The sequence below is a fragment of the Equus quagga genome, chromosome 7, assembly GCF_021613505.1.
Source record: "Equus quagga isolate Etosha38 chromosome 7, UCLA_HA_Equagga_1.0, whole genome shotgun sequence".
NCBI lineage: Eukaryota > Metazoa > Chordata > Mammalia > Perissodactyla > Equidae > Equus > Equus quagga.
Window position 1 is genome coordinate 132017594 of NC_060273.1, and position 576716 is coordinate 132594309.

At 43.8% G+C, this 576716-nt stretch overlaps 6 protein-coding genes across 30 annotated transcripts; 3 read left to right on the top strand and 3 right to left on the bottom strand.

Moving 5' to 3' along the window:
• Positions 1–197654: 197654 nt before the first annotated feature.
• ARHGEF28 (Rho guanine nucleotide exchange factor 28) lies at positions 197655–470403 on the bottom strand. 17 transcript variants are annotated; one of them, XM_046665596.1, is made up of 39 exons: positions 470315–470403; positions 458325–458481; positions 417190–417233; positions 361413–361560; positions 358969–359262; positions 342496–342679; positions 339905–340085; positions 337016–337088; positions 330900–330952; positions 330250–330310; positions 296708–296829; positions 292928–293211; positions 288392–288599; positions 285866–285977; positions 282767–282844; positions 282122–282164; positions 277710–277833; positions 277230–277362; positions 270427–270482; positions 269329–269377; positions 267359–267503; positions 267157–267284; positions 265781–265921; positions 262584–262831; positions 257402–257524; positions 256068–256185; positions 252821–253075; positions 251227–251303; positions 246576–246754; positions 245462–245553; positions 244133–244315; positions 237429–237560; positions 234193–234305; positions 231229–231267; positions 231088–231135; positions 226357–226842; positions 224958–225258; positions 221428–221481; positions 197655–198861 (listed from the first exon to the last, which is right to left on the bottom strand). In XM_046665596.1, exons 2-39 carry the CDS (start codon positions 458335–458337, stop codon positions 198701–198703), a joined length of 5283 nt encoding a protein of 1760 aa, XP_046521552.1. In that variant the 5' UTR covers positions 458338–458481; positions 470315–470403; the 3' UTR covers positions 197655–198700. The 17 variants fall into 17 exon arrangements, with proteins under 17 accessions (XP_046521552.1, XP_046521555.1, XP_046521553.1 ...); XM_046665603.1 differs by lacking the exons at positions 458325–458481; positions 470315–470403 and adding exons at positions 220268–220396; positions 445111–445165 and having other exon boundaries at positions 198741–198861; XM_046665599.1 differs by lacking the exon at positions 458325–458481 and having other exon boundaries at positions 470315–470337.
• Positions 467461–469216, top strand: LOC124242656 (translation initiation factor IF-2-like). The gene is made up of 2 exons (XM_046667819.1): positions 467461–467518; positions 468051–469216. The coding sequence occupies exons 1-2, from the start codon at positions 467461–467463 to the stop codon at positions 469214–469216; spliced, it is 1224 nt and encodes a 407-aa protein (XP_046523775.1).
• Positions 470404–490825: 20422 nt separating the features above from the next.
• Positions 490826–507924, bottom strand: UTP15 (UTP15 small subunit processome component). Its single transcript, XM_046668214.1, has 13 exons — positions 507768–507924; positions 504816–504988; positions 503250–503342; positions 502966–503150; positions 501640–501818; positions 500934–501059; positions 499203–499338; positions 497517–497601; positions 496472–496621; positions 495647–495748; positions 494150–494283; positions 493912–493970; positions 490826–493426 (listed from the first exon to the last, which is right to left on the bottom strand). The coding sequence occupies exons 2-13, from the start codon at positions 504903–504905 to the stop codon at positions 493209–493211; spliced, it is 1557 nt and encodes a 518-aa protein (XP_046524170.1). The 5' UTR covers positions 504906–504988; positions 507768–507924; the 3' UTR covers positions 490826–493208.
• A 109-nt stretch (positions 507925–508033) lies between these two features.
• ANKRA2 (ankyrin repeat family A member 2) lies at positions 508034–518442 on the top strand. 8 transcript variants are annotated; one of them, XM_046668372.1, is made up of 11 exons: positions 508034–508355; positions 508532–508653; positions 508741–508951; positions 510874–511266; positions 511893–512051; positions 513613–513678; positions 515693–515790; positions 516282–516407; positions 516709–516775; positions 517251–517331; positions 517916–518442. In XM_046668372.1, exons 3-11 carry the CDS (start codon positions 508894–508896, stop codon positions 517969–517971), a joined length of 1104 nt encoding a protein of 367 aa, XP_046524328.1. In that variant the 5' UTR covers positions 508034–508355; positions 508532–508653; positions 508741–508893; the 3' UTR covers positions 517972–518442. The 8 variants fall into 8 exon arrangements, with proteins under 8 accessions (XP_046524328.1, XP_046524335.1, XP_046524334.1 ...); XM_046668379.1 differs by having other exon boundaries at positions 508741–508855; XM_046668378.1 differs by having other exon boundaries at positions 508532–508855.
• Positions 518443–557812: 39370 nt separating this feature from the next.
• BTF3 (basic transcription factor 3) lies at positions 557813–565253 on the bottom strand. Of its 2 annotated transcripts, none has more exons than XM_046668220.1 (6): positions 565123–565253; positions 564480–564548; positions 561073–561186; positions 560563–560764; positions 558994–559050; positions 557813–558115 (listed from the first exon to the last, which is right to left on the bottom strand). In XM_046668220.1, exons 2-6 carry the CDS (start codon positions 564546–564548, stop codon positions 558069–558071), a joined length of 489 nt encoding a protein of 162 aa, XP_046524176.1. In that variant the 5' UTR covers positions 565123–565253; the 3' UTR covers positions 557813–558068. The 2 variants fall into 2 exon arrangements, with proteins under 2 accessions (XP_046524176.1, XP_046524175.1); XM_046668219.1 differs by lacking the exon at positions 565123–565253 and adding an exon at positions 564882–565092.
• LOC124242843 (collagen alpha-1(I) chain-like) lies at positions 565138–566077 on the top strand. Its single transcript, XM_046668221.1, has 2 exons — positions 565138–565593; positions 565762–566077. The coding sequence occupies exons 1-2, from the start codon at positions 565138–565140 to the stop codon at positions 565774–565776; spliced, it is 471 nt and encodes a 156-aa protein (XP_046524177.1). The 3' UTR covers positions 565777–566077.
• The last annotated feature ends 10639 nt before the right edge of the window (positions 566078–576716 follow it).

Genomic DNA, 576716 nt, shown 5'->3' on the forward strand with positions numbered 1-576716 from the left:
CACATAGACACACACACATTCTCCTTGGTCTTAGCACTGCATGGAGACCCTCCTTATGGGCAGGAAGGCTGCCCAAGTGGTCCACATTCTTCCTTATCAGGCCAGCCCTCGGGGATGCATTGCTCCCTTTTTAGTTCAAAGTTTAAGCAGAAAGAGCCTTATTCTAACCAATAGTGTTTAAAGGGCTCCTCCCAGGGGACAGAGCTTCAAAATGGTGCAAAATAACCACGAGCCCTCAAGTTAGAGAAAGAGCCACCATATCCTTGAGTGACAGGCAATATTTTCCAGAACATCTTAGAGGGGAGCGGAATCTTCTGTAGAAATCAATTCATAAAGACACAGCCTTCAAAACCTGCATTTGGACAAATTACAAGCCCAAAGTAAAATTTAATCTTGAAGACCCTGAAGCAAGAAGCAGACACCTCATACAGATGAGACTGCTTGGGGAAGCTTACCAGGGAACATACAAGAGGCTCCAGACGAGAGTAAGACAGAGCTGAGTCCTGTAGCTCCGCGGGGTAAAGGACGTCTCCGGCCTCAATGAGGAGGGATGCAGACTGGTACAGAGCTCAGGGTGTGCCTTTCTATCAAGTGAGTGCCATTAGTATGGAAACCACATTGGCTCTTCCTTCAGAGTATCAGTGCCATCACTCCCGCCAAGTCCTTTTATTGCTTTCCTAAAGTCCTGAGTTAAAAAATAAATGAAACAGGAGTGAGGGACTGTTTTACACGTGAATTGTTACGATGAGTGTCTACCTTCACAATTCTAATAACTGAAATAAAATGTCTTCATTGTAAACAAGAAAAAAAAAGGGAAAACCCTATAGGAATAAACATAAAGATCCACCAAAGGTTGAGAGGCCACATGACTACTCCAGTGAAGTTACGTGTGGCGAGTGGAGAAAACCGGCTGAGCAGCCCGTGACAGATGCCTGCCTGGGGGCCACAGACTTCGTCGCTACCCAAATTTGTTTTCTTGCTTCTCAGCTCATATGTCCGTAGAGAGGCTGCCACTTGATCTCCTGCTTTATAGGAACTGCCTCCCAGCCCCTGTCTCCTTCATGGCAAGGCTGAGCTCCCTCTTCCCCAGATGTTTGAGTACCAATCTCTCCCGGTCACCTCCGTCCCACCCTCCCATTGCCACGACTCAAGTCAGGGGCCAACCTCTGCCTGCCTCAGGAGAATAACTGGGTGTCAGTGAATGAACCCTCCCCTTCCGGTGAGATTCTGCCCCTTCCTCTTACGCAACTCAAGTAAAACGATGCCTTAGACATGAAATGAACGCCCATCCGCTCCCCAAGCACGGCTCATATGTTCTAACAGGAGTTTGGTCACCAAGGCAGTAGGGCTCAGCCCTGGTTGGTGAACACAAGCTGTCCAGCAGAGAAAGGTGTGACATGAAAGGGAAAGGGCACTCCTGCCCCTGCACACAGCCTCGGGGAAGGTGCAGAACTTCATTCATTCAACAAATATTTACTAAATTTATACTCTGTTCAGGCATCCTGCTAGTCAATGGGGATGCATAGTGGAAAATACAGGTAAAGCAAAATAGTGGTCTCTTCAACAGCTGGAACAACTAGACATCCACAGGCAAAAAAGTGAATCTAGACCTTACACCCTTCACAGAAATAAACTCAACTGGATTATAGACCTAAATGTAAAATGAAAAACTATAGAACTCCAGCAGATAACACAGGAGAAAATCTAGATGACCTTGGGTATGGAGTTGACTTTTTATTTATTTATTTATTTATTGAGGAAGAGTAGCCCTGAGCTAGCATCTGCCGCCAATCCTTCTCTTTCTGCTGAGCAGGACTGGCCCTGAGCTAACATCCATGCCCATCTTCCTCTATTTTATGTGGGATGCTGCCACAGCATGGCTTGACAAGCAGTGCATAGGTCCTCAGCCAGGATCTGAACCAGCGAACCCTGGGCCACTGAAGCAGGACCTGTAAACTTAACTGCTGCACCACCGGGCTGGCCCCAGGAGTTGACTTTTTAAATATAGCACCAAAGCGTAATCCATGAAAGAAGTAATTGATAAGCTGGACTTCATTAAAATTAAAAACTTCTGCTCTGTGAGAGACAATGTCAAGAGAATGAAAAGACAAGCCACAGACTGGAAGAAAATATTTGCAAGACACATCTGATAAAGGACTGTTATCCAAAACATACAAAAAAACCTCTTAAAATTCAATAATAAGAAAACAAACAACTCAATTAAAAAATGGGCCAAAGACCCTAACAGACACCTCAGCAGAGAAGATGCACAGAGGGCAAACAAGCATATGAAAAGATGCTCCACATCACATGTCATCAGGGAAACGTAAATTAAAACAACAATGAGATACCACTACAGACCTATTAGAATGGCCAAAATCCAGAACACTGACAACACCAAATGCTGGTGAGGATGTGGAGCTACAGAAGCTCTCATTCATTGCTGGTGGGGATGCAGAATGGTCCAGCCACTTTGGAAGACAGTTTAGTGGATTCTTACAAAACTAAACATACTCTTACCATACGATCCTGCAATTGAGCTCTTTGGTATTTACGCAAAGGAGGTGAAAACTACGTCCACACATAAACCTGCACGTGGATACTTATAGTGGCATTGTTCGTAATTGCTAAAAGTTGGAAATAAAATCAAGATGTCCTTTATGGGGTAAATGGATAAATAAACTGTGGTATGTCCAGTCAATGGAATATTATTTAGCACTAAAAGGAAATGAGCTATCAATCCATGAAAATATATGCATATCAAATGCATGTTACTGAGTGAAAGAAGCCAACCTGAAAAGGTTACATACTGTATGATTCTAACTTTATGGCATTCTGGAAAAGACAGAACTATGGAGACAATAAAAAGATTAGTGGTTGCCAGAGATCATTATAGCCCAAACAGAGGCAACACTTCCTCAATCCATTAAGGACTGATTAGACAAGAGAGCTGAACAGAGAGGTTGGGAGACAGTCCAAGTGAGAATTCCCTGTGGCCTAGACAAGTGGTTCTTAATCATTTTTTCTGATGCAATACACATAACAGATGGCATTCATAATGGAGACCCATGGATATGACCAATTACATAAGATAGAAGTAATTATAACAGGAAATCCAAAATAACAATGCCTTAAACAAGAAGAATCTCTCTATCTCCCTCTCAGTCTAGATCACTATATCCACTTCTAGAGTCCAAGGCTAGAATAAAGCTCCATGGTCATCACTAACCCACAGTCCATCCGGGTTTACACTCTACCATCCTGGAATGTGACTTCTACTCTAAGGTCATGTCATGATCCTAAAAGGCTGCTGGAGATCCAGCCATTACCTTCACAGTTCAGGCAATAGGAAGAAGGAATCCAAAGACAGACCCAAGGGTCCCTTCTCAGTTAAGTCAGCTCCCTATAAGCAGCCTTTCTGGGAGACCCAGTCACTATTTCCTCTTCTATTTCATTAGCCAGACCTTAATCATGTAGCCACACTTAGTTAGAAGAGAGGCTAGGCTTATTCCCATCCCAAATAAAACAAAAGTTTTGCCTAAAGGAGAGGGGATATTGGGAGGAGCAGCCAGGTCTGTCTCTGCCACACCAGGGTTATACATAATTCCCAAAGCACTAACACCAACTCCTCCTCTTTCTCTCCCCCTCGGGTAAGTCCATGAATGTGAGCAGGACATTATTACAGAGGCGATCTTGAATCTGCATTAGTTGAGTTTTTAAAAATACTACACCATTTGCAAACTTTGGGGCTGTATGTACTGTTATCTGGACGTGCCTCAGAACCCACTGTAATTTACCGAGGGGTTGTGATGTTAGGACCGAGGACATTGCCTGTGTCCGTGGGAACGAAGAACAGGCTGAGAAGACGTGAAGGAAAAAGTGGCAGTCTGGGTTTTGTAGCCAGATAGCCGCACCTTTTAGCCATGAAGAGAACTGATAAGTAAATTATTGACAGGCTTCTTCTGGGGAGGTCAGCAATGCGGCCGTGGTGGCTGTGATGGGGAACCTTTAGCTAAATCCTCTTGGTTTGGGAGGTCTCATGCTGCAGCACAGCACCAACCGTGCTCACCTCTCACTTTGCTCGCCCACGGCCGACTCTGCCTCCTGGAAGACCTGCCTCCACATAGCCCCCTCCCTGGAATCTGGGCCACCCTGTTACTACTTTAACCGGCAGAGAAGCTGTGCTGGTGGCCAGACTGGCTTTAAGAAGGCCTGGAAGTTTCTATTTTTGCTTCTTGAATATCCTGAGCTCCCATGCAAGAAGTCCGGCCGCACTGCTGGGGGGACCACGTGGAGAGGACACATACAGGAGAAGCCCTGAGATCACATGATGAGACAGTGTCCACGGGTCCCAGCACCCGGCAACGTCCAGACCCCAGCCTGCCTGCCAGCTGACACAGCCACAGGACGGCCACTGGCAGCCCACACTGAACACTGAACTGAGCAAAATAAAATGGCTGCTGTTGTAGGCTGCTCTGTTTGGGGGTGGTGTGTACTAGAAATCAATTACCAAAGCACCAGCACTCCGCCACACATATCTGCAGGGTTGAACTGGGCCCCCAGCCAGCGTGGCTGCCACGGCCGGCGCTGCTACTGCTGTGACTGCCACCACAGCCAAGGGAGTCCGTGCCCTCCAGACCCCTCTGGCCTCCCATCAGGACCACCCTTGACCCCATGACCCTGAAATCTGCCTTCCAGATCCATCTTCCTGATGCGGTCAGGCCCAGTGGAAGCGTTTCTGATGGGAGCGCCACTTGCCCTTTCTCCTCTTCCACTCCCCCAAGAGGAGTTTGTGCTGCCCCTTCCCCGTCTTTGGAACTCCCCCGCAAGAGAGCATGTCCAGTGTGTGTGTGTGTGTGTGTGTGTGTGTGCGCGTGCACAAGGGAGAGTCCTAACTACAAATGGGTCAAGTCTTGTCCTGGAACTGCAGCCAAAACAATGAGTTCCTGGCATCTTCAGATGGAATCTGGGACACATTTTCCCATAAAAGCAGTCTTAAAGAGGATTTTAGGTTCTGTGGTACTATTAGAACCATGGCTCAGCTACACTGCTGGTTAAACAGACATTTGGGGGCTGACCCAGGAGCATAGCCACCTTTTATAACATCCTCCTGATGAGAAACAAGATCCAAATAACTGACTGAAGAACCGGCTTTTGGAAACAACTGGATTATAAGTCAGAAGCTCTCATCCTATATTCAGCACTGATTATATGGTGGACACTATGGGGTACATAGGAGAATGAATAAGCCTGTGATGAATAGGCAAGGCCGACTACCAGCAAGCCAGACTGTGAGGCCGACCAGAAAGGGCCTCAGCGTGGTAAAAGTGAGCCCAGAAGTTGTCTTTCCTGTTGTTCATTCACATCGGCTTCCACACACCCTTTTTGAGAGGGCTCGTGGACACGTGCTGCTTCCTGTTAACAGGGAAGTGGGGCTGGTACAGGAGACATCGGTTTCCACCTGGCAGTTCAGTAAGGAGAATTCGAGGGGTTCCAGGCCTTAGGAGCTAACTCTGTGAGGCTGACGGCCAGGTGGCTGGATAGAAACCTGGAGTCCTCACCGCTGGCCTCATGAGGGGCCGCCAAGGAGGCCCCACCACTATTTCTCAGTGTGGGATCTGGGAACGCGTGTATCAGAACCACGCAGGGCTGACTCAAAGTGCCGCTTCTTGGGCCTCACCCCACATCCCGGAGTGAGGCTTGGAAATCTGCATTATTGATAACCTCCCAGCTGATTCTTATGTGATGAAAGTTGGAAAGTTGCTGTTCCCAATAAAGCCAACTGAGAGGTGGGAGTGTCCTGCTGAGAGGTCAGGAGTGCTGGCCCTGGAGAGCCATGGGGATGGGACGCAGGGCTTCCTCCGCCCTGCACTGGCCACCTTGCTGCTGTCTCAAGAGCCAGGCGTGGAGGGGGCGCTTTCTGCACCTCTCCCAGCGCTTTTTGGCTCCCTATCCTTCCTGGCTGGAGCACTGCACATATACTGCAAACATGACCGAGGATTCTGGACTGAACCCAGCATCTGTTGTGAAGAAAGAATGAGGTTTTCAAGCAGAGCCTCTCTGGAGTGGGATGGCGCCAAGAGGGACAGGGCCCCCCAGGTAGACTCCATCATGTGGAAATGCATGAGCCAATTTCCCCAGACTAGAAAATGTGCTCTGAGCAAGACCCCAGAACTCACATGGGAACTCACATGAGAGCGTGCTGCACTCCTTGCTTGGTCTCTTGCCTCCAAATCCCGCCATCAGGAGCATCTGCTGGCCTCCAGGGCGTTTGGGGTCTTTCCAACTGACATGCAGTCACTCACGTGCAAGGGCCAAGGCTGGCGTACGGGGCACTGTACTGGTTTTATTGCTCAGGGTGAAGCAATCTCAGAAATACTTTTTAGAGGGTGGTGGACGTGCCTGTGTGGCAGGATAGTGTTGAGGCTCCGTTTGTTGCTCTGGGCTCCCACATTCGCCCAGCTCTGCAAGAGTTTGAGCACCCTGGCATTTTGTCTCTCTTGCCCCTGGGAGGGATGCTGCTGCCTGAGCAAGGATCACAAAGCGCTTCTCCCTTCCGAAGCCTGGCCCAGCACGTAAACAAGAGATTTGGATAAATACATAATTAGTGAGAGCTGTTTTCCATTCTCTCCAGCACTGCCCCTCACCCCTCGACTAGGGAAAGTTGCCCAGACAGAGAGACAGGCAGACGCTCGTCCAGTGGGTCACTGCGGGGGTCCCTTCTCCACCCCTGGTCAAGTCCCAGCTGAGTCTGAGGAATCTCGGTGGCGCCAGGACCTGGTTCCTGGTCCCTGGTGAAGCCAGGGGTAAACAAAGGAAGTGATAAAGGGCCCTGAGCAGCCCCACCATCTCCTTAGGCCCCCAAATATTGTGGGGGACAGCCAAACACTTCTAGGAGCGGGACCTGGCTAAGAGGTGAACTGTTTGGATGGATGTCAGATGTTTGGAGGGGAAAACACACATGTCGGAGACTGTCAGCCTGAAAAGATGACTCAGATTCACTTTTCTCCTCCCCCATTGCCTTGGAACTATGTGGTCCCCCAGGACTTGGACACAGTCCTGGGAAAGGGGCTGGGCCCGCTGATTTGACTGGGTTCGGGTCTTGCCACTTACTGGAATGGGGGCTCATAATGGAAATGAAGCTCAGATGGGTATGGAAAGGTTGAAGAAACTCACCTTTACCTCTCTGGTGTATTATCACCAGCTTAGGGCACGTACGTCATGCTAAAAAGCATTGGCGGCCAAGGGCTAAGGTTGCAGAACCCTTCCGGCCTAGGTCCCCTCGGGCCCCTTCAGCTCAGCAGCCCGAGCTGCCCGCTTGGTTCTCAGAGGAGTGCGAGCAGGAGCCACGTGGTCCCCCGGAGAGCAGAGCCCTGACAAGCGAGGTCTGGCGGCAGGGCTGACCTGCTGGAGAACTACGGATGAGTCCAATGACTGTTCCATACCTTTTCCCCAGCTGAAACGGACTCGCAGACCCTTGCTGATGTGAATATGGAAGGGCCTCATCCTACACAAAGGGGATTTGGTCATTGCCTGAAAATTGGCATAAAAGGCCTTTGAAAATAGCAAACGTCACAAATATTCTGTCAAGTGATTTACTGGAGCCTGATTTGGTAATCTGAGGATTCCAAAGCTATTCACCAACCAAAGCGTAGGATTTCCTATTGAGATTTGTGGTCTTGATCACGACATTCACGCTGATTCTGAGACCTGAATACGTAGATTGTCAAACACATTCCCACCAGATGTGATCGCTCTAAGATCCATCAGGTATTGGTTGAAAGTACGGGTGGGTTGTTCCCTCGATGAGATGATTTTAGTTGTGTGTTATATTTGCATTTCCTCCTTTTCCTCCTCTCTTTTCTTAATTGTATGTTTCTCATTTTCACTGTCTACATAATTCTTCTAGTTTTCTCTCCTCCTATTTTGCTTTTCCTCTTCACACATTAATTCTCTTCTTTCTGCCTTTCTTTTCCTTCCCTCAGCTTCCCCTTATATTTTTTACTTTCTTCTTCCCTTCCTTTTTTGTCCATCCTTAATCATATTGCTCCATAGTAATAGTAATTAGCATTTATTGAGTATTCAGTACATGCCATGCTCTCTGCTGGGAGTTTTACTTGAATCACGGTATCATATTTTAGAGATGGAAAATGAGACTCAGAGAATTGAACATCTCTCCTAAAGTCACACAGTGAGGAATGGGGAAGCCAGGGCTCAGAGGAAGGCATGCTGCTTCCAGGGCCAAGGCCTCTGGATGGGCTCTCCTCTAGTCAGTGTCTTTCCCTGGCTCTGTCTTCTGCTTCCTGACCTCCTTGGCCCGGAGTACCCCTGCCTGCACCTCCACCACCCTCTTTACACTCACTCTTGTGCCTCAAACCATCTCCCCTCTGCCCAAGTGTACCACATCCCTCCCCTGTCAAGGTGTGGCTGGCAGGGACGACATACATCCCAGCTTCCTCATTCTCCTATCCCGGGTCTACCCAGGGAACATGCTCAAATGCCCCCTTTCTGGCCATTCTTTGGGCCAATGACCTTCCTTTCTTCCCCTGCTGTGGCAATTCAGAGCTTCCAATGGTCAGGATTTTTCCACAGTGGCATTCTGATGTTTCTTCCCTCTTCTGAATATGATGGGGGGTGTGTGTGTGATTGTGTGTGTGTAGTAGAGTGTACCAGTTTCAATTTTTTCTGGCAAACGTCTTTGAAAAAAACATCACCACTTTGATCCCGGCAAAATCTATCAAAGCTGAGTGACCTCAGTGGGCTCTCGTGCTCCCTGGCAGTGGTACCATCTCCCCCGGTCCTTTTGTTCTCCCATTCTCCGAGATGAGTACACTCCTCCACCATCCTCACACTCAGCTGACGACCTTGCTTTCTAAAGAACCGAACAAAGGGGAGCAGGTAGAATAGAACTTCCAAGACCCACCAGCACAGCCTCCTGCCCGACCGCCTGACCCGTGGAACTTCCCGCTTACTGCTGTGGAGGAAGCACGCAGCCTGGCTGGGCTGACCCCTTCAATGGGTGTTTCGTCCCATTGCTCCCACCTACACAGGGATGTCGCTCCTCCAGATCTCCCTTTCTCTCCTGAATTCTCACTTTCCACCTCTCTACTGGATCAGTTCCAACATCATGAAAATATTCTATTATAGCTCCCTACTAAGAAAAAAGGTTCTTTCTTAACTCCACTTTTCCTTTCCAGATACTGCCCATTTCTTTCCTTACCATTGAGGAAAACTCCTCCAAAGACCCATTTACACGTTCTCTAATCCCTCCAGCCCGCCTTTAACTCCAGAGAGTCAGGCGGTCAGGCTTGTGTCCACACACAGCTCCACCAGGGCCTCACGCGCAGACAGCACCAAGGACCTCACAGTGTTTAACCCACTGGACAGTGTTCAGGAGCATGTGATGTGCAGGGTCGCTCTCTTTTGAATGTGACGTCTTACTGGCATGGTTTCCGACACACTGCAGCCTCTGGTTTTCCTTCTCCCTTCTGGCTGCTCCTTATCAGATTCCTTCTATCTCCCTAATTTCTAAACCAGTGGTTCTCAACATTTAGGAAAATCTCCTGGAGGGCCTGTGAAGGGCCCCACCCCGGGAGTTTCTGATTCAACAGGCGTAGGTCAGCCCAAGAATGTGCATATCTAACAAGTTCCCAGGAGATGCTGATGTGGACCAGTGGATCGTCCTTTGATACACCTAAGCTTCTCCATCATTCACATCAGTGATGACATTGTGCACTTCAGCTTCAAATATTTCTGTATCCTGAAAACTACCGAGTTTACATCTCCAGGCAGGGGTTCTCCTTACCTCCAGAGTCATATATTTAACTGCCTAATTTACCTCCTTGTTTGGATGGCTAACGGGCAACTCAACGTTCATACTTTCAACCCTGAGCCCCTAAGAGTCCCTCCCGAAGCCTGCCCCTTCCATGGTTTTTCCTTCTCAATCGGTGGCAACTTCAACCTTGTAATTGCTCGGGTCAAAAACCTGGGAGTCGTTTAAGATTTCTCTTTTACTTTTATGCCCCTCTTCAATCCTTCAAATAATCTTACTGGCTCCCAAGTAATCTAATAAAAATGTATCTGGAATTCAACACTCTCACCACCTCCAGCGCTGCCATCTTGGTCGGAGCCAGCATTATTACAGTCACTTCCTAACTGGCCTCTCACCTTCCACCTTCTCTAGAGTCTGTTAATAAGGCAATGGGAGTGACGTGGGTGGCCCCAGCCCTTTGCTGCAGGACAGCGTCATCCAGCTGTGCTCCTGAGGAGACGGGAGGTGCTTCTGGTGCCACCACAGCTGGAAATATTTGAATGGCCTGGCTTAAGCTTTTGCTGCAACTTCATTTGTATACAGCGTTTTGTTTTTGAGCATAATTCCCATGTCATAATTCTGATGTTGGGCTCAGAAATACTTCCTTCAGCTTAGTCTTTCAACGAAGCCTCTTCACTGTCATAGAGTTTGATCTCAGGCCTAGCAGCTAAGAACGTGTGCTCTAAAGACAGACAGAGGGGTCGAGTCTTTGCTCTGCCATTACCTCGGCAAGTCACTCCCAGCCACTGTCCTCATCTGGTTGTGAGGTTGTGGGTTAGTTCATACGAAGGGCTTAGAGCAGACCTGGCACAGAGCTGGCGTTGTCAGTTGTCGCTGTGATGGTTAGCCATTGTTCAGTTCAGAATCCTACGGCTTTTTACACTCACTGTTTTGCAGACCAGAATTTTTTGGCCTGCCTTGGTTGCGAGGAAGATTTGTAATTGAACTTAACCTTGAAAACGTGAACTTTCTCAAAAGAGGGAGTTTACAGGGACAGCAGATTATTCTTAATGAATTATTGGGTAGGGGAACAGCAAACCTCTTCCCACTGGATCCCCTTTCCCATGCATTTCCAAAGGGGGATTCTCGATGTCACACAGGTTTTCTTCTCTGGCCGTTCCTTTTATGCTGCCTGATCTCTGGATGGGGAAGACCGTCCTTCTGTCTGAGCGACAGCAGTCTCTCTTTATCCTGGGCCAAACACTCAGAAAGCCTGTGCAAACACCCCCCACACAGTTGTGACAGTGTGTGTGCCTCTGTGTGCACAAAAAGGAGGGATCAAGCTTTCAAAATGAGCACAGCTGCTTAGGCATCTAAGAACATCTAGAAGACGTGCTCAGAAAGTGTGCGAACTCACTTTCCCAGGCCGGTGGAGAGCCTGACTCCTTTGAGGCAGGCCCTCAAAGTCCAGGGGCTTTGACGGTGCCTGGCCGCGCCTCGCCTGGGCTCACTTTGCTTCCTGCCAGAGTTCGGCTGACACTTACTGCCAAGATGGCTCTTACCAAAGCATGTCTTTGTTTTCTAGATGAGCTGTTCAAAGTCACTTCACCCAGCAACGCCAAAGGAAGCTGCAGATACGAACAAGAGGACACGGAAGAGGCTTCGCTCAATCCCATGATTACTGGCCCTTCATCCTGTCACTGTTTTTCAACGGGGAGCTGAGGTTGAACTGAATTAAGCTGCCCACTTTGGAAAACTCACTTTTCTCTACCTGAAATATATGTAGCTTCTTTGGCCTTTCAAATCATACTAAGACAATTGCAGCCCCTCTGACTGCTGTTTGTTGGTCAGTCTGAGGCCTGCCTCCAGCGCTAGGACTGCTCAACAGCTCTCTGGAAGCTTCCTGTAGGACTGAGCATTCTTTTTATCACTGCTTTCCCAGACACCCACGTATCCACATCCATAACCACGCCTGAAATATGTAATGTGTGTTCTATTCCTAGCTGATAATAATATCAATAGCTTATGTGCATTGGCTCCCGACTCTGCCTCAGGCATTACATCTGGGGCTGACTTCACGCACACCACCAGGGCAGGTGTTCAGGGGCCGGTGCTCAGAAGAGCCCTGAACTTGGGGTCTAACGATCTGTGTTCCTTTGGAATTCTTAATAATTTTCTTTGTGAATGTGCGTTTTGTAAGTGAAACCCACTGGGACAAAGGAGCATGGCCAGGATCTCAGAGACTCAGCTCGAACGTCTTTCCCATGTCTCTTCCCCTCCCCATCGGCAGGTTCTCGGCTGCTCGCTCTCCTGCCCTCTGGTGCTCCGGACAGTGCCCAGCCTCTTGGACCCCGCAAAGCAGCCGCTGAGGCTCTCCACCCCCTGGTCTGGGGAGAGGGGTCAAGTGCGTGTGCCCCAATGTGCCTTGGGGTGGCACCCTGGGCTGGCAGCCCTGTGAGCCTCCATCCGGTGACTGCTGGGGAGAGTTTCTTGCCTGCCGCTGATCCTGGTCCTAAGGGAGTCCTTTTGAAGCGGTTGCAGTTCTGTTGGGGGTCACACGTCTGCTGCGGTTTGGAGAGCAGGCCCATGAGAAGGGGAGACGCCTGGTCTGATCTCCCTGCCTCCAGCTGACAGCTTGCAGGAGAGGCCGCCTAGCAGCCAGTGGGCCGTGTGCAGGTGCCAAGTCACAGGGAGGGGCCTTCCGACATCTGTGAGAGCCTATAGTCACCCAGCAAGAATCCTGTGCTCAGAATCACAGGAGAAAGGAAAAATGTTAAAATTTTAGTACTTTTAACGGCAATGTTTTCCTGCATTTTGAACAAGGAGTCCTGCATTTTCATTTTGCATTGAACCTTGCAAATTGTGTAGCCAGCCCTGTTCCTTTTAATTTAACGTGACTCGTGGCCACAAAGCCACCAGTGACGGAGGTGGTATTCAAACCCACACAGACCCGCGAGGAACCTGCTGTTAACAACACTGCTGCACTGCTCTCTAGTCGCAGCCCTCGGGGCGCACAGCAGTCCCCTCAGCTGTCTTTGCACAGCTTGAAGTGTCTTCTCATTTGTACACATCATCAAACCTATTCATGTATCCCTCGTACATGGAGACTGATGGAAGCGAGCGTTTGGCAAGGTGGGAAAAGAAATAGACTGCTTTTAAGCCAAAGGAGGCGATGGGAGAATAATCAAAAAGGCACCATGATGGGCAGAAAGCAAGAGAGAAAGCTGCTTGGAGGTTGTGGGCCTTTCAAATTGTACCCAAGTGCATTGCCAACTGTCAGCAGCAGCGCCTGAGCAGATGGGCAGGTGCAACGTGGTGATGGGGAGGGATGTAATGACAGTGCTGTGCCAGCCACATTTTCCTCACAAGGTGTCCTGTTCGTCTGCTAAATAGCAAAGCCCTTCTATTAAGCACTTTAGAGATTTTCTAATCTATTTAAAGCATTAGGACTTACATTTCTGAACAGATGGCACGAGTGGAGTGGCTGTGTGTGCCGTTGAGTGTGTGGGGAGGCAGTATGTGAGTGCGGAAGCAGAGCGGATTTTCTGAGAGCCAGCGCGAGAATGAGAAGGGCGACGGTGGTGACGGGCTTTTCATACCACCTCTGGCTTCATTTACTCTTTATCCGTGCTTCGTTTTTCAGCTTAGTGAAATCCATATGCAACATATAAAAATTTGAGCTCTCAAGGTGGATTCGTGACATTTAAATCCTCCTTCTGGAGAAGAACTGCTGATGGAAGCAGGAGTCCTTTTACCTGTGGGTGCTTGGCCTTCTGCATCCTTTCTTGGAAATGCGTGGGGCAGAAGGAAAGATGCGAGACCGGAAGAAGGACTTGCATCATCTGTGCTGTCTCTGGGCAAGAAGGAGAGGTTGCTTTTGTGAGATTGGACAAAACTAAGTGAATGGGTAGCATTGGGTTCTCTCTGAAAGGCTAAATTCAGCATGCTTTGGGCTTCTGTTCAATAAGCATTTAAAACATTCAACATCTATTTATAATCAATCCTCTTAGCAAGCTAAGAATAGAAGGAAACTTCCTCAATCTACAAAAAATTCTCGAGTTAACATCATCCTTAAAAATGACATAATGAATGCTTCTCTCTAAGATCCACACCAAGGCAGGAATATTCATCTTCATGACTTCTATTCCAATTGTCCCAGAGGTCCTGGGGATGCATGAGAAACAGGAGGCACACAGATCAGAAAGGAAGAAGGAAAAGCCCCTTTCTTTGCATATGACGTCACAGAAAAGCCTCAGGTGTCTACACAATACCTGCTGGAACTGATTAGTGATTTTGGCAGATTGCAGAATAGAAGATCAAAATGCAAGAGCCAATTGTGTTTCTACATAATAGCAACAAACAAATGGAAAGTGAGATTTGGAATTTAGCATCAAAAAATTAAATGCTTATGTAAACATTTAACAGAAGACTTATAATACCTTTATATCAAAAACTAGAAAATGTTGCTACAAAAATTAAAGAAGACTTAAATAAAGGGAGAGATTCAATGTTTTCATGGATTGGAGGACTCTATAATTTAAGAACAATTTTTCTCCTGTTTTTCTATAAATTCAATGCAATCCAAATCAAAACCCCACAAGACTTTTTGTTAAAATGGAAATGCGCTTTCTAAAATCTATATGGAAGAGCAAAAGACCTAGATTAGCCAAGACAATCTTGAAGAAGAAACACAAAATTGAAGGACTTGTACTACCGATTTCCAGACTTACTATAAATCTATAATAAGGGAGATATTTTGGTACTGGCATAAGGAGAGTCCAATAGATTAATAGAACAGAATAAAGAATTTAGAATTAGGCCTGCATATATATGGACAATTAATTTTTACAAAGTTGCCAAAGCAAGCTATGGGGAAAGTCAAGTTTTTTTAACAAAAGGTGCTGGGAGGAGACAGCCCCCTGGCCGAAAGGTTAAGTTCGCACACCCTGCTTTGGCAGCCCAGGGTTTCACCGGTTGAGATCCTGGGTGAGGACATGGCACCGCTCGTCAAGCCATGCTGAGGTGGCATCCCGCATGGCAAACTAGAAGGACCTACAACTGAAATATACAACTATGTAATGGAAGACTTTGGGGAAAAAGAGAAAAAGAAAAATATTGGCAACAGATGTTAGCTCAGAGCCAATCTTTAAAAAAAATAAAAAAAGAAAGGAATGGTCATTAAAAAAAAAGTGCTGGGGAAACTGGATAAATATATGGAAAAAAATTAATCTTTACCCCTACCTCATCCCACTCCCAAAATTAAATCAAGCTGAATCACAGGCTTAACTATAAATTCGAAGCTATAAATCTTCTGTAAGAAAATGTTGGAGAATATCCTCATAATTTTAAGGGGTGAGGAAAGACTTATTAGAGGGACTGAAAAAGTACTGAATACAGAAGGAAAAATAACTGATAAATTAGACTTCATCAAAATTAACCCCCTTGCTCACTGAAAACACAGCCATGTCATGAAAAGATGAGCCATAGACTGGAAGACAATATTTGCAATATGGCTATCTGACAAAGTCCTTGTACCTAGATTTATAAAGAACTTCAAATCAATAACAAAAAGATAAATAACCCGATACAAAATGGGCAAATGACTTTAACAGACACTTCACTAAGCAGGATATTCAAATGACCAGTGAGCGCTTGAAAAACTTGTCAATATCACTGAACAGAGAGGTACACGTTAAAACCACAATGTGATGCCGCTGTGGACTCACGAGAATGGCTAACATTAAAAAGACTAAGACCAAACGTTAGCTAGGGTTGGGAACAATGAGGACTCTTCTACATTGCTGGTGGAGGTGTAAAATGGTGCAACCACTCCGAAAAACTGTGACCCAGCAATTCCACTTATAAGTATTTATCCAGGAGAGATGAAAACACATGCCCGTAAGGAGTCTTGTATAAGAACGTTCATAGCTGTTTTATTCATGGGAGCCACAGACTGGAAAACATCCCACTGCTTATCAGCAGAAGAGTGAATAAACAAACTACGCATGTTCATACAAGGGAATACTACTCAACGACAAAAAAAGGAGCAAAATACTGACCCATACAAGAACACGGATGCATTTCTGAGACACGCTGCTGAGAGAAAGATGCCAGATACAAAAGAGCACATGCTGTGCGATCTCACCTCGATGAAGTTCTAGAACAGGCGAAATTAATGCATATGATAGAAATCAGAACAGCGGTTGCTCCTGTGGGTGGAGGGGAAGGATTGACTGGGAAGAGGCCTGAGGAAATTTAACTCTTTTTTTTTTTTATTGTAGTGAAATATGTATAACAAAATTTACCATTTTAATCATTTTAAGTGTACGACCCTTTGGCATTGATTACCTCCACGTTGTTCTGCAGCCATGACTCCCATCCATCCAGAACTTCTTCGTCTTCCCATTAAACACTAACCCCTTCCTCCTCCCTGCAGCCCCTGGCAGCCACCATCCTACTTTCTGTGTGTGACTCTGACTACTCGAGGTATGAGGAAAGTTTCTGGAGTGATGCTAACTCTCTATATCTTGGTAGGGGTGTATGTGTTACGTGGGAGTGTGTATTTGTCGAAACAGATCCCATTGTACGTGTAAGACCTGCACGTTTCACTGTATGTAGATTAGAAGTCCCACAAGCCTGGAGAGGCAATGGCTTGTCTTCCGGTTCCTCACAGCCTGGAGAGCAAATAAGCGGATGAGCCCCACTTCCTGTAGCCATTAACGAGGGTGGAGGTCGTGCTTCATGCTTCGTCTGTGGAATGTGACTTACCCCTCTGCCTGGCTACACTGGCAGCCCGCTTCCTCTGCTCCCTCCTCCCACTGCGTTGAGGAGACAGTGAGCAGAGCCAGCTGCGTTTGGAGTGTCACCCAGGTCTCATCCCGGTGAGCTTCATGTACTGTGTTTGGAGAGCAGTGATTCCATTTGACTTCCACAGCCGGCCTCAGCAGTGGGCACGGCTATTCCTGTTTTCAGATGTGGTTTGGAGAGGTGCAGGCATGCAGACTCACACAACCAACAAGTGGCTCCATTAGGATTTGAACCCAGGTCTCTGGGACTCCAAAGTCCATGTTTTTTCTGCCGTTTCCATGCTGTCCTCTCATTCGTTCCTTCACTCAGCGTGTGTTTGTTGTATGCTGGAGTCTTTGCGGAACTGGAGGCTGAGCTTGCAGGGAGGGAAAGCCCTCAGCAAACATGTGCTGAGAACGTGGACTTCAACCCTGTAGCACCAAGTGGGTTGTGTGCAATCATGGTCTGCAACCTGGACTTTCTCCCACATCTCCTTGCCGGTTGTCCCTGGGGACGCTGGGTCTGCATGTCAGATGCCCGCCAGATTCCGCTGCATCCTCACCTTGCTGTTTCTGTGACTGCCCCTCACCCCCAGGAAGCCAGAGCCAGGTCTGGCCCCTCCCTCTCCAGCCACAGCACAGTTAGTCCCCGAGCCACCTCCATTCTGCTTCGCAATCGCCTCTCCCAGACATCTGTCCAGGGAAGTGAGAGAGGGAAAATGAGAGAGGCTCTGCCAGCTGGGTTGTCTTTCCATTGGAGTGCTATCACCCCCCAGCATTTCCTCTCTTCAGTGGGCGTTCCTGCGGCCTTCAGCAGTATTTCTGTCTCACCTGGACTCAAAGGGTGCACCGAGGGAGCTAGGAGGTGGAGAATGGGAAAATGCTCACACAGAAAGTTTCAGCTTGAAGCTTCGAATTTCTTGAGAATCCCAGGGTCCAGATACGGGAGCAAAGCTTCTGCCATCTCCCCTGGTCCGGGCGCCGCTGTGAGACAGGCGGGACTCCATCCACCTCGCTGGCCCTGCTTTGAGCGAGAAGAGCTGAAGGTGAGAGAGCAGCATCCTCCTCCTGCTCGAAGGCCGCTGGGCCTCACCCGGAGTTTGCTGCCACTGGATGTAGGGTGGGCGCAGCTGAAAAAGACCTACTGTCCTGGTTCAGAACGGCTGTCTGTCTTTGACAATTTAATTGTCCTTACAGAGAACTTGGACCTTTTCTCTTCCTGAGCCCTCATAGAAAAGTCTCAGTAGAAGTCTGAATTCAAAAGCTGGCCGGGGTTTGCAACCCTCCTGACGGATGCAGTGCGGGCTTCTCAGGGGCTTCCGTGCTGAGGGAAGAAAAGAGGGTCCACGATCCGCCCCTTTCCTTGCCATAGTCAGAACTGCACATCTCAGATTGTGGGATTAAACAGCGCACTTTCGGGGGAGGGAAACTGACTGTTTTTACTTACTTACAGGGAAATGGTTTAGAGAAATAGAATGTCATGACTGGTTTCAAAAATATTTTCAAGAGGCTTTTATTTTTGCCTTTGTAACGGAGAGTATGTGAACTCCTTTACTCGGGTCTCGCTTTTTAGAAGTTCTGCCCCCTTCTGAGTCCTGGGACTGTATTTCAGCTTGTATACGAAGTCAACAATGTCTCCTTAAAAAATAAGTCGAGTTTCTTCCTGGGTATGGAGTTGGCAACGCGGCCAGAAAAGCAGAGAGTAGTTCTCTAAAAAATGAGGCCCAACCAGAGTTTCCTGGTTGGAGTCCTTCTGTGGAAATTCTGGCTCCACTCTCTCGACACGTGTTACAGGACAATTTATGGCCGTCAGTAAAGGAGCCAGAAAAAAGACTCAGGTTTTCTCTCTCCCATGCATACAGCATGATCACTTGGATTAACTAAAGACTATTTTTTTCCTTTAGGCCAAAGTCGAACACATGAGAAAAGAAAACAAATGAAAAAAAAAATTAGCGACCGAGTCAGCAAAGAAAAACAGCCTTCAGGTGGTAGGTTGGCAGATTGCCCCATTCCAGGCACCGAATCTGGAGGGACAGACCAGGTGGCAGTTGCTAGGCTGTTCCGAAAAGTGGGTCAGTCGAAAGAGCAAGGTTTTGGTCTCAGGGTCTGACTCTCTTCTCTAAGCTGCAGTGCAGGCCTGGTCGGAGTGGGCTAAAAGGTGGCTCTGGTTCTTGAATGCATGCACATTATGATTCCACTCTGGAATCAGTGCTCAATACTGAACCAACCCAGAAGGCACCAGCAGAGCCGGCCCCAAGGTGCACTTCTTCTTATCATACATTCAACCAATTCTTTTGAATATTAAGCAAAAGTTCATAAGACTCATTACATAATGTGTCAATGTCCTTCTCCACTGGGCAAGAGAGGGAAATGGTTCTCTCAGAAAGGATTTTCATTTGAATCAAACAAAATGGCATTTATCCAGAGGCCATTGTCTCATAAGTTGAACCATCTGACACACTGCCGAGAAACTAGAATTTTCACTACCTAAAAATTCATCTTACATAGTACATGCGCTGAACTTCATGAGATGAGTCAAGGACTGGAGCCTTGCGCCCTGGTTCAGAGCTCATTTACCCATGTCCCAGATATAGCTCTACTTAGTCTTAAGTGTCATTGGTTTGGAAGATGAGAAGAGGACATGGAGAAGAGAGAAGGCTGAAGAAAACAGGTATTGGTATTGTCTGTTGATATTGGTATCATTGGTTTGGTGTTATCCACTAGAACATAAGCTCGCTAAGGGCAAAGTCTTGGTCTCTCTTGTTCACACCAAAACACCAGTACCTAGAATAGTACTGGGCATAGTGTAGGTGTTAAGTCGATATTCACTGAGTTAATTCAAGGGAGTACTGGCTTTTAGGGACAGTCTGCTTGGGAGTAGCAGAAAAAAGAAGAAGAGAGAGGGAGCAGAAGGAGCGGGCCTCTCAAATCACACAATCTAAGAATAGTTTAAGTAGCATCCAAAAATTCTAAGATTTTAAAAGTTTTTGAGAACGTCATTGTCTTATAGCTTAGCTGATGATCGCTATTTATCATGATAACCCTACATCACCAAGACATCAAAATAAATAGAAATTGAAATGCATTCATTATCCCCATTTCAAGGCACAGAAAAATGTAAAATATCTGAAAAATATTTTCTGTGATTGTAAATATTCTAAATTTTAAAAATTTTATATTTCTGAAATTCACAAATATAGAGTACAACTTTACCGCAATGACCGCAGATTAACAAAGTTGATAGAAAAGTTATTATATTAGCAAAGGCACGCAGAGCACCTGTCACTTTGTTCTCACCTACCTGCATACACCTAGAAGGGCCACATCCTCTGACGTCCACACACCCCTGGTGTTTTGTGGATGCAGCTGGACACAATTAGATTGGCCTCTAGGACAGGTGAACAGCGCTGCACCCCATACAGGACTGCAGGTTTCTCTGAACTTTGCATGTATAGTTCTTGAAAGTTTTTTAACCAGTGTGGGGAAGCCTGTGATTCCAAAGGCCAGACCCCTAGATATGCGGGAATCCACCCAAAGTTCAGCCACAGGTTTGGCTGGTTTTATGACTGCTTTGGGCTTGCTTTATCTGAGAAATGCTGAGACATTTGAAAGAAATTTCAAGAGAAAAATTTTGATGTTAAAAGAAAAAGCTATGAATGAATTACCTGGGAAGGTAGATCTATGAATTACCCTGGGAAGAGTAAGCAGAAATCAGAAGGTGAGAAAAGCCTGAGATCCTTCATAGGACACAGAGGAGCAAATACCACCCATGAGTGTGTCCTCAGTTTACCAGCAAGGCTCTCTGTTGGCTCGTTATTGGAGAGTCGACCAAAAGCATGGGGTCTCATAGAGAAGGTCATGGGGCAAAGTGAGGGAGAAAACAGTATGAAAAAATACATTTCCTAAATAGCAATTTTATATGAATTTTCTCTCTATATATTTACTTATAACCTAAAATATCCTTTGGGAAATCTTACAAATCAGATGTCTATTTAATTGTCTGGAACTGAAAGAAAAGAATAGGTGAGCTGGAGGACACCTGTGGGTGAGGAGTCCAGCCTCTCTCAGCCTCGGTGTTTCCGTGATAGAGAGGGGGATGGCGGAGATTAACTCCCTGGAAGTCATCTATGAAGGCCCCTGGGATGCTACACCAGGACAAAGCGATGGCCATGAGTGAGACCCCATCGCCGCACGGTGAAGCTGAGAGGGAAGGAGCAGGTCCGTGGTGCCAGGAGCACCATCAGAATGGCTGGAGGTATGGCAGGTCTCTGTGGCTTTGGTCAGCCAGCACCTTCCTTCCGTGGAGAAAGAAGTGTGTCTCTCACACACTCCATGTGGCGCTGGGGGTGCCAATAGCCAGTTCTTCCTGTCTGAGCTTGAGATCCCAGAAGCAGATCCCGAGACAAGGATTGAAGTGCAAGTAGTTTATTTGTGAGGCAGTCCCAGCAGACAAAGGTGAGAGCCAGGACCTGAGACAGGAGAGGGAAGGAGTCCAGTCAAGGCCGTGTCTTTAAGCTGACGACCGCCGGGGACATGGAACCAACACCTGCTGGGGGCTCTGGGGAGCAGTTAGAGCAGGAGACTCAGAGTTAGCCCCCATGGGGGATAAGAGACCTGCGGTCTTTCTAACCAACTCCCTGTTGAGGGGGCATCCCAGGCACTTCTGGTCTACCTTGCATACAGCCCAGACAAAGCCCTCAGGCAAAGAGAGATGGGGGCCAGCACTCGGGTGTGAGGCAGGTGCGCACTGAAAGGGAAAAGGTCAAGGAGATAAGGGTGGGGCCTGACAACATCCACTATGCCTTCCCTCTTCCCCACTAGAAGCCGGTCCTTTAGGGCACACGTGGTTGGTCTGGCCTGCGTGCAGGACCCATGCAGGACCACGACAATTCCTTCTCTAATTTCTGTGCATGGAAAGATAGATACTCCCTTTCCACTGTGGTTGCTGAGAGTTTAGGTATCTTTTAGGTATTAGGCCATTTAGGTACCTTTCTTGGCCTCATAGGAAAGCTTATTTGCAGGAAGAAAGAATGAGGGCAAAGGACAGGAGGAAGCGATGGAAAACGAGAGAGAGCGGGAGAGTGAGAGAGAAATTACTAACATCATTTTCATTTGAACCCTTGGATCCAGCTTGACCTGAAGCCAACTTCACTTCTGGACATCTTAAAAATGAACCAATACATTCCTTTCGTTTTCTTGCTTTAGCTAGTTATTATTTATAACCAAGAGTTAGGCCTGATATAGGAATGGCTTTCTTCTGCCATTTTCTTCTCCTGTAACACATATACACACAGGAGTTTGGGTATGTCACTGACTTACATACCTGCTAGAAAGCTGAGCTAGTTGTCTCTAATGTCATCTTGGAGTGGTTAAGCAGTATATCCCAAATTGAAAACGAGGTGGGGTGGGGTGGGGGGGCTCTGTGACAATGAGCGTCCCAAACAAGGTAAAGGATGCCCTGGAAAGGAACCCAGAGGTTGCAAGATTCTGTTCTATCCCTTCTTATAAAGAATAACACTTGAGAACCAAAGAAGAAGAAATAATGATTTCCAATTCCCTACTTGTTGAGAGAACAGCAGACAGGGCCAGTAGGAGGGAACCCAGGAAAAGTAGATCAGGCAGGAGGGGGCGGGGCAGGGCAGGGCTGGGAGGCCTGGTGTGCTGGCTGTGTGGAGGCACGCTTGCAGGCTCTGCAGACCCAGGGCAGAGCCAGGCACCTCAGGCTGGAACAGCTGAGAGCTACGCGGGGCCACAGCCCCAGAGGCTGGCTGGGCATCTGAGGTGCACGGCACAGAGCAGGTGCTCGGTCACTGGTGGTTGGCGCTGTGCTTGGTGGAGGACACTTGAGGACAAGCAGTGGCCGAGAAGACCAAGGGTATGAGCGGTTTGGCAGGGCCCCAGACACAGGCTGCGGGGAGAGGTGAGTGCAGGAGGCGTCAGCGAGCACTGGTGTGCTGGGGCCAGTTCTCACCGGCTCCCACAAGCCAACTGCAAAATTTTCAGGAATTTTGTAAGACGATCATCAAAGATAGCAATCAATAAAATTAAATCATTAATTAGTTAGTGACTTATATTAAAAGAAATACTCAAAACTCATCATTTCCTGATTATTTTACTGTTATCTACATTCTTGAGGTTATTTAATTCTTTTACACCTGCTTGGTGGAAATACTGTATAATGGCGTGCTACTGCTCATCTCTTCTTAATTCTTCTTAATTCCAGAGTTTAAAATCCACCAGGATAAGAGTGGAAATTACAAATGTTACAAATCAGGGCTTAACTTATTGTTTTACTCATTGTTTAGACTCAAGAATGTGATGGAAAATGTTAATAAGGCAAATTAAACTTAAAAGTGTGTCATGTCTGTAGTCATCATGTTGTGAACAGCACGAAACATTGAGAGCGCACCCTTCCAGTATTGGAAAGCCACGATCTGCGTCAGCAAAGAGCTCACTCACTCCTGGAGCAGAATGACATTCCCCCGTGTCTTTTGTGTTTGGCTTTCCTCGTACTCCACACAAATGAAGATATCAGACAACACGCTTGGAGGAACCATTCTTGTCTGTTAATTGCAAGCAATGAACAAATTGGTTCTAACTGTAGGTAGAATCCTGATTCAAAAGTTCAGCAAAAACCAAAACCCAGAAAGCATTCTGTGAGAATAAATTGGCTCCATCTATGAGTTTAAAAATCTAGAGTACTGTGTATCTTATTCTTCTTAAACTGTGTGCCACATATCCTTCCCATCAGGAATATTTAGGGTAGATGTACGTGCACTTGCACACACGCACATTTCTTTCTAGAGAGCCAGTTGTTAACCATTTACCAGCACACAACCAAGGCAGGGACACCATACCCTTCTCTATCTGGACAGGAAGCCAGCAAAAGGAAAGGAGTTTGCTCCAAAAGGGAGCTCCATTTCTGCCCAACGTGGAGCGAGCATGTTCATGGAATAAGAACATTCAGAGTATTTACGATGTGAGCGTGAAGACCACAATGGGTGGGAGACCCCCGCAGAGGCAGGACTAACTGCAGTAGAGGTTCCCCCCCCACCCCACACCTCACGTTTGCACATCCCCCATCCCTTGGATTTTTCCTGTCTGCTTTTAATTCAAGTCACATGTGTAACTTGAGAACCTATAAATTACAAAAGGTCTTTCAAACAAAGTTAGTATGTAAATATAAAATATAACATTAAAGTCCCATCATTAATATTAAAGAGCAAGTCAATATTTGATAAAAATCGCCTCCGGGGAATGTGCCTTTCTGCCTGGTTTTATGCCTCGCAGGCTTATTCAATTATTATTTAATTACCCGGTTAAATGTCATGGCTTACAAAGCAGGGATTATATTAATAATAACATGAGGTTTGTTTTAAACCAGCCCATACATTAGATAGAGCTGATTGCGTTTTACACAGTCACAGAGCACAGAATTTACCTTATTCTTCTGCACCTGGTTTTGAATGAACTGGTTCTATTTAAGCTTTTTCCCCCTTCCCTCCTCCTTTTAAAAAATCGTCCTCCTAGATTTGTCATATTTTTCCATTCTTTCAGCTGTTCGCTACCCTACCTTTCCTTCCCTCTCTGGGAGTCTTAATTCCACAGTAAATCAAACACCTGAACAAACGGTTGTCCCTGAAACACAGTAACGTAAATAGATGCCGGGTCACAGAGAACAATCTAGTCTCAAAAGAAGGTGGTGCGCCATGCGGAGCCGTTTCCGAGCCAGCCGACACCTTCTGACTGAGTGCCTTGCCGTTTAATTCGTCGCTAGGAAGTTGCTATGGCAACCGTTCTATCAGAAGGATTTGTGGGCACCTAGATGGACTTTATTTCTCTGACATTGAAAGAGGAGGGCGAGGACCAAGTCTAATGAGAGGGCTGAGTGACATTCAATCGCCCGCCTTCCAGCTTCACCATATTGGACCAACATTTGGGGTGTTTTGAGCGTGGCCCTTTGTCAGTCGCAGAGCGGTGGAGCGGCTCTCTGCAGAGGAGGCGGAGGGCTGGGGAGAGGGCTGGAGGAACAGCTGAAACGTGGTGGGCCACGCGGGCCCTTTGTTCTCCGCCATCTGTGTGCTGGGAGTTGGGAGTGGAGCCAGGGGAACATTACCTGTATTGTGCCTCTCGGAGCCCGGGCGCGGCCGCCAGTCCCGCCTCAGACACAAGGGCCTCACACGCAGTGACAGGGCCATAATAGCCTGGCAAATAAACTATATGAGCATTTGGCTTTATGAATATTGAGCAAAATTCTCCAGATAAATTATGAAAATGACTCCAAGGGAGCAGACAGCTGAATCCGTCTGCGAGCCAAGGGCCACTGATTTGTAATGCTAAGTGTGATACAGTTGCATACATGAGGAATACTTTCCAAAATAACTGGTGAGCTTGAAAAGCCTGTGGACTAAAAGGAGCAGTAGTTATGATTGCTCTTAAAGAACACCAGTGCCCGGGACGTCCAGCCACAGAGCTGACTGGAACACGGGCAAAACATGCGTATAGGCTGTGCATCTTCAGAGACGGGAAAGGAAAGTCCAGTTACGCAGCCTCGAAAAGTTGCGATTTGCAAAGTCTCGTATAACCTTTCAGGGAGCTGATGTGGCAATAGATAGCCAAACATTTCGAGTTTTGAATGACCTTGACTCAGCAGTTCCACCTTCAGGAGTTTGCCCTGATGTGCTAACCGCAGATACATGCAGAGTCGTAGCAACAAGAAAGTTAGACGTAGTGGGCATATCATCACTTGTCCTTCTAAACGTACAACCCTAGGGAAGCGGTTAAAATAAATTATGGTATACCCATGTAGACGCTGAAAATGATGCTGAAGCATATTTGATAAAATGGAAACAATATTAATAATATACTGCTGAGGGAAAAAGCAGATTACAACGAAATATATTTGGCTGATTCCATTTTTAAGAGCATATATACATTAAAAAAAATTGTTGAGATACAATAAAATATTGATGGCTGTTGTCTCCATGGAGCAGAATTATAGGTGATTTTATTTTGTGTACTACGCTTGTTTATATTTTCTGGCTTTTCAACAATTAATATGTTTTCCTGCTGTACTAAAACAAAGACAATGTACTCTTTTTACATTTCTGTCCATTAATCACTTATATAATTCTTATCCAAGTTATTTTAGAAAAAGAAGGAGAATTCTGGCCAGACGCCCCAGCCTCCTGTGTCCTGGTAAGCTCGCATCCACCCTGGGAATTAATGGGACACAGATGTCCAGGTTCTTGTGAACGCGGGGAGCTGTGGTCGCAGACAGACCTCTACCCTCTACCCTGATAAGTCTTGGTTCCGAGAACCCTCGTTCAGGGATGGCCCTGTTTTCCGGGAGATCCAAATTGCTAGAAGCAGTGACCCAGGAAGTCAGGGGCAGGGAGAACGGAGGTATTTCTACAGACAGGCAAAAAGTGTTAGAAATGTAGTGCGATTTAAAAATAAGATTGGTATTATAGCTGGCTTGTAGAAAACAGCCTTTCTGTTCTATAGTCCCGCCTAACAGAGTACAGAAATAGCCCACTGAAACCCTGCAGGGCCTCCCCTTCAGGGCAGGGAGACTACTTGAGGACCAGCTCCCCACCCCTCTTTCTGGGCACCCCCAGGAGGCAGGAATATTACAGAGGATGGCTGACTTCTCTCTCTCCCACCCCAGCACAGGTGGTTGTGGGCAATTCATCAATCAAGCCATTGGAGTTTGCACTTGAGCTGGGACCCTTCTGCTGTTCCTGACCACAGTGAATCTTTCCAAGTATCATGACAAAGGACTATACTTTTAATTTACCAGGCTTACCCTCCACTATGACAAATATAATACATAGAATCTGGAACATCTTTACAGATCAAATATTTTAGCACTCAAAAAAGGCAGAGCATTCATTGTACTTATTGTTCTAGGAATAAAAAGTCATATAATGAAAAGTTAATGTTTATCCTAACTTCCTACAACCCCCAAATAAGGAATATCATATGTATCAAGTATTTTTAGTGGTTGCTATAGCTTGTTACGTGTGCTTATATTGACCTTGGCATCACTTGCATAAACTTATTACATTAATAGAGTTACATGGATTTGATTTTAGAAAAAATAATCTATCCTTGGTAGGACAGCGTCATCACCTCCATGTAAACAATGCTGCTCTGCAAACAATGCCCTTTCTTTTGGCAACATGTCTTTTCTGCCATCTGCCTCGCAAAGCACTTGCCAGAGTTGCAATAATGATTGAGTTTCAGAGGGAGTGAGGTGTAATGGAGGGGAAGGAAATTGATTGCTTAATTTTTATTAACAGAAAAGGATAAAATGGTGGCGCCCTGCTGTGATCTGAGATGAAACAAAGAGGAAAGAGACAGGGAGGTGACTCCAGGTGGCGGGCATCTTCCTGAACAAAGGTTAGCAGTCCTGTGGGGAGGCTGAGAAGAGGCCAACGCGTTGGATCAGGAAGACTGGGAGGGAGACGAGAGGGCAGGAGTAGCCTGGGGCCGGAGTGACATGTGCGGCTCCGCATTCCATGGACGCCTGGGACAGCAGAGCTGCTGCTGGAAAGAGTTGTCTAAGTCGTACTGCCTTCTGCCCGTCTGCACATCAGACACGCATCTGGGCCAGGTTGAAGTTAGAGCCTAGGGTGTGAATAGGCATGTGTGTAGAATGAGTGACTTCCGATTCTTGTCCTCCCCAAGGCAGCTGTGCCTCTGAGGGGACTGAAAGGCTATGAAACCCTGGACGGATTCATGGGGAAGGTTCAGACCTCACCAGGACTAGCCTGCGTCCTCTGAGCAAATGTGTCACGTGCGGTGAGTTAGCACGAGGCTGCCCAAACTGTGTTGTGTCCCTTTCTTATCCTAGACAGAGCCCCATTCCACCTTCCGGAGGAGACGGTTTCCTTCCTCTCTTGGGGCAGCCGCCAGGTCACTAACCTGCGTGGAATCCCTGGAACGAACGCAAATCTGGGTGTCAGTTTCAGACGGTCTGTGGGCTGTGGGCAGAAAGTGGAGCTGCAGAGCGCTGATGAGAGAGGCTCAGGTGATGCATTCGTCCATTTCATGCCCTTCCACTCTGTCGCTCTCACAGCAGACATGGCCACCTTCCGTTTCTCCTGTGAAAGATGCTCAGGCCTAAGAGTGGGGAGGAGAACCGAGGCATTGCATCTGGCCCCTCAGGATCCCAACCCCTGCACCCCGTCCTGGCTGACGTCTTGACTCTGAGTAGCAAGTTTGTGGGCTTTGTACTGAGAGCTCTAAGAAATGGATTCTCACCACAATTGTGAGCAGACATATTTGCCAGAGAAAAAGCCACAAATTGCAATTTTGCCTTCCTCAGAGAAAAGGAGAAAGAGGGCACATGGCCATATTCTACACTAACTGATGGGAGGAATTGTCACATGTTTAAATTATAATTTGGGGAGACTCTGAGAAGTGGAACCCAGAATGCAGCAAGGCAGATAATATTATCACCTACAAGACAGGGTGGGAAGAAGTTAAATGTTTGACACATCCATATGATAGACAAAAATGTGGCTTTCAGGTCTATTTAAATGATATGTGAAGATAGTCACAATATAAAAGCAAGTTATAAAGAGGATTAAACCAATATTGCACAGTACGAACCCAATTATAGACCAGGTGAGGGAGGTGAGTCCAAGTTGACTGTGAGGAAGGATGCTGAGGTGCTAACGGGCTGACTGTGCCGACGGCCTCCTGTGTGGGTTTTATCTTCCTCTTTATACAGTTCTTATGATCCAGTTTTGCTAAAAAGATCACGAGTCAGAAAACAACATTTTTAATACTATTAGGTCAGAGAAATTTCATGTCTATTGCCACTTTTGTGAAAAGGTGTGGAGGGGACAGCCTGCTGGTGCAGTGGTTAAGTTCGTGTGATCTGTTTTGCCAGCCTGGGGTGCACAGGTTAGGCTCCTGGGCACAGACCTACACACCACTCATCATGCCATGCTGAGGTGGTGTCCCACGTACAAAACAGAGGAAGCCTGGCACAGATGTTAGCTCAGGGCCAATTTTCCTCACCAAAAACAAACAAACAAACAAAACAAAAACAAAAACCACAAAGGTGTGGAGACCAGGGAAGAAAGGGAAAGTTAATTATGAAACTGTAATAATGTACAACATGTGTTTCTGCTTCAAATGGTCGTGCACGTGATTCAGAGAGCTATCAGGATGCTAGGGCCTCGGTTTATGACTCTCTTCCCGTACTCTGTCTGCTATTATCAGAGCCTCCAGCTCCGTCGGTTTCATTTTGCTTTTCCGAACATCGTCGGGTATGTAATCGGATATTTTCCAAAGACTAATGACCTTTAGAACATCCCTTGTTCATGTAGTTCTTACTTATAAGCTATGCCATAACTTAAAAATGTGGTTTAAAATGACGGCCCTTCCAGGTTGCCTGCAGCCAAGCCTTCCCTGAAATGCCTTCTGCAGAGAGCAACGCTGGATTTGTGGTCACAGAGTTTTACCTCAAAATGTAATCTACAGACCCCAAGACCCCTGTCTTCCAACTGTGTCGTGAAACTTGAGCGATCTGGGCCATTAATTATAGCGTTCCTAATTGTCTCAAAGACTTTTGGTTGTAACACGGTCTTCCCTGTGGGACGGAGACCGGCAGGATTCTTGGCCACCAGGAGACATTGGGTTCCCACGATATTTTTGGTAGCATCTCAGGGCATGAGCTGACCCCCGCTCCTTCCCACCTCGGCCCCTTAATGCAGTGGCCGTCTGAGATGAACTCGGCCGTGCTTCCAGGACACAAGACTGCACCTGCTCATCCGGAGCACCCAGGAGCTGAAGGGAGGACAGGGGCCGTCACTCCAGAATCCTAATTTCTCAGCACCCGGTCGGGCGGGGGGCGGGCTTTACCAAATACTTTTGAAAAAGGAAGGCATATGACTCCTCATAGCAGCCCCCAAATGGAAACCCCGAGGCGCATCAGCTGAAGGAAGGATAAACACACAGCTGTATTCACACGGTGGAGCCCTCGACAGCAATGAGAACGAGTATCCAAACCTCACGCGGTGCTGTGGGCGAGTCTCACAGACACGACGCTGAGGAGGAGAAATCAGATGTCAAGGGGCACACGTGGACGAGTCTACCTCCACATGCTTATCGTGCCCCTGCGAAGTGCAAAACAGCCACAGCTGATCCACGGCGACAGGAGGCAGGATGGTCGTCGTCTTTGTGCGTGGGGAGAAAACAGGGGTTTCCGGGCTCTTTCTAATGTTCTGTTTCTCAGGCTGGGTGCTGATTAGGACGAGATTGTTTAGCTTGTTAACAACGAAAAAGTCCTGAAGCTGTGTACTTAGGATGTGTGTGCTTTGCATTTATCTATTATACTTTAATAAAAAGTTACTTGAAAACAGTATGAAGACCTATGACAAAATCTAAGCTTGAGAAAGCAGAGGCTGGACCGATAGGTACAAGAAAGGCTGGTTGATTCTTCCACAGGGCACTTGGCCCCCACTCTGCAGGGTTTTCTGCAGCTCGTTGTGGGAGCATTTTGGATATGGGGGAGGCCTTTCCGCAGAAGAGCAGTGGCTGCATCTGCGGGTCCTTTTCTTCCCCAGCGCTGGGCAGGTGTCTCCCCCTTCAGATCTCCTCCAGCAGGTGCTGGGTGAGCACCTGCACAGGTGAGAGCCCAGTGAAGTCACAGACACCGCAGGGCACGCACCCCATGGCACTTCTCTGTGCTGCAGGGGTTGTCTGCTGGGCAGGCACCAGCCCCGCCATCGGCACCTTCCCTTTTAGCTTTTGAGCTAGGCTCACGCTGATTTAAATCCTAGTCTTGCCACTTATGAACTCTGTGGTCTTGAGAAAGTCATTTCTCCAGGTCTCTGGTTTTCTCATTTCTAAGATGGTGATAACAACAGGCGCGCTTGATACATAGGATGCTCAACCCACAAGATGCTCAAACGGTAGCGTTCTTGCTGCTCTTACCTCCTCCTTCCCTTGTCCCATCAGAAACTGATGTTTCCAGTGTGAGCGGCTGAGTATTGGGCTTCACAGGAGAGCTGGCTGGCTGTCGGGAGGCCGGGGAAATCGGAGTTCACCTTGCTTTGCAGGGAGCCATGAGTGATACAGACCCAGCTCTAAAACCCCTGCAGAATTCCCCGGAGACAGCCACCCCCCAGAACTCAGTGCACAGGGGAAGCGGCGTTGGGGACAATGGGTACAGACCAACAAATCACTTTCCTGGGCTTCTCCCTTGTGTGTGTGCATTCACGAGAAACAGCGGCGCCTTACCACAAGTGGCTCCCAGAGACAACCACGGGTGTCGTCAGGGTGCACACATTTGTGCTGAGGAGGGTAGGACTGAGCACCCGACATTTTCGGAGAACACTTGGGCAGTTATACTACAGTCAGGTGCGGCCTAAGCCTTTGCCTGTGCCTTTGCCTGAGAGGAGAATAGAGAGAGGCCCTTACTGAAAACAGCTCTTGGAGTTGCTGCTGGGCCAGGCAGCCATGCCAGGAGCTCACTGTCTTTGGCAACCGCCAGACACAGGGCTCCAGGAACAGTAGCTGCCAGGAAGCTCTGCAGGAAGCAGCCCCACCCACAGCATCTGGGTAGAGCCGGAGGGTCAGGGTGGGCCCAGGATGGATGCTCAGCCTTGGTGTGGTCCACATACCTCTGATTGCTTGTCTTGGGCTTCCTTTGAGCCTAAAGATGCCAGAGCAGTACTCTACTGTCACTTACTGATGGGACAAAACTTGCATAATATTAGTTACAGAAAAGAAAATTATAAAATTAAAATCTCTTCTAATTCAATAAGATTTTAGGGTCATCAGGAGGCTATCTCCTCTCTCCAAAAGCTCAAACTATGGGATGTTGGCATCAGAAGGGAGCGTCACCAGTGCCCCAGTAGGAGCCTGCAAGTATAGACGTGGGAACGAGGGCTGGAAAGTTACGTGGTTCTCCATTCCCAGTCACAGAGCAGTGGGTGCGGGCTGGGGCAACAAGCCAAAGCTGATTCCTGGTCCAGTTTACACTCTGTTATCTGCCGCTGCTTCTTTCTCACTTAGCAAATAAACAGCCTACAATTAAAACGTCAACTGTAGGGAGTAAAGTCTTCCGTGCAAATGAAACCTCCCAGTGTGGTGGCCGCAGGAGAAGCGGAGCTGACCCAGCCACTCCCTTTCGGTCCCGGTGGGGGCGTGTTATTCCACCTCTTGGTGCCTCCCCTGGAAAGCCGGTATGCCCCTGAAGCGTAGAGGAATAACTGGAGGATTAATAGGCTAATGCGGAGGGCGGTGAAGGCTCTGCGTGGTGTGTGGCTCTGTGGGTGAGCTCAGCCGCAGCAGCCCTGTGACCGCGGAACATGAGCCCTGATGAGATAATTTCCTTCTTCACCGAGAAGGCCCTGCAACCTAATGAAAAGCTATATATCCCTCCTGGAGACAGCACAGTCCACAAAAGTGCTACAGCACTTGTAAAATGTGTAGGGACTCCGTGCACATGGACTACGAACATTCCTTCTCCACCCGTAACCCGCCCCTTCTTCAGAAGAGCATGTCGTATTTATTAAGCGCTATTGTGTGTCAGGCACTGCTCGAAGGGAATCTCAGGCATTATCTCCTCTAACCCTCCCAGCAGCTCTGTTAGGGAGGAAGTGTTTTTATTCCCCCTATAAAAATCGTAAAGGGGAGGGTCAGGAAGAAAAAGCAACTTCCCAAGGTCACTGAGCCGCCAAGCCGCGGGCCCCTGAATGTGAGCCCGGGTTGGGCCTGAGCTCCCAACAGTGACTTCCCCTGTTTGCTGTCCTCTTCCCTTCCAGTCCCCATCGTGTGATGCACTAGAAGCCCCATCGTGCTATATTCCTCAGCCAGGTGATGACCACCAGGCAGAAAGGCTGGGGCCCCAAATCCGACAGCAGGGTTTGCAAATGGCCTTCAGGGTTTTATATTTTTAAAAAACCGAATGGGAGACCCAGTGGGAAGGTGATCTGAATAAAATAATCACAGACCACTAGGACACGAGAGGACAGTGCAAAGGGACAGCTCAGGAGTTTTGAAATTCACATCCTGTTTGGAATCAATGTCCTTCAGCACATTTCACGGTATTAAAGCTATAGGACATAAAATTCAATCACTCTCGTGGGCAATTGAATGAAATGAAAACAAACACAGCGTATTCCCTGAACAAAGATTCCCCACATGTTGCGGCTCCTGCGGAAACAATAAAAGTAATCTGATCGAGCTGCGCAGGGTTCCCCTTCCCCTGCCTGTCACGAGTGCTGCCACAGCGGGAGACGCAGAGAAAGAACACTGCAAGAACTGCCGACATGGGGTGACATCTCATCCCCGATGAGGACCAGTTCTGTGTCTTATCTATAATTTCCAAATCCCATCTATGACTGCAGATATTTACCCTTCCTGCTAAGGTCCCTCACAACTAACCCTGTGATTCTTGTTCCATTTTCATTCCATAGTCTAGTGCATGAATCAGGTGCTCAAAATATATTCATTGGTTGATCTGACCGGTTCTTGTTTATTTGTTTGTTTGTTATCATAAGAGGACTCTGTCCAGGAATATTGGCTGAGGCTGGAAGCTGACCACGAGACATTCTGAGCACCCCTACATTCGAGGGAGAGCTCCTCATACAGGTAGGCACGCCCCTGCAGCTTTTACTAATAGCTGGCAGAGCGAATCCTACTATCACCACTCAAGAATCCCTCCACAGCCCATATAAAAGGCTGGGAGGAGAGAGAGTTGCTGCAAACCTAAATTTTGGGGGGCATGGGTGTTTGACAGGGGCATTATTTGCCTTCCTTAATCCAAATGGGGAGTGGGGAAGCCCCCAGAGAATTATTTGTTAAGACTTTGGAGGACCTACGAAGGAGTAACTGGCCTTTCATGTCCCAGATTGGACACTGGCTTAGTCAATGGGGTGAACCTGTCCCTGTGCCCTCATGAGAGGGACAGCAAAGTGGGAGGAAGGGGAGTTGGTGCAGCTCTCAGCACTCCCACGTATGAAGCTCCTCCATGGGCACAGAGAAAGGGACCTGGACTTGACCTGCATTGTCAATTTCTCACCTCGGAGGACTGTCTACTGTCTGGGGCATTCTAGCAGCAAAAGGCTGAGGGGCAGGTGGCTGGTGTCGAGAGCTGGAGGAGGTGGAATTGGTCAAGCTGGGGCTAGATCTTCCATGTCATAGAAAGGCCTCATGGGCTTCTGTTGAACTCAATGTGCAACTCCATGACAGAGCCAGCCTCTGGACACCGGCCATGGAGAGAATTGGTAACAAACCAGTTGTTGTGTTTGCACCCCAAGTGGGGTACGTTGCACTTCAATTCTGGTGCTAACCACCTGGAACTAGCACTGGATTCCACAGGTTTAAGAGCTTTTTCCCCAACAAGATTGCCCTTACTTCAGATATCAGCTGCGTGTGCAGTCTCCAGGCCTCCTACGCTTTTGACTGACTGGCTACAGATTCAGAGGTTCCCCTGACCGCCTCAGGTTCCACAGTTCAGTGGAATGACTCTCAGAACTCAAGAAAGCACTATCCATGTGATTACAGTTTTATTATAAAGGATATGCATAGGGTAGGTCTGGGAGGGAATGCAGAGCCTCCATGCCCTTTCTGCATGCAGTCAGGACACATCACCCTATCAGCACATCACTGTGCTCATTGACCAGAAAGCTCCCCTGAGTATTGGTGTTGAGAGTTTTTACTGGAGTCTCATCATATAGCTATGATTGATTAAATCATTGGCTGAGGTCAGGCTGGCCAAAAGTTCCAATTCTCTAATCACATGGTTGGTCTTTCTGGTGACCAGACTCCTTCCTGAAACTCTCTAGGAACCCACCAGATTCACCTCATTAGCATAACAAAGATATTCCTATCACTCAGGAAATTCCAAGGGTTTTTGAAGCTCTGTGCCAGGCACCAGGGACAAAGATCAGATATAACCCATTATACCTCACCAGTAATACCCTGAGTAGCAGCCACACCAATAGGAGATGATTGTGACCTGGAATAACTACTTAGCAAGACATGTTTAAAATGCTATCCCTTTTCCCTGCCCCCAAACCAGAGCCAGAGCATAGACAAGGGAAGAGAGGGTGGTCTGTAAAGAGAAGACCACACACCTCTCCACTCCAAGCCTCTTAAGCCACAAGACTAGTCTGGAGTGGAGGAGAGAAAGAACTCTGAATCAGATAGAGACTGAAATTTTAAATAGAACCAAACTAAGTTTTAAAAACTGAAAAAGACCCAAAAGTTATGGGATTCTCCCAAGATATCATTAAGTGATGGGAAAGTAGGCTTTGACAGCATGGTTGAAATCTGGGGCTAGAAAAATAAAATGGCTTCATGTTTGAACCACACTGAGTTTAACCCTCATTTATAGCCATGAGGATGGCTAACATGAAAAAGATGGAAAATATCAAGTGTTGGCAGAGATGCAGAGACATCAGAACGCTTATAAACTTCTGAGGAGCGTAAACTGATGCAACCACTTTGGAGAAACATTTGGCAGCATCTATTAATGCTAAATATAAGCATACCACGCGACCTAGCCATTCCACTGATAGGGACACACCAAACAGAAATTCATTCATCTGTTTATCAGAAGACATGTACTCCAATGTTCGTGACAACACTATCCATGATAACCTGAAACTGAAGATTACCTGGACAACCATCAATAGTAGAATGGAAAAAAATAAGTTATGGAATGCTTATAAATGGAATTCTGTACAGCATTGAGAATAAATAATCCAAAACCACCTGCAACAATCTGGATGAATCTCACAGACACAACCTTGGTGTCGAGCTCAGCCTTGGAAGATGGAGATAATGCCTTCCTTTGGAGTGAAGGGTGGGTTTGTTTGCAGCTCACTGTAGTGAACCAGAATCTAATCTCAAGATTCCTGTCCTACAACACAACCGACTTCATGTGTGGGTGCAACCTGGCCTCCTCATGTCACCTCCGTGGGACTTGGGGGCTAACTGAATAGCTTGTAAAAAGGGTAAAATCTCAGACTCTTCACAGTTCTTGGCATCATCATGCTTCCATGTGCACGCACTTGAAAAATAACGCTTCTGAGAGTGCATCTATTGACTCAGTCTATGGATAATCCAGGGTCAGGACCTATGGAGTTGCAAAATCCCCACTTGTCAGCCTTCTATGCTCTGGCCTAGGTAACTCATGTATTTTCAATGTTCTCTGAGCATCAATACCTTCAGTCTTTCATAGCGTCATTTGCTTTCATCAGATCCCCCCCAAGTGAAACCAGCACAGCCACCCTGCGGCCCAACCCGCTGTCCCTTTCACACCGCATCTGCCAGGACACGAACGTCGTCCCCGTGTTCAGTTTATCATTCACACTCTCAGTTCCTTCCTCAGAGCCCCATCGACTGCTGCTCTGCTGTGAATTTGACTATGCTGTTCGTCATTAACATTTTACAATTTCTCTCTGTCACCTCAATTTACCAGTTCCAGTCTCCTTCCCAAATTTATCAAACTTGAGCAGCATTTACTTTTTCTTTTCCCGTCTCAGCCATCTGCAGAAAGGCTCACGGGGTTCTTTTCCAGCTAGATTTCACGTTGTTTGGAGTGACGTTTACTGAACTTTTGTAGGCTGCCACTTAATTCTCCTCTTCAGCTGACACCATGTCACTACCATCTTCCTGATGAGCTTTAACCTTCAGTCCTGCATTCTTGTTTCCTTGTGAGGTTGTCACAAGAACAAAGAGCCATCAACACATTGCACATGATAGCTAGTGTGAAATCGTACCAGTGCACGGCAGTTGATGTTTTCCCCAAATCCCTGCCCCCTGTTTTCTTGATGGCCCTTTTTTCTCAACAATAGCCCCTAACAGCAATGTTTCAGGTTACTGTTCAGGTGTCTTTCTGGTTACTGAGGTTCTTTTCCACATAGTTTTTTTCTGTTCCAACTGTCATTCTATTCTTGAATTTCCTACTATGCAAAAAGATAGCAATATCAGGATGTGGTCTTAGTTTCCCCTCAATAAAATGAGTAATTAATCTAATTTTACTTCACGTGAACTGGCCTAATGCTTCTGGAATTGTTCTGGGTTGAACATTTTCTTAGGTTGAGTCAGATAAACATAAGTCTTTCCTTTAACAGAGTTTTCCAATATCAGGTAAAGATTTAATGTAATTTCTGTGTTTTAGACATGAGTTACACCCTGTATGTGTTAAAGAAATATGTGTTTGTAAGATTATAAATTATATGAGACTTCTAGAGAAGAAATGGGCCTTCCTCTTGCTGACCATCTCAGTAGCATTTCAATTCTGTTACACGGCCCCATAGGTTTGAAATTCTCCCTTCAGGAAGTCAGCTTAATTAGCTGGTGGGCTTAAGTGACCTGCTGCAGCGCCTGGTGGGGTTCAGGCAAGCTGAGCTGAGCTGAGCTCTGGAGTCCCGCCGTCAGTGTGCTGGGCTAATTTATACTCAAGGGTAAAAATTCAGTCGAGTTCTTGGTAGCTGGCCAGACTGTTGCACAGAGTTAAAGCTGGGGATGCAGATTGCGAAGCTGAGCTATGCTAATGGACTCTTCATCTTCATACGATGTGGTGTGGAAACTGCTTCCGGGCCTCTTACCTGTACATTTGTCTCAATGGCACTTATCATGTGACTTTTTAGTAAAAGGTCTGTTCATAAAAACAAGAATAAGCCACGATTGAGTTTGAGGTCCATGTTAACAGATACTTATTTCCCCCCTTGATTACATGTCAATATCCTGTGTATTTCATTTCTCTGTAAGGTTCATCTTTAACCTAAATCACTAGCAATTAGCTCTCACTAGAACCTCACTGTGCATCGGGTCCCATGACAACATACTGAGTCTCAAAGTAACCAAGCATCCATCCTGAGACAAGGGTGGAAGAATTTTCTTCTCTCATGTTTCTCTTAGCCTTTCCTGTGTCCAAGTTTCTGGTGTCCAATGTCTCCTACAGTTTTCTTTTTGTATTTATGTGTTCTTGAGTTATAGGAGGCCCCTGCAAGGTGTCTTTGTTGAAAAGTCCTATGGATGCCCAAAGAGCCTCTTTAAAGTCAAACTCTGCAGATCTGAATTACAAGGAGGCGGAGTTTCTCACACCAGCATGATGCTCTGATGTCCACGTCGTGCGAGGACACCACTACAACAGCATTGTGCTTCCTTATCTGACTCTTCAGCTGGTGGTTTAACTGGTTGGAACTTCTTGTCTTATGTAGATCCTTCTGCAACTCTGGCCCACTATGGTGACTACTGAGGTAGACTGGGAGAGCTCACAATGAAAACACCATCCCTGAGATACCGCAGGCCACACGTCACAAATTGGTAATAACGAAGGAACAAATTTGCATAGCCAGGTGGAACAAATTGTTAAAAATAACAAAGGAATTACTGTATTTCTCCATTAGGGGACAAGATACCTGCCAAAGAAATATTCTTACTAAATGGATTTAACTCATTTTAAAGAAGAATAAAAGGGCATCCAAGTGGTGATTTGATTGCCATCTGTGCTATGTTGTTGTTCTTGTGTTTCAGGAGCAGAAAAAAATTAGCTAGTGTTCAGTCAATAGATAGGCTGTGAATAAGAATGAAAATTTTTGACTAGTCATGAGAAAATATATCATTATGTGGAAGACCATAGACTAGCATGGGTTGCAGAGTGAGGGTTTCATTGTCCATGACTGGAGATCATTGCGAAAAAGCTGATTAACGAAATGCTATGGCTGAGCTAAGGCTGAGGAATGATATGTGGCCTGGAGTATATAGTCAATAATTATTTGTTGAATAAACTGGGATGGAGGAGCAAACAGATGTCATCAATTATGACAGCAAATCACAACTACTGATCTCAGGGACACACTTGCACATCAAACTTTTTGCCCTGGCCTGAGGATTCTCACGGAGAAGGGACACCAAGAGCTGCCCCTCAGCTGAGCTTTGCACAATGCAGAGAAGCGGCAACTCCAAGGAATTGTTTTGAGGAAGAATGGTGGTAAGACTTGAACATATGAAGGATTACGATGAAGCACAAGCAGGGCAGATAATTATAGCCCCGCATCGCGGTGCTGACGGGGAGTCCGGTCTCCATCAGCTTTATTTGGAGAGAAAGGCATTCGTGTGCAAACACCAGCTCTCGTCATGCCAGGAAGGTAAATCTTGGCAAACTCTGGGCATCGCCTTTTGATTCTAGCTCTGCCTTCCACTGAGATTATATGTCAGCTTGACCTAAGCACCATAATCGTAACCCTGTGGTCATGGAGTTCTTCTATTATGTGGGCTGATTCTAGATGAAATTAGTGGCTGTCTTATGAGTTACAACTGGACATATTTGCGCAGTCTTAGCCGTTTTACTCAAACGAAGGTTACGAAGCAAGTATAAGTAAGCCAACCCTATCATAAGATGACACCCTTCTGCTTACAACTGTGTGTTTAGTTATTTATTCACGATGATGGCGGGTTTTCATAGTGAGGCAAGTATACTTTCTAACCTCTTCTTTCCTTATAATAAGCAGTTTACTTATTCAAGGTGGTTGGCTTGTTTTAAGGGTATTTTTTGTGGTTATAGTATGTAACTGGTCCATGCCATACTTGATCTCATTATCTTGTCCTCCTTAGGACAATGTCTAAACCAGCCAAAAACTTGGGCCAACAGAACCAGTTGCTACCTTGTGTCTACCAGAGATTCCAGGTAACTATTAAATAGCCCAGTGAAATATGTAGCTCCCAATTCCCAATGGCTGAGGATAGAACTTGGAGAAATAATTGTCCTAGTTAATTCCATAATTCAATTTTAGTTTCAAGGGTCTCTTTTCATCAGCTAAATCAAGAGCTAAAATATTGACCAGAGATATGGCCTGTCTCTTTGATGGAGGGTCTCTGAACAACAAGCTTGGAGATCTGGGACTGAGAGTCAGTAAGGCAAAGAACTTACATTTGAGAATCATTCAAACTTTGAATAATCCAAAGTTGATTTTTCATTTGAAGAACTGAGAGCAGAAATGCTGCATATCTTTCTTAAGAAGGATGCGGCTTTCAGGGGACGTGGCATTGTACTTCTATTCTCAGCATGGACCACACATTCACAGCCTAGAGGGCCAGGGGATGTGACTGCTTGAAGCAGTTCAGGAGGGGGCTGCGGCCGACTGGAGAACTCACTTTCTGAAGAGGCAGCCTGGCTTCAGCCCCGGCTCATGGCGGCCGTGCAGCAATCCGGGTCATTTTAGCCAGATTTTCTACTTGTCAGGAGAAATTAGAAATCTTAACTTTTTGATCACACCAACTGATTTTTAAATGCTGGCAAATAATTCAAAAACATTTTGAATCCTCTCTGGGCCAAATCAAACCTGAGCGCAGCATCGATTCAGCCATGGGCCACAAACTTGCAACCTCTGCCTCAACATGTCCTTGTAATTTCTACTGACACTGTGTTTCACGTTCTTTACTTTTCCGAGTTACTATAATGTTGCTATTTAGAATGAAGAAAATGAAATCTATTGCTACCGTGTTAGCCTCAGCATTTTCAAATAATGAGTGGAGACAAACTGTGTTTAAACAGTTAGCTAATATGGAATTCTATGAATTAAAAATATCTCAAATTACTATTTTTCAGGAAAAGCAAGCTATTCTGTTTTAATCCTATCCAGCATAGAATCAGTCTTAGAAACATTTTTGATTCAATAAACTCAGAAACCCTATCTGTAAGCATTTCCTCTTTAACTTTGAAGCCTGTGTACTTCTAAAGGAAATGCAATATTTTCATTTCTGGTTCATTTACATTAAATCATTAAAATGTTGTTTTATATAACTCTTTTGATGTCTAAGATGCTTTTGGAAGTCATTCAAAAAATGTTCTCATCCTTTTTCCCCTGTAGTCACATTTTTTACCAAAATAAACAAGTTCAAACACCAGAGGATTCTACTTCTAGGCTAGAAACCAAAACCTGCAGATTCTGTAAATTCTACACAGAGAAAAATGAATGATTCTTTCCCTAATTATCACTATCTCCATTTATTCCATCCCCTAGAAATGATGAAATAAACTCATCAGGCAAAGAATTCCCATTTTACAATTGCAAGACATAGGATCTATTCATTTTAAGTATGACTCTGAGCTGAGGTCAAACCCTTAGATTCTTAAAATAAAATGAGCTTGGTCATGCAGCTCAAAGCTACTGCTTACTGTTCCTCTGAATGCACTCGTAACGAGGGCTGGAAGGTTGTGCCGTATGGGAAAGGGGTATATATTTATGAGATGATTCTTTATGCAGAGAGGACATACATTGCTTTTCATTCACATTCAAGCAGACAGAATAGATCTTCTGTGAGAGATGGAGCTATCCCCACATTACCAAGAGCTGTCACTTAAAATACAGTTTTGATTAATATCATTTGCAAACTGAGTACTGACTTGGTTCCTTTCCTTCCAACAGGAAATGCAGATCTGTAGGGCTAGAGGCAGAGAACATATGTAAACCCTTGGGAATGGACATTGATGAAATGACCCAAAACATGATTATTCCTTGCTACTTCCTGAAATCTGTTCCGCAAATCCCCAAACTAACAGTTCTCTGAATTTATGGTTCATGAAAGTGTTCAAGAGTTTTCAGACCACTCGCCCAGCTCCACAGAACGTACGGAAGAGAGGGATTTCAAAGATGTGCGCAAGTGGGTCAGCCAAGGTTCATTCCTTGAGATCTTCCAGATATTTATTAGCAGTTCATGGGAGGGGATGCTTGTTTCTGTAGACATAGGACGGATTTTCCAAAAGGTAAAGTGCAAGGACTTTTACATCTGTGGCTAGACTGAGATGAGCTTGGCTGCTGCTGATGGGATTGTTCTGGTTTGTAGCATGTCTGGTTTACCCAGAGGCCAGCGAGCAGAGCACGAGGGGAGGTTGGAGGCCTGCCAGAGTTTTACATCGAAGGGACTTTCCCGGGCTAGAGAGGTAACAATCAGGGCACCCCATGGTCTCCAAAGGGGGAGCTCTCCCAGACCACGCGAAGCTGAGCGCTAACCTAAGAGCGAGCCGCTAAGGTGAGCCCAGCAGCCCACTCTGCAGCGAGGGGAGAAGCCCACTCCGGGGATCTTGTGAGAGGAGCATGTGCAGCTTCACCCACTCCTACTTGTTTCCTTTGGCTTTAATGGGGCCCAGTCTGCTTGTAAAGACTCAGTCAGAAGCTTAACAAATGCTTATTTGCTACTGTGTGTGTGAAGGACGGTGCTGGCACCACGACTCTGAGTGGGGCAGACTGACCAGTGTGGGGTACTCTCCTTTCTCCCTTCCACTGCCCATCCTGTGCATATTTCTGGTGTCTTTTAAACAACATAAGTTCTTACTTTTAATAAAGTCCACTTTTAGCTTTTTCTTTTCTTTTTTTTTGGAGGAAGATTAGCCCTGAGCTAACTACTGCCAATCCTCCTCTTTTTGCTGAGGAAGACTGGCCCTGAGCTAACATCCATGCCCGTCTTCCTCTTCTTTATATGTGGGACGCCTACCACAGCATGGCTTTTTGCCAAGTGGTGCCATGTCTGCACCCGGCATCCGAACTGGCGAACCCCAGGCCACCGAGAAGCGGAATGTGTGAACTTAACTGCTGCACCACCTGGCCTGCCCCCAATTTTAGCTTTTTCTTTTGTGGTTAGTCCTTTTAGTGTCCTGATTTGAAAGAACTGTTGCCTGTGCCAAGGTCGTGAAGATACCTGTCTGTGTTTTCTTTTAGGATGTTAATTAGTTTATTTCACATGTAAGGCTATTGTCCATCCTAAATTCATATTTCAGCGTGAGGTAGGGGTCAAGGGTAATTTTTTTCCTATAGACATCCAATTGTTCCAAGATGATTTATGAAAAAGATCATCTTTTCTTCATTGCCTTTCTTATAAATCAAGTGACTATATAAGTGTGGGTCTGTTTCTGGAAATATTTTTAGAGAGAAATATTCCATGTGCAGTTTTTGACTTCCAAAGTGAGCTCTTGCAGCCCATACTAGAAACAATGGTTTTGAAGGCCGACATTTTTTATTTGTTAGAGCCAGGTTTGGTCAAGAGACGAAAAACTCTTGAGAACTGAAGGAAAATTGGGCATCGTGTTAGCTAAGAATTGGAAAGAAGCTAGAGAGAGACCCTGGTTAATGGTGCCTAGCCTTAGAGGCTTACGTTGGACTTGGGGTTGGGGGGAGGGGAAGAGAGGGAGGGGCACATGGGCCTGGAGACTTGGGGACTGGACCAAAGCACCTCATAGGGAGGAAAGAATTGGCATGATGAGAATCAGCATAAATTGCCTGGAAATCAGTGGTTGTTTCTAGATCACCTTTCCAGGGATTATGACTCACCCCCGGGGCTGAGAAGCCACATGGGGAATGCACAGTGTGGGGGCTTTCCCCCGACTGCTAATTGCAAATCACCCATATATTTATCATCTAACACAAGTGACAGTGTGCCAACCCCAGGGTCTTCTGAGACACAGATGGGCATCCTCCTTTATATGGGTCCAACGGTCTAAAAGCCATACGCTCAAACAGCATCTGTGGAAGTTTTAATTCCATTAAGATGGTGACAAAGGGAAAATGTTCAGCTCTTTTACTTGGGTGGGACTAGACAATGGTGATACCTATCTCCTTTGAGCAATATTTAGCCTCCTGGATCTGAGGAAGAGAACCATCATTAGGGACTTTACAAATCAATGAGAGGGGTACTATATAGTATTTCTTGATACTCAGCAATATCCTTGCCCTTCTAAGCTTATTCCCCATATCGCAGAGCTGGAAGCCTAGAAAACTACATTTCCCAGACTCCTCTGCCAGCAGAGTTCTGGTTCAGATGCAGCCAATGAGAGGCACCGATAGGTTATTTAAATGGCAGAAGAGAATCAGCCATCATTACTCTCCCTCTGGAAGCCCTAGGCAGACTTGTGCAAAGATGTGAGTCAGGTTTGCAGTGGCCTCCAGGTGAATTCCTGTGACGTGCCTGCTTGAGAACAGCTGGAGGCAGTTTGAGATTCCCCAAAAGCAGCAGGGGGTGTCTATGACTTTCACTCCCTCAGCCCTTCTAATAGTTTTATAGGCACATAGTTCCTTGCATTAAATCCCTTCCTGCTAAAATATCTAGAATGATTTTCTGACCAAATCCTGGCTGATTTAAGAGGTCACCTTCTTAAAACTGTTTCTTTAAATAGCAAGTTGAGTCAATCCATTATTCAACTTATAACAACCAAATTTTATACATATGAGAAGTACAACCCTCGGGTGAATGGCTGTAAGTCCGTTTGTCCACTTGAGTCTCTTTGTTGGTGGCCATTTCTTCATCACACCCAATTTCAGGTCACCTGTTCCAGTAGCAAGTCAGCACTCAGCAAATACTGATTGAACAGATCCATAAAACTTGAGGCAGCTTGATATAGTGGAAAGAGAATGGAATCTGGAGACAAAAGGGCTTACGTTTTAGTTTTGATCCTGTACTTATAAAAACTCTGTGATCTTAGACAAGTTATTAAAACTCTCTGAGCTCCCTCTATTAAGTATAACAAAAACCTCTGCCTTGTCTATTTCACAGGATTTAGTGAAATAATTAAGGTACCACCTTCAAATTGTAGTCTTAACAAGTGTTAGCTATTGTTAATAAACTTCTGTCTCAGAAATGACAGAATTACAATTGTGGTCTAGGTTGCTGCTGTGGAGTGAATGCCTTCTTAGTAATAGACATTGTAATAGTGAGCAGTTATTACAGGTCAAGTGCTATTCTAAATTCTTTACAAATATTAACTCATTTAATTATGATAATAATCCTATGAGATATGTACTATTAATTCCCTTTTAATAGGCAAGGAAATTGGTGCACAGAGAGGGTAAGTAATTTGCTCATTTTCACACAGTTGGTAAAATGGTGGCGAAAGGGTTTGAATCCAGTTAGCCTGGTTACAGAGTCTGTGTTCTCAGCCTCTAACAGAAATGTGAAAGTTGGAAGAATAATATAAAAACAAAAGTTGAGACACTTCAGCTGCCCCCTAACATGTCCTATTCAACAAGAAGACAAAGAACCAGTCAGTGTCAGCTGTCAGTCCACATTCCTGCTCTTGACATTGGCGTGGAAAGAGACCATGGAAACAGGCTGTGGGCAGCAGCAGCTGCAGTCTCTCCCTTGGGGGTACATGGGTGGGAGAAGCAAAGCCAGGCCTGGAGGAGCCCAGGAAGCAGAGAGTGTGCTCAGGCCCAGCCCACTGCAGTACCAGGCCCAAGCTGGGCAGTGAGCAAAACTCCAAGATGGACATCGCAGCAGCTGTGCTCAGTGACCTCCTCTGCATTCTTGGTGCCCATCTGCCTGTGGCCATGCTGGCTGGAAATCCTGTCTCATGTCCAGGAAAAGAGCCACACCCACGTCCCGCTCCTCAGGATGCTGGGAATGTGAGAGCAATGGCTTTAGACTGCAGACCCCGTTCAGACGTGGCAGCTGGTGCTGGGGTCCTTGCCCACTCCTCGTCTCAGCCGACGGAGGTGGCAGCTTCCTGCCTTCACGCTTCCTCCTGCGGCCACCATGTTCAACTGCTTGTCATTCAGCTTTGTTCTTTTCCTCAGAAGAGCAAGAAGAGAAATGGGAGCACTTCCACCTCAGTGCTGGGGCAAAGAACAACTTTTTACAAAAGGTTTCAGTCTTTTGAAAAATATTTAAAGCCTCCAGTGCTTTGAAAAGTTCTTATTCAGTAACTGAAATTACAAAATAGAAGGAAATGGACAAGTTCGGAAAGAGACCTAGTTTGGGAAAAGAGAAATGAGTGAGTTTGGTTTTAGACCTTGTGCTTTCGATGATGCGGAAGGACGGCTGGGCCTGGCTCTGGGGAGCCGCACAGCTGGGGTCCAACAGACGTCAGGCCGGAGACGCAAGTCAAAGCATCGTTTTGTGTGGGCGAGAGTTGAAACCACAGCAGCAGACAACATCTGAGGGGCGAGATGCTAGCTAGCAAAACCAGAGAATCAAAGTAAAGTCTGGGTAACTCTTTTCTTAGCTCCGAAGCCTTCTAGAAAAGCTTTCTTCGGGGAAAAAAGAGAGGGTGCAGGTGGTACTCAAAACTTCCACCTAAAATGCTCCAGTCTCCCACTGATTATTTCTCCACAGCTGTCTCGGAATGCTCTCTCAATAAAGAGTTGGGAAACTGGAGTAAACTTCGAATTAAGAGTCTTTAGAAAAACACGTAGAGACACATTGTGCTATTGCATTATTTTCCGTATTTTATTATTCACTCTCCAGGCTTTGGAATTATTGGCACTGAAGGGTAATCTCACCCGTATGGGCTTGTCGTTTCTCATCGTTTTCAGTTTCAAAAAATTATCATTATCTCAATGGAAAATATATACCTTAAATTTTCAAAGTATCATCCCAACACACTTGGGTTTTTTTTTTCTATTAGTGTTCCCAGGTTAGAAGTTTACAAGTAGATGAACTTCTGAATGTGGGATGTGCTGGATGTCACCCCCTTTTTTCCCCATCCCACCCCCTCCATCCCCTCAATCTATTCGTAGCAACAGATTAACACGGGAGTGAGTTGCTTCCTGAATGATGTCTTCCATGGGATTCAAATGTGTGCGGACACATTCGGAGGGGTGAGGCAGTGGGGGACGTGTGGAGAGTGGGGAGAGAAGGTGAGTTCCTCAACGGAGAATTCGCTACATTGAATAAAAGGATCCATGTGGCCCGGCCAGCCAGACCCAACAACTGGGTCTGCTGGCAGTTCAGTGTGGAGTTCCTGGAACCTGCAGCATGGCGGCCAAATATACAACCCTCCCATCCCTGCTGCCCTGGTGGCATTTGTCCATTCCTTGAAGAGGAGTGGGCTGTGTAAACTGGCAGGTGTTGCAATAAACCTTATAACAATCTGAGGCCCAAGGAACCGTGCTGTGAAACCGTCCCTCTGAAGGTGACGTAGAGAGAGTGAATGTTTCCCTTTCTGGTTTACAGGAGACCGTGAGGTGTCGTGGTCTGGTGGTGATGGATAGCACTGGCGGTGGCCAGGCTGAATCAGCTGAACCGTGGCCGGGCAGAGTCTTTTGGAAAGAGTCCCCGTCAGGGGCAGGAGGTGGCTGTGGGAAGCAGGATCTGCAGGCGACTGCAGCTGCCAGCAGCAGAGGCCAAGGCAGGTGGCTGAGGCCAGGGCCCTGGGCTGTGGGGGCCCTTGGAGGCTGAGTGCGGATGGCAGAGGCAGTGGGAGGCACGTCCCTAAGGTGATTCACAGGTGGATGTAAGTCACTCTTTGGGAAGTTCCACATATATGTGGGGGGACCATGCAAGGCACTGTATGAACAACTGGGGCTTGGGGTTCCCAAGACATGAGAAGCAGCAGTCGTGTCATTTCATTCAAATCCATAGGCCAGTATGTGAGGACGCTTGAGATACAAATGAAACGTGTGGATCCCAGAACGGTTGAAAAGCAGCTGCTTCCTTCTTCCAGCTACGTATATAGGTCAGCAAAGCGTGGCCTGGTAGAATAGGTATTTGTAATTAATTTTAAATTGCTTAAGTACTAACTGATGCTTTTGAGATGCTTGAACACAGTTTGTCCTCAGGCATTTTAACATTTAAACCCACTCCTTGCCTCCCTCTAATCTTATTTACACTGCTAATTTGCTTAGCAAATATTCTCTAGCTAATGTCATGTTTGTAAGTGCCCCTGCCTCACGTAACTGTGGGGACTCAATCTCGGCTCCAGGGTAAACATCAGACACCTGGAGACCAGAGAAACAAGGCCATGTGGCTCATGGAGGTCGCAGTTTCTTAGAAGAGCCAGGACATTCGTCTGACAGATACTGGTAAGGAGTTTGCTTAAATGAGGCCACAGCCCATGTTGGGAAGGAATGGGACCACCCTGAGCAGCCAAGAGACTTCAGTGTGTAATTCTCAACCCTGACCACACGTCAGAACCACTGCGGAGCGTTAATATGTCTGGTTCTGTGTCAGGAACCCTGTGACAATCCTGCTGGGTCAGCTGCGAGGTTACAATTGTTCTTCCTCTGTGAATGTGCAGCTGTGGTAACCGGCCACCAGGAGCACATGGTGCTGTGAGCGTGGGCCATGCCCGCAAGATCACTTAAATATGGTAGAAGAAGGTGAGGGAATGAAATCATCACGTGCTCTTAACTCTTTACATCTTACTCACTTCGTGATAATTCCGGCCTGCGGGCTACTTTGTAATATTTCCGTTTCTAAAAAGAGGAAGCCAGCCTCTCAGTGCCGAATGGGAAGGGAAGAGTTGTAGCTTAGTGTCATCATTGTCGGTCATCTTCATCATCGATCATGGAGGTTGGTCACCTTGCAGAGAGAGAAACCGCGCTGAGATTGTGTCCACAGAGCATAGCCCTAAGTGACCTATTTCTCTGACAACCTCCTTAGAAAGGAGGAGTCTCCAGATCGGCTCTGACCTTTGAAATTATTCGAGACAAGCTGTCTCACCAGCAGAGGCCTGAGCAATTTTACCTAATGGTGTCATGAGTAGAAATGCGATCTAAGAGAGTTTGTTGAAAATTCCTTTAGCCTGATACCTGTTTCTTGAAATCCTGAATCTTTTTCATTTGCTGCCTAATAAAAGGAATCCGTTAGTTAATTTGGAGTCTGGCAAGGAAGAGAGAGTATCCCCTGATCTCTGGCCAAGGGTTCCTTTAAAACAGGGCCCTACCCTGGTTCTGGTAAGTCTGGAATGATTCCCTGACCTCAGACCTGAAAGTGCCTTGAAGAATCAATAAGGGGCATGCTGTGTTTAGATGTGGAACCATTTAGCGGAGGTCAAACCTGGAAGGCTGGGCACCTCCTGAGAACATGCCTATAACACTCCTATCGCCTTCCTCAGCCAGAGTCGCTCCTCAGCTCCCTCGCCTCCCATTGCACCTATTATGTGTGTATTGAGCGACTGCTGTGTTTCAAACACCGTGCTGGGCATTCCCCAAATGCTTGCCCTTTCTGTTCTTAGAGAAATCCTCTGTGGGCTTAAGGGTCCCATTTTAAGGGTGAGAAAAGTGAAGCAAAGCTGGCCCTCAAATCCACGTCTTTGGGACTCCAGGATCTGTGGTTGACAGCTTTGCTCGAGGTCAGAGCCCTGCAGGCACGGATCCCACTTTGCAGTCCCACGTCCTTTCCATTTATGTCACACCACTGTGCCTTGGCTCAAAAGGGACCTAACTGTGGTGGAAAACTTCAGGAGAATTTAGGTCAGCAGAAGTAACTCCATCTAGAGACGCTCATGGGAGCCCCAGAACACTCTCATAAGTGTGCACTGATAGCACAGGACAAAAACTATGAATGTCATCAAGACGGATAGATCCATATCTATATGTCTATACCTGGTGGCTGATTTTGTGTGTCAGCTTGACTGGGCCACAGAGTGTCTGGATATTTGGTCAAACGTCATTCTGGGTGCGTCTGTGAGGGTGTTTCTGGATGAGACCAACATGAATCAGTAGACTGAGTGAGGCAGATTGCCCTCCCTAGTGTGGGTGGGCCGCAGCCAAGCAGTCAAAGCTCTGAAAAGAACAAAAAGACCGAGGAAGAGGGAGCTCCTCCTGCCTAACTGCTAGGACATTGGTCTTTTCCTACCTTTGGACCCAAACTGAAAAATCGGCTCTTCTTGGGTCTCGAGCCTGCTGGCTGTGGGTTGGAACTAACACCATCAGTTCTCCTGGGTCTCGGGCCTTTGGACTGGACTGGAACTTACGCCATCGGCTCTCCTGGGTCTCCAGCTTGTGGACTGCAGAGATCTTGGACTTCTCAGCCTCCATAATCACGTGAACTGATTCCTTATAATAATATATATATATATGTATCCTATCAGTTCTGTTTCTCTGGAGAATATTGACTAATGTAATCCCTACATGTACATCTATATCGATATCATCTGTATCTATGTCTGTATCCTCTCCCCTGTCTTCTAAAGAGAATTCTGACTTTATTCATAGAGATTCTCGTCTCTGTGCCCTTCAAGAGAAATTATTCTCAGCAAGGCTGGTTCTTTGGGCCTTCATGACGCAGAATTGATGTAACTGGGAGAAACACAAAGGCCTGGGAGTTAAGGCTGGTGGAGGAGTTGAGGGGCATTTACATCAAAAGAAGGGGGAGACAGGTATGGATATAAGAAAGTAAAGAAAATGAAAGCTCTGCTTGTTTTCTTTGTCTTTAAATATGTTGTGTTCTATCATCTCTTGCACGGTGTTTGAGAAATGCACATGTGGAACTTGAGTGTTGGCTGGTGGCTGGACCGTGTTTATTGGCTGCAACTCTGTGTTAAGCCTGGTCCATGAGGGCCCTGACTTTGTAAAAAAGCTCCTCTGAATATCATCCAACTAAATAGCCCATGCATTCTATAGAGTCCATGTTGTTCTAATAAGTTACTTATTCAGCCCTCAAGGAGGGCTAAAGGGCGAGCAATGATTTCCGATCCCTCTTTCCATGGAAGGATGGAGGGAGGGAGGGCGGGAGGGAAGCAGGAAGAGAGAGGGCAATGGAGCTGTGAGATTTGGCTTCCTTAATCCCTGAAACAAGACGGTAGCACAACCAGTTCTCAATCTGGGTTCTGGGAAAGAATTAGGCTGGTATTCCCTAAAGCATCCGTTGTTTTAATGACTCAGCTTCTCTCCCATGCATCAAATTCAGTACTGGTTATGTACCATCCTTGGGAACGTTGAGAAAATAGTCACACAAATCATTTTGTGTGTGTTCTGTGGGTCAGACAAGAAAGGCTAGATCAGAGCTTCTGGACCGTGGTACTACTGACAGTTCGAGCCAGATAATTCTTTGTTGTGAGCTGTTCTGTGCATTGCAGGATGTGTTGCACCATCCCTGTCCTCTGTTCACTATATGCCAGTAGAACCCCCCACATACACTCCGTAGTCATAACAACCCAAAATGTCTCTAGATATTGCCAAATGTCACATGGGTGGCAAAATCATCCCCCTTGAGAACTACTGGTTGAGATCCTTGCTACTCAAGGTATAGCAGCATGGGCATCACCTGGAAGCTTATTAAAATGGCAGAATCTCAGAGCCTACCTAGACCTTCTGAATCACACTCTGTCCTACCAAGATCCCCATGTGATTTGAATGCACACCAAGGGCTGAGAGGCTTAATCCCAGCGCTACTGAGCATCTACCATGAGCAAGACATCACATCTTGCCCTGGGGATAAACCAATAAACAAAGTAGACATAATTCCAGGTCTCATTGCCCACCCAGTCTATACCTGTTCAGCTAAGCTAAGTGTAATATACAGTTGTACACGTCTGTACAATCAAATAATATGCAGCCAAAAATTATGATGCAAATCTGTATTTATTTACATGTGTTTACGTTCATAATGTATCTTGTTAAATAAACAAATTGCAAAATAGTATATGCTGTGCAGTATGATCTTTTTTGTTTTATTTTGCAGATACAAATTAACTTAAATTACATTCACATAAGAAATCCATCAGAGTATATAAACAAGAAAAATTTTAGCATCTCTTGGGAAAAGAGATTATGGATGGTCTTTATCTCCTCCTTTAAAATATTTTCAGCATTTTTCTGAATTTTTACAACGAGCACACACTATTTTTATAATTAGAAAAGACAAGAATCCTTTTCCAGTTGTACAAAAGATGACCTCAACCGCTGCATCTGCTCAGCCTCACAGTCTGTCCTCGCAATAAGGAAGGCCAAGATTCGTAAAATATGTCCACACTATGTCTCTTCTGGCTAAAATTCATCCCTTCATTTGCCCAGAGACCAGGATTAGAGGGAAGGGTGACACGATTCTGTTACAGTCTGTGTGTTGGAGGCCCTTATCATCCGGGGTGGAGGGGGGTCCTGAGAATGAAGTGTTAGGGCTAGAGCTGAGGTGGGCAGACTAGCTCACGATCCACCAATCCCACTTCCTCTCCCTCCTTCGTGGTTCTTCATGGTTTGGTTTGATCTTGTGACTAAAGAAATGTGAGCAGAAGTGATATGTGATGCTCTGGGCCTGGCCCTCCAGCACCGCCCAGATGTGAGCTGCCATGCTCTTTTCTCCTCGTGTTGGGTTGACACAGATGGGCCACGTGAGACAAATGCCAGAGCCACCCTGAGCCCCTGGATCACAGATTGAAGCAGAGCAGGCTGCCAGTTGGGAACATATTTTGGACTTTATATAGGCGAGAAATAAGAAACCTTGATGACATTTGAGCCACTATGCATTTTTGGGTTTGTTTGTTACAGAATCTTTACATTAAGTTTTGAACAAAGTACTGTGGTGTGCAGAGGAAAGAGAAGCAGGAAGGAATTAACATGGGAGCAGTCACCCTCTGAAGCCAGCCCTGGGGTCTAGTGGTTAAGACCCTGCGTTCTCACCATCGCGACCCAAGTTCGTTTGCCAATCTGGGAACCACACCATCCTTCTGTTGGCTGTCATACTGTGGTGGCTGTGTGTTGCTGTGGTGCTGAAAGCTATGCCACTGGGTTCAAATACCAGCAGGGTCACACATGGTGGACAGGTTTCAGTGGAGCTGACAGACTAAGCCAGACCAGGAAGAAGGACCTGGCCACCCACTTCTGAAAAAATTGGCCATGAACACCCTGTGAATAGGAGCACGGAATTGTCTGATACAGCTCCTCAAGGGGAGAGGATGGTGAAGAAAGACAAGGCAGGGGTCTGCTCTGCTGGACACAGGGTCTCCAGGAGTCACAATCCACTCAAGTAGGCCCTCTGAAGGAGGACTAGTTTGAATAACCTGGAGCTCTGTTGACTTGAGTCTCACACCCAGGCTTGTGGGAGCCCTTATTGGCACAGATGATATAAGGGGAAGAGCCGGGATACTTGGGCCCTATGTGATAACTAAGTGATGAAGAGGGAATTAAAAAGCAATCTGTCTTCTCTAGAAAGATGGTCTGCAGCAGGGATCTGAGTTCACTGGTCACTAAGCAGAGCAACATTGTGATTCCAGCAGCAAGTTGTGGGCAAAGGGCTATCAGCAATTCTATTAGAGGCCTGAGTCTTTGTGCTTGAACATAACAGCTCATCCATCTGAAACTGCATTAGTTTAAAACTTGGCACCAAGCTTGTCAGTCCAGATGTGAAATTTTATTGCCAAAGAAACAGACCAAAAAAGTTAAAAAGTTTCCAGGGAATCTCAGGTTGTTGTGGTTTAAGAGTTCTTTTACTGGAAAATTGAGCCAATAGATAGAAACTTCCATTTGAAATGCAAAGTTTTGCAAAGAGTTACTGATTTAAAAATACATAACTCTATGTATACTTGCAAAAGCCTTTGAAAGAACAGCCAATAACAAAAGAAAACAAAGGCACTTAATAAACTCAGTGGGTGGGCATGTGAATGGGCTTTTCCTGTCTCCACGAAAACGAAACCTTGATGTTGAATAACAAACCTTGACCTACAAATAATTTCTCTATTTTTCATGGTTTCCTTTCGCGGCCTTTTACTAGGCAAGAAAGCAGCATGGTCTGGATGATGTCTTGACAACCAACACCTGCTCTTGGAGGAGGAAAACAGCAGCTATGGAAACAGGAGAAAACTTCTGAACCATCCTGTGCCTGGGTACAGGGCCGAGGCGCAGCACCGCAGGATGGCGTGTTAAGTAAAAGCCGAGATAAACCGGAAAAGCTAACACTTTGGACTAGCAGGCTACTTTTTCAGACCAGAGAACACTCAGGCCACCTAACACTTCCAAAAACTTAGCGGTGTAAAGACGAGGCACAAGGCAGGCATGGCCGTGTCTCAAGGGGAAACAAGAAGAATGGCATCAAAATTCGGCAAATTATCAGAAGATGGAGCATAAGCAGAGACATTGCTCTTGACGAAGCATGACTACTCCAGGAGCCCAACCCACAGACCCCTGGAAGTTCACTGCAGACCACCAGGGAGGCCTGGACCACCCCTGGAGGACCACTGAGCCGGGTAAGTCTGGGAGCACAAAGGCAGCACTCTGTGGCCACAGCTCCTTTTATTGCCTGAAAGACACAATGATACTCACAACCCATTCTGGGAGTCTGTAGGGCTTAGTAAGTTCATGTGCATAGGCACTGAGAAGCTTGGAGAAACGACTGAAATTATATTATTCCTGGCTGAGAATGTTCCCTTTAAAACTCCTTGTAATTACAGTGCCTCCCTTGTAGACACGGACCCCTGTGAGGTCCTGAGCTATATCGTAAACTTATTCCCACCTAATAAACCTCCTCTCTTGGCATTTCCACCCCTAAAGCGTTTGCTTCTACCCAAAGCCTTCTCCGCCCTGGCCTACCAGCTTCGATGGGAATATCAGAAGGCTAAAACTGGATGAGGACCAAGACAGCTGCCAGCACAACCCCTCCCTGTTACAGAGGAGGAGCTGAGGTTCAGAGGAATGACACTGCATGGAGTGTGAGCTGCAAATAACACTCACCAGGCCACCTGAAGGGCCCTCAGGCTCAGCCATTTTCTGATGCTTTCAGACTTGGCTCCTCCAAAACCCTGGTGTTCCGAGGGCCGTGCCCACCACACGTGGACACATCCACAACAGAGACGTTTTCCCAACCTCAATCTCTCTCTCTCTGTCTTTCTCTCTCTCTCGCCTCTCTGTCATTCTCATGAGCGCATGAGTGCGCATGCAAGCACACACAGACACACACACACAGTGTTAACGAGTGGCCTTTCCTCCATGGTGAGGAGTTTGTGTGTGTACTTGTGGGTGTGTGCTGCAATGCCGGTGTCTGCTAATACTTGTTGGGATGAGAATCCAGATGGTATATCGTTTAGCAAAGTCACAGAACTTAGTTGTTCTGAGTTGAATAGATCAGTGGCTCACAGGTTTCCACAAAGAATGCTGTGTCTTCCTGGTACTCTGCCACCTGAACACGTGTGCGAGCCTCTGTGCTCCAGGCTTCCTCTGCTGGACGTGGTCACACAGGGCGCGAGTGCTTGGCTGGACATGAAGGAGAGACGTTGTAAGACTCAGGACACTCAAGGCCTGCTTCAGGGTCATGTTACATGACAACATTGGCTATGGGGTTGTTCTCCCCATCTCTTCACAGAAACCAGCTCAATCTGGGGCCCTCAGGACTGGAAGCTTCGAGAGAACTGAGAATCATCATCCTCATTTTCCCAAAAGGCACCATTAACAGCAGCAACAGTGTGATGGCGGCCAACAGCTTCTGCAGAGTAGAGGTTGACAACGAACAGCTGTAGCAGGAGACAAAAGCTGTGGATGTCCCACGATGGCTGTTGACCGACTCACAGATGGGTTTGAGATCTACATGAGCTGATCTTTGACAATTTCAAGAAGTATTTGTGCATGCATGGTGGAGGGGAGTAAATGGAGAGGTGGTTGGCTTTATTTAAGGAAAGAGATGCTGAAGAAGCTACAGACTGGGGCAAAAGCAGGGGCTTTGGGCCATTAATGTTGACCATAGCTCATTGATAGTCCCTGGCTGGGCTAGTGAAGCCTGGGACACGCAAGGAACACAAAGTGGATGCTTTCATCAGGGGTCGAGTTCTCCTGCTGGCACAGAACAATATCCCAGGGCCTGAGAGTACTCAGTTCATCCCTACAGGCCCAGCTTACAGTGAAGGCGACCTGAGCTCCAAGAAACTTTAGTCCAACTGAAGCAGACAAAAGTAATATTTTGATGTAGTGGAAAACCATCGGGTTTGAATTCTGGCTTTTCTGCTGTGTGATTTGTGCCAGATTACTTAACCTATATGATCCTCAATTTGTATCTGTGAAATGGGCACAATAATACCAAACTCACAGGATTTATGGGGGGATTCATTCATTTACTTAATCAACAAATATATACTGAGACCAACTATGGGTCAGGCACTGGAGATATAATGATGAACAAAAGGACACAGTCCCTTCACTTACGGAGCTTATCGTCTGCTAGAACATGTGAAATAATGTATAAAAACCACGTGAACACAATACTTTGGAAAAAAAGGTACTGAATAGACACTTCTATCACTGGTTTGCTCTGCTAGTATTTCCATTAGGGCTTTCACACCCACAGACAGAAGTTCTAGAATGGCAAGGAGTTTTATTTATTTTGTGCATTGCTAAATAGCACATAGCAGGCACCCAAGAAATATCTGTTGAGGGCACAAGTCCGAATGTTCTTCATGGCTTATAACCAGGTTTCTGAGCTCCTGCATGAGGAAACGTGTTTGGGACTGCAAATGTACATACCCCCCCACATGCCGCCCAGGGCTGGTTTGTTAAAATGATATTTGCCTCTGAAATATTTTCCCTAAAATGCTTATATATGCATACACTTATTTAAATAGTCACACTTAAAGCTCCAGTTTAGTAATTGTTAATATATATTTTCTGTGAGCTCTGAGGACCAGAGTGAGCACCACAACTAGGCAGGGCCCCCAGCGCAGACTTCCACATGTTCTAGCAGTGCTCTCCTTTGCACTCCTTAGTCGAGAGGGTTCTGTAAGGCATGTTGCTTCTCCACTGTGCTCTCCCCTTCAGCCATTCATCTTGGGTTCTGTGGGAATAGCTTTGATCGCAGGTGGCTGACAGGAGATCTCAAGTGCTGGAGCCAAGCTGCCAAGTGGAAGCAGAGAGTATTCCACTGGATGGTCAAGGGCAAGTTTGATGGAAGCCCAAGATGCCTTCAAGGCAAGAGAAGTGGAAAGAAAGAGCAGAAGACTGTTGGAGTCTGGTAGAAATCCTTAGACATTTGCGAGGGAAACATCACAGCAGTTGGGAGGTCTGACAAGCAACTGTAGGCCTGGTAGCTTCAGACAAAGTGACCAGAGGCATGCCATGCCTTCAAGAGATTTGAAGCATGGAGGAGCCATCACCGATGATGAGAAAATCTCTTTCCATTGGATGATGTTCTAATGGGCAACAGTGTGGATTCCCTGGTGCTCCCACCTCCTGGAATGTCACCACTGTGGGTGTGCAGGGAATTGAGAAGTGACTCAAGCTACCTTAAACCAGCAAAGAATTTATTCAATAACATTTCCAAAGACCCAAGGGTAAGCATGTAGCAGATCTCAAAATAAACTAGACTCTGAGGTACAAAAGCCATGAGGAATCTGACTCTTCCATCTCCTCTTCATGATGAATCCACTTTCTTCTCTCTGTTTATACGCTGGCTTTCTTTGCTTCAGTGGAAGTCACCATTGAAAACAGCCTATGATGGTGTCTATCCACCCAGATGAGACTAAACCTCTCTCTTCTTCATTCCATAGTCCTACAAAGAGAGAATTCCTATCGGCCCAACTTGGGGCTGGTGCCCACCCCTGAACCTGTGGCCAGGAGTTGATTCGTATCCTAGGAACATGGCCATCGACAGCCACGGTGGGGGATGGGTGGGAAGAAGAGAAGGGAGAGCGGTTCCCACAAAGGCTGGGGGTGGAATAGGGGTGAGTTGCTGGACACACAACCCGACAGGTTTCCGCCACAGCTCCTGATTTAGAGCATGGCCCCATAAGTGTACCAAGTAGTAGTTTGAAATTGGGCTGCAGGGTCTTAGCTGGATGCAGGATGAAGAAGATTGACGCTGGCCTGGTGGTTGGAGACGTGGGTTCTTGTTTCTGCTTTGTAGCCTAAGGCAAGTTCCCTTCTCTGGACATCAGTTTCTTCTTCTGAAAATAGAGAAACTGCATCAGGTCAGCTCTACATAAATAGTTATATCAAAAATATTTTTTAAATTCTAATGTTTACCACCCACTGACAATAAGGCTGCCTGAGTAAAACTCTTAGAATGGTCTTGACCTTTTACAGGAGTTGCAGCAACTGATTTCTAGGTGAGAAGTTCTGGCGGGGTGCTCTTAATGTGTCTGAAAGCTAAAAGATAGGGAGAGCGAATTCATCACTAACTCATAAAGGCAGTTTCATTGGCAAACTCCTTCAAAATAGAATCCATTCGGGGTGAAGAATAGTAGGACCGGTAACAGCTATTCTCTTCCTAGCTAACAATAGCACTTTCTGTTTGCCAGACTCTGTGCTAAGGCTTCATTTGGTTGTTGCAATAATACTATCAGGCAGATACCATTTTTCATCCTCATTCTACAGATAAAGAAACCGCACTCTGACTTAAAGGGGTCATCCAGGAAGAATGTGGCACAACCAAGCTTCAAACCCACTTCTTTTGTAAAAGATTGAAAACTACTGCATGAGCTGATCTCTGCTGCTTAAATTAAAATTAAATAAATTGTGGTGGAATCAATAAATTCTAAAACTATACAATACGATGTGTGTATATTATATGTATCGTGTGTGGTCCCTTTCACCTCTGATATTCCACACTTCGATGCATGTGTTGGAAAGGTATAGGTGCATATTAATGTTTAAATGTTTAAGTAGAACCTATTTCCTTGTCTGAAAGGCATGACAGTGTTTCGATCACAGAGCCAGGCATGTGGGGATAATTTGCAAGCACAAGCTCAGCTATATGAGGGCGCAAAGTGAGGTTTTACTGGCCCGAGTGGGCGATTCAAGCCTTGATGTTTTACTGCTTGGGCCATGTGGTCTGGGAGGTGCTGTTTGGGGTGTGTGGGTTTGTGATTGCTCACGTGCGCACACGTGTGTGTGCATGGCTGGGTGTTTTCCAGAGTGGAACAAGAAGGATTAACTTTCAGCGTTTGGCTCACCCTAACCTACAGCAGATGGGCACCAGCTTCGAGTTCTCATAAAGTTAAGCCCTGGAGACTTGTTAAATAATTGATCCTCAACTGCGGAAGAGCAAAGGACTATGGTGACTGAGAAGAATGGAAAGCACCTGACGATGTGCCATTGCTGGAGCAGGGTTTCCTTTCCCTGTGGTGCGTGGCGGGGTGGCAGTGGCTGGATCTGGAGGGCTGGGGCAGGCAAGCATTAGGTCTAAGTCAGGGAGCCCTTGCAGCTGACAGCTCCTGGCCTTGTCCGCAGCAGCTGCGGCCGAGAAAGTGCGAAAAGCCTCCTTCTCTACTCAAGATAGGCCCCGATTTTAAAACGTACTGAACCATGCTAATGTTAAGGCCTCCCAATGTGATCATTATACTTCACTCAGCTGTGGGGCCTGACTTTGAAAAGGAGAGCCAGAGAGAGAGGGAGGGCAGCGCTGAAGAAAGCGATCCACAGGATGCCTATCAGTACCTGTTTTTAAGTCGGGGGTGGGGGAGCTGAAGCAAAGTCACATGGGTGACTTCACATAAACTGCCACCTCCTGCTGACTTTAGAAGTTTGTTTTTTGAGGAAGATTGGCCCTGAGCTAATGTGTGCTGCCAATCCCCCTCTTTTTGCTGAGAAAGACTGGCCCTGAGCTAACATCCATGCCCATCTTCCTCTACTTTTTATGTGGGACGCCTACCACAGCATGGCTTGATGAGCAGTGCCATGTCCACACCCAGGATCCGAACCGGTGAACCCCGGGCCACCGAAGCGGAACATGCAAACTTAACCGCTGTGTCACTGGGCCTGACTTTAAATGACCTCCTCTCCTGTCCCCATTGCCAGCCGCTGAGAAGTAAAAGTTCTTCAAGCCTCATGCTCTCACTCCCTTTGAATAACATGCCGTGAGCGCAGCTCACTCCTCAGTACTCTCCTGTCCTGTCCGGTGAAACAACTTCAAGGAGCCTAGGCTAGTCGGGATCCATGGTTGCAAACAACAGAGACTCTTTCTAGCTAACTTAAGCAAAAAAAGAATTTACTGGAAGGAGGTTGGATAACTTGCAGAACTGATGAGAAGGCTGTAGGGAGAGCTAAGCGTGGGCCACGCACAGGTGCCAAGGGAGGCCAGGCGCTAGAAACACAGCCAAGGGCATGCCGCAGAAGGGTCTGGATGTTAGCGCAGCTAGCCCAGAACACCCACCATTAAGCAGCTCTTGATGCTGCTGGCACTGCCAGAACGCATCTTTGAGTACCCCATTTTCCTCTGCGCCACTCGCTTCAGATTCAAAGGCCAGGGCACTCGCATTCCACTCCACAGGCCAGCGGCCAGGCTGATGAGAGAGGGACTGCCTGACGAGCTTCTGCTTTGAGGTGAGAGGCAAGCCTTGCCTCCAGCATCTCCTGGGGGATTCAGGGGCTGGGAAGGCAAGATCGCCAAATATTTATAAGAGGGCTTGCTCTAAAATTGAGAATTCCCTCTTTCCAGAGAGGGATAAAGAATGAGGAATTCCCAGTATCATAGGGGGCCCGAAGACTGGTGTCGATGGTTTGCATTTGGTGCTTTCCAGGAGGTTTAGGTTTCTCCGACCTGGGTTCAAAGGAGAATCAGTTTCGAGGTGGTTCGTCCGGGAAAGTCAACATGAAGGCCTTTTACACCTGAAGGTATGGGCCCCATTGCTGTGACGTCCTTTAGCAGAGAAAGCAACAACAACAGTTGGAGAAGTGACGCGCCTATTAAATGATGGTCTTCTCTTTACAAGTAGCCTGAGTGATTCGATCCTCTGGAGAAAACCAACAGCAAGTGTTTGTTTCTTCAAGCTCCTCACCGGACACGGCGTGTGTTAGGCTGAAGTTGGAAAGCCGGAGCCCCAGGTGGGGACTGTTTGGTGTCTCCACTCAGCACACATTTATGCTGAATTCACGGCAGGCGAGGCAGGCCCTGCAACCACTCCTTCCCCGACTTGGCAGGGGGGTGGGGGGGGGGGATGTTTCCGGGCTGTTTGCTTCCTTTGTACCATCGTAGGGAAGCCCTGAGGATACGGGGGAACAAAATTGCTCTGAGAATTGGAGACTCTGACTCAGGTGAGGCGTGTGATCCTGGGCAGATCACCAGGCCTTTGTGGGCCTTCATTTGACAAGTGGGAGGAGAGAAAAACCACTCCAGTCTTAAAACGAACCAAAGGACCGTGGATTTAAAATACAAAGTAGATTCTGTAGTGCCTAAAAATCTTTCACAGCCCTAAAGGGAATGAGGAAAAAATGTAAACATTAAGAGCATTGCCCTTTTGAGGCCCAAAGTTTCCTGTCTCCAGGATCAACACAGATTTATTCTCAATTGTTGAAGTGTGTCTGACATGGCAAGTGTCCCCAGTGCCACTCACCTGGGGCTAATTAATTTTGTGGGAGCATTTCTTCTCCAGACGAAGAATCCGCATGAGGTAAGATGGTTCTTATACAATAAGCTTGCCAAGTGTGGCCCTGATTTAACAACAAAGATGAAAATCCAAAGGGGAGAGTAACGAGAAGCGTTCACGGAGACAAGTGAGCTTCCGGGGTGACTACGTGCAAGATGCAGGTGAGGGCAGCAGGGCTCAGCTGTCCGTCCAAAAGGCACCGAACAATGAACAAGGCAGCTGTCCATCCTCATCGTCCACACCCCCATCCAACCACTCCCACCGCCACCACCAGGCCTCCCAAAGATGGTCCCACTGCTTGTTTAGGAATACACTTGGGATTGACTCACTGGGTGTGATCCCACCAAGAAGGTTCGCTGCCACCTTGTGTTTGACAATGAGACCAAATAGCTGGGTGTCTGACTCAAGTGTTCAATTTTTGTGTCCTAAGGCAAGAGCCAATTTCTCTGAGTTCTTTCCTGACCTGTTATAAGAAAAGGGAGTGGCAGAAAAACTTAGCATTTGAACACATAATGCGTTTTGCAGAGCCTGTCCTTGGAGGCACTCGAGGCCATGGCGGACACCTTCCCAGCACAAGGACACCAGCATCTTGTCTGCCCCTGCCCTGCCTTCTTTGGAGCCTGCCTGACCGGGGGCGACTCAGGGAGGCAGGGGCCATAGTTTCACTCTCATGCTGGTCTCTGGAGACGCCTTTTCATCTCAGGGGTCATGAGGAGCCCTGCTGGCAGTGGTGCTGTCTGCCCATATTCAGGGATCTCTTGGACCTGTTTTTATTTACTTATTTTTGAGGAAGATTAGCCCTGAGCTAACTGCTGCCAATCCGCCTCTTTTTGCTGAGGAAGACTGGCCCTGAGGTAACATCCATGCCCATCCTCCTCCACTTTATATGTGGGATGCTTACCACAGCACAGCTTTTGCCAAGCGGTGCCATGTCCGCACCCGGGATCCGAACTGGCGAACTCTGGGCCACCAAGAAGCTGAACGTGTGAACTTAACCGCTGCGCCACTGGGCTGTCCCCTGTTCTTACTTTTAATACTCCATTCCTTGAACTCATAAGAAAGTTAAACATCCAGACTTCCGATTTGAAGAAGAGGGCCACTGACCCATCCAGGTGGCAGGCTCTTGTTTCTTTTCCTCTTCTCATGTTAGTGCTAACCCAGTTTTATTGGTGGGGGTTCTGTTTCTTCCAGTGTAGCAGACTACATATTCTGGAAACCCCTCCTAGTACAAAATACCTAGAAATGCTGGGAAAATATAAGATACAAGAAAGTTAAGGAAACCCCAAGGGGCCAAAAGGGAAGAGGGCAGCTGGAGCCTGGAGTGGGAAGCAGGTGTCAGGCAGGCCATGCCGAAGGTGTTGGAGGGTTTTCATGCCCTTAGGTTCTAGCAGCTGTGCAGGAGACAGAGTCTGTGCCAGGTCGGGAAGTGGAAGTGAGACTCTTGTCAAAATCTGGGACTTCGAAAGTCCAGTGTAGATTAAGGGGGAAAATGGTGCATTGGCAAAGGGAGATGCATGACTTGAACTTGAAGTGGGCTTTGAGTGGAGAAAAAAAGATTTCCTGAAAATGTGCAGCCTTGTCCTTGTCATGCTGTGGGTTTGGGGTTTGAACTGACACCATCTCTGTTGTTGAGAACACCCTAAGTAGAGAAGTTCTCTTAAGGGTTTTCCAAATGAGAAGCTCTCTGGGACATTTGGATGGAACCAACAGAAATCCTCTTTACAGAATGAAATCTCCCCCAGGCCTTAGAAGATTCTCACAAAAGAAAAAAGACGGAATTAACGTTAGTGAAAGAAAGGGACACAGGATGTTGTTTGGCCTAACCTATGAGCCACCCTACCCTCCCATCCTCCCTGGAGTGCCCTGGATGTTTGGGAAATGGTCATTCCTTGTTAGTTTTTTAGAAAGCCAACTGTAGTGCAATGTTACAGGTACAAGCTCTCAAACCCAGGACCCCTGTGTTTAGTTAAGACCTCCTTTCTCGGGAAGTTCAAACCAGTTCTAGCGGCTGACAGTTTAATGGTTTAGAGCTGGGCTCCAATGTCAGACAGATCTCATTTGAATTCTGGCCCACCTTAGGTCACATGACCCTCTGAGCCTCAGAGAAATGAGGGTACTAACAGCATCTACCTTATACGATTGCAAAGAGTTTTAAGTGAGATAATGCATGCCACATGTTTAGCATAATCTCCTATACATAGTAAATACAATATGCACAAAACATGAAAGTATTATTATAATTATTTCATAATTGTTTATTTTGGTAATTTTATACATCTTTACGCTTTTACCCCGAGGCTAGAGAGCTAGTATTAAGAAAGTCTGCACTACAGGTACACACACTTGCTTTGCATAGAACAGGCAGGATCGCACTTTTCTTTGTTTGAGCTTCATCTAGATAATAATGCCTTATATGCAACTCGCACTATATGGTCTATAAAGCCCCTTTATATCCATTATCTCATTTCGCTCCATTATTTCATCACTGGAAGGGGATAAATCGAATCCATCCTGCTATTGAAAAAAACAGGTTTAGAGACAGTGAGTGTCCAGCCCGGTTAACAAATAGTAGAGCAGGAATTCCCCACGTCTTCTAAGTCTCAGTCCAGTGACCTGTCCAATATGGCAGGCCACTTCATTCATAGACAAGCAACCTTACTGAGCTCCTCCTGGGAGCCAGGGCTGGGGGCGGGACACTGTGCCGCTCAGGGTCATACAAGAAGCAGGCAGTGGGACAAGTGCCAGGGTTAGGAAAGAGGCCCTCTGGGGGCGTGCAGGAGGGACTGCTGACCCAGAACGGAGAGTCAGAAGAGGCTTCCCAATGCCCAGAGCTCTCCCGCTGACCTCTGCTGACCTCAGGCCACAGCCGCTCCCCCAGATCTCTCCCAAATCACCAGAGCCCACAAGTAACCCCTTCCTCCCCCAACACAACCCCACCCCACTGACTTGAACCCGGCAGAGGAATTCCGCATTCCCGTCTCAGTAAACCACAAAGACCAGGACCCTCCCGCAGGGTGTTCCCCTGAGCGGGGAAGAGGTGCTGCCTGAATCTCCAGAAGTTGAAACGGAGGGTAGACTGGAGCGGGGGAGGAGAGAATTTTGAAGGGAAGGATTGGGTGGAGGTGGGGAGCCTCAGCTACGCCCCCCGCCCCTCCTCCTCTTTCCCACATCAGACGCTCCAGGCGGCACATGGAGCTGTAGGGGCAGCCTGTGATCTACTCTCTCAAGGGAGAAGAGGATGTTGAAAAACTTTCAAAATAAATGGCATCTGTATTGAATGCCTCTTTTCTCCCTTCTGTGAATCCTGTCCTACCTCCCAGCACGCTATCTACCCCTGCACACACATACAAGTGGAGACATTTTGTGGCAGATAGAGATAGATTAGGGCCATCCTAGAGACCTGGAGAGGCTGAGGGGTGCAGGTGGGGGAATTAACAGAGAGGGTGGGGGCCCATCCCTTTTTCCCACCCCATCTAGCTGCCCCTGGGAACCCCAGAACCACTCTCCATAAATCGCAAATTTATTCAGCCTCTGCAGACCCCCGTTCCCCCCAGAGCTTATCTCCGGGAGACTAGGTAAGTATCCACAAATTTTAATTGTTTACTTTGCGATTTGGAGATGTAAAATGATATATACTGCAGTTTCACTAAGGTGTAATTTTTGAGTAAATATTTTTAATAAAACCCTTTAAATCTATTTCAGTGTTTGGGTTTAAATCATCTCTTAAAACTGAATATACGTGATAAATTATAGTCACAAGTCCCTCATTTTTCCATCAGCCTAATGCTTCTAGCTACAGAGTTTTAGGTTACAGGACGTTTTCAGCCCTGCCTGGAGTTGGAGCGCAATTTCATTTTACAGCTTGAGAAACACTTCATATAGTAAATACTCTTCAAATAAATCTATGGAATGAATGAATGTTAGAGAAGCAAAGAGAGAGTTTTAAAAGGCAGGTGCAGTGGGGCGGGGGAAGAGGACGGCGAAGTTTAAATGGGATGCAGACGTTTCTGGGAATATCTGGAAAAAACACTAGTGGGACAGAGAGTCTTACTCCATTCAGGCTGCTCTAACAGAATACCGTGGACGGAGTGGCGTAAACAACAGAAATTTATTTCTCGCAGTTCTGGAGGATGGGAAGTCCAAGATCAAGGTGCTGACAGATGCAGTGTCTGGTGAGTGCCCTGTTTCTGGTTTGCGGGTGGCCACCTTCTCACTGCGTCTCACATAGTGGAGAGCAGAGAGCGCCATCAAGCTCCTGAGTGCTCTTCTTGAGAAGGGCACCAATAAGGGCTCTCATCCCATTCATGGGGCTCCACCCTCTTGACCTAATCACCTCCCAAAGGCCCCGCCTCCTAACACCATCACACTGAGGGTTGGGGTTTTAATGTATGAATTTGGGGGGCACGAGCATTCAGTCCACAGAACAGACCATGGGACACTGAGTCTCCTGAGCGAGAGAAGCCTTGAGGAAAGAAGCCAGGTATCGCCAGGGGGACCCAGAGCAAAGCCTTAGCCATGAGGAGGGCAGGGGAATTCTGTTCACGTTGAGACTGTCACCTAGTTTTGCTCCTGGTGCAGCAGTACTGGGCTCAGTGTGAGACTCAGGGGAGAACAGCATGGGCAGGAAATAAGAATGAAGAAGTCTTTCTCTAAAACTGGAAAATATAAGGGCTCGGGCAGTGCAGCTGCAAGAACGCTCCTACTGAGTGAGACGGGGAATAGAACGTAAAAGAAATCACAGCACGCCACTGTGCTGTGCATGTGGTCCCAGGGCACGAGCCGGGAAGGAGGAAGGTGGTGCCCAGTGGGAGAGGCAGAGTAGCAGCAACACCCATGACACAACCGAACCATTGGAGGGACACGCAACAGGGACCCAGTACTTCACGGACAGGCGGGAGCAAGACGGGGTGGAACTGGGGTGATTTTGCTCATGTGACCTTAGGCTTGGAAGACTGAGTTACACAGGTACTGCTAAACCAAACTCTCAGCCCCTGTGTCTACTGCCCTGTTCCCAGTTTACTCTCTCCCGTGTCCAAGAGCTGTCACTCAAGCCGATTTCATTGATCAGAATCACACACATGCAAAGCTGATGAAGAAACAGGTCATAAATGCACTCAAACTGCGAGCTCTCTGAGGTTAAGGACTGTGTGGCAACAATGCCCTGGATACTGGGGACAGATCGCATCTGCAGAGAGCTTTACAGTTGTCTTAAACCCACTGGTACGCGCGTCTCATTTGGCCCACATAGCAAGCCAGTGAGGTAAGCACTGAGCGAGAGAGTTGGATGTAAAACCAAACGTAAGTACAGCCGGTTGGTTGAAAAACCCTCCGTTCAGGGTCTTAGGCTCCCACCAACAATGACCCACTTCTGAGCAAAGCGAGTTGAGCCCCTCCTGTGAGCCAGGCTGACGTGGTTAAGACCTTATGGATTCTGGTGGGGAAGAAATGAAATTCACGTGGCCTTCTGGAAAGGCTCAAGCATTCTGTCTTCTACCTGGAGATTCGATTCTTCTTGACAAGGGGATGGACCCGATGAGCTCATGTAAGGAACCGGTTCTCACAGACTCTCTTTGTTTTGAACCGTATTTGTGAGGTTTGTTTTAAGATGTGTCTGCCTGTCACCGTGACATATGCCAGGGCACGTGTGCTGAAGCAGCCCTTTTAGGGAAAATCTCCCTAAAAAAGGGCCTGGAACTTTGTAGTTAACCTCTGCGCTTACAGGTGAAGACACTCTCCACTGTGTTCCTCCAGCCCCGCCATCCCCCACCGCAGCCCTGGCTTCTTAAGAAGGATGGCAGGAAGCCCCAGAAGGATAGTGTCCTTTAACCCTCAGAAGGCTCCTGAGCCCTCTGGGGCTGAATCTCCCACTTGTGAAGTGAAGGGGGGTGGATTCCATGATTTCTAAGGTCCCTTCATCACACATTAGTTCTGTCATCCAGTGGGACTGGGTTTTTACCAGGGGGTTTCTGAAGAAAGGTCCCTTTGGGCAAAGAAGGAGATGCTGAAAATCGCAGGAGGCCCAGAGCTTCATTCGCCATCCTGGTAAGCCCAGCCTGCCTCTGTCTATTGCAGTGGCATGGAGTAACCGTCTTTCTGCATCAATTGGCTATTGTTGGGGACGTGTTTTGCGGTTTGGGAGCTCTATTTGTGACTTTAGCTCTCGGGCTTGGCTGCACCTCTTATTCATTCACTCATTCATTCATTTGTTCATTTACTCAGGACACACATCGTTGAGTAACTATGTTCCACATACCAACACCTACTAACTAGATACTAAATATTTAACGCGGGTTGTTAAGTGGCAGCTACTATGCTAAGCATTTTACATATGTCATCCCATACCCTCCCAACAACCTAGGGAGCAGTCACTATTAATAACCCCTTTTTATAGGTGAGAAAATGGAGGCTGAGGGAAGTTAGAAGAAACACCAGAACAGGTTTCCCACATTAGACAGTCTGACTCCAGAGACCACAATCTTGACCATGACGCTATCTTGCCTCCAGGAAATTCAAAGGTGAGTCAAACGTGGTCCATACCCCCTGGAGCTCATAGTTTAGAAGAGGAGGCAGGGGCCGGCCTGGTGGCACAGTGGTTAAGTGTGCATGTCCCACTTTGGCGGCCCAGGTTTCGCTGGTTCGGATCCCAGGTGCGGACATGGCCCCACATGACAAGCCATGCTGTGGTAGGCATCCCACATATAAAAAGTAGAGGAAGATGGGCATGGATGTTAGCTCAGGGCTAATCTTCCTCAAAAAAAAAAAAAAAAAAAAGAGAAGAGGAGGCAGAATTGCAAACTAAGCACAATGAAAAATAAATGTTATCCTGAAGGAATGTGCTCTTAAAATAGCATGGGTGGAGGGAGAAGTGCAGCCTGCCTGCTCCAGAGGAGGGGAACCTGGGAGATCCCCGGTGTGTTGAAGGAAAATGAGCATCTAAGCTGAGATACAAACTCCAATTACTGTCAAACTTTCTCCAATAGAAAGATGGAATAAAGCTGCGATCATTGTTAACAGGGTCCTATCTGTTGTGGAACAGGTCAGCCCTCAGCCCTCATTGGCAAGAGCCCTGAGCTGCTCCCAAGAACTTGTAAATGAGGGAAACCTTGTGCCCAGAGAGCTAAAATGTCAGACACAAGAACCTGAGTAGCGTCTCAGTCCATCGGGCTACTCTAACAAAGTGCCATAGGTGGAGTGGCTTATAAACAACAGAAACTTATTTCTCACAGTCCTGGAGGCTGAGAAGTCAAGATCAAGGCACAGGCAGATTGGGAGTCTGGTGAAGGCCCCCTTCCTGGGTCATAGACGGCCGTCTTTGCTATAACCTCGTGTGTCAGAAGGGACAAGGGAACTCTAGGGGGTCTCTTTATAAGGGCACTAATCCCATTCATGGGGACTCTGCTGTCACGACCTAATCACCCCCCAGAGGCCCCACCTTCTAATACCATCACATTGGGGGTTAGGATTTCAACATATGAATTTTGGGGGCCACTAACAGTCAGTCTATAACAAATAAAAATATGCAATGTCTATGTGGCTCTAGCTCCCTTGCAGGGCAAACCCATCTGAAGGTGTTAACACAGGTAAATGAGGGACACTCCAACCCGGAAGATGGATTAGCCATGTTTGATGGTCTTAGACAATGAGAGATTCAGACCTGAAGACTGGTGCTGCCCCTCTCAGCACTGTTTAGGAAAGAGCTTACCCTTTTAGGCAAAAGCCAGCATCCCAATGTGTCTGCCCACCTCTGGCTGTCCATTCCTGATGACCACGCTAAACATTCACACGGTAGAACAAACTCCCCTATTTCTGATCCCATAACTCTGCGTCCCCAAGATCTTGTCTGTGAGGAGAGAGTGCTTTGGCCAGCCAATTTGTATGACTGCTTGGGCTTGACAATAATATTTCTCAGTTTAAAATAATAAATAAGCCTTCTCCCTCAGTGTAAAATAATAAATTAGCTTTCTACCTCAGCTAGGTGAGAAAATGGAGGCACAGAGAGGTATTACAAATTCTCAAGAATTCTCTTTGTAATCCTTCTTAAATTATCATCATCAAAGTAAGACATCACCACAAGCAGGGCTGCCCCCCCTCCCCGCCCCCAAGGATTGCATGGGGCCCTTATCTATGTAAACAACTGATCACAAAATTCCTGGGCTCCTGTGAGGCACAGTGATTTATTAGTGGTGATTTGGAATGAGAGGTAGAAAAGAGGTCCTTGTGCACTTGCTTATTGTTCAATAAGTGCTCATCAAATCTTCGCAGTGTCTCAGCACCAGCGCTTCCTGTTCAAGCTCAGGAACCAAAATATCTCTTTGTGTTCTTCATTGTCAATGCGCTGTGTCTGGCTAATTTCATATCTGTCACCACAAGAAAGCCGTAGTAATGCCAGTAATGCCGTTATTACTGCTGATGCCGCGGCTCTTCCAATCTGTTCATACTGAAAGAATTTAGATCTGCTCGCCTCTGCTGTTCCTAGTACCGCTGATTTAATGCTGGTGACATCTTCATTCATGACATCACTCGTCCTGCTATTTGTGCATATTACCCTCCAGTGACACTCTCAAATATTGTTACCAGGCTTCGTTGATGATGACCACAAATGCAGGTCTTGCCCAGAGTATGTAGGAACATATGAACAGTAATTCATTTTCTGGTCGTGCTAAATTTGCTGCTTGGCATTTAAGAGCCTCAGTGTAGAACAGCGCATCTTCCAAGCATGTCTTCTCTTCAACTCTTTAGTGCCACTGTAGACTGAGCTCTTTCAGTGTTGACTGCCCTCCTGTCCTTCACACACCTCCATCAGTAGGGAGGATGTGTGGGGGTCCGGGCAGCCAAAGACTGGTCTCATTCACACAAAGAATATTCACCATTTTTCTGGCACCTGGGAGAGCATGAGGTCATTAACTGGAAAGCTCTGTTGGCATCATGGAGCCAAGGCCTTGAAAGCCCTTATGGGCACACGTGTGACCTGCCTGGAGAGCTCCCTGACATTCGGCACAGAGCTTTTGGAGGGGTGGGGTGACTGCCCTGTGTGCCAGTAGGAAACCTTCTGCCACTCTGCCATCTTTGGGTGCTGTGGCTCAGAGGCAGCACCATGGTCAGAACATGGACCGGTGAGGGCAGGAGCATGAGCCCACCATGTGGCTGCAGGCCAATGGTCGATGGTGGACCTTTGGTGCCCAGAGGCCTGATTTCAATCTACGTCAAATGTGAACAAGAGCCACTCACAGTCAGTATGTCAGCACCATCCTGGAGGCCCAATCCCATGAAAGGAATAATGTGCTGACCAAAGCGAAGAGTCTGCTGGCCTGGTCACCCTGCTAGGGGTTAGTGTTATGGACTAAAAGTGAATTTGTGTCCCCAAATTCATATGTTGAAATCCTAGCCCCCTGTGTGATGGTATTGGGAGGTGGGCCCTTAAGAGTTAGCGAGGTCGTGAGGGTGGAGCCCTCATGAATGGGATTAGTGCCCTTATAAGAAGAGACACAGAGCTTGTTCTTGCTTTCTGCTCTCCACTATGTGAGGACACAAGAGGACAGCTATCTGCAAACCAGGAAGTGTGCCCTCACCAGACACCTCGTCTGCTGAAGCCTTCATCTTAGGACTTCTCAGCTTCCAGAACTGTGAGAAATAAAGCCACCCCCTCTACGGTAGTTTGTTCTAGCAGCCCGACTAGCTATGGCAATTGTGTTACATAAATGCAAACCTGGAGGATCTGAAAAGATTTCAGTTCTTAAAAGTGTTGAAGTAGCCTCTGGCTTAGGAGTCAGGAGCCCTGATTTTTTTGGTATTACTCTTTATTTTGAAATCATTTAAAATTTAGAGAAAAGTTACAACATGGTACATAGAACTCTACACGCCCTTTCCACAGATTCATCAATTGTTTGCATTTTGTCTCATTTGCTTTATCATTCTCTCTATCATCTATAATCTGTAATATATAAATACATGTATGCATATATATCTATACATACATGCAATTTTTCCCTAAACTCTTCTCCCCTAAACCATACTTTAGTGTGCATTTCCTAAGAAGAAAGACATTTTCTTATACACAGTGCAATTATCAACATTTTTTTAAAAAATAAGTATTGATAGAATACGGTCATCGAAACAGCGGTGCATTTAAAGTTTTGTCAATTGTCTCAACAATGTCCTTCTTCACCTTGATATTTTTTAAGAGTTCGGGCTCGTTACTTTCTAGAGTGTCCTCAGTTTGGGTTTGCCGGATGTTTCCTCGTGATTAGATTCTAGTTATGCGTTTTTGGCAGGAATACCACAGAAGAGACGCTGTGTTCTTCTCAGGGCCTCACATCAGGAGGGATGTGACGTCAGTCTACCCCAATATTGTGATGTGAACTTTGGTCACTTGGTTATTGCTGCTCACCAGGTTTCTTGATTCTAAAGACACTTTTTCCCCCTTTGTGATTAATAAGTAATTCATGGTGAAATCCTTTTAGACTATGTAGATAACCTGTTTCTCATCAAGACTTTCATTTTCTAATTTTAGCATCCATTGAAAATTTTATAAATCAATCATTTTTCTATATTTATAGTTGCCATTCTAGCTAAAGAACTTTCCTTTCTCCTCATTTGTTTGTTGGTTTATTTATTTATATCAGTATGGAATCAAGATTTTTATTTTACTCAATGGGTTGTAAGGTACTACAATCACTTATTTTGATGTTCAAATTATCCTCGATTTAAGAACCGTGGCTTTCAATAACACTTCTGACTCTAAGAAGCTGTGAGAAATGGGGCGAGTCACCTTGCTTTTGGAGCTCCAACTTCTCATTTTGCATAACAAAGGAGTTACATCAGAAAATCTTCCATTTCTTTTTGTGGGTCAGTCTAAAGAACCAAGATACAGAATTTTCTTTTGCTTCCTTTTTAAAGGTCTTTTTTTTCATTTTAGTGTTTTTGTTCTGAGAGTATCTCTACTCAACTTGCATTTAGAAAATCTTTTAAATAGCCATCATGGTGGTTAATCAGTCAAAAGCAGCACATGATTAGTTAGTTCGTTTATTTCTCGGCGCCGGGAGAAGGAGGAGCACAGCCTTTTGTATCAAAAGGTTGGAATAAATTGACGACCTCTGACCCTCAGCGGGAAATATTTGCCGCTTCCTGACAATGGCAGCTCTTCTCAGACGGGGCACTGATCTTGGACCTATGGCCAGAGAAGAAGCAATGCCACCTTTTCCTCTTCCCTCCCTTCCCCCACCGTTCCCCCCACACTGAGATGCCTACACATGGAGCCCACAGTTCCCTCTTTCCTGAGGTGCTTTCATGACCCGGATGGATTTGGTTTTATTGATGAGAACTGGCAGGTGGTTGGAGAGGAAGAAGTTACACTGAGGTCCATTTTTGTTCTCCAACAACACCGCCAGGCAAGCAGGCCTGAGGCTTCTGTTCACAACGGCGTGGTTAGGGTGTCACGTGTGTTGTATGTGTGCCCCAACATGCCCATACACACACTCTGCAAGAAACACCAGTTAGTAACTACACATTTTTATCTCTGCTTCTTCAAAAAATTTTAGATACTGTGGAATGTACGTTGCTATTTAATTGAGTTATAATTTTATTATCTCTTTGCAATGCTGATGAAACTACTAGGAACATTCTTTAATTAGAATTAAGGCCAAAGGAACAAACGTAAAAAAAAAAAAGAGGAACATATATATGATCCTTTTAAAAACGTTTCCTTTGGTCGGGTACCATGAAGGATTTCTGGCAGTTTTGCATTCTCCCTCTTCGAGCTTGCATGGAGGGCACCATCGGGGCAGACCAAACGGAAAGGGTCTGTTCTCGTTTGTTTGCTTTAAATATGCCTATCAGCTTCCTAGCACAATAGCGACCTCGTTCCCAAAACAGCTCTTACCTCATCTTTCCAAAGACTATGATTTGGGGAGGCGAGGAGGGAGAGATTATTTATAGATCTTTAACCATATTTCCAGGCAAAAATAAGAGCAGTACAAATTTTCCTTCAAGCAGATTCCCCATTGTTTGAAAATACAGACTTTTCTGTTTGCCAGCATCCCTAGACATCCCCTTCTTTGAGGGATCCCATGGAGGAACCTACCTTAACCTAAATGTCCACTCCACCCAAGAGTTTAGACTAACCCCCCACACATCAGAAACCACGCAATATCTGAAAAGGTTAAGAACAGGGCAAACATGTAGTTTTTATCTCATTCGCTCGGCATATTAGTGTCACAGGTCTTTTGACGATGCCAACGAGGCCCTTCTGAAAGGCGAAGCTTCTAGCGTCTAATGACTCTGAGGAAATGAGTTCTTCTTGTTATCAACTGGGGACAGTTGCCGTTCATACTGGAGAAGAAAGCAGATCTATTTCAGGGCATGAAATTAAATTTTCCAGGTAGCAGCAAGTAATTGATACCGTGGGGTGACCTTTGCCCGCAGCAGCCAATTTCAATCCGAGGAGAGCAGCAACAGGGCCAGCTCCCCTGTTTGACCCCCCCCCCCACACGCTGAGCCTGAAAAACAAGCCACCTGAGTAACTTCCATTTCTTTCTCATAAATGCTCCCCATTTTTGTTACCTTTCTTCTCTCAGCCTCTGTTCTAACTCAGATTCCCCTGAGGGTCTTACACATTTTTAATGAAATTTTTGATCCATCTGCCTGAGACAGTAAGTGAGAATCAGATTTACCAACTTCCCCTGTGGTTCAGGTTTTTGTTTTTCATTTCGTTGGTTTTGGTTTTTGTTTTTTTGGTGAAACAACATTAATTTTTCTGGGTTTTCAGATCCTACCTTTAAAACTTTATCATCAGAAAGCCTTTTGGAAAGTAGAAAAAGGTAAGCCCATATAAAGGGCATCAGCTTCTTTCTTACTGAATGCTCGTTTATAATTCAAAATTAATTGGTTTCTTCTGGATTGTGGCAGAGCGTCTGTCACTGAGAATGAGTTTTAGGATGAGCATTGAACTTATTTGAATGACAGGTTAGGACAGGAAAGACAACCAGCAGAAAAGAAATTGCGTGCCTGTCTTTGGAACTGCTCAAACATTAAATTGGAAATTCAATCTGGACCCTCCTGCGAGTCTTGAAATTCTTGACGTCGAGTACACAAATGCTCCCAAATTAGGACGCTCGGTTCAAAGCTCTGGACCTTTTTAAACCCCTTAGGTAAGGAAAATGGACTGAAAGTCCTAATGTAGCAATTTAGGGCATAAATTATGTAAGTGCAAAGAGCAGACTAGAAGAGCACAGCTCCTTGAGCCAATTTAGATTTTAATCAGATTTTTCATTCCAATTTTAATTAAAGTGTTTGACTTAGAAAAATGGCTATTAGAAAAACTGCCTGCCAGTAAAGCAAAAAGAAAAATTAATTGGAAAAAAATGTACCCCGACTGCTATGAAGATTCATAGCCTATGTTAGGAAAGGGAGCAGAAGAATGCTTTAATGGACTATTATAACATACAGTAATATTTCTCTCTCTAGACATATAGAAAAATGTGTGTGTTGTGTTTTTCTCCTATGCTGACACAAGTAAAAATAACAGAAAATTTCTTTTCTTAATTTAAAATCTAATGATACTCTCTAACTAACAGGAGGTAGCTTATCATTAACTTCTTCTGCCTGGTTTGGTCAGGCTAATTTTTGTAGCAATGAATCAATCAGTTAATATTTATTGGGTCTTTACTGGCCCAGCACTAGGGGGATTATGGAAGTATTGAACACGGTTCCTGCTCTTGGAAAGCTTGTAGTCTCATTGAGGAAAGAGATAGGAAAAACCCAAGACAGTCAGATCTCAAGCCTGAGAAACTGGATGGCACATCTCTGAGGCTTATAAAAATTGAGATAAGGGGGAATCTGTCTGGTTACAGCATCTCTACCAGCATTTATGAAGGTGGGAGATTGAAAGATGGACAGGATTTGGATACGTGCCGGGGTAACCAAAGCAGGGGACAGCTGAGCAGGCTGAGGCAGGTGAGGGGAGACAAGCCTGAGCAGAATGGAGAGTTTGTGTGGAGGAGTGGGAGTCCAGGAGTTAGGCTGACCTGGACCTTGAACACCAGACAAAGGCATTTCCATCAGATACGATGTACCTAACATTTATTAAATGCTATTATGATCTGTCTGGGCTTTGTGCATTTATATTACTTCTCTGCTATCCCATACCTCTGTATAGGTGCAGGAGATCAAGGGGTGAGAAGATGCGATTTTTAAAAAGAGCAGCCTGGTGGGTTATGCAGGATGTAATGCCAGAAGGAGACTGGCAGCAGGGAGGCTAAGAGCCCCCTGTCCTGTCCGGGAGTGAGGTGGGCCTATCTGGGCTGAGATGGATGCAGCAATGATGGATGCGGAAGGGAGAACGCAAACCACCTTCATTCAGCAAACACTGTCGAACATCTTCTGCAGTCCAGTCCCGGAAATAAAAGAATCAGTAAGGCTTGGCAGGGGAAGGGGAAACTCATGGTCAGGTGGTACCCAAGTACCAAGAACACAATGTCAGCGCTCCAGGAAGCACAAGGCAGGCTGTGTTACATCTGGCTGAGACAGCACAAACTGGCCTGGCAGGCGTGGGCAGAGGTGTGAGAAAGCCTTCCCCGGGAGGTACCGTTTCACTGGGCTGGGAAGCAGAAGTCGGATTTTGCCAGGCAGAGAAGAAAGAACACACAAAAGCAGACGATCAAAACTAACTGAGGAGTTAGGTCAGCAAATTAAAGACAGAAATTTAACAATTGAATTAAAGAGCTGCCACCATCGTCTTTAGTCTTAGACATCCCATCTCTGGGATTTTCTGAAGGAAAAAAAAAAAGAAGGAATCACATACTTTGGCAAATACCAAAACATTTAAAGAGATGAAGAGGCAGGACGCTTGGAAGGGTGTGGTGAAGCGTGAGTGCTCAGGCTTTATTGGGAAGCACAACCATGGGGAAGGGAGCGAGAGGAGGATGGGAGGGCCAGGTCGCTGCCTTGGTTGCTGTGTCACAATAAGCCAAGAAGTGGCCCATCAGAGGCTGGACAGGTGCCGGATGCCTCCAGACAAGCTGTATGAAAAACCATCCCTCAGAACAATACATCAGAGGGAGGAACAGAGAGACAGTCCTGCTGCTGGCTCCCTCCTGCCTCTTCTTTCCCATTTATCACAATGAGCCCCCTGGGAGTTCACCCCCTGTATTTCCTGGTTGGGTCACCCGGCCTCTTTCGGCACTAGACCTCTTTGGGGGAAGCAGATCTTGGAACCTATGGGATCAGAAATGGGAGAAGAGCTGGAGACAACACAGGAGGAACCACGAGGTCCTACATGGAGTGGTTCCCCTCTGCTGCCTGTCCAGGAGCTGAGGGCCCAGGGGACAGGGGAGCCAGGAGAATCTGATAAGGCCCGTCAGTGCATCCTCTAATAGAAGTTTTTTTTTTGAGGAAGATTAGCCCTCAGCTAACTATTGCCAGTCCTCCTCTTTTTGTTGAGGAAGCCTGGCCCTGAGCTAACATCCGTGCCCATCTTCCTCTAGTTTATACATGGGATGCCTACCACAGCATGGCTGCCAAGCAGTGCCATGTCCGCACCCAGGATCCGAACCAGCGAACCCCGGGCCGCCGAGAAGCGGAACGTGCGAACTTAACCGCTGCGCCACCGGGCCGGCCCTAATAGAAGTATTATTACCACACGTGTGACGAGAGATTTTCACATATTGAGTTCTACGGGGTAACTATTCAGGTTCAAAACTGATTCGGCTTGAACTAAAGAAGCCTGACTTATGGCCTGTCAAGCACACTCTGTACACCTGCTTTAACCACGAAAGTGAAGAATGTGCTGTCTTAAGACGAGAGTGCACACTTCCCCTCCTGTGGCCTATTGGTCCTTTCCTGACATCAGGGTCATGTTGACCTCTTAATTTGCAACTAAATACCTCTTTGAAACTTTGATGAAAATGTATCCTGGGTGTGTTTAATGTATGTTCTTTGTTCTAAAAACATGTAAGACTTTACTGAAACCTATGCTTCTCAGGAACGCCTTCTAGGGCCTTCCCAGGTTGTAACCCTCACTCTGGCTCAAGTAAACTCACCTTATTTCTCTTATCTATAGGATGGTTATTGGTTATTTTGTGTCGACACATAGATGTCATGTAATTATGGTCTGTCCTTTCCTTATGCCAAGAAATTTCCAGAACCATTGCTTCTTTGATTTCTCCATTCTGTATCCTTACTGTGCCCAATTATTGAGATTTTCTGCAAGGGCAACATGAGACAAAGCAAAAGCAAAACCCATGTCAGTTCATGCCATCACTTAGAAGCTCACTGACAAAACTGGTTAAGCAAGGGAGAGATAAGGGCAGATGGCATTCAGTTGAGGGATGGGGAGAAGTAGGTTCCAGATCATGTTTGCTTAAGCTTGAGCTTCAGTAAAATTTTTTCTTGCTTTTAAATGGGGAGGATGGGGGACTGAGTGACTGAGGGTGTCCATTTCCTTGAAATTTGATCCTCCTCTCAGGATTGGAGCAGAAGAGGAGGTGAGACCGACCAGGAGGAAGAGGCACAGAGGCACCAGGAGACACAAATGCAGAGTCAGCAACATTGGGAAACCCTGCGCGAGGGACGTGCAGAGCTGGAATACTGACAAGTTTCCCCTGCAGCCTGACCTGACATATTCACAAACTTGAAAACTCTGTTAGGACGAACACTTTAAAACAGAGGAGACGACAACAAAAAAAAACTGCTTTGAGTTCATATGCATAAATGATCTAAGTGGCAACCGCCCATGGAAAGCAACACGAGCCTTCTCTGGAAGGTTGCTCTTCAACTTGAAAATGATGATATTATCAGCAATCGACCGGAAGCTTCGGGTCCATCTGAACTGTGGTTCTGCTGGTTGCCCCCTAATTAACCTCTGTCCTCTGACTGTATAACCCAGCAGGGCCTGCAGATGCTCCTGTTGTTAACTCCAGCTGTCTGCTCCTTCAAGCTAATCCTCAGAGTGCTTTGCAAACAATGAGAAGGAAAGGATCAGCACACCTGAAGCCACTCGGGGGAAGACTGTGGGTGGGAGAGGAGGAACCCCGATTTTCCCCATTGTCTGTTGAGGCCCCCATTTTTTAAGCTGCCCACTGTAACTAATTAGAAGAGAATTCTGAATGCACCTTCTTGCCATGCTTATGGTCAACCAACCAATTTATTTTTTGTCTAAACAGATTTGGTATCGTGTAGAATTTTTACCCGATTTTTACACCTTTTTTCAAAATTCATTTTCATACCACCTTTACAATTTTTGCTCTATCTATGAATCACTTTTAAACTGACTTACTTTGAAGAAAGTAAACAGCAACTTTAGCCTTATCTAAGCAACAATATTGTAAAATTACAATTTTGATGTGCTCTGTACGTGTGTGCACGTGTTGGTGCATATATCGTTTTTTAAATGTATAATCGCATCTCATCCAAATTTTCTGGGGCCTCGGAGGATAACAAAGTCGGATGTGGCACTCTTTAATTAGAACACTGAAGCAAGACAGTGGAAAGAAAAACAGGATCAGGGACTTTCTACTTTCCTGGAAATGGGTGGGAGTCTAAACTGATTTGTTTGTTTTCAGAAGGGAAACATTTCAATATTTGCCACCTGGCCTGAATCTTTAATCTACCTGTGTGCTAAGAAGCACTCTCTCTATAGATCTGTATCTATATTCACATTTATTCATCTTTTTATACAAGTTTTTTTTTCTGGTAAACCTATAAATAACCAACCAAAAAAATGTTATGTACTATATAAAATCATCCTGAGTTCTACAATTTGTAGAAAATGGCTTATGAATTTAGTTGGTTAATTTGGGGGGTGGGGAGAGAGCTCTGCAACACGTGACCTCGGCCAGGAAGGCAGCCGTCACTGAATCCCCAGCCTCACTGCCCCTCATTTCCTGGAGTCAGGGACACGGCACACAGTGCTATCATGCAGATAAATCAGAGCCATCTGGGTAGACATAGCAGAACCTGGACCCACCCTCCCTCCACCTTTTTCCGTAGGGAATTTGGCCCCAGTTCACTCTCTCTAGAGACTGTCATACAGAAAATCTGGATTCATATCGGAAGGGTAGATGGACCCTTAAACACCAGAGAGTTCATGAAAATGAAGTGTAGTTCAGCTCTGGACAAGGGAACAGGAGAGACCCACCTTCAGAGTGGGGGTGTGAGGAGCTCCACAGAGTCACTGCCCAGCAAGATGGCCATCACCAGTGAAAACTACTTTAAAAAGCAATCCTGCAAAGACTCTGGACACCATCCTAAGGGCAAACAGCAAATGAAGAAACATTTATTCAAGAAACTCTCCTAAGCCTTGGTAAGAACAGGAGGAGTGGGTGGCACTTGAGTCACAGGTCCTTCTCTCCCTCCTCGGACCCCCTGCAGCTCTGAGAGGCGGAAGCTCCACTCTGGGCAGCTGTGGCCAAGAAGAAGGGGTCCCCTCTCCCCTTAGCTCAGTCAAGGGATACAGCACCTCCCTGGGCGGAACGGCCAGCAGCATTTCTTACCCATTTCAGCTCTGAGCTGCAGAGAATAAGTTCCTGGCACATACAGCCAGAGGTTTCTCCCTTCCTCGGCCCAACGCTCCCCTGGCAAGGGAGAGGTGCTATCTCAGGCACGCAGTCCGGGAATGCTGGAACCCAGGTGCCCTTGTCTCAGCCGCTCTTAGGGCAGAGGTTCCATGCTGGGAGAAAACACTGAGAAGACCAAGGCTACTGCCTCCGCCCACCGCCCTGCTCATGAGGCAGGGGTGTCACCCTCTTCCCAGCTCTGGGGCAGTGGCCCAGAGATTTTGCCAGGAAGTAAGGCAGACCACAAGAACAGAGGGCTCTGAAGCTCTTCCCAAAGGAACTGGCTTTATTGGAAACCGAGTGTGGGGAAGTTCAAGGCTAAGGATGCTCTCAAAAACACTGGAGATCTTGGTGGCAAGCAATTCAAGGCAGCTGGTAGCTCTATGAGAACAACAAACTAAACTGTAGGTCAGCTGGCTCACCAGAGAGAAGAAGGGAAAGAGGGAGCTGAGAGGAACCCTCCTGGGGTCAGAGCAAACCTTGAAAACTACCCCTGCAGAAGGTGCTGGATTTAAGAGGATCAGACTGAGGAGAAATTCATGCCCCAGGCACTGTCAAAACAGTAGTGCCATCAGCCAGCAATTAGATGAGACTTTCAACTGGCTGGTATAACAAGTGACAAAGATACCTTAACAGATAAACCAAGGAAAAAACAAAGAGAGTCCTGCTGGTACCACTGTCATCCCAGGGTGGCGGTGCACGAGACCAAGCCCCACCCTCTGAGAAGCACCATGAGGCTCGTACCATGGGGAAAACAGACTTCACTAAAATGGGCCAGCCAATAAACAAGGAAACAACATCAGGAACAGAGAGCGGGACAGCAGAATCCAGAGTTGCTAGGATATAGTTCCTAAAAATGTCCAGCTTTCAACAAAAAGGATGAGGCATGGAAGGAAATAGGAAAGTATGACCCATATGCAGAGATCAAAGTGAGAAAGAGAAGCTGCCCATGAGAGGACACGGATGTTGGATTTGACAAAGACTTCACAAGACAGGAAACTATGCTTTAAAAGCAAAGGAAGGTATGACGACAATGTCTCCTCGATAGACATTAGTAAAGTATCTGGAATTCTTTTGCAACCAAATTCTGTCTTTTCTCCCCCTTTGTTTATTTAATCATTTATTTATATCAGTATGAACTCATGAGTATTCACTTTATTTTATACTTTGGGTATAATACTCCAATACTCCATTTTCTTGCTCAAATTCTTCCAGCTTTGTCCTTTGGGACCCCTGCGACAAGCCCCCACGAATGTGGGGTTTGGTGGGGTTTGGTTTTCTGTTTCGTTTGTTTCAGCACTTCTTTACCTTCCGGCACTACTAGATGCTCCAGGTTCATCCTGGATATTTCCTGCTGAGTCCCAGAATCAGCCATTTTTCCAAGGAATTCTGCTCCCTTTTATTGGAGAATGGTGTTGGAAACCATGATCTGGGTTCTAGCTTCCTTTTCAGAGTAATGAAGATGTTCTAAAATTGATTATGGTGATGGTTGTACAACTTTGTGAGTATACAAAAAAGCATTGAATGGTACACTTTAAAAATGGATGAATCGTATGCCATGCGAATTTCAGTAAAGCTCTCATTAAAAAGTAAGGACAGAACATTAGTCTGGGGGAGTACTCTATTTCACAGAGCAAAGGAGAGCTATACAGACAAATACTGTACATAGTAAATCCTTTGCCAACTAGAATCAAGCATGTGGCCCCAGGGTGACCATCGGGAAGGAATACATTTGGAATATCATCCACACATCAGAAATTACTGCTTGCAAATAAGAAAGTCTCAAAAACTTATGAGCGCTTTTTAAAGAAAATTAGACCAACCCAAATCACTCAAACTACCTCTTTCTTAGGGTCTTGGGAGCATTACATGTGGCATTGTTCCATTAGAGCTTTGAACAATAGGATGGAAAGAACAACAGCATCAAAAACTCCCACATTCCTGGAAATACCTGGGAGTCTAAACCAGCTTGTCCTTAATGAGAAGCATCGCAGTGCTTGCTTGGCAGCTGCCGCGAACTTTGAACGCATCCTGGCTGGTGAGAAGCCCCTCCACCCACAGACTCAAAACAAAGACTCCGGGCCACACTGGCCTCTGAAGCTGTCAGGAAACCTGAGCCCAAACAGGTGTGGGCGTTGCTTGTTTCCTGAACACACTCCAAAGCCCAAGGCTCTCTCACTCCACGTGTGGCAGACTATTTCTATGGGAAAGAGCAGGAGAAAGAAAAGGAGGTGAGAATTCAGACCCGCGCAGTTGTATGGCCATCTCTGGTGTTTATCATCACAGCTCCCAGAGAGATGAATTGTTGACCTCCTTTCTTGTCCTCACTTTATAATTTGTTCAAGAACCAGTGCATACTCTTGACTGTACGAACACATGCGTAGACAGACGCACAAATATGCACAGGGAGCTGGATAAGGACACGCACACATACATCTACAAATGTACGTGGTGCGAGACTGCCATGGGACGTTAGAGTGCCTCTCTAGAGTGAGACTAGTGGGTCCAAACTCTGACTCTGACATTGAACAGTGTAGGACCATGAGTGTGTGCCATCTTTGCCTTAGTTTCCTTATCTGTAAATGGGGAATAATACCTTCCTGTGATCACTTAACGATTAAGTGAGATAGAGTGTTTGGCATACAGCAAACACATGATGTCAGCTACTAATATTATAAATAGCATTACGTATGTCTACTTATCATTCATTGGTGACAGAATCAGCAGCGTCCAATTTCAAACAGGCACACTGTGCCCAGAGGGAAACACTTCCAACCGAGATGCTTTCTAATTTCTTCTGAATATGTTCTCTACTTTGTGATCTTACTTTCATTTGCAAATTATTTTTAAAATATTTATTCTGATTACAAAAGTCACTCATGCTCAACAAGGACACTTGAAAATAAAAGGGTTAAGGAGAAACTAAAATCACCATTATTCCATCGTTTGGATGTAAGCAACACAAATTCACATTTTGATAGTTTCTTTCCTATATTTTTTTCTATGCATTTTTACCTGCTTGAGATCACACTGTTCACACAGCTAGTTTGTCCTTTTTGTATTAAACACTATAAAATCATCTATGTCCTTAAAATTATGTATAGACTTCTCATTAAATATGGTGGATAGACCACATGTGTTTATCTCCTTTCTCTTCTAAAACTCATTTAAAACGAGAGTAAAAGGATTTTTAAAATATGCAGTTACAGGGACAAGGAGAATGAGAGGCAGACAAGAGTGGATGAGAGCCTGAAGCCAGTTTTTGGAGGATAGCAGGTAGAGAGGCACCGTAAGGGATTTGCAGGGCAGAGGAGGTGACAATCCCAAGGGCTGCAGTGGCAAATACCCCAAGAAGGACTATTCCCCCTACAGACTCTGGCAGGCCCCGCACTTGGTGGCAACAGGCATTACTGAAGGGTGGAGTAGCCACAGGGCTGGGAACAGGAGGATTGCTTGCAGACTGTACATGGAGCTGTTGGGTTCTCAGCCCCCCGCTCTCCACTCCCACAGGAACTCTGGGGCTTAGTCTCTGGAGAAATGCAACCAGAGAGGCTCTGATGCAGGGATATGAAGCGCAGCAGGGAAGGGAGCAAAGCCCGGACATCGATCCTGGAGAATCAGTGAAGTTCCAGGTATGAGCTGTGAGACCCCCGGACTCTCTTCTCCTCCTCCTTCAAAAATACTAACGACCAGGCATGCACATCCAGCCAGAATGTGCCCATAGTCAGAATGTGCCTGCAGTCAGAATATGCCCATAGTCAGAAGAGTGCAGGATTCTTTCCTGCAAAAAAGCATATGCCTCAGGAGTAAAGAATTTCAGGCACAGATATTTGAGGGTCCCCCCCAAAAAAGCTGGCTTGCTACCGCACACCTTCCATCAAGGAAGCACATGTCCTGCCCACACACAGAGCTTCCAACATGCTTTTTGTGCCTCACCCTTAAAAATGAGCAGAAAACCAAAAGTCATCAAACAACAAAGAAATCCTCTGTGAAAGAGGCTGCCACTGTTCTCTCCTCCCGGACACCCTGCCTGATTGCTATCCAGCCCCTTGCACCTCGTGGGGCCATGTGACTAGTTCTTCTCAGGTGAGCAGAGCGGTTGACATCACTTCCAGGCTCAGGAGTTTAAAAGCAGAGGTGCTTCCTCCATATCGAGAAGCTACAGCATCTGCAGACACAAACGGGCCATAAGGGACAGGAGCAATCAAAGAACATGGAGACTTGGAAATTAGAAAAATGAGAGCTGACATGGAAAATTCAATAGAAGGGCTATAAGTGAAGTCAAGAGAATTCTTATGGACTGAATGAGTCCCCCCCAAATTCTTATGTGAAGCCCTAACCCCCCAGTGTGATGCTATTAGGAGGTGGGGCGTTCAGGAGGCGATTAGGTTTACATGCAGTCATGAGGGTTCCAGTGTTTTGTTATGGCTGCCCCAGCTAAGACAAGAATCTCCCAGAAAGTCAAATTAAAAGGCAAATAGATAGAAGAGAAAGAAACGAAAAGAAAATTAGAGCATCAACCATGAGGTCCAATCTTAATTAACTGCACTTCCAGAAAGAATAGGAAAGCAGAGGGCAGAAAACGTCCAAAGAAGTAATAAAAGAATGAGTCTCCAGATTTAAGGGGATCATCAAAATCCCAGCACAATGAAAGCAGAGACGCCCACACAAAGAACATCATGATGAAATCTGAGAATGCCAGAGAGAAAACGATCTTCAATGTTTCCATGGAGGGAGGAAAAAAATCAGGAATCATATCTCCATAATTACTATCACAACATCAGTGTCACAGCATCAATATCTGAAGGTAGAATCTACTGAGGAAGGATTTCAAAATTCTGAGAGGAACTTATTTCATACACAGAATTAATTCTATAATTAAGCGTGAAATAAAATTGACATTTTCAGACATGCAAGTCCTCAAAATATTTACCTCCCATGCACGCTTTCTTAGGAAACTCCCAGTGGCTGCTCTTTACCAAAATGAGAGAGTACATGGAGAACAAGGAAACGTGGTACCCTGGGAACTTCAAGACCCAACAAAGAGCCTGGCAGAGGAAGTCCCCAGGGGCCAGCTGCCCGTCAGGCCAAGGGCATTGGGTGCAGATCAGAGCAGGTGGATGGAGCACAAGGGAGTAAGGGAGGGGGCCTCCCGAGGGGAAAATGAACTAATATCAAATGCTTTGGATATTTGGGAAATAAAATATTTGACAGATCTTTTAGAATTTTATTTTTTAAAATATAAATAGTCACATAGAAAATTAAGCAAAAAAAGGCAATGTAATACTTCAGAAAAAAATTTTCACAAATAAGAAAATGTAATCATAGTTCATCAATCGGCTCACCAATAAACAATTTTAAATAGTAATAATAATGTAAACCTTGTCTTCTGATTAAATGAATAATTGTGACTTAATTACTAAGAGAATTAAGGAAGGGCAAGTAATGGGCAAAGAGATTTCTGAGAGGGAAATCTTGCCTCCCATCCCAGGAAAACAAGAATTATGCCTAAAATTAGTCAACCAAGAGACAGCACTCAAGGATAGTATTGAAATATGGATGTTTACCATGAGAAGGACTCAAGAGAGCTGAAAATGTCCACCTCTGGGGATGGGAGAGTGAAACAGTGAAGGAGGAGAGAGCAAGAAACGGCTGGGTTAGCTATGAGACTGTCAGTACAAGTGGATTTTAAAATATGTGCATGTATTCACCAAATAGCTTTAAATTTTAAGAAGTACTCATAAATAAAAGCTTAACGGCTACATAAAGTATTTTATCATGTGGATGAACCTAATTCTCCCCATTTCTTCACTGGCGGACAGGGAGGCTGTAAATTGCCACCGTCCGTGCTGGCCACCGAGCCTTCGCTGCCGTCCGGATTCTCTCCTCGGCGTGGCCACAAGTTGAGTGATGGGGAAAGGAAGGGAACGTACATTAAGGTGTGTTTTATTTTTATCATTTTATTTTACCTGTTACTTTTTAATTTACATTAATTTTATTTTACTTACATGCTACATTACTTTGTAAATCAGACTGCTGACTTTCAGTCAACATGGCTGGGGCACGGACATGCCCCTGTCACCGCACTATTTTAAAAGTCGTATTTCTAAGATGTGAATTTAATACGTAAAAAATGGTAACACTTTATTGTTTTCAGTTCCGTTTATTTTATTACTCCTGACGTTGCCAATAATTTTTCCTCTTTCGTGAATTTTCCGCTTCTCTCTCTTGCCCCTTAATTTTTGGAATCAGGGTGATTTGGTTATCAGATTGTGCGAGTCCTCTAAATAATTTGAAGCTCCAAATATGCCTTCCAGTTTATTGCATTCATGTTGGTTTATTTCATGCTGTTTGGAATGTGAAGCTATTTTAACCTCTTTCATATTTTCTACGGCTTTTAGAGTATTAACATACTTCTTTGTTTGTGCTATGAGGGGAGTCTCTAAATTTAGCCCCGCCCCTTACCAATAACCGCGTTACTCCAGGCCCGCTCGCTCTCCCGATTGATTGGAAACGCCCCTTTACCACACACTGAGTTCCGGTCTACACTGCGGTCTGGCTCGGCCCATCTCTGGTGGGTGATCAGTTGACAGTTCTAGTTTTGCATCAGTAGCGCACTGTCTTAGTGGCTAAAGCTCTCTGATAGACATTTAATCCGCTGTGAGACAAACACCCCCCTTCCTTTTGGGGGCGGGGAGGAGAGACAGTGGGCTCGGAGGCCGGGGTGATGCTCCCGCGCAGCGCATGCTGCACGACTCCCCTTCTTGGGTGCAGGGCTTCCCTTGTTTTCTTTCTTTGTTGGGTAGCATCTCCACCCTCCGACTCCCTTTCTGCTGGTCCTCCCTTTAAGTAACAATTTTGGTGTGTTTGATACCCACCCTTTTATTTAATATGCGTTTGGAACACATGTATCCATGCATTGTTGTTTTGTATGCATTTTCGTTTACTTTTTATTATGGAAAATTTCAAAATATTCAAAGGAAACAGAATAACGTAATGAATACCCGTGTACCCATCACCGGCTCCAAATATTATCGACATTCTCCCATTCTGATATCATGTCTTCTGCCACCCACTCTCCATCCCCCTTTGATTATGTTTATTTTTTCAGAGTTCTGTTATTGAGGTAAAATTTACATACATTGTAATGCACAAACTTTAGCCACACAATTTTGACAAGCGCATGCATCTGCGTAACTCACACACCTATTATCATATAGAACATTTTCACTTCCCCAGAACACTTCCTCCTGTCCCTTCCCAACGCCCACCCTCGTCAGGGAAAACAACTGGTTTGATTTTTTTTCACTTAAAATTTTTTTTGCCTGTTCTAGAACTTCATATCAATGCAGTTGCACAGGATGCACCCTTTTCCTTCTGTCTTCTCTCACTCAGCAAAATAATGACTACAAGAGTCATCCATATGGCATATGTATCAATGGTTTGTTCTTTTATTGATGAAAAGTATTTCATTCATGGAATATATCACAATTTGTTTATCCATTCTCCTGTTATTGAACATGGGGTTGCTTCCAGTTTGGAGCTGGTGTGAACAAAGCTGCTATGTGCATTCTTGCACAAGTCTTCTTGTGGACACGTGTTTTCATTTCTCTTGGATAAATACCTAGGCACAGAATTGCTGGACCAGGGCTAGGTGTATGTTTAACTTTATAGGAAACTTTCAAAGCGTTGTAAAAGTGATTGTTTCGTTTTATGTTCCCACTAGACAGTGGTGTACCCAGAGTATTTGACACTTGGGATAGATAATTTTTTAACGTTCTTTTCCTCTCTATAATGAAATTATTTTCGGTAATATTCATATAATAATTGGGAATAATCATTATTTTCCTGATTCATTTTTTAGATTTAAATAATCAGTTAACTAAAAAAGAAACCAAAGTTCAAGTTTAAAGATGTTAGTCAAATTCAGTTAGATATTTCACTCATGAATTAAAATTTTCACTTATCTAAACAAAAATATTATACGTTGTAGTTTGCACTCTATTTCTCTGTTTTAAATTTTAAACACAAATAAAAACTCCAAGCGGTAACACACAATAACAGAACTCAAGTAACTAAAGTTCTGATTCTTTGACTTGACAACCACTGTGCTTCGTCGATGATTTCGAATCTACTGTTTAAATGCAGGTGTGTGTCGCGCACGAGGGTTCGAGGTGAAAGCTGTGCTCTGAAAGCGGCTGAAAAGATTTTGAACCACAAGGGGCTTGTTCTGGAAACACAGGTATCTGAGTGTGTGTCTGTAGGAGACTGTACAACTGGGAGAATTGGACTTCACGTCTGTGGAAAATGCAAAGATTATTAAAGGCCAAATAATAAAAATGTGCTAATCTGAAGCTTACCTGTATATTGTTAAAACTCAAGAGTAACCTCAACAATTTCTTAGCAGTTAGACCAACAAAAAGATATTTTTGGGGGAGAAGTATTTTATCACTAATGCTGTTTAGAATTGCTGGCATATGTGGATAATAAAAAGCAGACTGACATAGTTTTATTATTGTTTTTAAATTATCTGCAGACAATGCACCCACCCCCGATTGCCTGCACCTGGGATAGCCACCCCTCCACCTCCTTGGTCCTCCTCTGCCGCCTGCAGTTTAGGAAAGTTCCCCTTCCACATTCTTACCAACATTTGGCATCATTAGTCTTTTAAAATTTCAGACCTTCTGCTGGGTGTATGCTATGTTGTCGTGGTTCTGATTTGCCTCTCCCTGTGATTAGTGATATTGAACGCTTTTTCATGTACTTGTGGGTCTTGCACATATCTTCCTTCATGACGTGTCTGTTAAGTTTTTGATGGGCTGTTTGGGTTTTTTTCTTGAGTTATAGGAGTTCCTTATATATTCTGGATTCAACCCCTTTGTCAAATGTATGTTTCACAAGTATTTTCTTCCAGTCTGTGGCTTTCCCCTTTCATTTTCTTAATATTGTCTCTAAATCAGAAATATTGTTATCTGTAGTGATTTCTCCCTTTTTATTCTGTGGTTGATATACTTTATTCTCTTTTTCTTGATCATTCATTCTAGAAGTCTGTGTATATTAGGAATTTTCTTTTCTTTTTCTTTTCCTGAGGAAGATTCACCCTGAACTACCATCTGTTGCCAATCTTCCTCGTTTTGCGTGTGAGCCACCACCACACAGCATGGCCCCCAACACAGGAGTGGTGTAGGTCCACACCTGAGAACCAAACCCAGGCTGCTGAAGTGGAGCACATGGAACTTAACCACTAGGCTACTGGGGCTGGTCCAGGAATACTTTTAAAGAAAAAACTTTGAGCTTGGTTAATCTCTGTTCCTCATTTGTGAGCGTGCGGGCTATTTTATTCATTTCTGTATTTATCTTTATTATTTCCTTCCTTGTTGTTTCTTTGATAGTTCTGTTACTCTTTTTCCAACATGTGAGTTAAACCCTTGGCTAATCTTTGCTTCTAATTGTTCTTATTTCCTGATAAATATATTTAATGCTACGTATACGTAAGACCTGCTTTATCTGTGTCCCTTGAAACTCTTAGAAAGAAGCAGCATTGTTAGAAGGCAATTTTTTAAATATGGAAATTCACCAAATTTGGGGATTTGGAGAAGGGAGAGAGGAATGAATGTCTTTTCCTTAACTGCTCTTCCCGGGAGGGTTTTTGCTGCCCTGATGTTGCCAGGATATCGGGGCCACACACACAGACACGCAGGTTTCGGTCTCCCCAAGGGTTTCTCAGATGTTTTTTCTGTTCCAGGCGTCCCTGCTTCCTTCTTACTTCAGGAGTTGTCTTAGTGTCTTAGTGTGGACACTGGAGGACGCAGGCAGCAGGCCACGCTAATCCACCATCCGGACGGGAGCCGGAAAGGCCCTTCCTTGTCAGCATTTTGTTAGCTATCCTTTACGTTTTATACCTGCGGATTACTTTAAAAATAATTTTAAGTTTCTTTGCAAAAACCTCTCCAGGATTTTCATCATAATCATCTTACAACCGTGCATTAATTTGTAAAGAACTAACGTGTTTGTAACAGGCAATATCGCCGTTCAGCATCTAGCAACCTGCAATAGTCAAGGATTGTTAGTGCCATCTCTGTAAAGTTTTATCATTTTATGCATATAGGTCTCACACATTTCTTGGTAAGGTTTTCTGACTATTGTATGTCTTTTATTGCTATTGTGAGTAGGATATTTTTCCCTTTCATTTTATGACTAATTATTGCTGATCTACAGGGAAGTTTATTGGCATTTGTAGATATATAAGCTATTCAGTGACTCTACCATCCTCTGCTATAAATTCTAATAATTAGAGAGAAATTAGTTTTAAAAGATCTCTCAAAAGCAAATAAAAATTATAACACACTTTCTTTCCATAGGAAAGAGATGGAAAACTCCTATTTGTATTTCTTTGGGACTTGGTGTTTTTCTCTGAGAGCATACAGGTCATTATACTTAATATCCTTTTCCCATCATAAATGTAATATATGGTAGAAGCTACAGAGGAAAATTTAAAACGATAATTAGATCGAGGGAGATCATTGTACTCAGTATAGCCAATGTCTACATTTTTGTGTGAACATACACACAATGTACACACACACACACCCCTACATATAAGGAGATTGGCTTCTGTCTAGAAAGTGTTCATAACTAAATTTCAGCCGTGACCAGACACGTCCAGGAGCCTGGTAGACAGCAACGCTTCTAATGAACGAGCGCTTTCACAGTCATTTGTGGACTTGCACAGAGAAGACAAAAATTTGAGTCACTCAATGAACATGACCCCATCTGAGATCACTCAAGACAATGCTATTTCAGCTTCTTGCTTCAGCTCTCGTACAAGGACGACCAGGAGACAGAGGACCATCGGACAGTGGAGTGCAGAGCAAAAAGCACCCACGCTGGGGCCAGTGGGACGGGGTTCGAATCCCAGCTCGGGTACTTGTTCATGGGGTGGATCAGGCGAGCCACTTAGCGCTTCTGAATCTCATTTTCGCTTGGGTAGAACAAAGAAAATAGAATCTCCCACACGAGGAGTTTTTAGAATTCAAGACTGTAATCTGTTTGGGGTGTGGGTGCATCTTCCCCAGGAGCAGTGGCTCAGTGTTTGCTAAGTCAGTGCTCACTGGAACTTTACGCAGAGCATAACTACCGAGAATAGCAAGAATCGGCTATCTTTAAATAACATATTGTTTCATTTGCTTGATTTGGATTTTAGAAAAATGGTGTCACACTGTATGCAACTTTGTAAAACTTGTTTTTTATTCTGCTTCACTCAACATTATTTATGAGATTCTGCATAATGTGTCTAGTTCCGATCCATTCATTCTCACTGCTGTATGGTACTCTACCATCACCATCTATCCTTAAATTTGCCTATTGATGGCCTTTTGGATGGTTTGGCTGGTTGTTTGCTCTCACAAACAGTGTGCTATGACCATTCTTGTAGATGTGCCAGCAGTCACCTCAGGAATAGAATTACTGCGGGAGTCAGGGAACCCAAATCACTCTGCAGTGCGGTGGCCCCAGTGCACACACACTCCAGGGTACATGAGCAGCCCTTTCATCTGCGCCCTCATCAGCACTTGATGCTGTCAGGTTTCTCAATTGTTTGCCAGTCTGGTGGGTATAAAATACATTCTTATTTGGGTTTAATTTGCATTTCCTGCCTACTAGTGAGATTGGGCACTTTTTCCTGTGTATATCCATCATCATTTGTGTTTCTTTTTCCATAAGATGGTTATTTCTGTCATTTACCTAGTTTTTCTGTTGGGTTATTTATTTTTCTTTTGTTGATTTCATCCTGTTGTTAATTTTTTTCCATTCTTGATACTGAACATTTGTTGGTTTATGTGTTGGACATCTCTTCTGCAAGCCTGTATCTTTTCTCTTTGTTTTCTTTATGGTCTCATTGGACAAACAGAAATTGTTAACTTTAGTTTTACCCTTCTTTATTGTTAAGGTCCCAGCACCATGTTCTCACTCTGCCTTTTCTGTGTAATTACAACACAGAAATGACAACACAGACCACTATTTTCAGCCCTGTGGCTCCCCAGGAACTACATGAGGACAGCCCTCTGGTGGGGAGCCCATCGTCTCAGTGCTCAGAGGGAGGAAAACTTACTCAGCCTCAACTTACCAGAACAACAGACAAATACATATCACGTCAAAAAAATTTTAAATCAGATTAGCAAACCCATCTGTCCAGCTCCCTTTAATGCCCCCCACACCCACCCCGTCCTGTGTGACTCTCCCAGTTCAGCCTCCCTGGCTGCCTTTCTCCTTCAGATCACCCCTGCCACGCTTTGCCTGTGTGCCCACTCCCTCAAATCTTTTTCTAACGGCTTTACATGAGGAGGAATAAATCTGGTGATTCTGGCTCTTTTCTCTTTTTAGAGTTCTTTATCATTGTTACACCCATAAGCTTGTCACCACCAAGCTTCGCAGACCAGAGGGAAAGAGCAACGTTCTTTTTCACACTCATGCAATCCTAATTTCCAGTCGTTCCTCAGGGGTATATGTTAAAAGAGGAAATTAGACTATTTTCCTACCTACTTGGCTTATGGGTTCCCTAGAATGTATGCGCAAGCTGCCCTAAAAGAAAGTAAAAAAGAGTTGGAAAGCCAGCAGGACAGAGGGACGGATCCCCCCCCCCCCCCCCCACCAAAAAAGCCCCTTGCTCATTAAGGCTGCTTCTCCCCCTTTTTGTGCGCTCGCGAGGGCAGCTGGGGAGCCTGGTTTCAGACCATTCCTAGCAGGTGACCGCTCTCTGGTGCCTCTCGGCACAAAGGTGTGCGGATGAGCGTGCAAGTTCGCCTGAGAGACCCCTCGGTGCTCCCGGACCTCAGTGGTTTGGGAAGTTTTGCACATAGTCCCAAGGATGCTGAGAAAAAAAAAAAAAAAATGGTTCACAAAGCCGGTGCACCTTCTCGAAGAAAACCCCCAGTCTGAGAGGGTGCTCCTTTCTTGGCTGGTCCGTGAGCTTGTGTTTTTAGGGGCACAGCCCTTGTTTCCCAGACGAATAGACCATCCCTAGCCCTCTCATGTCCTCTCTTTGGAAACTCTTATTTATGGTCTGATGTGTTGAAACAATAAACATGGGAGCACGTCTGGGATTGTGGGTGTGGGTGTGGGGGGTGGGGGAGGCCAGGATTGGGGTTTCCCAGCTTTGTGCGAGAAGTGAAAATGAGGTGGCAGCTTTAGCAGACCCATTCCAGGCCCTTTTTTTCCTGCCGGAGTGCAAGTGCCAGCTGAGGCCTGACACCTTCTTTTATTGTGTGAAGACAGGAAAGAGATCTCTCAATTATCTTCAAATTAACTGCTGCTTGCCATTATCTGTTCCCTGAGGACCAATCAGAGAGTGTGTTTGAAAAAGCTGGGAGTCAGCCTACCACTTCACCCACTTTCCGGGACCCCTTCCCGCCCACCCCCGCCACACGCGCCTAGCCAAAGTCATCTGTGGCTGCCATTTCTCATGACAAACTTGAATGCTTTAATTAGGAAGCATCTGCTTGTCCACTCTTCACAAACACCATATGGTGCTCAGTACGAAATATGTTTCGTTTACATGAAGGCGAAGCCTTAGAAAAGGGCAGCATTTTGAATATCAATTGTTGTTCCCACATTGGGTGAAGTGTAAATTGGCTGTGCTTCAAAAGAGACAGCAGCGTTTGAAAGAACGAAGGGGTTTGTTCCCTACCTGGCAAAACTTGGAGGAGATGTCTCATATTAGAATAAAGCTGAATTCTACTTTCAGGCTCAAAAATTGAAAGCCCTTTAGAAGTATATTCCAAGAACCCTCTAAACAGTCTAAAGATTTAAGATAAAAGATGTCCCGTACTAACAACGTTTCAGATTTTAAACAGAACAGTAAAATAGCCATCTCTTATGTGTTGAATCTAAAAAATCTGGGGCCCAGTCGTAGAGTGTTAAAAGGCACCCCTACAAAGCATTCTGCCCATCCTGCTCGGGAGAATGGCTCTTCAAAGGGCACACTGCATTTGGAAAGCAACTACTTTGCTCCTTTGACACTCGTAGACTGATTTGGGAAATATGGCCAATGGGATGCAGGCTTTGGGTTTGTTTTCCTCTCAAATACTGTGTCCTTGAAATAACAAATCTGAACTTTCCAAAGTTCACGTTTCTCTAAAATTTAAGAGCTTAAACAAGGCCAAATTTCGAGATCTTTCCTCGGGTGAGAAACAAGGGGATACAGGCCAAATTCCAACATGGGCCTTTTCCTGCTTTTATGCAAATCACTCAACATGCAAATGATCAAATAATTAAACCATTATGGCGTTTAAATAAGCCATTTCTATTTTCTTCATTGCCCAGATCGGCTACCACTCCTTTGCTGGAGGCGCTAGGAAAGGGTTAGGAAAGTCCCTCTGGAGCGTGAAGGATTGGACCAGGAAGGGCTATAATTACTCATTTTTGTTTTAAAATAAACAAAGCAGTGGATGCTACAGAGCGGACACCATCCCCTGTTCCCAAATGAGGGGACTGGTTTCTTTCTTCCTCCTCACCAGGGTCTCGGTGCTCCCGCACGGGTGTCAGTCACCTCAGTTTCCTCTTAAACTCGACTGCATAATTATGAGCTACCACATGTGGCTTCTGAGACACAACTTTAATTATCCAAACTCAGAGCGCACAACAGACTCTGAATTGACTGAACAAAAGCCTATTAGAAGGTGATCCCCTGTGGTCACATTGTAATTATTGTCAGGGGCCACGGGCGGCTATGGAATTATCTCTGCAATATCTCGCGAACCTTCTACACCACCGTCCCGTGGATGATGATTTGTGCCATAATCTCATTTCCTTTAATGGTGTGTCAGTGAAAATAAAAAGGGAGGGCTGGCTGACTCTGGCCCCAAACCCAATTCAGAAGGCCACTGCAGATGTGCCAACACAGCACCTCCAGGAACGATTGCTGCAGCAGCCTCTGTCTACACCAAGCAAGCCTGGAGCTGGGGACAGAGGGCCTTCCACGCACAGCACAGTTAGCCGCTGAGGGGCCCAGCCAGAGCAGCAGGAGGTCCCGGGCAACAGAAACAACCAGGAGCCAGCCAGCAACGTGGTTCAGTGGGTCTTTCCCAAAGAAGATTTTCATAGACATGTCAAGAGTTATGCCACTGCAGCGAAAGTCTTGAAATGAAGGACATTAATGTGATGCCCATGGGCCATTTCTCTGCTGTAATTAACAAAGCTTTGCCCCCGCACAATGCTCATATTTTAGCCCTCAGTCTCGTCGAGCAGTATGTCTGCAACTCACCAGATTTCTCACTTCGCAGCAACGCGAGATCGGCTCTCGAGCTTCTGTTCAGAAACCTCAGGGCAGCTTGGTCACAGAACTTTCAATGTAACGTATAAAGAAAAAGCATTAAGTTCAAGAGCTACTGCTATTTTCATCGCTTATTTAAAAAAACTGCTTTAACGCTTTCTTGGCGTTTTCTTGGCAGGACAGATAGAAGGACTTCATCGTGGCACAGATTTCTGTATCACGAACATGAGAAAATTCTGATTTGTCATCCCAGAACTTAATGATAAATTATATCATCGTATTACCACAAGCTCTGTTTTCTTCCCTGCGCTTGCAATCTTTCCCTTTGTCTTACCATGTGTCTGGCTTTATGAGTGGTGCGTAGGTCCTCGCCCAGGATCCGAACTGATGAACCCCAGGTCGCAAAGCGAAGCATGTGAACTTAACCAATACGTCCCTAGGCGGGCCCGCTGCTGAGATTTTTTTAAAACGTCAATGTAAAATCTGGGGTTTAGTTACTAGTAATACTCCAGTGTTGGTTTCATAGTTTTGCCCGATGTACAGTGGTTATGGAAGGGGAAATTGGGTGAGGGTATATGGGAATTCTCTATACTATCTTTGCAACTTTTCTGTAACTCTAAAACTATTCCAAAATAAAAATATATTTAAACAGCAAACAAACAAACACACCTCCTCTAAAGCAGTCAGTGGTAAAGGGGAACATCACTGGGAAGCAGAAAGGAGTATGCTTCACCCTGGCCCGGTTCCATCTCTATTCCTGCTCTCGACAGATTTTCCTCAAGCTGACGTGAGGATCAGAACACGGATCCGCTCACCCCCATCTGGAACCTCTCGAGCTCTTGAACTCTCTGAGTGCAATTATAGGTCAACGTCTTCTCTCTGGATTGGACAAAATGGCCCAAGTGACATTTTGCCTTGAGGCGCTAATGGTGACATGGGCTATCCCTGGGGTTCTGACTGCAGCTCTGTCATTAGCCGGCTACCATTGTTTTGCTAATCTAATGAATGGTTCCATAGGAAATAACAGAGTGAAGGCTTATTAAAGGTGCAGGCTTCATCCATTAAAATGCTCTTTGTCCTTAATGAAGGTCAGGGGCAGACTGATTGCAGGAGGAAGTCTCGCTTTGTGCTCACCCGTATGTCTTAATTAATCACCACGTCAAGCAAGTCGTCACACTGGATTCGTGTTTGCTTTTATTCTTTAAAAATTCTTGGGGAGGGGATTACAGAAATGTCCTCAGTGTGTTCTGCCGGTAGAGACCTGGGTGTGACACACAGCACTCTCCAAATTGTTTGAGTTTACTTTCTGAGATAAAATATTTTCAAGTATGTTTTTCCTTTAATTTCCTAATCTCACTAAAACTTTTAGATTTGCAATGTCCAGTAGAGTAACCACTAGTCACCTGGGGTTATGGAGCACTTAAAATGGGGCTAGTATGAATTGAGATGTGCTGTAAGTATAAAATTTACACACTAGATTTCAAAGACTTAGTAAAAAAAGTGTAAAATATCTCTTTGGTAATTTTATATTGATTGCATGTTGAAATGATGATTTTTTTTTTATTGCAGTAACATTGGGTTATAACATTATATAGCTTTTGGATGTGCATCATAATATTTTGAATTCTGTGTGGAGTACATCATGTTCCCCACCCCAAAACTAATTATAGCCCATCCCCTCACATGTGAGCCTAATCACCCCTTTTGCCCTCCCCCCTTCTTCCCCCATGGTAACCACCAATCCATTCTCCATTGCTATGTTTTTGTTTTGTGAGGAAGATTAGCCCTGAGCTAATTACTGCCAATCCTCCTCTTTTTGCTGAGGAAGACTGGCCCTGAGCTAACATCCATGCCCATCTTCCTCTACTTTATACGTGGGATGCCTACCACAGCATGGCTTTTGCCAAGCCGTGCCATGTCCGCACCCAGGATCTGAACTTGTGAACCCCAGGCTGCTGAGAAGCGGAACCTGCGAACTTAACCGCTGCGCCACAGTGCCAGCCTTATGTGTTTGTTTGTTGTTGTTTTTATCTTCTACTTATAAGTGAGATCATATGGTATTTGACTTTCTCCCTCTGACTTATTTCACTCAGCATAATACCCTCAAGGTCCATCCATGTTGTCACAAATGGCCAGATGTCATCATTTCTTACGCCTGAGTAGTATTCCACTGTATATATATACCACGTATTCTTTATCCATTCCTCCCTTGATGGGCACCTAGGTTGCTTCCAAGTCTTGGCTATTGTGAATAAGGCTGCAATGAACATTGGGGTGCAGGTATCTTTATGTCTTTGCGTATCCAAGTTCTTTGGATAAATACCAAGCAGTAGGATAGCTGGATCATATGGTAGATCTATTCCTAATTTTCTGAGGATACTCCATACTGCTTTCCATACTGGCTGCACCAGTTTGCACTCCCACCAGCAGTGAACAAGTGTTCCCTTCTCTCCACATCCTCTCCAACATTTGTTGTTTCCTATCTTGTTAGTTTTAGCCATTCTGATTGGAGTGAAGTGATACCTCATTGTGGTTTTGATTTGCATTTCCCTGATAGCTAATGATGTTGAGCATCTTTTCAGATGCCTGTTGACCATCCATATATCTTCTTTGGAGAAATCTCTGTTCAGATCTTTTGCCCATTTTTTAATTGGGTTGTTAGTTTTTTGTTGTTGAGCTGTATGAGTTCTTTGTGTATATAATTTGGATATTAACCCATTATCTGATATTTGATTTGCAAATATCTTCTCCCAGTTGTTAGGTTGTCTTTTTCTTTTGTTGATGGTTTCCTTTGCTGTGCAGAAGATTTTTAGTTTGATGTAGTCCCATTTGTTCATTTTTTCTTTTGTTTCCCTTGCCTGGTTAGACATGGTAGTTCAATATATACTGCTAAGACCAATGTCAAAGAGCATACTGCCTATGTTTCCTTCTAGAAGTTTCATGGTTTCAGGTCTTACATCCAAGTCTCTAATCCATTTTGAGTTCATTTTTGTGCATGGTGTAAGGCAATGGTCTACTTTCATTCTTTTGCATGTGGCTGTCCAGTTTTCCCAACACCATTTATTGAAGAGACTCTCCTTTCTCCATCGTATGCTTGTGGCTCCCTTGTTGAATATTAGCTGTCCATAGATGTGTGGGTTTATTTCTGGGCTCTCAGTTCTGTTCCATTGAAATGTGTGTCTGTTTTTGTGCCAGTACCATGCTGTTTTGGTTAATGCAGCTTTGTAGTATGCTTTGAAATCAGGGAGTGTGATACCTCCAGCTTTGTTCTTTTTCCTCAGGATTCCTTTGGCTATTTGGGGTCTTTTGTTGTTCCATATAAATTTTAGGATTCTTTGTTCCATTTCTGTGAAAAATGTTGTTGGAACTTTGATAGGGATTGTGTTGAATCTATAGATTGCTTTAGGAAGTATGGACATTTTAATGATGTTAATTCTTCCAATCCAAGAGCATGGAATATCTTTTCATTTCTCTGTGTCTTCTTCGATTTCTTTCAACAATGTTCTATAGTTTTCGGTTAACGGATCTTTCATCTCTTTGGTTAAGTTTATTCCTAAGTATTTTATTCTTTCTGTTGCAATTGTAAATGGGATTGCATTCTTAATTTCTCTTTCTGCGACTTCATTGTTAGTGTATAGAAACGCAACCAATTTTTGTATGTTGATTTTGTATCCCGTGACTTGACTGTATTCCTTTATTTTTTCTAAAAGATTTTTAGTGGATTCTTTAGGGTTTTCTAGATATAAAATCATGTCGTCTGTAAAGAGTGACAGTTTCACTTCTTCTTTTCCAATGTGAATCCCTTTTATTTCTTTTTCTTGCCTGATAGCTGTGGCTAGGACTTCCAATACTGTGTTAAATAAGAGTGGTGACGGTGGGCATCCTTGTCTGGTTCCTGTTCTTAAAGGGATAGTTTTCAGTTTTTCTCCATTGAGAATGATATTTGCTGTGGGTTTGTCATATATGGCCTTTATTATGTTGAGGTATTTTCCTTCTATACCCATTTTATTTAGAGTTTTTATCATAAATGGATGCTGTATCTTAAATGCTTTCTCTGCATCTATTGAGATGATCGTGTGATTTTTATTCTTCATTTTGTTAATGTGGTATATCATGTTGATAGATTTGCGGATGTTGAACCATCCCTGCATCCCTGGAATGAAATCCACTTGATCATGATGTATGATCTTTTTAATGTATTGTTGTATTCAATTTGCTAGTATTTCGATGAGGATTTTTGCATTGATGTTCATCAGTGATATTGGCCTGTAATTTTCTTTTTTTGTGTTGTCCTTGTCTGGTTTTGGTATCAGGATAATGTTTGCTTCGTAGAAGGAGTTAGGAAGCCTCCAATCCTCTTCAATGTTTTGGAAGAGTGTGAGAAGGATAGGTATTAAGTCTTCTTTGAATGTTTGGTAGAATTCACCAGGGAAGCCATCTGGTCCTGGACTTTTATTTTTTGGGAGGTTTTTGTTTGCTGTTTCGATCTCCTTACTGGTGATCAGTCTATTCAAATTTTCTACTTCTTCTTGGTCCAGTTTTGGAAGGTTGTATGTTTCTAAGAATTTATCCATTTCTTCTAGATTATCCAATTTGTTGGCGTATAACTTTTCACAGTATTCTCTTATTATCTTTTGTATTTGAGGTGTCCATTGTAATCTCTCCTCTTTCATTTATTTATTTGAGCCTTTTCTCTTTTTTTCTTGGTGAGTCTAGCTAAGGGTTTGTCAATTTTGTTTATCTTTTCAAAGAACCAGCTCTTGGTTTCATTAATTTTTTCTGTTGTTTTTTTAGTCTGTATTTTGTTTATTTCTGCTCTGATTTTTATTATTTCCTTCCTTCTGCTGATTTTGGGCTTTGTTTGTTGTTCTTTTTCCAGTACCTTTAGATGCACTTTTAGATTGTCTATTTGGGGTTTTTCTTCTTTGTTGAGGTAGGCCTGAATTGCTATAAACTTCTCTCTTAGAACTGCTTTTGCTGTATCCCACGGATTTTGGCATGTCGTGTTTTCATTTTCATTTGTCTCCAGGAATTTTTTGATTTCTCCTTTGATTTCTTCATTGACCCAATCGTTGTTCAGTAGCATTTTGTTTAATCTCCACATTTTTATGGCTTTTCTGGCTTTCTTCCTGTAGTTGATTTCTAGTTTCATACCTTTATGATCAGAAAAGATGCATGGTATTATTTCTATCTTCTTAAATTTATTGAGACTTGTTTTGTGGCCTAATATGTGATCAATCCTGGAGAATGTTCCATGTGCATTAGAAAAGAATGTGTATTCTGTGGTTTTTGGATGGAATGTTCTGTATATATCTACTAAGTCCACCTGGTCTAATGTGCCCTTTAAGGCCAGTGTTTCCTTATTGATCTTCTGTTTGGATGATCTACCCATTGGTGTAAGTGGAGTGTTAAAGTCCCCTACTATTATTGTGTTACTGTCTATTTATCCTTTTATGTCTGTTAATAATTGCTTTATATATTTAGGTGCTCCTATGTTGGGTGTGTAGATATTTACAAGTGTTATATTTTCTTGTTGGATTGTTCCCTTTATCATTATGTAGTGCCTATCTTTGTCTCTTGTTACAGTTTTTGTTTTAAAGTCTATTTTATCTGATATAAGTATTGCTACCCCTGCTTTCTTTTCTTTGCCATTTGCATGGAATATCTTTTTCCATCCTTTCACTTTCAGTTTGTGGGTGTCTTTAGGGCTGAAGTGTGCCTCTTGTACGCAGCATATACATGAGTCTTATTTTTTTATCCAGTTGGCCACCCTATGGCATTTGATTGGAGCATTTAGTCCATTGACATTTAAAGTGGCTACTGATAAGTATGTACTTATTGCCATTGTGTTACTTTTTTTTCTGGGTGTTTTAGTGGTTCTTCTCTGTTCCTGTCTTTTTCTCTTGCTCTCTTCCCTTGTGGTTTGATGGCTTTCTTTAGTAATATGTTTGATTTCTTTTGTCTTACTTTCTTACTTTCTTATTATAGGTTTCTGATTTGTGATTACCATGAGAATCCTATTTAATATTCTATGTATATAACAGTCTATATGGAGTTGATAGACTCTTTAGCTTGACCTCTTTCTAAAAGCTCTACTTTTCACTCCCCTCCTCCTACATTTTATGTTTTTCAAATCATATATAGTCTCTTGTTTAGTGTGTGTCTATCCGTTACCCTCTTATCATTGAAATAGGTGATTTTAGTACATTTGTCTTTTAACCTTCATATAATCTTCACAAGAGTTGATCTGCTAACTTTACTATATTTTTACCTTTACAAATGATTTTATTGCCTGTTTTATGTTGTTGTTGTTTTGTTTTTTTGATAATATATTTTTTTAAATCTCTATTTGTGGTCATTGCTTTCCAACTTAAATAAGTCCCTTCAGCATTTCTTGTAGGACTGGTTTCTTGGTGATAAACTCCTTTAATTTTTACTTGTCTGGGAAGCTCTTTATCTCTCCTTCCAATATGAATGACAACCTTGATGGATAGAGTATTCTTGGCTGTAGGTTTTTTCCTTTTAGCACTTTAAATACATTGTGCCATTCTCTCCTCACCTATAGGGTCTTGGCTGAGAAGTCCGCTGATAGGCTTATGGGCTTTCCTTTGTATGCCACTTCTGGCCTTTCTCTTGCTGCTTTTAGGATTCTCTCTTTGTCTTTAATTTTAGACATTTTGATTATAATATGTCTTGGTGTGGGCCTCTTTGGGCTTATCTTGTTTGGAGCTCTCTGTGCTTCCTGAACTTGGATGTCTGTTTCCTTCCTCAGATTAGGAAAATTTTCATCTATTATTTCTTCAAATAAATTTTCTGCCCCTTTGTCTCTCTCTTCTCCTTCTGGGACCCCTATAATCCAAATGTTAGCATGCTTGATATTGTCCCAGAATTCCCTTAGACTGTTCTCATTCTGTCTAATTCTTTTTTCTCTTTTCTGTTCAGTTTGGGTGATTTCCTCGAGTCTTTCGTCTAGCTTGCTGATCTGTTCTTCTGCATCCTCTACTCTGCCAATGAGTCCCTCTAGTGAATTTCTCATTTCCAGTTTTGTATTCTTCATTTCTGATTGGTTTTTTTTATATCTTCCAGTTGTTTGCTGATGTGCTCACTGTGTTCATCAGTCTTCTCCCCATATCTGTGAGCATCCTCTTGATACTTTGTTTGAACTCTTTGTTGAGTAGGTCACTTGTTTCTGTTTCATTTAGTCCTTTTGCTGGGGTTTTGTCCTGTTCCCTTGCTTGGAAAGTATTCCTTTGTCTCCTCATTATGCCTCTTTCTCTGTGCTTATTTCTATGTATTAGGTGAGTTGGCTATGTCTCCTGATCTTGGAGAAGTGGCCTTATGTATGAGATGCCTTATGAGGCCCAGCAGTGTGCTTCCTTCTCATCACCAGTCCAGAAGATCCAGGAGTGACCCCTTTGTGGGCTACTTGTGTCCTTCTGCTGTGGCAGGGATGCTCCCACTGCAGGAACCCAGGGAGTCTAGTTTTTCCTTCCCTGGCTAGCTGTTTGCAAATCTGGTTTGGGGAGCCTCAGCACCGTTTGCTATAAAGTCTATCAGCACACTCCTATTGCAGTTTTCCTCTTAATTGGATTGGTATCCAGTGTAGCTGGTTGCCAGGCTCAGGGGCTTACAGTTGTGATAGGCCTCAGGCCTACAAGGCTGTTGTCAGTCTCTTAGGAATGCAGCTGAGTGGGACTGGCCCTAGGCATGGGAGCACTCAATTGTTTCAGGCTTTGGAAGGTGGGGCTGATCCTTTTTATGGCTATTTGTGAAGCACAGGTCTTCTGCTGCTGATAAGCCCCCCAGGACAACACACACTGTCAACACAGTCCTGGTACGTGCACACTTCTCAACCCCCTGGAGCGTACCCCAATGATGCCACACTGCAGAGGCCCCCACCTCTCCCCCAATGCCCCCCACAGTTCACCTGGCCCTCACACAGGCCCTGCCCCACAGAAGCAGACACCCTTGCCTGCCTTTAGAGGATCAAGACACCCAGTCAATGCAGGCTGAAAAGCAGCCTGAGGGCTGGCTGTTAGGTGTGGCCAGTCCCTAGGGCGGGTTGCCTGCCCTGGCTGAACTGGATTAAATCTGTGCTCTAGTTGGTGTGGCAGACCCCTGGGCTAACAGGCCAAGGGATGAACCTCAGTGGCACCCACCAGGGTCTGTGTCAGCACACCTGGACCAGCTCAGAACAATCTCCCCCACGGATGTCTCAGTCTCCAGAGACGTCCCTCCACTCACCAAGATGCCCCCAGAACCCATCTGGTGAGTCTCATTTCACCAAAGGACTGTCAGCCTTCTCTCTGGTGATTTTAGTTTGCTGCAATGAGTGAGCTTGTGTGTGGGCCCTTTAAGACCCAGGTCTTTTCAGCTTTCAGCTGATAGCTTTTCTGGGGGTGTCCTCGCTGCAGTTAATAGCCCACAAAGCCAGACAGTAAGACCCTTGTCTCAGTTGGGCTGAGTCTGAAAGATGCTTATAGCAATATCGCCCCCCACTCCAGACCTCACTCCTCAAGGGAGGGCTGCATACCTTAGGGTGGCTCCCGCCTGACCAGCTGAGAAGCTCCACTGCTCCCAAAGGTGGCTTTTTTCCTTTCCAGCAGGAATTTCTGCCTCTTCCACCTTAGTCAGGACTGTCCCTTGTTGTTGGGGTTCTTTTTATCCAGTTTTCAGTTTTCTCTCCAGGGTAATTTTTCCAAAAACAGTTGTAACCTGGTTGTGTTTGTGGGAGGAGATGAGTTCAGAGTCTGCTTACGTTGCCGTCTTGATGAGATCTCTCGAAATGATGATATTTTTAATGTATTGAGTTAAATAAAATATTTTATTAAATTTTATTTGAACTGCTGCTTTGTTCCTTTTCCTTTTTTTTTTTCCTGAGGAAGATTTGCCCTGAGCTAACATCTGTTGCCAATCTTCCTCTATTCTGTATGTGAGCCACTGCCACAGCATGGCCGTGGAGATGAGTGGTATAGGTCCACACATCTAAGAAGCAGGCCCAGGCTGCTGAAGGAGAGTGAGCTGAACTCAACCACTAGGCCACTGGGCTTGGCTCACTTTTTTCCTTTTTTCAATGTGGCCAGCAGAAAATTTGAAATTGTGTATGTGGCTCAAATTACATTCCTGTCAGAGAACATTGCCTTAGAGGATCCAGAAAAATATGTTCAGTGCCTGCCTGAGCCTATCTTCTCCTCAAATATATTTTTAGATCTGACTTCCAGGCAGTGGGGATGTGATGAAAAATGTGATTTTCCTTCATCTTCTTTGATACAGTAAATTAATCAGTTTGAGCATAGCTGCTCTACTTTGCTCACAATAAGAAAAAGATATATATGCTATTACAGTGGTCTCCCTTTATCCATGGGGGATATATTCCAAGACCCCCAGAGGATGCCTGAAACCAGGGACAGTACCAAACTCTATATATACTGTGTTTTTTCCTAGACATACAGACCTCAAAGTTTAATTTATAAATTAAGCATGTTAAGAGATTAACAACAATAACTAATAGTAAAATAGAACAATTATAACAATATACTGTAATGAAAGTTACCATAGGGGGCTGGCCCAGTGGCAGAGTGGTTGAGTTCATGCGCTCTGCTTCAGCAGCCCAGGGTTCACAGGTTCACATCCTGGGTGTGACCTGCACACCGCTCATCAAGCCATGCTGTGGCTGCGTCCCACATACAAAATAGAGGAAGACTGGCATGGATTTTAGTTCAGTGACAATCTTCCTCACCAAAAAAAAAAAACAGGAAGACGAACTTACCGTAGTTCTTAGCAATCTCAGCATATGATTTTTTTTCTTTCCTTATTAAGTTGAGAACTTTCACCTTTTCACTTAAAGGAAGCACTTAATAGCTTCTCTTTGGCATATATGAATTGCCAGCACTTTTGCACTGGGGTCATCGTTAAGTAAAACAAGGGTTCTGTGAACACAAGCACCACGATACGGAGACAGTGATCTGATAAGCGAGACAGCTAAGTGACTAACGGGCAGGGAGTGAGTACAGTGGATCCACTGGACAAAGGGATGATTCGCATCCTGGGTGGGAGGGAGTGGGATGATGTGAGATTTCTCATGCTGCTCAGAACAGCATGAAATTTAAAATTTATGAATTGTTTATTTCTGGAATTTTCCATTGAATATTTTCAAACCAAGGTTAACCTCTGGTAACTGAAACTGCGGAAAGCAAAACTGCGGATGAGGGGTGACTGCTGTAGGAATCTTCACACCACTGAGCCCTTACCAAGCACCAGAATGCTCTCTTAGGTACTGGGGACACCATCTTCGCCCTCTAGGCAATTTGGTCCTGTTCCTGCTCGATCCTTTTTTCCTCTGTGAATTCTGCCTGGAAATCCCAACTCCACAGTTGCTCACCATCTACTTCGACAGCTTCGTCCTAGGTCTTTCGGAATCAGCTTTATTTTTTATGAGTCCCTTGGCGGAGAGCTCCTTGAAGGCCAGGCCCATATTTTATTAATTGCCCTGCCTCCTGCCTACCTCAGCCCCAAGCACATAGCAGTTGCCCCATCGATATGTATACAATGAATAATAAAAATAACGAGAATAATAGCATCATTTAATGAACACTAATAATATGCCTGATTTCTTTTCTAAGTGCTTTTCCTGAATTCTCTCATGGAACCCTCTCAGCAACCCTATGAGGTAAACACAAAATTACCTACATTTTACAGATGAGGAAACCAAGACACAGAGAGGTGACAACACATCCCAGCTCTCCAACAGGTGGTGAGTGATGGAGGCAGATTTAAATCCAGGCAACGTCATTGTGCAGTCAGAGGGAGGTGGCATCAAGCAATTTAAAAACGGACTCAGTAAGGCTGAAGATACCACGCTCAGCCTGAAGTGAAAGCATAAAAAGGGTGAAGCTGGCTGTGGGGTCTCCTTCCAACAACGACTCCAGTTCCCAGAACCGAAGTCCCCGTCCAGCCTCTCCATCTGCTGCTGTGATTCTGGGGAGATGTCGGATGAACACTGGCTTATTTTAATTTAGATAACAATCCACCCTGGACATCCAGATGTTGGAGGCACCTTGCCGTGGAGCCCTTAACATGGAGGCCCCACGGTCCGTGGTGAGAACAGGTGGGTGCTCCACCTGTGCTTGTGCCAGGTCAGCCAGGAGCTCAAACTCTCCTCAAGCGTGCTGACAGGGAGCATCTTGTCACTGTTCTTCAGGGAGCATGAGGACTGGGGCCTTTCCTTTCTTTGCAGCTATAGGTTGATGCTTCCACAGTCCACCTGCCACCTTGGAGGAAGAGTCGGGAAAAGCCAACGATAACAGATACATGGCATTAGAGAAACGTTCCCCCTTTTTTCATTTTAAAGAGTTATAGGCAAAACGTGGATAGTGGTGGAGGGTGAAGGAGATTGGGGGCGGGGCAGGATGAGAGGCAGACGAGGACGTCAAGGTGAAATGCAAAGTCACCTGGCTGGCGTCACAGGTGACAGTGATCCTAGCTCTGACTCTGATATTGACTAGAGAATATGAATTCCTCTCTGAACTTAAACAACCCACCTTACCACAGGGCTTCAGTTTGTTCATCATTAAATAATGAGGTGATTTTGTCCCTGGAGTTCATTAAAAAAAGCAGTATTATATTAAATGGTATTGTAAACATATTTCCATTTTTTTAAAGAAGGCAAGTGCACAAATTGAATTCATCTCTGTCAACCCCCTTCCCTATAAATGGTACATGGAGCAAGTTACCGCCAGGGGACCACAATGGAGGTTTAGAACAAGCATGCAGACGTGCTCACACCTCAGCCAGCCGTCACAAGGCGCCGACACCACAGTTGGCTCAATCTTCCAAACTGTAGCAGTGGTTTCCTGATTGCTCTTGAGTTATGGTGTGAAACAGTCTCCTAAATGATTCTGGGCCTCTGAGCTTGGCTTGTCATTCACAACACCAGCTTGTGACATTTCTTCCTCCAGTTAGCAATTACATTTTATGCTGCGCATCTTTCACAAGATCTTTTCTTTTCTTAACTGAATCCTACTAATCATGGAACACACATGACAACCCTTATTTGTCATAAGATCTGAAATAACAATGCAAAGCAGATGTCCCAAACAGTAAAAAATTCGGTTGTAAGTGGCATTTACACAATATTTCTTTCCTCTCTGCATAAAGTTTCAGCGGCTAGTTTCTGGAGAGTGTACATTTCTAAGTCTCCTGGGAGTAAAGATGAACTTGGAGTGTACACGCTCTGAAGCACTACATCTGACTTGCCTGGGACAGTCAGTTCTTTCACAAGCGTTGCTATTTATAGATATTTGCTTCTGTCTAATTTTAGACCTGTCTGTCTAATTTTAAATAGTAAGCCCTAGGCATCAGCTATGACTAATCGTATGTTTTGAAGAGTATGTAGCGCATGGTTGGTGCTCGATAAATGTTAAATAATTGAGAATGTTAACAATAATCATAATAATCATATTTGTAAGCACATGGAGCAAGACTGTTCCTAAATATGTTTCAGTGGAGGATTCAGTGCATTGTTGGCAGGCAAACAACGCGGAATGATAATAACACCAAATGGTCCTCCTGTTCTTTTCCAGAAAAAAGAAAGGGGGAATTTAGTGACACTCAAACTGATTTTAAGGTCCATAGTAGGTAGAATAACGGCCTCTCAAAATGTCCATGTCCTAATCCTGGAAGCTGTGAATATGAGGCTACGTGGCAAAGGGAATGAAGGTTGCTGATGGCATTCAGGTTGCTGATGGCATTCGGGTTGCTAATCAGCTGGCCTTGAAATGGAGAGCATCCTGGATTATCACGGTGGGCCCAGCCAATGTAATAACAAGAGTCCTTACGAATGGAAGTGGGAGCTGGAAGGTGGGGAGGGCAGGATTAGAAGAAGCAGGGTCAGAGAGATTTGAAGCTTCTGCACTGCTGGCTTTGAAGATGAAGGGAGGGGCCATGAGCCAAGGAATGCAGGTGGCCTCTAGAGGCCAAAAAAGGCATGGGAAGCTGGTTGTCTGCTAAAGCCTCCAGAAGGAATGCAGTCTGGCTGACACCATAATTTTAGGACTTCTGACCTCTAGAACTGCAAGATAATAAATATGTACTGTTTTAAGGCACCAATTTTGTGATAATTTGTTACAGAAGCAATACAAAGTGAATACAGGGTCTTATTAGCATAGACACGTGCGCTGACCATTGGTGATGAGTTGTTTGCATGAGCTTGGGTACTACCTGGAATATTACCCAACACTACCTCAAAAAGATAACAACACAGAAAAAAAGCAGAACACATCTCCGTGTTTACTAAGAGTGCCATTAAAAGCACATATGTGGACGACAGAAGCCTAGAAGGGAGTGTGGACAGTTGTTTGTATAAGGCCAGTAAAATTGTAAAAGATTTTTTCTTGTTTTGAAATTCCCTTTACTGCTGTCCTAATAGCTTTAATACTAGTTTTGTTAAAAAATGGAAAAGAAAAAACCCATTTTTATAAGCAAACATGTAGACCAGCGGTTTTCAGACAGACACCTACTTTCCAACGGCTGTGTGATCACATGGACTTCTAAGAGATTTTTTTTCCCCAGATCCTCAACTTCCACTTGTACTTTTTCCTAAAATTAATTTGGTCCGAGAATGAGAACATGCCTGTGCTCCCCAGAGCTCTTCTCTGCTCTGTATAAAAGAAAGACACGCCCACGTGCAACGCAGAGCTTCCTCGGGTACATGGCCACAGGCAGACACTCCAGTGCACGGAGCAAAGGGCGCATTCGCTGGGCACCAGAAACCCACGGGGCTTGCAGACTTCCCAGCTGGAGGGGCGTTTCTGCCCAGGCCTGGATGCTCTGAGCTCAAACCTATGGTGGTGGAATAATGACTGCTTTTCTCACTCTTCCTACATCCACCAGCTGTTGTCAGAATATCTCATGCTCAAGGAAGGACGCCAAGGCTCCAGGCCAAAGAGAGCAGAGAAATACAGAGCTCTCAAAACAGCGTTTCCCAACATATTCAAATAAAAGTTATACTATTCAGCTATCTCAAAGTCCTCCCTGGAACATACCACTAGTTCTAAAGAAAACACCTTCAAACAGTCAAATAGTATGGACTTTAATGTTTATTCTTTCAAATAGAGATGGAATATTTTCTGGGATTACTGTATTTTTAAGACACGTTAGAAAAAACCTCTTGGATAAAATTAAAAGTTTTTTTTTCACATTTGGTATGTATTATTAAGATATCTAAGATCTGTTTTATCAAATTACATTCTGAGCTATAGAGCCCAACTACAGTCAATTCTCACCTAATTTCATCTAATAAAATGTTTAATATTTTCCACTTTCAATTTCCAAAAATTTAATTATATTTTAGCTGCCAAACAATTAGCTGTTATTAGTATAGACATTTATCTTTCATTAAATACAAGGGGAAAAGTCTAATGAAATTAATGTAGCTATTTGTTATTTTTATACATGATTCTATCTTGTCTCCTAAAACCAAACCCTGAGTTTGATACACACACTTGCACAGAAGTTTACTAAAAAGTTACCATGCTAATTACTAATTACCAAAAAATTTGTCCAACTCCTTGCTTCACATATAACTTATCTTACCAACACGTTACTGCGCATTATTACAGGTTAGACAGAACAGCGTACTTATTTACTCTTCTGTATTTGCAACATTACCGGATCTGCCTTACAAGGTATATTCCACAACTTATTTCTCTTTGGATCTTGTAATATTTCTCAAAACATATCAGCACGTTTACTTCAAATATAAATTGAAGTTATAGTTTTCCTGTCAGGAAGTAACTTTAATTTGACTAATTTACTTGAAAATTAAGCTGGGCTTCACCAGTTGGGGTTTATGATCAATATTTCCCACAGTTAAGTGAGTTAAAATCTTCAGATTCTAAAAAAATATTTATTTACAGCATATGATAAGACAAAAGCATTTAGCAAAAAATATTATATTGACAGAGATATAATAAAATTAGCAAGATGTTCCTAACCTATTTTGAAGATATCAGGTTAAGTGTCTCTAAATGAAAGAGTGAAAGGTTTACTTGATAATCACTTAATGAGTCTTGGTGGGTTTTTGGTATACTTCCCAGAAATTGAGAAAGTGGGTGACTATAATGCCAGATTATTTTGCAAGTTGAGTGGTTTCCGATTCTTTGATCTGAAGGGGATTGAAGGAGCACCTAATCCAGCTGTCAGCTAAATAATCCTTAAATAGAAAGCTTGATGATAGATCGCTGTCTGATTATTGCCTCATAGATTCAGAAGCTCAGAGAATTGAGAAACAATGCTATAACAAAACTTTCCTTTTCATCTACTTATTTGTGTGAAGAAAATTTCTCAACGCTCCCATCTATAAAATTGAAAATTAGGAATAGAATTGATGCTGAACCCAGTTTCATTTTAGCAATAAGTCATGGAACACACAAACTATTTTTCAAAAGACCCGCTTCCTTCATTTGACAAAGACACATCTTAAAATGTTTCCTCTTGTTAATAATTATTTATAAAAATGTTATATGTTTGAGTTATTTTGATTAATTGACTACTTATAATAAGGATAATGATAAGTGAATTCAGAAGAAATTTTTAACTTTAAGAGCAGCTCTGGCCAATACAACTTTCTGCAATGGTAGAAGGGCTCTCCATCTGCTCTAATATGGCGGCCACCGACAGGGCACCTGTGTCTACTATGATGGGGGAACTGAACTTTTAATTTTATTTAGTTTTAAGTAATTTAAATTTAAATAGCCACAGGTGGTTAGTGACTACTACATTGGATAGTGCAGACTTACAGCCTTATAGATTCAGAGAATAAAACAAACTTTCAGTTCATATACAGACTTTTATTGCAGAAGAATATGATGGGGCATCAATAAAAGATTTTAATATATTTCTATGTAGGACTATATTACATTTGGATAGAATTCTGAGTGGGTAATAGAATGGAGATATAGAATCAAGGGGCCAGGGTAGATAAGGTTTCTAGATGTTAGAGTAGATCTTGCTCATCTATATTTTTAACTGGACCATGATGGATATCAAATCTTCATAGTGCTTAGATTCCTGGGGTACATGTGAAAGAAGAATGCAGCAGTTTTATTTTTAAATGTCAATATTTGCAATATGTAAGGATTATATCCTTGGTAATGAGTGCATTTCAATGATTCCAAGAAAAAGAAATTTTTTTCCCATTTTTAACATCTCTGAAATTAGAGTGTATCTTACAATGATGGTGGGTCATAGTTTGACAGTATTTCTTCTTTCTTAGCTGTGCATAATATAATGCATTAAACATGATGCATAATACTTGCAGTCCATGTACTTTTAGATTCTATGATATGTGATATTTAAACTGAAGATAAACATTTTAGGTGTCCAGTTGAAAATGTGTCGGGATACATAGTTTGTCAAAATTCTCCAACTATGTGACCAAAAAATGTTTGTAGCCCACTGATATAGACCATTTCCCGCTGACGTTCAGTGTTTTCATCACAGCTTCTTTATGTGCACGAAGCAGAGAGGGCTGCTTAGGTGGGTCAGGGGAGCGCGTGGGAGCCGCAGGGTGATTGTGCACGAAGCTGGAGCTCTCAGGAATTTGCGCACAGCACGCTCGGCACCGGCTAGTCTCAGGCACTGGAAGAGTCATTTCCCAGGCCTCTCGCCATTTCTGATTGGCCATATAGTACCTCCTCTCTGGTTTTCTCTCGTATCTGCCCGACTTTCTTGCTTCTCGCCGCAGAAAAGCTTTCTTTCTCCACCCACCAGGGCTCGGATAACAGGCCCAGACCTGCGTCTACAAAACCTTTCAGCTCAGCAACCCACAGCTCGCTGGTCCAAGCCCTCCCTGCTCCCAAACCAAGGGGAGGGTTCTGATTCAACCAGTTCAGAGAATGCATCCTCCCCCGAGCCAAACAACTGCAGCGCAGACATAGACGGATGAGCCGTTTATGTAACACACATCACTGGGGGCCGAGGGGGCGTGTGTGGAGGCAGTTCCCAAACATGGGGGCTGTGAGCAGATGGGAGCCTCAAACGCGTCATCTGGAGTCGGTAATAGTAAGAGCTCACCTTACAGAGCTCTTACTCCTGCCAGGCACCGTGCCCGTTGCTTCAAATGCATTAACTCATTTAATCCTCGGTGAAACACTAGGAGGCAAGTATTGATATCTGCATTTTACAGATGAAGAAACTGAGGCACGGGGTGCTTAAGTAAATTGCTCAAGGTCACACATTTGATAAGTGGCAGAGCCTGGATTCAAACTCATTGAACCAAACTGCCTCGGCAATTTTATCTCCTTGTATGGGGACTTGCTTGTGGCAGCACCAAGCATGGAATATTCTACCAGGAAGCAGTAACTCACTGGGAAATGATGGCACTGGTATTTATCCCAGGACTAAAAATCATTGGATGCTTTGGGAAATAGGAGGCCAGGAGAGAGGAACGATAGCATTTTTAATACCTGCTTCATTCCAGGCACTTTGTATACATTATGATATTTTATAATGCACTATAATCTAAAGAAATAAGTGTTAAAATCCCATTTTACCATTGAAACTGAAGTCCAGAGGATGAAGTTGCCTGGGGTCTCGCCACTGCAAGGTAGCAAAGCCAGAATCTGGACCCAGGCCTGAAACCCGGGCCCACGGCCTTTCCTCTAAATCCCTCTGCCAGGTTAGTGCCAAAACAAACAAGGTGACGTGCGAGGCAGAGAATTCAGTCCACCGGGAAACAAACCGGAATCAGAGGCCACTTCCTCAAAGCAGAGCCATGTTTCAAAAGTCCCTTCAGATACATGTTTGATTAATCTGATTAACCATATTGACTCTCTACTCCCTTTTGCCTACACCAGCAATAACCCAGCTGTCCCCTAACTCTCAGGGGCAGGCACTGAACTTTCTACTGAAACAAGAAACGCTCTGGCCACTTCTTCACCTGAGATACAACTGCGTGATCAAGTCTGCTTTTGCTCTGCCCTTCCTTGTAGCTCATTCTTTGCTTGTTGACTTAAAATGAATTTTCAGGGCTCACAGTATTAGAAGAATTTTAATTCTTTGAAGGCAAACCCCAAAGACAGGGATGCGTCTTTCTTCAGTATATGGGTTACATTGGTACACTCCCTGTGGGAGGCTGATAAACAACAAGTGGGTCCTACGAGGCCCTTCTCAGTGCCGAGAAACCGTCCTGTCATATTCAGTCCAGTGGTCACAGCAGAAATAACACGGCATCCTTGAATGGGACAGAACAAACCATTTGAGTTCAGGGTACCCTGAAAACATTTCTTAAGTTTTACTTACATGCCGGTCTTTTTATTTGTTCAATCTTGTATTCACCAGCTCATAGTACATCTGCTCAAGTGCCATTGAGAAGGAGCTGTCTCACCAATAAAGGCAGGATGGGGACTGGGATGCTGGGCTGAAACGTAGAGTCAGAAAGTGATCGGACCCATTTGTTTGAAAGAGCTGGAGGCGAGGGCTCGTGACCAGCGGGGCTCTCTCTGCACCAACTGCTTTGACGGAATGCCTGGTGCTGGGCGGGTGGGGATGAGGGCCGATGTGTGCTGGGGCTTCCTGTGAACCAGACACAATGCAGGGGCCTTTACCTATGTCAGCTCATCGAATGTCCCCTCATAGCACCCTTTGAGGGAGGTCTTCTTAAGCCACGTGTCCCAGATGAGGAAACTGAGGCTAAGAGAAAGTAGATGAACTGCTGGGGTCACAGAGCTACGATATGGCCTTGCTATGAGTCGAAACAGCCCTGAGCAACTCCGAAACCACATTCCTCCACTTCACCATGAGACTTCCTACCAATTCAACCCTGATGGGCTGCACAGGATAACAAGCAACTATGAATTATTAGTAAGTGCTTCCTAGAAGAACCTGCTTTTGATGTGCTAAGCCGTATTTCACCCATTGAGCTCATCTCATTTGTCTTCCTGCTTCCAGGCCTAGATTCATAAACCCATCCTGTGCACAGTTCCTAGAGTATTCCCCCCAAAATGCCACTGTCATTGTGTTCCTCCCAACTAAGGCCCTACACCTCTGTGATAATACTCTAGAACCTCACCCTGTGTAGGAGAGGAAAGAGTTGAGGAGGCTTGAGAGGGAATCGCTGGGAGGACCAGGCTCTGCGGGAGGTCAAAAGTGTCAGGTCAGAGGGGAATCAACCTGAAGAAGGAGAAGCAGACTCCTTCCTCTGAGCCATGAAGGGGAGATGAGACAAGGAATCTAAAGCCAGACCCTCGGAGGTGGAGTGGTCTCAGGAGGGAGACTCATACAAGAGATAAGTAGACATGGAGACATTTCAAAAAGATCCTTCACAGACAGGATCTTCGGGCATCTGCCAAGAGTCGTGAAAGAAAATCTGGCTCAAGAGATAAAATCACATTCTGTAATGATGAGCATGCTCTCCGTGCCGGGCCCCTGTGCTCCCAAACGCTCATTCTGCAGTCATGTTCCTGTGGAGGACACTGTGGTATACCTTCCAGATCCCCCGGAGATAGCAGACCTGTCGCCCCAGCTTCTGGGAGCCTATCAGTGGACAGTTGTCAGCTGTCAGCCCCTTCAGAAAAGGCCTCAGCTGCAACAAGCCGTCCCCCCCGAGGCCATGCCCCTTCCCGGGCCGCCCACATCCAGCGGCCGCTCACTGTGGAGTGTGAAGCCCTGACCATCTGGCTCCACTCAGGGCAACCCGAAAGGCCCTTCTGGCCCCATGGCTCCCTGTGGGGTTGGGCAAGATCTCACTGGCCCTGCATCACATCTCGACTTCTTGCTCGATCCCCACCTGTTGCCACGCACTCCCGTCCAGGCGTGGGTCCCAGAGACACTCAACAAATATCCTGCGCGCTGAACCCCGTCTCTAGGCTGTGCTGCAGCAATCCAGCCTGCAAGAGCACCTCTGTGAGCAAGGAGCCGAGAGCAAAATGGAAAACTGGGGTCCCTTTTGCCATGCCTCAAGTCCATTCAGACTTTCACAAAACAGCACAAAATCTCTCATCCCGGGCGTTGGGGAGCTGCTTCAGCAGGTCTGCTGATTAGCCGAATTGTTACCAGAGCAGCATCCCACGCTGTAATATTCTTATTTTCAAAGAACTCACAAGGATTTATTCTTATTCATAAAACTTTGTGAGGTTAGGCAGTTTCATCTTTCCTCTACACATGTTCCTTCAAACAGAGCCTTCTTAAACACCTGCCCAGGCACTGTGCTAGGAGAAGGGCTGCAAGAATGAAGAAAAGCCCCAGCCCTTACAGGACTCCCAGGTGAGTAGCGGACACGGCCCCTGAAACAACTTGAAGGCACAAACACTATCTTTTTCTAGTCCAAATGAGGGTGGGATTGGGGGGTCTCAAGATGGCAGAAGGAGGAGCGGATGGAACACACGGAAACCATAGCCTTCATCACAGGCAATCAACCGTGGCAGCGGGGCCTGACGACCTGGGGCCAGACTACGTTCTAGTTCTCGGCAGGTAAGTTACTTAACCTCTCTTGGTCTCCATTTTCTCCTCTAAGAAATGGTGGTTGTCTTGGTCAGCTCAGGCTGCCATAGCAAAATACTGCAGACTGCGGGGCTTAAACAACACAAATCTATTTCTCACAGTTCTGGAGGCTGGAAAGTCCAAGATCAAGATGCTGGCTGGTTTGGTTACCTGGCAAGAGCTCCCCTCCAGGCTTGCAGATGGCCACCAACCGGCTATGCCCTCACGTGGCAGAGAGAGACAGAGAGAGACAGGGGCAGAGGAAGCTAGCTGTCTGGTGTCTCTTCTTATAAGGACACTAATCCAATCATGAGGACCCCCCCTTCATGACCTCATAAAAAACTAGTTATGGCCCAAAGGCCCCATCCCCAAAGAGCATTACCCTGGGGGTTAGGGCTTCCCATATGAATTTGGGGGTCACACAATTCAGTCCGTAGCAGTGGGACAAATGGTGCTTTCCCCATGGGATTGTTGTGAGGGTTAAATGAGCCATATGTATGGGCCTGGGACAGTGAATGCCACCTATTAATTAAGCTCTATTTTTAGGTGCTAGCTGTTACTCTTATTAAAGTCACAGAGGCTGAGTCAAAAACTGGGAAATGTCAAGTGCAGCCAGACTTTCCTTGCTGGAGCTCAGTTCCTTTGGGCATATTGTCTCTCAAAGGAAGAGAGAAAATGAGCTTATTCTTGGGAATTAAGAACCGGCCTATTTACATGCAAATATTGGTTTGGAGAGCCTCTTTCAATCAATTATTGCTAAGGTGGAAATCTGCAACCTCTCTATTTTCTTCGCTTTCATACCTCTCTCTGCTTTCTCTTCCTTCCTTTGTGATCAAATGCCTGACAATCTCGGAAACATGTCCACTGAGGGGATTACTCTTGTTAAAGAGTATTTAGCTTTTAATCCCACAGGGCACAAGCAGGTGGAAATATAAGACATCACAGAAAGAGAAGAATTCAGCAGGGTTAATCTAGAGGTGAGAGGTGAAAAGCCAGGAGATGGAGTCCAAAGGAAGCCCATCGCGAGGGAAATACCGGTGAACTTTAAGAGACACAGACAATGGTTAAGTTCAGCCTGACCATCAGTAGCTCTGGAATTATGTTCAAAAATAATACTTTTTATTTGGCTTCCATGCCTTCTTTACCTCCAGAGGGCTTCAGCATATTTCTACTGGATTAGTTCTGCATTCAGGAAATGTGGCATTAATGTGGCATAATAGGGATACACTGTCACATAATGAATATACACTGTCAGGGTGAGGGGGAAACAGTTACTCTCACACATTTTTTTAATAACAGCTTTATTGAGATATAATTCACATATCATAAAATTCACCCTTTTAGAGTGTACAATTCAGCAGGTTTTAGTATATTCACAGTTGTGCAACCATTGCCACTGTCTAAGTTCAGAATGTCTTCATAGCCCCGAAGAGAAACCTTGTACCCCTTAGCATCAGTCCCCATTCTCGCCTTGCCAGAGGCCCTGGGAGCCACTAACCTACTTTGTATCTCTATGGATTTGCCTATTCTGGATATTTCATTATAAATGGAATTAAAGAATATGTGGCCTTTTCGTAACCTGCTTCTTTCACTTAACCCAATACTTTCAAGGTCTCGTACATTCTTGATACGGTGTTAAATTGGCTCAGTATTTGGAGGAAAATGTGTCAATATCAATCAAAATTTAAAATGCGTATACTCTGACTCAGAAACTTTATGTTCAAGAATTAATCCCTCAGGAATAGTCTCATAACCATAAAGATAGTTGTGCATAGACATTCATTGAAGCATTGACAAAAGTTGGAAAACACCTGAAGTCTATCAGCTGGGGGCCTGGTTGAATACATTATGGTCCAGCCCAACAGTGATGTGCTGTGCAGTCATTCACAGAATGAGTGGTTCTGTATGGAATGGTGTGGCATGATCTCCAGAATCTATTGATAAGAAAACATACGGGAAGATAGTGAGATAGAGAAGTGTGTAAGTTGACTTCCACCTGTACAAAAAAGTGTGTCTGTATCTGTGCGTATATTTAGGCACATTTATATATGTGTGCATATGGGGGGGGGTGTAGGAAGAAGGTGGAGAAGAAGAAGAAGAATGAGGAGGGGGAGAAGAAGAGCTGTCTTTGGCAGGATGTCTAGAAATGGCTCACAGTGGCTGTCTCCAGGGAGAGGAGTTGGGAAAGGGGGTCTAGGAGACAGGAGGGGAGAGACGGAACTCATTCCTCATTGCAAACTTTTGGCACTGTTTGAATTTTATTTTCCACATACATATATATCCTTAAAAACTAAAGTGGAGATAGTGTTGATAAAGTTTATTAAGTCGCTCCATGGGCACATTGGGATCTGGGGACTACAGAACCGCAGCCTCTGGCGTCAGGGTGACCTGGGAGGTCACACCAGGTAGAAAGAACCAATTTCAGTGAAGCCTAAAGATCAATGATTTGAAGCTCAATGATTCCTGTTGCCTTCCCAGAGGCCTCTTGTCACCTGCACGGCACTTTTACCTGCCGTTTAAGGCGGAAACACACACTTTGATGTCAAAGACCGGACTGGAAGCGTAACTTTAGAGCTGCTCACTGAGCCCCCTTCCTCCCCCGCACCCCCACATTGTCTCTCTCCCCAGTGCTCCTGACCTCATCGTGCCTGGGGGCAGCGGTCCCGAGCCCGTATGTTCAGCACGGAACTCTGAAGAGGGCTCTGAGCATTGGGTCTGCAGGGCAGCCATTCTCTTAATCCTCCCTTGACCCTTGGTGGACGCACTGCCACTTCCTGTCCCGTCTCTTCAGCTTATCTCTCGTCCGTGAAACACTGACCCCACGTGGGAGACAAGACACGGTCAAGTTCTCCGCCTCCACGCTGCTGCTCTTGGCAAAGTCAGAGCCCTTTCAAGTTTGATTCCAACCAGAGCTCTTTTCCTCCCACTAGCGTTGGGATGGAAGTCAAAGATGAAGTGAAAGACAGATTGTGTAACTTGTATTTTTAAAGGGGGAGTTTAATTATGGAAGGCATGATTAATACTTCAATACTGTTTATGGTGGCTTCATTTATTTTTTTTCAGCCAGTAAGAAGTGAGAAATCCTGTCTCCACAGCCAAAATCTGATCGAATTCCTCCCCAGCTACACAAAAGTCTCTCTGTTGCTATCTCGGATAAAAATGTCAATGCACATCATGTATTAAAACTCACCTGTGTTTACTTGACGCCTCTTAAGATATCTCTCCAAATTGCCTCGGTAACCTCGAGCATCAAAGACTGGTGAGAATATGTGTTTTCCTTCCTGTTTGAGTAACACTTATTAAAAAGGGTAGTAATTAAAAGTGAATCATAATTTTTAAACCTTAAGGGAAGCTATTGCAGTGTTGCTGGAAACATTCAGTTTTTGGAATGTTAGCTAACACCTACATACACTGCAATTAGTAATGAAACAGCAAACTCTAGTGAGCTTTAAAACAAAATCCCGCCTAAAAACATCTTCATGTAAGTCACAGTTTGGTTCACACGTGTATCTGAAATGTCACCGTGTTTCTGCACTGTTCCAGCTCTCTGCTTTGCCAGCACCACCGAGCACTGACTGCTCACATGCGGGGCGTTAGGAAGACGGGTGATTTGTTCCTGTAGCATATTGCACTCCAAACGTGCAGAGAATGCACGCAGCCTCCAAAGCACCAGCTGCAGCTTAGCCGAGAGAGATCAACAGAGGCCATTTTCCAGGGCTCCTGCGTTCCTCAGCAACGCACTTGACCTTGAAAGCTATACATAATGAAACGAATCCCACTAAAGCTAGCTTCGTGGGTATCTTAAAATTAATTTCCTTTGCAGAGACCCCCACCCATGAAACATCAACTCCTCCTCTCCCTTCCCACTGCCCCTGCTCTGGACAGGAGCGGTCTTCTCTCTGCTGCACATTTTCGTCACTTGGAGGGGATGGGGAGCAGAGGTTAGAGCACACCCCTGTCAAGAACCCACTCCAGAGACTCTAGAGCGATTAGTCTGTGTGTGCCCTGGAATTAGTATTTTTTAATACTTCCCTAGGTGATTCTAGAGTGCAGCCAGGGCTGGAGACCACTGGAGCCCAGGGCAAGCCTTCCCTGTTTCTCCCCTGGGAAAGCCTGCTAGATGCCCTTGGTCTTCTGCCCCTGAGGCTAGTCATCTCAATGGGCTGCAATGATAGATTTACGTTTTCTATTAATCTGTATTTGACGAAGAACAATAGAAAATAAAGATGGACAGAATGAAAAAAATAACTATAATCAGAAATAACGACATTGACTATTTTGTCTTTCCTCCCAGATTTTTTCTTATGCATGTATATAAAATGTATTTAAAAAAATGAGATCCTGCTATTATAGGTCTCCATAATCTTCTCTTCTCCTTTAACAGGATATTGGGGGGAAATTTCCATGTCAGTAAATATAGAGCCATAGCCTTTCTCTTGGCCACGTAGCATCTGCGTGTGTGGCTGGGCCACTGCATTTTTAACTGATCCTTCATTTTAGGATGAGGCATTTACATTGCTTCCTTGTGGATTTTTGTTGTTGTTTTGTTTTTGTTTGTTTGTTTTAGTCTAGTTTAGTTTCGCTACTGTAAATAGCATTGGAATGACCCATTTGGACCAAAGATTTTTGTGAATGGACCTATTTCCTTAGGATGTATCTATTCATTGTGATACATATTACAAATTGCTCTTCTAAACCGCGTTCAAACCATCAGTGCTTGAAAGTGTCTGTTGCTCTGGTCTTTCGCTATCGCTGGACATCACATTTTTTAAAAAATCTTTTTTCAATCTTTGGCAAATGAAAAATAATATCTAGCTGTTTTAATTTGTTTAGATTACTAGAGCATTTGAACATTTTTCATGTTTTATTAGATATTTGAATTTCTTCTTTTGCCCATTTTCAATGAAGTGTTCTTTTTCTTATTTATGTGTAAGAGCCATTTATATATCAAGACTATTACATTTTTCCCAATTTGTCCTTTTTAGATTTTTAAAGTTTTTAGCTTTTTTTGTCCTTTTAACTTTTAATGGTGGCTTGGTGGTATACAGCTTTGAAATCTCTGTATATTCAAATCTATCAGTCTTTTTCTGTACGGTTTTAACTTCTTCATGTCATACATTGAAAGCTTTTCCCCAAGTTAAAATTATATAAATATTTACCTATGTTTTTTCTAGTACTTTTATGGTTTCAATTTTCATATATTACATCTCTGTGGCTAATTACCCTTGAAAGCCCAAGCCTGATCCTGCCGCTCCCTTTCTTAAATCCTCGTGTCTCTCCACTGAGGGTAGGATTAACTTCAAGGTCAAGTTTCTTCATGCCCCTCACATTATCTGGTCACCCTTTAGCTTCTATGTGCCTTTCATCTTTGCTCACAGGGTTCTTTTTTTCTAGAATAAACTCTAAGAGACCCTTTCTCCCTCTATAGACAGCCTATTACTTCAAGTTCCATGAGAATAGGGACCAAGACTGCTTTGATCTTCTCAGCACCCAACACAATGTCTGGAAGAAAACAGACGTTCATTAACTATTTATTGTAGGAATGAATAAAACGTTACCTTCCCTGGGAAGCCTCCTCCCACTCCTCTGGGCAGGATCTGCTCTTTTATCCTTCTATCGCCTTCCTGATCGTTTCACATTTCATGTGTGTCATCGTTATATCACAAGTCGTTGGACCCATGTCTCTCTGTCAGTCAGGCCCGACTCACATCTTAGCCCTTGCTCCTGGGCCGGGGGGAAATGCAGCAGGCGCTCGATATATGCTGTTGAATTCGGATAAATGAATTCTGATGAGACCTCCCTGGCTTGCAGATGTGCCTTGGGTGTGCCAGGTATGTCCTTATTTAGAAGTAAACGACCCTGACAGTCTCTAAACAGACAACTAAATTATTAGATGACAATGAAGACTCCCAGGTAAAAGATACGGGGTCAAAATAGTGCACCATGAACATCGTGTCTCAGAGCGGTGGTGCAGCTGGTTCTACTGCCTTCGGGTACCCCTCCTGGGCACCAGCCACCCGGGGCGTCAAGGATCAGAGCATTGTGCTGGTTCCAGAGCCCTTCCCTGGGTGGATTAAAAAAAAAAAAAAAACCAAACAAATGAAAAACTCTGCTATGGGTTGGGAATAATAGTATGGTAACCAACTAACTTTTCTCCAAGAATGTTGTACCTAAAGAATTAACACATTTCAATAGATAATGAGAACCGGGTTGCTCCTATTTGTTCTCCTTGGCTGCTTTTAACTTAGGAATTTAATATGGTTCTTCTCTGTTCTTCTATACACTTTTTCTTTTTTATATTTTTATGGCTTTATTAGATGCCTCCGTTTTATTACAAGCCACCACGAATCCCCTTAGACAGCAGGCTACCCCATTATAAATACTAGTAAAAAAAAAAACCTTCTGCCTCAATTCCCTCTGCCCAGAGGGCTCTATGCAGGAACCATACAAAGAGGCTTCTACTAAGAAATAGAAAGGAAGACCTTTAAGAATGTATATTACAAATCGGTTCCACTTAGCAGCTTGGGACAAAATTCGCTTTTCTTTGGATGACATCCATGATCGTAATCTCTGACATTTAACTGACCCTGGGCACGTCTGTTGACCATTCCAGGGTTCAGTTTTCTTATCTGCAAAGCAGCAATGCAAGCGCGTCCACATGATCCCCAAGCTTCCTTCCCACCCCAGAAATGGATCTAATCACCTTTTCAAGGAAGATAGGAACAGAGACCACCCAGGCAGAGAAGAGAGGGCCCTGTCGCCTTCTGTCCGGCCCTGGAACCCTACCTTTTGTCAGTCACCCTGCCACACATAAGGTGTCGGGCAGTAAATCCCAGCCCAGCCACACAAACACACCGGGACTGCGGAGGGCCCTGCATCCTGCCGTCCACACGGGCTTCCTCGACAGAGACGCCAGACTAGGAGCCAGTTAGGTATCTGCTAACTGGATAGGCAGTGGGCTGGACTGCTTTCAACAACTCTGTGCTTTCATTTATATGCCTAAGAGCCTACTAGTGATGAGTTAATTTGGTGCTTCTACAAAGAAAAGCCTTTTTTTCTTTCCTTTTAAAACTATATCTTGGGTTTTAATTGTCAGATACGGGCCTTTAAAGCAGAAGTGTTTTGGAGCAGGGAGCCTGTTTACCCTCACCTCACCCAAGGGGGACCGTGGACACAGGCTGGACCCTACCAAAGACAATTTTCTGTTTCTAAGGGACATCGCGTGCCCTCCAGGCTTCACAGTGCCTGGTTACCCCAAGTCCACCCAGGAGCCAGAAAGCATGTGCTAGCAGGACGGGGACCACACCGCTCCAGCTTTCCCTGAGGAAGCCTTGGCCTGGACCATCGAGGGGTTGTTGGGGTGGCGGAGAGGGCCGTAGAGCAGCTTCTCTCCCCTCTATGCCTGGCCCATGCCAGCCGCCCAGGGGAGGAAAGAATGGAAATGAGCATCCACTGGTGACTCAGCTCTCCTTCCACCTTCCAGATAAGTCATGCCACGTGCCACAAGGCTCCCAGCCTACATTCTGAGGCTTTCACGTAGCTCCAGGAGCCAGCCTCCCCTACCAGACCATACTGGGGATGAAGGACGCCCCGCAGGTGCTTCAGCAGACAGGAGAGAAAAATGGGGAAGCAGCGAGCCTCAGAGTTAAGAGAACAGGTTGCCCCTAGACTGCCCGGCTTGTAGCCTGGTTGTGTGAACTTGGATAAATTTCTCAGCCTCTCCCAGTCCACATCAGAGAAATGGGGCTGTTGTGATAATTAGGTGAGTAAGTATGGAGATGGAGTGTACAGAACAGTGCCTGGCGCAGAATGAGCTCTCTAAAGGTTAGTTACAGCAGTCCCCTCTCATCTGTGGGGCACACGCTGCAAGGTGCCTGAAACCCTGGACAGTGCTGCACCCTATGCATACTATGTTTTTCCTATACATACGTACCTATGATAAAATTTAATTTATAAATCAGGCACAGTAAGAGATTAGTGGCTCTTTGGGGCCATTATTAAGTAAAATAAAGGCGACTTGAACACAAGCACTGTGATACCACACAGTTGATCTGATAACCGAGATGGCTACTAAGTGACTAACGGGCAGGGAGCTGGATCCGCTTTACAAAGGGGTGATTCACGTCCTGGGCCGGACGGAGCAAGATGGCACAAGATTTCATCACGTTACTCAGAAGGGCGCACAGTCTAAAACTTATGAATTGTTTATTTCTGGAATCTTCTATTTAATATTTTCAGACCTCAGGTAAGAAACTTTGGAAAGTGAAACCTTGGATAAGGGGAGCCTCTGTGCTTTGTGTCCATCAAATTAGCCCAATGTACCACTTTGTCCCCTAGATGAAGTTCATAGACTAATTCATACTGATGTTCATATTCAACTCTTTGAATTTTTGTTCTCCTCTCAAGACTTCCCTCGTTGGTGTTCATTTTGATGGTATCTACTAGAATAATAATGCTGGCGGTGGGTGGGGGTTGGGAGGGCAGGTAATGAGGGAGGGAGAGTGAAGAGCCGTGAACTCCCTAGGAGACAGCTCTGGAAGAACATATGGATACTGAACCATGATTAGATTGTACTCATAAAACACGCAACATTGCCTCATATCCTTTTTGCATCAAGGCGAGGCGGACTTAGTCATTGGCCTTGAGAGTGAACTCATTATCCAAAAATGCAGATTGTTAAGTTGTGGGGGTTTTGTTTGTTTGCTCGTTTTTGTATGTATCTGACCCAACTCTTGTGTTATTTCGAATGGTGCGAAATTTGTATATGCCTGTCAATTGAATAATATCAACACGCAAAACTGATGCATTTTTTTTCTAGAGGAAACATTATTTCCCAAAGCAGGTCCATTGATGGTCCTGACTCAATTTTTTTTAATCAAGAAATTTGCATAAACTTGGTGATTCAGAAGGGTTGATTACTGCACATAATCTGGTTATGCTTAACTAGGTCTTGAACCACGAAGGCATGAACTTTCATTTGCAAGCCTATCTCTCCATAGCTAACCGTGATTAGGGATGTTATGAAGGCTGAGCAAAGTTCTTCACTAATAAGGAGGAAATGCTAATTAGTCAATTAACCATTGCGGAGCTCTCCATCACATTCAGGTTGGGAGACTAATGTCCATCCACTCAGACCTCTGCCACCTTCTACATGCTAGAGCTGCACTGTCCAGCAGACACAGGTGGGTATTGAGCACTAGAAATGTGCCTGGTGCTACTGAGGATGTGGAATGTTAATTTGATTTAATTTTAATTCATTTAAATTCATATAGCACATGTGGCTAGTGGCTATCATATTGCACGATGCAGATATAAGAACATTTCCACTCAAATCTCCACAAGGATATACAAGGCTGCAACTAATCTTTGATGATATAAAATTCCAAAATTGCAAATACTATAGGTCAATATTCCTGCCACAAGTCTTTATCAGATTTTTTTTAATAGGTAGTGAGCATAACACCCAAGATTCTCAGTTAGCTTTCAACCTCTTCTTCAAGGGCATAAGCCTGTTGAGGAAAGAGATTAGCTTAGGAGAGAAGTTTCCTTTATTTTCAAGTGCCTACAGTTCTCTGATGTTCCACTGACTTCCTCCACGGACTGGTTTTGAGATCAAAGTGTCCAAAAATGAATATGCAAATACATTGTCAGTGATTCCAATTCAGGAAGAAGCTGCAACAGAATCTCATTCCTCTGAATGGCACGGAATCCTTCTCACGCTGGCCCTTCCACAGCTCGCTCTTCTCTGCTGTAAGAACTGCGAATCCCATTAACAGATTTTTTCCTTCAGTCGCCTGAGCGATCTGTGAGTGACTCACGGTTGTGAACGTTTTGCTGCTGAACCACTTTGAAGGGCAGAAGATGGGGCTGCGGCAAGAACGGCTGGGTGGGAGGAATAGCTAATGTGTACCTTGTTTGCAACTTTTCATTCCAGTGCTTTAAAAAGCAATTAAGGAAAGGTATGAGGGTCCCGACTAGATAGAATTCAATCCCCCCTTGTAATGGATTCAGAGCATGAGGAAACCTAAGGGTAATCCATCACTGCGTAACCGCCATCACCAGAGTTGTCTGCATCTCAGAGAACATTCATTCCCTTCACCGGGAGGACAACAGGGCTCTGTGTGCTGATTTGAGTGTCAAGAAACACAAAACAGATGAAAGGAGAGAATTGGAAGCCGCAACTCTCAGATCACCACTGAAAATGTCTGCTCTGGATTTCTGTGGGTCTCTGCTTCTTGTGAGTCCAGACACCTGTCATTGGACTGTAAGGCTCTGGGTGGCCCTATTTGCAGGATTTCCAAGCTCCTCTGACCCTAGATAAACCTTGATGCTTTTTAAGGGTCAGCTTAGGTGCTGGACCGAACAGTGAAAAATTGCTTTCCAATTCATTAATGAGCCAGGGTCCTTTGATGTTGTGAGTGTGGCTGGAGCTTAATGTGACTGTACTAGGAAGGACACTGTTTCATCAGTGGGATGTGGCAAACCACTTGTAAACTGCTTACAAAGAGTCAAACCGTCAATAATAAGATGGTTTTGTAGCCGAAGTTATGAGTCATTACATGGATGTCGGGGAGAGGCCCGTGCTAGGCCCTCAATGGCACAGATACAAAGAGTATATTTGTAAGCATGGGCTTTAGGGTAATTCTACAATATAATAGCAACCATTTATTGAGCGCTGGGTGTGATTTCCACACATCGCTAATCCTCACCACCATTGCTTTTGACAGATTTGATTATTTTCCCTCTTTCCCAGATGAAGGAATTGAGGCCCAGAGAGAATATAAACCTCACCCAAGACGACACGGATACAAAGTGACTGAGTAGAGATAGGAGCTCTGGTCTTCCGGGCCCCGGGGCCCATGCCGTTCCTGTGTCTCTAAGACAGGCCGCACAGGGCTGCATGTCTCAGCTGTTTCCCAGGGTGGTGTGTCCAAGGGCAGGAGGACGAACTTCAAGGACCTATCCAGGTTCCCTGTCTCACAGCCTGCACAGAACAGAGAGAGAAAGAAAGGCCGGAGGTAAGAGTCACCCGCCGCTGTGAGTGGCCGGGGGCCCAGTCTGGTGCTCGCTCAAGCCTTAAAAGGAGCTCGGCTTGGTCCTCACTAGCTGGGTGCGTCCTTGGCAAACCAGCTATGAAACCAGGGTATGAAAGTGCTTTGCGTCTCGTTTTGGCCTTTTCAAAATTTCTGGTGACTGTCCATGAAAAATACAGACACATGCACATTCTTCCACAGAATTCTCCGTTCAGCAATTAAACCTGCAGATATGCTTGTACATGCTAAAGGGTGAAGGTTACTCTTTGCAGCATTTTCTAATAGGAAAAAATAGGGAACAACCCGAATTGTCACCAACAGGGCACTGATTCAATAAACTACGGGGCATCCATATAACGGAATACTATACAACTATAAAGAGGATTGAAGACGTTCCCTATAAAATGATATGGAAGATCTCTAGGATGTAGAGTTAATTGAAAAAAGAGAAGGTGTTAAACAATGTTTATGCTAACTACTGTGTGAAAGCAGGAAGAAGAAAAGAATCTCATATTTCCTTGTAGAACATAAGTAGCCCCTGGAAGGATAGATAGAAAACTAATAATAGTGGGTCCCTATGGGATGAGCAGGAAGAACTTGGCAGATGAGGGACGAGGATGGTAGGGAGAGTGTGAGCCTTTTGGGTTTTCACACTTGTGAATGGATAGTAATCAAGAAATAAATCAAAAGATGCAAATGGCAGGTCCTGTGCTAACAGACACACTATCTTTCAGAACATCCTCACGGCAGGGCTGTGCTCTTTTCTCTAATAAGGAAGAACGCCACACTCTCAGGCAAATGGCCAGGGTCCAAATGCTGACTTTCCCACTTCCTAACTGGGTTAAGTTTTCCAAACCTCAGTCTTCTCATTTAAAATTAAAAAGGGGAGGAAATAACAATATCACTGTGTTGAGGGTTGACCAAGATAATGTGTGAAAGTGCAAGGTTAGCCCTAAAATCGTCCCAATACATAGTTGGTGCCAATCCAGCGGAGTGGACTCTGAGGGCCGGGGGCGCCGGCCTTGCCAACTGTCATGAACCCCAGCTCCAGAGGGACCTCTTTTCCCCTTTCCTGGCTCTGAATTTCACCTTCTCTATGAAGTCTCACTCTGATGGACTGGGGACAGTCAGAAGTGCTCCTTTCTGCTGGCTGTTGCTTTTACTGTGTCACGTGAGTAATCCTGGTAGTACAGCAAATCAGTGTCGAATTCCAAGTCCCAAGAAGCCGGGTTTTAACCTCTTCACTGGCATCTCAAACTTATCTGCCATAAATGATGTTGATGACAAACCTGCATCCTCCAGGAGAAAAAGCCGTTGCTGGCTATTGATGAAACGGATGCTATACAACTAAAAGTGGAGGCGCAAGTCTCTGACTTTCTGACCAAGAGATGTTGAATGGAAGAGAACTACTTCAAGATCACATGTGGGTTCATGAAGCTGAAACTCCCAGGCTCAGCTGCCTGTTTGGACTGTTACTTCCGGCACTCCTTCCGCCTGGCACTTGTGGCATAGCTCCTCTGGGGGGCTCCTGCAACATGGCCCTTGAGCTCTTTGCAATGGCTTTTCTCCGTTGGCAACACATTCTTGGGGGGATGTACTGCCTGCCTTTCAACACTGATGATGCAGCTGAGCAGTTAAGCTTTACTCAGAATCCTCTCCCTGTCCACTGTCTAAATCCAGACAATTCCTTTCTCTCCCCTGCTCTGCACAAAAGGTGACGACTTCCCGACAGCTGAAGCCCCTTTCCTCTCCTCTCCTTTCTTTCTTGCCCTTCCCCCATCCTTCCCAATACTGAGAGGAGTTCCATCTACCCTGATGACTTGAACAAAACAATATCTCAGGTCTGGATACCCCAAACAACCGAGCCCCAGAGTCCAAACCTGTCCCCTGTCTCTCAAGAAATGAGCAAAAACTGGACCATTTCCCCTTCCAGGTCACCACTGCTTCGCTTCTTCTCCCCATAAGAGCCCTCAGACCCTGAAACCTGGGCCACAGAAACTCCCCCCCACCGCCCCTCCGCTCCTGGGCTGCAGGGCTGGGCCTGGCATCCCCGTCGTGCTGCGTGCCACGATCCTCGCGCTGACCACCCGCTGACAACTCTTGCATGTGCCTCTCTTAGGCACTCAAGCACAACCATTGAAAGAAAAAAATTGAAAACACGATTGTGGAAGCACTGATTTTTCCGTTCTGATGACAAATTGGCAGGTCAGTCAATTCTGAACAATAAAGGCTCCAGTTCATATGCCTGATTCAGACAAAAAATGTGATGGTTTGCAATCCCTGATAATTGCTAACATTTACTGAATGGTACTAAGTGCCAAGCACTCTTTCAAGTGCTGGTCCCAGGGTAAGTTCCCTGGCAGAGCCTGAGTAGGGGACTTCCGTGTGAGCCCGGGAGTACTTTTATTGAGGAGAAGCCAGCAAAGGAGAGAAGCAGTACAGGGCAGGAAAGAAGCAGGCAAAGTGTGCTTTCTAGAGAAGTCTCGCCTTGGCCTGATTCCGTGGGAGCTCTGGGTGGTGAATTGATCGCTTCCAGAAGAACAATGTTGGCTCTTATATCCCTGAGCCAGGGGGTCGTTGGCTAGGGGCCACCCCCAGTAGGGTAGGATGCAGAGAGCACAACAAGCATCACCAGCAAGGCAGCTCCTGTCAGCCACGGGCATGCCTCTTGGGAAGGGTGCAGGTGGGAGCTCTTAACAGCCCACACCTGCTGCAGGTGGGCTACGTGTGGGTGCCTGTGAAAGGGACCTGCGTGGAGGAGGATCGGCATCTGGTACAGCACTTTATGGATGTCATCTATTCTGAACACTGTTTGAGGCAGGGTACTATTATTTCTATCTCTGTTTCATGAAAGAGGAATCTGAGCTCACACGGAACCGTGATTTAAACCAAGGCGGTGTGACTCTACCATCTGTGCCCGGCCTCCGTACGAACCCACCCTTCACATGGGAAGATCTGCAGCATATATACGGGCAAATTCTTTCCCTTACTTACGCACCGAGTCACCTAGGATAGCAGTCACATCCACTCAGGCAAAATGACTACGATGTTTCACAAGAGAGAGTAAATATTTTTCATTACTGCAACATTAAGATTGACTAAGACCAGCACTTCCAAAAATAGAATAAAGACTTGTTAGCAATACTCTTGCACCAAGAACATACAGCTTCCGTGCAATAATATAATTTCTTCCTCCATTTTTAATTTTAAAGCACAGCTCATTATATTTTACTAAATCTGTATTTCTCATAATTTTAATCAATATCTTAGTTTTAAAGCCTAAAGCAAAAATTAAAGACAGTAGGAAACAAGCTCGTCCTATATGTGTTATAACAGCATTTTTTAAAGGTCTTACAACAGGCGTTCACGTCCCATTTGCCATGTTTATAATCATGTTTGGTCATTTTCTTTATTCCTGACATCTTCAATTTAACATGAAAGATGAGGCAGAGTTATGATTTCCAGGACTCTGATGTGCAAATGGTATGGAACAGAACTTGATGTTCAAGAAAATGTTTTAAGAACAGAGATTAATGTACTTCTATGAAGGCTGCAGAACATGTTTCTGTCGTTCAGACTAATGACGTGCCCCTAGGAAAGCATCAGCGTGCGGAGCAAGGCAAGGGCCAGCTGGCCGCTCCCTCCCTGAGGACAACAGGGGGACGCGCCGCTGGTAACAGCATCTCACCAAACAGCTCCTGGCTCGTCTCTTGATTAGTAATGCCACTATACTACCCGGAAATAACACAAACTCTAAGAAACAGGCACATTTCTCACGCTCGGTTAGAAAACTACTCCCTTCCCAAAAAATTTTTAGGAAAAAAGAGAGTGTTTTAAAATAAAACCCCAAAGCCTCCTCTCGCAGACGGCTTTGTACTCCGTCTGTTTAGCATTGTTCTTTGAGATGTAAACAATGCCCTGAACCCCAGCCCATGGCTTTCCTGCAGTGTCTTGGCCGAGCTCAGCAAAGCCTAGGATTTCACTAGGTGTCAGGTAGTAAGATCTACTGTGGCAGTGTGGACTTCCCCTCAGGGGGCCTATTAGTAAGTCAGAATACCTAGCAAACCTTCGTAAACGCAGTCCCAAAGGGGCCGAGAAGGTTAACCCCGAGTCAGTGTGGCTACAAGGGACCAGCTGAAATAAATCAGGCAAAAGCTCCCACGGGGCCCTTTGCTTAGATAAGCAGAAGCTAGGAAGGGAGGGAGAGAAATCAGCTCTATTTTCTGACTCTCAGAGGGCAAGGAGGAAGTTGGCTAATTAAGTTTGGGAGCCCAGGTGAGGGAAAAGGCGCCGTGGTCTGGCTGACCCAGGAAGGAAATAAATCTGTCGGAAAACTGGAATACTGAAACTCTGATTTAACCTTTGGTCCTTCTTGAATGCTGGGAAGTGGAGAGACTGCTCTTGGGGAAAAGCAGACACCTCTGTGTTTGAGACTCCCAGGGCTACGTCGGTGCCGCCACGCTGTGTGCTTCAGTGAAAGGAGAGTCTTGCTTGGATCCCATCCAGGGCAGCCTCATTGCCAGAACCCCAGAGGACCTTGTTATGAAGTGGTCCTTTGTCCCAGGGCTTTCCGTCCCACCCTCTCATCTCCTCGCAGACCCTGCGGCATCGATCATCTTTCAGCTCTCCCTTTCTGCTGGCTCCTTTGCATTGGCCTACACTCTTGCTCTGGTCCCCCAGCTCCTCAAACAGCCACAAAACCCTCCCATGAGCGTGTTTCCCTCTCGAGTTACTGTCCCATTTTCTCCTGTCACCACTCAACACCTGCTTCCTCTACTACTTATTCCTCGACTCTCTGCAGCCCGGATCCTGCCCCACCTTGGAGGGTGAAGGTCCCAGTCTCCACAGGCAAGGCCTCTCCCTCTCAGCTCCTCTCTCAGCTAACCCTTCGAATCCCTCCCTTCCTAAGTCCTCCTCACTGTCTTCAAGTGCGTTGGGTGACAGCGTCTGGCTGCCTTTCCGATGCCTCCCACACCACGATTTCTGAGTCTTGTTTGCTAGCTCTCATTCCACCAACCCCTTAACACAGACATTCCCTAGGGCTCCATGGCTTACATGCTTCTCTCCTCACTCTATGTGCTCTCCCTTGATGAAATCATCTACTCTCCTGGTTTCCACAATCTTCTATATGTGACACATTCAGATATAAATGCTCAGATCCGCCTCTCTACTGAACACAGGCTTGCATTGCAAGCTGTTAGATAACTTATAGTCACTTCAAATTTGTTAGGTACAAAACCAAATTCGTTATCTTCCTTGTTAAATCTTTCTTCTTCCTAAAGCCCCTCACTCTTCTGCTGACATCGCACTCAGGCTGCGTTCCTTAGGGCCATCTTTGACTTGTTCTTCTCCATTATCCACGACATGCAATTGAATTTTAAAATCCCGATGACATTCCTTCCACTTTGTCTTTCATCTCCAAATCCTTCTTTCTATTCCCACTGGCCTAGTTCAGGCTTCCAGACAACCTCCTTATCACTTAAAGAATTTAAAAAGTCAGCCCACCAACTGGTCTTCCCATTTCTCATCACTTTCTCTAATCTGCCTCTCACACAGACTGTCATCGAATTGAGGACGTTATTCTCATCCTCCAAAACATTTGGTAGCTCCCTGTTATTTACAGACTAAGTCCAACCTCCTCAGCCCCAGCACCCAGGTCTTCTAGAAACCAACGTCCAACATTGCCTCCTATCACCCTCCCCTCACCAACACACACACCCTGGCACTCTTCAGCTTGCTGAATGTACTCTGCACTTGTTTTCCTGACATTTAGTGTTTTCTCTACATGAAAACACTTCCTCTAGCTGCTGTCCTACCCATTCTTTCGGGCTTTGTGTAAATACTTCTTCCTCCGTGAGGTCACTCCAGATAACCCCTCCCCCCACCCACCCCCCAAAATAATTCCTTACTCACTCCCTCCTCTATAAATCGCCCCACAACTTTTGACTTCTATAACAGTGCTACTCAAAGGATGGTCCATAGCGCGGCAGCAGCGGCAGCAGCATCCCCTGGGAGTTGGTTAGGAATGTAAATTCCGGGCCTGATCCCTGACCCAGTGAATCAGGATGTGGGCTGGCGTCCAGGATTTGGGTTTAACAAGCTTGCCGGATGGTTCGGAGACAGGCTGGTTCAAGCACAACTGCATCATAGCTCTCGCCTGAGTGCCAGCGCTGTGTGCTCCCCATCCAGACCGTGGACCTCCTGAGGGCAGGGCTGCTGTATCGCTGGGTGTCCTGTGGTCACAGGAGCTTCCCAGAGCTTGTCGACGAGCCTCCCGTGCTGTTTTGGTGTGGCCCGGAGGACTGCTCTGGCATAGTGATTCAGGGAGGAATTTGCTGCCCGTCAGTAAAAGAATCCATTCTCCAGCTGCAGTTTGTTTATTTGTCTGTCTTTGCTGGATTTGATATCAGTGGTGAGAAAGGAGGAAAATGTTTTGTATAATTTACATAACATTATAATATTATATACAAATATAATGTTATATAATTTATATAATGTTTAATGTGAATTTTCGGGAGTTTCTTGTCCCGCCATCGACTGCACCTTGGCTCCCCGCCGAGCGCAGAGGAAGACAGTGAGTGCTGTGGGACGTGTGTCGCCTAACAGGAGCTACGCTATTTTGTGGACTCTCACAGCAGCCTGTGTGGTTCCTACTACGATTATCCGCAGCTGAATGATGACTAAGCGGAGGCCCAGGGAGGCCGGGATCACGCCGCTAGGAGTAGCTCAGCTTGAGGCTACAGGTGCCCCTCTGTGCCCCCATCATAGACTTCCTCTGGGGCTTCACGTCTCCTCACCAGGTCTGGGCTTTCCAGGGAAGCCAGCTTCTCTGCTGGGCTTCCTAAGATGGTTCAGTTTTGCAACCCAGTTGTGAAACCAGCTTTTACTGTGTCCCCATGTGCCCTGGCTTCGCTTCCGCTCTTCTCACTCACTGAGAACTCCAAGGCTACAGTAGCATTTCTCTTGCCAGTTTTTAGTAGACTCAAGATCAAGGCAATTATCACCTGGGCAGAGCCTGATCCCGTCTTCAGGCAATGTGAGAGGAGATGCTCCTGAGACCCATTAAACCTGTCTGGGAGCGCTCTGAGCCAAGGGCCCGTGAGCCATGGAGCCTCGGAGTCGGAGGAGGCACCAGGCTGTTGGTTTTTACGGCAACGAACTCTGTACTCCCAGGGGATGGTTAATTAGCCTTTTAAGACCCTGGAAATCTCCAGTTTTGGCATGGGGACGGTTATTCACAATTGTCCCCCAGATAGAGGGAGATTGATTTTGGACAAAGCCTGTTGTCTGGAAGGCTCTGCCTGCTGGAGCGTATGCCTGAGACACTGAGGGCACACCCCTGTCTAGAGCTCGGGGCCTGGACTCGAGAGCTGGAGCAAAAGCACGATCAGACCAGCAGTCCTTCTGTGGGCTGTGCTCAGGCATGGGTCTCCCAGGGGACCAGGCAACAGACAAGCGTCCAGGATGTGGAGCTCAGCAGGCTGGCTGAGCCCGCGCAGAGCCCGCGCAGAGTCCACGGTCGCCTTGTATTGCCGGGGAAGGGGTGGGGTGGTCACTCTACTTTGGCACAGACTCCCGTTCTATCTAGAAAGAAAAGCCAGCTCGTGAGCACTTTTACCATAGCGTTTCAAGAGAAAGTTAACAGAGAAACACCAACAGTCTTTCTTCATTCGTTAATTCACTCAACAACCACCCATTCAGTACCTACAGAACATCAGGCATTGTAAGTCAGCTGGGGCTGAGTGACAAAGAAGATACCACAGTCCCCTCCCTCAAGGAAGTCCCAACCTGACAGGGCGACCGTACCTTGTATCTTGGAGTCACCCCTGCAGGCAACCCTGTAACCCACAATCCCCAGAAGTAGGAAGGAAGACTCCTTGCAGCCTCAGCAAAGCCCAGAGCTTTGCTCCACCCTGCACAGTGGGGCTCCGCACAGACTCCCAGCACGGCGCCCTCTGGCTGCTCCCTCATGAGCCCCCCTGGCGTGCTCCAGGCACCCTAACTTCACTCGCCTGCTCGGGCCTCTGAAGCCCTCCTTGGCCTCAGCCAAGAGAATTCTTTGCTTTTCCCCAGCCCTGCTGAGACCCTGCTCTAACCCCACTAGAACCCCCTCATTCTTTCTAGAAAGCTAAAGAGAAAGTGTCTCCTTGACAAATGCAGCTGCCCATGGCAGCTTCTAGTCTTAACCACGGGCTTAAGAGACCAGAAAGTTCAAAGGTGATTGGGGTCAGCCACATCCTTATTCTGAGACTCTCCCACTACAGGGACCGTAAGAGTCGGAGAAACACAAGCATCCCATCTACCTCCCCCTGACACTGTCATCTGCCAACTGTGGACAAACTGGAGCCCCGCTCGAGCCTATCACCTTGTGGACACACAACTCAGTGCTGTTCTCGGTCCCTTGCACGGCGGGAATGAGGGTTCAGGCTGAGGAGGCGACCAGTGGACCCCAAATGTTACGGTGTGTGGCATAATTAGCCATGCAACAGCAGAGAGCTGAGCTGTGAGCTCTGTCGTGATGGCAGGCTCAGATGCTCTGGCTGGGAAGGAGAATCCCTTAGAGATAGCTGAGGGGACGCAGGAGGTGGGAGGGAAAGAAGTGGGTGCCAACAGCTGTGGGGCCCAAGGAGAAAATATGATTTCAGTAGAAACAGGAATAATTACCTCTCAAATAGGAGGCGTAGGGATAAGGAGATGGGAGTCAAAATTTCTGCACACTGCTGCTTCTCTTTCCTAGAAGATAGCACTGGATACACAGAGTCAGTTCACTATCTGTCCTTGCTTTAAGCTGGTTATAATCTGCCCAAAGTTGGGTAAGTTTTTCACTGCAAATAAGTGGGCAAAACTACTTTAAACTACATAAACTTATTACAGATATAGACACATCCACTTATTTTCTCCCCTGCCTGTAATGTGACATCATCCAGTCCATTGCGTTGGTTTCTCTGCTTCGTCTTCCCTCTCCAGATCCATCTCCTCCTTCATCCCTTCACCCCTGAGCTGGGGTCAGGTGAGCGATCCTATGTACTGCATCACTGGGCCCCACTGCCTCTGGCTTCCAGTTGGTTGGTCCATGAGAGGCACCAGCAGAGGACTGGAGGGCAGAAGGAAAGAGGTCAAAGTCTTTCTTCCTGTGCTCCTGTCTTCTTCAGCACCATCATTCTGGAAGTGTCTACATCCTTCTAGAACTAAACGTTTGCACAGCCCCTTTTCTGGGCTCCAGCCCTCAACATGGCTGCGGACAGTTGCCTTCCTTTACTTTACTGGGGCATAATGGGTCCCTGGATGCCTCAGCTTCCCTTACTGGTTCCCTTTATTCTGCACACATCTCTGTAAATCATGCTTACCTTAGTTATCTTCAGAATCTCAGCGGAGTGTGCCTTGTGGTCCCTGCCAGGATCCAGACTGATCCACCATATTCTGCGCAGACGTCCTTCTGCTCCAACCACAGTGCCATGCCATGGGTCATCTCACTTTTTATTAGGTCTTTGCTAGGGGTTTTGAGAGCTTACATTTGTGAACAAAGAGAAGCTGACCACATCTCAAGTGTGGTATACTTACTGGCTACTGACTAGAAAATATAATGTGGGGGAGCCAAAAGGTCTTCTGTGTAAAAATAATAATAATTTCCTTTTTTTCCTTCTTTTTTCATGAAGGCTCCATGTGTTGGGCACTGTGCTAGGTCCTGGGATGCAAAGATGCCTTGGACACAATCTCTGCCCTGAATTGCTCACGGCTTAGTGGAGCAGAGAGGAGAGTAAAGAAAGAGTTACAGTAGAGTGTGCCGAGGGATGTGTCAGAGACACGCACGGCTGAGACAAATACAGAAGGGAGGCTTATCCAGAGAATTAGGGAGGGGTCCCCGAGGAGGTGACCTCACATCTGAGCCTTCCTGGAGAGTAGCAATTAGTCAGGAGAGGTACATGGAGGGGAATTTCTAAACAGGGATGTTCCAGGCAGAGCTGTGCAGACGGCCACGTGCCTTCACACCCACCCTCGCCTCAAGACTCAGAATCCAGCCCAGGGTGCTCACACGGAGCTGGGGAGCTCTTGTAACTTATTGCTTTACTCGGAAGCTGTAAGGTTAACCTCCAGGGTCACGCACTTGCACAGACCCCTCCCAAGGTCCTGCGATGGGACAAACCCTGCAATATGTTCACAAGCTCACATTGTTGTAAAATTTGCGAAAGTCAGATATTGTTTTGTCCTTCTTAACTGTGGCCCTCAAATTGTGTGCTCTTCAGGACCCACAAACCTGGATCCACCCCTGTAACCAGGCCCCACCCAATGCAGTTCAGTCAGAATCTCTGGGGCTGTGGCCTGGGCATCGGCAGGCTTTGAAAGCTGCCCGAGTGAATTTAACGTGTGGCCGGAGTTGACAACTTCACCCATTTTAAGAGCTGGAAGAGATCTTAGAGCTCCCGGCAGCATTCCCGCTCTTTAAAGCTGCGGTGACTACAACCCGGAGGGGCGCAGAAGGCCTCACAGCTCCAAGTCGAAGAGCAGGATTCAAACCTAATTCCCCGGGCTCCAAATCTATGCCCTTCTGCTTACATGTCTGGCTATTTCTGGGAACAAGTACTGGTACCAAACACACATGCTTGCCCTGCTCCCCTTCAGAACCTGAGTCTTGGAGCCTGGATTGATCAGCATCTCGTGGGGCTGGCTGATTCAGGGAGGCCCCGCCCGGCTGCAGCGGTGGAAGCAGAGAACGCCTGAGAGCAGACCCGGGGCGGGGAGCCAAGGTGGTGCCGGTGAGGCCCCTCCAAGGCTGGAAGCCACAGGGAACGCCTTCAGCTAACCCAATTGAAAGTCCCCTGGGTCAGTGAGAAGAGGCACAAAATTGTAGCTGTTCTAGCCAGAACATCCTGGGAGAGGGTTTTCTGGGCCAGTTTTTACCACATTCTGTCTGTGCAATTATCACCCGGGCAGAGCCTCCCCTTTTCAGACAACCCTGCATTGTGAGAAGCCCGTGAAACCCATCGGAATGTGCCCGGGGGCCCACTTAGTCATGCAAAATGTTTCTCCCTAGGTCTGTGAGACTATTCATTTCATAACAGTGCGCTTCCCAATGTATTCATAATTAGTCTTTAAATTAGATTTCAAAACGCCTCTTAAAAAGTACCCTTGTATTTTAAAAAAAAAATCACCAGGGAAATGGAAACCACGAGACAATTTTGGGAAACTAGGTCCATTTTGCTGGGCAGTGTGCAGCCCCTGGCACTTTCAGACAGGCGACAGCAGAGGCGAAGCTCCAGGTCTGTGTGGTGGAGGAGGTGGCAACGAGGCCATTGAGCTCTGCAAAGAGGCCGTGTTCAAAGAGCCTGTCTCTTGATGCAGGAGGTAAAGAATTTTTGAGTTGCTACAGAAGAGGCAGAATTGCATCAGGAGGAGTGAGGAGCAGAGGTGCGCGCGCCAACACACACACAGTGAAAAGCACTTCCCATCATCCCTCGACACGCAAATGGCAGGAGAACTGCATGGTGTTGGACAGTGTCCCTTGGATGCTAATTTACTCCTTAAAAGGTTTAATTGGTATTGTTACTACAATGTTAATAAGACATGGATATCTAGTGACTATGCTTTGAAGTACCTGGGACTTCTGCTTCTTCCCACCGCCACATCCATGCGGCCCCTTCCCTCTCCTGGCAGGGGTGTGGGATGGTTTGGGCAGAGTCGGGGGTGGGGCCCAGGCACAGTCAGCTGGTCATGGCTCCAATCCTGGATCTCTCGGCTCCCATAGCTTTAGACCCATCTTCAGAACGGAAGATGCTTGCTTGTGTACATGGGGAAAGAAGGAGAGAAGTTCCTCCCTTGATGAGACACTTTGTAGGGATCTGCTATCCAATGAAAAGTCCACTTAAATTTAAAGAAGAAAGGGTCTCAGCCATCGAGTGTTATCTGGCCTCCTACCCCAGGTGGCTGATTTGGTGTGTGTTTATTAAATTAGTGCTACTGAGCTGAATGTTGGAATCCAAACAGGATAGGTTTGGGGAGAAATACTGAGTACCTTAGCTTCAAGAAATTATGGTCACCTGTGCTCCTGTGACGTGGGACTAAATCACTCCCTGGGGCATCTAAATTTTCCACTGTTATATCTTAAATGTCAAAATGTATGCATGCACTTCCATGAGAAGATTAAGACACAGTTTCAGGCCTTAGGAAACACCTGATCTAGGCAGAGGAGACCAAGAAGCTCACGGAACCGCCAAGAGAACCACGCCAGCGCGCACACTGGGATGAACCTGCAGAAAGCAGACGAGTTCAGAGACCAGGAGCCCCGTGCTCTTCTCAGCGGCTGGGAAAGGAAGAGACTGAAGTGAATTTTGGGAAATACGATCAACTTGAAGGTATTTTTCGCTTTTGTTTGTCATTTTCTGTTTAAGAAAGGGATTTACAAATAGATGTGTTAACTTTTAGCATATTTCCAAAATTTTTTCACAATGATCTTTTATTTTTCTTCCTGTTATAATTGAAGTCAATTAACGTAAACTGTGTCAAGTAGAATTAACATTTATATTTTCAATTCTGTGAGAAGGAAATGCAATCTGCCATGAAAGGTTTCAGGGAGAGGGTTTCAAACATTCAATGTAGAACATTCAAATTTTAAAAGCACGTGTTGTCTTTTGAATAATGACTAACATCCACTGAAAGCTTACTACGTGCCAGGCCCTCTAACAAGTATTATATCCCTTAATCTTCACTATAACTCCATTAGGTAGATACTGTTTTTAGTCTTTATAGACATACGCAGATTTTACAAATCAGGAAACTGAGGCACAGGGAGCTTAAGAAATCTGCTACCGTCAGAGCCAGGCTTTGAACCAAGGCTATCTGTTACCAAAAGTGCTAAGATGAACTCGTATGCCTGTGGTACTTAGGGAGATAAACCCTCCAATCTCTCTTCAAGGAAGGACATGCTGCCCAGCTGGAGGAGAGTGGTCCAGCCTCCAGCTCTCCGGGACTCCAGGGGCTGCCTCAGTTGCACAAGCCACCCCTCCTGAGGTCACATACCTCCTGTGGAGGTAAAAAACCCAGACATGTTGACCAAGGCTGGACAACTTTGATGGGCACTACTTGCCCCAAACTGACCAAAACTTTGTCAGCTCTGAGTCACAGAATGCCTTTTTCTTCTTTCCAGTCCTGCTTCCTCCCATTTCCTTTCACAGGTTTGACGCCTAATAAACATCTTGCAAGCACCATCCCAGCGTCTGCTCCTGGAGAGCCCAACCTGTGGCGATGCCGTCTCCCACTCTAGACTTCATGTGTGTGAACGTGCACATACTCAGAAGTCTATGCACACACATGATGTCCTGTGTCTCAGGCCATGGCTTCTTCAGAACATCTCAGAACACTCAGTTCAATTTCTCTGGCTGCTTAGGGGAGGCAGTAGAACTTAATGGTCAAGAGCATTTAATCTGGGTGTTAAACTCGGCTTGGAATCACAGCCCCATCCTCTTTTCTGAGGACCAAATGTGATAATGTACACGAAGGTCTGACACAGTGCCTGACTCAGAGTAAACCTTCAATAAATGGCAGCTGCTATTATTGCCTCTAAAGTTGCCAAGACTGGAGTCCAGGCCAGACACGCACTAAGGAACGATTCCTTCCCTCATCATGGGATGGTCTCTACTCCCAGCTTCTTTCTCACTCTCTGCTGATCCACACGGGATAATTCAACTTTCCCCCTCACCAAAAACAAACAAACACCCACCCTTATTATTAACCCAAATTTCATTATAATTCCCTTGAACTATTGCAATAACTTCCAAAGTAGTTTCCTGCCTCATAGGCTGAGTTCTCCATTTCCAATCCATTCTCTCCTGGGCCCACACAGTGACGTTTCTAAAACGTTGATATGATCTCTGCTTGAAATCTTTGAATAACTTCCATTTCCTGCACAGAAAATCATTGTGTAAAATACGAAGCTACTGAACAGGGCCCCCGCCCGCTCTCTGACTGCTCCCGTTCCTGGATCTCCTCAGTAACAAACACGACTCGCAGTTTCCTGACTTGCCGTGCTGTGTGCTGTTTCTTGGCTCCTTGTCTTTCAACCCTAGTCCCTCAGCCTTCACCCTGCACCCTGCATTCACAGACCTTCTGGGAAAATCCTATTTACTCCTCAAACTCTTTGCTGTGGACTGAATGTTTGTGGCCCCTCTGAAATTCCTACATTGAGGCCCTAATCTGCAGGGTGATGGCATTTGGCAGCGGGGCCTTTGGAGGTAATTAGGTTTAGATGAGCTCGTAAGGGTTGAACCCCCATGATTGATTAGTACCCTCATAATAAAAGACAACAGAGAGGTCTTGACCTGTCTCTCAGCCAGGTGGGGACACAACAAGAAGGCAGCCATCCGCAAACCAGGAAGAGGGCCCTCACCAAGCACCATATCTCCTGGCACCTTGATCTTGGACTTCCCCGCCCCTAGAACTGACACAGATACATGTTTGTTGTATAAGCCACCCAGTCTATGATATTTTGTTATAGCAGCTTGAAGATCCTCCTCCTAAGCGACATCTTCTCAGGGCCCTTCATCCTCCCTTCCTTCATTATACCTCAACTGAGCACGAAGCATGTAGCAGAGGTTTTGCTACATCTGAGGGACACAAAAGCCATCTCTGCCCTCAAGGTGTATTTAGTCTAGATGGAGAGACGACAAATAAGCTGACAATTCCAACAGGACTGCATGGGATGCTGTGAGAGCACAGATGAGTGACAGCTGAACCAGACGAAGGGGTCAGAGAAGGCCCTCCTTCGGGGTGATGCTTGAATTCAGCCTTCCTTACCTCAGGTCATTCCCAGGCTCACATCACAGAGATAATCACTCTCCTCACTGTAAAACTTCATTGACCTCGTGCGTGATGTTATTGTCACTTCCTCTCTAGTTGTACGGTAATTGAATTACACATCTGTCTTCCTCCTAGAATGGAGTTAAGGACAAGAACATTGTCTTAGCTATCTCAGTATTCCCCAGCCATGTTAGGATGTCTAATACATAGCGCATACTCAGTGTTTGATGAAGAAAAGGATGGATGGGTGCAAGGATGGTTAGATGGATGGATGGATGCTCACTAAACATTTTCAAGCATTCAAAGTTTTTATTACCTGGGCATAACTGAAAGTGGAGAAATAACTCTTTAAGTAAGTTCACTTACAATATAAATGACAAAGAAAAAATGGACATGTTAAAAATGAAATTAAAATTATTAAAATAAGTTCTTTTGTAATAAACATTTAGATTATATGTTTAAGTAGGCACTATTTTTTAGAAATAATATTGGGAGGTAAAAATTTTCAAAAACTTCCTCTGACAGCATCTATGAGGACGTTGTAATTTCAGGTTGGACTGCTGTGCCATAAGTAGAAGGAATACTTTTTCTTTTTTGAGGAAGGTTAGCCCTGAGCTAACATCTGCCACCAATCCTTCTCTTTTTGCTGAGGAAGATTGGCCCTGAGCTAACATCCGTGCCCATCTTCCTCTACTTTATTTGTGGGATGCCTGCCACACCATGGCTCGACAAGTTGTGCATAGTGTTGCACCTGGGATCCAAACCGGTGAACTCTGCGCCACTGAAGTGGAACATGTGAACTTAACTGCTGTGCCACTGGGCCGGCTCCTACAAGGAATACTTTTGAAAAAAAATTCAAGATTTTATCACCTTTCACCAGGGCCTCTCTTACATTTTGACATGTAACTCATTGCATTCAAGAATGCATTTCATTCATTTCCCTTCCTTAATTGATAACTGACCAAACTCTCTCATATCTTTATTTGTCAACGGTTATGTGTGTGTTGTGGATGTTAGCACAACACCTTTCATCAACATCGTAAAACCTTACATGCTTTGCAAGACGTAGAGTTTCCCTCTGCCTTTTATTTACACTGAATTCTTTTTTCTTTTAGGTGTTTTCAACAATAGGCAGTAAGTGGGCCAGCAATGATATTGATCCAATGGGCATGAATCAATCCAGTGACTTGCTGGTAAATCTTTAACAGTGGGTCTTCAGAAGAAGAAATAGCTCTGATTTAGAGTGTTTTCAAGTTGCCTAGGGTAAACACTCCGCCATGGCCAAGCCCAAGCAACCACCATGATGTCATTGAGTGTGGAGTTGGGGAGAAATGTGCACGTTGACTCCGAGAGCCCGCGTGAGCCAGTGCCAGCACATCGCTGGGTAGATCCTGGTGTTAAGCAGGAAGTGATGTTTGAGTGGTCACTAATGTTCAAATTGCTTAGGTTTTAGTGGATATTTCCATGCTGTGATGACTTTTGTTTCCCTAGTAAACCTTGTAACCTGTAAGCCTCAATAATTAAGAATCCCACACACATCATTTATAAATGAAACCATAAAATGTATAAATGAAACAATAAAACCTTAGGAGTATCCCGTATTATCTCTAGAGCAGACTCTGGATTCACTGTCCCTTCCCTCTGTCTTGGTGAGTTCTCTTGCTCCCAAAGATCATACTCCTCCCAAATCCATCACCACTCCCTCACCCAGGGGTTGAAATAGCAAGGCCCTCACATCTTTCTAGCAGTGTTCTTCCTAAAGGCATCATGAGTCTTGAAACTCAGGTTAAACTCTTCTGTATTTCCTCTACCCCCCCAAAAGCCCAGGCACCCCCTTTCAAATTGTTATGGACCAAATTTTGTGTCGTCCCTCCCTTTTAAAATTCACATATTGAAGCCCTATCTCCCAAGGTGGTTCTATTTGGAGATAGAGCCTTTAAAGAGGTAACTAAGGTTAAATGAGGTCGTAAGTGTGGGGCCCTAATCCAATATGGCTGACGCCCTTATAAGAAGAGGAAGAGACGCCAGGGAGGCGCACAGAGAAAGGGCTCCGTGAGGACACAGCGAGAAGGTGGCTGATTACAAGCCAGGAAGACAGGGCTCACCAGAAACCAATCCTGCCGGCACCTTGATCTGGGACTTCCAGCCTCCCCGAACCGTGAGAAAATAAATGTCTATTGTTTAAGCCCCCAGCTTGTGGTGTTTCGTCATGACAGCCGAGCCGTCTATACACAAGTGAGTTGCTGGAACAGCATTGACTATCTCCTGGCTCTCCATGGTAAATGCACAAACTCATCACGGCCCTGGGATACGAGCGCATATGTCTGTATGCATACATTTACATATTACTCTGACTTTCTAATTTGGTACACAGCTTACGTATTTAAAGATTGTCGAGACGACTGATACTGGACAATCTACAGCTTATTACAATTTCATCTGCCAGATGAAATGTAACTGTCAGTTTCATTCAAAACTATTTAGGGAATTGCCGTGATTAATATAAAACACTCTCTCACATACTTATATTAGACTCAGCATAACCAAAGACAGGTAGGCTATTAAAAAGAACTTTCCACGTTTGTTGGAGTAAACCTGGAGTTTCAGACAACTGTCTCTACTTTCCTTTGATCTATCTGCTTCCGAGGTAGGATAATGGGGGAAATCAATTAAATTATAAAGTTTTCTTTTTAATGAAATGGGACGAAGATGACAAAACTTTTTTGTAAAGAGGGAGTATTTTTGGCCCCAGCAGACATTAAAGACCAGGGTCTGACTAATCTCAGGCCTGACCAACACAGCTGTATTTGCCAAACCCTGCAGTCACTTCCACGAGGTTGCTCATAAATCCGGATCACTGGCCACCCTGCAAACACACACAAGGCAGCTCGCGTTGGGAGGGGCTGTGGACAGGATCTGGTTCTGATGCCGCCTCTGTCGGCTGCTGACAAAGATCTCCCTCATTTATGTGCTGGGTTGGGTAATAGGCTTTCTCTGGCTTTCCCAGCTTAGCTTCCCCATCCTCCCCCACCCTTCCTCCGGTTCCACAGCCTCTCTGCACACAGGGCAACCTCTGGAAGAGGAATGTGAAGGGTTTGACTCTCTGCCCTTGGTGCTGATTCCCATCCTGTGAGTGCTCCTTGAAACTAATGAAAATAAGATAAAGACCATGAACAGTCAAGCCCACCACAAAGGAAGCGCAAATGGCCGATAAAGAGATGAAAGTACGTTATATTTCAATGGTGATGAAAAGAATGGCATGTTACAACATAATATTTTCCACTTATCAAATTGACGCAGTTTTAATAAAAGGATAGCCACCGAAGATACATAAACATGGTTCAGATGCTCCCCCATTCATTGTCTCCTGTTACTGAAGAGCAGTTTGGCAATACGTATGAGAAAGCCTTTAAAATCTTAACGTGCCTGCTGCTTTCAGCCAAGATGGAATAAAAGGTACCAGATTTACTCTCCTGCCTGAAATTACTGAGAAGAATTTAAGAAAAAAACCAGACAAAATTTATTAAACAACGGTTTTCAAAATACTCTCTGAAACACAGGGAACAAGTGGGTTGAGCCCTACAAAATGGCTTCGGCTGACTTCCAGAGAGTTCCCAGACCACGCACGGGGTCGGGAGAGGGCTCCCAGGCAGAGCCCAGATTATTCCCTGACTTGAGGAGAGGGAGCTGAGGGTCTGGGGAGACGGGGGGAACTGCGGTTCTCAGAACAAAGGGCTGGGGAGTAAGAGCTGCACAGAGGACCACCGAGGCTCTCCCTTGCTGGTGAGAGGCTGGCACGTGCACGTGGGGAGACTGCCCACAGCTGGGGAAGACCAGCTAACAGGACCAGGGTCAACAGCGCCCCGCAATCCCAGGCCAGATTCGGGGGAAGTTCTCCCTGACACGATTCGTTAGATAGGTCCGCAGAGGGATCTTGCCTCAGGGGTGGGGAACACGCCCCAGGCGAAGCCCTACTCCAGGCTTGCCAACAAATCTTCAAGGCAAGTCTAAAAGGCATCAAACTATTTCTGACCAACTTAATTGCATCCTAGAACAAAGCTCATGAATACTGAAAGGAATAAAAAAGTATCCAGTCCCCAACGTGGGAAAATTCACAGTGCCTGGAATACAATAAAAGGCTAATTGTCATGCAAAGAAGCAGGAAGACGTGACCCATAATGAGGACGATAATCAATCCAAGCTGAGCGAGAGCTGACACAGACCTTGGCATTATCGGGTAAGGACGTGAAAACAGGAAAACTGTGTTCCACACGTTCAAAAGTTAAGTAGGGACATGGAAGATTTGTTTCCTTTTTTCTTTTTTTTTTCAGCTTGATTGAGGTACTGAAAGATTTTTGAAAGACCTAAATCAAACTTCTAAAGATAAAACCTACATTACGTGGGATGAAAAATACACTTAAAGGTATAGGTGACGCATTAGACACTACAGAAGAAAAAATTAGTGAATTTGAAGATGTAGCAATAGAAACTCTCAAGAGAAATGAATGTTTTTAAAAAATGAGCAAAGCGTTGGTGAACTATGGGACTTCAAGTAACCTGACACATGTGTGATCAGAACCAAAGGAGGGGGGCAGAAAAAAAGTTTGAAGACATAATGACCAAGATTTTGCCAATGAATACCATAAACCCCCAGTTCCTAGAAGCTGGACAAACCTCAAGCACAAAAATCAAATAAGCACAAGTAATCGAAACCAGTGATAAAGAGAAAATTCTTCAACGCAACAAGAGAAAAGGGACACATTGCATACAGAACAACAAAAATAAGGCCAGCAGCTTTTTTCTTTCAGTAGCAAAAAGATGCTGCTCCCCTGTTCTGTTTTCCTATGAGAAATCTGAAGTCATCTTTCTATAGAATTCTGTATCCAGGGAAAATATCTTTGAAAAGCCAAGTCAAGATAAACGTTTTTTCAGACAAAAAAGCTGAAAGAATTCATCACAATCAAACTCCCACTGAAAGAAATGTTAAAGGATGTCAGTCAGGGAAAAGGAAACAATATCGGAGAGGGATCCACACAAAGTTAAGAGAACCAGAAATGGGAACTACATGGGTAAATATATAAGGTGATTTTCTTATTAATAAAATATCTTTGAACGATAATTCATTGTTTAGGCAAAAACAATGACAATGAAGTGTGGGGTTATAATAGATGTACAAGTAAATTGTATGACAATGATACCACAAAGGCTGAGAGAAAAGGAATGAAAGTATACTGTTGTAAGAGTCTTATGCACATGTGAAGTCATATTATGTCGCCTGACTGTAGAGGTGGTCATTAGAGACGTATACTGTATGCCCTAAAGCAACCACCTAAATGAAAAACAAAAAGTTGTAACTCTAAGCCAGAGGAGATAAAATAAAATCATTAAAAATATTCAATTAATCCAAAATCAGATGTAAAAAAGAGGAAAAGGAGAAACAAGAACAGATGGGACAAATACAAAACATTGCTGAGATAGATTAACGACCTAAATAAGCGGAGAGAGAGAGAGTGCTCATGAGTAAGATTCAACCTCATTAGCACGTCAATACTCCACAAATTCATGTATAGAGTCAATATAATTCCAAACCAAATCCCAGCTCTATTTTTGCAAAAATTAATAAACTGATTCTCAAATTCACATAGAAATATAAAGCACCTAGAATAGTCTAAAGGACTTAGAAAAAGAAGAACAAAGTTGGAGCACTAGCACTGCCTGATTTCAAGACTTCTTATAAACCTCCACTGGTCATCACAATGCGGGATTGGCAGAAGATGGGCTGACGATCAAGGGGCAGAAGAGAGAGTCCAGAAATAGACACCCACATAACAAACAACTGATTTTCCCCAGAGGAGCACAGGCAATTCAGTAGAGAAAGGACAGTATTTTCAATAAATAGGATGGAACAATTGGATATCCATTAGAACTTCGATCCATACCTCATACTTCATCCAAAAGTTTATTCAAAACATTCCAAAATTAACCCAAAATAGACCACGGGGGAGCTGAAGTTAGTTAAGGCCAGGAAGTCCTCAATCATTAATTGCCTACGGGGCTGTGTGTTAGGCCAGGAGGGCTGGGAGATGCTGTTGTTAAGCACACTGGCCTCCCAGAAAGAGAGAGGAATGCAGAACCCACAAAAGCACAGGTGCAGAAGGAGGCGTGTCCTCTCTCCTGGGCAGGCCCTGTGGAGGCCCGGGGAGGCCGGGGGAGGCTCCAGAGTCTCTGGACCCCATGAACAGCTTGCAGACTCAAGGACCCAGGAGACAGCATGCTAGACAAGGACACAGGGCTTCTCTCACGGGGCTCCATCTTCCTGCTGGGAGGACGGCGTGTCTCCTTCCTGTGATCGGGGACACCCACAGAGGAACCAGAGAGAGGGTGAGTGTGTGGGACTCTGAGACACCCCAGGAACCCCCAGAAATGAGGAGAGGAGAGGCTGAGGCAGTGCTGGAGATCCCTCAGGCTTCAGCTGGCAGGGAGGAACCAGCAAACATATTAATTTTTAAGAGATTTCATATCAACTCATAAGTTGGTGAGGCAAGGGGACATTTGGGTGACGAGGGTAGCGTAAAAAAAACTCTGGAAGAAAATAAATCAATACTCTCAGTTATTAATCTTTGGATGGAGGAGTTCCAGGTTATTTTTATTTTCTTCTTTATAATTTCTGTGTTGTCTGAATGTTTTACAATAAACGTGTTACTTTTATAGTCACAAAAAAGCAATAAAGCTATTTTTAACTTATTAAAAATCTCCAAAGCAAAATCAGAATTTAAAAAAGAATAGTATGATCCCATTTTAGTGAAATACAAACTCATTATAAACATGTATAAAAGAAGGATGGGACGCGATACACAAAAATATTAGTGGAATGATGATTTGAGTAGTAGAATTGTGTATTGGTGTTTTTTTCATTTTTCTTTTCTGGGCTTTTTTCTCAACTTTCTCCAGTGAGCGTTTGTCACTTTTATAATCTGGAAGGTTATAAAATTATTATGATTATTTTTAAAATTTTGTGCATAGAAATGAAGGATGGCTGGACACAAACCTGTATACAGGTCTATTCAACTCTCTGGGATCTCTCTCTTTTGTCTATAAAAAGGAGGAGGTTGGACTAGATGGATTTTAAAGCCCTTTTCACTCCAAGAATTAATCTGTTTTAAGTTTTCAGAGATTACCTGTGAAGAACTTCGGTACTCTTATGTTTAAGCTTAAAAATGAAAATAACTAATAGGAGAGGTTTTTCATTTCTCCAAAAGCTTTTCCCTTCCTCAGATTGTCTACCGAGCTGGGCATTCTGCCCTAGGTTTCTTTCTTTGAGACTGGGTCCCTTCTTGCTTCAGATGAGATTAATTCTGAAGTTCAAGATTGCTAGGCCTTCATGTGTATTTATAAACTCCTTATTGAGGCTCATAACTCGTACTTGCTCAAACACTGATGCGGCCTTTTCCATGCCATACTGCCCATAAATTACCCAAATACCAAGTTTCCAGATTGCTTTTTTCCCTTTGCTGCCCCATTAAATCATCATATTAATCACTCCAACATTTTCCTTCATTGAGGATTTTGATTAATGGGAAGTAAATTATCTGTCAATTGCCTAGTCACCAAAGTATGTAAGATTATTTCAGACTTCTTAAAAAGTAGCTATCCCAAACTGCCCACCAGAAATACCAAGGGGTCTGATTTCTCCTGAGTTACAGCAGCAGATGTGCTGGACTCCCCCTGGAAGGGCTAACGCTCGAGTGGTCACATCGGTGCACATGAATCTGATTTTATTAGTTGCCATTATTATTTATGGTTTGCTGAGCAGCAGTGATGCATAGCTCTTTGTGGGCTTGCATCTTAGCTCACTTACCATGGAAATACTTGGACCAGGATATATTTTTCCTTCACTAGTATCTCGTCCTTAAAGACATCGGTTCACAAACTCAAAACTGAAATGAAGATCTGAAGCGTGTAGGGCAAGATACGATGGTCCCTCTCTCGCTTACGGCTGCCAACCTCCTCTGCGGGATGCATCTTTGTTACCTTTCCAACACAGGTACCTAGAGGCTGTGGGAAAGACCACTTGGCAGTGTGGGAGGCAGATGGCATCCTGGTTGTAAGTGTGAGCGTTAGTGTCACATAGATCTGGATTAAATCCTGGCTCTGCACTTATTAACTGTCATCTTCAGAAAATTACTTAACCTCTCGGGGTTTCTCTTTGCTCAGCCATCAAATGGAAGTAACAATAATAGATAGCCCATTGGGTTGTTAAGGAGGATTAAAAGAGGTGAGACTTTGTAGATCCCTAAGAGAGTGCTTAGAGCACAGATAACATCCAATAGATTTTAGCAAACATGATTAAGAAAATGAAGCCCATGGGCTGCTGCACAGGCGCGCAGTGAATTGCAATGTTCTTTTATCTGTTCCAGAGAAATATTCCAGTGTTTGTGTCCACTGAGTTTCCTTTTTCCTAGGCAGACCACTTGCGTTCCTAACTGTGTCTCCTTCTGCTGTGTGAACAGAGCTCCCACATGTCCTCTGTGTGGCGTTCTCCCCGTCTGCGCAGCACTGCTCCGCGTTGATAGCTCTCCGGACACGAGCGAACCACTGAACGGTCTGACTTAATACAATGAGCCCTACAAGCAGCTCTTTGACTTCCAAACATTTCAAGGCTATTCTTAAAAAAGGACAGTCTAAGAATTTTAAAAGCAGTCTATTTCACTTGCGTTACTGACAGGGAAAAAAAATCTGAGCACCTTCACGGCTGAAAAGAAAACCGCTAAGACGATAGCTTGCGTTTTCCTTGCCAAGTGTTATGCAAAATTATTTCATTTTATTTTTGTAGAAAAACCAAGGAGACAGGCAAAGGTACAATACTTTGAACTTGTTTCATCAACTACGAAGTTAAGGCAAAAAGAAGGTTGGTAGCTTGGTAGCGCTGTCGAGCGGATTCCGACTCCTAGCGCCCGTGTGCAGCAAAGCAGAACCCTGCCAGCTCCTTTTGCGCTGTCCTCGCCCCTTCCAGCCCTCTGTCAGACAACACTGTGCTGCTATTCACAGGGTTTTTATGGACACTTTTTTTCAGAAGTGGGTGGCCAGGTCCTTCTTGGTCTGTCTTAGTCTGGAAGCTCCGCTGAAACCTGTCCACCATGGGTGACCCTGCTGGCATTTGACATACCAGTGGCATAGCTCTCAGCACCACAGCAACAGGCAGCTGCTGCAGCCTGACGACCGACAAATGGGTGGCACGGTTCCCTGACCGGGAAACGAACCCAGGCCGTGGGTGGTGAGCACGCTGGATCTTAACCACCAGACCACCAGGGCTGGCTAAAAGGAGGTTAAGCAACACGTTCTCTGCTGCAGCTGGTCAGTAGTTTCTAAACTACTAGTTCACAGTTCCATGAATCACCTTCTCATTTAATATCTTCCTCTCCTTCGGGGAGCCCAGAGGCTTCTATTTGCAGTTTCCTGGAGTCACTCTGAGTGTCATCATCATCATAACAATAAGAATGGCCAACATTACTGAGCCCCTATTATATACCAGATGGTGTTCTGAGCTTTTTACATGTATTAACTCATCCAAGCCTTCACCAACTCTATGAGACAGGTACAATTACTCCCATCACTAACAACGAGGAAATGTGGCACTTGTCAGAGGACACACTACTGGCATGTATTATGGTATGGTGGCACGAGCCTGGGATTGGCAGAGTTAACCTTGATGAGCAGTTCTCTGGACCTGTTGCCTCTCTTTTCACACATGGGTCTTCCCGTCAATGCTGCTTTGCCAGTGTGAACTACAAGCTTGGCACTCTTCCAAGGCAACCGAGTCAGGGCCAGTGAGCAGACAACACTCTTTAAATGAGAGAGATGCAAAAAGAAAGGAAAGTTTGGGGCATTGGCCCAAACTTCAGTTTCCTTTTCCAAACTTTACCATTTCTTACCCTTAGTTGTGGGTGATTAGGGGATAAAGAGGGAACGTGAATAACGCTGTGGGCAACTTGAATAATGAAAGAAACAGCGTTTGGGAGACTATCATTCGTCCAACACAAACTGCACTTTGCATACCATCCCCCACATGCCAGACTCTCCTGACACACTCAGCCTCAGAATGTCCTCGGCCCTCATCATGAAACGGACGTGCTGGATGTCTTATTGCTGCACGGAAATCATCCAGTCTCCACGGCTGTCCCATCACCACGAGGAGGTCGGCCTTCAATGAATTCATGCTGAGACGAAAGCAGGGAGAGAGAATGACTAGTTCGTTGATAGTCACAGGTTGGGCGTGATTAAGATCGTGAGTCGTTATCAAACCCCAAAGCCTAACAGCCATTTGTGAAATGAGGCCCCTCTGAGAAGGGCTCCTTCAAACCTCTTGACGTAGAAAACATCACGTTCTGACTTGCAAAAATAAAACCTGTAAGTGAAAGATTTGCCTTGGAACAAGTCAGCAACCAAATGATGAACGCACTGGGTAATGCTGGGAGCCGGGGAGAATGAAACTGAGAGGCTCCTTTGTCTTCAGGCCAAGGAACTCACCGCAACCTCAAATCTTTTTTTCAAGCAGAATTAAAAATAGGTTGGTGGGACGGGGTCCAAGAAGGTGGGGAGAATGTCACCATTAGGAAGGTGGCTGTCCACCCAGATCTTCTAAGCCATAAAACCACAGAGATTCTGCTCATGAGCCTGCTGCTAGAGAAGCCCTGTGACACCTCCCTGGAGCTTACATGGTGTGGGACATAAATAATGTGGAAAGAATAAAATGAGGCCAAGACTCGCTTCAAAGTTTGCTGAGGATTTGAGTTTCTTTGGGGAACTCGCTCAAGCATGAGCTTCTGCTCTGTCAAACAGATGGGCTGTTTACACTGCTCCTCTCCCATGAGGACTCTAGATTCATGTGAAGACATGAGGAAGAGAAGACAAATAAGGAAAAAATTCTAATACCAAAATAAAGTAGTTGGGTATTAGGTGTATCCCACCTCTGCAGAAACAGAATATATTTTGCCCTGCAAGAGTCCAACAACCCCACACAGTCCAGAAGACCAGCCACTCGAGAGATCAGGAGGGGCTCGTAGAGGCAGAAGGGCAGCCAACCGGAGGTGGAAGATGTCACAGTTAGCACAATGGCTGGACAGAGAGAAGCCCCGGGCTGGGCTGGCATCTGGTGGGTAGTTAGTGTTGCTCACACACATTGCACACGCTATCATCTGCCCCACGGTTTTAACATCCTTCCTATGCTCATGGATTATTACGTATTGTCCTGGCATTTATTTATTCATAACTTAAAATTAACTGAACTAAGATCCTAACATATAAATGGAAAATTCATAAAAGAGAAAAAACAATTAAGCTAAAAACACTGCAAAATGTCAAGCATCAGAAATTCAAATTAAAACCACAGTGACCTAGCATTTTGCACTTCCAAAATTAGCCAAGAGTTTTAAATTATAATACCCAGTTCTGGCAAGAAGACTGTAAAAGGAAACCTCCCTAATGATGGCCATGATGATGGCAGCTATCAGAGCCTGGTACTTCCTCAGTGCTCAATAAAGAGTTGTTGAATGAATGAGTGAGAAGTTCAAGAAATTCTGCCTTCCAGTTCACCTCCGACTTAGCCCGGCCCACCCACACTCGTGATGGTTTTTCCCTGCAGAACATCAAAGTCACAGCAAAGCCTCCAACAGACAGCTATTTTATGAGGTCCTATCTGCTCTAGAATAGTTTCTTTATCGTTCTGACGATCCTCCCCAGGGGAAATGACCACGTCTGCCTCCACACTAAAAACTCTCCTTGGCCCTGGTGGAAAATGTGGCAAGTTTTGCAGCAGACTTGAAGTTCAAAGTGTGATTCATGTTCTTTGAGAGCGATCTGTCAAGACAGCATTCAACAGAATAAACTGTCCTGCCCGGGAAGGCTGGGCTAGGGGCGTACTGGTTTAATGCAAACCCACTTGGTTCTATAAATACATAGGTGAGTCACAGAAGCGGGCATGGGCTACCCACTTTGTTCATCTTGGGGGGTCTTGAACTGGTGGTGGGTTGACACTCCCTAAAAGGAGTCCTCAAAACACATTTTGGGTCAGAAAGAGATAAATGTGAGGAAGCGCTCACACAGGAAGCACAGGATTCTAGAACCATTAGGACTAACGTGCTCTTAATTGCTCATGAGAAAACCGAGGCTCAGAGAGGTTAAATAAACTCCCAGAGTTAAACAGCCAGAACTGGAACCCTGAGAAACAAATTCCCAGTCTTGGGCTTTTTCCGCTTGAACAGAGTGGGTCACAGAATATTTCATGGCGCACAGCTCTAAAAGATTTTCCGGGAAACGAAGGCAGAAGAGGGTTGTGAGGCGAGATAGGTTTTTGGAGCAGTATATGCACCATGCTCTATCCACCCATGATGCCCCATCCCCGCTTCTGCTGGCGATCCCCAGGCCACCTCAGCATTTAAAAGGCTCTGAGAAGACGCGCAGCAAGGAAAGTTTTTAAGGTTGTTTAAAATCGGCGTTTTCCGGTTTGCATGATCACAGAACCTCTATCACACTCAACGACCATTCTAGAGAACTCGTCTTCCTTCAGAAAGGCTGCGCTGTGACTTCCCCAAGTCTTTCCTTGCCTGAAACCAGCCTCAGACACGTGGCACAAGTTACTGCAGGGTCAAGGTGGGACCTCAAAAATAACCAACTATTGCCCCCCAGGAAACCTCCTGCTCTGGAACATTGGGATTTTGCCCAGTGTTTTCCCTTCTCTTTTTATTCCTAAATTCTTAAGCCTTCAGAGATCCCGTGAACCAGCCCATTTCTTGCCCCTCTGAAATCTGAGTTTTACCAGCATTGTAGTTATGCTGTCTCCAAAGCAGCTGGCGGCTTTGCTCCCAGCCTGGGCAGAGCGGGAGATGTGGTGCGTTCACTCCACAGCCCCCGCCCGGAAAGGTGGCCCTTCTTAGTAAATTACTACTTCCTTGTTTTGACAAGTGCTTCCTCTTCAAATAACCAGAAAAAGTTTTGGCATTTTCTGCATTATGGAACTTTCCCTTAGCTTCAACTAAAACATGAATAATTAAGTAACTTTCCAAGGTCACTTTATTGGCATTAACCATCATGGGAAAGAAGTTGAAACCCCCAAAATGATGTCTTCCAATAGCAGAAAATCAGAGGACTTTCTGTAGGTGGCCCGTTTCAGAGTTCAAAATATACTCACAGAGATCTTGGCCTCTGCTAGATCTTACCCCTCAATTCGTTTTTAAGAGTCCAGAAAGCATTTTCGCTCTTTGTTTTATTAAGAAGCATCGGATCAGGTGTGGCTCATTCGATCACTTCCCACTCTGGAAAGCCCCCTGGTGGGTCTGCATCAAGCTGGCCCTGAGGCTCTTGCAGACTGTTCTCCCCTCTGCTCCGTCTGCCCGTCATGATACCTCTCCTAAAGACTTTCAGGTAAGGTCTAGACGTGCAGTTAGTAAGAAGCGAACCTCCGTGAGCTACGTGTCCAAATCACCAGTGGACAGATCTCGGGACAGAGAAACTGGAACATGCGGTGCCTTGTCCCGTGCTCCCCCGGCCACAGGCACAGAGCCCTCACTCCAGCCGCCTCAGACTGGTCCTCAGACGTGAACCTCAAAAGCCGAGTACGGAAAAGCCTGCTGGGCCCCTTCTTTGTGGCCTGACCACTCAGAAGGGAAATGTTGTCTCTTCTGAGTTAATGGCACCTGAGTGAATCTACAGCCACAGGGGGATGCCCTCTGCCCCTAAAGCTTTCGGGTCCATTTTGGATACAGACTAAACCACCTGGGAGGCAGGCGTAATCTGGGAGCAAATCGGGACAATTCTGCCCTCCGCTCTGGACACCTGAGAAACAAGAAAGAGGTGGGTAGATTAGAGCAGAAAAGGAAGAGGCATCGAGTGATTTATGAAGAAAGATTAAAGCAGTGAAAATATAGCTTGGCCAAGGCATCACTAAGATTCGGGGGAAAGGTTAGAAAGTCCGTAAATATTTGCAGGATGAAAAATCTTCTGTCACACACTCTGTACACGCACACGCATACACACTAACACCCTACAGATGGGGTTAAACGTCTTTCCTTTAAGGGGTTTAAAATAGGCTGGTGGGAGATTTATTGAACCCCAAAAAGGGCTAGCAGCTCCTCTCGGGGGAAGTGACCCACAAGTTCAGCTTGTGGGAGGAAGAGGGGAGTTAGGGCCCAGAAAGGGAGTGGTTTCTGTCCCAGACACATTCTCCAAAAGTGGTTTCCTCTTTTGTGGGCAGGTGTGACGGCCAGGAGGGCGATGTCGGTGAAGTGTGGGGTTCACAGCCATCTCTCATTACTGTAATGGAGGTGCTTTCACTACTGTAAGACTCGGAAGAACAAACAGCTTGAGATAATAAATTGTTGCCATTGCTGTGTGCTTGAGATAATGACCTGTTGGCTGGCATCGTTGCTTGTCACGAAGCCACAAGGCCTGACATGCAGTTCATTGTTACATTTAAGGTTTACAAAACAGTACAAAAAGGGCTTTTGGTAAGTTTGTTGTGCGCCTACCTTAGAACACAGTGACTGGGTGCCCTTCTTCATCCTAGTTTTTCATTCCTCAGAATATAAAATACCATGTGGCAGTCCAAGTCATTCTCCCAAGGAACATGAACTTTCCCAACACAGGGGGAGTTTTGATAAGAACAGATGAGGCCTGCAAGGTTGTCCAAACAGAAGACAAGCTCTTCTCAGGCGTGTCCTAAGGACACCGGTGAAAACATTGACTGGCAGGATGAAATTAGAGATAATCCACAGAGACAAGAGAGGGAGCTGAGTCAGAGAAGCTCTGAGGAAAACACCTCTGCTCCCAACTCCTAGTTGTATCACCATCTCTCTGAGGAATCGCACATTAAATCGTATGATGTTTACTTTATGTCACCTATGTTCGCAGCGGGGGAAATCAGAAAACACGTTTGGTTGTGGTAGATTGCATTACAGTCACCAAGCTTGACCACTGCCTGTATCGGAGCCCTCTGCAATGACTTTGCAGAGCCTTCCACTAGAAACAAAGTCTGTTTTCCTCCCCTGTTGATTTAAGTTTTTCGTGTGGGCTGAACAGACAGTGCGCCAATTCCAGAGCAAAGCCTGAGAGATGGCCCGTGTTCCCACTCGTTCCCTTGCACTTCTGCCATCGCTGCGAGAAGAACACGCCTGGTTAGCCCACGGGTCCAAGGAAGAGGAAATACTTAGAGTAGACCAGGACCCAACCTGCAGCTTGAAGCCACGGCTAGCCACGCTGAGCTCAGCTAGACCGGCTGAGCCATGCACACAGGTTGCGAGTGAGAAAAAAGTGATTGTTGTCTTAAGACGCTGAGTTCTGAGGTGGTTTGTTATGCAGCACTGCTGTCGCAAAAGCTAAGTGCTACACATATATGGAGGAAAATAAAAAACCCTCATAATCCCACCATCCAGAGATAACCACCAACTGGTGTGTGTTTTTCCTCGTATTTATTTATATATGTATATGTGTGTGTTTGTGCTATGTGTATGCTAACTTTTATAAAGCAGTGTATATATTGTACATACTGCTTTGAAACTTTCTTCACTTATTTGGGAAATTTTTTCCAAATCAATAAATATATTTTACAACATATTTTGATGAGCATAGTGTTGTGCAATATTGATGCAGCATATACATTTTTAAATTTTAGTTGCTAAATTTGAGTAGTAGCTGAATATATTTCCTTTGTAAACAACACAAAAATATGCAGACTAAAATGTAAGTCCTCCTTTAACATATACCCTCCCCAATATAATCCCTCCACTCCCCATATTTAATCACTGTGAAAGGCTTGATTTGTCTCCGTGCAGACGTTTTTTCTATGCATTTGTTACAAGTACAAATATACCTACACATGTGTAAGATTTTCAAAGTGAATGGTATTATAATGATTTTAGGATCTGCAACTTTTCTTTTTCACTAAACAGCTTCTTTTAGAGATTATTGCTTGTCAGTCCTGTAGGTGGACCTCATGATGTTAAACTGCTGACTAATAAACCATAGTACGGACAAGCCACAATTTACTGAAGTACTCCATCATTAGCAGACCTGTGAGTTGTATCCAAGATTTTGGACTGTTCAGTGAACATCCTTCTTCATGCCTCTGTGAGTACATAAGCAAGTGTTTCTCCAGGATCAGTACCTTGAGAGGAATTAACAATTTTAATAGAGACTGTCAAGGTGCTTTCCAAAAGGCGGTGTCCATTTCACCCTCCACTGACAGCATGTGAGAGGACCCGTGCACACCACCACCCTCCACCACCAGCATACGAGAGGACCCGTGCACTCCAACACCAGCCAAGGCCTCTGCACTTATTGCAACTAACTTTGCAGCTTGTCTCAGAATTTCGGCTTCCTAACCTTTAAAATGGCCAGGATAATTCTTGCCTCGTCATGTTATTAAAGGAAGACACCACGATCAGCAGTGGTAGCATTGCTCTCATTTTTGTTTTTGTCTGCTAGCATTCCTCTGTGTGAACCTGTATTTCATCCACCCAGCCTCCTCTCTTTCCCACATTCATACATTTCATACATTTCCCTAGGCCTCCCCCATGTTTCCTACTTCTCAAAACCCAAATTCTCACCATCTTTCAAGGCTAATTGCAGGTCCCTCCTTCATCATGTGGTTCACTGGCCACTCTTCTGAACTTCCGGACACGTCTTTGCTGTGCCCTTTTTTTTTACTTTACTTAGAGTTACCAGCCATTTAATAACAGTGTTAAAGTGGATGCTATTTATCGATTCTTAACTCTGTACGAATTAATCATCACCACACTGTTATTATTCTCAACTTACAAAAAAAATTCCAGAGGCTCAGAGAGTTTCAACAACCTGCCCAAGGCCACACACAAGAGGCAGAGAAGAGATTCGAAGCCACATGGCCATGCTGCAAATCCTGCTGTCAACCACTCTGCAACACAGTCCTCACCCCTTCAAGGAAAACGGCGTAACACAGCGCCCGGCATGTGTGGAAACGCAATTACTGTTGATCGGTTAAGTCTCTTCCCCCCTCACATTCCAGACGTGAATAACCATTCACTCCCTCTGTGCCATACCCCATTATCTAAGGCCCAGCGAGAGAGCTAAGATTTGGTTGAGTAAATGCTATGTATCTACTCCTTATGCAAGAGCTATTTGGGCTACACGAGAAATAGATTTCACAGCCGCTTGGCTTAAGGAACTTCTGTTTTATATTTGAAGGATAAAATGTCAACAATTGGAACAAAGTGTTGTGAATCAAAATGCCCCAAAATACCTACTTAAAGAAAAAAAAGACCTGAACCAAATCAAGAGTCATATGGCATGCAACAGTGCTTGGGAAGAGAAAATCTCCACCAAGCTGAGGTCACATGAAATGGCCTTTGAAGAACGGGTGGAAGTGGGCGGGGAGGAGGACATTGCCGAGGAGAGGGACAGCCAGAATGAGGTCATGGGTCCAGATTTCCAACTCCTCCTTCTTTCCCATGCTCAGGGCTTCCCTGCTCCTCCATTCCCTCTCTATAAAAGTGGGGATAATAACACAGCCCATCACTCGTACTTAACAAAAACAATAAAAACGATCTAATTAGGCCATGCCTGTAAAGCGCTTTGAGCTCCATCACAGAAGGGAAGTGACTATAAAGAGGGAAGTTATTATTAGTGTGAATGTGGGACAGCTCTTTTTAAAAAACCAGAGCAATTCTACTTTCGTAATTAATTTCAGTCCTAGAAACCGGTGGCCTCGCAGATTCCTGCATGGAGAAGCTTCTCTAGTTCTAGGTTTCAGACAAAGACATTAGACTGGAAATAACAATTCCACCCTGAAAATGGAAATCATCAAAAATCATCAGGCCCCGCTAGTATCTGAATGGGTAAAAGATCCCATACACAAGAAACAAACTTACCAAGCCAGGTGACAAAGATGATCACAAACTAGTGCTTCAATTGGAAGCCTGAAACGTGGCCAGTCTGGCCTTGGGCTGAAATGACCAAATCTCATACTTAAGCCCATTAGAACATGTTTGCACAAAACTGTTAAGCAATGCGGGTTGTTTGTGTCCAAAAAGCAGTCCACACAGTAAGTGCATTGTTCTCAGCATAATACTAAGACTTGTCTTCCAAGATTGGAGCATTTTATCCCAGAAAACAAACTCTGAAAAAGACAAAATTGCCAACTACCTAACTGCGGGTTCAGGGCATATCTCCCTCTTGTGGAGGAGGATGTGGAGGTGCTCCAGGGTGCCACGATGGCAGGACTGCCGTTAATTTATAGATGTGGTTAGAAGGCAGATTCCATATCAACCCAGAAAGAAATTTGTAACCCTTGGAGCTGGTGGAGAGTGTCACAGACTTCATCTTGAGGTGGGGAGCACCCCAACGCTGGAGGTGCTCAAACACCAAGAGAGAGGCTAGAGAAGGGATTCCTGAAACAGAGAAAATTGAACTCGATGACTCATAGTCGCCTATTTAAGCCTACGATCAGTGTGCTTCTTCATAGTCCGAGGTGGCCCTGCTGAATATGAAATGAACCTGGACCCAGGAATGGGGAGGGGGCCAATGAAAAGTCCTCGTTGAGAAATGTTTCCCAGCTGCAAGTTATTCAGCATCAACTGTGAGCATTGAAGACAGCCTCCTGGCTTCAACAATTCTTGAGTGAAGATTAGCAGTTTGGGGTTTGGAGATCTTTTCTCTTTCTTCAAAAAAATCTTTAAGAAATCAAGTATGCCGTGATCTGACAGGAAATGGAGGGTGCCCTGCTCTGGATTGCTGCTTCTTGCAGGAGCCTATTAATCCTGGTATTATCATGGCCCAAGGAGCTCAAGGTCAATGTCCTCAACAAGGACACTTAAGAAAGCAATAATAATAATAATAACAATAATAATGGCAACAACAGCAATAGAGACAAGAAGAAGAGCAACACAACCGCCACTCACTGAGAGAGCTTCATGCTGTTCTAACCAGACTGACTCCTTTAAACCCATTTGACAGGTAAGTGGAGCCAAGGTTTGGAGGTAGGCAGTTTGGATCCATGTCCAGGCATGTAACCATCACACTGCACTGTTGACATTTTAAATTTCTTTTTCATCTAAATGCCATCTGTTCTACGTGCCGTGTGTCTAGCATCTTCTCTACCCTTTTTTGAAGGGCAGTCTTTGTCCACAGCATTAGTCCGGTCGTCAGGCAGACAGAGCCCTGTCATCTCACATCTGTGTCACTTACCAGCTGTGTAACCTACTCATTGTCATCAAGCCTGCTCTCTCATCCATAAATCGGGGTGGTAACATCTACCTCTCACGTCCACTGTGAGGATGGGGAATGGCCACGTCTGTGCTGCCCCTAGCATGATGGCTACCACAAAGGGAGCCCTCAACACCTGGGGTACATCAGGAAGGAACGCCCTGGAACTCCTGGGTTATGTGTTTCCAAATGTGGAATTTTTCACAGGGCATCATGCTGACAATGAAAGTGGCCATTCTGATCTGTGACTACAGGTCACTTGCCAGTGTCTGGGCCTTCAGGAGACCAGCCCCCGGCTGGGCAGGCAGGGCCCATTGGAAACCTGTGGTTTGATGGATTCAGCACCTGAGACGTGTCAGAGCAGAGACCAGGCTCCTTGGTGTTTATTGCAAAAGCTGCCAAACATGCTCAGTGAGCAGGAAGGACTGCCTCCCGCTCTCTGTGGCCAGATTCTGGAGCCCATGGGAAGCCAGAAGCAAATGAGATTCCATGAAATCCAGCCAGGATGCTCATGGCAGGTGGAGTGCTTCTAAAAGTTAGACGTTAATTTGAGTAAATTCAGATCTATCTTACATCGCTCGTAAATCGATGGGAATCGGAATCATAGGACACTTCAAAGAACTGGGAATTATTTAGTAAAAAGCCACAGGAAAAAACAGGACTACCAGCATGTTATTCTCAAATAACAGGGCCAGGGAAGGAATCCACAGAACTGGATTGGTGCTTGAGCCTCCATGACAATAGTTATGTCCTGCACCAAAGTGTAAGCAAAGGGAACACAGGTGTTGAAAACAGAGGTGTATATTGTTTTGCTAGAATTCGAATGGAATGGGATTGTGTGTTTCCAGGGAGGAGCCATGTGGTTTTAAAGTGTTGTACAAAGAGAAGTTTTGCAAACAGCTCCATTTCCCATGGACGAAGATGGTCATCTGAGAAGCTTAGTCTTTACTTATCACTTCTGGTGTGTTAGGGTGACCAACAGTCCCAGTTTGCCTGGGACTGAGGGCTTTCCCGGGACATGGGGCTTTCAGTTTTAAAATGAGGACAGTCCATGGTACACTGGGATGAGTTGGTCACCTCTCAGGGCTTCCTGAGGCTTCAGATTACGGCCCTGTCCTCCTGTACTCTTCTCCTTTCCCCGCCAATCTAAATGAGTGGTTCTCCAGCCTGGCTGCACGTCCGACTCATCTGTGGAGCTTCGGAAACTCCCGAGGCCCAGGCCACACCCCAGATCCATTACATCGCAAGCTCTGGGTTGCAGGACCCAGGCATCTAGCATCAGGGTTTAGAGTCACTGATCCAAGTAGGCGCCAAGTTGACAATTGGTGGGGAAAGGATGGGGCTGCTAATGCCCACTTCTATTTAAAGGAAACGCTTCTGTAGACCAGAACTTCTCATGACAAGAATAATATGATGCTAGTTGGTTTGATAAATTTGTGTTTTTCTCTCAATGTCTTTCAAAAACAGGGCCCACCAGTAGATGCTCAAGTGCAGGCACTCATCATCTCTAAGCGTTTTGAAAAATAATTGACTTTTATAGTTTTACAATCAAATAAGCTTGAACACCAATAAAATGAATTGGGCTTGGATATTACGCAAAGGTTCTTATCATGGAGAATGCTAGCAATCTTCATAGCTCTAAACATTTTTTTCTTAACCTGATCGTTATTTGTGCCTCAAGGCGGAGGACTAAGGAAGCATGAGTGCTGAAGGCAGACACGCTAGGGTTTGGATCTTTCCTCTGCCATTTACTCCCTGTGGGAAGGTCAAGTCATTTTACCTCCCTGAACCTCAATGTGCTGATCTATGAAACAGGGATGATAATGACGTCTTCTCCAGAGACTCGCTGGAAGGTAAAAGAAGAGAATTAATGTATTGAGTTTTACCCGGTGCCTGGTGCCTGGTGGGCACTCAACAAGTGGGAATGTCTTCACCACCTAGAGGGAAAATGAAGTAACTGTGACCCTATGTGGTAAATGCTGATTATGTGGGAAAATCAATAACTGTGGGGAAAAATGGCTTTGAAACTGAGGGTTGCCCTTCTGAGCCAACAGAATCCTCCACCCAGAACAGCAGGCGGTTGAAATCCTTCCCTACTCATTCTCATGTAGCTCCTCCCAGGTCTCTGGAAGATGCTGCCTTCATATCCCAGGCACAGCCTTCGGTCAGTGCCTCCCTGAGCTGTCGCCTTTGATGTGGGCTTAGGATCTCAGGTCGCGGGGAATAAAGCCCCTTTTACCAGCAGAGACAAGAGGGAAAGGAGCATGTGCTCTGGATGAAGAAGCAGCTCAGAGTTTAGCTCACTCTGTTCTAGAGAGATGGAGAGGGGAGGTGGGCGGCATGTGGGTGTGGATGAAAGCTTCCACCTAGGTCAACTGCCTGCACTTGGCCTACAGGAGCAGCCCGAAAGGGGAAGTACTCGTACCTTCTGCTCTCAGGCAGAGCCTACGATCCACCTGTGTTCACCTGAGATGGTCCTGTCCAGTCCCGCACCTTGGACTGTTCCAAGTTCATCCTTCCTGCTCGCTGCTCAGATCTTACAGAAGGCGAGACCTTTGCCCCAAGGCTTCTCATCTGTTCACAGGGGAACAAGTTGGCTTTCTCTTGTCAGGCATCCCCTTATAAGAGGTTAAGGTTTTTCTCCAGTCTCCAGATGCTGTCCCCTTGCTGAATAGCGTGTGCACACCCCGGGCTCGTTTCATTGCCATCTCCTTCATTCCAGGGAGACATTCTAGAGGAAGGTGATGGTCAGCTAATCACTGTTTACAGGGTGAATCTCCACTTAGTTCCTTAGAGAAACAGATTCCGATGTAGACCAGTGGCTCCCTAATGTGGGTGATTATCAGAATCAACCAGAGAGCTTTATAGCGATCCCGATTCCTGGGCTGCACCAGGTCTACTAACTGAGTCTCAGGCGCGTATGGGGGAAGAGCCTCCAGGGGGCAGTGTCAGAATTGAATTGCATAATAGGACACCCAGCTGGTGTGTTGGAGAGCTGCTTGGCGTAGGAGAAAAGCCCCATATACTTGGTGACCAGAAGCGTCAGAGGCTCAGCGTTCTGGGTCAGTGGTGAAGGAGACACACGGGGAAGTGAGTTTGCCTTTGCAGTGGTCTCAGTTGAAAGCCAGGAACTCTCATTTCCGCTTTCTCTCTAGGTGACATGCTTCTAGCGTAAAGCACAGGCCACAAGCTCAGGCTGCGAGCACTGCCCCCCTCAGGCTTATCTCCAACCGTCAGCAAACCCACCTCCCGCTGCTCCTTGTGACCCCTGCAAAAACTGGCCTTTTGCAAAAGGCCGACGATGCAGTTTCAGGCCTCTGTGTGCTCAAATGCTTTTTCTAAGCAGATGAAATCAACTGATTTCTTTCAGGATACGCTTAATGACTTCTTTTGAAATTGGCTTTTGAACTTAGCTTTCAGCTCTACACTGTATTTACACTGTTCGGGAGTTGACAGGAATCAGAAATTTTCAGCTCTGGGAAGTACTTACTATACTGTGACTCCTGGTTTGTGGGATGGGGCCTTCTCACAATGACGTCATAGTCTTGAAGGAACAACTGACCTTCCCCCACTAGTCCTGAATTCTCCCGAAAGGCCTTCCAAGTCCCTCCCATGGCCGGAAGACGAAGATGTGGGCACCTCAGAAATACCTCTTCTGGACATACTTCTACAACAATACGCATTTCAATAACAAGAGGGACAGAGGGACAGCGGACAGAACAACAAAGGGATTCTTGACTCTGAGAAGGACAGGAGGGGCAAGGACTCCCACAAGGTGGAATCACAACGCAGGACACAAAATCCACCCTTCCTGCCTTCTAATTTTTTATTTGTTTGTCTGATTGTTTTGGTTTTGCTGAATCCCACTTTTGTCTGAATAACAGGGGTGGCGATCACGACAGTGAGTGTTTTCTGAGGGCTCGCTGTGCACCCAGCTCTGCTAAGGCTTTCTGATGTGTGCTGTCTCGTTTAATCGCTACAGAAGTCTTCTGCGTGGGAACCACTAGTGTAAACCTTCCTCCCCATTTTGCAGGTGAGAAAGTTGAGGCAGAGAGAGCTGAGGCCAAACGTACCAAACCTGCCTCCAGAGTCTGTGCCCCTAACCCCCGGCTACACTGTCAACAACATCCTTAGGCCTGTTGACATATGAACATGTGTATGTCAACACCTCCCCCTCCCTCCACTCCAGCCCAGTCTCATGCAGATGTCACTGTTACCTCCATCACACCCAAGAGATGGCATATGGATTTTCTTCTGAGGACATCACCCTGTTATTCCTGGAACTCAGAAGTGTCTTTTCACACCACCCCGTTTCCAGTGCCAGACACGATATGTGGACATAATATCTAGGACATGCCCCTTTCTGCCTGGTGCCACCACTCCTCCAGCTGCCACACGTTGGAATTCGAGGGTGGGACTCAAGTCAGAAATTCTCTAAACAGCAGTTAGCTCACACTGTGCTAATTGAATTACTGCCTGATTGAAGCATTTCAAAGCCGTGCAAGGTTCTGTTACTCTCTCCATCTCAGAAATGAGAAAACAGGGACTCGGGGAGATTTTATCCCATTTAACAGCTAAGTTACTGGGCTGGGAATTGAACCAGGGGCATGTGACTCCAAATCTATTCTGTCAGCTTCCATCCTTTGAAAGTAACGAGGTCAAGAAGGCTTTTCCCGAGTTCCCGCCTGGTGCCAATCACCGAGCTGTGCTTCTGTTTTCTCCACTACATGTTCAATACGCTTCTGTTTATCCAGAAGTTTTCTGTTTACTTACTTATTATCCAGTTTCTAGAATCAAACGAGGAAAAAGTTGAAATAGCATTCTGGAGTGATGTCTGACCTCTGGGGTTGAACCATTTCCTGATCCAAAGGGTCTTACTAACATCTCACAGTGGTGCTGCTCCTCCCTAACACTGTCTCTCCCTCTCCGCCCCCAGCTCATCTCCTTCGTAATCTCTCTCTCATACTCTCTTCATCCACACTTTGAGTATGTGTTTATATGAGGAGAGTGAAGTGCTATAGCATCTACCCAGTGCTATCAAAGATTCTCTCACTTTGTCTTTCAAACATGGTATACTGTATTTGAAAAGATGAGGAACTGATGCAGAAGGCATTTGAGTGATTTGCCCTATGTACAGCAGTGGTACCTGGCAGAACCAGGACCCAGCAAAACCCTTTGATGTCAAAATCCATCAGAAATGCAGCCAAGCTGGTCCAGACTGAGGGGCCCCCACTGCCTGCTGGGCCTTCTGTGTCTCCACGGGGAGGACACTGTGCACCATGTCAGTCTCGGGGCTCACGTGCTCAGACGACATGGTGCCATGGAAACAGGGCAGGCGTTGGGGCCTGAAAGACTTGGCATTTGACCCTTGGTTCAGCTTCTCATTGCCACCTTCTTAGCGTCCATTTCTTCATCTGCTGAAAGAAGGTGACCATAGCCCCCTGCAGTGCTGTCTGAGGATTCGATGAGGTAACGGTGAGAAAGGAGCATTGCACAGGCCTGATGCACAGCAGGCGCTTCCCCGATGCATAGACCTTCTGTATAGCTTGTTCCCTCCTTCTGCATTTACAATGCCCACCTAGTGAAACAAACAAGAACCCACAGTTTATTTTTGCTTTTGTGTTGTTTGTGTCAGTATTTCTTGACTGCAACGTCACAACACATAAGTTGAGAGCTGAGTTGCCAGCAATAAAATGGGAAAATGGTACAGAATAGATATTAAGATGGAAGATTCTGGAGTCCAGCTCCTTGAGTGGCTTTTCCACTGACCAGCTGGGTTGAGTAAATGCCTTCTAAACCTCATGCTCCTTCTCTGTAAATGGGGTTATTCGTACCTCCCTCACAGGAGTGATCCCATCACAGCCCTTAGTGGACTTCCTGGCATACAGTAAATGCTCAATACCTTTCAGCTGGCATCATCATTATTATTACTAGTTATGAAGACTGATACTTACAAATAATTTCATTAAAAAAATCAGTCCTTATTCAAACTTAGCCCTGTAATAATGTCACTTTTTCTTGCATTTTGAGTGGAAGAGAAAGGAGGAGAGCCATAGCTACGAGCCAAGAAATGCTCAGAGTCCCAAGAATGCCCAGGGAGTGTCATGAATGAGCCTGGCATGTGACATCTGGTGTCCCAACTCAAATAACAGCTAGGACATAAACAGTGCTTATGATGTGCATTATTCTAAATGCTTTACGTGTACTAATCCATTCCACCCTCACCAGCATCCCAGGAAGTAAGTACTACTTTTACCACCATGTCACAAGCAAGGAAAACTGGGCACAGAGAGCCTAAGTGACCAGCCCGAGACTGCACAGTCAGTGTCGGAGTCAGGATTTGAACCCAGGCAGTCTGGCAATCAAGTTTATCCTCTCTGCAAAACTACCAAAAAAAAAAAAATTATAAAAAGCAACTAATTTTAATATTGTGTTCTTGGTTAAAGAACTTAAATTCCACCAGTTGACTGCCTAATTGAGCTTTAGAGTGCAGCCGGTGTGTAAAATAGGGATCCTTCACACTTTCTGCATTCCATTTGGTTATTTATTTAATTGGATAAATCCCAAGTGAAGTATAAGGCTTTGGGTTTTGGTCTTCTCTGGCAACTGGGCCCCTTCGCAACCTCCATGTGGTAGGAAAATCCTAAGGTGACCCCAAATCCCATCCCCATGAGTGCAGGTGGAACCCGTGACTACCTTCTAGCCCATAGAGTATGGCGAACGTGATGGATGTCACCCCCAAGATTATATTACAGAGCAGACTCCCCTGCTGGCCTTGAACAAGGAAGCCACCATGTTGTCAGACGGCTGGAGAGGGGGCCACATGCAAGAACCTGTGCAGCAGCCCCCAACTGACAGCCAGCAAGAAAGTGGGGCCCTCAGTCCTACAGCTACAAGGAACTGAATTCAACCAACCACACCGCGAGCTTGGAGGAGACCTCGAGATCCAGAAAGGAATGTAGCCCACCAACGTCTTGATTGGAGCCTTGAGAGACTTAAAGAACAGGACCCAGTGAAGCTCTGCCCAGATTTCTGACCCACAGGAACTATGAGATCACAGGCGTGTGTTGTACTGAGTCCATGGTCACTTGTTATGCAGCGAGAAAATGAGTATGCACAGCCTCATCACCATGCAGGTGGACAAATTGGACTTGACAAGACTAGATGATACTAGAGAGACCAAAAAACAAACCTAACTAATCTAACGCCTTAATTTAGCACAAAAGGGTGTCTTGCAGGTATTAAATTAAAAATATCAGAGAAGATATAGAAAGAGAGTAGAACCTAAATGTTCTCACCAAGAAAAAAAAAGATAAGTATGTGAGGTGATGGAATTGTTCATTAACTGGATGAGGGAATCCTTTCACAATGTACATAATATCAAATCACTACAATATATACTTTAAATGTCTTACAATTTTATATGTCAATAATACCTCAATAAAGCTGAAATTTTAAAAAAAAGAAAAGAAGAAATACAAGCAGATTTCCTACGTAGCATCAAAAATATACCAACAGAGAGATGTTTCTTCCCTTTGAACTAATCTTTTCCCAACTGAGCATTTTCCTTCTTTTGCAAGGCTGCAGACTCCCAGAGCAGAGAGCACCTCAGAAGTCCATCTCATTCCTTCTTCTGGCTCCAGAAAGCCCCACCTAAATCAAATATAATGAGGAGGTGTCTACTCTTTACTTAAACTTCTCCCTTGACATTCCAGTGACTTAAAACCTTCAACCTCAGAAAATTCTTTCTGTCCACTGGAAGGTCTCCTTGCTAAGCCTGCTTTCCCTCGGCCCTGTCTCAGAGGGGTGGAACGCAGGCTGTCTGCGTCGTATGCGCAGTAACACTTCATATATTTGAAGGCAGATAAATCCCTCTTAATGCTTGTCTTCCTGAGGCCAAAATCCCCTTGCTCCCACTCCACCTCTGCAGTTGCCTGCTGTCTCCAAGTGATGGCTTCCTGCTACCTGTGTCTCTCTCTTACGAGACTACATGAAAACCCAACCACACAAGTCACAATTCTCTATCAGGATGGGGGGATCAGAGATCCTATTTTACCACAGTGTAGCTCAAGAGAGCCCCACAGATTATATGGGGGTAAAAAGGTCAGGACCAAGAAACAGGGAAGTATTCAGAAACCAGAAGCTGGTGAAACTACTTCTTTGGGACTTAAGCAGGCGCTGGCAGATGCAAGTGGGAATTATTCCAGGAAGAAAATGTATCGTGAACATTGTAAGGAGAAATAGGACTTGAAGAAAAAGGAGAAGAGGTGATTAATTTTGGTTGGTGCATCTCAAAGTGTGATTCCAGGGCCAGCAACATCAGCATTCTGGGGATTCAGTTTCCCAGGGCTGCCAAAACAAATGGTCCCAAACACGGCTTAGAACCACAGAAATCTATTCTCTCACAGTTCTGGAGGCTAGAAGCCCGAAATGAAGGTGTCTGCAGGACCCTGCTCTCTCTGAAGCCTCTAGGGGAAGACCTGCTCCGTGTCTGTCTCAGTTTGTGCTGTCGCTGCCAATCACTGGCGGTCCTTGTCTTGTAGGCGCATCGCTCCAGTCTCTGCCTCTGTTGTCACATGGTCTTCTCCCCTCTGTCTCTGTCTCTAGGTCACTTCTTCTTTTCTTACAAGGACACCAGCCAAGTTGGGCTAATGGTCCGCCCTACTCCAGTATAACCTCATCTTAACTAATTACATCTGCAATGACCCTATTTCCAAATCAGGTCTCATTCTAGGGCCTGGGAAGGCCATGAATGCATGAATGGCGGGCGGGGTGGGGGAACGGGCATGCTATCCAATCCATATACTCAGGAACTAGTTATAAATACAAATTCTGGGGCCTCGCCCACAACATACTCAATTAGAAACTCTGGGGAGGCGTCCAGCAAGCAGTTTTAACAAGCCCTCCAGGAGATTCTGATGTATGCCAGTTTTGAGAACCACTAATTTTGACACAACTGAGGAATTTCCCAAAATGCACCAAAGTGACTTTGACTCAGAGTGCAGAAATTCGTAGAAATAGGAGCATATCCTCAGCGACGTGCAAAGTGGGCCACTTCATCTGAGATGGGGTCTACAAGTTTATTTCGGTGGGGAAACATTATTTTGCTATGAATACATTTAGAGGGTGCCTTCACTTATAGATCAGGAACCCATGTGTGACTGTTTTCTGTCATCATGCATGCACGGACAGTCCAGGAAAAGCCCTGAGTGGAAAACGATTCTGATCTCACATCACAGTTCATAAAGGGCCCTCCGCCCCTGCTGAAAGACTCATCCTAGCCTGTAACTGTGCAAAGGACAAAGAACCTCCAGAACCCAAACGAAGCCCCAGAAACTGGTCTGAGATCCAGAATCGGCAAAGCCAGGGATCAAGGCAGTCCAGGAGGAAAATCCGCCAGCTCTCTGCACACAGGAAGAAGAGAAGCCACCCCCAAAGCAAGCGTCTCCAGCTTCCCCTTTGCTGAATAAACACACCTGCCTGGGATGCTAGAGGAAGCTCCTGAATTTTCCTACTGTCAGCACAACTTCCTGGCCGTCTGGGAAGCTTCACGCTGCATCCCTCCAACTTGCTGAGTTTTCACTGCAGAGTGTCGCCTGGAGACTTGGACCGTCTCTCGGGGGGCAGTAAATGAAGAGACAGGAGAAGAAAGTGAAATAGCACTCGAAACGCCCCTGCCCAGCGTGTAACGGCAAAGAACCACACTGAAAATAAATGGCAGTGTGTCCTTTGGGGACTCTCGCTGCTGCCTTGTGCCTGGTTTTCTATTCCTCTGGAAGGAATTATGCAGTGATGGTGGCTCCTGCACACGCTGCGGGCTCAAGTTTCCCAGACAATATCCTGACTTTGGACCCATGTGTCTCAGCAAGATATATGTTGGTCGGCTCGGGAGAGTGCAAGGGCTGCTTGGTGGCTTGTTGAAAGAGTGAATGTATTAAGCAAGGCAGCCGTTTTTATTTTTAAAATTCAGGCTCTTTCTGACTCAAACATGCCTGGAGGAATAATACCGCTTGCTGCCTTGATTTTATGCAGCTTTATTCCTCCTAAAGCTTAAAAGCTTCTTAAGACACGAATCAGGCCATTTAGATCGTCAAGTATTACTCAGATTCTGCATCAATTCTATAGCGTGCTTTGAGATTTGGGGAATCCACATGCCACGTGGGTTCTGTATGTAATTAGTGTGGATGCCACTGGTTAGCTGCCACACGTGCAGGCATGTTTTGGGTGGGCTTGAATGGGACCCCCGCCAGAGGTAAGGAGTAGGAGATGAGACAAGACCTTACGGAGGTGAGACCTATCACCCTCTCTACATGCCATTCCCGTTGCGGGCCTCCTTCCACTCCACTACCCCACCCTACAGGACCCACCCATCCCTTCCCCTCCCCCCATCTATTTACCCATCCTTCCTCCTCTTTCCCTCACCAGTCCCCAACCAACGCACCAAGGGTGTCGGCCAGGGACTGCCAAGACCTTTACACTCCGCCTGCCCCGTGACCACCGCTCGTGGGCAACACTGTGTGATACTAGCAGAGTCACAATTTCCATTTCCAGCAGGTGGGCACACAAAGGGGCAGAAGGCGAGGCCTGTCTCCCCAGTGCACCCCTGACCTTCACTCCTCAAAGGAGGAAAAGGCGCTCAGCAGTACACCTGGAGCCAGGAAGCATACCAAGGCCAAGAGAAGGGTTTCTTGAGAAGTAAATGAGCCTCCTGAGGAAGGGCTGGCTTGGCTGCACCTACATGTTCCAAGCATTGACGCCCATCCCTGCCCACCCCCGGAGGGGTCCCCAAGCACCGTGCGTTAAAATGCAGGAGGGGGTCATCCCGTGAAAACGTCACTAAAGCCCCAGGTTCTGAAAAGCCCGGAGGATCTAGTGAAGATTAGCCATTGATAACCGATGTCAAAGCCAAGCAGAAGTGACACAAAAAAGGAAAGAAGCTCCCTAAAACAGAACTCTGGCAGGGCGCACTTCCTGTTCACTTCAGTATCAGCAGAATGCTGGGCGAACAGGGGCTGGAGGCGTGGGGCGCGGTGGAGAGTCGGTCTAGAGATGAAGCTGCGTTATGTTGTGTCTGTTTTTCAATCAGCTTCATTAATGAGCAGATTTATTTAGATGCCGCTAAATTATGGTATAACCTAAGTGTGATGCACACAAAATGTGAAGCACCTGAAATCTTTCTGGTAGTGTTGCCAGATGCCATCAAACACCGTCAGCCACACAGCACCCCCGGGGGCCTCCTTAGGTAGTGTTCAAGGTAGGGGAGTCCCCTCGCGGCTCTTACACACAGCTTGATGAATGTTTTTAATTAGAAAATTTGAAATATAATGCATAATGTCCCTCCTGAGGCAATGTTATGTGTAGATTTTTTTAAGGAAAGATCCTTCTTGAGTCTCATGCTGTTTTTTGCCGCTTTTGTGCATAATTATTTAACATCTCTTTTTCGTTCCAGTTCTTTTGCAAAGTTTCTCTCTTTTTTTTTTTTTTCCAGTGCTTTTTTACGGGCTTGTCTCTCTTTCTCACATTTCCTGTCATGGAGTAGGAGGATACATTTTTATTTTGTAATAAGGTTGCTTAAATCGCTTCCTCAATCTCTCTCTGGAGAACAGGGTTTCAGTAAAAACATTTCATGGGCTCTTAGAATGTTTTTCCTTTGTTCCTCACTGCCTGGGAGATGGGGAGAAAATGGAAACGATTGTCAGGGATCCGGGCCTGGCAATGAAAGAACATACATGTCTAGAGAGATTAGGTACAAATTGGGGGAGGAGGGCGGGGAGGTGGCAGGGGCTCCCCACTTTCCACAGCAGCCATCGGCCCCACCCCCGCCCCGGGGGCAGATGGGAAAGGTGAGTGTTAGCTGGCCCTGCCCCCCCTTGCTGGCAGCTCTGCTCCCTCCCAGGCCAGGACCACTTGTGTGCAGGCGGGCAGTGGAAGAGTAACTCCTTTTATCCCTCCTGAAAAAATTTATGGCTAAACATTGGAAATTGCCCTGGGAAGTAGCCCTATAGATTTCCTCCTGACCCCACCTTCCCTTATCTTGAAACTCAAGATGAACCAATCCTGGAGTGAAAAAAAGGGAGGAAGAACTTGCAGCGTGAAATCTGATAGCAATTTCTTATCTTATTGGCAACTCTCTGACTCTACTTGAGCCACTTCATTCGGCCCGGGTGACTGACCACTGGCTGGGAAAACACACTTTCCGTGGGGAGGCTCCGAGCCTGGACCGGGGACACTCAAAGACGCTCCGCCCTGTTTTGGAGAGAGTGGCACCTCATTGTGCAGGCTGGTGTGCTCGCAAGCCCAGCAGGAGAGGAGGCCGCCCTCTCCAAAATGCTCAGCGGCAAGAAGTAAACATGTGGAAACCAAATGGGCCCACGGGAGCTTTGTTAAAATTTAGCACCAAGGCCTCCTTTGCCATGCGTGTGGAATTTGGGAGACTCCCTCCCACCTGACCCATGCCTGCCCAGGTAGAAATGTCATATGGCCATCTCCATAAGTAAAGCACTAAAGTTTCCCTGCCAATGACCTCTTAAAAGTATTTACGACACAGACAAATGTCCCCAACATGCAAGTAACACTCGCTGAGCACACCAACAACGGCTTTTTGGCTGGAATCAAGCGTCACTTGGTTAGCCCCACACTATCAAGTGCCATCTGTGACCTTCCTGTGGAGTCCCGTCATGAGGCCCAAGTGATGAGCAGTTCACAGACGCGCTTGTAATTGCCTGACTCTCACACGATAAAACTGAAGCTTTCATTTTATTATCTCATTTTCCTAGTTCTCCAGGACATAAAATCAGCCTTTGAGGCGATTATTTTCCCGATTCTGGAGATATTTCGAGAGATGATGAAAGTCAGACAGTACTTTCAAAATTTCTGGGACTTATAACCACTCCCCAGCATCTCCAGGGCCAAAGGGACGGGCTTCCGACACTCCACTCCACACATCTTTCAGACGGCAGGCTGAATTTATTTTTTACCTTTAAAGGCTTCCCTTGAAGTTCATTTCTACTTGACTGCCTACAAAAGCTCCTGAGTGTGTGTGTGTGTGTGTGCGCACGTGCACTGCAGGAGGGGCCCTGCAGTCCCCAAGGAGGGTCCTAAGCATCACGTACTCTCCTACCCGCCACACCCACCCAGGCCATCCCATCTCACCAGAAAGACTGGTGCCTTACTCTTCTCCATGCAACTCAAGAGAGCTAGAACATTCTCTAGTACCAGTTGCCTTGGCCACCAGGAGCTGTGGCTCGTGTCTGCAACCTGCTCTATGGACCACCCTTCACCTGCTCTGGTCTTCATTCAGTCCAGATGTTGCGCGTGCTCCCTGCACAATGTTCTCAGCCTCCACACAGTCCTCTGAGGAGATGTTCTAAACAGTGAACAGTGAGGGAAGCTGTGAGTTTAGTTACCTGAGGTTAAGTACTGGTGCTGCCTACCTCACAAGAAATGAAAGCACCTTGGGCACTCTGGGGGTCCCAGGGGGAAGTGAGAATGGAAACCAGCATCTCGGCAGGCTCACCCCTTTTGTTCCTCAGCTTGAACACTCAGCCTGCTGGGCCCTGACTTTTTGTAAATGAATTTAGGTCAATAAATTCCAGGAGATATTTTCCTAATATCCCATCTCCACCCATGACCAGAAATAAAATATTTCTCTGGGACCCAGTCCCATTTTGAATGGCATGTGGTTGTGAAAACCCTTTCAGTGCAATGACATTGAAAGGCTCTCCATGTTCTAAGGTCCTTGAGCCTATAATTAAATCACTCACCATCAAAGAACATTACTCATATTACCACTGAAACACACAATCTCTATATTCCTAGACAGAGCAATCATGGATCACCAGAAAAACAATGTCCTTAAGCAGTTGGGACAATCAGTGCCATATTAGAAATTGGCTTTGACTTTCTTTAGCCCAAATAAAGGCCCTACTCAGCCTGCACGTTGTACTGTGAAACATTCTTACTCGTGAATTTCTTTACAAAGTTAGGATCTTGTTAGGAAGAAATAGGGAGGATGGGATGGATATTGGGTAGGCAACCAGCAGTGTCTATCTTTTATGGGGCAGCCAGGGCATTGGTGTCACCCTTACTTAGTTCTCATAACACCCCATGAAGTGGAGGAAAATATAGGTGGCTGCTAATTCCAGAAGGAAAAATATGACATGGAAATGACTTACTATAAATTTCAAAGTAAATTCACAGCAAAAGACCAGGACACTGCCTTCTACTCCCCACTTCCTGCTTTTCCTGAATAAGCCCTCACTAGACGTAAACCTTCACCCTACCCACTGTCTGCCAACACCTTCCACCTCTTCTGCCTAGGCCTCCGCTATCTCACTGTAGGGGGATTGATGCGAGTAAAAAGCACACTCATTTCACTGTGCATCTTTGTCATGAGGTTGTTCCTTTAGAGACAGCAAAGACAGAGTTCAAAGACTGCAGGGAAAAAGGGAAAGCAAGTTGTGTAACGAAGACGGGCTGTCTCAGCATGATGTGGCTTATTGGCTGAAGAGCCAGAAGACGGGGACAGAAAGGGTCATGGGCATTTCTGGCTTCTCTGCCACTTGTATCACTTTGCAAAGTGGTAATCCTCTTTTATCTCTCTCCACTCAAGAATGACTCAACTGTAGTTGGGAATAAGAACTCAACCCAGTTGCCTTAAACTAAAACGACTGAGTGGCTCCTCTAAGGGAAGACGTGGGGAGACCAGTGGTCCACCGTGGCTCACACATGCTCTGGCTCTACACTTTGTGATTCTCGTGGCTGTGGATAGGTATGGAAACTCCATGGATGGTTTTTATTTGTAAGCAATTATTGATACAACCACAGGAGTTCTGGACCTTATATCTGTTCACGACGACTTCCACCCTAACATTCCAGGCAAGAATCCTGAGATTCATCCCGACTGGATCACGTTGGTCACGTGCCTTCTTCCTGAATACATAACCAGGAGCAGGCAAATGGAAGGTGCTTATTGTCTTAATTAACTTAATTAACTAGGAATGACTCCTGGACCATGGAATGTTAGGTTGAGCCATCTGAAACTGCTAGTAGTCAATGATTTTTGACTTTAAAAACAGTAATTTCATATAATTCAATTTAATACATGGGATGAGCATGGAAAAGGATGAAAGCCAAATGAAAACCCAAGTGGTTAAGACAGTGGGTAGGAGGGGCCAGCCCGGCGGCATAGCGGTTAAGTTCATGCGCTCCACTTCAGTGGTCTAGGGTTCACAGGTTTGGATGCCAAGTGCAGATCTACACACTGCTCATCAAGCCATGCTGTGGCAGCATCCCACATACAAAATAGAGGAAGACTGGCACAGATGTTAGCTCAGCAACAATCTTCCTCACCAAAAAACAAACAAATGAAAAAAGAAAGTGGGTAGGAAACCAACATGTCCAGTGTATGATCAGTGCAGGGAGGTGGGAATTCTTCTGATTGGCTTTACCACATACTGGCTATGTGAAGTTAAATACATTTTTCAATCTCTCTGTGCCTCGGTTTCCACATTTACAAAATGGAGATTACAAAAGCACCTACTTCACAGGGTTGTTGTGGTGATTCACTGAGTTTATACATAAAAATTTTAGAATGGTACTTAGGTCTCGGCAGATTATAAACTATTATTGTGTGTTTTTGTTGTCATTTCTGGGCAAATGCAATGGCCTCCATTTGTCATCACCTCAGTGCTTCATGCATGCTTGGGTAATGGGCTCTCTTGTACCCAATATCTATAACTGCATTCCCAGAGCCTTTATGTTCTGGTGTTATTAGAAATTGGAGTCATCATTCAGTTACATTTCATCACACCGAGAAAAGGCTGTTTTCATTTGCACGCTTATCCACAGCAGCTCTGCAATCACCACACTCTCAAAGCCAATTAGAGTCAGTGAATTACGCAAAGACATAAAGTTAATGAAATTCTCTGACATCACTGTTTTCTAGAAAGCACAGAGTGGCTAGAGAGGCACAGATTCCGGTAGGATGCCTCGTGTCTTGTGCTTCTCCATCCCAAGGGAACCGCCGCGTGGCTCGTCCTCCTCCAGCCTCTGAAGGGGGTGCACTCTGTTGCCTGCTTGTTTTTAAACCCTGGGCCTCAGTATTATCAGCAGCATCCTAGGAAAATCATCTTGGTTCCTCCCTCTACACTAGCCTGAATTTATCAAACCCATCCCAGGTTAAACGGGCAGCCCCACGACCCTGGAGACACAGCTCGGCCCCTGCAAGAAGCCCCCTCTCCTGTTTCCTCTGCTCTGCCCTCAGTGGGAACTGGGGCTGCATAGAGAGCGGAGGGAAGGAGAATGTCGGTGGCAGAGGTCGGGTAGAGGAAGAACTGTTCTCAAAGATGAGCAACACAAGCCAGCCACGCCCAGGCGGCCGCCCCTGCCAGCAATCGGCCGCGAGTGCTGGAGCCTGGAGCCTGAGTAGAGGGGAGTTTTTTGTGTTCTTCCATAAAATAAGGTGTTTGGACTGCCCGACCTTTACAGCCACGTTCAGCTACAAACTTCCAGGACTCAGGGGTTTGGATTCTATTCTAAATTCCCAGGGACGCCATCTGTTAACACACTTTACCCAGAGGCAGACGCAGCGCTAGGCTCCAAAAACACAAAACCACATCAGGCCGTAGCCTGCTTTGTACCCACCAGACAGTCTCCATCAGGACTGTCTTCACGACACAATCAAGGCTACCATATGGGTCAAACGTGACTTACATCTATCTCCCTGGATAATAAGGCCAGTGTGTGGGAACCACCTGCAATCACTTCTGTCTTTTGCATAATGCTGAGTTGCCATCGCCACGAAGATACCAGCCAGCCTTTAACGTGTGAGGATTCCGTACCCGGCAGTGAAGCTCTTTGCCTGCGTTATCTCATAGAACCCTTGCTATAGCCCTCTGAAGTGAGGGGTACTAGCCCCATGCTAGGCATGCAGACACTGCGGTTAGGTTCGAAGAGGTTGAGTAACAAGCCCAAGGTCATACATGTAGTACGTTATGTGATGAGGGCAAAATCTAACCTAGGTGCCTGCCTCCATAGCGAATCTTCATTTTTAAACTGCCCATGTTGCAGGCTCCTTAGGGACAAACACAGATCCCTTACGTTTGTTTGGGCCCCTTCACAGCACCCAACACAGAGCTGTGCACCTACTAGAACCTCACAAACCTCTTCTGATTTGCCTTTCCTACCTATGGGGTCAGCCGAACTCCACTTTGGACTTCCAACAGCTGTCCTGGCCATGTCTGGCTTTCACCCCATCTTATTATTCGTGTCATAATATCATCCATGACTACTGTGTACCAAACAAAAGCAAGAACTATTCGTTTTGGAAGCCAACACAGGTATGAAATGAATTCAGAAAATTTGGCTCTCGGCCTGCTGAAACTTGAGGACTCAAGCAAGCACATGCTGTTCTTCAAGTTTGGGAATTTTTCTAAAGATGTGTGGCTCCTTAGCTTTTGTTCCACATTCTTTGGGTGCTTGGGTGGATGTTCGATGTACAGCATTGAATTTAATTTCCCAGCCCTAATAATATCCTGGAGTCGTTAAATGCGCCGAGGTACTTGGTAATTCATCTTCCTCGAAATTTTCACAGCTCGGTAAGCATGAACTCATTATCATAGAAATCACTTTAATGTTTAACAAACATATCTGGCATATTCTCAGCATTCACATTTTCCATTTTCACCTATCCTGTCGCGAAACATGCTATGTGTACACAAATAAACAATTTGTGCAGAGATGATTTGTCACTGCATCTAAGAAAAGACGTGCAAGTTTCAAATTCTTTCAGGAGGGAGGTTTCTCATTCCTCAAAAGGCTATGTGTTTTGACTCTGAGTAGCCACTCTCCCAGTGTGGCAGGTCCTCCTTCCATTATTTATGAAAAAATGTAGCCTGCTCCTTTCTTTCAGGTTGCTTACAACTGAGCTGGAGAGAGAAGATTTTATAGACGAAATAATAACAAACAATCTAAGTTGGCATGGTAGACCCTGGTGTTCTCACATGTGCAATTTTAACGAGCTTCCCCCTATAGAAGATCCACACTGGCAACCAGCCAAATCATCCAAGCATGCATGCAAAGCTTATCCTACACATTTCTGGCTCACAGTGTTTAGAGATTTATAAATTAGCCGCCAAGAAATTTGTAAAAATAGCACATATCACAAATATCTATATTTATAGCTTCTCTTGAAAGATATGTTTCTCTTTTTGGAAAACACAGGCAATGCTGGATCGGTATTCCCATTCCAAAGAGCCCTTTGGATGGGGTGTGAATCCATTTTCCCACAGTACTCATCATTTCCAATTTTGTCTCCAGCACCGAGCCACAGGTCAGCTAACATTTATGATCTTTTCGTGTTGTAAAAAAAATCTTAAAGTTTTTCTTTTCAAAAAACAGGAAAGATAAATAGACCGAGAAGGCTATGTATTTTTTTTTTCATAAAAGGGGGGCATTTCTTGTGGAAAGGAAGACCGTGACTGTGTGTTTAACAGGAAAAGTGTGTTTGAGTAAAAGAATTCAGCTTAATTTTCCATTATGAACTAAAGGCATGATATGGACTATGATCAGCGAAGCCATCAGGAATACATTCAGCTGCAAGTAATAGAAAGCTCGAAAACATTGGCGTCAATAAGTAAGAAGGTCAGCAGCTCCACGAAGCTGTCAGAGACACAAACTCCCTCCATCTTCCACTTTTACCATCCTTTGTGTGGTTTTCATGGTCATGGTTGGTAAGTATTTGCGTGTTTCAGGCAGAAAGAAGGAAAAGGGACAAAAGGCAGGCCTCCCTGGACCTCTGCCTGTGTCTCATTGGCCAGGACTCTGTCACCTGTCTACTCCTAGTTGAAAGGAAACTGGGAAATCAAGTTCCAGCCTGTAGAGGTGAGAGAGAGCAGGGGGAAGGGAGCTTGAGTGCATTTGAATGCATCCCTCAATGTTATCACCATAGTCCGTATACGGAGAGCTGTGCTTGGAACAGGCAAGAGTGGAAACGTCAATAGAGTGCATTCATGAATGTGGCCCTCTCCACTCATTTACGAGGCTGCGTAGGCATCTGAGGTTACAAGCCTTGGTCCACGACCTGTTGTAATTTTGAAAACACAAACTTGAATCATTCAAGGTGGGAGCCTGGTACGTGTAAGGGATCACTTAGCTGGATGTCAGATCCCAACGTAACCCACAGCATCCACCTCAAAGCTGGGCTTTGCTTCCCTCTGGCAGGGCCCATGCAGCAATGTTGGTGAAATAATAAAATTTTATTTCTTTTTAAGAAATGGCCCTAAAAAGAAAGTCAGTCAGCTTCATAAGTAACTTACGTCCTTTATTTATAGAGTCATTAAGGGTCTAAAGGAATATTTAAATTTTTCTGTCACATTTTATTGCATTGTCTGGGGTATTCTATTGTGTTATAATAATATTAGCAATTCTGAAGATCCGCTAATACTTTAGAATGTATCTCCGATGAATTCCAGGGGTCTACTGTGTATAATAAACTACTAACTGTGCGGTGGAGATCAGAGTGACAGCCTTATGGAATCAAGGGAGGGATGAGCGCAGGCTGGATCGATAGGGAAGGCTCGCACTGTTCGCTGCAGGAGCTTCAGACGCACAGGCACAGTTAACGCGACAGACGATTTCTTCAAGATTACAGCAACACCTCAATCACCTAGAATTCAGACATCTGTATCTTCCCCTATAGAACTTCAGGAAACACCAAGACAAGCACAAAAGGCGGCTAGAATAGCCAAAAGAGATCCCACACATCCACGTCCTGAAGTGTAAACATTTTATTCCTAAGAAAGCCTCCCTCAGAGACTCTTTACTCCTGCTTTACTTAAAAGTTCACTAAGGTTGGTTATCTGGTCTCTCAGTGCCGAGTAGGCTGACTTAAGGAGAAAGCAAAGAAATAGGCCTCCTGATAGAAGCAAGAAGTTACACCAGCACAATGACAGCAAGGAGGGATTCAAGCAAGATTCTAAAAAGCAGAATTCCAAAGACATTGCCACGCAGAGCCATCGAATGAAGGGACCTCAATATCACTTAGGCCAGTCATGAGTCAGGACGACAATGGTGGTATTTCACACTCACTCTGATTCATCAAGAAAAGGTTAACTTTTGTGCAGATCCACTGTTTAGGAAGTCAGAGAAATATGGTTTATGTTTCAAAAAAGATTTTCATTTAAATGATTGAAATAAATATGTTTTTACTCTTAAAGGAAATAAGTTTTAGTTATCTGGAAAATTTTATTTTCTACTGTCATTATTGGGACTAATAATGCTGGAGAGATGTGACTGCCATCTCTACAGAAAAAGTTATGTATATATGTTCAATTTGTGAAAACATAAGAAAACAATCAACGTTCAGGAGATAGCCATCCTTTTAAAATTATAACCCATTTTGAGTCAAGCTGTAAATATTGCCACACTTGAACACAAAATGAAATAAACATGCTCAAGGATATTTATTGACCCACCCTAACTCCTTAAGTCAATTTGATTCCAATACAAATTGCCTCCAAAGCACTCCCAACTCCCTCCCTCTCACATACAACACAACACAAGACAGAAAACAGAACAACCAAAGTATAATGCTCATTAACCACAAGCATATGGAACACTCAAGCATGTTCCAGTGAGTGCGGGCCAAGCGAACCCACAGTATGGAGACGCATCACTTCCAGTAAATGGAAACTAAATATTTTCCATTAAAGAAGCATCGAGTAACGATCTCCAAATCAGGCCCTTCTGAAGTACTCTTCTGCTCAGTAATCCTGCTGCCTGAAAGAGTGTGCGTCATAGAGCGTTCCATACCCAACGGGAAAGAATATGGTGCTACCCTGCAGTTGGTTCTTCTCATCCCTCTGATAGTGCACTTTCTCCTCCAACTCAAACAGAAGAGGGAGTCGGCCTTCCCCCACTGCCTTCTCTCAGGTGTTCCTGGTCAGGTCAGGCAGTACCCTCTGCCCCAGGAGTGGGATAGACAGCAAGGGAAAGGACCCTGCTCTGGAGGCCGTGTGAAAAAGAGAAGGTGAGCATCTTGTCTGTATCTATGAGTCTCCTCCAGCATCTGCAGGGAAACCAAGGTTTCTGGAGAGTATCTGGAGATGAAAAGGTCCAATATAGAGCAGCAAAAAAGGTTCCTGAGGTTGAAGACTAAAACATCCTTTTTTGCTCTCAACCCTGACTTTCAAACGAGGAATCAGCATGATCATTATCACCATCATCGTCCTCATTACATCACTATTTTTCCAGTATTTTGCATGAATGAAGCCCCATGTCAAGCATTGTACATACATACACATATGCACTTATTTAATCCTATGAGGTAGCTACTACTTTCCCATTTTCATTGTTAAGGAAACAGAACTGTAGATAAAGAGGCTTGCTTAGGTAGAAAGTGGTGGAATTGGGATTTGAACTTGGGCTCTGACTCCAAGCCCATTCCATAAATCACTGATCCATCTTCTTTGTTCACCAAAGTAGCCACATCACCCTACCATCTCCTCCACAGAGTCAGGCACAAGGAAACTCTCCCAATCCTGCCTGGAGGAAGTGGCCCAGTCCAAGAGGGGTGTCACTATAAAAATGGAGGGGCTCCAAACCCCAGGCTCTCATATTCTGGTCTTTGTTGCTCTCTGGACCCCTGCACCTCCCAATTGAAATGTCTAGCTCCCACTAGCCCCTAAGTCTCCATTCACCCCCATGCAGGTTGTGTGACTACAACCCATTCACACGGTTACACTCAGAGGAGGCAAGAACCATCAAACCGTAGGGAATGCGCTGTCCTTGTGGTATTTGTCTTTAAACAGGCATAAGATCAACTGCCCTAGTCCTAGAGCCGCCAGGTATTATAAAAGCCCCGGGAAAGTTTATACATCCCTTTGTGGTTTCCTATTAGCCACCTCCCAATCATCCCAAATATGTCTACTATGATCCGTTTTATTTTCCCATAAAGTTGATTGGTTTCTCTGCTAAAATCTTTCGGCATCACTTTCCTTTGGGTCCTTGTTCCCGGATCTTTTAACATTTCCACCCGTTTCATTAGTTGGCCCATGGAGGTGAAGCCAAGTGCCTGGGCTGGCCAGGAGGAAGAAACGTTCCAGAAGGAAGGAAGGAGGCAAAACAGACAATCTTCCTTCTGCCCACCACTCTGTCCCACCCCCAGCCCCCACTTAATGCTTAGAGAAAAAGGAAGACCTACACACGTTCTTTTTTAGTTAAAACTGTGGGAATCTGCTTCTTCCTTCTCCCACCTCTCTCCTTGGGGGCATCACCTGCTTTTTTCTTTTGCCTGATTAATGGTTTCCTCTGAGAACTAAGCTTTTAAGTGATTTGCATACTTGGGTAGCCAACACAACCCAATTCCTGTATTTTTCCCCTCTTTACCCACCCACCACCACAGCCTTCACCACAGCTGCCCTTTCCCTGAGACCAAGGCCACCAGCTCCTCACGGCCTTTGTCAGAGTTGCCCCCTCTCTGAAGAGCTCCTTCCTACTCGTGGGAACCAAGCAGAGCCAGCTACCTTCCCACCTCCTCCAGACTTATCACTCACACCTTCAAAGGCTGTCCTGTCCCAGCCCACGCACGGGGCTGGGGGTAAGGGAGGGGAGCTGGATCAGCTAGAGCCTGGAACAGAAAGGGGCTCGTGTGGAGACAGTGGGAACTAAGGGCACATCAGGGTCAGCCCCAGGGGGAAGAACTGCCTGGGCAGGGCTGGGCCCGACAGAAGAGCCAGGAGCCCCAGAGGAAAAGGACGTCTGCCCAGAGTGAGGTGAGAGGTGGGAACCAAGAGAGCGGATGAGTCAGAGGAGCAACCTGATGCCCAGGGCCAATCCAGTGAGGAGCCAGGTCCAAACCAGTCAGGGCAGGAGAAGCGAGAGTGAGAGGTGAATCCCGGGACAGAATCCGGAGGCAGCGTCAGGGCGGGTGGAGGGGAAGCAGAAGCAATCAGTGTGAAACAAGAAGCGGGAGGGGGTGTGGTGTGATATCCAAGGGCTGAGTTTAAATTCTACCACTGAGACAACATCCCCACATCTTTCACGTCTGTTCATTCCAGAAGCACACACACGTCCATGCACTGTAAAGCCAGCACAAGTGGTTTCTGGTGGCTTATTCCTCCCTGATGGGAGGCATTGTTTTCCAACAGATGCCCAGGACAACTGAGCGCCACTTCGCCCCTCAGATGTTCCCTGGCTAATTAAGTGGCACACCTGGGCTCGAGTCCCAGTGCTGCTGGTTAAAATGAAGTTAACGTATATTTGATTGGTTTTGACCCATAAAATGGCGGTTTCATCTGGTTCAACCTAATACCACATGAGCTGGGACACGTCACATAACTCCTTCAAGCCTCAGTTTTCCTTTCTGTACGATGGAGATAATAACATCCACCACGCCGCAGTGAGGAAATGAAGCCCGGCATTTTAAGGCGCTTGGGACAACGTCTCACACCTGGTAAATGCTCAGTAATATTAGCAATTATTATCCCTAGTTTTCGGGAACAATAAACATTTTGGAATTGAATTTGATAGTAAAACAGTAAGAACACCCCCTGAGCAGGTAGCCTTACACATACGTAAAACGCTCGGGACCTGGAGTACAAGGCCCTCAGGGAGCTGTTTTGTCTACATCTAACTCAAGGGGCACTGGAGCACATGCTGAAAACCATACCCGGGCTTTCGAGTCAGCCAGACAGTGGTTGACTGAATCCTAGCACCACCGCTGAATGACCCTGAGCAAACCACTCAACCTCTCTGGGCCTCAGCCTACTACTCATCAGTAAGCTAAGGACAGTAATAGCACCTGCAGAAAGACTGCCTGTGACGTGTCAGTACAACGCACGTCTTGTCATGAGGCTGGATGGTAGTCCCAGCATGCTGACCCGATCTCAGTTCTGGCCCAGGCCCGGTTGCTAATCCCAGCTCCCAGCGCCAACCACACCAGCCCTTGCGTAGGAAGAAGGAACGTTGAGCATGCGCTTCCATCCTTTTCTTCTCACCCATCTCCCACACAGATTCTAGGGCCTGTCTTGCCCGGAGGTCCTGGATTTACTGTGCTGCCTGCCATTGGCCACTCTGGGTAGATGGACGGTTGTTTCATCTCAGGCACATCTGGGAGGCAGCTTGGCTTGATCCCGGAACAACTTTGACTCTGCTTGTGGTTTTTGAGTTTCAGGTTGAAAAAGAGTCCCTGGCAGATGGAGACTTTCTCATTCAAAATAAAACAGCTTGTTTTTTTTAAAAGAAGACTCCTTAGGTTGCCTGGACGTAAAATGGCCCTTATGAAGGAGAATATTAATTGGCTTCAGCAGAAGGGTCGTCGGGAAGCAGAGAGAGAACGGCCCCTTCTACACGCAGATGGGTTTCACAACGTGGCGCAAAGAGTTGGCAGGGACACCCCGGGCGCAGCTGAGGCCGAAATGTCTGCGGGCGTTGGCTGAGCCTGGTCTGCCTCCTGCTTCTCCAGGGGGAAGCTTGCGATACCAACAGCACTGTGGCCAGATTACATGTTGCTACTCGGAATCATGCTATGTCCTATCGTAGAAAACTCTACACAAACACGCCAGGTTTCCTTGGTAAAATCAAAGGCCCACTCCTCTCTTTCATCTTCCCGGCTCTCCACCTCCACTTGGCCTGTGTGGCTCCCTCTCTGCACTGGGATCCACGGAGTTTATCAGCTCAGCTTGAGTAGGGGGAGTAACCCACGCTGCATAAACAAACCACGGTGGTAACGTGGAAGTGGCTAAAGTAGCTGAGTCTACACCATTGTAATGTGGGTACCGTGGGCAGATGGAACAATGGCTATGGGACAACTTCATTTTGGTTCAAAACAATGAGATCTTCATACCCTATCACATAAGGGAATGGTTCTATTGGAATCGCTGGCTTAAGAAAAGATACTGGGTTCAATTAATGAGTTAATCAAGCTTCTGGTGTCTTTTTTTTTCTTTTGCTGGTGAGGAAGATTGGCCCTGAGCTAATATCTGTTGCCAATCTTCCTCTTTTTTTGCTTGAGGAAGATTGGCCCTGAACTAATATCTGTGCCAGTCTTCCTCTATTTTGCATGTGGGACAATGCCATAGCATGGCTTGATAAGAGGTGTGTAGGTCCGTGCCTGGATCCGAACCCGGGAATCCCTGGCCACCGAAGCAGAGCATGTGAACTTAACCACTATGCCACCAGGCCAGGCCCGTTTTTCTCTTTTGATAATATACAACCTACAGATTCAAGATGGTCTTCTTTACAGAGTCTGAGGGAACAAGTTTAAGTCCAAGAAGAAAATTATAGCTGGGTCCAGTGAGCTTCTATTCCAGTGAAGAGATTCAGAGGATTTTGTGTCTCATTCAGCAACACATCACACTGGGCCCATCAAACTGTGCCTGAGAATCCACTGGGTCAGACGACAGAAGCAGTAGGAATTCCTCTGGTACCTACATGCAAGACACCCAGAAGCCCTCCCCTTGGGAAATGACCCCTTGCTCTCCAAGTCTCTTCTGGGATATATTAACCTCAGCTCAGGGAAATGAGCTGAAACCCAATCAGTCCTGGGCATGTTGTATGTTAAACTACCAGTGTCCCACCCCGTTGATTATGTGTGATATACTGGACAGCACGGTCATATTCCTGCTAAAATTAGCATCTCGCCTGAGAGGGAGCTTTGACCAAAGCAACGGCAAATGCCATTCCCTTTTGCTCTGTGCTTTTTTGTGGAGACTCTGGCAGAAGTTTCTGAGTGGAAAACCAAAAAAGATCACATTTAAGTATCTCTCAAGTGACAATAACTTGAAGCTCCCTTCACTCCCTCTTCCCCTCATCCCCCCTTCTTGGGGCGGTGAATTAGCCCTCAGCACTTCCCAGGTGAATCTCTAAGTTCACGAGCTCAACGCCATGGCGAAAAGAGAGGGACCATGAAAGGCAGAAAGCCACCAACTAACTGCTGCTGCCCTAGGTACGTGCTGCACCATTTCCCCATCCTTGACCATGATGCTCTTCGAAGAGCCTCTTTTCTTGTCCACTGTGGGAAGGTGGCTTATGCTTGTTCTCGTATCTACTTCTTGATGATGTTGTGAGAATTAATGAAGGGTCTGCCATCTACTTCTAACTTCTCAGATAAAGGGACCCCTATGAATAAAAGTCATTTCAAGGGAGTGGTGGCGACGGCCATCATACAGATGAAGTGTCTGAAAGCAAGCTCCAACAATGGCTATTAATATAATCATGGAGGTTTACTGAGGGCTTTGTATGCACCAGGCACTCCCTAAGAGCTTTGTATATACCTCAAAATAACGTTATGAAGTAAGCAATATTATTATCCCCGACTGACAAATGAAAAACTGAAGCACAGAAAGGCTAAGGAATAACTCACTTAAGGTCATACAAGTAGGAAGCAGCAGCCCTGGGCTTCCAATCCCGGCAGGCTGACTCCAGAACCCAGGCTCAGGACCATTACTGCATACCGCCTTGTGCACTCATCTTAGATCTGTGAAGGACCCTGGTTCCACTGCATCCTAGTTAACCTATTTCTGTGAAGCAGAGAAAATGACGTGGCTAAATTTCTTCCTGCGAGGCTAGGATTCTCGCTGGCACATTCTGCTGGCAAACTCCCATCTAATGAGTTAATCTGAAATCACTTCTCCTCTGCACCCCCAATGCTTGTTTGGCACCTTCTGATTGCTCCCCCTGGAGGTGTACTTTGGAACTTCAATATAAACCCAGTTGAGCACCTTGGAGGCGAAATGCCTGCACTGGCAGTGTAAAAGCCCTAACACTGGACATGAGCAGGGCCAGCAATGAAGCCCATTGGAATTATGCCAGCCATTCCTAGATGCTAATTTGCAACCTGTGTGTTGCCCAGATGAGTCCATCAGCAGGCGTGTCACTGGCGGTTGTTAGAATTCCACAGGCCCCCAAAGCCCTTTCTTCCTTTGCAGTCAGGGTTGGAGCAAAGGGTGGGAGGGTTGCGCCCCAGTGGGCTGCGCAAGGCGGCCAGCCAGCACGCAGAGCCTCTGGCAATTAGCACCATTCCTACAGTTCCTTACAGTGTTGACGGACCCTTGTCTTTCATTAAGCTGCCTGAGTCAATCTCTTGATGGATCCCAGAGGGAAAATCAAGGAGGAAAGAGTTTATTTTCAGACACAGTCTAACAACAACCAACTTAAGAAGGACCTAAAAAATGATAATTAAATATCTCTCCAAGGAGCAAATTAAGATAAATACCCCAAGAGTTACTCCACATAGATCTGTGTAGAAAATGTCCAATTAGGATAATATACACCACATTTCAGGGGTGGAAGGGCCTTTTTGCTTCCCTCCTTTTTTGCAATTGTTCCTACTCTAGGGATCTAAGTGAATGATATTTTTTTACAAGTTCGGGAGCAGCATATCCTCTCAAGGGAAGTGCCAGGAGCCACATCTGGTGGCACAGCATCTTGTTCCTGCCCTGATTTTTAGAGTCAATGGCTTCTTAACAAGAGTCAGAACCAAAGTTAATTTAGACCAATGAATGGGATCTGACTGAAAGGACAAACCTCATTGTCAACCAAATTTTGTGCCGATGGATGTGACTCTCAGGACAGTCCTCTCGTGCCTTTATCTCCACTTAACAAATGAAATGAGCATCTACTTTTTCTGAAAGGAAACTAAGGCTTCTCTTGTTAAGTTTTATTGGGCTTCCAGAAGGCCTCTCCCCACCTGGCTTCCAGATAAATGTCCCCTGGAGTGATTTCATTCCAAGGGGTTTGAAAGCATCCCGGGGTTGATCCTTTACAAGTGTCACTTCACTCATCTTCAGTAAGAGGGTGAACTTCACTCCTAGACTGTTTCGCGGCTGCAGAAAACAAGCACGGGAGTTCTGCGCAGCCGGGAAAGGCCTGAGCCCGGCTCTCCGTCACCGCCTCTTCCCACTCCCAGCCTTCTGATCCCATTGCGCCTCACGGCACCCCAAGGGCAGCACCCTTCCCAAAGCAGACGGTGAATTTCCAAAGGAGGGTGGCTTGGTTTAGCTTTCTGATCTGAGCTTTTGGAACCTCCCCAATCTGTCAGGTCAGGGTAGACCCAACTCACTCATAGAACCAATTTTTGCTTGTCTGTTTATAAGGTTGGTGTGTCTAAAGCACACTGAGAAACTTAAGAAAGCAGCCATTAGTGCCTTTGACACTTGAAATGCCCACCAGGGTCTTTTTCCTGTTCATTATGAAGATTAATATGAAAATAGGCCACAGTGAGCAGAAGAGAAGCAGGATTTGAGTGACTTCAGCTCCATGCAATGCAAATTCCTGCTGTTCAAACACAGACAGCGCATCCTCTCCTTTGCTTCTGGCCAGGAAAAGATCATTTATTACCCCTCACCACCAAGAGCACAGCAGAGCCCTCATTATCTCATATCCATACTTCCCAAATCAATCAGCTCCCTGCCACACTGCTGGGCTTTTTAATTTAAATGTCAGCTAAAGTTAGAATGTGTTTTATAAAAATGTCAGAGCCTCGTTCACTTTGGTTTTGTGTTGGTCTTGTCTATCACTTCCTGGTTGACAACGTTAAATTATTTTTCTCAGAACGCTTGCACAAAGGCTCCTCTTTGAATTGTTATGATGCTCTCCTTAAAATTCTGAACTCTGGTTAAAAATCAAGATGTTCCAAATTACCAGTATCTACAAATTGTGGCTTTTCAGAATGTATGAAATGTTTCTAGATGCTCTCCCACCTTTGGGTTCACACATCGAGTAAACAAAATATTCTGAACGCTGGAACTCAGCCAGTGTTTCTAGGGGGCTTTTGGAGAGTGACAACTGTTCTCAGACAGGGCTGTCCCACCCGTCATTGGACCTTATGCTTTCCTGCTCCTCCTCTCCACTAAATGCCAATGATTCTTCGTGGTTATTCTGACAACAAAACCACCTCCATACACTGCCCAACAACTCCCAAGGCACGGGCTGCCCCTGTTGAGACAAGATTAAACCCCAAATTTCAAAACCCTCATAATGGACAAAAAACAAACCAAAATACTTGCCCAACACAAAGTGTCTCCTCACATCTCCACTTAGAGCTCTCCCCACTGTTTCAGCCCCTAAGACTGTGCACTTGGGCTGCTCATTTCATTGTTGCAGTTCACCACTTTGTGTTGCTGCTTGAACTATGTTGTTCTTTCACTGTGGACAGAGATCTTGACGCGCTCAGCAATGGTGACCTTCTGGAGGGCTGATCCCTTCAGACAGACATCTTGTTGCGCTCCCATGTCGAGCAGAGTCACGGGCACGGCAGATGTTTGCTAACTTTATATTTGATGGATGGATGGTAGAAAGGACCTAAATCCTGGACCACTGGCCAATGGCTCAGTCAGAAATACAGTTTACTATGTCTCTGTGCTTCTTAACCGCCTTCATGGCTTGCCGGGGTTGTGATTGTGTCTACAGCATGGTAGCAATTGGGTTCTTCTAGCCTCATACTAACACGTGGAAAGAGATAACAGAAGGAAAACAGTAAAGCTTGTTGCTGGGATAGCAGGTATATGGAACTGACCACAAATAGTGTGTGTGTATACACATATATACACATGCGCACACACACACACACAGAAAGTACATATACTAACATTTATCAAGAATAAAATAATTTCTCAAAATTTAACCATTTAGGGGAGAAACAGATTTTCCTCTTGAATTAAGTGCCTACACTGGCTCTATTTCCATTCGTGTGTTTCAAGGCTTCCATTGTCGCTCTTTGACTAAAGCCTTTAACAGCTGTCCCTCCAAAGGCGTCAACCCACTGCTGCTGTGTTTCTCTCTCATCCCAATTTCTTTTTCAGTAAGCAAATTACCCAGATTATATTTTCCCCTTTATCTATATGTGTTGGGGAGAAGAAACAGACAGAAATATGTTTTTAAAAGGTCATTTTTCTTATTAATGATCAGAGGCATAGAGATAAACCATAGTTGATTCAAAAGGCAAATACTCATCCTTTCTAGTTCTGTAGCCTCAGTAGGTGCTTTCTCCCATGAGATGCATGCAGATAATCCTCAGATAAGAGGAAGGTGGAAAATGCAACAGATTTAACAATCAAGTTTAAGGGTGAGTGAGCTACAGGTCTCGTTTGGAGAGGACAATGCAGAAACGAAGATGCGAACTTGAGTTTTTTCCCCCAGATGGTGAACAATTCACGTGGATCCAATTTGTCCCTCTTTCTCTAGCTCTAAAGCTCTCAACAGCACACAACTGTAAGGTGTCTGCTGTTTTCTAAGATGCAAGAGTGCCGCCTGCAGCCTTCACCTCATTAAAAAAAAAAAAAAAAAGGAAACTGCCCCATTTGTACACTGAACCAGGCTGTAATCAGAGTCATGGCAAGACTGAGCAAAAGTCGTGTCGGGGGTGGGGGGGTGGGGGGGGGGGGTGGGTACCTGACTCCTTAGGGGCAAATGTGTATGATCAGATGCCAAAATCTGGCTGACATAGCTTTGTCTCTCTCTCTCTCTCTCTCCCCTTCCCTCCCAGGCCATGCAAATCCTCATTACCTCATTCCATCTGACTCTCCTGCATGGTCTGGGGGTGGGAAGAAGCTCAATGTGGCCACCAGGATACTGTCCCCCAGGAAACAAAGCAGCTCTGTGAGGCTGTCTGATTCCCCACTTTCAGACACCACCACTTCCACAGCTGTGAGACAAAGAAAAGGGATGGCGCTTCAAAACCGCCAGCTCACATCAAGCTGCCGCCAGCCCAGCACAAAAGTCTTAGGACCATTTCAACCCCTTTACTCCTTCCTGCTGACCAGGGGTGGGGCAACACGGGGACACCACCCATCGGGGCCACTGAGTGGGATTCAAATAGAACCTAACTTGCTGAACTTGGACCCAAATTAATATTGATATTCAAGTGAAAATAGAAACATAGTGTTTCAAAAATCAGCAGATTTAGTTTGAACTAAAACAATCAAATGCCCTCCAAATTAAATCTGAACTGGATTGATGCTTCATTGACTTTCTACTCTTGAAGGCATTCCCATGACAATTTCTCCATGGCATTGGGCAGCCAGTCCCCTTCTTGGCTGCCAGTGCACTGATGGCAATCCCCCCAGCAGACTAGACAATTAATACAGCTCCAGTCCATGGACTTGGCCTTCCTGCCAGGTAGTTTAAAAACCATTTACACAGTCCGGTTTGATTTTTGAGTGGTCAGACAGATGGGGTGTTTGAACCCACTGATCCAAAAACATGCTTTTGTATGTTCCTATGCCTCTTATAAATCAGACCGAAAAAGGAAGAATGGATGGATTGCTCGGCCGTTTCAAGCAATTATTCTGTCTGGCATAGGTGGGGGAGAAAATAGAATAGTGTCAGCAGAGCTCTCAGCAGTCGGTTCACTGGAGGAAATGTTACACGTCCAGGGTCAAGGGCATCGATCTGTCTGACCGCTGTGTCTCCGATTGTCTCCATTTTTTCTCCTCTCTCACGTACACACGTACCCTCTTTAATTACTCTCAGAAAACAGTGCATTCTGCACACTTCACAACAGCTGTTCAGGCCTTAATTAATCCAACTCTCACACGGTCTCCATGGCAACGATGCTTAGCAGGCTCAGTCTCTGCTTCGAAAATCTTCCACTAAGTGAGTGACTCAAAATACAGCCGTTGCTGAAATATATTTACATTAATTCTAGTTTCAGATAGAAGGGGAACTTCGCACGGAGGGTGTTTGCATGGAGAAACCACGTCATGAGATCACATTCAGCATCAACATAGTAAAATCCACTGCCTCGAACCAGGAATACAAGTTAACACTATTTTTCAAGGTATTAAAAAAATCCTATTACTACCTCTATGTTACAATAAATTCCTGTGCTACAGAAGATTAATGACCACAGTTCCCTTGATGGAGCACACAGCCACTGAGCGAGCGCAGGCAGAAGAAACGCAGGTGTCACAAAAAGGCACGTCAGGAGGTGTGCTTTCTGAGCTTCTGGGCCTCCAGACTTTGTTGAAAGCCTATTGTCCTTTGCTGGCACTTGCCAACTTTTTACCCAAATTAGAGCTTGCCAGCAGCAGAGAGGTGGACTGAGGCTTTCCAAGGAGGCCATGAACGCTGCCAAGGGAAATGTCAGCACATTTCTGAGAGTCTGTTTTCACTCCGCGGCCTATACAGATGCTCTCTCTGATGCTGGCTTTGTGTATGTTTATATTCGAAGCTGTTATGTTAGAGATTGTAAAAATAAGCACTGACAATTATCCAGAAAACCTGCTCAGACATTATACATGGTGTTGAGGGTGGGGGGAGGGTGGTGGTAAAGAGAGCATGGAGAAATGAAGCCAGGCATTTACCCCCAAATGGCATTCCGGCCCCTACCGGCTTCCGTCATTCCATGTTGAACTGGGTGCTAACAAGAAGTGAACCATTCATCAGAGGTCCCTTACTGCTTCCTTCCTTGAACAGGCAGACCACCAAAACCAGCTGAGGAGGGAGAGGGAAAGAGTTTAGACCAACTCTTGGGCAAGTAAAAATATATTTTAGTAGACAAATCAGATCTCTTTTATGATATAAAAGGGGACGCTCAATTGAGCCTTTGAACAAGGAGAGGAACTTCCCAAAATTTCCCCTGCGACTGGAACTCTGTGGAGCCTGCGGATAGTGGCCCTGGAGACAATTTGCCCCTGAATTTCCTAGGACAGAGCCAAGTAGAGCCAGGAGAGGCTCTTGGGGACACCAGGCCAATAAATTAAAGGGAGGTCATTGGGAAAGGTGGGGATGGGGGCTCTTGCAGGAATAAGGGCCAGTTCTCTCATGAAACTGTAGGATCTGGTGAAATTAGGAAAGGAAGTATAACCCTATCTTCTCACCAAGTTCATTCTTTGTCTTCAGGCAATTGTCTGCGTGAGACTCTTGGCTGCTAGCAGTACCTAAAACTTCTGACTTTCCGCCTTTCAAGTAGTTTTACTGCGAGGCGGGCAACTAGGATTCAGTTAATGGCATGTTGAAGTTTCTAAGCCATGAAGCTTCTACAAAACTACTGAACCATGGTCCGTCCCCCTTCAAGTTACCTCACCCGAAACAATACGCAGTCATCAACTTGAAGTGATTGCTTCGGATTCATAAGCCAAAGGCAAAGAAATGGGATGGAAACAGGATCAGGGCTCTGGTTCTAGCTCTGTCGCCCATCTGACCTCAGATTTCCAACGACTCTTGTCCATCCAGTCATCCCCTCATTCAGTAAGCAGCACACGCTCTCACGCTGAGCGCACGCGGCATGATGGTGGGCTTCGACCTGGAACGTCTCTCAGGGCAAAGGAAAACGGGCTGGAAAACTGAAGTAACGATACTCTGGCCATTCTACTTCCTGAGCATGTCCGATCTCGCCTTCTCCCTACCCTACCACCAGCATAGAACAACTGCTATCATTTTTAGAGTGGTTACTGTGTGGAATTTGCTGGGCTTAATTCATTTAGTTCTCACAACAACTCTGCAGGGCATGGCTATTATTAGGATTCACATTTCACAGATAAGCAAAAAAACAGCGCAGAAGCAAGGCTGCGGGATTCCAGAACTGCAGCGGCTTCCACTCACAGTGCACTCCATGAGCACAGTGCTCTACGGAGCACAGCTCCACTCAGGGTGAGCTGTGCCCCCAGCATTGTGCAAACCTGCGGCTCGGGGCGATTCAGTAAACAGAGCCCAAGTCTGTTGGATTTTTCCATATCTTCTTACTGCCTCTCTCACACTTGGTGGAGGGAGGTCCCCGAATGAGAGGCCGCCAGGAAAGAACATGGTGAACTCGGTGGTAACCACAAGACCATCCTGGAATCTTGCTTCTACATGTCCCATCTACTCCTTATTTAAAATTTTGTTCTTTTCCATTCTCCTCAAAGCCCCAAGTGGTAGATTAAGAGGCCGGGGGCGGGGGGGTACCGGGGGCAGGGAGGGTGGCATCAGAATCGATAAAGAAAAGAAAGCAGGGCCGTCAAAGATGGCGGCATCGGAAGCCCCTGAGCTCACCTCCTTCCTTGAACGCACTCCAGGTGCATGGGGAACCATGCCTGCGGGCAACTCTGGAGCAGCTTCTTCACGGGAGCCACCAAGGAGAGGGCCACGTGGAGGCGGGGACGAGATGGGAGACCGCCCACCACACTGGGGGGACCTCATAAGCCCGGAGTTTCTCCCTGAGGGTGAAGGGTTCATATCCCACATCAGGCACCCCAACTTTTAAGACCTGCACCTGAGAGATGGTCCTCCAAAATACCTGGCTTTGAAAACCAACAGGGCTCGGTCCCTGCGACCCAGAGGGCTGTGGCATCTGGCTCGCTGCTTGCCTGCCCCAGGACCCCACCTGTGGAAAGCGCCAGACTTTCTAGGAAAGAGAGGCATTTGCTCACCTTAGAGCCTCGCCCGAGGGGCAAGGCCTGTGGGGTGCTCTCCTGATGAGGGATGCCTGCTGGCGTTTTGCAGCTGTAGCCAAGGGACACCCCTTGATAACCTGGCTCTGGAGGCCGGGGGGGGGGGGGGGGCCTTGCATTCCTGGGTCCCATGGGACTGTGACGATGGGAGAGAGAGATCTTGGCAGGCAGCCACCCCCCGGGCATTGCACAGAGAGAATGAAACACCCCACATTCACTTGTCCCGGGGCTTCAGCCTGCGGGCAGGCTCCAGGTCAGGCACATGTGTAGGGGCTACGGAGGTGCTCCCAGGGAACGGAAGCTGGGGACATCATCTTTGCGCTCTCCCTCTGCCTCACTCCAGCTCGCTGGTGTCTCCCAGAAAGGAGCTTATACACTCGGCTGGAGGCCCGATTTTTGTGACTGTCACCCAGGGGACACCTCCAGATTGCCTGGCTCTGGTGGCCGGTGGGGCTTACGCTTGCAGTCCCACAGGACTGTATAGTTTGAATACTTTAAAAGCTGCTGCCTGAGGGTCTGGCTTCTAATCAGCCTGAATCGAAGTGATGACTGAGATCCTCCCCTTTGGGACACTGACAGGTCTTTGCACACCCTCAACAACTGTGAGCCACTAAAAATAAAAGCTGCTGCTTGGACCATTAGGAGAGTTTGAGAGACAACCAAGAGCTAGGGCAGGGTTGAACAATAAGGTTCATCTCCTACGTGAGGCCACTCCTTCAAGACTGGGAGGGGAGGCTGTTTCACCGAATACCTAGGAACCCAGACACAGAGTCAAAGCAAAATGAGGAAACAGAGAACAAGAACAAAACAAAGACAAGAGAAAAGCTCAGAAACAAGCTTAATGATAAGAGAGATAAGAAAATAAGGCAGAAGAGCAGAGTGAGTTTTCCCTCTACTTAAAACTTATGCTTAAGTCATAGAAGTCATCCGTTCACCCCACAGGAGCACCCTGAGGCAGCCTTCTGGACCCCTCTGTTCCAATAAGCATCTTCAGGTGGTCCCAGGGTTGTCTTTACTCTTGGTTTCCTGAGGCTTGGGATCAAGTAGGCAGATATCCAACTGGCCATTTGACTAGAACCCAGCACTCTATGGTGGCGGTGGGTGGGGAGGGGCACAGGGGTGGGGGGGCTGTTCCTCCATTGCCTGGCTTTACATGGAAACTGATCAGTTACTGGGTTGCGAGAGAGAAGTGGGGGGAAGCTCCGTGTTTCCTCGCAACCTGCACAAGAGTGCTGGAAGATGCAAAGACGGATGGATGCTCTCCGCGGACTCCTGAATCCAGAGAGGAGGAACTCCTTCTGCAGGGTCTCCAAAAGCATGTGCCAGCGTCTCACACATTTTTTGTTTCATTCCTCTGGACTCTTGCTCGGCTTGCCCTCCTTGCTCAGGATGTCTTTCCCTGACTTTCAGACTCTCTACTGATTCCTCAAGCCTCGGGCCTGTTCACTTTAGGACAACGCCCTCCATTCCACGTATTGCTGGCCCCCACCAGGCTCTTCCTGGGAGCTCGCAGATCTCCATATCTGTTCACGTGTTTGTCTCCAACAACTTGCAGGCTTGTTCATCTTTATTTTGTTGCTAACAGATTGTGTGATCTTTAGCAGACAGTCAATAAGTGTTCATTGAATAAATGAGTGGAGGTTCAGAGATGCAAATAAGTTGAAAGCTAACCTTATGAAACCAGTCTTATGACTAGCCATCTCCAGGCATTTGACTTTCCTGTTCCCTGCTTCTGGCTGTGCAGGCACAATCTGCCTAAGGACTGGGACCAAGCTGAGCAATTATTAAAATACTTCTCAATGATCTGATAATTGTTGCTAGCATATTGAGTGATCACTATGCCCCAAGCTCTGTTCTAAGCACATTGCATATATCAATCATTTGATTCTCACGACAATTCTATAAGGTAATCTTCCCCTTTTTATAGATTAGGAAACTGAGACCTAGAGAGGTGAGTAACATGCCAGGGACACACAGCAAGCAGAAGATCTGGCTCCAGGATCCATCCTCTCAACCTCGATACCTCTCGATGAGAAAGACAGAGATGGTTGAACCTTTATGACCTCAGGTTGATTCTAAATTGAAAGGTGGTCCTAGGTCACAGGAAGGAATACATACTCCTTTTTACTTCTTTATCTGTCATCCCGTGATTTCGTTACGCTCATCTTCTTCACGTTGCATAACTCCACACACACCCCGACACCGCCACCGCCTCTGCAGCAGGGGTTTCTACTCTCTTCCAAATGAACAGGGGTCCAATCGTGAGCGAGGTGGAAAGGGCAGTGCTACTCCAGCAATTATGCAGACCCAATGAAATACAGAGTTGCTTGGACTGTAAACGAGATGGCATGCAAGTTCAGGCAACCTGGAAGGGATAGAGCAAAAACTTTGCTTTTTTTTCCCATAACAAATCTTTAAAGGAATGACAGTTTCCTTTAAGCTCTTCAGTTGTGGGAAGAAGTAGATCCTTTGGGGAGAAACATTTTTGATGCTGGGTGATAGAGTGGTCTTCCTTTAAGATTAGTGAATTTCTGTTGGAGCCACAGAGTGACCTCTATTGAGATTTGAGCTCATTAGTGAGGACAAAGTGAAAAGGAAGAACTGATGGAGAAAGCTTTGAAACTTATAGTCAGTTGAAAAGTCATAACACTAAATAAGAAAATTACAGAGAGGAACCTATGAGTTTAGGTATCTCAAAAGATGCAAGGGGTCCCTAGGGTGGCTATAGGAAGATGCAGTTTGCAGGGCTTGAAAATCAACTGAGCACACACATTTTTAAAGAACTCCATGGGGATTCTGAACATCTTTACATATTTTCACATATGGATATTTCCATACCCATTGTCAGGAAAAAAGGGAAGATATTTATAGTTACTGGAACAAGGATTTAGACTGAAATATCTCTATGCTTTTTATTCAAGGGATATAGGAACCTGGAATAGATTTTACTGAAGGGAAGGAAGATAAGTTTTTCTCTCTAGATGTCTTCAGGAATGGAAAATGCATCTTATCATTTAGGAGTTCAGCTTGGAGGCGAAATGATTGACTAAAATTTTAATGAGGTATATCCATTCTGTAAAGATTAGTCTCTGAATGAGTTAGTATGATTGTGACCCAGATGGCCAGAGGCAGCAAGAGTCAGAAAAAGAGTGCCCCTAAAAAGGCTTTTTTACAACTAAGATCTGACTTGCCTAAGTGAAAACAAAGTAGGTATTCAACTGGCAACTTTAAGTAGGAAAAACAAACAGACGATGGAATCTGGGTGAGTTTTTCTCCTTCTTATCACAGCTCCCTCCTGGTAAGTGTTGTAATTCTCAGTGAACTTAGTACTCCTCCTTTATTTTCACTTTTAATAAGGGGAGATTGCGTTTGTATGTGAAATGTGTGTTTTCCTATGGTCTTACACAATATTAAGACTTGGAAGCAAAATAGTGAGGTAAAAGGTATTTATTGACATCGACCAAAACATGTACAAATATTTCTGAAGAACAAGCTGAAAACATTTCCCGGTGTATTTTCTCACACAGAGACCCATATTACTCCGGAGGCAGGAAGCGCACTTGGAAAAGCACATGCAGGAAGCGAGCTTCACTGAGCGTGCAGTTTTGTCCTTAAAGAACAGCGGGGAGAGATCCTTCTAGTGAGTGCTGGTTGCTGGTGCTCCCAGGGCTGCCAGGAAAGGGGCTAGGTGAGAGAAGCGAGGGTGCCACTGGAGTGTCACTGTTTACATCAAGACTGACTTGTGCGGCTCTGCCTCTGGGCTCTGTTGAAAGATGCTGCTGAACTGTGGCTTGAAAGCGGACCAGCATCAGGACCAAGAAAGTGCGTCTGCAAAGCAGGTGGCCCAGGTCCTGAGAGTCCAGATTGTGTCCATAGCAGAGTGGCCACCTGGTCAGAACAGGTGCCCAGACAGGCCACGTTGGTTGCATGGTGACTGTGACAGATCACAACCATCAGCGACCCCTTTGACATCCTAAAGAGAAATTAGCACGTAAAAACTAGCCAAGAAAAGGCCTTTCTGGCATCCTCGCCTTTTGGGGCACTGAGGCCACTCTCTGTAATGAGCTGCTGTGATTTTGAACGTTTGCCCATCATGAACATGACTCTTTCCATCCAAATTGCTTTGTTTACATCTTAAAAGGCATTTCGAAAACCAGATGATTCAGTAGAAAACGCAATACGGAATTTTACTCTAGAGTCATAATAACTTTGAAAATATTTCTCCTTATTCAAGTTAATTTCCCCTCCAGAAATCAGAAGTTAGGTGTGATAAGTTAACGATTGCACAAACAGAGCTGCTTCCAATAATTTAATTATTAGATTCATGCCCCAAAAGTGAACTTGCATGAAATATTAAATATTACTCTTAAAGCAATTTGGACACAGACAGTCGCACACACATCAGGAAAGGAAAAAAATAATTCTCCCCCAAATGCCAGTGTTTTGTTTTGTATGGAAAAATAACGACAATACAATTAGAGGTAAACAATATTTTCTTCGGCTCTGTCTCCAGTTTCCCTGTCTGGTCTGGTCGCAGTCTGTAGACTTAGCTTTGCTTCTATAAACGTCTGCAGCTGAGGGCCATGGGGAGCTGAGTCGTGGAGGGGTGGGAACTCAGTCTGGGAGATGTCCAAATCTGCAAAAGACAGACAGCGCAGGTCACAGGAGAGTCGGCTTGAGACGACAGGGCAGGTTACACTGTGACTCAGTGAGAGCCAAGACTGGGAGATGCAGAACCCATATAGTCAGCCACAGAGAGAAGGGTGGAGGCCGAGGAGAAAGGAACAAAGCGGATATCTAACGATCTCATCAGTGTCATTAATATGTGTTTGGTTGTGTGTACAGATGCCTCCTGTGGCTAAAAATAACCTTTAGAAAATACTCCTAAAGAAGCGTCAAATGAAAACAGACTTGTCACCATTTGTGGGCTGTTGAACCAGCGTTACTGCTGAAATAGGGGTGCCCAGTGATTTTTAAAAATGGGTTCAAGGTCTTAGAAATATAGTATATTCTCTAGCTTTGTGCAATAAACTACATTTGCATCTGCAATAGCATCTTCCCTCAGAATATCTCAAAGTCAAGAATTGACCTCAAGACTCAAATAATGTATCTTGGATTTTATTAGTGCGGGCAAGGAGTGGGGAGAAAGGTATTGAAGGATGGAGACCCCCAGCCTCACCATTATGCAAATCTGTTAACACTACACAAACCACTTAGCAAGAGTAGCCAGGTTCCTAGAGAAATTGGTCCGATAGCAAGTGCGCCTGAGTTTGTTTTTTCTGGTTGCCTGGCAACAACAGGGCACAGTCTGTTCTCTTTTTCTGGTAAAATATACATGGTTTAAAGGGAAGGCAAGGTGGGGGGGGGATTTGATTTGAAGAACAGAAAGGCTCCTGCTGCAAACCATTTTCTCTGCACTTGTTTCATTGCTGCCCTCCCAGAGGCTCAGTTCTGTGGCAAGATTACAAATCACCAGCTTTGGTCTTCAGAGCAAAAAGCAGACCCTGCGTGGAAGCCCAGGTGGGGAAGACGCACAGCCCCGAGGCCCACCTGCTCTCTCTTGAGTCAGTTACAAGAGGTCATTGTAATCTTTGCCACATTTTACTCAAGGCCTCTATTATTTAGATGGATACACATAGCTGCTGGTATTCTAATGACAAAAACGCTTGCGACTTCTGCCCTCCTGAGAGGGACCTTTGGTTATTAGAGAAGGCAGGAAGCAAGCCCCGGCAGGAACGAAGAGCAAACATCCTCACAGGCTCCACCTTCAGGATGAGGCACCCTTTGACACCTCCTTCCATCACTTCTTCCAATAGGAGGCCGGGCCAATGGGAGAGGGGCAGCCAGGGCCCGGGAAGCAGACGCAGGTCACCCAGAGGAGCTGACCTGTGCCTCTGAAGCTGAGGAGCAACCCTGGGGGAGGCAAGGGAGGGAGGGGGGGGGGGGGGGGGGGGGGGGGGGGAGGGAGGAGGTGAGGAGGTGAGGCTGCCCCTCCACAGCTCTGTGCAAAGGGTTAGGCCATCCCTGACTCTAGATGCCAATGAGGCGCAATGACAAAAATCCATTTACATTGGGATGACTTGATTCTACTGACCCAGAATCCAAATCCTGTACCTCAGATTCTGAGAACTCAATAACCTCTGAAGACATAAGAGGAGAAAGTGCCTCTGTCACCACCACGCATGCAGTGCTTTCTCTGGGCACGGGAGCTGTTCCAGATCTTTTACAGTCACCATCCCTTTAAGCCTCAAAATGTCGTAACCCATAGTTTGCAGATTGGGGAACTGAGACTCCGGCTGGTTCAATTCCTTGCCCATGATGGTACAGCTAGGAAGTGATCCAGAGGACGGTGGCCACTTGCTCGCCTGCTCAAGATGCTCACAATTGCCATTTCTCATTGGGCTGGAAAAGGTTTGACCATCTTGCTGAATTAAGAGGCCCTGGATGTTTAATACCTACCCTCCCTGAGTACCACATTTCTTTGAAGAGTCACTTACCAAAAAAAGAAAGACATGCCAAGCCCCTCAAAACTGACACAGCAATTTTTATAAAATTAGGAACCTCCCTCATTTAATTAGGTAAGCACAAAAACCCCCAGGCAGTGGTTTTACTATCAACACAACACAAATGCACTAGAATGCTCTCCATCCCATCTCACCACATCGGGAGACAAAGCACGCCTGTCTGCGGTCACAACACGCTTCACGCTTTCAACTCCTTTTCTCAGCCATTGAATGAATAAAGCCATTTCACCTCTAAAAGCAAATATTCCAGGTTAAACTACTGATGTTTAATATTACACAGCCTAAAAAAAGCCACACCCCCAAACACCCATCCTGCAGATTCTGGCCGACTGGAGAACAGTTCGCCTGAGCCCCTACAGGGCTGCCTTCCAGCCGACAGACGGTCCAGCCAGGGCACAAGAAATACTACATGGAGGATGGATGCGTAACCATCCATCTAATGAGGCGGTTGGGAGGTGATTGCTGACAAATGTGACAATGCCAGGCACAATGGAAGCCCTTAATCCATCTAAGTTTCCTTCCTCTGGGGTGTGGAACATGTAGCTAAGAATCCAAAATACTGGTGAGTGTAGGTATCTGGGAAGTCCCCTTAATAGTCTGAAGACAAGACTTGTTCAAAAAGAGCCCAAGAAATGCATATCAGAAAGATTTTTTTTAAAGGTTGGCACCTGAGCTAACATCTGTTGCCAATCTTATTTTTCTTCTTCTCCCCCCCAAGGCCCCCCAGTACGTAGTTGTATGTTCTAGTTGTAGTTCCTACTGGTTGTGCTATGTGGGAGGCCACGTCAGCGTGGCCTGACAAGCGGTGCCACATCCGCACCCAGGATCCGAACCGGCAAAACCTTGGGCTGCCGAAGCAGAGCGCACGAACTTAACCAGTCAGCCACGGGGCCAGCCCCTGAAAGAATTATTTTCTCTTAAGTTCAATTGTAGGCTCTAGTTCAGGAAGATAGAGAACCAAGAATGAATGGGAAACTGGGAGGGATTTTAATGTATGTGTGTGTAACAGTGTATAGAAGTTTAATCAGAACTTTTTAAAATAAGAGTAAAAATACAGGAGAAAAAAATTTCTAGGTGAGAGCTTGCTGGACCCTAAAGGGAATGGCCCAGGTCGTAATCCCAGATGTATGAATGGAGGTGGTGGTGGCTGTGTGTCACCTGGAAGGGAACTCAATTTCCTTCTCTGTGTACTTTCTTGGTTTCCACCTGAACTATTTAGGCAAGGTCAGACAGTCTGTCTTTGAAATTAGAAACTGTTTCATGATTTCTGATTTTATTACTCTATTTCACCCCCGAAAGAGCTCCCACAGAGCAATTGTGTATTTCTCAAGGTCAGCCACCTTTTTCCACACCTTTTACCCTCGAGAGCATGATCATATTGAACCCTAAACTGAAAAAACATTTGTTAAAATAAAACCTCAGTGATTCAGAAAGCAGAATTCTTGGGGTGTAAAATTAATCATCCAGTTTTATTTGCCATCAAAATGCCTGTAAATTGCTGGACAGAAAAATAGAATACCTTATTTTTTCAATAAGCAAAGAAATATTAATACAATCATAATTCACTCAAGTAAAAACCAAATGCTCCTATAATGAAACAAAACTTCAAACTATAAAGAACCATTCAATCTGTATCTCAATGCAACTTTCCCTCTTAGTTGACATGAAAGAAATAACTTGATCCTCACCATACCTCTGGAAACTAAACAAAGTGAGCATCATTAACCCTGAAATGAGTACAAACAAGCTGAAACGCATAAAAGCCCAAAAGTTCTGGCTGCACCAAGTGGAGTCGTGGAATCTTGGTGCAGGGTTTTTTCTATTTAACTGAACTTTTATTCATACCCTAAAACTTCATCCCTCACTAGAAGTTTCTAGACACACCATGGGGTCTAAGTCAGTCACCTGATGAAGTTTTAAATGGCAGATGCTACCCCCTTGCCCTTGTGGATTTGGGGCAGAAAATACCCGTGCTGCCAGGGGACACTCGCTCACCACATACAACATGCAGAGACGGTTCCCTAAATCTCCCGATTTTCAGCCCTCAGTTGCAACCTCTTGGTTGCCATTTGCATTTATCATTTTCACTCTTTTCTCTGCTTATCTGCTGTTGGAATTTCAAACAATCAGGGAAGAGAATCTGGCGTCTGGGACGACAACTACAGAAATCAGCTCCCGGAGAGCTGACTCGAGCAGGGAGTAAAATCAGCCCTCCCCCCATCATTCTTCTTCTTTTGAGCCAACTGGATAATTGGTTATTTTCAAGATCAGACTACAAAAGTGCAAAATGCAACCCTGTGTCATATTAAAAATGAATAAAATACCTCCTAAACTGAGAAGTGAATGAAATCTTTTAAACCAAAAGGTAAAAAGTAACCTTCGGCAAGTCATTTCCCCTCTCTGGGTTTCAGTTGATGAAGGATTGAACTGAAATCATCATTTGGGCCCTTTAAACTTTTGATACTGCATGAAAATTTTTACACCTGTGTTTTGGCTCAGTGATTCACCAAATAATATTCTAAAGGTGCAACAAATGACAGCATCTTTCAATTGCTTTGTACTCAAGAAATGCAAATTTATTACCTTAAGTTGCATTTAAAATAGCGTTTTTAGGGTTATTTCCAGACATCTGTCCCACTCCTCTACCCTCAATCTTCCCAACCAAACATCTTTGAGCTGCACCCACATGCAGTCCTCAAAGGAGAGTATTCGGAGACTTACCAATGAGTGGAAGATAATGCCTAGGGTCAAAATCTGAACTTGACCTCCCCTTCTATAAACAGCAAACTTAAGAGTGACCTGTCATAAAGAACAGGTTTGTGACAAGACAGAAAATGTTGTCTATCATTTAAAAATATTTCATTAATGTAGTCTGTGCCTTTTTCTGGATTTTCTGAATAGAAAAGCATTTTAAATCATGATATTTTTTAAACAAAAGCTTTATTTAAATTTTTTTAAAAGCACCAGTGTAACTTTCATCAAAAACATCCACCTTTGAGGTCTGGATTTAGCTCAACGGTGTCCCAGTGGCCAGACACCAGCAGCCCCGTACTACGAAAACCGTGTTGAGTCTACTGTTGGGATCATTGCTGACCCTTGTTCAGCCTTCTCTGCGGCTCATCCCATTCCGTTCTCCCAAGAACACTCGCAAAACAGAGCTTCGTGTCTTCTGGGCCTTGGCTCCCATTCTTACCTCAGGGAAGTGCTCTGACTTGTACTTTTTATCACTAGATCCCTTGTGCATGTTCCTAAAACCAAAATTCACACTTTCCTAGAACAACTCTTCCTCGAACACATTTTGTCATTAACGTTCCAAGTCTACAAAATAAGTTTATTCCCCATTTAATGATCGATTCACGCTTACACTGTGAAACATTTCAAAAATTGTTTCCTGATGGCATTACTGGCAATCACTATTTTTTCTGAGGAGCATTAATGCACAGCATTTGCCTTCTAATGGAAAACACTTATTGTGCAGAGCTCAAGGGATCTTCAGAGCAAAGGAAAATTGGTCTCTGTCCCTAATTTTGCTCAACTTCATTTTCCATAGCGAACCGCAAACAGGATGTGAGCCGCTTGTATGAAAACCAACTTGGAGCTGATATCTGAAGCCAACGATCTCAATTGACGCTATGATTCCCTTCACTCGTGTACCAGTACTGCACCTGAAACAAAGCAAAAGTGTGCTCTGGGAGGGGGGTGTGCACACGTGTGGAACACATGTGCATGTGTGGATTTGTAAGGTAAGAAAGCAAACAATTTTTTTTTAAGTTGTGACTGTTAGAGTTGGACTTTATTTTCCTATCGGTAATTAACATATTTGGAACAATCTATGTTGGTTATATAGGTAACACTGACAAGAAACGCAGCAATTGAATGAATTGATACCGGGAAGATACGATTATATTAACACAAGACATGGAAGGGTGCATCAATTCTCTCTGTTGTCTGAACTTTGATTTGCTCTCACCCTCTCCTTTCTCCCCAGAAGGGAGCCAGGGTTAAGGAGTCACGACCTCTAGCATCAGAAGCCCCACTCGAGGATGGCGCAAGTGCTTCCACCTTCCCCTCTTCCTTGAGATGCATTTCAAAGTGTTTCTCTAAACAATACTAATAAGTATTAGTCACAGAAGAATACAGTGGTCAAGTAATTTGATTAAACTCTGGATGAATCAGGTTTCTTTGTGGACAGACACCACAGAACTTCAACGAGCTCACCTATGTTATAAATCTCTGAGGGAAAGACAAGGTGCAGTGCTCCCCAAACTCAGGGAGACTTTCCTCACAGCGGACTCGGCAGCACTGTGCTCCATGTAACGTACTTTGGGGAAGAGGTCACTAGACAATGATAAATCTATTCTAGACTAAGAAAGACAATAAATGGCCAAGATGCCAGAATAAATCATGGGTGGGAAGCTGGAAATAGGTGAAGTTTTCCAAATTCAGAAACTCTTAACCCTGTACATAGTGTCTAGAGTGGACTCAGGCAATAATCAATGGCTGCAAAATCATTGGGAGAAGAGCTGTGGGGAACTTTGTATTGGGTGGATCAATCTTAATATCATAAAAAGAGAAGCAGACATGGTAAGCCTTGTGATGAGATGCAATAGGAAATATGCAATATAGGAAAATATCCAACGCTGTCTATGAAAATTTTTTCATGTCAAAAAATAAAGCCTGTATCTAGTCAAACATCAAACATCTATTAAACTACCAGTTTACAGGAAATATAGGAGCAGAACAATATGTTAAATGACATCATAGGGACGCAATCAGCAAAATCCAGAATAGAGAAAATTTCAGAGAAAATTTTTGCAGGAAAAAAATATCTTTTCAACAAACAAACCACCCAGTCTTTTCAACAAGTTGTAAGATTTGTTTTTTTTAAAAAAGAAAGACAAGGGAACTTTACATTAAAAGAGACTGGAGAGCTATACAAATCAAATGCCACGTATGAAATTATTCAGATCCCAATTCAAACAAACCAAAGAAAAATGCTGAGACAATCAGAGAAATTCAAGTATTGACAGTATGGTTTTAAGTAAAAATTGTTAATTTTTTAGGTGTAATAATATTATGGTGATGTAAAAAAAAAAGTCCATATCTTTTAGAGAACGATATTGAAGTATTTTTAGATGAAATGATAGGATGTCCTGGACTTATTTATTTAAGATAACCTAATGTGAGAGGAGAGAGAAAAGGGCATTGATGGACTGAGATTGGTTGTATGTTGGTAATCGTTAAAGCTGGGAGTTCCTTAAGTGATTCTCTCTACTTTGGTGTGTTTGAAATGTTCAAGGATACTTTTTTTGTTTTGCTGAGGAAGATTGGCCCTGAGCTAACATCCATGCCCATGTTCCTGTACTTTATATGTGGGATGCCCACCACAGCATGGCTTGGTAAGCAGCGTGTAGGTCAGCAGCCGGGATCCAAACTAGTGAACCCCAGGCCACTGAAGTGGAGCGCACGAACTTAACCGCTATGCCACTGGGCCAACCCCTGTGACACCTTTTTTTAAAGGCCATAGGCTTCCATATATTTGGACTATAAAGGGTTCTTATTCCAACAGCATAGTATATCAGATATAGAGATATCTGATATAAACAGAATACCATGGCAATAAATTAGAGGGCTCTTCCAGATGCCAAGCGTGTTCAGATCAATTTTAATGCAACTGTACAACAAGTCATTGGCATGTGCCGTGTATGGGTTTATATCTATTTAGAAAGATACACAGTTTGTCTGAGACTATTCCATAAAACAGATGAGGTTCATCTGAGTTTACAGCTGCCCACAAAAAATGACACAGATCCAGGGATGGTCTTTGCTCTTGCCTAGAAAATCTAACATCTCCTAAGGGAAATAAGGTTCAAAAAAGATCTCATTTTATACCCCGGGTGTATCTGTCCATGGCAATGAATTGGTAATTTTCTCTTAGAATTTGGATTCCTATTCTCTTCTCTTCTGAGTTTACTTAAAACTAAAAAGTAAAACTTAAGAAATAGGAAATAAAAATAGTACATCTAGTCCAACAATATCAAGGTAAGTTTCAGGTCATATTAACAGAGGATGTCAATATACACTATCAAATGAATGAATGGATTCATGAACACCCGATTCAAAAATTCTTTCTACTCTAATTAGAGTCATGGGAATCATCAATTTGGTATTCTTATGTTTACAAAGTACCTTAAAATTTCATTTAGTCTAATCCTTGTCTTCTCAGCAGAATCAGACTGAAAATGTAGTCAGGACAGAATTACATTATAGGGCTCCTCTCTTTAAGCCACTAACATTATTTGACCTTGAGTCAAACATCCAATTCGATCCTCACGGCAACCTACAATGGCAGGTACATGATGGAGTATGAGAGAGAGAGTCAAATACACAGAGACAAACCTGACCCCAAACAGAACACAACCCAGGAACACAGGAGGCGGAAGAAAACTTCCAGACACCATAGTTAATACCTTCAAAGAGATTTCTAAAAGACATTTCAGCCACAAAACAAGAACAAGATTCCATAAAATAGGAACTATAAGAGAACAAGGAAAATAGCTTAGAAATTAAAAATACGCTAGCTGAATTTTAAAAAATCAGTGGAATAGTAGGAAGTCAAGGACAAGAAAATCTCCCTGAAAGAACAGAAACAAAGCAATGGAAATAGAAGAGAAAAAACAGAAAAATCAGAGGCTCCAAGAGGTCTGACTTATAACCAGAAATAGTTCCAGTAGCATAAAATGGAAGAGAAGCAATTTTTTTTAAAGAAAAACAAAATTTCCCAGAATCGAAGGAAATATGTCTCTAGACTAAAAGAGCTTAATGAACAACCAGTAAAAATGATTTAAACAAAAGACCAGACACTGAGGCATATTATAAAGTTCATCCACGATGGGATAAAAAGATAATTCTAAAGGCTTCCAAAAAGCCAGAACAGGCCACAAACAAAGGATTAGGAATCAGAATGGCATCAGACTTCTCAACAGCAACCCTGGGAAGTAGAGGAATCGAATCCTTCAAAATTCTGAAAGAAAGTCTTTTGATCTAGAATTCAGAGCCCAGATATATTATAAAAACCAAGTGTAAAAGTAGCAAAAATAAATAAATGAAATGAAAAAGACATCTCAACTAATTTGGAAAAAGTTTGCTTTTATTACCCCTTTTCTTCAGAAACATTGGAGATGTGCTCTACTAAAATAGAGGAAAATGCCACAAAGGAGAAAGAACAGGATCGAGGACGTAGGATCCGAGACAGGGGAGCTGTGAAGGAGGCCCAGGTGACAGCTCCATTGCAGGTTGGGAGAGCAACACGGCTTACTGGAACAGCAGGACAGAGGATCCCGGGAGGGAAATTTCCAGGAAGGAAATGAAGCTGATAGACATTGGATGTGTTGGGTGTGTGTAAAATAACACCGATCCGTTACTGAGAGAGGTATGGGAGCTTTGCAAGGAAACATAGTGGGAGGTAGGTTGAAAAGTAAGCAAATGAAAAAATAAGGCAGACAGCTAACGTCTCAGTAGAACAGAATAGTCACTAACAATGTGATTTTAAGTAGCTCCTACACATACAGTTGCATTTTCTCCCCCTTGAAAGAGGTCAGTCTCATAAATGTCCTTTTCCAACCTCAAAGTGTCCACATATAACCGTAAATATGACTTCTCTGAAACACAGTTCTCAAAGTACAAAATGTCTTGAGCTCCCATTCAAAAAGAATTGAGGTGTCTACATAATTAAGAGGGACACTCCTGAAATTCCAAATTCTGCTTTTAGAAAAGAACCTTTACGAATAGGCAACTCACAGAAGAGGAAACCTAAAAAGCTAATAAATACAAAAAAGTACAGTCTCCCTGGTAATTAGGAAAGTACAAATTGAAAGAATGAGTTACCACTTCATACCCATGACTTTGGCAAAAATATAGAAGCTGAACAATACTAAGTGCTGGGGGATCTGGAGCTGTAGCGTATTTCTGCTGAGTCACAGTTTACAACTTCAGAGAGAATTCGGTGATACTTAGCAAAACCTGAGACATCCCCACCACTTCTAGGTGTTAAAATTTAAACTCTCATTCCTGTGCACAAGGAGACATGCATAAAAGGATGTTTACTGAGAACGATTTGTAATAGGAAAAAAATCGAAAACATCCTAATTGCTCATTAGTAGGGTAATGAATACGCTGGTGTTTATTCAGAATAGTATACAGCAGTTTAAAATTAACTATTTGTGCTACATGTATAAACATGCACATTGAGTGAAAAAAACAAGCTGCAAAAAGACATACCCACATATATACATGGGCAGCAGGCTATTTAAGTGTTAAAAACAGATATATACTATTTATGGATACGTAAATATGTAGCGATAGCATAAAAACATACTGTGGAAATGATATACACCAATTATAAGATATTAGTTAAGTCTATATAGGAAAAAAGAGGGGTGGGAACTTCATGTTTACCATTTCTTTAAAAAAAAGGCAAAAGATATCTGAAGTAAATATGGCAAAATGTTAACATTTGTTAAATGCACGCCTCATACGTATTTTCTATACTGTTCCGTAAGTTGGAAATTTTTCATAATTAAAACGTTTATATTTAAAAGTGCACTAAAATATACAGCAACCAAGTGTGATGTGTGGCCTGTATTTGGATCCTGAGTCAAAAAAAGGAAGTGGAAAAAGTACACACACGACATTTACGAAAACAATTGGAAATTTAAATATTGACTATATGTTGATATCACGGAATTTTTGTTAACTTTTTCCTTGGTGTGATAATAGTTTAAAGAAGAGAGCCTTATCTTTTAGAGATATACACCGAAATGTTGTAGATCAATAAATGTTTACACAAGATTTTTAGAAATGGCTTTAAAATAATACAGGGTGTGTGGGGGTGGGAGGCCAGACGAAACAGAGCTGGCCACAAGTTCCTAAATTTTTGAAGTTGGGTAATGGGACATGAGTAGTTCTTATAATCCACTGTTTACTTTTGTACGTGATTGAAATTGTCCATAATACATTCAGGTAGACAAAAAAATACGTCAAGTTGAATTTTTAAATCAAAAATTAAGATATTCTAATCTTGGAGTCTCTGTTAAGAAGCAGTGACAACTTTTGAAGAGTGCCCTGAATTCAGGGACTTGCTGGTCTCCAGCTGCAAGGACAGGGCAGTACTTTCATGGCATTGAATTCCTTTGAAAAAGGATGTGGAGACCAGGGCCGACTGTCTGGAAACTGCCTTCTGCACAGCCCTACCCACATTGAAGGAGTTATGCCTCTCATTTTGCTGAGAAGCACTGAATTCACTCCCCCGCCAGGTGAATAATGCAGGAAATTAACCCAGGAATTTTAACGCTGCATTTACTCCTTCCTTGTTCAGCAGAGGGAAAAGCAGCTATTAAAATTCTTAAGCATACAAGATCCAGTGTTTTTCTTTAAACCAGGAGAAGGCAAGCAATTAGATCAAACACACCCAAGCTAATTAGTTCTACCTACTTCTTAATAATTATGTTATTACCAGACTTAAAAAAAAAAATTGGCGTCCAATTCTTTAAAGGTTTACAAATGAGTGTATTTTTCTCTTGATCAACTACAAAATTATGAGATGTCAATCAAAGAACTTACATGCCTTTTCTGTTCTGAGAAATTTTGGATGTCTGGTTTTCAGAGCATCATAAATTTATTTCCTTTTGAAAATGAGAAACATTATTTTCATAATTCTTATTTGTTTGAAGTAACATTTGCCAAGAAACCAAACTCAGAAATACCTTTTCCAGCTGCAGCCTGGGGTTTATGCTGCTCAAAAATGACTATAATTTTTAACATACAACATAATACATAGAAAATATGTTTTGTTCAATGCAGATTTCGCCCCTTTGGCATTCTTTTCACATTTATGTTTGTTAGAGCAAAAATTACTGTACTATACTTCTGAAAGTTAAACAAATATTTTTAGAGATTGTACAATTAGAGAAGTCGGCAAGAAGAGACGGCCTCATGCAGAGGTATTCCAGGGGGAGTTTGCCATTCCTGCAAAGGGGAGAAAATGCTAGATGTTGTAAGGAAGGAGAGTCGTCAAATTGGGCTGAGATAGGAGTTTGCGCAGGTGAATCAAGGAGGGGGGATTGTGCTGGAAGAGTAGGTTGTGGAGGGTCTTGAATGCAAGTGTTGGGAGTTCTAACTTTAGGCATAAGCTTGGCGGCCTGCGGTGATCAGGACCTCTCTAGGATCCTGTATCAATCTCCATGCTTGGCTTCACCATACATATTGCCACCCTGAAACAAGAGAGGCAGTTCCCGGAGCAGGGTGAGAAGGGAGCTGTCTTCCAGTTTTTATGTCTGCCTGGCATGAGCCCACATTTAGCCAAATAAGGTTCTGTCCCTTTGAGGGACAAAGCATTCATATTTTGTCAGTTAGTAGAGGGCGAGTCAGGATGACAACCGGTTTGAGCTTCTTATCCATCATTCACCCATAAGCACGAGTACCAAGTGTGCGCCCATCCCTGGGCCAGACACAAGGGAAACCAAGCTGGACAAGATCCCCTCCCAGCACCCAGGAAGTTTATAGTCTACACAATCATTTGAAAACTGTTTCAATTTCCTAAAAGTTAAATAGGACCTATTCTAGGAGCAATTCTATTCCTAGGTATTTATCCAAGAGAAATGAAGTCATAATTCATAGAAAGCCTGTACAAAAATGTTCACAGCAGCTTTATTCATGATAGCCAAAAACTAGAAATAAGCCAGGTGTCCATCAACAAAAGAACGGATAAGTCCCTGGTACATTCATCAATGCAAGACTACTCAGTAATAAAAGGGAAAAACGATGGATTCATGCAAGACTATGGATGCCTCTCAAAAATAATATGCTGAGTGAAAAAAGACCAACACAAAAAGGTGTGTGGTGTCTGACTCCATTCCATTCTAGAATAAGCAAAATTCGCCTGTGGTCATGGAAAGCAGATGAGTAGTTGCATTTGGCAGGGGGATTGGCTGCAAAGGGGTATAAGGGAGCTTTCTGGAGTGATGGAAATAGTCTGTGCCTTGGTATTCTTTCCATAAAACTGATTGAATAACAGAGTTAATATCTGAGCACTTCACTGTACATAAATTATATCTCAATAAATAAAGGAAACTATATAAAGCATCTTAGAGGCTAAAGGGAAAACAAATGACAAATATGGTGAAAAGTAATAAAAGGGTCCACAGGACACTATAGGATCACACAGGAGAGGCTCTTAGCTGAGACTGAGAGGCTCTGGCTAGGCTGTCTGGAAGAAAGTGACCCTGGAGCTAAGTCTAGAAAGATGGGTAAGAGTTGACCAGTTGGGAATAAAGGGTGGAGGAGAAGACATTCCCCACAGAGGAAATAGATGTACAAAGGGGTGGGGGGCAGGGGGCCTGGCCTCTTGCACAACTGAGAGAACCTCACAGGGCTGGACAACAGGGTGAGAAAGAACAGAGCAGGATGAGAGATTAGAGGTGGCCAGATCAGGCCTCCAGGCCGAAGCACATTCCTCCTGCACTTCATCAGGGATGACTGACTTTTCAGCACATGGCACATTTGACTGATCCCAAGAAAGCTGACCCACAAAGGCCTTAAGAGGACTGGACACGAACCCTTATCCACAGGCCCAAATGCTGACCCGGGGGCTAAACAAAGTTCTATCTTAAATTCATCACGTTGGATTTGGTTTTCAAAAGACAATCAGTGTGGTGCAATGTGTCATTTGGATTTCAACTGTTCCCGAGGGGGAAAATGTAGTCGAAGGGTGTGCCACAGGCAATGAATTTATTCCAACATCCACTTACATCAGTGTTTTTTCCATTGTATTTCAAGGAATGGTAGCCGGCAAGATGCGGGGCTGGAGAGGAGGAGGTTGTGGTTAAGTAGGTTTGGGAAGCGCCCCTTCTGGAGATTCACAGTACATGTGAGCACAATAAGTTCTGAAAAAGTTCTGTAGTCCTGAAACTAGCATTTCCCAATACAGTCATGTGCCACACGAGGCAGTTTCTGTCAACAACAGACCGCATGTACAAGGGTGGGCCCATAAGATTCGTCCATACAGCCTAGGTGTGTAGCAGGCTACACCATCTAGGTTCGTATATGTACACGCTATGATGTTCGCACAATGACGAAATCACCTAGCAACGTATTTCTCAGTACCTGTCCCCATCATTAAGTAGCGCATGACTCTATTATCTGATCATGGGAACTTTGTATCACGTAACACCTAATAACAGCCAGCAGAATTGTGGAACATTCCCTGAGAAGTGCCTTCTTAGATGATTCCCCAATGAGACATAAGTCTCTCAGGTCACCAGAGCAGCCATCTTGCAAGCAGTGGCTCAAGAGAGGAAATGCCCACTTCTGTGATTTACCCCTTTCTTTATACAGGGTGTGGCATAACAGCGGTCATAACTCTGTCTACCAAGTTCTTCCACAGCTCCATGCATTTTGTGTTTTGTCTTATATAATCCTCCTATTACCTATGGAGTGCACGCTAGCAGAAGTCCAATTCTACAGACGAGGAAACTGAGACACACCAAGTGTAAACACTTGCTTAAAATTTCACAGGTAGATGACAGTGCTGGATACGACCCAGGCGTCATTTCCAAGCCTTCTATCTTAACCACTATGCCGTCGGCCTGCTCTATTGTTCAATATTAACCAAGTGCATTCCTTACACATTCACTTGTTCGTCTGTTCATTTGTTCATTCATTCAAATCCCTCACTTTAAAGTGAAGCACTAATAAATTCACGTAAAGTTCATCATGTGAACGTAAAGGATGTTTCTAGTCCATTTCTGCTGAAACTTGGTTTAGGAGGCGGGAGAAGGTGGATTCTTTATCTGCCCACCTTTGAATGACAGGGAACTATCACGTCACCTACTCTCCTCATGGGAACTCTTCTGGTCTTGGTCATTCTGGCCAAAAAATGACACTGCCAAGCAGGTTTCAACCCTAGTGGTTTTTCTGGGTCAGGGGTGGTCATTCAATCAACCTCTTCGTGAAACACATTTTCTGGAATTTTTCTGAACCATACACATTCTCAAGTTTGCCAAAGGTCTCTCTAAAAAACCTGAAAATCATCATCTCTAGAAAAACTGCAAATCATCGCTAATAACCATCAGCAGAAGTATTATAAATTTATAGAACTACTATATATTTATAGAAGTACTATAAGTTTGTAGAAGTCCTATAAATTTGTTTGAGCAAATAAATATTTTACCTTTAAGCCTACCTTGATTTATAAAAATAAGAATTTAATTGTGTCCATATGTGAGTGGGTGGGTATAAATCCGAATATCTTTAGCAGTAGGCAAGAGACTGAATCTGACAAACATACCTGCCATGTCTATACATCAATATATCTATGTCTCTTATCTGATAAATATAAAGAGGAAATACTTTAATTTACTGGTAGCAGCATTTGCAAAAATCCTTCCGTATTCTTACCAGGAGCAATGGTAACTTCTTCGAGTAGAATCATTTGAATGTAAGTTTTCCAAGTACTTTCTTTGCTCTCAGGCTCACGCAGTTCAGATTCATGCTTCTTCCCCATATTCACTGAGGCCTCTCAGAGCAGAGACAGCTCATAAAAGATGAGTTTAGTATCTGATGTTTCAGAATGCTGTACCTCAGGCTGCTCGTTCAGCATAAAATAACTAAAAATTTTCCTAAAAATCTATGTAGGTAGTTGAGTGGAGGACCCTAAAGGAAAACTAAACAGCCCCCCCAACTCTTGTGATATTGCTGCGTTCTCCTTTCCAGGAGAATGTGGTTCCAGTCCATGGTCCCCGGGGAGACATCAGTGTGCAACTGCACTTTCTCACACTGGAACCCCAAAGCAAAATACGGCCTCATTACTACACGCCAACTAACAGACCATCACATTTTGGCTAAAATGTTCATTATGCCTCTCTCTCCCATCTATGTGCCAAGGAGAAGTAGTTTGCATGTGCAAAACTTTATGAGTGTATTTCAGAGCTCATGCTGTACAGAAGCACCAAGCATCTAAAAATACAGGATGAGCTCTACTCGTGTATAATCTATCATGCCAACCTGGATAAATTAACAAGTAATCAAAAATAGCACAACTCTGGTGGGAATAAATTCATCAAAAGTCAGTTTAACCTACTCATTACAAGTAACACAACTTTGAAAACCTTCAGTTTCTTAAAAGAGGGTTCAATTTAATCAGATGGAATATACATTAAGCTTCCACATTCTTGTTATGAGAACATCCCCAAAACAGAACCATATGGAAGCAAGTGAAGACAACACAATATACATACATCCAAGAGTTTAGGCTTATATAATTTTTAGAATATTTAATAGCTCCATATTTACTATGTTAAAATAAGAAAAAAAAAAATCCGCCACAGCCAAACAGTTAACTCCATCTGAAATGACAAGAATAGAAGCCTAAGATCCTGAACACACAGATTCCAGAAGCTTTTGGCAAAGCCAAGTATGTGAAGTCTCTTTGATTTCTAATATCACACCATCCCATCTTCTGCCATCTGACTCCAGCAAATGTCAGTGTATTCCCAGGATGGAAACTTGCCTTTTTCTGAGTCATTCCTACAAAGACTTCCAAAAATATGGCCTGCTGCAGTTGAGCATGACTATCCTGAATTCACGGAAAAAACCCAAAACCATGCCCTTCTTTCAGCAATCCATAAGAATCAAGAATGACCAGCATCTAAACCGAATGAGGCTAACACAGACTCCTATACTGACAGCCCAGTAAAGGGCCAAACAGTCTTTGAGAAATGGGAACTTCAAACTCAGAATCTACAAGAAAGTGCTAAGGCTTCCGAGGACACCTTGGACAACAGATCATTAAAATCACCTCCTCATCTGGGGTTTCGCATGAAGCGGTCTTTGAGAGCACGATTCCAGTTTTTGGTTCTGTTGGATTTCTGAGACTCAGAGTGCGATGCCCTTCTTGCAGGGTTACAACATTCTGTATGATTGATTGCAAATCACTGCATAGGGTGCTAGCATCACGGGTAGGAAGCAGGTCATTAAATAAAATTAAAACTTGGCCAATGTTCTTCTTGTAAATGTTTCTTAGAGCATCATTCCTTACAAAATGGCCTCAATTCACCGGAGAAGCAGAGTCTCCTGGATTTCTGGAAGATGGTCCAAATATTCTCTATTTAATCCAAACATCCAGCATGTCATGTTTTAGGAAGAAAAAGCTGTAGTGTAATGAAATTTGCACAAAGAGAGCTATGGAAAAGAGTCACCATGAAAAGAATTAAATTTTGCACAGTCTCACTGTGAAATTGTTCAGCAAAGGGTTCAGAGTCCTATCCTGCATAACTGGAACCTTTCTATGACCGCATTTTTCCTTAGGTAGATGTTCAAACCAAGCATTAACATTTCGAATTAAATTGAATTAATATCTCACCCAGAAAGAGAATGGATACGCCGGCCCCTTATTCAAGGAAAGTCAACAGCCATTTATCACGGCAAATTAACATCTCCACAGATCAAAACTCAGGCCCAGGCTTATTTATTATCTGAGCAGAAGTCTGAGCAGAACAACCAGACAAGCCTTCTCCCCCTGGGCAGCTGTGTCTGTGAATTGACCAGCAGAGAACGCATAGGTGCCTCAGTCAGTCAGTCAGTCAGTCAGTCTGGGGTAAAAAAGCAAAAGGATATATTTCTTAAGATGCCACCACACTTAATTTTAAGATTGGTATGATAAATATGTGATCTTTCAAGCAATATTTTAAGTAGACAAGTAGAAGTAGAAGGCCGTGCCAGGAAAATTGGTTCACGTTCTAGGAGTGAATTTAACTAAACAAATACTAATCATTTTCCCTGGGGAGATACACTGGACTGTTAAATAGGATTTAGCAGAAGAAAAAGGGTTTGAGAAAGTGTTTCATTGATGTTGAGCTCGCTACCCATGTTTAATTCACTGGTGTTCGAGCTACTTTATGGTTAAAAGAGAAATACTCCAGTGAACAGATAGGTTGATTGTTACTGATAAAACAATTAAATGCTAAGTTGTTTATGTGCCATCTTCCTAAAATTATAGTGATCGATTCATTTCTACTTGTTTAGAATAAGTTACAGCTTTTTCTGGAGAACACATTGTAACTTTTTCTGTTTTCATTTGCTATCCGTGGACATATGGGGCTGTACGTACAATGTTCTACACGGAACGGCAACTCATAGAAAGATAACGTCTAGAGATGTACAAAGAGGACCCCTGTCAAACTGATGACTAGGACTGTATATTAGTAAACAAATTTATTTCAATATTAATGAGGAAGAAAAGTTGGTAATTGTCAAAGTCTGCTACCTAGAATCCAGTAAGGTATGAAGGGCAAACCACCCGGGAGTTACCCTGACATTTTAAGAGGGCCATCAAACACTCGCTCGTCTTACAAAAGTTTTGACATGAGTCATCAATAACTATCAAATATTCATTGTATGCCAATCACTGAGTTTGGTGCTTGTGATAGAGCAATTAACAAAGGAGACACACATAGTTCTCCACTCCCACGAAGCTTATTCTACAATGGGGCAGACGGACGTGACAAATTATTACACATGTAATTAATTCAAGTTATGATAAGTGCTCATGAGAAGCATGTCCTGTGATTCTGAACCTTGATTTTTATCAGCTTATCCAGGACTAACAAGGAAAAATTGATTCAGGATAACCTAACTCAAAAAGAGATGAAGGTCATAAACCAGAACACAATTTTTAAGTTAAAAGTGGGAAATGGTTTAAACTGCAATACTCCTGTTGGCTCTTCTCAACCTTTTCCTTCTGGTAGGAAAGCTTATGCAGGGAACCCAAGTACGACTAGAAGTTTTCCCGGGGACGTACTTATGTGATACACCCAATGAAGGTTAGATGGGCTGTAGATACAGGAGCACTACATCCCAAATTGAGATGTTCAGTCTTGTTAAGAATTTCTTGCTTCTGAAAACACGGTTGACTGATCTAACTTCTTCCTTCATACGAGGAACGAGGGGAAGCAAGATGCTCTGCTCTCAGGACTTCCTTCTGAGGGCAGTTCTGCGATAGACTAATGACAGACGCCCCCTCTTAGCCCAACACAGGAGGCAGTCACCCTTTATGTCCTAAAACATCTCGGTTCTACTGACACTTTTCATTTTTATCAGCAGGCCACTCCTGAATCACCCTTAGAATGAATTATTTCCAGAAGGTTGGAAGAAAGCTGATGTTCATTGGATCCCAGGAACATTCTAGGCATTTTTTGTTGTTTTTTTTTTTTATAGTTCTGGTAACACTTTCTTCCTTTTTGTAGAGATGGGGAATTAAGGCTTAGGAATCACGCAGCTATGGGAGCCCGTGGCAGCGTCAGAGCTGCGATTCTCCAACAGCGAGCCCAGCCCGCCAGGTTGGCGCCTGTGTGGGGACAGGGCTCAGGCTAGCTGCTTTGGGATCACCTAAGGGGAACGTTAGATCCGCAACTTGGCCCAGCCCTGCCGAATCGGAATCTCTGACTGGAGGAACTCACACTTCCATTGCATCCTCCAGGAAACCCTTCTGCACAGCCAGCCACAGTAACCGTGGTTCTAGCAACCAATGCCACCCCTGGCGTCCTACTTCTCATCAGCTTCATATTAGAGGGTGGTCCTCCCCAACATCATCACAGGATTCAGGGGAAAAATCTCTCCAAGTTTTAAGCCATTGGCCTTAAAGTCCATCCAGTACATTTGACTACATCTTTCTAAATTCATTTTTTCACCGAGACTGAATGAAAAGTAAAAGAGAAAACTTGCCTTACTTGAAAAACAGAGACAGTAACCGTTGTCTCACAAGATTGTCACAAAGAACAAATGAGTGAATTCAAATGGGTTTCTGAATGGCATGAAGCGCCATATAATTATTACACTATTAATTCACAAAGGGGAATTAATTGGGATGAAATTTTCAAACCAGGAGGACTATAACCTCCTCAATTTGAGCAGAGAAAAAAAAGAAAGTAGATCGTCTGTTTTTGATAAAGTTTTACTGGAGCACAACTAATCTCATTCTTCACACATTGTCCATGGCTGCTTTTGAGCTACCGCGGCAGAGCTGGCTATGTGACAAAGACCTGATGGCCCAAAGAGACTAAAATATTCACTATATGGACCCTTTAAGGAAAAGTTTGCCACCCACTGAACCCGATGGTCGTGTTCTTCCCAGGCAAAGCTGAGACAGCAGTCCTCAGCTGAGCACTGCGCAGTTTAAGCAAGCCATACAATGGGATCTCCGTGCTTGGCTGGGCACCGGGGTGAAGGAGATGCTTCCCTCTCCAGTTTTGAATTGTTGTCCTTCGAGTCATTGAGATGATAGGAGCACGCCTTATCCGTCCCGTATGTCTGGTACATAAAAGGTTACAAATCTCCCTTCCAAACTCTTTATTGCCTCAAGAATAAAGCCACACTCTACTAAAGGTCAAACATGCGGCCCGTGGACTACACATATGTGTGTAGGTACACGTATGTACATGTTTTTTTCATGTGTTAAGCTAAGGACGACCCTTGGCCATGCCTAACCTCTGGAACCATTCATACTGACTAGACTCAAACTTCAGCAGGTTGTCCAAACCAAACTGGAACCCAGGGTGGGGACAGATAGGCAGTCCCATGGCGGGCTGGCGGGCTGGCTGCCTCTGAATCCACCCACCCGCTGGTTCTGCTCTCCTGGACTCCCTTCACGGAGGCGGGATGGCCCTGGCCCAGTTGGCTCACACAGCCAACCAGCCCCTGGAGGACCACGCAGTCAGGGTGTTGGCAGCCAGCACTCGTGGCTCACCAGTGTCTACAGGCAAATGGCACGTTTCCCTCTCCTGGTACAAAATCTGCAGAAGGCTACAGTCAATCAGCTACATTTGTCAGTGAGAAAGATTAAAATTAAGCAATATTATGGTTTTCTTTAAAATGTTACCCAAAGTGATAGTCAAGATTCTAGAAGAAAGATAAAGCGTTGCCCAACGATTTCCCAATTTTGACCTCTTCAAACGCCCACAGATACCTCTGGAGAATAGTTTCTATTATAACGAATCTCGTCAATCCTTCAGCTTTGGTTCCATTTAGCAATCCAAAATAAAGGCATCTGACACCCTCCCAAGCACAGAGAGCTCAGAATTCCCAAAGCTCCTTACTTAAGGCCTAGTCTTAGAAATACGGCCATTCTAATGAATCTACAGACTCAATGATTTCTTGCCTAATTTCTAGGTGTTAACAAACGCTTGATCACAGATGTCTATACCCATAAGTATATACAGATATTTATCACAATTTTACTGTTACGAAATTTTTTTTGACAAAGTTCCATTCACTAACCAAGTTCAAAAAGCTCACAATGTAGTTAAAAGATAGCTCAACTTTGGTGCATTTAAAAAAAATTAAAGCTTTCATGACACCTACAAATATTACAATGAGAAAAATAACCATTTCATCCTGTGTTAAGGGCTGAATTATGTCCCCCGCCCAACCCCCCAATTCATATATTGAAGGCCCAACCCCCATTACCTCAAAATGCATTTGAAGAGAGAGCCTTCAAAGAGGTAATTAGGTGAGGTCATGAGGTGGGCTCCAACCCAGCAGGACTGGTGTCCCGTGAGAGGATGACCTTAGGACACAGCATGCACGGGGAAGACCCTGTGAAGACACAGGGAGAAGGCGCTGCTCTAGAAGCCTGGGACAGAGGCCTCAGAAAAACCAACTCTGCCCACCCCGCAAAGTGGGACGTCCAGCCTCCGGAACCGCAAGGAAATGCATCCCTGGGGTTTAAGTCATCCAGCCTGTGGCACTTAATTACAGCAGCCCTAGTAAACGGGTACATCCCCCTTTTCAAAAATACACCTTTGTCTTTGAAGTTTATAGTGTATAAAGCCAGTTTCGGTTTTATGAGAAATTGCCTCAAGGTCTTTGGCAAAACATCTTTCCATACAGATCACACAAATAAAAAGCCCATTTCTGAATTATGGAATATTTTTAAAACATTAGAAATTATTATTTTTTTTTTATTTTTTTTTTTTGCTGAGGAGGATTGGCCCTGAGCTAACGTGTCACCAATCTTCCTCTTTTTGCTTGAGGAAGATTGTCCCTGAGCTTACATCTGTGCCAGTCTTCCTCTGTTTTGTATATGGGACGCTGCCACAGTGTGGCTTGATGAGTGGTGTGCAGGTCTGCACCCAAATTCTGAACCTGTGAACTCCAGGCGTCTGAAGCAGAGCACACGAACTCAACCACTACACCACCAGGCCAGGCCCATATACTCACTTCTTAAAGACTGTTACTTAAATACTAACTGCAGCATGGCTTTTTATTTGAAATTTTTCTATTTTCTTTCCATATGTAAAAAACATGTCATTGAAAGTTTCACACAGCTGTATTTTTTTTTAAAAAAAAAAAAACATTGCCAAGATGAAATATTCTCAATATAATGCTTTGAATTTTGAAAATATTTTGAAGAGCATCACATTCTAGTATATAGTAAAGGGGAACACTTTTTTGGAATCCAAACTTAATAAAGTTATTATTTTTTTTCCAATATCTACATGACTAACACGTAAAATTTGACTCGATTTAAATTGTATCAAATGCGTGGTGAAGCCATGATGCTTTAACATAGTGAAGAGGAACTTTTTTTGTAACCTGTAAATATTGAGGTCCAGATAAAAATATACCTGAAAAGGGAGACGAAGATTTCAGACTAATTTTCACACCATCAAGTGTTTTCTCTGTGGATTAATGAAAAAGGCAATTATAAACTAATACATGCATTGAATAAATAGTTCTAGAATTCTAAAGCCAGGAGAAAACAATAGTCACGAGAATAAAGAGCTTTTTGCTTATTTTGCCTTTAAGAAGAGTAATCCAGTTGAGTGCTTCGTGGGGCCAACTACAGAGCAGTTGTCCTGCAGGGACTATATTGTTCAAGGGAATTCAAATTTTCTGTAGTCTTGTCCAGTGTCCCTCAGAGGAGCACAGATTAAGTTCTTAAACCATCTCTCCCATTATAAATAAAATCAAATACCAATTTGGATTTAATGTTCAAACATCCAAGAACTCTGTCCATGAAACAACTTCTAGCACTGGAGAGCAAAGTTCTTTAAAATGTGACCTTAAAAATATTTACAAGAACATGAGGCTCTTATTAGGCAAGAGTAGAAAAACAAGCTGTCCTTACGAAAGTGTGTCTTACAGGAAAAAAGTGAAGCTAATAGTTATTTATGATATCTGAAGATGCGCGGAACCCATGCAGGCACTGGCCACTGCAATACAAAAGATTTAGAAATACTTCCCAATGGTGATATTAAAAAGGGAGGGAAGGGAAGAAACAGCAACAACAATAACAAAAAACTGGCGCTTAATCATGAACCTCCCACCAGGCATTACAACAGGATTTATTCTATTTCTACTTCAAAGTTTTAAAAAGTACAGTTCAAAACAGCTTTCTAGAAATTAACAATGTACAGTGCAATGGTGAAGAGCATGGGCTCCAGATCCAGCCTTCCCTGGTTCCATCTCTGGCTTTGCTATTTACTAGCTGTGTGACCTTGGACCAGTCACTGAACCTCTCTGGACCTCAGTTTCCCCTCTCACACAGAGCTAAGAACAGAACCATCTCAGTGGGTTGTTGTATTAAGTGAGGTTCTCCATGTAAAACCTTAGCACAGTGCTTGAAATTTGGTAAGCGTCCTACAATTGCTGGTGGCAGTGGCAGTGGTAGGGCAATCCAAAAACCAGTTACATCCAGAGTGGAATACAGTGTCTGGTGAAGCTGGGCTGAACAAACCAATGAAAAGTCCAATCTAGGTGACATCCAAACACAGTCAGAGTTTTGTTTAGACGCGATTTTCCCCATCGGGCTTACTGTGCCAGAAATCCACATTTCCACTGAGCTGAGTGGGTCCTATGTACCCAGCACCGGACCAGACAAAGGAGCAAACCATTCTTTAAGGAGTCACCTGAGGATGAGATCTTCAGCACAGCATTAAAGAAACAGGTTAAGTGCACATTTAACAAAAACACCAGCCAGGAACATTAGAAGCACCTTTGTTAGCAAAATATTGTGAGCCATGGGGTCTTGGTAGTGGTCACTGATGACCACTGACCCAAAGATTCAGCAGCAAAATGTGAAAGCAGAAGACACTGACGCTGCTCTGACCTTGATTCCAGCACATGGACAGTCCTCCTTTCCCCCGGCACGGCCTGTGCCTGCTTCTCCCAGCGCAGCACAGCCCCCCAGAGCATGGGTGGGGAGCGCAGGCAGGCCAGCGAAGACCACCATCAGAGGCTTGCTTTGTGCTACTTTCGATTCTAAGAGCTGTGAAAGCTCCTGAGCTGTTCGAACAATTTTATCTGGCCCTGACAACACTCTTAAGAACATATTTCCAATTTTCATGCCACTTCCCTATCACCCAGAAACTGCTTATCACGCTTAAGTAAACAAATATAAATAGGGTCTTCTGACTAGTTGCAAAACTCTGCTGCTTAACGGCACACACTGCATTTCTGATCTAATCCCTCACATGCGCCAGGATGCTCCTGAGGGATTTAGGCCCAAGGTGACTCTGCTCTCTTCGGCCCATGTCCTGGGTATCCTTGGCCTCCACTGGACACACAACACCTGAAGCGTAAGCGCATCCCCTCAGCATCTCCCTGACCAGCCCCATTGCCCTACACGTAGAGAGACTGACCGTGTCCATAATCACTGTTTGTTTCCTCAGTACGTTTTCTGTCTCCTGCGAGTGTGCTGCCAAATGCTTAACAGCTTTCTACTTTGAAGCACAAGTCAATAGAAAAAGATGGGAGATATACAGAAAGTCAGAGAAATACCTCTTTTAAACAAAAGCTGAATGTGGTTTAACTCAAACTGAGTTTTGGAATTACACCAAAGCCAGTGTGCAAAACCACACTGACAAAAACACATCAAGTGCTATAAATAGCAGCTTAATGCATCAACACAGCCGAGCAGCACGTTCCTAGAAACAGCATTCTGCATTCTGCACGGGCTCTCTGGAGCACTAAAGCTGCAAGATAACACATTCAAGGGGTTACATTTTCTAAGTTCTGCCTATTTTTTAATCCCAAGGAACTATTTCATTATATATTCTTTTCTATTTAAAGGATATTTGAAATGATACTTAGAGAACTATTTCATTCTCTCCCATATGCTGACAAGAAATAGGAATGTTACAGCAGTGACTAAAAAATGTAAAGAATTATCCACTAGGAAGAATCGGCAACTTCTGGATGAGTAATAAAACAACTTTGAGGTGGTGTTGGAATTATTACTCTCTAACTTGGAGAAGCTGAATACCTCCAAAACTTGTCATTGCTGAAAATTATCCTCCTGACAAACCAAGAATGTATATCAGGATGGGAACAAATCGGTACCCAGTCTGAGGCTCCCCACACTGCTGCTTGGTTTACGTTTCTGAAACACTTTGCTGTCGGTGATTTATTTCCCATCCCTGTGGCCAGCCATTTATTTATTCTATTGCATGCCACCTGTTTTTTGGTAGAGAGGTTTCAAGTTCTTCCCGTTCCCTACCTCATATCCCACAGAAGACAATTTATAATAGATGAAGGCTTCAATCACTTGGATTCACGTGGAGCTGGTAACTCGAGCTGCCTTTCATTTATATTCGGCAGATGTTTTAATGGGATTAGCAAATTGTGTTATTATGAGGTACTTACGGAGACACAACACCTTTTTGACAATGACAAATGATGTTAGCAGTTTCATTTGGGGTGTTTGACAGCAGTACAGAAGATTTCACCAGTGTTAGAGGAAATTGCCCCAATGGACAATGAAGTCCTGCCACAAACCCTGTCCACGTCCTCTAGTCCCGAGAGGCCCCGAGTATGTGTGTCAGGATGCAGGAGGGGCTACTGTGAGGACTAAATATCAAGTTCTCCACTTTCAAGGGAAGGTTATCATTTAACCCACAAACCCCAGAGCCTGCCTGGTTCTCACATCTTGGTGGCACCCTCTAAGCCCTCTGCCCAGGGCCCAGCTCGTCCAGGTACCGACAGGCGAGGACCCCAGTCTTCCCCAAAGAAAGGTGTATGCCACAAACTTCAGCACATCAGCACCAATTTATTCCCATTCTAGGGCCCACTTTGATTCACACTAAAGGAGAGCCAACCGTTCAGAGAAAGAGCTTCTTGTTGAAACTATCCAGATGACATTTAAAGTATTAATTACCATTTTTACAAGAATCCTTGCCGCTTGGGTGGAGAGGGGGTATCTGATGACAGGACCCAGTGGCTGTCCACAGTTCATGGTTGACATCCGAGGGCTGAGAAACGTCCGTCTTGAGGTCTACTTGGTTCTTTCTAGTCCTTACCAAATCAGAGTTAGATATATTTGGGAGGTAAGTGGCATCCTGAAGGATATCTGATGGAGTTGGTTCGTTGAAAGTGTTAAGTGACATTTGCACTAAAGCTTCATTGATGAAGAATGAATTTTCATGACATAAACTCTCAGATTGATTAAGTTCCATTACCTGTGTAAGAAAGTACAGAAAAAGATACAATAATTTCTCCATCAATTTGTGCAAGTTTCATAAAGTATTCATTCCTAATAGAATTTAGCAATCAAAATTTTAATAAGAGTGAAGTCGAGAAGAACATTACCTTTGACTCCCTCCTCCCTCCCCTTTAAATGAGCGAGTAACGCACAGCACATCTTCAGACAAAAGGACCAGCAGTAGTGCTCTCTGCTGTTACCGTGTTTCCACTGTGAGAGAGCAGCATTTTCACATTTGCCAAATAAAAAAGTTGCAAATATTCATGTATACCAAGGTATTTGTAATAAACATAACTTATGTAATTACATAACTACATAAATATAATTTAGCCAACTTGAAAGGAAAATCAGATGCAACATAGATCTTTCTTGTAAGCTTATCAACTTTTATGACCTCATGCACGATCAATAAAAAGCATGTGTGTGCACATAGCACAGAAGAGTAAACTCCTGGGGTGAATGGAAATGTCAAGGATGCATAGAGAGGATGCAAATGGAACAGAGAATCTTCTGAAAGGTTTTCTCCTGCCCAGTCATTAATTAGTATGCTCATGTTAACTATTATTAGTGAAATGGATTTTGAATTTACTATGTCAAATTTACAAAAAAAACAAGCAGCTTGGAATAACAGTAGTATTAGACTTGCTAAATCCAGCAAGTGTAATGCACATTAATAGCTAACTGATCCACCAAAAGGTGTATCTTGTGCAGAACTGAAGACTGGGTCCCACACAGAGGCCCTTCAGCTGCAGGAAGGACGTGTGTTCATGGTGAGTGCGCCTGGGGACAGAGCTGCCTGACCGGACAGCTCAACTCCGCGTTTCCTCTCGGGTAACAGCGGCTCAGACTACCACAGGCCTGTGATCCAACAGGACCTAGGCCTTTCAAATGCCCATATTTCAAGTCGAGATGCATATGCACTGTCTCTGAGAGTTCCCAGCCCCTGCCACCTATACATCAGGTAACGCTTGTGAGCCTTTGCACAAGCAGTGGAAACAGACAGGGAGGACGGTGACGGAGCCTGCCTCTGCGAAGCTGCCTCACACGCCGCTTCCACGAGCACGGAAGACCCTACCTCCGTACTTCCCGGAGAAAACGCCGCGGGAAGGCTGCTCTGCCGGCTGTGTTTCCAGCTGCACAGCAGGCTCTGCTGGGCCTGCATCCTCTCACGCTCCCTCTCCACCAGGCGCTGGCCCGCCCTCAGCCGCTCCAGGTTCTGCTGGTACTCCTGGAGCTGCTGGTCCAGCTCCCCGCGGTTCCTCAGCAGCAGCTCCTCCTGTGACTGGCACTCCCTCTCGCGCTCCTGCAGCCAGCTGGCCTTGGCCTCCTGCTCCCGCTGCTGCTGGTCGCACCTGCGGTGCCAGCGCTGCTGGTCCTGCTGGAACTGATGCTGGAGCTTGTGGATGTTGGCCAGCTCCTCACGCTGCTTCTCCAGGCTGCGGCACTTCTCCTGGTCCTGAAAGGTGCTGCCTCGGAGACAGGGGCCGGGGGCCGGGCTCTCCTGCTGCTGGAGAACCAGCCTGTGGATCTCAATGTGACTGTCCTGAATGGTCAGGGCGGCCTGTCAGAGCAGAGAGGAAAGGATAAAGGCTTCCACATCATTTGCACTTTGGGTTGGAACTACCTCCAAATACAAAAAACATGACCAAATTATTTTCTCCTAATGTTTCTGTCCTTTTCCTAAGTTACACACTAAGACCAACCCTGGCACTTCAAATAGGCTTGTCTGTGTCTCCTAGTATGACCTGGGATTTATGACGTGGGAATTCCTACACAAAAGAAAGCAAGCACAAAAGCAATGTTCATGCCCTCTTTTGGAAATGTGGTTTGTTGCTGGTTGTTGGATAATATTTAAACAAGTCTTTTGAAGATGACTTCAGAACGTAAATTCACAAGACTACATTCCTGTTCCACGTCTCATTCTCTTTCTGAGGTGGCTCCAGTCAATTCATGAGAATTTAAGAATCTATGCAAATCTGGTAGTATCCTTTATTTGTATCCAAAGCCAGAAATTACTTAAGCTACATTACGTACATGAAGACGTAGAAATGAAAGTCAACCACTTGGAGACTTCTGGTAAATAATCTTCTTATAATCTGATACCCAAGAACAGCCGTTAACATCACCTTTTGGAGATATGTAACATGTGAAGCTAGTCTCATTATTGTTATTTCTTTGTCTTATCGCAGGAAGGTCATGCATAAAACACCAAGCTGAAACTCATTTGTTTAATAGATCGCTAACAGGAGGCTGGAATGATTAAGGGAACGTAGATATTTCTAAAGCCCAGAGGACATTACCAACCAGATTAAAAAAATATTTTGAGTTACGGTATCTGCCTATGAAAAGTTTGGCAGCATCACGGGAAATAATTGCCAAGATTTGGCAGGATTCCACAAAACCAAAAAAAGTCGCTGTGAATGCCCTCGGAAGCTTTTAATTTTAAAAGTTCCCATTTAAAGTGCAAAGCAGCACAGAAGGGACAAATTGAAAATGGCCACATACCGGGTGTGTGTGTGTGTTTTGACTCATTATGAGAAATTATTACTCTCCTAGGGATAAACTCACATTTCTTTTTCCTAAGAATTTTTAAAACTGCCCATGTAATAGATGCTGAGAAGATGAGGATTTGACCATTAGTTCTTTGTTAGATCAGCATTTTCCTATACTTTTGAAGGATAAAGAACTAAGGTGTATTTTAAATTGGTGCTTCTTTTAGAATAAGAATCAAAAATGTATTCACTGGGACCTTTTGAAATAAAATTAATGTTCTCAAATTTTAAAAATAATTTTAAAAATTTCAAATTCACATGAATATTTGAATAATATCTTTTAGAAGTTATTGTAAAGAGAACAATGATTATCAACGAGAATAGGCATTAACTACTTTGATCTCTAAAATATGAAATAATAAACCATTCAGGACCCAGAGGTCCCAGCTCGGGCAAATTGTGGATTGCACATCACCATTTAATTCTAACAAATCCTAAGGGAGTCAGTGTAGTAAAACTAACAAACAAAAATTCAATATTTTATATGTCAAAACTACAGTAGGCAATGCTGTCTCATGTAAGAGTTAGTTAGCCTAATTAGGTGCTACCATGAAGTATTCCTCATATCTACTCAACATTTGGGATAAGACCATCTCTTCTGTAGCACGGAGGTGGAGTCTGAAGACTGGATATCCGTTTTCACACTTAAAGTTCACATTTATATTTAGGATGAGAACAGCACTTGCTCTTCAAGTTTAGGGAAATTTCCAATTCACTCTCTCTTAACTTTTCTTTGCTGGAATAATTCTATGTCCTTTCCTTTCTGCCTTGACCATACGTCATCTCTAACTCTGCTCTCCTAATACAGGGGGGATCAAATTTCAATGTCCATCTGATTCAAAAATGCTTATGCAAAAACCTCAATCATGCACGAGAGATGCAGCTTCAAAAGAGACGACTGCGGCGTGAACAGAAATCTTTCAGAGCCCACATCCTTAGACCTGCTCAAGACCTTTGCGTAGGAGAGCCCACTACAGAATTTGATCTTTCCTGTATTGCTTCAAGCCGATGTGCGGCAAAAATTAGGTCATTTAGGTGACCGGCTTTTCTGAATCTTGACTCCACATAGGGCTGCAGTCAAGGTCGAAAGGAAGTGACTTCATGAGAGTTTTCATCAGGCAGCACAAGCCCAGATTCTCAACACTTTCATCTCCCAAAAGTTAACAAACTAGACTCAAACTATACCCCTTCTCAGTTAGAAAAAGAAAGACTATTTGTCCACCTGATTAATCCGTCTCTAAGAACACTGAGCCCAGACCAGCATATCTAACGGCATTCCCACTAATTCTTGAAGACAAGACTGCTTACTATCGTCACTATTATTTATCACATTTTCAGAAGTTCTAGCCAAAGCAGTAAGCCAAGAAAATGAAACTGATATAACTACTGAAGAATAGCCATAATACTGTTATTTTCAAATTTTTACTTTCTATCTGGAATACTTGAAAGAATCAACAGGAAAACTATTAAAACAAAAAATAAAATTCGATGAGTTGTCTAGTTACAAAATAAACATATAAAATAAAAATATTTATTTACGTCAGCAACCACCATTGGAGAAACATAATGAAAAAAAATTCCATTCTCAACAGAAACAAAGAGAAAAATATCTATGAATAAACTTAGCCAAAAAAAAAAAAAATTCGTACAGTACCTATGTGAAGACTATTACAAAGCACTCCAGCAGAACATAAAATAAGAGATAACTAACAACATGCATTATTGCAAAAGTGCCAATTCTCCCCAGCTTAATTCATAAATATAAAGAGATTTTAAACGTGTTGGTAGAAGGTAATAAACTTGTCAGAGTGATTCAAAAGCTCTTACGAAAGAACATACAGATGAGCACAGAAAAACAGTAAAAGGAGACCAGCACTGTCATCTATTCAAACGTAATGCAAACCTTTAATAGTTAAGACAGCGGAACTACAGCAAGAGTAGGCAGACGATCGCTAGGACGTAAGAGAAAGAAGTCTCAACGCCGTCGAAGCATAAACAAGAAAACATCAAATGTGGCGTGCCTTTACATTTTTTCTGGTGAAAACTTAAAGTCAGACAACTTTATTTCCCTTTAAGATTCAGCAGGTAAAGATATGAAGTATGAATGGCTAACAAACCAGTAGGAAAAGCAAGTTTAATCTCAACAATAATCAAAAAAATGCAAATTAAGATAATCAGATGCCTTGAGCCATTTTCAAATTAAGGACAAGTAGAGCGGGATATTGGTTATTTTGGCAATATCTAATAAAACCTAATTATCCTAAGGAAACACTCAGATATGTTCAGAGATTAGTGTACAAGGATATCTGTTAGAGTGTTAACACAAAAGTATAAACTATGAGGAATTGGATAAATTCCAAAGACTTGAACATTATACAACCATTAAAAATTGTGCTATACAATAAGCACTTACGATACCGAATGGCACGTGTTGCGAGAGCACGTATAAAACAGATGCAAACGCTGGAGGGTACACTCCAACACGACAACAGTCATTCTCTCTGTGGACTCACAAATTGTTTTATTTACTTGCATTTTCAAATTTTTCTACAATGTGTTTACCATATAAACATTGCTTGTATACCATTTTAAAATATTTTTTAATCCATAAATTAAGCAATTGGATATATGCGGCCTTTCTTATGCATGGCCTAAGGGATCATCCAACCCTATAATCCCACAGGCAAACTCGATTTCTGCCTGTCTTCCTTTGGAAGACAGTGAGCCGCCTATCGTGGGCTCTGTGGGCCATTTGCCTGTGTGTGCTCAGGCCTTAGCACAGCGCCCTGCACGGAGAGGGCAGGCAACAGACATCAGGTGGATGAACAAACCCAGGAACGAAGGAGCATATGAGTTGTTTAACTGCTCCCAAGGCCTAAGGCCACATGTGGAAGTGAAAAGTTCAGGTGTGAATTTAAGTTTTCACCAGAAAATGTGAAGTCATACTACACTCACCTAAGAGTTTCACTGTAAACTTCAAGCCAGATCATATTCATCAATATTTTTTAAAGATATGAACTGTTTTATGGTTTCAGAGAAGAATGGTGTAAAAAGCAGTGGTGTCGCCCTGTGATCACAAAACCAGGGGCAAGTTCAACGCGTCAAGCTGAGCAAGGCCTGGGGGGCTGGCATCGCTTTAAGATCATTCACTACCTCTCAAAGGCTCTCAGTTTTAAGGTCTGGGAGTCATCAAATAAAGCGAATTGCATTAAGAGAAACATTCACGAGGTCAAAATTTAGAGCAGCACAGTTACCTGAAGGCTGTACAAGAGACGGGTTAGATTCTGTATCGCTTGTATAATCTGAAAAACAAGATCCTAAGCGTCAAAGTCTTGCAAAAGCATTCATAATCCTCACATAGAGGATGACGATATATTTAAGTGTGCAGAACTCACCTCCGACTGTGAAGAACCTGGAAAACTTCTATATTCCACCTAAAATACATAAAAACATAAGAAAATGAATAATCACGCTACTTTGGAAAGCTACACTGTAGTGTTCCAAAATGTGTGACCTTGGGTAAAACACTGCACTCTCTCTCAGCTCTTCCAGGGTGACTGTCCCCTCCGGAAATCAAAGCCTGTACAATCAAGCAATCACTTGATAAGAGCACCCCCTCCCACCCCGTGCAAACTCGGTATTTGAGATGCATGGCAACCTTTCACCTAACGGTCCCTTAAAACAACAAGGGATGGGGTAAGGAAGCGCGGCTGACTCTCCACAAGTGACGTGTTTACCTTGCGCAAACCACACTGTAAACTCTTTGTGCCCAGGCTGCAGTCGTCTCGGGCCAGGCTGGCTGTCTGAATCCTGGAGGCCACATTTGGATGCTAGAGAACATCATGCTTGGCCTCGAGCTCCCTATCTCCATGTTTGAGATTCACAAAGCCAAAACAGCCAGTGGCTGGGAGAAGAAACCAGACCCAGAGACGGCCGAAAGGGGAACATTTAGCTGGCCGCTCCAGATCGCAGCTCTCAGAGCTCACTGGAGCCGTCTGTGGCTGCCTTAGTAGAAGCACCATCAGCAGAGGCCATGAACGAGGCTGCATAAGGCCGTCTGCTCCTGGGGGATGGGGTCTCTCTACCACACACATTACGGGCACAAGTGGGTAGTGAGGGTTTCCAGTTTCCAGAACTGAATTGACCATTTGTTCTTCATTTATTGTCTGTCTTCTCCCACTAGGATGTCAGCCAGTGGGTAGCAGGATTTCACGTGTGTGGTCGATGCCATATGCAAGCCTAAGAAGGACGCCTGGCATGAAATGGACGCTCCCCCTCCATTCTACAAATATTGAGCACCCAGCGTGCACTCCACTCCTTACACTACAGGAGGTCATCCGACTCCTTGACCTCCAGGAGCCCACAGGCTCCCCTGTACCGCTGGCTCTTGTCTGGGCCGCTTTAAGTTGAAACCACGAGGAACAGTCAGCTGTGGTCATGTTACCAGGTAACTTTGGGCTTGTTGATAAATTCAGTCAGTTCAGGCTGTTGATGCCAGGATGTGACAGCCCCAGCTCTTCCTCCCGCCCCCCCCCCCCCTGCCCGCCTATGAGAGATTTCATCACCAAGCAGCACCTCTCACAGGGCAAGGACAAGGATGGAAAAGGAGACGAAGTTTAGAGGCATCAGATCCAGTGCCTGACCCTCTGGAAGAGAGTGTGGCTCAGACGCACATTCTGTAGCCAGCTGTGGAGCTCTCTCTGCTCTTCTGGTTCTGACTTTGCTCCACACTCCACTGCTTTTGTAAGAAGATCATATGGTATAGAATTTCTACATTCTATAAAAATTAGGAACATGGAAATGAGTCAGATTATGCTACACGCGGTTACTTATTCCCAAGAACCACTAGGTTAGATGCAAGACAGAAATTTTTAACGTCATTTTTTTTTAACGGAGTTGGTCTGCCACCTTGTGGTGACAGTGCACAGCTGCAGTTGGTGATTTACACAGTATTTTGCCGTTTGGGTTACAAATTAATTTTTTTAGAAACGTTTTTTAAAATCTTACCTTATTAAGAAAGCTAATTTAAAAATATCCATTATACACTTTTCAAAAGTGTGATTTTGAGTGATCCTACCCCATACATCAGTTCATGCAGTTTCTCCAAATGCCTCATTAGTGGCACAATTCTCCAGGGGGGCTCACCTGCAGGACCCCAGACACTCAGTGGCACTTACCTGTGACTGAGTCACGGAGGGAAAGCCTGCAGGGCGGGAGCCACCACAGCTTTCCACCCAAGAGAAACTGTCACTAACTGACCCTCCCTCCCTACTTCCCTCTCATAATATAAAAGCAGTGGGAAGCCACAAATTTATGAGCGAAGTCTCCACTGGAAGGGGTGGAGAGCAGGAGCGTTTAAGGAAGAAGTTAGGAAGCTTACAGTCGGGATAAGTGGAGCAAAATGTTTCATTCCTAGTTTCATTTTGGCCTATGAAGTTTAAAAAAGAAAAACATTAAATCACAGCCATCTTTTCTATGGATTTAAAAAAAATTTTTGGATTTGGTTTCTTAGTCGTATGTAATATATACAAAATATATGTCAAATGCTACATACATAAAGACCTGATGTGTCATTTTTCCACATTAACACATACTGGCCTCTGGTAACAAACCTACTCCGATTTTAGATAAAACTAAAACTCTTGAGCCCCAGACAATCATGGGGAGGCCCCCTCACCACCTCTCAGAATCACATCCTCATTTCTTCTCTGACAGCCTGGTTTCATTTGAACAGGAAGCTTCACACATTTAATTTTTAAAAGACAGCGTTGTAACTATGTGTATCATACCTCGAAAGAGAAGAGGCATTTTGAACACTGTGCCCCAAGCAAAAATTGGTCAGGTTGATTAAAAGTCTATCACAAAAATGTAGGTGACAGTTTGGGTGGTGACAGAAAGCAATCTGAAAGGAGAGGAAGGTAAGAGAAAGTGAAAGAAGCAAGAATATTCCAGAGTCAAAATTATTTCTGCCACTTTAGTGCCACCTGGCTGCATAAGGGCCCCGATGCCGGGACCACCTGTCAGCCAAGAGCTGCCAGATGTTATGGGTGAAAAGCCAGAGGTTTGCAGCGTGGACAGTGAAAGAGAGGCCAGACGGAAGAGCGCAGACACACCAGTCAACGTTCGAGTTTTCAATCTTTTTAATCACTTTTCAATTATTTCTTTGTTTACACCCACACGATATAGGAAGAGCAGGAACAGTTAAAGAAGAAGTAAGTTGGAAAGTTTAAATATGAATATTGAAATTGAGGACAATTCAGAAAACACTTTTACATGACTCACTGGACAGACCAAGATCTGGGGTTATTTTGTTACACACAGTGACTGGCACCATTTACTAACAAGTCAGTTCACAATACCTTCTCCCCTGCATCAGAGACCGCCAAGTCGGTTCCCACACCCTGGGTCCCGGGATCCACATCCCAGCAGCCTCTTCCTCCTGTCCCTTCTGTGACTAGTGCTGGAAGCGCACCATCGAGACAGAAACAAAAAGGACATCATCAAACAGTAGCCAGGTCTGGGTTCTTTTGTACACAGTTGACACTTTTCCAAATAAGAACCATCACAAAATCACACGTATCGAATACTCTCATGCAATGTGCAGAAAGAGGGCAGAGCCACGCACAGCCCCTGCCCTCAGGGAGCTTCCACACTAATGGGTACCCAACTGATGCACGGAATCAGTTACCGCCCGTCTTTTTATTTTTCTTTCTGTGTATGGAGAGGTTCACGTGACGGGAGTGGTACCGAAAGGGTGGATTCTACACCTCACTTTCAGTTAATAGAAGAAAACACCTGGGGAGGGTGCGGCTGGGAACGGGCCCTGCAGGAGACGCGAGGACGGGCAGGCCCAGGTCTAAGGAGAGAGGCCTGTGAAAGGCTCCCTCGGGGCTGGCGCAAGAGCCACAGACCATACAAGGTCCGGGAGGAAGGAGGAGCCCAGTGACAAGAGGGAACATCTTCCTGAGTTAACGCCGCATGAAGCTGCAGTCACACAGATGGAGGCACCCTCCTTGTCTCCAAGTCACTTTGTTTTTTTGGGTTTTTTTAAACAATTTCCAGGTGTGCTTTTTTCTTTGATTCTTGCTTATGTTCTAAATTCACAAATACTGTAAATACTGTATATTTAACCTACGAAAACACAGAAATATTTCTAGTCCAGAAATATTTTTAACTACCAAATACAGATTTCACTCCAGCCATTAAATCTCTGTTGGTGGGAGTTTCTTTCTTTACCCATGTGAACTTAGTTAAAACTTATACTATGCTTATCTTATATGGACTGAAAGTATACTTTGCAAAGCCCTTTCACACCCAGAATTTCACTGGAATCACACCCAACCAGATCCTCATGAAATAGATATTCACTTTGCGACTCTGTCTGTAAAGTTTTTTCCCAGTGCCATCTTTAAATGAGAGTCCTCTGGGACTCCAAAGGCTTCTTCCACTACAAAGCAGTTTTTGTTTAAGCAGAAACTGCTTCAAATTACAACAGCTAAAAATTAAGTTCATTTTGCCCAAGCGAGTCAATGCTTACAGTGAAGGGACATTTTATAGAGATTCTTCTGTCAGCCAAAAAATGGTTTTACTCTTGGGTATTATTCTTAACTCTTAGAGAGATGCCAAAGGCATTACCAAAGAATTAGCCATTCTGTCTCTCTCAGTCCCTCTTAGAAATGAGGAGCATCAAGTGGGGAAAGAAGCTGATGGTGAGCCAAACGAAGGCAGAAGAATGAGACGAGATCAGGCCCTCTGTTCCCGTATTCAAGTTTAGCGTGGACGAGAGCCAGACTTTTATAGGGAGTAGCAAACACTCATCCACCTGATTGAATATACTGAGGACTAAAATAGAGGGCTTGCTTAGTCTATAACCTCAGACAGACATGGGTCTGACTCAGAAGGAACAGGCCTCAAAGCCAAACACAGAATGGGCCCATTCAGTTACTGACCCTCACGTAGGAAGAGTACTGTGCCCTCGCCAGCTTCATAAAGAGAATCAAACCCTTGTGGCCCTGTGTCGCGATGCAGCCCGGAACTGAATGGGTCTTCGGGGACAGGACCCTGCCGACCTGGCCCTGCTCCTCCTCTACATGAATCCAGATATCAGGCACTGTAAATGGCCTCCCAATGGTTCTGCAGACATCATGGGTGTGCCGTGTGAACTCTCCCAAGTCACGGGAGATGTGGACACAGACAGCGAGAACCGTCCTCGCCTGGTCTGAGGGAGGGAAGGTGCGGCACGAGCCCTGAGCAGCTGCAGCAGCGAGTGGAGCTGTCCAGCTGTCCCCGGGGTGGGCTGAGAGCAGCAGACCCCTGGTGTATTTTTAGACAGAACTTCCTCAATGGCATAATGAGGTTCTTCTTTAACAAGGAAATACCCGGGGCAGTACAACTCCCCTGACGAATGTGAGCTGTGTTGAAATGAAAAGCATATGTGCACATTCTGAAATAGAAACCAGGATTAGATAAAGCAGAACTTGAGAGGGGAATGTAATTATTGGTATTGGTAAAAAAAAAAAAAAAGTATAGCATTTAAAACTGTTCTGCTTCCATATATGTTAATTAACCAAGGGATGTTGTCAAAGAAATACTAAGACAATATAAGTGGAAGTGAGGTTTTTAACACCTGAACATAACGAAAAATATATTCTTTATGCTCTTATCTCAGAGACTTTTAGAGAATTAAATATTTAGCTTACAACTATACATATAACCATATAATTAGGCTCCGAGAAATTACCTAAATCAATTCTCTACATTCTATTTTTTTGTAATTTAAAATATTGAAACAGTGTTTTAATAAATGTATTCTGTCCCAAACTAATGTGTATGACGACATCAACCAAGAGTCTCTTGGCACTTCTGCATTTAAGCACCAACACGTGTGTGAACATATGTATATGGGATTCTGGTTCTCTGAGTTATATTCCCCTGTGGACACATTAAGAGATGAGATGAAATAAAGGCCTTATTCTCTAATGAGCTGCAGAGATCCTTTATCAGAAAACCAAAAAAGTTTAGTTTTTTTTTTTGTTTTTTTAAAGATTGGCACCTGAGCTAACAACTGTTGCCAATCTTTCTTTTCCCCTGCTTTTTTCTCCCCAAATCCCCCCAGTATATAGTTGTATATTTTTTTTAGTTGTGGGTCCTCCTAGTTGTGGCATGTGGGACGCCACCTCCCCGTGGCCTGACGAGAGGTGCCATGTCCGCGCCCAGGATCCGAACCAGTGAAACCCTGGGCTGACGAAGCGGAGTGCACGAACTTAACCACAAGGCCACGAGGCCAGCCCCAGAAGTTGTTTCCAAACTATATTCATTAAGTCCTATCAAAAACGAGGCAGGGCAGGGTAGGGAAGGTGCAGAGCCAGGCTGGTAACAGGGCAGTGTAACCCACCAACTCTTGCTTAAGTCCTTCACCTTGGGACGCCACTTGGAAAGTCGGCTAGCATGTTTATGCTCAAGTTTTTTCTAATTTAAAAAAAAAGACTAAGTCCCCTCCAAATAGGGACAGAGCTGTTGCCGTCACCTCCTGGAACCACTACATGCTCCAAGGGTTGTGTTCAGGCTCACTGCAAAGGCCTGTAACTTCACTTACAAGCAGTAGGCAATCCTGGCACGTCCTGAGAACTGAGCGAATCCGTCAAGGCAGCTTCTCCACAACCTTCCTCAGATGATGGACATGCATCGCCCATCTGCGAGGCCTTCACTGCAACTTGTAGGCTCTCAGCTAAGAAGAAAACAAAGGTAAATTAAAAAACAAACATATATACAGTCTAATCTAGACCAGAAGTTGGCAAACTGTATTTGACCTGAGTCTGTTTTTATATGGCCTAGGAGCTAAAAATGGTTTCACATTTTTAAAGGGTTGTTAAAATACGCACGTACACACGCACACAGAAGAATGTGTCCCAGAGACTGTATGTGGCCTGCAAAGCCTAAAGTATTTACCATCCCACCTTTTACACGAAAAGTTTGCCAACCTGCAATCTAGACCAATACTTTTAGCATCATTTTATGATAGAGAATTCAATAAAAAAACAAACTCATTGTATAAAAATCTCAAATGCAACTATTAGTACATTAGTTGGCTGACAAGCTCCCTGTAATTCAACTAATTTAAATATGATATCCAGCCTTAGGATTTTAAAACTTGCTATTCAGAAAATACTAGCTATTCTTCAAAAGAGTATTTTCCCAAATGTGCCTTAAAAAATACAGATTCCCGGGAGTGACATCACCATCATGGCAGAGTGAGTTGTTCCCTTTGTCTCTCCCCTCTAAGTTACGACTAAATGGACATGTATCAACCAGCAGAGGAGTCCCTGCACAGCACAACAGGATGCCTGGCAGACCCTCGCAGCCATACATCTGAAGGCGGGTGGACTACATGCCTGGGGAGCAGCAGAACCAGGTGAGTGGACCCCTCCCCCTCCCTGGGAGCAGCAATCCAGGTCACGGGTCCTCACATAGAGGCTGGCACAACTGTAGGAGGAGGGAGGGGCAGCCTGGCCTGCGCCCAGATGCTTTTGGAGTGGTGACCTGGCCAGCAGAAGAGCCCACCCTGTCATGGTGGCCCCGCCTGTGGGAACACTTCTTACCAAGTGATGGCAGCTCAGTCCCAAAGAGGGAGCCCTGCCCACCAAGTGCAATGGCTCAGCTAAGCCACCTGCAAGCACAGAGTCAGTCTGTGTGGGAAAGAAAGTGCCTCTCCCCTCCCACCTAGCACAGCAGCTCAGCCAGGCCCCTGCCAAGCACAGTGGCCCCACCAGCACAAGAGCATCCTGTCGTGGAGCACAGAGGACCCACTTGTGCATGCATGCATGACCCCCCCAAGCAACTGTGGCTAGGCCGCACAAATGCAGAACAGCCCTACTGACACAACTCCCAGCAGATGGGGCGGGATCAGAAAACACAGCTCCTGCTCCCCTCCCCAGATGTGGCAGGTGGAATCTGTGACCTGATCCACAAAAGTGCCAGCAAAGGGTCACAACACCATGAAGAACTACAGTAACACTTCAGAGCAGAAGGAAAATGACAACTCTCCAGAAACCAAGCCTGAACGCACAGAAATTTACAAGCTAAATGACAGAATTCAAAACAGTTGTCATAAAGAAACTCAACAAATGACAGGAAAACGCAGACAGTTCAATGAGCTCAGGAATAAAATTAATGAGCAGAAGGAACATTTCACCAAAGAAACAGAAGTGCTGAAAAAAAAAAAACCTCAAACAAATTCTGGATATGAAGAACACAATTAATGAGGCAGAAAATAATCTAGAAACCATAAAAAAACAGAGCTGACTTTATGGAGGACAGAATTAGTGATTTACAGGATAGGACTATAGAAATGCCTCAGGTGGGGGAGGAGAAAGAACTAAGATTTTTTTTAAAATGAAGAAATTCTTCAAGAAATATCTGACTCAATTAGGAAAAGCAACATAAGGATTATGAGTATTCCAGAGGGAGAAGAGAGGTAGAAGGGAGCAGAGAGCCTGCTCAAAGAAATAATAGCTGAGAACTTCCCAAACCTGGGAAAGGAACTGGACTTACAACTGCATGAAGACAATAGAACTCCTAATTACTTCAATGCAAAAAGACCTTCTCCAAGGCATATAATAGTAAAACTGGCAAAAGTCAATGATAAAGAAAAAATATTAAGAGCAGTAAGGCAGAAGAAAATAATCTACAAAGGAGCTTCTATCAGGCTTTCAGTGGATTTCTCAGCAGAAACCTTACAGGCTAGGAGAGAATGGAATGATATATTCACAATACTGAAAGACAAAAACTTTCAGCCAAGAATTCTCTATCCAGCAAAAGGATCCTTCAGATACAATGGAGAAATAAAAGCTTTCCCAGATAAACAAAAGCTGAGGGAGTTCATCGCCACTAGACGCCTGCCCCTCCCCCCAAGAAATGCTGAAGGATACCCTCTTACCTGAAAGAAAAAGGCAAAGGTTTACAAAGCTTTCACCAAGGAGATAGACAGACAGACAAAATTAGAAAACTGCAGCTCTCTATCAGAACAGGTCAGCAAACAATTATAACATAAAAGATAAAGGGAAGAAATGCATAAAAAATAACTGTAAACACTTCAATTTAGTCACAAACTCACAAAACAGAATAACTTGTGACAATAACTCAGAAGAAGAAGGGGAAAGGAATGGAACCTGCTTAGGCTAATGGAGATAAGAGGCTATCGGAAAATGGACTGTCTCATCTACAAGATCTTGTATCCAAACCTCATTGTAACCAGTAAAAAAGAAAAATCAGAGCAGAGCCACAATTCATTAATAAAGAGAAGACCATCACAGAAAACCAACAAACTGAAATGGTAGTCAGAAATACAAGGGAAGAGAAACAATGGAAATAGAACAACCAGAAAACAAGAAATAAAATGCCAGTATTAAGCCCTCATTTGTCAATAATCACTCTAAATGTAAATAGATTGAACTCTTCAATTGAAAGACACACAGTGGCTGGATGGATTAGAAAATAAGACCCAACAGTATGCTGCCTCCAGGAAACACACCTCAGTTCTAAAGACAAACACAGGCTCAGAGTGAAGGGATGGAAGATGATACTCCAAGCTAACAGCAAACAAAAGAAAGCAGGTATTGCCATATTTATATAAGACAAAGTAGACTTCAAGATAAAAAAGACAATGAGAAACAAAGAGGGGCAGTATATAATGATAAAAAGGACATCCCACCAAGAGGACATAACACTTATGAATATATATGCACCTAACACAGGGGCACCAAAGCACATAAAGCAACTATTAACAGACCTAAAGGGAGATATTAACAACAACACAACAATAATAGGGGACCTCAACACCCCACTTACATCAATGGACAGATCATCCAGACAGAAAATCAACAAGGAAGTAGTGGTATTAAATGAAACACTAGATCAGGTGGACTTAATAGATATGTATATAGAACATTCCATCCAGAAACAGCAGAATACACATTCTCCTAAAGTGCACATGGAACATTCTCAAAGATAGACCATATGTTTGAAAACAAGGCAAGCCTCAATAAATTTAAGAAGATTGAAATCATATCAAGAAGCATCTTTTCCAACCACAAATGCTATGAAACTAGAACTCAATCACAAGAAAAAACCTAGGGAAGACACAAATATGTGGAGACTAAACAACATGCTACTGAACAACCAATGAAGAAATCAAAGGAGAAATAAAAAAATACCTGGAGACAAATGAAAATGAAAACACAACATACCGACTCTTATGGGGGGGAGGGGCAAAAGAAGTAAAGGGGCATATATGTATTAAAAAAAAAAATACAGACTCGCAGTCCTCACCGTAGATCTACTGGTTCAGATTCTCCAGGAAAGAAAACAAAGGATTCGCATTTTAAAGAGGTACCAAAGGCTACTCATAGGATCTGGTGAGATTGGGAAACATCACATCAAGAAAGCGAAGTTTTTATTTACAATAAAAGGTTTTCAACTAGCATGTGGAATAGTATAATTTTGAGGACCTTACAAATATTTCTAAACCCCTCTGTCCAATGATTCAATTCAGTCAACACTCACTGAGCACCCGCTGAGCCCTAATGACCAGTGGGCATTTGATAACTAATAAGGAGAGTTTGCAGCTTGGAGAAGGAAAGAGACACAACTAACCACGCCACTAGATAGCATGCGATCAGTACCAAGTTCCATCACCCAGGCGTAAGAGCATTAAAAAGTACTCCAGTAGCACAGCAGAGCCAGCGGGATTAGGAAAACTTGCTTAAAGGAGATGAAACCTGAGCAGGACCTTGAGCAGATGGAGTTCAAGAGGCCGAGACAGAAGAGGAGAGAGGAGTGAAGAAAAGCAGTGCAGTAGAACAAAGACCTCGGCAGGCAGATGATTCAAGGTGCGTAAATGAACGGTCTTTCCCCCCAAAGATAAGTCCCTCACTCTGATAAGAATTCCTGCTGTCTCTGCAGCGATGTGTTGTCAATCAATGGTGGGGCTGGATCATCTCGCCTGAAGATCGGGCAGTACTTCAACTGCCCTGAATTCTCTTGAGTGGCTGGGTCCACTGCTGCGCCCCAGCTCCCCCACCACATGGAAGCCCAGAGGAATCCAAGCAGATGGACCAAAACAGGGCTCCAGTGACAGTTTTGGTGGGGGAGAAAGTGAAAGCCACCAGCTAAAATTGAGAGTGGGTGACTTATTCAATAAAGAGGTCATCAAGGATAATGAGAGGGTCACCCGTTCTTGTCGACCTGTTTGAAAGTCCTTGGAGCTTTATTTCTAAAATACGTCTTGCATCTGTCCACTTCTCTCTCCCGCCTCTGCGCACAGTCCTGGTCTAGACCAAAGCTCCAGCATCTCCCCTCAGCTTCTGTGATGGCTTCCTAACAGTCTCCAGGCAAACTGGTCTCCTTGCATCTGTTCCTCATTCAGCAGCCAACATTCTTTTCAAGACGGAAATAAGATTATGCCACACCCATGATTAAAAGCTTCCATCACTTTCCATCAGTTTTGGGAAAAAAAATTTTTTTTTCTTAACCACAGCCTATAAAGACCCGGCCCCTATCCACCCCGTGGCCATCTCCCCCGACTCCTGCCAGCGTCGTCTTCCTTCTCTCCTTGGACACACCAAGCTCATTCCAGATGCGGGGGCTCTGCACGCACTTTCTCCCTGCCCAGGAATGGTCCCCCCCAGAGCTCCAAACAGCTGGCTGCTTCTATCTTTCAGTTCTCATTGCAAAACATAATCTCCTCATAGAGGTCTTCCCTGGCCTCTCTGAAGCAAAGCCTTCACCTCATCCCAAACCCATTATCTTATTTTCTTGTGACTTCTGAGATGCTCTTGCCTCCTTGTGTGCCGTCCATCTTCCCCATTGGAAGACTTCATGAAAGCATTACTGCCTCCTTAGCACCCACAGCAGCACACGGTTGATGCTCAATATCTGATGAATGCGTGGATGAATCCATCAGTGGACCCCACTTCAGACAACCTCTCTGCCCTTCTTAAGACCTCAGTTTCCTCGACTGTGCAATAAAGATGAGAGATTCCACGACTCCCCAATTCTCCTCCAGAGCTAATGTTCTGAAATGCTAAGCCAGAGCCCGGCAAACTTTTTCTGCAAAGGACCAGAGAGGACATAGTTTAGGCTTTGTGGGCCACAAGCCCACTCACTGTTGCAGCTATCCATCTGTGCCACTGCAGCAGGAAAGCAGCCAGAGATATCACTGATATGCAAACGGGTGGGTGTGGCTGGGTTCCAATAAACCTATGTGTACAGAAACAGGTGGTGGGACGCCTTTCATGCGTGGTCTATAATCTACCCACCCTCTTTCTGATCCACAGCATTCCCCGCCACACTCTCAGGGGGTGGCTAGTATCTCCTAAACCCTCTGTCCCTGTGGTCACTTCCAGACCGTTAGCCCCATTCCCCCCCCTTAAATCCCTTCTTCCCCTGAAGTCCGTGCCATCAGGTTATGGCACTTGCTGCCCCTCCTGGTTGCCGTTGGCTACAGACCCCTTGACAAGGTCAGTTCTCCCCTCCCCAGTGCTACTGCTGTCAAAGTTCTCAGTGACTCCAATCCTATGAATACAGACCTCCCAACACCCTGGCCTCTGTCCCCTGACCTTCTCACCTTCAGTGACCCTGTCCTCCAGCCTCCCCAGCCACCAGCTCCCAGGGTTATTCCTAGACTTTGCTATTCTCCGCACAGTAGTTGAGGGCTCCTTTTAAAACACAAATCAAGTCACTCCTCTACTCAAAACTCTGTAAAGCCTCTCGACCCACTCGGAAGAACATTCAAAGTCCTTACCTCACCCTCATTACCTGAGTCCTCGTGAACCAGACTCATCTCCTGCCACTCACCGCCCCTCACTTCACTCCACCTGCACCGTCCTCCTTGCTGTTCCTCAAACAAACCTGGCACTCACCTGCCTCAGGCCCTTTGCACCTGCTATTCCCTCTGTCTGGAACATGCTTTTCCGAGATATCTACTTGGCTTGCACACTTTTATCACATGTGCTTACATACCACCACATCAAAGAGGCCTTCCCTGGCCACCCTATCTAAAACAGGGCCTCTCAACTCCACCACTGCCCCCTCATCCGCTCACTTTCCTTCATAGTGCCCAACACACCTGATGTATTTATTTCCTTATCTTTTGCTGTTTCTGGAATGCAGATTCCAGGAAAGTCAGGATCTGTCTTATTCCGCTGTGTCCTCAGCACCGAGACCACAGTGCGTGGCATGCAGGGGGTGCTCAATAAACGTTTTCTGAGCTTGTGGAATCAAAGCCTTTTGGAAGCATCTTACCTTCTTTCAGGGCTGCTGCCAGCAGCGAGGCCGCCTGGGGAGGCTCCCCGGGGTCGGGTTTAATGAGGAGATGGGGCTCCAGGTGCACGTCCTCAAACCCACTCAGCTCTCCAAGCTCAGCATAGATGTTCAGCTTCTCCTCTAAATACATGCAAATCTGCTGGTCTTGGGTGCTGAGGATCTCTATGAAAGAGGATTTACCAGAGAAGGCTATCACATGAATACAACTAAGATGAATAGCCACACTTTCAGATAAAAATGCTACTAATCAGCAAGCAGCACGGTCTGACGGGCCAAGTGCAGGCTGTTGGGTGGGACAGACCCAGATTCAAATCCTAACCTTCCACTCAGTGACTGCCGCCTCAGCAAAGGACTCGACCACTCTGAGCTTCCATTGTCTTTTCTGTAAGTTTATCCTACTCAGTAAATGTCCGATTCCTTTCCCCTTCCCCTAATTCCAGAAAAACTTGCAGAGCCAATCTTTGTTTATCCACGCTGTCTTTCCTTAAGACTAAACACTATGCTTAGGAACGAAAACTGAGGCGGCATAGTCTGTGACGAACGAAAAGCACAAGGGAAACACGGCCGAGGCCGGAGCCTCCCAGGGCCACGGCCAGCCTCTGTTACCCTGACACGCTGGCTGACGTGGTTTCGAAACCTCCAATTCCTGTGACCGCCCTCGCCTGGATCATTTTCCTCTGATGTCGACATGTCCCAGGATTCTTAGAGCTTAAAGGGCCTTAACCAGCATCTGACCGAGGGGTCTGCAGAGCTCTCTGCCGCAGAATCACCCGGGAGAGTTTAAAATAATGACATCTGTACCCCACCCCGATTCCGAGTGAACTGGTGGAGGGTGGGGCACAGGCATCAGAATTTTTAAAGACCTCCCTGAGTGATTCTAATGCTCAGCCAGAGATGAGAATCACTGAGCTAACCTAATTTCCTTACTTTGCAGATTTGGAAACTGAGGACCAGAGTTATTGGGTCCTCGTGCTGAGTCACATGACTATGGCCCGACAGCACTGGGACCTTCAACCACTGGACGGCGGTTCCAGTGCCGGTCTGCACCACACCGCCCATGGTCACTGTTTCATAGATGTTACGTGCAGAATGTTTTTCACATATTTTAATCACTAAGGAGGAAGGAGGGAGAGACTCATCTTATTTGAGCACTTCAAGTGCTTGTGCTTCTTTGGCGGGGGGAGGTGGTCAGCGCGGGCCTCTGGTACACAGAATTAGACCAGCTGTCCAGTCATCACCTCCCTTTCACGACACCTGCGCTTTCCGACCTCCTGGGAGAACACCACGGCCAGGGAGCCTGCGCCGTACCTTGACACTGCTGAATTCTGGCCACTCGTGCTTCAGCTTTCCGCTTCTCCTCATCAGATTCACTTGCCCTTCCTCCTTCTTCCTCTGGGCAACTTTAAAAGACAACAGTCAAGAGACACAACTGAAGCCAAATCCCACTATCTTTAGGCTCATTGCAAAGACATGGGGACTTGGCAGTAGAATCATTCAGAGGAGAAAAATTCAGTATGAAGAGAATTCATCATGCCCCCCGGCCAAGCGATTTGGTTTTCTGGAGTACATAAAGAACCCTGCATAATATAACATAGCTCTCAAAGTCGGCAGTGTAGGATGACTCAGATATTCCAACACACAAACATATGCTCATGTACACACACACTCACCCCCCACAATACCAATACCAGCATTAGGCACAGCTAAAAGAATTTTTGCTTTCTACTACACTAGGGCACTTCTATCCTTAATACAGGAAGAGCACAGGGTTGGAGGGAATGGAGGTCGGGTGCCAGGTTGGGTAGGTGCAGCGGAGGTGGAGGAATTTTATATGACATCACTCAAGATCTAACTTAAGAATGATCACTTCACCCTCACACCCCCAGTTATAAAAGCTGTCCTTGTACAAGTAAGAGAAGTAAATTGACTTAGAACACTTGGATCCACCAACCCAAAAACGTTTATTGAATGATTCTTCAGAATTATTCAGACAAACATAAGACATGGTCCCTGCCCTCGAGGAGCTTCCAATCTAATACACAAACACATATACATAAAAGAAGAGAATAGCTACAAGGCAGGATATGACAAGCACCAAATAAATGCTTTAGAGAGCGGGTGTTAAAGAATTTCAGGTAAGGAAGAGACCGCTGGAACTGAAGAGGTCTTCATGAAGGAGGCGAGCCATGAGCTGCACCAGAGATGGGCAAGATTCACACAGGCAGAGGGGAGGTGGGGCACTGCATGCAGGGAGGTGCGGAGAACAAAGCTGCAGGTGAGGGGCTATCGCAGGTGGGTGCAGGGGGCGGGGAGCAGACCATTCTGGCTGAGGCAAAGTTTTCATGCAAGGGGAGACATGTTAGAATATTTCCCGCAAGTGAACAAGTCCATTCCCGAGCTCATGGACAGAAGGAGATGTTACCTTTCCACTGCCTGTTGGATCCGTCTCATCCAGTTATTTCGTTCCTCCTTGGAATTGGTATGAATTTCATACATCTCAGGACCAGCTGATGAAGCACTGATCAGAAACATTCCTCTCTCCTCATTAGCAACTTCTCTAGCAATAAGCTTCTGAAGGGAAATAACGGATGGCTTCTGATCCTACGCAAAATAGGAGGATGTGCAGATGAAGCTGCATCCTATCGAAAGGAAGGCTCTCACAACACACATCAGCTAAGGAAAGCAACAGCATTAGGCAAACGTATTTCACTTCAACCTCTTCAAAAGAGCCGTGGGAGCCAATAAGCTCTCCGATGGAAAGAGTATGGTGAAAAGAGGATGGAAATAGAGGATGCAGGAGAATGTCTTTAAGAATCGGTGGTTTAAAAGGACAACTTTTAAAAAGCTAACAATCAGAGTGGTAAGAAAAAAATATCAGAATGCCATAGTCAAGGGTAGAGGGATTTTTCTAGAAGGGCATGGGATAGGAAATAGTGTATCAAATATTACAGAGACTGAGAGGGATGGCCAGCCTAGAGAGTCCATTGGATTTAGAGTACCAAGGGGCAGACTGTGAAAACGAAAGGTAAGAATGAGGAGGCAAGACCTTAGATTCCCACACACAACCAATGTGCTCTGCTATCGCAGTGCAGACCACAGCAACACGACATCTACAGTTCTGCCTGCAAATGCCTCTTCTGCCCGTCAACCAGCGAGTGCCTGGTGGCAGGAACGGGTCTAATTCATCTTCATATGCCCAGCATGGTGCTTAGCATAGAGTAGGCATTCAATACATGTCTGAGAACTAGATTTGGCATAATTCCATCAGAGGGAAATAGGAGGAAAGTCTAAAATTCGTCATCCAAGCCATGGTTAAATCACCTCTTCTACCAACATCATCCTTCGATGTCCCATCCTAAGCGCTGGGGATTCAAAAAAGAGTAAGATACTGATAATACTAATTTGGGTGGGAAGCTGTAGTTGAAAGAATAGCCAAAGGAATGCTTGTTGGAAGAACAGTTCTAGGGGTAAACATGGAGAATCTTCCTTGGTTTGTGGCTTCCACCACTGTTTGCAGTCGGTCGCAGTATGTGGCTTTGCTCCTCCCTCACGGACTGAGCGACGCCTTCATCCAGAACTGCTGACTCCTCAGTGCTGACTTGTCTGCTTTCCCAGCATCACACAGCTCTACCACGTCTGAAGTTGCATGCAAGGGTGCACCCAGAATACCTCTTCACCCCATTCTTCGAGTAGAAAAAACACATATATACACCATGAGGGGACAGAGCACCGGTCCACCCAAGGCCTTGCTGTGTCTCTGCAGTGGAAGCAAACGCAGCTGTGTGGCAGAGGTTTTTGCACACTGCCCTCTCCAATTCGGAGGGCCCCTGGGCACTGTTCATATCCTTTCCTCAATTAGGGATCTAGTATCCAAGGCTTTATCTGCTCTCCCTCCTTCAATGCAGTTTTAGCGTCCTCAGCTACAAGGCAAAAGGCCTCTGTACATACAGAGGCAGAGCAGCTGTGGGCTGCTGATGACGTCCGCAAGAGCAGAATTATTTGAACTAGTTGGTTAGCGTTGCAGGCAGAGGGAAGGTGATGGGGGTCTGATGTTTTAAAAGTGACAAGTAGGTAAGTGGGTAGAAAGCAGCATTAATTAAATCACCATCAGCCCAGGAGGCTTAAGGGACATGCCACGTGTGTTCAAATGACACACGAATGTTAGAGATGAACAAGAATCCAAATCACATCTCTGGAATGTAGGTTCCACGTCTGCTTTGGAGACGGGTGTCAAAACTAGTGATGCAAGGACCTACCCCAGCCTGCAGACATGTTTTGTTTGTGCCACAAGATTTAAAAAACAGATTTTTTGGAATAGTTGCCAACATTTAAAAACTAGACGATTTCACTTTTTTAAAAAAACTCTAGATTTCTGGGAAAAGCAGAAGATTGGCAATGCTGGGCCCATATCCTCATTTAAAACACTGGCTATAGCTGAGTGATCCCTGCCCTCTTTGCAAGGGGGCACGTACTCGCCAGTTCTCCACAGTTCATACCACTCTATCAGCTCCTCGATACGAAGCCAGGGCCAATTAACCTATTTACATTTCCTGACCAACCCCCTAGGCATTGGAGTTGATGGCCTCTGCCACAGAGGAAGAGGAAAAGGAGCTGCTCCCTTTGGCCCCATTGTTACCCCATATCCATCTGTGATTCCATAAAGTGGCTGATTCCATTATGAGCGAGTCCATTCAGGATTCCACCGTGATAACAAGATCTTAAGGTCGCTTCACATTTTGAGTTTTTGTACTTGTGCATCTACATGTTTACTTTGTCTGTTTTATAGTTCATTCATTTTGAAATTACCTTCTTTGATACTCAAGAGGATCTCCTAGACTCAGTATTCCGGGATTTAGTGAACATATCTACTTTTTCCTATTCATTTCGTAGATTTGGGTCCTACTCCCATTTCTAGCGGAGTCCTTTTCAAAAACAAACAAAATTCTCTTGGAGGGAAGCTACTCCATCCTCTTGCTACTTTTGGCTTATTCTCCTGGCCATTTAGAAATTCATCGTGTTGTCTGTAACAGGTGAAAAGTTAAACATTTCCCAAAGAAGTTTTTTCATAGCACAAGGGACACAGAATCTCCCCTGTGGATATTAGTGTACAGATAACTTTCCAAAATACGAATACCAGCTTCTAGCTCATGCAACAATTCCCTTAAGACTTTAACTATAAGGTATTTATGACAAATGGGCTTTGTCAACTAAATGTATACGATGGAAGTAAAAAGCATATGATTGAACGGTAGGGTGAACTTGAGGAGAATGCTTTCCCTTTGGCTCGCTGACATCAACAAGGGCTTGGCTGGCTTTTGCAAACGTAGCTACATGTCAGGCTAACATCTTCAGGAAACTGTACCAGCATCATCTGCCTGTGGTCTGTAGACAAACACGTTCTACCGAGAGGAGCTAGGTCGTGGCTGCCTTCATTCTGGCATTTGGTGGATGGCATCCCTAATGTCCCATTTAACGGTAAATGTGGTCTATGGTAGAGGTAACTCTTCAAGAGCTCAGATGAGAGGGACAGATCCATTTGTCAAGTCGTACTGTAAGTTGAGCATCACAGCATGATCTGAATCCACATGCTATGTTGTCCTAGAAAACCAGATAGCTGTCTTCACGGTATATCTAATTCTTGACCCATCAGCAGGTCATTCGGCCTGTAATACCACCCGAGCAGCAGGATTTGCTTCTCCTCCAAGTCTTTGGTTTTGAAGAAATCTTTGTTTCTATAAAGATGTTGGATAAATTTGTTTTCTCGTCTAACATGGCCCTCAGCACCCCACAGGTCAAACAAAATTGTCCCGCTTTTCCACTTACTTTACTCTGTCTTCTTTCAGAGCATCCCAGACAACAGCAGAGAGAGGTTGCTGGACACACCAGCAGGTTGTCACAAAATCTGCAGTATATACAGTTCAAATGGACCAGGGACCCGGGGACTCGTTTAAGTCCTCTCGTTATCCTCTGGCGTAGCTTTGTGAAAGTCTCTGACCTTTATCCAACCTGGCATCATTCTGCTGATGAGAGGCAATGTGCTGAGCAGGGCAAGAAGCTGACTAGGCCAAAGTAACGGGCACAGACGGCGGGTGAGGCACCGCCCCAGCCTCCTCCTCCCCAGAACCCATCGTCACGCAGGCGTTTCTTTGTTTGCTCTGGACAGCAAAACAGGAAATTCATCAGGCTTGAATTTGCCAAAACCAGTTGGCACTGATATCTGCTAATGGTACCTGAACGTCCTATCAGACAATGGATGACAAATCCTAGCATATAGAGAGCCACCATGAGACTGGCCACATTGGTACTGCATCTTAGATTCTTTCTGCTAGCAGGGCCTGATGTTCCATGATGCCAGCAAGGAGTTAATTGATGACGTCTTCCTTCTTTAAGTGAGTCATTTTGGACCACAAGATGCTATGTAAAAAAATGTTATCAAATGCTGGTTTTACTGCTAGTCTAAGTCTAACTCTGTGCTGGCAATGAGATTAATAACATACCATAAAGATAAGTGTTATATCAATAACCTTAGTAATTAGTAGCCATTAGAGTAGAAATAAGAAAGAATCTTCTTTAAACTTTAGATACCAGGATAGTGTTCTCCCATTTGGCAGAAGGAGTATCCTAACAGTCACGAATGGGGTTAGCAACAGGTGCAGCAGGCACCGTCCAAGGGGAAAAGACAGCAGGCGCCAGAATGACCTGCTGTTCCCAGCATCAACATCTGAGCTGCTGGAAAGTCGGGGGGAAGGAAGTCTAGGGAGAGACCCAGAGAGCCAGACGGCAGAGGGCCACATTCACCAACCACAACAAAGTACTTCCGTATTTTCACAGCTGGTTAAACTGCTGAACCAGATGACTACCTGTTCTGGCTGTGATAACTCAACACTTATCATCCTAGTTAAAACCCAGTTAGATGTTTGTTACCCAACACCGCAATCACTAATAATAATGGGAATATAACAGGGGCATATTCTTGCCAATTACTATTTAATGTCTCTAGGAATTTGGGGCATTTTGTAAGGAGTTGTGGGATTAAACCATTTAAAATATGCATCACATGGCCATATACTTACAACGGCTGCAAAGATGTATTTCTGGTCTTTTTCTTGTAAAAAGAGCAGCACGTCAGTGAGAAGGAGAGCGAGGATATCTTCAAAGAAAAAACATTGCCAGGATTAATGAAGCACGCCACGGCTCAAAGTACATATTCCGATTTCATGTTTGACATCTAAATAAATGTATTAAGAATTAGAAGTCTAAGATTTAGTCTAACTATAAAACTTTTACAAAAATGCCTGTATCATGATAGGCAAAGATAGATTTTATACATAAATGCAGCTTCTCTAATAAGGGTGCATGTTTGCTAACTGTAAAGCTAAATTGCCAGCAAAATTTAATGTTATAGCTTTCAAAACAGAAGAAAAATACCCAATAAAAAGGAAGGTTCTAATAGAATGAAGCCCTTACGATTAGGGGGAAAAATGCTTAATTAAAACTGTCAGAAGGCAGCTTCTATCTTGCATGATGCTATTCTGTTCCATCTGGACCTGAGAGAGCATGAGACCCTGTGCTTCCCTTACAAACTGTTCACGAGAACACTACCGCCAAACATTCTCACACCAAGTTACCAAACTGCTGATTCTAGGAAACAGATAAAGAACAAACGACTCGGAGCAAGAGGATCTCCAGATTGGGGTTAATATTTTAGTCTAGTTAACAGCCTAATTGTGGTTATCGTTTAGTTGCAACATTGCAAGTTGCTGATCAACAAATCTTATTTCAGTCATTAGTTGCAACCACCACCAAAACTAGATAATCTTCCAATGGGTGATGACCTTGAGTAACCAGAATTTAACCATCTCTTCCTCTCGTTGATTACCTACGAAAGTTATTAAGTATTAAAAACAAGGAGAGGGGACCAGTGGTTCTTCACCCTGGCTGCACACACACCTGGGAGGTTTAAGCATCTCTATGCTCGGGCTTCATTCCCAGACCAATAAAATCAGAATCTCTGGGAGGAGACTTGAGCATCAGTAATTTTTTAAGCTCCAGAGGCAATTCTTGTGTGTGGCCAGGGTTGAGAACGCTTGCACCAGGCAAGGCGATGACTACAGACTCAGCCCTGAAGAATCTGAATGAACTGTTGTAGACTCTAGCCAGATTACCAGAGTCCAGTTAACGCCCGTTATCAGACGGTAGCCCTGAGGAAGAGTTTACACCAATGTCAACGTGTATATTTGTGCATTGTATTACTCAGGAACAAAGACGACAGTCAGAGTTCACTTCTCCCTTCAATGGTCTGACAGCCGGGGCTGTCTGGGCACACAGCAGACTCTGGGTGTACCACCTCACTTTCGTCAGAATGATACTTCTGTGCCAACAACAAGCAGAATTCTTAGTTCCTTTGATTCAAACATCACAAACCTGTAAATTCACAAAATACATCTGAAGGCTTTTGCTCAGGCAGCAAACCCCCACCAAAGATTTGTAGCATCGGCCACATTTGCCTGTTGAAATTCCCGACTCGATCCTACAGGAATCTCTCCACCGACCCGGGCTTTGTGTGTGCGCCTGCATCTCTGAACCATTTCTCTTTTGAAAATCTGTCCTGTGATAATGAGTAACGTGTGTGAAAGGAGGAGAAAGCAGTCTGTAGAAGCACGGTACCTTTGAAGCGGCCCGTGGCCGTTTTCCAGTACACGAGGCCGTCGTGGAGCAGGGTCCTTTCCTCACTCAGCAGCGCCTGCTTCCGAAACACGTGGCCGTTCTTGAGCTTCGTGTATGTTTTGTTTTCGATCTTACTTAGGATCTCAAGCCATTTTTGGTTTTTCTCATATTCGCTGACTTTTAAATCCACTGCTGCGATCATGTCTTTAATTAAGCAAAGAGCTTTGCATAAGTCTTTATGCTCTTCAGTTCTTTCTGCACAGGAAAAAGAAAGAAAAACACTATACAATAAGTCAAAGCGCTAAGGAAGACTTTTTTAAAAATACAGTTAAATGTACCATCTAAATAGGAAAAATCCCATAACAAAAATGTTGGATTAAATTCAAATACTAGGGGCCGGCCCAGAGGCTAAGTTTGCACACTCTGCTTTGGTGGCCCAGGGTTTGCTGGTTCGGGTCCTAGGCACAGACCTACACACCGCTCCTCAAGCCACACTGCGGCGGCATCCCACACAGAAGAACTAGGCCTTAGAACTAGGATATACAACTATGCACTGGGGCTTTGGGGAGGGAAAAAAGAGGAAGACTGGCAACAGATGTTAGCTCAGGGCCAATCTTCCCCACCAAAAATAATTCAAATACTATATTATCACTCTGTACCCCTCTTCCCAAAAATATCATTAACATACTTAAACATAAAAAATTTACTTATCAGATGTGCTCCAGCTGAAATACTGAAAATAAGATGGCTGATTTCCAGGGACTGGTCTGGCCTTCCCCCTAGAGCAGGGAATGCGTCATACACTAACGTGGGCCTTCCTTTCACCTTCCCAAAGACAGGGAATCAAGTAATCCCAACTCCAACTGTCTCAGCACTTAAGCAAGCCAGGGGCCCAAGTCGGACTCCTTTCATAAACCAGAGCTGCAGGGTCACTGGAATGGGCCTCAGACTCACGTGCCTTCCTGGAGCCTTTCCTCCATAAAAATATTCAAAATATTTTCCAGCTGTATTAGCATAAAGATGAATATATTAACACGATATATTAAAACATTTTTTCAACCTAAAAAATGGGACCAAGGCACTCTGCCTAGTGGGTAAGTCAGCCTTGCTCATGCCAACAGAATAGGTGATCATCGACTCCAGGTGTTACTCTTTCAAACACTGACCACCTGCTCTTATCTCTAGATTATCGGAAGAAAAAACCGGAGGAGTTTCTGGAACAGCCTCCTGAAACTCCAGATGAAACTGAATTCAGCTATTGTCTATATTTAAGGATAAAAATACCTGGTTGATGTTTACTGAGGTGAATGGAACTGAAAGGGAAAGTTTGAGGAGGTCAGAAGGTGCTGGAAGGAGAGAAGAGGAAGTAAGAGGTCCCCTCGCACCTGGAGCGGCAGACACAGCAGTCGAGCGGAACGAGAACAAAAGGTCTCAACGTAAATGCTCACACGGATACTTGAGGATTTTGTCAGAAACCGCCTAGGAATAGTCCTTACTATTTTACTACACCAAACAGCACCCCCTCCAAAAAAGGTTCTTCTTTTCAAAGAGCATAGTAGAGAAAATCAAAGGTGAGGGACAAGGTGACGGGGTGAGACCAAGAAAAGGCTCGAAGTCTTCTGCTCCTCAGGGGCAAACCCGTCTCACGAGAGCTTGCTCCTCAAAGTGCAGCAGCATCGGCCTCGCCTGGGCGTCTCACCGTGGGCTCCACCTCAGGCCCCCTGACTCGGAGTCTGCATGTAAACAAGATCCCCAGGTGAAGGGCGCACCTAACAAAGTTTGAGACGCACCGTCATAATAGAGTCACAAGAACCAATGCTCCAGGAAGCCAGGGAGAGGGAGAGCTGACAGTTGGTGAGGTCTGACCTAAGGAGGTGGCGCCCCTTCAGCCACCATGACAGCTGTGCCTGAGGAGCCATGGGTCCTACTTTTCATTTCTGACGCTCAGGAGGAGGGAATCTGTGCTATCCATTTTACCAGGACCTTGGCATGGGTGATTCTCAGAGTACCACTCGGTAAGCTAACACAGTCGGACAGATTTTAGTCTTTGAGGTATTTCTCTTTATATTGTGCTTGTATTTTCTTCTATGTTAAATTATAGGGAGTAATAAAAATGTGACACAAAGAATAGACGCTACTATTCCTGCCTGAACTTAGTTCCCAATGTGACTGAAAACCGGAAAGACTTAATCATGCATTTCTACTCACCCAGACCCCTTCCAAAAAGGGTGTTAGAAGCTGACTGTTTAGAGTGGCCGTTTAAGATCTCATTACCATTTTCATTATTTCCGAATCAATTGATCATAATAAAGATAATAAAAACAGCTCCCACCTATGGAGCACCTTGTTTATAGCAGGCTCTACACTCAGTACTTTCTGAGACAATCTCATTTAATCCTCACCATTCCATAAGGTAAGGATTATTATTCATTTGGTAGTGGAGAAAACTGAGGCTCATTTAATTAACTTGCCCATCTAATGAGCAACAGAGCCAAGTATAAGCAATGGCAATGCAAGTTTGCCCAACTCTGGACCCAAGCCCCTGTTAACGTAGCACACTACCAATCTAAGGATAATTTACTCAAGATCAATAAGCTCACTTGAGGAACAGGCATTTTTATTTATTCATTTTGAACTGATATGTATTCATTCATTGATAGCCTATTTTGTACCAGCCTCTGCATGAGGCATTGAAGATCCAGTTGTGAACCAGACAGACACACGCCTTCAAGACCCCTCAAGGAGCCTGCAGACAACCATGACATTAATAGTTTCTTAAAGGGTGCCCAGATGTTACTCCCTGGAACTTGATGAATCGACAGGGTCAAAAATAGCTCCTTCAAAAATCCTTCTCAACCTAATAATTCATTGCTTGGGAGAGCTGACATGTGGTGATAGGATCAGTCGAACATACTTCCTCAGGTGCTGGGAAGGGACCATGAAGATGAGGAAGAACAAGCCTTAAGGAGGTCTGGAGACGGGGGAAATACAGAAGGAAAAGCCAGGGTCAAAGAAGGAAGGAGGCTGCTTGGTTTGGGCTGCTTGGAGGAATTCTGAGTGGTGGTCAAGCTGCGCTGTAAGAGAGAACTTTTCAAAATGGATCCAAATCCTAAGGCTTTAACAGATTTTCCATAATGAAAAGTCTCCATGACTCAGAGGCCACAAGCATTTATAACTGTTTACGACACCTCAGCTATGTTTAAAACTTTTGAAGAGGCAAATGCTTGTCCCAGAAGTCATCACTCACCCTTTGTGTACTGCAATATCCTTTCCACCAAGACAGGGTATTTTGTGATGCGCTGAGTGACCAGCAGAATGCACTCTGGAATTCCTCGGCGCCGAGCCAAAAGATTACTACTTCGGAGCTTAAAAGATAGACACACATTTTTATATAGACAAACTCTACCTGTATTTTCTTTTCAGGTGTGAATTTAATAACACAAAGAATTTGCAACAGTAAAATTCTATTTAGACGTAACATAACATTCATTATCATTAATTAAAATACATTGTCATTAACTGGACGCTGTCATTAATTTCAATAACCCAACTCTCCAAGATTTCAATGTTTCAAGTTACTATTGTATTTGTAGTTAATTCCAAAAGTGAGCAAGTTCCAATACTTACAGTTGCTAAGACTCATGAACAGCAAAAGTTTTGAAAAATACTCAGAAATCAAAGTTAGATTTTCAATGTGAGTTTGCAATTAACTATTTGCTTTCCCAACAGGTCTTCCCTTACGTTTGTTATGATCCATCACAGACTTAAAGTTCCCTCTAATCAGGGCAACTTTTTAAAAAAAATCTCAAAGTATTCTTTACGTTTTCAATACACATACAAACAAAAAAAGAAAGGACGAGAATCTGGTAGCATTCTTACAATGGTAGATAAAAATTCAGAATTCATGAAACTCTAAAGGTCAAATTTCTTCAACAAATAAATGAGACACCAAAAAAAGGGATGGGGAACATTCAATTTAAAAGAGATTTAAAAGCTATAACCCTATAAAGCTATATGTAACATATATATACAAATGTGACCGTGGTCAGAAGCTGATTTCAGTAATCCAACGTTATGAGATAATCAGCGAAATTTGAATACTGGCCAGCTATTTAAAGACACTAAAGAATTATTGTTAATTTATTTAAGTGTGATAACGTCACTGTAGTTTTCTAAAGATACATTGCTTAGAGATACGTATTACACATGAAATGATGTGTGTCACGGACTTGCTTCAAACTAATCCAGTGGGGGGTGGGGTGAATTCTGTCTTTATTTTTATTGTGGTTTCTCTGATTTATAGCTTGTCAGGACATGAAACAGCTTCACAGGATATTACAAAGGTGCCCAGAAACTTGGAGGACACAATTTCACAAATAGAAGATACAAAAGGAAATGATTTGGGAGAAATATTTTACTAACATAGAAAAAGAGATTTTCTATCCTTACTAAAAACCTATCACTTCCTTCTTCCCCTGAAAAACGGCACCTAGATGTGAAACGTGGGTAGATCGCGTAAGAAAAAACAAACTACTTTCCCAGTTGGTCTACCACATTGTGATAGACTTTTAAAATACTTGCCTTAATAAAATTCTGGAACTTTTTATTCTGCTGGAGCTCTTTAAAGAGGCTAACAGCTTCTTTGTGATGGCTACAGAATTCTCCATATATTTTCTTCATTTTATTTGCATTTTCCTCTGAAAACTGAGAAGAATAACATTTCAATGACAGTTTACAAATTTAGTCAGCTCTAAACACTTAAAACAGGAAATTTTCATATATTTCAATACATTCTTTGCAAATGAATTATGAACACAATCACTTCTCTTCCCCAGATACTTTTTAAATTATAAGAGGATGAAGTGGTCAAAAGGTAAGGGGAAGATATCAACCTAATGTGATTATGTTATAGTGAACTAATTTGATTATCAATAGCCAAATGAAAAATATTTAGTATCTTTTATTCTTTTTTTAGTGTTTGTGCAACTATCATTTCAATTTATAGTTTTAATACTTTTATAGATTGAAGGAAGGGTATGTGGCAACTTTTGGGAGTCCTCTGGAAGGTATGACCTCTCACCGGTTGACATTTACATTGGTTCACTGATTACGTCCATGAACCCAGTCCTCAGCTGGGAATTTGACTTTTGTCAGCACATCACAAATAGATCAAGAGGCAAGTTATCATTCACCAAGATGACAGAGAAAAATGATTAGTCACAAGGCCAATTTTTTAACTGATGGATAGAAGTAGAGATGTGGGCTGGATATTTCAATAAGTTTGACCTGTAGAAAAATGTGTGTACACAATCTACATGGGAACCAACTTAGAATCATAAAGTGGTATGGAGAGAATTAGCTGAATTATTTGAATGCCAGTGTTTCAGACTCTGACAATCCTATGTACACATGTCCACGCTGAAGAGCAGTGCAACAGAAACCAGAACACATTCACCCCTCCCTTGGAAAGTACTTGAAAGTTACCTCACCATCGCTGGTCTTTGTATCTTTGCTTACAGTTTTATCTATGCTTGAGACGAATATGTCTCAAGAGATGATCCCTAAAATATCTATAATCACTCAAAAAAGGGAAAATACTTAAAGACAAATCTAACAAAACACATATACAGGACTTGTATGCTGAAAACTACACAAAGCTAGAGAAAGAAATCAAAGAAGATTTAAATAAATGGAGAAGTAAGCCACGTTCGTAGATTGGCAGATTCAACACAGTAAAGATGTCAATTCTCCCAGAATTAATATACAGGTTTAATGCAATTCTTATCAAAATCCCACAAATTTTTTTGTAGATATAGGCAAGATTATCCTAAAATTTATACAAAAAGACAAAGAAATTAGAATAGCTAAAAACAATTTTGAAAAAGAAGAATACAGTGAAAGGACCCAATCTACTCAATTTCAAGATTAGTCATATAACTACAGTAATTAACACTGTGTGGAAGGATAGACACACAGATCAGTGGAACAGAATAGGAACCCAAAATGCCAAACTGCTTTTTGACAGAGGGCAAAAGGAACTCACTGGAGGAATTGAACATCCACAGGCCAAGAAAAAAAAAAAAAAAAGAATCTCAACCAAAGTCTCATATCTTACACAAAAATTAACTCAAAACAGATCACAGAGGGCCAGCCCAGTGACGCAGCAGTTAAGTTCACACGTTTTGTTTCAGCAGCTCGGGGTTCACCAGTTCGTATCCCAGGCATGGACGTACACGCTGCTTGTCAAGCTATGCTGTGGCAGGCATCCCACATATAAACTGGAGGAAGATAGGCATGGATGTTAGCTCAGGGCCAGTCTTCCTCAGCAAAAAGAGAAGGATTGGCAGCAGATGTTAGCTCAGGGCTAATCTTCCTCAAAAACAAAAAAATAGATCCCAGACTTAAAACATAAAATACAAAGCTTTTAAGAAAACAATAGGAGAAAATCTTTGGGATCTCAGGCTAGACAAAAAATTCTTAGACTTGACACCAAAAGCATGATCTTTAAAATGAAAAACTGATATATTGGACTTCGCTATAATTATAGAATGAGAAAACAAGTTAGAGAAAATATTTGCAAACCACATCTGACAATAGATTAGTATTTAGAATATATAAAGAAATCCCAATATTCAAAAGTAAAAAAACAAAGAATTCAATTAGAAAATGGGCAAAGGACATGAAGAAACATTTCACCAAAGATGATATACAAACAGCAAATAAGCACATGGAAAGATGTTCAACATTGTAAGTCACTGGGGAATTGTAATTTAAACTACAATGTGATATCACTACACACCTCTCAGAACAGCTAAAATAAAACTTAGGGACACCAACAAATGCTGGTGAGGGTGCGGAGAAACTGGAGTACTTGTACATTGTTGCTGGGAATGTAAAACGGTACAGCCACTCTGGAAAATAATCAGCAGTTTCTCACAAAATTCAATACACCATCACCACACAACCCAGAAACTGCACTCCCAGGCATTGATCCCAGAGAAATGAAAGTGTAAGTTTGCCCAAAGATCTGTACATGAATATTTGTAGAAGCTTTATTTGTAATAGCCAAAAACTACAAACAACCAGATGCCCTTCTACAGTGAATGATGAAATACACTGTGGTATGTCCATACCAGGGAATATCACTCAACAATAAAAAGGAAGGAACTATTGTGATCCACCACCACCTAGATGATTCTTGAGAGAATTATGCTGAGCGAAAAAAGCTACTCCAAAAGAGATTACTTACTGTGTATGTAAACTATGTAACATGTATGTTATTTACAGAACATTATTCCAGAAACAGAGAACAGACGCCAGCAGCTGAGGAGGAGGTAAGAGCATGACAGAAGTAGGTGTGGCTATAAAATGGCCAGATGAGGAGTCTTTGTGGTGGTAGAAATGTTCTGTATCTTGACTGTATCTATACTGGTATCCTGGTTGTGGTGATGTATTATAGTTTTGAAAGATGTTACCATTGGGGTAAAAAATAATTTAAAAAATAAATTAAAAAATGCCAAATCCCAAGCCCCACCCCAATCCTATCAACATCCAGGGGGTCGGAGCAGAGGATTCCTCATTTTTAACAAGCTTCAGGAGATTCTCGTGCACCTGAAGTTGGAAAACTGCTGCTTTATACCAACCAGGTTCCTCATGTTCACAATTTCTCACTAACACCAAAAGTTCCCGCTGACTGAATTACCATCACGTTCCAGCCCAGCCTCCTGAGACCTTGTGGAGTCTCCACGGTCAGAGTGTGGGATTGCCCCAAACTCTTCTCTCAGACATCCTTAAATAGCTTGCTCTTCCTTTGTTCCCACAGAGCTGTCCCACCCTGACTGTCTGGGGATTTTGCTAATTTATCCCTCAGGAAACAACTGTATTCACACAGTATTTGGGGAAACGCCCTGCTGCACCCACTAAGCAAGGCCACCAACAGGAACACAAAAGCAGACTTAAATCCTTTTCTCTGAACACCAAGGATCTTTCCCCAAAGGAGAAGAGTGGGCTTCATCCAAAAGACCACCAGGCTCACCTTGTGAGAGAGCCAACTTCCCCAAACTGGGTCTCAGTTTAAGCCCTACTTTTATCCACAGAAATTACGTAAAAATAGAACAGGTAGAGATGCAAAATTTTTGTTAACTATGAAAGTAATGACGTAAGAATGAAAATATTTTAAGTGATTAGAATGAAAAGTCACGATGATCTGTATCAAGGAAAGAAAGATGCAAATAACTTCAAATGACAAGATCATCTTGCACTTGAGTTTTGAACACACGTGGATTCAAGTTCGCTCAGACACCTGCAGACGTTGTTATCCAACCGTCTTGCAAAGCCCTTTACGGTCTCTCAACCTGGCACTATATGTTTCAGGGGAATCATGAGGACCGACAGGTCCAGGACTTTAAAGATCATCTGCAGAGCCAATGACTTACTACTCGTGTGGATTTTTACAATGTTAGACATGTAGAAGTAGCTATTGGGCTATTAAGTGGGGTTTGTGCATTAAAAATATTTGTATTTAAGCATATTTATATCAATGAACTTAACTCCCCCATTTCTGCCTACAGACTAACAGGTGAACTCCACTGCTGTGCATAACAGGGTAAAATGGGTTCAACATTAATGATTAGGAGATGATGTTTTGGCATCCACCTACAGAAAGCCAAAGTAAGGTAACGAGGAATGGATCTCCACGCCTTTCCCCAAGTGCTGTGAGCGACTGCAAAAGAGGGCATTCAAGTGAATTCCTAGTGTTCTTTTCAAAAGTGACCCATTCACTCAATAAATATTTACAGTACCAAGCACTGTTCTAGGTACTGAAATACGGTAGGAACGGCATCGACAGGGCTCCCTGCCTTCCTAGGACTTACAGACTCGTGATGGTGAAAGGCTTCCCTGAATGTCACTATGGATGTCTCAAGGTACCATATTCGTAACTCATTGCTGAAAGAGCAGATTTTGATTCAAATCCCAGTTATGTCACTTACGAGATGTGTCAATTTGGGAAAGTCAGTACCTTCTCTGTGCCTCAGTTTTCGTATATGTACCATGGGGAAAATGATATTTACCTCACAGTGTTGTGAAGGTTAAGTGGGGTAATATGATGAAAGTACCCTAAAAGTGCCTGCCATATTGTGGTCGCTGGACACATGTTATTTAACTTCCATATTGGCATGCTTTCAGTGGAGAGCCCCTACCAGAGAGATCAGTTGGCCATTGTCACAAGTAAGTTTTGTTTTTTATAAGAAGAGTGCTGCAGCCCATTCTCACTGATGCTTCAAACATCCCAAGCACCTAAACAGTGCCTCTTTTTAGTGAGATTGCTTGCCTTGTCCCCCAGGCCTGAGCTCCCAGGCTTTAATGCTAACAGGTCTGCCTCGGTCCTCCTAAGATGAGCCAGCGTTTGTCCTGGGGATGTGGGTGAGACTATCACGGGCCACTGGTGGAGCCATGTCGTTAGAGAGCCCAGCACATCAAGAAGTCTAAGTAGAATTTCCATATGGGATTTATTTATAGCTGTGACTCCTGGTGGCCAGGGATGACCCAGCCAAGTTCTGTGACATGCAGAAGAGCCATTCATGGGCTGTTAGAAGCTCTCAGGCATCAGTAAACAAACCAACATCAAATAAAAGAAAATCAACCAAACTCATCTGTCAACAACTGTAATGAAACCAATTCCAGTTCTCGATAGGTTTTTAGTACTGTAGAGAGTGGGCAAATCATTAGGTTTTTAAGGTTTTTAGCCTTACATCTTTCTCACCTGTTGTACTAGAATGTCTCCAATTCGGTCGATGATGAAATTCCTGTCATTGCCAGCACAGGATTCCTGCCTTCGCTCCTTCATACTGTAGAAGAAACGCCTATGGATTTCCAGCAACTCATCTAGACAGGGAAAGATTTTATCCACAGTGCTGTGGTCAAGCTGTAACTCTTCTTTCATCCCTTTCCTGAAGATCTCGGACATGATGAACAGAGTCTGGATGTGATGCATCTCTGTCTGCATCAGCTCTGAAACAGGTGAGCAGAAACAAGCTTTAAAGAAACAAGTATCCCGATGTCAACTAAACGTACTGTGGTGGTGATTTTGCAATATATACAAATATCAAATCATCAGGTGGTACACCTGAAACGAATATAACGTTATATGCCAACTAGACCTCAATAAAAAAGTATCCCTATTGACCTAAATTAGTAGCTAACCACTGCATGTTACACAAATTAAAAAGAAGGAATGTTTAGGAATAACAATATTCTTCCACTATAAAAGTCGGCTTTGATTAAACATCTAACGTAAGCTCAAAATACTAAACTATTTTCTTTTTCCTAGAAATTATAAGAGGACATGTATAAATCCAGTCCAATACATGAGAATCCAATACATCTGAAACTCTCAGGATATAACCAGCTAACATCTTTAGGTACCTTCAGCTGGAACCAGGTCTTAGTCTCTCCTAAATGCTCTATCAAAATATAACCTAGTTTACCACTTTTCTTTCCCTCTTTCTTTCAGTTTTGTGTTTTTCCATAGTAGGAGCACAATTAACTTGGTGAATTAAATTGAATTAAATATAATAAAGTTCCTCAATGCAGACCACAATAGGTTCTTTCTATTTCTGGGTCTGTCTCCAAAATCACATTTTCTCCAGGAGAAAACAATTTGTCATGATCAACAGACATCATCAAGAAAGTGAAAAGACAGCCCATGGAATGGGAGAAAATATTTGCAAATCATATATCTGATAAGGAACTTGTGTCTAGAATATATAGAGAACTCTTACAACTCAATGATAAAAAAAATAATAACCCACTTCAAAATAGGCAAAAGCTTTGAATAGATGTTTCTCCAAAGAGACATACAAATAGCCAACAGGCAATGAAAAGATGCTCAACATCATTAGCCTTCAGGGAAACGCAAATCAAAACCAAAATGAGATACCACTTCTCAGACACTAGGATAGCTGTAATAAAAAGGATGGACATTAAAGAGATGTTTGTGAGGACGTGGAGACATTAAAACCCTCATACATCGCTGGTGGGAATATAAAGTGATGCAGCTGCTTTGGAAAACCAGTCTGGCAGTTCTTCAAAATGTTAAACATAAAGTTACTACATGACCCAAAAAGTGGAAACAACCCCAAATGATCAACAACTGATGATTAGATGAACAAATTGTGGTATATCTATACAATGAAATATATATTACACATATTTTATTATATATGTATTATTTATATATTACATATACAGCCATAAAATATACACTACATATATATGATATATGATATATTAATATATATTACAATACGCATGAATCTTGAAAACAGTATGCTAAGTGAAAGAAGCCAGTCACAAAAGACTAAATTTTGTACAATTCCATTTATGTGAAATGTCCGGGCAAATCCGTAGGGACAGAAAGTAGATCAGCAGTTGCCACGTGCTGGTGGGAGAAGGAAATGGAGAGTGACTGCTGACGGGAACAGGGTTTCTTTTCAGAGTGATGAAAATGCTCTGGAATCAGATGGTGGTTGACGGTTGCACAACTTTATGAATATACTAAAAGCCACTGGATTGCACACTGTAAAGGGGTGAATCTCACGGCACGTGAATTAAATCTCAATTTTCAAAATGTCATTAGAGAAAATAAGAATTCAAAATTTGTGGGAGCACCAGAAGCACAAGTTTTAGATTAATGAGTATTTCCAAACTCACTTACATGTTTTGAGAAAGAATATAAAATATCAGCCAGGGAGGATAAACAAATCTAAATGTAGTTTTGTTTATTATTTTACCATAAACAAAAATCTGTTTAATTGGGAACCTACTAACTTTAAATTATTATTATCAGATCCCACTGTGTTTTTAGCACCTACTCTGTACTAAGAACTTAACCATTTCATTTAATCTTTTTAATGCAATTCTCTATTATGACCCAAAAAATAGGGATAATTTTCCTCTTCTTTAAAAGAGAGACAAAGAAGAAGAAAGGGTGAAGGATTTTCCCCAGAACAAGCCTTTCTGACACCAAAGGCCACACTGTGAACTACACCACATGATAATTTGCCCGAAATGGGTTACCTTATTCTTAATAATATATGACAGGAGATAAGTGAAGAAAAATTACAGTATAATAAACACTGCATGAGAACTACCCAAGGGGACAGCATCTTCCTTTCCAAAGTAACTCACCCCTCTACAGCCCTGGACACGTTTCAGAGCGCACTCACCCATCATCCGACCTGCAGAACCACCACCTGATGCAGGTGGGAAGGGGCTCTCACGGCCACTGGACCTGTCGGCCCATACTTGCACACACAGGACTAGTGAAAACTGAGAACCAGTCTCATCTGTAGAGTAGGGGATCTTCTTCTATCCACTTTTTAACGTCTATTTTATACTTGAAAATTTTTTAAACTTCACTTTCTAATTCAGGCTGCCAAACAGCATGAAATGGTGAAATCTCACTAGAGCTGAGCTCCACACCGAGGACTCCAGCACGCAGTCATGCACTGCCCTGACCCAGGGGCCACAGTCCCCTGCCGTCTATGGGAATGGCACCCCTGGGGTGTGGGGGCAAACTACAGGCCATATATGCAGCAGCCCTGTCCACCCTACATTAAATACGTGACAATTCGCTGTGGTTCTTACAGTGGAAGCAGTAAGGGAGCATAGGCCATGCCTAAACAGACAGGAAAAGGATACGAGAAAGAAAATTTGCTTTGTACCAGGCACACACAATGCCTCAGTGAAGCCTCACAATACTTTAAACCTGAGTATCATTATCCCCATTTTACAGACAGAGGAACTGAGGTCCAGGTGAGTGAAATATTTTGTCTGAGATCAAGTAACAAGAAAGTGGCGGAATTGGGATTTGAACCCAGGTCCATATGGTTTCAAATTCCACGCTCTTTCCTCCACACCACACTGCTTCAGCCGAAAGAGCTTATTTGAAACGCTTACCAAAAATGACATCCTGTCTTTTGATGACATCCTTCTCCTGCCTGCTACAAAACGAGGGGTCCACCACAAGACTCCAGGATTCTGCTTCGAACTCTTGGGCATCACTGCTGAGGTCACTCCACAGGGACGAATCCACAACATCTAACGTGTGTTTAGACAAGAAAAGAAAAGCCAGAAGTGGAATCACACACATAACACAAGCAGACCCTCACAACACCCATGTTTGTGGACTCTCACACCAAATAAACCCGCTGTGAACCCAGACACAACTCAGTCCAAATATTGCTGATGTGCAGGTGGACCCTCTGAAAACCATGCTGGTGAGATGGTTCCAATCAAGACGGCTCTCAGAAAAGAAGAGGAATCAGGAACCAAAACAGTGACTGTGTCCATGCAAAGAAAAGGACATTTGAAGCTTCTTTCGTTTGTTTGGACTTGCTCTGTTTCAGTTTTGGTAACCTTGGGAATCCACACTGGGACTACAGAATCTTGAACTCGCTGATTTCTTTTGTCCCCGGTTATTCTGCACTCTTGACTCAGATCTGAGCGCTGTACTTGTCCACTGGATTTGTTCTTTACGTGCCTTGCTGTCTTCAGTGCCAACATGACTCAAGGCACAGGGACTCGAGTCACATGGGAGGACAGATTCTTCTGACAATTTGACAACACACACACATCCCTCTTCAGGCAACTAAATCCTAATTGTCCAAACAAGACTCCTTGGAGACATTCCAGCTCAGAGCAGTAAAGATGAGATGACAATGGATTTAAAGCCTTAAGTTTAAATAAAAGAAACAGATTTCTGGGGCAGAATCCACACCTTCCTCGTTACTTCTCTTGCATTTGGTTTTCCTTCCTTTGTTGACACAGCTTGGATACAATAAGCAATTCCCCAGATTAAGTCCTATCCTACAACACATACTCTTAAAAAAAAAAAAAAAAAAAAATGCTTTCATTCTCCCAGAAGGAGGAGGCAACAGATGGGGATAAATCAGAGATCCAAGCAAGTTCAGTCTTACATGAAGTCCATATTTTTAATGCACGATCCTATTCCAATTCATCAATAGCTGTAAAAGTTTTTTTAAAGCATAACAAGCACACAATGTATTTCTTCCCCTTAGGTTTACGACATGCTCTTTTAGGAATATGTTCAATTAAAAAAAAAATCACATTTTCTTTGTCACTATCCCGGAGCCTCCTCCAGGGCTAAATTTTCATCCTTTCTACCAGAAGAGCCTATACGTAACAGACACCACGAAACAGAATTCTTTTAAAAAGAACAAAAGAATATATTTCAATCTTAAATCCTTCAGAAAACATTGCTTTTGGCAAATGCTCACGGAAACACAAGCAAACACACACACATCTCCCCTCACCTTCCATTAAGAAAGACTCCATGGAGGGAGAAGAGCCCACAGACTGTAACAGCTCATCGGAATGAGACCTGCTTCTCCAGGCGCTCCCGTCGCTGTCAGACTCCAGGGACGGCCCCGACCTCCTGAAGCTGGAGGGAGCGAGAGGAGTCAGCCCCAGCAGCAGCTCTGAGACCTTAAGACGTAAAACCACACCGAGCCTCACCTTTCCAAGGTGGTTCCTGGAACGCTTCTGGACAACGGATGGACCTGCCCTGAAGTTTCTTTCCTCCCGGCCGGCAATCCAATCGGCATGGAGGAAGAAGGGTGCAAGGAGAGAGCAGGCAGCGGGACGTCTCTAAATGAAGAATCTGGAAATCAGAATGGATGCTTCATGTGGTTTTCACAGAGGGCAGTAATCACAACAAGTAGAGGTAGACACTTAAAAGCCAGGAGGTTGAACACTGGAATGGCCACTCCTAATGTGTCCCTGCTGGGCCTTGAAGCCAGTTTCCCTGCCACATCCCGACACCTGCTTCAACGTCCCTTCTACTTCACAGCCTCCTGGTGCCCAGGCAGCAGTCTGCTTCAGCATACCCACTCGGAGACCGTGGGCGGCTGGCATGACACAAACAAGCAAGAAAATGGAATGGGGAAACAGGACAGCTTTCCCATAAACCACCGCTTGTGCTCCTTAGAGCCAGCTTTAAGGGGATGCAAGGTGTTATTAGCACCACTACTAGAATGCACATTGTGTGTACAAATAATCACACACACAGTATGTCACTGGATTGGAATGATGCTGGGGAGGCTGTTCTTAAGGGTAAGAATTTCAGGCAAGTGAAACCTGCAAGCCAAGCTGAGCTGGTCTCTCACCCACTGAAAACTAAATGGTGCTTCCATACCTTTCTGGTCAGTCCTAAAATGTCATGGGCATACACGCATTTACATTTGATGTGTACTAGAAATGGCTCTCAGAAAATATTTCAATCTTGTGATATTATAGGAATATATGGGAACCTCAGGATATTCCAAAGGATTTTATGCGTGTATGGTTTAATTTTATTCTCATGACTCCCAAGTAAAGAAAAGGAATAGATGGTATTTTATCAGTTCTAAGATGTCTTTTATTTTCACATTTAACCTTATGAAATTGAGAAGCACCCAACAACTGAGGTCAAAGGGACTTCTGTGGTCAAAGCGGGGGAGTAAATGATGTCACAGTTGTTACTGCCCACGCTAGCTTACCCTAATGTGTGACATCACACCCAATCACATGTCACCAATGAATCTGCACACTTCATTGTCCCTTAATTCAAACGGCTTTTAAAACACTGGTCACACTTTGGTACAGCATTGAAATGAAAAGAGACCACAAACTTAAAATGCCTGCCACGTGGCAAGCAATGCCGTATTTGAGGCAGAAGAAACTGCAAAAATCTCTCATAATAAATCAAAAGATTTTCAAACTTAGGAGGTGATGGTGTGACTGGTTCTTACATGCAACATAAAGAACTATCAAAGGCTGCCAATTATTTTCAAGGGAAACTGTTTCAATTTCAGCAATATGTAATTCAAGAAAAAACAGAACCTCCGAGTTTAACCACACACAAACAAAACTCGGTGTGCCTTGTAATTTCACTGTCATCCTAAAGGAGCCCATGAGACCACAGCCTCAGCACAGCTACTGAAAAGCACCAGGCTGCTCTGCTGACGGACAACAGGGCTGACAGGAATCCAGAGATTCCAAACTGGAAGGTTTTTCCCTAACTCGGGGATTATTAAGAAACATTAGCGTGTATTTATCTAGATAAACATGTGCTACTGCTAGGAAAACAAAATTATGTACATTTAATGTAGTGTTTCTCTTTTCCCCCAAAACGTTGTTATGAAATCAAGAGTGTATGTTACACTAGATCGCATCTTAGAACTGAGGTAAGAGAGTAATCCCTCAGCCATATAGCCCTCCCCAGTGTGAAAGGCCATCTCGCACATGTAGTACAGAGGCTATTAGGCTGCCAGAGAAGTTTATGCCGTTCTTGACCTCTCTGTATAACCAGAAGTTATGCCAAGCCTACGGTATAAAAGAAGAAATAATTGGGCAAATGAGAAAACAAGAGGAGAGGGTGTTTTACATTGGAAAGCCGTGCGGTATGTATGAAATTGAAAAAAGTTCTTGTTTTCCACATCACTTACTTCCAAGGATGGTCTGCGGTTTGTTCTTGTTGTATTTCTCTTGGGATTTCTGGTAAAGAACATTAGAAACACAAAAAATAAGATCAAAGCGCCATCGGACTACAAGCACGTCCACACAGTTACACAGAACAGAGTCTTATCTGTGTCACTTTCATTGTTATTTTATTTCAAACAAAGAAGAATTCAAAGCAAAAGACAATAAATGCAACAGAGAGGAAAATGTTATGCTAACGAGATGGGCAAGTTTGAAGAAGGCCTGCCTCACGAACACATGTATCACGAATATCCCAGCTTTATTAAAAGCCCAGGGAACAGAAGGCCCCAGCTCCTGTGTCCAGACCCAGGCTGAAAGGGAGTCCCCATCAGCACTGCCCTGCCCCCACTTGTCTCTTTCCACCCCTGGCTATGCCTCCCACCCACGGGACACAGACTTTGAGCACTGAAACGCCACCCTCAACTCTGCGACCTGACACCACGTGGGCTGCAGCCAGTGCGGACGTTAGTGACTCCAGGTTTCCCTCTGGAGGTTCATCATGCACTTCTGACATGACTTTGGAGTGGGAAAGAAACGAACTGAATGATAGAGGCCCCCACTACTCAAGCCCACCCTCACAGAGAACATTCCTCCAGTCCAGGGGGCCTCGCAGGGTGGTCCTGGGACCAGCAGCATCACCTGGGAACTTATTAGAAATTCGAATTCTCAGGCCCCACCCAGAACTACCGGATCAGAAATTCTGGAAGTGGGGCCCAGAAAACCGTGTTTTAACAGGTCCTCCACGTGATGCTGAGGTTTGCTGATGTTTGTGAATTACTGTTCTTGCCTTATTTACATGTGCCCAGGGTTCACACTGGTAAACCACGCAGGCCCTAGCAGAAAACCTAACCACCCACCCGCATGACACAAATGGCCAGACTGGAGCTTTCCCTCTGTATCTACAAGCACACAGTTAAGGCAGTAACTCTACGCTTTGAGCACATGTTATTTTATCACTTTAGAAATAAATCTAGACAGTAACAAAGAGCAAAACCTAAACAGACCACACGAAGCAACCCAGCTGGGTATAAACACGCAATGTTCACAAACGACTGAGCGATCACCTTGGTACACGGGGGCGCGGCGTCCTTACATCCCTTGTGAACACTTGCACTACAGTCTGAAACAAAGGCAGAAGAACCGTCTTATTTAAGTTAACCTGAAATGACTAAGAATGCATCATGCTTTTACTAGTCATTATAAAAACAGCACATAAACAAAAACTACTCAGAAAACTCTTTCAGGAGGAAAAAAATATTTAAATCACATCTAGCCCCACAGCTCAAGCACAAGCACGCTGTTAATATTTTCATTTCCTTGGAGCGATTGTTCCCCTTCCGCAGAGGGTGTCGTCAATTATGAAACCTGGAATATGCATGACATACACTTTTGTGTCTGCCTGAGAACTCATTTCCCACTACACGCCCTATATTGAAGGGATTGCTCACATCTGGCTGGCAGTAACTACGCCTCTGAAGGTGGAAAGAAAGAAAACTCACAACAAAGCTGAAAAAACGCATCGCCCCCCTCTGACAGGAATTCCTACCACTCGAGGTAGCCAAACTGAAAGAGGAAAGAGAGCGGTTTGCCTGTGTTTTACTTCATGAAACAACGTGGCCTCATCTCACTGGAAGAAGGGAGGGAACACTTCGCCTGCCCCGTTCTGCCCACTGGCCCAGAAAGCCGAGCTGTCTTCATGGAAAGCTGCCTCCTGTGGGAACTGCTCTTCTTGCCCTCTCCCCACTCGGGTATCCACACCCTCCACCATGACCCCTTATTCTTACCACCCCCACATGCTGTGTGTAGATGGAGGAGTCTGTGGCTTACAGAAACTTCCTTAGAAAGAATCCTGCCTCAAGGGTAGAAGGTCCCACTCTGGTCCATGAAAACCACACCAGAAAAGTGCCCGTAACCCACTGAGAACCGAGCCGGAGGCTCAGAACGGTCTGCAGAGGCATTCCAACCAGCACCTCAACGGCCAAGGAGCAGAGCCCAGGCTCATGCACGAACTGTCCTGCTGGCAAACATCGAAATCAGACAGCTCTCTCCTCATTCCAGAACAAGCGAATGAAAGGAAAAGGAAAAAAGCAGCTAGGAGCTACCGCAGAACAAACTTATACTGAAAACCCACAGGAAGAGCAAGCCTGCATACTGTTCAGTCCAGAAATAGAGAGAAAAGTTTAGATATCTGAAATGTGTTCTCCATAAGAGACATAAAATAGACATAAAATGGGACCAAAAGGCCAAGAAAGGAGAACACTATGTGACAACAGGTCAGCAAGATGGGAGGGAAATGGAGCTTTGAGAGACAAGAAAGGATGCAGGGGAGGAGAAAGGGCAGGAACAGAACTTCAATGGAATTGAGAAGAATCAACGTCAGAAAACATCAAAGCAGCACTATGACGTTCCCTTCAGAATGTGGAGAAAAGGTCTAATTATGCAATGGAAGGTGTCACACAAAGAAGACCAATGACAGATCACACCTGACCAAGCAAGAAAGCAGAAAAAGTAGATCAGAAGTTATAGTCAAAGCTGCAACGGACAAAAACCTTTATAAAGTTTAAAAAGAACCAAAAAAGGCAAATCAAAAGATCTCACTATTTTCAAGGAAAAATTATTAAATGACACCTATTCTACTGACACATTCTGACAATATCTATGAGATTCAAAAATTAAGTCCTCAAGCATCTCGGCAGAAAAAGCAGGTTCCCGGTGGAGGAACCAGGCAAGGCAGGTCCCGGACTTTCCCACTGTGATTCCAGACGCCCAGATACAACAGGCCAGTGAGGACACAGCATTGCAAAGGTTTGGGCTAAGAATTTGTTTAGCCAGATAAATTGCTTTCCTTGCGTGAAAAAGCAAAGATATACCCTTAGATACACAAGACTTCAGAAAACAGATCATTCCAGGGCTGGCCCCGTGGCCGAGTGGTTAAGTTCGCGTGCTCCGCTGCAGGCGGCCCAGTGTTTCGTCGGTTCGAATCCTGGGCGCGGACATGGCACTGCTCGTCAGACCACGCTGAGGCAGCGTCCCACATGCCACAACTAGAAGAACCCACAACGAAGAATACACAACTATGTACCGGGGGGCTTTGGGGAGAAAAAGGAAAAAATAAAATCTTTAAAAAAAAAAAAGAAAACAGATCATTCCAATAACCTTGAAAAAAAATTACCTGAAATCCTACTCTAGTCTATTAAGAGAAGAATCAAAATTAAGGGTTCAAGAATGGATCAGCTTTATTTAAAGAAAAACAGGCGGTCAAAAGTGAGCCCTGAGACCAGCTAAACAAAGAATCACATCTAAACAGTTGTAAATAATGACAGAACCAAGCACGGATACCGAATCACTACTGAAATAGAAAATCACTCCTACAAGACTAAATATATAATATAAAAATGATAACAATGAATTCAGTATACTAATAGAGGCTGGGGGAAAGGTAAATGTGAGAGAAATAAAAGAAGATTCAATAATAAGCCTTACACAGCCTTCCAGTTATTATTAGCAGATCTTAAAGGATTTTATCTTGCCAAACCCCTAACACAGGGTCTAAATAGCTAAACCAGATAACGATGTGCACCTGAAATTTAGATAACGTTATAAACCACCGTTACCGCAAATAAAAAAATAAATAAATAACACTATTATGAGAAACAAATAAATAAGTAGCTAGGCCAGACATCAAGGAAAACAGCAGAGAATGATGAAAGATGGTTGATAGCTGTAAAATTAAATGTAAACAAGAAAAAACCCTCCTTATAAGGCAAGGTCAGTTCCATTGCAGAGTACCTATAGCTAAATTAAGGCCACACACCCCAAAACAAACACACAGAAATAGTTAAGGGAAATACAAACAAAAGGAAAGCAAGAGGATTATTAACTGTAGACAAAGTAAAATTCAATGCAAAAGTCATTCAATGGTATTAAAAGGTTATTTTATGTGGATGAAAGTTCAACCTGCAATGAAGGGTGATTCGTGAGCTTCTGTGCACCAAATAATGTAGGACCAAAACATAAGCAGTGAAATTTATAAACAAGGAGAATTTTATAGAAATACAATTTTTGTGGGAAACTACCAACTCAGGCTTTAAACAAAGAAAAATACGGACACCAGGATTGCGAATATTTGTGTTTTGTTTTATATTGTACATTTTTAATATTAGAAATATTAACCTTCATAATTAAAAACAAAAATACATCCATGAAAGGATTATTCACCAAAAACGGCATAGATTGTACACCAAATTCTCTTATCAAGTGTAAAAAACTTCACAACAAAGTTTAAAACCCCAACACTCTCCTCCCAAAAAAACTGTAAATCTTAAAACGTCTTCTAGAAAACTGCGGGTTAAGAGGAATCAAACATATATTCCTACTGATTCTAGAATTTAATCTACGGCAATAATCAAAGACATGGACAGTGATGTGTGCAAACGAATTCTCGCTGAGACATTATACTGCGAAAAATTTGGGAAAAAACTCACGTTAAAAAAGTGAAGAATAACTAAACACATTTGACGGCATCATCAAATGAAACAATGGCATAAAAAGCTGACTTTTTTATTATAAGGGACTCCATCAAAATACGAATGGTAAATTTTCTCTAGGTGGTAAAATTTTGGATAATTTTAAGTTTCTCCTTAAACTTTGTATCTTCTATGACTCCTATTGCATTTTTTTAAATTAATAACTATTTTAAAAGCTAAACATATCCTATATACTTTCAGCAATTTCCATCTTCCACTAAAACTTCCACGGCCATCCTCCTGACCGCTCAGTATGAACGGACGTATTCTGAACAAAAGTTTACTTTCCAGTGAGTGCTGGCTCCCTACGCTTTCCATAAGTCATTAACTACATCTGAGTGTCTAAGGGCCCAGCTTTGTGACAACTGCTGTAGGAAATACAAAAGAATCATTGTGTGACGATAGTCCTTTAAGAACTTAGTCTGTTCTAGTAGCTAAAATCAAAAGAGCTTGTACATAACTCAGTATTAAACAGAACGAGATAAATGGCTCATAAGCATGATGTGCAGGAATTGAGGCCACAGTGGTCAGAAGACCTTCCACGAGGAGGTGAGAAATGAGGACTGATACAGAGGAGTCAGGGAACACGCAGGACAGAGGCAGGAGAACACGCGAGGTGGGACGGCACGCCTGGCGAGGCCTCTGGTTGTAAACCAAGGCTGACAAGGGAACCAGCGGAAGGACTCGTCAACAGGTACAAAGAGGGAACCCAATGCATCTGAAGAGTCAGGCTTCATCCAGTAAACCAGAAGGAGAGACATCCTTCAGTGCATGCAGGCTGATGAAAGTAGCATTCCTGTAGTCACTATAGTCAGGATAAATCAGAAGCGAAAATCGCCAGAGGGAGGGAAACTAGAACAATGGGCTCTCAGCAACCCAGAAGGTGCAGATGAGACTCTACCAGAATGCTGACAGGGAGAAAGGAAAGTGTGATCAAATAAGATCAGCTGGGGGACAAATGAGCAGAGGGGTCAAGGTGCCCAAGGTCTGAGCTGTGCCACCAGCACAGTAGGAAGCATGGCCTTCTGCATGTGGATTTTGAGGTCAGTTTTAGCCACGTTGGTCTGGAGACAATGCAATCTCTGGGTGATGATGCCCACAGATAGGGTCATTCTGAGCCAGTGTGGCTGGGATGGTCTTGGTTTATACCATAGTTCTTCTGCAATTCGCCAAAAGTGGCCACAAATTACACAGGCATCCAGCCTGTCTAGGCAACTGGAAATATGGAAGTAGAAAGTGAGGGATAAAGACATTAATCTAAGAAGATCAGGTCTAAATATACTATTTTAGAGCAAAAGATTGGATGACTATACTTAGAAACACTAAAGGAAAAAACAATCGCCCAGGAACTGAGTTTGGAGGGCGCTCAGAGGTCGGAAAAGGGTGACAATACATGCGGTGAAACAGAAGGGTGGGTGCACAGAAAGGAGAGCCTTTACCTAAATGAAGGGGCAACCATCACGAAGACAGATCTGTGAGTCTGAATAATGAGGAAAGACTTGCAGAGCTGACTAGGAAGTGACTCCAAGTTTCTGTGAAAAGCAGGACGCCTGCTAAGCAGTGACGACAGAGGCCAGAAGGTAGATGGCTAAGGAGGAAGCGGAAGGGATGGACATTAGAGCAGCGAGTGGATGGCACCCAACCTGAGGAGTCTGTCTTAAAATGAGACGACAGACAGGTGGTGGATGCAGCTGGGGTACAACTGAAGGGATCCAGCCCCGGGAACAACCAATGAAGCACATGCCATCGCACATCTAAACCGACTGCTGACATGTAGGCGAGCCAGAAACAATCCATTGACGATACTGCAGCAGATTTCTAGACACTCAGCGAATTACATCACATCTGAACTGCTGATGCCTTTTCAGATCCCATAAAAGAAAGAAATCAAGTGTCGGAGAAAGCAAAGTTCACGCACGCAGTGGAGCTGGCGTCATTACAAACAGGCTCAACGGTGAGAAGGTGAAACCTGCCTTCAGTGCCTATGCAGGTTGCATTTCCATCAGATGCACAACCATGGCTGCAACATTTGAATTTTAACTTAATCCTTTTCCAGGCATTTGAAGAGGAACTTTACACATAACCTTGCCCTGCTCCTCTCTTCCCTTTGTGCTCCCATCCCATGTCCCAGATATTCCTTAATTCTGGCCACCAAATACATGATATGTATTTCACCCGCCTGGGCCTGAATTCTTTCATGCTGAATTATTCTTTCACTCCACAAATATTTACTAAGCCTCTACTCTGCACAAGGCATTGTCTAGACACTGTGGACACAGCAGAGGATGAAATCAACAGACAAAAACCCAGACCTCGTAGAATTTATATTCTGGTGAAGGAGACAAGAAAACCAATACATAAAACATATAGCAAGTTAGATGAGGTTAAATGCTGGGGTTGGGGCAGGGGCTAGAAAAGGGAAAAATAACGAGCCAAGCATCAGATGGTCAGGAAAGGCCTGACTGAGAAGGTGTTACCCAAGCAGACCTGAAGGAGGGCCGGGGGCCATCCACGCGGGTGAGGGAGGAGTTGCCCGAAGAAGGGAAGGCCCTTCCGCAGGAGCCTGCCTGGCATGTTTCAAGAACTGCAAAGCTGCCAAAGTGACTGGAGCAGAGGGAGCAAGGGGGAGGGGAGAAGAGCAGAGGAGAGGATGAGGCGGGGAGCTCACAGGGCCCTGCAGCCATGGGCAAGGTCTGGCTTTCCTCAGGAGATGAGAGGAAGGATGCTGTCCCCACTGGAGGATGTGGAACGCACCTTGCCAAACTCACTCTGGCTGATGTCTTGAGAACAGATATTTTGTGAACTGTGCTTTTCGTGTTAAAAGTGCAAGAAAAACAGTTAGAAAGCTACTGAAATGGTGGCTTCAGCCCAGGGTGCGAGCTGTGGCAGGGGGTAAGAAGTGGCTGGCTTTCCCATATACATTGAAGAAAGAGCCAAGAGGATTGCTGAAGGATTGGATGTAGGACGGAGAGAAAGAGAGGCGTAAAGAAATACTCCACCATCTTTGGCATGAGCATCTGGCTGGAACGATGGGGCTGCCATTAACTAGAGGGTCAGCTTGTCAGGGCACAGGAGGGGGAAGGCAGAGCTCCATGTTGGACATGTAACATTTGAGAAGCTGTTTAGATGCCCCAGCGGAGAGGTCAAGTAGGCAGAGGCATACCAGTCTTGTGGACAGAAGGTACTGCCCATCACATCACGGGCCATTGCCTGATAAGTTGTTAAATCACATGAGCAGCCCTACAACGAAAGTCTATGCAAACACGCCAGCAAGCACCCTTCTCTTGCACAGTCTGGGTGGGCAAAGCTCAAAGACAGCACACACCAGGCCGAGAACTTACTAGAACACTGGAATGACTCTTTCCCCAGGAGTGTTTTATCACAAACCAAACACTGCAGAACCCCAGAGAACGTTCCAGGAACAAACTGATGTCGACTCAGTTTCTCTTTGTCTTTGGCATCCTTGCTTTTCGTCTTCAATAGAGCAGCAGCAGCAGGAAATTGGGGGAAAATGAGAAAAAAGAAACACTGAGAGGCAACCTTCTTACAGGAGTCATGCAAACAGAATCTCTACGTTTTCTCTCAGAATCTAAGGACTGCACAGCAGGAGCACAGTCAGGCCCAACTGTAATATTACCAGCATGTAGCTGTCTTAGTATTTCTAATGACTTGGACGACACTCCATAAGAAATACAGAGGTTTTCAAACATACGTGTATAAAATCTCAGGTAAGTGATTTTAAAGGGAAAGTGGGAACTATACTGAGTGTTGAGAAAGAGTCACATATGTTTTATTGACAAGAGGCGCAAAATCTCAATTACCTTAGATTTATTCCGAGGACTAGTCATCCTATTCATGAGGAAGCTGAAAGTTCGGCTCACTTTGTATTTTTCAGACTCCGATTTGGCAGGCATGCTGTATTTATCCCATTCTTCTTCCTGAATTCTACAAAAAAGAATTTGTTATCACGGCTCATAGGACTTAAAGAGGGAGTAAAACACAGCATATTCATACAAATGTGTGTGTATATATACACACATATATACATATATATTTTATACATATATTTTTACACATATATTTTTCAGGTTTTAATGGTTATTCTAAAGACAAAGATAGAAACTATTAAAAATGTGTCTTATAGATGGATAGGTGGACAGATGTATGATAAAGCAATTATCTCACAATGTTAGCAATTATAGAATCTAAGTAGTGGAAATAGGTATTCAGTATATAATTCTTTCAATTTTTCTGTATACTTTAAAATTTTGAATAAAATATTGCAGAAATCAAAGAAATCAGACATAATTTTACTCTGAAAACATTCATCTTCCTGTTTACTGTGTTATCAGAATTTTCCGAGGGCACAGAGAAGCCAAATAACACTATGAAACTGGCTTTTATTTATTTTGGGGACACAGAGATAATACTCAGCAGACACAATTTTCTTTGTCAATACAGCTCGAGAAACAGCTGTCCGCCCTGTGGTTCAGTCTCTCTGCTCAATCAGGCTATTTGCAGTGAGATGCTCTAGGTCGTAAAGGAGAGAAGGTTGTGGATACTCCCCCAAATAATAGGCAAACTAGAGGTAACTGTACCCAATCTGTGAACATACCGAACATCACTTATTTTCTTCTAATACCTGTCATCATTCTTTAGGAAAAAACAAGTCCCAGCTTTGGAAAGTTATATTTCCCGTGGAACTTTCTCTGATAGTCTTATATTTCTAATATTATTACAGAGAGAGAGAATATCAAAGATCAACCTAAGCATCATGTCAAACCAGATAACACTTCCGTAGACTCTTTTTAAACTGAACATTTCATAACCGAAGTCCCTCCCACCCCAGCTGCTCACTTGCCAGCATAGAGGCTCCCACATTTCTCTCTGGGAAATACTTTTCAAAGCAATCCTATTATTGATATGCACCAAAATATGTATGGTTACATCTCACGAAAATGTTGAGTTCAATGACAGGTTTCTAAGACTTCAGTTTTTCTCATCTGATCAATGACAGGCTTGGACTAAATTATTTCTAAGGCTCCTCTCACACTTAAATATAATATATACTTACCTGGTACATATTAAACAAAACTTTAAGTTGTTTAACCCCTATATTAGATAATTGAGAGTTCAAACCTATGAATGCACTTAAAAACTAATAAATGGCTTCAGAGCTGCTGCTCGGTCCTGCAGATCTAAAGGCACAGTGAGGACGGTGTGAGTCCTCCTACTTGAACCCTGCACAGTAAGTGAAACTGGGTTTGCGACTTACAGAAGAGAGTTGAAAAAGTTACAAAGGAAAGAGGTGGATAGAAGTGAACATACCCACCACTACTCAGAGTCACAAAAGGAAGTCCCCGACCCTCTTAATTCCTTCCACAGCCACCTCCTCAGTAACTGACTGGTCAACATATAAGTTTCCATACCACTTGTGTCTTAAGTATCCTAATTTGCAAAACTCCTGGCATAATATTCAACAGGCTCACTTTTGGAATGGGGGAAAAAACACATTTGAGAGCTTAGAAAGAATCCTCTCTGAAAGACCTTTTGTGACCCCACGAAATGCCATCCAGTGTCTGAGAGAAGAACAGTATGGTGAGGAGCCCTACATCTCAGAATTAAAGAACACTAAGGTCAATGTGGATTCTGAGGTCAAGAAGTCTTCTCCTCTACTTCCCAGCAGGAACATAACTAAACTCTCTCAAATAAAAGAAAATCAATTCCTGTCTACCCAACTCTACTCCCACCCCCTATGCTACAGAAGGCGATATCAAGAACAATGTTTCAGTTCTGATTTAAAACCTCTAAATGAACCCAAGTTACCGTGTATCCTCTATACTTCTACAAGATGACATAAAATCACACCACTTAATCTTTAACCTCAAATGTTGATAAGACCTGAAACATGACAAAGTAAAAAAACAAATACTGAAACAACAAATATTAAAAACTCAGAATAACCATCCAACCCTGTAGAGGTGTGAGTATCATCAACACGATCCACTGTCAGATTATGAGAATGGGTAACACTGTATAGCCTCTGGGCAAATGTGGAAGGCCGCTGATTCCATGTTTCAAATCTAATTTAACTACATGGCATTCATCTATCTAACAATTACATAATTTAGAGAAGAACTGAGAAGGGAAAAATCCTCAACTGATTTCACAACAGAATTTAAATACATTTTCAGTTTATAAGAATCTGAAAAAAATTAAACTCTTTTCAACATCCCAGAACACAAACGCCTAAGCTCTATTATTGATTTGATGACCAATGGAATCACCCACTAAAGTTTCACAAGCCTCATTCCTCAGAGACTGTCTGGGTATCACCTTTCCAACAGGTAAACAGATATTTAAAATATCTTAAGAGTATGGATCTTCAACATCTTAATCTTTAACCGATTATATCTACAACCTATTCGTTTTTTAAAGAACTGGGCATCTAAGTGTTAAAAAAAAGTTCCCACTATTCCAAATTGAAAATTGATACAATGAGATTTCTTGAACACTCAGATGCTCAATTTTTTTTAATAGAAGGTAATAGATGGAGTAAATTTAAGATAGATGGTAGCAATAAAATAAGTGGGCCATGCCATTTAATTTTTAAGAAGTTGGGATAGATGGAGTGTCCGCTCCTGCAGAAATGAGCCTCCAAGATCTGGAGTGAACCCCCTTTAACCTGGCTGCATTCTTTTCCAGAAGCTAAGAGATCACTATAAATAAGAGAATTCCAAAGTAGGCAGACCCTCAAGTACATATGTACAACATGACCAAAGCAGAGCATTAGGGATGGCCAGGGATCTCACGGACATGTCCAACAAGACATCGGGAACACAGTGGGTGAGATGAAAGGTCTGCTGTACTAGACACACCAGGGAATATGACTGATAACGTCAGACACTTTCAGGATGTGGACCAAGACAGACTGAGAACAGAAAAAACCAGGAATGACAGAAAATGAGGAATAAGAAAGAGAGACACTCCCTATACATCTCATCCAACCTAAAGACTTTTTTACGGTGGTATTTAACCAATGATGACATTGGCCTTTCCAGTTTTAAATCCCTCGCCTAATGCAAAATAAATATTTTTGATTTAAAAAAATGTTTAGAATCAGTCCATTACTTCTCCAATTGTTAAAAAGATGACAGAGAGAAGACTGCTAATTAAATGATGACCAGGATGATGAGCAAATTCCAGAAATAGTCGGTAAATTGCTTAAATGAAGTAATAAATGTAAAACAGTGCAAGGCACACCCAGTGATGGTACGTTATTGCTGCTTTTGCTTTCATCATTGTCATTGTTATGACGTCATCTTCATCATCCTATTCTTAAAGGGCATTCTTAGTCTTCCTCTGTTTTTATCATTGCAAAGTTTGCATTCTGGTCTCAAACAAATAAGAATGAACAAAAGGAGGTTTTTTCTTATTGATACTTTTATTCAAAGCAAAATAGTCCATCTTGATCCATATATTAAAAGGTTTCAGAGTTTCAGCATTAATATAACGAAAATTAAAACCATTTTCCTCTTTTTCACATGGTCTCTTAAAGCCAAGTGTTCATTCCATTTCTGACATTACCCCAGGGTTATTTCACAGTGTGACTTGTGAGCAGTTAAGTTAATCAAGAACAACAGAACTCAACAATCCTGCCCGCTCACTAGTCAGCCTCCCAAGCTTTACCCCAGTAAGTAAGCTAGGCTTAAAGCTTTCAAATCTGCACTACCAGTCAGAAAACTGATAAAGCTTAAAATACTTTCTTCTTCATTTATTCTTTGTTCCAAACTTAACACTTCTAAGCAATGCTCCATAAAGACAGAGGGCAGAGACGTTTAGGCACATTCTATAACTGACCGCCAGGGGCTTGTTACCACAGCAAGTCTTCTTGTCTTGGCAGACAGACCCAGGGAGAACCTGCATCTTTCTAAACCAGGTGGTCCTCACACTGCCCCCTTCTTGGTCCTATACACTGGAGGTTTTTGGCTTTGAAAATAACCCCCCAAAAATGTTCTGACCCCAGTCCTGAGGCCTGCACATCTGGGGACAGAAAGGAGCAGCTGGCCAACCTATGCTGACAAAGATCACAGAGGGAGAAAGGATTCAGGCAAACTCATTGCATAGAAACCTTTCACGAAATACTGCACAGATATCAGAAACGATGTGATGTGCAAACATTTCTCAAGATGGATCAAACCATCCCTCAGGAAATTTGGAACAGTTAAAATACCTTTTTTCTCTTGGTGGCTCCGGAAAGCTGTAAGCTCTTTGCTCTACAAGACACAGAACAATAAAATGAAAACTAAGGCAGACAAACTAGCAGTCATGTGTTAGTCTGAAATGCACACACTCAACCATATTTTATCATTATACACACCCAGTTAGAAAATAATGTCATTTTACATAGGTAGGGCATTGCTCCGGATACCTTTGTCACTTTCCCTAGTTTGGACAGAATGGAGAGGAGGCCAACATGTGGCAACATTTAACAACTTCATAAACTAAGTTAGCATCATCAAGGGGCAGCAAACATTTTCAGAAGTGCAGAAAATTAGCTCTATCTTTTTGGATATTTCTCACCAGAGCTTCATTCCTTATTCGTAACACTAATTCCCCAACATACAGAATAAATAAATATCTTCACTGCTTTGTAGCAAAGCTCAAAAGAAAAGTTTGAAGCCCAGCAAAAGGAAGAGTCCATTTTAACACAGCTGCAATGCTTGTACAGAATCCCAGCAGCAGCCAGGTCAGAGATGTGGGTCGTGGCTCACAGGGAAGGGAAAACCACCTTCCCCACTGGACTCGTTGCGGGTAGAAGGGGCAGGCCCATGCAAGCAGCTTAGCGCCATCTTGTTTCCGGAACTGGAGTACTTACTACAGAGATGGAGCAGAGACACTGACTTAGACAGTGAGAGAGACCGAAGGAGGGAACGGCCACTGTGGAGCGCACCATCTACAGAGCAGGGACAAAGCCTTTACCATTACAATCCGGAAGAGTGAAGAGGCAAAACCAGTTTGAAAAAGGGAGATGGGCCAGATAATAAGGAGGAAAACCAGTACATAAATATCCCCTGAAATGTGTAAATATCAATGTGGAAGTAATACTATCTTGTAAGTAATAGAAAATCTACTTTGAAGAATTTGAAGGCTTTATTTTATTGCCATTATTAAGGGTCCCTCAAAATAAATCGTGGGCAGAAATTATCATCCTTACTGTAAACAGGCTGAGGTGCCAAGAGAATAAGTCACATGTCCAAAATAATCAAGCTAATAAAGTCATAGCATCAGACTCAGGCAAGAGAACAAAGTTTAGTGGGATTCCATCCATCAGAGCACAATAACTTTCAACAGGACACTCACTTCACTCTTCAAATCTTACATGAAGAACACTTTTCTTCATCTTGGTGAGGTGACAGTGTTCCTTTCTATCTAAAGCCACAATGTACCAAAGGGAACAATAGGATTGGATTTTGTTTTATGGATATACAAGCATTAAATAATAAAGTGGCGCTACTGCAGTCATGGGTCAGGAGAAAAAAAACTATGAGAGGCGATAGGAACCCTTTGGAAGTGACAAGGATGAGAGGATATCTCAAATAAGAATAAAAAGGAAAGACCATCCTCTCTTTGCAGGTCTGTATTACAGCACCCAATCATTGCAACCGTGCGGGATATCCACGGGAACCTCGTACATAGAGTGTGCAGCCTCAAATCAAATCGCCGGTTTGTAACTCTTACCTTCTGGAGAGTGTCAAACTCCATTCAAATGGCCCTGTTTTTAAATATATGGTCTAAAGACAAGCTTTTATTCACAGAAAATCCAAAGGTTTCAGCTTTTTATTCTTTCTAATTCAAATGCAAAGATTTAAGGGTTGTATGCAAGGCAAAGATACCTTTCCTTATTGATTAAAGAATTCATAAAACATATCAATTTCCTCTCAGTTATCTGGTCAACAATACAAGACTTCAGAACAGCCTAGCTTTAAAAATCAGAGCTACTACAGATACAAAGGCAAGGCCATCATTCTGCACACTGCACGGAAGACTTGAAAATGTTTTCCAAATAGTAATGGTATAAAGTTAACTTGCCATCCAGGACTATTAGTACAAAGGTGTCAAGCTGCCAGGAGAAGGAATCCAGCCTAAACTAGGTTAGGGAGACCTGGAGGTCCCAGAAAGACTCATGGTATGGAAAAAAAATCCAGGGCAAATTGATTCCAGCTTCTTTTCCTGTCCTCTCAAGGTAGCTGTATTTTCTCTTGCTCTCAGTCCTTATCTCCATCTCCCCATTCCAAAAATTAAAACTGACATTTATCATCAGTCTTGCTTTTTCTTCTTCCAAAAAGACTTCCCAGGGGCAGACCCTGTGGCATAGTGGTTAAGTTTGGCATGCTCTGCTTCGGTGGCCTGGGTTTGTGGGTTCGGATCCCAGGTGCAGACCCATACTACTCATCAGCCACACGGTGGGGGTGATCCACATATAAAGTGGAGGAAGATTGGCACAGGTGTTAGCTCAGGGCGAATCTCCTCAGCAAAAAAAAAAAAAAAAAAAAGAAGACTTCCCAAAAAGGAAAAAGAAAAATGAAAAAACACACCTAGTGCACTTCTTTTGTATTGTATGTATCCTGTCTAACATATTCATTCAACAAACATGTATGGGAGATGTTCAATAAGTCAGTCATTGTTTTAGGATGGCAGTTCCAAGCACAATTATGCTTTCAATATTGCCCCTTATAGCTTAAAAATCAAAGTAATGACAACAATGCAATAAAGAATAAGAAAAAAGGAGGAAAAAAAAGGAAGGAGTAGGGGGCCAGCCCAGTGACGCAGCAGTTAAGTTCGCACGTTCCACTTCAACGGCCTGGAATTCACTGGTTCGGATCCCGGGTGCAGACCTATGCACCGCTTGGCAAGCCATGCTGTGGCAGGCGTCCCACATATAAAGTAGAGGAAGATGGGCACAAGTGTTAGCTCAGGTCAGTCTTCCTCAGCAAAAAGAGGAGGATTGGTGACAGATGTTAGCTCAGGCCTAATCTTCCTCAAAAAAAAAAAAGGAAGGATATTCTACATTGGGAAACTGAGAATACTTAAGCACGCCTCTTGCTTTCTGAGTTTTTTAAGACTCGAGGATAATAGACCAAGGCATTATCTAACACAGTGACAAAAAATTACAAGGCTATATATTACAGATTGGCACAAATACTTCCAAATACACCTTAAATGTAGTTATTACATAATATGTACAGAAAGTATGAAATAATTACACTTCAAAATAAAGTTGCAAATGGGGGAGGTGGCTGAGAGAGGCTACGAGGGCAGCTCCACGGTGGCTATAATTGTTCTATTTATTGATCCAAATTCACTTTTGAAAATTCATCAAGCTATCTGCTTATGATCTGCACCCCTTTCTGTAGGCATACTATATTTTAATTAAAATCTTACTGCATAAAAGTTATATTTCTGATTGCTTATACTGTCACAAAAAACACTGAGATATATTTACCCATGTTTCAAATATGTTCTGTTATTTCAACGCTCTAATGTCCTTTGCTAAATAAAAAAAGGAATAAAGTCTATTTTGCAATGCTTTGCCTCTGAGGAGTTAGATTATTTCAGCAATTTACATATAGGGCAAAAGTAATTTTTATAATTTACTTAAAGAAAATCCTCTAAAACTCTCACAATAAGGAACCCAGAATAAATTCAAGTTTATGCTAATTCTTGAGGAAAACATTTTATTTAAAGAATAAAGCAACAGAGTTGTGTACATAATTTTACCAAAATCAAATCTATAACTTGACTGATATCCAACGAGAAAAAGATTTTGCTAAGCTTAGAAAAATCAGTTATGAAAATAGAGTTGACAAGTTTTGCCTGCTGCTCTTGCATATTTTATGTTCTACCTGAAAATGGGCTCTGGAACAGACGCTCTGGAACACAACACATTCAAAGCCAGACGGTAAATAAAGCTCACCTTCACTTAAACTGCACACTGCAAAGTCACGCACCATCTGAGTTTTTCCTAAAGAAATTTTGGGTGATGAGCAGGAATAAGACCGTGAACGGATTCCAGAAAGCAAGGACTCCTAAAAGAGATCATAACAAAAATTTTTTTTTTAATTCTACAGAAGACCTGAAATTAGCATCTCTCTAAAAAGATTCAACCTGAATGTTTCTGATGCAATCTTATTATTTGTTTCTCTTTGCCTGTTACGACTTCTAAAATTGTATTGTCTTTTTAAAGTTTTAGTAAACTTGAGCTCTTGGGAATATTTCCTTTATATACTTTAGGATGCAATTATGACATTCTAATCAAGTTGGTGAAAAGTGAAAAATTAAGTTAAATGACTTTTTCTCTATATATTCAACAACAAGTTTGACCTTTTTTTTCGCCTGAGTTTTTAGTTATTTTCATTATTTTATACTGTAGCATTCAAGCAAAATTTTCTATTAACTGATATATCTATATTTAATGATTATTAGAAGGTAGAGGAACAGCATCTTACAATTATAAGAGTTTTTAAAACTTCCAGCTGGTTAAGTTTACAATGTCAGCTCCAGCCTCTAGGGGAGAAAGCATGAGGCCAGTGTACCTTCCCGGGCTGTGCTCATCTCTCCACAGATTCCCATCCAGCACTTCCTGGGATGATGTCTGAATATCACTGATTCATATATCTTTAATGTTATTCCTTTTAAATGACTTCCATTTTTGTTTCTGTTTTTCCAAGTATATACTATTTCTATTATATTAGCAACAAATGTGAAAATGCAAGATGGCAAGATAATTAAAATATGGTTTTGTTACATGTTCTAAAAATTTTAAAGAAATATGCAATACAACCATCAAAGCCATTTATGGTACCCAACTCCCATCCAAAAGGGGCCTAATGGGCTTAGGATTGGTCCTACCCATCCATTTTTTAAGGTATTACTTAAGGTTAGGTTTAAAATAATGTAATGTAAAATTTGTTACTAAAATTAAGCCATCAGCAACTGTCCTTCATAAACACTGGTCTCTTCTGTTCTCCCTAGGTGAAAACACATGGTTTCCCTCAGTTCTTCAGTTTAGTTGAAGGGCCTGGAGGAAAGTTGAAAATGGAAGCTGACCCTCCCTCGATGGGCCTCGGGCTGTGGCTCCCTGACTGTCTTATGAGTGAGGACCCACCGGGCCGGGGCGTCAGGAGGCCGGCCCAAGCTGCCCCATACCCCTAGTGGTGAGCTGGCCACAAGGGCCCTAGTCAAACGTCATCCTCTGTGTTTAAGTCATGCATGGTAATTACATTTCATAACATTGGGACTGTGACAATTATCCAGAGGTCTCTGGCAAAAAGTTACACAGGGTAATTACAGAGGCAAGGCAGGAGGTTTCATAGGACAGTCTTCTTAAAAGTGAACACAGTGGAACCGTTTCACAAAGACTGAATTACTTTTCATTCCAAGTAGTGAGGAGTTTCTCAAAGTCCATTCAAAATGCAAAACCAAGAAGTATTTACGTTAACAAGCGGACTCATTTCTTATTATCCAGAAATATTACATGACCTTCAGGCTCAAAGAACTATGACAGCTCTACAGGCCTCAGAGCTGAAGGAGAGGATTCAGGATCTGGGCTGAGAAGACCTGGGCTGGAGAGCCGAATCGATCACCAAGCTTGGGCAGCCTGGACAAGACAGCTAAGCTCTTCAGAACCTCACCTGTGCAAAACTTAGAATGAAAGTACTGCTTCCATCCCAGGTGAGTCAGGAGAAAATTATGTGTTTTGTATATTGTAGAGCACGCTACACAAAGAACACATTATCATAACCACGCGTCCATAGTAAGGGAAGTTTGGGCAGAGCACACATGGTTTTACAGCAGTAAACTCAATTTAAAAAGAAAACAAGTGGACAGCATAGAAATCGAAAAGGAAGAAAACATATGTCCAAATACAAGAGGGCTCTCTGTGCAAGATTGGAAGAATTTATTTAATCTTTTAAAAAACAACCACAATAAAATGAAACTCCAATGAGAAAAAAGCTGTCGCCTATGGAAAAAGTGATAAAGTTCATGGGGTTCCAGATTAGTTCATGCAGCCAGGAATGCTCAAGTATCACCCTTGCCTTAGTAACATTATTCATCTCATCACCCAGGCCAAGGAAAGATTTATGTGAGAAAACAAGTTTGATCATTTAGCCCACTGAACATTGCCGGTTTCTCTCTCTTTAAGGAATGATCGCAGAAATCACTGTATGCGGTGGTAAAATTTTCCAAGGATGTGAAAGATTATATGTACTGGTGATGAATTAATGAAACACCAATCAGCCGTTGTAAGTGAGGACTATACAAATTAAACAGAGTGGGAGAAGTTAAAAACACAGACTCAATCAGCTCATGAGTCTCCGAAAATAAAAAAAAAGTAGTTTGCACATGTGAATAAAACATCATTTGTCTTTCAGATAGACATGGATTTAGACAACATATTCTCCATGCTTACAATAAACCAAATTAATACCAATCAGAATACCTTCAATTGCAGGTTACTTGATAAAGAAAGTGACTCGGTCCTGGAGATGTTGAAATCTTGTTCAGGGGTGGTCTCAAAAGAGTCCAGTTCATCCCCACTAGGAAGCCCAGTCCGCGAGGAACTCTGAGACCCCGGAGCGTAACACACGCGGGACTGCTCAGACGGCCCCTCCCCTTCACTGTCAGCATCCAGGGCATCGAGGCTAGAGCTGGAACACAAGTAAGTAAATAAGCAGACCATCAGGGAAGCAGACAGACAGACTGACGGAGTCATTGGTTTCTATTTCTCTGAATTCAAATGCTCTCATTGGTGTGAGGTGCAAAGCGTACTCATTTAATTGCTAACAAAGCTTATATTTAAGTAGTTTTTACTTTTTTCTTCCTCCATATCTCCTCTTTTTAAACAAAATTTTATATTTCCCCAAATGTACATTTCTACCTAGCAAAAGCCATTTCAGGCATTCTAAGAAACAAAAACTGGTCCAAGGTAGTACAATCCTCACTATTTGCTTTGTAAATATAATTATCATAAGCCCCAAATAGTCACTCTGCGGATGAAACAGAGCCCCTGGGCTGTGGGGTGGGGTGGGGGCGGGGTCTGCCGTGAAGAGATGCAGTGTGGCATTCTCAAAGCTCAGGTCAGAAACACACGCGAGGACAGACAGCAAAGGTCTCACCCCAGAGCTGGTGTCAAGACTCAGGTCAGACATGAGTCAGGCGAGGTCCCAAACGTGTCACATTAATTATCATTTTCAGAGATTTTTAGAAATGATTCCCATGAGAATCCACCTCAGAAACAGGCAGAGATTCTGCTTAACTGTTGCTTTTCTTCCCTCATTTAACTTTGATAACCATGAAATCAAAAGGAAAGAATTTGACCGTCCACATTCCTGGCTCACTCCATAACACTTACATTTTAAACCACTCAAACTGTGAGGCCAACATCTTTCAGAGGCATGTTAATGTACGATGCATTTTTAAATATATTTTTCTTTGGTTGTTGCAGTTCTGGAGTTAAAATTTTAATAACAACACATGGAAACCATCTTGATTATGAAATATAAACAACCAGAAAATGAAACTTTGAATTGACCCATTTGGGTTATTTTTATTAATAAACCACAGGCTATTTAGTGGACACTGAATACCAACTTAATAAATGATGACACTAGGTAGAGAGGTTGTACTATACGTGTCTCTAATCTGAACACTTAGCTTGGTCTTGAGTCCCTGAATTATTTCACGGGCCTTCCTGGGCCCTAGTAAACCCAGCAGGAAGTAAAGACCACGACTGGCACCCCTGCAGATTTCCAAAGTGGGGTTCTCTCCTTCAAGAACTCACTGAGGGCCTTCACCTTGTCGTTGAGAAGGAGGGACAAATTGGAGGTGGACTTGACCTTAATTCAACACTCAAATATGTTGGCGTCCATAAAATTATTTCTCATAAAAAACTAAAACTTAGTGTTAAGAAAACCTTTCTGGTAAAGGTTGGTGCATTGACCGTTATAGTCACGTAATGACAGATATCTTAAGGGGCCACGTAGTTTCCTTAATTCAATGACAATCTGAGAGTAGACACAGACCTTGGGGGTAGGGGTCAAAGGTGTGTGGATGCCTCGTGCCTCTGCATTGGCCACAACTTGTGATCTCTGAACCAACGTCACTTAGTTCAAACGGTTGACCGCCTGCAATAATATCCTATTTTAACACAAGCCTTTCCAGTCACATTCAGCTTTTCTCCATCACTGTGGATACACTCTAGATGGATCAGTGAGCATTATCCTATTTAGCACACTATACTTCAAAACATTTCTTTTTCTATTAATTCAAATTGGGCTACTATTTTTCTTTGTTAAGCTATTAACCCTAAGATATTTGGTATCATAGACATTATTCTTCAGGATTACCTCTAGGTTCTCATTTTACAATATCATTTTTCAAAAGTGGAATATGAAATCGATTCCATAGGTTGTGACCAGAATTTTCTTCTAAAATGGTATAGAATAGAAAATATCAGAATACATTTCACATTACTTCATAAAATGTTTGTTTAAATTTTGTGTGCATATGTGTGTGGGGAGTGCTTCATGGTTTGATAAGCATTTCTTACTGTGGCTCATGGTAAAACAAAAAAAGGTTTTAAAAATATATGTTTTAGAATGAAACACTTATCTTGATCACCCAATTTTGTTGTATAGTTTTTTAAAATGAATGGTGCATTGCTTGTTTTCCCCTGGTAGCTTCTCAAAACAGCTATTAAGTTTTAATAACATAATGGCTACACATTGTGCATATTTTACTTTCACCAAAATATTGTTTCAAACCTTAGAAGACTTACGACATGGGTCCCAGTCAGCCTCGTCCCTGTGTTAACCTCAGCTTTTTTGTGTGCCCGGAAATTTCTCCTTCAGGAAAAATTCCCAGCCTCTCAGCCTATTATTCACGTCTTAATGAATTGGGTGCATTTCAATTTGAGTTCATTATCAATCGTGCTACACATTCCCAGCATGACACCCCGTGAAGGGAGGGCCCCCTGGCCACCCGAGAGCCCAAACAGGGCTTTCTGGGGATGGCAAGTGCTTTCCCTCATCCCCACATTGTGCAGTGGAGACAGAATGCACAGGAGATGCAGTCGGCCTAGGGGACCAGCAGGAAGATTCTTCTCTAAGGACGTCTTCCTCTCCATAGCCCCACCCCCACTCCAGCTGGAATATTTTTACAGAAGCTTCTAATCACCTTTACCCAAACTGGATAGTTTGTCTTATATTCTAAAGAGGTACAATTCTATCCACAGCAGTGAGAAACTTCCCAGAGCAAGACGACGACCAGAACGTATATTTCAGACAGCCTGTGAACGTTTGCACAAGCAGAACAGAGAGCCCACAGCGGGCCTTTCCTCCTCTGTTCCTAAGTGGCTCCCGTAAAGAGCTTATTCACCTCTCGAGATCTGGGTCACAAACTCAACAGATCTTAAAGATCCTACCAGAATGCACTAATCAACACAGTTAGGTGGATTTTTGCAGAACTGTTTAGAATCTTGCTTTGACTGACAGCTTCTTGTCCTAAGCAGATACGTGGAAAGGCCAAAATGTCCCATTAATTCTGTCTGCAGCAATGACCACTTAGCACCTTTAAAACCATAATTCACAAAATACGAATCTAAAGAAAAGCTTTCATCTTTTATGTTATCAGACATTACCCTTGGTATCAACATCTGTTAAACTTTCACAGCCTTGAATTGCTGTGGACCAGTGCAAAGGATAGCCCAGTGATTGGCACCTGGTGATTGATGCTTCCCCTCCCCCTTTCTCTCTTTTCTGATCAATTAAATCTCTGCCAGATGTTCATTCATAGATAATATTTATATATACACTCACAGATGTATGCGTATTCTATTCTCATTTGTATGCATGATTTTGTGTAAAACTGGGCGTATAATCAGAGATCTAGGGCGTGGGGAAAAAATAAACTATGCTCTAAGGAAAGTGGGCAACAGGATAAAATGAAACCAATGGAAATTTGCCTATTCCCTAAGGAAATCAGACAACAGGCTGAATGGATAAGAAACAGATACAAAGATATGGACACACACTCACACGCACACACATATATAAAATCACACCATATACAATAAAACTATTGTTTTAACGATATTTTTGTAGATACAAGAAAATATGCATAAAGTAAGTTACAGAGCTTAAAAATAAAACAAACACCCACAAGCCCATCCGACTTGAATCCTGAACACTGGTCATACCATTGAAACCTTTTTATTCCTTTCCATTCCGGCTCCCCACTTTCCCCATTGGGTATAACAACTACCTTGAATTTGGGGGTTTTTTTCCTCTTCATTCTCTTGTTTTTCTTTATAGCTTTAGCACATATGTACATGCCCTGTATTAATAAATTGCTTGATTTTACATAGTATAAAAGTGAAATCTAACTGAAGCATTTTGTGGCTTCTTTTTGTTCAACTTCTTGTTTCTGAGATGCATGTTATTATGTACGTAGATGTGGCCGTAGCTAATTCATTTTCACTACAGTATGGTATTCCATTACATAACTATATAATTTCTCTATCCATTCCCCACTTGGGTTATTTCCTCCTGCTACAAATACTCATGCATATGTCTCCCAGGACACAGAAGTAACACTGCAGGGTCATAAGATCCATGCATACCCAACTTTACAAGATAATGCCAAATTATTTTCTAAACTTGTTACACAATTTTCGCTCCTATCAATTGTATATAGGAGTTTCCGTTGTATGCATCTTCACCAAAATACAGTATTGTTAAACTTTTAAATTTTTAACTGTAAAATAGCATCTCACTGTGGTTTTCCTTATTACATTTTTGTCAGTTTTCTTAAATGTCTTACTTTTAAGTCAAGGAATATAGGAATCTTAAAGGGGGCAATGTTTTGATGTAGAGACAACAGTGGTGGGGACAATAAAAAATAAGAAAATAGAATTTTCCAAGTCCAGCTACAAGGTTCTTGATTTTCTACATTTTTCCTCTAGAATATAGTACCTTACCTTCTTTTCTTTAGGTGACTTGGTTCCTTTTCAAATCCACGAAGACCAAACGAAGGGTTCAAATTGGAAGCATACGAACTAGATGACGTGACAGACCGTCCGGCTTCAGGATTCGACATCACCTCCCTGCTCTCACTGAGCGGGCCCGTGCCCGTGCCACTGCCGGCCTCAGTGGGAAGAATGTGCTTGCAGCTCTGAGGCCCCCGAGGAGAACCCGCGGGTTCAGGGCAGGCGTTTGCAGTGACTCCTTCTATATTAATGTAGTTAACATCCAAATCACCAACCTGGTAGTCGAAAGAAAATTATCTGCTGAGCAAAAGCAGGAAAGATCGACTTGGCTAAGAAAAATAATTTCCCCAATTTAAAAACCTTCTGCTTTATTGATCTTTTTTGTTTTGTTCGTTCTTGATTTTGTTTTGTTTTACGTGAGCAGAGAAGTCTGTCTTTCAGGCTACGTTCTTGTCCTCGGCTGCCGTGCCATAATTCACAAGAGGGAAGACAACGACACAATGCTTCATAAAGTCCGTTATGACAAAACCAGAAACCGATTATGCGTTTAACATCGTATGAACCATGGACTCAAAATGAGGGGAGATGTTTTAAATACTTGAGAGAGAGACTAAAGAGTAAGCAGCTTCAATTAAAAAGCAGTTTATAGCAATCTGGGTAACCAAGGTGGCAGAGGTCACAGAAATCTGAGTCTCCTAAAAAAACAACGCCAAACAAAAATCAGAGCACATGAAACGACATAAGATACATGGACTTAGCATAACCAGAGGACAGACAACGTGCCAGACTGCAAATTACCTGTAAATAATAAAATAAACCTCAAAGCTCGGCAAGCAGCCAGCCATACTCCTGCCATCAGCCTTTGCAGAAAGTAAGGGCAGTCTGAAAAGGTTTGCATGGCAGAGAGATGGGGAGCTGGTAGGGGCCTAAGACTGATCTAAAGTCATCGCCAGGAAGAGACAGTCCAGCCTGCAAGTGTGAAAAGAGGCCTCTAAGGAAGGGGCTTATAAGAACTGGTGATCTGAGGTGGCGGAGGTCAAAAGGCATCACCTCTCGGGGAGAAAACAATAAAAAGAAAGAACGATAGCACCATTTAGAGATAGGGTGGTGAAGGGGAAATGAAGCAAAAGGGGAAAATTTAGGGTCCTAAATCGACTTTCATAATAATAATTTACTGAGGCAAAAACAACCAAGGAATGTTCAAACTAGTGAGAAGAGTCAAATGAGTAAGAGGGCATTTACAGAGACTCCAACTATCTCCCCACAAGATCCTTAACGATTTAAAGAGGAGAAACAGTAATTACACTGAAAAGAAACTTGGTGGATCAAACACAACATCACCAGTAATGGGACAAATTGCTGTCGTGTGCCTCCTGACACAACGCACTGAGAAGAACACAACATTGCTTCTGTAACATTCCTCCAACCACACGTAACCAGAACCTAACAAGGAGGAAACAGACAAACCTAAACTGAAGGACATTCTAGCAAAAACAAATAAATAAAAACCTGGTCTGTAGTCTTCAAAATTATCAATGTCATGAGGGGCAAAGACGAAGGAACTCCCCCAGATTAAAGGAGATTAAAGAGACATGACAACTAAATGCAACACGTGTCACTGAATTTTTTGCTACAAAGAACATTATGGGGACCAGTGGCTAAAAATGAATAAGGTGTGTGCACAGCTAACAGTACTATGTCAGTGATGACTTCCAGATTTCGATAACTATACGTGCTCATGTAAGAGAACGTCCATGTTTTTAGGAAAATACACCATGAAAGATTGAGGAGTAAAGGGGCATCATATTTTCAATGGACTCTCAAATGGTTAAAAAATATTTATATACATATTTTAAGCATTTGCATGCACACACACACAAACACAGTCAGAGAACAAGAAAGTAAAATGTGGTAAAATATTAACTTTTGGGAATTTTGAAAAAGAGTATACAAAGATCCTTTGTACTAAATTAGGTAGGCTCGAAATGATGTCCAAATAAAATGGTTTTTTTTTCAAAGTAGTTTATGTGACAGAGTACTTTTCAAAGTGGTTTTTATCATGTGAAGTTCCTCATCAGGTAGGTTAATAACCTTGAGAATTCATGGGAAACAGCATTGCCAACAAGATACAATCCTTACGGGGTTCTGTGCCAGGTTAAGGGGAAGGAAGGAGATTAGATGAGATTCTTTCCAGATATTGCTAGAAATTAAATACGCAGAATTTGGACTCCTCATGTTGTTCTGCTATTCAGATGGACACAGGAACAGTAAAAAAAACCTATACGAGAACTATACTACACTGATATAGTGAACCTTGTGACTCATATCCAGGATTTTAGTTTTATTTCTGTTTTCATTGCACAAATTCAGCAATCTTCTGCCACATTTCAGTTTATCAGTTAGGCTGATTTGACTTCTCTTTAAACGTGTGCTTTGCATTATTAAAGTAACACTTCTCTCACTCAAAATATTCCCAACAGAATATGTACCCTAACCTCATCTTGGTTTTAGGAAGTTTTGCATTTTTAATGTATCTTACAACATATAAAAACATAGCTTTCCCTCACATGATATTGAATCAGCTTTAGCTACTTGAGGTAAATGGAAATATTGCAGTATTTGCTGAGGCTCAGAACAAAACTAAGGACTCAAGAAGTATTTCATTTAAACAGTGAGAAAATATGGCAACAGAATAAAAACCCTTAAAATCAGAAGATGGCTTGAGCACACCAAGTCCAGGCACCCTATATCTTCAAAGAATGTTCCACAACTCCCACTTTGTCCTAAACTCTGTGTCTCATCCTAGATTTCCATATCTAGGGCTGACATTCAGCTACTTTACACCAAAAAACTGTACCAGTTATTTATAGCTGATGTCCATTCTGATTTATGGGTTCCTCTGTCATTGTGAACATCATCCCAACCTACGCCATTTACACTGTGCCTTTGACGTAACTGTGTTTTATAACACAAAAGGAAAAGGTGGAGACATTGACTAAAGGGCTGAAATTGAGCTCTACTTGACAGAAAAAAGGTTATATCCCAGAAAACACCTATGAGGAATAGAGTACCATATATGCATGCTAACAACAACAGGGTAAATGCACTGGATTGTTTAGCGAGCATCTTATATGAGGATGAGGTTTTAAAGTCTGTGGAGAAGGCAGAATCACTCATAAATTAGGGTGTGCAGAAATCTCCAGATGTATACCTATATTTTAATTTTTATAAATACTAAAATTTGACGATCACCGAGCTACAGAAAAAGTTTCCCTGTAACGTGACGCCATTCCGTCTTCACACTAAAGCTCTATAACCTCAGTCCATGTCGATAGGTGTGCTGTAAGCATTGAACCAGCAATTTCTGAGACAGCATCATGCGGGGCTGGCCCCAAGCTCTTGCTCATAACCATTTGCTGGATCTGAACACAAACATTGCTTAACCAGGCCATATACACACTGTTTTTTGAAAAGCTGTAGAGAATAAATCGGCCTCCCAATTGTCATTCCTCTTGAGGTCCCCTGGAAGAGCTCTCAACTCTTCTCATTTGTCTCGAGACCCCTCCTGTGGTGGCTCTTGGTGGGGTGAGGTGAGCCTTGCCCCGAAGGGGGCCCTAAGTCAAATGCTCACATGATGAGACCACCACAGCATCACCCGGGCTGCCCTGAGGCTGAAATTCTCCAAGAAGAACAACCGTGCTGACTCTATTTCTCACAGCCTCAGGTCTGGAAAGAGGGCAGAGCCGCCTGATCGCGTCAGTCACTCCTCACCTGGTCTGTCACCATACAGTTAGCATACACTTCATCGCCCCCATTCAGCATGTCGGACAGCCGGCCTGCAGCGAGGAACTGAGGGGGGTGGCTGGACTTTTTGATGACGTCAAAGGAGCGATCTAGAGGAAAAATGAAAATGGGACAAATGAAGTCGAAGGAATTTAGTTTACAGTCAAGCTTTACCTTCTTAATCAAACCATAAGGGGAAAAAAATCAAGATTCCTTCTTCTTCTTCTTCTTTTTGTTTGTTGACGAGGAAGATTGACCCTGAGCTAACAACTGTGCCAATCTTCCTCCATTTTGTATGTAGGATGCTGCCACAGCAAGGCTTGAGCAGTGTGTAGGTCCACACCTGAAATCCAAACCCACGAACCCCAGGCCACCAAAGAAAAACACGCAAACCCAACCACCACGCCACCAGGCCAGCAACATAGATTCCATTTTTTTAAGATGACATTTTGCTGTCTTCACACATTAATATCTACATGCAAGTATTTTCTCTTCTATATCCAAACCTTCTCAGTTATCAAAAACCTGCATAAAGAATGAATAGTTCTACATAGATAAATACGTGCCCATCTCAGGCACTAATTTTCCAATCCCTAGGGATTTTTGTCAAATCAAATTTTTGTCTTCAGTTTCCAACAGATTAAACGAAAATTCATTTCACCTTGTAAATAACTTGGAAGCATTGGTGATGGCGCTGCAGTGCTCAGGCTCCGTGACCCTTTCCCAAAGGACCCACTACAGGACAGAGTGTGGCAGTTCCAGCTCTGCACCGCCAGCCGAGTACACGTAATCTCATACAGTGAATCTGCCTCAATTTTAGTTACAGAAATGTTTTTGCCTGCTTCCACGTTCTCAGCTTTGCTCCAAATAGATGAGGCTGCTCAAAGTCGAGTCCCAGAGAGCTGAGACGTTACTGTACTTGCAGGGAACATAAGCGGCTTCGCTAACTCGCTTAATCCCAGATACCTTTACAGAGTTTTCTCATCCGTGAAAGTGGATGATGATGAAGCTTTCCTCACGGTGCGGTCATGAGGATTAAACAAGTTCAGACGTGCAAAGCACTTAACCCACGCCTAGCACTTAGTAACTGCTCAACAAATATTGTTGCTGTTATTATATTTTGTTATTGTTAATAAACAGTGATTTTAATCATGTGCAACGTCGGGTACAAGGTTCTTAATGCTAATCATAGTGTGTTATCCTCATTATAGATTATCAGTATCTGTAAATGACTTTAATAGGATGGATTCAAAGTTATATCCATAGCAAATGTGATCTTCACATTCAGGTTTTCTTGAGTGGGGACAAAAGGACAGTGTTGCCTCTGTTCCACCAGACATGGCACTGATCTCACCACCTGTCTTATTTATGTCATAGCATAAAACCCAGCGAAGCCCACGGGAGTGAATCAGGAAATGAAAAAGATCATAACCGATGGGCTGATGTACTAGGAGTGGAAAACTCGATTCTTTCATAGAAAGTCTCGGATGACATTACAATAGTTACAAAGATAGGTGAACCGTATGAGTCAGATGGCCCTGGCTTCAGATTCTGCATCTATATCAACCTCCTCCCCACAGAACACCCAAGCGAGATGTTTAATTAAGCTTCTCGAGGAAATGTACAATGTAAATGGAATGCATCACCCTCTTATGTCTACAAGGTCTTTTATCAATTTATTTAAATAGCTCGTAAGATAACATACAAAGCCCACAAGTATTTCACAAGCATAACCTTCACGACCAATTATACATTTTCATTCTAATTATACAAAATAAAAGCATCTTCCAAAGGTCATAAATTAAGAACCTGACAAAACACTTTCAACATGTTCTGAAGAAAATACTTGCTCATTTGTCATTGTAAAGAATATTTTAAAAACAATCAAATAACTCAACACGGCCCTCTGAAGTGGAGTTAATCCAGCTTAACCGCTCCACGGTGTCGAAAGTTCAGACTATAAAACAACTGGCATTTCTGCCATCACACTTGAGGCTGTTCATACCCCTGATTACCCACTGCCATCCTGCCAGATTAAGACTTCGTTGATAGCTAGACTGACTTAAGAACTGACAAGATATTGAACAAAATAATCGACGGGTTTCATTTTAAAAACAGAAGCCAATGAAATATTACCCAATATTACCCAAACTGTCTGGTGCCCATGAACGCACTGACCAGTCACCCCACAGCCAGGTTCTGAACTAGCAAGAGAGCGAGTTCTGTGTTCAAAACGATGACTGCTCACTCTGAGGACGAGCAGGACAAGTAACTACTGTTTGCACACACAGGAAGCCACCTGGACTCAACTTTCCTTCCACAGACAAATGTCCCTAGCCTGAGGGGCGGGTCAGAATCTATAAGAAAATCACACGCAAGAAGCAAAATAAACTAAAAGATGGCAGGTTACTTGGACACTAAGTTGGGGTCTAATTTGTCTTCTGCAGGATTAATTTGATCAGTGTTTTAGAAAATGATGTGATTTATTTACAAAGACAGGTCCATAATCTCTTATCTGCAATTCTGAAATCTGGAAAGCTCTGAGAATCAAAACTGTTTTTCATAAGTTTGGTTCAAAAGCATATTTGGTGAAAAAATGTAGCCTGAACCCACACGAGGCCGTGTTTAGACTCTATTGACCCCACTTGGTGTGGACGTTCACACAGTTTGCTGCAAAAATATTAGCATGCCTGATGAGGGCGCTCCCTCGCTCTCTCCTACGGGAGTCATATCACGTATAGTATAAGGACTATGCCAAAAAGATCTGACAATTCTGAATTCCAAAACAAATCTGGTCCCAAGAGTTTCAAAGAAGACAGCATGGATCTCTATAAAATTAACCATAGCAGATATCAGACCAGTATTTCCCAAGATTTTGCCATTCCTCTACCAAATTCACCATGTGCCATATCTACATATCACCTGTATTATTAGATTCCATAGTTTGACTCGCCTTTTCTTTAAATAAAACTGATTTTCAAAGAAATGCCTCATCCTTACTATAAACTGAAAACCATTATTCCCCCATCAAACGTAGAAGGGAATTATTCATGGTAAAACAATGAAAGTGAAACACTGAAAGTACATTCTGACTAAATGCAGTTGTCCGTCAAAGGCAAGAGTCTACAAGGCAGCTTTCTCTCTCGTAAAGGGAGACTGAGGATCCAGAGACGGGAGACGCAGGGGCGCCAAACGGCCTCTCTCCCTGAATCAGCAAAAAGATTAAAACAAAACGGAGGAGGAAATACCTGCCTTGCTCTGTGATTCACGGCGCTGAGTGTCAGGTTGGGACACCACCTCCAAGAGCGACGGTCCCCAGGGGCATCTGCTCCGTCACTGAGGTGATGATTCCCCTGAAACAGTAAGTCTTGCTGGAGGGGACAGGACTGTACAAAAATCGTAGGACAGTAGTGAGAAGGGAAAATCTCGGCCTTGTCTCCCAATCTGTCATCCACAACCTGCCATGTAGATTTTCTGGGTCACTCGCTGAAACTATTTATAAAATTGGCCCAAAAGTCCTTTTCAGCGCACCTCTCTGGAGCACCCTAGCCTCTACTTGCCAAAGGACACAGGTGACGGGATCTAGAAGCGAACACAGACCGACAAACCAAAAGGTGACTTACAAGGCCTCCCCTGCTTTATCAACCTCAATACTAGTCACTGCAAATAATGGGCTTCAAACCTGCAGAAAAAGATTTATTGTGGAAAGAAAACAAGTCTTTAAAAGGACTCTCAAATAAACCTCAGCTACAGATATTACAGTGACTAATTGCTCTACAGTGTTTCAATCCATTCAAAGAAAAAGCTATAATGGTTACATTTTTTTAAAAAAATGATGTTTTCAAGATTTTCAACATATACGATTTCATTACTTCCATATGTAAACACTTGAGCAGCAAATTAAGCGAAAAATTACTGCCAAAAAAAAACCTGTCCTTCAGGTCCTTTTTCAACGAGCATATAGAAATAATTTGCAATAAGAAAATCAGCTCTTTGCCTTAAATTAATGCTGTTTTGTAAATAGTTTTTCTTAGAAAAAAATTAAGCTTACAGTGTGTAGATAGCACTAATTTTTAATAGTTGGTAAACTCATATTTCAGAGACAGTATAAGAATAATCAAAACTCAACTCCCATCCTAATGGCTGCAAATTTGAAATCAGTGAAGAGAAAAGCACCGCAGTAGTTGAGACCAAGGGCCCTGTGCTGCTTGGATTCAAGGCCCTTCTCCACCATCTGTGTGACCTTGGGCAAGTTACTCAACCTCTCTGTACCTCCATTTCCTGATCTGGAAAATATCGATGATAGTACATCTACCTATAGGATTGTTGTAAGGATTAAATGCTTTAACATTTTAAGTAATTAGAATATAATCGGACACAAAGTAAGCACTATGACAATACTTGCTATTATTGTATAAGTCAATGGGATTGTATAATTTTTTGTTGTTGTTTTTTTAAAGATTAGTCCTGAGCTAATACCTGCTGCCAAGCTTTTTTTCTTCTTGTTCTGCTCTCCAAAGCCCTCCAGTACCTAGTTGTATATTGTAGTTGCAGGTCCTTCAGGTTGTGCTATGTGGGACGCCACCTCAGCGTGGCCTGACAAGCAGTGCCACGTCCGCGCCCAGGATTCAAACCTGTGACACCCCAGGCCGCCGAAGCAGAGTGTGTGAACTGAACCACTCAGCCACGGGGCCAGCCCCAGAGGTTGTATAGTTTTGATACTTTTCTGTAGTTTTGCTCCTTTCAAAAATGATCTCAACCTTGGTTATAACTTCACATGTTTAAAACCAACCGAGGGCAACTGGAATGCACAAAATCTTCCCTGTGCTCCACAAAGAGCTTTTAAATGGTTGTAACTCTTTATTTCAGTCTTAGCTCACGTTAAGAAATCTTGAAAAGTCCATCCCGAACGTGATAAGTGGGAAAAATAAAGTCAAAGTGCCCGTGAGATTTCCCTCCAACCACTCAAGGACGGGCCCTCCGCACCGGGAGGGCTCGCCTGCAGGATGAACAGACAGCGTTTCTCAGGAACAAAGCGAGGATTTCAGAAACTGCGGCGTTTCACACGGTGACGTGGACTGGGGCCAGGCTCTCCCAGCAAGTGCCTCGAGGATAAACAGTCACGGGGGACGCCCAGCCCTGCCCTCTCCCCTTGTTCCCAGTGCTCTTGCAGTGGGACCCGCGGACTCTGCCAGGACTCCCAGAGGCAGAAATGTTCACAGGCACTTCCTTGCTGTACCAGAGGCTCTGGTTAGGACACAGAGGCAGCTGAAAGCCAACATTTTTGCCCGCAGAAAGAAGGGGAATTGGTACTGGGATGGGGGGGAGGGGGGATGGCAGCCGCGATGCCTCCCTTTGCTCTGACACTCACGATCGCCCCAAATCTGGCAGGAAACAGTTAACAGCACAGACCAGCCTCGGGCATGTGCAACCCGACTTGACTTCTCGTGAAATCCAACTCTCCCTCCAGAAGCTAAGGGCCTTAGAGCTAAAGGAAAATGTGGCCTCCTTGCCCGCTTATGTAAGAGACCCACACCCAGACATAAACAAACCCGGCCAAGGCCGCCCTCCGCAAACCTGCTGTGACCTGGTTTGGCCCACGCCGGGTGCCAAGCTCCGGCCGGCCGGCCCCAGGCGCAGAGGCCTCTCTCCCCAGATCTTGCCGAACAACGGCCGGCTGCGCAGGTTGCTTTCTCTGTCTCTCTTTCTCTCTTCCTTTCTTTCTTTCATTCTATTTTAATCCTAAAAGTTTAGGAACACAGTAGGATTTACAGAGAATGACCAACCACCACAAAAGGAGTAAGGCTTATTTTAGAGTTCAGATCTCAGCACTGCACTGAAACAGCGCCCATCACGGTCGCCAATGACCGTCCCCTTACAGAATGAGGCGGTCAGTTCTCAGGTCTCACCGGATGTGACCTACAGCAGCATCTGACACAGTTAATGGCTCCCTTCTGCCCCTCTGCCTCCAGGACACCGTCTCTCATCCCGGCCTTGCCTTCTCGGTCCCCCTCATCTTCTGGATTTTGGTAGACTGCCGGGCTCCAGGGTCAACCCTCAGACCCTTCTCTCTCTCCCTCTCTCCACTTATTCCCTGAGTCATCCACCTACACGGCATCACATCTCATTCGATGACGATGACCCCCAAATTTTGATCTCCAACCCAGACCTCTCCCCACAAGCACCACTATCTCCTTGATATCTCCACCGAGTTGTCCAGTTGCCGTGTCACACACGACAGGCGCAAAACGCAACTCTTGATTTTCCCTGTCTCTCCTTGGAGTCACCTTGACTGTTCTTTCTTTCACAACCAAACAGATCCAGAACCTGATCCTTGCTCATCTCCTCCACTGCCACACCAGGGCAAGCCGCCACCGTCTCCCGCCATAACCAATGCAAGACTATTGCCTCCGAACTGGTCTCCCAGCTTGCATTCTTCTGCCTTCACAGCCAACTCTCCAGAACAGAGACGGAGCAGACTTTTCACAAAGGAAACCAAATCACGTTGCGTCACATCCTGACACTGCACAACTAGCCAGTGGCTTCCCATCTCATCCTGAGTAAAAGCCAAGCTTCATGACAACCAACAGCACCTTACCTAAATGGCGCTAGGACCCAATTCCAACCCGTGTGTGCATGAGGTCAGGGGGCGGGGCTCCCACACTCCAAGCAATTCTTGGACATCAGCTGGGTGTCCCACCATTCAACTCAATTCTGACACTATCTATGCTGAGACAGCAGACACATTCCTCAGGTTAGGGGCTCAGTCCCACAAGACTGTCCCCACCCCACCCCCACTTCAGACGCCAGTCACAAGACAAGGTTGTCACCTGCGCTTCTGACTGGCTACAAATCGGAGGTTCCCACGACCCCCTCTCCTTGGGTTGATTATTTGCTAGAGCAGCACACAGAACTCAGAGAAACATTGTATTTACTAGATCATCACTTAATTATGAAAGGATCTAACTCGGGAACAGCCAGCTGGAAGAGATGCACAGGGCAAGGCATGGGGAAGGGACATGGAGCTTCCATGCCCTCTCCTAGCACACCACTCGCCCAGCACCTCCACACGGTCACTAACCTGGAAGCTCTCTGAACTCTCCCTTTGGGTTTTTATGGAGGCCCCATTACATAGGCACGATTGATAAGTCATTGGCCACTGGTAATTGAACTCAATCTCCAGCCCCTCCCCTCCTCAGAGGATGGGGAAAGTCCCCAGTGTCTAATCACATGGCTGGTTCTCCTAGCAACCAGCCCCCATCCTTAGGGCCAAAGTCTCCTCATTCACATAGGAAGACATCTTTATCACACTCATCACTTAGGAAATCCCATGGGTTTTAGGAGCTCTGTGCCAGAAATGGGGATGAAGACCAAATATATATTTCTTATTATAAATCACATCATCACATTTACATAACCTGACCCTCCTCCACCCTCACCCAATCTCTCCAAAGCTTGTGAACTGCCCTACTCTAGCCACACTGGCCTTGCTGGTCTATGCCTCAGGCCATTTGCACTTGCTGTTCTCTCACCAGGACTGCTCTTCCCCTGGATATCCACATGCCTCACTCCCTCACTTTCCTCAGGTCTCTACTCAAATGTTATCCTATCAGAAAGGCTCTCCATGGGGCCGGCTCCGTGGCCGAGTGGTTAAGTTTGCGCGCGCCACTGCGGCGGCCCAGGTTTTGAATCCTGGGTGCGGACACGGTACCGCTTGTCAGGCCACGTTGAGGTGGCGTCCCATATCCCACAACTAGAAGGACTTGCAACTAAGATATACAACTGCGTACAGGGGCGTTTGGGGAGATGAAGCAGAAAAAGAAAAAAAAAAGAGAGACTGGCAACACTTGTTAGCCCAGGTGCCAATCCTTAAAAAAAAAAAAAAAGAAAGGCTCTCCGTGACAATTATATATGGAAAATAGTGACCCCAGGCCCTGCTTTATTCTCCCTCATACACACGTCACCACCTAACACGTTACGTATTTACTGTATATTGTCTGTTTCCCTCTACGAGAACGTAAGTTTCAGGAGAGCAGCAACTCTGAATCCCCAGTGCCTAGGACCATGCCAGGTACGTCGGAGAGGCTCAAGAAACATTCTCTGAAGGAGAAAATAACTTCTCACTAAGAAAAGGACAGAAATCTCGTCCAAGGGACGACTGAGAGACTGGGCGCCTCTGGTCTAGCCAAGTTTTCTCAGACTCTGGAGGCCTTCTGTGTATTTCCCAGCTGCTTCTGTTCTGCTGCATGTTGATGGGAGTGTCATCTTCTTTCGCTCATTCATTCATTCACTCCCCCGTTCATTCATTCATTCTCTTGGTCAACGTTTACTGAGTGTCTACTGGCCACCAGGCACCGCGCTACCTGCCGGGCCCTCCGCCTCCAGCCGTGGCTCTTAAAAACAGCCTCAAAGCAAGGTCCTCAAGGATGATTCCCAGGAAGTCCCGGAACGCCTCTAAACAGCATGAGGCGCTCCTCCTCCTGCACCCCGAGCCCTGCCCGGCCCCGTGTCTTCTGTCCTGTGTGGTCTACAACACTCGGGTGATGAGAGAATTTTATTCTGCCCTCCTGGAAGGACAGGCAACGTCCTGGTGGGGTCTGAGCTAAAAACAGATCCTCCCACTGTGGGACCACCACAGGGGCCAGGCGCTTCCTGGGGGGCACCTCCTCTGGCCCCTGACACATCCCCTGGGGGCAGGAGCCCAGGAATATTACTCTTTAATCTCTTTATTTAAAATATCAGGTAGGTTACTCTCTTACTAAGGGAAAAATAGGACAATCGAGCAGATTTGCAAAGTAAAGGTACGGGAAGAAAATGGCCAGAAAAAATTAAAAACATTAAAAGGCAGAGAGTAGAGGCGAAATATTAGGAGCTTCAAGAGTCGGCATCTATTGGACACCTGCGGGCTCCGCCGTGGGTGCTCACGCGGGAACACCACCAGGACGGCTAACCCGAAGACAGCACTTCCCAGGAAGCGGGCACGGTACGCTTTATATAGATGAACTCATTCGACCCCCAAAACAAGCCTTGAAGCCATAGTATTTATTATTTCCATTTTACAGAAAACGTGGTGCTGTTGAAGCAACCTGTGAAAGTCACACAACTAATAAATGGCAGCTCCAGTAGGCAGTAGGCTAGGCGGTTCGAAGTGCTTTATTTAATAATTGGGTTACTGAGGATCCTATTTTGAACCAAAGAAAATGAGAAAATGGTATTTGAGCAATGTCTGGCATGTTCCCATTAAGAGTTTCATTAATGTGTGACAGGGTGACTTGTGCCCAGGTGCCTCTGTCCACCTCCTGGGCCTTGTCATCCGCCCTGGAGATTTGCTGCTGAAATATGACGATGTGAGTCTTGCTGAGAAAACATTCATAGAACAGTAAATATACGATTTCACTTCATTTAACCACACAAGAACACGCAAGATAATCAGAGGAAAGGACTGGAAAGATAAGCTAAGACGTTAACTGTTATTTCCAGGTGAAGAGCACAAGTGGTTTTTATTCTCTTTCCTATCCGAAATTTCTAGATTTCCAACAATAACCATTTTCACATTGAAAATAAGAGAGGAAACAGATTTTTTTCTTCCCTCCTGAATATTAACCCTGAGCTAACATCCGCCGCCAATCCTCCTGTTTTTGCTTAGGAAGATTGGCCCTGAGCTCACATCTGTGCCCATCCTCCTCTACTTTATATGTGGGATGCCTACCACAGCATGGCTTGATGAGCGGTGCATAGGTCTGCACCCAGGATCCAAACCAGTGAACCCTGGGCCTCCAAAGCAGAGTGCACAAACTTAACCGCAGGGCCAGCCCTGAAAAATCAGTCTTTTTAAAAAAAATTTGCCTCCTTTGTAAAAGACCAGCTGTGGGATCTCACGCAAAATAGTAGGTTATCAGTAAAGGCAGCATATCAGAGAGCGTATATGTGAGTGGACTAATGGAAACGTTCCACTCCGGAGCGCATAGCACTGTTTTTACCCATCTGCCAACCCCACTCTCGGCAACCACAGGAGGTGTTATCATGTTCGTCCTGCAGACAAGAAAGCTGAGGCCCCAGGAGAGTGAGTCACCCGAAACTTCATTAAGTGACGGAACCAGAAGGCACACACCGGGCTGACAGAGGCAACCTTTCTCACCACAGCACACGAGCCCCAAATACCCAAAGTCAAGGGAACTGCTGAAAGGTACAGACAGTCCTTTCCCCAGTGGCCTGAGTGCTCCAGAAGAAAGAAAAAACCACCCTCGTCAAGGAAGGTGACCATTTTCAGGGTAAACTGTCGCTTATCTCCTTGCCTCGTCTTCCTCTGAGGTTCTCATAGGATTCTCCTGCTATTAGTCTTGGCCTGGAAAATCTCTCGGCCTCACTCCTCTGGGCTGGACTTGAGATTATAAAGAGGATCCATTCAAATCTCAAAACCATCCTCAGCCCAGGAGTTTCCTGTGTGTCGTATGTAAGCTAAAGTGACTGAAGATTTTCGTCCATACCAACACGGGTCTGGGAGAATGCAGGGAGCCTTTGTCCACCAAACTAGAGTCCCTGACATTGATCCAAATGTCCCATTCACCCTCTGAACTCACCTCCCCCTCCTGGGATCCTGAAAAAGAAAAGTGAGCCTGGGAGGGGATCAGGACCCGAGACCAGTCCTTTTAACGACAGGCACGGCCGAGGACGGACGTGAATGGGTTCCGGAGGTGCTGGGTGAGGGTTGTCTCCAGCCCTCTCCCTCGGAACAGCAGTTTAAAACCTCTTCTAAACAACAAGTTACAACTTGGTACTCTAAAATCAGATCCTAAAAGAAGTCCTATTATGCTGTTTTGAAAGAGCTAATTATCAAAATTATTGAAGAAGAAAACAAGCCTTTTCCCTGGTAAAACACTGGAGGCCCAGAGAGAGGTGGGGAGAGGGGAAAGGAAGGGAGGAAAAGAAAACACAGTCCTCGCAGAAGCACCACCATTTTCTCCCCAGACTTTCCAAGTTCTCTTTCCTCATTCCAGCAGCACAAAGCGGCCTTCAAGAGGACATGCGCTTTCGTTTGAAAAAGAAGGACTCTTAAGTACGTAAATAACTTTTCTCCCCTCGCCTCACCAGCTATCCAGGAGATGTTCAGTCATGTGTGGCGTGTAGACAGTGGTGTGATTAGATTTAATCAGCACGTCCTTTCCTTCTCAAAGCACTTCTCCAAGGCCTACAGCAAACGAGTCTACAGACAGGAAAAAGGGCACACGGAGCGGAGAAAACTACACACCACACAAACACCAGGATAGGCGAGAAGGACCTCAGATGAAGTGGCGAGACTTTGACAAGACCACCTCAGGTGACTGTAGAAAAAAACAAACTGGTGAGGGAGGTGCTCCCACGTCATTGTCACAAGAAACCTTATGAATACTTCAAATCCTGCATAATATTATGGAAAGACGGTGGCACATAAAGGTGATTTTGTCCGCCTCAACAGTCACGAGGAGCCCTGATCCTCCCGTGCCTAGCTCTACAGTCACGTCTGCTTGTCCCTTAAATATCCTAAAAAGTAGCTGAGTTCTACCGCAGACAAGAACTATGCTAGCAAAACAGAGAATTCTCTATTGAAAGGTAACCTCTTTAACTTATCTCCTGTGTGCCCTCAACAAGAACATTTCAAATGACTGAATCAATGAATAATGAAAGCCTAGCAGTGTCTGGCATTCCTCCAAATTACTCCAGGTTTCTCCTGGTTGGGAAACTCTCCTTGATTCCTGAATCCTGTTCCATTATCCTGAGCAACTCTGGGCACCCCTGGGTGGGTTGGCATGAATGAGAGCTGGATATGACGCATCGCAATTCATACCCGGGGCTTTCCAGTGGCAGGGAGAATGGAGATCAAATGGATGGAAAAAAGTGGTTTCCTGCCTGTGGGGAAGAGTGTGAGATGGGCTGGGGGATCCCCTGAGGGTGGGTGGCCTTTGCCTGCTTCCATCTGCGGCTCTCAAGGAGAGCATCTTGCAGGCGGCCTCATACCGTCCTGAGGCCAACCACCGCCAAGCTCCCTCGGTGGTAGAGTGTGGTCAGGCAGCAGGGCCAGGTCCAGTTGCTAAGCTGCCCCCAGTTCCTAAGTGATGAAATGGATCCATAAGACCCCACAGGCCTCTGGGAGGAGCAGGAAGTGACTGAGGCGAAAACTTGTGGCCTGCCATGGGCCCACCATGGTGCAAAGGAAGGGACCCTGTAGCATCTGTTTTCAGGGAAGCTCCTGACCTGGCAGGCAGGGCACAGATCCTAAAGTTTCTGCAGTGTGAGGGCCTGGGAGAGGCCACAGCAGTGAAGGAGAAACGCCAGGTCCTGACTAACACCAGGGAGAGGATCCAGCTGCAGGCCGTGGTCACAGACGCCAGAACACCCAGTGATAAAACAGTCGTGCCTCAGGGAAGAGGCCAGGCCAGCAGGTCCACAGCAGAAACCAGGAGGACCCAGAGGGCGTTCAAAGCCAGGGCTGCGTCTTTACCACTGCCAATGCCCCCCATCCTCACCAGGAAGTCACATTCGACACCAGCTTGACAAGGAAGAGGAGGAGGAGGGAGAAATCGGAGAGAGTGGATATTTTACTTAAAGAGACTGAGCACTTACCGAGAATGACTAATTTCACTATTGCATCAGACCAAGTTTTCTATATTAGACTAAAATATACCCTTTCTCCTCTCCACTGCCCAGAAGGTAGGACTTCATAAGAAAGGTCAGATCTATTACGATGAAATAAAGACGAGAGAGAGAACCTGAGCGCAGTGTAAGGAACCTGCGCCACGATGCGCTTCCCTGCTGATGGCCTGCCTCTATGGTCCAGGCACCACCAGCATGAAAACAGTCAGCTGGCTCCATCGCCAGGGAAGCCACTGTCTCAGGGTGAGAGACAGTAAACAGCTGCGATCCAGTAAGGAGAGGGCATCATAGAAACACACACAGGCCAGCGTGGAGCCAAGGATAAGATGATGAACTCTGACAGAATTCAGGACAGGCTTCCAGAGTGAGGACCCTGAAGCTGTGTCTCAAAGAACAAGTTGGGGATTTCTAGTTGGAAGTGGGGGAAATATTCACTTGAATTGGCCAAAACAAAATACAAGGGGAGCGAAAAGATTTACTGGAGGCACATGAAGGCAGCTTATGGAACGGAAAGAATTTAACACCCAAGTCTTGAGAGCGAGGCATCTGGGCAGCAACAGGCCCCGAGACCAGAACGAGGGCCTGGAATCCAGCGGGACCCTATCTTGCAACTGCTTCCCTTTCTGCATTTGCAGGATTTCCTCCAACTACTATGGCCTCCCAGCTAAAGGCTTCCACGCCAACACTTCCAGCACTGTCACCCAAGAAGGAAGACCTCTCCCTCTCCAAACTCCAGTGTGGAAAATCCCAAGGAAAGACTGATTGGCCAAGTTTGGGGTCATTTGCTCACCCTGGGCCAATGGCTGTGGCCAGGCTGGAGGGATGCTGCGATTGGCCCACCCAAGTGGGGTACCCAGTCTGCTGCATCAAGGAAGGCAAGGTCACTTGAGAAGGTAGCAGCCGCATTTGGACCCATGGCCAGAGCAGTCGAGGGGCCACCCTTTAGAGAACATGAGTGCTGTTCAGCAAAGGGAAGGAGGAAGCTAGGCAGACAAAACAAACCGTCCAGACCAACGCGACACTCGGCCTCATTCCACATTTCTGCAGCCCCGTAAACGAACAGCGCACAAGCCGGGGCTGCTCCCACCACTTTGACACACTCTGCGTATGACTCTGCCCATTTGCCTGGAGGGACCACCTGTCTGTGAAAACCCCACCTGTTCACCACAGGCTATTGAAATGACATCCCACTCATGATGCCCTCAGCTTGAGCTGGTCTCTGCACCCCAAATTTCGATGGTAGTTTGTCCTGACCTCTCCCATGGGACTTATCACTTTCTGCCTGAATTAATGTATCTGAATAAACAACCACTGGTCCCTCCCCAAAAACGGAGTGGTAGGGAGGAATCTCCTGAACATGGAGTAATAAACTGTAACAGTGCCTCCCTTCCACTGACAGGGATTAATGCAAAAATATACCTGGCCTAAGCATTTGCACGAACCTGAAATAAAGAAAAAAGCCAGTTTCAAATATTTGGCGAAGTATTTGTTTAACTCAGGGAGCCATGGGGAGCCTGTAGGTCTGTTGTTCGGCGACGGGCTTGTGCCGAGCCTGCTTTTGCTGCTCGCAGAGGTGGGCCTCCGGGCACAGTGTGAAACTGCAACCGCTCTGCATGAGGTTAAACACCATCTTCATCGTGAGCCAGCGAAGTCCTAACAGGTTGTGTCACCTTTAGGAAAACGTCTCTCTTCCTTAATAAGGATTTCTGCAGTGACTCAACCCTCCCATGGTATTCAGGTATCTCTGGGGGGAATTTCCAGACTGGACACACACAAGCATGTGGAGGCACATGTGTGTATTCAAGGAAACCTCATGAAAGGAAGGGATGGAGGGCATGAAAGAGGAGAACAAGTCCACGAGATAAAAGTAACTCATCTTTAACAGTTATCATTAGGCCTGCTGAAATGTCATCATACCTCTAACACTCACTATGCCAGGGATTACTTTTCAGACGAGGGACCTGCCTCCCAAACACTAAATGAGCTCATGAAAACGGCCAAAACAGGGGTCTCACGATTTTCATCTCCATTGCCGACATGCTCACTCTCTCTAAGTTCATCTTTCTCTGTCTGGGACAAACCTGTGAACTTTCCAGGACACACTGGAAGCACTCCCATGCCATCCTTTGCTTAATTTGTCCTGCCTTTCCTCAGCCAAATATCCAGCGCTCTGGTCGTCTGTCCATCTTTCCCCAACCAAACCAACGATGTGCGTCAGTACTACACACGTGTGTATTGGGGGCATCAGGACATAGCAACAGCACTACCGTTTTGCTCCTCTAGAGTCTCCACTGCCACCTCTGTTCCCAGTCAAAGATTCACAAGAGAGGGAGGAGCCAAGATGGTGAGACACAACAGCACCTGTTGAACATAAGGTGGCTGCCCATGGAAGTTCTCCATCCCTCACCTCTACTAAGAGGCAGTGAAACGTACTAGGAAGAACAAAACCTCTGAAGTCGATGTCCTGGCTGGAGGCCTGGCTCTGCCACTTCTTGGCTCTGTGCTTGGGAACTTGTTTCTCCTCTCTGAGTCTCAGAATCCCCACATAATAAATGAAGATGACAACCACATCTAACATACGGGTCTTTTACAGGATGACACATGTGAGAAACAACTTACACATGTCACTCTCTCACTCATTCTCCTTCCTTATTCTACCATGGTTACTGTTTCCTGCATTTCCCGGCATGGCCTGGGGAATAACTTTAAAACTCTCTAAGCCTCAGCTTTCTCACCTGTAACACAGAAATATCATCTATCTAGAGAGCTATCTTGAGAATCATACATTTATTTAAATTACCTGCTACAGCTTGATAAACAGTGGTTATTATGATTAACAAAGTACCATGTAAATATTAGTTATTTTGACTATGACTACCGAAAATCTGGTGCTAGCCAAGTTCTCCAAGGTTGTTAAGCTTTCTGACAGGCATTGCCTGCTTTGGTGACTGTAGACTGGTCTTGCACAAGCGAAAATTAAAAAAAAAAAAACCCTCTTTCACACTTAGTGTCCTTCGAGAGGGGTATGATACAAGCTGGAGGAGAGAAGCTGCATCTGTGGATGAAAGGCACAGAGAACAGTCCAACATCTCCTGGGTCCTGACGATTTATACTGAAGAGTGCATTTCAAAGACTGTGTGACAGTTATGGGAAACTTAGGCAAGCTCCAATCCCTATATTTTTTATTTTTATTTTTTTAAAGATTGGCACCTGAGCTAACAACTGTTGCCAATCTTTTTTTTTTTCTTCTCCCCAAGGTCCCCCGGTACATAGCTGTATATTTCAGTTGTGAGTGCCTCTGGTTGTGCCATGTGAGTCGCTGCCTCAGTATGGCTTGATGAGCAGTGCCATGTCCACGCACAGGATCCAAACCCTTGAAACCCTGGGCCGCTGAAGTGGAGCATGCAGACTTAATCACTCGGCCACGGGGCCAGCTCACCATATTTTTTAATCTTTGATCAATAAACATTAAATTTCTTGGTTGAAGCTCCTACTGAAACCAACAGCATGAAGCTCCAGGCATCTCTGGAGTCTTTGAAGCAGGACAGTAGTGGATTCTGACCCACTCCAATCACTGACCACTAGGTTCCCAGTACAGCCTCTCCTGGGGCTGCCCGCGAAATGACAAAGGGCAACTTTGGGAACCCCAGGAATACATTTGGGGCAGCTTGGTTTTAACGGTTTTCACCCTTTCCCTGCAGACACGGGTCATTTCCAAAGGCACTGCCTTCTAAGTTACGTCCTTTTCTCTTCCCCTCTGACGGCATGAGGATAAGAAAGTCCTAGGTACACTTTCTTACATTCAGCATACTGCAGAAGTACTATGTTCACACTGAGATCATCCTCAAAGAGATAAGAGATCATAGTTCTTCACAAACTGGCCACTGGGCTAAAAACATCAGGTTTCTTGGTATGTCTTCTGCTATGTGGAGGTGGCACAGCTGGGTCCTGGGAGGTGCGGGATCCATTCCCAATGCTAAGATCCCTGTAGCCAGGGATAGTGTCTGTCTGGTTCACCATTTCGCCTCACCTTCCAGGACAGTGCCTGGCACTCTGGAAATGCTTGTTGAACACATGAATAATTCCCCATCACTTCACCTCTTTGGGCCCCATCGTCCTCATCTGTAAAACGAGGTGGTTGGACCAGGTCATCCCTAAGGCCTACGGTTCTGGGACTCTGTCTAGCCAACAGTGCACTGTGACCAAACCCACTCTTAACAACCAGGTCATCATCATCTAATGAAGAAAGGAAGCACGGGACACTGTCTGACAAGACCAACCATATTTCTACTTGCCTTTTGTTTCTTAGCGGCAAATAGTTAATCATTTTCATATCCCAGGTACCTGCTTTCACTTGAATCGAGTTTAATTTACACATAGCTATGTTATGACTTTCTGCTCTAGCTCAAACTGGCTGTGCTCCAACTTCGGATTTCAAAGGGGAGCGTGATTAATGCGTTGCCTACAACTCCACCGGCCTAATCATTAATCCCCCGTCTCCCCAGGCTGTTAGGCTACCCAGGCCCCAGCAACACAGGCATGCAGCCAGCCAGCAAGGCAACACAGACGCAAAACTATAGAAAGCAGACTATTCCCCAAATTTAACCGGGTTAGAATAGCACAAAGGTTTGGTAGTCTTACAGGACTGCTACCTGTCCTCAGGAATTCCTCAAGGTACCAGAACCAATACTATTCCCTCTCAGGTGTAATTTAACAGTTTTAAATAAAGTATTATTTGCCAATAACTTCAAAGTTACAAAAAAGCTGAAGGAAGAAGAATAGCGCAGTGAACACCAACATAGACCCTTTGCCCAGACTTACCTGTCGTTAACATTTTACTCCATTTTCTATTTGTATCTGAGCCTGCTTTCACATGCACCTGTGGGCACTCTCTCACAGGCATATTTTCTCCCCTGAACCATTTAATCGTAGGTTGCATAAATCATAGCCCTTTACCCCAAATAAGAAGAAATTAAATTTTAAAACAGCATAACAGGAAAACAGAATGTCTACAAATGTTTAAAGTCCCCCATGAAAGGATTTCAAGGATGGTGGCTGAGCAGCAAGGGAGATCAGCTGAGCCTGAGGCTTCCTACCACACCTGGATGCTCAGCCCGTCTTATTCCTGGGGTCGGCCTTGATCCCAGCCAAAGAGCAAACACAGACACACCCCTCTATTTTATCCTAGAAGGAAGGAAAAAGATCCTTGAAGCTAACCAGGGATGAAGATGACTGCCAGCCTCCGTTTTGCTCTGGGAAGAGGACAGGGTGATGCAGCAGCTCATTTTGCTCCAGAGAACAGAAAACCCTGCTCTGTAAGGACGGGGCTACAAAGACAGCCCGCTTTCAGAAACACCTCTTCTGCTTGTTCCTACCTCCTTGAATTAAAAACATAGCCACATAAGTCCCTGCACAAGACAAGAGACGGAAAAGGTTACTCGCTACCTTTCTTGCTTGGTAAACTTCAGAAGGCAGCAAATTGCCACCTGCGGAGCCCAGGCCGCAGGCTGAGGCTGGTGCAGCAGGTACCCAGGGCATCTCCACTGCACCCAAATGCCAACACACCCCTGGTTTCCAAGGCCTGCGCTACAAGAGTCGGGCACAGGCGACGGGGAACAAATGATGTAAACCCACTCCATTATTAATCGCACTGAAGACTAAGGCTCCTCTTCCTTTGGCAGTACAGGATTTTGCATACTTGCTAATTATTGTTAATAAACTTTTTAATATATGACCATATCCCCTGGAGATATATAGGCTTTCTTGTTGAAATTACTTTTTTAAAAGCCCTTCCTTATAGCATCTATAAAATCAGTCAAGTAGCATAAAATAGAAAGAACAATTTACTTAGGTACGAGATTTTTTTTAAAAAAAAATTAATACACACAAACTAAAACACCAAAGCAGCATAAACTGGGTACGGAACACGTGCGTAGTTCTCTGCAAACCCCACAAAGACTGGACACGTTTAAATCAACAGGACTCTTCATTGTCAAGGTAACTCTGATTAAGTGAATCCAAAACATTTACCTGGTACTAAACTTTTTAAGAGAATTGCACACGCACAATCTAGCACAAAGGTAGACTCAAAGTGAAAGGAACCTAAGAAGAAAGAGGTTTGCCCCAGAAGTCGACCTGCAAAGCGTTTATACAGGGAGAGCTTTATGAAGACGTGTATAAACATGAACTTCATCAGAAAACAGTCTGGCAGAGAAACGAGAAAAGGAAAGGTAAGGAGACGAAGACGCTGGCTTGGCTCTGGGGCAAACAAAAGCTCCCGGGATCTACCTTGTTTGGACGCCCTCCGTCGAATCCTCATTTTGGGAAAGGAAGGCCACGAGTAGTTAAAAGGTGAATCCGAGTCAGAATCCATCTTTTTGTTTTGGTGAAATGAACAGATTCAAGGGCAGAGACTGGGGAAGAACTCGGGTGTCCCCGCCAGGAGGCAAGTCTCCCGTGTGATGTAAGGGGAAGGAACGGGGCTGGCAAAGAGCTGCCAACACCGAGAGGGAGAGGCAATCAATGTTTTTCTTCCTTCGGGCGTCCAGGCATGCAGATGAGGAGGCGGCTGTAAACGTTACAGCTAAGCGAGGGAAGTACGAAGAGGAGAGAGAGGCAGCTCGAGTCGCACTGGTACATCACAGGCCAGTTATTCAAAAGGTCACTGGGAGCAAATGAATCATTAACTCGCCTCTCCTTGCGGCTGGAAATGGAAACGAAGACGAAAGGTAAGCGGGGACTGAGAGCCGCTGCGATTCTAGAAAGGTCTCCAAATGCAGACACTTGTTCTGTCCTGGAGCCGGAGTATCGTTTCTCAGAAAGCCACCCTGTGCAGTGTGAGAGAAAGGTTGAGGCTTACACGTGTGGACAGTCAGAAAGCCTGATGCACAGGCAAAGGCAGGCCACGAGGCTCAGGGCAGGGATTTTTCCGAAGCAATCTATTCTTTCATCCCATTGGCATTTCAGATTCTGGGGCCAAAACAGCTCTGATAATTCATTTAACAATGCAGTCTCCCCCATCCTTTTAATCCTAAAGTGGTTTGGAAGCTTTAACTTTTATACAGAATTGTACTCATCTCATTAAATTCACCCAAGGTCATCTACTACTGCTTAGCACAATTGGGGCGTTTTTCCTCAGTCCTCACCAAATTTGGGCATCAATCATAAGGATTTGGGCGACTTGAGAGCTCTGATCTAAACTTGCAGTCCATCTCAGCAGAGCTAGTGACTAATTTACCACAACCCACAGTCCTTACGCCGTCTTCCTGAACAGCTCTCCAGCAATTAGCATTCAGCAGAAGCCCATGACTGCCTCCCCGTAAATCATGACGCTGCTCGAGCTCACTTCCCTACTCTGCACAGGCACACGGATGCATGTGTCCCAAATAAGCTCAAGGACAGCAGCCAAGATCTGCCGTGGAAGAAAGCATGTCCCAAGTGCCAGAGGCGAGTCTCTTTTAAGCATTTCTTCTAGTAGCAACGACAGCAAGAAGTATTGTTCTGTTTTCTGAGGTCGTCTGATGTCCAAATAAACTAGAGGGTGGAATATCTGTTCAACTCTGCCGATTTGGAACATGACAATGTGTGTCTTAATTAACATTCATCTCTTTACTTGAATTATTTCCCAAATTCTGGGCTCTATCATACCACACTGTGTTAAGAAAACAGATGATAACCTGCTCCGTGACAGCGAATCCTATCTGCCTGGGAGGGGGGGGGTGAGGGACACAGATAGAAGTGGAGAAAGGGGGGAAACCACTTAAATTCTCATCCAAATCAATATCAGAATGACATAAATCACTGTCGTGTTTTATATGGTTTGCTGCATAAATATACAACCAGAACAAAATACAACTAAAAGAGAGTCGCAGGCATTACAATGAAGCGAAAATAAACATTAATACGTTTTCTATTTGGTGGTCTTTTATTTGAAAAATAATCATATATTTTTCTTAATCAGCTGGGCACAACTGGAAGGATATATTACTCTCAACCCTTACATCAAGTAAGAGAGTTTTAGTCCTATGGATCTTTAATAGGAAAGTAGATAAAATCCTGCGGATGGGTGTTCCCATTCATTCTCAGTTCAAGGACTTATAACAGCCCCGGGACACTGCAGGCATGTGCTGAATGAATGAATGATTTACACTTGCTAGTCTCAACCCGCAGGTGAAGAATCTCTACATGACAGCTGCAATATTTTTCATAAGTTCTGATTGAAAACATATCTTGACAAAAAACTACAAGAACTCTTGTTAAGTGCTTAAAAATATATTTGTACTTTATTCGTCACAACAGTATCTATATTTGAAAAAAAGAGCAGTAGAGAATGGGTAGAGAAAACCCATTGTTTTCTAAGGCTACAGGCCACTCTTGGGATGTGCATAGATCCACGGACCCTTGGCTGCCTCAGAGACATCCAGGAACCTCCACCAGGAGAGACCATCACCAAACTGAAAGGAAAGTGCTGGATCAGGAGATACTGTCATCTTTCTCCTTCTAACGCACGGTGAAGTTTGAGAGCCACTTAACTAGGATAAATTCCAGGTCAATAAACTATGGGGCAAGCTGCTCCTCCCCAGCATCAGTGATCGATCAGAAGAACTTCAGGACAATGCAGAGAGAGAGCTACGAAAGAATTTTGTAAAATGCATTCCTATTAGTTGAGATGCCAGATAGATCCACCTTAATCTAATTTTGCTCAAAGCACAGTCCTCGTTGACCAATTACGTATCAACTGATTATTGATATGGAAATTATTCTGACAATCAAACTACTAAAACGACCCAACCAGTACATGTGAGACACCCAACAAGACCTTCTAATCTCATTTGCTTTATTATTTATCAATTTTTAAAGAAATTATTTCTGCTGACCAGCCATACACAGTTAACATACACAGTGAAGTAGAAAATCCTGTGTTTGCACAGCCCTTTTTATTTTTAGGCAAGCTCGTTTTCTGCTCAAAGAATTTCTCCTGAATGAATATGAGTCACTTATCTTCCTTGTTTTCTATAGTAATTGGTCCTTTTTTCCCCACTGTGCTGATACGATGGCTGTTAAATTAATTTGAGATGTTATTTACATCTCAATCATATTCAACAGGTTAATTTCTTTGCTTTCTCTCGCTGATTGCAATTGCACTGACAGAATTCAGTGATATATCCCCAAGGCCACTTTCTCACCAGATATCACACAACCATGAGGCTACACAGTGTGAATGACTTCATCACCCTCACTGTGCCTCCTTTAAACAGAAAATCCTTGGCTTAGAAAATAACCTCCATGGGGTTACAGTGATCCAGGGCAGACGCTGCTGCCCTCAAGGTCCAGCTTTCTGGAAGACCCAGAGAGAAGGGAAATTTTCCTTGATTCTCCTCATCTAGACAACACGTCACCTACCCTTCAACCTCGATAAAATTAAGCCTCTTTAGAAGGGTATTTATATTTTGGCTTGAATCATAGCATTTGCTCAGTTTTCTTATCCTCCAATGGGACCCAAAATTCCTTGAGGGCAAGGACTGGGTCACACTCATATTTGTAAGGAGCCACAAGCTAAAAGGAAAAATCATGGGTTTTTAGAGCCATGTATATCTGGGCCCAAATAGTACCTCTGTCACTTAACTTAGAGGCCCTAACCAAGTCCCTCATATCTTCTGATCCTCAGTTGTTTCATATAAAATGAGATCATAACATCTGTACTTCAAAGAGTTGTGAGGATCAAATGAGATTATAACAGTGAAGAACTTAACATAAGTAAGTTTTCAATAAGTTTTAACTTAAATATTAAATATAAATAAACTTTCTCTTTTGTAATATTTCTCTTTTTGAATTATTCTTATCTTCACCTCAGGAGTAATAGCTTGATTTTCAAAACTGAGACATGGCACCGTGCAAAGCAGTTTCAAGAAAATCACACCAAGACCAGGGGGCGGGGGGGGGGGGGGGGGGGGGGATTTATTTTGCTTCTCTGCTCCATTGTTAGACCACAGGTTTTAACACTACTAGACATCATGCTTGGAAAAAGTCATAAGAATCACAAACAAGAGATGGCAAGACCCCCAAAGCCAAGACTAGCCTGTCCTGGAGAACTTCAGCCAATACAGTGACAATTTAATGTAGCTTTGGGTTCTAGCACCAGGTGAAAATCAGAGATAGTCAAACTCTTTCTCAAAATTCCCTTAGAAGGCATCATGTTATCTCTGTTAGTTGAATACCAGCAGCTCTTCATTACCTGGGCTGGGCACGAGGTACAATGGTTGGCTTTCATTGAGAGGCCACGTTATACTGAAAATGAGGATCCTCATAGCACAGCTCATATCCACGTGGTAAGATGCCCCCATTACGAGCAGGTTTGGGGGAACAGCACATCAATATCTCCAGGTCACACCCACTCAGGGACGGCACACTCAGAGAGTGGAACCACGGGCGCACACACCTCGAGGTTTAAATTGTTATTTCTCTCCCTTCCTCACCATCCTGTTCTGTTTTGTTTTTAAACAGAGCCCATAAAATTGAATTCTCATAAAACAGACATGAATTGGGAGCACGGTACAACCACTGTCATAAATTGGAATTCCAGGATGCCACCATTCATAACACCACCTACTTTAAAGATAGGGATTTTTCTTTTATTTCTTATCTGCCTTTATTACCTGGATTTATTTGAACAAAAACCTTCATGCCCCTTCAGAGGTCCTGATATGTTTCCTTAAATCACTCTATCGACTAAGGGAAAAAATGTATACAAACTAGAAATCCAACAAGATGACATTACCTGTATTATGATATAGCCACACGTAGTATAAAAGAAAATACCCAAAACACTTCAGGACAGGAAAGTAATAGATTTTTTGACTGAGGCAACATATTAAAGAATTAGATCATCAAAGCTTCCACCGTTGTTTAGTATTGCTACACATATAGGTTCTACTTAGATGATTCTCTTAAGAAAATAAAGATCCTTGGTGGAGCTTGTTTGTTTTGAGCATTGAAGTTCCTGGGCATAACCTGAAAGGAAAGAATTAGAACAAATTGGCTAAGTTTTTCTGAACAATAAATTACGAGGAATTTTGTATCTTGGCAAGGCAGCTGTAGATAGTGGATGTGAGGGACTCTGGAGGTGGGAGAAGCAAGGACACGAGCCATGAGTCTGCGCAGAGAAAGGGTGAGGGGTAGCAGAGCATCTTATGGCAGCCTAACATTTCTTATCGTAGCAGGAAGAGCCAAGGCACTTAGGAAGAACAATATCTACAGTTGCAGTTGGATTTTTTCCGATAATGTTCCAATTCCAATTTTCCCAAACCTGCCCCAAAAGTTTCTTACATGCCACGGACTTATTCACAGACTTATTTTCATCAATTTTAATATTCAAAGTTCAACTTACTGTTCTAGAGACTTTTATATGGTCATTCACAGGTAAATAAGTTAAGTATAAGGTATAAAATGATTAAATAATTTAAATTTAGTTTTAACAAACTCTAAATTATCAATTCCACAGTTCTGAAGCTAAAATTCATACAAAATGTAACAGTCCTAGTTTGAAAAAACAATCCTAGTTTTAAATAAAGGGTGGCTCATCTTCTATACGCTACTGGAGTGTTGTCTCTTCCAGGCTCGCTCATCCAACAGGGTGAGGAAATATATATGTGTGTGTCCAACCCTTTGTATATACACGTATCTACAAATATTTTTCCATGCAACCATGTGTATCCATGTTAACTAATCATGAATGCATACTGACGTCTACAACTCTAATTCATTAGAACGTGGACCATTCTAGCCTCCTGCCCTCATCTATAAATTCCCACTCCAACAGTGAGGTCCCTGGCACCTAGTCTCCATAATCCATTTACTTAATTCATCATTTCCAGTGCACATTTATAGTGGCATCAGAATTGTTAACCTGAACCCCTGTGGGAAACAACTTTATCACCTAGAGGATAGTGCCTGTGTACAGGTTCTTTTGCCTTTATTCTTACAGACTCCACTCATTTCCAAAGGTACTGAGGTCTGCACCCCCCCATCCCCTACAGGAAGGTATTTCATACATTTTTAGTACACTTAGATTATTTTGTCACTTCTGCATTCCATCATAGGATCCTCCAACTTAATTTTTTTATTTGCACACATTAAAGTTTACTCTGTGTGCCATTAAGTCCTATGGCTTTTGACAAATGCAGCATGTGTCCACCGCTACAGTATCATAAAGCATACTTTCACCACCTAAAAAAAGAAAACCCGGCAGTGATGGGAAATATGAAGAACACAGAAGCCAGCTGCAAGAGTTTCCCATTGCCAGAACCAGAACGCTGTGATCAAAACAGCAGTACTAGATTATTACTCAAAGTGCGAAATAAATATCCATGAATCCATACCGACATAAATGACTGAACAAACAGATACGTAGCGGGATACAAGTCTCCCACGTGGAAGAATTCCAAATAATTGATGCAGATACTCTGCCCACAAGGAAGAAGATAGATGCATCCCCACTCCTTAATATGGGCTGCGCGTCATGACTCCCTTCCAAAGAGCACAGAATGGAACGGTGGTTGGGAAGAGTAATTTTACCTCCACCAGGTAATAAGGTCATCACGAACAGTGACATGTTAATAGTATATACCTTTGATATGATGTCATGAAAATGGCACTCTTCCTCTGTGATCTTCCTCCCAAAACCCATAACCCCAGTTTACTGATGGGAAAAACATCAGAAGAATACCACTTCAGTGACATTCTACCAAATACCTGACCAGTATTATCAAAAACAGGGACAGTATGAGAATCTCCCTCAGCCAAGGGGAGCCTAGGGAAACACGACAACTAAACGTCACATGGTATCCTGGATGGGATCCTGGGAGAGAAAAAGGAAATTAGATAAAAACTAAGAACTTCTAAATAAAGTATGGACTTCAGTCAATAATAATGTACCAATACGTTGTTGATATATTATTGTATCAATTGATATTTGACAAATGTACCATAATAAATGATGCTAATAATAGGGGAAACTAAGGGTGGGGGTGGCACACGGGAGGTCACTACTATCTTTACAACTTTTCTGTAAATCTAACACTGTTCTAAAAATTAAAGTCTAAAAACTTTTTAAAGGATGAAGGCAAAAAGTACAGAATCTATGTTCATTAAATGATTTTGTAACCCGTGCTAAAAGAACGTTTGCATCACTTATTCAAATATGGAGAATTCAAGTCGAGTATAAAACTCCATGTCCTTTTGCTTAAGTTCTTATCATGCGAAGTTGTCATGTAACTCTGAGGGAACTAGTGAGGCATTTAAAGATTACAGGCTGAAAATAATTTTAATTTTTCAGAAACAAATCGTGTCTCTTTGGGGTTAACAGGTTCTCAAGAGTTCACCCGAGTGAGCAGCTCCCACGTGGCACCTGGGGGTGCGTGAGCCTACTTCAGGCCTGCAGGAAGCTTACTGGACCCCAAGAACCTGGACGAAACTCAGCCAGCTTCCTCCGCGTCTTCTTCCTAAGTTCTGGATACCTTTAACTTCACTCTTTATTCTGATTTTTGTTTATTTTAAATATTACACAGAAACAACAGATTATTTACTACTGGATCTCCTCTTCAACCTCTGGTTGCATCACTTCTCTATACGTTAGCTACACATACTGTAAAGAATAAATCTGTTGGCTTCCTTGCCCACGCCTGAAGTAAGGGGCCATGTTTCATAAAAATGTCTTCTAAATTAGCCACTCTAAAAGTTAGAGCAAATTGTCCCAATAAATTGTTACAGCTTGTACTGTCTGGCATGAAAGCTAGCCAGAATCTTAATTGCCCTAAAGTCCCTCCAAGGGATTAATCGCTGGTACCCAGTAAAAAGCAAGCCTAGACCCACAGAAACACACTCACCCTGCAATCCAGTTCACACCCAGCGATGCCTCTGTGAGGGCAATTCTTGCACTAAGTGTCTGTACACACAGGTATCGCAACACAAGAAAAGGAGAAGAAATCCCTGGGTGGAGCTTTCCATATAAAACTTTTACAAATATTGTTTGCAGAAAATATTTCGTATCTTTCATTTGTTTCATGTTTTATAAATTAGTTGTAGTTTCCTTAAGATTGCATACTTGTTTGAAATTTATAATCTAATCATTTGATTTAAACATCAAAATAGCATCTTTAGGGATGGCATCTATGGAATTTCCTTACTCACTAAGCTGATTTATTTGGAGTTGAGGATCCTGTGCTAGAGAATAAGAAATTTAGAGTTCAGAGAGAGAACTGCCATTTTCCCCCTCCCTCGATTACATTTCAGAAATTAAGCTGAGATGAAAGGAGGAGGTTTAGACTGTACTGCACGTAGTGATGCCAAGCAGCTGACGTCCTCGTAATGCCTTATGACATTGGAGTAAGCCCACCTCCCTTCACGCCAATCTGTGCACCTCAAAGTCCAATTACCGACTCTGTAACAGCAAATTACAATCACTTGATTTCTTCTTAACGTTAAAAATCATTAATCTTTAAAAGTTAATCATCTCATTTAGGTTCAAGTAGCTGGGAAATTCTTTCAACAAATTTTTGCAAAGTTTTCAATTTCCCACAGATCTACGATGATACTGATGGTGTTAATCAATGAAAGTCTGCAAACCTGATGCCAATTGGCTTCTATTAACTTCTCTTGCAATCAGTGGAGATAAAACAGAACCACCTTCCCCCAACTCCAAAACTATGGGAAACCCAGCAAGTTAGGCGTGATTTCAGCAGAGCAGAGCCCCCTAAGGAACCGCGTTGTTTCTCTCAATCTCCGCGGCACCTGACAATCACCTGGGGGCTTTAGAACTGCCAAGGCCCAGGCTACACTCAGACCAGTTCAGTCAGACTTCTCTGGGGGTGGGACAGGGCCTCAGCACGGTTAAAGGTGACTGACAATCACAGGGTAACAGAGAGCTTAGGTCGGCCGCTCCTAACCTTAACTCACTTTGATTTTGTTCTTTCTACGTTTCCGAGCAAACATCAGGCAGAACACTAGACCCACCCTCATATCAGACAGGGTCCTAGACCTGAGACTTACAATTTAACATAGGCTTTCTTTTTTTAATCAGAAGACAAGAAGAGAATACCATAGGCTATACGCCTCCAGTAAGGCTTTAGTTTCTTCATGTTTCCTAGTGCACAGTATATAATAACCGAAAAATCCTGAAATTCTCTCTTTCAATTTATGGGATAAAAGTCTGCCAATAAATATTCCAATTGTCTAATTTAAAGAAAAATGCCTTATTCGCATTCCACAAGGAGAATTTCATCCAAACAACAAAGCCGCAAATATAAAAGGCTGAACACTCGTGACAAGGGAACAAAGTGGAGCTTATAACATTCTGCAGGATTCCAATAAGTCAGCAACTTCTTCCACCAAAAACAATTTCTAAAACCTCAACAACTGCAATAAGAAAATTTCATTGAAGTCAACAAAAAGAGTAAAATTTGAGTCAGAATTTTTACAAATAGCTTTGCATTCCCAATGGTCTTCTTGGGATGTTTCTCCATCTCCAGCCCCTTTATTTCAAAGCCAAATCGCTGGGAAGCTTTGGTTTGTGGTAGAGAGATGACCCCCCAAAAAAAGAAAAGAGAAAAAAGGGAATTCACAGAAGCTTCTGTAGCCTGGGGCACAGAGAGCTCTGCCCAAAATTAGGCTGACGATTTATTTTTCAGAAGCATAGGAACTCTACAAAGATTCCCTCTCCTTTTTCTTTCATGTTTCATGCAATATTCTTGAGATCTCAACATAGATACACATGTTATTAAATAACAGCCAATAGAGGGCCAGCATCCATTGACATGGGTCCTAGATCTTAAGACTGCACACTTCAGATCCTGTTTAGAGCCATCTGAAAACTGTTTTCACAAGCAACTTAAAATTGCTATTTTATAAGCTCTTATAGCTTAGTAGCATTCATTCCATTTCCAGACTTTTAGTTAACATAAGAAAAGGAAGACTAACCAGTTAGTGCTACGTGGTGGTGGTTTGTCAGACTAGCACTATTGACCACACTGTCTCCACCCAGCTCACCACCGAAATCCACGGCCCAGACCTCTCCGAGATATCCCCACCAACGGAGATCTTGAAAAAAGACTTCACCCCACACCTAACATTCTGTTCTGGAGGGGCTGTTCCATGGGACTCCTGAGCACTTCCTCTGGCTTCCCTTTGCTGCTGTTGTCCTCAGCCTTCCTGTGTGGGGCCTCTGCTTCTCCCTCTGGTCCCGTCCACAGTCAGGAAAGGTCTGCGTCGTCTAGGGTGAGCGATCTGAGCGCCTCACTTCCTACTGTTTGTTTCTGTCTGTTTCTGCTTCCTTCTTTTCCCGATTGGTCTGGATGGGTTTTTTTTAGGTATCAAGTCAGGCTTCCTCCACATCCAGCTTTGGTTCATCTGTCTCCGTGGTGCCCACCCTCCCTGTCCCAGCACCCACTAACAGGTTCTCTTTTTCTTATATTACACATAAGTAACAAACAATAGTAGCAATGAAGTGACCCAAAGTATTAAAGAATAACTGTGATTCGAGCCTGAGGATATACTGACATCCAGGCTGCTCTACAAAACCAAATACATATTACAGAAAGGAGAGTTTTGCCCTAGCTGATAAATATCTGTGGGGAGAATCTATGACCTTTTCCTTTTCTTCTTACAAAAGTAATCCATCTTTTTCGATAGAAAAATTTACAGTACCATTTTAAGCTATCTTCTAAAACAGAGCTTACTTTTGGCATATGTTAAATCAATAAAGCAGGACCCAAATTCTATTGTTTACATGATCACAACTATATAAAAAATAGATGCATAGGAAAAGTCCTGGAAGAAAATATACCAAAATTTAATAGTAGCTGCTTTGGGGTAGGATGATTACAGGGATGTTTTTCTCTTTTTCTACTCTTTCTAAAATTTCCAATTTTTCTACTATGAGCATTTGTTTTTTTTATTTAAAAAGATTATTTTTTCCAAATGGCTCAATTAGCACCCTATTCTGTTTAAAGTCTTCTGTGGCACTCGCGCTAAGCCCAGTTTCTGCGAGCCAAACCTGGAAAAGCAGACACAGTGCTGCTTCATGCCCAGAGCTTCAAGGTCCCAGGACTTCCCAAGCAAGGAGGATGACGCCAGCCAATTCCATCCCCACCTCCCCTAGGGTCTCTCTACCTCCCTGCCACCTTCCCCCGAGGGGAAAGTTAAAACACGCTCACATGGCTCTTGTTTGAACATGTCAGTTTCACCAGTCTTTCATTTTTTTCCATCCAAATACTCATACAATAAACAGCCTTAGCCAAGTAAGTTCGAAGTCATCTTTACTCCAGTGCAGACCACGGCTAAAATAAATTATTGCAGGAAAATCGGCTTTGGTGTCAGCGTCACTAAATCCGGTCTGTCACACAGAACCTCATTCGCACTCTTGAATATCACCTGCTGAGAAAGCAGGAGTGTCACCTCCCAGGAGCTCCCGTAATTCACCTCAGACACTGGCACTCTTGTTTCTCAATCCTCAAGCAGGAGCTTCACTTTTCACGGGAAACCTTACTCTCTAACCAGCCGCACATTTTCATTGTTTCAGAGTCGACGTTTCAAAAGTAGAGTTTGCGAGGCAGCATCTCATCAAGCCGTTTCCAGCTCTGTTGATTCAGTGATGGTTTCTGCATCTTCGTTCGCAGTAGATTCCAACAGGGCAGCCGAAGCTCACCCACCCCAGGACCTCCCACAGGCTGTCCCCTTGCTCCCGCTGGATGTTCACGTCCCTTCTTCTCGGCACAGCATTTGCTGCTGCCCACTATTGACCTTCTACTTCTTAATCATATTTAGTCCCATATACTTGAGCCAAATGGACCCTTTCTTCCTTCTTAATTTCCGTAGTGACCCTTTTCATCTGCCTTCACTTCTTCCACTTCCTCCAAGTGCTTTGCCCTCTCCCCCTGTTCTGCCCGCCTGCACTGAGAAGGAACCGGACGCTGCGGAGTCCCGCTCTCCACCGTAGCAGCAACAGAACTGGATCCCAGCCCTCCAACTGATATTCTCCCCTTGGAGCAAAATGCCAGGCCCGTCGGCATCCACAGAACGGGGCCACGGCTCCTGGACTCATCATAAATGTAACCTTACTGTCACTACCTGCTGCGATGGTCCTGGAGCACTGGCTTAGACGAGCTTACCAGCTGTCACCCACCCGAGACGTTATTCCTCCAACCAACAGTCATTTTCAGGATATAAACTAACGGCCAGTATGATTCTTGATGCTCTGACGGGTCAACAACACAAAGAGAACATCCAGTGCAATAAATTAAATAAAATTTAAAAGTCAGTTTCTCGGCGACACATCACAGGCTCAATAGACATACGTGGCTACGGGCTACCCTACCGAATAGTGCAGATATGGAACGTGTCCACCATCACGGAAAGGTCTATGAGGTCACTAGACTCATATCGACCATCTTAAATGATACAAGTCAGCAAAGACACAGACCTCGACCCCGCATTTATCAGCATTTCCTTAGAGCCTGAGCAGAAAACAAGCACATAGAAAATAACACAACCGCTGCAAGGCAGCCTTGGGGAAAGCCGTTTTCAGTCCCAGCCTCCAGCTCACCATCTGACTGTTGCTCCCTGCTTGCTGCCCCCTTCTCCATCTCAGAAGGTTCTTTTAAAATCAATTATCATTTTCTTCGCGTAAAGTCAGGTGACTTTTTTTAATCCAAAAAGTTTAAATGAACAAAAAAGCAAATGCTAGCACAGGGAACAATCATTCATGAGCCTTTTCATAAAACACCGGAGTAGAGTCAGACACACGTCACTCTCCAATTCTTCACTGCAATCCTCCTCAGACACGACGATGTTACCGACGAGACCCTCCGGGTAGGTCAAGCCGCTACGGTTTCCCTAACACGTGTCTTCTCACATGGCAGGGACACCAGTTTGAGAATGGAGTGAGTTTTTAAAGCCCAGAATTAAAATAATCCTGTTATTTCATACTTTTAAGAGCCAACACTCCTCCCCCACCAGCAATCTGTCTTGGTAAACATTCTTCAAAGCTGACATTCCTGCAAGCGTGATGCAACTGTAGACGAGACATCCTGTGTGCAGGAGCCACAGCACCGCTCCCGCTCCAGAGGCTCACAGCAGTCCTCCATGCGGAGATGTTTGCTTTCCTTTCTCCTTCCTCTTCCCCCCTCCTGGAAGTGAATTATTACTCTGACCTTGTACGGCAGAGATATTAAAGGCATGCCTATTGCTTGGTACAGGCTGTTTCTGTTCCAATTTCAGCAGAACCTCAGGCAGGGAGATGCTGAGGCCACCTCTGACTTGTGGCCAAGCTACCAGCAGCCCAACTGACCGACGATGAGGGTGCTTCCTCCACGCTCTGCTTTATTCATGAGTTCCCAACTGTTGTGATTGCTGTGTGGCGTGCCTGCCAAACGTGCCGGCAACGCTCCCCTGGCCTCCAGCGGGCCCTCTGCCCCGCCAGGCTCTGCAGGCCCACTGCCTGCATCATCAAACTCATCCTGGGCATCGCCTTGCTCTTCCCTGACCTCATGTCAGCCTGAGCACTGGGCTGCCGCCAGATCCGCCACCACCTTACCCCCTGCAACTCTTCATGCTGCTCCACCCAGGTGCCTTCCAGGTGTGTGAGCTGCCTCAGCTTCGCAGAGCCGCAGAGCCGGAAGAAACCAACTGGGAAGTTTTGTGCTTATCTGCTTCCCACTTAGCAGACCCGAGGTCTTCACAGACCACCCAGGTGCCCAGACAAGGCATCTGCTGTTAGCCTAGCCTGCGTATGTCCTCAAATCCCCAAAAGCTTCATGAGGCTCTAACTTAGAACGTAAGTCTGGATCCCCGATTAACCCCAAAGAACTAGAAAACGCCCAGGGAGGAGATTTGGGGAGGTGCCCTCAGGGAATTGTGAATTAGAATGCTTGTGAGCAGATGAGAATTCCCAGGTCCATGGGAGGAAACACCTTCACTGGCCAACGGAGATTCTGGCTCCTCTGAAAGGACACTCACATCACACTCACACCCCAGGACAAGCATCTGGTCTTTTCCTGAGTCCAGGGGCTAAGATGACACAGGCTCAGCTCCGAGGGGTCCCACTGGGTATCAAAACAGGATAGTGGCAAGCCTGGGGATGTGGGGCCCGGCGGAATGAAGGGATCAGTCCGAATTCCACCAGTGACTCCACCAGTGGCCTCACCTGAAATGGAAGCTGGTCATGCCTGCCTACTTCATAGGAACCAGGTAACATGACAAACGCCAAGCCAGCATCTGGCTCAGAGTGAAACTCCTCAGGAAAAGCTTTGATCGCCTTCTTTGTTTTGATTTGTTTTGTTTTTTAGATCCTAAATGGAGACTCAACCCCTGAAGCTGGATTTTAAAAAGTCACCTGATGGGGCCAGTCCGGTGGCACAGCAGTTAAGTGCACACATTCCGCTTCTCGGCGGCCCGGGGTTCTCGGGTTCAGATCCCCGGTGCGGACATAGTACCGCTTGGCAAAAGCCATGCTGTGGTAGGCGTCCCACATATAAAGTAGAGGAAGATGGGCATGGATGTTAGCTCAGGGCCAGTCTTCCTCAGCAAAAAGAGGAAGATTGGCAGTAGTTAGCTCAGGGCTAATCTTCCTCAAAAAAAAAAAAAAAGTCACCTGACTATCTGCAAAGAAAATGATAATCGATTCTAAAAGAACCTTCTGAGACAGAGAAGGGGGCAGCAAGCAGCAAGCAAGAGTCAGATGTTGAGCTGACTGATGCTGCAAGGAACATTGAATTGGCTGGGTTTCAAGAGAGAGATGAGGCTCCCAGGAAGGAAGATTTTATTTTAAACCGTATTTTTTTTTGTCCTCTGTATACCTGGGTCTGTGATACCCTTGTGAGTGCAGGGGAAAGCAACATCTCAGAACATACCCAAATCTAGACTGTCCCGGTCTTCATACTCATTCAGTTGAACTGCCAGGCTTTTCGCACACTGGAAAAGAAAAGGTCAGATGGGTGTCTAAAACATTATTTACATGATCCACTAATGTTTGTTTCTTTAATTTCATAAACTGGAAAAACCACCTTAGAAAACATCAGTAAAGACATGTCACATGTACCCCCACGTTTAAACAGAAAACTAGTCTTGTACTTAATTAATATTGAAGCTAAAAATAAAAAAAGGCTCCATCTCAGGCTGGAACATGCCTGGAAGCTATCTGCCGTAATTTTATTCTCAGAGAATACTTCCCAGGTTTATTCTCACAGTCGCGTGGTTGGCCAACATCTGTAGAGAGCATCTTCAAGTACAAATTTGTCTTGGAAAATGTACTCAATCACCTTGAACGTACAACTACAACCCAGGAAGACAGCTAGGGTTGGCCACAAAGAGCAAAGATTGAAAACTCAATAAAGGAAACAATTGTAAATTATTCTGAATGTGGCTTGGGGCACATCCCTGGGGGTTTGGCATTTTTTGGGGGGCGGGGGGGAGGGTTCTATTTTTATTACCACTAGAGCATCACTTCCACCTCAACTCTGCAGAGAAGGGCAAAGAAGACAGACCGGCGGGGAATCCTTACCTTTACATCCTCCTCCTCAGGAAATGATCTGCCAGACACCAAATCCTTAATCTCTGCAAAAGGAATAAGTCTCATCAGGATCTGCTGGTAGGAGCTTTCGTTAAAAAGAAGAAGGAACTGGATGACAGATAGAAATGAGCTGCCCAGCAGCTGGCTGTGCTGGGCTACGTTTTTAGATTAGATTTCTTAAAAACCAGCTCTCTGCAGAGCATCTGATGACCAGACTGCCCACACTCTGCTATTATTTGTGCGGACCGAGATGTAAACAAGACCAGGGGCTCTCACAGGAAATCCTGAGGAAAAAAACGATCATTAAATAAATAAATGCCCTATATTCAGAAGGAAGGCTGTTCCCTGACCGAAAGCTCTTCAAAATCGCACAGATTCTAAGGACATGACTCAGGCCCACCTGAGGAAGGAAACCCACACGTCTATTTCCTCAAATACTGCAGATTTCATATACGTTTCACAACAGCAATAACTCACTCTAGGTGAGGTCTGGCCCTTCCTCGCACCTCGCTGGAAGTCGCGGACACCAGCACAGCCCCTGGGCTCCGACTCGGACAGTGTCAGGCTGAGCTAAACAAGCCCAGGCTGGCCGTGCCTTCGTTCTGAATAAAGGCTTTCCTGGAAACATCAGTGGTCGGGATGTTCTGGGGTGAACAGGAAGGCACAGTTAAGAGCTGTTTTTCTCTGTGTCTTGACTGATTGGTTCTCTTCCCAAACCGCTCAGCTGCCCGTAAACAAGAGCCACTGTTGTCAAAATAACTACCAAAAGCAGGTTTGGGCCTGGGGGGAAATCAAAGTGTTGGGCACCCCTAGCAAGGGCTGATGGCTAAAAATCTTTACCCTGAATGCGTATTAAAATGCCACATCGCGGGTCCCAGGCTTCTGGACCCTCAGCCTCCCTGCCCAGGGCATTAACTGGATGCTCCCTGCTCCACTTTGCAGCTCTGATTAATTTATGTCACCTCAGGCCTCAAACCTCCACGCGGATTTATTCAAGCTCTTCTTACTGCTAGGGGTTCTCATTCACGTTTCTGCTTAGAAAAAGTATAAGGTTTTCATTTACGTGGCTTCCCACGATGAATCATAATAAGGGGAGGATGGAGCAGAGAAGTCAGCAATCCCAAAGTCAGGATATGTTTTAAAACTCTGCATAACAATTACTTTGAATTTGCTTTGTATCCAATAAGCTAATTAATAAGATATGTGCACTCCACTATAGTATACTGCTCTTGAACTCATAATGCATACTAGCTTCTAAAATGAAAAGAGAAAAAGCAATAGCCTCAGTTTCGTATGGTCAAGTCAACTGACCTTGATAGGGACTAAGGAAGGACACGGCGGTAGCTGACACCCAGCCTGGAAGCTTCTGTTCCCGGGAGGTTCCGCCTACCTTTAAATGCACACCCCACACGAGGCCTCCAGGTGGCAGCAGAGTAACATGTTCGCGAACAGCATGGCCAGTGATTTGAACGTGAAGATGGACCAGCTCACCCTTCGAAACCCTGCTGTTTAAGCGGCAAAGCCCAAAACACTAAGTGAAGGTAAAGCTTTCCATCCCACTGCCTAGAAGCAGAAAACTGATGCGAAGCACCTACCATGGAATTTACCACATTATAGGAGCACAGTAAGGGTTTTGTTTCAAAACACGCATACCCTAACCTGAACAACTGGGTACGTGGGGAAGATACCACTGAGATGCTAAAAAAGCAGGCGGGGGCAACCAGAACAACAATTTCCACAGACACGTCTGCACAGACGTCTAGAGAGTCACTCACATTTTTATTTTGCCCTTTACGGGATATTCCTTTAAAGGCATTTCAGACCATAAGCTCTCAAATGATAATGATTCTGCATTTCTAAAGAATTCTGTACTGAGAGATCTATCAAGAATAGGACACGTTTTATTCAAGATCGCTAACAAAGGAGGCTCCGTGGTCTGGTAATCCGGGCGCAGTAACACGTCCGGTACTGTGCTCAGATCCCAGCTTCTTGCCCCCTCAAAAAGCTCATCTGTGTACACTGCCAGTGTACATTTTTCCTTATAGGCTAATGCAATTTTGTTTTATTTTCAAATACTACAAATTATACTAAAATAGAAAAATCTTCATAAAATTTCTACATCATTTTTTAAATAACATACAAATTTTTAAAACCTTTATCCTAAAATCATCAAAAATATCTGGGGCCATGTGCGGATTCAGGATAATCGTGCCTTTAACTAATCTAGGACTACATGGAACTGTATCTCAGGGCTTTTAAAGAACTGGGCACTCATTCCACTGAGTTTAATTAAATTGCTCCAGGCGAGTTTCTGTTAAATTACGAGGATCCTTTTACATCCACCGCTGTGCCACCAATTGCACGGTGCAATCAAACCAGCATTGCTATAGCAACCTTCCACAGATAATGTTATCAGCAACTCCAAGCTATTCTGTTTTAAAGGCTGATTGATCTTACCTTCAAGGCCCACCCAGAAGGAAGGATTACCCCTCTTAACCAGACTTACCAAACTTAATAAACATGTTTCTTACAGCCAAACTATAACGGAACTAGAAATAATCTCTAACATTCATATTCACCAGTGACACTGCACCAGCCAACAGGTTTCTTGACTGCAAGACTTCCTAGAACCTACGGAACATTACATGTATTCTGAATCTCTGACATGGACGTTTCATATACAGCATTTTCTGGCCAAAAAAATCTTCTTTGGCCAAAGAATCCTTATTTTTCAGAGCATCTTCCAAGATTGGCGTTCTGTCTAATGCTCTGTAGGAAATCCTAGGGTAAGAGATCAAATAAGGACAAAGGCAGCAAGGGACAAAACTGCCAGTTGGTGAATTAATACTAATGATTGGCTTATTAATAAAAACTAATGATTAGCTTATTAATAAAAACTAACAATTAGCTTATTAATTGGAGCATATTAACAATGAGAGGACTTTTTGGCCATTTAATTCCTTTGGAATAAGTTCCCATCATTCTGGGAGTACAATTATAATCATGAGATTATGGAGACAATAATGAAACCATTTATCACACTAACAGAAAAAGCAAAGTTAATTTTGAGGCTAAAGTTATGAGAGAGTCTTTCCATCAAAGACAGCTGCAGACACAAGCAAAGAGCTTCCCCCGCTCCCACCGCCCCAGGAGGAACAGAAGAGCATGATCTATTGAGAACCTTCCAGTATATCTCACAGGGAAAGTTTACTTTTGGAGTTTTAAAAAAAAAAAAGCTCAGATGTTTTGTTCTTCCAGTTGAGTCTCGTCCGGCCTCATGAATGGACACTCACTGAGTATTTCCACTGTAGTTGAATACTGCCATCTGCTGGAGTGTGAGCACAGTTTCAAACATGTCCTCCAAGGAAGACAAAGGCATCGCCTAGCAGGCCTACAAAATACCTTAACTATCTGGAGTTAGAGGACTTAAGTGTCTGTCCAAGTGTTTTTGCTTATTGGTTGAGCATCTTCAGTCCAGCTCGCAGGTGTATTAACTTGGCTGCCCTTTAGGTCCAGCAGACTCAACCTGTCTAAAACTGAGTACGTTTTTTTGTCCCAAATCTGCATCCTAGAGGGCCTATCCCACCCAGGAACACACCAGGAACAGAGGACTTGCCCTTGGCCCTCCCCGTGACACCCACCTGACGTCCTACACCTTGAAGACATCCTCATCCGCCACCCCTCCAGTCTCATCACACTGCTGCAGAGCAGACCCTCTGCTACGTGACTTTCAGCAGCCCCCTGGCCCCTCCAATCCATTCTCCACACTCTCACAGATTAAACTTCCTAAAACAATGATCTAATCTAATTTGCTTAAAACAGCTCCCCGTGGGTCAGGGTGGAGCTCCAGTCCCTTGTCTCACGTACAAGCCCTCAGATCCACCACTCAGATCCGCCTCGCTCTCAGTCGATGTTCCTGGCATCAACACACACACACCCATAGTCCAGGTAACCTGCCTTTCCTCCAATGCATCATCTGGGTCAGGATTCGGTACCGCGTGTATTTCCACTGTCTAGAATTCACTTCCCTCCATTAGATCACAGCTCCAGGGTAGCCTCCACCATCACACTCCAGAGTTTCCTAGAGCTCTTTGCATATACTCCTGTAGCGCTTATCATAATGTGCTGGGACAGTTTGTTTTTCTGCCCCCATCCAAAAGTGTCAGCCCCTTAAGGGCATGAACTTGGAATTTAAGTACTTATTTCAATCTCATTTTGTTCTAAGTTAGTTTGAAGGTGGATTACAAGGGAGAAAAATATATAAGACAATAAAGGAAAACCCAGAAGTTGATTTTAAAATAAAGAAAAGCAAGGGTGAAGGCTTACATAAGAAATAAGGGTAATACAAAAACGCAGCCAGGAGGAGCCGACATATTTGCAACTGACAGGCCAGAAACTTAGCTCCAAGTTTTTTATCAGCCAACTAGAAGTAAGAAACCTGATCGGCTACTCTTACAGAAGTAAAGGAAAGCCAGCCACTCAGGAGGAGAGAGGCTTCCCTTACAGGTCTTTACAGAGGAAGCGCGAAGTTACCTGCCACCTCCTCAGGCAGCAGGGCGGCCACAACTCCCTCAGCATGGCCAGCACATCCTCAGGGGAGCGTACCAAGGGCAGTTCCACGGGGCTTCCAAGCCGCTGCACTTTGGGTAGGAAGCTCAGCTGCGCAGAGTTAACCCAGGAGCGTGTGCAATGTGGACGGGCCACACAGAAATATTCCTCTCCAGGACTACTTTTTAACAAACACGGGGCCAAAGAGTTTAAGATTATACTATCTGATAGATACCCAGAATGCAAATATTCTATGGCGTCAGTTAAAAGCAGAACCAAAGGTAATAATCAGCTGTTGACATTGGTACATAAGCTCAAGGGTCTTGTCCTATTTTTCCTCCCTAAACCCGGCCTCCAGCATGGTGGATCTCAGCTTGATCAGATCACTGTCCCTTTACATTAACAGGTATTTCATAACACCCCTTCCCCTTTCCTGAAATCAACAGATAACATAACCCTACCCCCCAAACACACAGAACCCTATTCTCACATATGATTTCAAAAAATAAAAGTCAACGTATACTCTAAAATATAACACAAAAGAAAAGTAACTGATAAGATAATACGAATTTCAACATGTAAAACCATTGCCCTCAGTACCCAAGAAGACACAGTGATGTGGTCAGATTCTTGTAAACTGTCAAGCTTTGGAAAAAAGACAAAACAAAGTCAGAACCCATTCCAGACAAGAAGGACAGGAATATTCAAGAACAGAGGTAAGAATGCTCCATAGAGTGAAAACTCATGTTTACTACTAGGACTTGCTAAGAGAAGAGACATTTGTATAAGGAAAAGGGACAAGAACCTGAATTGAGGTAGAGATCACATGCCCATTGGGGGAAATGTGGAAGGATGACATTCCTGCAAATGAGTGGGTGTTATGAACAAGTGCGGCACCAACGTTGAGTCCCTGTGCTCAATGTGGAACGGAGTAGTGATGATGTATTATAAAAAATAGACCTCTGGGCAGGACTCCCACCTCGAGGAGATTTATATATTCAGTCTCTGAAGCTCCATCAGGACTGCGAACAGTGAGCATGACAGCCTGGGTTGAGTGGGATTGTCTATTCCCTGAAGACCATCCAGCATCCTGGCCTCCACCTCTACATGCCAGTGATGTTCCCTGACCCTCATGTCACAGAAACACCTTCACAGTCTCCACCCTCTGTAAAAGCCACTAGCCCAGCACACAGTAGAAGTTCCACGAAGGAGGAACAGCTAGCAAGTGACTGATGAAGGACTGAATGGAAGGAACAAGCCAAACCTGGGAACAAGGAGAGCGATCTGTGCATCAGGAGAGCACCCTGAAAGTCAGGAATGAGGGAGGATCCGGCCCCAGGGGCTGGCAGTCGGCTCTCAATAAACGCCAGTTGAACTAAAGTAGAAACAGTTCCCTTTGTTCGATGCTGTCGGAGGACCCGAGGCCTTGTACCCACAGCCCTGATCCTGCCGCCGAGCCCCTTGGCTCCCACTCTGCCCACGGCGCACTTCAAGCGCCAGCCAACCAGTCGGTCCTGAGCACCTTCCGGGTCCCTCGAGGGGGCAAGGAGCACGCCTACCTTCTTGGGTTTCTGCAGCACTGGAGGGCATATCTGATCTCTCCTCTGGCCTGGCTGCTTGCTCTTCAAGAGCCTAAGAAAGGAAGAAAAAGAAGACACTGAAACCGTTTGAGGCTTCAAATACGCAACAAAGAGATAAAAACCGCAGTCAAGGATCTGGGGGCTGGGACAGGCCACAGGCACCGCCTGGGGAGGTCTGGAGAGAGACCTCCATCTTGCTGCTGAGACCCACCGCCATCCACACCCTAAGACACAGGGATGGCGGGGCTCAGACGATGGGAGAGGACCTCCATCACCGGGAGGACTCACAGTGAGTGGCAGGTGGGGGCTGTCCCGCCGAGACCGGGCTGGGGAGCCTGAGAGGAGCATCCTCTCAGAGCAAGCTATATTTTCTTTTCAGATGGATTCCCCAGAGCCAGTGAAAATGTGCAGAAACAGAATGAAGTGTTGAAGCACCAAATGGTAAAACAGCCCAAGACTCGGCAGCACGAGTTCCAAAAGAAACCCGGGGCAAACCTGGGCAGGCAGCCTGCCACTGACAGACCCCAGAGTCCCCTGGGCACCTTAGTAAGCTCAGTGTATCAAGCGCCTGGTTCCTAGCTATTTCAGAACATCCTGAGGCCAGAGCAGAAAGAACATGAAAATATACACAATTTACCAAACCACCAAGGGGTATGGAACAAGAAGTACCCAGGCACCTACCCTCCAGCCTCCAGCTTCGCCCCCAGGACACAATATTCTCTTGCCTAGGGCCCCCTGTGCACCTGAAGGACGGGACAGAGCACGTGCATATTGGGTGCACTGAGGAGACGGCAGCCTGAGCGCCCGGGCTGGAGGAGGGCTCGGCACGTCGGCTCAGGGCAAAGACAGCACCTGCTCCACATGTTCATCTGGGGTCAGCCCTGACCCCGAAACCCTGTCTGTCAACGAGGGCAACCGCCAAGCCTAGGGGAAAGGGTATCAGGCAATGCTGGTGTCTGACACCAGGCTGCCATCTCCTCACTGAGAATAAATTAGTCCCTCAGATCAAAGGCATCGTGCATAGCTGTCATATAAAAACAGACTTTCAGACATCTAAGAGGTAATAAAGCATGAGTACTTTATGACTATACGTTATCTCATTTGTTTCCCCAAATTGTAAAGCTCTAGTGTGGACAACCTATATAACAATTACCACCTGCTTACATTTAATAACATCTAACCCAGGAAGAAGTGCCACAGAGAGATTTTAAACCCAAGAATACTATAGCAACATTTTGTCGGGCAGGTAAAAATTAATGACTTTGGAGGTTCTAAAGAACCTGAGCACTATTCCCCCCTCACTAGCCAGCCACACACTCCAGGTAGGAAGAAAAAAAGACGAAGGCTGCCAGCCAGAACACAGGGCAGCCCGGTGCAACTGACGCTGTCAGCGAGTGTTTCCCATAAAATGACAATCTCAGAAACTGGAAAGCGATCTCCCTTTGGTCTTTTTTACTATAAAATTCACTACAAGAAATTACTGAAGTATTTAGATTTACTCCTCCTAAATCTTCCTCAGATCATCAGTATTATCCCAAATGTGTGATGAGAAATCACAAATCCAGCCTAAGAAGCTGGAAGATCTTCTAACGACGTGAATGTTCGATACGTTTTGCTAGACACAGAGAGCACACCCTATCCTCTTTGGGAGTTTGTCACCGGGTGCCATGCTGTGGTCTGAGTGCCCCCTCTAAGAACATGTGTTGCTGAGCTCTGCCCCGATGGAGCCACAGGGAGACGAGCTCATCCTGAGGAACGCTGCTCGCAAGGCCAGCCCTTCGCCCGCCTGGGTGAGAGGCCACAGGGACACTGAGGGCTTAGGGTCTTTAAACGACAAGTATCCTTAACCAAATACGGAAATACCATGCCACATGCCAAAAAATTATACACTAAATGTCCTAAAACCCCACAAAGAGAAGTAGTTTATACTCTAAAGAGCACATTTCCTTTTAATTGTTTAAATAAAACCTTATATGGAGTAAGCCAATAATAATCTTTATTTGATATATAATATCTTTGGCTAAATCTTTAATTTTATGAAGCAAACATTTTACAAAAGCCAAAACTGTGATAAATGACAATATCAGTTTTCTAAACTGACTCTTCGCTCTGTGGAGCCTGTACACGCATGCACCCTGTGCCTTATTTAATGAGCGTGCTCGAGGACGCGGTGCGAGGGGCGTCACAGGATCCAGTGACTAAACCCGTACACCCCGGAGCACCACCAATGGCACTGACTCGAGCCCTTTTACTCAATGTCACATTCTGCTTAATAATGACTAAAAGGTGTAAATATTCCTTATATTCTTCCAGATCCCACAAAAAAATAATAATGATGAAGATGAGCTCTTTCAAACCTGAGACAGGCACGCTATGACAGCACTCAAGGCTGGTGTTTGGGCCGTGGTGGGAGGTGGAAAAGCCGCTTTGAGAAAGAACTGGTTTTAGATCACCAGTCCCCATTCAAGAAGAATCTGCACTCTGGGACAAATGCTTAAATGCACCAAAGCCATAAAGGAGCCCTCAAGCAGACATTACACATGTAAAACGACCCTAAAGGCAACTGCCTTTGGTAAGAATTCTAGATCAGAAAATATCCAGTATGAGCATATTAAAACCCAGCACTGGTAGGGCTGGCTCATGACAAGTAAAGGAAACGAGAATATTATACACATTATTTTCTATTGCCAAAATATTATATAATCATCTTTACTCTACTGATGTAACACAGTTTCCATGCCATGTCCCCCAAGGTTCCATTAGAAAAGAAAGAGTTACCCCAAAAAATACTGTTCCCCAAACAACGAGTTGCTGCCTACACTCTCAAGGAGCGTGAGTTACTGTATAACAGAATAATTGAGCACAAACCTTGATGAGAAAGGCTCTATCCCAAAAATATTTCCTGAAGAGTTTAATATCTGCCTCCAGCAAATGCTCGGCTGTGTGGTGAAGCGTCAGGGTCAGCGTCTCTGACGAATGAATATACCGCAGGGAGGCATCTTCGCTGAGCTGCGCTCGGGAGAAGCCAGGGGAACATCTGCCCTGGAAACTGAAGCATCACAAATCAAAACCACGCACGGCTTTGGAGACACCAACCCCAAGACCCCAAGACCCTCAGTGCCCCCGACATTACAATCCAACGGGCAAGACGATCCTGGAAAGCCACCTACTAACAATACATAAGACCAGTAAACAGGTCCTGATGAAGCCATCTTTGTTTTTCCACCTAGAGATGTCGATTGAAAAGCCATACACATATATTACACACTTTAAAGATTTTATATAAATAATGAAACAGTACTGACTTTTAAACATAGTACTTTACCTTATTTCATTCTCCTTTTAATCTGGAAAGATGCCTCTTGCTTTAATGGGGCCACATGTAGAATAAATTAGCTGGCAGCCAAGAGTTTATTAGGTGATTACAAGGGAAAACAGATAGGATCTCCAGGGAGCATGGTGAGGTTTGGATGTCACAAACAAGTGAGACAGTCATAACACGCTGGTCCACTGTTGGAAATCATTTTCTCATGCAAGTTAAAACCCCCGTAAATCTGATGCTGTTGTACTCTTGAATACACTCGTAAACAAAGGAACAATATTCCCAAACTAAATTCTTGCATATAAGCTTATTTTCTGTTATGTTTTGGCTAAGAACAATTGCAAATTTATTAGCTATATGTGGGCTTCGCGGTTAGTAACACAATATTCTGGATGACTTATAAGGTCATGCAATTGCAACAGTAAAGAAGCCTCAGGAGGAAAATGTTAGCACCCCAAGACAACAGCCACCTCAGCATGCTGTCACATCCCACAGATTGCTCCCAGATTCCTCGCTTCACAGGACTAGGTCTATGCTTCTTTCAAATTCTTTCATGACCCCATTTTATTAATGACTGCTTGCTTTACAAAAATGCAGTATACTTGCAATCAAATAAATGTTATCTTCATCATACGGTATGATGAAAAGAGATCCATAAAAATCCACATCTTGTACTCTAAGATTTAGAGAATCTCCTCAAACTCTCAATGCTAATTACTGGCAGGGACTCCAGAATCTTCCAGATGTGCCAACAACAAACCACTGAGGTGAGTGGACTCCGAGCCTGAGCAATAAGATCATTGTTACTCATTTAGAAAATGGAAGCTCCATCATAGAATAAGAATTTAGCTTACTGTCTACTTCTAATCCCCTCCATGAATGGATTTATTAGAGGTGTAAACTTTTAAAAACACATAATATCTTCTGGTCTTGGACACAGTAGAAAGATAACAAAGCTATAGACAATGAAGAAGCCAGCCTCCAGGACCTCAGTGTGACACTGAACTATCCAGAATGACTAAGTCAAAGGAGGTAGTCCTGCCTTGGTCTTGTTAGCCAAGACAGTGGGGTCGTATTAGAGCAAAGAAAAGGGTAATTCCTTTTGGATGGGCTATTCCTTTGGCTGATGGTCATTTGACCAAATGAGGGGGGAAAAACACAACAGCTGACTTCTACTCCAATATCCATTTACGCAACATATAACCATAAATTAATCACATTGAGTTCCATGAGCCAGCAAGAAGAACCAGTCCATTGAGACATACCATGGAATAACACTGACAATATTTGTGTAGTACTTTGTAATTTTCAATGTACTTTCCCATTTATCTATTTTTTTGCCACATGTTAAGTCAAGAAAATCACTATATATGAATCCTCCTTTCATAAGAATAACACCAATCTGAACCATTCTAAGTAACCAACAATACATTAACTATTCATTGAAAGTGTTGATATCATCAATAGAGAACCTTACAGCTGACAAATTATTTCCTTTACATTATTTCACTAGATCCTAATAACTACCCCATTGCCTACCTAGTATCTTAAGTTTTGTGTGTTATTCACTGGTTCAACAAAAGTTTATATTCTTTCAGTGAATGTCATCTGTTGAACAGGGCACTAAAAATACTGCCATGGGGAAAACAGAAATAGTTTCAGCGCTCAGGTGATTTAGGAGGGAGACGTATGAAACAGATGGTCACTATGCATACAGAGTTCTAAATTATGATTAATAGTGTGAATCATAATTTTAATCACAATTACTACTGTGAAGTATCATAATCACAAAAGACCATAACATAGAAGAAGGCCTCTCTGAAGAAGTGACATTTAAACTGAAACCCGAAAAATAAGTGGGGGTTAGACTACTGTTTCCCAACCTTTTTTCTTCTTATGGCCCCTACAGAGCCTTTTGAGACATTTTCTCCCTAACCCCTTCTCCCCCAGGAAATGTTAATACCAAATATATCTGTATATCAGTTTATGTACTATATGCATATCTGTACTTTATATATGGGAACTAATGGTAAAACAAGCCAATATCAGCTTGTGGTTTGGCTATTTCCATTTTTCCGCAATGCTTGGCTGACTTTATAGAAACAGATGGAGAGAAACAATCAAGTTGCAGACTCACTTTGTGATGTCTTCAACCAGCTTCGAGTGTCCGCCACGTAAAGCTAAGTCCAATGGCGTGGCACCCTCTTCGTTGGGTAGAGCCAAGGCCTGGACTCCCCCAGGGAGACACAAGAGGAACTGGGAAAGCTTAGCCAGGCCCCATCTCACAGCGAGGTGTAGGAGAGATTCTCTGTGCAGAGAAACTGGAAAGAGAGAAAAACGTATGATAACAGCTCCTCCTTTGACAAAGTTAGTTTCATACGTTTCATCCGAGAGACCACGTATTTAGACATAAGAATGTCGAAGCTGGAAGGAACCATCCAAAGCTTCTAATCCAAACACCTCATTTTACAGATGTAACGAGGTCAAGTGATTTGTCCAAGGTCAGGTGGCCAGCAGGTGCTAGAGCCAGGTCCACTCATCGCTGGTACTTTGCTCTTTCCACCCACGATGGTGCGAGTTCACATCACCTTTCACTCACATGCCGTCAAGTCATCCAGGGAAAACAAGCCAGGAACAGACCGTCCTTTGGAAGCAGACATCGTGCATTTCTAAGGTGTCCTTTAAGGAGATGCTGCCTCTCCAGCAGGGCGGGCTCTCAGTGCCTAAGACCACAAAGGAGCCTCCGGTTCCACCCTTTGTCCTCAGATGAAGGTCCTCCTCCCCAGTGAGAAGCTAACTAGACACCATGGTCTTTCTCAAACTTCACAGTGGTGATTTCATCCATCTACTAGATCCCTGGGATCATTTCAATGTTGCCAAAGCCACCCCAGTGTGTTGCTTAAAAAGCTCGGCCATGTCTTTTCACATGCCCCTGACAGAGGGCTCCGGGTTGGCCTGTGTGCCTGGGTTTTCACTGTGGGGTCGGCCACTCTACATTCCGGTTGTTTCCAAACTATATTATCTTACAGCCCCTCATAGTTTTTCATTGCTGACACCCAGCATACTCTCTGGCAAGCTGAAGTCATTCAGTATTTGTGGAGTGGAACGGCAATTGACTGTTGAAGTCTCGATTATTTGTGTATATTTAAATTGCCTAATTTGTATAGTTTGCACACCTGTATTTCTACTGCAACAACGCAGTGTCTGGAACACAGCTGGCCCATGATAAACATTACATTAGGAATATGCAAAAGAAGAAATTTGCCTACATTAAAAAAATCCAGGCCAGTGAACTCCGTAGACATTAAGACATGTCTTAAGACAAGCCTAATCTTCAACCGAACACAAAAATAACACTCAAGATCTGTTGGAACAAGTAAGCAGCGAGAATGTGAGTTACACACCTGCCAGTTAAATAAGGTTATTGATTGTTTACGATCTGAAAGAGACCCAGACAACGCTGTACCACACAAGAGTGAGAAGCCAAGAGGGTAGGGACCTTTTATCCTCACACAGTACCTGCACACGTACATGCTCTAGAAACATCCGCTTATTGAATGAATGAAGAAATGACCATGAGTACCCACGAAAGTCAGCTTTGAACACACGGCTGCAGCTGCCATCTGGAGCATCTATCACGCTTATTTCTGCCTCTGATACCTTTTGACCAAAATCCGAGAACAGAAACTATGTGGTCCCACACACAGCTTGGACACTGAAGACAAAAACCACCCACTTCACACAGCTTACTGTCCACATTAACGTGATCTTACTATTCCATTGTCTTCGTTAGCATAGCTTCACTTTCCAAAAGACTCTCGCTCAGGCAACTGACTGACTGTTCATTACAGGAACTCCCTTCAAGACCCATCAACCCTTCAGCAGGAAGCACCAACAGTGTAAGCCCTAAAACCAATGTTGAACTACTTTATCATGATCCTTACCCAGTCCGAATCAAGCTGCCCTCCCCCCCACCACCCCCATCACTCCTCCCCTGCATTAAAAGACCCTCATTAAACCAAACTTCAAGTTCTCAATAAATTCTGTCCTTGCCTTCTCCCGTCCAGATGCTGCTACGACTGTGGAGGCGGAGTTCTCCCTCACTACAGCAGACAGTACACTCAGCCCTGTGTCCCCAGCAGGCTGTGGTGACGACATCTGGGAAGCCAGCATCCAACTAAGCTCTAATTTGAAACAATTAGGAAGAAATAGCCACTGAACATGGATGCGAAAGAAAACTGATTAGTTTACATTTTTAATTGGTTTACACTGCTATTTCTATATCTCAATTGATGAACACAAGGTCCATATTTCAAATATGTAAATGAACCCTCCCAGAGAAATGCCACCAACTTCACTGAGTATTTGCTCGACCATCCGTCTGTACGACACAGCACAGACCCTGCCCCCAGTAAAATGACATCTGAAATGGCAGAAAATCTAAAAAAGACAATGCAGAGCACCCCCACCAGATATTTGTTTAACATACTTGAGATTTGCAAAAGAGCTGTGTTGGTTATTAAAGAACTTACCTTGAAGTAATTTGTTCTTTATCTAATTTTTCAACCTTGAAACTCATTTTATTAGAAAGTAGGGTTTTTATTCTTAACAGATCCCAAAAAGGCATGTTTCATAACATTTCCATTTTCTTCCTTCTTAAATAATAATCAGGAAGAGACTTATTAGGATAACAAAGCAAACACATGCACATGTGACACACACACACGTACGCTCTCCAGCATGCCTGTCAGCATCAGGTTGTAACCAGCCACACCAGCATGGAATTTCTAAGTCACAGATCCCAATCTGAACCTGGTGAGAAACATCCTGTGGTTTTACAGGACACAATTTTCCTATAAGAAAAATATGACCAAAAGCAAACATCTAAACCTTTTGGTTCCCTTTTAAAATAATACCATTGACAAAGGCAAGTATGGTGTCAACTATTTAAATGGTACGCCCTACAGTGCCTGGGGCAATGCCCTAAATACCCTTAAACCTGGGGCGTAGTTCACTGTATTCCACTCCTGGACAGTGTGAGCGTGGGGAGAAGTGGTTTCCTCCCCCAGGAGCACTCTCCAGGTCTGCCCTGCTCATGAGCTCCCCGTTCCCTCCTTCCTGGTTCCATCTTCACTTCTGGCTCAATGGGAGCGGCCAGCAAGCCCATGGGACTGGATCGCTCACTGTTGACACTCTCCCTCCCTCTCTGCACACCTACCAGCTTCCTGGGGCGGGCGGGGTAGGATCCTCTGATGTTTGAACAAAACAAACACAAAGCTGACCAACACGTTTTGAGAGCGAGCTTTCTCATTCACTATAAACGTCCAGAGCCCAGAATAGGGCAAACAGCTTGAAATAGGAAACATCATGACATATATAAATAATTCTGCTTGTTAGAAGTTTCAGAGTCTTACCAGCAGTCAGGAAAACAAGCTGTGGACAGGGGTTACACAATTTGGCAGGTGGGGGTGTTTAATGAAAATGAAATCTTTCTTTACCAAATAAATATGTCTCTTCCTGTTTAGCTGGTGCCTGGAGTTATTCGAACGAATGTAACTAGAATTACTAAGAATTGCTCTAATGGCAAACATTGAAAGTTACGACCTGTCACATCCTGGGAGCAAGATCACAACAAGGAAGGAGCAGGCTGCGTCTTTCAGTCAACGATCCCATTAGAGCATCTGTCCCAGGCAGGCAGGAGACTCAAAATCACTGCCACTCATTCTCCATGCCTCAGTTTCTCTCCCTGGAAAATGAGGCTGTCACATCAAAGACCCGAGGTCCTAAGGGTATTCATTCCCGCGCTGACTTTTTGGTGATCAAGGAACCGTGAAAGGCAGCGCACACCAGAGAGCTGCCAGGGCACCTGAGGAACAGGGACGGCCAGTCTGGTGTTACGAAAGTTAACTGATTCCATTTACTGCCCATCCAATAAGGACTCAGGAGCCACTGTCACACCCAAACAAGGTCTGACGATGCCTTTCCATCAGCAGAAATTCCTGTTGGAAGATTGCAAAACAACTTAGCAGCCCTCAGGACCTCACATTCACGGCCAGAGGAAATGTAAACAGAACAACCTCTCTGGAAAACCCAGCGGCACAGTCTAACGAAGATGAAGAAACTAACGCCTCTGACTGAGCCATCCCACTTCCACACATAAACCCTGGGAAGGACTACGCTCTGCGTGTACCAGGAAACACGCCCCAAATGCAAAATGGTCAAAAATAGAAGCCATCTTCACGTCCATCAACAACAGAATAAATTGCAGTGCAATCACACATTAGCATTCTAACAACAAAAGTGAATTATAGACTCACACAGAAGAAACGAAGAAACACAAGGCTGAGGAGAGAACATCACAAAAGGATACGGAGAATATGTTTCAACTAATATAAAGTTAAAAAAAAGAAAACTAAACCATGTTATTTGGGGTACATAGGTGGTAAAACTATAAAGAAAAGCAAGTAAATGTTTACTATAAAGTCAGCATGGCACCTGAGTGGGGGAGGGAACATGATGGGGAGAGAATGGGAGGTGCTGGTACTTCTGTAACCTAATGATATCTGACTCTGTCACACACACATACACCCTGAGTTGTGTTCAAGGCCCTCCCCAGAACAATTAAGACAGAATTTCTGGGGTGGGGCCCAAGTATCAATCTTTTCTAAAGATTCCCAAGTGATTCTAATGCCAAGTCAAGGCTGGGACCTGCTACTTGAAATAAATAAGTGGTTAAATATCTATGCCTCCTTCTTATACCACTGACTTCCCAGTCAGCTCTTAAGATGTGTTAGCTAAAACATTTCACCAGTGAATCAGAACAAAGAAAAATAATGTTGGTGATTTTTAAGTTATTTTTAATCCTCATTACATGCTGCTAAGCCAGGATACAGCCTTAAACATTGAGCAAAATATTAAAGCTAAAACACGATGGGGATAACAATGTAGAAGCAAATGATATTTTTAAACACAGACTAATTCAGAAGTATTACTTCAGGGTCCAGCCCCCTGGCTGAGTGGTTAAGTTCGTGCGCTCTGCTGCAGGCGGCCCAGGGTTTTGCCAGTTCGAATCCTGGGCGCGGACATGGCACTGCTCATCAAGCCACACTGAGGCGGCGTCCCATATGCCACAACTAGAAGGACCCACAGCTAAAATATACAACTATGTGCCAGGGGGCTTTGGGGAGAAAAAGGAAAAGTAAAATATTTTAAATAAATAAAGAAGTACTACTTCATAGGGTTTAGCAACGTTTCATAACTACCAAGTAGAGCCACTGAAATGGATCCAACACTGTAAGTTTATTAATAAATTTTTTTAATTAACATAATCCAATTCATTAAAACAAGTTCTATTCTGATTTCCAGAGCCACATTTATGTTCATGGAGGTCTTAATTGGTGCATCAAAGTAATTTAAGTAGACTAACATTGAGCGAGACCCTACTACGTGCTGGTCCTGTGGACACAAAGATGGACACAGTTCTTGTCTTTAGGAAGCGTACAGCCAGCCTACTTATGTTCGGAATAAAATAATTATGTGGCCATGAAATCACCATCTAATGAACACCAGCTCTAGGCTTAGACACAAAGGGGGAATAGAAACAAGGAAACTATCTGGCCTACAAGAAAACTGCTCAACGGGTTATATTAATTCAACCTACATCAGGTATTATGATTTGAAACTTTACAGATGCTCATAAAATACCAAAATCACAAGCAAAAAGTAAAGGGAATGAAAAAAAATTACCAAAATTTACATGGAAGTAGAAGAGAGTATTTACATGAGCATCACACACAATCTCTGATATTTTTTCAGGACTCTCAACAAGGATGGAAGGAGAGGGCGTGTAGGATGGCATTTTCCATTTAGGTCATCTAATCTGGGCTTTGGTGTGTATATAAACAAGCTGGCCTTCCACACAGAAGATCCAAGGTTGGTGAGTCCAGGATAGGAATTGCAAATATAAACACACTCATAGGAAAGATAAGGAAACAGGACACCCCCCACCCTCAGGCACAATACCAGCATGGCAGGTGCAGCTCGGTCATAAAGGCAAAAGGTTAGAAGACGAATGAAACAAGCATAATGGCAGGCTTCAGCTTCCAGAAACTTTTCTGAATCAGACACATTTCAGACGCTCAGGTTACAACTCCTGACTGAAAACAATCAGGGAAAACAGCAATCACACCACCCACAAGGCTGGAATGCACTTCATGCATTTTTGCATCTCATACAGGTTGGTTACACTTTCTTTTAGCTCATGGAACTAGCACTAAATCAGGTGAAACACTAAAAAGACTTTATGGGATGGCAACCTGACTTCCGGCCCTCACAACGTGGAGACATTTCCAGATTGAATCACACGATGTGGGCATCAGTACAAGTTATTCAGAATCCAGACACAACAGTGTATGGTGCAAAAGGGGACAGATTAAAGGGTTGAAAGGTCTCGATTTGAACACCTCCAGGCATGCAGCTTTGGGCAGACCACTTTACGCTCAAGTTCGAAGTCATTTGATCTATAAACGCAAAGTGCTACCTGCCCAGCCTACCATCCAGGATTGTCAGGGGCTGGAACGAAGATAACACAAGGGACAGTGTTCTCAAGAACTATGATCAGTCATTCACATTTGGCCAACCTTTTTAATACAAAAAAATAAAACAAACGCTCACTAAATAGATATATGGTATATTTGCACACAGTTTTCCTCTGGTTATGATTGAAAAGCATAAATTAAGAGAACTAGCTATCTGCTTAGGAGGCACTATGATTGCGTCAGTCTAAGACACCAGATATCCCATTAAGACAACGGTGCGGCAGCCCCATGCCTCGGGCAGCAGACGGTCACTAGGTGCCCTAAGCGGCAATTATGTCATAGCCCCTTTTCCAGCCTGTGCAATAGGTTTTTTGTTAGTATTTGTTCGAGGCTATGATCCACATCCATCTTTCATCCGTTCATTCACTATCTGCCGACAGCCTACTGTGCACAGCACATGCTTCTGCTCCCCCTCACCCCACAGGCAAGCCCACAGAATTTGCAGGACCCCTGCAACTCACCGTCCAGGAACCCTGTTCTGTTTGGGAGACATATGAAAATACACTGCAGTCTATTATTGACAAGCAGAAAATGCACAGACCCGTCACACCTTGGAAACAGCCTTTTGAAGTCTGTGCTGGAAGTCTGACTTCGAGCCCCAGGGGCAAAGGCCCAGACTGAAGGACGCTGGACTCTGTGGGTTTGGGCTACACCTTCAGTGGGAGACCTCATCCCCTCCTTCAGCACGGGGGCACACTCACCAAGGGACATTCTGGTGGGAGAAGAGGAGGAAGGTAAATGGCAAAAACCAAACAGGAAGTCAGCAATTAAGGTGCTGCCTACCTGCGGTGGGGGGAGCAGGGAAGGTTGGCAAACGTGAACTAGAAATCCAGATGGGCAGCTGTTAAGCCTGAAAGCACGGAAGTGAACCACCACACCCACCTTTATTTCATTCTCACTGGTGCCAGTAACTATGAGGACTTTACATTCCTTGTTTCCACCTAACATTTATTAGGCACTTTACCTGCATTATCTCATTGAACCTGACAGGTTCTGCTCCCAGGTGGGGCATATTATTTCCCCTCTTTCCTGGGGGCAGAGACAGATTTGACGTGATTATGCAATTGCCCAAGCTCACTCAGGTGGTAAATGGAGCACCAAGGGTCAGAACCCAGACTTTTCTACCTCCAAAACTCGAGTTCTTTACTCCTATGCCTCCCATAGGTAATCAAACCAAGAATAGAAGAGCAGAAAAGATAGAACTTGAATAAATCAACCAATCGAGAGTAAGAAAAAGCAGAAGGAAACTAAGCTACAGTAAGCCTGAGGGCCGGCTCACACCCGCTCCCCGCTCTGCAGATGTCAGCAGATGAGGCTCCACAATCCTCTCATGACAAACCTGCATATCAACGCTGCTGCAGCTACAGACGTGGGGGACAGAAAGCAGGAATGCGGGAATCCTTATGGGCTAGAACCTAGGGTAGATGATGGAAGATCTTGGGGGGTTTCTACCTACACAGCTTCATGCCCACATTTGAAAGAGTCAAGACAAGGCCTGCAAAGCTCACTGGGGCCAAGGAAAGGGGGGCCTTGCAACAGGAAACTGGGTTGGTCATTTCCCTAAGAAGATGCCACCACTTCTGGCTCATGCCCAGGCCTCCCCCTCCCGTCTTCTTCAACCATCAGCCCGTTAACCGCCAAGCGTTGGTAGTTTTTTAAACCAATGTTTTATTTTTTAAATAAAGTAGTATGAGGACAGCTGCCAGCATTCAAATCCTATCAAAGGAATCTATGAAAACAGCAATGATTTTAACTGTTTTCCTCAAGTGTTCAAGCGAATCCTTGGCTACTGCCATTGTCAAATTCAATTTTAGTTTTCTGGGTACAGCCAAAAACTGCCACATGCATCCTGCAGCGTGTGAAGGGTTCTCCGAGGAGAGAAACCAGGGATGGGGACGGCCACCAGCAGGTCAATTTCAGAATCTTGCAAGGTCCTAAGTCCTTTGGGAAGCACATGAGGGTAGTGTTTGAAAATAAAAGCTTCCAGTTACATTGTTTTTCCCTAAAAATTATGAGAGAGGGAGGAAGTAACCCGAACACAACCCAATGCTCCATCTCTCAGATGTGACAGCAAATCTGTAATTCTCTGTTCCAGTCTAAGGGCCACTGTGCCAGACAAAAGCAGGAAGCTTATTTTTTAAGGAAGAGTTTAAGCTACTTTTTCTCCTTTAAAACATAGTCCCTTAAACAGAGAATGTGCTTAATAAGAGTTTACTGACTTAACTCAAAAATAAATCCAAATGAGTTGATGGAGGAAAAAGCCCTTTTCCTGAAGAGTTCAATTCTGTATTAAATTCTTCGCTGCCAGACATCCCATTCCTTAAAAATGAAAAGCTAAAAAAAGGGACAGAAGACAGAAAATATTTTTAAATTAAGGATTTAAAACTTCACAAACGCACATTCGTGTACATGTGCATGGCTAAGTCCTGCGAAACAATTTTACCAATTTGCCATAGCACCTACGTTAAAGGACGTTCTCTCCACACCAGCATTCATCGGTGGGTTACCTTAGCAACTGACAGAATATAACACCAGTTTTAAATGTCAGGAAACAAAGTGTGGAGATATTTGTCCCGTTAGATATTATTGGAAGTGACAGGCTACAAAGTAGCACTGAGTGTGTACACAACTGCTTGTATTTCCAAGAAAAATGTAGAAAACCCCAGAATCAGTTGCTACCCATACTGCATTAATTTCAAAACTCCTCAGAAATTTTGTTTTAGAAATGGAGACTTGTATTTTGTAATAAATCTGTCCTTTTCAGGTTTTCTACCCACTGGTAGGACATCAGCTGATGTTATTTCAAACTTGCTGTCCAGTACCAAGCTGTGGGGCAGAAAAACAAAGCTGACATTTCACACAGTCTGCAGAACAGCAAGCAACTCTTATAATTCATTTGCTGCCCTCCAGCTAATGAGATCTGGAACACAAGTCAAGCCGGGGCCAACCACCAGCGCCATGCTCCTGATCCTTGCTCTATTTTCCTTCTATTTCTACAGCTAGAAAATGGTTTTCAAGGATAAAAACACCAGCCAAGCTCCATTTCAAGTGTTAAACAAATCTTGCTTCTTACTGATTACAGATCTCTTTCCTCCATTCAGAGAAAGATAACAGATATTTTCCTCTGTCAAACATTGCTGCCCACACATTCCCTTCTCTGGCTGCCTAGAAAGAAGGTAATGGTTCTGGGTATGTGGCTTGAAGCAAGAGGTAGATGTCACAGAAAATTGGCAGTTCCCATTGAATCTTTCGTAATGAACTGTTAATTCTCTTTTAATGGCTTTTCCTGCAGATAAGAAGCAATATTATGACTGCTCTTTAAACTCCTTAAGGGAACACTAGACAATCAAGACACATTTTAACAGCCACCGAATAACCCCTACTCTTATCAACTTTCTTCTAAAGCCCTTTTTTTCTGAAGTTCTTTTCCTATTGCCCCAATTAGTTGTAAAGTGTAGAAAAACAAACACTCTCCTTCAAACAGAACTAATTTATGAAGACTGTTAATAAACCAGAGCATCACACTAACCGCTCTTCTTAGTGATAGTGTTACCTATCCACTGACCTTGTGCTCCATGACAAGGTTCCTACTGTTCCTTTAAACCATTGTTACATTGTGACTTATTTTTGCACAGACAGGTACTACTTGGATTTACAACACGTATTCTGCCACTAAAGCACCATTTCTCTAACTTCCATATTCAAGTTTAAATCTGTTGTGGTTGCTATAACTCCACCGGTATTACTCGCAAGGGAGGAGCATATTCTTGATGTGATCTTTGGAATCAATAATAAGTTCCATAATTATAACTATAATATATTATAAGAAGTTCTATACATAATAATCAAAATAAGAAGTTCTCTGAACCACTCTCAATGGGTCCTATCATTTCTACCACTGCTCGTTTTTGGGGACAGTCCTCTAACCAACCACACATCTACAGAATGAGAAGCTGGCTCCCCAAATACATCGGCCATATTTATGCCCAAGACAGCCCTGGGGAAAAGTTGCAAAAGCTCAGTTGGCTTACCCTAAAAACTTTTTCCATTCACAGAATCAATCATAAAGGCAGGAGGAAAGTTAGCCAACTTTTTAAACTTGATAAAGCAATCTAACAGATAAAATTTTCTTTGTTTTCTTAAGAATGTTAATATGTTTGCCCTGCAGCTCCAACTGATTAAGGTATCACTTTCCCAAACATTCTCAGGACAAAAATGGTAATTATGTGACGGGATGCAGGTATCACCTAATGCTATGGCAGTAAGTATGTTGCGATATATAAATGCATCAAATCAACACATTGTACGCTTTAAACTTGTACAGTATCATTTGTCAATTATACCTCCATAAACCTGGAAAAAAACAGGTTTTGTTACATTTTTATAATTTGTATAATGGAGAGTTCTATCTCTTCCACAACAAAAAACATCTGCCTATAAGTAGAACTTTGAACGTATGAACTACTTTTACCTGGAGAACTGTAGAAATGTTCAAATTCATTTTTCACAATAGCAATTTTCTCTGGCAAAAAAAAAAATCTTGAATCTGCAAATTATTGCTGTATATTGGTTCGTAAGTGTAAATATATGCTGTGAGAGATGGTCTTTATATGACTTTTTTTTTTTTTTAAGTAAGTGAGCTTTTTTTATCCTAAATCAGCAAGCATAACCAGGACAAGCTCTACCTCTCCCATGGTTGGGAGAAGAGCTACCATGTCCCCAGGGATAACACCATCAGTCTTCTGAGATGCCATTGGTAGTCCCTTTGGGCTCTTTACTAAAATGGCAGCCTCCCCACTGGGGATGGCAAACATAGGGCTTGCCGGCCATGCAGGCTTCTGGGAACACAGTGAAGGGAAGTAATTTAGTCGAGAGGAAGGGAAGACTAACTCAGAGGTGGCCAAGCATCAACAGAAGAAAACAAAGTCTTTTACTCCAGTTAACCTAATTGACAAAATACACCAATCTCTAAGAAAAGATTTCTGTCAAAAAACAAACAAGCAAAAAACCCAAAACAAAAAAGGATAAATTAATTGTGAGATTTTATTGGATAATAATATTACTACTCCAAGTTTTACTGCACATTTGGGGTCCTGAGACCCTGCAAAAGCTTTTATCACAAAAGCTATTTCACAGAGAGAAATTAATTTAATTTTATGAAATAGGAATCCAATTTTATTTATGGCACAAAATTAAATAAAACCTGGATGTTTCCTTCCCTGGAATACATAACGAAGTTGCCCTGTGAGTAATGATAGGTAAGATGCGGTGCCAAGAGAAGGCTCTGCTTTTCTTTATGAGACACAGCACTCCACTCAGACTCTGGCCCTTCTCCAGAATCTCAGGCCTTCCTGGTAACTCTCAGTGATTGAGAAATGAAAAAGTGAGGGATTTATTATAAAACGCATGGAAATAGAGTAATGCTTCACAGTAAGGCTTCAGTCAGACTCTCCCACGACAATGTCATTACAGAAATCTAGACTCATTCAGTAACATCCATTTATACCCCCCCAAAAGCAGAAATAAACAAAAAGAATTTTTAATAAGTGTGAATAGTAGAGATTTTAAATAGTTTTTGGATAAGTATTAGGAAAAATAATTACTAGGAAAAAAAACTATTTTCCACTTACGATGCCACTACCACTAACACGTGATGAACTCCAGTGGGCCACATGCCAGAGCTTCCTTCTTGCTTTGTTATTATAATTTACCTACCTCGAAGGCAAGCAACACTAATAAAATATGTACACTAGAAAAAGAGGCAGATTCTAAACCACTTAACACTCAACTACATTGAGGCTGAAGGACTAAGATGGCAACATGGGAGACTCCCTCCTCCCATGGAAGCACCAAATGTGCAGCTAAACATGGAGTAGTTCCCTCTGAGAGGGATCCAGAAGCCTGCTGAGTGACTCCTACATGTTGGGTGAATGAGAAACGGGAAGGAAAGTCTGAGACACTCTCACCATAAACCCCAACCCTGGCAGAGCATCACACAGTCAGGAGGGACCCCCAGTTCCCAGCTTCTCCCTGAGGAGAGAAGGGTTTGGATCACCTATATAGCACCCTAACTTTTAAGGCTCCTACCTGAGGGATGGGCCCCCAAAACGTCTAGCTCTGAAAGCCAGTGGGGCTTTGCCACAGGACTACAGCAAACAAAGAAGCAGTTCTTAATGGGCACACAAGCACACACCATGACTATCCCCTCCAGGGCTCAGCTTGGAGGGAGCAAGCAGAAACATCCACCACCCAGTCTTTCCCTCGAAGGAGGGTCTGGCTTCTAATCAGCCAGCATTCAGGTGCTAACTGAGATCTTCCCCTTGAGGACACTGATGGACTTGGCACACCCTCAACTACTGGGAGCCACTAAGAACAAAAACAGCAACTTGGTCTATCACAAAGGTTTGAAAGGCAACCAGGAGCTTGGGCTGGACTGATTGACAAGGTTCATCTACACAAGACCAGTCTGTCAAGCCTGAGAAAGACGGCTGTTTGATTTAATGTGCATAAACCAACAGAGAGTTGAAGGAAACAAGAGAACATGTTCCAAACAAAAGAACAAGGTAAATTTCCAGAAACTGATCTTAATGAAATAGAGATAAGTGATTTATCTGACAGAGAGTCCAACATCAACAGTCATCAAGATGCTCACCGAGGTCAGGAGAGCAATCAATGCATGGGCAAAGTGAGAATTTCAACAGAGATAGAAAATATTAAAAGTATCAAACAGAAATCATGAACACAATAACTGAAATGAAATATTCAATAGAAGGGTTCAACAGCAGACTAGATCAAGTGGAAGAAAGGATAAGTGAACTAGAAGACAGGGCAGTGGAATTCATCCAAATCAGAGGAGGAAAAAAAAAAAAGGAAATATTGACCCCATCCCTGAACACTGAAGTTGCACAGATATTCCATTACAAGTCTGGGCTACAGGCAATGTTACCTCAAGTACTGTAAACTGTTCTTAGAGAAGGTCTAGAAAAGTTCACAGAAATTTTCAAGGAATTGTTTACAACACCAGGATTTTATCCTTTGCCTGTAGCTTCATTTGTCCAGACCAACTGTAATTTGCTTTCACATACGTGCATACAATAAACTCTCTATATATGGAAGTCCATTCACATACACACATCAAAGTCAACTTTTACTGAGAACTCAGTATGTTCAGATATTGTTCTAGAAGTTTCACCAACATTATCCAATTTAACCATCACAACAAGCCAATGAGGTGAGTACTTCTATGCCTCATTTTAGAAATTAAAACTTCATGGCATCAGAACTAAAATAACTTGCCCAGGATGTCTCATAGCCAGGAAACAGTAGGGCCAGGATTTGAACCCAGCTTCAGAGCTCATATTCTTAACAACTATGACACTAGAACCGTTTCCCACAGAAAACAACGGCTCACCACATAAAGGAACTGCTCTGACTTTCTCTCATGAGCACACATATATCTATATTAGTATGGCAGAGAGGTCAGAAAAGACTCCTTGGTGACATAAATCTGCCTATTAAAAGGTATGAATAAACCAAGACCATGACAGATGGAGGATTAGAAAACAAGGATACAACTCCAAACAGAAATGAAAATGGCAATAAGATGCCCCTTGTCAACTTGGCACTTAGCCCAGTGTTCTCCAAACTTACTTGTTTACGTATCTCTATCTGCAAAAATAACTGAGCATACACCCTCAAGACAGAAAAGTGTATGCATGTACCACCATCAATCCACAGATTAAAGATTAGGCAACTTTAATTTATTTCTAAGTTTTGGGGTGAAAAATAAATATAGTATGTGGGTAACATGAATCCTACTTCGGAGGCTCTTAGTTTAAGCTACTCATGTGCAATTATGACGTTCCAAACGCTTTAACAATGTGTCATTGTTAACAATGTGTGCAGAGGCACAAACCGAACCCCTGCAGCCTCCAAGCTGCTACAGTCAGGGAGCCGCTGGGTAGGGAAGGAGCACTGTGACTGACCTGCGCCTGCCTCTCCAGGAGGCTTCGAGGCTCTTTACTTACGGCCTTGAGTGCGGTGACAGGTGAGAAATTAGGAAAACTTTATGTCTTTGTCTAAATGGGTCCACCTTCCAAAAAATAAAACACCCTTCAATACTATTGATAGAATTTTTTTTTAAGCCAGAAGTCTTAAGAAAATGAAGTTCCTTAGCCAGAAAACATATACACACATATATATGTGTATATATATGAAAGAATATACATACGAATATATGTGTGTATATATATGAAAAAAGTTCCTTAGCCAGAATACATTTTTCTCCTATATATACATTTATATAGGAGAATTACAACAGTCCTATCTAGGATTTACAACTCCTTGAAGGTCTCAGTATACTCCCTTCATTCATTTAAATACTTCTGAGCACCTGCTATGTACCAAGGGCTTTGCCAGGTCCTTGGGGATAATGGTGAGCAGGACAGACACCACCTCCTCCCTGAGGGAGCCCACCCCTTCATACACATCAACCAGCTACATGCAGCACACGGGAGTCAGGCATGGCTCAACAGTGAACTTGTGACTTCTCTCATCCGAGCCCTTAACATCTCTAGGTGCCCAGGAGAGTTTTAGTATAACCCTGAGTAAAGGAAAGAAATGGAGACCCTTTCTGATTGTGGCTTATGGCCTTATGATTCTGTTTACAAAAATCATACCCCTTTACCTAGAGTAGTGCATTTAATCTTCTCCATAACAAATTTAAATCAACCTGCAACTAGAATTTATCATGAAGCAAAAACGCTTAAAAATAGCATCATCTAACCACAAAGCTAAAGTCATGGGAAGAATACAGAAAAAACAGCAACAGTATACGTTGAGTTCAGTAGAATACAGAGCACTATCTCTAATTCCAATAAAATTACATAATGTGTAATCACCATAAGCAGCATCTATTGAACAGTTTCGCCTCGTGCATAGTATGGGCTTATAGAGAACATCTGTGCCTCTGCTCACATACAGATTCCAAACGGTTTCAAGAGTGTATTTAATGGTCTTAACAGGCTAGTCAGTCTTTTAGTAAACAGGGGGCATCCAGAAGTAACTTCAAAAGTACAAATACAGTCTCTGACTTACAATGGTCGCACTTACAATTTTTCAACTATACAATGGTGCAAAAGCGATCCACTTTCAATAGAAACTGAACCTCAAATATTGAACTTTGATCAGGCTAGCAATACACAGTAGGATACTGTCTTGTGATGGTAGACAGGGAGCCACGGGTCCCAGGTGGCCATGGGATCATGAGGGTTAATAACTGATACCCTCACAACCATTCTGTTTTTCACTTTCAGTACAGTATTTAATAAACTACATGAGCTGTTCAACACTGCACTATAAAATAGCCTTTCCATTAGATGATTTTGCCTAGCAGTAGGCTAATGGACATGTTCTAAGCACATTTAAGGTAGGAGAGGCTAAACTGTCATGTTTGGTAGGTTAAGTGTACGAAATGTATTTTCGACTTACAATATCTTCAGTTTATGATGGGTTGATAGTGACATAACCCCATCGTAAGTCGAGGAAGATCTGTATAATATGAACGCTCTCAGTGACAATGACACTTGTGAAGATTTCAACACGTTGGTTATATATCCTGCGTGGCCACCTTTCTTCCAAGTGCTCCACAGAGATGGCTGCACGTTCTTCCTGGCCTGAAGACTCCACCTATTTGTAAACAGGGCGGCAATATCCTCTTCTCATAGCAAGAAAATGTGCCGAGGGAAGTGGAGTCACAGCCCAAAGCGGCTGGCTCAAGAGCTCGCCACAAAGAAACAATTCTTCCCTCCCGAGGCAAAGCTCTTCACCCGCTGGAACAGAGGAGCATCAACCAGCCCAGAGATGAGAGGCTCAGGACCTCAGGCAGCCCAGCCACGTGGGAGCGAGGCTCAGGTCAAAAGGCGGCAGGAACACCCACCCGGGCAGACAGACAACAAATTGTAAGGTACATTCTGACACAGAGAGGAGACAGGAATTTTCTGGTGAAGACTCACCTGCGAGTGAAGAATTTCCCAAGACAGTCCACCCAAGAGGCAGCTCCAGATGGGTCAGCGCCAGCACGAGCTCCTCGTCCAACGCAGGCAACGCTCCCACCGTCAGGGCAAATGGGGTTAGCAGGGTCTGATGGCTAGCAGGCGTGAGGCGATGGGCCTGGGTGACCAGCAAACGGGCCAGCCTGCAGGCCATGTTGTCCACGTAGGTCACCGAGCCAGAGCCCATGGTCACTGGGGAGTAACCTTCCGAGCAGAGGCACACAGACACTGTCACCGTCTCCTGAAGCCCGTGGCCTGGACAACAAGACAATAAACAGTTCACCCAGAGTCTGCAGGGGATGCTCTGCCAGAGTCCAAAGCCTCAGCGGTCCGCAGTCTCACCACGCTGCCTCAGGACAGCAAGGCAGAAAGGAAATGCAGCCAACTACCTTTAAATGCTGCCAAGCCTGGGTGGCCAAATGAGAGCTGACTCCATCTTCTTCCAGTGACTCTGGATTTTAAAACTAACCTTTAGGAGCTCTGGGCATTTCAGGGTCTATTCTCGCATCATTACCAAACGCTGTTATTCAGCATACCTTCACCTTGTACTTCTGCCCCAAACCATGAATTCAAGTTTGTCCTCCTAGAGGCCTCCGTCCTTCTCCGCTCTGCCACTTCCTCCTGAGTCATATATTTTTATATATTTACTTAGGTGATTGTTTTTAAGGCAGCACCACAAATTTACACAAGTTCACACTAATTCCATAGAGCTCCTTTGAATGTGACTTAGTGCGGGTGAAGACTCTTCAACAGAAATATTTACATATGCTGCTCATTGCCCCACTTCTGAGAACGGCTTCTTTGTCTTGCAGGTGTTCCGAACACATGTGCTGTGGGTGGTCACCTCATTCTGCTCCCTACGCCTCCTCCTTACACTCTTCTTTCACGTTGCCAAGATTGGTGAACTTCTACCCAGGTACGTTTTTATGCCGCCCTTGGCAGAATTTCAAGGAGTTAGTTCCACCAAACCTACGTGATTATGATAGTCATACTAGACAGAAGGGTTAACATTCAGCCACCACTGGCCCCCCCAGCAAACAGCTAATGAGCAAGCCATTCCTGCTCAGCCTTCTTCTCCAGGGCCTTTCCCCAAAGGCCAGGCTGCCAGGGCTTCAAGGAACGAGAGCAGCCCAAGTTCACTCAGTGAGAAAGACCACCATTTTCACACCGCCTCTTTAAAAGTGGTCCAGCGTGCAGGCACAGCCTGTACACATCCAATATACGCTGCAGAAACGTGTTCTACAGACTTCCGATAGGTTACCCTGGTGAAGCTGTCACCAGGGAAATTTAAGGCTCAGAAACAGGGACTGTCACCTGCCTGTAGCAAGTCTGTTAAAATGAAGTTAAGAACCCTCACTTCGAAGCAGGTCACAATATAACCAAAAAGATTTTAGCACACAAGGAGTGTGGGGGGTCACCCCTCCATGCAAGTACAGAAAAAGACAAACCAGGATGTTTGACATCAGGAGTGGTGCTTTAGTTATTATTTTCATTCCTCCTTTATAAGAGACTCAGTAAGAGAAAAACAAGAAAAGGGGTGGGGGGCTAAAGGCAGGAGAGAGATAAATGTAAATGCCAAGGCAAGAGGACAGAGGAGCCAAGCGACTTCTGTCCCGTTCATGAGGTTTGACTTTTTCTTTTTCTTATAAGGATGGGAGTTACTGGGCCAGGAGAGATGTGCTTAAAGTTGCCCATAGTCACAGAAATTGCACAACAGATTGATCCAATGACCAAGCCCAGGTAGGGCTGAAAGGTCTTTGAATATCTATGATTCTCATGACGTCTGTGTTGTTTGCACGTTGACTGTTGACCCTCTCTCCACGTGTCCCAGATATATGACAGAAGCACTTAGAAACATTTTCCTTTAAAGATGAGGGCAGTCTTACCTACAAGAAAAACTGAAGGCTCCCTATATGCTACAATTCAAGTGGGACTGAAAGACCCACAATTAAAGAAAACAGACCAACCAACAAACAAGAAAAACAACAAACTAACAGGAGTGGACACTGAGGCTGCCAGACTGACCACAGGGGAATGAGGAAGGGAGAGGGGAGACCATCTGCCTCTGTTCTTCCTGAGCCACCTCAGGAACTACAGGAGGTGATACGAAGGTCAGTGCTTCCTCCACCGGGCCGCAACCAAACTACACCCAACCTGAAGAGTTGGGTGCAACTGGCAGGATGGTCCTGCCTGGTCTAAGCCAAGGCTGCTACAGCTGGGAAAACCTCAGACGTGAGATAACCCAGGGTGTCTCTCTCTCACACCCCCAACCTCACCTCCTGTCTGTCTCACACACACACCCATCCCACCATGGAGCACTGTTTACTTCCTCCTCCCAGCCTGTACCCCTGGAGGGAAGATGCATAGACAGATTTCCCAATCGCACAGTAAAGAGGACCCCTCACCTGGAATGCTGGATTGGAGAACGTTATCCTCCGTGCGCTCTGCAATCACGATGTGTCTCTGATGAGATCCGTCATAAATAAAGTAAAACTCGGCATCTTTAGGAAGATAAACATTTTTGCCAAATTTCGCATAGACCGTCATCTGCCCCTGAAAAATGAATAAGTCAGGGCATCGTCAGACTTCCTTGTCCTGGCTCTAAGAAACCACAATAAAAAGGGCCCGGGTCCAACACTGTGTCGTGTTCACGTGGCTGAGCTCAAATATCATGGATCCGTCTTTCCAACAACAACATTTTGGATGACAGGGAGATGCTTTCTGACATATTTAAGTATGGGTATCAGAGCTGGTTTGTTCTGTTTTTAAAGTTGAAGAAGTCTGGAGCATAGGGAATAATCTTTTTTATGTACTAGGTGTGTAAATGTGGTATTTAGTTGTCTTTCACTTTGTTTGAATTCCTATCTGATGAAGATCACTGCTTCTATTAATTTTTCCTGTACCTGAGATACCACCATTCTATAAACTTTCAAAATAATGATTCTTAGCTATGGCCTCACCCTGTCCCAGACCACAATAGGTTGTCGAAGCTTAAATATTCTCAAACATTGCCAAATAAATAGCACTACGTGCTCCCACACTCGCTGTGCCCTTTCCGATCACTGTTTGTCTTCCCTGAGGGATTTCCGAGTCCTCTGTCTCACCTGGCCTGGCCTCACACTTTCTCCTGAAAGCTTCTGGTTGGTACAAAGCCCTGCTAAGTCCCCTGGTCCCAAGGAGAGGAGCTGCCATCCCGGGTCACCAAGGCGCACTCCGGGGAAGGCAGGCTGGCGCTCTCCAGTACATCCTCCTCCAGAGGCTGCGGGCAGGGGCGACGTCAGCGGTGCTCCAGCCAAGGGAGCCACAGCCACGACAGCCTGCCAGATGGCTCCAGACCCCAGAGGACTCCAAGGATTCGGGACACACCCTCCCCTCAAACATAAAAAGGCAATACAAAGGAGGCCTGGCGTGGGGGGCGGAGGTACATTCTGCCCAGCCTGTGGGAGTGGCAGGGAAATGGAAACCAGGAGGGGGGAAGGGTCGCCCACTTTGGAGGGCCTCCAGGGCTTGGCCAGTGTGGAGAAGTCTCTGGGCTTCTGTGTGCTTGCCCAACAAAAACAAACTGGTTCTCCAAGACTGCCTCACCCTGTGAGAGGGGAGAAAAGTCTACAGTCTCCTTAACATCTGTGTGCCTTCGATGGATGTTCCATGATGTCCCACAGGGTATCAGGACTTAGGACAACCAGCATCAAACAAAATCAGTGCCACTGGCTATTTCATCCAAAATTTGAAAAAATAAAAAGGCTATTGTTTTCCTACTGGTTTGCAATCCATCCCACGCATGAAACATAATAAAAATTAGTATAAATACAAATTGTGGAGTTCTGAAAAAAGTCACCCGTTCACAATTTTGAATTGTCCTTTCTCCACATGAGAGCGTGCACACACATGCAGAAACATAATCAATAGAAAGTAACATGCCAAGAAAAATGTACCATACAATAGCTTCAAAAAAAGTCCAGGAAGAGGATCTGAAAAGCAGAAAACAATAACAAATGTCTGACACGACTGAGAGAGGAAACTTAGATGAAATTCCATTTCCTAAAAAAGGAGGAACAGCTTGCTTCAGTCATGTTCCTGGCCCCTAAAAGGACTATGAGTTATCCACGGACAGAATCTGACCTGACCTGTTGATATTTTTTTTAAATAGAAAACAAGTTGTATAAACAGATCAAAGTTTTTCACAGATTACAAGGATATCTAATCTATTCAAAACAACGATCACATTACTACTTTATCTGGTTGGGTGAACAAGAACTACAACTTATGAAAGAGTTTATTTGCAAGCCTTTCCAAAGCAATACAGCCCCAAACGGTACAGTTTTATAATCCAGTTATGCCTCCCCTTCAAGACTATACCATGTCTTACCTTGGTAAAAGAAGATCAACAATGGGTCAGAAATAAGACATGTCCATTAACGAGAGATACCCAGAAGTCCTAGCACTGAGAATAATATCCAGTAGTAAAAGGAGTCTCTTATTTGTTAATCACAAAATTCAGAAAGAGACAGTGAAAGACAAGACCCAGGGCGGGGGGGTGGGGTGTCAATAATGAAGCCAACAGAGAGACCCAGTGAGATAGAAAGGGGTGGGGGGATTGGCAGGAGAGGAAGACGGGGAAAGGAAATATGAATATGAAGGAACAAGAATATTTTCATTCAGAAAAGTTAGATAAAGCTCACAGAAGATTTAGAGAAAGCAACAAAGGAGATCAGCAGTAGGAATGAGCTTCGGACAATGTGCTGAGGAAGGAGCACAGCACAAAAATCAGCCACAGGTGACAATTCCGGGTTAAGACTGAGGTTCTTCTAATCACTGCGGCCATTGAAAATCTGCTACTTTTCTTAAAAGGCCATTAATTTTATTAATGGCCAAGATAAATTCCAGTTTACAGGATTCCAATGTGCCTCCATCATTTTCCCATCTGGATTCAATTGCAGACAATTGAAAACTATAAACTCTCATCAGTGATTTTGTTGGCACGGATATCAGAATCACTCAGCTTCTATGCAGAAATAAGAGAGATGTACCATCACCTTTCTGTCACTTCGCTATATCCCAAATAAAAAAACACTCACATATTTCACTGAAACTTCTGGAAGCAATAAGAGGTAGAACAGGCAAAATTACCTCCCCAAAATTAGTCTATAAATTTAATGGACTCTGATCAAAACCTGAACTGAATTTTTCCAAATGAAACTCAACAGCTTATTCCAAAAGTTCACCTGGAAAAATGAATATACAAGACCAGAAACAAAAGTTTTGAGAAAGAGAATGATGCTTGAGCCATGGTGGGGGGCGGCGGCGGGGGTGGGGGGGGGATGCTGTTCATAACTTGCCCCACCACAAAGCAAAAGATACAATAAAACCATAGTAATTTAAACAGTGCAGTAGTGGCACAGACATAGACCACAAAGTAGAGAATGCAGGAACAGACGCACGGAAATTAGGGCATCAAGGTGGCATTTCAAATCAGTAGGGAAAAAATGAATTATTCAATAAATCACTTTGGAACAATAGCTACCCATTAGGGCAAAAACATTCTTCATAACAAACACTTAAATTCCCAATCAACTCAATGTTGAACATAACGCAAAAACATACAAAATTGGAAGACTGCCTAAAATTTTGCCTTATTGAACAAAATGATAGCAACTAAAGATATCTAAATTTCATCTATACTGACACCATCCTTGTGTATCAACTTCTTTTCATTTATCCTATTTCCTTTCAGTCTTTGTTCAATGCACAGCTACTTAATACAGAGCTATCCTCATGATATAAATACACATACGGTTGAGCTTTTCTTCTATCAAAAGCATTTTTCCACGTTACAACATTTGGCACCATTTTTAATTGCATTCCATCAGGTGTTTGATGTTCCATAATTTACTTAATCATTCCTCTACTGTTGTACATTAAGTGTATTTCTATCCTTAATTATAAAAAATACAGTAAACATTTTCTTGTACATTGTTTTTATGCCTTAAAATTACTTTAGAATAAAATTCCAGAAACGGATTCAAGAATGTGAACAATTGTCACAAATTGCAAAATTGCTTTCCAAAAATGTTGTATCAACTTTCATTATGACCTGTGCTAGCCAAGAGTATCATTTTCATGCCAACTTTGCCAAAATTGTCTTTTTTTATTATTTCATAAGTCAACAAATAGTTCCTCATTGATTTAATTCATATTTTTCCATTGCCATTGAAATTTATTGCCCACTTTCATAAGCCAATTACTAAATGGGCGCCAGCGCTGTTAGTAGCCTGATTAAATTTCGATTTAAAGAATTCTAATCTTCCTTCTTCTATTCGCACCTGAACTCACCTGTGCCTTAGGCAGGTCAAAATTTTCACTTTGCCAAGTGAACCAATTGAGACTAACATCAGAAGCATTCCCTTCGCCTCTGAAGAGTGAAAGTGTACTATGCATTACCTTCTCATGCCCAAATAGAAAGCGCTCAAGTACTCCTGTAAAACCTCTGAAGGCCAGGTAACGTGGAAACCAGGAACAACAAATGCAAAGTAGGAAAGCTGAACTAAAAATAATCATACTAAATACACCTCAATATAAGCACAAAAAAACAAAGAATCAAGTAAATCGAACCAACATTTTTTTTTTTACCATCAAGCATCCACCCAGGGAAATTCTACTTGTAAAACTCATCAATAATTCTCAAAGACCAAACTTTCTGCTGAAATGCTGTGACATCTATGGATTTCTTCTCAAAGAACCAAAAAAGTGTTAAATGCTTTTGACACTTTCTTTCACTCAACTCTCCTATTCCTCTTCCGATGGCATTTAAGATGGAAGTGGCCAGTGACGCTGATGTGCACGTTCCAAACGTTTCTTCACTGATCTAGAATGATCTCAGACGAGGGTCTCTAATTCCCTGAATAAATGGGCGGCTGTACCGCCCTCATCACTGGGGAGTCCTGACTCAGCTCTCCCTCCTCTGCTCTCACCCTCTCCAGACAACGTGTCTCCACGTCATTGTACTTTGCTAGTAACAAATTCAGTTGCGGGACAAGAACTTTCTAAAATATCTGACATGAGTAGGTAATAAACACCGTAGTTTCAAATGATGACAATGAGAACAAAGTATGCATCTTTTTATAGTGGGGTTTCTTAATCTGGGGCCACAGGAAGAGGCCATAAATGGGTTTCAGGTGGTCTGGGAACCTCTTAGAATTGTCAACGAAACTGTTTTTATATTTGTATGCCCAATTTTTTGAGGAAAGGTTTATGGCTTTCATCATATTCTCAAAGGCATCCAAACATTCAAAACATGTTATAAACCTCACTTTTATAGTAACAAGCAAAAACGGAAACAATACCTTTTAATGATAATGGTCACCTTTTTATATGACAGTAAATGCTCTACTGTTTTCTAAAGTATTCTAGTATTCTAAACAGACTTCGTATGGGATGATTTTTAGGATAGAAATACAATGAAAGTAAACGTTAATTGACATTTTAAATATTATAATGGAAGTTTACTAATCTGTCCTTCTTACAATAACAAAATAACAGTAATTCTATCCAGAGCCTTCCTGTAGAGCAGTGAGTTGAATGTTGTAAGACCCTTGGGAAAAAAAAAAAAAAGAGATGCATTATCCCATTTTATAGGAAAGTGAATAAAAGTAAAGGAACAAGTTAGTGCTCGTAGTAACTAGCTCAGGCTCTCAGAGCCAGATGAACAGGCCTGGGTTTCTTCATTTCTGCCCCAATCTCCAAGTTCAGTTATTCTCTTTACATTCCTCAAGCATAATTCCAAAGAAAGTACTATGGGCACAAAGTCCTTTATTTCCTATTACCGTATTGAACTGAAGTACTTCTTTAAGACAAAGGGTGAAAATGCAAGAATTACTATTTCCTACCTATTATATTTACCTTATCTATATCCTACATCTATCCTGATATATCCATCCTAATATATATGTATATATCTATATATTACCTTTAGTGACAATTCCCATTTAATTTAATATCACAACTTATAAAGTGCTTTTTTGTGTATTTTCTCCTCTTATTCCCACAATACCTGGGAAGTATTATCACGATTCTTATTTCATAAATGGGAACACTGATACTATCAGGTCCACTGAGTGGCAGAACTCAAATTGCATGTAGACCTTGCTGATCCAGGCCCAGCACACTTTTCTCTTCAACATGTTACTGTATAAACAGCAAGTGCTCAAGTATTTGTCTTATCTACACTTTTAGATTTAACTCAACATTTAATTTAAGTACTTAATACACAGATTCTCATCCTGAAATCCATGGGTGGACGTGGGGTGGAGAAGGGAGGTCAGAGAAATGTTCCTTAATCCCCCCCTTGAAGATATATGCATTTTAAGAAAGGTAAACAAAAACAATCTAAACGACAGAGAAATCACTTCTTCAGAAATATCCCTTGGGATAGGAGTGACTTCCATTTCCAGACAGGATGAAATAGAGCCCAATAGACCAACATTCCTGCCAATAACAACTAGAAAATAAAGACCAAAAAATTATGAAGTTGTGTTCTTAAAGGCATGAGAGAACTATGGAAATGAGGATAAAATATAATAAAATCCCAGAAAGGTCAGAACCACTCAGAGAAGTTATGGAAGCCGGAAAACAATGAGAGGATATCTTTAAAGCAACGAAAGGAAATAACGACCTAAAATTCCACATCTAACAAAAATAATCTTTTTTAAAAAATTTATTTATTTATTTTTTAGGAAGATCAGCACTGAGCTAACTACTGCCAATTTTCCTCTTTTTGCTGAGGAAGACTGGCCCTGAGCTAACATCCGTGCCCATCTTCCTCTGTTTTATATGTGGGACCCCTACCACAGCATGGGCTCTTTGCCAAGCGGTGCCATGTCCACACCCGGCATCCGAACTGGCCAATCCCAGGCTGCTGAGAAGCAGAACATGCAAACTTAACTGCTGTGCTACTGGGCTGGCCCCCCAAAAATAATCTTAAAAATGAAGCTGAAATTAAAATGTTTGCAGCAAATACTGAGGGGATTCATTGTCAGTAGGCCAGCGCCAAAAGAAATCCTAAAGGGACTTACATAAGTGGAATTAAAATGATCTCAAACAGAAATATGGAAATACAAGAGACAACAAGGAACGGTGGAATGGGTAAAGACATGAACAAATGTAACTAATATCTAATGTACAAAATGACAATTACAATGTCATCAGGTTAAAAATATTTGTAGAACTACAATGTCCAACAAGAATAATGTAAAAGGGAGATGGAATTAAAGTATCTAGCAGTTTTGAGAAAGTGTTAAAACTAATAAATTATGTTTATAATATGTCAAATATACACATTTTAAGTTGAGAGGAACCACTAATGGAACAGTAAAAGAATGTATAACTAACAAGTTATAGAGAGGAAAATAGAAAATATTTAATGAAAAATAAAGAACATAAAACATGTCAAATAAGAGTTATATAATATAAATCCAACTATATCAGCAATTATATTAAATGTAAATGGACTGATTTAAATACAACACCAAGACAGTCAGTATGGATTTTTTTAAATACAAAAACAGTAACAATCCCTCCATGCTGCTTACAACAGACACACTTTAAAAATAACATAGCCAGCTAGAAAAGTACAGATGCGCCACGCGACACTAACCAAAAGAAAGCTAGCAGAGCCAAAATAATAATCAGACAAAGTAGTTTTTAAAGCAAGACATTACTACTAGAGAAAGGAACTTTTCATCATACAAAGTGTCAGTTGAAAAAGATATCATAGTATTAAATCTATGTACCTAATAACATAGTTTCAAAAGATACAAAGAAAAAATTAACAAATCCTAAAAGAGAAAGAGACACACCCATAATCACAGTAGGAGACTTTAGCTCCCTCAATGGCTGATAGAAGAAGCAGACAAAAATTTACAAAGACATAAAAGATCTGAATTACATGATTAACAAGATTACTAACCAAAAGGAACAATTACCATAAATTAAGTGTCCATAGCAATATTTTTAAAAGGTATCCACCATTCAAACCTCTGCATTAAACTCAGTTCAACATAAATTTTGACAAAAGTCAAAAATACTCCATGACTTTCACGCTTGATGGAATGATTCACCACTACAGAATTGAAACAGCCTTTGTTTCTGTAACACAGCTGAATTGAGTAAAAAACAATGCATGACAGAGGTCAGTAAATGACTCCAGATTCCTCACTAGACCAGAAACAGGCTTTAGAAAGCTCCTTCACTTGCTTCCTTTTAAAATCACTGACTCACTCACAGATTCCATGAAAACATAGAACTTCTACAAATTGAAAACAAATTATCTGACACTTTAAGCAGATCATAGCAGGAAATACACTGGGTTGGGTATAAGAATACTTAAGTTATAATCTCTGCTCTTGCATTATCCCAATATTTGAGGAAAAAAGGTCCTGCACTCGAAAAAATAAATTTTTGCACTGCAGAAATAAAGAAGGAAGCAAAATGCACTTTAATAATTTGACACCAGTTGGAATTTTAGTCAATCAACTAACCATGTCATCACTGAGACAGCCACCCAAAAATGCTAATTCTGCCCAACCCTGCATCGATGAAAATCTTAAATCCATTAAGAATGGGTATGGTCCAGCTTTTCTCTATACCAGTCAGACATACCTGAGCCATGGAATAATTCAATATAAATAGACAAAACTAACATGTTCAGAGGAAAATGGCAAGGATGCTACAGGGACTCAAAAACCATGTTGCAATATAAGGAACAATTGAAGGAACTGGGACTGTTTTGCCAAAGAAGAAAAGACTCATGGGTAAACGGTCCCCACGGCAAATACTGAGGGTCTGTCATGCAGACAAGGGATTGGACTCGCTCTGCAGCCCCAAGGGAGAAGCGGAGCACAATGGAGGGAAGGACAGCACACAGAGTCCAGTTCTACAGGGCGAGCCTTCTAAGCATCACAGACGTCCACAGACGTCCACAGACGACCCAGATGGTCACCTGAGGAGGAAGAAGCACTACCTGGAGACGGTGGTGGTGTTTTTTGTTCTTGTTTTGCTTATTTTTTTTATGAGAGAATGAGGCTAAAGAGCTAGTCTTGAAAGTCTAGAATCTATGAGACCTGGTATATAATTCTACATTAATAGTTTCAGTATAAAAATATGGGTGGATCTAGATAAGTGGTGTTTTGTCATCTTTTTAATCAATTTCTGCCTTATTCTTTTGCTTTGGTTTATTTCCTAGCTCCTTGGATCGATGCTTAGTTTGTTTTCATTCTCTGCATTAGGGGTTTTCAAACTTAGATCAGGGGAACCCTAGGTTCTAACGGAGGAAAGTTGGGAGTTCACAAACATTCCACTTAAATTTCCTTTTGGAAAATATGTTTCCAAATTTTTTTTTTTAAAGATTTTATTTTTTTCCTTTTTCTCCCCAAAGCCCCCTAGTACATAGTTGTATATTCTTCGTTGTGGGTCCTTCTAGTTGTGGCATGTGGGACGCTGCCTCAGCGTGGCTTGATGAGCAGCACCATGTCCGCGGCCAGGATTCGAACCAACGAAACACTGGGCCACTTGCAGTGGAGCGCGTGAACTTAACCACTAGGCCACAGGGCCAGCCCCTCCAATTATTTTTTAATCTAACAAGATTGCATTCACTTAAATGTATTATTCACCAAATTTTAATACACTGGAGAAGACCCGAACTGTCAGGCTAAGTCATTGTTCTCATTGCATTAATACATATAATAAGATAAAACTTGAAGAAAATATTTATAATAAAGCTTTTATCAAGCATATATATTAAAGATCTCCACAATACTTTGGAAAAAAAGATTCCTCCCTCAGAGAAAGAGTTTCAACACCATCTGCTTAGGGTCTCTAAGGCCCCTCTGACTCTAGGACACCCTCTGCTCATCTATATTGGAAAGTAAACTTTTTAGCTCATTTTATATTTCATATCTCAAACAAGCTTCACATTTGCAACATAGTAAAGACCTCAACCATCAATTTCAGAGTCAGGTTGATAGTAATCGCACATGGTTATCATTTAACCCTTGAAGACTACGGATTTATGTCAAATCAAGTGTTGTCTGAAGGTCAGTGTGGGTCAGCTGACAGCACTGAATGTGCCAAACCAAGACTGTCAGGAATACAAAGAACCCGAAGTCTCTGTGAATTGGTCTCTCCTGGGCAGAGAACAGTGACACAACCGTCTGTAGTTCTAATTCAGGGTAGACCACAGACACAGCTCCTGTGTTCCACACGAGGTCCTTCCTAGGAGGAGACTAAAGAAGGGAGCCCTTTACCCTCACACCTGACCAGCGTCTGTGCCAGAACACTCCTTCCACCCTCTATCCTCCATGCACACAGGCACATACTCATACACACACACACACACACACACACACAGAGCAGACCATTCTTAAATAAGAGCGCTGATGCTCCTGCCAAGTCATGCCCTGTGCGAGATGAAACAATCAGGAATCCTCAGGAAGAGAAGCACAGATTCAGACATGTACAAAACAGAGAGCGGAAAGAAGCCTTTGAACTCGTCTGGATCCCAACCCTCACACAGCAGTGAGGAAACTGAAGGCCCTAACAACAGGGAAGCTGGTCCCATCACACAGCAGACCTGGGGCCAGAGCCCATCTCTTCCCACCACCATCCAACGCTCTTCCCAATGCTCCAAGCCACCAGTCGGAAGAGCCACAACCTCTAACCCCAAAATGAAGCCGACTCCTCCCCCATATGGAAACCAGTCAGGATCAGAAGCAGTCAACTCTCCCCAAGTTCCCCAGCGCCCAGCCCCACAACATCCATGCCCTTCCGGTCTGTCTCTTCTCTCCCTAGACTCCGTCACCTTGTTAGACCATTGCAGCTCTTCTCCTCACTGTTTCCTTCTCAAATTGGAGCAAATGCAGGTAAAACGCAGCTCAGCCACAGCCTGGAAAACAGGAAGCCATAGGAACAAGGACAGAGAGAAGCATCCAGAGAGTCAGCTCAGCCCAGCTGGGCAAAGAAAAGCGCGTGGAGATGCGGGCGCAGCAGGCAGGGAGAGGCACAGACGGCACCAGCTACAGGCAGAGGAGGGACGACGAGGACAGGAGGAGAAAGGGCTAGAAAAACAGAGCAACGGGAAATTCAACTGAAACAGGAAAAGGACAAGAAAGGTGGGAAAAAGATAAATGAAAATGAGCAGAGGAGAGAAATACCCACCCTACCAGGAACTCAATCTGGAAACACTTGTGCAAAAAGGAAGGGGAAGAAGGGAGAGGAAAAGGAGCTGAATTTTGATGCCAACGAAGAACATCCCATCTGATCAAAATCAAGAGCTAAGGGTCAGGGCAGCACTGGGAACATGTCTGTCTGTGACACGTAGTGATGGGGAGGGCACCTTCCAAGCTGCTCACATGGCTCTGGCAAGTGTGCCTTTTCTGTCATATTCCCAGCGTAGAGAGAGGGGGAGGACAGACCTGGAGAGTCCTTTCTCGTTCTCCATCCCACTTGAGAATTGGCAACGGCCTTAGAAAGCAGGAGCCCATTTTCCTGGCCTCGTCCTTTTTGGCCCCTTACTTACTTAGGACTCCCTGCGAATCTTCTGGTCAACCGTTCGGGGCTCTCAGCCAGCGAAAAACAGAACCTACATACAGGGCTGCCAAATGCTGGGTTCACCAGGGTACATCCAAAAGACCTCTGGCGTCCACTCCCTCTTCCTAGTTCAGCACAAAGTCCAGGAGCACCAGAGCGACGTTTGCTGCGACAAACAGAACTCATCCAAAACCCTGAGCATGAAGTTAATCTTGTGAAGAACACCGCCTGGTTTCCCTCTTGCTTCGCCAGTCACAGGGACTTCTGCACACGCCCTCCCATCTGAATCTCAACCCCAGAGGCGCAGACAGGTGAGGGCCTGGCCCACGGTCCACCACGTAGCCAGAAGCAGCCCCATGTCTCCCCATTCAGTCACGCATTCCGTATATGTTCTGAGTGTCGACTAGATGGTACGGTTACAAACTAACCCCCTGCCCTCACTATCGTTCCAGTGGAGAGATGGATGATAAACGAATAATGAGGTGCCTGCTACGTGAGGGATTCAAAAGAGCTCAGAGAAGTAAGGCAGGATACGGAGAGGGACGTTTTAGACAGGATAATAGGAAAAAGCCTCTAATGAAGAGACATTCTCAGAGACCTGAATAAAGTGAAAGAATGAGCTGCCTGGATATGAATGAGCGTTTCGGCTGAGGGACCAGCAAGTACAAAGGCCCTGAGGTGACATGTCCTGGAGTGTTTGAGAAACAGCAGGAAACCTGTTGGCTGAAGAGGAAGAAGGAGAAACAGAAGCAAGATCAGGGATAAGCAAGGCCGTTGTGAGGACCTGGGTGTTAACTCTGCTGGGAGAAGCCCTTGCCTAGTTCTGGGTAGTAAGGTGACAAGATCTGGACTTCTGTCTCAAAAGCATCACCCCGCTGCTTTTCTGAGAAAAGACCGTGATGGGACACGGGTGAAGTCAGGGAGCCCCAGGGCAGGAAGCCCAGCAGGAAATGACTGGGCATTCTTTCAGCGCATTTTCTGCCGTACCAGGGAGGCCCTTGATGTGATTTTCTCTCTGCCAAGAGGAAGCAAATGCACCGGTTTCCCAGGAGACCACATCTTTATTCAGCTCTGCCTATCAGGGACTGCAGCGGCTCCAGCAGCCCTGTGCCAGTGAGGAGACGGGAGCTGCAAGGGCAGAAACAGACCCTTTCCTCTGTGGGAAACTGGGCACTTGTCCACGGCCCTTCCTCCCATTTCTGAAGAATACACAGACAGATGACAGATGGACAGATGGGTAGATGGGTAGATGGATGGATGGATGGGGAGGGGCAAGGAGAGAGACAGTTTCCATTCACCCCTCCACTGGTGTTCATCTATCAACAATTTACGACATCAAATGATTGACTAGTAATTGTGGTCAGATGACTTTTCAATCTGAACATGAAACAGCTTTGAGCAACCTCTAACTTGTACCCAAACTTCTATGGTAAATAAACTCCTGTTTCTCATGAGGCCAACTATAAACATTCAATGGACAAACATAATCCCATACGCTCGACAAACCTCAGTGGGACAGGTGCTTATTTGCCAGACTGCAAACTGTCTATGCCCCCACCACGCAGCCGGTACTGAAGTAATCTCAGGAAAAAGTTATCCGACTTGGTTCCAACTCACACTGAATACAAGATTTCTCACTTCCTAACATGGAAATTCAATGTGAAAACAACAGTATTTATCAATTTATTGATTGAGCTTGCTTAGAAACCCACAAGGATAAAAACGGCCACCATAGGAACCCTTGTGTTGTAATTAATAGTACCATGCATTTGAATGTATCAGGCTCTAGGCTAAGTGAATTATCTGATTAAGTCCTTACAAACACCCTTTTAGGTAGAAACCTAAACCACCATCCTTGTTTTACAGATGAGGAAGCGGAGGCTTTGCAGGATAAACTCCTCTGACCATGGTGATCTGGAGGGTCAGGGACAGCACCGGGAAGCCCATCTCTGCCAGGTGGGCTCTGCTTCCCTCGTAATGTCTGGCGCGTCCTGCCACTGCTTTGTGCTACAGCACCGGGAGGCAGGGCCTTGGCCTAAGACAGGCGCTGGCCCATCACAATGGCTGACCCTGTGATCATCTCCCCAGACCTGTCAATGGGGTCCTTAGAAGAAAAGACCAGTGTTCAGGGAACGTGCATATTGTGACCACTTTTCAATTCCTTTAGTCTCTCTTCTTCCTTCATTCAACAAATATCCAATGTTTGCCAGACACAGAGGGTGGGAGGATGACCAGACCTGGTGCTTACCTTCAAGGGGCTCACAGCCTGGCAGGGAGAGAAAAGCTCAGACACAAGTTAGTACTGGGGTCTCTGCACAGAGGGAGCAGGAATAACCAGTCTGCCTTGCGGCATGGAGAGACCTCCCAGAGGGTGGAGGGGACTTTGTCAGCGGAAGGGAATCCCAAGCAAAGAGCACAGACTGGCTGTGGAACGGCTCCCTGGGGAAGGACAGTTTATGGCAGCCGGGCCGTAGTGCTGGAGGGGAGGCAGACACAAAGGCAGAGGCCTGCTCCGGGAGGGCTTGGGGACAGGGGAGCACTGGGAGGATCTTGAGCAGGGGGATGGCGGGTGTGCATTTGATCTGGGGACAGAGGCAGGCACACTAGGAAGGATGTTATGGAGGCTGGCCCCTCGTGGAGCATATCTTTCACAGTGCCCTACTGCTCCAATTTCTTAAAAGTACTGAAAATGACCCCAGAAGTTAGACAAACATAGGTCTGGGTCAACATGACGGAACGTGTAGACAGGAGACGCTGCTCTGGCTCTCCATCACAGCCTGACGCTTTCGTGGAAGGAAGGTGAAGGTTGAGTGTGAGGCCCAAGTTAGATCCGGGTTCCAACCTCAGCTGCCCCAGCTACCCAGACAGTAAAGCAGGGATAAGAGCAGAACCTAGCCGGCTTATGGGACAGGGACTAACTGAAATGCATGGGAAGACTAACCAGAGTCAGACATAGTGACACTTGTCCAGCACCTGACATTTGATAGGTGCTTAGGAAATAGTAAATTAGCTAACTGCTAAAACGACAGTACCAACATCAACATCACATCATTAGTCAGCATTCTCTGTTCATCAAAGAAACGTTTATTGAATACCTACTGTGTGCCAGGTGCTTCCCTCCGTTTTTCTTAAAACAGCACAGAGAGGTCAGAGCTACAGCATCAGTACCCTCATTTTGCAGATGGGGATATTGTGCCCAGAAGGCTACATTATTTGACCAAACTTACAAGGACCCCCAATTCCTCTTAAAGCCAGCAACAGACCCAAAGAAATAAAACTAGCAAGGTAAAATAAGCTCTATACACCCATCAAGAAGATTTTACGTTTTGTCAATGAGAACTCTCTCTACTAAATAGAAATACCATATGACCCAGCTATCCCTCTACAGGGTATTTATCCAAAGAACTTGAAATCAATGATCCAAAGAGACTTATGCACCCCTATGTTCATGCAGCTTTATTCACAATAGCCAAGAAATGGAAGCAACCCAAGTGCCCTCTACAGATGAGTGGATAAAGAAGATGTGGTATATATGCACACAATGGAATACTACTCAGCCAGAAAAAAGACAAAATTGTCCCATTTGCAACAACATGGATGGACCTTGCAGGTATGATGTTAAGTGAAATACGCCATACAGAGAAAGACAAACACTGTATGATTTCACTCATATGTGGGAGATGACAAATACATGGATAAAGAGAACAGACTAGTGGTTACCAGGGGGTTGGGTGGTGGGCAAAAGGGATAAATGGGTACACATGTATGATGACAGATAAAAATTAGACTACTGGGGTGGGGAGCACGATGAAGTGTCTTCAGGAATTGATGTACACCTGAACTTACACAATGTTATAAACCACTACGACCTCAATAAAAGTACTTGAAAAAATAAATGTTAACTTTAATAAATGTTAAAAAAAAAAAAAAAAGAAAGAACTCTACTTCAAAACAGTCTTCCCTCTGAAGTGCAGACACAAAAGTGCTCTTCACGCCTAGGGGAGATGGCTCTGGCAGAGTCTGGCAGAGGACTCGGTTACAGGATTCTTCCGGACTGGATGCTACCACCTGGTCCTGCTAAGGCATCAGCAGAGCCCTCACTCTCCAGGATCTTAAATCTATCCCAGCCGTGCATCTGATGTGTTCTGAAACAGGACGTGGTGCAAGCAATAGGCCATCGAGAACTGAGACTTGTCACCCGTGCTTTATGCTAAATCACCACCCTGTCTGTACCTCCGGAACATTTTCAAGGACACACAACAGCCTTCATTCCTCTTTTATGCACAAATTCTAGTAGCAACTCACACCTAGGCGTATGTCCTGCTCCTCTTTCTTTCTGAAGACCCTGAAGAGAAACCTCCAGGATGTCAGCCCTTCTCCTCACCAGTGAACACTCTGCCCCCACCTCTTTGGCCCATCCCAACCCCATCTACTCTGAAAAACCAGCTCTTCCAGGCAGGCCTCCATGATACCCCTCTGAACTCTAGGTCATCTCATCTCAGCCTCTCTCATAGTATTTAGCTCTTCCTGCCTTATATTCTTTCTCTTCCCTCTGCCCAGAATATGAGCCTCCATTTTGCTAATTTTTCTTCCTTTCCTCGTTATTTTTTACCCTGTCACATAACGAGGGCAGGAGAGCAAGCTAGTGAAATGCATGGACCCTGGTCTGAGGTCAGACAGCCTGCATGCCAACCCTGCCTCCACCACTCATCACTGCCTAGCTTTAACAAGTGGCTTAATTTCTCTGCCTTAACTTCCTCTCTGCATCTGTAAAATGGGATTAACAGCAGACAGTCCTCTTTTAGATTTTCCTGAAGGCCGAAGGAGATAATGAACGCCTGTGCCTGGCACACAGTAAAAGTTCAAGAAGTATCAGTAATTCTTTTCATTTTTCATTTATAAACTCCTCCATCTTTTAGGAGTAAGGTAGGGTATTAATGCATTATTTCCTCCCAATGTCCCCAAATCACTGGCAGACTTCTGGTCCCACGGAACCTAGACAGTGTCTTATGCACAGAAAGGACTCACAAAGTTAAATTAAAAGGAAAGAACATTTTTGTAAACCAGAAGAATCACTTATTACTGTTAGTGCGTTTTCACCACAATCTTTTATACACCACTTTCTTCTTAATCCAAAGTAAGCTAGTTTCACACTCCATCCATCGAGTATTTATTAAGCCCTGGAGAGTACATGCCACACACTATTCTGGGAACAAGGGAGGCAGTAGTGCCCGGGGAAAATCCCTGCTCTGGAGGTTGAGTCATCTGCTGGGAAGACACAACAAACAAGAACGTACCAGGTGATCATGAGCGCTCTACAGAGAACTTAAAATCGAATGACGCCGAGTGTCCAGAGAGTTATTTTGGATCAGGCAGTCAAGGAGACCTTTGAGAGACAGAGCATGGAAGCCGAGATCTGAACTGCAAGACTTGCAAGGTTTTTTTAGGAAAGAAGAGAAAGAAATGAGAAGGGAGTGAATGGGAGGAAACATAAAAGTCCAGGTCAGTGAAGGCAGCAAATCTGTCAGAAACAACCAATGAGGGCTCTGTCCCCAGGCCCCAACACAGGTCTGAAATGAAGGGAACTGTTCCAGCACCTTCGACCGTGTGACAGTGAGGGTGAGTAGGAGGGAAACTGGCTATTGTAACAGAGAAATCCTGGGTGGCTAATGCGATAAGAGCTCATTTCCTGCTCACGCAGCAGCCCCTTGCGGATATTGCTGCTGGGGTGACTCTCCTCTAAGTAGGTGTCCAGGGACCCAGGTTCCTGCCACCTGTGGCTCTGCCACCTGCAAGACTTGGGTCACTCTGTTCTATTCCGGCCAGAAGGAGAAAAGATTACGGACAATCACAGTCTAGGCCTGAGCAAGGCACCCAGCTCTTCTGCTACCATCCCATTGGAAGAACTCAGCTACAAGGAGAAGCTGGGAAACGTTTCATCGCTGTGTGTCCAGGGGAAGGAAGGAACGGTTTGGTTATTGTCTCACTCTCTGCCACAGGCTCTGGCACAATGAGTGATTCCCAGAGAACACCTGAGAGCTAACAGTGTTGCTAGATCCCAAGCTCAGTTTAATCAAAATTGAATAACACTACACTTCCAAAAAAATGCAAACAACATGAGAGGCAAGAGTTGGTGCGATGCCATCATACTCACGTGGCTATTTTGAAAGTAATCTGCCTGCCTGCCCAGCTCTCTCTCCCTCTCTCTCACACACACACACACACAGCCCCTCACTCTCTCAACAAATTTACCCCAAACATAGAGCCAGAAGCTGTACTTCCGCAAGTGTCCCTTAATTCGGGAAAGAGAGGAGCTGGGAGAAAACAGCTTCATCCTTAAAGAATTGTTTACATAATAAAGGAAAACTATTATTTTAAGTGTTCCTCATGACAAGGGATGTTTCTGACACTGTAGATTAAATTACGCTATCCACCTTGGGCCTCTCGAGATTACCCAAAAGTACAGCACAACTAATGGATGCTGGCAGCTTTCCAGAGGTACAGGACTTTATAATTCACCCATCAGAGAGGCAGACCATTAATTCTTATTCCATAACTACCAGATCCCTTCAAAAACAACCACCAAAGAGGAGTTTGCCGGCCACAAAGTAGCTCTGGGTCTCCTGAACCATATGGCAACACAGAAGTCTGCCAGTCACTCTGCTGACCATGTCACGGTGCCCCCATTATTTCCTTAAACCCAAATAAGCACTCGATATTATACAAGACGTCTTCTCTCTAAAAAAAATTCTTTAATAGCCAAGCAAAAGCACGCCCTCAAGACTTAGGATGATTTGCATTTTTAAAGACATCTGTCTAACTGAAGAAATCCTTAAACTATAGTAAGCCCTGAAGTTCTCATTCCTAACAGAATATTCAGGTCATGAGTTTTCTGGCTGGCGATACCCTCCTTCCAAACTACACAGCTCCAAAACCTTCTGGCCATATAAGGCAGGCACAGGTAACTCCCCTTGAGTCAACGTAAACACGTTCCCAAGAACTACAGAAATGACCACATCCCCGCTGAAACCCAAAGCGCTGAATTGTGAGCATATGGAGCACACAGTTGCTAAAAAAGAGATTATTCTGTTCACAGAGATCATCAAGAGCTTTCACATTTCTAGAGAAGAGATGTGAGGTGTTTTTCTTTGTTTTAAAGCTCAAAGGCAGAGAAGGAGAAAAAATTAAAGAATTTCAACCGATCACTGCAATAAAAAGAACCCAGTTCAAAGACACAAACTGCTCCAAAGACATCAAAGATGCTGGTCTTCAACTGTTTGATTAAAGACTCAACACAGACCAGGTTAAAAGACCAAAAGATTCTAAACAGCTGCTTAATTTTTCGGGTAACCTCAAGAATCAGTTTCTCTTTTCCGAGTCTAAAGTTTTAAACCACTGAAGACACCAATCTTTAAAGAAATTCCTCTTCATAGCGCATACTTTTAACCTGTATTGATTGCAGGTTGCATCCATTATAAAGTCAGCATTGCACTGGAATGTATTTTCTGAAAAAACAAAAAAAAACCCACTTCCATTTCCTTTCTTTTGCCTTAAAGGTACCTACGACGCATGTTAACACTGAAATTGAGCAAGCTGAGCATCCTCATCTAGCCACTTACCTCCCAACCATCCGCCCGGCCTTGCTGGCACACTTGGTGAGGAGGTGAGAAGCGTTTTTGTCCCAGCCACTGCTCTGAGAGAACACACCACATGTCCGCCTGGACAGTTTACTGTTTAAAAAACTCCGGATTTAAGGATAAGTTGAATAGATTTCACTAAATTTTATTTTACAAACTTAGAACTATAAGCTATAAACTTAGCCACAAACTATAAATAATATGTATATTTATGTTTAAACTTGAACCTTAGAAAAACTGATTTTCATCCAGGATTAGAGCAGCGATTTGTTTTAAAAGTTATTTTTCATTGAATACCGCTGTATACCACTGCTAGGAAATACATTTAATTTTCACAATACCATTGCAAGGTGGGTTTTGAAATGCCCATTTTATAAATAAAATGAAACTCAGTGCAGGTTAGAAGGTCACAGAAGGTCACAGCTGGGATCTGAATTCAGGTCTACCTACTACTTGCTACTATTTCAAGATCAAAACAATTGTTAGTATGTAGATGGTTCATAGGTATTTATAGGCCCGAAAAAGAAACTCCCAACTTGTGAAGTTCCTCTCTGAAACTAAAAAAAAATAGTCTCACAATCTGGGTGAAACTGGCTACTATCTGTAATGTGGACACCTTATCGAGGAAAGTACTTGCTTCCATAATATCAGAAAGCAGCAGCCCACCTAAAATGTGTTCAATGACTAAGAAAACGAGCAACTCAACATATTCTGACCATGTATTGAAGTAAAGCGTGATGTTGTGATGAAAAATACAAATTGAAGGTTGGTAATCTAAATGACTTTCAGAAATAGAAAACCTGGAAGGCGAGTTTTTCAACACTGACTCCGTGTTGTCCTACAGACACGACGACTCAGCCAGCTAATCCGAATACGTCAATCAGTGTGACAGTAGGGACCAAGAGCGAACACCACAGCCCCCTAAAGCAGCCTTTGCCATCAGTCCTTCTCCACCCCAGGGGACGTGTTCTTGGAAATCAGCGTCCACATTATTAGAGCGACATATATCACCATTTACTAATCTGCCAAGCCCAGTTCTAACTGCTTTCAATGTATTAACTCATTTGATCCCACAACAATCCTTTGAGGCAGGTATTCTGTTATACTCTCCATTTGACAAAAGAGGAAACTGAGGCAGGGAGTGCTTAGATAACTAAGCACAGCAAGAGAAGTGTGGAGCCAGGAAGTCCCTTGCCCTCTCATAGCTGAGTCCCTACAGAGATGCAGTGACCCACCCTAGCAATCCCTCCTTACTCTTGCCTGGGGGCCAAGACGTGCCTCTAGCTATACAATTGGGGGTCAATCCCTCCAGGTTGCAGTGATATTTACGAGGCCCTGCCTAATATCCAGGGCTTTCCGTCATTTCCACCTTTTCTGCTCATCTTTATTCTCCATTTCCTTGACTGCACCTTGAGCTGCTGTAACAATCACATTTTAACACCCAGCACCATAGCCTTCCTTTGTTTCTGGAGGCAAGTTCACACTCCTTTGGTCAACCACGCTGCTTCAAAGCTGCTCCTTTAGGACACAACATAAATGGTGGAAAGAAAAGCCACAGAAAAGAACACAATTTGCAGAGCACACTTAACCCAGAGTCGCTGGCAGCTCACTCAGTGACTGATCTCATGAGGATTCCCCAGTGGAAGCCTTCTCGTCCTTGGCCATAACATTCGGTACCATGTGTTCAGTGCAGGGTTCACACTAGCTGTGGCTGAGAACATTCCTTAGTATTCTGAACAAGGGGGCAAAATATTAACCTTTCAACTTGTCTCAACTCTACGTGATAAGTTCAAAGAGGGCTTTGTGGTATGATTTTTCTGCACTGTTCTCTATATTGCCAGTATTTTATAATTTAAAACTGTTTTTTAAAGTTTTCAGCAAGAGATTTATATATCACACCTGACTTGAAAGAAAAGTTGAATTTTCAGACTTGCAAAGCGAAGAAGTTGATCCAAGGTCTACAGAGGCACCAGAAGGGGAAGCCACCAATTGTGACCTGGGATTTAATCAGCCACTAGCCCAACCATTTCTTTGCTATATTGGGATAAAACAAAGAAATAATTGTTTTAAGAATGAGAAGCCTCTCCAAAAAATAAGCAGGCTCTATCCTGTTTTCCGTGTTTACCAATGGCTTCAATGAGGGCATAGATGTCCTTATCAAATTTACAAACGACAGTTAATACAAATCAAGATTCAAAAAGAACAGGGCCAACACCAACAAGATGAACTTGCTGAATATCAATGAAAGTATTGTACTTACAGAAAACTCAGCAGCACAATAGAGGACGGAAGAGGACCAGATAAACACCATTCGTGTGGAAAGGATCCAGAGATTTTGACGGCAGTGACCCCAGGACAGCCCACAGTGTGACACAGCTACTCCAAACACGCTGAGACCACCTGAGACAGCAGGGCTGTGTCCGGAACAAGGAAGGGAATCGTTCCATTGTCCTCTGCACTGAGCAGAGCCTGCCAGGGTTTTCTGTTGAATTAGGGGCACTGTGGTTTATCTGGATGGTGAAGGCCACCAGGTGTTTACGGTTCTCACAGCCACAACATATAGAGAAAGGTTATTGAAATTGGGGGGTTACTCTGACCCAGAGAAAACTTAATGGAGAGACATGAAAGCTGTTCTCAAACGTTTGAAGGATTGTGTATACGAAAGAGCAGAGTTCCCATACATTGTCTCAGGGGCAAAGCTAAAACCAACAGAGAGAATTACCAGAGACAGATGTTAGACAACAGTTAAACATTTGTAAAGTTAAAACTGTCGAAATATGGACTCCCTCTCTTATGAGGAAAAGAGGTTTCTCTCTACCATTAGAAGTGTTTAGGGAGAGGAGATGAGCATCTGATCCTGTTGTCAGAGGGAATGCCTACACATAAGATTCTATCATGGAAATGGCTCAGATCTGCACTGCACATGCAGGGCTTTCTCCCTCTGCTGATACTGGGGGATCACAAAAGCACAAAGTGGAAGTGATCACAAAGATTATGTCATACACTCCCTCTAATTCTGAGCAGAGAGGCAGCCCTACTGCCCCACAAAGATCACTTTAAAATTTTTCCTTAATGTGTCTCCAAGAAGAGATTTCCCTATCTCTATAGTATTCAGAGTCCTAGCTTTTCAGGAAGTTCTTTCTGATGTCTCATCAGAATTTCTCCTGTTCCAATTATACCAATTCGCGTGGATACCAAAGTGGGCTCTACAATGATCATGACAAGAGAACATTTGACATAGGAACATGTAAATTAGTAAAGAAAACTATTTGCAAAGGAAAAATATTAAGCAATGCATTTAAAAATTTTTCCAATCTCTAAATGCCAAATGTCGTTCACAACAGTTCTAAAAGCCATTACAAGGCTAGTTTACATACTTTCATTTCTGAGTGCAGACGCTGACCTCCTTGTGTCAGAGCCCTGTGATTCTTTTCAGACCCAGCTCCAGTCTCTACACAGCAAGAACAAGACTGACACTTAAATGTTTAGATTAAAATCGCTCAAAACTGAGAGGAAACCACAGTTGGGCGGCAGGAGTAGAGGACAGCTTGAAAAGGCCAGTGACAACAGTAAGTTCTTAAAAATGCCTAGTTCGCTTAAAAGTACCAAAATACAAATTAAATAAAACATGTCGTTCTCCCATTTCTTTAGGGACTAGATAAATTGCCCAAATACAAAGCCGCCTTGAAACACTGCTTAGCCTAGAATTCTGGCTGGCCTTATTCCCTTATTCCTAGCAACTTACGCTGTGTTTAGTAAATTGATCACATACTGTGTTGACACACCCCTGCACCAAACTAATCTATGAGTGAACCAACCAAGTTCCCATTAAAAGTCCTTAGCTCCCACTTAACTGGAAGGCATATTCCAGATTCTTTATAAATGCTTCCCTAACAAAAATAACACCACAGCCAAGCTCTAAATCAACTCTTTAAAAGAAGTTTTTGTTACTGCTCTAGCTGAGTTTTAGATAATATGTCAACAAGCTAGTATCTGTATAACTTGAATTTTGTTTACAGATTGGCTAGCCATAGCTAGGAGACAGGGAATTCAGAGCCCAGAGCTCCACAAGACTTTCATTTCATTCTCGAGACTGAACCATGGGCTCCTCTGCTCTGGGCTGGCAGTGAGATTTTCACTCCAAGAGGTACACTGGTGCACAAACACAAACACACACATTCTCCCCTCACTTAAACTTTGAAGGACCTTGTCTGCCACCAGGCTCAGTCCAGTGGGGGAATAACTCACACTGCCCAAGTCAGGCACCCGGATTACTAGATTAACAACTGGTTCAAAGAGGCATTTCATCCTTAATGCTTTCTTAGTTAAGAAATTTGTATCTTGAAGTTGAGACCTGGCAGAAGAAAGGGTTGATGCTTAAGAAAGGGTTGCCAGACATCCAAAAGGGAAGCCAAGTCTTTAAACTCTTCTCAGATCCTTTTTCTACTCTTCTTCATTCCTAGCCAAATGTTATCAGCCTACTCTTCAGAGAACCAGGAAAATACACCCGATGTGCCTCGGGCTCCGCAAGCCAGGAAGGCGAACGAACGCACTCCCCGCCCCAAGAGCAGCCCTAGGTTTGCCCACATGTCAGCCAAAAAGACAAACTCTCGGTACAGAGACCTCACTTGAATCAATAATGCAAGTAGCATATAGAAAAATAAAGACTTTTAGTTAATAGCTGGTTATTTAATATGATAGTCTCTAAACTTCACTTAAAGAAAAATAGTGCAAACTCATGAAAGTGAAGAACAGTAATATTCTTTTTGTGTGAGATTGGCCCTGAACTAACATCTGTTGCCAATCTTGCTCTTTTTGCTTGAGGAAGTGCCAATTTTCCTCTACTTTGTATATGGGACGCCATCACAGCACGGCTTGATGAGCCACGCATAGGTCCACACCTGGGATCTGAACCCACTAACCCCAGGTTGCTGAAGTGGAGCGTGCAAACTTAGCCACTATTCCACCAGGCCTGACCCATGATAACATTCTTACAATCACGAGTCAAAGCATTGTCAATAGCTATTGAGTTTACCCAAGGGAAAAAATTGAGTGGGCCAAAATTCTATTCATACCCATAAGCCTCAAACCTAAAGGGCAGATCCACACAGAGGCAATTGGCCCCTATTACTTCTAACTTTTCCTAAATGAATTCACATAAGATAGAGCTGTGCGATTACCATGAGGCATGTGCCAACAGCTACAACTGAGGAGTTCTCAGTTCCCCTCTACCGAAATATCTCCTGTATCAGTCTGCCATGACTTACAATACTCCTACCATAAAATTTACTTCTTGGCTATTATGAGGTCACTAAAAATTATGATATATAATATTTAATGATATATAAAAATACTTGTGAAGTAAAAAATAGGTCCCAAAACAATACGTATCAATCATTCTTGTTAAAGTAAATATGCATATACCCAGATGAAAATGAAAGATACATGAGATTAGGGTTGTTTTTTTTTTTCTTTAGCTTCTTGGTACTTTTCTATGTTTTAAGATTTCTACAACAAATATGCATCACTTTTATAATTAGAACAAAATTTAAAATAAATTTAACAATCACCCTTTGATAACATAAACTTATCTCACCCAGCAATCCCACTCCCAGGTATTTATCCAGGTGTTGTGTGAACTCATAGTCTCACAAAACCTGTGCACGAATGGATACAGCAGCTCTATTTGTAATCACTGAAAATTGGAAATACCTCAAATATCCTTCAGTGGGTGAAAAGATGAACTGTAGCTACCTCTATACAGCAGAATACTGCTCGTAAAACCAAGCAACAAACTACTGAGACATGCAACAAATGGATGAATCTCAAATGCATTACATTGAATGGTAAAAGCCAGACTTAAATGGCTACATGATGGATGATTCCATTTATACAACAATCTGCAAAAGGCAGAACTCTAGGGAGGAGAATAGATCCACAGTTCCCAGAGACTGGCATCAGGGGAGGCACTGACTACACGGGGGCCAGCACAGGAAACCTGGGGGGTGATGGAAATGTTCTCTATCTGGATGTAGTGCTGGGTACAGGACCATATGCATTTGTCAAACACAGAACTATACAGCAAGAAGTATATGCACATTATACCTTAATAAACTTGCCTTAAAAAATCCAACACCCTTTGGAACTAAAAGCCTTTTCACACCCAGATTATATTATATTCTGTGCAATTCTTTCTCCAAAATGCATCTCTATTAAATAATCATCACCCAGTAGGCACAGAATTCTGAAGGAATAGGGCCCAGTGCATTAATAAGGCTCAGGACACTCAGGCCTGCCTGCGATGCCCCTGCAGACCCAGCCCTGTGGGCCACTGCGCAACCCCTCAGGGGCTCCAGAGCTGGAGAGAAGGTGCTCAAAAGGGAGTGAGGACAGAAGATACAGTTTTCCAGCCTAAAACTTTCAGGAAGGCAGAGGAACATGGACTCCGGAACGCCCCCACTGACGGCCAGGGCTCTGGTTGCAGCCCAGTACTTCTCATTTCCCTCAGGCGCACGTCTAGAGATGGAACCGTCATCTCTAGACTGATTGGTGCATGACTAAGCAGTCGCTGGGCCAACTTGGTCTGCTCAATTTAGGGCTTAAGATGCCCTCTACCCCTCTGTGATACCGGAAAAGTGCTTCTGAGAGGGGCCGGAGGAGATCTGGAATGGCTGAGCCTGCTACGTGGGTTTGGGACAAGGAACTTTCTCTGGCGCTTAGACGAGAGAACTGGTTTTTTGTTTTTGCCAATATACAAGAGCATACAAATAAGCCTTAACTGATCTCATTGTGAGCTTAAAAGGGTATAATTAGACCAGAGACGTGAAAACTGGCTTTTATGAAGTAGAAAATTGTTTTTCCTAAGAAATATTATTTTTTTTTCCAAGTGGAAGAGAGTGACACCCATTTTTCTTGTCTTTGGAGAAGACAAGGCAGGAAAGTGGCCCAGGACAGGTACAGGAATAGTTACTGGACAACAATTCTGCTAATCTCTTCCCCCAGACACTTTGAAAATGACGTAAAACTGTCTTAAATTAGAATATGGACTGAAATTTATCCTCATACTGTATAAGAAAGGGTGACTAGCAAACTAACATTCTTGAAAGACAATGTTTTTGGCTAATTAAGAGATTAAATTATTTTTAAGGCCTTAAAAGGATGATTGACATTAAAAAAGAGATTACCCTAATCTGTTTATTAAAACATATCACCAAAGAATGGCTACTTTAAAACTTGGTCAGCCTCGTTTATACACACACACACACACACACACACACGCACTCATCTTCATCTCCATTGCCTCTGAAACTCCAAATTAATAAGGATTTATCAGAAAGTAGATACCCCACCTGTCTGACTGTTTCTCATTAGGGCTTTTCTAGAAATTGAACTCATCAGGAGTAGCACTGTTAGGTTTAAATCAGTAACCAAATGTCCATCAATAAATGGGAACAAAAACATTCACACCCATTATTATCATGTCCTACTCAAAGCAAAGTGGGTCGTCCCAAAAGATAAACAAAGCATTATATATTGTGAAAAATACTGCTGAGATAAGAGACAAATGGTAACTTGGAAATTTGCTTGGGCTTCAGGTCAAGAGAGCTGGGCCATTCTGTTCTCCTCATCCACTCCACAAACACCTACGGAGTCCTTCCGGTCTGACAGTCCCAAAGCATCCACTAAATAGCTGAGCAGCTTTGGACCCATCATTTATAATCTCTGAGCCTTAGAGAGGGGAAAACCATACCCAGCACACCAGGTGAGCCATGGGAATTCGATAAAAGGTTTACAAAACAGCCAGCACAGTGTCTGGTATGTAGCAGATGTTCAAGAACATTAATTATCTCTTTCCCTTTCTCCCTTCCTTCTGAAAAGCTTTGTTACACATTCACAATGGATCTTTTTGCTTAGTCTACTAAACAGACAGTCTAGCATAGACACAAGCTTTTCTAAGTCCACATGTCAGATATATTTGTGTGCTACTGCCGAATTATTTTTAGATTAGCAGTGAATAGCAGCAAAAGACCATAATTGACAGGCTCCCAGATATGGTAATTAGACATTGACCATGTGACTATGTCTGCAGAGAATTGTCCACTTTAGGGTGGGGCCAGCACCACGCACATGACAGAACTGTTGCTAAGCCCTCTACACCAAGGGCATCTCGGACAAAGGGAATACAGAGAGATGGGAGCAAGATTCCTGAAGAGGTGCCACGCAAAAGGCACAGGACTGACAATTACCAGCCACATAGTTTAAAAAAAAAAAAAAAAACCAACCATCAATTAAAAAAATAAAACCTTTCAACAGGGCAATTCTAAATCAAAAGCAGCTAGCCTGATGAGCCAAATTCAGGCTCATTTTAGACAAAGGCCCCCTGGCACTCAAACAGAGGCAGCTTCTGGAGGCAAATACCCCGAAAAGTCACTGACCAGTAGACTAAGCCACAGGTACCGCTGACCCTGGATTTTTCCGTCTTTGCACATTCAGTAGGATCTAAGTAACGCTTTTATCTTACTCCTCAAAGATTTCATCAACTAGTTCTCTAGTTTCCACAGGATGAGTTGGTGTAAGCAGTGGCTCAAGAAGACAATAAAAGTGGGAGGCTTGGAGAAGGAAGTCTGTGGCCCATGGATGTCCACAAGGCGCTGAAGTAGAAGTTCAGACTAGAGTCCCTGTGGACACCGAGGCCACGGAGTGTGCCTCATCGTCCCTTACACACCATACAGAACAGCCTCTGTGGCTTCCTGTGCCCTTCACGGCCAAAGGGAAAAAGAAAAAGGAAAGAGAAGCCCAGATTCAAGAGCTTCCTGCCCTCCAGGTTCTCAAAGCACTCGGGGAGGATTTAAAGAATGAAATGCTCTAACCTCTATTTTCAAGCTAACGATGAATGTAATGATTTTGAACTTCTTGTTATGAGGAAATTGGAGAATCAGCATTTTGTATAAAGTTGTACATTTTGTGTAAAGTTGCTATTTTTAACAGGCCTTTCAAATTCCCCCAAAGGTTTTTCAGATCCTAAGGTGGTCAGCAAAATAACTGTGTTGTTTAATTTTGTCACAGCTAGCACTTTAGTTTTCTTGGACGTCAACTGAGATACACATAGCTATGCACCAGCATATTTTTTTGTGATAGATTTAAAGAAATGACACCTAGATAATTTTATCTGAAAACTCAAGGCTCTGCCCTCGGAGGAGATAACAGGTAGGAGCTCCACCAACGATCCCTATGTGATAGCATATCGAGACAGCACTGCTCTGTTCTGGAGGTACATGCAATCTGCCACCCAACACACAATCATACTTTCAGTGTGCTGCGACCTATAGATAAAATCTATTTCTACAGCAAACAAAGCCTTTAAAATATTAGAAATAAAAGAAACTTTGAGGTGTCGTGACCAGCTTGCCTTTTGGGTTTTGTTTCTTTTTTATCTGAACAGCATCCAAACCTCTTCCTATTTTTAGCAAGCACCCATTGCGTGAGTCTGGGTGGCAGGCGAGACCCTACCTCACAATAGGGAAATGGACACTTCCTCTGGTGGTCCTGAGCAGTCACGTGACCTAGGCTCAGCTCGTCACGTTCTACGCTCTGAATTTAGAGGGAGTAACAAAGACTCAGAGTTGGTAGAGATTATGCATGGCAGCAGCACGGGTGACTGCAAAGGGAGTCAGCCACACCATCCAGCAGTGGCAGGAGCACCAAAGCCAGACTGCACTGGGGACAGGGCAAGAATTGGCTGTGGTTCCCGTCCCTTTTCTGAGCTTGGGTTTCCAGTCACCTTCCTAAATCAGAGTAGCTTGATTCACACAAGAGAAGAAGTGTTTTCACATGAGTGATAAGAAATGAACTAACTTCATGAATTAGCATTTGCTTTGTGTAAGGAGCGATAACAGAATTGTTGGTAAACATAATATAATCTGAGATCTCACTTTTTTTCTACCTAAGCTAAACATTTTTGTGTTTTGCTGAAGTTTTACTTTCTCAACATTAGTGTGTTAGGAGGAAAGATGTTTAGTTCAAATCTCTTACTGCACGAAACTAATCTACGATGCTAGAAGTCCAAAGCACTTACCTTTGGGGAGGGTAAGATCTGGGAGGGGGCACAAGTGTGAGCTAGAAATGTTCTATGTGTTGATCTCGGTGATGATGACATAGGTATGTATTTGTAAAAATAAAATTTAACACTTCTACTCTTAAGATCTATGCACGTAAGTTTATCTAAATAAATAACACATGTACACAGAGACATGTAGATATATGGTCCAGAAGTTGTGTTGATATAGATATCATACTGATGATAAAGAAAATACAAACAAGGTCCTCAGAATAAAGCTCATTTGTACACACTATCTCCTTTGACCTTGGACTTTCCTGGGCATTCTATTCTGATGACAGAAGAATTACCACTGGACACATTTCAATACCCAATGATATTCTTCAGAGCCTCCTGGAGAGGGCCATGTCCAGTTCTGGTTTCATTTCTCTTCATATCTTCAACCTTTTAATCAAAACTATCAGCAGGGTTCCAGCCAAGAGAGCTGAAGTCCCGCATTCCCCACCTCACTCTGTTTCTCAACTGTATTGACATCTCACTATATCTCAATTCCCAAACCTAGAGACTGATTTCTTCTTTAAGTCCTGCCCCCAAGCTTCCTTTTCTTATCAAGTGGGCCTGATCACTGCCTGGTCCCACAGACGGTAACGATGATAATTAACTACGTCTCAGTCACTGATGCCGGCACTTTAAATGGTCCAGCTCTATCACTGCCCTCACCTACATGTGAGGAAACAGACACACGGAAGGTAAATAACTTCTTGAGGTTAAAGGGCTAATACAGGGGAACTAGCTCAACCTGTATCTCACAGCTCATCCCTCTCACTCAGACCTAAAATCCAATATATGCTCACCTCTTCCTTTCCCTCATTTTCTCTGCTAAGAAACTATAATTTCTCTTTATCCATTTGTCATTTCAAATTTTGCATACACACTCTCTCTCTCTCTCTCTCAAGGCAAAACAAATAATGCCAAATAAAAGAGGAAGGGATATATCAACCTGGAAGCCATGTATGTTATTACTCTGTATTCCTTTAAGATGAAAACCAAAAATATGCATCTTACCATGAAAATTTCTACAGTTATTCCCAAGTCACAAAGGTCTACCTTACAAACGTAACATGTATTCAGAATAATCAAACCCGTGGCTGACCCTGTGTCTCCCTCTCCCCAGACTTCTGCGTGGCGGTGATGGTCACAAACACGTCAAGGTCACATCTCAAATAGTTCTTCCAGAAACTTCTATTTGTTCAGAATTGAAGTCAACAGGCCTGGAAAGACTCTAATGGCCCAATTTCCTCCTCCTCTGCCCTTACCCCACCACTCCCTGCCACCCCACTCCCAACCTCAGTCAACCCTCACCTGTCTCAGGAGGCAAAGGTAGGTTGTATTTGGCAGAAAACTACAACGTCTAGGATTTGACACTTAGTCATGGGTCCTCATCACCAGGTAAAAGAGGAGGTGGGGGAGGGGGAGGGAAGAGGCAATGAATGAAAACAAAGAAGAATTTTACAAAGAAATTATGAAGAAAGTAAAATAGATTAAGAGCTCCTGGGAGAATGGCTGGATGCATCTGAGAATACATGTTGGACTTGATCCTCTAGAATTTGCCTGAGCAATGGGTTTCACTAGCCTGACCCCTGGGAAATAGATTTTTCAGACTCACTTATATGAAGCCTTTGTGGAGAGGTTAAGAATTTTTTCATGATAATAACAACTGCCTCATCAAATACTGCATTTTCATAAAAACTTGGTTTTCATACAGTAATTTTACTTCATTTTCTTAGGGCTATTGCACTTCCCCCACCTGCAAGTAAAAGTAGGAAGTACAATTATATTTGGGGAAACCACAATAAATGGGATGAAAAACTTCTCTCAACAAATGCTCACTGTATTCATATTTAAATAATTACACTCAATAGATCAATAAAGTAACGACCTCCAATCCCAGAACAAAGTTTATATTGTCATACAACTTATTTCCTTCCATTTTTCCTGCAAAAGAGATTGAGAGACGGGCAGTTCATGAACTAGGTTAAGAGCCTGGAATGCAAGTCGTGGGAATATGCCTCTGTCCTGCTAGTTTAATGAGGACTTTTCTATTGTTCTACGTATAATAGAAGCATGCTGATAATTTCAAGGGAAAAGTTCACTGAACTTTGTGCTAGTTCCAAATACTTCTTTCCCATTTCTCCCTATTGGTTAACAGGCATGCAAAATCCTATGCAAATTGGGCCCAGGCTGGCCAGAACTTTCAGACACTGGCCTTTGGAGAAGCCTGGAATGGCTTCAGCAGCAAGATATACACCTGCACTGGCCCAGGAGTGCATTGTAGGTACAGGCCACCTATGGAGGAGAAGGAAGCATCCATGTCACCAGGAAGTAAAGAAAGGTGAACTCAGAATCAGGAGATCTATTCTTTCACTTCATCAAAAACATGGACTCCCTGTAGTATAGTATTTATCATTTTATTCCTTCATCTTTTATGTGAACAAAGAAAGAATTTCTACTCTAGGTATGTGGAATCTATTCAAATTAAAATGGGATTACACTAGTACCAAAACCTGATAGAGACATTACAAGAGAAGCAAACTACAGACCAGTACTCCTCAGGAACATAGAAACAAAACCCAACAAAATATTAGCTAATTAAGTCCAGCAATACATAGAAAGGATAACAACATCACAACCGCGGGGGATTCATCCCCAGAATGCAAGACCGGTTCAACATTCAAATGTCAAGCAATATAATTCACCATATTAACAGACTAAAGAAGAAAAATCATCTCATCTCAATAGATGTAGAAAAAGTATTTCACAAACTTCAACATCCATTGATAAAAACCACTCAGAGATTAAAAAAAAAGAACTACTGATTCACACAAAAATATGAATGAATCTTAAATTCATTTTGCTAACTGTTAAGCAGACCAAAAAGGCTACATATTGTATGACTACATGACATTCTGAAAAGCACAAAACTATCGGAAGGAAAAACAGATACGTGGTTTCCAGGAGTCAGGAATGAGGGGAGGGTTTGACTATAAGGGGTAGCACATAAAAATTTGGTGGGTGACAGTTCTATGATGCTGGATACAAGACTATATAATTGCAAAAACCCACAGAAATGTACAACACAATGAATACATTTTATTGTATGCAGATTTTTTAAAAGTCAACCAGGATTATGAGGGAATCCAGGATGGCACAGAGACTACGGCAATCAATCTAGCTGTGTTGCAAATGTATATTGCAAGCGTAGTGAAAGGGATTTGGAAGAAAGGAGCTGATCTAAACAACTTTTAAGACAGTGTTTTGATCATAAGGCTAAAGACAAAAATAACTGTATACAAACACCGTACTCTAGTTGGTAAGGCTATAATCTCACAGGAGTGCAGGTTAGAAATACTATGAAACTACCTTACAAGTGCACTAAGTTTGAACAAATAATGTATGTAGCTAACAAGAGCCAAGTTTCTCACTTGTCAGTGAAAAGAATTACAAGAAAAGCGTGAAATTAAAGTAAATTTTGTGGTGCTGGATTAAAGTCAAAGATCAGTATGAACTCATGTTTATCCTAATATATACAGAAACACACATGACTATAGACATGGGTTGCTGTACACACACTTCCAAGGTCCGTCCGCTGAGGGGCTTAGAAGCAGTGACACTCCAGCAGCAATGAGCACACCTAGTGCCCAGATTTTGGTTTCTAAATGCCATTCTCCAATAAAAAGGAACCAGGACTCCTCTGAAAGAGCTCCTGACACCCAAGGCTGAAATAACTTGAGCAATAAATAACAGTTGTGCCTGGTTATAATCCAAAGAACAAAATGAATATCCATGAGCTCATATGGAATATGGACTTCTTTACGGAAGAACCCCAATGAACAAATATAGAAGAAACAAGGGAAATAGAAAGCTGCCATTAGAACAGCATAGTAATAATTGCTGTGGAAATCTACAAATGAATTCTAAAACTAGCGGGCAAAATTTTAAGGAAAAATAAGATTTTGAATAGCCTCAGAGCCAGCCTTATGGGTGTGCAACCTGTGCAGCTGCACAGGGTCCCACACTCAGAGGGGCTTGTACTTGGTTTCTGTTCTGATGCTAAGGTCTTTAAATTCTTAATTTTGAACATGGGGCCCACATTTTCATTTTGTTCTGGGACCACAAGTTATATAAGTGGTCCTGTAATCACCTCAAACTCTCTCCCATAAAATATTAATTACTGTGGTGATTTTAACACATGTCCATACATTCTGAGCTTAATTCCCTTCCCTTTGAGTATGGGCTGATCTTAATGACTCACTTCTAATAAACAGTGTAATGAATAGAAAAAATAGAAACTTTACTGTGGAGAATCCTGGCAGACACCACCTTCACCAAGTGACTGAAGTTAACGTCGCCTGTAGTCAGACCTAGCGACATCACGCCCCTCCTGACATCACGCAATGAGAAGAGTACTTCACCTCTGTGCTATCCCTCCCAAAAACCTACAACCCAAGTCTAATCATGAGAAAACATAAAAAAAAACCTAAACTGAGAGACATTCTACAAAATATCTGACCTCTACTCTTCAAAGCTGTCAAGGACATGAAAAACAAGATAGACGGAGAAAATGTCACAGTCTGTAGACTAAGAAGATATGACAACTAAATGTGATGTGGTACCCTGGATGGGGTCCTGACACAGAAAAAGGACATTAGTGGGAAAACTGATGAAATTCACATAAAGCCTGCAGTTGAGTTAACACTATTGTACCAATTAGTTTCTTAGTTTCTTAGTCCATGGTTATAAGGGACCATGGGCAAGCATGGTGAAGTGTACACAAGAACTCAATTCTTCTGTCTCAAAATATTTCAAAATAAAAAGTTTAAAAATAAAAATGGAAAAAATAGTATCTGGGGTTCTATTTGACATGCTCCACAAATAGGCTGTCATATGAAAACAGAATTTCTAAGTGGTAAAATAACTAAGCCCTTGTGATATTTTTCTAGTATTTTTCAGAATGTTAGTTTCTAAGGGGAAAAAAATTCCAGGCTGTTCAGCATAGGGCAGATTAAGAAAAAGAAAAGATTGGCTGGAAGTTCAGACTTCAATGGTTATCAATGATTTAATGTGATAGAAAACTCAGCTGTCATTAATGATGCAAGAGATTAAACAATAGTATATGAACATGGTCACTGCAGCGTTATCGACAATAGCGAGATAGGGAAACAACCCAAGTGTCTATCAATGGATGAAGGATTAGAGAAGATGTGGTAATACACAATGGAATATTATTCAGCCATGAGAAAGAAGGAAACTCTGACACTTGCAACAACGTGGATGGGCCTTGAGGGCATTATGCTAAGTGAAGGAAGTCAGAGAAAAACAAATATTATATAATGTCATTTATATGTAGAATCTAGAAAAGCCAAACTCATAGAAACGGACTAGAATGGCGGTTGCCATGGGCGGGGCGGTGGGAGAAACAGGGAAATTTTGGTCAAAGTGTACAAACTGTCAGTTATGAGATGAGTAAGTTTGGGGGAGCTAATGCACAGTAGGGTAGGAGAGCAATCTTAAATGTCCTCACCACAAAAAGGAAATGGCACTTGTGTGAGGTGATGGAGGCCTCCGCTAACACTAGGCGGTAATCATTCACAATATACGTGTATCAAATCAGCACGTCGTACACCTCACACTCACAGTTATATGTCAATTAGACAATTTGAGTTTTTAAAATATATTTTATATCATTACAGAACATTATGTAATAATGTCAATTGAGATCTCAATTTATCGAGATTGTTATATCTCAATAAAGCTAGAAAAGAAATAACTAAATAATAGTATAGGTCCATCACGCTCAGAAATGAATATTAGTATGCTTTGATAGGTGAAGAATAGGCCTCAGAGCTGAGGAAAAGCCCAGGACACAGAATCAGGGCGCTCTGGCTTGGTCACTCGCTCTATAACCCGAGCAAGACCCCTCCCCTGCTAGGAGACAGTAAGCACCATCTAAGCAAGAGGGGGGGCCAGGTGTCTCAGAACTTCAGAACTAGACAGCATCTCGGTGTAGATGCATAAAAACAATGCTCACTGCTACTGTCACAGAGGATCATAAGCAAAGAGGAGCCAGCATTACTGTTCTTTGAAATAAAAAAAACAAACATTTTAACCATTAATTAACCATCCCAGATGATGGAAGCTGCCGCAGAAACTCCCAGGCCACTCACAACCCACGAGGCAGAACCATCGCTGACAGGGGATTCAGGCAGCTCCTCCCACATACAGTAGGGTCTTGGTAAGTACTGAGAAAATTTAACTTTCCCACAGTGCCCAAGGCAGATTCAGTAGTCTCCCTACTTTTCTTCTAGTCCTATTACTTTAGGATTTTAGTTTACTCCCAGCCAAATAGGATTACTCATCAATTTCTATCTTCCAGAAATGCACATACATTTTCATAGTAGAAAGTATAAAAATTCATACCTTTAATAGATACAATGTTTGTTTTTTGTATTTTGTTTAATTAGAAGAGAATTAATAAATTTCTTTGGTTAATGGAGAGTCACTCTTGGGAGACAAAATTTACATAAGTTTTTTTTAACTTTATGAATGAAGAAACTTACTATCTATGAGCTTGCCTCTGCATGCCGCTCAGGGATGGTTAAATTCAAGTGAGCATATGGCTCCATTTAAGAACACAAATGATAGTAATTTTCGTCTACTGTCTGAGCATTCCCCAGTTTCTGCTCAGTTTCAGTACTAAGAGAGAATTTGTAAGTCTGTTCCTTGGAGCCTCTGAGCCAGGCCACTGTCCAGCCTGTCTGTCTGTGGACTGAGACAGGAATGTCATTCCCTGCCTTGCGGCACAGCTAACATCCCCACCAACTCCGGGTGGGTAAAGAACAGCTGCCTTCTTATTAGCAACTACTGCTTCCTTATACACTGTACGCACACGCGCCGTCACCGTCACCTCAAAGATAAACCACCCTGCAGACAGTCCCACTTCTGAATGTGCCTCTCTGCTCTTCTCACAGGCAGCTACAAGATGAGACCAGCCAGCAAGGGCCAGGACCAAGAGGGACACTGACTTTAAGGTCCAACTCTGGCCAGGTGCCCATGCAGGGTAGGGCACGTGATGCTGTACCACAAGGGGCGAGGCGGACAGCCACACGTTCCAGGGAGAGGACTGGAGTCTGCGGAGGAGTCAGACTCAGGAGGAAGAGAAGGCCACAGGTTTCAGGTGACCAGGTCAAGGTCCTAATTCCAGCGCTCCCAGCCCTGCAGAGACCAAGGGTTGTAGGGTCGGGTCTGCCCATCTGAAAACACCCCTATTCACTTTACAGTCCTTTGAGTTGAGGGTTAAAACCACACATTATTCACACACTTGCCAATCTTAAAGCAGGAGCAGGAAGGGAGGAAAAAGCAGATGCAGAAGATGGGGAGAGGGCACCTGTCAGGGAAGCCTGCCCCGGCACCACCTTGACTTCCTGTAAGGAGCCACGCCTCGCCTTATCCAGGGCCTTCATCCAAAGGTCTCCTCCTCGCAGTGAAAGTAAGTCACACACTGGAATTTTCTTCTCCAGGTGTCTTAGCTGACCTAAAGCTTCCTGACAAGTCATGATTTGTGAATCTGAGACTTAAGTGTCATTTTCCGTTACCCAAGTTCGTTCACTCAGTGTTTACTGAGCTCCTCCTCTGAGCAGGCCCGGTACTCAAGACTGGGCCGTGAAAAGCGGAGGGAGAGTCTGCGCCACAGCTCACAGTCCAGCAAGAAAACAGACTAATTGTGATGTAAGAACTTTAATAGAACCTTTTTGAAATGTCACATGTTTCCCACGGCACATTTAACTTTGACACAGAGAAATCGAAATCACGTTCGGTGTTGTTTTGTTGTTGGTTTATTTTTAACGGCCTTCATCTGAATGGTCTCCCTCAGAGGCCAGGGACAATAGGCTGCATTTCACCTGCTTCCTCTTGGGGCCATGTCTGTCCCTCTGACTGGGGAGCCCCTCACCGCCTCAGCTCCACTCCAAGCTTTGATGGCTGCCTGGCCTTCTGCCTAAGCATCCTGGGATTAACTGTTTCTTCCACCTGAGTTAAGTTAACCACCACAAACAGCAGTCATGGGACCACCACTGCACACCTGGCCCCCCTGAAACCCAGGTCCCAGCAGCCTGTGGACGGCGGTCCCCAGGGGGCCCTCACGTGCCTACTACTGAGCCACTTCATCCACTGCCAGCGTCAGTCCTATCATCAGAAGTCAACGTCCAGGATGACAACATGGCCCATGAAAGCTATCCTTTAAAAACTGAAAAGGTCCAGGAAATCACCATCCCTAGAAACTCTGGCCAGAAGCTGGCTTTCCCCTGCCCACAGCAGGCATTCTAAAAGCAGGCCTCCTTCAGGGGGCTTCTCTGCCCCTTCCCTTCCATTGCCAAAAATCAACACCTCGAGTTACACGGCCAAGTCTCCTTGCAGAGGCTGCACACCCAGGATATGGAGAGAAGGGTTGATCTAGCTAGGACGGTGACCAGTAGGGGGTTTGCATTTACAGAAAAATTGGGAAGGATGGTGCTGACCACAGTGGTTATGATTAGTCAGTCACTAAACACTTCCTGGGTGTTTATTCTGTGCTGCTTGATGCTCACCTCAAATGTCATGGAGTTAACCGAAAGCTGGAAGGAGAAAGGTCAATAGAGAAGGTGGGCGCACCGGTTGAGTAAAAAAGGCTGTGAACTGAGCCAGAACAGAGCAGGGAGGGGTGTGAGAGGTGTGGGGGCAGGAAAGGGTGTCTCTTTACAGGTTGTTTGTTTGTTTGAGCCTGACTCAATGGTCGCTCTCGCCTCGGTTGCTTCTGTTCCCATGTGTCAATGGCTGTCAGTAGATAAGAGATCCTCCACCTCAGTTTTAAATGCTTTATGAAGAAAAAGCAATTCATAGGGTTAAATATCACCTAAGAAAAGAGGTAACAAGCCCCAAGCAGAAGCATCTTAGCTCTGAAACGTCTAAGTACCTCAGTTCCCAAAACGTGAAGTCCTTCGACGCACCCATGAGTGTCCCACCTGTTGTAGCTGGATTTCCCATCCCCTCAGCCTGCCTGTTGAATATTAGCAAACAGCAGTGCAGAAACCCCAGGACACCAGGATGCTCCAGGATCATGTCCCAGCGAGCCAATGTCCTGACACCCCTCGGAGTTCTTCTGCCAGACATGGGGACACTATGGTGGTCAGCGAACCTGCTGGCTGAGCAATGTAACAGCTTTGTGATGAGGTGAAATGTGGCTTCCTGGGGACAGAGCAGTCTTCACTTTGGGGCAAATTCTAACAGCACACCTGTTGAGCAGGTCAGAGAGGAACAAAGAAAAATTCACAGAAAAAAGGAAATCAAAATGCCTCCTGTAATCAGTCTCCTGTCTAACTCAGGCCAAAAACCCTGGCAAGTAAAGGTGTTCAAATGGCCAAGAAAAAAGACTACGCCCACTATGAGTGAAATCCTACGGTATGTGTCTTTCTTTGTCTGACTTATTTTGCTTAGCATAATACCCTCAAGGTCCATCATTGTTGTTGCAAATGGCAAGATTTCATTTTTTTATAGCTGAGTAGAATCTCATTGTGTGTCTACATATATATAGAGACACACACACCACATCATCTTTATCCATCGATGGACAGTTAGGTCACTTCCAAGTCTTGAGTATTGTGAATAAAGCTGCGATGGACATAAGGGTGCACGTATCTTTTCAAATTAGCATTTTTGTGTTCTTTGGATAAATACCCAGAAGTGGACTAGCTGGATCCACTCATATGTGGAGGACAAAAGAAAACAAACACATAGATACAGAGAAGAGATTGGTGGTTACCAGAGGGGAAGAAGGTGGAGGAGGGTGAGAGGCGTAGAGGGGTCATCTGTACAGTGGCAGGTAGCAACTAGACTCTTGTTGGTGAACACAACGTAATCTACACAGAAGTCGAAATACAATGATGTACACCTGAAATTTATATAATGTCATAAACCAATGTTACCTCAACAACAAAAAAGAAAAAGGCTACACCCTACTTAAAAGAAAACAGAAAGGTTGAAATAAATATGAAAAAGTCAAAACCTCTTGCGCCTCTGGAATGAAGGAAAGCCTATTAGCCAAAGCCACTTCTGGAAGAAGTTCAGGTTCATGTGCAGAATGGCCTTCAACAGAATCCTCCCTCCTCTCGGACCTCAGAGCCAGCCTTAGCCTGTCAGACTCTTGCTTGAAAACAGCCCAGAGCTTCTGCCTTCCTAACTGTCAGGAGCTCTTGAAGGTGTCTAGCTTTAGCAACCCTGCCTGGCTGCTGGCTCTCAGGATTTGAAGCTGATTTTCCCATGATTGTGTTTCACGTTTCCCACCATAGTTTCTAAGTTCTCACATTGAACTTTTTCCTTTCAGAGTCTTTAATTTTTTTTAAATAATCCTCAGTTGGCTCAGAGTCCCTCTTCCTCACTCTGGGGGGCTGCGTTTGCACTTGGAAAGGCTATTGGGTTTTCCCACAAGGCAATCTCTAAAGAGGAAGACCGAAGCAGTTCTCTTCTAACAGATAAATGGTGTCCTTTAGGTGTTTCCAGAAGATTCACTGACCTACCTTGGGTCAATGGGTGGACCCCACACCCAGGGCCTTGAACACCATGAGGCCAACAGAATAACACTCACTAGTCTACCCGGAAGCAGTGCAGATCTCCTGGCAACACCTTAGTCAAGGCGGGCAGTGTCCCACGCGCCATTCTCCCACTCCCTCTGTCTTAGTCCATCAGGGCTGCTAGGACACAATGTTAGGACCTGGGCAGCTTATAAACGACGTTTATTTCTCATAAGCTCTGGAGATTGGGAGTCCAGCATCATGGCACCAGCAGACCCAGTGTCCGGTGAGACCCGCTTCCTCGATGACAGCCATCTTTCTCACTGGGGCCTCACATGGCGGAAGCGCCAAGGAGTTCTGTGGGGTCTCTTTTCTACGGGCGCCAATTCTGTTCATGAGAGCTCTACCCTCTTGACCTCAGCCCCGCCCAAGGGCCCTGCTCCTGACACCATCACATCGGGCATTAGGATCTCAGCATATGAATTCTGAGGGGACACAACCTCCCCATGCTCCCGCCCACATAAAGACCCACACTGTCACTTTTGTTATTTCAAAAAATTGTCTTTTAAATCAAGGTGATGATGGGAAGCAGGAGAGGAGTTTACAGATGCAGGTAATATTCACAGCACACACACACACCTTTGAGAAGGGATAGGTAGTGATTTTAAAAAGACCTTCAAATCGTTGAATTAAAGCATAAGAAGAAAAGGGGCCAGGTCTACAGTCTGACCTCCCCCAGTGGAGGTGGCCCTTCTCTCCCTCCCTGGGGCTGGCCAGGCCTGGGCCTGAGACCCCCCTGAGTGCCGACCCTCAGGGAAGCCTGTTCCCACAGGAAACTCCCAAGAGAACCAGATTCTCTCTTTTTCTTCCCGCCTCCTAAGCACTTCCCCTCTAGGAATCAAAGAATCAGCGAAGTGAGGATCAGAGAACCTCAAACCTAAATGAATTCCGGATTTGGATGTGCAAGGCATGTTAGAAATTTATTATTCTCTTAAGCACCACTCAGGCAATTTGACTAAAAGTCATCAATTTAACCATAAAACACACAGTTTCATAAGCCGGCTGAGCTTTCTCTGCTATGTTGTCCATGTGACAACGGACTTTAAAATAGGCATGATCTCCACTCTCTCCACTCCTACTCTGAAGTCTGGCCTTCCAATTGGATTCATAGAACTTTTTAGATAAATCTATTGCTATCTGAACTCTCCCTTGTCCTACCCAAACAAATTTAGATATTCTTTGTTATCTGAACTCGCCACATAAACTCTGGCTATCTCAACTCAGGATCCAAATATATTCAGACAGTGAGAAACAACTAATTTCAAGATGACGCATAAATTAACTTTAATCTCACTCTGAGGTACAACGAACACTGGTTGCAATTTGAAAGGTTTGAAGGACCCCAATTAGTAATCCATTCTCAGGGATGGCTACATAAACATTTCAAGTATCTTTATCAAAATCCATACCAGACCACTCACTCACATAAGGACGGCTTATCAAAAATAGAAAATAGTGTTGGTGAGGAGGTGGAGAAACTGGAATCCTTGTGCATTGCTGGAAGAATGTAAAACGGTGCAGTCACTGTGGAAAACAGTTTGGTGGGTCCCCAAAAAGTTAAATAGAGAATTACCATATGATCCAACAATTCCACTTCTATATATATAACCAGAAGAATTGAAAGCAGAGACTCAGACACTTGTATACCAATGTTCATAGCAGCATTATTCACAATAGCAAAAGGTGGAAACCACCCAAATGTCCATCAACAAATGAATGGATAAACAAATTGTAAACATACATGATGGAATATTATTCTGCCTTGAAAAGGAGTAAAATTCTGACATATGCTACAACATGGATGAAAACATTATGCTGAATGAAATAAGCCAGACACAAGATTCCACTTGTACCTAGAATAGTCAGACTCAGAGGCAGAAGTAGAATGCTGGTTGTCAGGGACCAGCTAGGAGAAGGAGGGATGAGGAGCTATTCTTCAATGGCTACAGAGTTTCAGTTTGGGAAGATGAAAAAGTTCTGGAGATGGATGGTGGCAATGGGTGCACAACAATGTAGATGTATTTAATACCAGTGAACTGTATACTTACAAATGGTTACGGTGTTAAAATTTGTTATGTATATTTTACCAGGTTAAAAAAAAGGAAAAAAATCTATACCAGATACCACAACAAGGTATCACTATACACCTATTACAATAGCTAAAATAAAAAACAATGCTAAATTCTGACAAGGATGCAAAGAAATTAGCTCTCTCATACATTGTTGGTGCTAATGGAATATGGCACAGCCACGCTGGAAAATAATTTGTCAGTTCCTTTAAAAACTAACATACACTGACCATACGACCCAGCAATGGCTCTCCTGGACATTTATTCCAGAGAAATGAAAATTATGTCCACACAAAAACCTACACACAATTATTCGTAGCAGCTTTATAAAAGCCAACACCCGGAAACAACCAAAATGTCCTACAACAGGTGGATGGTTAACTGAACTGCGGTACATCCATACCATGGAATATTACTCACCAACAAAAAAGAACAAACCACCGACACACACACAACAACTTGGATGGATCTGAAGGACATTATGCTGAGTGAAGAAAGCCACTCTCAAAAGACCATATGCTACAGGATTTCATTTACACAGCATTTTTTAAATGACAAAACTATAGAGGTGAGAACAGATCAGGAATTGCCAGGGGTTAGGGATGGTGGAGGGGGTTGAGCATATGAATGTACCAGTTTATACTCATTGGTGGAAATTGAAGATACTTTGTTTTCTCCTATCAAATACGCTTCAAAAATTGTTCTGCATACTCATTCTTTAGCCAAGGACCACACCAATTTAATGGCTCCCAGTCACCCCGGCTTCCACTGAGAGCACAATGGCAGCACCTACAGAAACTGCACCAACAACTTGTCACATATCAACTTACACCCACCACAATTTAGCCTATTTTCTTCCCTGTTCTGCCTTGGGGAAAGCTTACTAATGAATTCAGGCAGTGGTTTTGACACAATATCCTCTATTCTCATGTTTAATACTCTACCACTCGTGTATAAATACCTTTTTAAAATTCAAGAGCACAAAAAGATGTACTCCCACTTCAAACAAATCTAATCTATAAAATCTGAATTCAAATATACAATGTACTGTGATTATCAAAAATGCTCACCAATGGGTTTTACTAAGGAGGACATTCTCCTGCTAAAATAGGATTTTATTTATATGTTAAGTCTCCCAAACACCTTCATTACTTAAGAATACAGTAAAGGTGTGAAGAACCATTGAAGTCACAACTCAAAATAGAAGCAGACAACTGCATTATTATGAGAGATGATCTTGGACCTCACATCAAAAAAAAAAAAAAAGCCATTCCAAGGTCAGCCCCTGCGGCCTGGTGGTGATGTTTGGAGAAATCTGCTTTGGTGGCCTGGGTTTGGTTCCCAAGCACGGACCTACACCACTGGTCAGCAGCCATGCTGTGGCAGCAACCCACATGCAAAATAGAGGAAGATTGGCACAGATGACAGCTCAGGGCTAATCTTCCTCAGGGAAGAAAAAAAAAGAAAAAGCCATTCCACTTGTGTTTGCTCCACTAGTCCTTCAGATATTTTTATATTCAGATTCATGCCATGTTTTCAGTTTCTTACCAAAATGTGCACAACATTTTATGATGAGTTTAAATGGCAAAATATGTTATTCCTGTTTGACTACAAATATTCTTAATCTAATTTATAGGTGGCCAAGTACATTTAAATGAATGCTTTAATAATGCAACTTTATTAAATAATCTGCTGAAAACGAGTGCTTCAGTAATCATTTCAATTTTTCTGTAGGCTTTTTATCACAAAGGAATACAAGAAGCTATGTTTCCTCTTTCCAGAAAGTCACTTTCAATAACTACAGCCATATTCTAAACAATAAGTGATTATGTCAGATGCTTAAATGTATTCCATTTTTGCGACCTAGATTTTCAAATTCCCTCCTGTGCTCACCACCCGCCACGTCCCAGATCACCCATCGAGACCCGCACTCCTCTATATGCTGCTCCACAACCTGGTCATCTCAAATTCCAGGTTTGTACAAAAGTCTTTGGAAATTTCAGGAGATAAACTTGGTCTTTGACATGGTCTATACCGGCCTCTGTTTCTAAATTGCTTCATGAATTTTCCACCTAAATCAGTCTCTCTGGTGATTCCCTTTCTCTATCGCCATAAAAGGAAGGAAGCTTCAAAGACAAGTCCCTGGGGAAACACGGAACCTTGACAGCCATGCGCCCTCACAGGGCTCCCAGTCAGGGCTGCCTGTTGCAGGAGCAGAGCTATCCCTGTTGTCAGAAACTGACCCCCGTCCCTCCCCAACCGAGCTCTAGGGGAGGGAATCAGGCTGCTGACGCTCCTCCAACAGTCCACCACCTGCTGCAGAAGGCTGACGTTCTCCCCTGCACACAGGAGAAAAGAGGCTGCAGAATTAAGTACGAGAACACGGAGTATACACGGAATACCGCATAACGTGGTGCAGCAGCATGGAGTCAGAGATCGGGGTTTCAACGTCAGCTTCGCCCTCACTGGAGCTTGGTCCTCCAGCATCTTCTTTCCCAGGCTCACCCCAAGCCTCCCCTCCAATCAGACAGCTCTGCCCCGCACACGCTGCTCCCCCAGCCCTCGCCCTCTACTTGGACCACACTCTCTCCCTGCCTGTGCCCTGGCCAATTCCACTCACCCTGCTGATCCCAGGCTCCTCTGAGAAGTGTGCCCTGAGCCCCTGCGTTGGTTTGGGAGCATCCTCAGCTTGTCTCTGCCCAACCACATATCAAGATGCTCACCAGCCGCTTCCTGTGATGGTGAGACTGCCTCAGCACCAGCGAGTTCTCAAGGGCCTGTACACCTGCACCCAGCAGCAGAGCTACCATAAAGATAGTGAAGCTAAAGCTTCAGGGTTTCTGGGGCCTCTTCCAGGACCCTGGGAGGGCCCTAAGCCTTATGTTCACACAGTCAGTTTTTTCTAACCTGCAATAGTAAGAATTAAAATGGGATGAGTTTGAGCTGTACTAGTCCGGGATGGTCACCAGAGGAAAATAACATGGACTATTAGAAAATTAGCTTGTGACCTGGTGCTGACCAAAGTGTGTTGGGTAAAATCTCACAGGAAAAAAATTCAAATTATTCTATACTCTGTGCTGGAGAAGGGTGGGGGGGAGATATTTTAACTGCAATTATTTGAGTGTGCTCTTTCCATTCACTTTGGCCCCAGAACCACTTCCCCTCCTGTTGGGTGGCTCTGGAGCATCTGAGGACATTTTTAGGATCTAGCTAAGAGGAAGCTGAATTGAGAATATTTATGTTTACGGAATTTGTCAGCCATTAAAGATTTTCTAATTTCTCATTATAAAGACTCACTGTGGATCTAATTTTGCATTTCTAATTTTATATTTCTTTTCTGAAAGCACTCTTCAAGCTGCATAAGCTTCAGGCCATACGAATCCTGGATCTGTCCCGGCCTGTGCCTCCCTTGGTGCTTGGCCCATTAAACCTGTCAAGTGAATTAGCACAGGCATGAACGCACCCCAGGCAAGTCAGTGAACGTCTCCAAGTTCACTTCCTCCACTAAACAGTGATGTGTGGTTCTAACGAACCGGCTAATGAACGATTTTGTAGGGCACGATGAGGGGCTTCAACAGGCAAAGTGGTAGTGCGACGATTTTTTTTCAAAGATGTGGAACATAGTAACTCTGAGTCACGGGAGATGCCAGGAAACAATGCCAAAGAAGGGGATAAAAAAGACAGTTCACGCGACGTGGCTCACAGGTCATCTGTCCTGAGTTAGGGACTCCTCAGGAATCTTCTGTTAAATAACAGGGGATGCAAAGCTTACCTTATCAGAACTTCCTCACTGTTAAATTCTAGTTCTCGGCTAGGAACTGTCTCCCTCACAAAAACCTCCTTCACGCGGTATGGCATAATTTTGATGTATTCCATATAGCGTCCTCAAAATTTAGTTAAGATTCAAACTCTGGGACACTTTCCCCCTAAACCTCCAGATTCCTGGCCGTTGTGATGACAGCCTCTCCTGCTCCACCTGCTCTCTGATTCTCGGTGCGCCTGGAGTACAAAAAACTGACCCGTCTCTCCCCATCCGGAATAGGGAGGGTCCAACACTAGCCGGGAAAACTTAGACAACTGATGTTGGAAAATCAGTGGACAGAAAATGTTCAAGTCTCTGCTCTGCCGGTGTTTAGAAGCTTGACCGAAGAGACATTAAACAAGATAAAACCCCCTCAAAAATCTAAAATGTAAAGTAGGGTGTCTAGAGGACTTTAGAGTGTGACATTTGAGCTGAAACTTGTATGGTGAGCAACAATTATACAACGGGAGAGGGAGCGAGAGTGTGCCAGTTAGAGGGAACAGCACCTACAAAGGTCCTGGGGTAGGAAGGAGCATGACATTCCTGAGGAACTGAGAGGAGGAGAGTAGGACTGAAGCTTATGGTGCAAGGACTTTATACAATCTTACAGGTGTAACCAAGCACGATCTTTGATTATCAACCATTTTGTTTGACTAGACTCTCCCCTCAATGACCACAGCCATTGTCTGAAATGTTCCTATAAAGGATTAGAGAGCAAGCTTTCCTCCCTTCAATGATTTCCCAGAAATTCACTCAGGAAACATTTACTGTAAGCCTACAGTGTGGACACCATGATAGGTATTTCAATATAACAGAGGAAACAGTCTGTGTCCAGGGGACAGTTGTGGTATAATCGAGAACACCCTGGACTGAGAGTCAGAAGACCTGAGGTTCAACCCCAGGTTCCACTGTAATCCAGCCGGGTGGCCACACCTCACTCAGTTCTGTGCCAATCACAGCTGCTGGCCCAGGGAAATACGTGCTGACAAAGGACCACCGCCCCGCTTCACTGAACCCCAATTCTCTTATCTGCGAATGGAGGACAATTTCTACCTGAGAGTTTCTGTAAAAGTTAAATGAGATCTCATCGAAGAGTACGCTCTACAGTCTGGTCCACACAACATGTATTAGGGATGCTGCTTTCTTTTTAAGGTATTTCATTGGACCCAAGTGTCTATTTTGCTCCAATAATGTATCCTGTGTAAATGTGAACACTAGTATTATTTAATGGTATTTTAATTTTAATCTTTCTAATTTTTTGAAGCAGGAAGCTGCTATTCTCTTTGAATTAGCCTCATCTTTGCAAAGTCCAGCCCTTCGGGCCACAGGCTACACCCAGGTACCAGCGGTAGCAATACATCCTGATTGTTGCTGAAGGGCCCAGGAGACAGGAAGCCACTCCCACGATGGTAACCTAACCCAAAAAGTGAAAACAAGCCTTAGAAAACTGCCTAGAAGATGCCAAATGCACAGCCTTCCAGCGTCATAACCCAGACACGACATCACATCCCATTCCAGTGAAGGCATATTCGTGGTGGCGGAACTGGAGCAGCGTGGGCAAAGGCTACAAAGAAGAGAAGGAAGACAGCCCATCCAGGTGGAGAGAGGACCCGTCTGATTACATCAGAGAGAACATGGCTGCAAAGCAGGAGAGGGGTGCAGGCAGATAACCAACATTTGAGGGGAAGAATGACACGCTCACAAGGTCTAAGGGAATGACAGCTCTGAAGATGAACTGGCCAATAGCAGCGAGAGAAAAGAGCCGTGACCATCAGCACATCTCGGTGACTGATCAACTACGAGGGTAAAGGAACAGAGAAATTAGGAACTCGCAGACTTAAAGTGGGGATGCCTGGGGGAAGGGTGGTGTGGCACAGAAATCAGGACGTTGGAAAGGAGCTTGGTTTAGAGGAGAACTTGAAAAACTTTAAAATGTAGCAGTCTGAATTTGAAGCCAAAGCTGGATAACTGAGTGGAACAGCAAACAGGCCAGCTGGAAACAGAGGGCGCGGCACAGGCAGAGGTCAAGGGGAGGGCCCACGGGCAGGAGTCTTCAAGGAGGAGCTGCAGTTGAAACAAGGAGAGATGAGCTCGTCTAGAGAGGGGAAGGAGTGGGCCCTGGGGAGCACCCGTGTAAGCAGAGGAGAAGCAAGCACAAGAGACGGAGAACTCAAGAGAGAACCAGCAGAGTTTGTGGAGACCAAGAGAACATTTTTAGAACAGAAATCCCATCAGGAACTTCCGCCTGGATGCCTCACCGACTTCTCATCTCATTACCTCGGCCGCCAGAGTTGTCCACCACCCAGCTTCGCCCACCTCCCTTCTCCCTCTCCATGTGCCAGCCGCTGGGGCTTCTGCTGTCCCTCAAATGAATAATGTTCATCCCCACGTCAGGGGCTTTGTGCTTTTTGATCCTTCTGCTAGAAGGCTCACGCCCTACCTAATGACACACACACACATCCTTCTCTTCCATATCACACGTGGTATTGTCCCAACACAGACCACTCCCAGAAATTCTTATATTTTTATTTGCTTCCCTACTACTTGTCTGGCTCTCCACCCTCAAGAAGGCTCTAGGAGAATAGAGGCCTGGAACCCGGCTCCTGCTCTGCCGTATCCTTAGTGCCTGGAATACGGTGTTGCACTAAATGGGGGACTTAAGAAAAAACGTCTTAGACTAAGCAAGAGTGACATCAGTGACCTCTATGAGATCAGTTTTGATAAAAATAACAAGGTTAGAGCCAGACGAATTATAGACAGGAAAAGGAGGCAGAGACATCTTATTCAAAACGCACAGACACGCACGGCCTCAGGGTGAGGGAGGCACTGCTGACAGTGTAGAACTGCTCTATCACACTTCCCAGAGGAGCTGCCTTTCCAGAATGTGTAAAGAAAACGTTTTAACTGGATCACAGCTTTTCTCCTACTGAGGGTTCTCCCAGAGAAATTTCTGATGTATAGCCCTCATGCCTAAAATTCTTGCTTAAGAATGGTGATAGATTTTAAAAAATCACATAGAACAAAAACATCCATTTCTTCAAGTTCTGTGTTAAAGACAACAAGGCTGCACATTGCCCAGAATTGTGGGGGCTGTCCCTGAAGTAGGGGAGGTGAGACAAGCACACTTTAAGAACACTTGGTACTTATTTACCCAAAACCTCCAGCCCACAGCTGCAAAGAAATTCCTTAAAAGATGGATGCTGGGGCTAATTCTTTCTGCATTTCCCACAGTTGTGCATTTCCTCTGGCATTTTCTCAGAAGTCTATCATCTCAGTGGTGATGGTAACGGGGGCACCAAAAAGTGCCATTGTGCTGAGAGGAAAGGGTAGTGTTTCTTTAAGAATATGGACAAGCATGAAGCTAATGGAGGATTTACAGAACATCTCTAAGTCAAAAGCTTTGCTCAAGTCTGAGAAGTGGTTTTTCTCCTCTGCTCCTGCCAGAACCACCAGGCAATCTCTTGCAGCAGCTCAGGAGCTCCAGACTTCACAGGAACTGACCTCTCGTGTCTGCTGGCCCCCAGGGTGGGATAGTTAGCACAGCTCTCCTGCTCTGTGGCTGCAACACGACGCTGTGGAGTGTGTTTGCCCCTCATTCGCAAAACAGGAGAAAAGGCAAAGAGCAGGGCCAGGCAGAGGAGGCGGTGAAAGATCAAGTTAAGCCAACTTCAGCCAGCCCGGCTCAATCAGAAACCACCCAAATGTAGCAATTCGTTGAGATGCACATGCTGCTGTGTTTAACACACAGGTGATGTCGGTATAATTTGCTAAAAGCAGATTTGCACAAAGTAGAAGTTGATTTCAAGCAAAAGCCCCTCCCGATTCCTTTCTCAAAGCCAGAATCGGCTGTGTGTTAAAAGACACCCTCACCCACACCCTGACACCTGAGCTAATGAAATTTCTATTTAACTTGAGCTGGAGAGCTTGATGGGGCAAATGACCACCAGTTACTGGGCCCATATTTTTGTGAGCAAATAAGCTTGTGAAGGTGAGGCTTGCCTAGACTTAGTTACAGGCAGCATGCTCGAGCAGGACAAAGCAACTGGAGACAAATGAGATACTTCAAGGTCCCGGATGAAGCACCATCCTTCATGGTGTAAAAAGCTCAAGGGAGACAGTAGGAAAGGACAAAATGGCACCCTTGAGTACCTGGCCAATGAGAAAGTCAAGCTGTGATGACAGCACAATGAGGAAGGTCATTTTAATTAACCAGTGAAGGTAGGAAAACCCCAAGTTTGCTGTGGGATCCACCACTAAATTTCTGAGTAAAAAGATGTTATGGCTTCCTATATAGCATTTAAGAATCTTGAGTGTCAAACTAGCCGATTTAAAGAAGTGACTCTCCCTCTTAGATCCTTCATTTCCTGATCCGCAAAGTGAGGGTGGCCGGGCAAAGGTCTCTAAGGTGCCTTTGCAAGCTAAGACTCCAAGTTGATGGTCAAGAGAGACCAGTCACAGGCAGCCCACTGGGGGATGAGGACCCACACTCGGAGAAGGGGCAACATCTGGAGGACAGGATTTCCTTCAACAGGAACCAGAAGCAGAAGGAATCTGCGGGAGTCAGGAAGGAGGCGTCTGCCAGGTGAGCGCAGAACAAAGCCGCCAAGTCACTTACCGCCTCAATAGGAAGCTGCCTCCCCGGGCTAGGAAACAGGCCCTGGGGGCTGTCCTGGAGTCCTCCTTCTGGAAGCCTAGGACCACGGGGAGTGTGCTCAGCCAAGGATTCAAGGAAGCAACACCTAGCCCCAGAAATAGAAGAGGTTGAACAGGGGAGGTTTAGCTCAGCTCCCTGAAGTGATCAGATTACTAAACATCAGATTACACCTTCAATTAATATAGACAATGAACCCAGCAGCAACCAATATGCTTGGGACCAAACTCAGCAGGATACTGTGACTCAGAAAAAAATAACAAAATGCTAAGGGAAGAGGGAAATCGCTTAGCGCCAGCTGGCAAGAAGCTACTAGAGCTAGAACTCCACTGCCCAAATGGTTACACAATTTGCAGCCTCCAGACAAAGCAACGATGCTGCTCTCCTCAGTCAGCTGATACAATTAGCACGTCTGAAGGGTGAAGAGAGCAAGAGCCCACACACAAAGGTCCACAGGCGCACCCTCTGCAGATGTTATGAAAATCCCCGTGGATTAGATGCTCATATTAACCAGAATTCGGGAAACAGCAATGAAGCACTGTGGCCAAAAAAACAAGAGAATTTTCTCCTTTTCCAAAATTAAACATTAAATTTAACATGCTAACTTCCTTTGAGCAGTGAAAAATAGAACATGACCCCCAATTTCATAATTATCAGTTATTAAAGCTAAAGAATTAGATATTTAATATTTCTGAAAGTTGAATAAAATGTGAACTGTTACATCTCATATTCAAAGCAACTCATTAGGATTTGAAATATATACACCCTTCATCCAGCAATTGCACTCCTGGGGATCTCTCCCATGGAGATGAAAGTATCGATATATAAGCACATACTGACAAGGTTGTCTAGTGAATAACTGTTCATGGTTGCCAAGAACCAAAACAAAGTGAATAACCATCCACAGGGAAGTGGCTTGATCCACACCCATTCACTTAAAAGAATGAATTAGAGCCACGCCTGGTGACTTGGAGGAGTTTGCACGAAGTGTTACTGAGTTGGAAAAGATATAGAAGTCTACATGATAAGACCCAGATTTTTTTAAATGATTTTATCAAAGCTTGGATCTGTATGTATGTATTAAAGGGTTGTATGAGCACAGAAACATGTGGAAATACACACACTAAGTCACTGGTCCTCCAACTGTAGTGTACGTCAGAATTACCTGAAGGTTGTGTGAACACGCAGGTGGCGGGGCCCCGTCGCCCAAGTGACTCAGTAGGTCTGGGGTGAGGTCTGAGAATCTGCATTTCCAACATGCTCCCAGGGGACAATGATGCTGCCGAGAACACCTGCACTAAGTTTCAACACTAGTTACCAGGGAGGAGGGGAAGGGAGGACCGAAATGAGGGGAGGACTAACGGGGTTGGCCCAAGACAAAAGCAGCCTGTCCCGATGATTCCTTTTAGGGAACCCCGTGCGTCGGTGTGTACGTTTGCAGAAACAAACTCCTGAAAGGACTCTCACCAAATACTAATGAAAGTTCTTCCAAAGGTCGGATTTCAAGTGATCTTTGATAACTTTACTCATATGTTTTATGATGAGTATTCTTTAAATAATCACCTAAAATAAAGCAATTTTTGAGAAAAAAAAAAGGGGGGGAAAAAAACCTTTGGAACCAACAGTTTCTCCAGGAACAGCTCATCTGTTTTTTCCTAGCACTGAACTGATATTTTGGGAAAACTAACACTAATTACACTTTACATAAAAGTAAGAACATCCTGTGAAAAAGGAAGTTCTTGGAGGAATAAGTAAATATGTATAATGTATTTGTTTTACAACCTTCCTTAATCCACAGAAATTGAGAAAACTCAATTTAAAAAGTCATCAGAAAACATTCAACAGCAAAAACATACAACCTGGCTTGTGAATGCAAAATCTCTTCCTCTTTCAAAATTCAAACACTCAGTAAGCAAAAATCTTTCCTTTTAAGCTATACTTGCATCATTTCCTATCTCTTTTTACATATAAACTAGAAAATAAAAATAAGACTAGAAGCAATAAACACAAAAATAACTTTACGACTTCCCATATAGGCCTTTCAAGCTCCCAAAAAGTGTCAAAGAGTTTTAAGCTAGAAAATAAACATTTGAGGTCACTTATACTAATTCTAACTCACACTGTTCCAAGCTTTCACACCGTTCATTAGCTTCATCACTACAACCCCTTGCGATCTGTAAACACCCCTCCTCCTAAAACCATGTTACCATTCACTCTAAAATTAAGCCTAGATTTCAAACCAGATTGTTTCCAATATAAAAACAGCAGAGGCATGCAAACACCGGGGCTTTCAGAGCCTGCTCTTCGTGTGCTGAAAGACAGAAGCAGGAAGCCACTAGGAGGCTGAAAACTCGACTTGCAAGCTCGCGTCCCCCAGGCCTGCAGACGTATATCCTAAAACCCTGGGCTACAGTCCTCCCACCCCTGCGTCTCCCCTAATCTTAGTTTGGGGGAGGGTCTCTCTTTTCCTGAAACAGCAACTCAGAGGACCTCCAGAGTTCATTTTAAAAATTAGAATGAGTTTTCAGCTTAGTTCGGGAATATTCCTGCATCCCCAATACTAAGATAGAGTCTCTTTCCTAAAGATAAACGACTGTTTGCACACACACACAAAAAAAGTGAGAAAGAAAATGTTTGCCAAAAAGATAGGAAAAAAAAAGCCAAAAAATTCTACAGCATAACAGAATCAGAGGCTGCAACTCTCTCTGAAACAGATTCCTGGGAAATAGGGAAAATAATTTTAAGTTCTTGCTTTGTGCTCACATGAAAGTTTTCTTCACGGATCCAAACAAAATGCATGGGAAGAAGAAAACAAAGTGGACTTACACACGTAGATTTTCTATAGGAATAGAGACATCTCTATCATCTTTCGGAAGGATTCTCCACAGTGACCCCAAAACACACAGATGTTTTAACGATAAGAATTCGGTCAAAACAGGTTATAATCAAAGGAACAAAAGTCACCTGCAGGATCCATCTGAACAAGGTGCCCTTTTGTGAAGGGTGGGTAGAAGTTGGGGAATAATTTCTACCAATTTTTCCCCCATGATTATCACTCCATTTATGTGATCTAATTCTCCTTGAGGTTAAAAAAGGTAACTTATGAGATTTAAGTCTGTCTTAATGATATTTTTTCCAGTGTATTAGCATAAAATTGTGTTTAGTTTTGGTTTTTTTAAAAATAATTTTAAGATATCCTCTCAAACGTTACGGACTCTTTACAATTTCTAGTTTTGTTTGGGTTTTATCTTATATACTTGCCAGAACTTTATTGTTTTTCCAAAAGAACCAGTCATAACAACTAAACAGGAGAAGTACAAAAAAGCTTCCAAATTAAGAGATCCAATATAACACATCACAGCCAAATGATATGTTACTGAAAACACATCTAAATAAATGCTAAAAGAACCTTCAATAAAATTCAACACAAAAATAGATAAAACTCTGGAAAAACATACCAAAATGTCACCAGTGCTTACCATTGATGAGATTAAACAGGAGGTTTTTTTTGCTTATTTCTAATTTTTTTTACAATATATATGAAATAATTATAAATTAAAAAGTATCAAGGATTTATAATCCAGATTGTAGTAAGGTAGGAGAAACTAGAAGTGAGTATTTATCAAACTTCTGAAGACAGAAAGACAGAAGGCTCGGCCAAGACACAGAAACAAGTCGGAGCAGAGTTGCGTCTGCTCATTTGGCGGAATTGGGTTAAGACTTCTTTTCATTACAGTACACCCCTCTGAACTCTTACTGCACGCATCCAAATGGTCAGATTGACTTAGGTCAGTTTGCAATAATATTGACACAAAATGTTAAGTGAAAAAAAGCAGGTTACAACCCATATACAGCAAGAATCGATTATGTTAAATGTACATAATATAATTCATCTAAAATACCATCAGTTATAATATGCATTTTATATTCCACTAAAATTAAAAATGCCAATTACAACATAATGTTAGGATTTTATTTTTTACTGATCAAAAGAGCTCTTCTAAATTTATACAGATTTTATCATGTATTGTGCTGTGGTTTCCACATCTTTCTGGGTACACAGTAACTTTGCCTTTTAATGCCAAATCATGCTGAAATCATTTCGAAAGCAATTAATTCACATAGCAGCAGCAAGGCACATAAGTAATCGGAAGTGACAAGAAAATGAACCATTGTGCCCAAGGTCACACGCATAGGTAACAGCTACATCATGACACCTGCCAAAATGCACAGTGAATGTAAGAGCATCTCAATTTCAGAGATGTTAAAATGAGAAAAACTGCACCTTAGAATTGATAAATACATTTTAACATAGCATCTATAGGGGATAAGATTATGAGGGTCACTTTAACACTTTCTGTAATTTTCATTTTATTCTATTAGTACATATTATTGAAATTAGAAAAATGTTTTGCTTTTGTTTGCTCTAAGCTTCCTCTCTTTAGGTAGCGTGTATCGACTCCTTCCTAGTGTGGCTCTAATCCACTGGCATGAGTGCAGAATAGCCAGACCAGGGGGTTCTGTAACATGATCAGGTTTGCGGATTTGTTTGTTCTGCAGTAAGGGAGCAGGGTGGAATGAATACAGCTAAGGAGGAAGAAGGTACAAGAAAACAACAGACTTGGGAGTACTTCACAGCTAGCCTTGGGTCAGCCCTTATCTCTACTTATGGCTGGGCCAAGCCCAACTGTCTACCGACACAGTTTATGACCCGGAAGTCACAACCTACAGAGAGTACTAGAGACCACTGGGTACCCCAGGAGGCAGCTTTTTTTTAATTTTGAAATCCGTTTATTCTATCATTTTGTCTTCCTCCAGGGAACAGAGCAGAGTGTGTGTAGGGTAGGGAGGAGGCCACTCGAGTAGTGGAGCGCAGGAAGGGGAAGTGGGTGAATGTATTTTGATTGACTGAGGATTCCAGTTAAATTTGTCCACTTCCTTGATAGTCCATCGTATTAATAGTTTGTTCTTTAAGGATAAGTTTGCACTGAGGTCACATCCTATCCTAGATGTGGTTCTCTTGCTGGACTCCACGAGGTGATGATTCGGAAGCCACCTGAAACCGTGGTTCACACACACATCCGGGCCCACCCCCCACCAATACAGTCAGGTTCCAAGGAAGGAGGTTTTGCCTGAAACAAGGAAGGAAGAGAAAGCCATCTGCCACTTCATACGTGAGGAGACAGTCAGTTCGCTTCCCTGTTACACCCAGCAACTGTTCTCAAGAACACAACCTCCCTCAACCCAGAAGCCATGTCTGACTCGGCATCTCCTCGGGCACCTCTGTTCCCCAGGCTCCCACCTACTCTTTACGCATCCCGGCACTTGTCCCTTTGAATTCCTATTTCACAATCTTGGCTGACACAACTGTCACGAAACCTTCCCCCAAAAAAGACATGCAGAAACATTCTTGGCTGTTATCCGGATATTATCATAGAAGATGTTCAGAAATCATCCACATGAAGGAACTGAGTATTTCTGAGTCTAGAACTTAGACCGTTAAAAAAAGTTACTCGGAGAAATAGAATTAAGACTCAGACTTTGGAGCCAACCAGTTTTAAAAGGCTCCACGCACATACTTGAACTAGACAGTAATGCTCAGTGTGTTGTTTTTAAAAAGCCTCAACTCAATAGTGAGGAAAACATTTCTCCCCACTTCAGTCACGTGGGTTTCGAGTCAAGAAAGGGCCACTTTGACCCAAAGCCCAGTGCTTAGGAACTTACGTAAAGAGGTACTTCACTGCAGCTCAACTCCATGGTGTCTGCATCTGCAATGAAAAGAATAAATGCGAGCCATTAGTGCAGGAAGCCCCGCGTAACCAGCCAGCAGAGCTGTGTCCTGCCCTTCAGCCATCAACACCGTCGAGGGAGCAGTAACTCATTAGATAGGAAAATAGTCATAAAAGATATATACAAGAATGATATAATACAAGAATGGGATGCTATCCGAATAAAATATCCTCCCTCTTTCTTCTTTCCCGTGAATTCCCACACAAGGAAAACCTGTCACTCCAGACATTATCACACTGATTGCTGCAAGATAGAAATTACATTTCAGAAAGCCAAAAAAGGTCAACAGAAGCATGTTGAAAGCATCATGTTAGTTAATCACTTGGATCATAGGCTACTCTGAGGTCAGAATCCACTTTTGGCCAGACAAGGCAGAAGCGCACAGGGACAACACGGTTCTGTTGCCTGTCTTAGAGAGTGCCAGAGATTTCAGTTTTGGGGGATTCAGGCCACTGTCACACTAACCAGTGTCTCCACCAGTTGCATGCACCCTATCTCCCTCTAGGTGTGCCTGCCCCTTTAAATCCCACACCCGGAAACCAGCTTCCAGCTCAGGAAAAAAAAGGAGCCAGCATCATTCAAAAGGGGTTCATTGAAGGGAATCAAAAGGCACAAACTTCCAGTTATAAAATAAGTCCTGGGGATGTAACGTACACATGGTGGCTATAGTTAATAATACTGTATTGTATTTTTTAAAGTTGCTAAGAGAATAGATCTTAAAAGTTCTCATCACAAGGAAAAAAAATCTGTAACTATGTATGGGGACAGATGTTAACTAGCCTTATTGCAATCATTTTGCAGCATACACAAGTATGGAAATATGTTGTACACCTGAAACTAATACGTTGTATGTCAATTATACCTCAATAATAAAGGGGGGTTCACTGAACACTGCAGTGGGCCAGGCATTACACAGAGTGACCAGGAAGTGGTCCAGCACTCGCAGAGCTCACAGCTGAATGACCGAGACCTAAGGATGGGGAGGCAGGGCAGAGCAGGCTGCGTGAGCCTTCTGAGTGGGGCCGACCGGGAGACTCACCACCCCTCGCCTTCCCCTCACCCCTGCATTCTCTGGGGCAGGTCCTGCTCACCTGGCGCTGGTACCTGGGCCACAGCACAACTGTAGGACTTTGGGAACTCCTCTTAAGGCAGGCACATGCCAGTGGCAACCTGCATGGTGACACTGAGTATAGTAATCCCCAGAGGATATGCTTGGCCAGGAGGAAATATAAGAAGTTCTATCTTTATTTATTTTTTACAAGGGCATTTAACTTAAGTTTTACTGGTACTTCATACCCATGCTGGCCCTGGCACCCTCCTAGGTCACAAGGTACCCTGAGAAAAGACCAAGGGTCCCACAAGGCCGAGGGGTTGACACAGGGCTGTTTCTCCACCCTCATTTTCAACACATTGTGCTCCGTGGCAGTTTACACGCATCTGCTTAAATGGGCTTATGGATTATAAGCACTTTTTAATGAAATGTGGTTAATTTTCCAGAAAGAAGATCTTCAAATATGGTCAAATCTTCACAATTTCTGTCGTGAGATTGGAAATAACCATAAAAATCTTTACCACATTGAGGTGTTGGTTATCCTGCAAAATACTTTTTGTTGTTGTTGTGAGGAAGATTGGCCCTGAGCTAACATGTGTGCCAATCTTCCTCTATTTTGTACCTGGGATGCCACCACTGGGTGGCTTTATGAGTACTGTGCAAGTCCACGCCCAGGATCCAAACCTGCAAACCCCGGGCCTCGGAAGTGGAGAGGGTGAACTTAACCACTATGCTACGTGGCTGGCCCCTGCAGCAAAGTACTTCAAAAAGTTGTCTAATTTAAACACGTACTATCTAATTTTCTTACAAAAATAAGTGTTCCAAATTTGATTTTTCTGAGATGCAAAGTGGCTGTTTGTAGCAGATGTTTTTTTAAAAAACATTTTTTCAAATAAATATTCTATCCCGTCAAAAAAGGGGTGATATTTTAATAAGTGAAAAAGAAAATGCATCTCAGAAGAAACTTAGGTTGTACAGCATATGCCATAGTAAGAGCACTTTGAAGAAGTATTTGTACGTTTCTGTTGTCTTCTGATTTTGTTGCAGAAATTATTTAAAGTTTGCCACCTACAACAGTCCTCATGTCTGTATGCTTTAAATTTTTGAAAAAAGCTTTCTAATCCATTTTTTAAATCTTTCAAAACAAATGTCTCATGGGTTTTGTATTTTTAAAATGCAACAACTTCTGATTGATTTGCGGGAAGAATGATCGACACCAGGGAAGATGGGAATTACTAGCCACATTTAAACAAGAAACTTTTGTATAATTGGTGGACAGGATTAAAACATAAATCCCTCTGTAAGTGCAGCCAGCATAGCACTCCTACGATTAGAATCTATTTATCACAGTGAGGCATCTTTTTCAACTATGATACACTTTAAAACCAATTTCAAAGGAAACAGTACTTCGAACCAGACATTCAAGCTGGAGTATCACAAAGTACTAAAATCATCAATACAAGGTTTTCAAAATAATGACACATTCATCACATTACTCTCCCTGACATGATCTGATTTATAAATAGATGCATAAAGTAAAGATGCATGCTAACGTTTTTACTTAAGAGTCCATGACCACATCTTGAAGATCTGCTCCAAGAAAGTGGCCTTTCCCCTTGTCAGGCTGTAGGTGCTTCTCGGAGTAACTTTCCTCCAGGCTTAGCAGACTAAGGGCAGCCATGGAAGGGGCGTGATGAGAATTTCCTAGCTGAGTTGTAGAGAGAATAACTGGGGCAAATATATGATACACCCAATAAAATAGTCAAACTTCAAACTGAATTAGATACAAAAAACTATATTCTCATGTGGATTTTTCCAAAAGTGACTCCTCCGACAGTAAGGAGCTGACAGCTCTGTGCTCCCTGCAGAGCTGCACGGCCAACCCATGCTGGCCTCTTTCACGTCAAGTTCAATAAAGCGAGTTTGCATTCGCTCGGCGAGTTACAGCTGCCCAAGTTCTTCACACGTGGTAGCTTTCACTGTAGAAATGTCATGCTCCACACTTCATTTCCTAACGCTTGAGTTCTCCACTGGCAATTTCAAAAATTCAGACTTCAGGGGGTTTTGGGGGTTTTTGTGTTTTTTTTTTAAGTACTGCATTTTTCAAAAATGTTTCTTGGGAAAGTAAAAGCCAAAATATTTCCAGCCTTGCTGACAGACACAAGGGAATGATTTGGGGTCATAGTACACAGCCACAATTTTCAAGTTTGCTTCTGAAAGGGGAAAAAAATCTTATGAAAGAACGTCAAGATACAAAAGATTCAATATTTTAGACATATTGGAAGATTATGTATTATTTCTAATATTTCTGATTGCTAGTTAACTCTAAAGAAAAATATTAGACCATTTTGAACAGGTAAAAAGAATACTTTAAAAAGAAAGAAAATATAACAATTAACTTATACAGGAAAAAAATCAGTTCTTGACTTTATGAAATTCTGGGTTTCTCATGTTTTTGCTTCTAAGTGAAATATTCTTTGACTGATTCAATATGAAACCCATGACTTTAATTTTGTATTTGAGCATGCTAAAAATCATTGGCTTGTATGCCTCATAAAACCTGCTAACAGATAATGCTCAGGTCTTTATCAATACTCTCAGCAGCTACATGGGAAGGCTCACGACGCGTCAGCACTGTGCTAAGTATCTTACAAAGGTCATGTCAAAGCGCGCTCACGGCAGCCTTGAGAGGAATGTGTAAGTCACCCAACCACACAGGTCCCCACAGTTACAAGGTTACACTGAAGCAAAAGTGACCTAACATAAAAATATTTTTAAGTGAACTCACCACCTATAAAATTACAAGTAACTCCCCCCATTCGCTCCCCACCCCTACTTAATGCTAGCTTCTATTCTCCAGCCAGTCCATCTTGTACATCAATAAATTTTTTTGTAGTTGTTTGTTTTGGTCTTGGCGTGTTTACTAGATGTTATAAATAAAAATCAATTTAATTTTTTGTTGGAAAATTTTGAAGTTTTTTTAAAAACATGAAATAAGGTTAAATAAAGTTGAGAAAAGTATTGAGTATTGGAGAACTTAAATCATGAAACTATCAATCAGTGAGAACATGGCAGAGATCCATTAACAACTGAAAAAGAAAACTCATAATGAGATAAAGACTTAAAGATAGTTTCAGTATTAAGGGAATTAGAGGAACTTTTCCTCCCTACCCTATGAGAAAGTGGAAAAATTCTTGGGTATTTCTAATAAAAAGGACCCTCCTAATATAGGACTTTGAAAGTCAAATGTGATAGCATGGACGTCCTACTGTGCAATTAATTCTGTCAGAAACATAGTCATGACCCACCCCCGATTAACCTCTCACGCACACACAGCTGATTCTCTCTGAGAGTGAGCACAGAGGTGAAAAGTCGCATCAGGTCACACCAGACACGGCAGAGCTGCATTCAAGCAGCAGCGGGCTCCAGAGCTGTGCCCGAACCACGATGCTCTGGGGCTTGTCACCAAGGAAATAGGAAACAGAACTCTTGTCCTAATTTTGGTTTCATTTTCAAAAAAAATAGAACTCCAAGCAAGTCTTTTTTCTACTGCTGTTTCCTCTGAAATCTTGGTCCCCATTTTAAGGAGCTTCACTTGAGGGGGCTTCCCTGACACCTGCTCCCCTCAGACAAACGCTGTCTCCACTTCACACACAAGGAGAGAAAAGCGCAGCAAAGTTGTGCCCTTGACTGAGGTGCAGCAGCTAGAGGTGGTCGGGCCACGTGGGAATGCAGCCTGTCTGATCCGGCGCCTGTGCTCACCTCAGCAGCAGCACGAGGTCCTTTTGCAATGAAAATATGTCCTGAGAGACAGCGAGTGGCTGGGCTAAAGGGCAGCACACAGCCCACCACGAGGAGCACAGGCTGGGGAGCAGGCCGTGCGTGGACACAGCTGTGCGCGTTCTCACCATGTGACTGCGGACCTGTTACTTCACCTCCCTGGGCTGGGTTCTCACCTGTCAAGGGCACCAGTAATAGTATGAGCCTCATGAGGCCATTGTGAGGGTTCAGGGCCTTGACCAAGGAGGAAGAGAACACACTCAGTGCCTATCATAATCCCTCAATAAATGCTAGCTGCAATTATTTATTATTAATGCACATTAAGCATATACAAAAGGTTTGTTTAAAGGGTTTGAATCTTTATTTCAAATGAAACTGCTCAGAACATCTAAATATTAGACTAATCCAAATGATTGAGCAGTAACTGGGGCCAGGAGGGTCTGAAAGGGACCTGCCCAGGCCAGCCGCACCCTGACAGCCCAGAGGAATCTCCAGGCATCAGGAATTCGGAAGAGCGCTATACCAGACAAATGTACCATACAGCCCCACGGAATTTTATTCGATTTTATAGAGCTGACTATTCCCCCTACAGTCCTGAAGTTGAAAGGGCAGAGTGATTCCTCCTGGAGCACTTCCATGGCCAGCCAGGTGGAGACCTTCCGCACTTAGAGGGCAGTGTTGATTCTCACCTCCCCACACGAACCCAGCAGTGAGGACTGGAGTTGCAGTTCACAACTGTTACACTAACTGGAGAAGGAGGCAAGCGCAGTCAGACAACCAGCAGGTATGGCCGAGTCTAAGCAAAACCCTCCAGTGCTGGCACAACGGGAATAGGTGAGAAGACAGCATTCCAGAAACACCTACTGCTGGATACACGACGCTGTCTCAGGACCTGCCTCAGACCAGAGTTACCCACCTGAGTCACGCAGGTCCAAGCAGCTTTCAGTGAAACAGTCAATTATTTGGTTGAATTATTGGATTTCAGAGTGTAGGGAGATTGTCTGAAGATTAGAAAGGAAACAGCAACTGAAACTATTCAGCAGGATCTCATTAATTCAAACCCATGGGGGAGAGTGGGGAGGAGGAAGCAGAGCCAGTCCATCTGAAATGGAGCAGCCTAAATGACAGAAGGTTTAACCAGTACAAAGAGGAGCGTGAGCTAGCTGCTAACAGAATGTTCCTCCAAAGCTGTCACACTCGTATTTCACAGGATGTATTTACACACAAAGTGACCAAGCCCTTAAAGAGCTTTTTATAAGTCAACTGAATATCCTTTACAGTCTTACTTAGTCTATTAACCCATTTAGTGTATCCTTCCTTGTCAGTGCAAAGCTGTCACTCAAGCATCACGGGCAAGACACAATCTGTCAAGGCATCAGTTTCCTCATTAGCAATAGAGCTCTAAGGTCCCTCTATCTTGTCCAAAAGTCAACTCACTGTCACTTACTCTGCACACAGGACCATGCAGGCTGTCATGGGGGGGATATTAAAATATACAAAGCACCGCCCCTGCCGTTGATGAGCTCACCGTCTGGGTGGGGTAAAATCTACCTCCAGGAAAAGTCAAGGTGGTGAGGGGTCATGCCATGGACCTGGCAGAAGATGCTCACGTGGGGCAAGAATCAAGCACTGACTCAGTCACAGAAATGGAACTGGGGTCTCAGCATAAAGGAAAACACAGATGCGTGCTATTTTTAGCAGACACTAAGGAGTTTGATGGAGTAGCAGGTTTGGAAGCCAGAGGGAGTAAAAGTCATTGACCTCTTACTTTTCTTCATAATCCTTCCCTAAAACACACTAAATCTGTGACAGAAGTGACAACAGACTGACAGGGGCGGGGCGCCCTTCCCAGAGACCTAACAATAACACTCCTGATTACATGTTACCTGTTAGTCAGAATTTTCAGCAAAATACATTCCAGCTTTCCCTACAGCGTGCTCGACTCTGTGCGCTCCACTGTGGGGGAAAAGCAAATCGAGTTCCACGGGAGCCCAAGTGACACTGACAACTCCCTGCTTGGGCAGATAACGATCAAGTTAAGTTTATCAGGCGTCTGCTTCTTCTCCAGCATCTCACTTCTATTTTCCACTCATTTATGTAAAGCAAGGAAATAGAGCAAGAAAAATAAATCACACTTAAAGACGAGAGAGTCGTGTGGCTACAACTGAACTGGCAGGTGTGAAAGCCCACAAGTTCATTCATTTGCTGATGCCTAAAACTCTGAATTCAACATACTTTGGAAACTATAGGGTTTCCCACATTTTACCTTGAGAAGGGAAGAGCACTTTCCCTGGAGTCTTATGTGGGATTGCTGTAAACTAATGCAACAGTAATTAAGCCATGAGTTCATAACATACGGTCCATCGATGGACTTTATTGAGTCCATGAACTCCATGAAATCAGATGCAAAGTTTTGTGTGCATGTGTGCTTTTGTGACAAGAGTTTGTAGCTTTCATCAGGTTCTCAATGGACCACTGAACATGAAAAAGGCTATGAACTTTTTTTTAACCATGCTCGACATCAAAGTTAAAAACTTGGTCTATAAAACCCCATGTGAGGGAGATGAAAAGACATGCCACCAACTGGGAGAAAATATCTAACAAAGGACTAGTATCTAGGACATATGAAGACCTCTGAGACAATCCAATTAGAAAATGGACAAAAGACATGGACAGTGCTCTGAAGAAGATACACGGAGGGCAAATAAGCACAGGGGAAGGTGTTCAACATCATTAGCCATTAGGGAAATGTAAATTAAAACCACAATGAGACATAAATTCACACCGTTCAAATGACTAAAAAAAAAAAATAGTGGCATCACCAAATGTTGGAGAGGATATGGAGAAACTGAATCACCCATACGTTGCTGGTGGGAAGGCAAAATGATATAGCCGCTCCAGAAAATAGCTTGGCTGTTTCTTAACTAAACACACAACTGCCACTAGCAATTCCACTACTAGGTATTTTCACCCCAGAGAAACAAATTTATGATCACACCAAAACCTGTACATGATTGTTCACAGCAGCCTTATGTGTAATAGGCAAAAACTAGAATCAGCCCAGATATCCTTCAACAGGTGAATGGTTCAACTCTGGTGTGCATGTGCATGCATGCATACATACACCCTCACGTCATGCACACCACAGCAATATACACTACTCAGCAATAAGAAGGAGCAAACTATTGACACGTGCGACATGGATCAGTTGTCAGAAAATTATGCTGAGTGATCAAAGCCAACCTCGAAAGGTTACAGGCTATATAATCCCATTTAGATAATATTTCTGAAATGAAAACAATTGCAGAGATGGAGAACAGATTAGCGGTTGCCAGGGGTTAGAAACAGTATTGGGAGGGGGAGGAGGGAAGGCTGTTGTGATCATGAAAGGGCAACATGCGGGAGCCTTGTGGTTTGGGAATGTTCAGTATCTTGGCTGTGGTGGTGGATACATGAACCCACACAGGAGACAAATGTGTAGAAATTTAAAGTCACAAGTACTAATGAATATAAGAAACTGGGAAACCTGAGTAAGATGGACGCACTGCAGCCATGTCGATGGGCGCATTGCAGCCATGTCATTACTGATTGAGATTATTACCGATTGAGATAGTACGTGGAGTTATGTGGCCCATCGCTACTGATTGAGATATTATGCTAGAGTTTTGTAAAATGTTACCATTCGGGGAAACTGGGCAGAGAATACAAAGTGTTTCTGTATTGTTTCTTATAGGTGAATGAGAATCCACAATTATCTCAAAATGGTCAATTTAAAAATATGCTAGGGGCTAGCCCAGTGGCGCAGTGGTTAAGTGTGCACTTTCCAACTCGGCGGTCCAGGGTTCGCTAGTTTGGATCCCGGGTGCAGACATGGCACCGCTTGGCAAGCCATGCTGCGGCAGGCATCTCACATATAAAGTAGAGAAAGATGGACACGAATGTTAGCTCAGGGCCAGCCTTCCTCAGCAAAAAGAGGAGGATTGGCAGCAGATGTTAGTTCAGGGTTAACCTTCCGCAAAATAAATAAATAAATAAAAATAAAAGTATGCTAGAATTTATGTATCCTAGTCAATTTTTTCTCTTGCTATGGCTACACAGGGCATTTCTCTCTCCCTCCCTCTTTCTCTCCGGATTTTCCAATGATATTGCCATTGCTTAAGACATTTTTAGAATTTCTTTCCCAACTTGCAACACATTTTGATTATTTTGCATGGCAGCAAAGCTTTATCCTTAAGAACGAATTTAAATTTTTAAAATACCAAGAAATTCAGAACTGCCCTAGGGAAGAAATGTGAGTTTCTCCCAACCTAGGGGAAAAAAGGTAGGAAATACTATTTATTGGTGAAAACAACATAACTGCTAAATCATGAGACTGGTTCTCCTTTGTGGAGTCATGGGCTTAAGTTAAGGTTTTGAGATCCACGAGAAAAATCACATTCTTCTGGTTGAAAAACCCCTTCTAGAGGCAATGCCAACCCACTGAAGGGTTTGAAGTGAGGCAGTACTTACCTGGGGCTGCCTTTTCATGAGACTGGCCCAAAGACTGCTGAACAGACTGGAGAGAGGAGAAAGCAGAGGCAGAGAGTAGTTTGGGGAGCAGGTACATGGAAAATTCTCCTGATACTTGGAAGTGTCTCTAGCCAGAGAGGGGTCCTCAGAAGTTAACAAACTAACCATTCAGAGGAGACAGCCGCCACCCCCCACCCCATGGCTTCATCTGTCTTTCAGGCAGCAAATTGTGGCTGTGTGCCACCCCCTTCCAACCCCCATCCCCAAGTAGGCTTCATACAGTCTTTGTAGAAACAGAAAACATTCTTAAGTATACACAATTCTAGACCATAAAACTAATGTGTAAAACCTGGAGATATTCTAGAATGATCCTTTAACATTTAGAAACACAACCTTAAAGCAAAGATTAAAAGAAATGTTTTAACCTTAGACCCAGGACTAGTCCCTAAATGTTGACTTTAGTGCAGCACATTTACTCAGCATTTCCTATATGCATGGTCCTGGGTGAAAAAACAAATCTCCCTTCAGGTGCCTACCAACCTATTTGAAAAGACAGATGTGAAATAGGTGAATAACAAGAGCAAGGAACAGACAACTAAACAGCAAAGATGATAAATTCATTGATCCTACAGATCTTTACTGAGTATCTATTATATCTGAGGCACTGGGGATGCAAAGATGAATCCCGCCCCAGAGGAACTGCCAGCCCAGTGAGAGAGGCCAACGATGACTATATAAAACATGTGTGGGGTCCAGCGAGTCCACGGGGGCAGAAATGTACTCAGATCAGTCAGCAGCTGAGGTATTGCGCATGGCTCCCTAAAGGAGATGGGGCCTAAGCTGAGTCTTAAAGAAAATAGTAGGTTTTAACTAGGGGCATTTCTATCCAGAAAGGCATTTGAAAATGGGACAGGGGTAGAGTCGGGTGGGCATCTTTTTTGGTTCTGAGAAGGCTGGGCTGGTGTAGTGAGAGGAAGAGCGGGAGGGGAAGACAGCTGCTACTGGCATTCAGCACCCAGGAGCCACGGACGCTAAGTGTCCCATAATGCCCGATCAATCCTGTACAAAGAACCATCCCAGCCCAAAAGCCCATGGAGATCGCTGTTGAAAACCACTGAGGTAGACAAAGATGTTCAGCAGGTAGACCATGAACGGGAGGACACTTCAGGCAGAATAAACAGGCGCAAGTGCAGACGCACAAGAGAAAGTCGTTCATAGAGCTATCGAGAGGCTGTGGATGGGTGGTGGTGAGAGAGAAGGATGGAAGCTTTATCCATGCCCCAAGATTACGTCATGCTAAGTAATGTGAACTTCAAGCCAGTGAGTGGCTTTAAGCAGGAAAGGGATGAGATCCAAACTGTGTTTTAAAGAGATCACTGTGGCAACAGGTGAAGGATGGGTTGGAAGGGGAGAGAGACCAGAGTCAGAGAATCCAGGTAAGAGACACTGCTATTGTTTGGGTAAAAGACACTGAGCGCCTGCATGAAAGCAAGGTCGTAGGGAGAGCAAAGACTGAGGTTGAGGGACAAAATGGACAGGTGTTGGTGCTTAACTAGATGTAGGGGATGAGGAGCAGGAAGAATCTAGGCAGACTCCTTGGTTCCTAGCTTGGGAAGCCAGGTAGAGGGTCCTATTGACAAAGATGGGGAACGCAGAAGAAGCAGATGGGGGATTTGGTGAGGAAAAAAAACGAAGACCAGACATAATGAATCTCAGACGTGATGACCGGTGTCCAAGGGAGGTCAAAAGCACAGGTCTGGAGCTCAAGAACGAGGTTTGGGCCAGAGGGAAAGATTTGGTTAAGATGGTATGCAGTTAAGGTTGTTGGGAGTGAATGAGATGATCAAGGAGTGAATATACACAAGTTCAAAACGGCTTGGAACAGAAACTTGGAGAACTCCAAGAGAAAGGGGGAGGAAGAAGAGCTCACAAAAGACACTGAGGATAGAGCAGTAATCAGGGTGACATTTATCGAGCACTATTTATTGCGCTGGACGATGTTCTGAGCGCATTTTAACTCATCTAATTCCCGCAACCACACAGAGTACCTCCTGCTATTGTCCCCATTTTACAGATGGGAAAGGTGAGGCACGCGGAGGCTGAGCACCTTGCCCAACGTTACATAACTGGTAAGTGATAGAATCAGGATTCAGACACACACAGTCTGGTTCCAGATGCCACAATCTGGACCATCTGACTCTACTGCTATGTTAGAAATTTAGAAGGGAAGCAAAATGACAAAGCCCAAGAGAGGTGGACAAGGCAGCGAATGCCATGGGTAAGTGAAGCAAGGCAAGATAAGAACCGGGAGGGACACACTAGAGCCATGATCTGAGGCTCCCTGGCCACAGCCGTGCTGGTGGAAGGATTGGCTCAAGGAGGCGGGTGGAGCAGTGAGCAGGAGGTAAGAGGTGAAGATAACTCTGTCAAACAGCAGATGCCCTAAGAGGTCAGGAAGAGGAGAGACCTTTGCGGCTGAAGTCATCAGAAAAGACTTCGCTGGGAAAAGGGATCATGAGCTGTGCCTTAGAAACAAGGAACGGAGCGAGAACTGGTGTTCAAATGGGTTCACTGGTGAAAGCTGAGTCCAAAACTGATGTTATCGTGATTGAACTGCAGCTCCACTCCGGGCTCCTGTCATCTGAACGAATGTGACCTATATATGCAAAGAATGATAACCACGAATTCCTATCACATACAAAACAAAGACTGGTGAAATTCAGCATCTGGGATTCAAGATTAAGACAAAGAACTTTCCTACAATAAATATTAAAACATGGCAATGAGCTACAAAAAAATCTTTAAAATATTAAAAATATTGTCCTGAATATTAATAAGGACAAAGAGGAGTATACGGTCCTGCCCTCCGGAAGTTTACAGAGACAAGCCCAAACACACCGACAGCTCAGCGACAAGCCAAGAGCTTAAATAGTTCAATAGTAACACAATGCTTAGAACTTACAAAGCACGGCAGCAACGTCCAGGAGAACGAGGACTCAGAAGGGGCCATGGTCTTCGGAAATCAGAAAGTCACTGGTTAGCGCTTCCAGTGCAGTGGAGAGAAAAAGGAAGGGGCTTTTGCTTTATGTCTGTTTTTATGTGAGTGGGGACCTGTGCATGCGTACAGGGATGGGGAAAGAAATGAGGTGTCAAATGCTGGAAGAACAGATCCCGGCCCCTGATGCTTAGTGGCCAGGGATGTTCAACGCCCTGTGACAAGGACAGTCCTGCACACTGAAGAAGTGTCTATGTGCTTCTTTGAAGTTTGGACAGATTTTAATTTGGCTTCTGATGGCTCAGGTCTGTCTTCTCCTCAGAGAGAAAAGGCCAGCCAGCCTCAAAAATTCTCCTCCAAAAAGGGGATTCCTCACAGGATATTTCCTACGTTCTAGAAAGTCCTGCCAATTAACTACATCATACTATCCTTGGTGTAATCCCCCAGGAAATTAGCATATAAGTTCTTTTCATATCTACCATTAAAATTCCCAAATATTTTAGTTTAAGCTAGATTTTGATTACCCAACTCACACTTCATAATATATCTCACTTTCAATTAAAAAAATAGAATACGAGCTTTACTTCAATTTCAAAAACATTGTGAAAAGAATTTTAATGTCTGAATCTGCATATTTTCTGTTGGAGTGAACAGTTTTATTTTATGGTGACTAAGTTCCTGGTGGATAGTCCTCCCCAAGAGAAACCAAAGAATCAGGCTCTGTCCTTCTAGGCAACCTGAACGGGGACAAGTGGGTGACTCGAGATTGGATGTGCTCCAAAAAACACAGCGTCTGTAGTAAGGCAGGCAGAACTCGGGCCTTCTCCCTTCTCACAGGATTTACTCAAGTCCCAGGAAAGCTGAGCCCCCTCCCCAGATCAGGTTTTCTACGGCTCTCACGTAACAACGTGCTTCCTAAAGCAACACAAAGCTCAGTATTTTGAAAAACGCACTGTTACCAAGGAACTCCCTCCCATTAAAGGAACCAGGAACTAAATGCTACGCTTTGCAGAACCTAAGGCGGCCCTTCACCTGCCGTGAACTGACCTGCTCTCTCCCTGTTCTGGAAAAGAAAGCAATCTGATAAGCCAACGTTAGCACTGACAGAAGAGGCAGGTGTGTGCATGTCTGAGTGGGTCCCCTCCAAGTTCATGGGATGAATGCCTAATCTCCAGTGTGATGGTGTTAGGAGGTGGGCCTTTGGGAGGTGATTAGGTCATGAGGGTAGCGCCCTCATGAATGGCATTAGTGCCCTTTTAAAAGACACCCCACAGAGCTCCGTAGCCCCTTCTGCCACATGAGGATACAACTAGAAGTCTACGACCCAGAAGAGGGCCCTCACTGGACCACGCTGGCACCCTGATCTTGGACTTCCAGCCTCCAGAACTGTGAGAAATAAATTTCTGTTGTTTATGAGCCACGCAGTCTGTGGTATTTCATTATTGTAGCCCAAATGGACTAAGACAATGCCAAATAGACAGTCAGTGCCTAATCGGCACTTATCACATTAGGACTTCTCATCAACAGGACTAACTTTAGTTTACCTCAACCCTACTCCCAACATGCTCACATGCATGCACACAAACAAATGCACAATAAACTTTTACCTCTCTCAACTCCTAGTTCTTTAGATTCCTATTCTCTACCAGATGAGAATGAACTGAGTGACATGATCCCTGATCATGGGGAGTGATGGGTATAAAGTCTCCATCTTCCCTACCAGCAGACATGCCTTGATTCAGCACACTAACTGATAGGCCCACAGAAGGAAAGTGGGGTACAGTCTGGGGCGAGCAGGTCTATCAGCCAATGACAGAAAATACACGGTTCCCTGTCCATATGTGCATGTGCACCTGGATGCATCGCAGGCCTCTCTAGGTGTATGGTCTATAAATTTAGATTACAAGCTTGTAGGAAAAATCTCATTTTAGATGAGAGTTCAGAGCATTTAGCAAAACACCCATACTACACAAAAGACCCCGGGTGTGGAACGCACTCAGTAAACACAACAAGAGAGTGGTTTATCGATCGAGAATCTGTAATGTCAATTCCGGACTACATCCATTGCCCTCTTCTGTCACGAGCTCACGTCATGTTGTGCTCTGCCACTTCTGTTTCACCCTTCTAACTACAGTAAGTTCTTAAAAAGAACCACAGTGGTTCTTTCACTTTTTCTCCCTCAGGATGCCACCTCGCTCTGAACAGAAGACATCATTCTCTATTTTGAAATCAACACCTTTCATCAACTGGTTGTAGGTTAGGCCTTTGGGACTCTCCTTCTGGCTTTTCATCTGTCCCTTCATCCTTCTCTCCTCCCGTGATCTGGGTCTCATTTGTCCCCAATAGCTGAGGGACTCTGTGCCCACCACAGTCCCTTCTTTACTGGTGTGTTCAAATCCTCCCTTTTCTGTGTCCCCCTCCCTTCCACCCTGTGCTCAGCACTAGAAATTCTAAGGTGAATAAGCCAATATCCTCGCCCCTAGGAACTCCATGTCTACTGGAGGAAGCATACAATTAAACAGCCAATGCCGTGGAACAAACACTAAACAGAAGCACTGGTGCCGGCAGAGAGCACAGAGAAGCCACTAATCCTGCCAGAATGGGCAGGGTAAGCTTGTAAGAGGAGCTGACAAGGACTTGTTCATTTATATTTTTTAAAAAATAGACTTCCACCAGGGGAAGGGGGTTGGGGGATGGGCACAAGGGTGAAAGGGAGCACGTATATGGTGACAGACAAGAAATACGTACAATTGAAATTTCAGTGGTAAACTATTATGAACTCAATAAGAAAAAAGTGGACTTCCTTTCTGCCTACATGATGGATTAAGTAACTTGAGGACCCCAATGCTCAAAGTATTAGCTAGACTATTTAAGAATTACCTTAAATATGTACTTTAAATATGAACTCCCCCAAGAAAATAAGAGAGCTTTCTAAAAGTCATAAAAATAAAGACATCAAAAAAACATAGTGATAACCTACTAAGAATCTGCCCCAAAGAGTCTTGCTGGTCTCAGCCCAGAAGATTGGGTTTAACAGACATGGAGGTCAAGAGACAAAGTCACGGATCCATGTGTGGGAGGGAATTAGAACGGAAAACCCCTGCATAAGGCAGCACCCCAAAGGGCTACACGTTTAGTCAAATAGAAAAGTATACGACCACTAGCAAAACAAAAAGACAAGGAACTTCTTCTGTCTGAGCCTAAGTCTTTGATGAGGGGGAAAAACATTCCCTGAAAATCTTCAACTGAAAAATTAATATGCAAAATAGTCCCGGGCTGGCGATGACGCATTTGGAGTTAACTCAGAATTACAAGACTCCCACAGTGACAGTCTCATTAGTCGCCGGCTCACAATTCAGAATGATATAATCCTTGACAAAACTACCCATTACAAGAAAGACAGTACGAAGAGCAAAATTAGACCCTCAGAGCTTCAAATAAGACTAACCAAATGTTCTACAAGTATGTCTAAATCAAGATGCTAAAAAATGACTGAAAACACACGAAAAGATCAGGACACTATCTTGAAAGACCAGGCCGACTTGACAAAGAATCAAACAGAACCTCTGAACATAACAGGTACAGTGCTTGAAACTCCACTGGGCAGGTTAAATGGCAAAGACAGAAAAGGGAACAGAATCAGTGAACTGGAATTTGGATCCTAAGAAGGAACCTGGAATACAGCACAGAGCTGGAGAAGGTGAAAAAACAAGGAAAATGTTCAGAAACATGAAATATGGAATGAAAAGTTCCCAAACACTTTTTACAGGAGTTCCACACTGAGATAACAGAGAGACAAAACTTAAAGAGATTTCCTATAAATTGTTAAAATTCTCAGATTCTGAGAATATACTGAGCTCCAAATGTATACCTAGATACTTCATAGTAAAAGTACAGGACATATATACAAAAAGATCTTAAAAAGGCACTTTTCAGATTTCTGTCTATTGTGTGATTTCATTTTAATAAACACAAAATAGCATATATTCTGTATGATCACAGAGAAAAATATAGAAAGTATGTAAACTTCACATTGGTTCCCTTACAGTGTAGAATGCAGAGAGTGACAGAAAGTTCTTCAACTTTTTAAAAATATCCTTTATTATTTGGCTTGTGATTACCATGTATCTCATTTGTAAATTTAAAATATTTCTTTAAAAAGCATTTCAATTTTTTATTTAATAAATTTATGTTTAAATTTATTTTTTTTCCTCTTTTTTTCTTTCGAGGAAGATTAGCCCTGAGCTAACATCTGCTGCCAATCCTCCTCTTTTTTCCTGAGGAAGACTGGCCCTGAGCTAACATCCATGCCCATCTTCCTCTACTTGATATGTGGGATGCCTGCCACAGCATGGCTTGCCAAGCAGTGCATAGGTCCACACCCGGGATCCAAACCAGCGAACCCCAGGCTGACGAAGCAGAATGTGCAAACATAACCATTGCGCCACCCTGGCCGGCCCCATATTTAATTTAAATTTATACTTAATAATTTATTTTACATTTTAAGTTTTTTTCATTTTAATCATTTAAATTTTTTAAAAATAAATTCAGCCACAAGAGTAAAATAACACACTGGTCCTGCACTTTTAAAGCTGTGTACCCCAGGGCCTCAGTTTTCTTATCTGTAAAATGGGGTGATGGTATCTACTTCGCAGGGTTATGCAGAAGGTCAAACCAGCAGCTATGGGTAAGTCTCCCACTGTTGGTACTTTTAGTTCCTTATTTTAAGACAAAATGTGCCTTCCCCGGATTTTCACCCGTGAGTCCTAAACTGTCTTCTGAAACCACACAGAATTAGGGTAAACTTCTTTTCCTCACAACCTTCGAAGAGTATCTCAACACTTCTTTATTCCCTTATGTCTCCTCTCCTCTAGGAGAACCAGCCCTTCAATCATTTCCCTTATTGTTTCAAGAACTTCTCAATATATCAGGCCCAAACTGGTCCACCTGTGCTACTGTTGCCAGTTTTGTTAAAGGTACTAACAGCCACTCAGGCTTAAAAGCCTAGACAGTTTCTGGCTTCTCTTCCTCCCTCAATCCCCACGCTCACTCATTCGCCATGTAGTAATTACTTGGAGCGTCTCTACCATCATCCCTCATTGTCATTGCTAACCTGGGCCCCATCCCTATCAACTCCCCCACCGGCATATTCCAAGAGTCCGCTAAGTGGTCACCAGCAGCACGTCCCTCCCACTTCTAATCCATCTTGGATGTTGAGGCCAGGTTAAATACGCAATTTAACCCTCAAAGTCATTGTTTCTAACATTTTACTCCCCTGGACAAGAACAAACCTCAGCCTTTAATGGCTATCAGATCAAACGCAAGCTCCCCACTGGGCATTCAGAGCTTCCACAACATCGTTCATTCCACACATGACCCTTCAGTCACCCCTTCATCACAGAAATCTCACTTGACCCAGATTGGCTCCCCATGGGTCCCAAACCCAGGCTACAAACCTTGCACAACCCAAACCTTACACCTCCACGGATCCCTCCCTGAATATTTTAACAATGTGGCATGGGACACTCGGGTTTGAATCTTGGCTCAGATACCTACGAGCTCTGTGACCTTGCACTACCTCACCTGTCTCACAATACCTATTGTGGCGATCAAATGGAATCCCATAGGCAAAACACTTAAGGTGGTACTGACGCTCAGTACCAGTAAATGTTAAGGCCTCCCTCCCACCATGCTCCCAATGATCTCCCCTGTCTTTTATTTATTCTACAAGCTAACAGTTATAGCTCAGCACTTTTTGCTCATTGTTTCATGTGTTTATCTTATCTCCCCAGCAAAATTATTTCTCTTGCATCCTTTACTGCGCTTCATACATACCAAAATTTAATTGGAGACTAAGTCCAATCATCATACTCTTTGACTAGGCAGGAGGCAAAAGTGACTGTTTTGAAAACACTACACATTTATTCAACAATATTTGAGCATCAACTGGGCATTAGGGTACTACGTGCTGAGGATATAAATTAACAAGAAATAAGTCCCAGCCCTTTTGAACTTACAGTACAATTTATTTATAGACTAATAACAGAAAAGTAAATTTTATAGTACACTTAAAAGTGACATGTGCTACTTAAAAAAAAGGAGCAAAGGAGGAAAGAGTGGCAGGGCTGTGCGGTGCAGTGCAATTTTAAATACGGTGGTCAAGGAAGACCTTGTTGAGGGTGGCATTTGAGCAAAGACGTAAGAGATGCAGGAGAGAGCCACAGGGGTGTCTGTGCTAAGATTCTCAGGCAGCGGAAGCAGACACGGGAAGTCCTAAAGCAAGGTGGGCACACGCCCAGTGCCGGTGTGACCCAACAGCAGCAAGGAGGCAGAGTGAGTGAAAAGGAGAGCAACAAAAGGTGAGGACAAAGAGAAATGGAGGGCCTGCTAATATGATGCCTTCTAGGTCATCATGCAGACTTTGGCTTCCGAGTATGAAGATGATCCATTTAAGGGTTCCAAGCTGAGGAGTGACATGGTCTGACATGCACACTAACAGTATTATTCAACTACCAGGCTGCAGGCAGCCTGAGAAGGGCAGAGCAGGGGTCTTGTTTGGAGGCCACTGCAATAATCCAGGCAAGAGATGATGCTGGACAAAAACAGGGTGTAGGAAGGGAGGCTGTGAGCAAAACATGGATTCTGGACATATTCTGAAGGTGGAGCCGATAGGATCTCTTGACAAACTGGAAGTCGGATGTGAGAGAGGGGATGCCCCCCAAGTTTGAAGACTGAGCTAAGGATGGAATTGACATTAACAGAGATGGGGAGCAGTGTAGGGGATGCAGATTTGGGAAAGAAAACCAGGAATTGCATTTGAGATGCCCATACATGGAGAGCTGTCCTGTAGGCACTGAAATACACGTCTGCTGTTTATTCTGCCCGCCAAGTCCTTTTACTGATTTACTCTTATCAAAGCACTAGTGGGAAAATGACAAAGGTTAAAAAGGAGGAAGAGTAGAGGTCCCTTGCCCTTGAGGATCTGGAAATGTAAGAAGGGAACACAGAAGCCTTTCCTCCCACCCACGGCGCAGCTTGAGCAGAGACAGCAGATGCCGTCTGCTTGTCCACGCTTGGAAAAGTATCACAGAAACAAGGCAGGTACATCCAGAAAGTGCTTCTAGACACAAGCACATGCCACCGTGTTGACTCTCTGGGTTCCAGCCACAGTCAAAATGCATGGCAACAACGCAAGCAAATGAAACCACCTCAACAACGTTGCGATAAAACCACCCCCAAACTCTTCCCTCTGACAGTCCCATTCTCCAGGTGGAATTTGGTCCTGAAAATCATGACTATTTTCCTTGGAGATCATGATTATTTTCCAAAGGAAAATGAGCTTGGGATTTCTGACAGTCAAGGAAGAGGAGGAGTCTTGGGACTGGACAGCCCAAGTCGCCCCTGGCCCCCGTCCCCCGGGCCCCGCCTGCCTCTGCCTCGTGACTTGGGTTCTGTATGTGTGAATACTGCCGCAGAGAAAAAATATTTTCCACGGCCTACACACAGGGCTTTTGTGAGGATTAGTGAATTAATGTGTATAAAACACCATGAGCTACTCAAATAAAGGGACAATGAGACACAACGAGAATGTGCGAACGCTCTTTGTGAAGTACAGTTCCCATGTAAAGATTTCTAGAAACTCTCTCAAGATAAAAAAGCAATCTTAAACAGGTTAAAAATCATTAAAAACCAGCGAAGAGCAGTAGCTCTAGAGGCGCTCCACATGGGGGTTAAACGTGTTGACCTGTGAACCACAGTGAGGCCAAACTCCTAATTGCTGCTGGAAGCATGACGAGACCCCAGGAGAAAATATGGACTTTTGTCTACGAGCTGTAGAACCAAGCAATGGTAAGAGCCATCATGAAAAGAGCTTTGTTGAAGGCATTTTCCCTTATTTTCTAAATGCTGCCTAACTCCCTTCAAATGGCCACAATTAACATTGAAGTGAATAGACCACTGGAGAGATTCTGTTCACAATTGGAACAGACGGTTTCCCCTGCCCACTGTGACTTCACCTCAGTCTTCAGAGAACATTTCACTTGGCCTCCTTCCTGGCTCAGAATGCGCCAAAGACCAACGAACCCACAATCTGGAGGTGAAATCTTCCCCCACAAAGTGAGGATGTGCTCAGGTTACTGTGAACATCAGGGTTTCACACACCTCAACTTTTAATCTCAGAAAAAGAAAAGAGAGCAGTGGCTAGAAAAGCACCAGACACACAAAGGGTGGAAACAAGCTACGAGCTAAAAATGACCCCATCAGTCACCTGAATCTGGACCAAAGACTGGATGAGTCCATCTCGACAGTGTTTCCCTGTGGGCGAGCAGAGTCAGCCCACCGTGAACACCTGAGGCGAGGAAAGTCTGACGACTCGCCCAAGGTCAGCGAGTCCTAACCCCTCAGCTACTAATGACTCATGGTGAATTCCGGATTTCCAGTGCTGTGTTTACCACACACTGACACTACCCTCCTATCTGGTCTCCCTACTTTCAACCTCAGCTCCCTCCAGCCCAAGTGGCCCAGCACCAAAACATTCAACTTCTTAATACTGCTCTGGGTGTCTAGCACCCTTCACGCCTGGTCTAATCCCCTCAGCGATGCCCCACCCCGCAGAGAGGAAAGGCACGCTTCTGTACCTGCCACCATGCAAGGCTGCTGTGTGTGGGAGCCCCTCCCAGTGCCTTGGGGACACTTCCTTTCTTCTCCAGAGCAGACAGTGTAAGGTTCTGGTTGTCTGGCATCCTCCTCTTTTTTGTTTTACCTGGATCTCCACCCTGGGAAACCCCTTACTGCATACAGCTTTCATGAGAAGTAGGATGCCACGGTCCTTACAGAAGCCAATGGGAATTCATTATCTCTCTCCCTGCCGCCCTACAGTCAGGGGTGGGTACATGGCTGGGGTGCCCAAGCGGGCATCCACTCCTAAGCAGGTAGTGATATGAGGCAGTTAGGGTCATATTTAGGCACCAAAGTCTGTTTCTGTGGTTGGCACCCAGGAACTATGGCTGAGGCCCTCCCCAGCTTACTTCATACAACTTCCCTTTAGAAATCGGCCATTCTACCCAAGGTGGCCTATATCAGCACCCTGCCCTCAAACACCCCCTGTACACTCCCACACCAGTGCCATCTTCCTGGAAAACACAGGGCAGAAGTGCCTGACAGAGGGAAGTACAGGGCAGGAATGCAAAACCCAGTCTAGGAGCTAGGCGTGCTGAGTCTTGAAGGATGAATACAAGTTAAGTAGACTAAAGGGGAGGACAGAGGGGCCTGGGGTGGACAGGCGCATTCCAGCACACGCACTGAGGACAGAGAACATGTCCAACTATGTGCAGGATTTGAAATCCCTTCTGTAGATAGAATCACAACATATAGGGGCCAGAGCTAGGACTACATGATGTAAGCAGAGTTCCACCCTCTCGGCACCTTGCACACCGACAATTTGATTCTCCATCCTGAAGGTTAAGGAGAAGTACAAGCTTCTCCTTAACTTCCCAGAAATCTCAGAGACTTCTGGCTTAGAAGAAGTACAAGAAAAAAATCCCCAAAGGCCTGAAAGAGATCAAAATTCTATGTTTTTCCTAATTAGCTTTTTGAAATGCCTAATGTTTACTCTTTATGCACACTCACCTCCACAAAATACAACATAACATTAAGCCGACACCTGCTTTAGTTAAACTCATTCCAAAATAATTTCATCTTACATATATGGCACTTGAAAAGACAACCCCATCACATTCCTGAGCAAAGCAGGAAACAGAAGTAGCTGCAATGTGTTCAGGTGTCAGGGCGTGGAAAGAACCAGGCAGGAAAGAGGCACACATGCTCGGGTTCGGGTTTTCAATCTACTTCTAACTGGATGCATGACTGGGCAAGTGCCTTAACCTCTTCGAGCGTCAATTTCCTCACCTGTGAAATGCAGCTAACGACACCAACAGTGATGAGACCATTGCAGTGGTGAAACCAAGTGTATGCAAAGCTGCGTTCTCTACACACTGACACCATCTCTCTCTCCAAGAAACAGTTCCCAACAATGGCCTCAGTGTCTGGAAGTCGTGTCCTTGTACCCTGAGGCGTCACTGGAAAACCAGGGACCAGGAGGAAGGAGATTTGTGTCCTTAAGTCCGCCATTTCCTAACCGTGTGACTCTGAGAATTCACTCAACGACTTGGGAGCTCTGCTTCCCCATCTGTAAAATGGAGACAGTATCATTGCCCACTCCGGACGTGTAAGTATAAGGTGAGATTCATGGAAACTTTTAAGGAGTCCAGATACGTAAATTATTATTATCACCAAGTATTTGTGTACTTATAAGTGACCTTCTCTGAGAGGGATTTCTGACACCACCTTTGAATTTCCAGTTCAACCACTTTCCTCACATTACTCATGAACCTACAAAAACTCTCTCTTGCTTATTATGCCTCTTTCAAATTCTGTTTGGCTTCCAACTCTCCTTGAAGTGGCCCCACCCTACCTGGCTCTCTGGTACTACTTCCTTCTGTCCCCCAGGTTGGCACACTGTCCCTCTCGCAGTCCATACTCACTTCACTCCTGTGCTTTTGCTCATACAGGTCCTCCCACTTAAAGCACCCATCCCTCACCCCATCCCCCTAGATGTGTAAACCCTAACACCAGCTCACTCCCCCGCTCCGTTGCTCCATTACACCTCCGATTACTCCGGCAATAAGAATCCTCTCCTAGTTCTGAACCCCTAACCACACTCTCAGTTGATATATGAGTTGACTAAAATCCCTAATTTCTCCTTTCTGCTACTATTATCTCTTCAACTAGGTAATAAGCTTCCTGCAGGAAGAGATCCTTTCTATAACGCCAACCCCCACATTCCCTACAACTTCAGAATAGTTCCTACAACAAAGAGGAGGGAAACCTGGACTGGAGGTTCTCAACCCTCCTTGCACATCAAGACTTCCATCCTCAGTTCATGCACAGACTTTAACAAGCACCTGCTCTGTGTTTGATGCCAAGGGAACCAAGGTGAGCAGAGCAAGTTCCCAGGTCTTCCAGTGGGAGAAACAGGCAGGTGGAGGGCAGACTTCAGGGCAGTGGGGCATGGGGAGCTGGGGCTCCAGATTCTAACTCAGACTTTCAATTTACAACATATTGAAAACATAAGATTGCCTCTTCCCTTGTAGGGATCAAACCAAAATATAGACAAAGATGCACTTCACACACTACGAGATGAGCAAAATGTCGGAACCACCTAGAAGTCCCACACTGAGAAGAGTATAGTAATGGAGAGGTTTATGCAGTCACTGAAAATATCCTTCAGAACTGATCATTTAATAACATACAAACATTAGCAATATAAAATGTGACAAGTAAAAGATATTCCATGGATACACTATGCCATCTCAACTCTGTTACCAAGAAACAAGCAGCTGTCACTGACTGCAGGTCTGGCAACACCAGGCCCTATCTGCCAGCCCTTCACAGTGACAGCCACGGAGGCAGCTGGGGGAGACCTCACCCCCTCACATAATCTCCACCAGCTTCCCCCAAATAACACGACCTAAGCAAAACAATGCGTTTGGTTTCAAGACAAGACCCCTCCTAGTATAACTGCTTTCCCTCCATTCTCACTATATAGACAAGCTGGTACTGCCTCTTAATGTGTTAATCATTTATTCTACAAAATCATCCATAAAATGTTATTAGTCTGTTTCCTCATCCATAAAATGCGAATGAGGGTTCAAAGTCACCAGCATAAAAAAAAAAAATCAAAGGTAGAGCTGAGAATTAAACCCACTTCTATCTTGTCTAGATTTCATTATCTGGACCATAATGCCAAGAGCATTTTCCATCCCCTTCTTAGGCCCAAACGCAGCAGACTGTCAAAGCCCCACGTATGTGAACAGACCAGGGCTGAGCCCCCTGGAATCTCACCCAGCTCCAGCTCTCAGTTTAGCTGTCTCAAGCGTATTAAACCTAACTGCAGTATTTGTCTTTCAAAAGCATCGTGGTCTCCCTGAGGTGCAGACTTTCGGCACCTAATATTATCTCCTCCACACGCTCATCACCAAGGAACCTTCACACAGACGAGCTCTCCACTCGGACAGGCCAGAAACCTCCCTGTGCAGGTAATTTCAACCATTGCAAACATCTCTCAGGTTATGAATGGGCCAGAGTCCAACACTTGTAAGTGTTTTTTTGCAGCTCCAGAACAATCCTTCACCCCATGGGGGTTAGATGTCCAGACCAGCCCACGAGAGCCCTTTACCTCATGTTCTAACCCTCGGGTATTGTCCTAAACATAGTGATCCCCATGTTTTCACAGGACAGAGTTTCCACTTAGAATTCCAAGAACATACCTCCTCCTCCTGCCACAACCCACGGTGCGGTTAGACACCTTGCCCTCACCCACCTTCACGGAGCCGTGACCCCCACCAAACTCACGTGAGAGACGGCGGCCTGCGTGAGCAGCAGCCGGGCCAGGAGGGATGCTGAGGGTCCCACATCACTGGCTGTCTTCCCCAATCCCTTTACTGCAGAGGGACAAGGCGGGGGCTCACCCCCAGTCCCCATCCCCGCCACCACCCTGTGTCAGCCCATCCTTTACTTCTACTCCTTGGGCTGCTGAGGATGAGGTTTCTCTCCCTGTTTCTCCATCACCCTGCTGTTACTCCTCAAGCAAGCACACATTTCCTTCTGATGTTTTCTAAGTGCTTTTCCTACTGGCAACAAATAGAAACACACAATAGAAATAACAAGTGTTGATTACAAAGTTCTAAAGGTAGCACTGAGACAGTGTAACTAAATAAAATGCACTTGGAATCAGAAGAGCAGGTTCCAGGACCAGATCTCCGTTTCTTTTACTCAAGAAGCATGCCCTCGGGCAAGTGATTTCATGTCTCTGAGCCCCAGTTTCCTAATCAATAAAACAAGAGGATTGAACTACCTTATGGCTATAGCTCCTTAACCTTAAAGAGGGTCACAATGAAAACTTTCCCAATATTCAGGATGTGAGTCTGACACTTCTCGCTCCTCCTTGTTCTACCAACAAACCATCCTTGTTCTGAAAAGCCTCATCTAAACCCCCTTCAATTCTAGGCTAGATCAGCTGCTCCTGGCCCCTCCCACCCCATCCCTCTGCCCAACACCACCACCACCAAAACAATATGCATAATCAAACAGAAAAAGTGCCCTGTATGTGATATCGAGGAGGCAGAACCATCTGATGGTTAAAAGCCCACGATTCAGACTCAGATATGGAGTCAATCTGATTTAGCAACTTACTAACTTGTGACCTCAGGCAAGTCACCAACTCGAAGCCTCTGTCTCCTCATCTATAAAATGGGGATCATGATGCCTCTTTCATAGGATTGTTGTGAGGAAAATGCGTCACACACACAAAACCCTTAGCGAGAGCCTGGCACTCACGCGCAACGTAGTGCCATCACCACGGTGGTGGTGATCATCTCTGCTATGAATGCTGTTCTCCTGAGGGATGCCACGGCCTCACTGAAATGAGATTCCCCCCCAGAAAATGACTAACCCAGGAAACCCATCCCAAGAGCCCACCTAGGATGGGGAGGAGAGGCTTCTGTCTGTGGAGGGAGATGGGGTGAAAGAGGATGCTGATGGAAAGTGCGAGGCAGCGGCACAGGCCTGGGCATCTACTCTTCCTCTCACTGCCTCCCGTTCTGGACAGAGAGGGGCCACAACATCTCACGGGCCAGCCCAGGAAGGCCTTTCTGCAGCCGCCTGACTACGAGAGGTGCAAGACAGGCTTGTGCGAGGGGAACAGCCTGGAACAGCCAGAATTTAACTTCCTGAGGGGACATTCAGCCCTCTGCTGCATTTAACGAGAAGCTGCATTCACGTTTCATTTAGTTCTAGGAATCCTAAGTTTTGCTGACTGGTTGACTTCCGGCAATACCATATTTTACATGTAAAATATTATCCTCTGCCTCTGTCTTCCAGCAGCAACAGGTTTATAGTAATATTTCCTGGAAATGGCCTATCTCCCTAAGGACTGAACAGGAACTCTCAATGTAAGGGGTTTCAGGCAAACAGCTTCACAGTGCAGACATACCCTCAGCAGAAATTCCACTATTTCAAGGAAAATAAGAATTTTCTAACACAACATATTTTCCAAAACATTTATTCATGGAACCAGCGAACCTGCCATTTTATCAGAATGTGGATGTCAACCAGAAGCATCTCTGGACGTGAGTTCACAGCAAATTTCCCAAATAAAGTCAGAGTAAATTCATCCTCCTAAGGATATAACTTGATACACAAGAAAAAGGGTAATCCATACCAATGATAGTCATAAGCATTTGCCTAAGAATAACGTAAACAGCCGAAGGATTTAATAAAATTCCCATTCACTTTATTCATTCACTTAACTAATATTTATTGGGTAATTAAAATGTGCCAAATATGAGACTAAGCTCTGGAGAAAAGATAACTCAATCTTTGTTCTTAAAATGCTCAATCCAAAGGGAATGACAGACTAAAACAGATAATTATATATACAACGTACCATGGGCAATACCAAGTACTAGAATCAAATTGGGATGTGGGAGCAGGGACTGGTTAAGAAGAGACGTAACAGAGACAACCAGTTGACCCCAGATACCCATTCTCCCTTCATTTTAGTGGTGGGATGCTTTAGCTTTAGCTGAACACACGGCCAACCAGCTAAAGCTACACTGCCCAATATGGTGGCTACTAGCCACACATAGCTATCAGACACTTGAAATGTGGCTAGTCCTATATGTCAAAGCGATAATATTTCAGGTATAATGGGTTAAAGCATACTGGGTTATTTCCACCTATTTTTCATACGGCTATTAGAAAATTTTAAATTACACATGTGGCTCTCATTAGACAGTGCTGAACTAAAGACTACTACCCAGCCTTCTCTGAAGTTAGGTGTGGGCATATGACAAAGTTTTGGCTAACAAGATATGCACAGGAGTAACGTACACAATGTCTGAGTCGGGCTCTTCATAGGACGGAGGGTGCCTTCCACAACCTCTCCCCTGTTCTTACCGGCTGGATGCAGACGAGCGTTGGTGAGCCAACTGCAATCACGCCAATGAGGATGATGCCCCACGGACGGCAGAGCAACAAGACAGGAGAACCTCAGAGTAAGCTACCCTGCTCTCCAGCTTAGACTTTTACATGAGAGAGAAATTCATGTCTTGCTCAAGTCTCTTTAAAGTCACCTCAACTATATGCCAGCTAATACAGGAGGGTATAAGAGGCCTCCTAAGGGAGATGGACCCTGTAAAGACATCTTAAAGAGCGAGAGGTAGCCAGGTGAAGGAGATGGGCATGTTGGTCATACGAGGTAGGAGCAAAAGGAGGGCATTTTGGGCAGAGGAGACAAGGGTCAGCAGGATGTGTCTAGCAAGCTCTCAAACAGGAGCTTGGAGACAGGGAGCACCAAAGGATAAGGCTGTGGAGGCCAGTCAAACACCAGAAAGCCTTGAATGATGGGGTAAGAACTTCGAACTTTTTTCATGTAGGAACGAGGAGCTATTGAAGAGCCTACCCAAGGAGGGAACAATCAATTCTGGTTTCAAATGGATCATTCTGGTGCCAGCACAGAAAATGCATCTTCAGGAGGCCCGATCAAAGGCAGGGAGCGGAGCAGCAACCCAGGCAAGATACAATCAGGGTCTGACCTGCAACGACAGCAGTGTAGAGAGGACATGGTGGGATAAGGCTGATTCAAGAGGTAAAGGGGAGAGGGAAGAGCAGACTCTCAGGCTTCCGGCTTAGAAAAGGGTGCCAACAAGCAGGCAGGAGAGGCCTGAGGAGAAGCCACGGAAGTGACAGGCTCACTTTCCAACATACCGAGTCTGAGATGTTGCCATTTTTGCCAAATCACATCTTTAACAGCTGCCTTTGCCCGGTTCTTAAAGATGGTACCAGACACAAGGATGTAGATTCCAGGTGGGCATTTCTCCAGTTGCCCATGTCCTCAGACATCAGTGGCCCAAACCAGGGGACAGCAAATGCCAGGAAGAAGAGGAGGGGAACAGGGAGGGAAAATCAGTCACAGAAATATAAGACACTGCTGAAACTCTCCAGGCTCTTTTCCGAAAGATAAGCAGGGAAACAAAAATGCACACGACTTTCGGGGGAAATGGAAAATAAAAAGGAGTCACAGCTATTACAAGAATCAAAAGCAAAACTTTTGTTCAAAACAGCTTTGTTAACCTTACATTAAATTTATTAGTAATAATGGCACATCCCCAATGCCTTAGACTACCTCACGTTCTCTAACACACGGCCGTGTTTTCTGAGGAAGGATCACACAGAGATATTGCAATTCCATTTTAAGGTTTGTTCAAGATTAAAATTAGTCAAAATAAGATTACATTTCACAGTGAGTGACTTCCTTTCAGCATTCCAAACCTCTGGATCTGCAATTTTGCAGAGCTTGCATATCACTTTGCCTGTTTTCTAAACAACAGGATGAGAAGAAACCCCATCACTGTTGAATTCTGGAAAGTGCTAGTGACTGGGAACCCTAACAACCTAGCTCTGTAAATACCTTAAAAAAAAAAAAAAAACATGATCATGGACAAGTCGTATGTCTAAGTTCCAGTTTCTTCATCTTTAAAATGATAAAATCTGACACACCTTCCTAGCTCCCAGAATTGTTGAGGATTAAATGAGATGCTCAGAGGAGCCCTCTGTAAACTGCAGATGGATACGTACATCTTCTTATACAGGAGAAACTGCTAGGTTATTAAAATCTTTCTTGGATGCAGTGGTAAGCTAACGGATATAGGGAAAGCAGCAGCAATAATTAACCATGATTTTTATACAAAGCTTCATAGGCCAAAAAAATCATCCGTATCAGCAGGGTTTAACACAGAGTCCCTGGTCCCACCTGCCAGACATTCTAATTCGAATGGTCTCAGTGTCCAGGAAGTTGTAGTTCAAATACCCCCGGCCCAGGTGGTTCTAATGACCAGCTGGATTTGGGACTCTTCCTAAGCTTGGAAACACTGCCCCAAATCACAGACCCTTTTGCACAACGCAGATGGCTGGAGCCTGTGGCTGTGGCCTTATCCATTCACGCAATATTTACTGAGAGCACCCAGTTTGCAGCAGACACTGCGCTAGGTGCTGGGGGCCTGCAGTCCAGCGGGGGAGATAAATGAGAACACACAACCAGAGATGACAACATGGAGCAGTAAGTGCTGTGACAGAGAGGACATGGGTCCTTACAGAGCACATGGAACAGGGGGAGCTGACCCAGACTCTAGGAGCCTTGAAGAACAGGAGTCAGCGGGGTATTTGCAAGAAGTAGGGAGGAGGAAATGGTGAACAGACGGAAAGTAAGTGCTGAGTCAGAAGAGCAGCAGCACCATGTGTCCAGGGAGCGCAGGAGGTCCGCCTGGCAGGAGGGACAGCCAGAGGGGAACACAGGAGCAAGACCGTGAAGGGCACGAGGACTGACAGTCACCTGGAGCGAGTGAAGGCCTCTGAGAGACAGCTGACGTGCTCAGGTTCGTGTTTTGGAAACTTCACTCAGAGCAGAGCGGAAGATGGATGGTGTGAGGGTGCAGACAGGGAGAGGGCGCCCGGAAACACGGGCTGTAGTTAGGAAGCCACTATAGTAACCCCCCAGAAATGGGGGTGCCTGAGCCACAGGGAACATAGTGGCGACCAGGGGAAGACTTCCACTAACAGTAACTCGGGGTCTGCTACTTTAAATGCTTCTCTGTGACCTAGATTCCTACTAACTTCGCAGATAACGCACGATGGGAAGATACAGGAGTGACATGTACAGCGATCCCAGCAGGGGCAGCGCTGGGGTACTTGATACCAAAGCAGGTCATTTGCCATCCCCTTCTTCTCTAGGACAAAATTTTTAATTTTAAAATGCATAATAATGGCCAGAGAAGAAATGTCATGAAAATCTTATTTTATTGAACTGCAAATATATTATCACGTCAGTGAAAAAAAAAAAAGCAAAAATAATTAAAACTCTTAGACACCTCTCAAAGATATAATAAATTCAGCAACTAAATTGTGCCAGTCATACAGCTTTTCCTTCATCTTTCAGTTCCAAACAATTTTTAAAATTTCAATTTGAAAGGCATTATTAAAATACAATAAAATATTTCAGATAAAATGTTCACTGACAAAACAAAAATGTTAAAACTCACAACTCTCACTGTTCCGCTGCTTTACGTTTTAAACACAGGAGCTCCACGTGCCACACGGAATAACAGAAGTTAAGCCACCCAAGCTGTGTTTCTTGGTTTTCACCGTCACTCTGCTATCATTCCTTACTCCAATCTACTGTTAAACAGCATCAGAGATCGGACACACAAACTGGTACTGAAGCAAGCTTGAACGATGCCAAATCTTTGAATTTACTCTCAGAACAAACTCGGGTAGCACATATTGGGTCCAACTATAAAAATGGGAGTTGTCCGAATTAAGCTCCATGTTGAATGTCTATTAAAGGATAAGTCATTAAAATGTGGTAATTTGAAGCTTACATAGATATTAAAATGGAACATTGACTGCAGCCATTATGTAGAACTAAGATCAACAAAAGGATTTTTCAGGCAGAACCAACATGAACCGATAATGTTTAGAATTGCTGGTGAATGGCGATAGTAAGACTGATTAAAATCTAGTTTAAAGTGTTTTTTTGCAGAAATGCTCCCCCTCCTCTGCACCCTGGCCGGGTGGGGGGATGGGGGCATGCCCACCCCCCGGATGCCCCTGGAAACTGAAAAGCCTGAAGGGGACAGAATCAAGGTCAAAGAAGTATAGAGTGGTAGGGAGTAGAACAAAGCAAACAGATAAATCCTTGGGAGTGACTAAATGAGAAGGCACCCTCAAGGTCAACACGATACTCTTAAAATGCAAACAGCCTCCTGGATGCACAGGAGCGCTGGGAACAGCACAGGCACTGAGAGGTCAGAGTTCTGGGTCTAGAATACTGTGCCAAGTCTGGAGCTTTTCCTCTAAGAAACAGCCATAAACCTAGACATCATAATAGATAGCACGCTAGACTCTAGGGAGAAGATTTTTTGAAAAACTATTTTTCACCATGGAAAGATTTAGGATGACAAGCCATGTAAAATCGGATCCTCAAACACAGACAGGTGTCCTGCACAGATCGTAACAAGTGTGAAAGATGAGGCATCACTTTCTCTATGAAGACAGATCTGAAGATGTAGAAGCAGGGAGGACGTTCTGGATCAGCTGATCAGAGCACACGCTCCTCTGCTCTCTGCGTCATGTGGACAAACTGGAGTCCCCTCCAGGCCTTTTGAGAGGCACCACGGGAAAGTGAAGAAAGGAGTCCCACAGACCAGGGGTCAACAGACAAACAGCTGGAACCAGACAAGGCTGCTTAGCCCTCATCTCCTTAATGTCCTCATCTGTAAAACACAGATGGTGAGGTGGTTGCAGGAAATAAAGACAACGTGCACAAGGCTCAAGCACCGTAGGGAACAAAGAGACAGTAATTGACAAATGATGATGATCATCATCATCTTCATTATTAGTATCAAACTTCAGAACTCCAAACCAAATTACACAAAGAGGACTTTCTATAGCTGATGAAAATTTCACCCGACCTCCCTGTAATAGGGCCCTCAGATGCTACACGGACTGCTTGGATGGTTGGATAAACCTCAGAAGCTTCATTTTTCCAAGTGCACAAAGACATTTACATGGTGGCTCTATCTCCTGTGGCCGATAGCCATCACATGCTAATTATTAAGAGAAGTCCCCATCTTCTGCAGCAGGAACACTGTGCCCGCCCACTGGCGCCCTGAAGACCTAGAAGTGAGAATTTTGGGAAATGTGTTAAAGAACCAGATCCTCCCCAGGGAGGCACCGCAACTCCAGACTCCGGGACAGTCAACGTCACTTCGCCCCAAATGTTTCCAGCATGGAAAAGTCAACCGATCAAACAATGGTGTTATTGTTACAATTGAGCGTGACTCCAAATCCAGATGAGACAAGCAAAAGTCAGTTCTGCACCCTGCAGTCACCTCGCCATCAGACCACAAGTCCAAGAGAAGGGTCTTTCTGTCACCAGCTCTGAAGGATTAGAAGAGATCACTGCTTGGGCCCCTGAAACTTTACTTCTTAATGAAAGAGGAAAATATTTACAAACCATTTAAATGTATATATTCCTAGCAATAGGAGACAAGTACTCACAAAAACCTCTTTCGGTGGTATTTTTCCTGAAAGGGGGATTTATGGTCTAATAAAATGCCTCTCTAATGCTTTCTCAAGTGGCTTTATACTCCAGCTAAACAATGGAAGAAAAGAAAAACAGTAGTTTCTGAGGGTTTTGTTTTTCACTTTTTGCAACCTCAAGTACAGAACCAGGGATCCCTACCAGAACGCGGCCACTCGTTAGCCCCTTTTCTCACAACAGGCCTCTTTGAGACTTTCCTCCCCTGATTTGAATTGGCTCCACATTTTTCTTCCACGTTACTAACTGCAGAAGTGCCCAGCTAACAAAAAGATGCAGGAGCTGGCACGGTGCCAGCTGGTCACATTCACTGCTTTACCACATGGGTATTTATGACAAGAATAAATCTATGCCATCAATAGTTGTGCAGAGCTACCATTTAATGGGTTTTGGTTTTACATTTATACATTATTTAAACTTTCCAAAGCACTTCCACCGATAACTTCCTTTGATCGGTAAACTACTCAGTTTTATCTGGAGGCTGGTATCAGCCCACCTCAGGGACATGGACACTGGAGGCACACTCACCTCGAGGCATGCCAGGCTTGCACCCCAATCTCAAGCTCAGTTTTGAGACTAAGTGAGAGCACCTGCATTTTAAGCAAAAATGACCTGTTAATAAACCCTTAACTGGCTTAGAGAAACTAATTTCTTTCTTCCTTTTAGTTTTTTTCTTTTGTTAGCATTAGTGACACAGAAGAAAGTTCTGCTTAGACAGAGTATATGATCAGTTGACCTCTGCTGGCTGCAATTCCGTTTGACACCATAAATATCACGGCTCCGCCAAGCTGATAGCTAAATGGCACTCTGACACAAGGCACATAAAGTATACTTAATGAAGCTGCTTGACTTAGGGGCTTTTCACACCACACACGTGACTATTCTATGTTGCTCACAGAGTCGCAGAATGTGACGGATGAGGAAATTGAGGACTGGAGTATGAGTATTGCTTATGGGCTTGTGACCAGGTACATGCCTGATCCCGCATGAGGCATGCAGAGAAGAATCCAAGGAAGAGAGTTGGGACGAGGGCAGGAGCCAGGGTCCAGAGTGTCCACTCAGGCCCAGCCCCCATCACCAGCGGACTGCAGTGCTGGTGCCCCCGACCTGCCATCTTCAAGAGTGCTAACTATTTCTTGTTTGTGCATCTCATCCCAAGCATATTGTGGTTTTGACATTCAGCCCCATTAATGATACAAAAATGAGTTATCAACTATGTTAACATTTATCAAACTACTGATTGTGTAGAAAAAGAATACCATTTATTGGCAAACCAATTTATTAGTCCTAACTAAGAAAAAGTACAAATGTCAAAAGTGTAACACAGAAAACTAATTTTCTAAACACAGTTAAAAGCTTACACCAATGTGCGTGGCAGGACTGCGCCTAACTGCGTAAATGTCAGCCCCGACTAAGAGCACCCCGCTTGCGGACCTGTTTGCAGTCTTCAGTGAGACATGGGCGGCACTATGAAGTCACCCGCCTCAAGGTGGCCAGTGAGGCCAGGCTCACTCTGTGCTGCGGAATCCTATACCCCAAGAACAGGGAGACTCCTCGAGGGAGAAACCACTGTCACTTTTATTTAAAAGAAGTTACCTATTATACACTTGCACTTAAAATGCAATAATTCCATATTCAGTAAAGAACAGGAATATCAACCATAAACTTACCCTACTAAAGAAAGAAAACAGTTAGTAAATCAGTAGTTTTAATTCATAAAAAAATAAAGCAGACTATAAAAGGCTGTGCCTGATAACTCACTGATCAATAGAAACTTCAAACATGTCCTTGTTATAGTAACAAAATGTATATAAATTTAGTTATGATATATGTGCACACACACACTTTTACTGGTCAGAAATGTACTGACACAAATATTCAAACGCACAAATGTTCCCAACAGCTGCACAAGTTACTGAATTAAAAATTCCAGGGCTGGCCCCATGGCCTAGTGGTTAAGTTTGCGCGCTCCGCTGCAGGCGGCCCAGTGTTTCGTTGGTTCGAATCCTGGGCGCGGACATGGCACTGCTCATCAAACCACACTGAGGCAGTGTCCCACATGCCACAACTAGAAGGACCCACAACGAAGAATATACAACTGTGTACCGGGGGAGCTTTGGGGAGAAAAAGGAAAAAAGTAAAATCTTTAAAAAAAATTTAAAAAAATAAAAAAAAATTCTTTGCAGGCATCCGTGTAATTTCTAATTCAGGAAAAGGAGATTTCTGAGCCCACTTCCACCAGAAGATGCTACAGGCCAAGAACGGCTGCTTCACCCAGTGGTCCCCCCGCCCCACCCCCGGAGCCCCCAGCTCTAAGCGCCTCAGAGCACTAAACCAGAACCTCTCCTAGCAGCCACCACATGAGCCACCCTGTGAGGGGCGACCTGGACGCCCTCACCTCAGTCGGGGGCTGTGACAAACTTCACAGCCCTCAGATTGCCTTGCATAGCACTTTGCCTGAAATAAATACCTCCTAAATATTTCACTTTTCTAATTTGTTTTATTTCAAGGTAGCTCATGCTCATTATTAAAAAAAAAAAAAGAAAAGAAAAAGAAATTGTGTTTAATTATATATATATACAAAATAGAAAAAGAAAATCCCCTGTAATCCCTCCATAAATGAACACTGCTTCACGTACATCTGGCCTTAGACGGGGTCAACAGGCACGTCTTCACCCCTGCTTTGTACAACTCTACATGCTGGAGCCAAGAAGAACTGCTCACCAGACAAAGGCATCCTGGCTGGACACCAGTCTCCAGAAGAGCTACCCACTCTCTTTCCTGTAATAAGCCTTCAAATCATCCAAACAGAAGAGCACTGGCTACCCTAGAGAAGGAAAGGAAGAAACTGTGAAAGTGTACCAGTGGGGAAACCCACTACATATTTGAAATTCTCTGGGAATAAGTTAAGAAGAACGCAGGCACCTGGCAGGAAAAAATCTTAAGGAAATTATTGAGACATGATACACTTCCTGTCAAAACAACACGTGAGATGGTGATTCATTCGATTAGTATCTTTTAAATGCTATGTGACTTTAAATGCTCCATAAGTTTAGCAATATTCAGTTGTGGAACAGACTGAGTTTTTTAAGTACCAAGCTGTTCAAATGACCCTGTGTCCCAAAATAAATTAAAACCAGCATGTACTCACTGTATTCACAACAGTGCTGTTTAATGTCACTAGAGTGAGATAAGGCACTATTCATTTACCTCCCCTAGTTCAGTTTTGGCTGAAGCTGTGGCCATCGATGTAATTCAGACTTGAGGAGCGATTAGCCCTGGATTGGAGAATTGTCCCCCCAAAATAAGAACAGCAGAATCCGTTCACTCTTGACAAGTCAAGCAGAACACCAAGACCTTGATCAAACATCTCCAGAATTCTACAGAACTGTTTAAATTCCCAAGTGTCTGTAGTTAGAAAAAATATATACAAAGCTAGGTTTTTCCATACAAATTTAAGATGTAAAGTGATTACAGGCATATTGCCAGATCAAAGTGGAATAGTAAAGAACAGTCTTTTCTGTTGGATAATATCCAAGTTTCTCTCCCCCCTCAATAGTTACTTCAAATGTTTAATTTATTTATAAGCCCAAATTGGAAAGTTTTTTTTTAATTAGCACAATTATATAAGTTTAATAAATAAAAGTTTTAAAGCAAGTGCAAGAGTTTGTGGTTGAATTCTGACATTTGAAAGATATGATCACTCCAGTTATATGTATGAACTAAGATGAAATACACACTTATTAAAATTCTTAATTATTATTATTTCTTAAATTCACTTCTGTTGTTGTATCACTGAACCCAACACCTATTCACGATATAGACTACACTTGGCACACCATAACAGCAAGAAAACCAAGAACTCGACAATACTTCAACCCCCATTACATCAAGTAGGGCTCCCAGAAAAACGCCTTCACTCAGGCTGCTGAGAACGCCCTGCCCCACACCATTTCCACATCACAATACATTTATTTGCTTTAATAGCTGATTTGGCAGCACTGAGAGCTCTTCAAAAGCTATTGCCAAGCCTCTTATCTCCAAGCCTCCAGTGCCCAGTATATGCCTGTCTCACAGTAATTACCAGCCAAACAACTCAACAGAGGCTCAAAACTCAATACGATTCTCCAAATCCCAACCACAACCTCCACAGGCGTGGGGATGCTGTAGAAAGAACTCCCAGATGATAAGAGGGTTTAGAGCCCCCACACGCAGCAAGTAAAATCCCAAACAGGATAACGCCCAACATCCAAGTCACCAATATCATAGGATATCTCTACCTTGAGGTTCTGCGGGAAGTAGAGGGCTGTCATGCCTTAAAATGTCACAAGTTTACTTTCTTTAATATTACCAGGTCAGGAGCTACATGAAACACTGGAGGTTTTAGAAGTTTACTACACCTTTTTTAAAAAATTGTGAAACCACCGAGTTTCTTAAGAGAAAGTGGGAAGGGAGGTGAGGAAAGAGAGAGTGAGGAGACGGAGGGGGAGGATAGGGAGAGAGAGAACCATCAGAAATGGCTTTATTTTTGCTGAAAACCAACATTTGTCAAAAATGCCCTACATTTCAGGGCATATTCTCCACCCAGTCAAGATGGAGGTAGGTACATTAAGTTCCGTCTGCTAAAATGAACTTAATACCCATTTTCAGTCATCTTAAAATTCAATTAAAAATAATTACTAGATTATTACTGGCTGATTCCACCTCACCGCTCATGAAGCATTCACACAACAATAACGTGAGCTGCAGTGACAGGAAAAGCTGAGGGCATGAGCAGGCGTTTCTCCCTGGAAGGACGCAACACTCAAGCAGCGTCGTCAAACCCAGCTTCCTGAGCAATTTAGATGCTGCCAGTCAAGAGTCTGAAAGCACTGTGGGAACCAAGCATCCTGCTGGTAAGCCCAGCAAGGCTTCAGACACCATCCTCACCTCCAAGGAAACACAAGAGGAGAGATGGGATGCACCGTGGAGTAGGACTTGGCCAGCCCCTCAAGTTTCAAATGAGGCCACCAGGACCCGGAGAGGTGACACAACCCAGCCAGGATGTCAGTGGCAGTGCTAAGATTTCAACCCAAATTCTGCTTTTGGTCCAGCCTTTGTCAAAGTCAAATTAAGTCTTTTTGGAAAAAAAGAAAAAAACAACTTTCTCTTGCACACAGTCTACTACCAAACTTAAAACGAATGGACAAACACCAGCAAATCACGTCCAACACCCACTAAAAAGATTGTTCTTAAATGCATTTAACTCCAGACATCCTGTCAACTTCTAATTGCTGCTGCTGCTTCTCCACAAAGACGCCATAGCAGCCGGTGAAGATAAAGCTCCTACTACAAAGGAGAAAGGAAAAAGAAAAGCTTATTCTACTTTAATGCCCAAAGAGCCCAGGAAACCTGCTTTTCCAACCATAATCCATCAGGACCTGTGGAGAATGACAGAGGGACTCAAACGGGAGACAGGCACATGTCATATCAATTTGCAAAAAGGCACATCCTCCAATATCCAAACCACACTTGGCATTCCCATAGAGATGAGACTTTCCTTAGACTGGTTGTGGTAAAGTTGAATTTTCCCTAGCAAAAATTCCCATTTTTGTAAAACAAGGAAGCCAAGTGAAAAGCTAATTTGAGACTTTCTGTAGCTATGAAGATAACCCAGATTGTTTCGTTGCAAAACAACCTAATCTATGTGAAATAGATTTCTTACATCTTCTTACATAAGATTTCAAAATATTTTTCTAAGAAGGCTAAAAAAAAAAAAAAAAACAAAGGACATGAGATCTTTGTCTCATAAACAATTTCTGTCCAAACTGGAACCTTTCTAAATAAACATCAAGGAATAATTCGAATTCCCATAGCTGAGACTTTAAAATTTCTTGACACTGTTCCATATTCAATAGCAGGTTATCAATAGTTCTGATGATCGAACAGGAGAAGAAACAATACGCAATTATTTTATGTAACAATGTGACAAGAAACATACCATTTAAGAGAAATACTTCTATTTGATTCCTCTAAGAATCCATCAATTAAAAACCTATTAAAACATTGGTAATGGATTTGTGCTGTCTCTCGCCTCCAAGAATGGGGTGTGGCCAGCAGGAAACTCGCTGAGTCTGAGAGGCTGTGGGAACTGGTACAAAAGGAACTTCCAGAAATCAGCCCCTGAGAACTCTGAGAAGTTGTAAAGCTGACAGCTCCAAGACAGGCAAGGCTGAAGAGTTAGATGAGCTACTCCTTACACATAAAGGTGATTTTTTTGTTTTGTTTTGTTTTTAACAAAAGGGAGATAGATTACACTTTCCATAGAATGACAACCCTGGGCCTTAATTCCCCCACCACACCCATCCAAATTCTACCTCCACCAAACGTTAACAGTCAATGCAGTTGCTATCTGAAGAAATCACAGTTCACAGAAATAACACCAGAGACCTCCCTTTTGGAAAGGATACAGATTCTATGGAGATACATAGAGATCATTACGCTCAATGAGCTGCAGACCGCAGCCAGGCCTCCCAGTCCACAGCTTTATGCTGTTTTTCCACTCGTACAAATAACAAAATGAATGGCTTTGTTTTTATCCTCCTCCCTGCCTCTTTTTCTCATAATCATGCTGTCACGCTCTTAAGAATTATGTCAGATAGATTAAAATCCCAAATGACCTGAGGTTGCCAAAAAAAACTAAGGACAGGCTTTTTATTTCAACTTATTTTTAAGTCAGAATGATAAAGGAAGGGATAAATAGGACTGGTGATACAGTGTGGACCGATGATAAGGTGGGAAGGAGAACTCAGCGCCCACTGAAATTTTGCTCCTCTTGGAGGGGAGTGATTTTGCAGTTGAAGAGGGCAGAACAAACATCTGTAAGTGGGAAAGTTCATCATAAGAAAGCATCAGGCTGCTCTGAATAAGTTCCAGGCTGTGGACAGGCCAGGCTAGGAAGACTCCTGTGAGATTTCCTAACCATAATCTACCAGGAACTATGGAGAATGACAGGATTCAAATACAGGAGACAGGCGCAGGGCATTCGAACTTTCAGAAAGGCAGATTCTACAAACTATAGACAGAAGGAGCTTCATGCTGATCCTAAACCAGATCCTAGAGCAGATTATTAGAGGGGTGACATCTGAGTGCCTGAGGAAGCAGCAGTGGCTACCTGGAGCCGTGAGGATTCTCCAAAAAGAAGTCACTTGAGAATAACCCCATTCCATTACGTGGTTCCTACACTGGTAACTCCATATAGTAGATACAGTAGATTTGTTGGACATAGTATATATCCTTATGACAAGATGGAAGATGAAGAATGAGATGCTAGTACAAATAAGAGTAATTAGTTGAACAACTCTACCTGAAATTGGTAAACATCAGAGGTGAAGTTTGTATAGACACAAACTGCTCTGCCTGAGACCTCAGCCTGGATAATAGTTTTATTGTTTCCTTAAGGCATTAAAGAAATGCGTATTAAGCTTATGGAAAACCTGGGGAAAAAATAGGACAGTGAATGACAGGTTCATAAACAATCTAAAAGACTTTGAAAAGCCAGAACAAATGGTCACATACAGGAAAATAAGTTTGAGATAAATATTAAGGTCTATTCATGGGACTAAGAAACCAACTGCATGAGCCCATGAATGAGGAGATGGCGCTCCAGAGAACATGTGTAAAAACAAACTTGGTGATTCTGAGATGACTGAACATTGAGAGTCAATGACTCCACTTAGAAGTACCAGAGTTGGAACGCCCTTGTTTGAGAAATTATTCTATCCCAGGTTCTGTGCTAAACATTTGACATCGACTATCTTAGTGAGCCCTTATAACAAACCTATGAGAGAAACAGGTATAACTGATGCTAAGAGTTTAGGTGACTTAGAAGACAAGGTAGAAAGGAGCGGAGCTGTGAGTTTCCTCAAGTCTCTGATTTGCAGCTGGTAATCTTAACCATGAAGCTTCACTGCTTCCCTGGAACAAGGGGGTTCCAGCAAGACTGGGAATGGTTCTACTGCGGCCCGTGTCAGATGGCATGGAGAGGTACTATGCTTTAAGGAAAATATAGCAAATTGGAATATGTTCAGTATTCAGGGTGGTGAGAAGATTCAAAAACCACATCACTTAACATGGGCTGAAGAGACAGACTTTTCTTTTCCAGCTTAAATAAAAGAAGGCTTGAAGGTAGAATATGCAACCAATTTTCAAAAATGTAAGGGACTGTCATGAGAGAGAATTGTTCAGAACGGCCCCCAAGCAGCAGAGCTGTGATACAAACAATTGTCCCCCATATTAACTTTAACAGTCCAAGCTTTCCAAAGATAAACTGGGGGGGGGGGGGGGGAGGTGATGTCAGCAAGGCGGAGGACTAAGAGGTCCCAACATTCATCCCCTCACAAAAACGACAACAACAGACAACTACAAACCAACAAAGATAGCTGTGGGAAAGCTCTGCATGACGACAAGGCAGCAGCAGAAACCCCATGGAGCTTGAAAACTGGGGATGGCCGCACAGAAAAACAGAGGGAGCATCTTACCTGCATCAGCCATCGCCAAGCCCAGAGCAGCTGGATGCCAAGAAGCATTCCCTCAGAGGGAATCTGTCCCACAGGGAAAAGGACAGTAGGAGAATCCCAAGAAGCCTCATCAATTCACAGAGGAGGACAGCAAGAGAGGAAGAAAGGAATGAAGGATCTACAAAACAATCAGAAAACAGTTAAAATGTCATGGTTCCTCCTTATCTCAGCAATAACTATCCTAAATTACTCTAAATGTAAATGGTTTAAGTTAAAAGAAGAAGAGAGGCTGAATGGATTTAAAAAACAAGGCCCAACTATACATTACCCATAAGAGACTCAATTTCTAAGGATATTCACAGGCTAAAAGTCAAAGGACAGAAAAAGATATTCCATGCAAATGGACACTAAAAGAGAACAGGGGTGGCTATACGTATAAGACAAAATAAGTCAAAAGCTGTCATGAGACAAATAAGCTCATTCTATGATGTTAAAAAGGTTAATTCATCAAGAGGATATAATAATTATATGTGCACCCAATATCAGAGCACCTAAATATATTAAACAGTTATTAACAGAACTGAAGGCAGAAATAGACAGCAATGCAATAATAGGGGATTTCAATAACCCACTTCCAAGAATGGATAGATCATCCAGACAGAAAAATCAATAAGGAAATAATGGACTTGAACTACACTGTAGGCCAAATGGACCTAACAAACAACACAAAACCTTCCAACCAGCAGTAGCAGAATACATATTCTTCTCAAGCACACACAGAACATTCTCCAGGATGGATCAGACATTAGGTCACAAAACTAGTCTTAATAAATTTAAGAAGGCTGAAGTCATATCAAGTATGTTTTCCAACCACAATGGTATAAAACTAGAAATCAATAACAGGGAGAAAACTGGGGGGGGGGGGGGGGGGGGGGGGGAAATCACAAATATGTGGAAATTAACACACTCCTGAACAACCAATGGGTTAAAGAAGAATTCAAAAGAGAAATCAAAATATATCTTGAATCAAACAAATGGAAATACAACATACCAAAATTTATGAGGTGCGGCAAAAGCAGTTCAAAGGAGGCTTACGGCAATAAACACCCACATCAAGAAAAAATACACACACACGTTAATAAATGTGATACAGCAAATTCACAGAATGGAAGACAAAAACCATGATCCCCTCATTAGATGCAGAAAAAGCATTTGACAAAATTCCACATCCTTTCATGATAAAAGCTCAACAAATTGGGTATAGGGCAAATATACCTCGACATAATAAAGGTCATACATGACAAACCCACATCATACTCAAGGGCAAAAGGTTAAAACCTAGGGGCCAGCCCCATGGCCGAGTGGTTAAGTTCACATGCTCTGCTTCAGCAGCCCAGGGTTTCGCTGGTTCAGATCCTGGGTGCAGACATGGCACTGCCCATCAGGCCATGCTGAGGTGGCATACCACATGCCACAACCAGAAGGATCAGAACTACAATATACAACTATGTACTGGAGGGCTTTGGGGAGAAGGAGAAAAAAAAAAAAAAAGATTGGCAACAGATGTTAGCACAGGTGCCAATCGTTGTTTTTTAAAAAAAAAAAAAAAAGGTTGAAAGTTTTCTCCTCCAACATCCAGAACAAGACAAGGATGCCCACTCTCACCACTCCTATTCAACATAGTACTGGCAGTCCTAGCCACAGCAATTAGGCAAGAAGAAAAATACAGAAGACATCCAAATAGAAAAGGAAGTAGTAAAGTTTTCTGTTTGCAGATGACATGATTTTTTTTTTTTTGCAGGGGAAGATTCGTCCTAAGCTAACACCTGTTGCCAATCTTCCTCCTTTTTTCTTCTTCTTCCCCTCCCCCCAACCAAAGCCCCAGTACACAGTTGTGCATAGTTGTAAGTTCTTCTGGTTCTTCTACTTGGGCCACCCTGACAGACAACTGGTGTGGTTCTGTGCTCGGGAACCAAGCCCGGGGCCACCGCAGTGGAGCGTGCCAAACTGTAACTGCTAGGCCATCAGGCTGGCTCCACATTATCACATATATAGAAAATCCTAAGGACTCCACTCAAAAACTGTTAGACTTAAACTCAGTAAAGTTGCAGGATATAAAACATACAAAATCTGTTGCACTTCTATACATTAATGAACTATCTGAAGAAACGAACAAACAAAAAATCCCATTTACATTAGCACTGAATACATAGAAATAAGTTTAACCAAGGAAGCGAAAGATTTATACACCAAACACTGTAAGACATTGACGAAAGAAACTGAAAATATAAATGGAAAGATGTCCATGTTCATGAATCAAAGAGTTAATATTGTCAAAATGTCCATACTACACAATGCCTTCTACAGATTCAACATAATCCTTGTCAAAATTCCACCGACATCCTTCACAGAAATAGAAAAAACTATCCCAAAATTTGTATGGAACCACAAAAGATTCTAAATAGCCAAAGCAATCTTAAGAAGAACAAGGCTGGAGACATCATGCTTTCTGATTTCAACCTATATTACAAAGCTACAGTAGTCAAAACAGTATGTTCCTGGCATAAAAAAACAAACAGACCAGGGCCAGCCCCACAGCCAAGTGGTTAGGGGTCTGCATGCTCTACGTCGGTGGCCCGGGTTTACAGGTTCAGAATCCAGGCGCAGACCTACTCCACTTGTCAGCCATGCTGTGGTGGCGACCCACATATAAAGTAGAGGAAGACTGGCATGGATGTTAACTCAGGGCTAATCTTCCTCAAGCAAAAGAGGAGGAAGATTGGCAACAGATGTTAGCTCAGGGTGAATCTTCCTTACCAAAAAACAAACAAACAGACCAATGGAACAGAATCAAAAGCCCAGAAATAATCCCATGCATACATGGTCAACTGATATTTGCCAGATGAGCCAAAAGTAGTCAGTGGAGAAAAGACAGTCTCTTCAATAAATGGTGCTGGGAAAACTCAATATCCATATGCAAACGAATAAAACTGGACCCCTATCTCGCATCACCCACAAAAATTTACTCAAAAAGGGTTAAGGACTTAGAGGTAAGACCCAAAACCATAAAGCTCCTAGAAAAAAACATTGGGGAGAAGCCCCTCCACTTTGGTCTTGGTGACGATATTTCAATATGACACCAAAAGCACAAGCAACAAAAACAAAAATTGACAAGTAAGACCACGTCAAACTAAAAGGCTTCTGCATAGCAAAACAAAATAAAAAGGCAACCTACAGAATGGGAGAAAATATTTGCAAACCATCTATCTGATAAGGGGTTACTCTGCAAAATATAAGGAACTCATACAACTCAATAGCAAAAAAACAAACAATCTGACTTTAAAAATGGGCAGAGGACTTGAATAGACATTTTAACAAAGATGACATACAGATGGCCAACAAGTACATGAAAAGGTGCTCAACATCACTAATCAGGGAAATACAAATCAAAACTACGATGAGATATCGCCTCACACCTGTCACAATGGCTAGTCTCAAAAAACAAGACATAAATGCTGGTGAAGATGTAGACAAAAGGGAATCCTGGTGTGCTGCTGGTGGGAATGTAAATTGGCGCAGCCATTATGGAAAACAGTATGGAGTTCCTCAAAAAATTAAGAATAGAACTGCCATATGATCCAGCTATCCCACTTCTGGTTATATATCCTAACAAGACGAAATCACTATCTCAAAGAGGTATCTACAATCCCATGTTCATTGCAGCATTATACGCAATAGCCAAGACACAGAAACAACCTAACTGTCCCTCAACAGATGAACAAAGAAAATGTGGTACATGTACACAATGGAATATTATTCAGCCATAAAAAAGGAAATCTTGCCTTTTGCAACAACATGGATGAACCTGGAGGGCATTATGCTTGCTAAGTAAAATAAGCCAGAGAAAGACAAATACTGTATGTTGTATGATATCAGTAACGTGATGTCTTAAAAAAAAACAAAAGCCAATTTCATAGAAACAATAAAATGGTGGTTGCCAGCAGCTGGGAGAATGAGGAAATGGGGAGATACAACTAAAAGTCTGTTACCTTTTGACCTATAAATACAAATTCTGAGGAGGATCTAACGTACAGCATGGTGACTATAGTTTACAATATGGTCCTGTATACTCGAAAGTTTCTAGGAGTAGATCTTACGTGTTCTCACCACACACACACACACACAAAAAAACAGTTAACCCTGTGAGGTGATGGATGTGTTCATTATCTGATCTTGGCAATCATTCCATAACATACATGTATATTAAACCACCACATTGTAAACCTCAAGTACATACAACTATTTGTCAATAAAGTTGAAGGGAAAAAAACCAAAGATAGCCTGGGATATCTTTATGGCTATTAGTCCCCATCACTGAAAGGATTCAAGGACAGTATCCAAATGGTCAGCTACTCAGAGGCATGCAAGGGGGCACTGTGCATTTACTAGAAACTAGAGAAAAACTTCCTAAGACCCGATTCTAACCAAGAATTTTCACCCGTTGCCCCAGACAGAGTGTACAGTTTCCTAACGGAGTTCTGGGAGTGTCCTATTTACAAATGAGAAGGACGAGCCGTCTAACTTCCCGAGACACAGTCACCTTCCCTCCCCTGCATCCCAATATTTTCCAATACAACCCACATCTGATATGCAGGAAAACATCACCATTAGCCTCTGCAGGGACGCAGTAACCCTGGACTTGCTGACACAACAGTTAACAAAAATAATCAACCAACCAACATATATATATTCTGCTTTGAGCACCTACAAAGTTGCTTAAATCAGGGTCCCTGCCATCAGTGGACTTAAGGTCAGGTTGGAAAGTTGAGACTTACACACAGGAGCATACAATGAATCAGGGGCAGATGGCAAGTGATATATGCGAGGTACCAGCAATAGGATAACAGGAGTTCAGAAAGGAAAGAGCTCAGTTGCTACTTAGTTGGTCAAAGGATTCAGAGAGAAGGTAGTTTGAGCCTGCTGCCAGGACCGCCATAGACTTTAGCTAGAGGCAAAGGGCCTGCCTCGAACAAAGTCAAAGAGGTGAGGAAGCACTTGGCATGTTCCACAGGCACTTACTGGTCCCGGCTAACGGAAGTGGAGGGTTCACAAGGGAGGCAGCAGGGGATGGGACAGCCGGTGGCATAAAAGCAATATCACGAGAAAGGCAGGCATCACCCTTCCCTGGATGCTTCCAGATGCAGAGTGCCAGAGACCCCTCAAGGTTAGGGAAGTCGCCACAAAATCAGCTGTATTACCTTCTCAAAAAATGACATCAGGACCCCTTGGGAGATTCTGAACCCAGGCGATTCCACTGAACTTGGAATCCCGGGTTAGGGGTGCAAACAACCCATAATCTCATGAATCACTGAGCACCCCCTACCACCTGAAACTCTAATGCCTGGTCCTACAGCAAACCAGGAGATTGATGGAAAAAGAAAAGGAGAAACAGTTGACAAAGAACCAGGTGACAATGCAGATAATAAACAAGGGTCATTAGGGGAAAAGACAGAAATTTGCCCCAGAGCAACTTTGCCTGAACCGTCCAGTGGAAGGAAAACCTCCGGATCTTCACCAATGCTTACAATCCCTAAGGAGAGCTCCTTTGCTCCAAGTCCTAGTTTACAGCATCCCTGCGAAGGCCAATGCTGACGTCTTCCTGCAAATCAGTGTGGAAGTTTTTATCATGAAATTCAGAAACAATCAGCCCACTTGTCTGCATCTTCCCAGAGCCACACACCCCCTCTTCCACATGGGAGCTCCTCAGGAGACAGGGCGCAGGGCAGCCTTTCAGGTCTGAAATCTGTCTGGACTAAGTCCAGAAAGATAACTCCAAGTCATTTCAACCCAATGACTGTCTGCTGATCAAGGTGAGGCAACAGTAAGTTCATGGTCCTTCCAAATGCTTCCAGCCTGCCTCTGCCAGCATTGTCCTGACCCTGCGGATGGGACACTGCTGGCAGCGCTGCCCAAGACAGGAAAGGCTGAGCTGACATATGTCCTCCCCCTTTCAAATTTCATGAATGTATAGAATGTTAGAACTGGCAGGTCTTTAGCGACCACCAATCCACTCCTTTCCATTTCACCAGATAAGGAAATTGAGACCCAGAGAGGGTCATACTCGCCCCAGGTTACACAGCTGGGTGTCACAGGCGGTCTCCATCGCTGCCTCGGACTCCCAGCCTCGGTGCTTTCCCGAGGTCACACTGACATCTCACCGCCTCCTGCAACCTGGATAGCCTGCTAAAGCTGCCACCCTTTGTCTATTTTCCATTTGTTATAGACAGAACCACCGGCATTTTCTGGCACTTACTGTCTGCCAGGCTTCCAGAAGGGCTCTCTGTAAATTAATTCATTGACTCCTCACAAGGACCGGAGGGGGCAGGTCACAATGGTAAACCTCAGGTAGAGAGAGGCACTCAGAGCCAGGGCTTCCAGCGAGACAGTCTGGCTCCAGTGTCCCCACTCTTAACCAGCCTATTAGAGTCCAGGAAAGATAATTCCTTTGAGTTATAAGCGACAGAAGAGCAAGAGCAAGCCTTCAGCACAAGGGCATGGCCGCTAGTGTCCAATGATGAATTTAAGAGCTCAACCATAAATTTCATTGATATGCGCAACATCTTCACCATCTGTTGATTAAGTCAAGAGGATGTATTTATGAAGGAAATAAGGCATATTAACATTTTAAACATTTTTTAAAGGGCAAAATGCTCATGCGCCCACCACTCAAAGCCTGCCCCTGGAAACAGGGAGGACGTACGTGAGGGCGGGGCTGAGGAGGGTCTCTTCCGGATGCACTGGTGAAGCCAGTGAAGGCATCGCTGCCCACCTCCACCTGTGCTGGCCCCACTCGCGGGTACAAGAGGGGCTCTTCTGCTATTGGAGAAACATTACTTTCACAGTAACTTTCCACAGAAATCAAACCTCAAATTAATAAATTTAGGAAGAGATTAAGAGAAAACACCTCTGAAAATGAATAAAAACACATTTTTGATGTGTTCGAAACCAAGAGCACCAGAACAAACGCCCAATATTCGATTATTTTTTCACTTTCCCTCATATTAAAAATGTCAGATCTCATTATCTTGGTTATTCAGGAGAAGAAGTCCAGGAGCAATGATGGTAGAAATAAGTTACAATTGTGCCTAAGATCAAATTTCAAGAGAAAAATCACAGTCAACCGAGAAGATCCACCGTCAAAGCTCCGTGACTTATTTACCAGCCAGATGTCCCAGCCTCGAGTGTGCAGAAGCCCACTGTGCAAATGCAACAAAACGTAAAAACTCTAAAGCCAGAAAGAGAATGCCTTAGACACGAAATCCACAGTCCAGAGAAGTAAAGCAAAGACCAGCGCCAGGCACATGGGAGGCCCCCAACAGATATGTGTTCAGTGACCATAAAGGAAGAAAATACGGAGAGGAGCATGAGAGAGGCTGTCAAAACAGGGGAACAGCAGAATGACGCTGCTCTGAGCTTTTGAGCACTTTTTAATACCAGAACAACAACAAAAGAATGAAGGATTAGAGAGGCTGGAAAGTGACAGAATCTCACCCAATCGGGGCAAAATGCTCCGTGGTATAGGACCTGACCTGCCCTGCTTAAGCAAGAAAATATCTCTAAGTCCAGCTTTGTCCAGGTAAGGGATCTGGACTCAAGCCCTACAGGGTGGCATAATGTTTACAGTACAACTCTAACAGGGCAAAATTCCCTGAATTTGGTGCATCTCAAATACAACACTTTTTAATTTAGAACTCTCAATAGGAGTTCCCCAGCTTAACCCACCACTTCATAACAAACCTTATTTAAAGTCACAGGGAAAAAATATCCCATAGCTTCTCTGTTCCACTAAATCAACATAAATACAAATGTAATTAGACAAGACCTACATAAACCAGATCTCTCATATCTGATCAGTAAATTAAAGTCTAATAAAATTACAGTCAGCCTAGGGGTTTGAAAGCAATCTGGGCTCTGTGCAGTACCATCCTAGCCAGGCCCCAAGCATAAAGCATTTTCCAACATTTATATCATTAATCTTTTTTCTGGGGAGTCAGCACTTGGTCAAAAACTCTGACAGGACTTGAAGTTAGAGCTTAAGTACCAAAATAGTGGTTGCCAATTTTGTATAGAACACTCAATATAAAAGTAGTATTATATCCCACTATTTGTTAATACTTGCTTAGAACATTTCCTTTTCTCACATGGCATGTATTAAAGGAGGTCATGTATCAGAGCTCACCTGAAATTCCTGCCCAATTTAAGTTTTAGCCACAAGAGTAGCTTCTTATAAGAGCACAAGAGAATATTCCAGATTCTTCTACAGTATTCATGTGATTTTAAAAAGGTGTGAAACTCAACTGTGGCCTCTGATAAAATAACACAGAGCCTTAGTTACCAACTGCCATTTTCCTCTTTCCCCTTAAGTGTTTCTAAACTGCTTAAAGGGCAGGACAGGTGCTTCAAAGGCAAGCCTAACGACACACCTGTTACATAACCTGTTCTTGGCCGGCCAGGTTCTGTGGTTTTGATAAGGAAGAAAACACAGTCAAAAGCAGGACAGACACGGATTCTCTGTTCTCAGTTCTCCCATTAGCCAGGGCATTCATCTGAGTCACACACCCAATAGCTGGCTCTGTGCCTCAGTTTCCCCAACTACAAACTATGAGGTCTGAAGATATCCAAATTCCTATTTGACCAAAGTTCATGACCACAATAATCACATAGAAAACCCACATCACAACATTACATTGAAATACTAAGTTGTATTAAAAAATTCTGAAGGCTTTTGCAGTATTCATTTCTTTTTCTGTAAATACTCCAAAGGGGTTAGCTTGGCCATCAAGCAAGATTAGGCAGATACTCGTGTGCCTGAAGAACGTGTCTATAAAAACCCAGGACAGACATACAGAAACCTCCCCGGTGACATTATTATCACTCCGCTTGGATTCTCCTGTGCAAAGAGCAACCTGCAGAACCAACAAGGACAGGTCTTTGATTTCGTTTTTGTGAAAATAGGACTGTGCTTCCCCCGACAGCTTCAGGGCCTAGGAACACAAGACGACAAAGCTTCAGAAAACCCGGGACCCCAAAGGATGGATTCTTTCCAAACGTTTTTCACCTTTCTTACCCAAGCGGCGCGGCCTGGTGGTACACCTCCATGACCCTGGGCCTGCGGAGATTTGGGGAGACCCAGGCAGGGGTCAAAGAGGGAGAAGGTGCACACACAGATGTCGCTGCCTTTCCTCCACCCACCCGGCAGTAACCAATAGAGGGGACGCCTGGCCTCCTAGGCAGGGAGATGGATTCTCTCCTGAAAATCTAACTGGTGTCCGGGAAACCGGAGCTGGGTTTCCAAGGCGGCCTGAGCGCCCAGCTCCCACACAGCCCTCCACAGGTGAGGATGGCGTCTTGGCCCAGCACAGGCATCCTTATCACACGTGGGAACTCCAAACACAGGAAGGTTGGGGTACCATCACCCACCCCCCCGCTATTCAAGGAGCAAACAAAGCCATAAAATAAGCATAAGGAATTCCGACAGAATTTTGACCGCCAACCGAGATATCTATAGATGCCTTTCGAAACACAGCAAATGTTTGCGCACGAAAGAAACATTAGCGCTCCCGTCCAGAGCTCGCGCTTGGTCAGCTCTCCAGTGACCCGGCCGCGCCACGCACCCTCACCCCGGAGCCGAGGCACCGACGGAGAGCGGAGATCTCAGTTCTGCAGGCTCTCCCTTCTCCCCGCAAGAGCGGCGCGGTGGGAGGGTGCTTCCACGCGCCCATCCCGGGTCGCCGAAGCGGCGGCCGCCGCCTCCTCGGTGCGCCCCGCAGCTGCCGCCGCGCCAGGCAGCGCAGCCGCGTGCACTTGTTGCCGTCCCCGGGGAGCGGGAGGGGCGCCCTCCCTCTCGCCGCCGGGCCCGCCCGGCACCCTCTCCAGCTCTGCGGGCCGCGCGGCCCCGGGACCGGCGAGAGGAGCTCGGCGAGCGCGCACCCCGGGAGGCAGCCGCACTGTCCCCCCCGGGCTGCGGGGCGACGCGGGCGCAGAGCCCCCGAGAGCACTCACCTGCGGCCGTGGCCCCGCAGCCTCCAGCCCAGCGAGGCGCGGCCCCCCTGCCCGGCCGCCCGGAGCCGGGACGGCTCTCCCGCAGCTGCCAACGCCCGGCAGGCGGGCGGGGCGGCGCTCGGGCCCCAGGGCTGCGCCGCGGCGGGGCCGCCCTCCTGCGCGCCTGCCGGCTGCCGCTGGCTCCGCGCCGGCCCCTCCCGGCCCCTCCCGGCCGCATCACATGGCCCGCCCGCCGGCGGCTCCGGGAGGAAACCCGAGGCGCCCGCCCGCCCGCCCCTCGCTCCCCTCCCTCCGCGGGCGGCCGGCTCGCCCCGACTCCCGGCACCGGGCGCCGGGCCCCGGAGGAGGCCGGGTTGCGCCCTGGGGCCCGCGGCCTCGCCCGGGCGCCGCCCGAGGAAGGGGCTGTGCGGGGCTCGGGGGAGGCCCAGGCTGTCCTCCTCCCAAAGCCGCCCACCTGCGGACCTAACAGGGCCCCCGTGTGCCTGACAAGGCGGCAGACGCCCTGTCCTTCCGAGGCCGAGCGCCTGGCCCGGAGCCTCGAGCCGCGCTCCGCCGCAGGTGGCTCCCTGGAAGGCAGCGTCGTTCACAGGTTGGCGCGCAAACAACCTGTTCGCGCCCCAAACCTGCGAGAGCGGCTCTCTTCCACCCGCCGCGCTTGTCCAGTTAGCGCGGACCACGGCCCCAAGCCGAGAAGCCTCTCCCTCGCCCAGGCCTTCAGAAAACACACTCCAGACCCTGGCAGCAGCTTTAACAGCCAAATTACCGATTTGACTTTTCTTGCAATTACCCTGAGTCTCCGCTTTGTCTTTCCTGCGAAGACCTGCCACCCCAAAACCAGGACAGGGGTGTAGCCCGAGGGCCAGAAAGGAGCTCGCCTCCCCAGCAGCTGTCCCCATCACCTCTCCGGCCCTGGCCGCTTCCACCTCCCTTCCCGTCCTCACTTTGCCCAGTCCACCTTGCTGATGGAGCGCCTGAGGCTGGACCAAAGAAGAGAGCAAGAAACCGCCGTCCTGGGGCTGAAGTCCTCAGCTCTGTTCCAAGGCGAAGGTCCGCGTTCTGCCTTAATAACGGGGCCCCAAATTGGCACTGAACCCTGACCCATGCTGCGACCCCAGCTTCCGCCACTGCACACAGCTGGGAACCCAAGGCCTGGCCTCAGGCACGGTCATTTAAAGAAAAAAAGTCCCTGCCCATTGCCAGGACTTCAAGGTACTCAAAATAAAAATAAAAACAATAATATTCTCAAAAATAAAAAATAGTTCCAACCCTAAAATGTCTACCGGAGATCCACTGAATCAACACACCAGACAAAAATGGTTTCCAAACTCTGATGAGCAAAACCCTTGATGCGTTAGCCGCCTTTGTTGTTACTCTCCGTTCCCACATCACTAGGATTGAGTCTGTGTATTTTATTTTCTTTCTTCCTGCCCACACCTTTTTCTTCATTAATTCTGTCAGATATGTAGATAGAAAAAAATAAGAAAACGGGAGAGGTGGAACAAGTATTGTAAGAAGTTACCCCAAAACTCCTTCCCCAGTAAGACAAAACAGACGAGCAGAACCCGTGGCTGTGGACCCTCCCCAGCCAGGGGTCTAACCATGCTGTCTGCAGCTTTCCTGCTTGCTCGCAAGCACTGTGCTTGACCAATGTTTAAATAAGTACGAGGCTTTCAACTTCTCTAGGTTCTGATTTTAAGCAAAGTGTACTCGAGCAGCCTTCAAAGAAGCCTGAATGTCTGAGGCAGGGAGTTCTTGGTTGTGTAAATAACCCTCAGGATCTGATTGATTTTGGTGCTCCAGATAGAGGTCACTCGGGACACTGAGATAGTGCTGAGCTTGGCTGGGACAGCGTAGATTTAGAAGTCAAAGACTACGCATTCTCAGTCCCCGGACAAGGACAGTCAGCCAGCAGGAAATCGGGTTCGTAATTCGGTTGGGAAAATTCTTACCTCCTGGTGAGTATTACGCCAGTGTCCCAGGTCGGCTGTCTTTTCTAGTTGTTTAGTCTGCATCCTTACAGACTTCACTGCAGACAGACCTCCTCCATAAATCCTGCCTTTGCCGTCCTGGTCCCCGCCAGCCTCTGGACTTTGACAAAGCTGAAACCTCTTACCGCACAATCTAGCACCTGATTATATTCGCTGTCACATGCTGGACCTTACAGGTTCTTATCCTCTCTTCAACTTGTCATTTCAAGGACAAAGACTGTTACCCAAGTAATTTCTCAAGCCTTACACAGGGCGCCTCTGGAGTATGTGATGTTGGTAGAGACCCCAGCTCTGGAGTATTTAGTATTTGTTTTTTAAGTGAGGTGTCACGTCAGTTACGCAGGAATGAAAATGTATATCACAATTTTCTAACTTTTCTTGAATGGATTATAACTGCTCCGAATTCTATTATCTGCCTAATTCTTTCCTGCTCTTCATTCTATTTCCTTTGCCAATAATTCTCAAAGATTGAATAATTATGAATCTAATGTTTGGCCATCTGAGTTAGGAAATTACCAGTGTTTCCTAAATAAAAGCATGATACTAGAAGATGATAGATTTAGGTGGGGCTGGGGTGGGGGGGTGGGGATGGGGGACAAGTTTCAGAATTAGGAATAGGATGACCTTGGGAAGATTCAACCTTCTAAGCCTGCATTTCCCCATCTGTAAAATGGACATAAGAATAGTATCTACTGTCATTAAGAGGATTGAATGACTGAAGGGGATTATGGGACACATTAATCCCCTTCCTCTAAGGATGAAGGAAATTGTGGCAATTAATATTTCAGAGTATGGATATATTAGAACACTTCAGAGCTTTGAGATAATTAATAGAGCGTGTCAGACTCCAAGGTGAGAAACTCGGAGGATTGTACCCTTGGCTGCTCAGGCTGAGAAGGTCAAGGAACAGAGAGAAAAGAGGCCAGCATGATGGAAACCAGGGCACAAATCTTGTGGGCAAATGCCCACAGTTCTCATTCTGTCTGCACATTAGTATCACCTGGGAAGCTTTAAAAAGAAAATAACAGGGGCTGGCCAAGTGATGTGGTGGTTAAGTTTGCAGGCTCCACTGTGGTGGCCTGGGGTTCCTGATTTCGGATCCCGGGCACGCACCTACACACCACGCATCAAGCCATGCTGTGGCGGTGTCCCACATACAAAATAGAGGAAGATTGGCAACAGATGTTAGCTCAGGGCCAATCTTCCTCACCAAAACAAACAAACAAACAAAATACCCAACAGCCTTGCTGCCCACAATCCCACCCCAGACCAATTATTTCAGAATCTCCTGGGGATGGGATTTTTTTTTAAATCTCTCCCAGGTGATTCCAATGGTCTGACAAAGTTGGGAACTAAAATTATTGCTCCTGGAGAAGCACAAGAGACAGCCCTCAATTATCTGAGGTCAAGGGATCCACTTCTACTAGTGATGAACAATCCTATTTAAATTGCGGGCCAACGTGCTTCAGTGTCCTGTGCGTGTGAATCACCTGGAGAGGCATCAAAATGCAAATTCTGACTCAGTGTCCAGTGGAGGCTGATGCTCTGCATGCCTGAGGAGTTCCAGGTGGTGCCAGTGCTGCCCGTCTGTGGACCACGCTCTGAGAAGCAAAATAAGAGAGATCCGAAACAGACATTAGGAGCAGAAAGTAGAGAAATATTCATATTGCTACAAAAGAAGTCTTGACACCCTTGAATATTTTTAGTCAATATTTATTGTGCACCAGCTATGCACAAAATATATTTTGCAATCTTTTAAGAAAAGAATAGGCCATTTGCAGCCAGTTTTAAGGGTGAGGTCTTCCATAAGGAAAGGCACAGCCTGTCAAATAAGCTGGCTTCTCCTCTAGACACCGCAGACTGAGAGCCCGGGGCCCACAGTGCTTTCAGGGGCCAAGGAAATGTTTTAATTTCTCTTAAAATTAGAAGAAAAGAGATGAACTTTAGGTCAAAGAAAACGTTTCAATAGGTAATATTAGGATATTTGTCTTTCTAACCATGGAGTAGTATAATGTAGTTATTTTTTTTTATTTTTTATGGAGGAAGGGACCCATAAGGCGAAAGTGCCAAGGGTCCACGAAATTCATAACGTGGCTGTGTGCTCAGGTTCCGTTTCAGTCCCAGGTATTTTTCAGAAAGCACGTGAAGCCTATTGTGGCTGGTATTTGCATATTGATACTCACATGAATAACAGGAAGATATTTGGGAAGACATGAATTGCCTCTAGAGCGGAGCCGGCGGTATAGAGTTCAGCACTGCCCACGTGCGTGATCTGAGGAACCCTGGGAATGCTCCGTTGACAAACAGCCATTCTTCTTCAGCTTATTCCTGAGGCCCTAAAATCCTGCCATTAGAAATTTATTCCCCCTCCAGAGCCAGTCTTTAGAGATTCATACCATCTAGAGACCCTTCTTTGTATTTCTTTTTGAATAAAGAGGGGCCCACCCTTCCCAGAGCCTCGGAATGCAAGGCCAGTTTGGGAAGTATGTAGACTGTAGCTCAGGCATATTTTCTGGTTCCTATTTCTCAGCTGATCCACAGCTACACAGATGATCTGTTACTCTGCTCTTTTCTAAACCTCCCAAACCAACCTTTCTAGGAAACTAATTTTTGTTGCTATTCCCCTGACCTTCAAGAAAGCCTGACCATTTTGATTTGTGAAGGGTCAATAAAATCCTATTCTTGATCTACTCAAGGAACAGCCGAGGTTTTCCCCGGGATCTGAAACAGTCTTTATCTCAGAAAGTGATTGCTTATTTGCATCACTGATTTGTTTGGGTTTTTTCCTTGCCAAGATGGCTCCAGTTGTCCTCAAGTTGTGGTTCATTTAGATTTTAAACCAACTCTAAGGACCCTTTTTGATCTCTAGGGCACAACTGTATAAGGCAGGGCGTCTGGATAATGCCCCAAATTCACGTGTCTAGAAACCTCCCATCAGCCAGCAATTTTATCTCCAAGAGCACGGCAGAGTGCTCAGGTGTGGGGTGTGGGGCAGAACAACTCACTAGCCTTTCTCCAGTCTGCGAACACCTGCTGAGCCCTCCGTGAAGGTCTTATATACCAGCCCGGGCAGGTTTTCAGAGTTACACAATAAAAAGACCTTAAGAAAAACAGAGCTGATAATTGAGATACGAACATGATTTTAATTAGGGAGAAACAACCCATCACTGGTATTACAGGTGGCAGATACTGTGTGTGCAACTGTCACATGAGTGTAATTATGTTTAAGACTTCTGGTGACATGGACGGTGAGGAGGGAGCCTCAGTGCTCTGCACGTGACATCATTTGGAAGCCTCAAAATGCACATATAGCTTTGGGTAGCTATTACTCATTAAAGAGAATCAAGATCCTGTTTTTCCATTTACAAAGGGCAGTCAGAGGAAGGGAAAAGACAGGAAAATCTATAAATAAAATTGGTATGAATCAGTTTCCCTCTCCCCCAAAAAACTAATATAAAAATATTTTAACTCAGCTTTTTAAAATTCAGTCAGACCCATTTGATTGTCATAACATATAATCCGAGAACTAAGTTTGGAATCTTTCCACTAAAGGATCAAAGAATTTCTTTAATAGCCTAAGTTAAATAGGCTGCAATTTCTGAATCCAATTCAAAATACCTGAATAGTCAATGCTAAGTGCAATGCACAGGAACTGTTCTCGCTGCTGCTGTTTTCAATTCTGGAAAGTCCGCGTTCCCACCGTCCCCTGAAGATGGATAGTTTGGCAGAGCTTTTTCTTCAGCACTCTAAGGACATATTCAGGGCAGGTAAGCTCAGAGGCGCTGAGACTCCAGCGCAGATGAAGAGACTTAAGAATTATCCATCAGATATAGACGGAAATTGAAAGATCCGGAAAAAAAATGCAGAGTTTAAAAATAACTTGTCTTTAACTCTTATTTTTAAAAAATAAAGTGTCCTACCCAGAGCCCGGCCATGAAAGGCAGTTAATTCTCTTCCATAAAATAAAATGTCTTTTTTTTTTTTTTTGAGGAAGATTAGCCCTGAGCTAACATCTGCCATTCCTCCTCTTTTTTCTGAGGAAGACTGGCCCTGAGCTAACATCCATGCCCATCTTCCTCTACTTTGTATGTGGGACGCCTACCACAGCATGGCTTGCCAAGCGGTGGTGCCATGTCAGCACCGGATATCCGAACCGGCAAACCGAGGCCACTGCAGCAGAACGCGCGCACTCAACCGCTGGACCACTGGCTGGCCCCATAAAGTGTCTTAAATTATCACTCTCTGATACTATTTTATAGTGCAAATAATCAGTTGTTTTTCATTTTGAAAAATAATTTCAGCCACACGAGAGAGAGGAGCGTGGAAAGGAGGCAGCTACAATGGAAGTGGGAGACACCAGTAGAGAGCTTACGGCAGATGCTGCCTTCTGCCTCCAGACCAGAGGTCAGCAAACGTGCTGTAAAGGGCCAGATAGTAAATATTTTAGACTTTGTGGGCCTTGTGGTCCCTGTCACTACCACTCAACAGTGCCATTGTAGTACAAAAGCGGTGACGGATAACATGGAAAGAAAGGAGCTTGTCTGTGTCCCAAAAATTGTTATTTACAAAACTAGGTGGTGGGCGGGCTCTGACCCCCGGGCTCTAGCTCATCCACCCCCTGCACTAGACCACGGGAATAACGTGCCAGCTTCAAACACCACTCACACCTGGATACACCCCAAATACGGACGACCAGTCATGGGAAAGCCACAACGTGACAGAGTCCAAAATTAAGCTATAGAATTAAACTATAGAAATTAAGAATTAAACTATAGAAAAAAAGAGATAGTGCGAATAAAAAAAGGAAACTTGGTATACATTCTCATTAATGTACTCCAGAGGAATAAAAGAAAATAATGTATCCATCCATGAGAACAAAGTGCTATGAAAAGGGAACACTCAGAGGAAACAAAGATACAGGCGGAAATTAAAGACGTACAGCGGGAAAGTTTAAAGTTTTAACAGAGGCTTGAAGATAAAGATGAGGAAATAGCCCAGAAAGTTTAAGAAAAGGCAAACTCATAGAAAGTAAGAAATCCAAAACAGAAGTTTTCCAGGATTGATCTCACATATTCAGCATCCCACCAAAGAGTTCCAGAGAAGAGAGAAAGGAGAGTGAAAGAAATTATCAAAGACATCATTTTTTTTAAAGCTCAGAACTCAGGGAAACGTAAGTCTACTTCTAAGAATTTACCCTAAAGATGTGGAAGAGCGTGAAGATCCATACACAACTGTACTCAATGCAACATGTTTGTAACAGCAAAAACTGGAGACAATCTATTGTTCATATGGTTATTTGGTTAGATAAATTATGGAACAACTACACTGTGTAGTTGTTTAAAACATAGCAGTGTGGCTCTGGTGTGGTACCAATATCGAAAGATGTCCAGAATACACTACTAGTGAGAAAAGCAAGTTGTCAAACAGTATGTTTCCTAGGAGCCCATTTTTATTTAAAAAATAAAACGTTTATAGATCACTATATGTTTGCTAATGCATTGTAGCCAATCTAGAAAGCCTCTGGAGAAGCTGTGAATACGGCTCCCTCCCGGGAGAGGAGTGCAACTGGCGCGTTGGTGAATAGCCTTTGCACTTAGCATTTGCATATAACTGTGTTGTTGAATTTATTTTTTACAATGTGTATGTGTTTCTTCTGTAATTTTTAAAAATCAAAAGCAATAAGTAGATTATGTACAATATTATGGAGAGGGTAAAAACTTCTGCCCTTTACAATATCTCTAGGAAGAAACAGAAGATTATTAGAGGTCAAGATGAAAAGAAAACGCAATTCCTGATTAGAGAAAAACCATGACCCAGATCAGGAACACAAGCAGTGGGAGGCCTTGCCCAGTGCTGCAGTAGCTTACTTTAGAGTCGGGAAGATAGACCTGCATGGACGACCAATAGTGACCAGGGCTCAGGGGTATAGACTCCTGCACAACTGTGCAGTCTGTGAAAGCCTGGGAGTTCAGAGGACAGGGAGCAGTGAAGGTTGGAGTAGCCAAAGTGCTTCACGGAGGAAGTGAGCCTTGAAGGATGGCAAAGGCAGAAGGGAGAACATTATAAGCCAGCCAACCAGCAAGAGTGAAGACATGGATCCTAATAAGCATGTAGCACTCACACAAAGGTGAGGAGAGCAGCCCATCTAGGTTAGAGGGATTGTGTTTGTTAGCATTGGGTTTGGCTGCATACGACAGAAAATTCAAATAACAGTGGCTTAAACAAGATAGAGGTTTAGTTTTCTTTTATGTCAAAGGAGTCCAGAGGTATTTGGTGCTGGGCTGTTTCAATGGCTTCATCATCTTCAGGGCCTCAGACTCCCTCTCTCTTCCTGCTTCACCATCTTTAGCTTCAAAACTGCAAAGTAGCCTCATGATTGCAAGATGGTTGCTATAGCACCAGCCATCATATCTATGCTTCGCACAGCAGGAAGGAAGAAGGAACAAGGGGAAAAAGGCATACCTCTCAGTCTGGTCAGCCTGTTTTAAAGAGTTTCCCTGGAAGCCCCACCCAAAAACTTCTTCTTACATCTCCTTGGCTACCCCTATCAATTACAGGAGGCTAGAAATACATAAGATTTTTAAGCTGGGCACATAGCTGTTCCTTTTAATACAAGCCTTCTAAGGGTAAAGAAGAACTGTTAACCATCTCTGTCAAATAATTAGGTTAGACTATGAAGGTTTTTGAAAACAAAGCCGACAAAAGAATTTAAATCTGAAAAGGGGAGAAAGAAGTTAGCAAATTACCTATCATCCATAAAGAAATAGGTAGAGAAATGGATGAACTTGATTAGAGTTTAAAAAGCACAGAAGGAATAAAATTGAAAAATAAATGAGAAAATCACTAATAGCTGCTTACTTCTAAACATAATTAATTGGTTGTAGAACAAAGTGTATTAGCTTAATACTACTGTACCATACCCTTAAAAATGGTTAAGATAGTAAATTTTATGTTATGCATATTTTACCACAATTTAAAAATTTTTTAAGTAGTTAATTGATAATTTTTGTAGTTACGTACCTGAACTTACAAAAACACGGGGCCCTGCGCCATTCAGAAAACTTCAGCCTTCTACGATTTTATAGAGAGGACTGTGTGCCCCTTATCCTACCAATACAGGGCAGAAGTCCGCCACCTCCTTCCCATCGATACGCCAGGGTGCTCTGAAGATGCATTTTTGAGGCTGGATGAGGGTTGGAGGCTAGTACTCAGCAGGAACTCAGTAAAGGGTCGCCTTTCTTATTTTTTACGTCTCCCCTGATGGCTTCTAAGGTCTTCAATGGCAGGGCATGTCTTGTAACCCTGTAGCACACGGGCCAACCTGAGCTGGGGGAGAGACTGTCACCAGCCCGTTGTAGGACCAGAGCCAGGAGGGGAGCCACAGGAACCAAACCCTCCGGAGATAGAAAGTGACACTGTAGGATTCTCCTTGTGGGACATTTGAAATTCTCAGAGTCTACACAGGTAACAACTGTCACTTCTTTTCCTTTTTTATGTTTCATAGTTTAGTAAATATGTTTTACTTTCGTGAAGCTTCCTTTAGGTTCACTGTGGCCGATGAGCTTGCTCTAGAGAGTTTCTTGGCAAAAACCCACGTGGGCCAGTCCCTTTCAGTACCAGATGTGGAGATGTATTCCGGCCTGGTCAGCCTCATCCTGGGTCCCCTCCTCCACGGAGTCCACCTGCATCAGTATCTTCCATGAGTGGCTGATGTAGGAAGCACGGAGCTCTGGAAAAGCTCCTCAGACCACGTCTTGTTTTAGCTAAATCCACCTTCTAAAGCCCGGGGCCCTGGCCTCACCCCTCTGCTTGCAAAGCTCTTCTGTTGTGCCTGTGCTTTTCCCTTTGGTCTCTCCCTGTCTCTTGACATTTGCACGTTGGAGCATCGAATTGCAGAGTGGAAGCAGAGACAATTTGATCTCTTCTGTGTTTTCAGCAAAGCTACCCAGCAGCATGTGGCGCCTGGCGTGCCTCTCTGCTAAACGCATTCCCTTCGCGGGTTGTGCTCCCAAAGTCAGGCAGGGCCAGCCATGCTCTTCGGGCCAGAGGCCTGAGTGGATATACCACTGAGAAAGCTTTTCCCATCACTCACGCCTGGGGCTCACCCCTGGAGCCACCGGTTCAGCAGTTCCGGGGTGCGTCCTGGACATGTGTGTTTTGAAAATGCTCCCCAGGTAATTCTGTTAGGTTCCTCCCCTACTTGGCCCTTGGGAAACACCAGTGTGACCCGTGCTCACTCCTGAAGAGCTACTCTTGGCAATGGTTTCTAGAAAGCCACTTTCTCATGGGCCACTGGTCCCGGTCACCACTGCTGCAAGGAATTACCCTGTGGATCACAACCTCAGAGTCCTGCTAATGGCAGCTGGCACTTATGCTTAACATACACCAGGCGCTGCTCGGAGCCCTTTTCTTATATCAACTCATTGAATCCTCCCTACGACACCACGAGAGACTAGTGGTGTCTCCTTGCCCCAAGGAGGAAACTAAGAAGCAGTAGATGTCAGATGTGAACTCAGCCCGTACTCGTAACCAACACCCTATAGGGCTGTGTGCAGAGAGTCTCGGAAGTCGAACTAACCCAGTCACCGTGCCGACCACTCCTACCCTGGTCCACCTGGCTCCGTCACCAACACCAGCCCTCCCATCTCCTTGGTCTACCCAGCCACAGAAATTCTGAAAACAACGTTGCAGATCTCAGTGTTTTTCCACTGATCTGTGAAGCTTTAGCTCGGTATCTCCTTCCAGAAAACTTCCCCCAGCACCCCCACCCTCCACGCCACGAGGGGTCAGGTGCCTTTATCCACACTTCCCTCCTGCTCTGTGCATTTCTTCATCACCAAACTTACTATGTCGCATTTTGATGGTCCATGTCTGCTTCCATCTCCCTCAGCTGAGAGTTCACTAAGGTCAGAAGCATGTTTCAATCGTCTGTGGTTCTCTGATGCCTAGTACAAGATCTGGCAGGAGGATTGTATAACTGTTGAATAAACAACATTGGCTCCCACGATACCTTCACCCCTCACCTTACAGGAAGGACATAGTAATTCAGCTCTGGAGTTTGGGTCAAGAAGGAATACCTTCCAATGAGGCTTGATTAAGTCTTTATCTCCAGAAACTACAGATTCATATTCTTTGCATCTTCTCCTCTTTTCCCTTCCAGAACCCTGCTCCTCTATACTTGTATTCTTTTTCTACAGCTGAGGGATCAGGAATACAACAGTCTGGCTTAATATGCAAAAGATATGCTCCCATTCAAACTCCGGCTTTTCTAACTGAAAAGTACTCTTCATCGTTCTGGAAGTCTCTCTTTTCCACCCTTCCTAGATTTGTTAGAAGAAAACCTACTGCAACAGGCAAAATGGGGTCCTAGGAGTTCTGGACAGAGGCTCCAAAAAATAGATATGGGACATATTGAAACTTTATCGTCGTCTGCAACATAAAGGCTGTAGGTACAACCTCTCTTGTCTTTCTTTTTTAGACTGAGAGGTCTTCAGAATCACTTGCACCTTGTGAAATGCAAGGAGACAGAAAAAGGAGATGAGCAGGAGCTGCCAACGGAAACACGCAATAAGCCAGGGAAGAAGAAACACAGACGCAACGCGCTTCCCGTGATTTCTCTCTAAGACTTTGTATTTGGTTTTATACACAACAAATATTCTCTTATAATTTCTATTAATAATTTTATAAATAATTTCTATTGATCCCCTAGAACACAGACTCTAAGATTCCTGAGTGCGTCATCGACAATCTCATTTGCCATCACTCTCACGTGGCTCCCACCCCAGTCGCACGTGTGCAGCTCAGTATCCGTTTTGCCAGTCATTTTGGCACTGCTATAACCTGCCACTAAAATGACTTTGATGACTAATACAAGATACAGTCCTTAAAATGTTCCTTAATATAAAACATTCCATTTTTTTCATACAATATAAGCTATATTAAGAAATGGGTTGAAAGTGTTGAAGAGAAGAGTGGGAATGCTATTCCAGGAAACATTTACCATTTTGCACCTTGACTCTCACCTTTGAAACGGCTGCGTGACAGATTGTATAAACCATAATAAGTAAACACCACACCTCAGGATGAAAGCCCCAAGTGCGAAAGTGTCATGAATCATACCAAACACGTATTTGCTTTTCTGTTGGCATCAAAATGTAATTGTTTCGCTAGAAGTTCAGCACACCTCGTGGCACAATGCTGATCCAAATCTGTGCCGTTGGCAACAGAAAAGGGGAACTTATCGTCTTTCGTCCCTTATATGGACATGTTTTTCTCCAACCAAAATGACCATTGAATTAAAGTTTATTTTGTCCTCCTCCATAAACGCTGCCAAACCCAGCACTTCAGGTTTGAGTGAGTAGAAAAGAATGATCTGTGTTTGTCCACCAGGTTGATGAAAGCGTAAGGCTCCACAGCGGGGCAGGGAGTGTGGTCACAAACACATCTGAGAGTCTGAAAAAAGCTCGGACCTTCACCCCAAAATAATACACATACACTCATTTTCACCAAACTGTGAATTTACTTTTCAGGGAGTTCTTGACCATCCTGAAGGCCATTCACGGTCCACGGGTGAAAAGCTCACATATTCAAACACAGACTTCATAGGGTACAGCAATTAAATCACTTTCTTGGTAGCAACAGCATACATAAGTTGAGCGGCCATGTATTTCTCATTATTAATGGAATAATTCATCTTCTTTATTAAATTAACATCATATTACCCAAGATTAAACATGATAACATTTTGAAGGAGGCGTTAGTAATAAATGAGTTTTTAGACAGGAGTGTTGGGGATCCTTCCCCTACCAACCTCTCACAAAGAGCTTGTCCATAAATACTTAAAAACCATCTATCTGATAAGGGGTTACTGTCTAAAATATATAAGGAACTCATACCACTCAACAGCAAAAAAACCAATAATCGGATTAAAAAGTGGGCAGAGGACCTGACTAGACATTTTTCCGGAGACTAACAGGTACATGAAAAGGTGTTCAGCATCACTGATCATCAGGGAAATGCAAATAAAATCCACAATTAGCGGGCAAAAGTTTAAGTCAAAACAGGAGATTTGCATAATCTCAAAGTATCTCCCCTGAATATTTCTCAATTACAAAGGGAAAAAGAATAACTTAATCATGGAGAAGCCAGGCCTACAATGCCTTACCTGAGGGATCAAAGTTACCGCCACCAGTAAGAAGACGTGGACATCACGCAGACCTAACATGATACTGTGAGGAAGACGCAATACCACTCCTGTGGTTTTCTGGCCCAAAATGTGTACCCTGAATCTAACTGCAAGAAAAATCAGATAACCTCAAATTGAGACACATTCTACAAAATGACTGACTGGTATGCATGAAAAGTTTCAAGGCCATGAAAGACAAGGAAAGACTAGGAACCATCACAGATTGGAGGAGATTAAAGAGACACAACGACTAAATGCAATGTAGGATCCTGGACTGGATCCTGGAAAAAGGATGTGAGGGGGAAAACTGGAGAAAGCGGTGTATTTTAGTTAACAGCATTGGAACGACGTTAATTTCCTGGTTTTGATACTGTACCGTGATTCACGATGTAAGCGGCCGCCGTTAGGGGAGCCGGAGGACGCCGCACTATTCTTGCAACTTTTCTGTAAGTCTAAAATGATTTCAAAACCAAAATAAAATAAGAATTCTCTTCAATCCTTCTGTCCTTGAAGCTTCCGTTTGTGTCTAGTTCTCAAGAGAAAGACTCACCTCCTTGTTTAGTCCCAAGAAAGCAAGCCACCCCTCAACCCCGGTAGCCTTGCTCACCCCCATCTCAAGTCTGACATTTGCCTCCTCAGAATTCAGCCTTCAAGTGGCAAACATTTATTTAGCACCTCCTGTATGCCAGACCCTAGACCTAAGGCAGAAACGGTCCCTGTCCTCTCACCGATTACTTCTCCTCTCCATTCAACCTTATGTCAGCTACTGTTTAGGGGACGCACCACTCAGATTTTAAATACTGTCCTCATTCCTGTTTTTCCAGGATGGATCCAGGAGATTCAGACCCTTATCTCCTATACTGTTAAGGAAGAAATCCAGAATGAGCTGATCCATGTTGCTAGTTGGACTATTGATGTAACGGTTCATATGGCTTGAGCTGAACAGTAAATTCGTGATCCTCTGACCATTGAATGACCTCCATGTCCTGTTTTCTAAGAAAATTTGCCATTGATCACATTGCCTGCGTATAGCTGTAGCAGAGACAATGTTTCCTTCACACGGACAGCTGGTTATCCGGCGCTCTTTGCAAGAGCTTGATGCATTCACCTTTTTTTTTTTTTTTTTAAAGATTTTTTTTTTATTTTTTCCTTTTTCTCCCCAAAGCCCCCCGGTACATAGTTGTGTATTCTTCGTTGTGGGTTCCTCTAGTTGTGGCATGTGGGACGCTGCCTCAGCGTGGTCTGATGAGCAGTGCCATGTCCGCGCCCAGGATTCGAACCGACAAAACACTGGGCCGCCTGCAGCGGAGCACACGAACTTAACCACTCGGCCACGGGGCCAGCCCCTGCATTCACCTTTTAATGATGTAGAAATCGTCGCATCCATTACTACTTAAAGGAAAAAGAAAAAACCAGCAGTAAACATTACAGTATCTTTACTTGAAACTCATGGACTCAGGCAATGGTAGATTTATTTTTAACAAAACTAGAAACATCAGGAACCTGGTGATCTGTGTCCAAATTGGAGTTTGTCTGCTAACAATTCAATTCCTCCACTTGCAAATGGGGGTGGTATCTATCCCCTATGCCTTTATGGGGAGCATTGCACCGTGAAATTTTGCAAGGCAATGAGCCCTGGGAAAGTACATTTAATATCTTCCACATCCGGATCTCAGCTCTAAGACCCATTTACCCACTTAAGGGTGTTTTTGATACCATGAAGCCTTTGAATCCTTAACTCTTTTTTGATACTGACACAATGGACTGTGGGAGGGAGGGGACAAAGCTACTTACGCATCTCACAAACTAAGCCATGTCACCTTTTCTTTAGATGGAGATACACACACATGTGAAGTAGGAGATCTTCAAGTCTTCAGTGGGTAACATACTTACCTGCTTAGAGGTCTACCTTGGGAGTATATTATTCCTAGAGTGTATGCCTAAGTCTTTTTCTCATTAATTGACGATTTTAACATTCATAAGTGACTTTGTTTATAATTTTCTTTTGTGAGGGAAGAGAGTGTATCGATCAGGACAGGCTAGGTTATGCTGTGATAACAAGCAACCCCTAAATCTCAGCAGCTAACAGTATCGCAGGTTCAATTCTTCCTCACGGTATGTGTCCACTGTGTCATCTTCCCCCTGGGGTGAGGTGGATAAAGCAGCTTCTCTGGCACGTTGCTGGTCTCTCTCGTCAGGGCAAGAGAGAGAAGAGATCTGGTGAACCATGAACTGGATTTAAAAGCTCCTGCTTGTAAGTGGCATGATGTCACTTCTGCCCTTATTTTACAGGCCCAGGCAAATTACATGACCACGCCTGCCTTCCACAGGGGGAGGGCACATCATCCCACCAGAAGGAGGGGCAAGCAGGTGTCCACGGTGTGAAGAGCCGTAATCCGTCCCCTAGGAGGGGCAGCACCTCCTCTGAACCATAGTACAACCTACCAAAAAGAGCTTGGCCAGGTCCATGTGTGTGTTGTGTTGGCTTCAGAAAATGATGCTAGCAGTTTTCTTCTTTCTCCAAGTTCTAGATCAGTTTAAATACATTAGAGTTTTCTGCTCCTTGAAAGTTTGGCAGAATTCACTAATGAAACATTTGAGGCCAGAGCGTCTCAGATTACCTTCTCAGTGACTTCTCTGGTGAGTGTTCTGTTTCCGTCTATTTGGGACCTATTTTTGTTCATTTATATTTTCAAGAAAAGTAGCCATCTAAGCCAACTTTTTAAATGTAGCTGTATAAAGTTTTGTTAAATACTCTTATAAGTTGTTTGAATTTCCTCCGCATCTGTGGTTACTTCTTGTTTCTTTTTTTTTTAAGTGGCTTGTTCTTTCTTTTCCCCCCCAGATTTATTAAAGCATAATTGACAAAAATTATACATATTTAAGGTGTACAATGTGATGATTTGATGTACAGGTACAGTGAGATGATCACTACAACCAAGCTAATGAACACACCCATCACCTCACATAGTTACCACCTGGTTTCTAATTGGTTTGACTTGCATTAACTATACAGTATAGAAATGCGTATTTGCAAAAACAGTGATTTTGAAGGAGACAGTAATAGGACCTGCCCCAGAGTTGCTGTGAAGATGAAATAAGTTAACGTACGTGCATTGGTGAGAGCACTGCCTGAGTAAGCATTTTATTAGTATTAGCCATTATTATTATTATTATTGTCCATAATTTTCCAGTTTTGATCACCCTTATACTTATTGTTAAAGCAGAATCAGACATGATCCTCTTTATAAGCTAACTATAGAGTTTCCTATCATTAATAATGAACTGGCTTATATTATCTTAAGTAACTTGTAATGTACACACAAGTTAAGTAAATAAAACTGCCAGGTTATGTTTAAGTTTATGATTAATGATCTTATGGTAGAAAATCATGTGTATAAGCTCACAGTATTCTCTTAGAAATTATAGAATAAGGAAACTCGTATATGCTACTGTCAATAAATTCACTGCAATTGTCTACTTTGTTCTTTCCCAATTTTTGGTTACCACCTAGATCTTTTCCCACTGGAAGATAAGAACAGTTTAGGCCAGTGGGCCTCAAATTCTTTTATCCTAAGTGGACAATAGTAAAAGAAAAAAAATCTGACCACTGCTTTCCACTTGTTTGCTATGAGGAAACTGGTCTTAACTCAGGATTGTTTTTAATTGGGAGCACTTAGTCAAGAATATATCTTTTAGTACACCTCAAACTAATAGACTGTTACATGTCAATTATATCTCAATTTTTTAAAAACTGGGAAAAAATATATCTTATATGAGTCCAGTGTTTTATAGTAATATTTACAGAAAATTGCCACCCCTCATTAAATTAATACAGTTTGTATTTTTAGCTTTTTGGTCAATAAAGTCATCACACAGTCACAGCTAATATAGTTAATTTAAATAAAGGAAAGTCTGCATTAATAAATATGCTTAAAGACATAAGCAATTCTATTTAAAATTTCTACTACAGCACTAATGATCCAATGGGGACTAACATCTTGCTTTCACGAGTAAGTGTTAATGTCTTATTGGTATACACCACAAGTCGTATCATTTTCTTTCAAAATGCTTGTAAGCAGTCTGTCTCAAGTAAGTTACACCCCTTGCTTTATAGTTTATGTGATTAATTTATTTAGAAAACATCCTTTATAACAGCATAAAAGAAAACCATGACTCTACCCTCATCCAAGTGATGCAAAGGATGTTAATAGTCAGGGGAGCCAAGAAAAGCCTCCCAGCTGGCACAAGGCAAGTGGCCTTTCCATAACCATGCACACGTGGAGGCCACAGGAAAGCAGGTGAGACACTTTCCATACCTGGTCGCTTTCCTCCTCACAACAGTCCTGCCAGGGGGTGGTATTAGCCCACTTGACAGATGTGGAAGCTGAGGCCCGGAGCAGCTGGGACCTGCCCAGGATCTGATAGCTCATGTTCTCTCCATTAATCCACATTGTTGAAAAGCTTAATCTTTAATTCAAAGAGGGCCTCGTTAGATTTTATTTCCATATTTCTAGTTAGCACCTGATAATAATTATAGACGGCTTTCTCAAAGCCACTTTGTCAACATAGCAATAACCAAATACCCTCGTTGTTTTCAGAGAGAACTCAGCTTACAGCTTAGGAACGCCAACTTGATTCAGAGAAAGCAGTGTTGTCAAGGTTTTTGACATAATACCGCCACCTCGCGGACTAATGGTTAAGATAAGTAGTCGTCCTAACGCACAGCTTCAGTTGCACCTGATCAAACCTCTCACTGGGCGACGAGGACAGCTTCTCCAAACATCTTGAGTTGTAGCTCTCAGAAAAATGATAATATAACCATTTCATCCAGTACACAGTAACCAAACTGCTGTTTTCACGTCAAGTGTCAAGCTGGATCCAATAAGCATTCATTCATTGTATTCATTCACTCAGCACATGTCCACTAAGCACCAGCTATGTATGGTGGGTAAAGTCAAGAATACGAAGACAAATAAGGACATATTCCACGTTTCTAGAATATAAGATGCTATTCCTGTAGTGGTTGGGAACACGTACTCTCGAACCGGACTGCCTGAGTTCGAATCCCAGATCTGCCACTAACCAACTGTGTGAGTTTGGACGAGTCACCTAAACTTTCTGTGTCACTTCAGTGTCACTACGTGCAGAGTGGGACCAAGAGTAGCCCTGCCTCGTGCAGCGATGAGGCATCCTACGGAACACGAAGTGCCCTGATGCAGAGACGGTCTTCAAGGAACACATCTTGGAAGTGATACCTGTGAATGGAGCCTTGACAGGAAAGACGGATGGCGTTTCCTCAGATGAAGATGAGCAGCATGGATGAGACATTACCAGATAAAGACTTTGGGTGGGAACACAAAGACTTGCTGCGTAGGATCAGAATAATTCATCTTAATTTATTTCAGTGTACACTCCTCAAAATGCACAAAAACTCATGTAAATCCTTGCTCAGTGCAGAGTTTCTGGTAACTGTAAAAGAATGGAAACGATCTAAACGCCCATCGACAGGGGACTGGTTAAATTGATTATGGCACATCCACACAGTGATACAGGAGGCCAGCATACAAAAGAACAAAGCAGAGCTAGCTGTACTAAGATGGAGCTTTCTCTAACATATGGTAAGTGGAAAACCGAAGTGCAGAGCAGCACGTATAGAGTGCGCCCCTGCGTTTGGAAGTGAAGGTATGCACACACTACATTTAAAGATGGGTAGCCTACTTGGGGAAGCATGTTGTGTGGACGGCCCTCCTTATCCTCTGCTCCATCCTCCTTCTAGGTTGCCTTCAGAACTGCAGAACTGGAAAGTTAAACCACATTTCCCAGATCCCTTTGCAGATAGTGCTCTGGGTGCAAAATCGGGTTCCACCAATTGGATGTATTCACACAGGATTTGGAAGGCAGGCGCGAGGGGAGGCCAGCCTCTTGGTGGTGTTAGCAAGCTTCCTCTGCAGTCTCCCAAGGGCTGCTGACGTTGTCCCCACAGCCCTCACACAGCTGCCCCAACGGTGGGGGAGCATACCCTCAACGCTGCTTCATGACCACCCTCCCTCGCTCCTCCCCAGGAAAGCCTCCCCACTGAGCACATACCTAACACTGCACCGTGTTGGCCTCCACAGATCGCCCCACCATTTCTTGAACGTTTCAGCTCCTGGCTTGCTGTCACTCTTTCCAACACTCCTCCTGTCATAACTCCTGGCTCTCTCACCAGCTCCCTTCACGTCCCCAGCTCACTACCTCTGGTACACAAACCACAACTCTTCAACTCCCACAAACCAGCGGTCCACTGATCCAGTGTTTTCAGTCCTCATCCTCCTGCGATCTCGATTCTTAATTACCCAGCTTAGATTCCAGGGTCCGTCACCACCTCTCCTTCACATAAATCTCACCAACACCCTCATTCCTTTCTCAACTTTTGTTCCTTTTTCACCCATGAAAACTCCATTGCTGGTCAAGTCCACATCTCAGCCTCCTCGATGTCCGCTTCCTCATGGCCGAATGTGAATAGAGAAAAACACAATCATGTTGACGGCTCTGGCTTTAAATCTCTGATGCTAACCTCACGTGGGCCCTGTGATGCTGCTGGTAATCTTACTTCACTCTCTAGTCCATTCATTCCCCCAATAATAGCAGTAGCCAACAATAGAAATAGTCTAGGTACTTTGAGAGGTATTAACTCATCTAATTCTCACAACCACCCCATGTGAGTTTGTCTGATGAACAGATAAAGAAAACAAAATATAACACGGTAAAATAACTTGCCCAAAGTCACATAGCCAATGAGTGGCTGAGCCGAGACTCACACCCAGACAGATGGTTCCTAAAGCTGAGCTCTTGACCTCTAGGATATTGCATATCCCCTGTTCCCTCCTCACACTTCCAACACCGCTGACCTCCACCTCCTCCAAACTGTTTGTCAGTTATCTTTTTCTCCAACAAAGGCAACCAGCAAAGAACTTCCACGACAGCCCACCATCACATCTACACCCCTGAGTGCATCTGTGCCCATACATTCTGCCTTCCTTCCTAAATCACGCCCCAACTATTCACTTCCCTGTCTAAGCCAACCCTTCCATCCGGGAACCTGGCCCCAGGCCCCGTCCCAAGGACACTGCCCCAGCAGGGGCCCTCCCTCCTATATCATCAGTTTTTCCCTCTCCGCAGAATTAACCCCATCAGGCTATAATTAAGACAGGAAACAAGTGTTGGAGAGGGTTTGGAGAGAAGGGAACACTCATACACTGCTGGTGGGAGTGCAAACTGGTGCAGCCACTATGGAAAACAGTATGGAGATTCCTCAAAAAAATAAGACTAGATCTACCATATGACCCAGCTATTCCACTGCTGGGTATTTATCCAAAGAACTTGAAAACACAAATGCATAAAGATACATGCTCCCCTATGTTCACTGCAGCATTATTCACAATAGCCAAGACTTGGAAGAAACCTAAGTGCCCATCAAGGGATGAATGGATAAAGAAGATGTGGTATATCTACACAAAGGAATACTACTCAGCCATAAGAAACGATGAAATCCAGCCATTTGTGACAACATGGATGGACCTTGAGGATATTATGCTAAGTGAAATAAGTCACAGGGAGAAAGTCAAATACTGTTTGATCTCACTCATAAGTAGAAAATTAAAAAAACGACACACACACACACATAGCAACAGAGATTGGATTGGTGGTTACCAGAGGGCAAGGGGGGAGGAAGGGAGAGTGAAAGGGGTAATTAGGCACATGTGTGTGGTGATGGATGGTAATTAGTCTTTGGGTGGTGAAGATGATGTAATCTACACAGAAACTGAAATATATAACTACATACATCTGAAATTTATATAGTGTTATAAACCAATGTTACTGCAAATAAATATTTAAAAAAAAAAGAATTATCCCCATCAGCCTACATTCTGTAATTTCTTCCAGTTTAGATCTCAAACGAATTAGGAATCTCAAAACATTTATGCTAAGTGAAAGCAGCCAGGCCCTCCAATCCTAAATTCTGTGATTCCATTTATATAAAATTGCAGCAAATGCAAACTGACCCACGAATCAACAGTGACACAAAGTACACCAGAGGTCGCCTGAGGAAGGGGCAGGAGGAAATTTCTGAGGGTAACAGACATCTTCATTATCTTGCTTGTAGTGATGGCTTCACGGGCGTGTACATGTCAAAACAGATCAAACTGAACACTGTTAAAACGTGCAGCTTTTAGCATATCGATTGCATATCAAAGTTGTTTTCTTTAGAAAACCTTTTTGACCTCACAACCCTCGAGCCATTGCTTCATTTTTCTGCTCCCCTTTATGGTGAAACTCCCCAACCAGCTGCCTGAATGCCCCGAATCGTTCCTATCCCACTCCCTGACTTTGTTCCCACTCTGCTCTCCCTTGCTCCATCAGCTCCATTAGCCACCGAGCTATCCCAAACTTACCAGGCGCGTTTCTGCCTCAGATCTCTGCACTCTGCCCCAGATGACCCTGAGAATCCCTCTTCATTTCCTTCTGGTCTTTGTCCAATGGTCGCCCCCTTGAGGCCTTCCCTCACTTCTCTGTTGAAAACTACAACCCACCTACCCTGCCTCCTATTCTGCTGGACTCCATACCATCGAGCACTGACCCAGTGGGTATCTCACTCGTTTACTGCACATTTGCCTCTCCCAGTAGGATGTCAGTTCCAAGAGAACAGGGATTTCATCTATTTTGTTCAGTGCTGTAACCCCAGGCCCCTGGCCTCTAATGTGTGTGTCTCAACGAGTATTGAGGATCAGTCAGCCAGTGTCCTTGGAGTCATTCGGTCATAAATAAGAGAAACCACTCGCACTCACCTGAGCAGAAAGCACACACGGGAGGGTTCCAGACCCTCATGGGGCCCTGAGGGGGAGGCAGAGCCGGAGGGGAGCTGGAAGGGAGACAGAAACCACAAGCACTAAGATGGCTTCTCTCTTCTCTAGTCTGACCTGCCTTGTCTGGTTTACTTTCTCTGCAGACCAGCTTCCTCTGCTGATGACCCAAACACAGCACTGCCAGCCCCACACTTTCCCAGATCACAAATATGGTTATAAATCTCAGTGACAAGTCCCTGCTGAGAGAGCTGGGCCCAGATGCACCAGCCACGGTCCAGGGGAGACGGCAGGGGAAGGGCGTGTCACCTACTTACCAAGGAGGGTTTTTAGCATCCGAAAGGGGGTTTTGTCCACAGGAAAGACAATTTATGGTTACTTGTTAAAATTAAGCATTTTACAACTTTCCTTAAAGCTTTTAAAAAACTAACAAATATTCCATTCAGAAAACTAGTACATTTTAATATAATCACTTTTAAGGGGGCCTTAATTAACATTTGATAGAGTTGATTTAAGTTGAACAGATTGAATTTCCTTAAACAATCTCATTTACAATCCAAATTCCTTTAAATAACTTAACAGCATTTACACATTTAAGATATTTGGTTTTCTTGTAAATAGCATTTCAAATGCTTGACCCAACAAGCAAAACCTTCTCAAGCACTGAACTCTTATAAATATAATAAATTAAATGTACAGTGACTTTCCAAGTTCTCTGAAACACTTCAGTATTTTTGCAGGCTTAGTAACATTTTAAAATACCTTTCCACTAAAATTCCCAAGTTGAAAAACCTGTTAGGCATTTTAAATTAGAATCCGAAGGCCAATGTCACCTACTGTAAGGTGCTGGTTATGTTTAAATACTTCAAATAGCAAATGCCAGTTTGTCCCAGTGACTATAAAAACCATTCCTGAATTTAACACCTAAGCATTGATGGCTACGGGAATTGTTTCCTGACCCTTTTAACAACCTGTAATCATTACACATTTCATCTAAGGACGGCAGCACTCGGCGACGCTGTTAAGGGAGTGAGGAGTCTCTGTCCAGCAGGCAGGCCAGTCCAGAGCGTGGGGATGATGCATAGTCAAGCTCGGAGAATTCAAAGGTGAAGTAACCACTGCCACGGTTCACTGTTAAACGAGAACACCAGCCTTGGACGGCTGGGGTGAGAACGAAATAAAATAACGGATGGGAAAACCCTTGTCACATGTTACACGCTTGTTGGCAGCTAGCTTTAAGATACAATTTCAACTTCTAAGTTTTACTAATATACAAATTATCAGCATACTTGTGAAGTTAAAGTTTTAAAAAAGCTTTTAAATACAAAATTTATTTAAATAAATTAACCCTTTTCAACATGAAGACACAGTTTCTGACCTTGACTAATCTCCTAATTACGCAGGGGAGCAATTTCTTGGTTTCTTAAAGCCATTTGCTGCAGGACTGTTCACATCAACTCGTGAAGAGGAAACTAGATCCTATTTTTGAGCACATGTTGTTACTAAAACATAGAAATATCTTTTTTGCTTTAAAAAAAATCTGAATTCACCACACTGAAATTTTAAGAGGAGATTCCCATTACAAAATCTTCCTGGACCCATAATGGGTTCTTCCAGCCCAAGGCACATTTCCCTACAGAGAGAACTACTTACAGTGGCAGAGGAACTGGGAGAAGGTGGGAGAGGTAGTAAGTGTGAAATCGGGGTGCCAGGAGGCGCTAGCCAGTGACTAGGCAGCAGGAATACATCTCGGATACATCTCAGAAATCCAAGAAGAAAGTAAGAATCTCTTTATAAAAAAATGTAATTTACGTTGAACTTTAAAAAAATAACCTATTTTCCAAAGCAAGCTACTCTGGCTTGGAGTTCTGAAAGACAAGATGATTGTGAAGAACAGAGAAACAAATCTAAACACACAGCAAACGGTTTTCGGAGGGGAGGCAGCTGCGAGTTAAGCGCCAACCACCCGTGTAAAAGGCTGGACGCTCTTTATTACAAGAGCAATGGAGCAACGGCACATTTAACGTCCCCTGACCCAAGCAAGCTGAAAACTCGGTACAAAGGCTGCATATTGAGGAGAAGGAGAAAAACGTGGTCCAACAAGGTCTGTCTGTAGATCTCGTTCTGAGAAGGACAGTCACGACTGAAGAAATAGAGACAAGCTGGGGCGGAGAGCATGCCGTGCAGGGTTCCAATCTGCCTCATGACGCTCTGAACGCCCGGCTAACTAGTGTCAGTTACCCAGAGTTGGCCGTGCATGCGCCACACACAGAGCAGGGGCAGTCCTATCACCAGCTGAAGCAGAACATGGGACCCAGGATGAGTGACGACGTCCAGGAGAGGGGAAGCAAGCTCAGCTGCCGCCTGGAAACCCCAAGGCACTGATCAGAGTGAACAAAGAATTTACTTGTTGCCATTTGTTTTGTTGTTGTTTTTCCAGGACAGCAGTAAAAACTAAAGCCCTGTTCTGGTGGCAGGATTCCCAGTTGAAGCCCTCTCCAGAGTTCTGAATGCCAACCCAAACGTGATACAGAGCTTTGCTGTATTAAAAGTACTATCGACTTGGCCAAGGTAGACATACACCGTGACGAAAATAACTGAGCTCTTTCAGCCAAAGATGCCGTGAAATAAACCACAATATTACATGAAAAGCCACATCTTAAAACTGGGACTTATTTTCCAATCATAGTTATTCCAATCTCTTTCACAAAATTGCTTCTATAAATAGTTTTTTAGAATGTGTCAAGGAGATTCTCTTTCCAACAGTTAATAGAATCAAATCTAATCCAAGCTAGGAGTTCTTCTGTGTCTGACTAAGCAGACACTACGATTCCACCTTCTTGTTCTCTAGCAATCCACCAGACGTGCGCTGCCAGACCAAAGTGCTGTCTTTCCTTGTCATGGTAGCAAAGAGCATATCCATCATGCCCAAGGTTTCTAAGAGTTCTCTTTGGTAATCAATCTCTTTTTCTACAAGTCCTTGAAGCACCAAAAACTTTTTATCAACTACAGGTGACTGACCAATCACAGGCAGATAGATATCTAGAAAGAGAAAGAACACATTCACTAGAAATAACTTTCTAAATGAACAGCAATATTAAGAAAAAGTGTAAAAATACCGTATATAAAGACACTGAGAAATCTGTACTTATTTTAGAATTTATGATTTATAGAAAGTAAACAATCCGTCTGAATAAACCTATTTCAAAAAGAATTACAGAAAGTGCAGTGTGGAGTTCTGGCTTATTTTCATTTTCCCACTTAAAAACAGTCATGGTCATTGTAGACATTGAAGAAAAAAATGTTTTTAATTATAATATCCCCACTTCCAGAAATTCTAAGTCAAATCACTGTAAACATTTTACTCCATTTTAAAACATATCAATTTACTGTTGGTTGTTTTCTCCATGAAAATATTTATTGGAGAATTGTTAAAAACAAGATATTTCAATAAATTTTATTTCATTATTTGCCAACTCTACTTTTGCAAGCATGCTAGGATTTTTCAAGTTTTAACACCTACTCACCGATAATTATTTCAGCAGCATTGATCAAAACAGGGGCAAATCTTGGCTGAGACAGATTCCTAAAAAGCAAAAATTCTGTTTACTGAAATTTGCCAACTTTAAAAAAAACTCCTTAAAATAGATGTAGTGAATTGTTCCATCAGTTCTCTATAAAGATCTAACTAAAAGTAAATGTCTCTCATTTGGAGATAAAGAATTTCAGATGCAAATACATGTGTTTCATAGACATAAAACATACCTTATCAGAAAATTAAGAACACGACTGATTTCCTTTTCATCCCGACCTGCAAGGGCATTTGCAAGGACTCCTCTTCGGTTTAGCTCCTTTATGATGGAAACTGTAACCTCAGGTGTCTTTATTGTACAACTGGGCTAGAGAGATTTTCAGAGTCAACGCGAGCAGACAAGACAGCACAAGAAAAAATCATAGTCTTGGAACTCACTAACAATTACCAAATTTAAATAGGTATTTATCGTCACAGTTTTGAGTCATGGTAACACACAAGGCAGGTAATAAAATGATTCTTCTAAAAATATGCTCCTTATAAATAAATGGGACTACATCAAACTAAAAAGCTTCTGCATGGCAAAAGAAACCATCAACAAAACAAAAAGACAACCTAATAACTGGGAGAAGATACAGGAAAATCATATATCCAATAAGGGGTTAACATCCAAAATATATAAAGAACTTGTACAACTCAAGAAAAAAACGAACCCAATCAAAAAATGGGCAGAAGAGACATTTTTCCAAAGATATACAGATGGCCAAGGGGCACATGAAAAGAGTTTCAACATGACTAATTATTAGGAAAATGCAAATCAAAACTACAATGAGATATCACCTCACATCTGTCAGAATGGCTATAATTAACACGACAAAAAATAACAAGGGTCGGAGAGGATGTGGAGAAAAGGGAACCCTCATACCCTGCTGGTGGGAGTGCAAACTAGTGCAGCCACTATGGGAAACAGTATGCAAATTTCTCAAAAAACTAAAAATAGAAATACCATATAATCCAGCTATTTCTCTTCTGGGTATTTACCGAAAGAAAACGAAAACACTAGTGAAAAAATATATGCACCCCTATGTTCACTGCAGCATTATTCACAACAGCCAAGACTTGGAAGCAACCTAAGTGCCCATCAATAGATGAATGGATAGAGAAGATGTGGTATAGATAGATAGATAGATAGATAGATAGATAGATAGATAGATAGATATACACACAATGGAATACCACTCAGCCATAAAAAAGACCAAATTGTGCCAGGTAGATGGACCCTGAGGGTATTATGCTAAGTGAAATACGTCAGACGGAGAAGATAAACAAACAAGTAAACACATAGATACCGAGGCCAGATTGGTGGTTACCTCAGGGGAAGAGGGAAGGGGGAGGGGAAAAGGGGCACATGTGTACGGTGATGGATGGCAACTAGACTTTGGTTGGGGAGGAGGATGCAGTCTATACAGAAGTTGAAATATGATGTACATCTGAAATTTACATACTGTTATAAACCAATGTGACCTCAATAAAAAATTATATATACGCTCCTTGCAGATTCATCATTGTAACGAATGGACCACTCGGTGGCGGATGATGATAATGGGGGAAGCTCTGCATGTGTGGGGGCAGAGGCTGTAGGCAAAATCTCTGTACCTTCCCCTCAACTTTGCTGTGAACCTAAAACTGCTCTAAAAAAGGAAAGTCTTAATAAAAAGAAAATCACTCACCTCAAGGACTCTGTCAAGTGCCTTAGAGACCCGGAAATTTTTCAGATCCCTGTCATACAATTCTAGGTGTTTCTTTGAAGGCCTGTTAATCAAAATGTCATCCTGTATTGAAAAGTAAATTTATAAGGAAAAATCATTATCTGTATAGAGTTTCATTTAAAATACACTTTTTCACAGTGGTATGCTTGCTTTTATACCAGGGTGCCCCTGAATTATATCATAAATAATGGTCACAGGCCCATCATGCAGATTATATGAAAATGGAATAATGTGCCACACCAATGTGTTCTCACTCTCCTATGACTTTAACTTGCCATACATACACAATACCTCAATTCTAGGCAAACACTACTCATTTCAATTCTCTTAACATGGCAGGCAGTATGATTTAGTAGAAAAGGAAAACAAGAATCAGAGAAATTTCCATCTAGTCCCAACAACTCTGGCTACCAGTAACGAAATCCTGCATCAACCACAAATTCTTTATATCTCCACTTCTCAGATGCCAAATGGGGACACTCTTGGCTCTACTGCTTTTCAGGGCTATTTAGATCAGATCAGATAGCACGTGAAAGACATTATTTTGAACCTGGTATAGCACCATGCCATTGTTATGATTCAGGGTATTAAATAAAGTAGCCCTTATTTCCCATTAGTTATTTATTAATAATGTCCCCAATCCAGCAATCTGGAGATAAATCTGATGCAGAGAAAAGCAAAATAAAGTTAAATGCTATGTGAACAACACTTTCCAGTAACGCAGAGATGGAGTCAGCTACTCTAACAAATTTCACCTTTAAATAAATGTAAGAAATACACAAATACCCGTTGCTTCATGTAACTTTTTCCTTTAATAAAGGTTCGATATGCAGGCCTTCTTCTCCTGGGAAGAGAATCCTTCTTTGCTTCAGATTTCCGATGTTTGACACTCAGTATTCCATTGGTCATTCCTACAACTATTGTCTCATCTTCATGCTAACAGCAATTAGAAAAATAAGTTAGTCCATTCCTAACTCATAACTTACCTTACTTTTTCTTACTATTTTTAACTCATAATCTATCACAATGAGTTTGCCACTTATCCACACTTTCACCAAGAGTTCCATTCGGATATCCTCTGCCTAACAATGAGCTTTGCAAAAACTTAGAGCAAAATCACTTTTTCCTCTAAGATACTATTATGTTGACAGAACTTACTATACCTGTTATAAATTATCACTGTCAGTTTGTATAATAACACACAGTTAATAACATCTTGGGAAACTTTCAAACTAATTTTTTTCTGCATCTTCTTATTAGAAAAAGGATTATATGATGGCATGACTTTCCACAATCTTGCCAAGAAAATATTTTGTAATAATTTGTACAAAACAATTTTGTAGTAATATTTGTAATAAGCTTTTCCTCTCCCAATTCAAATTTCTACATAATGTATTCAAATCTCCTCCTCCTCGATGGCTCATGAGACTTAAAGGTGGAATTCCAGAAAGAGGAGTCAATAAAGAAAAGGAGCTATTGCATTTTGCTGCCCCTTGCTTTTTTTTGCTCAGAGAGCCAACCTGCCTTCCCGGAGCACTGCACCCTTGGTTACACTGTTGAAGAGACTCAACTTCCTGGGCGGGCCCAGGTGCTCACAGTGCCCGCAGCACCGTCCGTGGTTCCAGCCATGCAGGAGTGAGACCTAGACCGAACTCAGGCCAAGTTATGGGGGCAGGTCAGATATTCTCGCAATTGCCTCAACTCAATTATCCAGTGTGGTAAGAAGAAAATAAGACTTATTCAAATACAAAGATAAACCCCAAAATTCCATTTCAGTTTCATTTAGCAGACAAGGTTAGTGAAAGCTTTAAAAACAGATAAAACTACTTACTGCGAGTGCAAGACTCAAAATTGAAGCCGCATAATCCAAACTGTGGACCACTTTGTACGAAGTTGTGCTATATACTTTCACCTTCCTAATAAAAAGGAAAGTTTCGTCACAAATCATCTAGGAAAGCAGTTAAACAGCAAGTTTTCTATTTTTTGGAAAGTCAGTATATGAATATTAAAACGTACACAATAATGAAGAAAAACAATGATTAGTAATATTAATTAAAAACTAATTCATCGCTGAATCTCTTTTTGAAGTGAACTGTTCATCAGCACTAACCATAATGTTTGCATAAAGACTGACTAGCCACCAGCACAGACCATGAGCCACGGCCACCTGAAGCTAAACCTGAGAGTAAGGCAGCAGCATCAGTGGAAGCCCACTGGAAGTGACAGCGGGATCTCTAGCTTCAGCATTACTGACACATGTTCTGTGCACTGCAGGATATTTCACAGCATCCTCAGCCTCTACCCACTAGACTCCAGCAACACTCTGCCCCCAAGTTGTGACAACAACCAAAAATGTCTCTAGACATTGCCAAATATCTCCTGGGGGGGGCAAAAATCACTCTGGGTTGATAACTACTATGAATTGAGGCAACTTACACTTAGCTTTTAAGGGACACATCTAAAAATCAAGTTTCAAATTGGCTAGTAACACTATTTCAGAGAATTTGCTATACACATTTACATAAAAATTCCTTTGTATTAGAAATACTTTCTAGCTTTTAAAATATGTATACTCTTCAATAAACATGCTGAAAAACTAAGACTTTCTATAACAGTGAAAAAATGAAATACGGAAATAAAATGAGCAACAAAAGAGGAATATAAGTAAATTCCAGAATGATAACATAGTTCTAGCCACGTGTGGCTGTTGAGCACTCAAATTGTGGCTAGTGAAAATGAAGAACTAAATTTTTTATTTTATTTAATTTTAATTAACTTACATTTAAATTTTAGAAGAGAGGCAGGGAAACAATATTTTTCTGTTAAGTACAACTATATTTCACTTTAATCATTGTAAAATATTATTATTGTATCATAGGGCACGTATTAGACGTCTAACTTGTTTCTAGCACCTCACTAATAATTTTTACATTGATTACACATTGAAATTACTCATTTTAGATACATTGGACTAAATAAAATAAATTAGTTTTACCTAGTTCTTACCACCTTTTTAGTGGGGGCTACTAAAACATTTAAAATTTCATAGGTAGCTCGCATTCTATTTCTACTGGACAGCACTGTCTAGAACATGAACTAATGGAATACTAATACCTATTTAAAATAGAAATATTTGGACCACATTAAGGTATTGAAATTTTTACATGAAGTTTTAAAGACTATAAGCTAGAATACATACATATACTCATTATAAATATTTTAGAATATACAATGATTTTTTTAAAAAGTTCTATTATTTTAGAAGATTAACATTCGAATGGTTCAGTAAAGGTCCTTAAGTATAAGTTAAAGCAGTAAATTACGTCAAAGGAGAAAATAAGTTTGGTATATGTGTAAATAAAAGATCAAAACTATTTTCAACTCAACAATTTTTTCTTTATAGAAATCATTTGGCAGAGTATTGATTTTGTCCCAATACTGCAGCAATAACTCATTTCCTCAAGCAGGAAACACTTGTACACTAATAACGATAAAGAAAGAAAATGAAAATGCTAACCTGTCCAGTGAGCCAGAGAGCAACCTTTGCCCAGAGCTGCTCAGACATAAACACGTCACAGTTTTATGATGATTTTTCAAGGACACCAGCAACTGTCCTCCTTTCAGCATGTCCCAGACTTTAACATAGCGACCTCCTGTAAAAAGACATAATTGCTAGTTTGATGCTCTGCCTACAGATTACTGATCTTAAAGATGTGAAAAGCACTCTTCACCGGACCCTCCACAGCACGGACATTAAGTGAGGGACTCAAAGCCAGACCAGCTGGTTGCACAGCTGGCTCTGTCATTTACTGGGTGTGCGACTGAACTCTAACAGTCTCTACCTCACAGAACTGTTAGGATGCTTCAATAATTTCATACGTTAGAGTACACAGAACTGCCTGGCAAAACAAAAAGTATAACAAAAAAAGACTAAGAAATTTATAACAAAATCATTCTTCAAAAGGAATTTTGCACAACCATGGAAATGAATAATGTAGATCTCCTAAAAATTTTGCGAATCACAACAAAACTGAAAAACTTCCCAATAACTTTTACTCTAAGAGTTGGAAGGATCCTTAAAGGCTATTTAACCCAATGGTTTAAAAGAACTTTCTTAATGCAGCATCTTTTCTTTCAACAAAATATTGAACAAGTCTAGTAGGTAAAATAAAAAGGGGTTGGAGGGAAGCACAGTTCTTGCCTATCCTGACTGCCAGCTCCCAGGCCCTGTGTCCCCACACGTGGCAGACGTGAGAGACGACAGAGTGGAACCACTGACCTAGTCCAACCTCTCATCTGCAAGGTCTACAGAAGTTAGCGGATTGCCCAAGGTCTCACAGTTAGTTAGCGACACAGTGGAGATCAGCACAGAGGTATCTATTCTCCCTGTTCAACTTAAACTTACTCCCATTTCTCAAAATGACAGCGAGAAAAATGATACATCTGACAAAGTTATCAACTTATTTTGAAATCCAATAGGTACTGGGGAAAAGAGTATAAAACAAGATAATTTCTATTTGGATTTTAGAATTAAGAAAAAAAAAAGAGCCACACACAGCCATATATGTGCTATAAAGTATACACACTACCTATGTATTCTTCTAATGTCAACCCATTAATTTTGACTTGACAAATGAAAAAAGCCAATTTCCTTCTTCCAGTATAATTCTGAGAATGCACTATGACCAGCATAACAAAAAACACTTCAGTTCCAACTTAATGAAAACTGTACCAAGGCCCCTTTGACTCCACACGATCTCCTCCTCCGGCACTACCACATTTCAACCCGGCATCACATAAGGGACAAGGCTGACTCCAGATCTGGAAGAACCTGTCTTTCAAAAGCTGCCACAGGTCTCTCAGGCAGGAGTAAGAGCAGGAGTATGACCAGGACTTCTGGGTTAACTAAGTACACGATGCAGGCTCTCAAGTTCCGGGATTCCAGACCTGACAGTGACCACTTTGTCTTGGACAAATTACTAAATACTTTTATTTATTTCCTTAGTTGCAAAATGGGGAGAAAACTAACCACTTTGTAGGCTCATCTAGGACAGTAGAGATACTATGTGAATTGGCTCACACTAGGTACTCAATTAATAACTGCTTGCCTGTCCCACTTAACAACTGTTTGAGCAAAAACCTAGATATGCAATTCAAGTTCACACTGATAAATTACAAAAAGTAACAGATAAAGAAAAATCTGACTCAAGACCAACATACTGGTGAAAGTAATTTTGAAAAGAAATACCTGCTGATACCAGAAGACCTCCAGAGGGAAAAAGCAGGACGCTCTCCACTGGCTGCCCATGCTCAACAGAGATAACACTCTGACTTGTTCGGGCATCAAACATCTTCACAGTATGATCGTATGACCCTAAAATGTCAATTTTGTATTATGTGAGTTGCACTACTTTAAACAACAAAAACTCTGTGTGCATCTGTGTTTATCCAAACATGAATTTTAAAAGGAGAAAAACGTTAGATGCAATTTTAAAAAGATACACATATATTCATGAAGACGCAGTACTTCCAGCCCCCGGTACCACTGACTGTCTCTCAGGAAGCACTATATACCCTACACTCCACAGAATCTTCAACCATCCTACTTCAGGCCCCCATCACTGCTGGACCGCCTGGAATCTCTGCAGAGGGACCCACAAACACTGAGCCAGACTCTGGGTTTCCTGGCTGCTGAGGCTCTGTGAAAACCAGAGTGCTAAACCCATTACAGTCCTGACTGTCTTAATGTGTTCAAGGCGGCCTGACGTTTCCAAACACACCTGGAGGGCAGTAAGAACCACCACCAAAAGAAAAAGAAAAGAAAACTAATAGAAACATATTTCTTTATAAAAAGTTTTTAAAATCCTCTATTCCAAGAGTCCCAAAGCAATATTAAAGTATATCATAATAAAATTATCAACTTTAGGAGGGAAAAAAAAACAGAGTTCACCAACCTGTTACAAAGAGATCTGGGTTCAGTTTGCTAGCACATCCACACCTCACATAATCAGAATGTTCTTTGAATGTCAGAATTTCTTTGGAGTTTGGAATATCCCATAATTTAACTGTATAATCATCAGCCCCAGAGACCACATGATATTTGTCAGCTGTAAAATCTACTGTATGAACTGCTCTGAAAGGGCAAGAATCAGTATATTAAAAAGCAAGAAAAAAAATTACATTTCTGGCACCTTTTAACATAAGACATTCCTTTTCCCCAAATAACAAAAACAGCAGTTTAGTTTCAGGGAGTAACTGTAGGAGGAAACCACGAGAGAGAAAGAAAATCTTTAAAACAAGTGTTTGTCTCCAAGCCAATTTAAAACGTTAAATACCCCTGCACTATGAAGTTAATAAGATTAAACAATAGCCTTAAAATTATATTTTCTAATACGTTAACAGTTCTACTTAGCGGCTCAATGAAAGTAAATGTTTTAAATGTTGGAACAACATTTAATTTAAAAAACTTCAAAATGAGTAGTTCTTTAAAAAATTCTAAGGAGACTTGCTACTATGTAGGATCATGTTAAGTGGAATTTCTGTTATATTTTAAATGTTTCACTGATGGGGTAAGACTATCCTGATAATACCCTATAAAAAACACTTTTGAAATTTTAAATCAACAGCCAATTTCAGCAATGACATTGGTAATCCTGAAACAAAGTTATAACATAAAATTACCCTAGACATCCAATTTATCAAGGGGCAAAATACTAAATCCAAGAAGAAAGAAAACCCGCCTTCCAACTTGACTTCAAATTGAGAACCTCTAACACAGTCCATTAACAGTTGTGAGGCTGCCTTGAGCTCAGCGGTTTGTAATCTCAGTCAGCCCACAGAACCCACTAAGAAGTGAATGAAAGTCACAGGACGTCTCCCTACATCAATGTACTTCCTCAAATGTCACATGCAATTCTAGGGAATTCATGAGCCGCATCAAACTGGACCATAGGACTGGACCAGGTTAAGCATTCTGTCTTAGAACAACCAGGAAATAAAGTACGTAAGGTACATGATCTTCACAAAACTGTCCCTATGTTTTTACTTAAAGCCCAGAAAATGAACAGAGCTGACAAGAAGACAAAACAAAAAAAGGACACAGCAAAACCAACTGTCTGTAACTGTACAGTGACAGATGTTAACTGGATTATTGTGATGATCATTGAACAATATATACAAATATCGAATTATTATGTTGTACAGCTGAAACTAATACAATCCTGTATGTTAATTACACCTCAATAAAAAAAAATTTAAAAAAACAAAAACCTGTCTCTTACTTAGTATGGCCTTCAAACTGCCTGAGAGGAGCCCTCCCACTTATATCAAAAAGCTGAACTCCACCATCTTCACTGCCAGCCACCAGCAGTCTACCATCCTGTCGAAAAGTAGCACAGTACGCTGTGTCTTTAAATCGGGAGAAGGTTTTTATAGGTTCTTGGGAATACCGGCCATAAATGTGAATCTACAACAAGATAAAAAACACAGTATTTCAGCAGATGCTTCAAGATCAGCAGTAAACATAAATTATACAAAAGAAAAATAAATTTAATATTATATTTACCCTTGAAGAAGCTGTGACAGCATAATTATATGGGGGCTGCGGAGAAAAGTCAACTTTTGACACTGCACCGAACTCCTTGATCTGAACAGGGGTCTTAATGAAAAATAATACAAAGTATTAACAGAGTTACCACTGGTAAAACCTATTCAAGCATTATATAACTTCTTACCAACTATTTCTTTGTGTTCTTAGTAACATTTACTAGGTTATATTTAACATAGAAATATGAAGAAAGCAAAAAAGGTCCAAATCCCATCACCCAGATTATCCCTGTTGCCATTAAAGTAAATAAATATATGGTTGGAAGGCCACACCCCACTCTTTCTCTTCAGCTGTGGAGTTTTCTGTGACCATTAGTGGGAAAAAAAAACTTCTGCCTATACAGCATACATTTAACACCATGTATTTTTAACTGACACAAAAGCATACCATGAGGCCAACTGAACCTTGGTTTTCTTTCACTTAACAACACATCTTACGTAATTTCAGATGAGCAATAGATTTACCATCCATTATAGGATACATGATAATTTACTTTACCAGTCCACCACTAAGGAACGCAGGTTTTTCTAAGATTTCTAATATTACAAACAACACTTCAATGAACATCTTTATACACAGGTCTTAGCAAATTTCATGGAGTATATTCATTGAGTTAGTTCCAAGCTGTGGAATTTACAAGGCCAAAGGTACTTTTACCTTAACAGATACTGCCATACTGCCCTCCAGGAAGTCTGCACCAACTGCCCCCCTTCCAGTAGCAATGATCAAACTGCTTCAATTGTCCCAAGGGATAGAAAACAGTACCCAAATTATTGTTCCAATTTGCATTTCTTCAATTGTAAGTGGAGCTGAGGCTCTTTTAATACAGTTATTGGCCATTTAAATTTCTTTTTCCATAAACCGCCCAATCCCAATCCTTTTCCATTTTTCTATTTAGTTGCTCATCTTTAAAAAAAATCATTTGTAAGCCTTTACAGATAGTTTAGAACAATTAGTTTTGAATCACTTCCTACTTAGATTAAAAAGGGGAAAAAAAGGGGCCAGCCCTATGGCCGAGTGGTTAAAGTTCTGCACTCTGCTTCGGCAGCCCAGGTTGGAGGGTTCGGATCCTGGGTAGAGACCTACTCCACTCATAAGCCATGCTGTGGAGGCATCGCAACAAAGTGGAGGGAGATTGGCACAGATGTTAGCTCAGGGCTAATCTTCCTCAAGAGAAAAAAGAGGAAGACTGGCAACAGACATTAGCTCAGAGCAAATCTTTCCTCAAAAAAAGGAAAAAAGAAATCTTGCATATGAGATTCAAAATCTAAAGTTTAATTCATTTGGCACTGATTAATCATCTATTCTGTGTTAGGCACTTGTATGATTAAACTGATTAAGCAGTATGGACTTTCACATAAAATTCCAAGAAAAAATATCAGAGATCAAATTTTCCACCCAAACTATAAGCTGCTGATAGATTATCTTTAGTTATTAGTTCTCCATCAGAGTACTCAAAGTATAACACATGCTGGAGAAACTGGCAGAAATGCAACCCCCTTCCCCATTATCATCTGTTCTTACCTTATAGTTGTTCCAGTACAGTGTATCTTGGGTGATTTTTTCTCCAAGTACAGGGTATGTTTGAATAGCTACAGGCTTATAACCAGCCATAATTTCATATAATTGGACTGATATCCAAGGGTAAATAGTTTGAAACTGACGTTAGAAATAATTATATTCACTCTGCTTTACGTCTGAAAAAGAAAATATTTTATATACATATATTATTAATAAACCTCTGTGTATAGTCATGATCTTCACTCTGCGTCCTTTCAACAGGCTTCGTGGCGGCTTACAGATTAGCGACCAATGAACCACTTCACTGTGACACAGATGAGACAGTCTGAAGGAAGCAGGAGGAAGAGCCGGGGCCACCACACCGCACCAGCTCTTCAGCTACACAGAGGTCACACAAACACTCTCACATCTAACCGACCAATTTACAACTCTGGGGAATCAATCCGGCTCAGCCATCCAGTAGCCAAAGCAGAGAGAATGTTCATTTACTGACAAGGGAAGACGCTAAAGTGAAACTGCAAAGACAAAAGCTTCCTGAAAGTAAACTTAAGATGACTTAGGAACACAGTCTCAGGACTTGACTTGTCAAATGCCGAGAAGATAGGAAAACAAAGCTAATATCCCAATGCAGACACTTTAAAACAAAACTTAAACGCTTACAATTAAACTAAAAGCTAATATTCTGATGTAGAAGTTTAAAGTTAATTTTAAAAGGTTTAAACAGTAAAAAAGAAAATAAGAACACAGCAATTCTGAAATTAAATTCTAAATTAAAGTAACAGAATAGGATAAAAATGAATTAAAACTTTTAACTGACACATAATTAGGCCAAAATGTCTTTGCAGACTATTCAATTGCAAAAGAGGTTCAATTTTATCAGGTGAATGATTCCAGTGGTGCAACTCATCATCTATTCCAAAAAGACTGAAAACAGGGCCTCAGTAATACTGAAATAAATACGGGCGGCATATTTAAAGGCTGTTTTGATGAAACATGGCAATCAATGATTAAAAGGGGGGAAATTTTCTGTTCATTCAAGTACCTACAATGTGCAGGACACCATTCTAGGCACAACAGTGAGTAAAAGAGACACGGTCTGTGCCCTCACATACTCCAATATTCTCCATTTCAGCTGGTGATTGGGACCAACTAGGAATCTGGAATCAGCCTTGACTTGTTCTTCCTCCCCATTTTAACATCCAAAGTTACAAATATCTGCGGATTTTATCTCCCTATCTTTCTCAACTTCATCATGTCCACTCCACCTAGTTCCACTGCCCTAATTCAGATCTTCTCCTCTACTGAAATAGTGCAATATAGGGTATCCCCCACTCCCTCACCCATCTTCCAAATAGTCAGCAGAGTTCCCAATTACAATGCAAATCTAGCTTTTGCTCCAAAGCCCAACACTGCCCAGAAAAGAAGGTCCAAGCTCCTCAATATGGCATGTAAGGCCCACTGTGACCCGGCCCTGGCTTACCTTTCCAGCTCCACCTCTGGTTATGCCCTTAACACATCCTGCTCTTTCCTGCCTCAATATCCTTGCTCATTTTCCCTCTCTGCCAGGAATTACTTCTTTCTAACTACTTCCTATTTATCATTTAAAGCTCAACTCAAGGATGACATCCTCTGGGAAACCTTCTCTGACCTCCTAGGCTGGAGACAGCCTGCACCTGTCTTCTCCGATCCTATTAGACTCTGCATATTTACGTAAATACAGTTAATCACACTGCATTGTAATGATCTCTTTTTCCCATTAAACTGAACATCTGGTGTCTGAAAGATTTTTTTTAAAGTGCTCAAAGAATGTTTGTGGAAGGAAGGAAAGGAGCACTGTGCTGGGTTCTATGGGAAAACACAAAATTAAAATCCCAAGTGCTGCCTATATATGAACATTGCCATAGAGCAAAAGTCGACAAACTTTTTCTGTAAAGGGCCAGATGATAAACACTTTAGGCTTTGCAGGCCAGCAGGCAAAATGGAGGATATCACGTAGTTACACAGCAAGAAAGAAAAATGTCCCCAATTTTTTACTAATGAAACTCCCCAAATAATTATGAGTACAATTTTTTATGAATGAAAAGAATGGGATTCTTTGGACCAGGGGGATAACATTTCACTTACTTCGGGTTCAAAGTTAGTATTTCCTATCACTGAACAGATTGCAAACGTTCATCTGTAAAAATCATTCTTGGCTCACCGGCTACACAAAAACAGGTCCTGGGCCACATCTAGCCTGTGGGACTTAGTCCCTTACCAGACTATAGGCAACGGAGTACATAACTCCGCCTTGAGAGCAATAGTCTAGAGCTGGAGAAGGAAGCGGTGAGGAGCAGGAGCAGTGGTTTGCCAGATTAAAGGGAGGAAGAGCACCGGAGGCGGGAGAGGGGGAGCAGACACAGGCAAAGGCACGGAGGCAAGAAGTGATGTGAGAGTGCATAGGAAGAAGATCGCGGAGGGTCAGGACCCGAGAAACTGGGTCAAGATGGCTAAGAGGCCCTACTATATACTAGCACAGTACCGTGCAGAACATCAAACATGTGCTCTAAGCGACGTACGGAGTACTGAGGGTTCAGAAGAGATTGTTAATTCTAACTGGGCGGTTCCCAGAAAGATGCACAGTGTGCGTTTCAGCCGGGCCTTTAAGTATATTATTAAAACAGACTGACTACTTGAGATGCTGGGGTGAGGGGGGCATCGACACTGACGGAACCCCACGAGCAAAGACAGATGGAAACCTGCCCCCTGCCTGGGGCGGGGGGTGCGGATCACTCCTGGGGCCGATAACGGCGGACAGGAGAGGACGCGACGGTAAGGGCGGAGAATCTAGGCGATGCTGAACACGCGGACCCTGAGAGACTGCTTAAGGACTGAGCCATCCCGCGGAGCACGCCAGGTGCCGAGGGGAACAGGCGTGAGTCGGCGCTGCCCGCCGAGGGAGCCGCCTTCACCTACCTCGGCCGGCCCCGAGGGTGCGCCAAGACCCCCCGGCTCCAGGGAGAACTTCTTGGACCCCGGGGGCCCCTCCCGGGAAGTCCGAGATCACTCGCGGAAGATCACGCGGACCCTGCAGGGAGCCGCCGAGACACACGGCGAAGCCAGCGGCCGGTCCGTCGCAGGAAGGTGACGTCAGGGCGCAGGCTCAAGGAATGACGCGGCGCGGGGTACGCGGCCCGGCCCGGTGGGCGGGGCGCTGGGGAGGGGGCGTGGCCGGGCCGACAGCGGCCCAGCGCCTGTGACTCGGCGCGGCCTGCTGAGCGGCGCGGGTTGTGGAGTGCTCGCGCCGGGGACCGCGGCGCAGCGGCGGGAAGACGCCCGGAGCTCTCCGGCGGCGGGGATGCGGATCGGTTTGGGGCCCGAAAACGAAAGGAGAAATCGGAAGTGACGTCGGGTGCAAACAAGCCGGGCCGGGTGGCCTGCAGTGAGTCTGCGGCGGCAGATGGAAAGGCCCGCCTTGCCGTGGGCCGTCGAGGGTGGTCGCGAGGCCCAGCGCTCCCGCCCGGCCAGCCCCGAGCCCGGGTCCCCGGGACCCGCCCGCCGCGGGTGAGCCCGAGCTTCCGCCCGCGGTGCCTGAGCTCTGGGCGCCTCCCGAGCAGAGCCGGCCGGCCACCGCGGACTTCCCGCCTACAGCATCCCCCGCAGCGGGCTCTTGCCCTGGGACCCGGGGCGCCTGTCGGTGTGAGGCATCCTCATCCTCATGCACCTTCCTTCCCTCGCAGGACAGCCCAGGATTAGGAGGACCCGGGGGCTCCCGTCGTGAGCATCCACTGGGGACTAGCACAGTGGCGCACTTTTTCTCGTGAGGCGCTCCCCCTTCATCCCTGGGCTCCGACACACCGAGGTGATCCTGGCTCTCCTTGGCCTTACCTCTTTTTCTCTCCGCCTCCTCTTCTCGATCATCTTTTTCACCCCTCCTTCTATTCTTCAGAATTTTGGCCTCATCAGTCAACTTAGCTTCTCCTCTCTGGAGTAGTGCCACGATACGGGTTCTCTTTCCACTCCCTCCTCCCCAGAGTCCGGTGCTCTTCTCCCCTCAAACACTGGTAATTCCATCTATAAACCCTGATTTATAACATGGAAGATGTTTAGAGCTGGAAAGAGCACTAGAGATGCCCGTTTCAACCATCTTCATTTCGTAGGTGAATAGTGAGTCTCAGAAAACTTGTATGGTTTGTCTGTCCAGGGTTGCACAGCTACTTAGTGGCGATGTTGGGAATAGGAAGCCAGAGCTAATCAGCAAATTGTTGAGCGTCTGCAGGATCGTTTCAGGACAAGAAAAGAATATGAAACATTGTTAAAGTTCAGATCAGAAAACATTTATGGAACACTTGACAAGACCAAGCACTGTTAGGTGTGCAAAGATTAGTAAGAGTGGTCCCCGTTCTAGAGGAGTTTTCGGTTCATTGGGATTTGAAATGCAAATGTTCAAAAGAATGATAAACGCTAAAATAGAGATTTTTGCAGGGTGCTGAGAGCTCGGGGAGTTGCACTTAGCCCAGCTCTGGGTGGGAGTCTGGGGGATGGCTCCTCCCTCAGGAAGCACAGCTGTATCTTGCAGGACCCTTTTAAAGACCTCTGCATTGCAGCTGTCTCCACCGGAAGCACAGCTCACTTCCTGTTCTGCTTGCATTCTTTCCTTTTGCTAAAGTGTGTTGACTTTGTTACCTGTTGCTTTCTTTATTATTATTATTATTACTATTTGTTATTTCTTCAGCTCTTTCTCCCTTGAAAGTTTTGGATTAGTTTAGTGCTGCTTCTTATTTTAATAGACAGGGTGATGAAGTCAGAAGAGCTGGATAGGTCCCCGTAACTCATGGGCTCCCTTTTTCTCTTCACTACAGTGGACAGGATTGCCTGCCACGACTACTCAGAGGATTGTTACAAGGATCAATCTTGGAAAATGTTTTAAAACTGTAAACAATGGTTATCTGTAAATGTGTGGTTTACCAACCTTCACTGTGATTGTTTGCATTTTTCTCTTTTAATTCTGATTAATTCCAATTTTAAAACACCCTGCACCCTCTCACAATTTGTAAGAGGAAGTAAACCCTAACATGAAAAAATTAACTGGATGTTAGTTTTCTTCCTGTCTCAGTGACTATATATCTAGGACAATTATATATCTTAGAGGTCTTCAGTTTTGTAGAAGCAATTTTAGGTACAATAATGGAATTTCTCTTGAAATTCAGTGCAGGTCTACAGGAAAGTGTCAGCAATGACTTTACTGAAAACTCATTTTAAAACAATAGTAAATTATTGAATAACAGGTGTGCTTATCATCTGTGCAAGAGTTAGCATTGATTGAGTTCATGTCTTGACGATCTACATTTGAAGAATAATCAGTAATTCTTATTTCATAATACTTATTATAAAGATCAAGATCCAAAAATTATACTTTGATCCTAATGTCCTCAAGATGCTAAAGAAGCCAATCTATAATCTCTACACGTTAATTTTCATCAAAACCTGCATTAAGTTGCTAACACTTGATCTGAACAAAAACTGAGAAATAAATAAATCTTCAGTTCATCATAATCAAGGTTTCATAAAGCTCTTCACTCGCCAGGAATCATGGGTATTGTAGGTGCTAAGAGACTAGAATACAGTGTGACTTCTATATTTTCTTAAATTCAAACTGAGAGCCATTATAAACATAGCATGTTAGAAAATGAACCTCAGGTAAGAGGTTAAAGTTTTTACTTGAAAGTTTACTTTCATAGCCTGACCTTTTATCCATCTGGCAATATTTGGGAATAGGAAAGGGTAACTAAAATTTGTTGGACCCTAGTGATGGAGGTGAGAATGTTGTTGGATTTCATTTGGTCTTCAAGAGGATCCTGTGAGATTAATGGTGGAATCCCCATGTTTTGAGTGACACTGTGGGTTCGAGAGGTTATGGTGACACTTGAACTCGTGCCCAGGTTCCTCCACCTCTGAACGTCGTATGCTTTCTATTATGTATAGGTGCTTATTAGAGCACTGTTTGCATACTTGATTGAAAATGATTATTTTGTGTACTTTCACCTAAGTTGGTATAATATTTTTAATTTTTTCCTTTCAGGTTTTTTAACATCCAAATTCCAAGAATATACTGGATACCGGTCTTATAAAACTAAGAGGAAATCATCAAGAAATGTTTTAATTATTGAAACTACGGTTGAAATCATGGCTACATCAGCAAATCTGGATGTTGGAGCCCGGCTGATAGTGGAGGAATGTCCCGCCAGTTACAATCTAACTGGCGTGCCAGACGTCAAAAGAGAACAGCCGCTGGATGCAAGTGCAGAAGAAGGATCCGCGCAGGGTGTTGCCATGGGAATGAAGTTTATATTGCCTAACCGATTCGATATGAACGTGTGTTCTCGATTCGTGAAGTCCTTAAACGAGGAGGATAGTAAAAATATTCAAGATCAGGTTAACTCTGACCTAGAGGTGGCATCTGTCCTCTTTAAAGGTTGAAAGTTATGGTATAAATATCTGCCTTTGTTTGGTTTTTGTTTATTTGGGGTTCCCCCCCCCTTTTTGATCATGGGATTTTGAGTTTGGGAAAGAGTTTGGAAGTCATCTTTTAATATGATTTTTCTGGAATCTCACAGAAACCAAAATTAAATAATTTCATGTTATGTATAATGTCCATAAGAGCATGTTGATTTTTTTTTAATTTCTTGCTTAACCTTTGTTTGTTTACAAATTCCCTAGTAAAGTTCCTTATCCTACCTTTTAAAATCATAGGAGGAAAAAATTATTTGTGCCTTGTAGGAACGCATCAGCTTGACATTCCCTATTCCATGAATATTTGGTTAGCATTAGCTTCCTATTGTTTAATGCAGTGAAATCTGTCAACATATTGTAGATTTACTTTTATAACAATCTATTGAATAAAACCACTAATCGCAGAATAAAACTGCTCAAGATTAATAGATTTTTTCTGGAACTTTCACTATGATAGTACAGACTTGAGAAACAGTTGAGGATATTATACCTCAAGTATTTCTTTTTTAATGTAAACATTGATATAGAACTTTGAAATGCTTTGTCATTAAAATATTGTTTTAATATGTTTACATTTATTTTCCTCAGCTGAGTGCAATATCCACACGTCTCCTTCTCCGGGAATCCAAGTGAGGCACGTCTACACTCCCTCCACAACCAAGCACTTCTCCCCCATCAAACAGTCGACTACTTTAACCAACAAACACAGAGGAAACGAGGTCTCCACCACGCCTCTGTTAGCAAATTGTGAGTATTTCCCACTGATGTATTAAAAAATTCTTGATACCAGTATAATGGTTTCAAGAGTTTGGCTCTGAAACATTATTTTCATTAACTGCATATTCTATTTTGGAAAACTTAAGTGATACCCTGGTAGTTTTAGTAATTTAAAACATTTTCACATGTTACTGCATGTTCACATATTTCCTGTTTTATGTTTCTCTGTTGAGAACAAATACAGGTTGAAATATTAATTCTTAAAACCTCTGCAGTTTTTGTATAAAACACAGTGAGTTATTCTGGACTTTGTGCAGAGTAAGACATTGTAAGCGTTTTTGTGTCGTGGGGTGCAAAGCTTCACACCTCATTTATAAACTAGATCACTGATAAACAAGTGATTGTGTAAAAGCTAAGTGGTTTCTACTGTAATTTTGAGTTTGAATATAGTATGAATAAGAAACTACCTTTTTTAAAACTTTGAATCCACAATTTTTTAAAAAATGTAGAATCATTCTAGAAGAAATGAAATGAAATTTTTCTGAATAAACTAGAAAATATTCTATATAGTATGGGTATGTTAATGAGAGAAAAACAGTTAGCAATATGATGTTAGGAGCTATATTTGAGAATATAATGTAAATGCATCTGTATTCTAAAGCACAGGGAAATATTTGTCTTTACTTCAAAAATACTATATCCCTCCTAATTTTGAATCACATGCTGGAGCAGTTAAGCCAGGAAGAGTCTGTGACTCTTACCCAGCTATTAACCGTTCCTATATTCCTTATATAAATTTGCCTGTGTCTTCCAGTTGCTTTCCTTTCCGTATGAAGGCCACCAAGTCATATCGCTGAAGGCAAGGAGCAAGTGATATGAATCTTTCAGATGAACTCTCATAGAACAATGCCTCTTTGCCTTTGCTTTAAAATAAAGATAGTGTCTTAAAATATTCCAACCATAAAATTTTTGAGCTGAAAAGAAACACCTAGAGATCATATGGTTCACATCCCTCGTATTACAGACAAATGTTTACTCGGTTATCCAAGGTCACACAGCTAGTTAGGCCCAACTAGGTCTGCACTCAAGAGTTTACTCTCAAGGCCAGTTTTCCATTTACTACCTCACTGCTCCTAAAGTTGGGAAAAACCCATGGAGTCTTGAAATAATGATATTTGGGGCTTCATTGGATTCAGTCAATAAAAAGACAGGTGTGTCTTTGTGTCTTTTAGACCCAGCTTCCTTATATGTTTGGATACAGTGATAGCATTTTAAAAATTAAGCGTCTAAACCATTTCTGTGATTGATAAGATCAATAACAATTTGCATTGTTGATAATTGATCATCACAGTTTGCATATTCATTGATAATAACACTTTGCAGATGTCAGAAGTACCTTAAACATGTAAGAGTCAATTTTCAGATACAGAATGGCTACTTGTAAAGTTAGGGTATATTTGAAGTCGTATTTTTTTAAACGATAAAATGATAGTTTTTGTTTTGGAAGAAGAAAGTAGCGCACAAACATGAACGATGAGGTGATGGCGGTGTGCCCTACAGAAACACATGAGGCTTTATGGTGTTGTTTCAGCTTTATCTGTTCACCAGTTGGCTGCTCAGGGAGAGATGCTCTACCTGGCTACCCGTATTGAGCAAGGTAACAGCCTATTTAAAACAAACTTAATAGGATTTCTTAGATTTGTTATTATTTTAACACAGGAAAGTATAAAGACAAAAAAAATAGTTGCATAATCTCACCAAGAAGACAACCCAATAGATAGTTTAAAAAAAAAAAGAACTGTAGATTATAAAAATTATAGTTTCCCTTACCACCCTAGCCTTTTCCCCAAAAGCAAGAATTATAAGTTTCTTATTTTTAGAAAACTTTTCTAGAAGACGTTTCTGTTTCTATTTGGGGTTATGCGTGAGAATACGTATGTGCTTTTTGTTATTTACATAAGAGGGAGAATATACGCCCTGCATTGCACTTTACTTTTTTCACTTAATATTTTGGAAATTTTCCCATATAAGCACATAAAGATTGATTTCATTCTTTTTAATAAGTCCATGATTTTGCAGTGTATTGCATACATATATATACTATGTTTTTATTTTTTAACTAGTCTCCCTGGAGCTGGTTGATTCTAGTTTGTTGCTCTTAAGTAACAATATCATCGGCATTCTTTTTAAGTATATCCATAGGGTAATTCCTACAAGTACATTTGCTCGTCAAAAGGTATATGAATTTTTACTTATATATATATATATTGCCAGGTGTTTGTCCTGTCCTCACACCAGAGTTAGGGTTCCTGTTCCCCCACCCTCCCTGACAGAGGATGTCATGAGACTTTAATGTCTGCTAATCTCATGGGGGAAAAATGGTATCTCATACTGGTTTTGTTTACAGTTTTTAAATTATAGTCTACTTGGGTTTCTTTTTGTGTGAACTGCCTGTTACAGATTGATTTATGTGAACTCTTATCTAAATTAAAGAAATCCACTTTTCATTGTTTATGTTTGTCAATTTTCCCAGTTTGTCATTTTTCCTTTGACTTTATGATGTTTTCAAACAAAAGCTTAACATTTTTAAGTGGCAAATTTATTTTTCCCTTGTGACTTCTTTTTTTTTTTGGTGAGTAAGACTGGGCCTGAGCTAATATCTGTGCCAGTCTTCCTCTATTTTATATGTGGGTCACCACCACAGCATGGCCACCAACAAGTGGTGTGGGTCCACCCCAAGGAACCAAACCCAGGGGGAGCATGCTGAACTTAACCACTAGGCCATGGGGCCAGCCCTTGTGTTTTCATTTTTCAAAAAGTTAGCCAGTTGTCCCACCATTATTGATTGAATACAGGGCACATGATAAAAGAGTTTTATTTTTTTAATCATGTCATTCTTTATAGGAAAGACTTACTTCATCATTATATTTCTGTTTATTTATAAATATTTGAAGGCTTCATTCTCAATCTACTAAATAAATATAGGGAAAAAACTATGGACTTTATAACTAGTAGACTGAATCCAGGAAACAAAATAGGATTCAGGGTGGAATTGTGAATTGTGTGGTGCTGTGTTTCAGATTATTCAGTCCTCAGTCACATGATATTATGTAAGCAAACCATCAAGAATGAAAGAAATTCAATGGCAGTGGTGTTAGCTGTAGAGTAGAAGATAGCTGTAATATGATTTTGGAGTTTTTATAATAATGGGTATTTACATAATGCTAAAGGCTAGCATGTAATCTCATTCTTATTTTGATCCTCCCAACCACACGTTGAGATAAGCGCGGTATTATTCATATATTGGAGAAATTAAATGATGTGCCCAGAATCACACTGCTGCAAAGTGACAGAGCCACACTCAAACTCTGGTCTCTGGATTCTGAGTCCAGGATTCTGTGGACTGCCTTGCACCTGGCATTATGTCGCATCTGCTGGTTATACTTTCAGTAATATGCTGTTTGAACGCAGCTGTGTACATCGGGGCACATTTTCATACCCTCAGACGGCACATTGCAGCAACGCACAATAGGGCTTAAGTGAGCAGAAGTCAGCACAGAGTGACCCTCACTGAGCCACAGCATCGCCTCTGTAGAATGCCGGGATTGCTGAGGTGCTATTTGTATGTGGTTGTTAAATTAGATCACAAAAATTGCTTTTCTTTTAAATAGAAAATGTTATCAATCACACGGATGAAGAAGGGTTTACTCCTCTGATGTGGGCCGCAGCACACGGGCAGATAGCTGTGGTGGAGTTTCTGCTTCAGAATGTAAGGAAAATGCTCAGGAAACGTCTGTGTACACTTCCTTAAGTTCAGCTCAGTCTTTAGTAAAGTTGCTGTAGCTCCAGGCAGCTGGGTGTGAGGGTAGAGGATCCAAGAGACTGTGAGACGCTTTTCCTGTTCCTGCGGAGCTCGGATGGAGTGGGGCAGGCGAGACTGATCAGACGTGAGGCGGTGAGAGGCGACTTCAGGCCCAGCCCCTCTAAGCGGTGGGAGCAGCTCTGTCCGCCCTGGAGGAGAAGCTTCCCGACGAGGTGTTGACTCCAGAGTGAAGAGTAGGGAGGATGGAGAGAGGGAGGGAGGAAGGCATCCAGACACCCCGATGATGAGAGCATCCCCGAGTAGAAGTTGGCAGTATTTCTTTATTAATCCCAGAACATGACTGACCTAAGTGTGGAGCTGTAACTGTTATTGAGAGAAATAACAATATTCTTGTTTGCGTGAATTGAAAAGGCTTTTATCCCCGCTTCCCACTCCAGGGTGCCGATCCGCAGCTTTTAGGAAAAGGTCGAGAAAGTGCACTGTCCCTGGCCTGCAGTAAAGGCTACACAGATATTGTCAAAATGCTGCTTGACTGTGGAGTTGATGTCAATGAATACGATTGGGTGAGTCCGTGATGCTGATTCTAAATTACTCTCACTCTAGGATTTCTCTGGTTTGGGGAGACATCATAAATCTTATTAAACACTTAGAAGATTACTTAATTAATCAACTTTGCTAATTAAACACCTGGAAGGAAAAGTTAATGTCCTCAATTATTAGTCCTGATTTAAGTGTTCCTCACAAAATATTAGGATTACCCGGAGCTACTTTACCCGCTCGTTCTTAGTAACACTTCTCGCAGCAGCACTGCGTTATTCCATTCTTGCTCACCTTGAAGAACTGACTCCCCGTTCCTTTTTGCAGAATGGAGGGACCCCTTTGCTTTATGCTGTACATGGAAATCATGTGAAATGTGTAAAAATGCTGTTAGGTAAGCAGATAAAAGTGAAAATATTTAGAAAGTGCCATGTGAGGACTTTGTTTTATTTTTCGCAAGCTGGCCTCCCCGGGAATTCCTCAGGAGCATCAGAACTGTTGTTAAATTCAGTGGTCCCGCTGCTCCCCACCTCCGGAGCCCCTGCCCCCACAGCCGCCTGTGGGAGGCAGCTTGTCGCACAGCCCGCCTGCACCCGGGGCCCTTGTCCTGGCTGCTTGTCTTTGGGGGTCACGTGTGAATCTGCGGCTGTGCCCTCTGCCCACAGTGCGAGAGGGTGCCTGTTTGCTTGGCGTGTCTCCCCTCCAAGCCCCCACAGGGAATGCTCTGCTCTCTGTCCTCTGTCAGAACGTCCTGAAAACACCTTCCACATTTGCTGAAAATCAGTCCCGCTGTTTGCACGTGAGCCGGTAATAGACAAACATAGCCATATTTTCATTTTATTGATGTAGATTTTTCTATTTTGGTATAGAAAATGGAGCTGACCCAACAATTGAAACCGACTCCGGATATAATTCTATGGATTTAGCTGTCGCCTTGGGCTACAGAAGTGGTAAGCGTTTCAGAACTCTCGGGTTCGTTCTGGTGAAGGTCTGTAAACAGTACAAACTGGTGGTCCAAAGCATTTTCACTACGTGTAGTCGTAGAGGGCTGCCTGTTACCCCAACTGCTGACGTGGACTTTTAACTGTGGGCGAAATCAACAGATTCCGATAAAGTCTGGACATGAGTTTGTTACTATTACTCTTCACAACCCAAATAATTAGTTGCTGGAGGATAAGCGCACACGTACTTGCAAGATGCGTTTAACATTTTTGTAGCAAAGTTTCTTATAAAAAGCTTTTTTAGTTGCCTTTCTGTGTTCCTTACAACAACCTTGTGCTCTGGACTGCCCTTCAGTTTCAAAATTTAGAAACCAAGAACAAAAAATCCCGTAACTTGGGCAATCAGTGAGTCAGTGACCGATTGCGTTTTAAGCGTATTAAGTATTGCGTTGCAATCTTTCGTCCTTGGACTGTATCTTATTTAGAAATAACTTTCTTTTAGGAAGAAGTTGGGGATGTTAAGTTGAATTTGATAGTTCGTTTTAAAGTTTTGTGCTCATCATGCTGTGGTTCTGATCGCCTGCCTGTTCTAGTTCAACAGGTTATTGAGTCACATTTATTGAAGCTGCTTCAAAACATCAAGGAGTAGACGTCATCGTCAGGAAGCGTTACCTGCCCTGCGTTTACTTTGGGGCCCTTATAAATGATAGTTTTGTTTACTTATAAATTTTTACCTCAGTTGCAATATTTACTGATTTGATTTTTAGTAAGTTTTAATAAATATTCTTCTGAGTAATTCACTGGTTTATAATAAAGTTAATGTTGATGCTTTTTATATAAATGTGTTTTACTGCATATTTAAAATCATAAATTAATGTTTTGTGGCGTGTAAATTGTTACGGTACAGACACTCATCTGTCTTTGTATCAAGTGCTGTAATTTAACACGTTCAGAAATTATTCTGCCCTATTCATCTTGACTCTTGTATCAACTCCTTGACTTTATATGGGGTTTGCTATAAATCCATAGGAGAAAAGATTGTTATTGTTGAATTAAAAAATGCACAGTGTGATTGTTTACAAAATGATATAATAAATAAAGTACTTTTTCTGTTAGTGTGCATGCTAGTTTTTTTTTTTAATTTTATAAGATTACTGAGGGATTTGTTTAGGATTTTTTGTTTAACCCTCTGTCCTGCCAGAACACTCCATTAGCTCAAACAATATAATTAAAATAAATTGAATGTAAGTCAGTCAACGAAGACTTAAGATTGTCATTTCTAGAAGTATACCTAGAATATTTTTCTCTCGCAAATAAGCTTTTCAGTAGAAAAAGTCCCCCGTGAAAGAGAAGTCAGTTCTTCACTAAAAGTCAGATGCCTTCAGTCCTACTAGAGGAGCACTGAAGCTGAGTGACTACAGATCCCGCAGGGAGAGCCGGGGTTGCAGTCGACTTGACCCCTGAGCGTAGGACGTGGGTTAATCACTTCCTCTGGAAAACAGGTGCTGTATCAGTTATGAGACTTCGGTTGTAAGCCACCTGAACCTTATCTAATTAGTTGAAGCAAAAGGGAATTAATGGAAAGATCCAGAATGGAAGAGAAAGCTGAAGAAGCAGGCAATACCAAGGAATGAAACGAGGCCAGGGCCCCCAGCCAGGAACCATGGCCGGTCGTTTTGGATGCTGGTTTGGTAACGTTCAGCTTAAAACCCCTGTTTATCATTCTGCTCAGGCTTTACATTCCCAGGAGGCGGAAATCTGTTAGCATGGCATATAAATGCACTGCTATTTGGAGTTGGGGGGAGAAGAGGATGACTGGTCAGCAATCCACCACTGCCCCCTGAGCACCTGGCATGCAGGAGGCAAAGGCTGCCAAAAGGAAAACCAAGGTGAGAGAAAAACGATAGGCGTTCACCCCAAAGGTAATCTAAGTAACGTGAAAATAGTATTTCACCTACTGTCAGCTGGGCATAAACTTGTAATTGCTTTTCTAGCACTTCTGATGGATTTGCCTAAAACCGTTTACCCTTCTGTTTGGCTCCTCTTCCTGTGAATGGCACATATCCGTGAAGTGTTAGTTCCTGTTCATATCATAAGGTAACAAAATCCAGTGATCCATTTGGCCACATCACTCTGTATTGCTTACAAGTGCTTTCTGCAACCAAGAAAACTATCCTGGGATTGAATCTAAACTAGTCTGACTCTACGGGTGACGGTCAACACATCTCAGAGAATGTCTTCAAGAAAATCCCCTTTCCAATTCTATCATCTTGTAGTGTCAGGGTCCCTGATAACAAACCCTACAAAAATTCCTTAAGAAATAGAGACTAAAACAAGTTAATTAAAGCAACAAAGTTCATACTTAAGGGCCAGTTATAAAATTCCTCTTTTAAAAATCAGACACCTTGTAGGTCACGTTTATTGATTGCACACATATTTATTCGGAGCTTGTATACCTCACATCAGACACTGTGCTTCATGTGAGGAAAAAATACTGAGCAAAGGCAAACAGAGTCCTGCCGTCAAGGCCCGCACTGCCCAGTATTAGGGCTCATTCCCAGCACGGTGTGAAATAAATTGATGATAATTTTCAAAAGCTTAAAAACCATTATTCTCATGTAAACATAAAATGAACACCTGTCAATGAGTTTATTCGACTCATTAATTAGTAAGGAAACCAGTAAGATGTTAAAACTAATTCCAAGGGCTAGGTATTTTAGGCAATGTTAGTAGAAGATTGCTGAGTTAGACGCAACTCTGGTTAATGTCCAAAGAGGCCATAAACGATAACTTTGAGGCTCTCTTTTCCACCGGACAGAAATTATTTGCATCTCTAACAGAAATCTACAAGGTGACAGGCGACTTCACTAAGCCTGATTCCTTTAATTGGCAGTAAACAGTAAGTTGAACTAAGTCGTTCCCCCTAGATTAATAGTTCTCGAACTTTAGTTTACAGAATCATTTGGAAGGCTTGTTAAGCTACAGACTGCTGGGTCCCACCCCAGGCTTTCTGACTCAGTCCGTCTAGGGTGGGACCCAAGAATTTTAATTTATAACAAGTTCCTGGGTGATGCTGCTGGCCCAGGGACCTCACTTGAGCACCACCATCCTAGACTATCCTTGGATGGGCTTCTCCCTGGGATGAGGGAGGCGGTGCCTCCCTTGTTCCTTTATTTCCAGATTTCAAATAATTTTTCTGATAGTCTCCTGCCTTGGAATCATAAAGATTATTCTTGACCACAAAAATGCTGGTCTTGTTAGGTTTGGCCTGAGTATTTACACACACGAGCAATTTAACCACATAGGCCTCAAGTTTTCTCTGCAAATCTAGAGCCTTAGATTACTGAGCAACTACTTAGGCCCCAAAAAATTACCTTCTATTCAGAAACTTTCATAAGGAATCCCTGACTTTTAAAAGCCTCTATTATTTGCTCCTCTATTCCAAGGCTAGGGGCCTAAGCCCAAGAAAGTCTTTCTACCAGATTTCACATACAGTTTCACTAAATTGGGGTAAATTCCTCCCTTCTTGAGGTCGGCAAAATTTGCTAAGGTCCTTGGCTTTCCAGGAAGCAACCTTACTCAGCACTGGTCCCATTGGAGCCTGGAGGCAGGTACCAGGCCAGTTTTGGGGGAAGGGATTTGTAGACATTAGCTCCATATATAATGTCAACCCTGTGCTCCTTAACATGGACTTCTTATACCTGATTAAGAGCATCATTCTGAAATATAACCCTCTTGGTATGGCTTTGGCTGAACAACCTATTTGTTCAATTATATCTAGGTAAAAAGAAGGACAGATGCTTATTGATCTATACCAATAACTATTTTGTCATGAAAAGTAAGGAGACTCACTAAAAGTACTTGTTTCTGAATTCTGAGGACATCGGAGAGACTCAGGCACCATTTAAAATGTTCGATTTCAGTTTACTGACACATAGTCTACTAAATCAAAGGTTAGAGATAGCATAAGGGAAAAGAGAAAGGAGTTCTACATGTATCCACAAAAAATAAAACAGTCAGCATCATGGTGGAGTGAGCTGTCCCTGTAGCCTCTCCCCACTGAGGTAGGGGAGACCACAACCAAAAGGACATTCATTAGCCAACAGAAGACATCCACACAGCACAACAGGATATCTGAGAGATGCATGCAGCCATACATCTGAAGGTGGGGGTGCTAGATCCCCAGGGAGCAGTGGAAGGCGGTAAGTAGATCTCTGCCACCTCCCCAGTGGCAACAATCTGAGGCATGGGACCTCACACAGTGCCAGCATACGACTCTGAGAGGAGACAGGGGAGCAGGCAGGCTTCCATAGGAACACTTTTGCTTTCAGAGTTGCATCCCAGCCTGCAGAAACTCTCCACACTGAGGTGGCTTGGCCACTGTGTGGATGCTCCCACCAAGCCCCGTGGCCCAGACAGGCCACCAATGTGTGCAGAACAAGTGCACGTGCACACAAAAGAAAGCTCCCCCTTCCCACGCTCCTGTCTGGTGCATGAACTCAGCTAGTGGTCAGGGCAGTGGATCAGCAGCAGAGCACCTGCACCTGTGTGTGGGACCCAACAAACAGTGGCAGCCAACAAATGTAGACAAACCCTACCAGCACAACTTCCAGCAGATGAGGCAGGTTCAGGAAACACAAGAGCCCCCTCACCAGTGGTGGCAGATGGAATCTGCAACCAGACACGACCGCTATGCACCAGCAAAGTTCCACTCCACCAAACACCGTGAAGAAATACATTAACACTCCAGATCAGAAGGAAAATGACAAGACGTAAACCAATCCTGAAGACACAGAAATTCACAATCTAAATGACAGAGAATTCAAAATGGTTATCATAAAGAGACTCAAGAAGCTACAAGAAAAATCAGAAAGACAGTCCAATGAACTCAGGAATAAAATTAATGAGCAGAAAGAGTTCTTCACGAAAGAGATTGAACCTCTAAAAAAATAACCAAACAGAAATGCTGGAGATGAAGAACACAATGAGTGAGATAAAAAGCCATCTAGAATCCCCCAAAAACAGAGCTGACGTTATGGAGGACACAATTAGCAACTTAGAGGACACAAATATAGAACTGCTTCAGGTGGAGGAGGAGAGAGAACTAAGACTAAAAACAAATGAAGAAACTCTCTGAGAAATATCAGGCACAATTAGGAAATGCAACGTAAGGATTATAGGCATTCAAGAGGGAGAAGAGAAGAAGAAAGGAGCAGAGTTTGTTCAAAGAAATAACAGTTGAGAGTTTCCCAAAACTGGGGAAGGAACTGGAATTACAAGTAAATGAAGCAATTAGAACTCCTAATCACATCAGTGCAAAAAGACCTTCTCCAAGGCATATATTAGTAAAACTGGCAAAAATCAGTGACAGAGAAAGAATATTAAGGGCAGCAAGGCAGAAAAAAATATCTTACAAAGGAACCCCTATCAGGCTTTCAGTGGACTTCTCAGCAGAAACCTTACAGGCCAGGAAAAGAGTGGAATGATATAATCAAAATTCTGAAAGACAAAAACTTTTAGCCAAGAATACTCTATCCAATGAAACTACCCTTCAGATACAATGGAGAAATAAAAGCTTTCCTAGATAAACAAAAGCTGAGGGAGTTCACTGCTACAAGACCTCCCTTACAAGAGATATCAAGAGGGCCCTCATATCTGAAACAAAAAGGCAAAGGTTTACAAAGCCTTGAGCAAGGAGATAAATAGACAAAATCAGAAAATTGCACCTCTCTATCAGAACAGGTTAGCAAACACTTAATTATAACATTAAAGATAAAGGAAAGGAAAGCATCAAAAATAACTACAAACACTTTATTTTAATCACAAACTCACAACACAAAACAGAATAATTTGTGACAACAGTAATTTAGATGAGGAAGAGGAAAGAGATGGAACCTGATTAGGCTAATGGTGATAAGAAGCTATCAGAAAATGGACTAACTCATCTACGAGACCTTTCATAGTAACATCATGGTAGCCACTAAACAGAAAATCAGGACAGAGACACAAATAATAAATAAAGAGAAAACCATCATAGAAAAATCACCAAACTGAAATCGCAGTCAAAAATACACAGGAAGAGAAACAAGATAAACACAGAATAACCAGAAAACAAGAAATAAAACGGCAGTATTAAGTCTTCATATATCAATAATGACTCCAGATGTAAATGGATTGAATTCTCCAATCAAAAGACACAGAGTGGCTGGATGGAGTAAAAAACAAGACCCAAGAATATGCTGCCTCCATGAAACATCTCAGCTCTAAAGACAAACACAGACTCAGAGTGAAGGGAGGGAAGACAGTACTCCAAGCAAACGGCAAACAAAAGAAAGCAGGTGTTGCCATACTTCTATCAGACAAAGTAGACTTCAAGACAAAAAAGACAATGAGAGATAAAGAGGGTCAGCATACAATGATAAAAGGGACATTCTACCTAGAGGACATAACACTTAGGAATATATATGCACCTAACACAGGAGCACTGAAGTATATAAAGCAACTATTCACAGACCTAAAGACAGAAATGAACAGCAACAGAATAATAGAAGACCTCAACAACCCACTTACATCAACGGATAGATCATCCAGACAGAAAATCATCAAGGAAATAATGGAATTAAATAAAAACCTAGACCAGATGGACTTAATAGATATGCACAGAACACTCCATCCAAAAACAGCAGAATACACATTCTTCTCAAGTGCACATGGAACATTCTCAAAGATAGACCATATGTTGGGAAACAAGGCAAGTCTCAATAAATTTAAGAAGATTGAAATCATATCAAACATCTTTTCTGACCACAATTCTATGAAACTAAAAATCAACCATGATAAAAAAAAAAGCTGAGAAAGTCAGAAATATGTGGAGACTAAATAACACACTACCGAACAACCATTGGATCAATGAAGAAATCAAAGGAGAATTTAAAAAAATACCTGGAGACAAATGAAAATGAAAATACAACATACCAACTCTTATGGGATGCAGCAAAAGCAGTGCTAAGAAATACATAGCAATACAGGCCCACCTCAACAAAGAAGAAAAAACTCAAGTAAGTATCTTAAACTACATCTAAGGGAATTAGAAAAAGAAGAGCAAACAAAGCCCAAAGTCAGCAGAAGGAGGGAAATAATAAAAATTAGAGCAGAAATAAATGAAATAGAAACCAAAAAAACAGTAGAAAAGATCAATGAAACAAAGAACTGCTTCTTTGAGAAGATAAACAAAATTGACAAACCGTTAGCCAGACTCATTAAGAAAAAGAGAGTGAGGGCTCAAATAAATAAAATTATAAATGAAAGAGGAGAAATTACAACAGATACCACAGAAATACAAAGGATTATATGAAAATACTGTGAAAAACTATATGCCAACAAATTGGATAAACTAGAAGAAATGGAGAAATTCTTAAGACTCATACAAGCTCTCAAAACTAAATCAAGAAGAAATAGAGAATTTGAATAGACCAATCACAAGTAAAAAGATCGAAACAGTAATCAAAACCTCCCCAAAACAAAAGGCCAGGACCAGATGGCTTCTCTGAGAATTCTACTAAACATTCAAAAAAGATTTAATACCTTACCTTCTCAAACTATTCCAAAAAACTGAAGAAGACGTAACACTTCCTAACTCATTCTGTGAGGCCAACATCACCTTGATCCCAAAACCAGACAAGGACAAGACAAAGAAGAAAAGTTACAGGCCAATATCACTGATGAACATAGATGCAAAAATCCTCTACAAAATATTGGCAAACTGAATACAGCAATACATTAAAAGGATCATACACCATGGTCAAGTGGAATTTATATCAGGGATGCAGGGATGGGTCAACATCTGCAAATCAATCAAAGTGATGCACTACATTAACAAAATGAAGAATAAAAATCACATGATCATCTCAACAGATGCAGAGACAGCATTTGACAAGATACAGTATCCATTTATGATAAAAACTCTGAATAAAATGGGTATAGAAGGAAAGCACCTCAACATAATAAAGGCCATATATGACAAACCCACAGCCAATGTCATACTCAATGGTGAAAAACTGAAAGCCATCCCTCTGAGAACAGGAACAAGACAAGAGTGCCCACTCTCACTGCTCTTATTCAACATAGTACTGGAGGTTTTGGCCAGAGCAATTAGGCAAGAAAAAGAAATAAAAGGTATCAAAATTGGAAAGGAAGAAGTGAAACTCACTGTTCGCAGATGACATGATTCTATATATAGAAAACCCTAAAGAATCCATCAGAAAACTATTAGACATAAACAACAACTACAGAAAAGTTGCAGAGTACAAAACCAACTTACAAAAATCAGTTGCATTTTTATACTGTAATAATGAACTAGTGGAAAGAGAACTCAAGAATACAAACCCACTTACAATCACAACAAAAAGAATGAAATATCCAGGAATAAATTTAACCAAGGAAATGAAAGACCTACACAAGGAAAACTGTAAGACCTTGTTGAGAGAAATCAAAGATGACATAAAGAAATGGAAAGCTATTCCACACACATGGATTGGAAGAATAAATTAAACATAGTTAAAATGTCCATATTACCTAAAGCAATCTACAGATTCACTGCAATCCCAATCAGAATCCCAAAGACATTATTCATGGAAATAGAACAAAGAATCCTAAAATTCATGTGGAACAACCAAAGACCCCGAAGGCAATCCTGAGAAATAAGAACAAAGCTGGAGGCATCACAATCCCTGACTTCAAAATATATTACAAAGCCATAGTAACCAAAACACCATGTAACTGGCACAAAAACAGACACATAGATCAATGAAACAGAATTGAAAACCCAGAAATAAAACAACACATCTACGGACGGCTAATCTTCAACAAAAGAGCCAAGAAAACACAATGGGGAAAGGAAAGTCTCTTCAATAAACGATGTTGAGAAAACTGGCAGCCACATGCAAAAGAATAAAAGTAGACCATTATCTTACACCATACACAAAAATGAACACAAAAAGGATTAAAGACTTGAAGGTAAGACCTAAAACCATAAAACTCCTAGAAGAAAATACAGGCAGTATCCTATTTGATATTGGTCTTAGCAGCATCTTTTCGAATACCACGTCTACTCAGGATGGGAAACAAAAGGAAAATAAACAAATGGAACTACATCAGACTAAAAACCCTCTGCAAGACAAAGGAAACCACGAACAAAATGAAAATACGACCCACCCACTGGGAGAAAATATTTGCAAGTCATCTATCTGACAAGGGGTTAATCTCCAGAATATATAAAGAATTCATACAACTCAACAACAAAAAAACAAACAACCTGATCAAAAAGTGGGCAGAGGATAGGAACTGACATTTTCCCAAAGAAGACATACAGATGGGCGATAAACACATGAAAAGATGTTCAACATCACTAATTATTAGGGAAATGCAAATCAAAACTACAATGAGATATCACCTTACGCCTGTCAGAATGGCTGTAAGTACCAAGACAAAAAATAACAAATGTTGGAAGGATGTGGAGAAAAGGGCACCCTCATACACTGCTGGTGGGAATGCAAACTGGTGCAGCCACTATGGAAAATAGTATGGAGATTCCTCAAAAAATTAAAAATAGAAATACCACATGACCCAGCTATCCCACTACTGGGTATTTATCCAAAGAACTTGAAATCAACAATTCAAAGAGATTTATGCACCTTTATGTTCATTGCAGCATTATTCACAATGGCCAAGACATGGAAGCAACCCAAGTGCCCACAAATTGATGAATGGACAAAGAAGATGTGGTACATATATACAATGGTTTACTACTCAGTCATAAAAGAAAGACAAAGTCATCCCATTTGCAATAACATGGATGGATCTCGAGGGTATTATCTTAAGCAAAATAAGCCAGACAAAGACAAACACCTCATGAATTCACTCACATCTCACATGTGGAAGATAAATAAACTCATGGACAAAGAGAACAGATTAGTGGTTACCAGGGAGAAGGAGGGTTTGGGGGAGGGCAAAAGGGGTAAAGGGGCACATTTATATGGTGACAAATAAAAATTAGACTATTGGTGATGAGCACGATGCAGTCTATATAGAATACTGATAAGCAATAATATACACTTGAAATTTCGTAGTATTATAAAGCATTATGAACGCAATAAAATAGTAAAATAAATAAAAACATAAAAAATAATATAACAATATTCCACACAAATAACCACAATTAAACTTTCCCTCATCAGTTCATTCAGTGCCGTGTAATTCTTATTTCCCAGGATCTTGGGTGAAGCAATGGGCTTTCCTGAAGTGCGTATTGAAAAGCATCTTTGGAATCTTGGAATCCAGAAATTCTGACTCAGTCTGCTGGCACAGGCTGAAAGGTGTGTAAATGGTGTCAGCTAAGAAACTTGTACTCAAGGGTCCATTATTTGTGGCGTCAGTAGGTCCAGGTGCCCGGCACTCTCAGCATCTTCCTATGGGGCTCTCTGTGAGGCTCTGACACTTACAGCCTCTGAGCTTAGAGCAGAACCTTCAGAAAAGCATCCAATAAAAGCAGAAATGATCATGAGACGGAATGACGAGATCGGTTTCTTACAATAATAATATCAGAATAAAGAAGAGTAAAATTTGAGCCAGCCCTGATGGCCTAGCAGTTAAAGTTTGGCATGGTCTGCTTCAGTGACCCAGGCCCAGTTCCCAGCTGTGGAAACACACCACTTGTCTGTCAGTAGCCATGCTGTGGCAGCAGCTCACATAGAAAAACCAGAAGAGCTTATAGCTATACACAACTATGCACAGGATTTCTGAGGAGGAGAAAGGAACAAAAAAAGGAGGAAGGCTGGCAAGAGATGTTAGCTTAGGGCAAATCTTCCCCCTGCAAAAAAAAAAAAAAAAAGTCTTCAAGGCCGGCCCAGTGGCATAGAGGTTAAGTTCATGCACTCCACTTCAGCAGCCCAGGGTTCACCGTTCTGGATCCTGGGCACGGACCTACACACTGCTTATCAAGCCATGCTGTGGCAGGAGTCCCACACATAAAGTAGAGGAAGATGGGCATAGATGTTAGCTCAGGGCCAACCTTCCTCAGCAAAAAGAGGAGGATTGGCAGCTGATGTTAGCTCAGGGCTAATTTTCCTCAAAAAAAAAAAAAAGGTCCTTAACAAACATAGCATTTAAAAAAAAAAGGAAGAGTAAAATTGTCCATTGTGGTGCAGCAGTCCCCCCTTATCCACGGGAGATATGTTCCAAGACCCCAGTGGATGCCTGAAACCAGGGAGAGTAGTGAACCCTATCCATATCCATACATTATGTTTTTTCCTACACATACACACCCATGATAAAATTTCAATTATAAATTAGGCACAGTAAGAGATTAACAACAATAACTAATAATAAAACAGAGCAACGATAACAATATACTGTAATAAAAGTCACCGTAGATCTTAGCAACCTCAGCATACGATTTTTTTTCTTTCCTTATTAAGTGGAAAACTTTCACCTTCTCACTTAAAGGAAGCACTTTACAGCTTCTCTTTGGCATATCCGAGTTGCCAGCATCACAACTCTTGCCTTTGGGGCCATTACTAAGTAAAATAAGGAATTCCTGAACACAAGCACTGCAATATGGAGACGGTAGATCTGATAACCCAGATGGCTGCTAAGCGACTAACGGGAGGGGAGCGCGCACAGCGTTGATCCCCAGAACAAAGGGATGAGTCAGGTCCCAGGCAGGAAGGAGCTGGGACAGTGCAAGATGTCATCACAGTACTCAGAATGGCACACAATTTAAAATTATAAACTGTTGGGGCCAGCCCAGAGGAGCAGTGGTTAAGTTTGCAGTTTCTGCTTGGTGGCTCAGGGTTTGCCGGTTCGGATCCCAGGTGCAGACCTATGCACCGCTTACCAAGCCATGCTGTGGCAGGCGTCCCACATATAAAGTAGAGGAGAATGGGCACGGATGTGAGCTCAGGGCCAATCTTCCTCACGAAAAAAAGAAGAGGATTGGTGGTGGATGTTAGCTCAGGGCTAATCTTCCTCAAAAAAACAAAAATTAAAATTATAAATTGCTCATTTCAGGAATTTTACATTTAATATTTTCAGACTACAGTTGAGTGTGGGTAACTGAAACCCTGGAAAGTGAAACAAGGGAGAAGCGGGACTGCTGTTCTCTACATAATTGTTTCATTAAATAACTGGGCGACGTCTCCCCTGAGGTGAAGGACATGTTACAAACAGTAAGAGCGCTATCAGATCTCCAGGGTCTTTCCATAAAACGTACAACATCCGAAATATTTCTACTAACAACTTTTGACCCGTATAAACTTAACCTAGGAAGGCTGAACATCACTTGTGATTGGACGATTCTTTCCGTGCTGCTCTTACGGTGATGTTGAGCTCAGTAAGACATATGGCCAATATGAAGCAAAGCCGATTGTTCCTGGCGCCCCTCTTTATAGAGAGAAGCAACAGATCTCGGTGATCTTCGAGGGCGCTCTGGGACACCTCATAGACAATTGTAGGTGTGCAAGACAATGTCCTGGAAAGAGCTCTTTCCTATATTTAGAATTTGATCTTGGGGAAGCAAAGTCAAAAAAGTTATCAGAGAAGATTTAGACACTTTACGTAAATGGTAGCACGGCTGCAGAGAAACCACAGCTGGTTACCTGTTTAACCAAAACGATAATAAAATATTTTGAGATGAACATAGAAGAAGGCAAAACCATCGTAAGAAACTTAGTTCTTTTACAACTGAGGAAACTTGGCTTTTCATCTTATTTTTTAAATAAGAGTGAAATAAAATCAACATAAAGCAGGGAAATTATTCTGGTTAGACCTGGAATTTCTGCTGTCTGTACAGATTACACAGAAGGTAAAGAATAACCTTTGCTGCCACTAATTAAGAGCTCTAAGACAAATTCATCACAGAGAGAAAACCAAATTCTAGCTTTGCATTAATGTAAAATCTGTTTGTAAAGATTTTGTGAACTGCTTTATTTTCCCTTAAATAACCTTGTATATAAGGCCATCAAACCTGAGAGAAATTTGCCAAAATTCTAACACATCTGTGTGGCTTCTTTTCAGACTGAGGTGTTATAAACCAAGAGAAATAAAATTTTCTTCCCTCCTCCGCTCTTCAATTTGTTACACACACCAAAGTCGTATCTTTCCTCTACTCTTTCACATGCTGGAGCAGACTGACGCTTCACTTTAGGTCAAAACCACTGTCTTTAATCTTGAGAAATGAAAGTACATACGCAGTTGCATTTCCCTGCCGTGATTGATTCTAGTACAGTCTCAATCAGCTCTATTCATTACAACTTGTAACCAAATTAATAATTCCATTTCTTGGAGAAAGCTGAGAGGTAGATAACTGAGAATTATCTGTCATACACAAGCATTTTAGTAGGGTAGAAAAGCTCATGAACACACAACTTTCTACAGCCTTTACATCCTTTCTATACTTTCTTACAGTGGTAAAAATGAACACATTCATTAATGTGTCCCAAAGATACAGCCAATCTATAGCGTATAAAAATAAGAAGCAAAAGTACTTAAAATTATGCTTAACAATCAATGTTTCAATATTCCATCTTACTTGGAAATTACTTAGGTATCTAATAATTATTCATCAATAGCTCAACTTATTAATCCAAATTTTAAGATCCTTAAGCATTTTGGAAATTATGTTTAAGTTGACAAACTATAAAACATAATTACTGGTGATAGCAGAAGTTTGTCAAGTTTGTGACTCAATTTGGTTGGATTCGAATTTACACTTTCACAGTCTTCACCATTAGGTAGCAGTATTCTATCCTACTTGATCCGGAAACCAGTATAAAAAGTTTAGGAAATTCCAATTAACTCCTCTTTTTCTGACATAACAAACCCAAATCTTATTTCAAAAAATTAAACGTGTGCTTGTTATCATACTCCATGTTGGTAAACTCACAGTAAAGACATATAAATATTATTTTTTGAAACCAAAATTATTAAACTAAGCTAATTTGTTCAGACTCACTTTCATTATGGAAACTTGGATTCTTAAAATGTTTCTGAGTTAATGATTTCTATAAGAATAATCTTTTTCTTAAAAGGCTGGCATACTGGGGCTGGCTCCGTGGCCGAGTGGTTAAGTTTGCACTCTGCTTCCGCGACCCTGGGTTTTGCCAGTTCGGATCCTGGGCGCAGACATGGCACCCACCGCTCATCAGGCCATGCTGAGGTGGTGTCCCACACAGCACAGGCTGAAGGACCTACAACTAGAATCTACAACTGTGTACTGGGGGGCTTTGGGGAGAGAAAGAGGATTGGCAACAGATGTTAGCTAAGGTGTCGATCTTTAAAAAAAAACAACAAAAAAACTCTAGCATACTTAAAATACTGGAGATTCAGTTTATTTTCAGGGGTCTAAGGGAATATTTGATTCATATAAATGATTATCTCCATAAACCAATCAGAACAATGCTCCTTTAAAAGACACTGTAATCTAGTTTTTAAATACCTTCCAGTGTTAGGAAAATATTTCTACTTACATAATGAGAGCAAAGGCCTTTCTCAGTTGCAGACATACAGACACACAAACACACAGAGGGCTTATAGTTTCAGAGTGACAACCTTAGCCACAGGTCAGAAGTGAGCCAGAAACCCAAAATCTGAGAGTTATGTTCCTTTCCAGTGAGCATGTCGTTCCTAACTGATTTGAGTTTGCAAATAGACAAACAGATCAAAAAACAAAACAGAACAAAAACAAAAAGAAAGAAGACTAATAAATTGGATTCTCCATCATCTCTCACCCGACAGAGAAGAGATCTTCATTATACAAGTAACAGAAGTCACCAAGCCGACTGTAACAGCAGCTGCCTCCACCAGTAGGCACTAATTTATTGAAGGTGTGAAAACCAGACATGAGGACAAATACACAATCTCAGTAGAAAGGGAAAAAAGAACTAGAGAGTCAGAAAAGTTAAACTTCTGTTCCCACCCAGGATTCACTTCAGAAGCCAAGACAAGATGCGCTGTCAGATCAGTTTCTTTGGCTCCATCAGGTTAATCCCCTCAAACATCTCAGTGGATGACCTTTAAAACCGACAAAACACAATTTTCAAAAGGTTCTATGACTCTCTCATACAAATAAAATAAACACGTGACAAAGATTTTAAGTCATTAATTAATGAGGAAATCTGTGAGATATGAAAACTGGTTCCCAGAGCATTTGAGAAGCTGATTTTTTTTGGCAACATTAAGATAGGGTTGCCAGGTTTTGTGCAAATCTGACAAATGTCCAACGGAGAGAGAAACTGTCATTCTGGGGATCTTTTGCACAAATCAGCAATTATTTGCTTTTCTCCTAGACAGAAAGATCCAAATTAACATGTAACTTCACTAAGTCTGGGACCTTAAATGAACTGTCAATAGTGAATCAGATTACATTTCTCTAGATAGTCGTTGGTGGCCTTCATCTCATATGACATTGAAAGGACACGTGGCCATGACAGTTTTCAGTGCTTCAGTGAAGCCAGCCCAGGATTAAGGCAACCGCCCTTCCTTCATCAGCTGAGAGGTAAACTGAGGTAGGTGTCCTAGGGTGACAACGCTTCTCTTATGTCACCCTCCTGGCTAGACTACATAATTCACTCCATGGTGAAAGAAGCCGCAAACCGGGGATCTCAAGGAAAAGGGTTAAAAAGTTTAATATTCTTGAACTTTAAACAAATATTGCTAATGCCTTGAATAAATGTGTATGTTTTTAAGGAAAATGTAATGGATGATGCTAATCATTAAACTATAAAGATTTTTAAAGTTTATAGCTTTGAATTTTCTCTAAAATGTCAGTTAGCTTACTGATTTCTAGAAAACACATTTCATCAACATACTTTTTTATCTTTATACATACAAAAAGTTAAAACTTTAAATTCTTTTGTTAAAACAAAGTGGCTGTATATATACATTATATATATTTAGATGTTACATGCAAGTTATATCATTGAATATTTATATTTCCAGTAGATTAACAAAAGTTAAAGTCAAATAGGAATGACTTTGGAGAAGAAAATCATTTCTGTGGCTTCAGGAAGCCAAGGTCAAAATCCCCAATACTTAGGCATTTTTAAAAATTTGTGTCTATTACTATTGTGAAAATAAAAGTAGTGTGTGCTTCTCGTATCTCCTAGGATACTTTCAGCTGTAAAATAAACCCACTTAAGATGGCTTAAACAAAGAAGCAAATGTATTTGCTCACAGAGGAGAAAGGCCAGAGTTAGGTGGACTTCAAGGTTAGTTGATGGAGCGGCTCCACAAAGCCAAGGTGAGCCCCAGGTTACCGGAGTGTCTGCACTCCACTGGGCACAATTCAGCACGAGCCTAAGTCTGGTGCCCCTCGGGCTCATAATGTGGCTGCTAATAACAACAGGGCCATACGCTTCTTCATTTCTGTCCAGTCCAGGGAGAGAAAGAGGTGTCCCATACCCACTCCAAAAGAGGGAGGAAGAACTTCCCCAGAAGCTTCCAGAAAATCTCTCCTCTAGTCTCATTGGCTGCCACTGAGTCACACGCTCACTCCCAAACCAGTTATGGAGATTGAGATTAACCTCGCACCCAGCCATACCCACCAACGGGGAGTTGGCATCTTCTGCAGGGAGAAGCATTGGCATTTCATTAAGAGCAATGACTACAATACATGTGAAATTCACTTTGGAGAGTCCTGACCAGGCACCTAAGTAGATAAGCAAAAGAACGCTATAGAACTAAAAAGCTAATAGAGATGATAAAATGGGATAATAAAAAAACACTTGATTAGTTTGAAAGAAGGCAGGAAATGAGAAATACGGGAACAAAGCATAGATAGGACAAATAGAGACAAATAGCAAAATGGTTGACTTAAGCCCAATGGTAAATGTACAAGGACTGAACATTCCAATTAAGAGATGAAGGTTGAGAGACTGGACTGTGGAAACCAAGCAAGAATCACCTACTGCTACTCTAAAGAAACATACTTTAAATACAAGGATGCAGATCGACTGAAAGGAAAAAGATGGGAAAAGATACCATCAAACATTAACCAAAAGAGTGTTAGTGTGGCCACATTATCATCAGTATATAGAGCTGCAGGAACCTAGAGTAGCCAAAACTTGAAGAAGAACAACATTAAAAGAGTAAAATCACTAGATATCAAGACTTCCTATAAGGCTTCAGCAGTTAAGACAGGTATTGACAAAACAAATAAACCAATGAAACAGAATAGAGTCTAGAAACAGATCTGTACACGCACGTCAACAGACCTACACAAAGCCACCACTGCAACTCACTGGAGAAAATAATGATGTTTTTCAACAAATGGAGCTGGGCCAATTAGATGTCAATGTGGGAAAAAAATTAAAATTGAGGTCTCGTATCTTATGCAAAAACTAACTAGAGGGGCTGGCCCCGTGGCCAAGTGGTTGAGTTTGTGTGCTCCACTTTGGCGGCCCAGGGTTTCACCGGTTCAGATCCTGGGCCCGGACCTAGCACCACTCATCAGGCCATGCTGAGGTGGCATCCTGCATAGCACAACCAGAGGCACTCACAATAGAATCTACAACTACGCACTGGGGGCTTTGGGAGAAGAAGAAGAAGAAGAAGGAAAAGAAGATTGGCAACGGATGTTAGCTCAGGGCCAATCTTTAAAAAAAAAAAAGAACTAGAAGTGGGTTGTAGATCTGGACCTCAATGTGAAAGCCAAAACCATCAAGTTTTAGAGGGAAACACAGAAGAATATCTTCGTGACCTTTGAGGAGGCAAAGATGGTTCACCAGCACTCCATGGTTGCTAAATTTTGATCTTTTTATTCTAATAATTAAAACTAGTAGCTCATTTCCATTTTAACTTACAATTCTTTAAGAACAAAGTTGTGAGTTTCACATGCTTATAAGCCATTGACATTTAAGTGTTCATTTGTATTCTTTGTCCACTTTTCTATTAGGTTATTCTTATTCTTATTAATTTTAAAAATTCTTTATATACTAAGGAAATGTATATACTAAACAATACTACTTATTTTTTAGACTTCATTTCTAGGGCAGTTTTAGGTTCACAGCGAAGCTACAGAGATTTTCCCATAGACCGCCTGCCCCCCCCACACGCACAGCCTCCCCTGTTATCAGCATCCCCCACTAGAGTGGTATCTTAGTTACAGGTGATGAACCTACACTGGCACACCATTACCACCCAAGTCCACAGCTTACATTAGGGTTCACTCTAGATGTCGTACATTGTATAGGTTTGGACAAACATACAATGACACGCATCTACCATTATGGCATCATACAGAGTATTTTCACTGCCCTAAATATCCTCCGTGCTCACCTATTCATCATTTCCTCCCCCGTGACCCCTGGTATCCTCTAATCTTTTTACTGTTTCCATTGTTTCGAATTTTCTAGAATGTCATATAGTTGGAATCATACAATATGTAGCCTTTTCAGATTGACTTCTCTCACTTAGTAATATGCATTTAAGGTTCCTCTGTGTCTTTTCATGGCTTGATAGTTCATTGTTTTTAGTGCTGAATAATATTTCATTGTCTGGATATACCAGTTTATTTATCCATTCACTTAGTGTAGGACATCTTGGTTACTTCCAAATTTTGGCAATTATGAACAGAGCTGCCATAAACATCCATGTGCAGGTCTCTGTGTGGATATAAGTTTCCAGCTCCTTTGGGTAAACACCAGGGAGCACGGTTGCTGGATCTTATGGTAAGAGAATGTTTAGTTTTGTAAGAAACTGCCAAACTGTCTTCCAATGTGGCTGCATCGTTTTGTGTTCCCACCAGCAATGAGTGAGAGTTCCTGTTGCTCCGCATCCTCACCAGTACTTGGTGTTGTCGGTGTTCTGGGTTTTGGCCATTCTGATAGGTGTATAGTGGTATCTCACTCTTGTTTTAATTTGCATTTCCCTGATGATATATGATGTGACCATCTTTTCATATAGTTATTTACCATCTGTATATCTTCTTTGGTAAGGTGTATGTTAAGGTCTTTGGCCCATTTTTTAATCAGATTGTTTGTTTTCTCACTGTTGGATTTTAAAAGTTCTTTGTATATTTTTGATAACAGTCCTTTATCAGACATGTCTTTTGCAAATATTTTCTTGCAGTCTGTGACTTGTGTTTTCATTCTCTTGAAGGAATATCTTTTGTATACAGAATACTTTGTTGCAGGTATTTATCCCAGTGTATCAACTAGAAATCATTTTGTTGCAAGAACTAGACTTCAATCATTTAAACAATAAAGGACATTTACTGGCTCACATAACTGAAAAGACCATAAGTGGTCACAACTTGAGGTGAAGCCTAATCCAGCAGCTGAAACAATTTCAACAAAGATCTCATTTATTTCTCTTTCTTCTGCCTTCCACAGAGTTGGCTTCATCCATCGAGTCCAGCAATTCCAGACCTCACATCCCCACTCCATGCTTTCCAGTGGGAGACAGAGGGTGGCTCTTCCCCAAGTCCTGGAAATTCCTCCCTCTCTCTTTCCTCTCTCTCTCTCTCTCTCCTCCCTCTCTCTCTCTCTCTCTCTCTCTCACTGACTAGGCCATGTGCCCGTCCCTAGTCCAATCATTTTGATCAAGTTGGAAGGGTATGCTGATTAGTTTAAGTCAATTAGGACCTATCCTCATCCAAAGAATACAGATGAGAACAGGGAATTTTCTCTTGGGGAGAAGGGGGCTATGTATATCCATTATAGAAAAGCAGAATGATATAGACACAGAGTCTCTTATTATTTTATCAAGTCATAGATTTCTCTAAGCCTTGCACTTTTTGACTCAGTTCTAGCAAACGGAATTCTATACCTTGACAAAGCAAGCCTCATTAATTGCAGATAATGGAGAAAAGAATTACTGATGCCAGCATAAATTATGAAACGCTAAGGAATAATTTAGAAACGAAATTTAGATAAAGTTGAAGGCTGCAATATTCACAAGAATGAAATCCTATTTTATAGTAGGTAACCACAAAATTTCCTTGTGAGGTCGTCTGTAAAAAGTCATTTTCTGAGATATTTGGCTTTCAAAGTTCGATGTCTTTCCTGAAAAATGCAGGTTTTGAGCCAGTCGTGATGGCCTAGCAGCTAAAGATCATCACACTCCACTTTGGCAGCCTGGGTTCGGTTCCCGGGCGCAGACCTGCACCACTCGTCTGTCACTTGCCGTGCTGTCGCAGCAGCTCGCACGGAAGAACTAGACAGACTTACAACTAGCATATACGACTATCTACTGGGGCCTTGAGGAGGGAAAAAGGCGAGAGGAAGACTGGCCACAGATGTTAGCTCAGGGCGAATCTCTCAGCAAACAACAACAAAAACACTGCAGCTTTATTTTTTTTTTTTGAAAGAAGCAAAGTTTTATTGTGCTTAGTTGTGAAAACACTTCAGATCCTCTCGTTTGGGTGGTACCCATTTTTCTATAGAAGGATTTTGTTGTTTTGAGTTCATATTCATTTACATCAATGTGAGATTTCAGTTGTACATTATTTCTTGTCTGTCACCACATAAGTGTGCCCCTTCACCCGCTGTGCCCACCCCCCACCCCCCTTCCCCTGGTAACTACTGAACTGTTTTTCTTGCCTATGTGTTTGTTCATATTCCACATATGAGTGAAATCATCTGGTGTTTGTCTTTCTCAGATTGGCTTATTTCGCTTAGCATAATTCCCTCCAGGTCCTTCCATGTTATTGCAAATGGATGAATTTGTCTTTTTTTTCCTGGCTGAGTAGTATTCCATTGTGTACATAACCACATCTTCTTTATCCAATCATCACTCGATGGGCACTTGGGTTGCTTCCATGTCTTGGCTATTACGAATAGTGCTGCAGTGAACATAGGGGTGCATATGTCACTTTGGATTGTTGATTTCAAGTTGTTTGGGTAGATACCCAGTAGTGGGATAGCTGGGTCATAAGGTATTTCTATTTTTAGTTTTTTGAGGAATCTCCATGCTGTTTTCCATAGTGGCTGCACCAGTTTGCATTCCCACCAGCAGTGTATGAGGGTTCCCTTCTCTCCACACCCTCTCCAATGTTTGTTATTTTTAGTCTTAGTGATTATAGCCATTTTAACAGGCATAAGGTGGTGTCTTAGTGTAGTTTTGATTTGCATTTCCCCGATGATGAGTGACGTTGAACATCTTTTCACGAAAACACCGCAGCTTTTAACCTCTACACACCTTGTTTGCTGGCTGGCAGTCACGGGTCCCTGCATTTGCTTGGACATTCGTAACTCTAGAAGATATAACCTGCCAGGATAGAAGAAGGATATCACCTTTTTTGTTAAAAATGATAGTCTTAGAACTCCCTCTTTCTCTCTTCTTTTATGGCTAAAAGTAAGTAAACAGATGACTGGTCAATTCATCTTAAACAAGGTGTTTCAGGAAGTTTATCCCAACCACCATCTTGTCCTCGGTCCTTTGGCTTTATGCTAATTTTTTCAGAGCAGGCATACTTTGTTTTTGCGCAGCGGAGTTTATCAGTCCCCTGGTGCTCCCAAAACAACGTCTCAACTCGCCTCCCTGTAGAGAAGCCAGAAGCTCCAGGTGCTTCCTTCCTAGCTTCTCCTTCTCCCAGCCCCCCCCCCCCCCGCCCCCCCCCCGTCTCCCCTGCTGCTCGATTGCAAGGATGTGCTGGAGGTTTAACCGAGCACATGCTCCCAGTCCAGATTTTTTAATTGGCAGCTACTGACCCAAAGCAGAAGAGTGGAGTCCACAGCAGTGAGAGTGACCCAGCAATGTTCAGTTTCTGGGAACGGCAGACACTGTACAAGACGTGACAGCCATGTCCTCACTGGCACGATTTTCCTGTGGTCCTGCAGCTGCCTGGTCTGTCCTGTGCCTGGCCTTCCTCCAGCCTGCTTCTCAAGACTTCCCGGTACTTCTATGAACCAATAGCTTTTCAGTCAACTCCTTTTCTGTTTAAGCAGAGTTGGTTTCTGACGCTAAGAATGTTGATAGTCACCAAGAAATAGGGAGACTATCCCTCTCCCAGACTGTGTCCCACTTTGCCACCTGAGCACCAGGAGTCCTTCATGAAAACAGGTCCTTTAGTCCCCGTCATACCTCCCCTCCCCTCCTCTATCTCCCCAGGGCTCAGGTATGATTCCAGACTCAGAGGACCAGGTGTCAGAGACACTTACCACACTCTCTCTCCATCCCTCACTGCCTCAACCTCCTCCACAAGCCTTCCCTGAGGAGAGCCTGCACCACATACAACTCGGCTCCTATAAACAGACACCTGGGGCCACCCGTTCCACTTGTCCATCCATCCCGCCCAGGCAAGTCTGACTGCCAGGCTGGGACACAACTTGTGCCGAGCTTAGAAGCCCCTACATACTAAGAAATGTGTTACTTTGGGAAATAAATTGTCCTCTTTCTAAAAAGACCCTTCTAGATTATCTTTACAGGGAGTAAGTTATTCCTGCTGAGCCTGACACTTGCTCTTTAAAGGCCTGGATCCTGCCAATTTCCTTCTTCCCTTCCTCTGCCTCTCTCTTCCTCAAGCGTTCACTGAGCACCTCCTAAGAACACGACAGATGGCAGAGCCTCAGCTCAGCCCTCCCTCAGAGGAGCCCCGCTTCCCTCCAGGGTGTTCTATAATCCAGAATGAGTCACTGTGCATCAGTGTGGTCCAGGCTGTTCCTTCTCTTGTGACAGAAGCCCCCTCTCTTTCCACTGCAAAGGAAATGCCTTCAGATCTGAATAATTTTTAAAAAGGTGATATTTCTACTTTTTTCAAAAATAAATAAAAGGGCTCTGCTAAAAGGGATCATTTGGTCATGTCCCAGGAGGCACCCACCAATTCCTTCTCTCTATGTCAGCCAGTGGCTTAAAGCCACTTGGAGCATGACTAGGGGCTTCCCAGACTCTGGCACCTCAGAAGCACTACCAGGAGGGCAGACGCAGGTAGACTCTGAGTGACAAGCGGGTGGGGTAAAATCAGCTGCCTACGTCACACTTCGTCCTCCAAGGTTCCCGGAGACCAAAGGTTACGCACAAGGACACTCAGCTACATCCACCGCCAATCACTTCCGATGGCCAACTTTCCATAAAAGTCAACACGCATATATTCCATATACATACGACATAGACACACACATATATAACAGTTTCATTAGAGAGACATTTTTAATAGTTGTTGACATACTTAAACACACACAGTCCCCAATTAAAATATACAGTTAAACTATTTAAGATTTTTGCCCTGTAGGTTAGAATTAGGTTAAGCTATTCACAGAATAATAAAAGCCAGGAAGGCACCAGCCCCAGGGCCGAGTGGTTAAGTTCCCACGCTCCCCTTTGGCAGCCCAGGGTTCCACCGGTTCGGATCCCGGGCACAGAAGTGGCACTGCTCGTCAAGCCATGCTGAGGCGGCGTCCCACGTGGCAGAACTGGAAGAACTTACAACTATGTACTGGGGGGCTTTGGGGAGAAGAAGAAGAAAAAAAAGATCGGCAACAGATGTTAGCTCAGGGCCAATCCCCCCAAAAAAAAGAAAGAAAGAAGGAAAGAAAGAAAAGAAAATGAAAAGCTATGACCATACCTCCATATATAGATACTTTAAAAAAATAAATAAAAATAAAAGCCAGCAATAATCTTTATTCCAGCTGAAGATGACTTTCCCTGATGGTGCCTTGCGGATTTCTCACAGGCCACAGGACCTCGAGGGTCAGAGTTTCTGCATCTCCAGGAGCCAGCGTCACCCACTTATCCCTCTGTCAGAGATTAGTCAGGACCAGGGAGAGATGATTCCAAATTGAGTCCTTCAAGAGGAAAAGGAGAGAGGACCCCCAAGTGATGCACCCGCGGGAAGTTCAGGAAAGCCTCTGTCCTCACCTGATCTGAGTCCACCTGGGTGCTTTCCCCACAGAGTCTCCGAAGCACAGGCTTCGCCTCGGCCTCAGGAGGGGCTCATTTCAGAGACTACTGGGGCTCTGAGCCTTGGCTGCCTAACTTTCTGAGAGGGCTTCTTGCTCCAGCTCAGGGGGTCCCCACATACCTGCCAGGTGACGCGCACCTTCGAGAAAGCCGAGGCTGCTGTTGGGCCCCTGCTTCCCAGCATCCTGTGCACCAAACTGTGTCCACCCACTGAGTGGACTTCAACATCATCACCAGGGGCCTAATGACTGTCCCACAGGGTAACAGTTTATCATCATTTTTAAACTCTAAAAATAAGCTAAATTCTTTACACCATGTGGATTTAGATCCAACCTTTTGTTTTCGTTCCAAATTATTTTAAAAGTCAAAAGTACTTAAACTGGAAAGACTTGTTTCTACTGCCACAGGCACCTGCCAAACACCCTGCAAGTATTTTTTCAGATTCTCAGCAGACGTTTGTACGAAGCCTGTAGTAGTTGCCACAGTGCCTGCCCATCGCCTCGTCTGATTCCCCAGGGAGTCCTTCTGAGTTGGAAGGAGTGGTGGGTCTTTCCATTTGACAATCAAGGAAACTGAGAGCCCAGGAGGCACCAGGCTTGCACAGCTGGTAAATGGCGAGGGAGCCATGCCACCCAAGCTTGTGCTCTGCACACGCTCAAAACAGAAACAAGCAGAGGACTATGCCTTGCATTCTCTGGGTTGAAACACTGAGTGCCAAAAATCATTAAGTCTGTCTTGTGAGGTCTGCAGTTAATTTTTTAATTTGAAAGAGAAGATGCTGACTGTAAATAATTTTCAGTCACCTGCATTTTCCAAAAGGAAAGAGAGAGAAAAAGAAAGATTATCAGGACAAAATCGTGTGCTGACCTGAGAACCTTTTCTCTCAGTAGGTGAAAGGCAGGCGACAAGGGCACTTGCCCTGCCCAGCTGTCCCTGCCTTGTGCAGAAGTGTGTCCCATCAAAATGCACATCTACTAGGATCTAGTAAGCCAGGTTAGATTTTAAAGGACCAGAGTCATTATTTAAGGGTATACTATGGAAAATGAAGAATTAGTCCCTAATTTTTCTCTTGTGCAAACATAACCTGTTTCAACAATTCCAAAGTGCACTCTTTTTTTCTCACTTTAACCTTTCCAAAATTAGCACACATCTCTGAAGGCAGGGTGTTGTCAACGTGTCATACACGAACTGTCCACTAGGTGACAGTCATGCTGAAGCAATGTGAAATCATCCATTGACTCCTGTAGTTAGGATCAGAAATCGCCGTGGGGGAGCAGAATTGGCTGCCCCAAAATGTGGCTCTTTGGCTTGACTGTATATATATAGATAGATAGATATTTTTTGGTGAGGAAGATTGTCCCTGAGCTAACATCTGTGCCAATCATCCTCTATGTTATATGTGGGATGCCGCCACAGCATGGCTTAATGAGCAGTGCATAGGTTTGTGCCTGGGATCTGAACCTGCAAACCCTGGGCCACCGAAGCAGAGCATGAAAACTTTATACCATCAGGCCAGCCTGAGGCTTGATTTTTTTTTTTTTCTTGCTGAGGAAGAGTGGCCCTGGGCAAACATCTGTGCCAATCTTCCCCTATTTTGTATGTGGGATGCCTGCCACAGCGTGCCTTGATGAGTGGTACATAGGTCTGCACCCAGGATCCAAACCTGAGAACCAAAGTGGAGCATGTGAAGTTAACCACTATGCCACCAGGTCAGCTCCCTGGCTTGATTATTTTTAAGAACAAAAGCCTCAGGAGGAAACTCTGACCTCCTCTCTAAATGCCTAAAAGAATTTAAGACAGAAGGCCTGTTCCAGGAAGGAGCTAATGCCACAGATATGTGTAACATAATATAAACTAGGTGTGGTACATGGGGAGGAACCTAGCAAAGCCCATTTGATCAAAGTCCTCTCCTGTCTCATTGTCTTTGCAAGGCATGGCAAATGTTTGTTTACCAAACATTTGCTTTTCCATCTCCATGTAAATTGCCTTCCTCCCCTCTGAAGTCCAAACCACTGCCCCCAACATCCTCCTTTGTCTTTAGCTGAAGATGGTATTAAAGGTGGCGGCTTTGGTAATTTTAGTGAGATACTCAGTTTTCCTGAGTTTCTCTCATGTATACGTGTTATTAAATTTGTTTGATTTTTTCCTCTTCTGTCTCATGTCAATTTAATTCTCAGACCAGCCAGAAGAACCTACAAGAGCAGAGGACTCTTTCTTCCTTGTCTGCAACAGCAACCTCAAAAGCACTTTAGATTTGACGAAATACACAATGACTTCCTTGAATGAAGCAAGATACAACCACAATAAGAGTTGATTTTAAATGGGGATCAGATCATAATCCTAGGACCTAGGTTATATTTTAATCTTAGCTTTGAATTTGCCAATAAAGAGTAAACCCACAAAACCCTAGGCACCCCACCATCGACTCCAATAAAGGCAGAATCCGGGTCCCCAGAAACCTCCAGGTCTCTCGCTACCTGTGACCTTGCTGTGTGGCCCCAAGCATGCCATCTACCCTTCAGGACTTGTGAGTAATAAGCCTTGTTTTCCCACAGTTCCCTCATGGTTGTTACTGGGGCACACCTGGAGGGCAGGTCCGGGAAATGTCTTTAGGAACTGTCACAGGTAGGGCCCAGGGGAGTGCCCCAGGCATTCCTAGCTGATAGCATCACTATCATAGGCTGAGATGGACACAAAACCTCTACACCATTTTAAATAGCTCACACCATTATTTCATGACCTCCTGTAGTTTGTGGCATACACAGAAACTTGCAAGTGCACACTTTGCACCGGGCAGATCATTATTTCCTTCTTCTCCACCCCAGCCTTCTGTCCATCCGTTCTCACTGTCTGTTTTATAGGCACACAAATCAGTAGGATAAAAATATTCCCAAAAAGGCAGCCAATCTTCAAAGGAGCTGATAAGATAGAACTTATCTCATGAAAAGAAAAAAGAAAAGGTGGTTCAAAAGCAACTAAAATGTCAACATGGTTTGAAAGAAGCCAATTAGCAATACAGATGTAAAGAGGCTATGCTTGATTAACAAAACAACGGAGCCTAGCAGAAAAAGTTTAATAGAACATTCCTGTGTTGAAAGCCTATCTTCCATCAGTTGGAAAAGCAAAGAAAAATAATCCTAGTTTAGAAAGATTTTGTTTATCCTTCTTTGCTGGAGTTGGAGCCGACATTTCTGATGGCTTGGATTCGCTCTTCATATTTCCAGCCATTTGGGTGCGTTTCTGGAAACAGGCTACCTCAGCACAGACGGCAGACCAAGGGGCAGGTCATAGGCATTCTCTCTCCTGTCAGCACTTGGACCGGTGGCCTTAGGCAGAAAAGGGCAAAGGAAGTCAGTAGCGCCAGGGCATCCACACACTACAGAGGTCTGAGTGACACAGTCAGTCCTCCTCAGGTCCAGGGTTTCCCAGGGCTCAGCTGGCCACTAAGTCACCAGGATTGGGGCCAGTTCACCCTTCCTGTGAAGCAGCTCGGTCACAGTGAAAAAAATTGACACTATGAGGCGGCGAGACAAGGGCAGAGGGAGAAGTCAGCATGCAGAAGAGGCGCACACAACTCTTGGGGCTTGTTAGAGACAGAAGGACTCATTTTATCTGAAACCTACCCTAGACCTGAAATCAAGTCCATGTGTTCATTCATTCACTAACTTTACGAATTCATTCACTCTACAATTTCTATAGATAAGATTCATGCCACAGTGAAAATATTCGGAGTTTAGATCCCGATGGAGCCGGGGTCCACTCCTGACTTTGACAAGGCTTTTTCTGAGCCTGCTTCCTCTCCCATAAAATTCAAATAATAACATCGTCTTGGAGGGCTTCTCTAAGGATTTGAAATAACGTATGTAAAATGACTGCCACGTGGAAAATAACACGAGAGCTATAATTATTCCCTTCGTACTATTATGAACGTCACCCGTCATGCAGTGCAAGCCCCTGTCCAGCCTCCGTATTTACCCTCTGATGGTTCTTCCTCTCAGCCCGCCTCGTGAGCCTCACAGAGACAAATTCACAATCCTCCGAGTGTTTTATTAACTCATTCGCCCCTGGCCAAGCCTGCTCAGGCTCCTCCCAGCTCTCTTCTGGACTTGACCTTGCCCTTGGCCTCCTGAGCACCGTCCTGCTCAGCCAGTTTATCAGGAATACCCCTCCCCTGAGGTAGAATCAAGTTCCTCTTAGTAACCTCCCCTCCACTGGCCCCGCACTCTGCTCCTTGGCCATAAATCCCTGTCGTCTTTGCTGTCGTCAGAGCTGGGGTCAGTCTCTCCCCTACCGCAGTAGCTTAACAAGCATCAGAATAGTTTTTCTGTTATGTCCCTCACTTCTGCATGTCTATTTCTGACAGGATGGTGTCCCTGCTCATTAAGACAGAAAAGGGAATGTGGCCTCCTATAGAGTTAGGAACTGTCACCGGGGGAGCCAAGCTGATCCCCTTGAAGCCGGGCCACCACTCATCTACACGCCACACTGGACAGACAGACGCTCGTCCTCTGAAGCAGAACCACAGAGCCAGCTCCACTCGAAGCCCTGATGGAGGTGCAGACAGCTGCACTGCAGGCTCTGGCCGGCCCACGGGTCTAACCCCAGCCACCCTGCTGCTCCTGCACGGTCGTCCTCGTCTCTCCTGGGAGGCCTGCCCTCGCCCTCTCTCAGTTAATTCCTCTGATTAAAGCCCCTCCATCTCGTTGCCCCAGTCCCTCAGAGACTTGCTGAGTGACTCACTGACCGTGTAGGTGGGGGTGAAGGGCTGGGGCTGATTCCAGGTCCTTCCTCTCAGCATCGCACTCGCAGTGTATCAGGGGTTTTTGCTGACGCAGAATGGGAGGTGGCAGAGGCCCCCGGGCTTATCTGGTCCTGTGTTTCCCTGATGATAAGCAGCTGAGGCCCCTGGTAGCCTGTGGTTACTGGGCATCTCCCCACAGATATTCCACAGCCCAAGGAATGTGGGTTTTTGAGAAACACTCCAAGGGATTCTTATCCTCAAGGGAGATCGGGAGACACTGAAATTCTGCTGTGACCCTGACCATTTTACAGAAAAGGAAGCTGAGGCCTGCAGAGGGCAATGGCGCCCCAGGTCCCCAGCTCCTCTTGGCAGATCCAAGTCCAGGGGCAGCTTTGCTGACTCCAGTGACCATACCCTTCATCACTCAGCCTTGCGCAGACGCTGGAAGGCTCAGGCAGCACGTCGCACCAGTAACTGCCCCTCTCGCCAAGCCTTACGCTGTGCCTGCGTTGTCCCCTCCCATATTAGGGCCCATGGGAAATAGTGACGGTGCTTCCCTCTGCTCTTCCTATGCATCTGGTCCCAGGCTGAGGGTCAGGAATGCTGGCTGCAGTCTCCAGTGACCTTGACCTGGAGTCCCTTTATCCATCGAGGCCCCAGAGTCTTCATGTGTAAAGTAAGGTAATACAACTAGATGACGGTCTCAAAACATTTCCCAAGAAGGACAGTCCCCTGATGGGCCCTGGGGCTCAGTAAGTGAAGACTTGGGGCTGATATCGCTGAGGAAGAAAGAGGAAGAAAGGAATCTGGGCAGCTCTCAGGTGAGCCAGCCTGGAGCCGGGAGGGGATGCAGCGAGACTGCCAAGGGGACGGGCCGGCTTCTCAAACCCATGTACTGAATGGACGCCTTCACTTTCTTGGAAAATTACTGCAGGCTCTTGACTCTCACCATGCAATTATCATTTCAATTTTTATTGTAATGTTATTTCAATATGTACAACCATAAAACAATGTATAAACTCTTTGTTTAGAGATCACTATACAATTGCAGAACAAAATTGAAATCAAATACCTTAAACTAATAAAATTCAAATTTGCAATATTAATTTAACGAGATAGATGAGTGGATGGTACAGTAGTCCCCCTGATGCATGATGTCTCTTTCTATGGTTACAGTTACCCACAGTCAACTTCGGTCTGAAAATATTAAATGGAAAATTCCAGAACTAAACAATTCATAAGTTTTAAATTCCTCACTGTTCTGAGTAGGGTGATAAAATCTCGAGCCATCCTGGTTTGTCCTGCCCAGGACGTGAACCATCCCCTTGTCCAGCGGAAGCACACTGCATACACCACCCACCTATTAGTCACTTAGAAGCTATCTCGGTTATCAGATCAACCGTCAAGGTGTTGCAGCGCTTGTGTTGTCACCTTTATTTTACTTAATAATGGCCCCAAAGCGCCTCTACTCTCTTACTGTGCCTGATTCATAAGTTAAACTTTATCATAAGTCTGGACGTATAGGGTTCGGTACTATCCACAGTTTTAGGCATCCACAGGGGGTCTTGGAACGCACCCCCTCGGACGGGGGAAACTACTGTATTGTCTCGCAGAAACTAAATTGCCAATTTGGGGTTAATGGTAGAAAAATGTTAGTTCAGGTCTGGTCACATATTTAGTCTGTTTCCCTATTGTGAATTTGAAAACACAACCCCGAATATGCCTGTCTGCTCACAACCAGGAGTCTCGACACATCCCAGCCTCCGTGTGGGGTTCAGGAGAGGCAAACCTTCCAGTTAGCCGACACTGTGAGTGCGCAAAGCGACATCACTTCATAACGGTGCGGTTCTCTTCTATGTGAAGATACTGGTCTGCATTCACTGGGCAATCCAATTAGTGTTGACTCCAGGACAGACCCATTCTTCCAGGCATGCCTACCACTAAAATTACTGTTAGCTGAACGGTTGAAAGTGGATATTTTCAGAGCCTGAGACCACAGTGTGCATCTCCTGGAAATGTGAACACGGACGTCACAGGGCAAGTTACTTTTTCATCGGACATGCCTGTATTTTGTGTGTCCTGAGGTGACTCGATTTCCCCACCACATTTCTGTGTTCAGCCTGCTGCCAAAAAATCTCTGTGACAGGGTATACACCGTGAAGTCAGCTGCGTTTCACTTGGTATAAACTCAAAGCTAAGCACAGTGAAGGATAAACACACAATAAATAAAGACCCGGATGATACACGCCACCAGTCAGTTGTGGTCATCCATGGGATTCAGAACATGCTTTAATAACGGTTACAGATTACCACCACAATGAAGACAAAAATTTGCGTTCTCATACGGAATTTGCTGATTCTTGAGAAGCGGCCGAAGACCGCTAAGAAAGGTGAGTTCAGCAGGAGAAGTTACTCTGCTTGCTTTTAGGAGACCTGGGCCCGAGTCCGGCCCTGCCACTAACCAGCTATGGAAGGTGGGGCAAGTGTTCACGTCTTGGCGCATCTGTTTCCTCACCTATGAACCGTCCTGCAAATCCACTTACCTCCCGGGTTCCCTCTGAAAGTAAATGAGAGGGCATCTGCGGGGGCTGAAACGACCCTCACACTGCTTAGCCACGGAAAGCACGATCACAGTGGCAGGGCCGAGCGGCTGCAGATGTACCTCCAAACGCTTTAAAACGTCCTGGCCAGTCATCCTGAGTAGCGTGGGACAGTCCCGAGCATCCCTTGGCCCTCGGGGTCCCTCCTGTCCATGGGGCTGCTGACCAGGAAGGGTGGTGGGTACCGGTGAGCGGGCTGAGAGGAGCCTGGGGAGTCAGGGCCCGTCTGTTGCTCTCTGCTGCTCTCTTCAGGGCGGAATCTGGCCTTGCATCTGACGACGTCTCAGCAGCCAGCGAGGAAATACTGCGCAGGCGCACGGCTGACTGCCTTCCGGGCAGCTCCGCTCAGCATCCCAGCCTCAGCCCCTCCTCAGGACCAGCTGCCCTAGCCTGGCCCTGACTCACGGCAGGTGTCGGGCCCCAGGCCTCGTGGAAACCCCTGTTCACCTTTGAGTCTGCACAATCCCTTTTCCCTCTTTCTTGGTTGGTATGGCTTAGCTAAGATGGATTTTAGGGCCCACAGATCCCCGTGAAGCTTCCTCAAGGCCGATGACCCGCAATGGAATGATTTCCGACTACACATCAGCCCCCCAGGTAATAAAGACAGGCTGTGTCGTTCTGATTCCACTGTAATGTCACAGGTCTATTTTAGTGTCTAACTCTGTTTTAATGATTAGCGTTTGCATGAGCCTTTCGAAGCCCCTTGAGGGCCGTCCTACTGAATAAGTAATGACTTCTTGAAAGTCGATTCCTTTCTTCTTCACCACTCACAGCCTCCTTATCCTTTAGAGAGAGAAGTAATTTCCAGATGAATCTCTCAGGACGTACAGGAAGATCCAGTGGGGTCAGGGAGAAATTAGAATTGCTATTTTCACATAGTGTATTTCATTTCACCCTTCTTAAATTTCAATTTTGGACAATATCTTACAATATACATAATACATTAGTGGACTAGTACAGGCATAGAATTTATAAATAAATATTCATATGTTGTGGGGTGATGCTCATTTTATTTCATTTATTTGTTCTGTTACTGAAGGTTGGAGACTTCTAGAAGAGTACCTATCATCCTGGCTGTGTTTCAGAATCACTAAGGGAGCTTTGTAAAAAAATTATATTATGTCCCAACACCACCCACACTCAGGGAACCTCGACCTTCGGGGGTGAAGTGTGGGATATGTGAATTTTTAAGAAGCACACCCTGGTGATTCTGACGCAAACCTGCTTGCTAACCATCACATTGACTGTCCACTTGCCAAGGGCCAAGGCTACATCTGTCATGTTCATTATCGTGTCTACAGAGCCTGGCACACGCCTGACACAGATGTTCCACAAATATTTGCTGCAGAAATGAATGATGAACAAATGAATCACAATCCAGAGACAGCCGCTGCTGACTGCCTGGGCTTTGTCTTCACACTTAGTGTCTTTATATGATTGTTTTAAACAGTCGAGGATCCATCATATAGAAAACCGAGTAGCTTATTTGATCGCTTTTAGTAAACGGGTGTGTAATATTTAAAGTGACTGAGGTGTTTTCGCATTGTTTAGCATTTAGTTTTTCCTATTAAAAATTACACTATGTAAAAAATCTTTCTACATAAAGCTTTCTTCTATATATCCAATTATGTGCACGGGATAGAGTCCCAGAGTGGGATTTCTAAATCAAAGAGTAAGAACATTTTAAAAGCTACAGCTACTGTGGGAAGGACAAATTAACACTGGCTCCAGGGTCAGGAGGCCCCGGCTTAGGGAGCGAGGGCTGGCAGGTTTTTGTGACCCAGCAGAGGAGAGTCTTCAGTGGAGCGCTGTGGTGGGGCAGAAAAACTAGGAGTGTCTGCCTGAGTTCCAGTCCCTGTTTCTACACTTGCTGTCTGCGACACTTAGATTCTTGAAGCCTCAGTTTCTTCACCAATAATGTGAATATTCATAGCTACGTGACAGAGCTGTTGATTCTGAAGCGCTATTAGCTGTTAGAGATAACAGAATTAATTTTTATACTTGATGTATTTCCAAAGGGACAAAAACCCTAAGAGTCTAGGAGAGGTTCCCATAAAAAATGCCACCTCATCTCTCTTCTATCAAAACATACTGTTTACCCACAAGTGGCTTTGAATGCTAATTCCTTAGGTGGAGGCCCAGGAAATCCCATGACTGCAGACTCAGGCCCCTGAAGTGGGCTCAGAGACAGTCAGGGCCTCTGGCCGGTGGGTGGCTGACCTCAGAAACATCGGAGGGAGCCTCACTGTGCAGGGAAGTGCTGCGGGCTGGCCTCTGCCGAACGCCCAGGAGCAGTGGCAGCTCCCTGTCTTCTCTTCCTGGGTGCCAGTAACACCGGTCAGGCAAGTTCCCCTGGTGCCACACTGCTCTAGAGGAAGCAGCCGTCTCTCCTGCTCTCCAAGGACTGCTGACTCCAGAAACCACCAAGCAAGCATCCCTGGGAACGTCTGGTTGGAACCCGAGACCGAAGCCTGCGTTTCCTCTTTGGCATAGGACTGTTAGTTCCCAGATTTCCATGTGTACGAGACTGACCTGAGTGCTCAAAACACCTGCGGAGCCCTGCCCCACCCTCTAAAGATTCCGATTCTCTAGGTCTGGGGTGGGGCCCGGAGTCTGCGTTTCCTGCACTGATTTGGATAGAGGCGGCCTGAAAACCAGGTCTGGGAAACCCTGGCGGAGTAGACAGAGCCCTGGAGACAGAACCGGGGGACCTGGGTTTGAGGTGAGAGAGTCCCACTTACATCACTGAAACCTCTGAGGGATTGCCCTGACCAGCCCTGCTTCTTCATTTTAGAGCTCCACTTTCACACCAGGGGGAGCCACTCTCACTCCTCGGGAGGCTGGGCACCCAGAAGCTTGACTGAGCAACTGTGGACAGGAAAGCACCACGACAGCTCAGAGCATCCTTCTAGGGTCCTGTAATTTGGTGCCTGCCTTTCACACTGACATAACCATAGGTATCAGCTGGCTCATTAGCACTGTGTCCCCAGCATGAGCCTCTGCCCTGAAATGAAAATTCGTTCTTTGCATTTGTGTTTTGCTGTGACACAGCAGCGCTCGCCTCCCACCAGGCAGTGTCTCCGGCATGGCATTCCTTGTACTTGGACTTAGGGCTTCTCTGATGGGTCTTGGGATCACCTTTGGGATACCTGTGAAACCTGCAATTATGTGTCTCCCCTAGGTGATGGATCTGTCAACAACTCACTCAACCAACAACAGTATATTTATTCCTCATCTATTTTCAAAATGGGTGAGTCTCCTGATAATGGGTGACGGGCACGTGGTATGTGCCAACCCCTGCTCCGGACAGTTAACACATCATCTTTATTTCATCCTTTTCAACAGTCGTGAGAGGTGGTGGTTGCTGTCACCATTACAAACAGAGACTCAAGGCGGTCAGGTGACTTGCACAAGATCATGCTGTCGGTAAGTCGACAAGCCAGAATTCCAATCCAGGGCTGCCCAGCTCTGAAGCTCACAGAGGACGTGGTCTCTACCTTCAGGGAGTTTCTGCTGTAATTAGGGAGACTGGGGGAACAGTGCTGAGCAGTACAGAAGAGCGTATAATTCAGGATTAGGGTGGGTGGGATGTGAAATATTGTTAGTAATTTGAGCGATATCAGTGACAATCTCCATGCCAAGCACCTCATGGATTAAGGGAACTTAACAAACTGTGGTGTTCTCTCTCTTAATTGTCAACCTAGGCTCAACTACAAAACTTTCAAGATGCAAAGCTCACCTGCACCAAGGCCTCACCAACTCTGACCCAGGTATCAAACATACTTTCAGCCTGTTTACGACTGTATGCACCAAAACTGAAAGTTCCTGGAGATACATTATTTTGGGTGTAAATATGTTTGAGATATAAGTGTTATCAATCTGCTATTTACACCTTAACTTCCATGAGATTTTTACCGTACTTAGAAAAATTTTTTTTAATACCATCACATTATTTTGACAAACTGTCACTCATTTTTGAAGAATGGTTTCATTGCATTTCAACAATGACGTCAGTTTAACTCACAGCGCCCCCTTGAGGTTGGTGAAGCAAGTTCTCTTTGTTCCCATTTCCAGCTAAGAAAACGGGTGGGACTGCAGAGAACCGACCCAAGGCCAAGTTCACACAGGCTTGTTGACTCCCTCCACCTTGGGTTCCTTGTCAGGCAGGAGTGAGTCCACACTTGTTTGCCCAAATGCCAGTGGTATTGCAAGAAATGCAAGCAAAGTGGGTCTAGAGAGTTTCAGAGACTAGGGGAAGAAAATAAAGAAAGGGAGAAGAAATAATGGGACAAAGAACAATGGAAAGCAGCAGAAGGGGAAGGAGCAGGCAGGTTATTGTATTATCACAGCTTCATGTCCGTGGCCAGGGATGTGCATCATCATCCAGTGCTTGTCTTATAAATCTCCACATCTGCCCTATCGACAACGCAGAACAGCCTCACAGTGCCTTGGCTTCTTGTGTGATGACCTCACTACTTGCTTGTTACCCTCTCTGCTTTGTAGCAGCAAGCTGGACTGTAGTCACAGTGAAGATGAATCTGCCACCTACTGCGGTGAGGTGGACAAATAATCAAGATTAAAGAACAGTAAACAGGGGCCAGCCGTGTGGCATGGTGGTTAAGTTCTCATGTTCCGCTTTGGCGGCCTGGGGTTCATAGGTTCAGATCCCAGGTGCAGACCTACACACTGCTCATCAAGCCATGCTGTGGTGGTGTCCCACAGACAAAACAGAGGAAGATTGTCACAGATGTTAGTTCAGGGACAATCTTCCTCACCAAAAGAAAAAAAGAAAAAAAAAAGGAATAGTCACCAGCAACTAATAGCTAAAATTTAGAATTATAATTAAAACATTATCATACACGTTTGCTATTAGAAATAACGCCTTTGTCTAACGTAGGCCAAAGGCCCTGCAGTCTCCCACAAAACTTGACATTCAAGTGTCCCAACCAGAAGCCTTGGACATATGTGGACAAGGTGTGTGACACAAGAAATGACTGTGGTGATTGTTCAGCTCAATCAGGTAAAAACGAAAATATGTAACTGATGTTTTTGTGGGATCTTGGAGTGGCTACCCTTACATTTCAACCACATAAACTGACTCCTACTTAGAAACCTTCCTAAGGATACTTACATCCACCATCACGCAATTGGATCATTTCTAGTAGTTTGCATATTTAAAGTAGGCAAGTTCTCCAGCTAAGAAGCAAATAAAGCCAGATTTGCAAAGATTAACAAAGGAAATAATGTTGATGGACAACTCTTGCCTGGTATCAAATTCCTCTTGGATTTCTTCAGGAATTTTGATAAAGATCAAAGAAAAGTCTCTTGAATGCTTTGGCTCTTGAAGATTTTTCTGTTTACTTAACCTTTGGCACTTGCTTGCCCCTCCTCCCCGCTCTCCTCTTTGCCTCCCACAGTGTTCTCCCCGGTGCGCTAACACTGTGCAGGACCCTGATCACTTTACGATCTGGCGAGGCTGGATTATTCTAAAACCACGGCAGGAGATACAATTCCAATACATCATGGCCCCGCTCAGTATGTAAAAGACTTACCAGAAATATGGTTCCCTAAATAGACCATTTCCTGCCTTTTGTCTGGCCATGATGGAGGGCAGAAGTAGAAATGCTTCCTAGGAGTTGCATGTTATCTAACAATGCATTGACAACAAAAGGCTAAAAGTATAAACAGATCCTTTTCTTCTTGCTAGCTGCCAATCAGCAAATCCTGATTCCTTCCCTGCTTATTGAACATACAAACTCATATGGACCCTTCCTTGTTTATGTAGTATGTCAGTATGTTTATTTTCAGGCTGATGGAGAGACGTAGTACTTTTCTTGGCTTTTCAAAGTACAAATTCTTTCACCCAAACGTGTAGAATCTTTGGTAAACATCTGCAATTTTCCCCTTGGACAGTTCTCACTAAGTTTTAAGATCCAAAGGGCTATTTCTTTTCCAATAGCATCTTTCCCAGTCCATCTTGACATTTTAACAGCAAAGGTTTTAAAAATAAGGTTGTCTAGTTTTACAGTGCCCAGAGCGTTCAGGCGGGAGATGTGATACTGTTTTCTTTACCGACTGTGCCTGCGTTCCCAGAACTCGCTGCAAAAATGGCATTCAACACTGCTGATTGGAGTGACGAAAACTCATGTGAAGAGAAGACTTTTCTAATTTTTGCTTTGGAAAAGCTGAAAACTATTATTAGTTCTCTTAAGACTTCGCTCCAAAAAACTTTGACATATGAATCTTATGGAGGCAGGGGGCTACTAAAACATCAGGCCACTGTTACGTAATGGAGAAAAAAATGATTAGAAATCAGACCCAAACTTTAGTGACCTTCAGCCTACTTCTGAACTTGTTTCCAAATTTTAGAATGTAGCTTTGTGCCCTGTGCACCACAAGGTTATTATGAGGATGACACAAGTGTATGCCAGTTCGATTATTTCAACAAATAGAGGATATGAACCCACAAGTTCTCAGATCAAAATCAATGTCCATCTCTTCATTAGTGTAGCCCTGGTTCAGATCCAGCTGAAAGCTAGCCAGGGCTAGTCTTAAAAATGTGGTGGACAACAGCCAGCAAGTAGTGACATCAGCCAAAAGATTGACCAGATCAGAACCATCTGCCCCTTCAGCCTGCCAAGGCCTGAAATTTCTCCAGTAGACACTGAGGTCAAAAGAGCACCCCTAGGGCCAGCCACAGGGCCGAGTGGTTAAGTTCGCATGCTCCGCCCAGGGTTTCGCCAGTTTGGATCCTGGGTGCGGACACAGCACCACTCATTACGCCATGCTGAGGCAGCGTCCCACATGCCACAACTAGAAGGACCCACAACTAAAAATATACAACTATGTACTGGGGGGATTTGGGGAGAAAAAGCAGGGGGAAAAAGAAAAAGATTGGCAACAGTTGTTAGCTCAGGTGCCAATCTTTAAAAAAAAAAAAGAGCAAACCTGGATGTGAATCTCATCCCACCACTTAAGGGGCTGTGTGACCCATCATAAGTAACTTCACCCTTTGAAGATGGTTTCCTTATCTGTACACTGTGGCTCTTTTAGGGGTGCGGGTGGGGGGTTGTTACGATACTCAATGAGATGATATGAAACAAGTGGCACAGTGCTTAACATATTATAGCCACAGGAATTGTGGGCAATTAAAGAACAGTTAGAAGGACATGGTAGACTATATCACTGTTAAAAAATATCTGCCATCACAGCAATCAGATGGCTATGTATATGACTTGCTGTGGCTGATGAAATAGGATCATTACTGACACGCATCACTTCCTTATGTTAGTCTGAGAAGCCAGCTGGTTGTCTGCCATCTCTTTTCCCTGTCCTGAGACTGGCAACGTTCCAATTATAGGCTGCTCCTGGAGTAAAGTGGAGACCAGCCACAAGCAAACTACAAACATTAAGGGGGACAAACCTTTGTAGCAACTAAAATTTTTAGTTACTTGTAAGTGTGCCATAACCCTGCCTATCCTGATAGTGAAATTACAAGAAAAACCTTTCTTATTAATCCATAGCCACCAATACACACCACATCATTTAAATAATGGACCAAAGAAATAACATTTTTAGGGGTTGTGGGGGGAAAAGTCTCTGAGTACAGGCAAAACAGGATTAACCTTAGCCAGCATCTGCTGCAAGAAACAAGTTGTCCAGCCTGGAAATCTATTGCACTTCTCCATTTAGTCCCTTTCCTGCATAGATCTAGGGCAAATGACTGGAAGGATACTCATAGTGGCATTCTTCACATACTCCAGTCAGCCTGTCACTGTCACCTCAATCTCTTGGGATAAGTTGAGAAAATCTTTGATCGTGCTACCCAAGTGTGGCCAGCGGACCTGCAGCATCAGCATCACCTGGGAGCTTATCAGAAAGGCAGACCCTCAGGCCCCTCCACCTTCCCATCCTCTGCCCTCCAAGTTAGCCATTTTCCGCGCTTTCACATGACCCATCTTCTCACTGCCAGGTGGCTGAGTGCCCCAGAGACGCTGCCCCATCAGTCTGGGACCTGGAGTTAATATGTAGCAGAGCTCAACCTGACCCACAATCATCTGGAAACACGTGCATACACTTTGTAATTCTGTAAACCACTGAGACTTTGGGTCCTTGTTACAGTAGCAGTGTACTTTAACAGAACTGATACACACCCTTTGAAGAAAATGGAACAATGTTAAGATGTGCAAATATTTTACACAGCATTTCATTTTCGGTAGTTAACTAATAGTGACTTTTAGATACAGCTGTACAGTACCTTGCAAATTGGTATGGAAATGTCAAACAAATTCTTATTGTTGCAAGTAGAAACTAAGACAATTTTCTTCCTCAATTGGCCTTGATGAGGGTTACACAAAATTGTTTTAATTGCCATTTGTAAATTTTTAGAAGTTATTTCAACATTATGACTTCTAACACAATTTTTTTAAGTAGGCCTATATGAGGGAATGATGGAAGTTCAGTATCCTATGGCAACGCTTACATTATGTTAAAATTCTTCCAACTATAATACTTGTGTCAATTTCACCGTATATTAATTTTAACACTTTTTTTTTTGAGGAAGATTCACCCTGATCTAACATCTGTGTCAAACTTACTCTATTTTGTATGCAGGTTGCTGCCACAGCACGACTGCCGATGAGTGGTGTAGGTCCTTGCCCAGGAACCAAACCTGGGCTACCAAAGCAGAATGTGCTAAACTTGACCACTGGGCCACAGGGCTGCCCCATAAACATTTTTTTAAAGAGAAAAAAGTAGGCCTATTCATTTAGTGTTCTCACTTAAGGAAGAGACAGGCCACATTCCTACTACAAACACTACTTCTTTGCAGGTATCTTACAGAATATCCTACATAGGAGTTGAGATTAACTACTTTCACTTTTTTGAAGCAACCTCCGGTTACACCTACAAAATGGAGCTACCAGTCTCCACTGCATAGAATGAGGATTAAATGAAGAGAAAATCAAATGAGATAATATATATAAGGCACTCAACATGTGCTTACAATATAGACAACATTAAGAGGAAAAAACCCTTGCTCACTCACTAAGGAAGCGCGGCAGCCCTGAGACTGCTGGAGAGAAAGGTTTTCAAACACGAGAACCGTATACCACCTTTGTTACATTGTACTGTCATTTCAGATCTTTAATCAAATTCCATCAAAGATTATCAGTCATATTACATGCCATGATTAGCTTTCTATAAACAACTTTGCTTTCTGTACAAATCAGTGTCAATGAAATAAAAATAATACCGTATACTAGGCAAAGAACTTTATTAACCTTTGTTTCAAACTTTATCCCCAGGCTTCTTCAGCTTAATGAGCTGCAAAGAATGAGTCGTGTCTAAGCAAAACTGAAAAGAGCTGCAGTGTCCAAAGGGCTTGGGCTTAAAAATATTAGAGATCTGGATTTTATCAGATCCATGAACAAAATTTTAAAAAGCAGTCAGAATATAAAACAGCAGCTCCCAGTAACTTCTTCAAGTCTGAGCTTCTTCAAAAGTTGACTCAGTTCAGTTTGCCTCATTCTTGGAAGCCTCATCAAAATTCTCCACAAGATCTAGGGGGAAAAAAGGGAGAAACTCAGAAAAAAGCCAAATCTACAAATAATCATTAGATTTTAAGAGGAGATAGGGAAATAAAAATATATCCTGCAGTTAAATCAGGATATACATTTAAATACTTGTATTTATTTCCAATGAGACCACTATCCATTTGGTACATTCTGAAATGTATGTTTTGGCACATAATTAAAAAAAAGGGGAAGTCATTAATTTGCCGATACATAAATATGCTGCTTAAAAAATATGTATATACCCTCCTCATTCCCATCTCACTCCAATGAAAATTAAGCAATGTAACACATTAGTCAACATGGGGGGCAGAACCAAAGAACACCATGACACACATTCTGGAGTTTTCCTGGATTCTTAAGGATACCTATCCATGCAAAGTGGAAATATTTATGAGGCTAGTGATTCTACTGCCCAATAAATATTTGTTTCACAACAACATAAATTATCCAGTAATAACTAAGATAGAAAAATGTCTCATGATTGCCAAAGGAGTTTTTCTGCTCATTTTAGCATGGTTCTGTCCCAAGATATTTGAACAACTTCTCCATGCCTTCTCATAAATTTATGGATCTCGAAGGAAATAAGGGTCATTTGTGATCTGCTAGTGTCATATTTAGGTCACAACACACACCCCATATTTATTCCATATTTAACGTAGATCCCTAACAGAAAACAGCCAAGCCTACAAACACAGCGTCCAGTTAAGTAACACCACGTTATTTTCCATTCAAGGAGCTGCATGACGCCCTCTCCCCGTTGGCCCTCTCGCCACCTCCCCTGAGGCAGTCCTTCCTACAGTACGAAGCCTCTTTATGTTCCCTTGCTAAGGTTCTCTAGTTGAATCACAAGTGAAGGCTCCTACCTGGAACTTCATCATCATCCTCCTCTCCTGTGGCGAGCGGTGCTTTTCCATCCACAGCTGTGAAATGGAAACGTACACGTTACCACGCGTTTCTTTAAGTCTTCAATAAACATTAACCAAAAGAACAGATGAAAGGCCAAGTGTCATTATAACTTACATTCATGATGACGACAGACAGATCTGGGATTTAATCTATAGTACTAGCAATAACATGATATTCCGATGTCTACAAACAAGCCAGAAAACTAGTAAGGGCCAACAAATCAGATTCCACACAATCCTTTTGCTCTCTCTGGCCCACCACAGGCCCTGAGGCACCATGAGGACAGGGAACCCCCAGGGTCCAGGTAAACCCACATACCAACTATGAGAAGGTATATTTGGGGAGGCAAATGAAGATGCTGTTTTCTCAAACACCCTGTTGTTTTGTGCATGGCATAAGGGAGATGCTCAATGAACCTTTACTGAAATGAAGATACAATGATCAAGAAATTACAAGTGTCTTTGACTGGTCAGAATTCACTGTTCTTTCATTACACAAGAAAGTGGACCACATGTGCAAGTCGAGAGCTCACAGTACCAGCCCTGTACGATTTTCAGTGGGACACTTCAGAAGCCTTCTCAGCTCTGAAGGCCTAAGACTTTCTAAGAACCTCACGCCTCTCGATGTTGACAAAAAAATATAAATAGAAGCAGAGTGAGAGAACACCTAGAAAAACATGGGGACTCAGTAACAGGCTAAAGAATGAGCCTGCCTTGCTTCTACATTCCCATTTGTCAAAACGTCAATCAGAGGGCCTCAGCATAAAGTAGCTACGTCCCCCGATGTACACTTATTCAACTGCATGACTTTCTGCCCCGAACAAATCCTTATTACACTATAATTAAAAAGAGCAGAATACTGGCAGGCTAATTTCTAAAGATCATTGGTAATAGCAGTTGTAGATACAACCAAAGAAATTTGATAATTTGTAATTTCCAACAATTCTAAATAAGAATTCTAAACTGTCAGTTACTAAAAAGTCCAGGGGCCGGCCTGGTGGCGCAGTGGTTAAGGTCACATGTTCCGCTTCTCAGTGGCCCGGGGTTCGCCGATTCAGATCCTGGATGAGGACATGGCCCCACTTAGCAACAGCCATGCTGTGGTGGGCGTCCCATGTATAAAGTACACGAAGATGGGCGCAGATGCTAGCTCAGGGCCAGCCTTCCTCAGCAAAAAGAGGATTGGCAGTAGTTAGCTCAGGGCTAATCTTCCTCTCACACACACACAAAAAGTCCAAAGTTAATATTTTCATCATTACCAGATAATGGTAAAATTTTAAGTTTCTGATCCAAAACAAGAAAACTAGTAGAAAACATTTCACTGAATCAAGGATAACGTTTGCACCATACTAAATTACTGAACACACTAAGAACACTTGCTTAAAATCAGTGTAAAAACTAATGTTTTTTAGAGGAAAGCCTGCATTTCCAAATGTAAAGGCGTTCATACCCACTTTGCACCCCGAGTTCTTAGACGTCTACCGAGAAATCAGTAAGCGCAGGTAAAGCCACTGGCCGGACACTCACATTGTTTGGGCAGCGCTTCAGCCAGTCTCCTTAAACTGGTCAGACTGTCGGCACCGAGCTGGTTGAGGATGCTGGGCAGCATTTCTGTCAGCTGCTTGGTCTCGGCGTGGCCTGTAATGGTGAACGTGTTCGCTGCCAGGGACGCCTGAACTTTGGGGTTGTTGAAGTGGATCACTGTCCCTTGGTTTGTGAACATATTCACCTATAAAGAAGAAAAATTTTAAATTAGCAACACCCGCTAAAATCCCTTTAAAAGCAAGCATTTTATTAAGCAAGAACTGAAGTCGGGCTAACTAATCTGGTGCTTCACTGGGAAGCGCAGGTGCAATTCCGCCTGCAGTGGAGAGCGCTTCCACACCCCACCATCTCCCTGACACTCGTTAACAGAGCAGAAACGTTTAGAGGGATATGAAATCCTCTGCTAGAAGGAGAGGCAAAATCATTTAATGCACACACCTTAAACTTTTCAGCCAAATCTTGTTGTGTAAAGAAATGAAATCTGACACTTGCCTCTTCGATACCGGAGATGTTGTTCACCCCTAACTTCTTCAAGGAGAACTGGAGTTTCTTATCGTCTGCCGTGGCTGTTCTATGAACCACCTTCTTCTTTCTGCGAGCAGTTCCCTAAAGCGGGGAGGAAAGGGAAGAACACAGCACACACTTATACCTCGCACGAGACATTTTCAAATGGAAACACTTGCTAATTCCTTTCCGACCTCTGGATCTGTAGTAGAAAATTACCATAACCACCAAGGGTGATGCAGCGAGCGGGCAGGTCAAGGCAAGGATGGAAGCCAAACGTGGGCAACAAAAGCAGCTGTCTACTAACCCTTAAGAACATCTAGGCATCTAGCTTTGTCAGATGTAAAGGGATGATCCTTTCAAAGTCCTCCTTTTTACCTTATCTGCTCTAGAAGTGATCCAAGAGTTGGCACGTGTCAACCTAAAGTAAGCTTCATTTAGAAGCTCCATGTCCAGAACTGTTCACCTTTTCTGTTTTTACGTTAATTAAACAAAAATCAACATCCATTAACATTCACAGGCAAGCTAGCGTATGACATAATCAAATGAGTCTGTAGACAGACGTCTATAGCGCCCGAGAGCACGACCTGAAGTTCTCATCTTAACCCACAAGGCCCCTACACCACCCGCGCTGCCCCTGCCACGCCGCTCTCACCACGCCTCCTGTCACACGCGTACTCATCTTCACCCAGACACCTCCTCGCTGCTCAGTCAACAGGCCACACTGGAGCCCTTGCACATACTCTTCCTCTCTTCCCCAAGCATCCACACGGCTCCCTCCCTCACTACAGATCTCTGTTCCTAGAGTGGCCTTTCCCAACCACCCGCTGTAAAACAGCAACTCCCACACTCATCACTTCCCACCTCTCCAGGTTTATTTTTCTTCATAACACTCACTATTATAAGAGATAAGGATATTTTATTGTCTGTCTCCCCTCACTAGAATGTAAGCTCCTTGAGAGCTTCTACTTTGTTTAATGCTACAAAACCCAGTATGGAAAATAGTACCTAGCTCATTGAAGGCACGCAATAACTTGAGGAACAAATGAATACAGCCTTCAGGAAAACTTGTGGTTTCTCGTACATATATGCCAAGTCTCCAATCTCCTCCTCAAATATACCCCAGAAACTTTCAGAACCAGGCAAATGTGACCACACATTTTCTGCTTAAAACTCTTTAATAACTCTCATGTAGGCCAAGCCCTTTACATGGCCCCCAAGTCTCTTCATGGAGAGGCTATCCCCCACCTACCTCACCGTCTGGCACCGCCATAGCAAATCCGACTCATCCTTTAAAATCCTGTTCAATCCACCACCTCTTCTGCGCCTCCCCTAAACACTGCAGTTCAGCCCCCAAGCCACAGCCTTCCTGCCTCCATATTCTGGGAATGCTTCTACTGCACTACGAAAACAGATTTTTTAAAAAAGATCCCTATTTTCCCTACTGGCCTTACAGGGCCCTAGGTGCTGAAAACTCGTAAATTTCGTATTCTCAGGAACAAGCACAGTAAAGCCCTAATGAAGTCACAGTTCAGAGAGGAAAATATCAATAGCTACAAAAATTATTGGTTACCAAATCCCAAAAAGCTTTTAGGGATGAAAATCACCTTGGAGTGCGCATGTAGATACCTGGTTTCCAGCGAACCTTCTCTAAAAGACATTCCAAGGAACGAATGCAGGATTCTACAAACCAACCAGCGCACCTTCCACGGGTTCCACTCACCTCCCATACGTAGAGCTCAATTTCACTGAAATAATGAAGCTGCCATCAATGCTACGATCAGACACCGAAATTTTAACTTACTTAGAAGCACCGCACACTTGCCGTTTTCTCTAAGGCACCATTCATAATAAGCAGGTTTCTTAAAAGGTGAAGAAAATGCTTCCATATTACAACAACGACAAAAATACTTTCTCTGTTAACTGAACAAGTAAAGTTTATCCTACATCAGCCTTAAGAATCCCAGAAAATCTCGACCTTCCTTTGCCCTAGAATGATGTCTCTCACCAGTTAAAGACTGAAGATCACGGTAACAACAAAAAGATGTCACACAAGCATATCATTCAAATTACTCCTTCTGAATCCTGTACTAAAAGGGATGATGGCTAAATACGCCAGTGTCAGAGCATCAAAACACTGACCCACAAAGAAGATGAGTTTCTCTGGCACTTGAAGGCCACACCCAGCTTATAACAATGGCTAAAAAGAACAAGAAACATGACTGCTGTTAACGAGGAGGTGCTGATCTGGAAGACTGCTTCAGAAAAAGAAAGGCTCAGGATCCACGCACTGCTGGCCAAGCCCAGGAATTTACAAATGTGCACCTTATTGTTCAGGTCTAAATGCAGCTTTTGGCTATTCCACAGTAGACTCTACTTGAAGCTAAATGCTGAAAGTTGGGAAAAACTAATAGGTAATAAACTTGTAGTGTGGAAGCTTTACAAGTTTTACCAAGTAAAGACACGCTCTGTGCCAGCAGGCTACCACACCTTGTTAAACACTAGGAATGTGCTAACACAACGCCAAGTACAACGCGCTAGACCTCTGCCTAGAGTGCACTTCTAAGTAAATCACCTAGAGAACAATCCAAAAACGTCACCAAGTTCAGAAAAGAACCCCCTTGAAGGGGATCAGCACCCACCAGGAAAAACCAACTAACCCAAAACTGATTATTTAAAAGCCCACCAGTCTCATTCCTTTAGTTGTAGTGGAATCACAAAGTAAAAATGGAAAGACAGCTACTTAGGTAACATTTTCAAATCGACAGTCACTGCTCTTACGTTCCAGAAGGTACCTATAAGACAGACATCTTCAAACATTCCAGAAAATACACAATTACTCTGGCTCACATCCAGCTAGGAAAGCATTTACAGAAAGGTCTTCATTTACAAAGGACACGGGACTTCTAACTATTAAGTACAACAATTATCCAGAACCTTAAACTACAGTTGAAAACACAGGTGAAACAAAATCAGAGCTGGCTTAGTTATTTAAAACAAAAACACAAGCCCTGACTGTATACAACTTATGCCAAAACAAGTCAGGGGTATGATGGCCACAAGGATGATGTGACTGAAATGACACATTCTCTTATTAATTAAACGAGGAAACACTTTTGTTCTACTTAAAACACTGTAACACTGAAAATATCTATTTCGGTAAAAGAAACCTTGTAATTTAAGCGCTCTCCATCTCTATTCACTTTTTTTTCTTTTAATATCCAGCCTGCAGGGCTCACTGATACACTATATTGCATCTCATTTAACCCCCCTCTCCCCGATTTGCTAGCTCTGTGAAATGCCCTCTAGAGACAAAGTGACAAGCCAACGATGTTAGAAATGCAAAAGAAAAAAAAAAGACCCTAAACTTAAAAAGAGACACTATTAACACTTACTTTCCCACCAATGCGCACTTGTGCCTGGAGTTTGGCGAGTTTCTCCTGGTTCATGATAGTTTCTTTCATCTAGAAAACACGAAAGCCTCAGCGGGGACAGGTCTGGCTCGCTCGAGCATTCCACGCTCGTGATTTCCCGAGACCCCGGCAGGAGACAAACGTCCCGCCCAGGCCGAGGCCTGGACCCCAGACCCACCCGCCCGGCTCCCGACCGCAGTTCCGGGGAGCGCGGGGACCCCCGCCGCCCAGACCCCCTCCCGCGCCCTCCCCCCGGGGCAGGCCGGAGAAGGCGCTCCGGCCCGCGCGCGCCCCGCAGCACCCCGCCCGCCCGGCCGCCCCGCCCCGGCCCGGCCTCGGCCTAGCCAGGGCCCGCCCGGCCACTCTCCGCAAGCCTCGCGGTACCTGAGGCTCCTGTCCCCGGGTTCCGCCGCGAGGTGGAGGAAGAGACGGCGTCGCCTCGCCCCCAGGGCAGCCGCCCCTGGCTCGACCTCGCCCCCGAGAGTCAGCCTGAGCGGGTGCGCCTGTCCGTCGCATCGCCTTCCTCTCCTCCTCTGCCCTGTCCCTCCCTGTCTCGCTCCTTCCGGGCACTTCCCGCCCCCGATCCCGTCCTCCTCCCACGCCGGCGTCCACAGCCTTTTTGTACCTTGTTGGAGCGGAAATGGGGCCGCGCGGGGGACTAGGGCTGGCGCTCAGGGGGTCTCGGGCAGACCAGCCGAGGTTAGGCGCACACACGCGGGGACGCAAGATGGCAGCTAGAGGGAGGCCGGAAGTGACGCAGCGCCACTTCCTCCAAATGTCAGGAAACGCGCTTCCTCGCGAGCCCGGCGCCTCTCTGCGCACGCGCGGCTCCCCGCCACCGCCTGGGCCGCAGTTCCCCGAGGGACGGGCCGCGCGGCTCCGGACTGCGGGTCGGCGGGCAGCCGTGGGGAAGGCCTGGAGGGGTCAGGGAGCGCGGGGCTGTGCGGGGCTCGGGGTGAGGAGTCGGCCCTGTCCGCGGGCCGGACCCGCAGGTTCTTCGCCTCGGGGGAAAGGGCCGGAGCGCGTGCGCCCCAGCGAGCCTGCACCTGGACATTCTGGCGGCACCTGGCGGAAACAGGCCGGCTCTGCTCTCCAGGTCCGCGGGTTTGGGAGGTCGCAGGCCGATGTTCAGAGTGTCGGAGCGGAGGCGGCATGCACCCCAGCCCCAGGCCGCAGACAGCGCTCAGAGGACGCGGCGGGGCGGGCGGCGCGCATCCCGCCCCGGGCCGGGCACGTGGTGACCTGACCCCTCGTGTTTCTGCAGCGCACGAGAAGCTGACTCCTGGATATCGGTTGGCAGCGATTTGGCAACGAGCGATTCAAAGTAGAACAAACTTTACCTTTCTTAACGGAATAATAAAAGCAAAGGGGAATTTGTGTCCGGTGTGTGTGGAAAGGCTGAACTGGTGTAAATTAAAATTCCCCAAACGCTGGGACAAGCTTTAAGACAATCTTAACGCAAAACGACCGATATTAAAAATGGCACTTTACATCCAAATGCTCTCTGATCAGCCTCTTTGTGGCCTTAGCTATGAAAAGCCTTTGCGTATTCAAAAAATGAGTCCGAAATCCTAGCTAGAGAAAATACAGTTTAGACAGCAGGAAAATTTGTGTAGGTGCAGGCTTCTCTCCAATTAAGATTAACCTTTTTGTTCTTGAGTAATTTTCACATATAAATTGGTTAAAACTCTCTAAGAAAATAGCTGGTGAGGACACTGCATTGCTGTTTAGGATAATTGTAACAGTTGATATTTTCTCCAAAAACAATGTTGCTTCTGTTGTTAAATATGAGTCAAGTTTAGTACAGAGAAAGATATTTGTCCTGTTAGGCTACGTGGGTCTCCGTCCCAATGATAAAGGTCAGAATGACTGTTAACTCTAGTCAGTGCTGCAGAACTACTACAAAATATAGAGAAATACTCCCCTTCTTTGAAAATATATCTTTGTTCAGGAGCAATTTTTTTCCCCTTTATATTATACTGGGGGCATTTGAAACTTCCTAGTCATGTGATGTTTTCTGAGCATTTACATAAGCAAGCTTCTGGATAAGTAACCTGCCATCTGATTCACCTTTTATATACCTGTTTTCAGGATATGTTCCAGTTATTTTTTAGTTTCCTTTGGTTCCCACTTTTCTTTCATTCTTTTGTAATTTTTAAGACTTGTGCCATGTTGAAAATCATGAAAGTTTCCCTAATAGTAAGAAAAGAAGATTTTTTATTTTTGACTCCATCAGCTGCTTCTACTTATTTTGTGAGTAGTTAGGAAATTCTGATCCTGCTAAGTATTTATATACCAGTCTATCATAAAGTAACTGCAGGGGTTTTTTTAACTCTGAAAAATAGTTACAAAGTTGCAGTCTTCGCTCAGGGATGGCAAAAGAGTAACTTAGATGCTACCATTTACTCGGTGCTCCCAGTGTCTGTGGCAAATATGGATGCCAAGCTCCCCACGCTTTACTGCTGAGCTTGAACAAGCCTAAGAATCATTTACTCAGCACTCCACATGGCCTCTGTCAACAGCAGGCAAGAAAGGGGAGACCTGTTTGCCTTCCTTGGTTTATAGTTTATGATCTAATCAAAGTCCATGAATTGTTTTCACCTCCGTGGGACTTGAGTCAGCTTCAGCAAGAGCTAAAATATTTATGTTATGTTTATTTCTTAAGAGCCTCATTCTGACCCACAAGACATACTGGAAATCACTGAGGGTTAGTGTTCCCATGCTTTTAGCTGTTCCTGATCTAGGCCTTGACTGAGTGCCACAAGGGACTTTTTGTTTGTTGGTTTCTAAACCTCCTTGAACTCTTCTAGCACCCCCACCTTCGTCAAGTTAACACCTACACCTCATTTAGCTTTTAGTTTAAATGTCTCAGGAAAGCCTCCTCTGAGACACTCAACCCCATTAAGTTACATCCATCATAGTTATTTTTAGTTGTGGTATTTTATTAAATGCAAAATGAGAGATTGATAATTTTGTTGAGTTAATGGAGAATTAAATTAGAAGTCTTGAGAACAATTTCCCACTAGGTTAATATTGAGTGTTGGCTCGTTGATCCTTGGATCCTCACAGAAATCTCGTGAGGCGGGTACTTCCCATGTCATTGGTGAGAGAACTGGGGCTTCCAGGGTTAAACTTGTGAAAATAGATGCAAACAACCTCTTCTTCCCTCCACCAAATCTTTCTGTCTCTATATATGTGAACCTGTAAATATGGCCTCCCCTCCTGCTACTCATGAGAGAAATATTCCATCTACCTTTGCTATTATTTCATTCGGGACCTTGAGCCTTTTGTTACTGTTTCCCTTCTATCTCTGTTTTCCACCTTTCAACTAGATCATTCTTCCAGTGCACCAACATGCCTTAGTATCAGGTACCTAAAAGAACAAAACAGAAAACTTTTGACCTCTGTTCCCCTTCAGCCACACTTCATTTTTGTGCTCCACTTTATAGCAAAAATTCTCCAAAGAATTGTCTAAACCTCCATCTTGGCAAATACAAAAGGTAAATTCTGAGCTCTCATTTTGGCCTTTAGGTAGCGTTTGACACATCTGGCCACTTGCACGTTTTTGAAACATTTTCTTCTCTAGGCTTCCAGCACATCTCACTTCCTGGTTTCCTCCTACCTTACTGGCATCTCCTCAGTCTACTTGCTTTATCTTCTTTCTCTGACGTCTAAATATTAGAGTTGCTCACATTTTAGTCCCATGTTCTTTACTATTTCTACTCTCCCTAAATGGTTTCATCCAATCCCATGGCTTTAAAAGTTATCTTTATTCTGATGTGTCCCAAATCTATAATTCCAACCCTAACTTTTGGAACACCAGACTGAATATTCTTTTTACATTATTATGGAAAACTTAAGGCACATAAAAGTAAAAATAACATAATGAAACTCCATAGGCCCATCACCCAGCATCAACAATTATTAATATGTAGACTCAATGTTATTAGTATATGGTAGGATGATTATCTTTTTTCCTTTTTCAAGTAGATGTGTTCACAGACCTTTATTCCGTATACCTCTTAGGTTTTGTTCAATTATTTTAAAACTTTGGAGTTGATTGTGTAGATTAATTTATGAAGCTTTTATGTCTTTAGTAATCATTGGAGGAGTCTGCATTCAGTTGCAGGAAATAGATCTGGCTACCTTAAGTGTATAGGGATTTAATGTAGGGAATTGGTGCCTAGAAAATTGTTGAAAGAGCTGGAGGAGTGGGGTTTACCCCAGGCCGTCAGAAATGAGTCCCAGGATAATACTGCAGAAGGGAGCTGCTACCACTGCCCCTACCCATGAGGATGGTGGAGAATCAAGACCCCAGCACTGGAATTATTGATGTTAAGAGTACACTACTGTAGCTGCAATTCAGGAATCAAGAGGCACTGCAGCCACAAATACTCAGCACCCACAAAGCGAATGACTGTGCCCTAGACAGCTGCTGCAGAAAATACTGACATCCTCACCACCGTGCTTGTCAGCAAAATACAAGCAAAGCTGCAGGAAGAAGGCTGTCGCTTTATTTCCACCTTCTGGATCTCACTTACATGTACTTAATTGGCAGAAATCATTTACCTCTAGAACCCCAACTGCAAGGATGTCTGGGAAATGTTTTTAAGACTTGTAGTACAAGGAGGCAAGCCTGAAAAAAGTTCGAATGGATGCTAAGTCCAAATCTGCTTTATCCTCCCAGATTTCCACATCCGTGAACATAGTGCATCTATTTTTTCAAATCTTTTGTGTATTTTATTAGAGAAAACTTTCTGAAGATCTTGTGCATTCTTTTTTTAGCTGGATTCCCAGATACATGATAGTCTTCATTTTTTATTTCTCCTATTTTAGATACTGCAGATATCTTCTCCTGGTCTGTTAAATTTGTCTTTTGAACAGAGAAATATATTAATTTTTGACCCCAAGGTGATCCAGCCATCAATTTACAGAAAATACAAAGAACAGAACAACAGGTTAAATTATCCCACAGAATGCCGTCAACAGAATTCAGATTACAGAAATGACAGCACAATTAATCTGGTATTTCAACAAACAAATTCCAAGGAAAAAAGAAAAAACAGGAGAAAAGGGAATCTTTAGATAAAAAGAGGCCTAAGAGACATATCAAAAAAACAGAGGAAAACAGGCAAAACTGTAGTGTTTAGGGATGCATGCTTAGGCGATAAAACCAAAAAGGAAGTATGATCATACGCACCAGGATGGTAGTTACTCTTGGGAAGAGGCAGGGGTGTAATCAGGAGGCACATGGAAGGTTGCTGCAGGGTGAGCAAGGGCCTACCTTGCAACCTGTTTAGTGGTATGCAGTTTTCTGTAATTTCTATACTTAAGAATAGAAATCTTTTAAAAGCACACAAAACAACATCAATAATACAAAGATATATGTGCATTTAAGGTCATATTTCAACATTAGAGTGTTGTGCTATAATGGGAAATATGTATTTGTCCCAGGTTTCTGGGCCACAGCTCCTAAAACCCTTGGAGGGACAAGAGGGACTTATATGCTAATGGAATGACTTGTGTGCTGGGGGCTCCTAGACGGCTTCAGGATGGGGCAGGTTACTGAAAAAACCAAGGCACATTAGAGGGTTGAGGGTGGGAAGTTTCAATCCTGCCTGCAAACCTCCAGGGAGGGGAGAGTGTCTAGAGGTTGAGTTCAATCACCAGTGGCCAATAATTTAATGAGCTGTGCCTATGTAGTGAAACCTCCGTACAAACCCCTAAACACAGCATTTGGGGAGCTTCCCAGTTCATAAATACAAGGTGCTGGGAGGGTAACACAGCCAAGAAAGTGTATGGAGACTCCAAAAATCCCCCTCCCCCCCATACCAGGCCCTCTTACGTTTGGCTCTTCCTGAGTAGTATCCTTTGTAATAAACTGGCAAAGTGGGTTCAGATCCCAGGTGTGGACATACACACCACTGATCAAGCCATGCTGTGGTGGTGTCACACGTACAAAATAGAAGAAGATTGGCACAGATGTTAGCTCAGGGCCAATCTTCTTCACCAAAAAAAAAAAAAAAAGGAGAGAGAGAGAGAGAGAGTATCTTCCTGAGTTCTGTGAGCCACTCTAGCAGATGGCTGAACCTGAGGAGAGGGTCATGGGAACTCCCAGTTTATAGCCAGTTTGTCAGAAGTAAGGGTGGCCCAGGACTTGGGATTGGCATCTGTAATGGGGGCAGTCTTGTGGGACTGAGCCCCTTTAACTTGTGGGATCTCATGCTAACTCCTAGTAGATGATGTCTTCATTGGATTGAATTATTGGACACCCAGTTGGTGTCCAGAGAATTGGAGAATTGGTGTGGGGGAAAACCACTTGTGGGTACCTTTGTGAGAGAGGAGGATGGGAGTGAAGATCAAGGAAGAAGGAACTGAGAGGGAATGAGAGGGCCTTGTGTGGACTGAAGGTGACAATGTGTTAATGATGGCTGATGTTTACATAGCTTCTATGTTGTTCGTAGTGCTTTTCATATGTTAACTCATTGGATCCTATGAGGCAGGTACTGTCACTCCTTCAGAACCACAAGATTGAGACACAAAGAGGTTAAGTAACTTACCTAAGACCGGAGTGCTGGTAAGTGGCACGGCTGAAGTAGGAACCAGGCAGTCAGCTCCACAATCTGTGCCCATAACCATTATACTGTGCTACTGACTACTGATGAATATGGTTATCTCAACTCTGCACCTGATACCCGATAGAAATATAGTCAACCGCTCACTCATTCTCTCTACCTAGGTGACTGACAGACACCACAGATGTACCATGTCTAAACCAGAACAATATTTCCCCATCCACTATTAGATCAACACTAAGCCAACTCCTTCCTTTCTTCCTGTGGTAACCTCCCACATCAAATCCATCAGCAGATGTTATTGGTCCTACGTCTAAAATATGTGCCAGCTTTGACCACTGAGCGTACTTACTGTTGCTGCCCTATTCACGCCACCATCATCACTCACCTGGGGCTCCTATGACAGCCTTCTACCTTACCTCCCTGCTCCCACTCTGCCGGGTGAGGGGGGGCCATGAAACTCAGGGGCGAGGGAGCTGAACAGGGGAGGTGCGGGGAGAGCGGTGTGCCTGGAGGGGAGCCCGCTCCCCATACCTCACCCTGTGCATCTCTTCCATCTGACTGTTTCTGGGCTGTATCTTTCTGTAATAAACAGGCAATCTAGTGAGTAAACTGTTCCTGAGTTCTGCAAGCTGCTCTAGCAGATTAATCGGACCCGAGGAGGGGCTACGGGGGGCCTCCAGTCTGAACTAGTGCTGAGGTCTGGGCTGTAGCCTCTGCTTTCCTGCTTACTCTCTATTCGGCGGGTTGGGCCTGTAGAATGACACACATTTTTTGCTATAAAATGTAAATCGGGTGGGAGAGAGTAATATTTTTCAGTCTCCTGTAGTTTTGCAGAATTCAAAATTTAAATGTTTTACTCCCTCATTTTCTTTCAGCATACAGTGTTTCGAGCTCAAATCTGCTGAACACGTGAAGAGGATGACATTTGCATGAAGTCTGTTCAATTATAACCATGATCTGTGCTTTTAAGTATCATGGGTAATTTTCAGGCTGTGTCTTTCGCTGTTGGTTCAAACCATGAGGACCAGGTGGGTTTATATACTTACTGTACTGCTAGAACAGAGCTATGGCTTCATATTTCCATGCCAAGTTGCCTTTCCATGCATGTTACAACGACTGAATTGAAAACCTTCACAAACAATGGTGAATTATCCCAGTTTCGCTTCCACTTCAGTCCTTGCGCAAATAGATGGACCTCTCGGAACCTGTCTGCTCACCTGAAAAGGTTCTCAAGCTTTGGTGTGTATCACAATCACCTGGAGAGCTAACCAAGTGTGAAGAGTCTTGAGCTCGCTGAAGCAGGCTGGGGCCAGGGCCTCGGTCTCTGCATTTTTACCAAGTTTCACCAGGTAATTCTGATTACACACCAGACTTTGAGAACTACTGTCTTAGTTTGCTTCAATGCATTGATTGGTTGAGTCATGTATTTATTCATTTATGCATGTGTATAGAAATAAACGTACTGAGAGACTAGGAATTGTCATACAGAGCTGAGGTCTCAGAGATGAAAGACCTAGCCCTGTCCTAAAGAAGTTCTCAGTTTAGGGCCCGGCCCTGTTGCTGAGTGGTTAGAGTTTTCTGTGCTCTGCTTCAGCGGCCCAGGTTTGCAGGTTCGGATCCTGGGCACGGACCTACTCCACTCACTAGCCATGCTGTAGCAGTGTTCCACGTACAGAACAATAGAGTATTGGCACAGATGTTAGCTCAGGACAAATCTTCCTCAGCAAAAAAAAAAAAGTTCTCAGGGGCCGGCCCCGTGGCCGAGTGGTTAAGTTTGTGTGCTCCACTGCAGCGGCCCAGGGTTTCGCTGGTTCACATCCTGGGTGCGGACATGGCACTGCTCGTCAGGCCATGTTGAGGCAGCATCCCACATGCCACAACTAGAAGGACCTGCAACTAAGATATACAAGTACGTATTGGGGGCGGGGGTGGGTTGGGGAGATAAAGCAGGAAAAAAAAACTTCTCAGTTTAGTGGAGGAGACAGACAAACTGCTAATTGCAATATAGTGTTGTGAGCTCTGAAACCCATTAAGCTGTATGAGATGAGGTGCTGAGGAAGCTAGAAGGAGGGGCCTGGCTCTTGCCTGGACTCGCACATCAGGAAAGATTTCCTGGGTCTTGAAGGGCTGGAGGAATGAACTGGGTGAGAATGAGAGGACAGCATTTTAGCACAGAAGAATGAGGCACGAAACCACACGTAGTTGGAGAAGCTGGAGTAGTATTTCCCAAAGCCTGGGACACTAATCACACTTAATATTCTGATTTTCAGCAGTTCATGGTCAGGTAAGTCATTACATAGTGACATAATGATACTCTCTCCAATCCTTTTCCTCATCTTTTTTTTTTTAAAGATTGGCACCTGAGCTAGCAAATGTTGGCAATCTTCTTGTTTTCTTCTTCTTCTCCCCAAAGCCCCCCAGTACATAGTTGTATATTCCAGTTGTGAGCACCTCTGGTTGCGCTGTGTGGGACGCCACTTCAGCATGGTGCCATGTTCGCGCCCAGGATCCCAACTGGCGAAACCCTGGGCCGCTGAAGCAGAGCGCACGAACTTAACCACTCGGCCATGGGGCCGGCCCCTCCACATCTTTTGTAAGGAGAACGTCTCTTTGGTTCTAGTGTGTAGCACCTTTGTAATGGTTGCTAATCTCCTTTTAAAAAGAGTCGGCTTAAACTCAGAGCCTCACCTGGCAGCATCATCTGGGTAGAATTAAACAGCACTCACCTTCACTTTGTGGCAAGTGGAAGTGGCTATTTTTGGTAGAGATACAAAGTGTCCTTTTTAGAATCATTTATTCAAGTAATTAAAACTGATCTATATAAAAAATTTAAGTAGATAGTTCATTTGGTGCTTTGGTATGCCAAAAATTGTGAAGAAGTGTATGAGTGACCGTTTGAGCCTTGCGTGGAGATGCGGCTGCAAAGACAAAGGGACAATTATGAGGGGCCTGGAAGCAATGCTGAGGGCCTTGAGTTTTACTGTAAAGTAAGTGGGGGAGTCCTGAAGAGTGTTGAACAAGAGAGTTAAACTTCGAAAGAGCCACAAAGGAACGTCAGAATGACGGGAGAAGCTGGTGCAGGGCGGGCGGCTGAAGGGAACTCTCCAGTAGGTTTGGCTGCAGATTCTCCAAAGTTGTTCTTTTCTCTGGACTCGTCTATTCATTAAGTCAACGGAGACGTCTGAAGTGGGTCAAGTTGATCGCTTCAGGAGCCTTCAGCCCCATTTGACTCACAGCTGTAGCTTAGGTATGAACACAATAGCTAGTTTGGGAATATGAAGCATGACAGCTCTACAGATTTAGTCACAGAGGTGATATTTCATGCTGAAATTTTGTAAGAAATTTGGAATAGGACAAAATTACAGCTGCTCTATGATAATAAGTACCAAAACTATGTACCATCAAAAAACAAAACAAAAGCCCCCTTCTTCCATGTAATTTGGTGAAATACTTCATACCACTCGCCATTCCCCCGAAATCTTCATGCACAACTGTTGGCCAGTCACTGTTCCCCCACAGACTTGGGCCGGGTGTGACTTCCAGCTGCTCTGAAACAGTGACCATACTTGGTGGTAGGACCAGATGCCAGACATCTGTCTTCTATCAACCAGGATCAAAACGCAGCCCTCCCCGCTAGATGACTTATATAACACAGATTGCCCTGTTGCCTGTTTAGCAAAATCTCAATTATAAGACTTCCTTTCCCACCTTCTCGCCAGCTGTGAAGATACACACACTTGCAATATGGCCTTTTGTTCTTTTCTTTCTTGGGTTTTTTTTTCCCCCTGATGGAGACTCTTATTTTTTCAAATACGTGTTTGGGCTCTCCTTCTCTCCTTGTCCTTAGACTTTCTACAGGATCTTCTGCTTTTCTCTCTCTTTCATCTCGAGAGTCCAGCCATGTTCTGAGGCTCCACAACTGTCTCTGCTGACTTTTGAATTTGTGTCACAAACCCTGGCCCCTCGTTCCCAGGCCCATGTCTTCCGATGTCTCCTGGATCCATTTGGATGTCCTCAAGTGTGCTGTGTCCCAACCTGCGTCTTCCTAGTGAATTAAATCGCCTTCATGATCCCGTTTCTGCCTGTCAGTTTCCAAGGCTGATGGAACGATACGCGACAGGCTGCGACTCCACTTCCCTTTAGTTGATCAGCTGTTCAATGGTTTGTGTCTACAGAAAAATGGACTATGTTAATGGATTGTGCATCTAGAGAATTAAGGAATTCCAATTTCTTTTTTCTTTTCTTTTCTTTTTTTTTTTTTGAGGAGAAAGCATTTGGGAGTAGGTTGTTGAAAATCAAGAATTCACTAAATTTCAGATTATTGAGTATAGCACTATTAAATGAAAGACTCATGATGAATACTGGATAGCTTTGTTGCTAGTGAATGCACTGATTAGAACCTTACAAACAAATTCCAAAATGTATTAGCCAATATACTGTAGTTCAGTATATATTATACAATTTCAATATATACTACATTGAACTATAGTTCAATTTTTTAAAATTTGTATTTACATACTTTGTAATAAAATTATGAAGCTCTGTTCCACCTTCCATTTATCTGTCATAGATTAGCAATAGACATTTCTCATGGAGGTCTGAGTAGAACTTCACAAACATAGATCCATGTTTGTGGCCTTTCAGTGTGTGGTACCTTAATGATACAAATTTAATGATAAGCGAGCTGATAACAATAGAATGTCATATAATTTATATATTTACCTATATGGCAAACATTGTGGAGGTGTCAGCAAAAAGGATATAAAACACACTCTTTCAAATAAACAGTAATTCACAATTTAACTGAGAAATTGAAAATGGCACCAAAAATACTGCTACAGGATTAATGTCACAGTCTCCAGCGGTGCCCAGCAAGCACTGTCGCTGTCTCCCTGAGAGTGGAGCGCAGGAGGGAGGAGGTGCCTGGCCTGGGCTGCAGGCAGGAGGCAGGTCTGGATGAGGAAGCAAAGAGGGTTTCCTGGACTCTGGACAGAGGGTTATGGAAGGAGCAAACTGGGCAGAGTTGGTTTACTAAGTGAAACCCTCTAGTTGCTCATAACCGAGACACAGCTCCGGGTGGCTTAAGCCACAGAAGACACCAAGAGCATCAGGGCTGCAGACGGCTTCAGGCATGCCTGGATCTAGGTTCTCGATGACATCACGGAACACTGTCTCTTTCCTTTGGTCCTCTGGCTCTGCCTCCTGCTGGGTTATTTTATTCTCTGGTAGGCTTTTCCCAGGTTGTAGCAAAGAGAAACTCCAACAGCTCCCAGCTCACCGTCTGACAAATGTAACCCCTACAGAAAAAGGTCACTTCTCAGTTCCAGCAAAAGTCCCAGGATTAATTCTGATTGGCCTGGCTCAAGTGACACGTCCACTGCTGGGCAGGGTTGGGTCACTTACCACCACTGGAGCTAGGTAATGTGATTGTGGTCCCAAAAGGAGAGGAGTGATTCTGTTACTAGAAGATGTACAACAACTTGGGGTGGAAAAAAAGCAAGAAAGGGGACTTGAGGACAAGAAGAAAATGTGAATAAACCCGTTCTTATTTCAAATTTTGGCTGGAACTCATCCTGGCAAACCAACAGCAAAATATTCTTATGCCAAAAAGCTTAGTTGGCTTTGATTCAGAGTTTCTCAA

Excerpts from the sequence above, each read along its gene's own strand:
- LOC124242843 (XM_046668221.1), top strand. The coding sequence starts at position 565,138 with ATGGGGCCGCGCGGGGGACTAGGGCTGGCGCTCAGGGGGTCTCGGGCA.
- ARHGEF28 (XM_046665593.1), bottom strand. The coding sequence starts at position 445,150 with ATGATCCATTTGAAACCAGAATTGATTGTTCCCTCCTTGG. Across the intron at positions 359,263-361,412 it reads TCTCCAATCCAGCATTCCAG|GCCACGGGCTTCAGGAGACG; the intron begins GTGAGGGGTCCT and ends CTTGTTGTCCAG. Across the intron at positions 245,554-246,575 it reads ATCCAACAGGCAGTGGAAAG|TTGCCCAGAGGAAGAAGGAG; the intron begins GTAACATCTCCT and ends TGTCTTTTAAAG.
- ANKRA2 (XM_046668372.1), top strand. The coding sequence starts at position 508,894 with ATGTTTAGAGCTGGAAAGAGCACTAGAGATGCCCGTTTCAACCATCTT. Across the intron at positions 511,267-511,892 it reads GGCATCTGTCCTCTTTAAAG|CTGAGTGCAATATCCACACG; the intron begins GTTGAAAGTTAT and ends TATTTTCCTCAG. Across the intron at positions 512,052-513,612 it reads CACGCCTCTGTTAGCAAATT|CTTTATCTGTTCACCAGTTG; the intron begins GTGAGTATTTCC and ends GTGTTGTTTCAG.
- BTF3 (XM_046668219.1), bottom strand. The coding sequence starts at position 565,013 with ATGCGACGGACAGGCGCACCCGCTCAGGCTGACTCTCGGGGGCGAGGT. Across the intron at positions 561,187-564,479 it reads AAGTGCGCATTGGTGGGAAA|GGAACTGCTCGCAGAAAGAA; the intron begins GTAAGTGTTAAT and ends TCCCCGCTTTAG. Across the intron at positions 558,116-558,993 it reads GGATGATGATGAAGTTCCAG|ATCTTGTGGAGAATTTTGAT; the intron begins GTAGGAGCCTTC and ends TTTTCCCCCTAG.
- UTP15 (XM_046668214.1), bottom strand. The coding sequence starts at position 504,905 with ATGGCTGGTTATAAGCCTGTAGCTATTCAAACATACCCTGTACTTGGA. Across the intron at positions 501,819-502,965 it reads CAGTTTGAAGGCCATACTAA|AGCAGTTCATACAGTAGATT; the intron begins GTAAGAGACAGG and ends TTGCCCTTTCAG. Across the intron at positions 495,749-496,471 it reads AAAGTTACATGAAGCAACGG|GATGACATTTTGATTAACAG; the intron begins GTATTTGTGTAT and ends TTTTCAATACAG.
- LOC124242656 (XM_046667819.1), top strand. The coding sequence starts at position 467,461 with ATGACCCTGGGCCTGCGGAGATTTGGGGAGACCCAGGCAGGGGTCAAA. Across the intron at positions 467,519-468,050 it reads AGGGGTCAAAGAGGGAGAAG|AGCGGCGCGGTGGGAGGGTG; the intron begins GTGCACACACAG and ends TCTCCCCGCAAG.